The sequence below is a fragment of the Nasonia vitripennis genome, chromosome 1 (genome assembly GCF_009193385.2).
Source record: "Nasonia vitripennis strain AsymCx chromosome 1, Nvit_psr_1.1, whole genome shotgun sequence".
Classification (NCBI taxonomy): domain Eukaryota; kingdom Metazoa; phylum Arthropoda; class Insecta; order Hymenoptera; family Pteromalidae; genus Nasonia; species Nasonia vitripennis.
The window spans coordinates 20,614,131-21,181,439 of record NC_045757.1 but is presented as its reverse complement, the minus strand read 5'-3'; the positions used below and the strand labels follow the sequence as shown (position 1 = coordinate 21,181,439).

Below are 567,309 nucleotides of genomic sequence, written 5' to 3'. Positions count from 1 at the left end.
GTCTGAGAGTCTGTCATTTCAATGCGAATTCCCTTATGGGTCACATTGAGATGGTCAGGCTTTTCTTGTTCACTCGTTCCCCCTTTCACGTAATAGCTGTAACTGAGGCCTGATAGCATCCATCCCTTCACTGGATAATTACATTTTGTACAGACGGGACAGAAACAGAAACGGTGGAGGTGTGGCCCTCTACATTCATCATTCATTAACAGCCAGCGTTATCTCGTCATCTGACGGCGAACGGTTGGGCAAGCCGGGTAAGCTGGAGTATCTTTTCTGTGAGATCTCAGCTAAGGGAGTATCGCCCATCTTCGTGGGGGTTGTGTATCACCTTCCTTACTCACCCTTTATCCAAGGATCTAATTTCATTGAGCAACTAACAATGCATATGCACAACTACTCCATGAAGGTCGTCATGGATGACTTTAATTCCGATCAATTTTCCTCATCTGAAGTCGCCAACTTCATCAGGGCCTTCATCGATGAGAACTCTCTTACTTCTGTGCCATATGATGCAACCCATCACAGACAAGACTCTGACACCTGGCTTGACCTATGCTTGATTGATGAGCAGGATCGCCTGCTCTCACACTGGAAGATGGATACTCTTTTTATCAACGGACATGACCTTATCACGGCCATACTCGACGTACAGATTCCACGCCACGTACCTGCTACATACTCTTACAGAAACTACAAAGGAATCTGTGCTGAGAAGTTAAGGGACTTCCTTATCGCATGTGACTGGTCATCCCTCACCACATCATCACTTGACGAATGCATTACCATTCTTAACACTAACCTAACGAACACCATAAATCATCTCGCCCCATTAAAGACTGTAACACCAGGACGTAAACGTCACCCGTGGTTCACCGCGGCTCTTTGCGACCTTTTGACTGAAAGGAACAGACTCTACAGGCACTTTCGTAGAAGTCGATTACCTTGGGATCTATACTTCTATAGAATCGCAAGAAAAGATGCTCATAAACAGGTTGAGGAGGCTAGGCTGAATTACTATTATTGTCCACCTTGACCGACGTTACAGAGATCTGGAGAGAGCTTGAAAATCTTGGCATTGCTACCTCTAAACCTCCTTCACCTGCTCGGTTCTCTTCAGATGCTCTAATAACCCTCAAGTTCCATCTGTTGAGGAGTATGCGAACCCTGGAGAGTTTGGACCTCCCTGAACTTCAGGGCTATCACATAGTTAGATGTGTTAGCTGCTGTATCACACTGTTGAAAATACTAATCAAGCAGGGTATAGCTTCTCACGGTGAATATATTTATTAATACAAAAAAAGAACAAGAAATTAATACAAGTATGACAGCGTAGTCAGATGTCAGTAAAGCGTTCGACTGGACAACTGCTCGCTTGCTCGATTTGGTTAGAACTAACTGCTATCCTCCGCTGAGGGTATTACAATACCTCGGTGACGCGGTCCTACGGCTGATCGCAAGAGGGACGCTGCCGAAATCCAGATACGCGACGACGCGGTCGAAGCGTGAACAGACGGACCCTTCTTAATAGCCCCCGCCGCCAACCTGGGTATCATAAAAAGGACGCACTCAGCGAAGTGCGCGCTCCTTCTTAATCCCTAATTGCTGTGTTTGTCGCACGTATTTTTCGTAGGCAACAAACAAACCGCGTCTTCGAGAAGCTTATAATTATAAAACGAGCAGATGCGCTGCCGAGTTCGGCGATGGACTCGGCACGGCTCTGTTCTTGAGTTTTCCCAGCTACAATAAAAAAAAGAACTGAATAATATTTCAAAATACTAAAACTAAGTTTTAACAAAAACTCCAACACACACTTTAACACCCAGGCCAGGGGAAGCGATGGCAGCCCACAGGTTGTAATCTCCAAAATACTGCCAATACTCGCTCCTCTTCTATGTCAAATATTCGACCTGTCTTTGAGCGAGGCACGCTTTTCCTCCGTATGGAAGTTGTCGCCCGTAAGAGCACTAAACAAAGTGAACTCTCCAACAGCTTTGACTGACTACCGTCCGATCTCTCTACTCTGTTTCCTGTTCAAGTCGCTAGAGTGGCTGGTGCACAAGCAAATCTCTGAGTATCTTGAAACAAGACTTTACCTTGACAATTTTCAAACAGGCTTTCGACTAGCTACACCACGCAGTCTGGCTTAATTAAGCTAACTGATGATGTCAGGCTTGGGATAGACAGGAAGAAAGTCACTTTGGTACTTCTTTTTGATTTTAGCAAGGCGTTTGATACTGTGCGTCCCGTCAGACTACTCGGAAAGCTATCCTCTTTCGGCTTTTCCTGTTCTGTCAGGATAAGTGCTAACGCCGAGAGGATAATAGGCTGGGCTGCACTAAATAGACTTAAACTGAATGTCCTCAAGACTAAGGCGTTCCCCCTACTATATAAATGTACTACCTTCTACTGCTAACACCTTTATAAATATAGGGGGATCCCGGGTTGACTATAAATCATCTGTGCGCAATCTAGGGTTGGTGCTAGACCTCAAACTTACGTGAAAAGAGCATGTTACACAAATATGTAAACGTGCTCACTCTCTGATTTACCGGCTCTATTTCTTTCGGAAGAGCACTAACCTCAGATTGCGCCAACACCTAGTACAATCACTCCTATTTCCCATCATCGACTATTGTCCACTGGCTTACTGCGACCTGACGCAAGAACTGGACTTGAAACTACAGAGGCTTGTCAACACGGGTATCCGTTATATCTATGGTGTAAGGAGGGACGAGCACATCTCCCCTTACAGGCGTAAGTTGCAATGGCTTATTACCGCCGGGCGTAGGAAATACTCGATGGCCTGTTTTCTAAGAAAAATCTTCAACACTTCAGTGCTTACCTACATATTAGCCTATTTTGATTTCCACGTCGCGTTCAGGCCTGTGTCAGGCCATATATATATATATATATATATATATATATATATATATATATATATATATATATATATATATATATATATATATATATATATATATATATATATATATATATATATATATATATATATATAGTCAAAAATCGTGACAATCAATAACAATTTATATGATCAACCCTTATGCTTGAGGCAAAAATCTTCATGAACGCCGGAACGTTCAAGTCGACCGTGCTGCCAATGGAGTCGAAGGAGCAGGCCAGAAAGCTGGAAATGATGATCAGGGCAGAGAAATTCTGCCTTCGCCTGCGCCCTTTACGTGACAATATTTACAGGATGTGTAAGTTCTTTTACATTCTAATCCACCATTAAAAATAAGCTCGCGAAGCGCGCTTGAATTTTGCTATTATAACGTAAAACTTATTTAAATTAGAACTAAAACTTAAATTAAAAATTTATACGTTTCAGTTATCTGTATGATCAAACATACTACGATATGAAACATTTTTCTGGAGACAGCAGATGTCTTAAGGCTGTTAGCAGTATAGAAACTATTTAATATTTGATACAAATATAATAATTATTATATAAATTAAAAAAAATATATATTTTTTTTTAGGAATATGATACTGCCCGACAACAGGTGCTGGACGAAGAGGCTGCAAGAAAAGAAGAAAGCGAAAAGTACTTTGCAAAAATCGAGAGACAGAAGAAAGAAATAGATGGGCTGTACAGTGAACTTGATATAATGCAGAAAATACTTTGTTTAAAGAGACACAAGTCTCACTGATGTACTGATCAATAAATGTATACGCCTGTATCTCAGCTTTTACTAAGTGTATTTTAAGCCACCGAGTCTCATTTTGTTGTTACTGTAAAAAGTCTGTTTTTACCTTTATTTAACTCTTTTTTTTATAGCGAGTTCCACTTTTTTCGGATAAAGTTATCGAAAAAATTAATTTAAGTAAATTGCCTAATATACACCTTAACTAGAATAAAATTACTTACGTTTTACCGTTGAAAATTTATATTATCGTTCGTCATTCTATTATTATCCACCATAAAGCACAATTTATTAAAATCTTTTTCACTTAGGGGCAATGTACATAGGAGCTCTGCTATGCTATGCTCTACTATGCTCTGCTATGTTGCTACCATCCGCCTGTTCCAATTCCGTTCGTGTCTTAATAGCTTCAGATTATTGCACACGCAATCACTCACGAATATGATATAATCTGTGGAGGATAGGTTAGGTACACAGCTGGTGAACAGTTTTCGACTGACTTAATGTTTCTAAAAAAGTAGCGAAAATTTACATTAAAATAAATAAATAAATAATTCAGTTATGTCGAGTATTGAACAAAAAATTTGTGCATTAGAAAAATGTATCAATTTAATAGACATTTGCATAAAGTTGAAACTTATTAAAAAAAAAGAAAAAGAATTTAAGGAGAAGGTGGGTTCGACCACATTTGACTGTGCCTATAAGAAATAAATATGGAGCTTTCAGTACATTATTTGAATATTTTGCTTTGACGGACCATAATGAATTTCATAAATTTACAAAAATGACTATAGAGCAATTTATCAATTTGCACACTTTAGTAGAAGAGAGATTAAGAAAAATAAGTTTTAGACCTTCACTTCCACCCATGTTACGGTTAGCAATAATAAAGCAGATTATTCATTTTAATTGTTGAGGTTAGTAAATTAAAATCGTAGCTATGTATTAATTTATAACGTAATTATTTAATACAATCTCGAAATTATTTGATGTAATCTTTTAAAACAATTTTCATCTTGGCGCGCAAGATCATCCAGTAGTGTATGTCATGTATAGATACACAACATAGGGGGCTGTCGGAGGAGCAGCCGAAAAGTGTCACCGCAACGTCCAAGTGGCGCTGCGGTCTGGTGGCCAAATCCCAATTGAACGAAAAATACAAAAAAACCGTGTACTTAAAAAAAATCGCTCTTTACCACCCTTCCTTTTATCCTAAAGTAATAGTAACTCGTGCAAAACATGGTATTAAGTGCATATTTTCGACGCAGTATTAGAAACACGATACGACCTACCTAAGCACGGTGACTGTATATAAATTCAAGATGGCCGCTTGTTCGGCTGCTCTGTTGCTGTAACGTAATTCTAATACTACGTCAAAAATATGCACTTAATACCATGTATTGTACGAGTTACTATTACTATTACTTTAGGATAAAAAGAAGGGCGGTAAAGAGCGACCTTTTTTTCTTAAGTACGCGGTTCTTTTGTATTTGTTGTTCAATTGGGATTTTGCCACCTGACCGCAGCGCCACTTGGACGTTGCGGTGGCACCATTCGGCTGCTCCTCCGACCGCCCCTTAAAAACTGAATGTCAAACCTCTCCAAAAATTAACATAAATATTGAAGATTAGAACTATACACCGCTGTAATTTTGAGTGATTTCATCGGGAAGATACGTAGAAAAAGGCCAAAAACTGAAAAAGTCGTTTTTTTTATGAAATTTGATAACTGGAGTGAAAAGTTCTTAAGATTTACTTAGCATTAGTCAGTACAATGGGCCTTTTCTTTGATCTGTTTACAATACCAGTTAGTTTAGAAGATATTAAGGTTCAAAAATTTGGTTTTTCACCTTGTATACTCTGTTTAACTGTAAACTGCATCATTTCTATCTCAGCTTCTATAGAATAAATTTTAATGTACCTACGCTCGTTTTTTATGTTTCTCTTTTGATTAATTAATGAAAAACAATATTTTCAATCTTGCATGTAAATTTTTTATTGCGTTATTTCGTTTAACAACCATTAATTCATTATGGCTCGGCGAGCAAGAGAGAAAGAATAGAACAAATTTTAAGTAATTTTAAGTGATTTAGTACTTACTTTTAATACTTACATATCAAAAGAGGTTCAAAGTTGTCTTGTACTCGTGATATCCAAGTCAAAGGTTAAGTCGTAGGTGATCTAATCTTTTTTGCATTTTTAAAAGGTAAAAGACAAATAACTAAAAAAGAACGGCTTTCGTCAAAATGGCTTAACATTTTTACAGCAAGTAGATATTTTCTATTTTCTATCATTATAATTTTTTCAAAACTTTTGACTATTTACTTTAAAGAAAAAGCAAAAATATTTTTTCAAAAATCGAAAAATAGACATAAAATTACCATCAATGGTCATACAATAGTTAGAATCTTAAAATAAAACGTATCTACATTCAAAATCAGATATATGAATGTGAAATTGTATTACGATCACTACTGTGGTTCCAGAATCAGAACAGTATACGTACCTACACACACACAGCCATCCGCACTGACATTTTCTAAAAACGCATGATTTGAACTCTAAACACCTCCAAATCCATTTCTACGAACCCTGGTAGAGTGAACCTAAGAACTGGCTAGTAAATGGCCAGTTCTTAGGCTTCAATCTAGTTTCTGTCAAGTAACTGGCCAGTTCTTAGGTTCATTTCTACCAGGGTTGTTTCAGCGAAACTAAAAATTTTATTATTACAAAGCTTCCTCTCGGAGAAAGTAAAACGTGAAATGGCACGTGCAACTGACTCAATTCCGCCATTTTGAAAGCGTTCCGCACCTCGAATTTTAAGCAAATAATAGTTGTAAGTGTGTATTGCATATATAAACAATAATCTGCAGAGAAAAAGTTGTTAAATTAAAAATTACTGAGACGGGAGGGCATATAAGCTGAATTTTATGCGAGACGAACTTCATTCCGCCATTTTAAAAGCGTTGCGCACCCCCAAACTCAACGAAATGATTGGTGTGGATGAGTTTTGCATATCTTAACAATAGTCTGCGGAGAAAAAGCTGTTTAATTTAAAAGTGCCTTTGTGAGAAAGAATTGATGTGGAAATGACTGCGCAAAAGATATTCAAAATTCGCAACCCCTATGTAGGTTTAGGGGTTCTAAAATGGTTAATTTGAATTGCAAACATGTTTTCCTATTGATTACAGGTCTTAACAATTGAATTTGGAACGACTTATGAATTTACGAAATTCGGTGCGTTGCAGCGGTGCAAAATTCAACTTCATTAGGCAGTCCATATCTCGTGTAAATTCTTCGTGGCAAACATGAAATATGGGCTGTCTAATTTTCCTCCCTTGGTGCGTATACTATTTTTCTTCACACCAGTACTGAAAGTACAATTTTCGTCCTAGGCGCCTGGAGAGAAATTTGCATTTTCGGTGCTGGTGTTAAGAAAAATAGTATACGCACCAAGAGAGGAAAATCGGACAGCCAAGTTTTTTCTTCCCTAGGCCCGTAATCTACTAATTTATAGCGGGGAAACTTTGCCCTTTTTCCCCTTAGGGGAAAAATGACCTGTTTTTTCCCCGCTCAAGTTTGAACTTTTTCACACACGCTTGGAATGAACGATTTTCTACGCTACTTTCTAGCGTGAAAAGAGGTTCATTTTATGCCTGAGTTGTGAAATAGTATATTTTGCAACTACGGGGGAAATTTGGCTTTTTCTAACGAGGGCGCTGCAGGCGAAAAGCGCGTTTTCGATGCACGTGTTATGAAAATATTATATACCTTAGGGCGTATCGAATTTTTGTACGCAATTTGGCGGCTTGTAATAGTGCGGAAATTTGAGTACTTATATCAAATAGAACGTCCGTAAAATTTGGGCGCATAAGGTCAATTGCTTCTTGCTACTCTGCTAAGGTCTCCAAGAATGATGGATTTTTCAAAATTACTACATTTACGATTGAAAATTTTTTTTCGATTCTTCATACAAATTTAAGAGAAAAATGTTCTTATACATTTTTTTGTAAAATGCATTCCTTCTTGTTGAAAAATCATTGAAGTGTTGTATTCAATATTTTTAACTTAAATTTCCGAAACTTCAATAATTTATCAACAAGAAGGAATGCACTTTACAAAAAAAATGTATTAGATCATTTTTCTCTTAAATTTGTATGAAGAATCGAAAAAAAATTTTCAAACGTAAATGTAGTAATTTTGAAAAATCCATCATTCTTGGAGACCTTAGCAGAGTAGCAAGAAGCAATTGACGTTATGCTACCAAATTTTACAGACGTTCTAGTTGATATAACTACTCAAATTTCCGCACTATTACGAGTCGCCAAACTGCGTACAAAAATTTGATACACCCTAATATACTTATATTCACCATTACTCATCTCTACTAAATAATGGCTTGTAATGTAAATGATAAAAATACACGTAATTCATTACAGCTTGCTCATGATATTTTTCATACATCAAAATGTCGAAGTTTTCTAATACATTGAACTCAAAGGAACTAGCAGTCAAAGAATATGGAATAAATGGAAATAAAAAGGGAGGTAAATTCAAAATGGCATGTTTGGTTAGGGTACCAAAAGTCATCTCAAGGTTAAAACCCCACTTACGTGATTACTCTATTTCCTTTAAGGAAGCCTTGTAATAGTAATTTTTGGAGATTGTGTAAAAACACGTAGAAAGTGTGTTATGATGCATTTTTAGATGAAAAATAATATTTTTGGAACATGGCCATAAGCGTGTGCGGGTGTGCGTGTGTTCGTGTGTGTGTTCGTTCGTATACGTCTGTATCTCAGCTTCTACTTCGTGGATTTTAACCCACCAAGTCTTATTTTCTTTGTTTTTACTAGTACATAGTGGGAAAACAGTCTGTTTTCACATTTTTTGGATGCGTTTTTGTTTTATGGTGATTTTTTAGTTTTAAGATTTCAGTTTTTTCTAATAAACTTATTGGAAAAGTTAATGAAAATGTATTGCTCAATGTGTACCCAGAAGAGAATAAAATTACCTATCTTTTTACCGCCGAAAATTTATACTATCATTTGTCATTCTTTTGTTATACACCATAAAGCGCAATTTTTTTGAAATCGTGTTTTAACTCGAAAACTAAGTATTGAACCTTTCTACAAAAAAGCATGATTATTGAAGATTATTAGGACACACTGCTTAAATTTAAAGTAATTCCACAAACTGAAAAAAGTCGTTTTTCTATGTGACGCGACAACTGGAGTAAAAAGGCAATAATCAAGGGCTATTTATGAAACCAGTTGGCTTTAAAATTGTGTTTTTACTCTGTATACTCTATATAACTGAAAACTGCATCGTTTAGATCTCAGCTTTTATTTAATGGATTTTAATCTATACCTAGGCTTGCTTTTTCTGATTGTTTAACCAATTCGTGAAAAACAATATTTTCTGATACGCATGTGCATTTTTTTATGGCGATTTTTCGATTACTAGTGATTTTAGACGCGTTCCGCCAACTATCCTAACCATTATAACTCGGACACTAAATGTTTAACTTTTCTTAAAAAATCATGATTATTGAAGGTTATTATAACAATATAGACTGCTTTGATTCTAAGTCATTTTATGAAACAGATCCGGAGTCCTTCTGTTTGTTTCTCTTTGGCAAATGGCGCGCGTTATCGTGACGAATGTCAAAAAGTACAAAAACTTTAAAAAATTACAATGAAGTAACAACAATTCTGATATTAAAGCAATATATAATCTTGAAAGAAGCTACGTGCCATAGAATTGGCAGTGGTTTTTTTATAGCGAATTTTTAGTTTGAATTTCAGTATTTTCTAATAAAGTAATTGAAAAAGTTGATAAAAATAAATTGCTTGGTATGTATTTGAAAGAAAATAAAACTACTTATTTTTTTATCGCGGACAATTCATATTATCATTTGTCGTATTTTTATTGTTCTGAATGTCGAACCTTTCTGAAAAAGTCATTTTTCTACGTGAGGTGATAACTGGAGTAAAAAGACAATAATCAAGTTCAAATTTTAAATTCAGTTAGCATTATATGGCATCTCGATCTCTTCCTTTGGGCTGTTTATAAAACCAAATAGTATATTGTGTACCGAGGGCGTAAAGAGGGATTTTTTATACTGAATGTAGAGTTTGCAATACGAGTTGAGGCAAGCGCGTTTGCGAGCCGGAAACAAGAACTGTTACCACACGAGGTCAGGAGGCCCATACTTAGCCCTTGGTGCACGCCATATTTTTTGTAACATGCGGACGTTCGCCGTGACAAAGTAACCACGCTCTTGTCTGAATATTATAAAAAAGCAAAAATTTGTTTGTAAATAATAAATAAATAATGAAAATATATCATAATAAACGTTTTTATAAACAGCGGGCTCATATACTTGTTGCTGGTGAAAAAAAGTCACATGTGAAAGTATTGTATCGATGCATCTACATTTTATTATTCTTAAACGCATATATATCATATCTCACATATTCTTGAAATGCATTACATAAGGTTTTTTTAGCCTACTTAGTCGTGCACACCATATTTATCCCCTTTTTTCGTACGTGTAAATGCGATGCGTAACATCGAGAAACTATTATCGAGTTGTATTATAAATTCATAGCAATATTCCAAAAATCACGGAGCACGCACAATTGTAATTAGTTCTCTCTGCAGACTCAATATCTATTCACGTAATATCAATAGGACTTATACTCGTGAATATCTGAATGAAAAAAGTATCTATAGAGCCAGATAATGTGTGCACTTCCAAAAAAATGCTCTTAGTTGGTGATGGAGATGTAGCACATTATATCTGTATTACTAAAAGCAGCTTAGACTGCACCTTGTTTTTTTTTTTGGTAAGCTATCACGTGCTGCCGACCGATCGAATGTGGAGCGCGGTTGTGTCATCTAATTTATGAGGCGCGCTCTAGACCGTAACCTGCGCGAGTAAAGTTTTACGACTACTTTATAAGACTTCAGGGTGCTGGGCGCAGGCCTGTCTAAAGTCAACCACCTCATGAGCGAGCTATACGTCGCGCGCGCGGCCTTACGACTATTGCGTCCGCACGCCGGCTTGCGTCAAGCTTCTTGAGTGTCCATCCTCAGGATTTATATTGACAACGTACACCTAGCTTCGTTCTCATTCAGCGTCTTCTCTTTAATGGTCAACTGCGCGTATAGCTCCATAAAGTTGCGACTCTTTCTCTCGGGTATTTTGATATCCTGGCGAGTGTTACAATGAGATATCGCTAAATCACTCGCTGCCAGATACGTGGGCTACGCGCCAGTACCTTTTAAGTGCTCCACCTAAGTTGAAACTGCCCATATAAATTAGAGTCGGCATTTTTCAACGAATCCTTTCCGCGTATTTGAATAAATTTAGCGGGCTTTTCAAATATGCGTCGCTTCATTGCGTATGATAATTTGAACCTATTTGGTGCGACTGCGAGGCAAGTGAGAAGACTGTCCGTTTGAAATTAGACAATAATTTATCCGCGCCCAGATTAAAGGCTTAACTTTCTAATACTGCCTTCCCAACAACCAACTGATGCATCATATGTGTCTCGTGCCGAATAGATTCGCGAAAGGCCCCCTCAGCTGCAGAGGGTGAATAAATAGAGCTCGCACAGCGACGAGAGCGGTTTTCCATTGGAAAATCAACGAAAGCAAATGCTTCGCCTATCAACAAGGAACAAGCGCCAAGTGGAGCAAACTCGTAATTGTAGTGCAAAAACACGCAGGCACGTTGAAAGAATTCTCAACAGCGGCTGCGAGATAGGGGAAACAACAAAAACACAACAGACTGCACGTCACGTGTGAGCGTCAAGTGCGCTCGCGAAACCAATAAAAAAAGTCCCGAATTACAGGGGGTTCGGAGTGAGAGAGCGCAAGTAGTAACCCAATTACGATGCTGTTTGCGCAAGGCTTCTATTCGGCCCGTAATTACGAAGTCCGGGCGTCCTAAGTCAACCTCGGCCCCTTAGTCTGCAGCACACGAAAGAGCTGTACACAGTACGGCCACTATAACGCCGAATCGCTTCACTCTCTCTCTCTCTCTCTCTCTCTCTCTCTCTCTCTCTCTCTCTCTCTCTCTCTCTCTCTCTTGCGGTCTTCGCTCGGCCAGGAAGAAAAAATATTTTTCTAACCGCGCGCACTACAAGAGCGCGAACGTCTTGCTCGCAAGCCGTATAGAGAGCGAAGCAGCCCGCGTGATAAATTCGTTAGCAGCTGTTCGCGCTGTCGAGAGGGGAGCTTTTTCCATTTCTTCGAGGCGGCAGCGCGCGGCATATTTTCCTCTGATACGTAACGACGTTGTACGAGACGCCGGCGAGGTTTACGAGCGGCCGGCGATTTCTTTTTCGGTGGCAGCAGCGAGGGGGAGAGAGAATGTCGCACTGTCGGCTTCTCGCTGCTCTTCGAACTTCGGAAATTATAATCTCCTCTCGAGCAGAAACTTTTCGACGGAAAATATATCGGTGTAATAAATGTTGGGTATTTTATTCTTTTTTTCCTCTCACTCTCTTCTTCGTTCGGGGAGCAGAAGTTGTTAAATTCTTGATGTCCCGTAGCGGGAAAAGTTCACTGAAGTGCTATGTTCTTTAAATGGTTTTCGAGAAAGTCTCCGTGCATAAAGCTGCTCAGACAAATAGGTGTAATATACTTCGATTAAAAACGGAGCAAAGTCCGGCTCTCGGCCTTTTTTTCTCAATTGTCGGGCCTTAATAAAATACGAGCCATCGCAGACTAATGTTACGCGCAACTTGTCAACATTCGTTACAAGAAAGACGGAAGCTAAACTCCCCGATTGGAAGGCAAAGTGTACGGAGGTCGTAGGCTCTTCAAAGCGGATCCGGATTATCGTTGAGCGCGTCTGCGTAAAAGAAGAGATGCGACCTCATTGCGCGCTCGCTTGTATGTGCACAGTGGCTCATTTCGCTGGCGGACCATTTGAGGCGCCGATGTTTGCACAACGTCTATATAGCGGCGCCTTTCTCATTTCCCCATCGCGTACAAGAATAAAGAATGTTGACGGAGGATAATTCAGTTTTAGGTGACGGATATAAACCCCCTCCCCCCCCTGCTTGTGTCTTGATGAATTGTAATGCGAAATAAGTTTAGTGGCTGCCGGATACTGCGGGAAGTACGACAAGAAATGCTGTCAAATTAACAATATGAAACAAAAATCAGACAGAATGACAATCATCGATGCGGCATCGATCGAACACCGCCAAAAATCCATCTCCCGTTAAGGAGGTCGCAATCAGCAAAACACCGTGGTACACAGGCAAGCGAGTGTACGCGCGGACGAGCAGCCACGTTAATAAGCCATTATAAATCAAACCTGGACGGCTGGCTGCACACATCAGATGCATGCGCAGCGTTATACAGTCCCGACGTTCGCTTCCGCGCGGCTAGCAACATTCCAGCATCATGCGCGCCCTTTTCACCGCTTATCACGCCGAGAGATGCAGCGTATGAAGTGCACTGCTAGCGCGAAATAATATACGCGAGATCTGGCCGCGATGGATCCGCGGCCCCCGCGTCATTCGCGGCTGTTTCATTAGTGGCGCGGGCGCGTGCGCGCACACGCAGCTCGCTGCACGCCTGGGTCATGCCGCTGACCGATACGCTACTACTGCGATCGCGTGAGGAGATTCTATACCCGCTGGAACAGTCCGACATTTCCAGATGGAGACGTTTGTGCGTATGACGGTGGCTCGGACTGGAGAGAGCTTGCAGGAATTCGAGAAGGAAGTGCAAGGCGCGGTGTCTCCGATTTCAAAATCATTCGGAATTCGATTCGGATAATATTCGTAGAAATGAAATTTTGGAACAATGAGGGCGAAACTGTCACGAGCGGGCAGGTATCGTCATCCCGTTCGCATGCAGCCTTCCGCTCGACGAGTCAGACGCGAACCCGTCAAAACATTGCGTCGCGTCGCGTCCCCGCGTTCTCGAACAATAAGTCGGGCAAAAAGGGCCCGGGGCCGACTGATTTATGGCGTCGCTCACGGGCCAGGCTTTTTTGCGGACGATTAATTACGCTGAATGGCTTTCGGGAGAGATCAGCGAGGACCGATATAAGTGTATATGCATGCATAGGAGGGCGGTATGGATACGTTTTATATGCATGTGCGTGTGCATGTAAAGCCGCGCGCTTATACACATCGTGTCGCCTTGCCGTTCGCCATTAGTGACTGTCCGCTCGTGCGCGAAGGATGAATAACGACTCGCCGGTCAGCGGCGCATCGGATATCCTGCGTAAGAGGCTCGCGTTCTCTTTTCTCTAAATGCTCGTAAAACGAGACTGCGCGGGCGTTTATAAAACCACCACCGGGAGATATCGTGCTCATCGAAATATGCAACTTTTTAACAGGTGCTGCAATTTTTAACAAAAAAGATAAAGACGTTTCTACAAAATCGGATATTCCGCCCAGCACAGCTTGATTGGAGCATTTTAAAAAACGTTCCAAATGAATATGTCACCGTCGAGTGTACTATACGAAGAAAATCCAGCGATGCTTTCGCCGTTGAAAAATTTGCCCAGCAGCATCGATTCTCAGCCTGCTTTTGAATCTTCCCAATAGAGAGCCGTAGTCGTCAGCCGAGCCGAGTAAAGCCAGTCGAAAAAATACGTTTTATTTATCCCCGAAGCGACGCGGGCTCGCGGGCTGTTTGGACAGGATTAGCATTTTACAGAAAGAGACAGAGGGAGCGAGTGCGCTGGATTCCGCAGGCGAGGCATGCCAAGGATTGGCTCTCCGGAAAATTGCACGTCCGGCCGAGGTATATTTTGCATCCGAGTGCTTCTCTCGCTCTCGTGTCCCTCGTTCTCTCCTCGTGTATACACTACGATTCCTTGACTCGGGAGACGCGACGTCGAGCGCGGCGACGCCGGCATTCACAGGACGAGCTGAAGCCTCTCGTCAACAAAATGCGACGGATCCTCCGCACTACTCTCGTGCGGCTTGCTGCCTCGTCTCTTTTTTCGCTCCGTCTCGATATTGCTCACCATATATAGCCGCTCCTCGTTTCACATTGCCACGTGTTTTTCGACTGTTGTCTTCGCTACCCTCTTCCTCAGCGCCGCGCGCGGCCGTTTGCCTGCGTGTTTGCTGAGACAAACAGAGTAAATCCTACTTTCAGCGGATTCTGCATGAATATGTTTAACGGCCGTCATTTCTTGAGTATTCTCATTTGGCTAGTAAATATTTGGCGATGCCTAAGCATTATTAACGTGTTTTTTTCTCTTCCAAAATACTCGGACGTTTTGAAAAAGCCAAAACAAGAATTACCGCAAAAAGGTGAGGGGAATTCTCAGCTCATTTATTACCCAAGGCTTCCAATATTGAGACTGCCGTCTCGTTGATACCACGGAGTTTGTTGTGCTTATCTCTTTTCAAGAGGCGCGTGTGAGAGCCACGCGCGTTCCATAAATTTTCGAGCCTCGTCAGCTGTTTTCTACGCGTCAAATTCTCACTTTTGCCGGCAGAAGGAGCGGTTGGAAGTAGCAACATCCTACGAATTTCCGACCCTCTCGAGTCTTTTACGGCCAATAATAGACAGATGCCGGATTCTACTTGACGGACGGGGTCACTACTTGGCTAGATGCTGCGACACACACACGCGCGCGCGCAGTACACTTTCTTCCAGAGGACCAGCGACGTGCGTTAACTCGCCATAGACGCGAGGCTCTTCTGAGCCCCTTGTTTCACGGCCAGCTCGTTGAGTTTCCTGAAAATAACACCTCGTAAAATGCGTATACGGGGGAGCTTCTTTTATGCGCAGTTTTAATAACAATAAAGAACTGATGGCTCGGTTAAAAAAATGCTTGCTTGTCTGTAGAAATATTTTTTCTTTTACTTTTTAATGAAATGCAGCGCACTTGAAAACGCCATTTCGCAAAAAAGAGAGAAATTCCCCACGAGTTGGGCAAAAAGTGCGGAAACTCGATGCCACCGCACGCACCAAATCTTTCCTCATGTATATTGAAATTGGGCAAAACCGCGCGCTCCCGGTCGGCGAGCAGAGTGTACATACCTTTGCTCTGAAACGGTCAACCGTAGGTATATGGGGCGTTCACTTTGCGCGCGGCCGAAAACCGCAGAGTCGCTGGAGTACGTTCCCGAGAGATTTTTTACGTACTGCGCCGATCGAGCCCAACGCCGACTGCCACCTATACAATGTACAATAAATCGACGACCGCAGTAGCTTCGTTGCGCGCAGGCAGAACGTGTCGAGCAGTCGTCCTCGTGTGAAAATCCCTTATGCACAACCAAGCGGCTCCGTGTACGGCGCGATTTTTCACATTCTTCGAGGAACCGCGCCGTGTATAGTGCACAGAGCAGTAGCTACGGGTCCTCATCGACGCCGAGAGTAGAAAGTAAAGCGCACTCTCGCGTGCAGAGAAGAGCGCACAGACACTCCCTTATTCCGCCCCATTCACACGCGCGACAAACAAGAGAGAGGCGCGTCCAAACATTTTCGCCGAGCTAAATTATGATCCTCGTTGGAAAAATCTCTTTGTCGCGCAGCAGCAACAGCAGCGCGGTATAGTATCCCCGCGGCGCGAGCTTCCGTGCATGCAATAATGCCACCTGCCTTCGGCTGCTATACCTATACCTGCTATACCGGCCCGTTGTGTTGTCGGTTTGCCTGCCTACACGTGGGGCTACAGGCACACGTGAAAGAAGATTAGCCGTATCTTGCGAGTCTCAGTTTTCGTTACAGAGCGAAGATTATCTCTGCAGAGGACAGGGACTCGAGACAGAGAGTGCGAGTTTTACGCGCGCAAACGGGGGAGAATCGTCGCTTTGTTCGACTTTATTTTGAGAGGACGCGACAGAGCGCGCGGTATCGATCGAGTCGCTCTATTATGGGTTTCGGAGAAAAGTAGTTGGAAAATAGCGTCAAGTTGTTCTGAGGTTTCGGTTACTTTTTGTATTGGAAAGACGATCGCGGCTAATCCCCGATCTTTACAAAAATAACCTTGCAGTGATACTTTTCGATGAATTTATTTTCTCACTTTAGTACGGTGTATTTCATGTTTCATGAGCATTGTTTGAAAAAATTGTGGATTTATAGATTCACAAAATTGAACTTGGAATAACGGACTGTCATGATTAAACAAAAATATTATAATTGTTAAACAAGTATTTACATGTGCGCTATAAAAGAGCACAACTATTTACAAATCAGATGTAGGAGTGCCAAGCCAATAGCCGAAAAATAAATCAGTTTATGAGAAATTTGAGCCGTCAATCTAAATAGCGTAATAAATATCTGTACAATTATTCAGCTATGTAGCTTGGATTCAAGCGAGATGCCATAACAATATCATACTCGACGAATATCAATAAAATTACAACATTTCAACAATAATAAGTTGTTTAAATAATTTGATGTATTTATTGAAAACTATAAACAAAGACATTTTTACGGAAATCTTTTACTGCGCTCTCGTGTACAATCCGGGCTTTTCATATAGCAATCAAATTTTTTACCGAGAAGCGAGAAGAAATTTATTTTCTACCATTTGCATTCGGAGAAAGAACCATTAGCGAAATATTGCTTGATTGGCCTTTTGACCGATTTTCCTCCGCTATAGACGGAGTACAAGGGTGAAAATCATTGAATCGAGAGCGATTCGCGGCGTGCGCGCAAATCGCACATCTGTTTGATCGCAACCACCGATGTATATGCCATCACTGCGCACACGCACACGCGCGCATTATGTTCTATACGTATTGGTACATCCTTCCAGAAAGGACCTATCGTCTAATTCGCTCAAAGTGCAGAGGAGCCGCTCTGCGAGCGTGCTCGATTCGACGATAAGCATTTGGTTTTGGATTATCCACAATGCCACACTATGCCAGTCTGTATATATATTCTTTGATCGACGAGTACCGCGGCGGATCAAATTAATGCCATTGTGCTGGATGTAGAGGATTGCATTTTACTCTGAATAATCTTCCTTTCTCTGAATCAAATAAAAATTCAGAAATGTATGTATTGCAAATGGAAATTTATAATTTATGATAAAAGATAAATTAACGTTGAGCAAATCGTTTGTTGTACTGCGCATGTGATAAAGGCACATTCAGCATCGTGAAAAGCCGAGGATGTAACAATTAAAATTTCTTTTTCACAAAAAATCCTCATTTGCTGGGAAACCAGAGATAAACAATCGACCTATAATTGCTTCCCTGCGTTTCAATGGAACGTCACGCATACGTCGTTGTTTCACATTTCATTTATTGGTGTGTACTCGAAGACCAATGTATGCAATTTATAAAACAAGCATTTTTAATAAACGACTAGAATGACTGATTATAACTTTGTCGCACTCGCTCCGAAGGCTTTGATTAAGCTTTAACATTTTTTTTATCAGTTGACCAATTCTATATGCAGTATACATTTACCTTCGAAACGGGATCACTTTTGATGCTAGAAAAAGCTGGGTATCCATTCGGAAAAGTGCTGTCGTTTTTTACGGCGCGTAACTTGCGCGAATGCGAGGAAATTGAAAACGAGAAGAAAGAGAAATAATTACATCGATTAAGATGACCACCCACAAGAAGCGTCGCGACTCAAGTTCCCAGCTTGTATAAGACTTCCCTTGCTCAATCGCTGGCAAGAGTGATGCGACGACGACTGCGGACAAGATCATTTGTTTCCTTTCCCTGTTTTTCGACTCTTTCCGACTCCGACCTAGCCTCGCGTCAGCGATACGCGGTTTTACTTCTAATCTATACGAGACGCAATAACAGATTTTTTAGTTCATTGTTATAAATATTAGAGAGAGAGAGAGAGAGAGAGAGAGAGAGAGAGAGAGAGAGAGAGAGAGAGCATAGCCAGCTTCATAATCAAAACCGATTACTCTTCAAACACTGAGTGATAGAAGTTCAGATATGTTGAATGCAAATACAATGCAATTTATTTTGATCGGAATCAATTGGAGGACAGCCTTTGTACTATATAATAGATCGGAATCACGAGGGAAACAAATGAGAAAGATGAATGAAGAATTTACGTACATACTAGTTGCTCGTTACGATCGTGAAGGAGCTGATCAAATAACACATTACTCTTTGTCGATCGATAAGGTATTAAGAAACAAGGTTTTCGCTTACATTGTCGGCATCGTCAATTCATCAGTGATTTCAAAACAGGAAGTGTGAAGTCTCGGGTTACACGTTCACCTCTGAAACATTTTTCGGGCCGGCTATTGAACATTTTATATTATGCAAATCAATTTGACGAATCCGCTCTAAAATAAACTTTGGAATCCCATTCGAAAAGAAATAATATCCGAGGCTCCGCGTCAACTCGTCCCTAGAGTGCTGTACACCGTCGTAAACGTACGCACACTTTGAAGCTTAAGGAGCCTGCAGCGGTAGGGCTTTAATCTTAAAAAATTATTATTCACTCTGGTGAGTATACGGGAGCAGAGCCAGAAATAGAGCCCGAATCGTGTTTACTCAAGGACGCTCTGCGCGACACGAAACCCACGCTGTGTATACGGTATATAGGTATATAGGCAATGGCTGCATGTCGCTGTTCATGCGTGCTGCCGAACAAATCACTAAATAGGCTCGCCCGGTTGCACCCCTGGGACTTGCGCGTCTCTTTTTCCTGGGGGTGCATTGTGTTACGCGGAAATTGGCTTGCGGTCCCCGTGTATTTTCTGCGGCTCTCGCTTTCGAATTACAATGAGCCACTGCTTTAAAAGCGGCTGTAATGATGTGCCGCGTATACGAAATGCTCTCGACATACATAGTCTCCCGCTTGAAAAGATATGCTATGAATCTATGATTTGGGACAGCGTCGATCCATCCCTTATACAGCGGGCTTACGGTGTATTAGATTAATTTCAATAAATTTCGGTATGCGTGTATCGACATCGCGCGCTTTCAAACTCTGCATACGCAAACCGTTGAAAAGCTATTATATGTATACAACGAGAAAAAAAAATGCGCTAGCCCAGTTCAATCTGATGAATTTGTAATTAAAGTAAACGTTGAAATTAAAGAGCATTCGAAGCTGCAACAAAGCGCGAAAGGGAACAATAAACAATCCAAGCAAAACAAGGCTTCGGTTGCCAACAATCGACCAGCGCAGGCTGCGTTCGACCGCATAACTCGCAAGCTGAAAAGCATTGTCTCGCACGATCGCGTCTTTATAAAAGCCAATCCGCACTGCGCCGCAAAAGTACACGGGGCACGACTGAAGTACGCGCGTCGCGACGGAATCGGGCTACCCTTGGAAGGAACGCTCTCTCCCTCCGCGCCGATCCGAAAAAAGAAAAAAGGCATTTTTGCACGATAACAAGGAAATACGAGAATGGGAGGGAGAAGGATGCGGAGAGCCGCGCGGCGCACGAATTCGTACATGTATACACGCGCTCTCGGCTGCGCTGCGCTGTGTGCATTACGCTGAATTAATGGTCATTGAAGGCCAGTTAAAGAATCTGCTTCGATCCTCACGGCGATAGAGAAACGGCTGCGAGCGTGAGATGAGAAAAAATGAGAATCGTTTGCACTCGCTCGCGCGATAACGAGTGTGCGCTTTATGTATATTGTACTCGCGGTTGCGCGTATTGTTTCGCCTATCGCGCAATCGTGTGCTAACTAATTAACTTTTTCTCGTTCGCTATTCCCGCATGCGGATTTCGCGTCTCTAATTCTCCGCGGAATAGCGTAAGGCGCGACATTGTAAACCGAAATTTCGTATGAAAACAGCTTACGGAGCACAGTACAGAGAGCGAGATTATAGCGTCGAGTGGCTGCGCGCACGAAATTCGGAAACGTGATGAGCCGTCCCCGAGAGCTCCGATGTGGATTCAAGCTGATCGGCGCGCGCACGCAGCCCCCGTATTAGATATTTACATATACGAAAATTATGTATGAGGCAGTAGCAGCGAGTGGATCATTGCAAGATTTATGTTTGTACAAAAAATAATGTGTGCTCTCGGTTTTCGAACTCAATGCACACATAACAATAAAGCCGACGCTGTTATATTCTAACGCCTGGATTAACGTGTTTCATGCATTATTTCTAGCGCGGTTCGGCAAATCTAAAATTCTCGGCCCGATGAAGCTCTTATCAACTCGGGCTTTCCTCCCTTTTTTCCTTATTCCGCACACACCTAAAAAGCGCGCCGATAGGAGATTGTGTACACTCACGTATTACGTTTATGCATCCAATCCGCAGTCAAGTTCTACGTGACGGGACTTCATAATATCCGATATTCCGGCAATTTCCTCATCTATAAAACTCACTTCGTGGCGAATCATTTTTATTTTCGTTATTCGTTTTCAGGGAATATTACGCGCCAGGTTTTTCACTGCCTCGGCTCATCAATTATTCATTTTTTCTTCTTTTATTTTTCCAAACGTATAGCACGTGTTTCTATTAACCTGCCGCAAATTAATACATTTCGAGCAATCTGAACATGATCAAGAACTACCGCAAGAAGAGTACTCGATCAATTAGCGATTTAATCCAACAACTTATAGTAAAATTGTTTATTCTAAAAAGAAATGCTATTGCAAACAATGGACTAATTTTGCGGAAACCATACGTGCCCATACAAATTCGCGGCTGCTTTTTTGCACATACGAAAAATTTAACGCGCAACCAACGTACTGTGGAGCAGCAAAATAAAAAAAACACTGAAAGAGAGCATTGATTGGGATATTTTATCGTTCCCACAGTCGACTAACAAACTTTCCTCGCTGCGTTTCGAATTCGTAGAGAAAACAACACTGTATAACGTCGAGAAATTCTTCATAAGCTCCGAATGACTTATCGGGTTTCGCATATGTTGCAGGAAGGATCCTCATCGTCCCCTTGATTAGTATCTCACTTGTCGTTTTTTCGTCAGCGATCCTACTGTCAAGCTCACGAGAGCTCCGCCTCTCCCTCCGAAATTCAGAAGCCCTTCACGATCAGAGCGCGCTGCGCGTATACGCAGCGTACATATCTAGTAGCGCAGCCGCCGCGGCTCCGGATCCGTATGACGCTAATCCGGGCTATCCTGCCAATCAGGCTGAAAAGACCCTCGGAAAACAATGCACGCACCCCGGCATATAGAGCTCCTGCGGCGCGTTATAACTGACCCCTTTGCGCGCGTGTCTCTGCGTTTCCAGCCGCTACTGCTATATGCTGCGGGTCCGGGACGGCATTAGCTCTAATTAAATCTCGAATTGCAGGCGTATTCTCTCGCGAGCTGTACACCGCCTCGACAGTCACACGAGCTCCGCGCACTGCGGCTACTGTCTCTTGGATGCTCGGGATCCTCGGATATCAAAGAAGGCGAAAGGCCCCGGACCGTTTGACACACGAACTGCGTACAGTACGCCGCACGACCTGACCCGATTTAATTATCTTAATGCCTTGCGCATATTGGCCTGGCTGCTGGTTCAACCGGCTGCTGCTACTTATACTGCCGCGGCTGCTTGTGTATGTATACGTGTACGGGCACTGCATGTGCGACTTGCTTTCATTTGCTGTCGAGTTGGATATTAATAGGAAGCTTGAGAGAGAGAGAGAGAGAGAGAGAGAGAGAGAGAGAGAGAGAGAAAGAGAGAGAGAGAGAGAGAGGACGACCGACCCCGGGCGCGGATTGTGCGCGAATGCAGGGCTATTTTGGATTTCCCGCTCGAATTTTGATTATACAAATTAATTTGGCCGGGATACATGAGTGCAGAATGCATTTATTTTGCTGCTTTCCCAAATTAATTCTAGTATACTTAATTACTGTAATCCGATAGGTATCCAGTTCTTGGGATTACGATTAAATTAAAACCAGTGTAACAAAATAATTTCGGTCATGTCCGCTGATTATTCACGTGATTGAATGTACCGCTGAAATTGAATTCTTTTAACATCATCGTGCACAGTAACTGCGTGAAATGTCGTTTGGATAGTCGGGTTATATCTGCGCGACGTCCTGCATCGAACAAAGAAACAGACACAGCTTATGCGATTGTTCGCGCACGCATTAAAGGAGCCTTTTCCCCCCTGAAAGGGCGCAGCGATCCCTGGACTAATAATTTGACCAATTGATTTGTCGGCATCGGAGCGGATATACCGTCTAAACTAGACTCGCCGCATATAGGTATTTATACGGTAACTCGATACTCGCCCGCGCACAGGATACGCCGCGCATACAAATATACGCATTATAGGTATAGCGCGTGCATCATATGGATATGCATCGCCGTTACGCAAGCCGATGGCGGCCTTGTCCAAAAATGAAAGAAAGACACCGGCGCATGTACCTAAAGAAAACAAAGAGAGACACTATATAGCGCGCGTGTGTACACGCGGACGGGCGCAATGCACACGCACCGCCGCCGCGGAGAGACCGAGAAGAGAGAGAGGATAATGCGAGAGATGTACAAGGGAGAGATAGACAGTCTGCGTGCAGCTGCCGCTACAAAAACAGTTGACATCTGTAAATCCGAAGCTATGGGGATGCGCGTGTCTCTTTCTTTTTTCGTCTTTAGCCGGCTTACGCGGCACCGAAACAGAGAGCGAGAGAGAAAGAGCGAACAGAGAGCCGGCAAATCGAGTAAAACGCCGTAAAGAGAAAGAGAGACAGCGAACTCTGTATGCTGCGTCACATGCACACACTGGATGTGTATTTGCGGGATCCCTTACTCAGCATCAGCGAATATTTCGCTATTGCTTGTCCACCCTTGTTTTCTCTCTCTCTCTCTCTCTCTCTCTCTCTCTCTCTCTCTCTCTCTCTCTCTCTCTCCTAAAGGAGGAGTAAAACACACTCACCTTGTGTTGCCGCTACTATTTCTGCCGCTATACTGTTGCTGACGCAAAAACACTCGCTCGCGCGATAGGATGATACGCGCTGCCTCGGAAAAATATCGCTTTACTTTCATTTTATTCATCCACCCCCTGTCGGTCTCGGCGACATCGCATCGGTGTGAGTACCGTCCGATACCCATGCACGTGGTCTCGAGCATTTGCCAAGTGAATTTGACGATCGACGCATTTTTTCGTTCCCCCAGTTCTTTTTAGCATCGGAGGTTGCAGCGTTTCTCTCGGTTTCTCTGCCCTAAACTATGTGCAGGATAATGAGTGATGCATGCAGTATACAATAGCCGTAAAAAGACTGCACCCCAACCCCTGGTAGAATGTTTGAAAAACCATAGAAATAATCGAACAAAAATAACCAATATGTTTTTAGATCTTCAAAAGCCAATCGTGCATAGTTTTCGTTACTCTAACGCTTGAAGCATCTACAGATCGTACATCGTCCAAGCGAACAAAAATCTTCTCTGTCACAAGCACAAAGCAAAGGAGAAAACAAGAGAAAAAAGCAGCTCCAAGATGAATCGAGCACGACGTAACCCCGGAACCTGCTACCTATCATTGAAAGTCGTGCCCACACTGCGCTTGCACGCGGCGAGGAGGTCGTCCATCGCTCGCGTTACACCGCACTAATTCCCCGAATAGCAGCGCGCACATTCAAATTACGCATTATTCAAGCCGATCGTGAGCGAGCCACCGTATAGGTACATCGCATAATGAGATTTATGAAAATGGCTATAACGACTATGCGCATACAGACGCACAGCATAATTGGTACGAGGGTGATGATATCGCGTTAATCGGCACTTTCCAGGAGAAACCGGCTTAGATGGAGAAAATAACGCGCTCGGCACATAGGTAACCCAATACTACGTCGCGAAGGACCTCTGAACTTGCGAACAAAACCAGGAACACCGAGCCGAGCGAGCTGCGCGCGGAGCGCAAGTATAGAGATAGAGAGATAACTGCACAACGCACGGCGCGATTCCTCGAGACAGCGGCGGTCGCGCTCACACACATAGCACATACCCACCCACGAAGCTCGAGAGGGAGATTCGAGAGTAGAAATGAGAGAAGACTAGCCGCGTGTAGGTGTATGGTGCGTCGCGCGGTTAAAAAGCAGCCAAGGCCGTGCACGTTGGCCAGCCTGTTCCCCTCTTTGCGCACACGTCACCGGCAGAAGCTGCTGTGCGGTGTCCGGCAAAAAAGTGAAGAGCGACACTATATCATACATAGTACAGCAACGCATGCGTGCGAACCTCTGGAGGTCCTCCGCGTGTGTTGCGCGTGGCATCTGCGTGCAGCCCGTCGCCTACAGCCGCGCGCGGCTTTCTCTGGCCGCTTTCAAGAATTAAGTTACCTCTCCGCGAGAAAAAGTCGCTGCATCCCTGCGCGTTTTAATTAAACCGAGAGCCTGGCGTCGCGCAGAGCTGTCATTCGGCAGGTGTTGCCCAGAACTGCTTGTGTCGAGCTGAGCGTCGGAATCGCGCCATATGATTTAATTTCTACGTTATTTTTATTTCGTGTTTCTGCAAGCGTACGGCGTGCTTTTACGACTAAATTCAGACTGTAAGACGAATACGAGGAAGGCGAATGTAATTAAAATTTGCTCATTGTTTTTATGCGCATATTTTTGCAAATAACGGGACAAAATAAATGCTACTTGCTCGGCGTCGTCATGCAGAGCTATATTTATGAAATCGCGAGGGTAAAAATTTAATAAAGTGCAAATACTAGCTCTTTTGCGCTCATATTATAATGTTACAGGCGGGCTTGCGAAAAAAACAAATAGCGGGCGATTCTACGATAACTAAATTAAACCGGCTCTCGCAGGGCGGAGTTTTAATAAGCCAGCAATCAGCGAGCATTTTCCGCACAGAATGAAAATATCCCGTACTCGCAGAACAATTATGCGAGGGAATTTTTAATTTGTGAAAATATCATGGCTCTCTGGTTCGCGCGAATGTTAATGAAGTCATTTCAGGATTCTCGGCTGCGCGTCTGAAAATATATGAGATTCTCGATATCGAAATCATAGGACGAACGGATAATTATGTAGTTTCATAATAAGTTGGCCGCAAGATAAATCCAAAAGGACCGAGCGATCTCGTCTACGTATACGCGCCGCAATCATCGCAAGGGCGCAGCTTCCGCGCAAAGACAAATTACAGCGTCCCAAGGGACGCGTCGCACCTGATCATAGTCGGAATCGCTCGCGCGGATATGGAGGCAAATTGACCAAAGCACGAGAGCCACATACGTACAGTGAGCGAACGCGCGGCAATGGTCAAAGTTGAAGGAATAAGCCAGGAGAGGCTGGTCGTCACGGGCGAGCCATACATAGACGTGAACGGCGCGGCAGCGTCGAGCGGGGAAAAGGACATCGGCGCGACGGGCTGTGCAATCGGAATTCCAGCCGATTCGCCACTCGACTCACGTAGATCGTCGTGATTCTCAATTAACGGAGAGACCGGCGCCGGCCAGAGGACCCGAATTCGCCCCGACCGAGACACGTACCCGCTACCCTATAGGTATACAGAGATATGTGTATGAGGGGGAGCTCCGAAGAAGAGACGCGCATGGAGAGGGACGAGAGAAGGGTTTAAGTAAAAAATCAACAGAGCACTTTGCGCTCGCCGGCGCCGCACAGGAACTGTTCTCCTACTCGAACCCTCCTGGTTGCTCGCGCGGACTCTCCCGTGCGTACGTATACTATATATTGACCTTGGAAAATACGCCAAGAGGGATTTCCCCGAGAGGGAAAAAATTCGACCCAAACTTGAAGCTCTCGGCGTCTGACGTTCTGGTAATTTCGTTGTTAGAGCCATACACCGGAGCGTCGAGGACGCAAATTGACGAAAATTGCGTTAGGGCATCTCTCATTTTTCCGAAAAGCTAGAGTGTACTTTACGATCCGGGAAGAAATGCCTGAAATATGCAAGCGAATACAGGGCGGGTTATAGTAGCGGAATCGCGCGGGCGCGTATTATTTCTTCATCTCCATTATCATTTCCAGGCTGCAGCCCCGACATCTCTCGCGTAATAAAATTCGTTCCGAGAAATGTAATTTCAGCGAGGCAATATAAACCTAAGCCGCGCATCACATCCTGAAAAAAGTTATTCAAAGTATTCGCGCATTAAACGTAGCGGCAGTAACGGCTCGCCGAAGTTCCTCGCCAAACAATGGGAGAAAAGCGCGCACAGGTACACCTATTATATACATATAGCTGTAGCCGGCGAGCGCAACAAGCACCGCGAGCGAGAGAGAAAGAGCTCATCGAGTGCGGCGGCAAGCAAACCGTCAGTGTCTACACACTGCAGTGCCGAGAGTTGCAAGTTAATTCCGTATTCACATATTTACCATCGAATTAATCAAGCCGCACAAAAGCGCGAGAGCGCGCGCCGGCCGCCGCTGCCGCAATGCCCCGGTATTCCGGCTCTCTCTTTCTCTCTCTCTCTCTCTCTCTCTCTCTCTCTCTCTCTCTCTCTCTCTCTCTCTTTCTCTATTTCTGTTCGGGCTTCCGGTTATTTACGGAGGGAAGTTTGCAATTGTTTGGTCAGTCGGTCCATTTCCGGCTCGCGCTCGCTCGCTCGCGTCCACTCGATCACCCTACGGCGATGATACGCTCGCCCGCCCACGCCCGCCCTTTCTCGCGCCGCCGCTGTGGCCCTTGCTCTCTGCGTGCACTAAAAGTCTTCTCTTATTTCGCGCTCGCGGCTACCGCTATTTGATTGCCTTACCGCTGAAATGCACTACTCCGTTGCTTCCGTATACTGTAAACGAGGTCGCTTCGTTCGAACTTTGCCCCGAGAACTATAAGAGAAACGTATCGATTTATGCGCAACCTGAAATGTGTATGCTAGTTATGATTTCGTCACAATTGAACTACAACGTTCTCCCTTACGGTTTTATCGATACTCGTGGCACCTTGGCCCTGAAAAGTCATATTATAGCTTCCAATTTGTTCCAATGAATATACAGATATAACCTCGTGCGTGACCGTTCAATGATCCACTTCTGAGTTTTCCCCATTCATATCAAACGAAAATGTGGACTCTCGTGTTACTTATGTTACTTAATCATTCGCAGCAAAAAGTTTAAAGGGTACAGCTTCGAATTAAAAACTGCGATGGTATTTCAACGTGCGTTCCATAATATATTTTCTTAGAAACATAGCCCATCATCATACGGTTGCTATTTATTTTTTATAGAAATCCTCGAAAGCTCGTATTGAACCTATACTTCAAAATATTCAATATAGAATTTTGTTGAAAACTGGAAATTAAAAATTTTAATGTTCAAATATTTTGCTATGCAAAATATATATGTTTACGATAACATTCACTTTCTCGGGAATATTGAAAAAATAAGTTGCGGAAATTGAATGTTTCATGCGTTTTCCATGAATTTTACAATTATTCAATTGTTCATAATTAAGCTGACAAAATTAAATCAAAATATTGTTTCAATTATAATTTTTTTGTATTTTTTCGGGAGGATCTCAAGCACATTTTTTTATATACCCCTAGTGGAAATAATTTTTTACCATGAGAAGGATTTCTACCATAGACGTATACAGGATTGTAATCAAATATTAAGGAATTGAAATATTAATAATAAAAAATAAAATTGTAACAGAAAGAAGAACTTTTTTGAATTGTTTGTTATTTTTAATTTATAAAATTTTACTATATATTTTCATACATGAGCTATTACAGTGGATTAAAATAAGGTACTAAAATGCAGTTATAATAATGATTGAAGCATTTTATTTAGTCCTTTTTTTCGTTTACAAAAGAAACAGAAAATTGAAAAAAAAGTAATTTTTTCATTGCATTTTTTTTTGCTACATCAAATACAAAGTAAAATTGTGATAATTATTATATTTTTGGTCTTCTATATTTAACATTTTACATTGATCGTAAAAGATAAACAATCGTAAGAATTTTCTTCTCTATATACTTAAACGCGTACAAAAATAAAACTTGTACAAACAACTTATTAAACAAAATGCCAGCCTGCAGACTGTTTATTATACATAATCTCTAAAAAAAAAATTAACTCTTAAAAAAGTAAAAGGTTAGGCGAGTTTGATATATTCCGCAACAAAATTACAGATAGAAAAGAACTGAGATCAATCAAACAAAGTCAAGTTTATTATATTTAATCGTAATGAAGCAAAGAACAACTCTCAAGATAATTACTACGTAACTTGCCAAGCCCGTTTCATTGTACTTATAGTCTTTGTATGACGTTCTAATATATATATATAAAAAGAAAATTTAGTTGTTCACCAGTAAACAAAATGAAACGGGCATGGCAACTGACGTAGTAATTATCTTGAGAGTTGTTCTTTGCTTCATTACGATTAAATATAATGAACTTGACTTTGTTTGATTGATCTCAGTTCTTTTCTATCTGTAATTTTGTTGCGGAATATATCAAACTCGCCTAACCTTTTACTTTTTTAAGAGTTAATTTTTTTTAGAGGTTTCAATTCTGTTTTTTAAAATTGTTTAGAGTATTTCATGTTCAATGTCGTAAAAATAAAATATAAGCATCTTTAGCACCATTCGACCACAGCTTTTTTGTAACATTTTTATTACTAAGATGAAATCACTGATTGTTCTAATATACATCACCCTCGAATTATTTCTACACCTAGACACCAAAAACCACGGTGCAAACTACCCAGACCTCGTCATCGGCCACCCTGTACACTTAGACGCCGCGCTTAAATGATGTTTACACCTAGACATCAAAAACCACGGAGCGCACCACCTAGACCTCGCCATCAGCCACCCTGTACCTCTAGACACCTTCCTCGAATGATTTTTACACCTAGACACAAAAAGCCATGCAGCGCCCACCTACACCTTGTCATCGGCTACCCTGGCAAGCTAGTTATTGTTACAGCTCCGGAACGCAGAGTATGCACTGGCAACCTCTTAATCCAAAATATCGTAATATATTATTATATTTTCTTAAGAAAGCAATTCTCATCTGTATATAGCTTTGCGGCCAACTTCACGGTCCTAACACTTCTTGCGGCTAACTTAACGGTCCTTTCACATTTCGGGCTGAAGAAGAAAAACGTAATTTTAGCATTTGTGGATTAAACACTCACATATTATAAAAATAAGCAGCTTTTTCACTAATATTTTTGTTGGAAATCATAGTTTAGCTATGAAAACATACTAATAAGCCAAAAAATCTTACGAACAGTAACAATAAGCATTTTTTTCTGCATCATGAAAAATCCGAACACCAATATAGAAGTAAATAGTGTCACGGGCGCCGCGGCTTCGTCTGCTTCTCAAACTCGCCTTCGTGGCGCTACCGCGCCACTTGATAATACTTTTCTGAAATTATCAACAGTAATAATATAAAAAAAAGAAAGCTTTTTTCAATTACATAGTTAATCACTACTATAACCTAAATTATTTTCTTCATCTAAAAGAGTGTTATTTTAATTCTGCAGAGCTCTGAGAGCATCATCTACTTCTTTCTTTCTATTCGTTTTAATTCTTGCACAAGAAATTGCATTATGGTGATATGCTTTGCACTTCGACATTTCCTTCTGGATTAAATGTAGTGGGTATCTTCCTAATCTGAGATACTTACAAAACTCTCTGGTTATCGACTCTGTGTACTCAGGCACTAATTCTAATTGATGTTCCTTATTCTTTTACTTTCTAACGCATCTGGTAGCCAAATCTTCGTAACCGTATACACCAATATTCAACAGCTTCATAGCTTTAATAGGTTCGGTTGCCTTGAATGCATCTCTGTATGCCTTGGAATTACACAAAACTCCATTCGCAAGTTTTATTTGTCCATTGACAATTTCTTCATCAGCGGATAAACCACTATAAAAGTATATTTTGTCATAATGCTGTAGTAGTTTTTCATCAATAAAAAAAATATTTGTTTATGAATTACAAATATAAATAGTTGTCAACTTAAAGAAACCTCTTACAATTATTATCAATTTACATTTTATATTTAAAAAAATCTAGTGTGAAATGTATGGTATGAAAATTTTAGTTAAAAAATAACTATTTATTTTTACTTTCAAAATGAAAGCAATCATTTAAATTTCAAAAAATAAGTAGTCCGTAGCTAAAATGAGTAATTTCACTAATTATAACAAATTTCCTACTTAACATAAAACAAAATCTGTATGACATCGACAACTGTATCATACATTATAATTGCAGTATTCAAAATAAAAAACCGCTGCCAATTCTTTGGCACGTAGCTTCCTCCAACTGAATTTATAGTTCTAATACATAAAATGTTGTTCAAATATACAGTATTGTCTTGTCTTGAAACTGTGGGAAGATGTTCCCGACGTGTTCCAAGGATCTCATGAATTATTTCAGAATTTTTTCATAAATATTCTTTGAGTTACAGAGGGTCAAATCGTAGGTGATGCATTTTTCAAAGGTAAAAAGTAAATGTCAACTAAAACAGAACGCCTTTCGTCAAAATGGCTTAACACTTTTACAGAAAGTAGATATTATCTATTTTCTATTATAATAATTTTTTCAAAACTCTTGACTATTTAGTTTAAAAAAAAAGCAAAAACAGTTTTTCAAAAATCAAAAAATGGACATAACAATTTTATTATTACAAAGCTTCCTCTAGGAGGAAGCAATATTATTATAATACAGACTAAATTATTCTTTGACGTAAATGTTACCTTCTAGATTATCCTTATTAGATGAAACAACATTAGTATTAACACCATTGTTGGCTTGTAGTTCATCAAAGTTTTTTTCCAACGTTGCGCTGCTTGCTTTGCAATTTTGCATTTATCCTTAAAGTACTCACACTGATTTTTGTAAGCTTGGATTGCCTATAAGAATAAAAATGGTAAAATTTTAATCGATAGTAATTGCATAAGTTAATTTAAAAATATCTTCTTATAGCGTACCTTTTTAAAATGCATGTCTGCTATTGGTGAAGGTGGTGATGTTTGAACAGGAGTTATACTTTCTGGTTCTTGTTCTTCATCAGCAATATTGTTATCGGGATAGTCTTCATTATTATTTACGTATTGATTAAGAATCTGTTACAATGCCGCTACCCTAAGCGGGTCTTGGGCGTTGTCGTCCAGATCGGACGGGTGGGTGCCTATCACCACTACACAGCGCGTCCTTAGGTTGCAGATAGAGGAACAGCCCCTGAGAAAGAGGTTAGCTGCGAATAAATTGAATAAGCAGCCGCGGACAGCCGATAGGAACAGGCGTGGGTGTGATGAGCCCACACTGTCGAACGCATTCATCTAGAAACAATACGCAAGCACCACAACAACAAAAACACATCACATTATCTCTTATCTCTCAATCTATCTCTTTCATCACACATTACAAAAATGGGCCAAAATCCTGCTGCCGAGGAGGATGCGAGAGCGATGACAACTGCCCCGAAAGGGGATGTGTAGAATGATTCCTCACCTGGTCTTACGCGGTAACGATGCCAGCGAAGGCGCGCTGCCTTGTAGGGGGGCTTTAGGATGCGAGAATGAAACCGTAGTGTGTCTGACAACGAATTGACACTGTCCTCGTCAAAGTCGGAAAGCTCTCATACTTAGTTCTAGAGAGGTATGGGGGTTATCACCTCTAGAACGGTGGACTCACCTGCGATCGGAACAGGATCCGAAGCGCGCGGGTTTAACATAACATCATGGCTCAAAAAAATCAAATCCGAACCAAAAGCGACTTCAGGGTCGGAACTTGGAATGTTCGCAGTCTATACAGAGCAGGTGCGTTTAAAGAACTCGTAAAGGAAGCTGATAGGTACAATCTAGATTTGGTAGCAATACAGGAATCGCGGTGGCCAGATGGCGGAGTACTAGCATCGGGTAACTTCACGTACCTGTATGGGGCCGGGAGTGGGGGATCTCTAGGCACCGGATTTCTCGTAAGCAAAAGCATCATACATTCGGTTAAAAGTTTCAAATCCGTCAATGATAGGCTCTCGTACATCATTATCGAAGGTGAATGGTATAGATATGTATTTATTAATGTACACTGTCCTACGGAGGACAAAGAAGAAGAAGCTAAGGATCTCTATTACCAAACTTTAGAGCAGGTAATCGACCAGTTCGCGTCTTACGACACAAGAATAGTATTAGGCGATTTCAATGCTAAAATAGGTAGGGAGGAAATATTTAGGCCTACTATAGGTAAGGAAAGCCTGCACGAAGCCAGCAATGATAACGGTATTAGGGTCATAAATTTCACGGCGGCAAAAGATCATATAATCAAAACTACGTGTTTTAAGCACAAGAACATACACAAGGCAACGTGGACATCGCCGGACGGGGCCACACAGAACCAAACTGATCATTTCCTCATTGAAAAAGACGTCATACTAATATTCTTGACGTAAGGGCTTACAGAGGGGCAGATAGCGACTCGGATCACTTCCTAGTAGTAGCCAAATTAAGAGCTAGACTAGTAGCGAATCAAAATAGTAAGCGAGCAAACAAGGTAGAAAGCTTCGATATTGAGAAGCTACGAGATAGAACAGAGCGAATTAGGTACCAGATAGAAATTAATAACAGGTTTCAGGCACTTGAAGAAGCAAACACATCGCCGGAGGGGAATGACGAACCGAATAACTTATGGGGGGACATCGAAAAAACGGTAAAAGAGGCCGCGAACAAAGTACTGGGTAAAAAGAAAAAGACAAAGAGCAAACCATGGTTTGACGAAGAGTGCGAACTCTGTTTTGAAAGGCGCAAAAAGGCTAAATTAGATAGCTTACAAAATAGAAGCGATAGGACCGTAGAAGAGTATTCAAACGTAAGGAAACAGACGAGCGCGATCTACAGAAATAAGAAGCGGGAGTATCAAAAGAATCTTATTAGGAGAATAGAAATTAACAGTAAGGAAAATAACCCCCGCGAAATGCACAGAGGGATTAACGCCATCAGAAAGGGGTTTAGGAGTAGAGCGCAATTGATGAAGGACGAAAACGGGGACCTCGTAACAAGTGACAACAAAATACTGTCGCTGTGGAAAAATTATTTCGATAAATTATTAAACGTGCACGAAAATAGCGAAGAATTAGGGGACGAAATTCACACTGCTGAACCCCACGTGGAGGAACCGAGCTACCAAGAAGTAGAGGCCGCGATTAAAAAACTAAAAAACAACAAAGCCGCGGGAAATAACTCTATACCAGCTCAGTTACTTAAATATGGGGGCGTCGAGCTCACTTTCAAAATCTATAAACTAGTATATGCTATCTGGAAAAATGAAACAATACCCGAAAATTGGAAGAAGTCTATCATTATACCGATTTTTAAAAAGGGGGATAAGACAGACTGCAATAACTATAGGGGTATTTCACTTTTAGCCACGTACTACAAAGTTCTGTCAAACGTAATACAAGCTAGACTCACTCCATTCGCGGAAGATATAGTAGGAGATTATCAGTGCGGATTTCGGCGCAACAGATAGATGAGCGATCAAATGTTTACCATAAGACAGTTGTTAGAGAAAAAATGTGAATTTTGCGAAACCATACACCAACTATTTATAGATTTTAAAAAAGCGTACGACTCTGTTAAGCGAAGCGGAATGTATCAAATTCTAGTCTAGTACTTCTCGGTGTACCGAAAAAACTCGTGAGATTAATTCAAATATGTCTGAACGGAAGCACGGGAAAGGTCCGAGTAGGCGGTATTGTATCAGAACCCTTCATGATACGCGATGGTTTAAAACAAGGGGATGGACTCTCTATGGTGCTGTTCAACTTAACGTTAGAGTGTGCCGTTAGAAAAATGCAGGTTAGCCAGATGGGCGCAACGCTTAATGGAACAACGCAGATACTAGGCTACGCAGATGATTTGGATATACTGGGGGATTGTAGGGAAACGGTAGCAAGAAACGCGGAAATCCTCATAAAAGCGGTGGAGTATACAGGGTTAGAAGTGAGTGAATCAAAAACAAAGTACATGATTGTGGATAAGCTAGGGATCTGCAGAGGGGAGGAAGATCTCAGAGTTGGGAATTTTACTTTTGAAAAGGTTAGCGAATTCAGGTATCTGGGTACGACCATAAATGATAGAAACGAGATTAATGTCGAAATAAATAAGAGACTCCATTCGGGTAATGCTTGCTTCTACGCCGTGAGTAATTTACTTAAGTCGAGGCTGTTGTCTAAAAACGTTAAAATAAGAATATACAGGACAATAATACTGCCGGTGGTTCTGTACGGGTGCGAAACGTGGACTCTCACTAAGCAGGCGGACAACCGTTTTAGGGTATTTGAAAATAAAGTCTTGCGAAAAATATGCGGGCCGAAGAAAAAGATGAGGAAACCGGGGAATGGAGGAGACTACACAATGATGAGTTACACAATCTGTACGCGTCACCAAATATTAACAGAATAATAAAATCGCGCAGATTGGGATGGGCAGGGCACGTAGCGAGAATGGGAGACGACCGTACGGCAGCGCGTGTCATGAAGGGCAGACCGATGGTAGCGCGACCTCTAGGTAGACCTAGACGTAGATGGGAGGACAACGTAAAAGCGGATCTAGTAGAAATAGGACGGGTGGGTGTCGATCGGAGAGGTGCATCTTGGGTGGGGTTGACACAAGATAGGGCAGCGTGGAAGGCTTGCGTAGATGAGGCGATGAACTTTCGAGTTCCAAATGCCACGTAAAAAAAAAATATAAGTATACTGGGCTTGTTAGAAAATATAATATGAAAGAGCTGCGGAAGATTCTGAAAGTATTTGAGTTAAATATTATAAGTTATAATATAACATAATTATAATTACAAAATATTTTACAAGTGTATATATTTTGAAAATAACTTATAAACGTATAATATTCATACCTGCTGCTTGTAGAACAACACATTTATATTTTAATCCGTCTTCTTTCACATACGTGATTATTTTATCTCTGTATGTTCTCTCAAATAATAACGACTTTTTATCTGGATTTGATTTATTAAGTCAACTTTTACAACGGTTAGGTATAGGTCTGATCGCTTCGAAGTTTTTTTTTAAATCAATCCGCCGAAAAAAAACGAAAAACTAAACTTTGCCGTTATTGCCATAGTAACCAGACGATCAAATTTTGGAATGATTCTCTCGCATGGTCCTACGTCCACGTGAGTATTTTCTACTCAATTAGTAAAATCAAAATTCGTCCCCGATAAAACAAGATTCTCGTGCTCGCGACCATCAAAACACCGAGACCAAGACTAATTTTCTTTGCTCCATCTTTTTGGGAGAAAATCGTTCTTGAAATTATAAATTTGCAAGAAACGAGTAGATTCACAATTTTATTAACATATAACACGGAACACTGTAGTTTTCCTCATTTTTCAAAAAAGAATCATAACTGAACTTTTTTAAAGTTGTAGCAGGAACTTTTAAACGTTCAGATTTCTCTCCCGTTTTTTTCGGGTGTATGTGTATGTAAATATACCGGACATTGTTGTCATTACTTCTGCCTTCATCTTCTGACATTGTAAACAATTTTGTTAAGCATCTTTTTATTCAGAAATTTTTTTAAATAACGACGCGATAGTCTTTAACTAAGACCGCATATGACTATGCACTTCACATTACCTTGGTAGATACAAAGTCAAGTCACAGACACTGCAGTACTAATTGTAAGTTCTACGACCATGACTAAGATTATACACATATAGGTATAAAATTTGTCCAACTTTCCAATTTTTCCAGTGTCCACGGATAAGCGTGACCTAAGTGCGGGTTTAGGTCACACAGTACTATAATAGTACATTACGATACGTGTGACTTAAATGGTTCTTTTTTACACGGCGCAGTTAGCACCCCAGCGCAGCGAGGGCGCTAAGCGCCGTGTAAAACTGAACCATTTAAGTCAAGAGTATCGTATAAAATTTTATAGTACATACTGCTAAAATCCGCAAGTCTCGCCTATTCGTGACTTAACAGCGGATTTTAGCCACACTGTTCTATAAAAATAATTTTTACTTGCATATACACATGAGATTTTGCAGTAGCGTAATAAATAAAAGTCTAGTTATAATTCTTGACCACACCTCTTATCCTTTTGCTTGACTTCGACAAAGTCTAAGTTATTCGGCTCGTGCATCAACCGCGTAACTTAACATTAGCTTCGAGCTCATATAGATAATACCGATAAAAGAAATAGAACAGCATCTATGCTCCACCTATTTTCGCTGACTACAGACACAGACGGTTAAAGTGATGGGATAAAGACCAGCACAAAAGGACTCGTTTCGTTTATCGCGGATCACAAGATTCATAAGTATGCTGAAATCGAAACAAGCATGCAGTTGCTCGTAAAAATTATTATCATGAAAAAAAAAAAACCAACGTACCTGAACAACGACACAGGTCATACAAATGACGATTGGTTTCTCTCACAGGGTCGGAATTGTCCAGAGCGCCAACGGAACTGTTCAAACTCGCGCGTCGATCGAATGCAGCCGCGGTCACCAAAGTATCGCGACAACAGTTTCGCCGTAAATCAGTGAGCAAATTGACTCGATTCTATGGCCACTGCACTCGCGCATACTTTCATCCCGTATGCGAAAGTCCCATGCTTTTCAACTGTTGGAAAAATAGTCTCACGGCGGGAGAGGTCAGCGAATGAACGATTCCTCGTTCGCCTATCTGTTCACGGCTCGGGTATAGAAAGCCCTGTACGAGCGTATTTTACAGGTGCTAGCTCATAATGTATGTATACGAGATCGAGCTGGCGCCGAGACTGCGGCGGGACCCTCGACGCGACAAGCCAATTTGTCGCTGTCACTAGACGATCGTCAGTCGAGCAGTCTACGGCCGTTGCGTGCAGTCGAAGCAGCAACGCATAAATTTATAACCTTTTGTTCATTTTTCGTTTCACCTTGCGCAAGCGCATCGCTAATTCCTTTTTCGTTCAAATTTTTCTCGGTTTCTCGCCTCGAAATAACACGCCTAATGCTTCCCGATCGACCAAGTCCCATCATCGAGTTGCCGCGACAACACTAGCTCACCTCTAATCACTGACTGTCCCCGCGATGGAGCGCGTCCCGAGCGAGACTGCGATATAATGACGCCTATTACAGATTCCAGTCCCGCGTTACATGAGCCAGCAGTGCAGCCATCGCGGTCGCGAGTGCGAGAGTCCAGCACGCGCTACCGTAACGCCGTCTCCCTCAGTCAACATCCGCGTCAAATGGGCTCGTGTTCGCGGTCGGGCCGCTGCAGTCCACTCCGGTCCAAACCGATTGCGCGCGAAAAGCGTATAGGTATATAGAGAGCGATCGAGTCGGCTGCGCTGCGATAACTCGCGTTATTTCACGCGCGCGCGCGCGCGCGAGTTTCGAGAGGAGAGGACTTATCCGTCGAGTGCCTGTCGAGGCTCTCTCAGCTCGATCGGCCAGATTCCGATTCGTTGACAGTCCACTTATAGAGTCCGCTCGCGCGCACGCTCTGGAAGCGATGCTTCGCGAGTTGATATTTATCTTGACATTGTTTTCGCCTGTCCTGGTTTTCTCTCTCTCTCTCTCTCTCTCTCTCTCTCGAGAGAGAGAGAGAGAGAGAGAGAGAGAGAGAGCGTTTTAAACATTTCATTGTTTTTCGCCGAGCAGAAAAATCCGACGAAGTAATAAAGATCCGCAAACACGGGCACGACGAGTCGGCGGAACGTTTCAGCGGAGCGAAAGAAATCTCGGAAAATAGAAAGTCAGCAAAGCGGCGGGGATTTGGCAAACAGCTCGTAAAAGCAATCGGCTGTGCGGTCCAAACGCAAAGGTGCAGCTCGTCGCGCGCACGCGTCCTTTGCATAGGTAAAGACAGTGGAGGGTAAATACGGCTTGTTCGCGCAGTCTCTCGAACACACAGAGGGAATCTCGGCGACGGCGGCTGCACTTCGTCGAAACTGCGACCTCTCGGCGACGAGTTATTCCGCCTTGAAACAACAAGCGTACGTGACGCAAAGAAAATCGCGGACTTGTGCGTCTTCTTTCTCCTCTCCGCTTGGCTGCTGCAGCTACTCGTACCTACGCCGCGATGTCATCCCACGCACTCTTTAATATTTTTTCTCGGCGTCTGGTCTTGGATTTTCAAAGGATTCCACGCGCGCTTCCATTCTTTCGAAAAAGAAGTTTCGCGCTCGACTTTTTCCATCTTTTTTCAATCCGACAAACGCAGTATCAGCGTTCTCCTTTGTGTATGCGCAAGGAACACTCGAAGCGCAAAATGAATCGCGCGTAAATCCTCGGGAATCGCGCAGCCATTACGTGGAAAAGAAAAAGCTGCCGTATATTCTCGCGAAATAATTGAACTTCCCGAATAGAGCGAGGCGTTGGGATTTTTCAAGTGGGTCAGCTGCGCAACTCTTGTCGCGAGGGAATTTTTGCAGACCAGCTGGCTCCACGTCTCTCCGACGCGGCAGACTGGAGAATGGATGCCAGACGTTACGGAGAGCGTTTACGGGCGCTCGTCGTCGGAATCCGAGTAATGGAGAGGGTGACGCGTCGGCATGCACGGCGCCCTCCGTCAGCCGGTCGCACGTGTGCCGGCGCGCACACCCGCTCGGGGACGCCGAGACGACGTCCGCGCGGACTATGCCCGGGACTCGGAAAAGCGGAGAGAGCAGGCAGCAGAATCGCTCCCGTCTTGCGCCGGGTATATGAGAGGATTATAACGAGGACGAGCCCGCGTTTCTCCTATCCTACCCATATCTTTCTCTCTCTCCGGTATACTGCAGCGCAAGTGCACACTCGCGAGAGCCGAGTATGCAGCCAGCACAGTATGTAAGCGGCTGCTGCTGCAGCCCGTCCTCGTATACAGTACACCTTCGTTCCGCAGAGGCTCCCGTGCACCACGCGCGGAAGGGGGCATTCGTGATTTGCCGGTAACGGATTGCCATTGCGGGCCTCTGCGCGAGGAATTAACCGGCCTTTCCGCGGAGGGATTGCGCCGCTCGCGAACCTATTCCGCAGCGGCTGCTACCACCACCGTCTTCCTGCGTATACACACGTACGTCCTATACCTGTACATAGTATCCCCGTGTTTATGGCGAGCGCTCGTTCGACAGGAATTTCATACTCAATGCTCGCCGGGAGCGGAGCGGATTTTTGCATACCGGTATGCCGCGCCGCGATGGGAGAGACTCCCCCCGTACACGGGACCGGCGTGTTGCTCGCGAGAGAGTGTATTTAGTATATAGGTGGTGTACGTGTTCTCGACGTGTGCCGCCGAGGAAAACAAGCGCGTGCACGAGCGTATTGTTAATGAAGAGATTTTTTCGCCGGCCGTCGAGGAGACGAGAGGCCTGACGTGTTCGGCGCGAACCGCTCGTTTTATTGCCTCTCTATATACTGGAATCGGATCGCATTTTCGCTCTTCGTGACTCACACGGAAGTTCGGCCTATAAAAAGTGGCGAACGTCGATGAACCGCTCGAGCTGGCGATAAAAACGAATATCTCCGTTCGCTCTTCGAGAGAGAGAGAGAGAGAGAGAGAGAGAGAGAGAGAGAGAGAGAGACAGACAGACAGAGAGAGACAGAGATGGAAATCGTCGCGCGCGTGACTCCAAATTTAGAATTCCCGCGGCGAGCGCGACGTCTCATCCCGCGGTCGGAAGTTGCCTGACGGATGGGAGCAATTGAGAGACGTGCGAGTGCGGCCTTCCAGAGGCTTGTCCGCGTTTAAAAGCCTCCGACTTTGCGTTTTCCCTAAAGCCTCGAATTTGTCCGCGTCCCATTGAGTGCGTCACTCGCGTGTGTATAGGGGCGACGCCGGAGAAAGCGAGAAACTACGCGCGATGAATCCGGCTACTGCGCTTTTTGCTTTGTGTCGCGCGTATTCCAGCACGAAAAGCTTTTAGCGCCTCAAAGCCGGAGCTCGTTTCTTATATTTTCAATTCCTCGCTTTTCGGAACACAACGACGGAAATAAGGCTGATGCGCGCGCTCGTTTCAAGGACGACCTTCAATCCCCGGCTTCCGCCGCGTGAAAGCTTATTTCGTCTCGCGTTATTATACCGATAAAACTTAAACGCGGGCAATCGGCAAACGTCAGAACGGCGCGCCAAAACATCTGTCCTAGACCGAGCACGTGTACTCGCGGCCCGCGCCGCGCGCCATTTGTTAAGTTAAAAGGCAAAAATCAACGTACACAGCGCTCGCATACCTGCATCGCGTGTAAAAGTCGACTCCCACGCGCGGCGCGCACACAGCCGATACTGGCCGACGTTTGCGGGGAAAAATGAGCCGTTTGTATATCGCGCGCCGCGCGTCGTTATTTAGCGATTTCATCGGTGCCGATCGATCATCGGTCAATGAAACCCAAGCGCGAAACGCTCGTATTCATACGCGTTTATCACGTTCGACGCGCCGTGTGTACCTGTATTTTTGACAGATTTCTGCTTCGCAAGGTGAAAATAACCGTTACAATAATCGCCGGGAATAGACTAACATATTGCTTCTAATTAAATACTTTCTTATTAAATAAGCCACCCATAAATAACGCAGATATTTCCTGTTGTGACCAGCGAAGCATAAATATTTCAGAAATTATTAATTATCGGGAGAAAATCTCGTGCTCGCCGCTTATGAAAAAAAAGCAAACGTTAAAGTCAGAGTCCGGTAGACATATATACACGTATAATGAATAAGTGGAGGAGATGCATTATGGACGTCAAGCTGATAAAGGCGCGCGCGCAAGGCAAGAGGGAAAAGAAAAGATACGCCGGGAAAGTCAGAGCGAGCCGCTGCCGCAGCGCCGGGTGATCGATGAACTTCTAAATCCGTTTACACGGCCGCGAGATCGATCGCACTTTAGCGCAATCTACCAATTGGTTTGACGGAAATAATCAAACGAATCGCCGGGACGGGGAGCAAAAAGTGCCGCGCCAGAGTGAATTGATTAAATATGTTAAACGAGCGAAAACAAGTTTCCAGACATAATTGGGGACAGAGGAATGTCGCGGGAGAAAATTATGCGATCACTCGTCGAGGAAAACGTCCAATGACTTTTACGAAACCGTGAGTGCGCCGAGTTCTCTGAACATTTTTATGGTGAAAATTCTTTCTGTTGATTTTTCAGCGGATATAAAAATTGCGCTGAGCGAGTGGCGCCTGATGGAAACCGGATCGGCGCGATAATTGCGACCAGCCGATGCGTTCGAGAACTTCCAGCAGCGGATGGTAAACGCGGCACGGAGTACGTACAGGACAGTTTACTGTAGTAATCTGCGGACGATGAAAATTATCATCTAATTCGAAGCTTCTCTTATTCGCCTTTGACTCGATTGACACGCAGCAAGAGATTAACTTCTTATACAACGCATTAGCGCGTCGGCAAGTTTCGCACTCCGTACGAAAGAGAGAGCCTTGTCTCGCGAAATTGTCGGCGAGGTCAGGAATAATACGTATACAATCTAAACACGCGACGCATTTCAAGCTCATAAAAGCAAATACCCGAGAGCTGGCAGTATAGGTACAGCAGCATTGGCAGGGAGGGAACAATAGCGGCTAAACATGCGGTGGCGCATAGAACATTGGTCAGTAGTCGAAATTGCAAGCTTCTCGAGCTGCTGCTGCTCCGTGTAGTACCAGGAGCTGCAGCGGGCTGCACTGCTCGTCGCCGCATCGACTTGTGTCTGGGCGGTAGCTTTAGTTAACAACGAGCGCGACAGTGTATGCCGACGCGAGCGAGCGTGCAAGCGCAGCCCGCGTATACATCCTGGATGACTAGCTCCGCGCACGTGTGTTCGTGCAGTTGCAAGGCGACACATAGTACATGCCCGGCATTCTCCGAGCTGGCTTTACTCCGACTGGCCCGTGTGTTGCGCTCGTTCTCGGTGCGCGGAGCCGGGATCGTAAAGCGACGCGCCGTTACACTCGTCGCCCCGCGCGAGAAAGACCGCGACGAAAGACCGATGAACAGGCGAATAAAGACCGAACATGGAATGCTGCCTGCCGGCGGGTGACTGAGTGGATGGCCAGATGTACTCGATTCTTCAAACGCTATACTAAGGATTCGTTTATTTTCGCCGAATTTCGCATAGAGTTTTGCGCGAGCACCGAAGAGATTGTTTCCAGCCCTATTAAACGTGTGTCAGTCCAATTAAAGACAGAAGAATCAGAGTGCTGGTCGAAATGCTGGAAAATCCCTCCATTGTACGGAAGAATTTCGAACATCTTCGAAAAGCCAGCTCGGGACGTCCGGCAGGTATCTGCGCGGAACCGCAGCCGGATGCACATGTTTGGCAGTTGCAGTCGTCGCAGCATCCCCCGCGACGCGAGATTAGGTTTTACTGCCACGGGCGAAGAGAATAGGTGTGCTGCAAATCGCATCACACGTTGCGCGAGTCCTCCGGTGCTCATCGCCGCACTCCTACACGCCGGCAGTAACCGGCGGAGATCGTAACGGTTTCGACGTCGACGCCCCCGTTCATTCTGACCGACGACGATTTGCCGACTCGCGCGACGACGACGACGACGACGGCGACGTTATACGCGCGCTCGTCGCTTCGTTAAGGGCCGCGACTCCCATTTGCCGTAAAACCGCGACAAGCTCGAGGAGATAACGTTGATAGTCGCCGCGGCGCTTCGTGTGTGCGGGGGGGATTATATAGCGGGAGGAAATGAACGCCAGTCGTCGGGGGACACGGGATCAATTTCGTGAATTCCTACGGAAGCCCAGCGATGAGCTTGTTATACCTCTGGAGCTTCGCGGTGCTGGATGCTTAAGAATATGCTAATACGGCGTCTTTTCAACTCTTCCGGCGCAATGGACTCGGAAGCTGCGTTAAAGGCGCGACGAATTCGGGACAAGAGCCGAAGCCTCCTGGTTCGCCAGAAGTGTGATTCGGGCAGCTGCGCATCGATCAAAAAAGCTGTCAGCGCGGCGCACGGTATGATTAATCACCGGGAAGAGCAGTCGGCCGTCTAGAGAAACAAAGAAACGTCGCGTTGGCCCTACTAACCCAAAAGCGAATAGATTAAAAAGTTAGCGTGCAGTCTGATGCGTTCGAGGCAAGCAAGAGCAGGGAGTGACGGGATTTATTCAAAAGAGTTTATCAGATCCTCCTCGCGCCGTCAAGTTCGTTTGGTGGCGCGATTTCTCAGGCTTTTCCCTAAAGCAAATACACGGAAAGAGCCTCGTGCCAGCACGTCCGCGCGCGCGCGCGAGAGAGAGAGAGAGAGAGAGAGAGAGAGAGAGAGAGAGAGAGAGAGAGAGAGAAAGTGCGAACGTATATCCGCGCGCGCATATCTTTTACTCTCGACTCTTTCTTCCCGGAGCTCTCGCTCCATACGCTATGTGCTCCGTTGGTCGCGTACGCGCAGATCGGCCCCTGGGCTTCAGCCGACGTCGTAGCTGCTGCCGCTGCTGCACGTGCGCTCTATTAACATCGGGATGAGCGCAGGGGCGGGCGGCCGGCGTATGAAGCGAGAAATTGAGACTAGCTCTCTCTCTCTCTCTCTCTCTCTCTCTCTCTCTCTCTCTCTCTCTCTCTCCCTTTCCTTCTTCTACGTGTGAGAGATAGATTAGCAAAGAGAGATAGTCGATGATAAAGCGAGCCCGGAGGTGAAAATGTAGAAATGTATATGTATGGCCCGCCGTGAAAAAAGGTTCTATGAAAGGTCGAGCGGCCGGAGAGAAGAGCGAGTTATGTACTGCGAATTAAGGGTACTCAAAGTGCGATCTGGATCGTTAATTTTATTTAACGTTGTTTTTCTCTTCAATCGGATTCTCTTGAGTAGGGAGGAAAAATGCTCCGCTGGTACCAGGGCGTTATTCGCCAAGGGGCCCTTTTATTAAAGTTTTATATTAAAATGATTTGTAGCTCGCGCAGATTTATAGAGTGAGCGCCGAGTCTCGAAGCATTCGTTTCAGAAAAGCGCTGAGCACGGTGCTTTAAAACTGCAATTAAAATTTCACAATTTCCAGAAAAAATGCGCTGGAGTACTTTAATTTCCTGGCTAATTGCAAATTTGCATTGTTCCTCCTGGCCGTTGAAATATTAAAAACACGAAATAGCTGTTTGCCTTTCTCGGGTATACATGCATCTAAAATATCCCAGCGCAATATGAATGCGTGAAAGATCGGACTTCAAAGAGGAGCCTAAAAAAATAGTGTTAACCCCAGGGCGCTCAGACGCCTTCCGTTAATTAAAAACACAGACTCGCCTCTCTTGATCGAAAAATAGCCCGGGCGTTCGGGCGCGAACGGAATTCCGCCGAAAATCCCGCGAGCGCTCTAATGCGCGCGCGCGCGATGGAACGCGATAACAGTCAAAGCTCGCCTTGTTCTAGTCTAGCGCTTTTTTGCGCCTTGAGATCAGCCCTCCCCGGCGTTGCAGCGGAAATGATCCCTTTCTTCGCGCGCGTGTAGAGAATCTCTGTGTGCGCGCGTGCTCTTTGAAATCGGAAGCTCCGTGCGCGATGAGTATTTATTTGTGCGACGTACGACGCGTAACTTTCTCCAATGGAAATGTTTGTGGATATTGGGTTCTCGGCTTTGAAGCGATATGCGCTATTTGAATAGCGGAAGACGCGGCTCGTCGGGTTTACAAAAATAAAAGGTGACCGGAAATTTCATTTGAAGCTGATGATAAAGGTATAAAATAAAGTGAAAACTGCGCGTTCTCGTGGTTGTCCAGGAAACGTCTATTCGAGATGCTTATCAATATTTTCTAAAGCCGTGTCCGCTCGAGCTGGATAAATAAAAAGCTCGCGTAGCTAAAATAATTCCGGGAGATAATTAAATTCACTGTATTTCTAAAATTCGACGGTGAGAAAGCTCGGAAAGTCACGAAATGGGTGGCCCAGAGTGAGCGCTTCTCCGCGAGGGAAGTAACTTGTTGGTTTAGGCTCGCGATCGTTTGTAGAAAAATGCGTCCGTACAGCTTTTTTCTCCGCTCCCGTTTTTTCAAGACTGACGAGCGATTGTCAGGCGCCTCGCTTTATCTATATCCACCGTGGAAGAGCGTCGCCGGTGTTGACGTTGGAAACCGACACTTTCCTTGACTTCGGCGCAAGCCCGCGCGCGGCCTTTAATTAACTCTCTGTTTTTACTTGCGCACAAAAAACTCGGCTCTCGCTCGTGCTGCGCATAAAGAGCTAAAACGAAGGAGATGTACGCGAGAAACGGTTTTTTCGGTGCATGAATTGAGAGATGTAAGGTTAATTTGAGTTTCTCGTCCGACCGGTAGTTTTTCACTCCCTTATCCTCGAAATAATAAGGATTTAAAACTAGATACTAGAATGATTGATAATAACGATAACCTGCTTGATAACGATTGAATAATTCACCTCATTTGAGTATAGATTTTAAGAGTAAACCGACGACTCTCGATGCAAATGTAATCAGAAATTGCAACTGAAATTGCAACTACTCTGGAGGCACCACTCTCTCCCGCAATATCTATTCCGAAGCGTTTTCAAAATTCCCTCCGCGATCTCACGCTCCAGCTCTCTAAAAATACCGAGATCTCCCCGCTTCTCCCCGATGCAGTATAACATCCAGCCCCGAGTCGGAAGCGATCTCATTAGAATTTCCGGTCAGGTGCTTTACAAATCAATTCTCCTCATCGCACGTCGCTTTTCTAGCCGCGTTTTTTGCCGCGGCGCCGAGAAAACATTCTCCTGTCGTACAGTCACGGCTCCTGACTTGCCGTACATGCACTGTACCGCCTTGACTCGGATGATAACGCTGCGCGACAGGCCGGTTCCTTGCGCGACCGCAACGATACGTACACCTGCTCTCGCTCTCGGTAAGTCCGGGCTTCGGTTGATTAAACGCTGCCGGGGAACTGCTAAACTCTAATGAAAATATCGAGCAGAGTATTAAGACTGCGCTAGGGTAAACGCTGCGTGGAATTCTGCAGTGTGCATAGCCGAGCAAGCTTGCTTGATTAAAGCGCTCCGTAAATATATGCATACAGATGCTCCCATTCAAAATTGGTTATCCATAAATAGGCGCGTATTGGTATTCGATGTGTGCTTAGAGCGGATAATGTAAACTCATGCGTTCCGAATATGAGATATTCGATCTAATCAGAGTAGCTTTCTGCGGCAGTTGCGCGCGCATTATTCATTCAGTTATACCGCCGACGCTAATTGCGCGTCATAATTGATCGCTCGACGCAACTAATTGTCTTGTCATTAATAATCCGAAAGGTCGGTGCAGGCTAATCAATATAATACCACTCGCAGGAAAAGGTCCAATAAAAGCTAGCCGCTCGCAATATCGCCGCAAACAAATATCGTCATCGTTTTACGCGCGAGTTAACAGCTCGGATCCACACGAGCTGCCCTACGTGTCAACAAGAGAGAACTAAAAGGCCGCAGTCCTCGGGGCGCGCACACACACAGCTCGTTAAAGTGTTTATAACCTCGCGCGTGTATGATTGCGACACGTATACGGCTCGGACTCGCTTACACACGTCCCCGAGTTTCCGGCGTTACATCACGATCCGGAAAAGCGGGAGAGACGGGCGAATTGGAGGGCGGGGGATGCACTGCGGGGTCCGAAAAATTTCCTCGACCGACTGCGACCGAAAAGTCAAGCATTAGGCTCCAGAGCACGTCCGCGTTGCGGCGTCGCGCGCGGAATCAGCGGAGATTCGCCGAGCTTCTCCTCAAACAACTGAGTCACACCTTTTGCGCGACGACCCTAGCTTGACTTCTTTGCTTCGTCTTATTTTTCCTCTTTTTCTCTCCGGACTAGCTGCGGCTAACGTGCCTTGGGTAGAAATTATTCGCGAGTGAGGGATATCGCCGTAAACGAAGTGGTACACACGCAGAGCTGGTTTTGCCGCAAAATCGGCTCATCTCTTCGTAGTTTTACGCACACTCTGTGCGCGCGTGTGTACAGCCGTTAATCGCGCGCGTTAACTGCAAATTATACGCTCGTCCGAGTAGAAAGTGATCGGCTTTGGTCGGACGGGCAATGTTTCGCTAGTTATGCACACACCCGCTCGCACATCGGATCTGTAAACAATAAGGCCAAATCACCATAACCGTGACGGCTGAAGAGGTGCGCGGCTCTAAACAAGGTGTTAATTCGACGTCAAATGGGAACTAGAATAACCCAATCAATCAGAGCCTCGCATCGACGGGTTAATACCCGCCGGAAACTTCGTCGCGTCGCGCAGGCTAACTTTTTAATTAAATTCCCAATAAAATTAAATTTTATCGCGACCATGCGATCCTCTCTCTCTCTCTCTCTCTCTCTCTCTCTCTCTCTCTCTCTCTCTCTCTCCGCGTATAACGGCGGTGCCCTTGGGGAAAGAGCTAAAAATAGCGGAAAGCAATCTTGTCTTCAGATAAGTCTGGCAAACGAACTTTGTAAAGAGCGATAGCGGCGCATGCATGAAATATACCTATACGGGGAGAGAGAAACGGCCGCTTGAGAGAGAGAGAGAGAGAGAGAGAGAGAGAGAGAGAGAGCCAAAAGATAGAGAGGACAGTAGATAAAAGCCCGGCTCGCAAGCAGAGGAGCGGCTATATCAATTCGCTCGGACTTTTGGTAGCAGGTGCTCCGGACTCGTTGAAGCTCCAGCTCGCTCTCTCTCTCTCTCTCTCTCTCTCTCTCTCTCTCGCTCTCTCTCTCTCTCTCTCTCTCGCTCTCTCTCTCTCTCTCTCTCTCTCTCTCTCTCTCTCTCTCTCTCTCTCTCTCTCTCTCTCTCTCACTCTCGGTCTGCTGCAGCCGGCGACGTGCGCGCTCGCAGTGCGTATATTTCAAGTCCCGAGCAGCAGCACTTTGGCCTCGAGTTTGGACCGGAGCCCGCTCGCTTGGCCGTGCTCTCGGACGCACGTCGCCAGCGGCTACCCTGCCGCCCATCATTTTAATACGCGTCCAGCTTTTCGCACCGATCCTCTCCTTGGCTCGCGAATTAAAGTGCTGCGCCAGATTATCCTGCGCTCTCTTCTTTGTGCGCTTCTATTGCTCGCCGGATTTTATCCCGCTGACGTGGACCATGAGTAGGATATGGGAGCACGTTTCGTTGCGGTGATAAACTTCGTTGCTTTCGAATGTTTGGCATCCGGGCAGGAAATTTCGTTTTTTCTCGTGAAATTGATTAAAATTGAGAAGTAGAGGAAACAGCTTGACGTCAGGTCGTGACGAAATAACGCTCATTGACGTCGGATGAATTGTTATCTTCCTTTCCAGCATAGCTGCTGGAATTCGTCGAACTACATCAAGCTTATCTATAACGTCCATTCGTTGTATCTCTTTTTAACGAGGCAGTATACTTAGGAAATTCGTTTCGACGGCGAAGCGGGAAAAGTTCTCGCGCAGTGTAATGCGGCGTGCATAACGCGAGCGAGACGCAGTGCACACTTACGAACGGGCAATAAGTAGATTGGATTCGCATGGTCCAGTCGGCGAAAAGGAGAAGAGAGAGGACGCTTGCCAAATCTGTGTGTAAAGCTTAAAAAGAGCACGCGGATGCAGCATCAAGAGGCTGCCCTTCGCCGCGAGCGAATGTACACACGCAACTTCGAATGGAGGATACACGTCTGGTACGTCCGCACTTGCACATGTGCGCGAGATGAGTTCGAGGTTGGATCTAGTCCAAAAGCAAGCTCTGCCCCCGGAGAGAATCGTAGGAAAAATATTGCTACAGAGGTGCACCGACAAATAGTCACCTAGACGAAAAAAGTCGAGCGCGGTTTGCAGGGGCCGCTTGCTGACGTAATCGAAACATTTTAATCTCTTAATGAATTTTTTAATCGTGTCGAAAAGATTGATGCCATATTGCAATTACCGAAACCACGCGAAGAAAAATATCCAGCGTATCGAAAGCGAAAAAAGGGAGCGAAATAATTGCAGCAGATGCGCTACTTTTTCGACGCGTAAAGTGCAGTGGCCAAAGAAAGTCGCAGCGAAAAACTTTAATAATCCCGGCGGGGTAAAAAAGCAGCAGCCTAGCAAACCCCTTCACTCTCTGCATCCTTTTCCCTGTCGCAGAGGAGCTGGCAGAGCTGGCGAGCCGACGACGCATGCACATACAGGCAGATAAGCACGCTGAAAAGGGGCTTATCCCTCATGTGGAGAGTAGGTTTATGCGTGCGCGCCTCTCGGTGGTCGCGACGGTTCCTGCGCTGCTCTCTCTCTCTCTCTCTCTCTCTCTCTCTCTCTCTCTCTCTTCACTTCCACCCTCCAGCTCCACTCCATCCCTCTCGTCTGTGCGCCTCTTTCTGTCTTTCTCGCGGATGGCGCGGTGCGTGTGTACCTGGATCTGAAGTGGCAGTGCCGCTGCGTTCTAGCGCGTAGTATTAAGCTTTTACAGACAAAGGAGGAGGCAGCGCGAGCGAGTTACGAATTTATGTGCAATTTCGTGCGGAAGAAGAATAAGAGACTACGTTCGGCAACATTACAAGTGGATTTATGTCCCGATGATAAATCGTCTAATATGCGTGCGATGGCATTGGCAAGGAAGCAAACGAGGCAAAGTGAGTTCCGAGCGTATACGTCTCGAATTCTGAAAGGGCTGCTGCAGTGCTCGAGCCTAAAACGTGCGCACACACCAGCGAAAAAGCAAACGAATAAGAAAGCCGCTTTGCGTGCCAGTGCTCGCGCGCCCCTATCTGAAATCTCTACCCCTTTCTCTCGTGATTCGCCATTCCTCATAGTCCTGTTTATTCCGCGTTCTCCTCTCTGCAAATACACACTCCCCCCGAGCGCTCCTTTCTCGGTTCTTTTGTCTCTGCAGCCCCGACTGCTGCCGCTATATCGCCTCGCGCAATGCGACGCCCCCTCGTTTTCCTCTATCCGTCTTTCTTTATCGGCTATCAAAGCGCGGACGCTAAAAAAGCGATCTCTACTCTTAAATCTTGCTGACACCGGGATCGCAGCCTTGCCGCGCCCGCGCGCTGCAATCCCCGTCCACTCGTTTCGAGGGTCCTTTCCTCCTTCCCAGTCGCGATTACTTCGAGCAGTTCTCTTTCCTCTTCTTATCCTTTCCATTCTGTTTCCGTTATTTTGTTACTGGTATCAAGAGGCCGTATATTGCCGATGTTTAAGTTTTTGAAACATATGAATTGTTGGATCCCAAAATACAAAGGCCCCAGCGTAGAGAACTCATCAATTTGAATATTAGTCCGAGGTAAATCTTCTATATTATCAATAAATTCATGCTAAACATTAAAGTCATAATTTATTTTAAAAAATATATAACAATGCATTCAAAAATGAATGCACTAATGACCTAATTAAAATCTTTGATAATAATTTGGCTATCTGACCAGCTAATTAAATACGACACATACTTCAGCTCCTAGATAATGGCTATCGCTTTGAAAAAAAGAGCGAATGAATAATAGTATTCATTAGGTGCCGCAGTGTCGTGACGGTCAGAGGAATGGCAGCTTCCTTGGTATTGTGAGTATACTTTTTGTTCGTTTAGAAACCGTTGACATAACGATTGATGCATGACAAAATTTTACTTTTTACTTTCATTTCTCATTTATGCTAATTACTTAACTTAACTTAACTTATACAAATCTTCGCTCAATCTATGTTATTTACACAGAATCATTCGCTTTTTCATAGGTGTTTGCTTTTAGCAAATGCAGCTTCTTTGCTAGCTGTACCTATACAAAATGTCGACTATATTGATTTTGATGAATTGCTATTAAATTTTTTTAATGAAGACATGAATAAGTTTATTAAAGACAATAATGTTGATGCGTTGAAAAATGTACAAGAAAGTAGTTATGAATGCAAAAATTTGTATTCTCATACATGTGATAAGAAAACGAAGACGAGTATATTTAGCAACCATGAGTTCAAACAAAAAACATCAGAATTTTATTCAACATTTAAACAAAAAATTACAGGTTCGTGAATAGAAAAACAGTATGTTCAATTTAATTTCGATACATATATCTTATTTCATTATATTTTTCAGATTTATTAAGCAATAGAGACAGGAATTCGGGAGCGCCATCGGTGAACCTTGAACGTCAACTGTACCGAAGATGCATGAATCTTGGTACGTATAAGTACATTGTACAAAAAATATCATAACCATACCTATGTAATAAATATTTTCAAAGCATTTTATCACAAGTAAATGTAATAAATGTAGGATCTAATGATGAAGAAAGTACCATAAAATATCACGATGATGACAAGCTTAGTTATGTTACTGATACTGATGAAAATGTTCGGTCTAACGATATCGAAAACGAGCCAGTAAACCAAATATTTTCTAAAATTTTAAAAGCTTTTGGACACAAAAATATATTTACCAAAACCTGGCAACAATTGGATCAAAAGTTGGCTGCAATTGGTTTTGGACACGCTTTCTACGATATTAGTGTTATGGCCGATCCTTATATTCCAAATAAAAATATCATCCTTGTAAGTTGTCAAACTAGTTTTAAAAGAGATCAAATTAATTTAATCATATTTGAGATGCTTGACTAATTTCTTATTAAATAATTGATTAATTTTATTTTGCAGCTACAGCCACCTTCCATAAAAAAATGGAATTCTATTAAATTTATCGACACACTTTCCGATATATATGTTCACTTTCAAATTCAACTTTATGAGCAGTGTACAGAAAACTCTTCTAAAACTTCAGGTGCAGAGTCCAACGAATCAAATTTGAATGACTCAGATCATGAGTCTGAAGATGAGTCTGAAGAATCAAGTTCTGAAACAAAGGCAAATTTTAATTCCGATGAAGGACCGGCATTCTTAGAGTCGGATGAAACTAAAGACATGGCTTTAGCATCAAAATCTTATGAAGTAAATTCATTGTGTAAGCCTTATCAATCTTTGTCACGAAGAGATGTATTTGAAAAAATTATAAATATAGAGGACGAGATGATTTTAGTTTTTTTCAACAGATTACTAAAGGTACGCTTAGGTCTTATTATACTATTTCCGAACATTCATTGCGGGATTAACTCTAGTAAAATTAATTTATCCACTACTTTTAGGCTATGTTCGATTCTATTAGTGCTACAAACAAAGAAGATTTCTACGCCAAATTAACAATAAAAGAATGGAATAAAAAATATAATAGTATAAATCAACGAGCAACTTCAAAGGTATATTTTAATCATTAATTTATGACGTATAGCTCTTGCATTAATCTATGCTTGTTTTACTTAGATTGATTGGTTTGAAGTGATCAAAAGTGAATTTGAGCAAGTTGGCATTACAATTGATGATACTGAAAGTATATTTATTAAAAATGTGCCATACTTTTATAAACTTGCAAAATATTTAAAGTACCACAGCAATCAAATTTTTGGTAGTTATTCTAATACTTATAAGAAAGCTAATCATTGTTTCTAATGCCAGGTAACTATAATTAATTGTCTTTTATTTAGATAAAGGAGTCCGCTCCAAATTTATAGCAGAAAATGCACGGTACATTGACTGGGATTGGATGGAAAGTGTGAATCCAATTGATCAGTAAATATCTTTCATAAACTAATTAAATAATTGCTATATATTATTAATATTTAAATAGTATACGTGGCATTTTAAAAATTAATTAAATACATCCATTTGCAGATCAAACTTTTGCTTTGAGCAAACGCAACTTTACGGAGTTTCACAAGAAGCATTGAAATCTATGAAGAACGATTTTTCAGTAATTTATCATGCGCGTATACATAGATATTATAGAAATGCAGAAAATGTTAACAAGTTTTTTCCCTTACAGAATCCTCATGTTCAGATAGTGGCAACCATCATGAATAACATAGCACATATTTTGTATCGTAATATTTCTGAAAATGTAAATCTTAGTGACGTGCAAAAGACTTATATGAAAGCCCAGTTATCGGCTATGACTAACCACTTATTATCAAATAATTATGACACATCGGATGATCATGATTCAATTTTTGATGATTATTATGCTAACGTAAGTTACTTTTTAAAATATAAATATGTATAAAATAATGTTCATATGTGATATTTATAATTGATTTATTCATTTTATAGTTCAAAGCTACAAACGACTATTTTGTCGATATTAACATGTATCGCAGAACGATAAAGAATAGCATTTTAAAAAAATTACGAGACAACACGCCGTATGTACATGCACAATCTACTGCTTAACACAAATGAATAATCTAAATAACTATATACAACTAATTCAATTCATTCATTATTCTGTTTAGGTTATCTTATGAATATTTGCCTTTCGATATTAACGAAATCGAAAATCCACGCAATCGACTAGGTAAGTTTGACACATTTTGATGCTAAAAAATTAAATACAAAAGATATTGAAGCATATTATATATTACTCGCGATTTTTCATTTCAGTATTATATGCACTATCAAACGTATACATTGATAGTTCAAAATCTCCAGAGTTTTTCAACTCATCGTAAGTATTCAACACAGAATATATCCGTGTACGTGAGACTCCAATATTTGTATTAGGCATCATAAAATAACATTATTTGATTTTTATAACATAGAGAGAAGTATTATGGAACTTTTGGAGTAAAATTGGCAGGATTTTTGTATTCGTTAATCGTTGAGGACAAATTCCAAACTGGTAATAGCCCGATTATTTCAGCGTTATTATTTGCTATTCGTAAGTTAAAGAAAAAAATAATCTTGTAAAGCAATTTATTAATCCTAGATGTGCATGATCTTCATGGTAGTCAGTGGTTAAATGCACATATGACTTATTCGCCCAGAGTAGTGAAATGTTTCGTACCTGAAAACATCGTCGCGTATGGTGTAAGTATTTGACCATAGTTAACTTTATCAATTTCAAAACTGCATACTTTATCTTTGAAGTATTTACAGTTGTCTTCGGTGATTAAAATGTCGTTGTGATCAAATACTAACATTTCACAGTAATTAAGCACTTGATTTGTTTCAGTATCCGTTAGCCTATTCAACAATTACGGAAATATTCAGTGTGCGCATAGCCTTGGAAGCCATGTTGAATGATTCCAAGGTTGATTCAGTACATGACTTCTACAAGGCATACATAGAGGTGAGATTCTATTGATGCGATAAAAAAAGCAAAATTATGCTACGCACACGACCTATAATTGATTGAAATTTAAATTTTAGAGCCATTGTAGTGCAAAGGAGCAGAAAATGATGCACAAAGTTTTGTCGAATCTTGCGCATGTATCGACAGTTTTTGATTGCTCAGATAAAAGTGTCGAACCAAAATGTGATATGTCCATTTTTCAATCTTAGATAAGAAATAGTGAACTTTTAAATCTGTACCCATGTATGTATTATGTAAACACGTTTCTATGATGTACAATAAAATCTAAGTGAATGGAAAATAAAGAAATAAAACAAACTAAATTATGTCGAGACGCTTTACTATCATTAAATTTATTCAATCAACGTAAAGGACACGCAGAATTTTGTACAAAATAGAGTTTTGAGTTTTTAATACGATGTCAAATCACTAATATTACCAAGAACAGATCCAAGGCATTGTTTCCATTAATACATATACATGGAAATCTTGAAGTGATTATAAAATCGAAATAAATAAAAATCGATATTTATAGCAAATAAACGAAAGTCATTAGAACGAGACGGCTGACGCGATGAAGAGCAGAACCACTGAAGTGTTAAACTGTAGGCAACTCGCGAGGGAGAGAAGGCGAGAAAGAGCGAGAGGGAGCGAGAGAAAGATAGTTCGGAGCAGGCGTGCGCTCGACTTGCGCGGGAGTTTGAAGACTGCAGGACAAAGTTCACGTGTTGACTGATCTATGACGTTATTAGGCGTAACATGTGGCGACCCGTCGGGGGACCTGCTGCTGGCAACATATTGAAGTATCCCCCGTTCAAACTATATTGAATTGCCGAAGCTCGGCTGTGCGCGACGCGCGACCGGCAACCCAAGAAATAAAGGCAAAATCTTTGCGCTTGCTACACCGAACGACAACCGATTTTTCCCCTGACTTTTGAAGCGTATGACGAACGTCCCTTTCCTTTCCAATTTCAGCAAATTCACCCTACGATTTTTCTTTCTTTCAGCGAACATCTAATTTTAACGAGGGCGCGTTTGATTGAATAGCCAAGCAAGTTGATGAGATTATTGTTTTAATATAACCATCATCAGTTGAATTATTTACATCAACATACCAGCGAATCGCACATTCGCGTACAACTTTTGGCGAAAAACAATTTCGGCCCAGAGGCGCGTCAGTCAAGCTGGAAAAGAAAATAGAAAGTCGTGGCATAGAGTTAATCCGAAAAATAAGAAAGAAAACGATATATCCAAGTGACATGACCCATCGGCCCACTTTCTCGGCACAGCTCGGGTTCGAGGGTTCGGGTAACAGCCGGCACATCCATTTATCCTGGACGGAAGCCGTAAAATCCAGGGTAGTTACTTATACGTACGTGTATGTGTATGTACTGCGAGACTCGTGTCGAATTCAAAAGCTGCACGTCTCGTAGGCGCGCAATATCGCATGGAGCCGGCGGGAATATGCGCTCGCCTGCGCGGGATACTTAAAATTTTGCTTATATCGGCGACACGCTCGCGCGCGCGCGGCGGTGGAATCTCCATACTCCTCGGCTTGGAAAGCACGCGACGGGCGCATAACCAAACGCAAAGTTTCGATCGCATCCGAGGAGGCTCGCTCGGCTGACCCACATATCTGGCTGCTCCTGATCCGCGGGACTGCGTTGTAAAAAAGTGCAGAAGACGCTGTAAATCTTCCAGCTGCGCGACGACGCGGCGTTGGTGAAAAGTTTCGGCTGCTGCTCGGTATACTTCCCCAGCAAAATGAAATTTCGGAACGACGCGAGCTCGCGGGATATTAAATTTTAAACGGTGCGAAAATTCGGAGATTGTGGAAGCCTAAATTAAAAAAAGAACGGAGGAAATATGAGCGGAGGCTTTTCATTTCCTCGATGGAACAGCCTTGCATCATGAGCCGCTTGGAAAATACAGCACTGGATGAAATCGTTCGACTTTCTTCTGGACCTCTCGCGCACTGTTCAGTATACAATGCGTTCGCGGCGGAAGTGTTTCGCCTATTCCTGAGTAAAGTGCAATATAATTCGAGTTTGGGGTGTAGTAGACCATAACACTTATCAAAATGACTGGGACTCTACAGGGGAGAGACGGATTGTATCGAGGCGGAGTAGAAAGAAGAAAAGGAGAGCGAGGGAATAGCGGAGAGAGAAAAAACGAGCGAGCCGAATCAAAGAAGTTTAAAATGAAAAATAACGGAAACGAGAAGCCATTTGAGGATCTGGGTCAAGCGTCTACTCGATCCGAAGCGAAACGTACATAAGGGAGAGATATCCCGGATGGAATTGGAAGAGGAGTATTATTCGGCTTTACTCGTCGCAGCGCCGACGATAGATAAGTTCGATTTCTAGGTAAATGAAATCTGCCCCGGTGGAAGAAGGTAACGTTGCGCGGAGTCGCATAATGCAACGCGGAAATGGGAAATAAATGCGAGACTCAAAGGGATGCGGGGAATTAGGTCGAGCTGCAGCGACTCCGCTTATTCGCTAAAAGAAATTTGAGGAATCCGGCCTTTATCCACTTTTATCACTCCGCACGCGCGCGTCTGATAGAAATTTGACGACTGGAAGGAAGCCAAATCCGTGCAGGTGAACTCCGACGCTGCTCCGAGTCTGATCGGTTTTATAATTTCCACTTTTCCGACTTCAAACAGGCCAATCGAAGCAAATACCAAACTCAAGGTTGATTGGAGAACGGGATTTACCTTATACTCCTTCGGCTGCGATTCGCGCGATCGGATCGGTCAATTAATCGCATCCATACAGTCTGAAAGCTTTTTCGAAAAGGAGTGTGTATCGATGAGCAAGACTGACGCAACAGAGGGGAACATTTTTCCTAGTCCTGTTATAGCGGCGCCGGTCGCATTATTCTGATGGATCGTCGCAGCTCGTTCCATAACTCTAGCTCGGCGCGCGGACACATAAAGCACTCGAAGTTTATCAACGCATAACTCGGCAGCGCGCAGTGTGAGGACGAGGGAGCGAAGAATCGGCTGAAAATTCAAGCCCCATATAATCCGACAGGGGCAGCGCTATATAACGTCGTAATTTTTACCTAACGATATTCAGTGGCGCGTCGGGCGCGACAATGTAACGAAGTATTTCCATCTGAATTTAAAGGCCATCGTGTCGGCGGCGGCAGCGGCGAGTGAGTAGCTACCTGCTAGCTCGAGTGCGCTTCCGCGCGCGTTCATAATAATAAGCTTGTTATATTCGTGGGGGAATAATCCGCGGGCGCACGGGTAGGCTGCACTTTACTCTCCGGTCGAGTGGCATTGCATTTAAATATGAATGGCGGGCCACCTAGTCACCGCGCGCGAGGCTGCTGCTGTACTTGCTCTTTCTTGCGGCTGCGCTATAAGCGCGTCTATGGCTCATTTGAACGAACGCCATTACTCTAGATTATCTAGTAAATAGCTTCGAATTTATGCTCTCGTCGCGCATAAACTTAGCTGCGCGCTCTAGCTGCGCGGCTGCTGCTCTGCGGTGACACCCTCGCGAACTGACCTTAATTTTCTTTTATCGCCCTGTTAAATTTATTTATTTATGTAACGTCGCATGACTACTTACGAAAGCGATCAAATCAAGCGAGACGAGAGCTAAAGTCTTTATCTTCGTTAATTATATATTGTGCTGATGTAAACAACATTCCACAGATTACTCAAGATGAAGCAGCGGTGTACTGCACTAGTGGACTGAGCGTCGTATAAAAGTTTCGAGAAGAAATTGCCGCGACTCGGGGGAGGGACCGGAAAAGTATAGAAGGTCCAAACGGGGCAAACGGAAGGAGTAATAAAGAAAAGAGCAGGAGTGGGCAAACCCCCTTTCCGCACACGCAATTAAAGCAAGTACTTTTCGCGCCGGTGGAAAGGTTAAAAGGTTCTGGACGTAGGTGCTAAATCCTCGCCTAAAACGGTGGCCGTTTCGAAAACCGGAATAACGCGCCGCGGTGTCAAGAAGCGTAATTGAATAAATTTCCGCGAGCGTGTAATAACTGCCGCTGTTTCAAGCTACTCCTCCGCGTGATTTATCCGCGCATAATAGTACCTCCAGATCCAAGTCAGCATATAATGGATCGCCGCTGCCGAGAAATCTACCAGCCGAAAAATATTTTCGAAATAATTCAATTTCTCTCGGCCGACGTAAACAGTGAGAGAAGCTGGGAAGCGCATTTCTTAACGTGAGAGAGCGCGGGCTTTCTCCGCGGACTCCTCTCTCGCGGGCGAGAGGCACGTCCGCGCTCACGCGCGCTCGGTTTAATAATACGCGCCATAATTCACAATGCGTGACAGTGGGTGCTGCTCCGCTCAGCAGGCATTGTGTCCGATGCCGGTCGGCAGGAGCGGGACCAGGAACGCCGCCGTGGGCGTCTATCCGGGAGTTCACCTCCTCCACCTCCGCGCGCGCGAGGCTTGACTTACCTTTGTGCGCGTCGCAGGTGAGCCGCGGCCGGAAAATCGCTCGAGGAGTGAGAGAGAGAGAGAGAGAAAGAGAGAGAGAGAGAGAGTTTGTTCTTTTGCTCGCCGCCCTTTTTCTCCCCAGGTTTTCCAATTTTACGCGGCGCGCCGCTCGTAATTCTTCCTCGGCGTCTTTATGTACCGGTTTGCTCGACCCGGACTGCTGCGAGGAACTCGTTCGCGATGGCCGCGGCGCTCCGTGTGTGTCTACGTGTGCATGTGTGCGGACGGAGAGATCGAACGTACGGGGCAAGCGCGCGCGCCGGTAAATAATGACGTTTCTCGATGTCAAAAGAGATTATCCCCACAATTCATAACGGGAGGTGCCTGGGATTCCCTTTTTTCTCGAGAGGCAGAGCGCATCTCTCTGAATACTTACCATTCAGTCGTGAATGAAGTAGGATTTATGTTTTCGGAAAAAGAAGCTCGTATCGTGCTTCGACGAGAGCGAATCGATATATCAGGAGCGAAGTTCACCAAGCATCATAGTATTCGGGACGAAAAATCGGCAATTGAGTGTGCTCTCTTGCGAATAATTTCGTGCGCCTAATGGACGCGGTCACCTAGAGCAACTTGTGGGGATCTTAAAAGGCACTTTGAATTTTGAAATGCGAGCAAAAGAGCATCCGTTAAAGCTTGAACTTCCAAACCCATCTCGTCCAGTTTAAATTCTGTTGCACGGATTACAAAGGTCGTCCGACTTGAAGCAACAAGTTTGCGGACAATTCTGAGCGAGCCGAATGAATTATCGACGTCTTCGAAACTGCTCCTCATAAAACAGACTGCAGTACGTTTGTGTCATATACCGCGACGGAGATTGCAAAAAAAACGCGCCTGGAATTGTGCAGCCGGGAAGATAAGCATAATTGAAAAGCGACGATCTAATAAATTTCATTGTGCAATGAACGTGCATAATAACAGCGCTCGCTACGAAACAAAAGAGGCTTTCCGTGTTCCCGAGAGCGAGCGAGCGATTTGACGCGGTAAATCGAGGCTGCTATGCGCGCGACTCTTCAGGATCTAATCAGACATCGCTCAGGAGCAGAGAGACTCCTTTGTGTTTTCCTTGAGCCGCCGGAGGCAACTGCAGCGGTTCCATTTCTCGCTCGACTCTCTCTCTCTCTCTCTCTCTCTCTCTCTCTCTCTCTCTCTCTCTCTCTCTCTCCGCTATATACTCTGCAGCAGCAACAGCGCTCGGCTGCCGCGACCTCCTGATGCGGGAAAAACGAATATTTATCCCCGAGAGCGCGTGACATTGTTACGAGCTCGCGGATGCATAATGGGACGACGTCGCGTGGGATACGGATTATGTGCGGGGAGGGGGCAAAAAATACATCAGGGCGCCGCGCAGGGTAAAAAGTTTAATCGAAACCGGTTAGCTCTTTCTCCTACTTTAATTCGCTGTCTGCCACGCGCGCGAGCGCGAGCTTTTTCTCTCCGCTGCTGCGGAGCGTCGGAAAAGCGGCGGCGCTTATCGCGATTGCCACGGCTCCCGGAATTTAGAGCATAAAATTTCACGTGTAATATCCATTCTGCCTCTCTCCCTCTCGCTGTACTCGAAATCCGTATACCTACACGCTCTCTTAGGAAAAGGCCGCGAGGCAAGTATGTGTGCGCGTGCGAGCTCGGCGGGATAGCCGCGCCATAAATAATCCGAAGATAACATTACGGAGCGTGTGAATTATGCCCTATGTATATTACGCTAGAACACAGGAGGCGAGAGAGCGCGAGAGAGGGAGGACGGGAAGCTGCTTCTGCGGATGCTCAAAGTGCGCCGTACGACTTTCAGCGGCAGTTTGCACACGGCAACTTGCTCCGCGATTCCTGCAATATGTGGCGCAGACGCGACTGCCGGCGCGTAATTAAAAAAGCTGTGAATAAGGCTGTTTATATACAGCCCCGTCGAGCTCTCTATTTTTTTCCTCGATACGGGTACGCCTCGCGATGCGGGCTTTATTAAAAGATATTGCTAGAAAAATGTTTTGTGTACAAAATTAATTTAAACCTCTGTGCGCCGGCACAAAGCAAAAGCAAATAGAAACACGGATAGCGTGAAGCAAAAAGTTTCAGTCTAATTGCAGCAGCCGAATGATAAAACCCTGCATGCGTCTGTGCATACAAGGCGAAGTTTTACCTAGAGAGGGAGAGAAAGAGAGAGAGAGAGAGAGAGAGAGAGAGAGAGAGAGAGAGAGAGAGAGAGAGAGAACTAGACACGTAATGAAAGCTCGCGTTTTCCCGGTAAACAGTCAGCGGCCGCCGCTGCGGGCAGCATTGGTTCCAATCGCGCAAGGTGCGTGCATGGGGAGTACAGCAAGGGGCTTCGAGATAATTCGCGTGACCGGGGCGAACAAAGGTGGAAAATACCGCGGAACTTATCGGCGCGCTCGCTGCGCCTCAGAGTTGGGGCGGGAAGTTTGCAAATTGCCGGCTCCCCGCGCGCGGCAAAGCTCTGCTCCCACAGACGCACAGCGGAGGCTTATACCTGGCCAGCTTGTGTTATCAGGCCTACGTGTGGCACGCGATAATTGAAATAATACTAAATAACCCCTTAATTATAGCCCTCGAGAAGTCGCGCGCGCGCAAGCTGCTACTACGTGAGCAGCGTCGAGGGAGCGCGAGAGAACCCACGGCCAGACGTAGGACGCTGCGTGCGCGCTGACGTTTCGCTTTATCGAGGACCTTTTTCTTATTATCCTGCTACATTGTTATACGAGATTGTCGCGAGGAAAAGGCGTATTATGAGAGTGTTCGATCCGTGTATTTATCGCAGGTGGATTGCACTTTTGTCTAGAACGAGGTTTGGTTTACGTTTTCGTGTACGCGATTGTCATATCCTATAACAATGCTTTGATAATCCATTAGAATTTTTCGGTTCAAAATTCAGATAATGGGGAAAATTCAAGCTTCACTTCGTTTCGCACATTTTATTCGTCGTCTGATTGGCTGTACGTTTTTCCGCGCAATGTCTGCGTATGTTTGAATTTCTAACTTAAAAAATGGAAAATTAACAAAATATGATGATACGAGATGTATTTTATCATCATTTGTTCTAATCGAACTAATTCGAGTTTAACCAAGGGTACCAAGGGCTAAGCGGACTTTTTGGCCTCGTGTGGTTGCGGTTTCGGCTCGGGCCGAACTTCAAAATTAACAAAATATGATGATAAGAGATGTATTTTATCATCATTTCTTTTAATCGAAATAACCCAAAAACTCTTGGTCTAACCATATGTTCATACACAAATACGTACGTAATGTAACGTTTCTAAAACATTTCTAATACATTTCATCTAAAACTTTAAAACGTTTTTTTAAAGTTCCAAACGTTTCAAAAACATGAAAACGTTTGCTTTAATGTTTCTTAAGCAACGTGTTAAAAACGTTTCAGAATCTTTGCAGCCAGCACGTGTTCAAATACAAGGTTAAAACTCTTCTATAAGAATGGTTTGAACACTCAGGAACTAAAATAAGGTTCCCCAATAACATAGAAACTTTGTAGAAACGTTGCAAAACCAATAAACTAGTAGCTTTCATTTGCACGTATTCGCGTTGTTGAGGAATATCGAAATCGAAATTGAGCGCTACAAGCCAGCACCCAAAAATGAAATCCGCTTTTCGCTCAAAAAAGGCAGAATCCAATATGTTTATTTATTCTCAAATGACACTTAAAAAGCTTATTCAAATAATTTATCTCTGTAAACAAATAAATAATATGTTACAATGCCGCTACCCCAAGCGGGTCTTGGGCGTTGTCGTCCAGAGCGGACGGGTGGGTGCCTATCACCACTACACAGCGCGTCCTTAAGTTGCGGATAGAGGAATAGCTCCTGAGAAAGAGGTTAGCTGCGAATAAATTGAATAAGCAGCCGCGGACAGCCGATAGGAACAGGCGTGGGTGTGATGAGCCCACACTGTCGAACGCATTCATCTAGAAACGCTACGCAAGCACCACAAAAAAAACACTTCACATTATCTCTTATCTCTCAATCTATCTCTTTCATCACACATTACAAAAATGGGCAAAAATCCTGCTGCCGAGGAGGATGCGGGAGGGATGACAACTGCCCCGAAAGGGGATGTGTAGAATGATTCGTCACCTGGCCTTACGCGGTAACGATGCCAGCGAAGGCGCGCTACCTTGCAGGGGGGCGTTAGGATGCGAGAATGAAACCGTAGTGTGTCTGACGACGAGTTGACACGGTCCTCGTCAAAGTCAGAAAGCTCTCATTCTTAGTTTTAGAGAGGTATGGGGGTTATCACCTCTAGAACGGTGGACTCACCTGCGATCGGAACAGGATCCGAAGCGCGCGGGTTTAACATACTATCATGGCTCAAAAAAATCAAAACCAAACCAAAAGGGACTTAAGGGTTGGAACCTGGAATGTTCGCAGTCTATACAGAGCAGGCGCGTTTAAAGAACTCGTAAAGGAAGCTGATAGGTACAATCTAGATTTGGTAGCAATACAGGAATCGCGGTGGCCAGATGGCGGAGTACTAGCATCGGGTAACTTCACGTACCTGTATATGGGACCGGGATTGGGGGATCTCTAGGCACCGGATTTCTCGTAAGCAAAAGCATCATACATTCGGTTAAAAGTTTCAAATCCGTCAATGATAGGCTCTCGTACATCATCATCGAAGGTGAATGGTATAGATAAGTATTTATTAATGCACACTGTCCTAAAGAGGACAAAGAAGAAGAAGCTAAGGATCTCTATTACGAAACTTTAGAGCAGGTAATCGATCAGTTCGCCTCTTACGACACAAGAATAGTATTAGGCGATTTCAATCCTAAAATAGGTAGGGAGGAAATGTTTCGGCCTACTATAAGGAAGGAAAGCCTGCACGAAGCCAGCAATGATGACGGTATTAGGGTCATAAATTTCGCGGCAGCAAAAGATCTGATAATCAAAACCACGTGTTTTAAGCACAAGGACATACACAAAGCAACGTGGACATCGCCGGACGGGGCCACACAGAACCAAATTGATCATTTTCTCATTGAAAAAAGACGTCATACTAACGTTCTCGACGTAAGGGCTTATAGAGGGGCAGATAGCGACTCCGACCACTTCCTAGTAGTAGCCGAATTAAGAGCTAGATTAGTAGCGAATCAAAATAGTAAGCGAGCAAACAAGGTAGAAAGCTTCGATATTAAAAAGCTACGAGATAGAACAGAGTGAATTAGGTACCAGATAGAAATTAATAACTGGTTTCAGGCACTTGAAGAAGCAAACACATATCCGAAGGGGAATGACGAACCGAATATCTTATGGGGGGACATCGAAAAAACGGTAAAAGAGGCCGCGAACAAAGTACTGGGTAAAAAGAAAAAGCCAAAGAGCAAACCATGGTTTGACGAAGAGTGCGAACTCTGGTTTGAAAGGTGCAAAAAGGCTAAATTAGATAGCTTACAAAATAGAAGCGATAGGACCGTAGAAGAGTATTCTAACGTAAGGAAACAGACGAGCGCGATATACAGAAATAAGAAGAAATAAGAATCTTATTAGGACAATAGAAACTAACAGTAAGGAAAATAACCCCCGCGAAATGCACAGAGGGATTAACGCCATCAGAAAGGGGTTTAGGAGTAGAGCGCAATTGATGAAGGACGAAAACGGGGACCTCGTAACAAATGACAACAAAATACTGTCGCTGTGGAAAAATTATTTCGATAAATTATTAAACGTGCACGAAAATAGCGAAGAATTAGGGGACGAAATTCACACTGCTGAACCCCACGTGGAGGAACCGAGCTACCAAGAAGTAGAGGCCGCGATTAAAAAACTATAAAACAACAAAGCCGCGGGAAATGACTCTATACCAGCTGAGTTACTCAATATGGGGGCGTCGAGCTCACTTTCAAAATCTATAAACTAGTATATGCTATCTGGAAAAATGAAACAATACCCGAAAATTGGAAGAAGTCTATCATTATACAGATTTTTAAAAAGGGGGATAAGACAGACTGCAATAACTATAGGGGTATTTCACTTTTAGCAACGTGCTACAAAGTTCTGTCAAACGTAATACAAGCTAGACTCACTCCATTCGCGGAAGATATAGTAGGAGATTATCAGTGCGGATTTCGGTGCAACAGATAGATGAGCGATCAAATGTTTACCATAAGACATTTGTTAGAGAAAAAGTGTGAATTTTGCGAAACCATACACCAACTATTTATAGATTTTAAAAAAGCGTACGACTCTGTTAAGCGAAGCGGAATGTATCAAATTCTAGTACTTCTCGGTGTACCGAAAAAACTCGTGAGATTAATTCAAATATGTCTGAACGGAAGCACGGGAAAGGTCCGAGTAGGCGGTAATGTATCCCTTCATGATACGCGATGGTTTAAAACAAGGGGATGGGCTCTCTACGATGCTGTTCAACTTAACGTTAGAGTATGCCGTTAGAAAAATGCAGGTTAGCCAGATGGGCGCAACGCTTAATGGAACAACGCAGATACTAGGCTACGCAGATGATTTGGATATACTGGGGGATTGTAGGGAAACGGTAGCAAGAAACGCGGAAATCCTCATAAAAGCGGTGGAGTATACAGGGTTAGAAGTGAGTGAATCAAAAACAAAGTACATGATTGTGGATAAGCTAGGGATCTGCAGAGGGGAGGAAGATCTCAGAGTTGGGAATTTTACTTTTGAAAAGGTTAGCGAATTCAGGTATCTGGGTACGACCATAAATGATAGAAACGAGATTAATGTCGAAATAAATAAGAGACTCCATTCGGGTAATGCTTGCTTCTACGCCGTGAGTAATTTACTTAAGTCGAGGCTGTTGTCTAAAAACGTTAAAATAAGAATATACAGGACAATAATACTGCCGGTGGTTCTGTACGGGTGCGAAACGTGGGCTCTCACTAAGCAGGCGGACAACCGTTTTAGGGTATTTGAAAATAAAGTCTTGCGAAAAATATACGGGCCGAAGAAAGATGAGGAAACTGGGGAATGGAGGAGACTACACAATGATGAGTTACACAATCTGTACGCGTCACCAAATATTAACAGAATAATAAAATCGCGCAGATTGGGATGGGCAGGGCACGTAGCGAGAATGGGAGACGACCGTACGGCAGCGCGTGTCATGAAGGGCAGACCGATGGTAGCGCGACCTCTAGGTAGACCTAGACGTAGATAGGAGGACAACGTAAAAGCGGATCTAGTAGAAATCGGACGGGTGGGTGTCGATCGGAGAGGTGCATCTTGGGTAGGGTTGACACAAGATAGGGCAGCGTGGAAGGCTTGCGTAGATGAGGCGATGAACTTTCGAGTTCCAAATGCCACGTAAAAAAAAAACAAATAAATAATGTTTTTCTGTTTTAGTTTCCCGGGCGCTGAATGACGTTCAGATTCAACGTTTGGCCATTTCCCTAGAGTACGTTTGCGAAGAGTGTGCCTGAGTGGGTGATTGCTTTAGCACATCTAAGTGAAAAGATCGATATGCTAAAGCAGCAGTACACAGATTTACTCTTTGCAAAAGAACAGAAAATTACAAGTCACTGATTAATTGATTTTCTCAATGAACTTCAGGTAAATAATAATATTTAATCGTACACTTTCTAATTAACTTCACGTAAATAACATTCGTAATAATAGTATATTGTGTACCAAGGACGTAAAGTGGGCTTTTTTAGTCCGAGTGTGGAGTTTCAGTACGAGTCAAGGCGAGTTAGCCCGAGCCGAAGGCGAGGGCGTTTATGAGCCGCAAACGAGTACCGCAACCACACGAGGCCAAAAAGTCCGCTTAGCCCTTGGTACCCTTGGTTAAACTCGAATTAGTTCGATTAGAACAAATGATGATAAAATACATCTCGTATCATCATATTTTGTTAATTTTCCATATTTTAAGTTAGAAATTCAAAATTTTCCCCAAGTTCAAAAGAGTTGGTAAAAATTCATGAATCTCGCACCCATATGTGCAAATCCAGAAGAAAAACGGGCACTTCAGGGGTTCTGAGTGAACAAATTTGAAATTTGGGAGCACACCTACCCGACCACTTTTCTTTCGTTCCTTAGGTGATATAGAACCCGAAAAACCTTGGGTTCCCAAGATTAAAAATAACTATTTTTTTGCCGGGCAGTTTAAATTCTCTTATGGGAATTTAACACGGGGAAAATTATCGAAAACAAGCCACGATTCAACTTTACTCATTCAGTGTATGAAGGTGCAATCCAAAAATGTGTATTGCTAGGATCGAAGTATCAGAAGAGAGCTTCAATTTAAAGGCTGGTGAGTTAAAAATGGTTGCCTGGGCAAAAAGTTGTCTTGGCTTGAAAATAGTAAATAGTCACGAAGAGTAAGATGTTTTACGAAAATCAGCGATCTTTCTCTTATTCTTAAAACTCCTATAACTTTTTATCCAAACGGCCAATTTTAATCATCCAGGGCTCAAATTAAATCTCTTCTTTTATTTCCGTTTAAAAAAATTGGATCAACATTTTAATTTTACGATCAGCTATGTATATGCCTATCAATTATGGCCGTTTTTGGCCGTTTTTGGCCGTTTTCATCGATATATATATATATATATATATATATATATATATATAGCTGATCGTAAAATGAAAATGTTAATCTAAATTTTCAAACCGAAAACGGAAGACAAGAGCTACAATTTGAGCCCCTGATGGTCGGAATTGACCGCTCGGATCAAAAGTTATAAGGATTATAAAAATAAGAAAAATCGCTGATTTTCGTAAAAAATCGAAATATTGGTGATTTTTTGCCATTTTCAAGCCTAGACAACTTTTGACCTAAGCAGCCATTTTTAACCCACCAGCCCTCAAATTAATTCTTTTTTTTTTCAATACTTCGATTGTATTAAAACACATTTTTGGATTGCGCAAAAAGTGGCAATTTTCTGTTATTTTCCCGTGTTAAATTCCCATAAGAGAATTTAAACTGCCCGGCAAAAAAATAGGTATTTTTTAATGTTGGTAACCCAAGGTTTTTCGAGTTCTACATGACCTAAAGAACGAAAAAAAAGTGGTCGGGTAGGGGTGCTCCAAAATTTCAAATTTGTTCACTCAGACCCCCTGAAGTGTCCGGTTTTTTCTGGATTTGCACATATGTAGAAAAAGATTAGCTGATCAGAGCAAAACAGCGCGTACAAGCCCGAAAAATCAAGCGAGAGCCAACTGCCCTTATAACGAGGCGGTTGATGGAGCGCAAACAAACGGGTGTGCCACGCACTCATGCAAACGGCAGGCATAAACGCACGGTATAAGAGTATATAGCGTAGAGCCTAGCTTGGTCGCTCCGTCCCTCCCTCGCTGTTGCTGCAGCTACTACACCGCTACGAGAACGTCAGGTACGTGACGTATGACTAGTGACTTCGAAATGCCGACTGATGTGTGTAATTATTTACACAGGACCGACTCTCTCTTCTTCTCTCTTTCGCTCTCCCGCGGCAGCCGGGACGCGGCGGACACGTGGATTAGATAAACGACCACGCGCGCGAGCGAGCTGTATACGCAACTCCCGCCCCGCGCGTACAGCCTGCAGTCGTGAGGACAGGGAGGGAGGCTTGGGTCTAAGATAACTCGAGAGGGAGAGAGAAGGCAGGAGGAAGCCGGGCAACGGGGATATTGATATATATAGAAAGTTGCTTGGATCTAGATGAATCGCCGCTACGCTTGCTAGTCCTTTTAAGCACACCGAAACGTTTGTTTTCAAGTAAGGAGGAACAGCCAAAGCTGCTTGTCTTATATTCTAGAGAATATTTTTCTCCTATAAGTTTTACCGGATTCGAGAATAGCATTGAAGCTTAACCAAAGAGCTAAATAAAACTGTTGGCAAATATCAATCTTAATAATGGCTATGATCTAAATCAATCTGGAAAAAATAAAAGCAAATCAAATGTGGCAAAAGACGATCGAGTTTATCGCGAGAAAGGCGAGGACAAACAATTGCGTCAAAGCAAAAGGCGAAGAAATAAAGAGAGACTGCGTGGAGAGCAGACAATGATACATATATGAAAATAGAGCGAGAGAGAGAAAGTAAAAGGAGAATAATGGCGTAAGAGGGAGAGTGAGGAAGCGAGCAAGAGGGATTGAGTCCGTCATAAGCGCAGCTACCCGTAAAGCACCGCGTAATAATGAGATCACAAAACAAAGCGGCTGAACACCCGCTGCGCGCCCTGCATTTCATTATCCTCGCTTTAAGGCACGCGCCCACCTAGATGACTAAAAAAAGGATTAATTTTTTAATTAACTCCCACTCCCGCTCTCTATAGTTATCCGCTCTCGACAACAAGCAACAAGAGAGACGAGCGGCCCTCTCGCGTTTACGATGGCGCCGGGCAATTATCGTGGCTTTAGGTATTCGTTACCAGAGGATGCAGCTCATTTGATTTATTATTTCTAATTCGTTCTTCTTCGCATTAAACCGAATTAACCGCTCGCGTTCCCCCGCTTTTAAACGCGAAAATTCTCGAGCAAGTGTATTATACGCGCGAGGCTGAAAAAATGAAAAATTCATTTGATAAAATGTCCAGAATTTTAATTTACTTCCCGGGGCGGTCTGCTTCATTTTTATGAAAATTTACTTTACAAAAATTTTCTCTAAAATTGTTCATCAAATTTCATCTCCAGCATAATTTAACTTCACGTGCATGTCATGAATAAGTGAACTATCTAGTCTGTTATATGCAGGTAGCACCACGCACAATGCACTGTTCCTCGCTATTCCTCGCTGTTCCCATGCTTTTCTTCTAAGTATTTTTTTCTTACATGTGCAACAATTTTTATAATTACTTTAAATTATTATAATATTATAATATTAAAATATTACTTCAATTAAATGGTCTTAAGAAAATATTCCGCCTCATTAATTTTGCCATAACGGATCGCGCTATTAATTTTAATAGAAACAAACCACAAATCGACAGCTATAAAGTAAGTATTCCAAGCCGAAAAGGTCATTAATTTACAAGATGCAGTGTAAAAAAGCGCTGATGTTAACATACAGCTCGATCTCCAAAACAACGATTCGCGTTATTAATTAATTCATATACCCACGTATAGTTAATACGCCGTCGGGTATACAAAATGGTTGATAATCATCCATTATGAAACTAATTGTGCGAACAAGAGAAAGAGAGTGAGAGAGAGAAGAAATTGACATCAACCCGCGAATGACGTTTTAATATGAACTATGCAATAACCGCTATTTCAATTAATCCGCCTATAAAGCCGCGAGCTTAATTATTTGGGCAGACACCCGACACTTAATTATTAATTTCACTTTTTCCAAAAGTTTTACTTTGCATTAAATTCCAAAATTATCCATTATTGTGGTTGTTAATTATAGATGATGAACGAAGATTAATTGAAAATTCAATATTACCGTAATTACGCGAGCTTCGCGAATAAAGTGTCAAAATAATATTACGTCAGGAATTTCTTTTACAGGGCTGAGCCGTTCGAAAATAAATGTTAATAAGTCTCCACCAGAATCAAAGCCCGCATGATCATCATTAAATTCATGCGCTCAACTGTTCCAGCCCGGAGGATCGGCTAATATTTGCGATAGTCCAAAAATATACAAACCACCGGGTAAAACGCTTCCCTCGCATCCTCATCAAAAGGCAAAAATAACGGAGCTCGCACGGCGTGGCGCGCATTAAAAATAAACGGTGGAAAAATCGCGCGTGCAGGTGTAGCGGCGCGACACGGGCCTTGTTGCAGTGCATAGAGATTTCGCCGAATATACGCGCGTCTGGCATCAGCGCCGATCAATATTTGTGCTTCATCCTCTCCGATCGTAGCTGACTGTATGGACAGTCAAAACAATAACTTTGCACGAGCAGTCGAAGTAATAGCGCGAGCGAACTGTAATCATAGCGACCACCCCGAGTGATGGGAATCCGTTATCACCGGATATCACAATGCAGACAAAAATGCAAGAGCCGCGCCGCTGCTGCCGCCGCTATACTGCTGCACCCGAACCAAAACAATACGCGGATGCCGATGCTAATGCCTCCGTTATGCAAGTATGCGCATAGTAGCTCGCACCCTGGATAGCACTTGGCCGGCACAGGCGGTGGCTTTGTGTTTTCACGCGAATATGTGTCAAGTTGCACGCCACATCTCGGCTAGCATATTTTAATTAATTTGCATTTTTATGATTTATGCATGGACCTGATGCTACTGCTTCTGTCCTGCCAATGTATTATGCAATCGACACTTTTCATTCGATGCTGAGAGTTGGCATAGTCTTATCTAGGGGTAATAATTATATGCAGACGATGAAATTATTATTTTCATTACTGAAAAGTCCTCAAATTATAAGAGTCATCGAACAAAAAATTCATTTTCTACATTTTTATAGCCGTATTCGTAATTTATAAATATATACACAAAAAGTTTGTTCTCGTTAAATGCATATAGAACCCTAAAAAGGGCTGGTTTATGTGTAAAATATTTTATATGTATTATAATTTATTGATCAGCTCTCTCAGCTGCACTTCCAATCATCATCAGAGCTACAGCTCATATTTCTATTTGAACTGTGTTGATCCCGTAAGCCATTCTCTAAAAAATCTCTTAGGGATTGATCAAAAGAAGTTTAATTTAAAAAATTTGCTGCATCCAAAGTTTTCGCAAACTCTTCGACAAAGTGCTTTATAAAATTCGCTTGTAGCACCGATCGCCGCAAGTCATAGCCCATGTACACTTCACACATATCGACTTATGATCTTGACAATAGGAACTGTCTTCTGCGGCGTCCGCCAGGGGGCGTTGGGAACGAGTTTTCTATGTGAGCTACGTAAAGACAAGTATGCACGTGCGATTCAAATAAATTAATTTAGAACTAATATTAGTCAGCAATGATTGTTTTTTTTAGACGCAGACTGTATAAGCTTACGATCTCAATATCGGTCTAAAAAATCATGAGTGCATCTTCTAAATGAGTGTTAGCGCACCAGAAACTGCATATAATACGCTTATTTGAACTAGCGAATCGCGGACCTCTAAGAGAAACCTAATTCTACAGTAGTCAAGGCACAAAGGACCAGAAAGAGCGTATAAATTACAACATAAGTAAATGTATTATCCAGTTATCCCATATTCATTCATGTAGTTGATCACCTAGTCAACTCTTCAATATCTTTATTTCTACATATCAGTTTGTTTATATTTTGCACTGCTGCTTTATTCGGCAATATGTAAATAGTGTACATAATATTTAACGATTTATGATAATTAATGACGATGAAGTTCGCATCTCAAATCGTATGCGTCATATGCTATTAATCTACTTATATATACTTATATATATAACTCCAAAAAAATTTGTCACTTACAAAAAAAATTATATTAATATTGCCTATACACCTTTTGATCAACTAAGTAACATAAACTCATATTTAGATATATAGTAATACAGTACCGTCTCGGTAAAATTTTCACTATAACAAGATGTACAGGTATTCTGTACCGTATATTAATAGAAGACTGGAAAAAGAGAAAAGACGTCTTCAGCAGTTGGCAAATATGGATCCAGCTTTGGATCCAGCAAACAACCGTAGTTCCTCATCCAAGCAAAGTTCCGGGGAAACTGCACAAAACAGCGGCCAGGATCAGGATGGACCAAAAATAGTTCTGGGAGCTGCTACATAAATTTATTAAATATTTATACATAATATATTTCACACATTCGAACCAGTCCTTTTCAGGGCTACAAATTAATATAACGAGGACAAACGTTTTGTAAATACTTATAATTATTTAATCTTATTTTATAAAAGCGATTTTAATAAACTCCTACCTATTTCCTTCAAATAGTATATTACAACACAAGGCTAGAAAATTGGTTCGCCTAGCGTGCGTGAAATGACGCCTAGGCAAAGTCGAGGGCGTCATACCGCATGCCAGGGCATTCAACATTCTGTCTGCGTGTCGTATACTATTTGCCTTTATCTTCGCCTACAACTACGCTTAATAATTAAAATTAATTAATAGAGTAGCATTGTCGACTGCTAGCTCGCACAGGCTATGTTCTTTTTGTTAGTCTGCGTTACGCGCTTTCACGGTCACTCTAAACAACGTGGCATAAAAAGCCTGTCCGACTTTGGCAAAACCGAGGCGAAGCTGAGGATTTTGCTGGTCGGGGCTAGCGTGTAACCAAAAATATGCGAAAACTTATGCAATACTCAGGATTTGAACCATCAATATTCATAAAATTTTAATTAAAACTATGATGTACAGGTATACTGTACAGTATATTAATAAAAGTATATTCTAATCTGGAAAAACTAATCTTATTTATTAGCAAAAGCTCATAAATGTCAAGGATTTAATCCATTAATAGTGAAATCGCAATGATGTAAGACTATCTTGTGACGCGGTCGTGCCTAAAAACATGATATAACTTTTGATAACTCTACTTTTTAATATTACTTATTCTAGATATTGTGACGAAGAAAATCACTTGTTAAACAAGAAAAATAAAAGTAAATGTGTGTGTATGTGGGTCTTTTTATCAACTACTTATACACTCTTCTTTTTATTATCTTTTGCATGTAATGTGTTATTCATATAAACTTGAACTATTCAGTTTTAAGGTTAGGTTATAGAAATAGGTGCTGAAACGAGTGCCTCTATGCAGTGAGCTACGAAAATCTTGCAGCTAATCAGAGCACGCGGTTCGCTCAGCAAGCTACAAAAGTTGCTTTTTTCGAAGCGAAATCGATTAGGGATCTGCGTACTTTTGGTCGAGGGATGAAGAAAATAGTTTTGATTGCCATTTATTGAAAATAAAACCTATCTTACACGGCGTATATGTATCTCTAACGCTTTCTCTGATCCTCTTTGTCTCGACTACTGGTGTAATAGGTCCCTTTGATGGTAGGACTATAAAAGGAATTTTTACTAACAATTAATTTACTATACGTTTTTCGAACTTTATACTGAAGGGTTTTAGGTTAGCTATATAAGGTCTGGAAAAAATTTCAGAGCACAGAGTCGAATACAGGTAATTTAATAAGGACATCGTTAGCATCGAACAATCATGCACGCTATCAATAAATTGATATGCACTAAGTGAACCTCTTATTATTAACTACTGTCACATTTTGTTGTCTATTTTTTGTCTGATATTGAAAACAATTTTTTAATCCAATATATTACAATCTTTCCTATATTCTCAGCGTAGCAGTCAATCCGATGCAGCTAGATCAGTCAACGTTTTCTTTGACATTTCGATTTTGCCGTTTCTATTGTCTGGATAAATTTCGTACCCGCGGCCATGAAAATAACTCGTGAATTCGCCAAAATCGGCTTCTGACCGTCAAAACGTCACCCATGTTCAGAAGATATTTACGTTGGATGTACCTGTCTCGCATTTCTTGACCATCTATCTTCGGTTCGGCATAAATCGGCAGTTACTTTCTAAAAACAATTAAGAATAGTCGATCCAAGAACTACCAAAGAAATTGGATAAAAAGCGTTGCATCTTGTGGCAAAGAAAACTACTAAGTTTTAAGATTGAGAGCCCAAAAACTTGCCAGTCACTGGGGTTCCTTTTCTACCATGTTAGTGAATCATTTTTAACGGAAAAAATTTGTTCATACTTACGAAAATCTTTTTTATAATTGGGTATAATATATTTTTATATAAAATAAAGGCACATACTATACTTAGGTAGGTACACGAGAATACATGAATTTCGGACATGCGATCCCTTTTTATAATGAATAATAGTGGATATCCCGAGCTGCAATCATCATTAATGACAGTTAATTTCAGACTGGTACTTCCTCGAATTTCCGGCTGAATTCGCTATTGTTGGAGCGTACCGGTTGATATTTCATTTAATGACGTCGTTATATGTGAAATCAGCATATATCGACGAAATTATGCGGAAAATCTTGTATTCGTTCGACGAACATATGATCGATTAGATTCCATTAACAATCCATTAAAGGTTTGAAATTGCAATCTTTCAATTATACCGCGCTGTATAGGTGATAAAGGATTACATATTTTTATAAATAAACAAAAAATGTTACACTCAATCAAGGTTTACAAAATGACTGTGTCACGTAGTAATAGGTATATACATTAAGTGCAATAAATCAGCAACATTACCATGTTAATTTATTTAGTAATCTAAAAGAATACAGTCTAAATGTGCCCTGCATATCAAAGCATTTTAAAGCCATGTAAGTAATTAATGATATGGTTACTAATTGTTTTTATTTTATTGGTCTGCAAAAATACCTAAACACATCCTCTTTTTCGTCGCCACCACAATGCAACATTGCATAGATCAGCTTCTTTTTAACGGATGCATCCATATCGTCACTGCGAAATTCCTCTTCATAATGGTTGCAATTCAATACGTGTATAACCTCTGTTTGTTCCACGGTGCGCTTCTTATTTTTCTTCCTATTTCTATATCGAAATTCACGTTTAATTAGAAACTTTTTTCCGCGAAGCAAAATAGCAGTCGCAAGTTATGGAAGCTTGGCAGGAGCGAGCGAGAGAGACTGTGAGCGAAGATCCCCTTTAATTGGAAACATAATCTTTATCGCACAATAGAAGAGAAAACGGCCCAGTTTTAGTTTAAAAGCGCGCGCTCACGAAACTTTAATCCGATCCACGATACGAGTCGCTTTCGAAGGATAACGAAGGTCGTATTTTCATTATGCCCGCGCGCTCGCGTATTTTCCGTCTCGCTTCCCTGATCTACTCGGCTGGGCTATAGCGACTCTGCACAAACGCAAGGACGAAAATGTAATAGAGTGGTAATTGAAAATTCGCTCTTTGCTGCCGTAATTAGAGCGTTTTCTAGTCGAGATCCCCGTCCTTATTGTAGACTTTACGTTCTGTGTAATATTTTTTCGCCCCTCCATTTTTTGTATTTTCCGTGGATATATATCTATTCATACTAATCTGCATCTTGGTATTATGATTTCAATTATTTTTCTTAATAAAAATATGAAACAGTTCAAAAAAATTGTTTGAAGAATTTTGTATTTTAGGTGAACTTTAAGAGTATTTTTCTATACTACCAATTAAAACACATATGAATCGGTTTTTTTTCAATTTAAATTTAAAACAAGTTTAAATGATTTAAAAAACCGCTGCCAATTCTTAGGCACGTAGCTTCCTCCAACAAAATTTATAGTTTCAGTAGATTAAATATTGTTCAAATACACAGTATATTGATAATTCTCAAAATACTTTCAATTACCGAAGGAGCACCCGTCACAAATCAAATCATATAATTTTCATGGAAAACTTTAAACCTTAATATTTTAAATACCATAGGGTTCTCATAACCTCATAAAATCATGAATTTTCTCAAAACATTTTGAACTTTAGTTAGCGAGTTATAAGGTTTAACAAAAATAGTAATCTTCAGTTGTACAGTGTATACAGGGTGAGAGACAAAGAATTTGAATCCTAATATCTTTTAAACTAAACAGTTTTATAAGCTGCAAAAAGAACCTGTCCGAGGTAATGTACAGATCGATATTTTTCCAAAATTTCAACTTAAAGCCTTTTTACTCCCATAATCGTACGATATAAAAAAACCATTATTTTAGTTTTTGATTTTTAGCTCGAAAACTAGTCATCAAAATGGTTTAAAATTCTTACAGCAAATAGATATTATCGTTTTTATCGCCATACATTTTTAAAAACGTTTGACAATTTAGTTTTGAAAATATTATTTTTTTTTTAAATCACCTTTTTTTCATAAAAATTGAACGGAACGGTCAATCTAGAAAATCTTGCGAGAAAAAGTAGGCAATTCCATGCTCTTTTAGATGCACTGTTATTAAATATTTTTATATATTATTTCACCAAAAAAAAAACAAAAATATTTTTTTCAACAATCGAAAAATGGATATAATATGGTCATGAAATCGCCAGAATCGTAAAAAAAAATTTCCCCGAATTCAGAATTAGAATAGTACATTACACAACTAGGCGCGAAAGTTGACTTTTTCAAGCGAGGATGATGATCGAGCACGAGTGGGAGTCGAGGACGCCGCAGGCGCCCGAGACGGATACGAGTGCTCAATCATCATCCTCGCTTAAAAAAGCCAATTTGCCCCTTGTTGTGTACCGTGCTTGTTATAATCAGGGCATCAATAGCGCTCTTTCTAGCTTGCCTAAAAAAGCAGAATTTTGAAAACTTAAAAAATTTTTTAAATTCTTAAAATTTTCAAAATTTTGGAGGCGAAAGTGCTGTATACTTTCGCCCCTAGGGAAAAAACACTTTCGCCTCAAGATATCAAGGGGCGCCGTAGCGCCCCCGATGGCAAGTATAAGTATAGAGTACTATACGGGCCGTCGGGCGCACCGCAACCTTATATTCTTTGAAATGGAGTTTTCTAACCTCTACAAAATTCTTAAACATTTATATCTTATCTAAATACCTTGCTTTATCAGGCGAATCAATGTTACTTTCAAAGATATTTATTTAAAAAAAGTTTCGTAAAAAATGAACGATCTGTTATTATTCTAAAGCTGACCAAAATGTTGTGTTGTGTTTTTCTTTTAATTTTTTTTTCTCCCAACTTCTGATGTTCTTATCCTCAAAACTTCCGTGGCGCGAAAAATCAAATCGAATTAGAAAAAAAAGGTATATCCTACTCTAAAAAAGAGAGGAATCATCATTCTATTCGTTATCTGATTGGTCGCTGATTGGTCAATAAGATTACGAGATAGATAGCGGGACGCACGTGATAGTTTGTTTCTAAACTATAAAAATGTTTAATATAAAGCAGAGCGCGCGGAGCGCTTTGATCTTGCTAGTATAATAAGAAAACGCATTCGGTGCATAGTATTTATTAAAATGAGTCCAGCTTTGCTATTTGTGGATTTCGAGAGTCGATGAACACGAATATCATGACGGCAACCGCCTCCGAGGTATCTGGTGCCCGAGGTGGACAGGATCAACGTCGTCTTCAAGAGTTTCAGGGGAATTTGTAACATAATAAGTCGAAACTCGTTACTTGGGGGTTTTTGAGGTTGCTGAACACGAATATCGGGACGCCAACAGCCTCCGAGGTACCTAGTGCCCAGGGTGGACAGTACGAACGTTGTCTTTAAGAGTTTTATGGGAATTCGTAGCATAATTAGTCGAAACTCGTTACTCAAGGGTTTCGGGAGTCACTTATCACTCCGTAGTTTATGAGGTATGTGTGGATACTGGTTGTAGGTTGTAGGTATTGCTGTGGAGATTCTAGCGTGTATATCTATTAATTTTACAAATCTTATTTGGCGGTTGCTTTTAAACTAAAACTAATACTCACTATTTTAACAACGGTTTGATGATTCTCTTTCGTAATTTCATTGTTTTCCTAACGTCATTGTTAATTCACTGGCGGTATTCTACACTACTACCAACATACTTGATAAACCCGTCAATAGTTCCTAATGTTAAATGTTTGATTAGATAAAAATTAATAACATTGTCAAATAAACTTATAACAACTTTCAAATTTAGTGAAACAAAACATCATTAATAATAAAGCAGATATTGAAAAATGAAAAATTATTCGTTTTATACCACCGTAAAATTATTAAGCGACCGGTTTATCAAGTATGTTCATAGTAGTGTATAATACCGCCAATGAATTAACAATGACGTTAGGAAAACAATGAAATTATAAATCGTATTAAAGAATAATTTGATAAATTTATTCCATTGTAATTGCCATCCAAGTAATTGCCATTTAACTATTTGATTTCATCTATTTTTTTACCATAGATTGTCACTTATGTAAGTAATTATTTGAATAAATTATATCATCATCAAATAAAAATAATTAGTGAATAAAATCCAGTTTATACTTTTACCTTTTACCTACCTTTTACCTTTTGAGAATAAGGTTTTATTTTAATATTTATATTTGTGTGTTTGGGTGTGTTTATATGTACATATACACACAAAAACTCCTGCAATTTTGAGGGCACACTGACCAGACCAAGTTTTTTACATGCACTTGAACATACAATTGTAAAAAACACGGGCACCACCTCCAAACCCTATGCTAATAAAAAGGCCTATTACTAACTGCCAAAAAACTGTCTTTATTGCGCCTCGGGTAATTAATTACCTGACCGAGTAATCATTATTTTTTTTTATTTATAGTTATAGTTATTTTATTAATGAACAGAGGACGAAAAACCAGAATTTTCACTTTTTTTTCTTCAATTTCCGTATTTTCGACGATTTTTACCTATTTTTACCGATTTTTACCCTACTCACAATTGCTTGCAACTTTCGATATAGACGGTCGTTTTCAACGATTTTTTTTTAAATTCAACATCTCGGACCGTGCTGTCTATTAAGACCGGAAAAAATAATGATTGCTCGGCTGGATAATAAATTACCTGGGGCGCAATAAAGGCTATTTTTTGGCAATTAGTAATTGGCCCGTAACTTTTTGTTGGCATAGGGTTTGGAGGTGACACCCATGTTTTTTACATATTGTATGTTCAAACGCATTTAAAAAACTTGGTCTGGTTAGTGTGCCCTCAAAATTGCAAGAGCTCGATTTTTCGACCGCAAAGTATCCGACTTCTCGTAGAATGCCTCATAGGGATGTCAAATTTTATTACGATCGGTCGCGTGGTTCCAGAATCATAAAGGTATACGTACACACACACATACACACACATTCATCTCGCGATCTTCTTTTGCAAGGGTCCCTGTATTCTTCACCCTTACTCAGAGGTTGGTCATGACCGCTGTCGCATGATCTGATCTTCTGCAGGCTCAAGCACAACTGGCCCAGCGTTCTGTAGTATTCCTCGTCGCCCTTGTCATACATTTCATCCTCTTCAAACACCAGTTGAAGAAGATCGGTTGCTTACACTCGGTAGGTCAGTAGTTTTTAACGTTTTGAGAGTCATACTTCGAGGTCGTATTGGTGAGCAAAAAGAGAAAACGTTAAATTAAAATATTTGATTTTCACATTTTTCGTTGCCGTCGAAAGTTAATTCTTCCGATCTCCCCTATAATCCCTCTAAAGCGTCTACCCTATAATCCGATCTCTTCGATACATCCCATAATATAGACTATCGGCCGTAAGTCGTTTAATAGCTACAAAGTAATTCAAACAGTTATTAAATTAAATTTCTCGCACAATAACAAAGACCGCCGCTTCTGTCAAACGTTTTCTCTCGCTAATTCATGCGTGTGAGAATTTCCTGGTTGGATGACACACACACACACACACACACACACACACACACACACACACAAACCAGCTCGGCCCGAAAAAGCTGAACACATGGACGCACAATAAACTTAATAGCGCAGCAGCACGGTCGACTATAGAAGTGAAAAAAAGCAAAGAATGGCTCACTCGCTCGCATACGGTTCATATCCGCAATATTTGCCGAGGCACGTTTTTCACTCGCGCGAGCGTGTTTATAGATTTTTAATTCTAACAAACGCCGCTCGCACACCGGCCTTCTATCTCGCGGATTAAACAATGGACATCGGCACGCGATCCCGCTCCAGCAGTGCGAAATTTCTGCCTACCACCTACGCATATTCAACATGCCTGTACGCGGCGTATACGGTGTCATGTGCCGCCGCCGCCGCCGCGTATACCTTGACTGCGAATTTTCGATCCCCTGAAATGCCACGCTCTATTCAATTTCCCGCGAAAATCGTGAATAGAGTTTTCAAAAAACATTCTCGCGACCACTTTTATCGCTCGAAGCCAAGCCTCAATATGATTCATTTATTTTTCACGCTGTACAGCAGCGAGACGACTCCGAATCCAAAGCCGCGCTTATGCGCGATTTAGAATTATAGAATATACAGCACAAGCACGCAGGCGTGCGGTATTCCCAGGTATTTAGCCAAATTTAGCGTAAATCTTCGTGGAGCACAAGCGAGTGTAGTGCAATTCGGCTAGCAAAACTCTCTCCGCGCTCTCGCATCCATCCTATTAATTAGCGGATGATTTTATCGGCTGCGCGGGGAGAGCGTCGATGCGCGCCCATATGGACTAATAGCGAGTCCGGCATCGGTATTAATATACCTGCAGACCGCGTGGCTTTTCCCGCGCCTATTCATCCGGCTTTGGTCCCTTTATGCCTCGCTATAAAGCAAGAAAAAGCTCCGCGCCCGTTTTTTTTCACCGAGGCTTTCCTCCCTCCCTCGTTTTTTAATGCGCGTATACAAATGGCGCGCCGCGGCGCCCCCCAGTTCGGTTATTTCTCTTTCCATTTGCCCGATGCATTTTTGCGCGGCGGGAATTTCATCCGGGCCTTGCGCGATTGGAATTATGAAAAACGCGAGGCACCCACAAAGTGGCGACGGCGGCGGCCAGTAGCGCCGCGCAATGCGTTTGATAAGTTTTAATACGCGCGCTCGCAGAGGAGCGGATATGAGCCGGCATTGAAAAGTGAATGTTTATCGTGGGTGAGTTATTGCGTGTGTACATTTTTCATTCGGCAAAGCGGATCGGGAGAGTGCATTAAAAAATACGCCGAAATTATCGTTGATTAAATCGTATTATCTCTGCCTCGTGAACACATCAGAGAGATGATTCGGAGGCCGCGCATTTATCATCCGCCGCGCGAACGACACGCTCATCCCGCGATTTTATCGAAAAAAAAAATGACTGCCGATGATGATTTGGTTTGCATGTATTTTTAACGGCGCGATCCCGGAGGAATCCCGCGTCCATTCCGGGAGCTATGCAGAAAAGAGTCTAACCATATTAACCCAATTACGTAGTTGTTATATTCGCGGGGGGGGGGGGGGGGCGGAGGGATACGCAGTCTTGGTTCATCGGGCAAGGCGACTTGCCTCCGTCGGCCTCGTATGGTTTAGCGTTACGGTAATTCTCGCGGAAAGCCCTGAGGGGACAAGGTACTCGTAGCTAACTAACCTACGAGCTGGCGGGCAGGAGCAGCACGGAAGGGTCAAGCATTCTGGCTTCTAGCCAAGCCCATCGTCGTCGTTCGCCTGCTCACATCGGGTTATTCGAGCTCGATATCTTCTTCTCGTTCTTACGCCCACCCCCGGCATCTCCTCTTCTCGCCTTTCCACCTCCCTTTGTCTTCGCCCGGTGCCCTGCATGAGTGGTTTGTCTCATTCGTCGTCGGCTTTATCTCTCTGCATGGTCCTCTCTATGAAGCTTCTTACTGCTCGCCCTCCTCGGCGCAGCAAGTGTTAAATGAACCTCGTCTTCGAAACTCGACGTCCTGGAGTGTGTGTGTGTGTGTCTTCCCCCTTCGCAAACTATCCATTTCCGCTCGATTCCGAAAATTCGAACGTTAGTTCCCTCAAGCTCCCGGACAAGTTTAATGGATCGGCCTTATCGGTGCTCGATCTCGCAATATCGCGACGAATCATAAATACAGCAACAGTCTGTTCGGCCAAGGCGGAACATCTGTAGCCAGTATCCTGCGTACAGCTCGTACAGCGGCGAGAGGACGAGGTGGAACTATAGCCGCGCGGAAAAGCTGCCTCCACCCTCTTCCTGAACGGAGTAATTTTACAAGCGGCATAACCATGCGGTTTAGCCGGTATAGCCTGCAACTGGTCTCGCCCCGTGCCAGCCGGGTAAACCACTAACGAGTACCTATAAGTATAAGGTCAAAGGCGCAAGACACGAGTCAAGTTCGGCGCTTAGCTTAAACTCCGGCGTGTAGAGTCGGCTACGGCGGCCATCTGGACCGTCGTCGTCGTCGTCGTGGCGTCGAAGTCGTTGAGAGCTGCTGGCGTGTTGTGACCGCTTGTTCGATATTGACCATCGAAACTTGGACGCGAGGCGCGTCATCGTATACGCGACTGATAACGACACTTGGCTCGCCTCGTAATCGACGACGCGGACGCCGCAAGATTTTTCAACGATGCGCAGCTGATGCGCTTCCCATACGCTCCAGGGCTCGCAGGCGCAGGGGCGATCGAACAGCCGGAAAATTGCATCATTGAATACACCCGCCGAGTCTCGCTCGTCGGAAAGCTTTGTCGTATCGAGGATCTCGAACTGTTTTCAAATATTCCGCGAGGGACCATTGGAACGTGAAATTTCATCTGACAAGGCTTCCCACGGATAAAATTTGGAATGTCAAACTCGCTCGCTGTTCAATCCTTTCGTTACGGAACCGTGAATGATAGGTATGCGTTTTCTCGAGACGTGTCATGATTAAATTTCACTTCGCTAAAGAGTCATTAAATTGAAAACGCGAATGTACCGCTGTATCGCACTGTTGTATACGCGTACGCAAGTGCTTGATCATGACAATGACAGTTCCTCTATCCATAACTCATCGGTGCCTACGCCTACGGAGAGGCGCGTATCGCTCGCGTGTGGCTTAATGCTTACAACTGAAATTTGATCATTGGATATTTAATTACGAGGAGTAAAATGTTCGGTAAATATATATGAGCAATTCTATCTAAAAAAGTACGACAAGTCGTTTTTTGTTGTAATTTATTTTAATATAATACAAATTAAGCTTTTGCTCTGTCCTAAATTGGTTTTCATCAAATTATTTCTCAATTATAGTGGCCATGAAAACATATACTTATCACGGTTATCTTTTGCCCTTTACCAACAAACAATAATATGTTCACTATAATAAGATACAATCTGAAATGTCCTCTCTTAAAAAAATGATGGCCTTTGTTGTGAAGCATTTAATACGTGATTCTGATTGGTTGCTGGTTGGTTGCCTAGGCAACGTGATCAGAACCGCGCTTTAAATTCATAACCCTCAAAACAGTCATAACTCATAACCCTGGTAGAAATGTTTGAGGTGTTTAAAATGAAATGTGGAAACCTTGATAACAGATAAAATATATGTAATATAACTAGCAAGAAATTTTAGTAAAAATTAATCATTACCAAGAGTGTGTAGTATTACAACATGTGTATTGAAAAGTGGCACCCTAACCCTATTTGAAGTAGTAATAGTGTGTGAATATTATTTAGTTTTTTTTTAATGTCAGTGAGAAGTTCAATTAAAAGAATAAAGAGTTTGAAGATATACTGTGTCTCTGTGCCCAAAGTCGCCCTCGGTGAGGTTTGAGAGGTGAATTTAAAGAAAAGTTCAGTATCCGAGTCAGTAAGTTTAAGTCTATCATTATACAATGCTCTTTGAATTGTAAAAAGGCTACTAGACAACTAAAATATGACACTGCCACTTCCTATGTTACCTAGAAATATGTAACCTAGATGATTCTGATTTAACTGTTTTCGTTCATATTTTCACATCAAGGCTCATACGAATTTTTTAATTGAGTAGGTCGAATTTTACTTGTAGCCAGTTACGCAGAAACTACTATCTCTAGCACATTGTATTTCTGGTTTCTAGCATATTTTTTACATGGAGAAAGTGATAAATGTTTTGGCTTTTTTGTCAGGGTTTTAGGTAATTAGAATTTTGACTTTTAATAGTTGTGAGAGATTTTGAGACCGATACCTGTTTTTCCATTATTGCATTTATAAAAATTATCATGGGTATTGTAGTCGAACACAAAAGTATTTCAGTTGACGTTGATTCAACTTTAAATATTTTTTCACAATCACAAAAGAAATCTATATGCAAAATATGAGCACTCTAGACCTGTTAGTTTTTGAATGAAAAAAAAATGCAAAAATGGAGAAACAGGTATCGGTCTCAAAATCTCTCACAACTGTTAAAAGTCAAAATTCTAATTAATGCCTTGACAAAAAAGCTAAAATACTTATCACTTTCTTCATGTAAAAATACACTGGAAACCAGAAATACAATGTGCTAGAGATGGTAGTTTCTGTGTAACTGTCTACAAGCAAAATTTGATACGCTAAATTAAAAAATTCATATGGACCTCGATGTGAACATATGAATGAAAACAGTTAAATCATAATCTTGTAGGTTACACGTTTTCTAGGTAGCATAGTAAGTATCTGTGTAAAATTTCAGTTGTATAACTTTTTTATAATGCAAATAAATGGCATTTTAATGATAGACAAACCCACTGACTCTTATACTGAACTTTTCTTCAAATTCACTATTCAAACCAATGATGACGACATTGAATATTATTAATGTATTTATTAAAAAATAGTTTTGAGGGATTTAGTAACATGTTACATGCTTATAAAATATTAGCAGATTTTAGTGTGCCGCCCAGCACTTATGGTAGATTTTCTACCAGTGTTATTAGACAGAGATAGAATCAAGAGCGCGCGAAGCGCGCCTTTATTCCTAGTAGTCTAAATAGGCGGCAAGATATTGATTCTTTATCAAAAATCTGTGGTCAGTCACAGGGGATACATGGCACGCGCTCCGGCACATATAGACATTTGATTCAAGATATTAGTCGAGAGCTGGTATTTGCTATACGTAATTATAAAGTGAGCTTGAAGTGTGAATCATCAGTTCATTGTCAGCCATCATGTGTCGACGTACCGATTTTTACCGTGATTTCCTATTTTACACCCCTTTTGTTATTTGCCATTGTCGTTGTTGATGCTGTAGCCAGTAACGTACAAAACGACTTTAGCAATATTTCGAAGACTAGGAGTTTCGAAGATAAATTTAATTTTATAGCGATCTACAATTTTACGAAGAATTTCAGGCAAGATAGTGAAGAATTTAAGGAAAATGAGGTAAACAGCACGTGCCATCGGGATCTTGGGTTACTGCAAAAAGCACTGAACAATAAAGAAATATGGGCTTTACAAAGTAAGTACAATATTGAACACCGAATGAATTCTCTTATTGTCTTTGCGGCATATCGACACGTTCCAAAATGAGCAAGAGACAAGTGGGATTGAACCTTTGAAGATCGAAATTTTAATTTATGAAATACTTCAGGGTTCTATCTAAGCTTAAATTGAATTATTGTAAAATAGAGCAGTTTTGGACTAACTTTCCCTCCGCCACCGGAACTCTCCGGCTCTCCAGTTTCAGGCTGAAGAAGATAGGCGCAATTTGCTCGTAGAATGTAGATTTTAGATATAAAGGTGTGCCCCCTATGCCAACACTATCTTTTTGGGCCTGCTACTTAGACCACTTAAATATAACTTACTCTAACTTATTAATTTTGTAGTGTTCGATGCCTCATCAAAGATCCCATCCGGTTTACTGGCCGGTAATATGTTCGACTTGGGCATGTATGATGAGTGCCTCGCAGCTAAGGGCATCTCGGAAGGCGTCGAAATTCGCGGTCGTCATTGCAAGTGCGAAAGTCTTCCATTCAGCCCAAGCCTATCGATTTGCATGCCAGACAGTTGTAATGAAGATGACGTTACCAACCTCTTCGAAAGCTTTACTAGCACAAACAGCAACCAGTTACCGGGTTTTGGTCTTAAGGTTACCTCTGCCACTTGCTCATCCATTGATCAACAAGTCTGGGATCCAGAATTCATCGTTTGCTTGTTCGTTCACGTTTGCATAAACTATTTTTAAATATACATCATTAATTATTAAGCGATTTTTTCAAAATTTTCTAATGACATACTCGGAACATTGCAGCTCCATTCTCGTCACTTTTATATTATTCTTAATGATATGTACCCTGTGCGATGTAATTAATAGTAGATCACACTATGGTATGAGCCTTGTACACCTTATTCATGGACTTTTAAGTCAGTTCTCTTTAGTCAAGAGTGTCCGATCGATTTTGAGTACAAACGTGAAGGACGGAAATCTGCCTGCCATCCACGGCATTCGCTTTCTGGCCATAGCTGGCGTAGTACTGGGCCATGAGTATGGCATGCAGGTGATCGCGGCAAACGTTAATATTTTAGATGGGCATAAGGTAAGAATCGAGTTTGTAATTGTTATGCTTATTGTCACATTCTTCTTATAAACGCGTTATATCAATAAAATATCGTTGTTGATTGATTGGCAGTTTCGACTAAATTGATTTAAATTTAATTCTTATCTATCGCCTTTTAAGACTTGAAGAACACCACTCATGATTCACAGACACATTTACCATGTCATGATTAAAACTATCCTACTGCCATCATGTGCTTAACATTCATAAATATTTGTTACAGTGGTTTTCATCTTGGCGGTCTCTTTACGTCTATATGACTCCATTCGCTATGGACACATTTTTTACTCTGAGCGGCTTTTTAATGACGTACATATTCTTCAAGCAAATGCCAAAACAAAAAAACTTTAATGTTCCCATGTACTTATTACATAGGTATTTAAGGTAAATGACATAAGCAATATAATCTATAGCTAAATTTTTTAAATTTTACTAAATAAAATTAAAATTAAAATTCAAAAAATTGGTTATTTAGATTGACGCCATCAGTAATTGCAATCCTCGTTATTGCTATTGTGTTCCTGCCAAAAGTTGGCTCTGGAGATCATTGGGATATGGCGACAAGTTATTTTGTGAATAGTTGTCGAACAGAATGGTGGTATAATTTATTTTATGTTTAAAACTTCGTAGAAAATCACATGGTAAGTTGATCTTAATAACTAAATCTCGTGTTACAACTAAACGCAGAATGAAAATTACTTACTTTAATCAATATTTTGTCTTTTAGTGCTTAGAACACTTATGGTACTTGGCTGTTGATATGCAACTATTCTGAATATCTCCATTGGTTCTTTACCCTTTTTATAAAAATTCCAAAATAGGATTATTAATCGTTGCGTCACTACTTTTTATTTCAATGAGTTTACAAATAGCTTTTGTTTCAATTTATGAGTATCCAAGTATTACTGATATTAGAAATAAACACAGGTACGTATTCAGCAAAAGTTTTCTGCATTTGATTTATGTACAATACAATTTTTGTACAAACCTTATTTGTCAATTAATACGTAGCCGTAATTAAAAAATAAATTATTAGTCCGACGATAAATGCAAATGCATTTAACAGTATTGTGCAAACGCCGTATTGCCGAGCAACGCCCTGGCTTATTGGTATCTTATTTGGATTTGAAGTGGCTACTAAAAATAGAAACCTCAGCAGGGTAGGTATTTCTCTAATTTATTATCTGATAAATGTTGTCTAACAATCAACTTAGTAAAGCATTAATTAATTTTATTATAGTTAACTTTTTTTCTCGGCTGGTTAAAGACCATTTTGGGCATATTTAATTTGATGGATAATTTACGCCAGTATTCATGATCGTGCAGATAGTACATCATTTTAGGGATGAAATTTTTGTTGTTCACACGGAGAGAAATGTATCACTAAATATTCCTACAATTTTCATCAAAAATTACTATACTGTTTAGTAACGATGAGACAAACTCGACTTATATTAAATTTTAGTATACGGTATAGTAAAATTTACTAAATCTTTTTAAAAATATATTTTTGTCCCTTTCATTCTGTCGTCTGTTAATGTTCTTCTCTTATTTATGTTTGTAGCGTGTTGGAGGGGAGAACTTTCATTATTTATTTGTTACATTCAATCTCGAAGTTTAAGAACGAAAGTCGCATCGCATTAGAATTTCTTATATGATAAACTAATTTACATATATCGCAAGCTAATTATTACAAATTTCACATGTCGCAACCTAACAACGCATCGCTACACTGAGAGAAATGTAGAGTTAAAATAGCCGTACATTTTTCTGTGGTATTAGCCATGGACGACCACAGCTGGTTTAGCGGAAGACTCAGGCAGATTCTACCGGAGTTTGCCAAGCTTGGCTCCTCCCCGCGCTATATCAGCCGCGCCGAACACGTGAGGTTTTACTTATATGTTTATGTTTTTTAGCATATCATATCACAATGAGTGACAAATTCATATCGGACCTATTGGTTTCGTGGAATTTGTAAAAGTTTTGCGAAAGGTTTGAGAATAAGTATTGCAATATGTACAACCTAACCTCTTAACCTCCAAATTTGTATACTCATGTTGAAGCACAACATTTAAATAATTACAAAAGTTAACAAACCCTCAGAGTACAATGTGACATACCTGTAAAGTCTCTTGGCTTATCTCAAAGCCGTAGACCTGCATTGCCCTTAAAACCCGATGTTGCCGTAAGCTCATCAGAGTTAAGCAAACCTTCTGCTTTGGGATCATGAAAATTAACAAATACGATAAACTGTACTCTGAGGACTTGTAAACCAATTTTCATGCCAAAACAATGAATCACTTATTAAATATTCAATTTTTATACTTATGCTTACTGCCAGGTAAAAACAGCGGTAGTGCTAATGCAGATTCAACCTTAAACCATTTGCTTGAGCGCTCCGGTAAAAACTGCCTGAGTTTCCGGTTAATCCAACTCCACATTTTTCTCAGTGTAGACTAATCGCATTTATATTTATATATAATGTTCCGATCTGGAAGTTCCTTATATACTAATCGAACAGTTCTTCGTCACTTGCGAGTGGAGTTTCCGAGACACCTAGCGGCAGTAAGTGAATAGGCGAATTTCTGTCGTCGGGTTAAATTACGACGAATTTTTGAGCTCTGTCGATAACTTTTTACCGACGCAACACAGCGAGTCAGAGCGGAGTGCAATTTTCACTATATTAGTATAGCAATTTTTGATGAATGTATAGTAAAAAATATTCACACAAACATACTATATTTTCTGCATAGGTTGAGTTTGTCTCCCGATTAGGAGAAAATATAGTAATTTTTAGTGATACATTTCTCTCCGTGCACACATATATTTATTTCATCGGATATTTATACATGTTTCTTTTATTTATTAGGGCCAATATCAAGTTTTTTATCTTGCAAACTTTTCTTACCACTTAGCAGAATATCTTACTCTATTTACCTGGTACTCATAATTGTTCAATTGATACAAGTAGGAATACAGCGGACACCTTCGTTTTTTTTCGACTATTTTGTTGTAAGCATTTTACTCTGCGATTACTTATTTAAAATCGAATTCATCAAATATATTTTAAAATTTTACAGTTACACCATTATCTTGGCGATTTGATGATTTCTATCATTTTCGGATTCATAGTTAGTTTATTATTTGAATCACCCATGTTAACTTTGAAGAAAATGATTTTAAAGAGGAAAGGAAGCGAAAAATAAGAACCACCAAAAAAAGATGACTTAATAAATTCAAAAAGCACCACTAGATCTAACCAAAAAAAATTGTTGATTGATATGAGTTTAATTAATTAATTTATTATTATCACTTAAAGAATAATGCAGTTTCTAAAAATTTCTCATTCCATTGAAGCATTATTTAAAACAAAACGTGTACGCATTATGCTGTTGTTTAGATTTCTGCAATGATTCTCTAACAACATGCTGGTATTTCAAAAGACAGAAAGTAAGAACGTGACATGAACACGTGTGAAAGAATGCTCGAATTCAAACTTTTCTATTATAGTATACACATAATATACATCGGATTTCATGGAAAAAGCGCTTGATTTGACTGTTGTGTTACAGCTGTACAAAAAGAATGACGTTTGCCTGTGAATTAAAAATTTTAACCAGGACACTTCGTTTCAGTCATTTAGAAACCTACCAAAAATCGAGGATCTTAGGAAAAGCGAACGTTGATGAAAACTGACTAGTGGTACACAAACACGCGAAATAGATAACGTCAAGTTGTATTAAAATAGCTGCAAGGCAAAACCGTTTTGGACTAGCTCTAGTTTCCGGTTGGTAATGGTATAGGTGGCGCATAGATACTTTCTTGTTTCTTTCATCAAAAATTACGCGCGCACAGCTCGATATATCCAAGTATCGCCTATGCCAAAACTGCTTTCTTGGGCCTGCTGCTTGAGCAACTCTTGCTGTAACTGCCTAAAGTCTGGTTGTATGTCATTTGTCTGTTTAATGTTGAGGATCGGTTACACAGTTTTTCTAATTTGATAGCTACGCTTTACGCAGCAGAAAGGTAAATTATTCCGCAGATTTTTTGAATAAACGCCAGAATTAGGGGAATAGACGGGCTCATTTTTCATCGAGGATTTTTGGCACTCGCTCCTCTCTGACGTACGCTGGCGGCTCGTCGCGGCCATGTGCGCGGAGAAAGCTGCTCCGCCGCCCGCCGCAGAGGATAAGGACCAAAGGGCGCCAAGGCACTTAAGACATGTAGAAAGAATTCGCTCTGCACTTCCAATCCACATAGGCTTTTTACTTTGTTTTCTCTAGCTTCCCTTCTCGAAACCGCCGTCGTATTTTTCATCGAGGCCTCGGCCGCCGCAGCCGCCGCGTCTCCGATCTTCGCCGGCAATTTCTCCGCTCTCTCCGTAGTGTTCTCCTCCGGCGCCTTTTCATATTTTACACGTGTCCGTCGCTGCTCTTGTTTTCTCCTATTATTCTCCACAGCTGTATTTTCACGAGGCCTTTTTTCCTATCGGGCGCCCCCCCCCCCCCCCCGCCGCACATACCCGCGCCATATAGTGCGCGGTGCGCGCAAGCTCTCCTTTATTGATACTTGAATTGCGATTTCGTCACGGGCTCTTGACTTGGTCGAGTGCGCGTATTACATGTGTGCGCGCTCGCCGCGGATAAGAGTGTATAGTAATGGAAAAAAACTTTTGTGCGAGGGGGATTTGGCCTCGGACGAAAATTGAGGATTTCGAGTGTTTTCTCATCGCCGCTGTGTATCTCTCGCATCGTTTGACGCTGGGGATCCGCTCCGCTGACACGCAACGGGTATTGACGAAATCTTCATTGACATGTGAATACGATCATTAACTTTATTCGTGTAAATAAATTTTGAGGAACCCGGCGCACCCACGGGTCCCATCCGTCATGTCGCATACCTGCATACTCCGATTCAACTCGGTGTACGAAATCATAAAGAATCAACAGGCTCGGAAAAAGAGAAACGAAAATAAAGTACAACGCCGAATCCGGGCTTTTCTGGTCAGCGCGGAATCACATCCGTCACTCCGAGGGATCGACAAAGGCGCCCATACGGTCAGGCTTCTACTGCCTATAATACATATCTTCTGGGCAGCGCCCGCTGCTGTACACACCCACACAAAGTTTTCTTTTCGTCGAAAAAGAAGAAGAGAACGAGAGTGGGAGAAGCTTTTATTTTTCTGCGCAGCAGCAGCAGCAGCAGCGAAGAAGAGCTGAGAGAGGAAGAAAAGAGAAAAGAGAAGAAAAGAGAGGCAGAAAGTCCCTTTTCTCGGCAAGTGACGCCGGGGATTACTTGGAGAGGACAATGATGCGAAACCAATAGCCCGAGAGCGAGCGCGGCGCTCGATGTGGGCGGTCAGCAAACAAATTTATTCACCCCTTTAAAGCCAAACTATTAATAAAGGAGCCGCGCGCGTTAACGCGCTGCAAATGTATTGCTGCCGATGTTCTCTGCCGCTGATGCTGCTATACGGCCCCTTCTCTCGCGATGTATACCGGGATGCTGATGCGTATACCCGTATTATATGTACGTATGTAGCTACGTCGTCGCGCAGTTAAAGGCCCAATGTCGTCGATTAATTCGAGTCAATGGACGCTGACCTCGACTTTCCTCCGCCGAGGCGTGTTCCCCGGGCCAGATTATATATGATAGGGTATTAGAGGGATACGGAACCGGGAGATTGGATACACGCGGCAAGACACGCGCGCGGAAACAGAGGGAATGAATGACGCCGCAAGTGCGCCGAGAATAAACAAAGTCTGATCCTCGCACTCTTCAATCTGTTCGCGCATATTATTTCGGTTATCGCTTTCCGATGCATACCACGGACGATCAATTGTTAAATTAACGCGTCTCGCACAGCTCTGAGAGAAGCGAAAAGAATGAGCGGCTATAAAAACGGCTGCACCGAGTTATACGCACGAAGAATTCGGAGAGAACGAGAGACGAGGAAAAAGGAGGAATGGAGCGCGACGAGGCTGTTGATTCACGACGGTATATATATTTTTCCGATATCTATCAGTATCAGCTATTAGGCGAAGACGGGTCGGGATTTTTTTCTCCGGCCCGGTGGCTAAAATGATTAATGACCTGGTAATTGATTCCTTGATTAGCATAATTAAGGCTGTGAACAGACTTCCCAGGAAATAAGAATCGAAGATTATATACGGCAGTCCGCGCTGATTTCGGGGCTATAAATCGACGAGTTCATAGCTACAGGAGCTTCTATTTTCAAAACTACAAAAAGATGTCGTTAATTTTTGTTCCCAAAACGAACAGTTTTTCAGAAACAACTGCGCCCGCGTGCACAATAACGATTTCGTGTATACTTGTGTAATTTTATTAAAATGCAAATTGCACGTTATGAGGAGGTACTTTCCCCATTATCGGCGTAATAGTCCAGGCATAAAACTCTCTCTTTCATCAAAGCAATTTGTATAGAGATCGCGCAACGAAGCTCAATCTACCATGGATATACTATGGATCGAGAGGAGAGTGGATTAAAAAACGCAAGCTAAACGCCCGCGGGACGGGTTTCCGAGAAGCGAGTGGAAAAAGAACGTTAGAAAATTAGCGGTCGGCGTAACGTTTTGGGGTAAGAAGGGTCGAATTAAAAATAAGTGGACTATCGAGCCGTGTATAACAGCGAGTTCGGCAGTCGGTCGCGTACGCTATCATTTACGGAGGAATAACACGTTATTGATTTATCGATATTAATTGCGACGGTCGCGCGCGGCCTGTAGGTAGTCCAGCTCGTCTAGATGAGATCAGAGGCGCGGCGCGCGCACACTATGCGCACGCTCTCTCTCTCTCTCTCTCTCTCTCTCTCTCTCTCTCTCTCTCTCTCTCTCTCTCGGCGTCGTCGGCGCGCGAGATCGATGAAGCGTATAGGCTGACCCTTGGCGCTCGCGCGGCCAACGGGACGTCGCTTTTTGTTTTACTTTGTCAAAGGCCCTCGCTTACGCAGAGGCTCGCGCATTTGTCTCCTGAAATCGAGTGCATTTTCATACGCGAGCTCGTTTAGTAGCCTCTTACGCGGCGAGTAAACGTTTAATCATGCGCCGCGGAGAGACGCATAAAGTCGACGCGTGTATTTTCGTTATTAATGACTATATTTTTCCCGCTCGTCCGGAAGATTGGAATAAAAATAGACCATGGCAAAAGTCGAACGGGGGCGAAATATCGAAAAATTCAATTCTCAATCACAAGAGTAGCGGCGAATTCGAAAAGTTCTTTGCGCCGCGCATGAAAATACGTCGAAATGAACGCGCGTATCGAAATCGTTAGATTGGAGCTGGAAAAAATATATAGCCAAGGTATGCGCACAAAGCAAACATGCGTGTTTCTCTCTTTCTATATATCCATCACGTAATCCTGCCACTCTAAGCTCACGCGAGAATTGCAGCGGTCAGAGCCGTAAAAAACACATATCCGAAGAGAGCAAAAGGAAGCTCGGCTCAGCGGATAAATAGGGAAAAAATACAAACGACTGTAGATTAAAAGAGGAGGACGGAATACGCATGCGTTTGGGAACTAGCGTGAACTAAACAATTCTTTGACTGTAGACAGATTGTCTGGAATATAAAAATGGCAAATTAGCGTATTCAGCGCGATGCAGAAGTAAACAACAACTTGGACGATAGTAGACATTCGCCTACTATCAGTGTTATCGAAATCATATGCATAAGAGTTTCTTCTCTGAGTACGCTGTTATAGGCGTGTACTGCAAACAGACAAATGCATTTGATGCGCAAACTACTGATTTCGTTATCATTTTAGCGCAGTATTCGTGTTGCAGGAAAATCAGGTCTGCTCTTTCGACGAGCGCATCAGAAAATGTCCAAAGGCGTCGAGCGCTCGCACCAGCTTTGCACACCGAGCCAGCAAGTAGCGCTGCCTGTTGGCGGAGCTCGGCACTCGTACACAGCTCGCATAAAAAGAAATCCATGCGTTGTAAGTTCAAAGTTGTAACTTATGTTGTATACTCGGCATGAAAGTACAAATTGTAGCTTTAACAACATCCAACATGATATAATTTTGCCAAACCAAGTGTGCTTATTGCTTTCGTGTAAAACTATTGTGAGTGCACTCGAAACATTTAAATGGCTCCGCTTCGTTTGGAGGGTCGCCCAACAACAAAGAGTTGCAAAAACGCTCGTTGGCTGGCCGTTACAATACAACATCGAGATTCAGTGGTAGATAAACAAACCGAGTATAAAACTCCGGCTTCTTTGGGCTCTCTGCGAAACTGCGCATTTAACAAGGTCTCCGTGACGTCTGCAGCCGGATAAAAAGAAGACACGGGCGAGCAAACAATTTCATCGTCTGAAAAAAGAAAATTCGAAAAAATTAAGCAGCAAGCGCACCACTAGTGACTCAGAGTGCAGCGCGCCCGAGGAAAAAGAACCAACTGCTCTTCTCTCCCGAATAATACTCCCGCCGCTTATACGCGTATACATATAGCCTATATACCCGCACACGCATCCAGTCAGACTCGGCTGTGTGTAGTGCACGCATATAGGTATACACGAGCGCAAAGGTGTACAAAGGGGGATGGCGTGTGCGCTAGAGAGAGAGAGAGAGAGAGAGAGAGAGAGAGAGAGAGAGAAAGAGAGAGAGAGAGAGAGAGAGAGAGAGAGAGAGAGAGAGAGAAAGCGAGCAGGAGCTGCGCACGGGGGTGTCGGAGTGTAGCCGGCGAGCCGCGAGCGGCGGCGGCCGAGCTGCCACGGAAACGGCCGAGGCGGCGCGTGGCGCCGAGAGGGAATCTCTGCGCTCTGCTCCGGCAGTCGCGAGTCGGCCGCCGCGTTGTATGTTTGCCGGGACGTGCGTCGCTCCGGCCGGGTTTGTTTGTGTACCTCGGAAGAATCCACGAGTCGTCGATCCGACGCAACAGTGCTTACGCTCTGAAAGCTGTATCTTACTCGAAGAGATTCTCCGTGCGCATAGTGTCGGATTTTAGCGGAAAAAAAGAAACTAGTGCAACGCAGTGCTGGTGTGTGATGACTGAGCAGCGACTTTGCGTTGCCGGTTGAGTATTGAAAAAAAATATTGCAGTGATCGGATGCACAAAGTGATCGACGCGAGGATTGTCGATTGAGAAAAGAGTGGGTGTGTGTTTGTGCGCCGGCAAATCCGTCTCGCTGTCCCTAACTCCCTGCGCGAGCAGAACAGAGCAGGACTTTTGACTGTGGGGGCCGCGAGTTTGCTGTTATCGGCGTCGGTATGGCGACAGGGCCCCGCAGCGTGATATCGCGCGGCGCCGCTGGTCGACTGCAGCCCGCGATTATCTTTTAATCCGTTTTCGAGGATTATCGAAAAACTCGCTCCTGCATCTCTCCGCGCTACAATCAACGACACCGAGCAGCGAGTAATGTGTGTGTGTTGCAACTGAGTGTTATTATTGTTGCTTGCTGGTGATAAGCAAACGGTTCTACCCGCAAGTGTTCTCCCACTGCACAGCATCATGTCCGCAGCGAAGATGCAGCGCCGACTCGGCTTGGAGCTCCTGGTCCTGCTGGCCGTCTTCGCATCTGTCGCCAAAGGTAAGCCGCGCGTCTTGCCCTATTTCCCGTTTTATAGGTTACACGCAGTGTAGAAGTGCGCGTCGATCAGTGCGAAAGTGCGAAGGTCTCCTTGAATCGGCAAAATGTGCGAGCATAGTGAGGAATTCGAAAGAGGCAAAGTATGAGCGAGTCGGGCCTCGCGTGTATGTATAAGATTGTACACTATTCGTGTACACAGAGAGCCAGCGCGAGATTCCGCGAATTTTCATCGCGCGCGGCTGTAATACATCGAGATGGTCACGACGCCGAGGACGACTATGTCTCTCGAGGGCTCGCGCTCTATTATATGATCGAGGCTCGGCCCGTGAGAAATTTCCTGGAAGAGCCGCGCGCGTGAAAAGGACGAGGGGAGAAGGAGTGAAAATTGTTTTCCCGGGCTTTCTCGTAACACTTTGCACGAGCGACTGAAAGCAGCTCGGAAAATACTTAGCTGGTGCAGAAAGACTCGGAGATGTTAAAATTTTACAGCGCTCCGCGTGCAGTTTATTCGATTAGCCGAGCTCTTTCGGAGCGGAAGACTTTCTCTCTCCGGTGCTGCTGTGCGCGGGTTACAAGTGCATTTCGAGTTCATCTTCTTTCAGTCATAAGTAGTCGAGTGTATTTCTGTTCGCGCAGTTGTTGCTTGAAACTTTCGGCGCGAAAAATGAAGTGGGACGAAAGGTCGCTGGAAACTCGCGCGCCGGCGGACCGCGGTTAGCTCTCCCGTTTCTATTTTCGACGTCGATTTTCAGCTAGTGCAAATTGAACATTCCAACGAGCCGGTCACTCCGCGGCACTCTTTACGGGGGTCGGACATTTCAATGAATAATTTTCGGAATTAAAAGACTGATCAAAGCCGAGTGCAGCGCGGAAAGTGTCAATTAAAGAGCCGAAGGAATTTTTAATCCGGAAGAAGCGAATAAAGTACGAATCGGCAAAGTAAAGTCTCTCTCTCTCTCTCTCTCTCTCTCTCTCTCTCTCTCTCTCTCTCTCTCTCTCTCTCGCTTAATTAGTTAGAAAGCTTTTTTTAAAGTTTTCCTTGCCGCCGCTGTCGCTCTCCTCCCTCCCCCTCTCTCCAGCTCTCTATATCGAGTTAATTTCTTTCATTGTGGAAAAGTCTAGAGAGGAGTATAAAAAAAGGACGGGCCGCAAGAAGCAGAAGAAGAGAAGGAGCGCACAAAGAGATTAAGAGATTTCTTTCGGAGTTTCGAGATCCGCGGGCAATAGACGGGAGAGAACGAAAGAGAGGGAGAGACAGAGTGCAACGATCGAGACGTCGCGGTAGATTAGCGTCGTTCAGCTTTGAGTTCATCTAGAATTTATGCTCTCGCGAGAGGCTCGATCGAGCCGGGGCTGAACTTTGGCCGCTGCTGCACGTCGAACCTCTCGCTCGCCTTAACTCACTCTGATTTAAGACTGCTACTGCAGCGCTCTCCTCTCCCCGTGTTTACCAAACTTTCTTTCTCTCTCTCTCTCTCTCTCTCTCTCTCTCTCTCTCTCTCTCTCTCTCTCTCTCTCCTAAAATAGACGCGCTTGTCAATTTTAATCGATCCTCTTATTCTTCTAATTAATTGCCTACTGCAGCTCCGGCACAGCGGAGCAATTAATCCGACGCGCCACCGGTGAAATGTGAAATTCGCGAAAACTCGTGACGTTCATTGGTTTTACCCGTTCGGAAAACAGACCGCCTCCCGTCACTCAGTTTAATCGAATCTTTCAATCCCTTCGCTCGCCGCTCTCTTTATTTTGAGTAAATATCAATCCAAACGTTTTTTTAGACGCTCGACTTTCGTTTGGATGTACGTGGTTTATTTTTGATTCAATGAAGAATTACGAGATTTTTTCACTCGCGAGTTCAGCTAAACTTGAATAAAAAGTTCGAGCGGGCTAAATTTACGAACCAGCTCTTTTCTCGCGCACAACAGCGGCTAAAAATGTACATTTCAACCTGAATTCTCCATACGGGGCGGTTTAATTTTACACAAGTTGAGCTCGGGTTTAGCTTGTGAGCGCACCGAGAATGATAATAATAAAAGCGGAGCTCATTTCCGGGGCAGAAATAAAGCTGCAGTCTCGGTCGATCGATGCGCACTCGGTAAGGTCGATCATCGCCCGGCTTAGAGCGCGATTGTACGTGCATCCAGTCCAAAGTTTATTTTCTGCCGACTCCGCGTTTATAATAGACCGCAGACACGTACACGCGCTCGGTCTATAGGAGCTTAGTGCGTTAAAAATGTCCCGACGCGCTCTCTCGGTGTGCAGTGTATTATGGTGTTGGCGTATGAATAAACGCTTGCCGCCGCCGAAGAAAGGAAAAGAGAACTGTTGGCTCGCTCTCCTGCAGACTTGGTCGTACACTGCGGGAATTATTAATTGAAATCTATAGCGCGGGCGCGAGCAGTGTCGAGTGTCCACACACACATGTAGACCCGCTAAAGATAGACTCTTTCCCTCGATGCGCGCCGACGGGCGGACTGACGTGTATATTCTCGCTCGGCTCGCGAGCTCACGATCATTTGCGGAAAAAGAGAGACAACGCCCCATCCTGCATAATCGATTATTCCGCGGCTACATTACGCGTAATACGCGCGTCTCTCGTCTCTGTTTTTCTTCCTTTACGCGAGCGAGTGCGTCGTGGCCGCCGACGCGTACACCTCGTTTATTATTCCCTCTAGTACCTTTATCCGTATAATTTTGCTGCTGTGTTTTTTGCCGCTAATATGAAAATGTAATGTCGCGCAGGCACGACTGCCGCCGTGTATATACGCGGCCGATATTCGCTTTATTAAAAGAGAGCTCATATTTTGTGCAGCTCCGGTAATATTTCTCCGAGAACCATAATTTATCGCGAAAATAAATCTTTGATCGACGCGCGGAATTGTTTATTTCTATACGCGATACTCTCCTCTCTATTCTATATAATAAAGAAATGGCACTTGCCTATTATGCTAAGTATAGCCTGCTTCATGAATACGTATTGCGTATGAATACGCAAGACGTCAAAATGACAGATGAAATGCATGTGCACAGGACGCTATCTTATTTACGATTCTAAAATGCTTAGTAGAACATAAAAAGCGGCGATAACGCGCGAGTTTAACTCGATATTTCTCAAATTTCTCGGTATGAGCTGCGCTGTGCTGTGTGTCCCCCCTTATCGAAAAAAGCGCACGCGAGAAGGCTAATCGCGCGCAGCGGGCGTTCGCTGGGCCCGCTCTGAAATTATAACACATGCTCGTGCTGCGCGCGGCGCGATAACGCTGCATGCAATTTCGAAAAGTTTAGAGTTCAAGGCTCCGCGTATAAGGCATCATCGTGCGGATTCCGGGAAAAGCGTCGACCGCGCGGCGCGAATAATATCGAGTAAACAAGCCGAGCCGTGACGACGAGCGCTTCAAAAAGTGGGTCTGCCCGCGCACAGCACATCGTCTTTCTATTTCTCTTTATCTCGCAGCGATAACGGCATAATTGATTGGTGTTGAACACTCGCTCCTTACTACTTCTCATCTGCTTGTCAGACGCTTATCGCGCTGACTGATACCTCGCGCGCTGCGTTGCGAGCTTCCGTGAAAAAGCCGCTTTAATCGAATCGCGTTAATTATTATTGACCCTATTTTTGCGTCTTTGTTGTCGGGCCTATATTGCGACGGAGCAGAGCGAGGCACGCAAGTGCAGCGCTCGTTAAGGCAATCTTAATCGATGTATTTTCAAGCGCGAAACACGAAATTATTTTCCCTCTGATTGACGGCAATTGTTCATTGTTCGCTCTGCTGTGTGCGTGTCTTTATGCGCGTGCGAGGCGAGGAAAACAATAATATCGTCCCGTTGATGTATCAATCCGTGAGATTTTTCCATTCTCCCCCCGACTGGGATAAAAATAATTAAATTAGACGCTCGCGTTGCTATCGTTGATTCATGTCGTTGTTACGCCACAGCGATTCCATCGCCGAGAGAGAGGAAATTATACCGCGCGCACTGGCTACTCTGTTATTTAATTATAGTTTTCGCCCAGCGCGTGCGAACGAAAATCGAAATGCAGAAATTGTAATGTACCCCGCGACGTACGGTCATTAAACATTAGCCGTGAATTTATTAAAACCGAGGCCGGGAATCAATAGCACTCGTCTCCTCTTACATCCTGACCATTTGCGATTCCCAGAAAATTTTTTAAGAGCCCCGGCATATTTTTTGCCTCTGTCGCCACTCGTGTAAACAGTCTTGAAGCCCTGCGTACTTTCGTCTCCGCAGCTCTCGCTTCTAAAATTGTGCCTCCCAAGATGACTGCCTCCTTTTCATAGAGAGAGAGAGAGAGAGAGAGAGAGAGAGCACGACGACGTTTCATAAACACAGAAGCAGCGAGCGAACATACCGAGCCATATCCGCAAACTTTTTCAGAGGACACGAGACTCGCGCGCGCGATTTCACGGCGCGGCAGTAGCTGAATGTCGAGCAGTTGGAAAACTACTTTGGAAAGATTTCGTCTTTGGGAGAATAGTCGTCGTCGCGCGAGGCGCCGTCAAGCCGCGGAACGAGGGAATCGACACTTCCAATTTAAATATGTAAAATACACCCGTAACTCCCAACTGACGGCAGCACTTCTTTTTCTATCCGGCTCGGCGGGCTCGAATCTTTTTCTTTGCACAGTCTCTCTCACTCCCTATCTCGCTCTAGGCTCTATCAATTAGAGTATCACCGGTAGTAGCTCTCGCTCTCGACTTGACCCGTCGAACGGTCGATCGACTTTTTTTTTATTTATACCACATCATGCCACGTGCGTCTATGGTGTATTCTATATTTGACTCGCGGCTATTAATAACTGGGCCATATGCAACAGAAGTTGTACACGTTATACATCGTTATTCTTGTTCTGCGGCTGAATTATTTAAAAACCGCGCAATACCTCTGCATTTCCACTGTTCGTGTTCCGTATAACTTTCGAAAACGCCACTTCGCCTATCATTCAAAAATCGCGCACAATTTTTCAACCAATGCATAATAAATTAGTTCTCGTTTTCCTAGATACGCTATAGCTCGTGTATACCCGGAGTTGAAAAGTTTTTAAAGTATCACTCGACGTCAGACTCGGCTCGTCACTCAGTAGGTAAATAACAGAGAAAGCAAAGACGATACGTGTAATAATAGTCTTATTTTCCCAAAGTAAACCTCCCCCTGAGCAAACAACTTTCCACGCACAAATACGAGCGACGTATTTATCAAGGGATTCGCACGAGCGGAGGGAAACGCGCGCAGGAAAATTACACGCACACACGCTTATTATATTTACCCTGATTACCATATTACCCCAACTCGGCGCGCAGCAGCGCTAAGTCGCGGTTAACGAGATCGGCCTAAGAAACTTGCGCGGAATAATAAGGTGGAGCGGAAGAGAAAAAAGGGGTCGAGTGCAGTCGCACGTATATTGTACACAAACACACACATACAAGCCACGACGCGGTGTACTGTGCGCTAAACTCTATAGATCATCGGCCCTGTGCGGTGGTCTAGCCCTATCACTTTCTTCCTCGTGCCGGCGCGACCGCCTGCCTAAGAGAGCGAGAGAGACCACTGCGGGATGTATAGACACGGCTGTGTACGGCGAGAGAGCCTCGGGCTCCTCTATTACTATGGACAGCCATAAGCCGTCGATGTAGGTACATGTGTGCTCGCCGGCCGGGAAGAGGGCAGCCGATCGAGTCGCACGAATTGGCATTAATTAGCGAACAAACCAATTAAGTCTTCGGGCTCTAAGAGCTTCGGCGTCTTGCGCTACTCTTTTTCCCCCTCGACTTCCCTCTCCGAGTCTACCTGCAACGGGGGACTAGAGAGAGCCATCGGAAAACTTCGCGGATCGAGAGTGTGCATCGGTAGCAGCGGCGAGGATTCTCTTCCTCGGCCGCGAGCTTGATTAAGTGCATCATCGCGCGGCTTCATCTGCCGCCGCCGTCGTCGTCGTCTCGCGCATACAACGGCCCGACTTAACTAATGGTAATGGGCTGCTATTAAATAAGTCACTGCGAGTTGACAGTTTGGCTATATGTGTCGAGCGATTTCCATTCGACCGGCCGGAGACTCTATAGATAATGGCTTCTGGTCTGCTTCGTCGCTATGTGGAGCGAGCGTCGCTCGTTATAATGCGCTGGAGATTTTATCTTACCTCCACGATGGATTTGAATCGACTCGCCCACGCCGTTGCCCAGCTCTCATCAATAGATTCTCCAAGCTGCGCGCGGCGAATACTGCAGTATTGTGTAAACTCGGAAATTCGTCGAGCGGCAGCGCGACGACTGCAGCGAACGTCATAACAGACACTAGACACTCTCTGTCGAGTGTCTGCTCATGCTCGGGGCGAGAGCTGCACGGCGACGACGATCCGTTCATAATTTTTATCGGAATCGTCCTAGCTCCAACGGCTGCAGGCGACGAAAAACATTCGTCGTAAACGAGGTGTCGCTGCTGCGTCCTCCGCTCGCGATCCCCCCGCGTGTATGGAGCGTCTGGATATTGTCGTCCTCCATCGGCGCCTCGCGACAGCCGAGCCTTGTTACGAGATTCCGTGAATACTATCTTTCCTCTCTCGCTGCGCTCCTTTTCTCGCTCTCGATGGGCGCGCGCGATTCGCGACGGATTTTGATAACCAGCCGAGAAACGCTCGATGTTTTATAGATCGAGTCGTTGAAAAGCGCGGATTTACGAGAGGAAAAAGAGAATGATTTCCTGGTAATCATTTTCGTGTAGGTGCGCGCGCTGCGGTTATTCTAGCGAAGCGAGGTTTCGAAACAACGGCGGCCGATGTCTCCCGTCGATATATTAGCCGTCGCTTACATCACGTTTAGCGCATATTACAAACACAGTGCTACGTGCAGTGGCGTGTGAGTCAGGCATGGAGCTGGCGCGCGCCGATGGAAAACTGCTTTAAAAGACGTTCGATGGGATATTTCTCTCCGCGCTCTCGGCTCGATCGCGTAGGACGATTGGTTCTATTTTAAAGGACATTCCAGGCTCTCACCGCGCGTACCGACACGGCGTCGCTGAGATCTCTCTTTGATTCGCTCGGTTGGAAAAAATCGCCCTCACTCAAAGCGAGCCACATAAATTTCTGCCGCGGACAAGTCGGTGCACGGCGCATACAACAGATCTATCGGGCGCGTGCGCGGACGGAAAAGCGCCGGCCGGGAGAATAACAATAACATACGCGCGCGAGACGAGGGAAAAATGCATCATTAGCAGCCACGCGTACGAATTAATGAAGCTTCGCATTATTGAAATAATAACGCAGTGCCCCAGCGCGAGCCGCAGTAATCTCTTGCGAGCGGTGGCTTTACAACGTTATTTGCGTCAACACACGGACACATGCGAGAGAGAGAGAATAAAAGAGGCAGCTCGGAGTACGGGCCGGACTACGGGCCTCCTCCTCCCGGCGTGTAAAAGAGAGAGAGAGAGAGAGAGAGAGAGAGAGAGAACTTCGCAGAGAGCGGGCGCTCGTTCGCGTCCGGTCACGAGTCGCGGCGGACCCGCGGGATTTATCGTATCGATCGATCCATCGGGACCGTTTCGCTCGCCATTAACCCCGTAATCGTCGGCGCTGCAGTGCGCGAGAGAGCTCTCTTTCTCTCCCGAGAGTGTATGCAGTTCGAACGGACGCTGCCGGCCCCGGCGACTCTCTTTTATATGCATGTATATGCATATGTATATTTGCCACAACGAAATTGCCACAATCCTTTTGGGACTGCGGGGCGGCTCACCTCCCGAAAAGAGACCTCGTTACCGCGCGGCTATCCCTTTTTCGAGAATAAATTTATTAGCCGCCTTTTTTGCCGGGATTATTCAAGCGTCGCGTGCGGGACGCGCTAGAGTGTATTGATTCGGCCTATAGGCGCGACGGTTAAAAATGCAAGCGAATAATATCTGCGCTGTAAGCGAGTCTATTTCTCGAGGCGAAACAGTGCAAGCGATGAGTCGAGAGCTCAAAGCCTCGCGAGTAATTTCGGCCCGCGCGAAAACTCATCGCTCAGCCGCCGCGAGCACTCGAAAGCGCCAAAGTCGGAGAAAGAGCGAGATCAAGCGCGGCTGTTGCTGCAGGCGTCGCCGTCCATTAAACAAACATCATTAAGCGAGAAGCCTTGCCGCTTCCTTGTCGCCGCCAAGTTTCTTGCACCGTCTCGGACCTGTATACTCTTCTCGCCTCGCAACGGCGGCCGCACTTTCTTCCCGCGCGCGACGTGCGTTATCGTCCTTCTTTCGGGCCCCCTATATGCGATCCGTTTGGGCGCAGATGCCACCACTTGCCAAAACACATTCTGCGCCTCCGACGAGGCATTACTACTCTCGCTCACCCCCAGCGCCGCCGCACCGCCGCCGTCAGCGGCTCTTGAATTATCAAGTCGCGCGCGCGACGCCTTTAAGCCGTCCTTGCAGCGCCGCCGCTTGATAAGGAACTGTCTGCAGCCGCCGCCGAGTTTGGAAACTCCGGAGACGACCGCATAGTGCAGTGCGCGGGTCAAGCCCCGGCAAAGTTCCGTGAGAACGATCAATGCTCGCTGCGGCGATCGATGATCCAGGGATTTCACGGCCGGTGCTGCACACTGCTGGAAAGGCCTTGGACTGCGCTCTGTGTTTGGCTCGGCAATTCACACGTTTCCAGCGACAAATCGTTCTCTTTGTTCTGCAATAAACGCGACCGCTTGTGCATAAATTATCCAGTTTCAACTGCCGCGCTGGCGCACAGTCGAATTTTCGCTCGAAGAATTCGGAGGAACGCACAACACGCGCGCGACATTCGCGCTCAATTATCCCGGTTCATTAATTATTAAAGACACATGCAGCAGTCCTGACTGACGCAAGTCAAATTCCACTTTATCAATGCATCATCGGCGCGCGCTACCGTACAAGTCTCGCGCGGAAAACACGCTCGCTATTTCGTGCTCGCGCACACCTCGAACAATAAACCAGTGTGTCCGCGAGAGATAGCATCGATACGAATCGATTTCGATTTCGATTACGCGACCAACGGCATAGAGAAACTCGCCGCGACAAGTTGAATGAGCCGGGTAAATCCTTGCGAAAAGCTCGAACAAACATCGCGGACAAAGCCCTCGAGAAGCGTGTAAAATAACACGCGATGACAATCGCAAGCATTCAGCGGCCATTAGCACGTCGCGGATGGCTTTTCTCTCAAAAATGCGGCCGTTTTTTACACGTCGAGCGCGAGTCGAAAATTCAAATCTAAATACCGCCGCGCGCGCAAACAAACAGCGCCGGAGACTACTACTCGTCGGGAGAGAGGACGAGTGTAGATGGCACTGGTTTAACGGCAAATATTTACCGGAGACCACGGGACGATCCTCTCCTCGACGACGACGACGACCAGGCTCTCTCTCTCTCTCTCTCTCTCTCTCTCTCTCTCTCTCTCTCTCTCTCTCTTTAGCGGGCATACGCTTTTGGTTGCGCGCGTATACGTGCCGGCATGCGTGCGTCCGGCGACTCGAATCCTCTCCCTGGCTGTTTGCTTTGATAATACAAGATCCGCAGCGGCGGCAGCAGCTCCGGCTGGGATTATTAATGCGTCAGCGCGTATGGCCGCTCATGAGCCTCATCGAGACTCTCCTCCTTTTTTGCGCGACTCTGAACGCGGGGAGAGAGAGACGAGCTGGCTTTTAACGCCGACACCCTGTTTATCAACGCGTACACTCTCCGCCGCGCGCGCCGGAAATAGATTTCTGCTGAATCCCGCTAATGACTCTTTTTCAGCGCCGTTGCAGTGCAGACTGCAGAGCGAATTTTCGGCGGCTTCCGTATAAATAATCGCGAATATTATAGCGGCGAATATTATATGTTCCATTATAATAAATGAATATTCAGAGAGTGCCGTTGCGAACGAATTAGCATAAAGCTCGCGGCCGCGAATTATTAATAATCCGGGCGTAAAAGCCGCGAAATGAGGCCTCGTCCGAAATTTCATTGGAGCAAATGACGGGTAAAGCCGGCGTTCAAACAGCAGAGAGCAGGGAGCAAAGCAGCACCGGCCGTGACATTCTCAAAGTTCGCGGGGCAACAACTCGTCGCGAATCGCGGCGCACGACTCGCAAACTTTCTTTCCCCGGCTGGCGCTGCTGCTGCTACTGCACCTGTCGTGTCGTCTAGTCGCGGCGAAACTCCCCGGTGTGTTTGCGTTCTGGACGGCCAACTTTCGGCCGAACGTTGCGGCGCCGATTATTGCCCGGAGCTCCTCCGTTTGTGTTTGGCTTGCGCAAAAGTTTGCGACGCGCGTGTGCGTTTTTCGCCTGTTTGCTCCTCGCATCGACGACTCGCGCATTGTACCACATTTCGGGGCTGAAAATGGAGCGCGCCCAATTTTTCGTCAATGGCGAGAATCTTTTCCTCCCCGCGAACGAGTCCAAGTGTTCGCGCTCGCGCGAGCGAGGAGAGAATAAGAGAGGAACAAAAGTGGCCGTCGGGAGAGAAAATGGGCTCTCTCTCGCGTCGAGGCGAGAAAGAACGAGAGGTTTGGGGGGCGCGAGAGAAAAAGGCGTATATAGCGGCTGTTCGCGCGAGGCAAGATACTCTTGGCTGGCCTACTTTGGCCCCGGCGAGGGAAGCACAGCCCATTAAGGCACAGTAGTATAGAGAGAGAGAGAGAGAGAGAGGGAACGAGTTGAAGCTCGACTGCCGGGAAAGAGAGAAAAATCGCTGCTATGTACTTCGAATTTCTAATTTTCTTCCTCCGCTCTCTCGCTCTCTGCCGCGATACAGCAGCGCGGCTGCAGGGCCGCCGCATCCTCTGCGCCCCTTTCCAACTTATAAAGAGTATCAAGTTTTCTTGCCTCGCCCGCATGCAGCAGTCGGAAATTCATAGTGGCAAAGTTCAGTGTAATGCTATTGGCGAGCTTAAACTTACTTTGATATTGCGCTGCGCCCCCTTGTTTAAATGCGCATTTCGCCCCGCACCGCGCGAGTGTAGCGTGTAACGCTGATGTACGTCTCGCTCGAAGCGCTGCACACTCTCGTTTCCACGATAAATTATAGAGGCACTCGATGGTATGTCGAAACGCAGCCGCGTTCGGAAAAGGAGAAAAAGTCCGCCTCTCTCTCTCTCTCTCTCTCTTTCATCACGGCTGTATACAACAGCACGTCGAACGCGTTCGGCGTACAGAGCGGCATTAGAGAGAAACCGTCGGCGGCTGCTACCTCTCACCTGCGTGCGCGCGCGTCTGTAGGAATCTAAGAAAGAACGAGATGCATCAGCGCAGAGCCGGTCTGTGATTAGCCGACGCACCGCCGCGGGGGCAGTAATTGCGTTTTGCGCCTTGATAATGCAATAATTACACGGGGAAGGAGAGGACCGATGCCTCGGAGTTACATTTATTTATGATATCTAAAATGGAATCTCAGCGTCGACTGCGTGTGGCCCGCGTCGGTATAATCGGCTTGTCACGGATAAAAATGCGCCTCGTTACAGCATTGGCTATATTATACGCGCCTGCTCCTTCCGATGCATAATATTGTGGAAGGCTCGTTACACTTCGAAGAAGAAATATTATGATCCGCGCTCCAGAGCACTGTTGCTGCTGCTGCTGCTGCTGGAAGGCAACGAAACTCTTCGGCTGAATCAGCGGGAATGTTGTTCTACGCGATAGGCGCGCACCCGAGACGGGAGCAGTTCTTCACGTTCGTGCGCGTTCCCTCCGCCGGTCGTTCTCCACAATATTTAAATATATTTTTATTCATTCCCCCGTATCAGCGTATACGCAATACGTCTTTCACACAGATATCATATACAGCGACGGGTCCGGCGAATACTGCGCGCTCCCTGCGTACGCACATAGACGCACGGAGACAGAGAGCCTAGGGATATGGGCTCGCAGCTGCCGGACCCCGCGCTAAATTGTCTATTTACATAATGCCGGCGTAATTAAGACGTAAGCCGCGCAGTACAGTCCTGCACGGGCTACCGGCTCAACTTGCGCGTGGCCGCATACGTGTGTGTACCGTGATAGCACCGACTCTGCGTCTCTGTCTCCGTCTCTCCGCCCGTGTAGCATCTCCGCTGCAGTGGCTATAGGCGCATCAGCGTATAGCCACTGCTCTCGGGATGGGACTGCTGTTACTCCACTCGGCCGGGCACAGGAATCGAGTTGGCTATTTTGCAGCGAGAAATTACGCTAATTAGGATCGTATCTTCCTCTCGCTCGTCGCGGGGAAGTTTGCAAGCTTCTTCGAATGGACGAGCCCCCGCGGCTGGCTCGAGTGCGTCTGACCGAAATGGAAATGTTGATGATTAGACTTATGTAATTAAATGAAAGAGCTCTCTCTGCCGGTAATTTGGCTAATTGCACGAGCTTTCGATACTCCCACACGCTCTAGTGTGACGTATGATTGAATTTATCATCGAGAGCTGCAGACAATCATGAGTGCGCTGCGCAGCAGAAAAGGGAGCTCTCGCAAAGCCCAAACGAATCCCCTCGTAGAAAATTAAGCATATTATGGCAATAATTTTATCGTCAACGCATGTTAAAATGACGTATATCTAGAAATACTGGAAATACTTTGAAACAAACTTATAATATTACCTTATTTTGAAAAAATTTTATACAAATATCGCCATAATATGCTGAATTTTCTACCAGGGGATCATTGCGAGCAATAATATGAGGATAGAGAGCCTCGTTTGCGCGCGCATAATTTCAATTGGCCAAAGGTGCGCGCGCTCGCAGTCTCGGAGGAGTTGGACACGGAGAGAAAGAAGAAGAAGATTGACTCGTTAGGGCTTGGAAAAAGCCGGTGATTTACAGCTGCGGCTCGCTCACTTTTACGATCGCCCGCGATTTCGGGCCGAGATGGCCAGCGGCAGCGGCTGTTGTGCTGGTACAGACGCAGAAAAGGGGACGAGCTGCCGCCGCTCTCGTACTACTCGGAAGTATCCCACGCTGCTGCCGGCGCTGCTTCGACACGCAGCCGCCGTACGGTACACCGCACTGCGAGCTGGCGTAAGGACCGGAGCACAATCGCGAGCGTAACCGTAGACATCGACTGTAACCGTAGAGCTTTGAATTTTCGATTATGCACGGCTGCACTCGCAGCGTGTCCTTTCGGAAGCTCATTGTGCGCGCGTCGGTCGATGCGATTCAGCAGCGTTGGATTACGGGCGTTGCACAACTACGAGCAAAATAAGGTTACTGTAGACGCTGCCTTATAAACCGAGAGAACATCCAGCAGCGAGAAGGAGAGCTGATGTAGATAAAAGCTGGAAAGAGCTGCTGCAGCGGAGAGTCTCAGCATGCGCAGCGCGCGAATGAGGTATGCGATATTGGCGTGTGCGCCCTCGCGGCCGCGTTACAAAGCGCACTCGCGCGGCGGCATCTAAGGAAAGGGACGCGGATATTAATGGCGCGCTCACGCCGGACTGTTTGCACCGCGGGCATGACATTTTAATCTTTGTCAGCCGCGAAGCGTATCGCTACCGCCCGCTGGATTTATAAAACTGCGACGCACGCTTCGCCCCATATAGCGCAGCGCGTGCGAGTATACGTGGGAGAAAGGACCCGAGACCGATGGAGGGGGAAGAGAGAGCGCCGTTTGATTCTTCACTCCTCTTCTTTTATTCGCGCGTTTATTAATATGCATATTAGCGGCAGGAAATTAATTACGCCCCAGATTGCGCCCGTGGCTTATTATTATTTCTCCATAGCCGAGCGCGTGAATAGTCGTTTATGTATACACGGATAGCCGGCCGTGGAAAAACGTTATTTATATCGGCGCGCACCTCCGTCCCTATCGCGCGGAGGTAATTAAATAGCTCTCGCGGGTTTTCTCTTCGTCTTGCTCCGGCGTCTTGTTTGAACGCTTTATCTCTCGCGCAAGAGCTGAACTACTTGTTGACGTCTTGCCGAAAGCATCGGTATGTCCAATATTTAAATCGCTCTGTGTACACTGCAAACGAAGCGTCCGTGCCTTAATGAGTTTATTATCTCGCGGCTGCTTGCATCGGGTGGATTATTTTTGTTTACCTCGCAACTACGAGGCGGCGACAATTGCCTCTATCGGCCTCGTAAAGACGATCTCGGAAATATCAACTTCCGCAGAGCGGTAATATAACTCGAGAGAGTGCACTCGTCTCTCTCTCTATCTCTCTCTCTCTCTCTCTCTCTCTCTCTCTCTCTCTCTCTCTCTCTCTCTCTCTCTCTCTCTCCCGGCGCTGTTGCAGCGTGACAAAGACCCTGTCGCCATAGTTAATTACAACGGAGCTCAGTCCAAGGAGCGATAATTGGGTACATGCCGATGTCGTGCGAAAATAACACGATGCGCGAATAGCGCCGCTCAGTCTCTCTCTCTCTCTCTCTCTCTCTCTCTCTCTCTCTCTCTCTCTCATACACACACGCGCTCGTCCCTTTCTCTCTTTCTCCGTCTCCGAGCGCTATGCAACAGTATATTTGCGAGCCTGTGATGTGTCTTGCGCGCGTCTTCTTGCACGCTGAGAGCCGAGTGTGCTTGTGTACTGTGCGCGCTTTATTTGTAACGCGCAAATATTTATGTTAGCACTTACGGGTATTAATGCTCGCGAATTCGCATTCAAGAATATGGGCTTCGTGATTCGCAGCTGCCCCATTGTTGCGCAACCTGTACCTGTCAACGAAACAAACAAAACGCGTTCCTCGGAATCGACGATAACTTCATCGGAAGCCATCACGGCACCCCGAGTCGCGCAGGAAGCCGGCTGAATAATTGATGAAAAAAAGCGCTGCGGGGAAGGTCGTGCATCCTTTCCCAATCAGTCATAACCACGCGAGCAATGCACATACATATACGCACGTGCGTGCGTGCAGTACATTCTCTCTCTCGGCAAAAAAGCGTCATCCGCGCTCTGGGGGAGCGAGCATGGCATGTGCATTTATTCGCGCGCGTTTCTCTCTCCGCCAAGCGGACTAGGTACTGCTAGCGTACATGCGCATTGCCGACGCTATCTCGCTGCACGCACACGGACACGGCTCCTGAAGCGGAGATAGCTCATCGTCGTGCGAACCGCTCCGCCGCGTCGCGAGTTCGGTGGCGCTCCTTTTTTCCGCATTTTATCGGCGCGACCGCGCGGCGATCTCCTTCTCGTTAGAGACGCGGCTCTAATCGAGCGCCGCGGCTTGTAAGGAGTTACGCGCACGCGTCTAACGATATAGGAGTAGAAAGTTTTCCAGCGGGAAACGGTCGGGCGGTTTGCGCGACTTGAAAAGTGCTAACGATCGGCCGACAGCGGGATACATACGCGTTACGCGAGCGGAGAGTTTGTTTATTGATTGCTCAATAAATTCGCGAATTTGTTGTGTGTACACCCGATGATGCTTTCATTCCGCGGCTTCGTTGTAGTGCAGTGTTATACGGCTGGCATTCCAGAAGTACACCGCGCGAGGATTGTTGTTGTGAAAATAAACAAGTGCCCGGGCAATCCGTCGATATGCTGGAAACACCTTGTACAGGAAATTTACTCGCGTTTCTCGTGTCGATCGATAAGGTCTTCGTTACCGCCGTCACTGCTGCTGCTGAACAAACTCGTTTATCCGCGTATATAGCCCCGCGTTTCTTTTGTTTCGTAATCAGCGAGCGCGCCACCGTCGTCGTCTATATAGCTGCTCGAGATCGCGGCCTGATTATTGTTTGTCGACGCACGCAGCGAGCCAACGTTGATAATATCGATTATTTAATCGCATTTTGTGCAACGCTGTGGTGTAAGTATGCGCGGGATGAAAGGCAACGATATAATACCGGAGAGCTTAATAGAGACGCAGTTCAATACCCAACCGCCAAAATTAGTAACGCGTGCGGGCTGTGCAATCAAAATATATCCTCAAATCCGTTGGCAAATGCGATTTTTATTACGCGAGAATGATCCGGCGCTCGGGGACGCGTATTACTGCTGCGGTGTCGCCGACCCCGCACACACGCGTCTGCCTCGGTCTTATACACTTATATACTTTCGGAAATCGCTCGTACCCCTCGTGCATCGCGTACATTGCGTCTATCGCACCGGCTCTACTCCTCCGGCTTGCTTTGACGTCCGCAAATCCCCATGAATAACAACAACGGCTACGGGAGCATCGCCGCCGATTTACGGGAAAGCCGGCCGAGATTTTCCCCCTGCGCGAGCGCCCGTTCAAAGGGGCCCGCAGACAATGCGACGAGTTATTCTCTCACACTGTGTGCGTCGATGTACAGAGCGAGACGCGTCTTCGGCTGCAACGCCGATATAAATTAGCGGGGTCACACCCCCCTACGAGGCAGGAAGAATCTGCGGGGCCGCAAAGGACGCACGAGAGAGAGAGCACCCCCTAATTCAATCTTCACTCTTTCGCTGTGTACGGCCTATATGATATAAAGTATCACCCGCGCTCTAGCTGTGTGTGCCGATACTCGCTTTGCTTGACTCGACAATGATGAGTATACGAGCGCTCAGCGGCTTTCGGCGGTGTCGTCGACCCCTCCTGCGGCCTATCGATGGGTTTTATGGCTTTTTTTTAGATCGAGTATATATACGTTATTAGCGCGCTTTTTTGGACACAACAATGAAGCTTCCAGACAAATTGTGTTTGGGAAGCGGATAAAGGATACTCTTAGGCCAACAGCTCGAGATGAAAATTTCAATTTATACTTCTGAAAGTCGAGTTTAATCTCTCTCCGTGGGTTTTCGAAGGATTTTTCTATCGCGAGCGCGGGAAAAGCCCCTGATCCAATATAAATAAACCGACACTAATATACGTCAGTGAAAGTTCGAATTTTATCTATCCCGGCTTAATTAATCATCTCCTAATTATCACATGGAATCAATTAATCCGATTCGCGATGTGCCGCAGTTTCCGTTTAATTTGACAGGCGCGTTATAAATAATAACTGTTGATACGACACTCGATATTCCCAACGTTTATCACGCTCATCGCACCCGTGTGCGCAATATCGCGAACTGCGTCCGAGTCGGCATTCGAATACAGGCGAGAGCCTTTAAAATCCTAATAACCCACACGAGCGTGCGCGCGGCACAAAAGAACCTCATCAAACGAAAGCGTAATAATTCGATTAAAACCACATCCCGGTAACACGATACTCTTGGCTCATGCGTAAAATAGTTTGCTCACGACTTAACTACACGCGCGTCTATGAGAAAATCCAACGCGCGTTTAAAGCCCCAGCGCAGCGCAGCGTGTGCGCCAGCCGCACACAAGGCACCTATAGCCCCATCGAGAGCCGGACACAAGCAGCAGCGTCCATATGTCGGCGCGACGCCATATGCTGGTCGCACACGCAGAGCGCAGTGCTATATACGATTTCGAGTGTGTATAGCGTCGTTGGCCGCTGCACGAATTACATCGCGTTAATTGAATACGCCCGGCAAACTGCGATGTAAGAGACCGTAATCGACGCGCGAATGACATGTATGAGTCGTCGCGCTCGCGTTTGATGTGTTTTATTTTTTCGCCGGCGATGTATCTATTTCGTTTCCGATGGGATTTTTAATTGGGCTCGCTCTCTCTTCCTCTATAAGCGGCGTCTAATTTCGATGGGATTATTATTTCCAGTTTTAATGGCAGAACGAAAACTCATTTCCGCGCGGACTTCCATCGAGATCGTGTGTAGCGCATCAGTATCGATGTCTATTTTTATAACGCAGTCAGCTGATGATTGCTTTTTTAAAAGCTCTCCTCGGAAAAATCGGCCACTCGTAAATTTTTCCCCGCCGCGGATCATAGCCGCGCAGTCTTGGGGGTTAAATTTAGCAGCCGCGCCGAGTCGAGCAATCAATAACCATCAAACAAAGTGGGCATGACTTCATCGAAATACAAACATCGCCGGTGCGCACACACACGCGCGCGCGCACGACGACGACGACTGTGTACAGTTGCGCGCGTTCAACGGCGAGTTTTGGGTAAATCCGAGCAGCCGTACCAAAATAAATGCAGCCGGACGGAGTATCTCCGCGGGACGATAAGTGCGCACGACAGTTATAGAGGATCGCTTCATTCGATGTTGATACCGCGTGTAATGAGAGAAAGGAAGAGAGAGAGAGAGAGAGAGAGAGAGAGAGAGAGAGAGAGAGAGAGACGGACGGACGGACGGGCGGGCGGGCGCAGCTGCCCTCGAACGAAGAGAAACGAGCGACTACGCGCTGCACTGGCAGCGAAATCCGCGCACGCATGTCGAGCCGATACTCTAAATATAGCCTCGCTGCGTCGGTCTGTATACGCGCGAGTAAAAACGTTTTCCCGCGCGCCCAAAGATAGAAGAAGAGAGAGGAGATCAGAGCGCGCGACGACTTTTAGAAAAAAAGGCGGAGAGCCGGTGAATGAGATCGAGGGCTTGTAGAGCAGAAAAATCGACAAGATCCGGAATAAAGGAGAGGGAAGCGGAACACAGACCGAGAAAAGATCTTCTATGTATGCTGCGCGCAGCGGCTAGAAGGACATCGGAGCGGAGAGAGAGAGAGAGAGAGAGAGAGAGAGAGAGAGAGAGAGAGAGAGAGAGAGAGAGAGAGAGTGAGACATACAAAGGGGACGGTTTCTTCGATTCTGTGCTATGCGCGGAGTAGAGAGACGACGGGGGCCGAGCTCTCTCGTAGCAGTGTACGTAAAAAGAGGAAGCGAGGCGAGAAAAGAAGCACTTATTTATTGCTGGTTTTAGAGAACTGAGGGTGAGAGACTCCGGCCGCTTGCTGTGAGATATCGCTGACACGCGCTCGCGACAACTTCATTATGGACGCGTTCTCTCTCTCCGGGGATGTGCGCATATAGAAGCTTTTAGGCTTTTTACTCACCGAATCTCCATCGTGATTTTCCTCGGCGCGCGCGGAAAATATAAGGTCCCCTTTAATCCCCTCCGGGGCAGAAAAGAGACGAGAGCTGCGCAGTCTGTTGCGCGGTTTGCGTCCCATTAGTGCACGCAAATTGCCAGCTGCAGCGCGACAATGGGACGAGCTCTGCCGCCGCTTTTCGCATACGTCCTCCGCGCGGAAACAATCGTTTCCGAATTGAGCGAAGATGAGTATCGTTAGCCCCGTTTTTTCGCTGTCACGATTTTTCCTATCTTGATTGGACATTCGGCTCCGAGATTCGCCGTTGATTCTGTAAACTGCGCACGTTTCGCAAATCCATTTTCAGCATCGGAATCGAACGCAAAAAAATAACACGTGGCGCGCGCGCGCGACCCAGTTTGCAGCTCGTAGCTATTGCTTTTATTGATACTTTTTGCTTTCAGCGGCCGTCGCATGAAAACAACTCCCTGAATGCCCTGTACTCCCGCGGCAAGCATATATAGTTGAAGAACTGTGTCCGAAACTCGGCCGCATCAGAGTCTAAAAATCGCCGAGTCGAATAGGCCGTTAATTTACGAAATCACTCAATAATCCACTTAGAAGATTATTTCGGCAGAAGTAAAAATGATATAGCTCGACGCAAGGAAAAAACGAGAGAAAGAGAGAGAAGACGGGACGGAGTAATATAGCAGCGGCTGAGAAAGCCGCTTCTCCCGATAAGCGCCTTATCGAAGCCGGCATATTAAGGGAATTGCCTCGAAATTCAGCAAGGGGTCCATTACGCGCGAGCCGAGCGACGAGAAACGAGAACGTTTCTCTCGGAGAACCCGGGCCGCAGCGTCTTGTTTGTTCCTTTGCTCGGAGGCGCCGCCTGTTTGCGAATTTATTACCTCTAAAGATTATCCGAACGCGTAAATTCAATGAACATTCAATGAACGATTCGTTAATCCGAACGTAGTTTCTGCTCTTTGCTTTCTTACTCTCTCTTTCGTCGCTGCCTCCTCCTCGCTTTATCGCGCGACTTTTAAAAGCTATTGCGTGTTTCGCTTCTCCTCTCTTTGATACGCGTATGAAACGAACTTCACTCTTCCGAAAATTTTCTGAGTTTCGCGCGCTGCCTAATCGATTAATCACTCGTCCGCGCTTTTGTTTGCGTCTCTTTGGCCAACTCGTTAGAGCCGGTCGCGCTGCAGCAACTCTCCCTCCCCCCGGTGTTTTAATCATCTTGCACCGGCTACCGCGAACATCGGAAAAAGCAGCCCCCCTCGCGATAGCGAGTCGACATTATCGAAACCCCCGTGAGAAGCAGCCGCCGGTAGCGCCGCCGATCGATCACAATCAGCGACGTCGGCGCACAATTCTAATTGGACATAATTTTTCCCGTGCCACGCACCGCCTGCCGCGTTAAAGAGTACGCGCCGCGTTTGTTTTTTCGACATTCTGCGAGCAGCGGCAGGAGAATCTCGATTTACACGCTCCAGAATCCTGGTATTCCAGTGGCAAACTCGCAGCGGATGAGCCGCTCTTGTTATCGCGGCTACACTCCTTCGGACGATCGACGTGTCCCGATATACCGACTGGGCCGCTGCCGGCGCACGATTATTAATTGCTCGGACGAGCGTGCGACATCGCAGATACGCTCGCGCGCAGAGAGCGCGTATCGCATTTTTAACGATGATCGCGAGCCGCCTCCGCGTGCTCGGCTCTTCCCCGAAGCCATGCGAGACGGCCGCGTATCTCCTCGGATTCGAAAATAGATGCAGCGGGAAAGAATCGCGAATTCCTCTCGCGCGGCTTTTTTTATCTCTCGCTTTTCGGCCGCGATGCCGCTGCAGCGCGCCTGTCGATGCCTCGGGCTTGTTTAATGGCCGATTCCGAATGCGCTTGATTTATTGGGATGGATCTCACGTGCGGCTGGCTCGCTCGCTCGAACGTTGATCGGGTTGATAAGTTGAGCGCTTCGAATAAGCTCTGCGTACGCAGGATAACACGAGGTGGAACAAGTTTGCGCGCTGCGTTATATTTCGAATGCGCGTGTAAGTGTGTTCGCGGACTGACGACTGCTTTTTTTCTTCAGGCTATAATTAAAAGTGCTCACAGCGTCGGCGATAAGCTAAAGCGGCTCGCTCTCGATTATTTCGTGATGTATTTTAATCGAGCCGGAGCTTTGGCGTCTCTCCCGAATATTTTCCATTCATCCGAAGAATTACTGCGCGCATTAAACGATTTTACGAGTATCGAATCTACATTGTCGAGCCGTAAAAACGCGTTTAGAGCGGCGCATTTAATCTGAGTTTTCCGAAAAACGTGCATAATGAGGAAACCACGCTGACGTAATTGAATCATAAAACTCGGACTCAATTTTAATCATTCAAGATTCGAGGCATGCGCCTTCTAAAACAGCGTCGCTCACTAAAAATTTTCACGACATCCATCCCTCGACGTACGAGAGAGAGAGAGAGAGAGAGAGAGAGCGACTCGCGCTTATATGCATAGGCGCGCACTTTTTAATTAAAAGCGATAAATCGCGGTTTATAACGTTCGCGGGTATTTCGCGCGCGTTTTTTTCGGACTGCGATCCACCTTTAATGACTTCGATCAGTCGGACGAGCGCGGAGCCATGATATACGCGCGTACGCCGCGCAGATGTCTCCCGATAAATCAGGCACGCGTTTCTGGTATGCAAATATCCTTCGATCCCGGCAGATGACGTTGAGGCTTCCGCCTCGTCGCCGGCGCGTATCCTTTCTCTCTTCTCCTCTTCTTCTTTTTCACTTTCTTTGCGAATCTCGCTTGTTCTCGGCGTACATGCTTGATGCTTTCGTGAAAAGGTTTCGACGTGTATTTGCATAATAATTTTTACGTAAACCGCCAGCCAATACAGCGTTCCGTGCGTTCAAAAACTCGCGTATGTCGCGCGGGTAATAAAAATCCTGCGTTTGCTATAATTTTACTACTTAATCGCCCGCGTAAATTGCGTCCGAGTTTATGTAAACTATAAATTTGAAACGATAAACACAGTGCGCGGAGCGGAGCAACTTTCATTTCAGGAATTATGAGTTTCTAAACTCTGTCGCTTGGCGTATCCCGGAGGTGTCGTGTGTCCTTTTGCGCCACCGCCGGTGTTTTCACGAGCTTTGCTCTCATTGCGCCAATCGCGTCGCGGAGCCATCGGACAGCGTAATGCCTATTAACGACGCGTTTAGCGCGACTCTTTTAATCGGCCAGCGCCAGCGACGCCTTCTTTCGCGCGGAATCTCAATTTCCCGCCGAGAAACAAGACGGAGACACTGGTAGCTTTTTGTTCCTCGCAGCGTGCTCTTCTCCTGTAGGCATTAAACCTACTCGACTTCTGGCGTAGGCGACGGGGTATAGGGATCTGGCACGGTGGCGCAGCTGGAGACCGGGCGATATTGGGACGAGAAATCGTCGGCATTTTTCAACTCAAAGGCTGCGATTATTCCGACGCGTAAAGTCTCAATATTCCAAGGGCTGCGATCTTATCTAATTGTTTGGAGTTTTGTGATTCATCGCGCGTGCAGTGTTTATTTTTGGCGATGCATCGTCATTGCAAGTGTACCGGATGCTACTCGATCTTCCTCGGTTTTCAGCTCGTGCGATGAATCGCGAGAAAAGGAGCAGCGCAACTGAAAAAAGCCGCGCGACGAGTGAGTCGGTTATAGGCGGACGCAAACAACTCGCGACATAAACGGTTACCGCGTGCACGAGCACAGCGTCCGATAATTGGGACATAGGCGTCGTCCGGAACACTCGGACGCGTCGTTTGTCCACGAAACAATGTACCTGCGCTCGGATAATTTCCTCAGTCGCACGTGGGCCGAGACAGACGTGCTTCTAGTCGTTTTGTCCGAGCTGCCTTATCGCATCTGAAACTGGAAATCCGCGACTCTGCCGCAGCGGTGTACGGGTACATAATACGCGGCACACGAGAACTTGTTATAGCTCTCTCTCTCTCTCTCTCTCTCTCTCTCTCGCTCTCTCTTTCTCTCTCTCTCTCTCTCTCTCTCTCGCTCTCTCTTTCTCTCTCTCTCTCTCTCTCTCTCTCTCTCTCTCTCTCTCTCTCTCTCTCTCTCTTTGTGCCTACTGCACTTCTTTGTCTCGCCGTGCACGGCAGATCGTGTACGACGATAGCACGCGCTGGGGGACGCGATCGGTATTGTGCACGCAGCGTAATCGATCGCGCAAAACGCCCGCCGAATGTGAGAATAAGGCGATTTTCTCATTCGCGCATTCGGCGCACGCAGCCCCGTCTCTATGCCGCTTTTCCATCTTCATTTGTCTTGCTCGTCTGGCTGCTGCTGCCGCTGTCCGTCCATCGCTGCAGCGCGTGCGTTGTTGCTCGTTACAGCCTCCCATTCATTTTAATTACGTTACGCTCACGTAATACACCCGCCTCCTCCTCCTGGAGGCGCCTCCGCGCATTCCGGGCGCTCCTCCTTGCTGCAACTTGCCAAACTCGCGTATGACGGCTTGTTGTGTAGCAGCTCGCCTCCTCCTCCTCTCTGCATACCTCAAGCCTCCTCCGTCTTCGTTAGCCCCCATTAGGTGCAGGGCCACGCGCGCCTAAATATTTCAGGGCTCGGATGCTCACGAGTGTCGCGGGGCTACACTTGCTGCGTTTTCACGGTCGCCGATGACGAGGTCTCCGGAATTCAAGAGCGCTCGAGAAAATCGCCTCGAGAGTATTATCGCCTCGCCCGACGCTGGCAACTTTGCCATTTAATAACTCACGCGTTCCGCGCAAGATCCGCGGTAAGTTGGCCGACTGCGCATAGCCTGTATGCGCGCGCTCGCGGTGGTCTGGCCAATTAGGCGCGAGGCTTTAACGCGCGTATACTTTATCGAGCGCAGACGACGCTACATCTCTCCCGCGCGAAAGTGCGTGCACGCATTGTCTTACGGCGGGCAAGTTTCGCCGGGCGGTTTTCCTACTCTGCTGGCGCTACTCCCCCGCAGCCATGAATTTAATCAACGTAATTTTCCAGCCACGCCTCTGCGCGCGACTACCTGCGGAGCGAGTCTCTGCGAGCACATAAGAGAGTCTGGAGTGAGCAGCGATATCGCCGCTCTCTCTTTCTCTCTCCAGAGGAGCAGCATGCACGAGAGCTAATATACGCGCGGGGGATGAGTGCGGAACAGATCGAGGGCGGAGGACTCGCGTTCACGCGCGTGGCTGCGAGGGTGAGCCGCTCTCACTTCTCGTAGATTCAGCGGCGAGATTAGAAAAGGGAAAGTGAGAGAGCGAGAGATAAACTTGCGCGCCGGGGAACGAAGTTGTAAAAAAGTATTAGGAGTAATGGGAAAAGTTCCACGGAGAGAGCCCGATTGCCGAGCGCTGAAATTTTTCCGTTTGTTTATCCCGCTCTCTCCCGCTTGCGCGTCTGAATTATAAAATTGTAGCGCCTCGGCTCGCTCGCCGGGGAAAACCGTTGTTGGCCGTCTGCGTGCGTCTGCTGCGTATAGGAAGGAGCAGCGCTTGCATTTTAATCGAGATACTCGCGATGAAATCCTCTCTAGGTACTCCCGGGACGAATTAATTATCCTCATTTGCAAGCCTCGGTCGCTGCCGCTGCTGCATCTTCTCTTTGCGAAGCCTCCTTCTCCTCCGAATCTCTCCCAGCCTGCTCCTCTTTTTTCCGCTTCTAATCACGTTTTGTTCTGCGCGCTTCACTTAATTTGTTCCCCGGCCGGCTTCTTCGGCTCTAATTAATTGTGTACCCTTCTCTCTCTCTCTCTCTCTCTCTCTCTCTCTCTCTCTCTCTCTCTCTCTCTCTCCGGCTCGGCGAATTATTCTTGATTTCGATCTTCCCCCGCCGCCGCTGTATTATGGAAGAGAAAAATTGGTCGGCTGCACTCCTTCACGCGCTCTGGGCAAATACGACAAAGCGTTAATATGTTTTCACAATATCGGGCAGTTAATAGTCGGGGCAATTAACGTCGAGTGAAAAAGGGAATTTATTCAGCTGCCTTGTTTTTTTATACACACACGTACGCGAGTCACTCGACGTACACGTGCCCTCGATTCGAGCAGTCCCTCGGCGCATCCACATTGGAAAAAAGTAGGCCTCCAAAGTGCAGCCAGCACACGCGCATATATACACGCGCGGGGACAAGAGGAGGAAGAGGAGGCACGTCGCGTAGCTGCATCAGCCTAGTCGCACTCGGTCTGTCTGTCTACGTCTGCGTCGAGTCACTTCCGGCTTTTCGATCCTCTCCGCGCTTCTCTCCATCTTCTTTCCCGAGCCGAGTATACACAGTGGCACAGCCAGCGACACATTTCGCGAGTCGGAATCGATTTGCATAACGAAAGTCAGCGCGTTCTCGTCAAAAAGTCTCGGAGAGGCGACGGTGGCAGCGGCGCCGCGTTTATTTAGATATTCAGCCCGCGGTACGAAATTGCCCCCTCCCGCGCGAGCGTGCATCTTGACTATGCATTCGCTGCCGACTTTGTTTCCATTGTCTTCCATTTTAACGTCGGCAGAAATTCAGAACCGCTCCCCTCTCAAAAGCACGCCTTTCGTTCTTTAATTTTGTTGGCATCACGGGGCTAGGGAAACTCGATATTAAATAACAAAGTTTTTATTGCTTACATCTCTCGCGTTCTTCCTCGAAAGATGCGCTCTCGTACACGGCAGTATTCTCCTTTCTCCTTCAGCGACTGCGTAAAAAGAAAACGCGACGATTCGTGCCCTCGCGCATGGCTGGAGATATTTTTCATTGTTAACGGCGCGTAAAGCCCGTGAGAAATTCTTTAGCTCTCGGCGCTCGATATTAAAAGCGCTCTCCAATTGTAATGCAACTGCAGCTCAATTAATTTCTCAAGCATTGTGACCTCGAGTTTTAATATCGCAACTTTCTTTTTGTTACAGGTAAGGGACACGCTACCAGCTCTCCGCACAGCCGTATGAGTGAGTACAAACGATCTCGGTCGAATAAACGTCGTCAGTTTTCCTCTGGAGAAAATCCGGCCGCGGGCTAAGTAGTCTTAAGACGGGCGGCGGCGGGTAACGAGCCCGGGGCACTTTCGCGGCTGCGGATTTTGATGTAAACGCCCTGTCAACTAAGCGCCGCGGTTGCAGCCACGGGGCTTTGGCAGCGATAGCGGAGATTAGCGCAGTAGCCGAGATCTCGAGCCTTTATGCAGCGAGCTTAATGCCGCGGTTACCGAGCGCTGAACGAGCTTATACATTCGAATTCACTCGGTTCTTCCGAGCCGATAAATTGGCCGCTGCGCATTAATCCCGCCGGCGCGATTACGCGCTACTTTTTCCCGCGAGCGAGTCGCGCGCGGTAAATCTAATTCGAGGCGACGCTTGCGTAATTTGTAGCCATCCGGAGTAATCCCGGCGCGGTGCATGCGCAGGATGGATGTTTGGGCGCAGCGATAAATAAGCTCTGTCAAATCGCTTAAACGGCTAATTTATCCCCCAAAATAACACGGCCGAAAACAGGTGTGGATGCAGCAGACAAAAAAAGCCGTCTAAATTAGTTGGGATTTATAATTACGTCAACTCGGCGCAGCTGTCTATTTCAGAGTAAAGACTAACGACTCGTTTCCACGCGCGCGCTCTCGCGCGTATTTATAAACATCAGCTCCTCTCGCGAGAGGCTCTTCCTCCTTTTTCCTCGGGAGAGAGAATCCAGGATGTTTACCCTGCTCTCGCTAATCTGATCGCGTCCGAGCGGTCGTCGAGTGACCGTAACCTTCGCGCGAAAACGGCTAAAGCGGCTAATACGGAAACCCGTCGGAACAGCTGCGGAAGAGCAGGGCCGCGCGATCCGCGGGAGAATCCCTCGGCGATGTGCGCGCGTGCAGTTATATAAATACGAGCGGGAAACAGTGATCCTCTCAGTGCGACTCGTGCGCTTATCGTTCTCGCTCTTATTCTACGTGACTAATACGCGCGCCTCGGGATGTAGCCCGCTGCTGCACTGGCAGCGCGTTCGGAGCTCGCTTATACGAGAACCGGAAGCGCAGCGGCGGACCTTTTTTACCTACTTTCTCGTGCCGCCACCGCTATATACTATACGCTGATGCGCGCACGCGAGAGGGGCCGGCGACACTTCAAAGAGAGCGGCTCTCTCGGATCGACGCGCTTTTTGCGCGCGGTTTACTGTCTCGCTTTTCCCTGCTGTCTTCATCTCTGCTACGCTAATGCGTATTTATCTCTGCTTCGCCGTACCGCTGCTGTGCTATTTTTGCGTCTTATTGTCCGCGAGAGTTTCGCACGCGCGCGACTCGATACGTAATTATGTTGCATCTAGCACACGCCGCGGTGTCCGACTTGACGCGTTCACTTTCAGTTCGAAAACCAATAGTCACAGCCCAGATCTCGTTAACTTTGTTGTTTTGTTTAGCCTACTTGCGGCCTCGAGAGCGATACGTTAGCGGAGTCACTTCAATGCTAACTGCGCGTTTGCATCGAGTCGTCGTCTAATAACTTTCCTTCTCTAAATTGATTTTAAAATCCCAGCATGGCAATAACACTGCAAAAGCGCAATGAATACGAATGTCCCCCCGACCGGGGCTATCCGTTTCAAACTTTGCTCCCGCTATCTGTTTTCGCTCGGTTTTGCGGGCAAAAAGTCGAGAAGGAGCATTTTTGGCACGACTGCAGCTGCTGGAGAGGAGAAAAGAGATTAAATCGTCGGCTAGCTGCAGAGATAGCTGCCGCCGCGGCTATACGGGCTAAAGATGTACTGCGCGCCCGGCTTAAGTAAACACGCTTGTTTGCTCAATGGACGGCGTGCACGCGTACGCGCGCGCCAGTTTGCCTTTTGTTATCGGCTATTTTGATCTCCGACTAAAGGCTTTTCGGATATAAGAAGTCCATTTCGCAGGAGAGACCACCAGTGCGTGCAAACAAGTATTCTTGCGGCACAGTTCACGCATCTGGAGGCAATAATACGGACATTTGTACCGCATACAAATATCCGGGAAAAGCCGAGCTGGTAAAATATGTAGGCAGTTAGCGCTGAGGAATAGCCCGTAAAAATTCGTTCGCACCATAAATCCCGCGCTTTTTCTTGCCTATAATGGAATATTGACTGGCGGGCTTTGGCGCGACGGTGGTCCTTACAAATCGCCCGTCCCACCCGTGAAGTCAACGGGAGAGCGATCCTCCTCTCTTGCGTGCACAGTATACGCACAAAAAGAGGGCGAGCACAGTGTACGGTATAGAGGACACACTCGAAAAGGCATTTCGGAAAGTGCTCGGTTTTCGGCTTATACCGTGAAATATATGACGGCGGTCGCCTCCACATGCGCGCAGCGCACACTATATATACATGTACCACTACTAGGTATACACTACTAAGAAACCTCGAAACTCGATACTGCCGGTGCAGCTCGCTCTCGGCTACTCCTGTAAAAACACGTGGAAGAAGGCTCGACAGTTGTTCGGCCCTGTCCCTTCTCAAACTTTTTATCTATAGCTGCGCGCGTTTTTTTCTGTTTCATGCGGGGTGTTGCCCCTTTTTGTGCGCCCCTCGAATCCGAGCTTTTGCACGCTCCGTCATATTAATACGGAAATTCCTGCGTGGACTTTTTTTTTCCACCGGTTGCTGGAAATGGCGGGAAATCGCGGCCCACTCGATGTTTTTAGGCGCTTGTTTTTCCGAAAACGTACACACCACCAACCGACATAGCTGATATATTGCCTCCGATTTCCCGTGAATTGAGTATTCATGTTTGCCGATAATATTTGTCTTCTCTTTCGCCTTTTTTCGGTATCAGTATCTCGCGTGCGCGCGCATGTGCGACAGTAATTATCCGATAATTTCGGAGACTTTACGAGCTTATTCATTAGCGCACACTCTCGCGAGCATTATCGCGTCCCGCAATTAAGAAGCCGAGCCGGGCTGCAGCGGGTGTCTCTTGTACGCGTCGCGCGTCGTAAAGTGCAGCGCCGCAACAAACTTGCAAAAGTCGATCGCTCACAGCTGTTTTAGCCCCGTAATAAACCTCGTCGAAACAATCGCGCGAGTAGCAGTCGATACTCGCGGCAGCAAAGTCAATAACAAAGCGTAACTGTCGCAACTTATTATTCCTTATCAGCCGGGGCAATCTCGACGGCGCGAAGCTCGTATTTCACCGCGCTGCCATATTTCATCTCTCTCTCTCTCTCTCTCTCTCTCTCTCTCTCTCTCTCTCTCTCTCTCTCTCTCTCTCTCTCTCGCTCTCTCTCTCTCGCGCGCATTATACGCGTTTTCTTTGTTTCCAAACTTAACTTCCGAGGGCGCGGTGAGCAAAGGGCGCCCCTATAACACCTATATACGCACACATCCCTCTCTCTCTCTCTACGCGAGAGCGAGCCAACCCATGCTCTATCGCGTTACCCGGCGATATCGCAGCGGAGCACCGGTTGCGACTTTTTAGTCGTAGCTGCGCGCGTAATAAGCAATGTCCCAGTTCTTTCCGGATGGGCGCGTCCGCATCGGACCCTTTCGCCGCACGCGCCGCGGGGAATTATCAGCTTGTCTAACAAAGTCGAGTCGCCTCTGCGCAGACGCGCCGCCTTATGCGCACTCGAACGTTCATGAGGCGCGAATGAAATATCGCCTCTGCGAAACGTGCGCGGGGCCGATGATGCACCGATGACCGGTTGAGCGCCTCGTTTGTGTGCGTTACAAGAGAGAACACTGTACTTTTATGGCTGTTTGCTTAGGCCCTGTGTGTGCGTGTGCGTGTGCTCGCTTATAGCAAGGGTTTGACTCTTTTTGATGCGAGCATCGAGGAAAAAATACTCGATTACTCCTCGTTCGAAAACGTTGTAATACCGTATTATTTTGGCACTGCAGCCTTGCGCTGGAATTCGCTCTCGAAAAAATACATAATACGGCCACTAACCAGCGTCAGAGGAAGCTCGCTCTCTTTCAGCGCGCGCGCCGAAATTATCGGCTATCTCCGAACGTGCAATCATGGCCGAGGTCGAAAAAGGTGCACAAAGAATAAAGGGCCGCCTGAATATACCCAGGGGGGAGAAGAACGAGCGAAAATGATCGGCAAGCGGGCCCCTGCGCACAGCCCCGAGAGAGAGAGAGAGAGAGAGAGAGAGAGAGAGAGAGAGAGAGAGAGCGAGAGAGAGAGAGAGAGAGCATCACTTGGCACAATGCGCGCGCGCGAGCGAGTGAGTCCCCACGTACACACTATAAACTATAATGAACAGCAGTCGGGCGGGCGCGCGTTAGGTTCGGCTATTGATTTTTCGTGCGTCACGCGCTCGCTCTCGCTCTCCTCTCCTTTCATATGGAAAAAAGCGACAATGCCGGCGTAATTACGAGCGCACGCGGCCAAAGAAGCAGAGTGCACCGTACAAAGGCGCGGACAAACGCTTTAATTCCGCTTTAAGTGAGAAATTGCAGCCGTGAAAAATGACGGTACAGGCGATCGATAAATTAGGCGGCTTAATTAGGAAGTCTGCCGCGGCTGCAGCGCCGACTCGGCCTCCGCGAGCTCGAATGTATAATCGCATACGCGCGCAGCCGTTATTGTGTTATGACAGCTCAGCTGTTCGCCGCTGGTCAACGGGGGCGCGTTATGAATTTCAGATGAATGGCCTTTCGAGCCCGGGAGAGATTGACGCCTAGATTCATTGAATTAATTGGGATTTTTTACACGCGCAGCACGGGCGTATGCGTCGCGCCGATCCAACGCGGAAACAGAGAGAGAGAGAGACAGAGAGAGAGAGAGAGAGAGAGAGAGAGAGAGAGAGAGAGAGAGAGTATGTTAATGTCGCGTACGAGAGAGTTATATAGTACGGAGTACGCAATTTCGAACGTACCGTTGTTTTACATAGCCGCGCGCGCACAAAAACGCCTTGGCAATTTCAGCAGGAAAGAACGCAGCAGCAGCAGCAGCTCCCCGATAAAATGACTTAATAACGGCGATTAGGCGTATCGCTTTAAAAGGCAAATATAACAACGGCCGTTCGCTCGCTTGCGTAGAAAGCCGCATCTGCGCTAAGGATCTCTGTCGGTCGGCGGCGGCGACTACGACGACGACGTGTCGCGCAGGGATAATCCGTCGCGACGAGCACAAGCAGCAGCTCTCTCGAGCGCATTTGCATTTTATGCTAATCTCCGCCGCGTCTCTCCCGGCTTTTCTTTCGCCGCGTTTTCTCTCGCGGCCGCTCTCTGTTTCCATAACGCGGACGAGAAACAGAGAGGAAGAGGCGGCCAGATTAGCATAAGTTTCAATTGTTTACGCTGACGAGTTTTCCGGCGACTGATAGACAGCTCGCTGCGGTTAAAACAAGTGTACACAAATCGACGAGAATTCGATCGGTTCATTCGCAGCGGCAGTATACGTTCTAGGAAAAGTTAGCCGTTCAGCGGCACTAATTCATTTTCGCGTATACATTATAATGTATTCGCAGTCGTAAACGGGCCGATCCGTATCACAACTGCCCGCATAATTCACGCGAATTAAAACAGCGTCAAATTACCTCCGAGTCAACGAGTCGATTTCTAGCTCGAAAAATTCCATCTCCCGCGAGAGGAAAAGCAGCAGCAAGAGCAGTGCGCGCCCTTTATCGGCGCCGAGCTGTCCGCGGATCGTTAGCCAATTTCTTGCGCCAAGGAGATTGACGTTTTATTTCAGCGCTCGATCGGCTTCGCGCCGACTTGTTGCGGAACGTGCTGCCGCTGTGCCTAGGATAAAAACAGCATCAGCCGGCAGCTCGTTATGTGTATGTGTGTATAAGCGCGCGTTTACCGTCTCGCTTCCGCTCGCGCGCCGTATCGATGACTTCTGCATCGCTGCACGTGCGCGCGCGCCGATATTCGATTATTGCTCATAACTGGCTGATTATACCGCAATTTCACCCTCGCGTGAGCTCTCCTGCTTTATTTCGCCGCCCGTTCGAATCGATCTTTGCTTTGTGCATGCGCTATGTGCGCGTAGTCCTCGCAACGTCAGAATTTGTATCCATCAGTATACTGTCATCGCGAGAAATTTGATACAGCGGCGAATAACTTTGCGGGTCAAAGGCTGGACGAATTCGCGCGAAGCCACAACCGCTGTCTGCCATAATCAGCTATTTTTCCAGGAAACTTGCTGCGGTAGTGCAGCCCTCGAGCGAAGGCCAGTTTCGAATGACTATGCATCGAGGAACAGAGCTGTAGGGTTTGCCGGGCGATTCGAGTTTCGCCGAGGGTCGGGGAGGGGGGGGGGATATACCGCCACAGGTAAAGATCGGGATTCGGCAAGTTGGAAGGCTTCCGTCGAGGGGGGCTATAGATAACGCCGCCGGATAATGCGCAGCTCCGCTCGTTGTGCGTCACACACGCAGCGTTGATTTATAATGATTAGCGCGTGGTGTCGTTATCACCCTCTCTCTCTCTCTCTCTCTCTCTCTCTCTCTCCCCGTCGTGTCTTCCTCTTCTTCGCGGGACGAGAGTTTCTCCGAGTTCGATTGCGCGCTGGTGTATCTCTCCAGCAGCTGCACCCGGGGACGTATAGCGAAGGTTGCGAACTTGACAACTCGCGCGCGCGGTGGAGTTGGAGAAACTGCGCGCGAGTTTGAAGCGATTTGACGAATTGCCGAGAGGGAGTGCGGTGCGGCTGTCGCGGAACAAAGAGCGAGTTGCGGCAAGAAAAATTGGAGCAGCGCGTATAGCGCAAACTCGCTCTGCCACTGCCGCTGTATCTAAACGAGCAGAAACGGTAAATACACGTCGGCTGCGTCAACAGCGACAAACTTGATTGAATTTAGTATCTCGGCTGCGAGTATACAGTGTACGTACTGCGCGCTGCATCTCTTTCGCCCGCGTGTATCCGTGTGTATCGAGCCGCATATAATTATCCAGGATAGCTGCTGCCGCGCTACTGCTGCGTGTGCACTGCAGACACACGCTATCGCTGAGCCACGAAATTACTTGCTGATTAATTCCCGAAATCATGTGATTAATTACGCTCGGCTTTCCGTACCGCGCGCGCGCAAGCGCTGCACGCAATCCAACTCCTCGCGCGCGATTCCCACAACCCCCGTCGGGGTTTTTCCTACCCCGAAGCAGCGCAGTAACCCGCGCGATGGGATCGTTAGCTATTTCTCTCGCTCGCAGACTCGTTCCGTTACGTGTATCTTTGCCCGGAGAATGCGGGCCCGAGAGAGAGAGAGCATCTCTTTGCCGAGGCTGTCTTCATTTGGCTGCCGAAAAAAAGCAGCGGCAAGTGCGTGTATAGCCCCAGGAAAGCGCCGTTGTTATTTATGGCGGATGATTTTTAATTTCGCGCGCTCGGAGATGACTCCGGAGTGGAAATTAAGTGGCCGGCTTTGATTTACTCCGTGTGGGAGTTTGAGAAATAGCAGCCGTGCGAGCGATTAGGCACGATGCGTTTGTCATTGTTACTCGGGGCCCGCGCGATTGGCAAGCCGTGCACGAGGAACGGCTTTTTTTCAATTATAATCTAAGCTCCGCGCGCGACGCCGATTTATTAAGGGGCCCTCGAATGAGGCCGCGCGCCTTGTTATTTATGGCATTCTTGCAGGGCCGACGTCGCGGGATTCATCATCGATCGGTCATTTGAATAAAATTAAGCTCGCTGTTTCCTTTTTCTACAATGCGGTCGCCGCTCGAGAGCGGATAGAAAAAGCGGTGCACCATAACTCGTGTATACCACTCTCGCTTTCGTCGACCACCGCCGCCGTCGTCGTCGAGCTCAGTGGTCTGGAAGGAAGAGCGAAATCACGTTCGAGTCGGGAAGTGTGGTATATATAGCGACGACAGATTTTCCAAGTGTCAGGAAACACTTTAATGAAAACATCTCTCGAGAGAGATAGAGAGAAAGAGAGAGTCCATCGAGGAGAGTCGTCGTCGCACACATGCTGTAGCCATCACACACTACGCGGAGGAAGAGGAGACAGAGACGCTTCTCGGTATAGAATCTCTCGTGGAAGAAGAAGTTCGGGAGGCTGACTGTCTTATACGTGCGGAGGGAGGGGAAATATTTACGCAGGACGGGAAGAGAGAGAGAGAGAGAGAGAGAGAGCGAGCGAGAGAGAAAAAAGAAGGACGGCGTTAGGTCCCAGCAGAAAACTCGTTCGACTCTCGGCTGACTCCCCGATTCTTTTATCTCGCAAACCGCAACGCCGAAAGGCTTTTAGGGGACCGACGTCGTGGTATGTCATTGATATACAGCCTCCGCGCAGCGAGTGAGCGAGCGAGAGAGAGAGAGAGAGAGAGAGAGAGAGAGAGAGAGAGAGAGCGTCGCCCCATCGGGACCGAACGCTAAAAAGTACACTATGAACGCTAACGAATCCTCGGGGAATATGCGTCCAAGGTCCGGAGGATGCTGTTGCTGCAGCGCTGCAGAGAGAAGCGAGTGCGAGGCAACAGGCCGACGACGCTTTTCGGAAGGGGAGCCGCGCGTACGTACGCCGAAATTCTGTCCGTCTCGCTTTTACTTTTCCAACGCGCATACACACGCACACAGTGCGCTGCAGCAGAGTCACGGTAAAAGTCAGCAGCAGAGGAGGGGGAAGCATAGGCACACGCGGGAATCGCCCCCCATAGAAATGCTAATGATCCGACAGTTCGCGACGAGAGATCAGCAGCAGCCATCGGTTGGTGTTTCGGATTTGACCTCTATCGCTCTCTGTGTACATTTGTCGTCTTGCGCTGCGGCCCCCGTTCCTTTGTGCGCGGGTGAGCCGAAAATCGCGCGCGACTAATCCGCGCGACGAAAGCGATTAAGATTCTCACGCTTTGTCGAAGTTATGATTTATTCGTCGCGTGGTGTATGGGTACGCGCATGTATGCATGTGTGTGGGCACCGAAAGGGATCTCGTCGAGAGTGACTCGATGCAGCCTGTTGACGTTGCGGGTATTATGGCCGAGAGCATGCAGAAAGGATGAAGCGAGCGGAGCTACGGAACTAAACCGATTAGGCGCCGTCGCCGCGATTTTCAGGATGGAAAAAACGTGTAGAGCCGCGTGCGGACTTTCACACGGAGTTCAGCCGCTCGCCAGTTTGTTTTTTCGCGATTTTCGCCGTTTCAATTTTAATGAAGGGGCTCGAGAGAGAGAGTCAACATCGCCGCTCTCCTCTGCCTCTCTGATCTCCAAGTGCAGGGGTGAAATTTAAATTTCCTTTGATGCACGCACTCGCGCGCTGTTCGTTTTTCACCCCCCGGCTCGATCGGACTGTGTGTTTCCATTCTCTTTTTATTTTGCTGATTAGCCGTGTTTGCCTCTCGGTTATTGACGCAAACACTGCAGCACACGGTGAACTTCGGAGCAGACCATCGCGCGAAAATCTCGCGTTTATATAAAAGCGATAAATTAATAGTAAACGCGTTACACGTGAGTTAGCGGCGTTTCCTGTAGAGCTAATAATAGAAATCGCATGCGCAACCAGTGTAGCGCAAAAACTCGGCATTATTCAATCCGGCGTGTACGTACTCGCTTCGCTCGATCATTAAGCAACGCGACGCCGTTCTTTGCAGTTCGCCCCCGAGAGCTGTATCGTTTCACTTTCAGCGGCGATAAAACAAACAGCTAATTACAATATTTATCGCTCTCGTCGCGAGAGAAAGAGCACGCGCGGTGCAATCGCGTCTCCGCTTCATCGAGTGTGTGTTGCAGCGCTGCGGAGAGAGAAACGCACGCACGCGCGGGGACTTATCAAACGGTAATTAGCGCACGCGCGATAATCCGAAAAACGAAAGCCCGCAGCAGCGAGAGACAGAGACAGACATACGACGTCGCGCGTAAATTAAGACGATTACCGGCTGAATTCAATCGTCATTAGCTCTCTCTCTCTCTCTCTCTCTCTCTCTCTCTCTCTCTCTCTCTCTCTCTCTCCCTGTCTCTCTCTCTCTCTTTCTTTCTTTCTTTCGCGCGCCGCGCATAATACGGCGCCACCTCGAGATGCTATCAGCCGAGACAGCTTACGACATGCCCGACTCGCGGCTGCTCCACAGTCGATCTGCGATCTTGGAATTTCTCCTAAAGACCCTACGTGCGCGTGTGCTCCGATGATTTACGGAGCCGCTGCCAAAGCACCCGCGGGCCTAATTGCGCGAGCGAGCCGAGAAGTTTAACTTTTCGCTCGTTCCGCGGATATCGCGCGGCAGATCCGCTCCCGGCGTTGTTTTACGCAATATCCCCGCGCGCTCCGTTATCCGCCTTATTTGCGATCGTTCGCGGGCGCAGTTTCTTCCACTTCGAACTTTTCCGAGAACCGAAGGTCGCCGCCGCGGAAAAACAAGTCGCGTGCAGCCGCTCCTATATTAACCTGAAAAAGATTTGCGAAATCCTCGCACACGCGCTGCTACAGATCTCCGATTGCGATTCGACTGCGGCAGCAGCTCGTCCAAAGAAAATCTCTGGCGACAATGGATGCAGGACCGTCCGCGCGGCGTTTCCTATTGCGGCAGCCGAAGAACGGAGGAACTCCGCGCTCGCCTCGTCGCCGAAGAAATAAAGCTGGAAAGAGAATAGCGCTGTGCAAGCCCCAGAGAGACCGGGCAGGTCAGCTGCTGCCTATACACCAGAGTGAGATTCAAGGCGACTCACTGCGGCTTTCACGCCGGTGTAGGTGCGGGTGCGACGCTGATGGAATTTGGGAAGGCATTTCTTCGCCTCTCGCGACGATCCGCCGTGATGTATGGCCTTCTTTGAACGATCGTTCCGTGATGTTTTCCCTCGAAGCGATTTAATAACTCAATTATTCCCACCGACTCGGGGATCGGGAGAGATTCCGACGAGCCAGCGCCTGATCATTTTCAAACACTCGTCGCGAGTGACGAGATCGAGGGATCTCAGGGTGAATGCGTATCGGGCAGCGGGAGTGCGCGTTAATTAAAATAATGGAGCTCGTTGGCTCGATGAATGGACCGGGAGGACGAGGCTGCTACAAAGACGGACCGTGTGCGGGGCTCCTCGCAAGGCGGCTGCGCGCGCGAGTGCATCGATACTCTCGAGAGAGTCCGGAAACTGCCATTACACTATTTTAATGCCCCGTGCCCTGCGAGTATTTGAGCGCGTCAAGGGCCTGGCTCTAGGAAGTGGGCGTTCGGACGAGGGGGAGAGGTGGCATGCGAAAGGGCTGCATTGAATGAAGGACCTTAAACGGCTTTCTTTTTTTTTCTCGCTCTCTCCTTCCCCCTCGCGCTCGTGTATAGTATAGCAAACGCGCTCGACTGGCAGATGTGCGCGAGTTGCGCCGAGCAATTATGCACGAGGCTGGAGGATCGAGAAACAACGCGCACGAAATTGCCCTCTTGCGCGAATATCTCTCCTAGCTTCTTATACGTTATGCGACGCGAATCGACCTCTCGAGGGCATGTATACTACTCCTGTGCCCCGTATCATCGGCTTTGTTCCTCGAAATTTCTTCGAGGAAGATTCGTTTGATGCTTTCGAGAGACTGCGTCATGTGCCGGAGATCATCGGAGAATTCAGGCAATTTACTTTGCACATTATTCGCTTCCGCGAATCCGTTTGACGCTGCGGAAAAACACTGAAATAGCTCAGCTAAGACTGCGGAATGCGCTAGGTATTCCCCGAAGACGTGCCAAAAGCGTACTCCTAGTTTATCCCATCGTTTGGCTCGGGATTTCGAGGATAACTATCGAGAGGGCGCTAGATCGGAAGGCGGATGAACAATCTGATTAACGTCCATCTTCGATTGATGCGCCAGCTGCAGCCTCCCTGGCGCATTTCGGCCAAGTCATCTCGATGCTTATGATCTCAATGCCGAGGTCGCTGTTGCGGCGAAATGTGTCTATCTATACGTACGGGCGCAATCCCCGCGCTACATCAGCAAACTCGCTTTGTCGATATTGATACGGCGCAGCGTCGCCTCGACATATCCGCAAGATCAAAGCCGACTTTCGCCCTCGTCGGCGAGCTTGTTCCTCGATAGCTCGCGGATTTGTGTGCGCTCTATGCAAAATCTCGTTCCTATACCATATCTTCCGCGGCTCTGCGCACACACGAGCGCCGGCGCTATTTGTACGCTGTGTACTGTCTGCGGCACGCGGAGGATGTGTGCGGACGAGGCATTCATAGTCTAATGCGTTCTCCCCGTCGCCGCGTGACGCGTGTGTATAGTAGTGTGTATACACTGTACACTGTAGTCGGCTCGAGCTTGCGGAAAAATTTAATAATGCCGCGGCTTTGGCGTCGATCCGAATTTCATGGCGGGTTCATAATAATGCAGTGCCGCGTGCGTGCACTCGAAATCTCTCGCTCGTCGAAAACCAATAAATCGCACTTAAACTCGTCGCTGCGCGCGGAAAAGCTGCGCTACTGCACTTGCGTTCTCGTTTCCCCCCGCGTACGCGCCGGCCATAGATCTTCCGTACGGACAAGCGGACCGGCGGAGCAGCAGCAGCGGCATATTCTCGTAAATAGAGAATACTACAGCTCTGTGCGAGCGATGCAGCAGCCGACGGAGCGTCGTCCGCAGGACGGCCGGGATGCAGCTCGGGGTCACATCAAAGCCACGGCCAAATCGACGAGAGTGGGGGAGGAGCGCAGCCATAGACAAAGAGAAAGAAAGCCAGACAAGCGCCGTAATACGCCGATAAAGAGCGCGAGCGAGAAAGAGAGGCGGATGAAAAGTAACGAAAGGGGGGGCCGCCGCCGCAGGAATAGAAAAGCTCGTGTGTGTAGCCCGGCGTCCTGTCTCCACTTTCTTTTGACGTCGCGCGCACACACAGGCGCGGAGTCGGCGTAACGTAATATCCAATCGGCGGAGCCGCGAGACTTTATATATCAGCGCCGTCTGGCAATATCACCAAGTACCCGTCACCGTGTGTGTGCATGTGTGTGTGTGTGTGTGTGTGTGTGTTTGGCTTGATATTGATGAGGGCGTGCACGCGCGCGTGTACACTGCGCGCTGCAGGGCCTCAAAGCCTCGCGGCCCACTCGATTATGGATGCGACGACGAGACGGCGAAAGCCGAGGAGAGACAGAGATTACCCGGCCTTTGCCCAAAGCTCCTCTGTCTGCGCCAAAAAGAATTTCCGCGAGCTATGCCAACTTTGAGTCTGCGCGCTGTTTGCGGCTCTTTTTCCCTATTACACTCGATATAGTGACACTCGCGGCTTATTCTCTGTTTTGGTATTGCAGAGAGAGAGAGAGAGAGGAGAGAGAGAGAGAGAGAGAGAGAGAGAGAGAGAGAGAGAGTGAAAGAGAACCAGCGTCACTAGTTCTGAATGAAAGACGCCGCCGATCGAAGATGCTCCCGCTGCTCCTCGATATTCTTCCGACGATCAATCACTCGCGGGTCATTCGCCCAGCGAACGCCGAGAGTGTCCGAGTAATCGTCCAATTTGAACCTTGAATGCTCTTGATGTACGCCGGGGTAACGGATAGTGTGCTTAGTCTTCGCGGAAAAAATGATCTACCCCATTATACGCGTCATCGCGCTGCTTAGGCTCTCGTGCCGTTTCGTGCGACTTTGAAATAATAGCGTGATCGGCGCTGCGAAGCGCAGTTATATTCGAATTAAAAAAAAAGTATACTCCGGGCCGGTTCTCCGAATACACAGGCTAAATGTCCCGGGCGCGACGAGCCAAATGGAAATCAACAATAAAACTCGGAGGCTCGGAAAATTGTCCCGCGCGCGTAATTGCCGATACTCTGACAGAGCGGCAAAATGAGAATTTTAATTCAATTCGATACTTAGCCTGCTACATATACGCTCGGCGAGCGAGAGGGAATTAGCGCGAGATATGACGTCCATTAAATCTAACTCGCAGCTGCCGTGCAGCCAGGGCTGTCCCGAAACGAGCGCTGCATATCCGAGAGAGTATCTCTCTCTCTAGACTCGTCGATAATTTATTTCGCGCTGATTTATCGGTGCGCAGCGAGAAAACTCGATCCCTCTCTCGATTATTTATGCAACGCGCTAAGTGAGCGCTGTCGTATTTTCCAGCCTTTTTCCCGGAATTTTTCGCCGCGCGCGCTTTTTAATCTGCACTTTGGATCGCCATACGCAGCTCGTTCGTATCGCATTCGCAGCGGCGATTTTGAAATTTTAGCCGCGCGGCCTAGACCACTGAAAGCTGACAAATAACATCTCTCCGCGCGAGAGTGTAGGCTCGCCAATCGAGGCGATAATTCATTATTATTACGGCTGCCGGCGCGTCTCGGTGGCGCTCCGATCAAAACGACATAAATCTCTCGGCTGAACAACCGCGCGCACTCCGCTCGTTTGTTCTACTTTTCGCATTAATACACCCATCGATCCATGCATGTAATTTCAATAAATTAACGCTCCTGTCTCCCGTTTCTGTTTCAGGTAAGGCCAGTTCCGCCGCATCAGTCGCAACAAGGCCACGATGGAAACCGCGCTACTGGCACGTGCACACATCAAACGCGATCGCGAGGTGCAAAAAATCCATTCGTCTCTGATGCAGCGTCGTTTTCCCCGCTTTTGCCGGCATTATCAAGACGACGCGCCTTTTACGCGCGCGAGCTCGGCTTTTAAGAGCCGCGGGCTCGTCCAATTACGCGCGATTCCCTTTCCCGCGACTTCAGCCCTTACTTTTTCGTTTTTCCCCGACTTTCGCCTGCAGGACGCGCGCTCTCTCTCTCTCTCTCTCTCTCTCTCTCTCTCTCTCTCTCTCTTTCCCCGCTCTTCGTGTAAATTTTTTACGCGATTCGACTCCGCGGATGGCGATTAAATTTACTAACTTTGACGTCGCCCCGAGGAAGCTTCCCGACAGTTATTGCTTTTAATTATGCGGCGATTGTGACACGTGCAGTATTTTATTTTTGAAACGAATCGGTGGCTCCGAAGTCGGCGATATTTAATTTCCGCTCGTCATCGGCAACGTTACGCGCGCCAAAGTGCGCGCGACAGTGCATTCCAAGAACGTAAAGCGCGCAGTAACGAGCGCATCGCGTCACCCGGCTTCCGTATTTCTCGCAAAACGTTCAATTCCAACTGGAGAATTATTCAATTATCAGCTCGTAAGAGTCGCGCGATAGACGCCAATTACAGAGAACTCGCGAGAAAACACGGCTCACCGATACACACACAGGCGAGTCTCTCTTAACGGCGACTAGTCGGCCGTTCGCTTTCAGTGGCCAATAACTCTTCGAGTATAAATCCAAGAGCGAAGGCAATTGTACTGCTGCTGAATGTGTGTAATCGTTGTCCTCTCGGCGAGCTTGCGGAGCTTATCCGCGATCTTGCATTCGCAGTGACTGAAAAATCGCATCGCGGTCAATCCGAGTTCGCACACGCCGCATGAATGCTTGCCCCATCCCAATGGACTCTGCGCGCTCTGTTCATCGAATTAGCGAGGAATCACTCGAGAGTGCTCCCACTCGTTGAACTTGTTTGTATGGAAAGGCTCGGCGGGGACGCGAGAGAAACGGAAGAACGCGCGAGGGAGATGGTGTGAATAAGTGCGGCAGCCGGGGGTATAGCGGGCCGGGGAGTATGTTAGTCACACAGCCAAAGAGTCGAAGAACGCGTGCCAAATGCCCGGCCGTCTCGGGTAATTCGGGGTGGGAGAGGCTGTAGGCGAGAAGGAGAATAAGAGAGTGACACATAAATTTCTCGAGACTGTGCGTGCGCGAGAGCATGGACATGCCAGAATTAATGCGCGTGCGGGGGGAGAGATCTTTCTGCTAATGAACGTATTTATGAAGCTTTCCCGCAGATGACACCGAGAGCGCGCCTCGGCTAAGACCACTTAAGAGGGACAAAACTTGGCTGCACTCAATGTCGTTATATTGCGGGGAATGTATGTCATAGCGCTCTCCCGGGCACTTTAGATAAATCTCCGGCGCTTGGTTTTACTCGCTCGCGTTTGCTCAACTTTACAGATTTTCTCTTTGCTCATCCTGGATTTTGTTTGTCTTTCGAGCTTATACACACGCCTCTTGGGGAAGTCTCGACTGACAGCAAAAAATAACACGTTTTATAGCGCACGCGGTTTAACCGCGATCTTCGAGTGCTTTCCATTAATTTCCTCGCACTCGCGCGCGCGACGTTAAGCCGGAAGTTTCGGAGCGCGTGACGCATGCACTTTCAATTAATAGAACGCGAGAATCGTGTGCGCAAAAAGCACAAAGCCGCGGACGAGAGTCGAGTAATAAATAAAGCAAAACGAAGGCACGCATAAATCCTCCGGCGCGGCTTCATTTTTCTCCCCACGTATGAAAGCCGCGCGCGCAAATGCATCCCCGACAGTAGCAGCAGCAGCAGCAGCCGCACGTACATCCTCTAAATTCCGAAACGTGCAGTCTTCCGCGGAGATCACGCGGAAGAGCCAACTCGAGCGCGCGCGACGTTTATGTTTCTCTCGTCCCAGTCAGTCGCTGCGCTCGCAGTGTCTCTTGACGTAAAGACGCTGCTCGAGGCGGCTCGTTATAATTTTTTACCCGCGCCCTTATCGCGTGAGCGCAAGTAGTGGTACACCATGAGATCGTGATCGGCGTGAAAATCGCTCTGGGGCCCGAGGCGGCGGAAATCGCTCGAGCGCGCGCGCGCGACCCGACGTCGTTTTACGAGCGCGCGGATGCAACGACACGAGGACCAGGTGCGAATAATTGATGCACGCTGCGGGAGAGAGATCAGAAATATATTTGTATCGCTCGGTTATTGGCAGAGTGTTCTGCTCGATGTGGGACATTACATGCGGATGGACGGATGTTTTAAATGTTGCGAGTTATAACGAAAATACGTGTGACGTTAATCGAACATTTCATTGGCCTCGTCGAAATCGAAATCCCTGAATTGGCATTGTACTTTCAACGTCCGAGCCCGCTGCGATTGATCGAATTATATTAGCCTTCCATTATGGCAAGCGATCGATAAGCGAATATAAAAGAGCGTCAAAATGAATAACTCTCGAATGAAAAATTAATAACGCCCAAAAAGGACGGAAGCATCGGCGTCCGATGCATAACTCCCGTGATTCAATCGCTTCGTTAAACCGTGCTGCACTTCACCCGTTTTACGCTTGAGCTTTACAACAAAGCGAAAGTTAATTAATACATTCATTTTATTACTCGCCCAGTTAATCACATCAAAGATAAATCGCGCATATGCGGCGTGCAGAGTATATCGCTGCACAAAGTCGCCGCACGATGAGGAAATTAACCAATTACGCATACTATCAACGCCAGCTACTTAGCGCCGTTACGGGGCACATCCGTATAGTATAGTTCATAAATAGTTTGCCGCGCTCGATACTCGCCCTGCCGCGCGCCGCTATGCAGTATAGCTATAGTACATACAAAGCCCCGGCTGCAGCCCGCAATTATACATATTACTCCGCGCACCGGTGAGAATATACGTGACGTTTTTACGAGGCCGCAGAGAGTCTCGCGTGCGCGGCTTGCGCCGCGATGTTAATGTAATCCGGCCTAATTAATTACGGCTTTGCCCATGATTCATCGAGCTTTTTTCACGCTCAAGCTCGCGCACGCGTTCTTGCTCCGCGCAGCCGATCTTCCTCCGCCTCGTCGCTGTACACAGTGCAGTATGCGAGGCCTCGCAAGAGGCGGTAGGCTCGTAACTTCTACGGGGATTTCGTACAATTGGCTTTTAGAACAGCGTAAATCCAGCTGCACGCCGCGCTTCCCATCCCGGACGTTTATACGGATCCGATACACTCGAGCTTCGCTCTACCTTGACTCTTTGTATTATCTAGCGAAACTCTCACCATTGCTCATTTCACTTTGCAAGCTCGATTTCGAATCTGACCTTTTTTTCAAAAAGCTCTTCTACTCTCTGCAGTTTTAGGCTAGCTTTTTGAGCGGCAAAGAAAGAACCAAAAAGCGAGCTTTGCCAAAAGCTCCGCTAGTACAAAAAGCTCGAAACTAGAGCAAAGACCAGGATCCTGCGTGGATTTCTAGATTTTTCACCTATTATCCCCGGCCTTGTCGTCCGTTCCTCTTTGTGCGCTAATTCAAACGAGCCCCTCTCGTCGACTGCTTTTTTCCCAGCAGCTCACGCGAACGCTGCGAAAAAAGCCATCCGGGTGCGTGACGTTTTTCTTTTGTGCGCGACAGTGCAGCGTGGGCCTTTTTTCCGATCTACTGCAACGCGCCCAGAGCGGACTTCATTACAAGCTGGCGAATTAAAAGCTCTTTAAGCTCGGGCTTCGCGGAAGTTGTCAGCCCATGCGCCAAACTAAAAAGGAGCAGTCTCGTCAAACGCCAGCGGAAGTTCGCACTGATATGGCGCGCTTTTCGCAGGACGAGCGGAGTAGTTTACCGCGAACTCGCGACCGCCTTTCCCCACGCGAAGTACGCACTGCTCTTCACGCTCTGGCTCTGATTGATAGTCTGCGGATCCCTTTGGCAAAAAGGCGCAGCAGTGGGTTAAAAGAAACCCTTTGCGCTGCGTAAATGAAAAGAAATACCTGCGAGGGAGCTTCTCGGAAACGCGTTCAGTTGTGTTTCGCGTGAAAAACTCAAAGCTCGAGCTTGAATCGTATACAGTACGCCCGGTCGCTGGCGACTTTAATACACGCCGATCGCGGAGGGAGCGGTAGGAGGCAAGTTTGCGATATATACAGGCTATTACAAGGCGCGCGTCGCTGGCGAGCTGCTCCGTTGGCTGTTTGGCATCTATACACTATAGCGGCGTGGCGGCGGCGACGTCTGATCAAATTGCCGGTCATTCGTCGGATCGGAAAAGTTCGGTAATCAGGAAAGTTTCGAAGCCCGGCGCCAGCTATGGCGCTCTCTATCTCTATCTGTAAGTAATGGCCCGATACACCGCCGAGCGCGCGGTAATGGCGCGAATGCGAACCTCCTGCGCGCCCTTTATGCTCACGGCTCGCTGTGTATACGGTAAAGACCTCTTGGCGTAATGGTCGCTTTTGTTTTTTCCAGCGGGAACTAGACGCGAGGGAATAGTTGCGCAAGTTTCGCTTCTTACATGCATCAGCGAGTAAAAGTAGGCAATTTTTATCGTTCCTTTTGGTAAAAAGAGACCGATATCTCTGTCATAACACAGAGAAACTTTCCGCACGCACAAGCAGTCGAGTAAGAAATTGTGACTGGCGTGACGCAAGCAGGCTGCATTGCGAGCGATTACAGAACTGAATTTTCCGTTCCAGGATCAATGCGCACATGCGAGGAATACCGGCTTGCGGGACTTGGCGCGTGTTAAAAACGTCAAACATTCGCGAAATGATCGATCGCCTCGGCGCTTCGCGGGCTTACGTGTGCGCGCAATTCTTATCTTGCGCTCGTAATTTTTTTCAGCCGCTCGAGATATCGCGGCGTCTTAACTAGCGGAGCCCTTCGGCTCACTCTCTCTCTCTCTCTCTCTCTCTCTCTCTCTCTCTCTCTCTCTCTCTCTCTCTCTCTCTCTCTCTCTCTCGGGCATTTTTCTCCTCTCGGCGGGCCGGGATTTACGTTCGATAAGAGCGAGAGCTGGAGACTTTCCGCTCGATGTGACTAATTAACGAAGCGTAAAACGAATCTAAAGGAGCGCGCGTGCGGATTCGATAAAATTAATTTCAGATATAACTTATATTCGAACGAGTTATCATTGACGACGCTACGATTTTTTTTCTCCGCCCCCCGGCTATGCTCTTATACGGCGGGTGTAATAAAAGCAGCAGAAACAAGACGCGCAGAGGGGGAGGAGCGCACTCGCGAGGAATTCCTTATAAACCTAATCCTAGAAGCCAAGTTTTTTCCTCCTCCCGGCTTTCTTTTCACGCACGGTTAAACTCGACGGCGGCAGCAGCTAGCCCCGCAGGGCGTCTCCGCAGCGGCAACTTAACTTTAATCAAATATCAAACAGACGCGGAAGCTGGCTCTTCTTCGTCTGCGATTTCACACAGCAGACACGAGGATGACGGCTCGCGCACGCGAGAGCTAGCGGCAAGGCAACAGTTTAGTTTCGAGGGTCACTGCACTCGAGCAATTTTCCGGCTCCCCCGACTTTTCCTCTCCCTCTCTCTCTCTCTCTCTCTCTCTCTCTCTCTCTCTCTCTCTCTCTCTCTCTCTCTCGCCCGCTCTCGCTCTCACTTGCTCAGCTCCGGTACTCGAGGAGCCGCGGGCGATCGTCCCCCTCCTACTGCGACCCCCCGGTCTGGCCTACGCTGGAAAAGCTCCATCTTCCGCAGGGCTCCCCTGGGGAGGAGGACAGAAGCTGAGGCGGCGGACTTTTCCCCGATAATTTCGCCCTTTGCACTGGCGCAGGCAAGCTTGTCGCCCTTGATAAACTCGGGGGGGGGGGGCGAGCTTTTATTTTCCTCGCGAGCTTGATTTTTGCATAAAAAGCCACGCAGCTGATTTTCGACGCGGGTGAACTCTGTTATATATTTCCTCTCGACGACGCGTATTTTCCTGCATGCGCCCAGCAAGCCTCGAAGCCAGAGCATCGGCGCACAATCTCGGGATAATTCCATTAATCATTATAATTAGCAGCCGCAGTCGAAGGGACAAACAGCTCGGCGCGCGTATCTTGCGGGCGTATCGAGCTAACGGTATAATCCGCCTCGGGGCCGAAAACACACGGCTCGGCTATAGAAAAGCCTTGCGGAGAAAGAGACGGGAGTCCCCCTCATTATCATCTGCAACTCGATTCGGGCGGTCCCCCCGATGCGAAAGATTCAATTCGCCGGCATTTAGCCAAGTGACTTTCCGCCGATTTCTTCTCGTTTCGCGTACAGCGGCGGCGGCGGCGCAGCCAGATGAAAAGACCCAAATTCGATTAGGATCTCGCTTGCCGGCGGAGAGAAGAGAGAGGGTCCGCTCTCTCTCTCTCTCTCTCTCTCTCTCTCTCTCTCTCTCTCTCTCTCTCTCTCTCTCTCCTACGACGACGACGACGACGACGAGGACTCCTTCACGAGAGAGTCTCGCTTACGCTCGCGCGTCGCTCCCATAAGTGGATTAAAGCTCGATCTTCCCCCCTACGCCCATGCCTTCATCGGCTCCTCTCTTTCTCGAGTGTACACGCGCGTATGTGCGTGTTGTATACGGACGCGCGTTTGATCTGCAGGCAGCGCGAGGCGGAGTATGAGCCCGCTCGAGATCGCACCGCCGAGATTGTGCGCTGCGACGAGGCTCCCGAACTTTTCTTAGCTGCAGCGCTCCTTTTCCCTTCCCTGTGTTTGCGCGGCCGTTTGATCTCGCCTCGAGATATGGCCGCTCGCTCGTTTTGTCGCTTACGGCCTCTCCTGCAGCAGCTCGGATTGAGAGAGAGAGAGAGAGAGAAAAAAAAGAGGAGAATATAAGCAGCCGGCGGCTACCGTTGCCCGCGCTGTTGTCATGCACTCGAGAAAGGAAATAAGTTGATTCGGAGAAAGAGAGGAGGCGACAGATTTTGACGACGATACGGCGGACAATGGCAAATTAGGTAGTTTTCTTCGGGTAATTTAGCCCGACGGGATATGCAGCGCGTATTACGAGGATCGCTAGTCGAGGCAGATGCGATACGGATAAGCCATTGAGCGGACTACTCGCGAGTAGTGTGTAAATATATTCCATGCGATGCGCAGCGTCTTGTATACAGCTCTAACAACAAAAGCACACAAACAAGCGGCGCATAATTCTTATCTCGCGCCAAACACGGGGCTAATTATATTCCGAAAACTCCGGCAACAATTGGCTCTGAGGAGAGGAAAACCGAGGGCCATAAAGGCGGCTCCGCGAGAAAGAGAGAGCGTAAACAAAAAAGGGGTCTTGCTTACATAAACGAAACGAGCGGAGAGAAGAAGGAGGCAGCAGCGCTCCTAAAAAAATTCGGAATTACCCGATGCAAAGGATCAAAAGGAAGCGCGAGCGAGGAAAGTGGAGGAGAGAGAGATCGGTTCGGCCGATTCGCATTTGTATTTACAACGCATTAGGACTCGCGGCCGACTTCCCGGGCCGCGAGTCCTAATGCGTCCCCTGACCCAGAATAAGATGAAAGAGGCGCGAGAGTCTCCTACTCTGCAGTTAGTCTCCTCTCTATCTCGCGTTTTGGACTCGGGGAAGTGCAGCCCGCCTCGACAAAGCTGTTTGTTCGCCCGGCTTTTTCCGAATTCCGTCAAATTGTTTAGCTCCGCAGCATTGGGAATTTATTTAGCTTCCCGTCGACAAAACATCCTCGCCCCGGTAAAATAATTAAGCCTCTCCCGCTCGGCAAAGAGGACGTATTTGCTCAGCGATTTTTCAGCTCTTATCGCGCGCTTACGTGTCAAACGCTAACCGAAGAAAAACACAAGCGGCCCGGAAATTGAGAGCCACTAGCTGTGCGTTTCGCATACGGCCGGAAAAGGGAGAAAACGTCTGGCTGCTCTGTTCGTCGTCCCCGATGTTTTCCTTCGCCGTTCCTCCCTCGCTATACGGTGTACGAAGACGTTCTGTTTTTTCTCCCGTGCGGGCGCGCGCGCGAGCGAACCCTAAACCAACGAGACGAAGCCGCTCGGCTCCCGCCCGAGCCAACGAAATTATTCGCACCTTCGCTCTTTCTTGCCAACACAGCCTCGGGGCTATTGTCGCGCTCGCGATGTGCGTTTATTCGCGCTTCTCCTCGCGGAAACGGTGTGGATCTCAGTTAAACGAATCTCGAGCACTTGCTGTGGGAAGCGATCGGCACTATTGAATCGCATAAATACTGGCATCAGCCGAGACAGTGCCTCGGATAAGTCACTGCTTTGACACGCTGTAACAACAGTTTTTGCCGCCGACTCTTCCGCTCGTCTCGTAATGCATGCGGGCGGAGGAGGCACCGCGATATAGTTCTCTCCACGCTGCTGATGACGAGTATTAAGCCGTGGTGGGAGGCAGGATCGTATTACCGCGGCTTTCGCGCTTTGAATCCCCCCGTAGGGCCGTTGCAAACTTCGTGTGTACGTACGCTCGAGTACGACGCGGCGTATGACGGAATATGTATAGAGAGGCGAAACGAGATCGGCGAGTTCCCTTTTGAGCCACTTTCCGCCCCCCCCCCCCCCCGCACATCTCGTCCCAGTCAGCGAACTCCAATAATAACAAACATCTCTCTGCTTTGGGCTCTGTCCTGTATCGCCCGAGTTAATCAAGCTCCGGGCTCTCTCTCCGGCACTTATTGGAATTGCGCGCAGCCTCTTGACTTTGCCCGATCGATCCGTCGATTCGACAGGCAAGTGTATACCGTCCCGCAGTGCGTATGCGAGGATTATTGATCGCGTTCGGCTGCTTCACAAAAATCTGTTCCCATGAGCTCGAGAGAGGATCCTCGAGAAACGACTTATTTCCCCGATAGCTCGATCGTCATCAGCGTCGTACGGCGAATGAATAATTCAAACTCGCATCGAGGAATTTACGAGGCCGGGAAGGGCCCGCCGCGACGAGAACGGCGTAATTTTGAAAGTCTCGAGGCACGACGCACCCGTATAATCCTCCCCGCAGCGGTCCTAATATTTTCGAGCAGAGCAGCAGCCGAGCCGCATCGTCAAATATTCACTGTGTAGCCGAGAATGTCTCTCTGTCTATAAATAATGTAGCTCTTCTTCTTTTTCTTCTTCGGGGAGCCGCGAGAGGGGAGAGACGGAGACCGGCGACCGAGGAGGAGAATGAAAAAAGGGAAATCTCCCCTTTAGCTACCCCCTATTCAGCCTCGCCACCTCAATTCTACCTTGCGCAGCGTGAAAATGGCCTTACTTACGCGCGCGCGATCCGAGGATACTAATGCCTTCCCGCAGGTATAGCTATACACAGTATAGTGCTCGCTGAATGAGGCTCGAGTCGCGTCGGGGATTTTGGTCAGCGCGCGGCAGCTGGGGCTCCCTCCCGGAGATTTTCGAGCTCGTCTGTATAACAGTGTCGCGCGCTCGTCAGCTGAAAAGCGCCTATTCACGCAACACCTTGTAATCTCGGCCCCTCCTGTACTGCCTTACCACTGCTGCCCGTACAGGAAGAAACCGATACTGCGTACTTTTTCGGCGCGCCCTCTCGGGATGACACAAAGCCCCTGCGTCTGCGTCCGTCTCTTCCTTTCGCTCTCCCGCGGCTAAACGGATTCTTCCGGTCGACCTGTCTGCTGCAGCGAACGACGCATCGGGGAATTACGAATTTCCCTCTTCCTTCCTTATTCTCCATTTTTTTCTCTTCCCTTCTCTCTCGCGCGGCTGCAACGACGCCCCTCAATCTAGCTGCGAATCGGTGCGACGCGGGGCCCTTCTCGTTCTCTTTTTTCCCCGGATAATGCTGCGGTACATCCGACGCCACGCGAACAATGGCCCAGGTCGCGTGCGTTCGAGAAAAGTGTATCGCGCGCTCGTTAATAATATAAACGCCACCAGCGGCTCGGCTCGCTGGAATAAATTCATTAGCTGAGGCCGACGCCGCCTTATAAGCTATAGCTGCGATGGATACAGAGCTTCCTCCGCGCAGCCGCCAGACTGGATGATTGCTTCAATTTCTCTCGCATCGGCCCGTATAATGATTAAGATTTCCCGGGGCTGAACTCTTCATTAGCGTTCGCTCTCTCGCTGCACTCCCTGCTCCGTGTACAAAGCTCTCATCTCTGCATCTCTGCAGGCGCTTGTGTATACAAAGCCGTCGTGAGGCGGGATCATCTCTCGCGGCAATCGTTATCGAGCGGAAGTCGTGGACACGCTCCGGCGCTGCTACAATTACATTCGAAATATCGACGCCGCGGAACAATCAGCGCGCGCACGACTCTCTCGTCTCCGTACAGCCTGCAGCTCTCTCATCTTTCTCTGCTGCGTGTGTACAGAGAGAAAAAGGACGCGTTCGTATTTACGGCCTCTTAAAGCGAGCGTGATTATTCCCGCGCGCGGAAATCAATGCGCTGGCTGCGAGCGATTCTCGATACAGAGAGAGAGAGAGAGAGAGAGAGAGAGAGAGAGAGAGAGAGAGAAAGAGAGTGAGAAAGAGAGGGAGTCACCCACACGCAGCCGCACACCTTGCTGCGCATCCTCTCTCTTGACGGTCTAGCGTATTGTTGCCGCCCGCTCCTCTCAAGGCTGCCGGTGCGTGGCTCGAAATTTCGAAGTCGGAGCTCGCACAGCACGCGGCTTTTGAGCGGCCCGTCGTCCCGGCGTTATGTATGTACGGCTCATGCAAATTATTTCGAGAACTCTGAAAGGCATTCTTCGGCGTTTCCCGCTTCTTTGTACTCGGCGAGCGAGCGTGGATGCCGTATGCGGCTGCGCTGCCAAATTGATTATTTCTCGGAAATTAATCACTAGCTCGCATACTTGGCTTTCCATGCTGAAAAATATTCGTTCGCGTTTAACATTTAAATTGGTTCACTTTCTCGGCGGCCCATTATCGACAGTCGAAAATGTGCGCAGCGCTTCTAAGTCGCCGAATGCAAAGCAAGAAAAAGAACGCAGCCAGTAAACACATCGAAATTTAAATTATGCCCCGAAAATTAATAATTCTCCCTCTGTATCTCTCGGATCTTCTCTTTCATCTGTGCGGGCCTGGCAACGGCAGCACCTGGCCTGCTCTCCAATCTCTCTCTCTCTCTCTCTCTCTCTCTCTCTCTCTCTCTCTCTCTCTCTCTCTCTCTCTCTCTCTCTCTCTTGCTCTTGCTCCAGCGCAGCAGCTCCTTAACGTTTTACAATACGCGTCTAACTATATTATTCGCCGCGAAGTAAGAGCCCGGAGAATGCTCTTCATTACTTGGCAGAAAGGCTTGAAGCCTTCATTACGAGGATTAATAGTTCAAGAAGCTCCCGAGGCGCGCCTGGAACGCCGCCGCTGCAAGCTCCGAGCAACCTGGCCACGCCGCCGTCTCCTCTTTCCCTATAACGCACTCCGGGCTCCGGCACTCAATAGCGTTTATTGGGACTGCGTCACTCTCGGACTCTGGCTCGTTGAGAATCGCTACGAGAATAATCGTCTTGCGTGCGCAGCTATAACGTATTAGCTCTCTCGCACTCTAGTATAATTAACATATCCATATACCCTTCTGCCATTTTATCAGCTGCGATTTGTCAGCGGGCCTACGTTGCTCGCTCGCCTTATCCGGCCGCGGACGTCTTCATTACGCGCTGCGATCCGTCGATCGCGAATTAATACGCGGCCTTATCGCCCGCGCGCTTGAAACGGGCCGCCGCCGCGTATCGAGCAACAAAATTTCTCGGGATGGAAATTAAAAGGCGCGACAGGTAGTAGTCGCAAAGAGCGAAATTTATTTGGACGCTTCCGCGATAACGGCCGCGCGGGGGCCGAGGAACCGCCCGAGCCGCGCGCCTTAAGAATCGAAACGTCCAATTAGAGGATCCGCGACTTCGTTATATGTCGGAATAATGGGAGGCTGCTGCTGCTTTCCTTCTGCATCGCCGCCGCCGTGTATTTACATACATTTGTATTCATATCGAGGCCATTACCGCGGCAGAGAGACTTGCACTCTCGTTTTTCGAGATTAGGAGACAGAGGCGGATCTCGGGATCGGCGGAGCTTTTTTCAATGTTCGCCGCCGGCAAATATTGCGCTGTTATGCTGACACCTAATCTGCCACGCCGGAAAGCCAGCCCGAGGTGCATCACGCGCGGAAGTCTCTCGATTGGCTCAATCGTATCGGAAAAGCTGCTGCGGCTGCTGTTTTGTGGGAGAAAGTGTTTCGATGTTATCGCTCCTTATCGCTTATAGAGTGTCAAAACAAGTTGAATATATACGCGCGCGTAAAGCTGCGCTAATTAGGGAGCAGCGATGAAAATTTATCCGCTCGATCTCGAGTGCATGCAAATATTAAGCGTATACAGAAGCACTTTACGATATGAGAGAAAAATAACGAAATCGCGAGTTTGACGCTTGTCTCCGAGCTGCTTGGTAACTATATATCCTACTTTTACCGCACCGAGGGAGAACGAAATCAGAGGTAAAGGCTCGCGGAGAAACCTTGTTAGGGAATTATTTGCCGAAACGCCATCGGGCTGATCCGTTTGCGAGTTGGAACAGGATCCCTCCGTGTTGGCCCGGACCGCGCGCGAAAATTCGTCCATTAAAGCACAAAGCCGGGGGCCAGTTTTTCTCGGAGCTTTTCTTCCATCTCATTACTATTAGCCAGCGTCTCAATTATGCGCGCGCCCCTTTAAAACAGTGATTAGGACGCTTTACAAAGGCGCGGCGTTGCGTTGCGCGAGCTAATTATTCCAAAGTCGAGACGCCCGCGCGCTTTTTTATCAGCTCTCAATTAAAGCTCTCTTCAAAATACGGACAAATACGAAGAGAATTTTAAATACACACGGAGAGAGTGGTTCATTATTCACGTCCGTGTGTGCTCCGTGAAAATGTAGGAAAGTCCGCGGCGTGAAAAACGAGCGTTTCATAACAATGCATCCATATCCGCCGCGGGGGGATTTCGAGAAAGGCCGTCGTCGATCGAATCTAGGTCCCGCGAGCGATCGTCGATTCCCGGTACAACTATAGCGTAACAACTCTCGAGGAGAGTCACTTCTGCGGCGAGAGATGCTGCGCCGGACAAAGGGCCTTGTGTGCGCGCGCTGGCACACAGGCCTCCACTGTTAGTGTTTGGGTACATACGTCGGAGCGGAGAGCGATGAAGCCGCTGCTCTCATCGACTCCGCGGCCTTCGCGAGAGCGTGTATCGCGCGCTCGTTAGAGCGTTTTTGTTCGCGCGCGAGTTTTTCTCCGAGGATTTCGGCGCTCACGCAATCGCGAGATAAGAAAGCCGCGGCGGCGGGTGAAAAATGATCGCGAGCGCCGTTAATATCAGCGACAATGCGGCGGAGAAAGAGAACGCGCTGGGAGAAAAAGGAAAAAGCAGCGAGTCACGCGGAAAAGTTATAAATGTTATAAATGAATTCGGCCGCTGCGTCACAGGACATTAATACACGTGGCGGTCGCACCCGCGAGGGTAGTCGTCGTGTCCGGTAGGTGGCGTCATCGCCGGCAGCTGCTAGATAAAGCAATCCGATGCTCGTGGATCGACGATATCGCGGCCACGATCGCGTGTATCACTGTCAGCGATCGTGACTCGTTTTCCTCCTCGGTTAACGACCTGCGCGCCAGAGAGCGAGTGGCTTCCTCTCTGTGTGTGCATACTGTGTACATTGCATTAGCAGCAGCTGAGAGTCGCTCTGGTACGCTGTGGTCCGCGCGCGACACAATACTTACCGAATGTGGCTGACGCTCTCATATTTACGAGCCGATCGATCACCTATCGGAGCTAGTAGCCTCTTGACAGTCGCGGCTCATCGCCGCCTCTTGTAGCTACACGGTCCCGTTCTTTTCTCTCGAATTGTGTCCCTGGCTCTCACCCGCGCAACAATGCGGCCATATGAGCCGGAGTGTGTGTCGCGAACAATGAAAAGCGAGTTAGACGCGGCGCGACATGCATAATTCATCGGAGCAGCGGCTATGTAGCTACACACGACGAAGATTACAGATTCAAATAAACCGCGCCGGCGCGAACTAATCAAAACAACTCGAGAGCCGAGCGCGGAGTCCTATATAAGACATCGCGGCGGCTGTAATCGGGAAACTCGAAGTAGCTGCGGGAGCTCCATCATCGGCCTGAAAGATTCAGCGATCCCCGTTCGCGTCGCCGCGGCGGCTCATCGATCCTTCCTCTCTCATCTACCCCGCTATACACTGCGCGGACTTCAAAGTCGCGTCGCCTGTTGCAGGGCGCGCTTGCGGGGGCAAAGTGCGCGGCCTCGTAACTAATGCAGCTCATAATTACCGACTCCATTCAGCGCGACCAGCTCGGCCCTCTCGGCCCCTAATTCGGCGAGTTTCCCTTTCTTTTTTCGCCGCTACATGCGGGATAAGCGCCAGACGCTACTGAATAAAACAGTCGTGTGCATACGCTGCATCGGTCTACGCGCGAGAGAAAACGAAACGGGCTGCCGCTGATGTACGCGCGGTGAATTTAGATATTCCGTCCTCGGCTATTTATGGCCGGTGCACGATTGTTTGCGCTGCACGTCGCGCGAGAAAGCGTGTCGCTACGAACAAGACTCGCGGCTGTGTGTGACCCTTTTCATTAATGCCATTAGCGCCGATGATGGTGTGCTCGGCCCGCGAATACCGAACAGATGCTGCGATTCTGCTGCTTTATTTGCGCTCGCGGGAACGTGTTTCCACGATGTTTGCAGTCACTTATTCCCCGCTGAGTATTTTTCTTTTCCTGCGCTATTACAGGAGTCTGAGCTTCGAGAACATCGACGCCAGTCATACGCGCGTGACATGTCGGGTTAATTATTCGCGTACAGGTTCGTTTGCGCAACACCGCGAAATATCCCGGCGTTGCGGCAGAGCGTTCGATTGTACTGCTAATGGGAGCTTATTAATATCGCGGACTTTGATCGAAATTGCGGCACTAGTTGCAAATTGAAAGCGCAGCGGTAATGCGCGCCGCAGCTGATGAACGGGACTCGTACACACACACGCGCGTAGGCACTCGGGAGTGATTTATCCGCCGACAAACGTGCCGAAAGAGTTTAGCGGCGCAAAAGGAATTTCCACGAGTGCAGCTGTTGATTGCTCACTCGGCCGCGTGTCGCGATTTTTCCCGGAGAAATCTCATACGTCCGGTGATCCCTCAAACAACATCATAATAAATGCTATATTGCAAATTAGCGCAACAGCAAAAAAACCTCGGCTCGGAAATTGCACGCATCATTCACAGGCGAGAATTCCCGCTCGCGCTCACTCTCTCACACTCTCTCCCTCTCGGAATGTGTATACAGAGACCGGTGTGCAGCATCGCGTTGATATTCCATTTCTCAAGCGCGCGCGAGGATATTCATCGCTCTCGCGATCGCCGTTACTCGTTTAGCCGCTGCGAGTCGAGAGCAAGACGATTAAAGCGATGATTCCCGGCGGCGGCATGCAAATCGCTCGCGGTGCAAACTGGGCCGCTCTCGCGCGAATTCATGAAGCCGAAACTTCGACGTCGTCGCTCTGCAGCTCGTCGTGCCTTTTTCGGTGACGCTCGCGTTCGAGAGCGCGTCTTTAATTAGTTTCCGCGCTGACGAGGGAATTTCGCGGATTCCGGGCTAACGACATCAGTGTTATACCGACAGCGCGGATTACAGCTGTGGCGGAAAATAAAAGTAGAATAATCGAGGTGAGCTTTTAGCACCAGAAATGAGGCTTGAAATTCGTGCGCGAATTTTCGGCGAAACCGATCCGCAGCTGTGCGCGAGAGCGAAGGGGTAGCGCACAGCTCAGTTTAGCTCTCTCACGCAACCCCGCGCGCATAGGGTCGAGCGCGGCGTCCAGTCGTGTGCGAAAAAAGCGATAAATTATTCCCGTTCTATTAGGCGCGCCACGGCGGCATGTTGCACACCGTCTCAGCTGCGCCGTGCACGAGAGACAGAGAGCAAGAGAGAGAGAGAGAGAGAGAGAGAGAGAGAGAGAGAGAGAGAGAGAGAGAGATCGCTACCGTCGGCGAACGCCGACTCGACGATAAGCTGCGCAGCGGTAGCGCTGCTGCAGGTCGCCGGAACAGGTTTGATTATGGTTAAACAGCGCGATGATATTTCAGATCGCATCGCTGCGTCTTCTTCTTCTCGTTTTGTTTTCACCGTGCGAGAGAGGGAAGGACGCGAATCAATTATTCCGGCATAATTTTCATCTAATGCCGCCGATAAGGGCTCTAATTGAGAATGGGAGAACTAGTATTGGTATATAGCTGGGCTGCTTTATCTCGCGCCGATAATCGCTGAAACGTCATTACGCAAATATATCCACTGCGAGAGCCGCAAGCCAGTAGCTACACTTTTTTTATACCTCATTGTGCGCTCGCGCGCGTGTTTAATCGGCCGCCGACGTTACGCGCCGCGGCGGCTTATCTGATGATACCTTATTTCTGATCAGATATCCCGCCGAGTCATTCCAGACTCTGGTAATCCCCTCGATAATGACGATTATGCTACACAGCCGCGCAATTTAGCAAAACATGCGATCGCGCGAAATTTGTCGCTCTCGACAAAATTATATGCGCACACAAACAGGACGAAACGATGCGGTTGAAAAGAGCCGTTAATTTCGAAATACCGCGCGCACAGCGGGAGAGAAAGAGCCGGTGTATGGAGCTCGAGGACAGCGCCGCCGCGAGAGATAGAGAGAGAGAGAGAGAGAGATATAGATAGGTCTTTATTTGCTAAAAGCAAAAAATAATACAATATATATCACAAAGACTGTGTCGCATACAGTCTAACAAAAAGAGAAAATAAAATATATAAAAATACCGTCACATAAAATCACATGAAATCACATTTCGTCATATTTAATTATCACATAAAACTTTTCTAATATTACGCTGTACATTTAAGGTTTGGTCATAGACCTATCTGTATTGCACGTTTGAAATCTAAAAATACGTAAGTAATACTGGAAGAATTTTTACGGCCTAAGGGCCGATTTACGGCCTAAGGACCGAGAGAGAGAGAGAGAGAGAGAGAGAGAGAGAGAGAGAGAGGGGGGAAGCTCGTACGTAGGGCTTGCTCTGAAAAGACATCCTCTCCTCACCCCGTCGCGCTCGTTATCATTCAGCCGACCAGCGTGTATAGGCGCCCTTCCTTGGCTAAACGCGCCCGCGGCTCCGAACCTGGCGCGCATTAGCGAGTGTAAACAAAAGAGTCGTGCAGGTAATTAAGCGACGACGCTCTGTACAGCTCGTGTGTGACGAGCTCGCGGAAAGGGAGAGCCGCTGTATACGGGCCGACCTGCATCCATTTTATTAACTGCACGACGATCACGGCTTCGGAGTTAATCCCGACGCTGCCGTGTGAAAGAGTCGCGCGCTTGCGTAATAACGTCATTTCCGCGATCGGTCGACGCTCGCACACGGCTTTGTTTGCCATGCTAATCGGAGATTTATTCGAGCCGGGTCGGAAGAATGTTCAAAGACCCGCGCGCTCGGACGCTGTCTTATCTTAATTGGCTTTAGGCCCCGCGCGAGCGCGTAGGAGCAGAAATTAAAGCTCACGCGCGGCCATCAAATTGTCCGCACCAACAGAATTGATTTACAGCCGGCCGGCTCTGTGACGCGCGCGAGCGATCGTTAACAACCGTCGGATTCGAATTAAAAACATGCGTCGGCCGTAAATAACGCGGGTTCCCTTTATTGTTTCAGAATCGACGTTAAAACGCGTTAAAAATTTTACAACGCCCCCGCTCGCGCACTCCAAAGAATCCTAAAATTTCGAAACGACTCGGCGACCGCGACGATTCGCCCTCGAATCGTATTCCCGGAATCGAGTTTTATCATCCAGCGCGGCTGGAAAAGCAGCCCGGCAGTCGGAAAAAGGAGGGCCCGACACAAAAATCGTGGATGCGGGTGCGGTGGGGAAATGGCTCCGAATGTATAAAGGCGGCGAACGATCTATCCTCCGCGCGCTACTCTTATCGCGCCTTAACCGGCGACTGCGCACCGCCTCGTAAAAGTCTCGGCGGCGTTATGATATTTACGAGGAGCAAAGTGCGTCGACGCGACGAAATTAAACGACTTTCTCGCGCGCCCGCTCTCCGCTTTTACAGTAGCGCCACGCACGTCTCGTGACTCCTTGTTCGCGAAACTCGCCATATTTTCCCGGCTTTTGAAGGGCAGACTGCATTATTAAAGGCCGCGCGGAAATTCTTGGCTGCGTTTTTCGAGCCCGGTCCGGCGACGAGCTTGCGTGAGCCATTTAATTAAAAGAGCGGGAGCGTAAGTGGCCCCGCGCCGAGAGAGCTTTTATTGACCCCCGTCCGCAGTGCGCGGACAAAATAGTCTGGATTTTTCGAGGCGAGAGGACAGCGCACGCATCGTGGAATACTTAAGCGCGCGCGAGCTTTGTGTGGAGCGTTGTAACAGTGAATTAGAGGAGTAGTCTTTTTCCCAGCCGCTCGTCCCCAGCTCGCTGCTTTTTCAAGCCGATAAAGTTAACGAGGAACACGGCCTGGATAAATATTTTATCGCGAGATGAAAAATGCCCCGACCTTCGTCGTTCCGATAGCTTTGCCATGTTGATGCTCATTACAGCGGGGGATTAATTTTTCACCCTGTTATCGCTGCTCCGACGTCGTACGCTCGCGGGGAAAATATTTTCTGAATAATATTAAGCGCTCGACGCATCGAACCGACTAGAAAGCGAGCAAGTCGATTAAAATTAAATCTAGATCTGCGGTGGCGTGGGCAGCCCACACACTCCGCGAGGGAAATCACGAAACCGTCACGCTCGAACAACGAGTCTTAAAAAACAGTCTCAGCGCGCGCACCCTTCCCCCTGTGGCGAGGTCGTGTCTAAGGGCGGGCCTCGGGCAGCGCGATCGCACGCAGGAGATACGGGCTTCACGCGAACCTTAAATAAGAAGATACTCGGCTGCGATATAGACCGACGTGTATAGCCTCCGCAGCTACGCGCACATAAACTGTGTCATGTGTACGGAAAGCCGTATAACATTTCGGCTGTGGACGAGAGGGAAAGAGCCGGCAATAAAAATGCAAAATATACGACGACACGGCCGCCGCTCTCTCTTGCTCTTACATTCTAACGACGCTGCACGCACGTGAGAAAGCGGCCGAGGTTGGGCGGGACACCGCGCTCACGCACACCCTCGGTTTTGGGGGGGTGCAGGCCGTGCGTGAGACTGATACCGCAGAGCGGCGCGTGCGCTGCACCGATTGATCCAAGACGCGTCTCGCATTATAGCCCCGGTTCATTGTGCCGCCGCTGATTTGTCTCCCGTACGGGGGCGTATTTTGACTTTGACTCTAATTCTCGACGAGCCTCTGCTGCACTGTTTGTGTATCGAGCGGCCATTCATTCCCCGGGATTTATGCGCGACGGGCTGCTGAGCCTTGTGGGCAAATATTTTTCGAAAGCGGCCGGGGGGATAAACGTATTGCTTTCTACTACGCGCTAATTGCCTCCGCCGCGCACACGTTTCCATGAGGCACAATGCCTGTGTGTAATCTAGTTTTTCCTCGGGATAATGGGGGACGGTTGGCGGTGGCGGCAGCGAGAGGGAGAGAGAGCAGTGTTTTGCCGTAATGACTGGTAATTGCGCCGCATGATAAGTAATATCGAGGGTAGGCATTAGCTCGGTGAACTTTCGCGTAGTCGCGCGGCGTATAATACGGTTACTCTCGTGCACGCCGCGCACGCTGTATCAATATTCAATTTCGCGAGCTCTGCAAGTATCATATCGCAATTCCGAGCCGCGGACTTTCTATATACACACGTATACCGCGAAAAAGTAATTCATGACTGAAAGTTCTCCGCGGTGTGTTTGCCCTCTCGCTTCGTCGTCGAAACATTCGAGAAACAATACCGCGTTATACGTATATATTTGTTTTCCGTCATTTGTTCGGTGTACGATAATATCAATAGCACATACACGCGCGGGCGCAAGGCTCGCTTTTATTAGCAAATACATCTCGTGCAAGAGGGAGGCGACACGATCATCGCGGAGCTTAGCCAAATACAAAGCACTTAGGCACATCGCCTGCAAGCGATACGGCCTATCGCCTTTTTCTCCTCCGCCTTTGCCCGCAGCATACGGGAGCGATCCTCGTCCATCTCCGCGTTTATCCGTATCTACTTCTCGCTCTGTATCAATATTTCTCGCTCTCGCCTTGGTCCTCCCGCCGGCCGACAAAGGAAGCCGCACGCACGTGTACCGCGAGGGGGTGCACGCGTGATATCGCCGCACACGGCCTCGTGTACGGGGGGCGAGCGCCTGCGATCGATGCGCGGCATAGCCGCTGAGAGGGAGAGAGACAGGGCAGCGCGTATCGAACCAACAGTCGCGAATTTCGCCTGCGAGACAGCGGCCGACAGGTACGCGAATTGCGGACTGCGGAGCCGCCACAGCTGATTGGTCGATGACCTCGGCCGCGAGCGCTACGCACCGCGCGTTCCTCGTCTACCTCATTATAATATGCCTCACAGTTTCGACTCAAATTTCACGTTAACCTCGTATCCATACCGCTATCGCTGCTGATGCTCTCTGAATAAACAGCAACTCTGCGTGCTTTTTTTCGAAGGACGCTTTTTAATTGCCCGATAGAGGGAGGCGGAATTCGGGAGCGTGTTTGTCTTTGCGCGTGCGACTGATGGGGCATGAAAAACGATTCCTCTTTGCTCTGTTGACTCTCGAATTAATATCGAAACGCGCGCCCGGACGATGAGAGAGGATTTTTCAATTCGGAAGGGTTCATTATTATTGCCGTTATTTCTCATTCATTTTATTGTTTTCTCTTCATTAATGAACTTTGCTTTTTTGTTCCAGGTAAGCTTGCACATCCACCTTTGAGTTTTAAGGGCACGATCCTCTCGGTACGTACCATATTTTGCGATCCATGAACATTTGAAATCCAAACGTCAAACTAACGATCAGAAAATGCTGCATCAATTTTATCATACACTTTGCTGTGCATGTTTGATCAGAATGTGCGTGTGTGTATCAAAGCTCGTGAAAATTAATTAACTGCGAGCGGGAGTTTTACCATCAACACGTACGCGAACGCGTAATCCCTCATAAAAGCGGGGGCGCATACATACGCGAACAAACAATTTACAATAAACGGAATGCGGAAAATCAACAATGAAATCAATGCAGCGACGGCAGGCACGGCAAGAGAGACCGCACGGGAGAGGCTAAAATGGCCGAGGGTACACATCAAAGAACGCGTTGTCTCTCTCTCTCTCTCTCTCTCTCTCTCTCTCTCTCTCTCTCTCTCTCACGATCGGTGAATTTAACAATTACACACATGCCGGCGCGACGTCAAAACTCGCAGTGAGAGAGAATGGATTGCATCGATCGAGCTATAAATATATAAAACGCCGTGCGGCGGGGTTCTTGTGACACTCTCGCCGCTACGTAGCAGTCGTGCCACATAGTCGAGGCGCCTTATGGTCACAGACACGCGAAAGCGGCTCGGGGAGATGGAAAAAGTGGATTCGCCGTAGATGGAGATTATCGTGACCCGACGCGAAAATCCTCTAGATCAGCGCTCTATTATCTGCGAGACCCGCTTTCGATTTCTATGCGCACCGCGATGCCTTTACGGGAAACTGTAACGATTTCTGCATTTCGCGAGGATCTCGGAAAAGCGCGACGACCGGTTTCCGTCGGGAATTATCGATGATTCTACGTTCGGCGAGCGACGCGACGATTCAAGGATGGAATCACGTTTTTAATAGCGGTTAAATGAGCAACGCCTCTTGCATTTCAATCCCCGGTGGCGTGTAGCTCTCAGATTTATCGACATCTGGAAAGTGCATTAATTCGAGGTAATTGGTCCAAAGAGATTATTATTTTTAGCGACGCGATGAGGTGTCGCGAAATTTGCTGCTAATATTTGATTATTTTATATTGAAAGCTATCTCGTAAGAGAGAGAGAGAGAGAGAGAGAGAGAGAGAGAGAGAGAGAGAGAGGCGGTGCAGAGAGCCTCTGTATTTTTGTACCTCGCGCGTTTCCGAAACGGAGAGATGGAGGCACGCAGCATAACCCACACTTTGAGAATAATTGCTCACTCCCATGGAGTTTACGATACGAGAAAATTATTGGGCATAGGCGAGTTTCATTAGACTGTCACGGCGAGGCTGTGTGTCGTAATTAATGAGCATTATGTCATCATTAGGCGGGATTATTTTCCAGCGACTCTGTCTCCCTCTCCCTACGTATACGTATATTCCTAGGCGTACTTCGAAAATAGCAAAGGAATAAAACTGTGTAATTTTCCGAATCGCTCAATTTGGATTTATAACTCGGCCCCATTAATATGCAAGCCCTCCCCCGCTTCAGCACACATGATCAAAGCGAACGCTGCATTCTCCGGATTTTTGAGCACTCGGGCAGCAAACGGACGGTGACATTCCACGGCGACTCAAAAATCTAGATCAACGCGCGCGGGGCAAAAAGCTGCATAGCATAGAGAGCTAGCGTACATTATTCCAGCGGCTCATCCGTGAAATGGCTCGCTGCAACGACGACGCCGCGGCGAGATTTCGGGGCTAAATGAGCCGTGCGTTCGCGGCCGCCTTTGTAATTGCCGCGCGCGCGGCGTAATGACAGGTTGCATCATCGAGGCCGCTGCAGCTGCACGCGGCCTTTCTCGCGTCTATGCCACACACACACACACACACACACACACGCGCGAACACTGGCGTGGAGAGTTGCGAGGATGGCTACAGGATCCGATCTGCGGTGCGGCGGCCAAGCCGATTATCGGCTTTGCTTTTCAATCCTCTTTAAGTCAAAGTTCGAGCGCCGGCTGCATTGTTTCAGCGCGAGCGAGTTGCTGATAGGGTTCCGGCCTGGTGCTGTCGCTCTGATCTCCTCGACGACCCACTAACTGGAAAAAAGAGAGAGAGCCCTGTCTAATTGCCTACTCCGGCGGGGCGGGCTGTTATTTTTCCAAATTTTCCGCGAAAACATTTCGTTATTCGCCTGCTTCTTTGACAGGACGAGCGGGCTAATTCCGAAAAACAATTTTCATTTCCGCGAGCGGAACAATTTTCGCCGCTAATAAACACACGCGCGTACGCAGCGAGAGTCTGCCCTCGCACAATCGTCTAATTTGCGCTCCCTTTGATCGCGCGGCCTCCTGCCCCGCGGAGCTCGCCGACTCTCGGGTCATATAATTAAGTCCAAATTAGCAAATATTAAATTTGTTTAAAAAGCAGCCCCTCGCACGCGCTCCGTAGGGGCTGCCGCCGCCGACGCTGCAGCGGAGCCGAGATTGAATCCCGGCTTTGCCGAATGAGTCAACCTGTGTAAACGTTGCTCTTTGGCTTTGAAGTTCTCTCTCTCTCTCTCTCTCTCTCTCTCTCTCTCTCTCTCTCTCTCTCTCTCTCCGCTCTCTCCGCTGTATCGAGGGATTCCTTGATCCGACACTCTTGCGCGCGGGGGACGCAACGCGCAAATTGAAGGGACACGTGTCGGTTATGCGCTCGCGCGCGCGCACATGCAGATCGCGCTTTATAGTTCGCCGCGTGCCGCGCACGTCGGACAATGGCTCGCCTTAGCCTACACTCTTCCACACTCTCTTTCTCTCTCCGTGTGACCGCTCGAGCGTTAAATGCCGCCCAAGGATATTGGTTTCCTGCTTCCTCGTTAACGGCTGCATCGCGAGAAACTATAACGCCGCCGAGGGGCTTCCTCAGCCCCTTCTTTTTGCGCCGCGACGAAGCATAGTTGGCATTTTTTTCCTGCACGCGTACGAGGGGGCGCAGCCCGCGATGATTAAAAGATGCGCGTGCGGGCAGCGGGGCCTTTATTAAAAGGGCTGGAAAAGATTGGCTTTCTTCCCGCAGTGTCTTGCATCAGAGAAGAGCCGAGTGTATCGCTCTCGGCTGAACATTTTTCAAATCGCCGCGAGCGCGCGCGCTCGACTTTTCCAGCCTCATAACGACTTGCTTCCGCGCATGCGGCAAAGTTTGTCGGCGCTGCTCAGCTCTCTTCCTGCTCTTTTTCCCGCACGTCTGCAATTTTTTCCAATCTGCAAGTTCAATTAAAGGCAAAACGCACAGGCGAAACTCCCTGCGCCGCGCGATAGCATCTAAAAATTAGCGGCGCGAGGCTCGTAAAACTCGCCCCCGGAGAAGCACCGCTACTACGCTTTTCTCTCTCGCGGGGAAAATCGCGGCAGGCGCAACTTTTGCACGCCGCTGCTGCGGCTGCTGGAAGAAAGAAAGAGCGCGCGCCGCGTTGAATAAGCACTTCAATCTCTTCTGGACGCTTGAGCCCGGGGAACGGGCCGCGAGGGAACGCACGCGCAGGAATTAGCATTTTCGTGTTCGCGTCTTGTTTCCGACGGCGCGCGTGAAACCATAAAGCAGCGGAGTGCCGCCGCTTCGCCTTTTTTCCCAACCGGCCGTGGACGTCTCGAGAGCCGCGCTCGGTTTTGGTAACAGCCGAAAGAAACAATCAAGCTCGGTTAATTTTTTGGTAATTTTCGATTTGCATATATTTACGCGAATCGCCGCGACGAGACACAGCGGAGATTGCGCGTTTGCTATTCTCGGCTCGGCTGGGATTATCTCGACTGTTGGGAATGTCTTGAAATCCGTCAAGCGAGCACAAAAGCCGTTACTCCGTTAGTTTAGTTTATCGACTTCGCGAAATATATACTATTTCGGGCAAATCAGGAATATCCAATAGATTTGATCAATGCTGAATGAGCCGATATCTGCGCAGTGCGTCATAATTAAATCGGGACAGTGACGCTCCGTTTGTCCAGATTCAATCAATATTGATATAATGTCGAGCAGCAGCCTGCGCAAGACGCGCATCTCGGAGAGCATCAATCCATACGAATCGACTGATAAATTGGTAAGCAGACGGTTCCCGATTGTCCAGGGCTCGTCTCTCTCTCTCTCTCTCTCTCTCTCTCTCTCTCTCTCTCTCTCTCTCTCTCTCTCTCACTCTCTCTCTCTCTTTTGCGCCTTCCCTCTCGCCTCGAAGAAGCTGGCTTTCCCATCGCCTCGAGACGCACCGCAGAAGCTCCTTCAATTTACACAGCAGAGTTTTCTTCGTCCGTCTCGTTCATTATTTGTCTAATGAATACTAAGAGCGTTTCTCCGTTTTAATTTGCGAGAGCATTGTAATCTTCTCTTCTCCTTTTCTTTTTTCCACTTATACCTAGCTGCTTATATATTTTCGTATAGTTTCTCTTTTTTCCCGCTCGGCGCTCTTAACATCTTGTTCGGAGAGCCATATATGTCATACGTAGACCAACTCAATCCGCGCTTATCCCTCGCCGGTGTTCTGGCGTGTTTCTCGTGTGGACACATCCGCGCGTAGGTGTCGAGGCGGCCGCGAGACTGGAATAACTCGGCGCCGCACTTCGGAACAAGGACAGTATGTAAATAGGCGACTTAACCCGCTGCAGCATGCGATGGATATAAGGACCGGGAGAGGAGGGGGGGGGGGGGATGAACGAGCGCAGTGAATTAACGCCTGGAATTCGCGCAGCGAGAGAGGGAGAGCTGACTTCGATTCTACTTGAGGAATCTGCTCGGTAATCTCTTTCTCGCTCGCTCGCGAGGAAAGTTGATTATAGAGCCCATGAATACCGCATCGGGCCACGAGAGGCCGCGCGTTGAGACTTTCCGTTCTCACGGCTGGCGCTAGACGTACTCTCCGTGTATACAGCCGTAGCCAGCGCGATCGGCATTTTCGATTTTCACCTTTTTCACTGCGCACGGCAGCAGCTCTCTTTTCGAATTCCACCGGCGCCTCGTCCATGCCGCTCGTTGTTTCGTCGATACTCGCTGCTGCCGACGCGCGCGCAGCGTATATCGCTGGTACACAGCGGCCCTCGCGCCGGGCTGATAAGTAAAATTAGGACAATGCGTGCTCGCAATGCGGTATTCGCAGCGGCGGACTGTCGCCACGCACACGTGAAACGAAAATGCGTCTCGGCACGATAGCGTCGGGTGTAAATGTTTCCTCGCGCGGTGCTCGCTCACATTCGAATGCGCTCGCAATCGTGGGAACTCTTTTATTTCGCACCGGCGCTTGAATTATTGATAATGGCTTGCCGCCGCGCACGGCATCGTTCGCCCGCTTATTTACGCTCATTGCCATTTCGACCGGTTCACTTTGCGCGATTCCGAACTGATCGAATTATATCAGGATCGTCTCCGATGAATAACGTAGCTGGCGCGCCGGAGGAGATCCCAACACTGACGCGCACGAGGGGACGCGGAGGGCGAGGCGCGCAGAAAAAAAGAAAGTGATTATTTCGCCGAATCGGAAGTTGGCTGATCGCGCGCGCTCGCGAGGGAGGGACTCTCCGCAAGGCCATTCCCTTCTGGAGCACGTACGATACGGCCGTAAATTTACGATTTACGGCTATCCGGGCATCTAACGCGGAATACGAAATGATGCAGCCCGCGCGCCAGCGTCAAACTTCCATTTAACTTTAGCCAAAGCTCTCGCGCGCCCGATCGTTTGCGGTTCAGCTCGCCTCGACTTGCGGCGATGTGCGTGCAGTGCGCGCGAGTCTGTTTCTCTCGTGCCCTCGCCGCGCGCTCGCGCAATACGGAATTACTACCACGTGTCGGCCCCGCCGAGAGAAACAAAGCGAATACACAAGACGTCGGGGAGCGAAAGAAGAAGAAGAAGAAGAAGAAGAAGAAGAAGTAGGAGAAGAAGGAGGCCGCGAGAGATTAGGCGCGCTGAGAAAGTTGGAACGAAAAAGAAAGCGGAGGAAGGAATTCTACCTCGCGCTGACGAAAAAAGCGAGATGAGCGCGAGACCTGAAGTTATAATGAAGTTTCTTCGGCTGGGCTTTGTAACGGCATCGATCCCCGTTCTCGTTTATCTACCATTCAAATTTCTATTTCCGCGCGCTCGTCGCGCGATGATCCCTCCCGCGTGAGCCGTTTTTCTCCGCCAAGAATTTCAGGACTTTTAGCTCCCGTCTATTGACGAAAGGCGATAACTCACACACACACACACACGCGCGCGGAGATCAAGGAACGAGAGGAGGGAAAAAACTTTCCGACTATAACAGACCGCGGCTTTCATTACTTAATACAGATATACGTGTCCCTCCGCATGAAACTCGAAGCCCTGAGAGAGAAGAGCGATAATCCCGCACGTCTTCCATGCCGCTCCGAATTAATCGACTTACACAGCCAGTGTGCGAGGGACATGATACGAGAGGGTCGTCATCGCCGCTGGAAAAGCGTTTCGCAAGAGGCGAAAAAAGAGCAGTCGCGTTGCGCAAAGCGACTGCGCAAACAGTGTGTCCCATTATAATATCCGCTGGCAATGCTGGCCGAGCACTTAAGAGCGTATCTCTTACCTCGAGAAAGACGTCCTCGTCGTCCGACATCTCTTGCTCCTCCGCCTAGTATCGTTTTCACCCGCTGAAACCCAAGAAGACAGTGCGCGCTGTCGAGGAAACACTACGCGCGCGGGGCTACCCTCGCCGAGAGAGAGAGAGAGAGAGAGAGAGAGAAATAGAGAGAGAGAGAGAGAGAGAGAGAGAGAGAGAGAGAACGAGTAGATGAGAGTAGATGGAGCCGTCGCCGACTGTCGAGGCCCGGGAGCGATTATTAGCGGAGCACGGGGTCACTCGTTACATTTCAGCGTGGTCCAATCGTGTCCAGAAAAATTGGAGCTACTTTCCATTACTTACCCACCCGCGAGGGTTTAATCAACTCTTTTTTCTGCGTCCGCGGCCGGAAGATCGGCTCTCGGAAAAAATTAATCAAGCTTACATAAAATCTTACAAAAAAAGCTTACAAAAAGTTCGCCCCGCGTATAATACGGCTGCATCATCCGACTTAATTTTCGGAAACGCACCTCCTGCCTCTCTCGGAATGATTGGACGATGGGGATCGGAAAATTTAATCTCCTTAGACAATTTGGGTCTTTTCAATCTCGAGCGAGCGTCCTATCCGCTCTTAAGTCAAAAGTTGATAACCCCTCGCGCTCCGGAGAGGAGATAGCGAAGAAGGGCACAACTATCGTTATCCCCATTTCATTAAGACACTCGGAGCATTTCCAATCGGGGATATATTCAGCTTCTTCCGTGCGACTTATAGAGAGGGGGAAGAGAGCTGGGGTAGGGGGCGCATAAAGCCGGGGCTTTCGCTCTCGCAGCCGGAAATTCGACGACGGCGAAAATGTAGGGGACCGATTAATCATAAAATGAAGTGCGCTTTTGCTCGCATTGTGTCTTCTGCTTGTTCGGTTTAATTTTCTCGAAACGTCGTTTTCAAATTGCTCGCTGCATCGGTGTATGCTGCGCTCTCGGGTGCAGAAGCTACTATATACTAGGAGTCTTCCGAGTGTAACGAGGAAAACACATAACTCGGTTCGAGCGCGACGCGACGTCGATTTACATTATCTAATCACGGTACTCCCCCGTCGAACTTTTTCATTCGGTCTCTCATTTTTCCCGGCTCACTGGCGCGTGCAGTCCTTATTCGATCTGCGCCCCGCATCTTCAGCTCTCATTTCTCCCTCGCCCGCCTTCGATAAGGCGCTGTGGCGCGTGCGTACGCGATGATTAAATTTTCTTCTTCCGCTCGACCGCAACTTTATTCCTTGACGAAAGCAACGCAGTAAGCGTTTGATCGAACTGGCATACAGAGAATTCGACGTGCGCGATGGGGAATCAATCAAAATTGTATACGATCTAAATTTTCCGCGAAACGAGCCAAAAGGAGTAGCGGCTCGTCCTTTGATGATCAACAGCAGCGCGCAAAGCGTAGTTTAACTATTGATTAATGAATAACCCGGTTGATTTACCTCCGAGACCGGATACTTTAATAGTCACATCGTAAACGATAAGAACAAACTGTGAAAGCATAAGCTGCAACGTACTCACGTTGAGAAAGTTAACGACGCAAATTTTTGCATCAGCGTACCCAGCAGATAAGAAGTCTCCCATAAATCAGAGAAGCAACGGGTGCATTTTTATGAAAACGTCGCGCGCTGCAACGGTAGACACGCTTCGGGAACGTATGAATACTGAACTTCAATCGCACACAGCCCTCTTTGTCGGAGCCGAATGATCGAACGCGGAGAGCAGCGCGCAAAAAAGCTGTCGCACATTGTATATAAGGGAGCGACGACGACGATTCCACGAGCGAGGAGTATAGGTGCGATATCCCCCCGACGCGTCGCGGAATAACTTTTCGCTTTGAATTTTTTTTGCGCCTATGACTTTAGAGCCGCCGGTGAGAAAGAATAAGAACGGAGGAGCGCGCGGGAGGATAGTTTAGCATAAACGAGGCAACTTTTCTGCCGGAGACGTCGAGAGCCCCGCCGGGATTCGAAAGCCATCCCGCGTGCGCCCCGCTACTTATTTCAGCTTCCGCGGCACATAATGCCTCCTATCTCTCCCTTCGTGATTCCGCGCTCCTATTATTTCCTTTTGTGCTTTTGACGCGGCCCGCGCCCTCTTCACTGTCTCTTCGTTTTTCGAGTAATTATTTTTCGGAACTAGACGCTGCTGCTGTAGTCGTCGCCATTTTTAATAATTCGAGAAAGAGAGATTTGGAGATAAGAAGCCTTCGCGAAAGTACCTCGTTAAAACGTCGAACGCGCGGGAAGCAAGAGATTCGCGCAATGCCGAGCACGCGACGCGTATAATGAATGCACTCGTATGCTTGGGCTTGTAAAACGCCTGTGCTCTCGCGAATTCGACGTCGGAAAATACGGCAAAGCTTTCGTGCTGCAGACATTGAGGTCAAGAGTGATGGGGAGTAGTGCATGCCTTCAGACACAGTGTGTACCTTCTTACACGCGCGCATCCTAGAATCCAGGGTTGCTGCCACACGCATGTACCTGCGCTCACTGTGTGCGTTACACACTCCGTAGTCCATTTCATGGAGCGACGCGCTCGAGTGTCTCGCGGAATTATTTCAGCCCTCCGCGCGCGAGTGTGCTACCCTTTCTATACATACATCTAGTTTCCCTACTCCGCCGTATGAAGATGCTCAGAGAGAGAGAGAGAGAGAGAGAGAGAGAGAGAGAGAGAGAGGAGAGAGAGAGAGCTTTCGCAGAGAGGCGGCAAACTTTCTGAATGAATCGAATACGGCGGTGGCGGCGCTCACTTGCGAGTATTTCGAGAATTACTTCCTCCTCAATTACTCCACTGCGGCCTAAATAGCTTTCCTTTCCAATTATTTTACCTAATTGTTTACCCGTGCGCTCATTGAAAGTAACGCGCGCTGGCTCTTGAGATATTGTTGTTAACTAAGTCTGCTTTCTATGAATTATACGCGCGTTTCCGTGCGCGGGAGAATTTGTTCAATTACCGACTGCTTCAGAGAGCCTGGAACGAACGGACTCGCCTGGACGTAAATTTCTGCATACGACTGCTCGAAACCGACTCTCTCGGCGTTTTATTAAGACATAATTTGTCGGAATCGTATATCTACATATGGCTCGGGAAAAATTTGGCGCAATAAACAAAGTTTAATATACAGCAGTGAAACGAGATAAACACGCGTGCATACATCGACGTCTCGTTTCCCTGCCTCTCGTCAGACTTTCTCGCGCGAGCTGCAAGAAGGAGAAAAGCAGGCACGCGAAAAAGTCGGCGAAAAAGGCGATTAGCAGACCACTTTAGCAAATAACAGGCCGCTGCAGTCGCGGAAACGGCAGTGTCGTCGGGTGGTCGCGTATATAATACAGGTAGGGCGCCTTTAATTTGCGGCGGCAGCGGCTCGTTAAATGGACTGGAAAATCAGCATCAGCGCGCGGCGCGCAATAATGGCTTATTAATATCCGAGAGAGTGTGTGTGCCGCCTATGCATACCGGCGTGACGAAAGCCCGAGCTCGGAGAGATGATGAGATTCGCCTTATCCGCGGCGCATGCAAGAGCCGTGCACGACTCGCTCGCTTGATATCTGGGTTACCGAGATAATAGTATGTCATTTCGTCGCCTACGGCTTTTCTTTCTCTCTCTCTCTCTCTCTCTCTCTCTCTCTCTCTCTCTCTCTCTCTCTCTCACACTCTCGCCGTCCTCGTCTTCCGTTTAGCGGTAACACGAGCCGCCTTGGGCTGAAAGCGCCGAGCGCTCCGCCGCGGAGAGCACGAAGACACTTTTCCGGCTTCCCGCGAGAGAGCCGGCTGTCTGACAATCGATCAATTAAGCACTTTCTTCTCGGGGGCCGCCGATCGATGCGCCCTGCCGCCCGTAGCACGCCGCTCCCCCGGCTCCTATCCGCTAGGTATAATAATGCGGATGGAAAACTTCCACGTCAGACGCACGCTCTCCTCGTCGCTGTCGCTTCAATAGAGGACCGCTGTAATTTCAAATGAGTCTCATTTTCGTCCGTTTTATCCGCGCTCAATTTTACCCGTCTCGTCTGCCGCATCGCGTTATTATGCAACGGGCCGGATTATGGCGTGTCCTTCGGCCTCAGTTTCCGAGAGGCGAAACAAAAACGCAAAGCGTATAACGCGTATAAAAGGAGCGCCGCGCAGCCGGGGAAACAATTTCGCCTCGCATTCGTCGCGCAATAAAGGGCTAAATGCCATCCACGCGAGCGGTTTCCCTGTCTCGCGTATAGCCTTATGGGGCTGGAGTGCGTGTGCGTGCCTGAGTCGCGGAAAATTAAAGTTTCGGCGAGTCTTTAAGAAGGCCAAAGTGACAGTCCAATTTTCTCCAACGAGCGTCTGGAGGCTCGTGCCTCTTGCTCGCTCCTCTCCATCCCGATCTTATTAGAAGCGCCGAGGGACTGCCATCGCGGCGTCTCGCTCCGATCCTCGACCCCTCGCGTGTGCCCTTCAACCTCTCCGCCGCTCACTCCGCTTTGTTTTATTTTTTCCTCCCCCTCCTCCTGCTTAATTCGCCCGGCGACCAACCCCTCTGACCGAATAAATGCAAATCTCGGCTGATCAGATCTCCAGCTCTCTCTCGCTCTGCGGGGATAATGAAACCATCTCGGCTAATTGTTTCTACATCCTCTGCCACGTCGCATCGGCTCGGAAAACATGCGCGGCCGATCCGAGCATTTCCAGAGAGCGAGGGCAAACACGGCAAAAAGGGGCCGAAATTAAGATAATAATTGCGCGAGAGGCTCCGGGCCACTTGACAGTCACGTTCGAGCTCTCCCCGTCGTAGTGTGTGCGCGTGTTTCGCGTCGGGGTCTTAGCGCTACACACCGCACCGACAAGGCGGAGGCTCCCCTGCAACAACGGCCGGCCGGCACAAGACGACTAAGCTTTATTGCTGGCAAACATTTCTCCTCTCGATTGTCAGACTCATAACTCTCGGGCGCGAGCGCGCGCGCGGGGCTTTATCCGATGAGTTAACGCGCTAAGGAGTTCAGTGCACCCCCTGCACCCCCGGCATGTCCGCCCGATGTGTCAATTAGGCTCCGCTGATTAATCTTGATGACGCGCGCAAGCGAGGCTCGATTGATTTTCCTGTACAGCGCAGCGGCCGCTTCTCGCTGAATAGTAAAAAGCGAGCTCGGAGCCAGTGACAAAGGCGTCGGGGCGAATTTCCATAGTCAATTTTTCATCATCACGCTCGCCGGGCTGCACAATTTTCCGGAGAACGCCCGCAAACGAAAGCAATCTAGCCGTGGCGCGACAAAGCATCGCCCCGCCGAAAATATCTTGATTTTGAAAAATCACGTAGAGGTCTCCCCGGGGTAGCGCGCACTCGATAAAGTCGGCCGTCCCCCAGGAGGTTGCCAGCCTCGGGTCCTCCTCCTCTGCCACACACACGTACACGGCGTCATCCCTCTTCCAAGTCGATTGCCTTCGGTGCAGCCCACTGCTGCTATGCTATAGCGTACATAACACTCGATAACCCCCGCACACACCAGCAGCGTAATGATTTTCGAGATTCTAATCTCGACGGCCCGCTTCGTTTGGCCTTAGCAGCTACTTCACCTTAACCCTCGGGAGAGAGAGAGAGGCTCGAGTGCGCAAGGCGCTTGTCTCCTCTCGCCGAAATATCTCTCCCGCGGCGGCGGCGGCGGCGGCGATGGCACGGGGGAAGGGCCGAGAGCGACGCTTTCATTAGGGCACTAATGATGTCGGGAGGAGGCGCCTGACCTGGAATCGTCGCGCGCGGCCCTGATAAGGAACGAAGAGGGATTTATCCGCCGCCACTCACACTCCTTTTTCGCTCCCCTCGCACTGCTGCGCTGGCCGAGATTACGACTGTATCGGGCTTTGATTAAGGGGATGAAAAGATTCCGCACGCTTGTCTCCTCGTTTTTCAACTCCCTTTTATACGCTTCCTCGCTGCGTTTTATTAAAGTAATTAAAAGCCGGCATACACGGCGAGGGTGGGGGGCCGCTCCGATCATCGTCGGTCGACGCACTTGTTTAACGATGCCCTTTCTCTCTTTTTTCAGGTGAGTGGCGAATCCGAGGGGGTTGCGGTTCGACTTGCCATCCGTTACGCGTTTCGTAAGTACCAAAACACTCACCTACTCGCAGTCAAAGTCTACACGACGAATCGCGTCGCGCATTGTGAACGATCTGAAAGGCAGAGCCGCTATACAGGCGCAGGAGCGAAGCCGGGAGATCGATTGGCGGCTGTCGTCAAAATCGCGGAAAGTTTGCTCGTAAAGCAGCCTCCGCCAACGTGTCTGAGCGCGAAAGGGACCGACGAGAGCCGATAATTCATTCCCCAGCTCTCTCTCTCTCTCTCTCTCTCTCTCTCTCTCTCTCTCTCTCGCTCTCTCTCTCTCAGCTAGTTCGACACTTTGGCGCTTAATTAGTCGTCGTGCGCGCGCGAGCGGTAGCAGCTTGCCGGCGCTACACCCTATACTACCCACGAAGAAGATAATTTCCTGGCCACGTGGCGCCTAATGAGAGAGACAGAGCGTGGCTCCTTCGAACGAACCGCAGCTCGCTTGGCTTTTTTCTCTCCGCGTTCTTGGCTTTTTCTCTCTGCGCTCTCGCTCGGCCGGCGGCGGCTCTACGCATCGTTTGATTTTGACAAATTGCGCGAGGCGTCGACCATTTGTCATTCGCCGTTTTCGGCGTCGCACGCCTGCCCCGCCGGGATTAAAAGAACAGTGGTAGTTCGATGCTCGTGCTTACACCCGTTACTTTCCCTTTTCTTCACGGATCGTCGAGCGAGTTTTGACTTATGATGCCTCAGAGCGGCCGGAACGAAATTAATTCCGACGGCGACGCTCGCGCGTAAAGCGTTTTACAATGGAGAACGAGCTGGAGCGATGTCGGGGCTGCTGCTTCTTGTCCTCGGCCGAATATTACCGTGTTCTAGTTTCGCTCGCTATCCCCGCGTTTTTTCACACTCCGGTTATAAATAATGATCCGCCGTCGTCGCAGCGATTCATCACGTCTTCGACTGCATGGAGCAATTTAACTTTCGCGCTTTACAATATTTGCCCCCGTAAATTGGCTTTTCGTTTGACTTGAATAGACGGTAAAATTGCAGCGCGAGTGCGAGATATCCAGACCATCGTTCATTTCTATACACTTAGATAAACAATCCGGAGTAACTGCACAGGCAGCTCCGGATGTGACCGGCGAGTGGATAACTCGCTCGTGGGATATTACGTAATGAGCCTGCACCCGGAAATCGGACAGATGTTACGGCGCCGGCTATTCAAACATCTCGATCGCGTTAACGAAAAACAAACGATTTATTTCGACGCGCGATCTCAGTAAAGCGAATCCCACCGCTGGCCGATATTGCGCAAGAAGTCGGCGGCGGCGGAAAGAATCGAGAGGATATAGCTCCGAGTGACTGGGCAAGAATCCTCGAGGTTTCACACCTCTGGAAAGGTCCGCGTCGGACTCGCTTCGCTATTTCGCTGCTGATGCCGGGAGAGAGGCGTCGATCGGAGTTTAGCCGACTCGGCATCGTCGATTCGTCACGTTCTTGGTCTTGGAAAACAAAGAAAGAGAGCGGCCAATCATAATTGCCAAAGTTTTGGATTGCTTTTTTCTGCCCCCGTGTGAGTCACGGGAAGCTGGGCTTCCTAAGAAATGCACGGAAAACATTAATCGCGCTCGCGCGAATCCCACTCGGGCTATTCATTCGACTCGGCCCCCTACTGGCTCGCTTTTATTACGCGCTTCATTTAACTCGGATTGTCGGAGCCAATCACTCGATGGCTATTTTATTAACCCATTCGCCGGGATTGTGGAAATTGGGAAAAGGCATCGTTGAAACCGAAGCCGATCGTAGTCGTAGATTAGCCTCTCTCTCTCTCTCTCTCTCTCTCTCTCTCTCTCTCTCTCTCTCTCTCTCTCTCTCTCTCTCTCTCTGTTTGAATATTTCGCGAATTTTGTACGGGACGCATCGGCGCGGCTGAATTAAGACCTGGGAGTCGCGACGCAGAAAAATCCGAGGCATTCGACCGATGGCTATCGACAACGATAAAACAGCCGCTGGGTCTCACCTCCTCTCGAATCCAAGAATCGCCGCGCGGCGATTAGTTTATCGCGTGACGCGCGGCGAAGAAGAAGGAACAGACGCGCAGAGAAAGGAGCAGAACACGTGTAGCTTCGAAAAGCCTCCGAAATCTCGAGGCATCTCTCCAGCCGCAACGGAAAACCAAGTGCCGTGCGATGAAGATTAATTAGCCTTCCGTCCGCGCGGACGAGCCGTATCTCCTCCCCCGCGCGCGCCGATGTTTGTTTTGTGGCCGAAAAAAGGATTGCAAATATCTCGCGCGCGCGTAAAAAAAGGAACGGCGACGAGACGCCTAGTATACTGCCAGCCAACTAGCCGGCGTGGCTTCTGGGAAACCGACAAGAATGGAATATTCATTATGAGCTTAAAGAATTGGCCTCTGCTGTGGGAGAGAGCGCCGTCGCGTCGCGCGTGCGATGCAGGACGTCTTCCTATACTCTCCTCTAAACCCCTTGATAAATTATGCTAGGAACATTCCGGTGGCTCTCTCTGACGTTTCCCTCGCCCCCGCCTCTTATGCTTCTTCTCTCGAGAGTGAAACCACTCCGTGTTGTTTGTTTGTCTGTTTTTTCTCTCTCTTTGCCTATACGCTTCTTTTTTCGGCCTTCGCTCTTTCCTGTCTCTCTTCCCTGGCTTTGTCTCTTCTCTTTTTGCGCGTGCGTTCTTCTCTTTTTCTCCGTCTCCTCGCGATACACGCCGAGGCTCTGCCTACACTCCCCCGAACTTTGCTTTCGCTCAAAAGTTAGCAGCGCGGGCCCCAAGGTGATGCAAGCCACTCCTCTTTTCAAAGCCCTAAGTGCCTTTTTCACCCACGATGAATTTTTAACCCCGCTTCCGCGACGTTCTCCCAACATTCAATTAAATTCAATATGATCGAACTCGACTTTGGTTCGGAATAAAACCGATGGCTCGAGCTACCCGCTTTTTCTCCGCACACATCTCCCTTGGCAGCCAAAAAAGCTAATGGCTTCGGGAATTCGCGCGCTGCAGCGGCGGTAGCTCTCGCGCGCGGCGCGAAAAAGGTGCGCGCTCGTAAAAAGCGAATTGAACCGCTCTCGGCCGGCGAATTCGACAGTAGTATACGGCGGCGGCGGCGTCGAACCATTAAAAACGCAATTACGGCTAAACGCGATTCGCGCGCGCTCGAGCAAAGGAGAGAGAGAGAGAGAGAGAGAGAGAGAGAGAGAGAGAGAGAGAGAGAGAGAGAAAAAGTAACAGCCTCGTCTCGGCGGCTTTACGATGATTCGTATGAGCTCGTATATCTGCGGCCACGTGAGCAGGAATCGGTGGCGGCGATCGCCCAGGCAAAATTACGGAGCAGCGGCAGGCGAGCCGTTTTCTGCGTCTGCGGAGCCCGGCGTAATTCGCGAAAATTAAAGGCCCTACTAACTTTAACGCCCGCGAGAGAGCCGGAGCAGCTAGGTATATCCCCTCGGAGTCGCGGCACCCGCGAGACTAAGTCGTTGTAATTCAGGCTGCTGCTGAGTCGGCTTCGCGCGCGAAGCTCCCGGGACGCTTGCGGTCCCGCTCAAATAGCTCCAAATGAGAAACTCCGGCACGAGTTATTGCCCGCCGATAATCTGCCGTGTCGCGCTTATTAATCCGAGCGCGCTGACACTCGCGCTCGGAAAAATAGACTCTTTGCGCATAGTGCAGTACCGCGCACGGCTTGATTAAAATTTCAGCGGGAAATGAGCGCCCGGAAAAATGGGGGGAAAAACTTTACGGCGCGGCGTGTGCGCGCCTGAATTTTTGAAATAACAAAGCCATCGGCGCCCGCGTGTGCTTTTACGAGCGACGGGAGGTAAATTTTGTAGCTAGCATAAACATGCGCGCAACGACAACAATTAATTTTTAGCGGGCACGAAAATGCTGCTCATATTTCCGCGCGTGCGAGCGCGAAAATTCGGAATTCCAGTCAGGTGCAGAAAGAGAGAGAGCTCTCGCTGGCGCCTCAGAGGGCCGATCCTTCAAAGTATCAAACCATAAAGTCGTTATACAGCGCGCGCGAGAGAGCTCCCCGGCATTAATCCCGTTAAACGAGCGGCCGCCTGCGCATTTTGTCTCTCGCGCGGGAAGATCGGGACGGCGCGGCTGATAGGAGGAGGCGACACCTCTCCGCAGCTTCAGCGCGCGATATTAGCGAAATTTTGTGAATTCCACGTAGTAGACGCCGCCGACGACGAGGGGAGGCAGCTACGGGGCGCTCGGCCCGCGAGAGGGTTGCGCGACGTCGACGAGAGGGTTGCGAAAATAGCGATGGATACACAGAGCTGACACGCGTGAATTTGCGAGCGCCTGCAAATTCCTCTACGGTCTTATGCGCGAACGGCTCGTAAATACGTCGCCGCTCTGATGAATGGCGCGCGGGAGCTTTCGGAAGCATTTTTCATTACACCGCCCAATAACGCCGCCGGATTAATTGGAGAGCGCCTCCAGTCGCGTTTCACTCGTGCACCTCATCAAAAATGCACATCGGTCGTCGGGATCGAGTTTATTTTCACTTATTCGATCGGAGAAGCCGCCGAGGAATACAATAAGTATATAACCAACGTTGCGCCGGAGACGGGAAAAAGAAGCGGGAAATCCACGAGGTGTCCAAAAGCGCCTCTCTGAGATGCAGAGAGCTATACAGCGAGAAAACAAGCGAGAGTGCGGCGCTGCGGGGCGAAGTTTTATCGCCCAATAAACGCGTCGTCTACAGACTGCCGCTGGCACACGCGCTGCAGCTCCCGGCTGCGCGGTAGGCGACGCGAATTAAAATGCACAAGCCCGATGTAAATCTAGTAGCTACTCCTCTCTCTCTCTCTCTCTCTCTCTCTCTCTCTCTCTCTCTCTCTCTCTCTCTCTCTCGCCGTAGTCCGGGACGCGACGCGAGCCCGAATTTCACGCATCGACGCGGTGGAAAATTAAAACTTTCGATCTTTCCCTCGTAACTCCGACGTATTTACGAGTTGTAAGGACTTTGCCCGGCTTCTTTCTATCAAAAATTTCCCTCACTTTCGCCGCGGCGGCCGGGGCGCGCACTTCATAAATCCCGCGCTCCCGACGGCGAATGAAAAAATATTTCCGCCGGGAGCTTTTCCTACAGCAGCAGCAGCCTTGCGCTTATAGTTGCGTTATTTAGAGCTGTCGCCCGGATTATTTACCGCGTCTACGAAAAATAAATAGCGACCGCGGCGACTCCTCTTAAAAGCCATTGTTTTATGGATGGCCGCTCCGAATTATTTACTCTTCGAGAGCGACGTACTTTGGCGCAATCTCGAGGAGAGTGGCTCCTCTAAATGGGAATGAACACGTCGTCGCGAATACTTTGGAAGGTGCAATGATCTATCGAAAATTCAAATTCGAAAAACGAGCCGAATGACGGCCGCAGCGCCGCGGAAGTAGCGTCGCGCCCACGAGACGCCCCGCGGACGCCCGTCGCCCACTCGCCCATGTTTGCGTGCGGCGCGCAGGCCGTTATTAGTGCGCCTGCAGCGTGTCTTTTCGGCCCGGGCAATAACATGTAAATTAAAATTAAAGGGCTCCGTCGGTACGCTGCAGTCAGCTCTCTCTCTCTCTCTCTCTCTCTCTCTCTCTCTCTCTCTCTCTCTCTCTCTCTCTCTCTCTCTCTCTCTCTCTCTCTCTCTCTCTCTCTCTCGAGGACGCTCCGCTGCATTAACGAGGGGGGCGACTCGGCTCACGTGACTCTTCTTACCATACAAAGTGCTGCGGCGACTCTCGACGGCGTCGGGCGCGCGCGCGCCTTCATGCCCTCCTTTGTCTGTTGCTCTGGCGTGGAATCGGGCAGCGCTTTCTCGAGGAGCGCGACGTCGGAGTGCTCCAGCCACTACCTCATTATCTTCGTTATATTGCGCGTACTTTGCTATGCATTCGCGCGAGCGCGCGAGCGCGCGAGCGTGGAGACACACTGCACTGCTGTTTTGCATTTTCCTATTCGTCTGCCTCCGAGAGTCGAAATCTGGCTATTCCGAATATCGAACGTTCGCGCGCGGAGAGCAGTGGTTAACAAGCCGAGCGGAAAAGGAGCCGCTGGCACGGGGAAGAATCGGGCGTGCAAAAATCCTTCTCGACGATTGAATCTCCCGGCAGTGCGCTCCCCCGCTCGCGCGAGACTAGTTGGTTTTACGGGCAACTTAGCCGGCAGTCAACATCGCGAGTCTCTCGTGTTCCCGCTCGGCTCGCTCCGCGCGCGCATCAGAATCTGATTTACATCCTAATTACGCTCTCGCGCACTCGCTTGCGCTTTAAGCGCTGCGGCGGCTGGCGGCGCGAGATGGGCCGAAACCGCAGCGCCTTTCCGCAAAGCTAATCTGCATTTGAAGCACGCGCTCTCGAGAGCAAGCGCGAGCCAGAGAGAGAGAGAGAGAGAGAGAGAGGGAGAGAGAGAGATCGCTCCGCGGCAGCCCAAGTGCGAGACACGCGCGCTCTCCTCTCACTCGGACTTGAACTTTTTCTCCGCCTAGCAGCAGCAGCCAAGGCCTACTCCCCCGCGCGGCACACGTACGCACTCGCCTCCGGAGAGAGAGCGAGAGAGAGAGAGAGAGAGAGAGATCCCCCCGCGCGCACGAGGGATAGGAGGAAGAATCGCCCCCGACGCGAGGGGCCAAGGCAGCCGGCAGCCCCGAGGATCAATACGTGCCCCGACAGGCAAATAATTTTGGGATTACTCCCGAGATCTTGCAGCGCGATGGGTAATCCTTTCCCCCTTCTTCTCCTCCTCGCGCGCACGTATACACCTTCGCGGAGAGAAAGGGACGGGTTATTGCATGCGCGAGCGTAGCCGCAAAAATCCGCAAGAGGAGTCGGCCGCTCGTTTCGACGGTCCAGTTTCTTCCAGCTTTTATTAAGAGCTCAATTTTTCTCCGCGACGGAGTTCGTTATTACGAGCCGAATCTCGTTGCGGCGAACTTGTTTACGCTTCAAAGTGCGATAAATCAGGACAGCTTTTTGCGCGAGGGCTCTTAGTGCGGAGCGCGCCGACTCTCAGAGGCAGAAACTGCTGTAATCTCCGAAGATTGCGCCGATACGCGCACATCAGACTCGTACATTCGTTTATGAGCGGATGACATAAGCGCGATCGTAATCCGCCGCGTTTATTTCTATTTCGGAGCTGGTTTGCCGTGTGCGTGCGGCTGTTTGTACTGCGCGCTGTTTCATCGGTGAAATACGGCCGATATTTTTTGCCGAGTATGTTTAACTTTTTAATCCGCCTTCACCGGCACGGCGAGTACAGGGGGGGGGGGGCGACCAAAAAGCGAGGATTGTTTCGATTAAAGGAAGCGACAACTTTTATTTTCTCCGCTGTCTTGCTTGATCAATACTCGAGAGCCGACTACAATCTACAATCATCGTCGACTAATGGGCCAACGACGCGATACTTTTAGCGCAGCCGAGTGCGAAATTGCTTTCTTAAAGCGTGCGGAGTGAAAATGCGCACGAGTGCAAAAGAGCTGCATCCACAACGCTGAGAGAAGGATGAATTTTGAAAGGAAGTAAATATTTCCGTTGCTCAGCGCCCACTCTCGAGTTGTCCTTTAATTATTCTCGACTTAGAGACGCAGCTCTCGTCTCCTTCCCCGCCGCCGCCGTCGCCGAGAACAGATTCTCTCTCGGAGGGTCGTGCTTTCTCAAGGTCTGTCTTATTTATTTGGTTGCCTCCTCCGGCCTTTTCTATTCATCCTCCGACTCACGATTCGCGCCTACATCTCGAGCGTCTTCCCATTCCCTCTCCCTCACTGGCTTTTGCGCTTCTCGGCTCATCGGACTGTAGCTACGCTGCGAGAGCCAAGTCACCCGAGATAATGAGAAAATTCAGGAAACTCCGAAAGGCTCTTCGATAGCGACGCGGGTATGATTCGCCCGCGAGACCAGAAGCCGCGTGTATCCGAAAAATTCGAGTCGCGTCGCCGTGCATAAATAATGCTGCTCCGTCGCGCAGTTCGAGGTGCGTCGAGATTTACAGCATCCGGCATAATTAAGCAAGCTCGGCTCCCGAGAAATTGTGTGCCCGCGTACGCACGCACAAAGGCGGGGGACGACGGCCGCCGCCGTAATGAATTCCGTAAATTATTGAAATCTTGAGAGAGATTCGCGGGCTGATCTATTGGGAGAGACTCGGCGCTGAATAATTGATACGTCGACTTTATCATTCTAAGCGACAGCGATTTTTCGTCCGCCTCCGTGTTACTCTTATTATACGAGAAACAGTCGTCGGTGGCGCAACGAGATTTCAAAACGAAGGCGTGGAGCGCGCCCCGGCACGTGAAAAATCGCCCCACGGTCCAATATCCTCGCAAGTGGGACACGTTCAATGGACCGTATCATATTCATTTTTTCTCTCTCTCTCTCTCTCTCTCACACACACCCTTATCCCACACTCTCCGCTACTGGCGGAGGAAGCGGCGGCGGTGGCGGCAGCAGTCGTCGAGAGTTTCCCCAATTTCTTCCCGGGCGCTCGCGCGAGATTTCGTCCCCGAGGAGGAAAAAGACTCTCGACACTCATGAAAGATGTAGAGACCAAAAAACGACCTCGAGACCATCCACTGCTCTCTGCTCGGGATTCGATCGGCCAAGCTGCTGCCGCTGCAGCCGGCGACTCTTTCTCTGCCCCCCGTCCCTGTACCTTGTACTCCCCCTTATCTGCTCGCTGCCGCCGCCGCCGAGATGAAGAAGAAGAAGAAGACTCCCGCTGCACGAGTGGGGCGTGTGCAGAAATCGCGGGCAAAGAGAGGAAAAAGCCGATCGATAAGCTTTCTTTCGCCTCGTAGGACAATTTCTTTTTTCTCCCAGCTCTTGTTCCCCTCTCCTATACGGAACTAACCCAGAAGCGTCGTTTTCTTCTTGTCCTCGTTAAATCGAGAGCCGTTGTACAGCGGACAACAATTTCTTGTCTAGCCGCTCTGTTAACCTGCCCGAAACGCTTTGTTACCGCTGCTGCTCCATTTTTCCTCCTCTCGATTGGCCGTTTACCCGGGGACACAGCGGGACGCTTTAACGAATTTAGATTCGGGGAGAACAAACTCATTCCGACGCGCGATAAATCTCGGCATGTAGGGGACTCACTACTCGCGCGCAAGAGCCATATAAGAAAAGTGCTTTAAAGCCTCGGAAACGCCGCGAAACTTTGTTTGGGGAATTCGAAGACGCGGCAGAGGGAGGAATGATGAAAATCCGTACGTACACGGGGCAAGATGCAGCGCGCAGAGGGGTGAATATTTAGATTCGGAAAATTCCCGGGCATCTGCTGGAAATTTTCTCCTCCAGCCCGGCTGCTCCACAATGAATTTACCACCTTACGTTCGCGCAGGCTCTAGGGCTTTCCCATTTTCTTTCTTCCCTCTCTCCCGCAGCTTGGACAGCTGCCCTCGCGCGTTAAGGGCTCGGGGGGAGGCGGCAGGAGGGTGCAAAGACGTCGAGGAGCCCCCTTGGGGAAGCGAACCTTCGCTCCCTGCCTTCGCTCCGCCGCCAGTTTCTCTTGTCTTACGTCTCAGGAATCCCGAGACCAGGGCCTCGACACTTTCGCTCCTTCTTCCCCCGCGCTTGTACGTGTGTAATGCGCGCGCGTACGTGTGTATACATACATATTCGTGCGCGCGCGAGCCTAGTCGCGCAGTCCGAGTCCGGGGGATCGAAAGTAATGAAACTGTTTCTTAGGATGAGAGGAAGAGAGAGAGAGAGAGAGAGAGAGAGAGCTGACCCTCTGTTAGCCTGCGCGCCCCTATATTGCCTACGAGATCGGAATTCCTGAGCTGCCGCATCTTTTCTTCCTCCCTCTCCGTCTTTGTCCCTTTGCGCGCACGCATCAAGCAGCGGGCGAATTTTATCAAAACCTCCCGGCGCGCGCGGGAGATCTCTCGGCTTAGTCTTGTAAATCGCGCGCTGGATCTCGCGATTAGGATTCTTCCAGCGAAATCCCGGGGATCCGCCATGATCGTCTTCGACGGCGGCGAGCTTTGAGGCAGTCCCCCGGCCCGCAAGCTCGATCAAATTTTCGCGGGGTATTGGATTGACGTTTGCCCTCGAAATCTGTTTGAACCGCAAACTTCAAATCCGCCGCGACTACACTTTTTAATAGACCCGGCGTCGTCGTCGTCGCCGCAAGTTTTATACTCACTGCACGGCACACGGAAGCTCGAGGTAGAGGATTTCGGAACAACTTTCGGATCCCGGGAGTTCGTTTCCGCGTTCCGAGTGTCTATATTGAATATGCATAGCCGGCGCGTCGTGTGTATTTTATATAACGGACCTGCTGCCGCTATTAGGAAGTAATTTACTCCTCGCTTTACCGATCTCGCAAAGTTTCGCAGTGTAAGTTTAAGCGGCCAAGTTTCCGCGCCCGGCAGTAGTCTGCTCTCAGCTCGCCTTAATTCTTGATACACCGCCCGCCGCCATGCTAAAAACGATTTCGTTTTATTAAGCAGCGCCGGCACACTAAATATCTCCTCTATCGCGGCGACGGCGGTGTCAGCGGAATTCATATACGGGAGCGACCCGCCAATCGGTATGGGAGACGCACGAGTGACTCGGCCTTTTTCTGAATCGGAGCGAGAAGCGGCCGCTTACGGCCCGGTAATAAAATGAAATATGTAACGCGATTTTCCCACATCGGCTGCAGTTTCGTCACGTATACAGCCGACACTGGGGGGTGAGCCGAAGATGCTGCTGGCACAGCGGCGGGATACTTGAAAAGTTCGCCTTGTTATGGGAAGGCGGAGAGAGGGAGTACGTAAACATTCGCCTACCTGGCCACGTAGCCTCGTAATGCCCGTTTATGCGCCATTCAATCCGAAAGAAAATTTTGACGATACTGCCGGCGGCGGCCTTTTACGAGCGACTTATACCGCCCGCGTCCCGGGAATTAGAGCTTATGGCGCTAAAGTACACTATACACGCCCAGTCTTACACCGACTTTTCTTATCTCTCTCCCGGCTTTTTTTGTTCCTGCGCGATGCTGCCGGTCTTTTATAATGTCTCTCTCTCTCTCTCTCTCTCTCTCTCTCTCTCTCTCTCTCTCTCTCTCTCTCTCTCTCTCTCTCTCTCTCTCTCTCTCTCTCTCTCTCTCTCTCTCTCTCTCTCTCTCTTTCTCGCTAAGATCTGAATAAGTCAGCACATATTTTTATGTACAGCCTGTATTAACGTTTTACTGTTATTTCTGTTGCAGGTTGGTATCCCAGACTCGATTTCCCGGTCGCAAGACATTTAAGCTGATTCGACGTCTAGGAAGAAGCAGCGGAGCAGGCTTAAGAGCAGTCCGATGACAAAGTTCCCTCCTTATTCGCCGAAATTAAAAGGGCTCTCGCCGTCGTCCCGGTTGCTCGTCGCGAAAAGCCAACGCGAAAAATAGAGGCGCGATAATAGTCGCGAGAGGGTCCTTCCTTCCGTCGCCGCTTCGCTGCCGCTGCTGCTGGGATTTAAGTAATTTTCACGAAGGAAGACTGCTCTCCTCTTTCAAACGTTTTAATTAGCACAAAGGCCCTGCCGGCAGAGAGGATGATTAAGCCGACGTCTCGGCCGTGTATATAGGAGGAAAGAGGGGGGGGGGGTTTCGCTCTCTCTCTCTCTCTCTCTTTCTCTCTCTCTCTCTCTCTCTCTCTCGGCGTCGTCTTCGTCTGGCTGCTCGGATCGACCAGCGGACGGATTGCGCAACTCGACGAAATTAGGCAGCTGCGTACTCCTGACCGCTCATTATGCGAACTGTCTTGCGATATTTGAGTGCGCCGCTCGTCTCACTCTCCCGACCGAGGCGTGTGTGCCTTGCACTCGAGAAGTCTCTCGGTGTCGGAGGAGTTGAAGGGAAGTCGCGTCGTCTCGCGAAGGCGTTTCTCCTTCGGGACGAATAAATTATCCAAATGCCGGCGCGCCGCATAACGAAAAAACAACAGAGCCCGCTGCACGAGCGACGGCAACAAGGACGAGTCGTCGTGTATACGCAAACACGCAATTAAGGCTGCGCGCTACTCCTCCGCATCGAAGAATCCTCGCAGCGGCGCGTAACAAGGTTTTTGCCTTTCTTGCTGGCTCTTATCGTACTCGCGTACGCGCCGGGGGCGAAAGCACGTGCGTTTGCTCGAGCCGGCGATGAGTCACCGCGACTTTGAATCGCACGCGAGATCGAGACGTTCTTGCTTTATTTCTTCGGGTCAAAGCTGCGTCGGGGATTCCACCGTTTTGGGTAATTGAGAAATCCGCGAGCTTGCCGATCGTTATCTCCTCGATGCGAATGCGAGAGAAAGTTCGCGGCGGCGGTGTCGTAATGAGCCTTTCGAGAGGTTCTCGCACGTTCGATTAATCGAACATTTTCCCTCCGATTCATCCGGCTTTCCAGTCTGATTACAGTTCCACCGAGCGTTCAACGTAATCCTCCTCTATCTCTCGAATATCTCGCTCTCTTTCTCTCTCTCTCTCTCTCTCTCTCTCTCTCTCTCTCTCTCTCTCTCTCTCTCTCTCTCGGTTCAAAAAAGAGATCGCGCACCTGTGGTCGACCCTTTCTTGCTCTTGCTCCGCTCGTGGCAGCGCAGAGTCGTAAAAAGTTCGCCCAGGTCTCGGGTAGTCCTTTTCATTTTGCCCAGATTAAAACGGGATTTAATAAAGCGACGTACGAGCGTTTAATCGGCCGCTTGTCGCTATGCAATGCCGACTTCATTTTCTTAATTGAGAGATATGCGCGCGGGGAGAGCGAGAGTCGAAAGAAGAGGCGCGACGCGTTCGCGAATGAAACGACGCGAACAATTTCGTACACGCTCTCCCTACTGCGCCGGTATTATGTGTCCGCCTCACGGCTCGGCGGGGATCGGATTGCTGTTCCCTTTTGCAGCTCTCTCTCTCGCGCGAGTTTTTTGTTTTCGTAATCCTCCTAACTCGCGTCTGAACGTTTATTTGGCAAATGTCCGCCGGTTGATGAATTTATTTTACGCGGGCAGAACGGAATTGCCGGTACAAAATAAAGCCCAAGCCGGTAATTCGAAGCATCCATCGGCACTCGCAGGGATTAACGACGTGAAACATCTCGCGAGGGCGCACTGCGGGCGGCTCGTTCAATCGCGCATAATTGTTTCGTAAAGTTTAAAAGAACGAGGTCGGCAGTACGGAGAGATCTCTCTTCCTCTCTCGCTCTCTGCAGCTCGACGAGTCCGTGTAATGTCGATGTAATCCCCGATAAAAGATCGGCCAATAAACGTTCCGCGCCGGCGGGGTAATCTGGCCATTGTCTATGCTTTCAGCTCCGCGCTCGGCTACTGCGATTTCTATGGGGCAATGACAATAAAACGAGGATTTCGGAGAGAGCGGAATCGCTTCTCGCGCGCGGACGGAGTAAAAATCGCCGCGCGAGAGTGGTAGGAGAGCTGGCCAATCTACGCACAGTGCGAGCGGCGAATGAAAGCAAAACACACAATACTTGGGCGGGAAATCAGCGCGAGCTTTTTTCATTTGCCTAGTCGCGGAAAAGCGACGAAATTAAAAAAGCGGAAAACTTTGGAAGCGGCGGAATAATCACACGGGTACGCAGCTCCGAAAAAATATTGGTCACGCGCGCAATATCTCTCCCGGCGCAAAAACACACAGCGCAGTGGGCCGGCAGAGTAGCAGTGTACACGCGGCCGAACGAAAGAAAACGGGAGCCCTTGCGCCAGTAGAGGGTGTACTGTGGGCGGGCAACCACGCATTTCCGGCTATCTACACCGCGGATTAAACCGTGCTCCATACACCGCCGGGCCGCGGGGAATAAAACACTAAATGAATCGTGAAAACCTCGCTGTGAGAGCCGCGCAAAAAAGCTCGGATAAATCGCGGGAAAATTGAGCGAACTCGCGGAAGGACGCACCGCCGGGACTCGCTTAATGAAAAGTCTACAATCGAGAGAGCTCGGGAATTCCCTCTCTCTCTCTCTCTCTCTCTCTCTCTCTCTCTCTCTCTCTCTCTTTCTCTCTCTCTCTGCGCTTTAATTAACGGTTTCGAGGGTTATCTTCATTTCGACGCGCGCCGGTAGCAGCGCCAGCTTTGGAAATCGATATATTCCAGCTCGCTCGCTCGTCGTCGTTTTTTTCGCCCCCCCCTTGCGCAGCCCCCGAGTTTTCTTCTCTTTCTCCGGTGCGCGATCTCGCTCCGACGCGCGGCTTGCCCGCGGCAACGCCGACTGATGTTTAATTCCCGTCGTTTGTTGTTGTTTCCAGCCCCCTCCCCCTCTCTCTGCTTTTATTGTTTCTATTCGTATAGCTCGGAGCGCGCGCCGACGCTGCAGTTTTCCGCGCGACGAATTACTGTGCCGCTCGCGGTTTTTTCTCGCGCATCAGCTGTCGTATTTTACTTCACCCCGCGCGCGCTCTTAAAGTCAATCAATTACGCTTTTCCTGATCCGGAGCTGCAACTTTTAATAGAATATTCTCCTCCCTTCCTTTCCCCTCTGTTCCTCATTGAGCTCGCGGCACACGGTTTCCACTATTTGTACGGCGATTTTTACCAGATTCCCCGAGTGATTAAGTCTTCTCGAAGAGCGCGGCAGATAGTCTTCGGCAAACGAGAGAGCCGGCACGGAGGATTCCCGGAAAAACACTTGTCGAAAATCCGCGTTGTTTGGCCGCTTGGTTGGAGCGTAAAATCCCGCACGCAAAAAATCCCGAGTGCTCCTCCAGAGAGATCCGCGTAAATATGACGTTACCCGCGAGCAAGGAAAAAAGTCGCGACGCGTATATGAAATTATCTGGCACTTGGCTCGGACGAGAAAACAGCGCCGGGGAAAAAGTCGATGGACTCGCGCGCGTATCTCCGTGCGTGTCCCTCCGCTAGCGGAGCCGGAAATCAGCTGCTTGGATGTCGTCCATGTTACGCCACCGCGTGCCAAAGCTCCTTCCAAATCGTCGGTCCGTCTCCCCCGAGGTCCTGCTTCGCGTGTGTTTCTCTATACCGTTATCAGAGAGATGCCCGAGGATTTACCGCCCCCGCGGCGACTATGCCAAATTCTTACGCGCTCCGTTGACTTCTGCCGCCGCACCGCATTTGCGCGACTAAGGAAGATTCACTGCAGACTGCGTCGGCAGCTCGTCAAACTTTCCCTCCGCCGTCAACTCTTTTCCAATTTCAATTCAGCCCTCTATTTTCCACGTCGCGCGAGGCTCTCGGAGCAATTATCGTAACGAATTCAGAAGAAAACACTCGCCGTCGCCGCGTATCGTTAGCCGTATCAGTGGACAGGGTAAACCGACGCGTGACGATTCGATCGCCCTCTGCTCAAACATTTTTAATACTTGATTAATCGTCGCGCTGCGTCGCTGTCCAGCGCAGAGTGGGTACATCGCGTGACTTCGGCGGAGCGCTCGCCGTCCAAAACAAACGGCGCGACCAATCCTTCATCTCCACTCGAGCAGCGCTTATGTCCGCGGCGGGCAGAAACTCCCGGGACATTAGCCGGCGCGCTTAGCGCGTTAATAGGGTAATCGATACGGACGTTACGAGCAGCCGGTGGCAGCGGTGCCCCCACTCCGCTCGATACACCGCACTGTGCAGAGCTCGCAGCGCCGGCAGAAACGGAACGGAGTCATTTGCATTCGCGGACGAAATCCCTCGTTTTTCCCTTCTCCGGCTTCTATTAGCCGGCTAACGAACTTAATCGGTCGTTTGTCGAAGGGCGCAATCGGCCCTGTTATTTCGCCCCCGACGCAATTTCCATACGCCGCGCGACTACGAGCGTTTTTCCAATTGCGCGAAAAGGCCGTTTCGATTATGTAACGAGCGCGCGATCCCCAGCTTAGAGGCCTTAACTTCCTCCTTGAGCCTTTGTTATTGCCGGCAGCGGCGCAGGTCCGTTCTTTTTCTCGCCAATGAATTTGTTGCCTCCGAGCGGGGGCAATAAGCCGATATTGGGAGCGAAGTTTAGCAGTGTGCGAGTGCAAGTTAATTCTCCGGAGCGGCTCTCTCGAAAAAGTTATCGGGAAAGCTCGTTCGACGAGAGCCAATTTCACGGCCGATAAACACACACTAGAATCTAATAATCGCCATAGAGCGGCAGCTCATTCACACGGCGGCGGCGACGGCGGCGGCAAAAGTCGCTCGCGAATCTTCGCTTTCAATCTTCCGGGCTCGTAAAATTTCGCACTGTCAAACGGAGAGAATTTATGAAACACTAGCGAGTCATCGTTCATTATACGAGGCGGCGAGAGCAAAAAGCGGCCCTAGGAAATCGAAAAACGCCTGACGAACGGAACCTGCACAGCTGTGCGCGCGCGAGTGGGTGTGTGCGCGTATACACGTGATCAATTCCGGCGGCGGCGGCGACGGCGGCGAAATAAAAACCAGCCGATCGATAAGGCAGCTCCTCTGTGCGCGAGGTCTACGCGCTCTGCGGTGCGGGGCTGGGGCGGAGAGCGGGAGGGAAAAAAGCTCGGGGGAGCCGAGTAGAAGATGCATACGCGAGCAGCAGCGGCAATAATCTCAGTCGAGTGGGCCTCGCGCGCCGTTAAAAAAGTGCTAAGTTATGGAGTTTGACGTTTTTACGATTCGGTTTTCATGGTCAGGAAGGCTCTCTCGCTTTCTTCCGGCGGCGGCTAGCTGGTTTTTTTGCTCCTCGCCGCGAACGCTTCCGACTTATTACTCCTGCTATTACGGTTTTACCGCGAACCGGGCGTCAGTTTGGCAGGGGCCGTGTTTTTCTTCGAACTTATGTCGGCCGCGCGCGCGCGCGCGCGACTCTTGGCGTTCACTGTGATCTTCTCGTCAGCGCGACCGCGTAGGAAAATAAATTGGCTCCGAGCGATTTTATTTGTGGATCGAGCGTTTAAACCTCGGCTCGCGCTGTTTGCTTTCTTTGGATTTTATGATGAGGGTCCGAGTGACCTGCGGACTAATATAAATTTTTAACGCGCGCGCCTCGCGCGGCTGCCTACTGCCTGCACTACATTTGTGTAACTGAAAACTGCTGGCGCTGGATTTTAACGGGGCCGCCATTATTTACCTTTGCAAGAATTTTTTCTCGCTATCGTTCGATAATCCGATAATATAATGACGAATGAAAAAGCGCCGCGAGAGGGTAATCAAAATCGCAGAGACCTCATCGTGGTTGCGGGGATAATTGCGAGCGTAATTACAAACAATAAAGTGACATTATCATTTAATTGAAGCGCCGGGCGCGCGAAACTCGCGGCGGCAGTAAACAAAATTCGGCATGACTCGGCGAGCGGTGTAGTCGTAAAAAACAATGGACAGTGCAGAGCGCGGGCGCGAGAGGATAATTTGGTCTGTCCGTAAATCCCCGAAGTTGGCCGAAAGGGTGCGCGCGTCGCATAATGGTTTCCGAAGGGCATTTCTCGCGACAATTAGCCTCGTCGTGCGCTGGCAGCTCGCCAGAGCCGCTGAGAGTTTCCACCAGCTCGCACCCACTCGGGGGCGGCCTGCGCGATCTGACATAATAGTTCCCGAAATGTCCATTAAATAACTCCCCGATCTCGCGCCGGGAGCTCTTTTAAACACTCGTTACGCGCGTTGCGGCCGATGGTACCCGCGATGAAAAAAGCATTTATTGCCTCAACTATTTCGAATTCGGTCTCTGTGCCGCGCACGATAACGGCAGGCGATGAAACGCAAGAGTGAAACAAATCGAGATGAAAATCGGCGGCAAGTTTATGCGGCGAGCGCGCTGTTACAGCGCAACGAGCGTTATTACAACGTAATGTCGGGGGTGGCGCAGAGAGCGACATGCGCCTGTCTGCGACGCGTTTTATGGGACCAATCGCAAACAATATTTTATTCCAGTGGCGCGTCAATTTTCGTGCGAACACACGGACAAAGACAGGCAGACGGACAGCCAGACAGTGGAGAGAGAGAGAGAGAGAGAGAGAGAGAGAGATAGCATCCATGTACACGGGGCCTCGCGCGCGTCGGATATCGGCGATGCGTCGATTTCGACGAATAAGTCATTTCCGCCACAAGCCGTGACTGTCATAAAAAGCGAGCCACTGCTGGCGCTTCGCATGCGTTTTGTCTCTCTCTCTCTCTCGATTCGATTCGATATGACTCTCGAGCGCCAACGTATAGATGTTTTCGCTACATTACACCCGGCGCATGCAAACACGCTCGACGAATTTTCGTGCGGCCCGCTCGCATAGAAAGCCGAATAAACATGTCCCTTCTGCGCGATTAAACGATGTCACCGCTAGCCAGGGAAATTAGGTGACCATCGCGTCGCGATCTTTTATCCCGCTCTCCCCCTCTGGATATCCGTTCATCGCCCGTTTTCTCGCTCTCTCCATTCGGATTCCTATCGGATGCGCTACTCGCAGCTGTCCCCGAGCTCGTTACTTCTGCTCGGCCGATCGCGAACATTATTAGCATATCCTGCACACTCGACAAAGCTGATTGATTTTTTTCAACTGTATAGGTACACACTACGACGTGCGTTGCGGGCGCACACTGCGTCATCTGTTGCGCCGCGCGCGGATCAGCCGATTTAATCTCCGATAATTGAAGTCTGACGATTTCACGCGTGAAATAGCCCGGAGAGAGAGGGAATATTCAAAGTGTGAGCGATCGGCTACGGCAGCTCGCATCGACAAAGACACAAAAGAAGGCCATACGTTAATTTCCAAAAGCAGGAGCCAGAGGAGAGCCGAGCGTACATTCAATTATCCGCATTCTAACTAAACGGAGCAGAGCGAGAGCCAGTGCTCTGCTGGCGGAAAACTTATGGTGGCCGCCGCGATTACAAGCTACTCCTGCCGCTGCCGGCGATCCGCGCGTGCGCGCTCTCTGGCTTTTCTCAAAGCGTTCGTTTCTCGCTCGCTTGCACTGCACTTCCTTTGGGGTGGAAAAAAGCAATTCCTGGGCAGAGAGAGAGAGAGAGGGAGAGAGAGGGAGAGAGAGAGAGAGAGAGAGAGAGAGAGAATGTGATTAAAGGCGCCGCTCGCGAGCGCGGCTATAGCCAGCTCCAATGGTCGAGAGGGGAGAAGCCAAAAGCCAGAAGCCCGCAAGCTTTCGGGTAATTTCTCCTGCCCCCCCCCCCCCCCCGCCTCCCTCGCTCGTACAATTATACTTTTATCGTTTATCATTTATTTCAGGCCTCCGCGCAGCGCATTCCCAAAGTTTTTCGACGCCGATAATAAAGTTCGCTTATTACGTAACAGGCCACGTGGGTGTATATTTCTTAGTTCCTCCCCACGCGCGAATACCAATAAAGAGGCCCTCGATATCGATTCGTCGAAACTTTGTCGATGTGCCGAAATGTCTCACGTTTTCGTACAGCCTTGTATACCGATAGAGCAGACGTCAGAAGCGCGCGGCGTCTGGCCGAGAGCGACTTTTTCCACTGCGCCGAGCTGCATCTCCTGCAGCGGTAATAGAGTTTTGGTTTTACGAGTCTCTTACTCCCGGCGAGTGATTAAAATTCTCCAAACTGCAGGACCGCCCCCTCTTTCGCTGCAGGTTCATCGCCATCGCGCACTTTAGCCTTAATGAATGGAGTCTCTCAAGAGAGATCGAGTTCGAACTTTGCGTTTCGCGGTTTCGATGCAGCCTCTTTACGAGCTGCTGCTGCTGCACTCGAATGTAATTAAAGATTCACCATTGGCTTTTAAACGCAGTCGGCCCTCTTCCGGAGATCAGAGTCATTTATAATAAATGGGCGAAAAATTATATCGACGGAATGAAAATCGAAACATCTGGCGTCGACGGATCCCGAGCCGCGTCCGAACTTCTCCGTATAGCTGGAGGGCTCATTATGGAGCTTCCGAACCCTTTTTCACCGACACGGAGTCAGGCTCTCCCGTTTATACGAGCGAATCCGAATTACCGCCAGCAAAGGACAGCGCTCTCTCTCTCTCTCTCTCTCTCTCTCTCTCTCTCTCTCTCTCTCTCTCGTCTCCTCGCTGCAATAACCGCGAGCTACGAGCTTCTTCGCTGCAAATAGCTAATAAAGCCGAGGGACTTAAGCCCGACGGGCGCCACCCTCTGATCCTCCCTTAAACGTCACTCATCCTTCATCTTGATTTTGCCCTGCCCGCGCGCCGACCTCGTTATGTATATACAGTCGGTGTTTCGCACGCCCTCTTGGCCGAGCAGGTAATAAAAGGCGTCGAGGAGAGAGCGAGGCCCGCCGAAATTCCCATTCAAGATTCAACGGCAAAATTTCAAGTTTCATGCGCTGTCGTTTCGCCCCGGCGCTCCTCGAACTTTACTCGGAGACATCTCTCGCTGTAAACCGCCTCTGCATACACTCGTCTGCGCTCTTTTCGTCAAAAACAATAGACCGGCGAGAGAGTCGTGAATGTTTGACGCGTGTAATACGCGATTATAATCTGCAGCGGGGCGATAATTGTAAATTTCGAAAAACCTCCAGGCTGACGGACAGCAGGCAGCTGTAATAATTCATCCGTGCTGAAAAGAGGAAAAATAGATTTTCGCGCGCTGCGTTTTCCCACGGGGCGCGACGCGGAAAGCTCTCTCGCGTGCGCGGCGACAAACACAGCGCGCCGGATAAGAATCACCTGTGTCAACGCTCTCATTAGCGGCTCGTCGTTAAATAGGCCTCTTTTGTGTACACGAGAGGTCGTTCCTCGGCGGCGGTCATCTCTCGCGCGACGTATACGCAGGCTTGCGAACTGCACTGACAGCCCTGAGGTATTTACGAGCGAAACGCTTGACGAGGTAATTCGAGGCTCGCGCGAGAGATCGTCTCTCGGCTCGCTATGTTCTCTGTGTACGTGTAATGTGCGCGTCGCAACACACGCAGCCCGGGCAAACTGCGGCCTATTCCTTATGCTACCTACCTCGAAGTTAGTTTCCTACTTAAGTCCCGGATGCGCACTCTATCACGCACTTGACATAAGTTAATTTCCTCGCGGCCGTACGTCTACGTCTAATCCACTTGTTGTTGGGTTTGTCTCCTACGTGTAACCCTCGCCCGCAATGCCGCCGCCGCCGCTGCTGCTCATCCGACGACACGTTTCTTGGACTCGCGAACACATGCCGCAACCTCGTCGCTTAATCTCTGCTCGGCTGCTGATGATATACGCGGGGGAGGATTTTTACTTTGCACTTCCGACCTAGCTGCTCCCAGCGAGTTATCGTCTTCGTCTCTCTCCCGCGAGATTCCCAATGTAGCAAGAGTACAGCGTGGCCCTCCCTCGCACTACTCATTCCGGGAATAAATTAAGAGTTAACTGTCTTTCTGGCGAACGGGTAAAAGTCCCTCAAGTTTTTCCTCCCGGAGTACATGAATAGCCGGCTGATGAGCCAACAACTTTGGCGCGAGAGTAAAAGCCGTCCGCGTCTTCATTTTTGCATGCCCTGTACAACCGGGGAGGTCTTTATTTAATCTGCACTTTGATTGAAATAAGGAGAATTATGCGGCAAGTTCCGCCGATGAAAAACTGAGGATACTTCTTTGGAATTTTCGCGCCGGCCGGTGCTCGTAACGAGGTTACTCCTCAACGGTCAATTTGTCAGGGCTTCCGCGGCGTTGTATGTCCCCTCGGAGAGGGTGAGGGGGGAGGAAGAGGCAGCGGAGCGTGTGTTTTGCTCGCAACTTCTGTGATGATTTAATTTACTCGAGCGGCCGCGGCAATTTTAAAGCTTGGCCTACAGGGACGGATATATCAGAGTTTAGAAAGGCGGGGGAGGGCGCGAAAACGCGGGCGGAATATTCGATTTATGTTGAAGAGCTAACCAACTCTAAACGCGATTAATTACCGGCGTTAAATTAAAGAAACTTTCCGTTAACTGCTGGCAGTTTCCGCGCGAGAGAGAGAGAGAGAGAGAGAGAGAGAGAGAGAGAGAGAGAGAGAGAGCGGGGGCCACTTGGAAAACTGATAAGACGCTCGCGCGCCGTTTACTTTTATACCGCGGGCGTGAACCGAGCAGCGCCGGCGCCTTTTATTGTGGAAAATAAGCCGCGCGGGCGAACTTCGGCGAGAGACAGAGAGAAAGAGCGATTGCGCGGGTTGTAAAGATTTTCAATTAAACTTATAAACTGGCCGGCGTAATGAATTCGGAGAAACAGCGAGGACGACAATGCGGTCCGAGAGAGTCGTAAACAAATTTATTGCAGTAGCCCGGCTCGATACCGCGCCCGCGGGGGCTGATTGTTTATGCGGTGGCGCGGCGATTATTCATCGTCGGAGCACCCGCGATGATAAAATCCGCCGCGATTGTGTATAGTACACGTGTAAAAGCTGCGCGCATTCCATTATATTTCACGGTCAAGCAACAAAAGCCTCGATTATTTATTAGGCCGTGCGTGTTCGGCGGACACTAAATCACGCATCCCGCGCGCGGTTAATGGCATGCACGAGCGAGCACATTGTTGGCCGGAAAAAGAGAGCGTCGAGCACAGGGGAAAGAAAGAAAGACAGCGGGAGATGTGCGACGACTCAATTACGTGAATTGCTCTCGCCGCGCATATTCCTGATTACGTAATTCGCGTCGATTCCGGTCTCGTGATTCCGTATACACACATCCAGGCTCTCGATCGCAGTTGCGCGGGGAGCGTCGGGAGTCGGGAAAATATGTCCCCCGTCCCCGCACACAGCGCACGGCATCGCGTATCCGCGCGTCGAGAGGGTGTCGCGAGCTTCTTCCTCCGATCCGTGCGGCAATTCCGCGCACTTTCACCCCTTCGACGCCTCTCCGCATATTCTTGTCTTCTCTGCTTTCTTACACCCTCGTAGTGTATTTTTAGTGATTTCGACCCTCCGCGAGGACTCCTCTCTCTATTTATGGCGAGGCCTGTTTACATTTTCATGTAATATCTTTTTCGTCTTCGCCCCCGAGCGACAGCCGCTCCCGTCATAAACTCGGCGACGTCTCTATCGTGCCCGCTATCACGTGCAAAAGTTTGCCTCCGACAACTTTCGCCACGGGAGGCGAGTCAATGCAATCAATTAAGGCCGATATAAACGCCTCTCCGATGACTTATACGGATTACGCAATCGCGCGGTCGATTGAAAGAGCCATTTATTAGCGGGCCGCCGGACTAATTCTTCCCAGCTTCCGCACACGTAACGCACGGGCGTTTTCTCTATCCTCGACAAGGCAAGATGAATGGAGGAAATGGTGAATTAGAGCGAACGCGCGACTGATAGGCTGCAGGAGAGATGTCCAGGGCAGTTTATCCGGCGAACCGCGCACGGCCGCTTGAATTGCGCTGACAAATCAATACTCGCGGTATCTGCCTCCTTCGTTTCGCTCCCGCGGCTTTCGAGACAATGGAGAGTCAAAAGCAGATTTTGGCCGACGTTTCCTGCCCGGCTCCGCACGCGCCGGCGACGAAAAACTTTGCAGAGAATTAAGCCGTCGCCCACAGCGATGGTTTGTTGAAAAATTTAGCTGGAAAGAAATATTTGGCCGGATATCGTGCACTCGTTACGGGCCGACTCGCGCAGCGAAAACACAGCTCTCATCCAAATATTATGCCGCAACAAACAAGCGTCCACGCAGCCACGGCGTGCTGTTTTATTGCGCCGGTGTGTAGCCAAATATTTGCGAGCAAGCCCGAAAAAAAGAAGCTCTCGGCGCCCCGAGAGAAAGTCAGCATTTTCCTGCGCACACGCGCGCGCACCGGTGATGAAGAGGGTCAGGGAGCTGCGCTGCTGGAAATCAGTTCGGAAGCCCATCGAGATAGGAGAGGGTCGCGGGGGCTCTGGGTGAAAGGCCGAAATTCGTGAGCTCGAACGACCGAGCGCGCGGAATGACTCTCGACTTTGCCGAACTTTCGATCCTTTTTCGACACTTCGAAAAAGACTTTATCTTGGCGCGCGCGTGGATAAGCGAAGATTTATCACGCGTAATCTCCCCGGTTCCGACGTGTCGAGTGAACGCAAGAGCAGAGCAAAGCCGCCGGGGGCTTTCAAAAGAGTTGGCCCGAAATCTCGGCTCGCTTTGCCTTCGGCTTAACTTCTTTTCCTCTTCCTGCTGTGCTTCGGAAAAACTGAACTCATTGTTCCGGCCATTGTACTTTCGGAGCGTGCGATAATTCATAAATTCATCGGGCGTAGGTACATCCAAAATCTCGAGCACGAGTGCCACGCGGTAATCGAATCGACTCGCATCAATGATGCAGTCAAACTCGGGGAATTGGAAAGTAAAGTTGGGCCAGCACAGAAGGCGCTGTAAGCTAATGAAAGCGCGTATTCCTCTCGCGCGTCGCCCGCAGCGGTGACTCGAGAATCTCTCTCTTATCTATCTCCCTCTCTCCTGCCGCAGAGAGCAGCGACGACTTTGAGCTGCAGCGCCAGCAGCAGCCGTTTTCCGCTCCTCCTCCTTTTCTTCCCTTTGCCGTTGTCGAGGCAAATGAGGTCGTTAAAGGAGGATTTGCTGGATGCGCCGTCGCATTATAACGCGCTCAGTCAGTCGTCCGCGAGTTGGCTGCTGATGCTGCATAGCAAGCTTGTACTCTCGTCTTGGCTGCCTCTGCACATTTTCCCCGGAGGAGAAGGAAAACAACATCGTGTCCCGCCTCTGACGAAATCCCAATTTGTAAATGAGACGCTGTTTGCATTACGAGCTAGTTGCGGCCTGCAGCGGCAGCTTGTGTGCGCGTAATTACCTGGCAGGAGCTCTCCGCAAGTGAATTACGCCATCGGCTTTGTTTTACATTTCGCGCCATTAAGCCGCGCGTGTGTCATTACGCCGACTCCGATTGATAAAAAGGAGAGCGTACCGCCGAGTCGTCACACCGGCTCCCACGGCCGCGCTCTAGTCGCGCCGGAAAATCATAATGGCTCTCGGTAATATTGCATAAATTATGCACGCCGGGAGCCCCAGCGTGAGTGCACGAGCCAGACGCCGAAAAAAAAGAGCTGGAAAGCTACGGCCGCGGGGGTAAAAAACTAAAGATGATGAAGACGCCGCTAATGGAGCCGGATATTTGAGCTTCCGCAAATTCAAGCGGCGGCAGCTGTTTAACTTTCATGAATTTTAGCGCTAATGTTACATGTCATTTATCGCCGCATAAATATTCGCGCAACGTCCGCGGCCGGCGCCAATAGTTAGAAGCGCGGGGATGGCTATAATGCGTATTATCGCGTAAAACACTGCTACTCCGCGAAAAATTGGCTACTCGCGCGCCGTCGAAAATAGACATTCGAAACCTGTTAGCGGCGGCGGACCGTTATCCCATCGAGCGATAAAAAGTGTGCGCCGACCGCCACAAATCAGCGGGAGCGTGAATTTTTCAATGTCGTTTTATTAGGGCCATTTTCGCGCTACATCGTGAACGCTCGCAGCCGACAGCAGTATCGGCGTGCGTCGACAGAGCACGAATTGTTTAAATAAACCGATCGCCGGCTCGGGAAAAACGCGCGTATGCTGTCTGTCAGTGGCGTTCGGACGTCTAGCGAGTGATTGATGTTCGGCTCGCCGCGCGCGCGCACACACACACACACACACACACACAGACCGAGAGACGGCTTTCGATTCTCTGGTCGAATTCGCGCAGGATTTCACGGCTAGCACGCGCGCGGATTAACGGCAGTAGCAGCGGCAGCAGCAGAGAGCGCTTTCATCGGGCTGTCCTCTCGATGACGGAGATTTCGGACGGGGCGGCCTGCAATTGAAGATGATGGACGTCGAGTGACGGAAAGGAACGCGCTTCGTTACACTCGAGTTCGACTGGGCTATACGAACTGTGCGCCAGTAGCCCCGCGGATGAAGGGTTGCCTATACTGCCGCTTTTTTCTTTCTCTTTCTCTCTCATCGCACTCGACGATCCCTCGCCGCCACGGCCGTGAACGCCGGGGCTATTAGTCCGCGAGCTTTTATCGACATCTTTGCCTCCGCGAGCGCACGACTATACTCGCGCGGCTATTTTTTATAAACAATCGCGCAGAGTCCTAATGCGAAAGCCGTGTCGAAAGTTTCGGAACATTATTCATTCGAATCAATAGCCCCAGCTCCCGCCGCGTACTCGCAAGCTCGAAATCCCCGGGACTTATAGTTCCATTTTGATATTCCGGAGAGGCGCGAGCACTCAGCGGCAAATCCTTATAAATAGCCAAAACACGCATTGAAATTCGGAATTTTGAGCAGGAGCGGATCCCCATTAAGAGCCGCTCCCCTCCCCGGAGCTTTATAAACCTGCTCTCGGCTCCTCGCCCTGACGCTTATCTCGACGGAAAATTAGACGGGAGGGTGGAAGCGGTGGCCGGGGGGGGGGGGGGGGGGCTGACCCAAATGCGAAGGTGAAACCAGCCATTGTGCCTCTCTCGCACGTCGTAAAAGGAGAGGACGATAAAAGGGAAAGGGCGACGGCCGCCGTACAGTATAGGCGAGAGAAGCCCATGGAGAAAGTGTAGGGGCCGAGATGAGCCTGCCTCGTCGTCGTAGTCATCGCGGTGGCGAAAAGGATTTTTCGAAAGAAAGGAGATAAAAATAAGAAATATGAAGATGAAGGGGTAGAAGGGAAGAATATGCCGCGCGCCGGGGCACAATAAAGCCGCGGGAGAGAGGGAACGATTAGAAAAAGAAGGAAGTGGGAATTTATAAAGAAAGGGGCGTGCCGGAAAAAGAAGCGCTCGGGGGTGACAACGAGGAGCGCCGCTGGTTTCGCTTGGCAGAGATATGCAGAGACCGAAATGAAACGAAATGCCGCAGGGCGGCGCTGCCGCGCGGCGAATACACGCCCGCAAGAGAGAAACGGAGCTCGCGAAATATGAAAAGTCCGCGGGCGGTTTTAATTTAGCCACAATGTCTATTGTTTCCCGCGCTCGAGCCTAGGAGAGACAAAAGGGAATCGCGGCCACTCGCCCGAGATAGACCGCTATGCCTTTCCCGCGGCTGGCTGCGGCTTCTCGACGACGCGCGGTGAAAGCTCACGGGGAAAACGCTCGTTGCGCGACAAAAGAAGCGCTCGGCTGGCACCGAAAGACGGATTACGTCCATAGAGAAGGGGGGAGTAGGGAGCGAGCTTTTCCAACGGGATTAATAGAGATCGATCCCGATCCGCGTTATTCAAATAAACGCGCTCAACCAGGGCTGAAATAACTCTTTCGGCCCGCGGCGCGAGTGGCTTTTTCTAATAAAAATAATACTCGCGGCGCGAGAGCCGAGAGGGTATTAAATGTTTGCGCGCGACTCTGTGTGCTCTCGACACCGGGGCTTGATTATTTTTGATCGTATTATTTTTCGCGTTTTATCTTCGCAGCCGCCGGCTGCCGCCACCGAAAAATGCCGGGGAAATTTTAATTAAAAAATTTCCACCAAAATAACATATCCACCGACCGCGGCGTGCCGGACAGCATTTTATCGGCGTCGAGTCTCGGGCTTTCCTTTGACGTTCGAAACAGCCATACTAGGCTTCCCAAACTTCTTCGTCTTCGCTGCGAAATATTTCAGGGCGCAGATGTAATAAAAGCCGTCGTCGACACGTACGCGCAGCAGCTCTCTCGCGAGCGCGCACGACGTCGACGACGACGAAAGAATCACTGCGCGAGGGAGAAAAATTATGAGTGGAAATATGCCTCGGCGCCTGGATTTCATATATAATATTGGCTGCGCCCAGACAGCGCAAGCTCTCGGGGCCGCAACTATCTGCATTTAAATCGACGTGATGTATGCCGATGAAGCTTTTAATATCAGCGGAGGCGCACATTCGCGTGGCGGCGTCGGCGGCGGCCCAAAGCCCTTACAGCCCTCGCCGGGATAATATCGTTCGGGAGAGCACGTTCGCGCTCGTTTCTGCTCTCGTTTATTTTTTTTTTCGCTCCCCGCACTCCTTCCCTTCGCTCTGCGCGTCGATATACGCTCTCACTCTCGCGAATAGCCAATCGCGCGCTCACTCGCGAGTGTGTAACGGCGAGTCGAAACTGCCGACGAGTGGAGCTAGAGAGAAAGAGGCAAATGAAGTATAAATTAAAAAAGTTTATACAGCCCGGCGGAAAAGCAGAGAGAGAGAGAGAGAGAGAGAGAGAGAGAGAGAGAGAGAGAGAGAGAGAGAGAGAGAGAGAGAGAGAGAGAGAGAGAGAGAGAGAGATAGAGCGAGCGAGCTGCATTATATGCAAACGAAATGCGTGCTCTCGCGCGGAGAAACCGGCGAAAATGAAGAGGAAAGTTATAAAGAGAGTCTATCGGCGCGTCGATACGCCTGCAGCAACGTAGTGTAAAAAAACAGCATTATTTTCATTGAAAGGAGTCGACGCGTGCGCGCGCGAACGCAGTCGAGCTTGAGGGAAGAGGAAGGGACATCAGCTGCGTATAAGTGTGAAAAGACGCCGGGCCAAGAAAGGGGCGTTTCTCCGCGCTTATCATTTGCGCGCTTTAATGAGCATCGACTCTCGCGGGAAGAAAGCCATAGTATATCTCGTTATAGCGAACTCCATTGTTCGCTGCGGCGACGAAAATAACCGCCAAGCTTTCGAGAGAAGCTCTTTCGCTCGCGCGCCGCAGGAAACTATTTTTCGAGATCGAAGCTCCGGGCTACGGCTCGGATTTGTTTTGGAGCTCGGCTAAGCCGTGTTTTGGTTATGCGAACAAGAAGCGAGCGTTCGATCTTTTCTGTGGTTTTGTATTCACGGCAAACTGCCGAATCGACGTGCCGAAATCTGATTACGAGGCGAAATCGTATCTGTGTTTGGCCAAAGTTTACCGTTCGCAACGCCGATGTTTATAACTAAAATACACCGCGATGAATCCATCGGGCAGGATCCCGTCAAATGTAAATAAGCCGGGCGCATAGGTTACTCTCTCGCATGAATTATCGACGAAAATAGCCGGCCAACCGCGCGAGCTCACCTGCGGCTGCGTTTCAATAAAAGCTCACCGCCGCCGCTACATAATTAAAGAGAGCCGGTACTTCTCTTTACAGGGCTGGGAGAGAGAGAGTTTCGCGACTGCGGCGAATCGTTAAATCCGCGGAATCCGAGCGGCCGCCGGGAAATTCAAATGAAGGGATTTATCGGGCGCGCGATATAAAATAGACGCCATTCGAAAGCGATATCTCGGCGGCGAGCTTGCCCTCGCACGAGCTTAAGCTCGCCGGCGTTAATGCGAGCCCCACGCGCCGAGCTTTCGCTCCCTTTGCCGCTAGGCCAGAGATAGGAGCGAGAGAGTGGAACAATATCCCCATTGTCTTCCGGGCCTACTGCCCCCCCCCCCCACCGCGAGTCGAGCACGGCCGTAGCCGCGGAATAAGCCTTCCTCCTCTAGCTGCGACTCCCGCCATCCGGCTGCAGCTCTTCGATTGTAAATTACCGAGCGCCTGGAAATTATTTCGGCGATTCGCCGGGACGCCCCTTTGTCGCCGAAAGAGGCGCGCGAGAGGGCCGCCGAGGGATCAATAGCAAGCAAATTCGCACGATCTGCGTCACAATGCGACAGCTTGATATTCTCTAATTGTCGGGGACGGCATTGCCGAATCATTTTTACACGCGCTCAAACAAAACCCTGGTGTTTTTACAATTCTGCGCAAGGTAGTTAAGACCCGCGAGTATTCCAGCCGCGCCTTTTTGCATTTATCTCCCCCGTGTGCGGGTTGTTTATTTTCTATCGGATTACGATACACCGGGCAGCGCTGCGTCCTGCAATTAGTCTCCATTTTTTGCCCGGCTCGCGGCGTTGCGCGCGTCGGGCCGAAAAAAGACTTACGCGCTCGGACGCTTAAATAGAATTTAACGGCTACTATTATATATCTTTAACATAAAGATCTGCGTGGCTCGACCATAAATATTCATTATCCCTCGACAAAAGAAATCGCGCGCGGAAAAACGGAAGGAGAGGAGAGAGAGAGAGAGAGAGAGAGAGAGAGAGAGAGAGAGAGAGACGGCGGCGGGTATAATTCCGCGCAAATGATAAAGGGTATTAGACGCGCGGGGCTGAAAAAGTCGAAACACGCGGCGCAGGGCAGGGAGAAAAGTGGCAGTAGAACGCGCGTAGATTAAATGAAGAGAGAAAGAGAGTGGCAGGGGATGATCCGCGGAAGCCTGCTTTTAATCCGGCGAGCTCACGCGTAGTGCGCACTGCAGGCGAACGGTAGGAAGGAGGGAAGGGGGGGGCAAGAAAGGACGGCGTGTGGCTTAGCGGCGTGTCTGCGTGCGGCTTAGTTCCGCGGCGAGAGGAGAAAAGCTCCGATACTCGCAAAATAAAATACGGAAAGTGAAAATAAAATGGCCCGGACACACGCGCGGCGGCGGAGGATTTGCGTGCGCTGTGAGTAAAAAGCCGCCGCGAGCAGCTGCGACAGTCGTTCCTCCGAGCGGTTTTTCCATTTTTTAAGTGCACTTACGTGCCCGTGGAAACACAGGCGAGACGCGGCGTCGTGTCTGCCGCGACGCTGAAAAAATGCCCGTGACGAGTCTCGCCGTCGTGCTTTTTAGGTATGTGTTTCGCCGGCTGGGTTATGCGCGGCTTCTTCTTCCCCAAAGAAAAGTTCGCCTCAGCAATGTAACAGGATCATGATGGACGAGCGGAATAGCTGCGTTATAAAAAATACGATGGAGTTTGATTTCGCTGCTGCTGCTGCTGCCAGTGTTTTTGCGGGCCGCAACGGTTATTTTGATCTTCCTTGCTCGCTCTGTGTTTTATCACAGTTTCCGGCGCTTTTTCTGCATTTCGCCGCCGGTACATAGCGTTTGCTTTATTCGCTTTCGATGCGGTTTTATTTTTTATTCCAGTAATCGAAGGCCAGCTGAAAGCCTGATGGCTCAGAAAACGGAAAAAACAATGGACGATACGTTCGACTGATAGAGTAAAAAGAGGGAATTTTCGTTCCATAAAAAAGCGTTTTATATTTCCGCTCTCTCTCTCTCTCTCTCTCTCTCTCTCTCTCTCTCTCTCTCTCTCTCTCTCTCTCTCTCTCTCTCTCTCTCCCGCGTGGCAGGTCAGCGCGTTACAGCCCGTGTTTTCCTTTTGCCTCGGAGTGATGAGAATCGGAGCTTTTTTCGTTTGTTTTCCATCGCAGCCGCCCGCATGCGGCCAATGAAAACTGACCGAAATAGCGCGGGGAAAGGGGAGGCCGCGCACGCAAAAAACGGAAGCGCGATCGAAATGTCAAATTCGTTATCGGCATCCGGATCGCAATTATGCTCATTAAAGAGGTACAAAAATGAGGCAGAGAAATCAAAGCGAGTAATTGGGTCATGAACCTTGCATTCGAATCCACTGGGAGTCGAAATTGCTCCGAGCACTTATGACTGCAGCAAAGCCGCCGGGTCCACTTTGCTCAATCTGCGGGCCGCGAGCGCGCAACTATTATTCGAGCTTCCGCGGTCTCGACGCGGAAAAATTGATCGGCCGTTTTCATTTGTGCTGCTGATACACGCTGAGCGCGGCGGAAAGAGCTCAAAAAGACTTTTCTCTCTCGCTCGCGCGCGGTAAAGTGCAATTCGGCGTTTTTCACGAACGACTGAGCGACAAAACGTGTAAATAGCGCGACTAACGCGAGGATTCTCTATTTCCTTCCCGGCGCCAGCCGGGTCGATAGCTTTTAGCGGAGTTTCTGATTGCAGTGGCTTCGATTCGACGACCCTCGTCAATGAAGAGGAGAGAACGACGACGACTGCGAAAAAAAAGAGCCGAGCGCGCGTGCATAGCCCGGAAAAATGCTTCGCGCCGGGTTTTCAGCCGGCGATCCCCCAATTAATTGTTGCGCAGCACGCACGCGCTATGTATAAATTTTTGACAACAGCCAGACTTTTCCCGGATTTTCGGATTTCCCCCGCTACGGTGTCGCGCCGCGGGGCTTGCTTTTTTTCGCTCGATGGCATTTTTCTGTTATTCGAAGGCGCGTACTTTATGTTACGGCGCTGCAGTTGTGATCCGCTCGTGATTCCTTTGCGCTTTATTGAGCAAATCTCGCGTCGTACTTCCCGTTTATCTATTGGCTGCACAATGAACGATGAATCCTAAAACGTCCTCGCTCAAAACACACATTAATCTCATTTTTTCGAAGGAAGACGTAAAGTTGCCTAACGGCTTCTTTTCAGCGGGGAAAAAGCCCGCTTTCCCCGCAGCGTGTCCAACGATGCGCAACACAGTACAGGAGCTGCACAATGACGAGAAACTCATTAATAATCGTAAATATCGATTTGTTTGACGCGCGGCCGCTGCCAGTCATTGCGGTGTACGCTGGTGTACACTGATGCGCCCTATATACACACGCCCGTCTCTCTTTTTCTCTCCCGTTCGCAGGCATCTCCCGGGACTTTTGAAATAACGCTCTATTGACGGCGCGGGAATATCTCGTAATGGTAGTAAATTGATTTTTTTCGGGGCGGCGACGCACCGCGTCGACGAGCCGGCTCGACATCTGCACCTATCTCTGCACGTCCATTCAGGATTTTTGCGTTTCGGTTCGGCCTTTCTCTCGCTAATGCATAACGTTTTCCCCCCCGAATTTCGAGACATCTTCGAGTGAATCAACGACCATTGCCGCATAGAAGCGTAAAACTACCGTCGAACTCGCTGGACATTTCAATATCTCCGCAGCGGCCCGATGAAAATACGCGTCCTTGTACCGATAGCGGCGCAGCGGCAGCTTTCTATCGGGCGAATGAATAAAAGGCCTTACGTGCCGCGCAAGAAAAACTGGCGCAAATCCCCCGGCCCCCGTGCACGGTTCTTTTATGGCCATTGGCGCGACACGAGGGCGAGGAGCGAGCGCAGTAGCGCTTTCAAAAGTATAAAAGTCACGGGCCAAACGCCGCACGTAGCGCCGTAGACGACGAGGCTGGCGTGTCGCTGCATACACGGAGCGCTCGTCGCCCGATTTTCGTCTCCCTCGCTCTTTCTCCCTTATTTCTCCGGGCGGAGCTAGCTATAACCTACTCGTACACCGCGCGCGCTGACTCGGCGCCTCGAGTTCATTAGTTCACGCAAATGAAGCGAAACCGTCGCGCACTCGGAGAAACGAGACTTTTATCTCGTAATTTTCCTACCAGTTCGCGACGGTGGGGCGGCAGTGTATAGCGAGAGCCCGGCGACACTCAACTTTATACCTCGCCAGAATTTTCTATTACGCCGGGAATATTAAAATGTGGACTTCGGCCGCGCGTGAATCTACCTCCTACTTTATTTTTGCGCGAGCGGTCTTTGCGAATTCTGGAACTTTCAATTCCCTCCCGCTCGTGATTACGACTCCTTTTTTTTTCGAAAGTCCTATCCCTGCGCAAATTGGATTTCTTCTCCGCGAGCGACTCGAAATCGTGAATGAAACACGCTTGACTCGCGAGCCTGCTCTGACCATCCATCCATTACATCGACCCCGCCGACGATTCGCAGCCGGCGGCACACGTCATCGGAATATTAAGGGAGGGAAATATCTGAAAACGTCGGGCGCACACGCATGGCGCGACACGTTCGGCTTTGCAATAGCTACGCGTCGGCGGCTCTCATTTTCTTACCTCGCGCTCTAGAGAGAGAGAGAGAGAGAGAGAGAGAGAGAGAGAGAGAGAGAGAGAGAGAGAGAGAGAGAGAAATTTTCCTTTCGCGGAATTTGAATAAATTTATCGTTCGCGGGGCGCGACGGCTGCGAGCTACTCTCGCGTGGATTTCCCAGCCGTGCGATTCTGCAGTCCCGCTGCAGGAGCAAAGACGCATGGCCGGCACGCCGGAATTGTTCTTCTTCTAGCTAGATTCCGTTTTGTAAAGTACGAGCTGCCGCGCCCTGGAGGATTATTACTGCCGCGATGTGCCTTGAAACTACTCGTGCTCGGTTTTTAAAAGCGGATGTGTCCGTTGCTCTGCGCCTCGACTACTTCCCCGCGCGAGAAAGAGAGAGAGAGAGAGAGAGAGAGAGAGAGAGAGAGAGAGAGAGAAAGAGAGAGAGAGAGAGCACGAGCCAGGGTCAGGCGCGTCAAGTGCTCGCATGCACCTCACGACCGGCCGTAGCGAATATGCGAACTGCGCAGACAGCATACGCGCAGGCAAATTGCAGAGGCCGTAACGACTGTTTCATCATTGTCATATCTCTAACCACGGTAATTATCTTTTTTGTTGCAGGTAAGCCACGACGACGCGAGTCTAGAGAGAGCCTCGCCCGAGGTCGCTGCACATCAGCGGGCACGCGTGTGCAGCCGACGACGAGAGGAGTACACATGCTCCGCTCTTATGATGGTTTACGCATGATGATACACGTGCGCGTGTGTGTACGTAGGAGTAGCTGGCAAACCGCCGAGCGAGGTATTTTCAATCCGGGCCCCGCACGGCAGCTTGGAGAGCGCGCGCGAAGATTACGGTCATTACGAAATTCCTAATTCCTCTATGCGCGCCATTGTTTCAGCGTTTGAACCGCCGCCGCCGCCGCCGAGGGAAACTCGCGCGCGATTTACGCGGCCTGTAGGCTAATCAACGCGCGAGCTCCGCTCCAGAGAGATACTTTCGAGGAGAGAGTAGCTGCTGCAGCGGCTACGGTTTAGCCAGACTCTGAATAGCTGTAGTCTTGGATTAACTTTGAATTAGAGTCTGCGTAATGAAAGTTTTACGTGCGCGCATTGTTCCATACATCCCGTGGAAATCCCGTGCGGATGTGAGCCTCCGAATTAATGAAAAATTCGCGCGTGTAATCCGGCAATCGAGTTTCCCGGCTAACGAGGGTCCATTATTTAACGGCCGCTCGTCGTCGTCGTCGCTGTTATGAAGTTTCATTTGACTGGCAAATCGACAGCCGGGTCCCTCGCGTGCGCAGTGATAACAGTGCCTTTCCGTTCGTTTATCCGTCCGTCCGAGAGAAGCCGCCTCGAGGCTTCTCCCGCCCTCTCTCACCCTCGTCCGCAGTCACCCCCTTTTCGCGCGTCACGTCCTCGCGGGAGCTACTCTGTCGCGTGAGGGCGGCGAGGTTACGGCTCCCTGCCTCCTGCCCGCGCAATCCTCGGCTATGACACGCGCACGCACCGGCCCGATCGAAACTAGCTATGTAGGATTCGAGACGTACAAGCTCGTATTAGTCTGTGTGACGTGCATGTCCACACCTCTCTCCGAGCGGCAGTCGCCGAGGGAGCGACTCTCTGCGCTATGTGTCAGATATGTACGGGAGGGAGACACAACACTTCAGCTCTCGCGCGAGCGCGCGAATTAACGCGTGCGTGCGCATTTGCAATTAATGCTCTATAAATAAAGATGGCCTGCTATAATCGTCACGGCGGAGACGCGAGACGAGCACGTCACGTCCGCACGTAGTGTACAGGCCGCACGAGTTCGGGTTCGGAGACGAGAAGTCAGCTCGTGCGCCGAGTGTTGGGGCTGACGCGACGGCGGCGGCGCCGCAGCTGTAGCGTGTTGTTTAATTTCCTATTCCATTTCCGATGGGGGCATTTAAATCGCAGTTACCCCGAGAGAACAAACTGGAAATGGAAGTCGGCCCGCAGCGGTATTCCATCTTGGAAATTGCGTCGGAGAGCTGAGTTCGTGCGCTGCTCGCTGCACGGAGAGGCGCCGAGTCACGGAGATAAAGAACGGCGAGGTGGTCTGGTATCGAACGCCTATTCTCGTTATGCGAAGCGCCGTCAATGAGATCGCAAATAAGGCAGTCATGACGGTGTGAGCGACAATGTGGCAGCGGATTTACGCCCCTTAATATCGCGCGCGACGCCGAGGACGAAAAAATTGCTAAATTCCCAAAATAGCCGACGGCGGCCCACGCGTAGGTCGTTATTTCTCCTCTCGGCGAGCCCGCGACGACTTGTATATTTCCAGGCTGCGCGATCTCCTGGGGCCGGGAGGCGGCCGAAAGCAATCTAGCGCTCTCTTATTCTCGGCTGACCATTATTATACGCGTGTCCGGAATCCTCGCGCGGGGAAAGCAGTCGACGCCGCGTATAAGCTGTTTTTCGTCGCGCGGCCGTACGAGAAAACATGCGATAGTCCAATATTGTCGTCGTCGCGACGATGGCCCCGAGAGTGCGAGAGAGAAAAAGAGAGGTGTCGAGGAGATTCGAGCGGCCGGGCGGAGTAGCTCGATTCAAGGAGCCTTAACGACTTTAAGAGCAAACTTAAGAGAGGCTGAGCGGCTCGGCGACGAGAGAAAAAACTAGTCGTCCATACCGCACTTCGCAGTGGAGCTTTCTCTCTCTTCTTGTTCGTGCCGCGGCCCGCTTCTTCGCGTCGAAATGTCTCCCTCCATACGCGCACCCGTCCGCGAACGGGTTTCTAGCCGGATACGACAGCTTTTCTCCGCCTTTTTATTCCGACCAAGTTCCGCGATTGTCTCTCGCGTATCCACGCTCAAGCGCATAAAATGCACAAAGGAAGAGGTATATATCCGGCGAGCGGTGCAAGAGCGTATCATAAAGGCTAACAGGTGGCGGCGGCTCATAACCTAGATTACGGACAATGCACGGGACACCTGACAATGATGTGTATTCCGCGCAAACAATTCCGCGCGCTCCAACTCGCTCAAATACGCGCAATCACTCGCCCCGTCCCCCCGCTGCCGCGCACTTCCGTCGCTCTCTGCTAAATTAGTCGCACTCGCGACTGGCTTAATTTAGCGCGCCCTTTTGCAATTTACTTTATATCCGCGAGACTCGCTGCAGCGGTTGTTCATTTGCACACGCGCGTCGCGGTCCCAATTGTGTCACACCGAATAATTCGCAAGCAAAAGCTGCAACTCGAGACCGACTTCCCAGACGCGGCCCGACCAACTGCCCGAAACAGAACAACTACCTCGTCGGCCCCGCGTTATCGGTAATTAGGGCGGCTAATTAGACCAATAAACAACAAACGCAATTCAATATCTTGGAGCCGCGCGCGCTTATCCGGGGTAAATATCTTTATCGGCGGCCGAGAGCCAGACACACCGCTTCGGAGTCGACGAGACAAACGATATGGTCGAGGAGACACGCTGAGGGCGCAGGCATGGGACGGAGCTCCGGGGGGCTCGGCTTGATTTGTTGATCGCGGCCGGGAGAGGTGTGATGTTTCCCAAAGCGAGGAGAAGACACACAGAGAGAAAGAGCCGAACGCGCATGAATGCAAGGCTCTACTTTGAAAAATGACTGCGACGGGCCCGCTTTCGAGGGAGATAAGGGACTGAAAGGGAGAGATAAACGACAGGTTCTATCTGGTGGGAATTTGTTTGTTTTGCCTATTGACCGGCGCGGGTGTAATTCTTTCTCCCTCTGCTTCGAATCGATCTTGCGCGGCTTCGATAAGGCGCGTGTTTGCTCGGGGTTATTTAATTTTACAGTGTTCCGCGAAGATTGGCCCAGCTAATGACGGGAAACGGAGGAGACGAAACGTTTGTCACTTTCGACGAACAGCCGTCCCGTGTTTCCTTATCCCCGCGTTATTTATGCCACGCCTATCTCGGCTTTTCACTCCTCCGGCCGTAATTATAGGCCGCGATAAGAGGAGCCGGAGAAGGAGTACTTTGTTTTCACACGGCCAAGTCGAGTTCCTCCGCCGCCGTCATAACAGAGCGATCCCTCCTCCGGATTTTATCAATCGATTTTCTCGCGAGCACGTATCCCTCCTCGACTGGATAAAGACTCGAGAGCTTATTGACTCGCGACTGTGCAGCTTCCCGAGCTCCCTTTGTATTGCCGGCAATTCCGATTTAACCGAGCTGCGCTTCTCCGGCCGCGGAGTAGGGGATGGAGAGCAGCAGCAGTGCGCGCGATAGCTCGAAATCAGGAAAAAGACGGAGAGGAGGAGCGCGCACTGCAGCGGGACCAAGTCGAGGAAGTTTACAGTGCAGGAGAGATAGAGTGAGAAGGAGAAAGAGACAGTGTCCTGATAGGAAGCACGGAGGGGGGGGGGAGTTAGGGTTGCCACGAATCACCGTGGAATCGGCGGAGGCAGCGACCGGCTCTTGCTTATCTCGATCGTAAAACTCCTGACTTATCTCGCGCCTTTGCCGTACTTCGCCTCGAAATCCCTTAACGTTTGATAAATACGGACTCGTTGCCTCAGCTAGAGCACCGATGGCAGTTTAAGAAGGAATAAAAATAATCGTAAAGTCCTATGGCTGTCTCTCTTTCTCTCTCTCTCTCTCTCTCTCTCTCTCTCTCTCTCTCTCTCTCTCTCTCTCTCTCTCTCTCCGGCGTATAACTGCGAGCGCGCGACGATCATTCGAAGCCGAGGCTTCGGCAGCCCCCGAGATCCCTTTTCTTCTGCTCCTCTCCTTCGCCTTGGCTGTGCTCCACCTTTTTTCATCCCAGCCTTTCCTCCCTTCGCCCGCTATCGTCTTTTCATCGGCGAAAACGAGAAAAACTCGGGAATAAAGTCCGAGATGGTCTCTCCTGCGGGATGCGATGCGGAAAATTTCGGAGGACGGTCGTTCAGGAAACCTTTAGATTGGAAACTCCCTCTCTCCGCCTGGCTTTCCTTTCTCTCCGGCCGTCTCCTCCTCTCTATATTTCGGCCCCTTTCTCCCGGCGATCTGCAAACTCTGCCGTGCTCGCGTGTACTTTCTGCTAAATTGAATCGAACTAATATTTTTCCAATCGTTCGAGCTTGCGAGCGGAGTATCGTTTAGATCGCGAGAAATTTTCTTTGAAAGGTGCAGTGGAAAAATGACGCCCTTTACGAGGGCAATAAAGCGAGGCAAACCGCGCGCAAGAAGGTCCGTCACATGCCCTCTCGTCGAGTAAACCGCTTATACGCTTGTGTGTCATATACGCTCGCGGAAAAGGGAGAGAAAGCCTCGGAGCATAGCGGCCGGCTTATCTCTGCAGCTCCGTGTGCCAGCTAGGCTCTCGTCTCGAAATCGGTAGAGCTCTCGCATGCGCTCGCGCGCGTGAGGGATTGAAACGTCTCTCCCTTTTTACGCCTTCCTAATTTGACATAATGGCTGCTTCGAATTTCGATCCTCTTTATCCCGCTGCCGCGGCTGTCCGGACGGGATAAAGGTCGCGAGCGTGCGCGTGTAGTCTCGGAATTCCAAAGAAGGCTCGCTTTCCTCCGTCCTCCGCTTTTCTTCCTCTTCTCGGCCGAGATGGCGCGTTGCAGACGACTTCTCGTATACGCGGTGTCTATAGCTGTTCCAAACGGCCTCGTCGAATGAAAAGAGAGCGCGCGCGTAAGCTCGTCGATAGAATCTTACGAGTGTTTCGACAGAGCGCGTGAATGCTTTTTTCGACGTCGATTCGTGAGAGAGAGAGAGAGAGAGAGAGAGAGAGAGAGAGAGAGAGAGAGCGAGAAAGAGAGAAAGAGAGAGAGAGATAGAGAGAGCTGAGGCACCTTATGACTCTCTTTAAGACGCCCTCGTGCGAGTTTACGGCGGCTGTTGAGAGAAACGTTTGTTTTGAGATTTGAATTTCACCGCTCTCGTTAAATCGGCGGATCACCCAGTGGATTCTGACGCACTGCTGCGTGGATGCAATAGGCCCCGCTCTCAATAGACCGCAGTTACTTAACCCCGATTCTTATTTACAACGGCCTCGCCGTAAAGCTCCGACGGGGCATTATCTTTATTAATAAGCTCTCGCGCTCCACTTCTTCATTTCCCCGCGGAGATGCGCGGCTGCGGCGCCAAAGAAGAAGACGAAAGCCTCTCGCTGCAAAGAAGAAGGAGGAGCTGATGGCGATCCCCAAAGCCCCCGCGGTGTGTGCGGGATCACGCAGCCAAAAATCGAAGGAGGTGCAGGGCCGTGTCTTTCAATTAATTTTTTTGCACGCCGAATTTCGCTGTTTTGTTTATAGCTTCAAAGGCGCGATTAACCAGCCAATTAGCGACTCTTTCGAGAGCTTCCCGGACTCGGAATTACTCGCGAGTGCGATAGCGCCTTTGAAAAGACTTTTCGGCCACTGACTACCTGCGTATTCGCTCTCTTTTTTCTCCGACTTTTCGGCTCTCGGGCGATGGCCCGCGCCGCGCGGGGAAAAGGGGGCGCTGTTTGCTTAGGACCTACGGCTTTTACGCTCTTTGAGCCTTTCATTATGTCCGCGAGGGCGAATGGGAAAAATACTCCTCCGCCGAATTACTTACACACACCAAGAATAACAGCTTTACAGGCACTCTCACGCGACTTTATCGCGCTTTCGCTCCGTGATTACCCGCAAGCGATTCGCTATTGTTTGTACTCAATCAGTGATGAACGCGCGATGAGAATTGTCATAGGGAGGCAGCTCGTCGCAATTACGCGTCCGCGTGCGCGAAGAGCGAAAGGAGAAAAGTTCAAAGACCCGTTGTAAAAATCTTAACGTTTACCTTGGCTTCGCCGGCAAATCCTATAACGCGGCGCTGCGGCGTTACCGTTTCCTCCTATATCTGCGCAGCTTCTCTCCGGAAAGCCTCGGCAAAAATGCACCGACGAAAATGGAAAAGGGAGAGCTGGGCGATAAAAGTAAAAAAGAGCGTAAGAGTACCTACATCCCGCATACGCATACGCGGCTGCATCGCAAGATGGCAGGCGCGCATCAGAATCCTATCATAGATAATAAATAATTCATGCGCGTGTCTCGGCAACGCACTATACACGCCGGTGCTGCCGCTTCCTCTCCCCCTCGCACCCACTCGCGCGTTTATCTCGTTCTGTACGCATGCCTATATCCCAGCTCCCTCCCTCTCCCTCCCTTTCCTCGCGCGACACTGCGGACCGGGGATTCGGGCTGTACTGTAATACGCAGCGTCGAATAGCTCCACACGCGAGCGGCACACTCTCCCGGGGCGCGGGCGCGTAACACATCGGCTATCGAGCTTCTCGTAAATGGAGTTTATACATGCGCGCGCGCTCGCGTTTACTGCGCCGACGAACAAGTGTTGAACTCTCGCTCTGATTTCCACTATATAAGCTATAAATAAATGCGCCGCTCAAAGTGCGCGAGCCCGATCGTACGCGCTCGTTTCGAAATGATAAATTATCGATGGCTGTGCTGCAGCGCTGCGCTATAGGTACTCGCGCCTGGACGCGCGTATTATGCCTGCGCGTTAATATACATGCTCGCTCGCGAAAATCAACGTTCTACATTATACACGCTTGTACACGCTTGTGTATAAACGATTGAGATGTGTGCGGTAAACAAGATGATTGCGAGCTCGGCGAATAAATCACCCGCGATATTTATTGTTGAGGGCGAATTTTAATCGCGCCCCGGCTATATTCGCTGGGAGGGACTGCGAAGATTGTGAAATTTTTATTGCCGAGTATAAAAAAAGCGTAAAGCGGTGGATACGATGATAAAGCCGCGGGTCTTTCTTAAAACGCCAGAAAGGCCAAAGGCTGCAGAGCTTTCAACGAGGAAAACTGCGGCTTGATGAACCTAAACGTCTCGTTATTTACCCGCGCCCAGTTCTCGCTTTCCGTATTATACGAGAATGATGCCTTCTCGAATACGGTAATACGGTCTTCCCCCCGCCGGCGCAGCGGCTTTAGAACCGTCTTAAAATGTTTTACGGTAGAAGGTTATTCATCTCCATTCGTTGCCAGAATCGATACGCACGCCTCCGAAACAAAGACGGGAGGCTCTGATTTCCAGAAAAATATTGAGAAATAGTGGGCTGCGCACCGTATTAGAATAAAGGAAGCATCAATTACGCGGGGCTCCTCTGGGTGGGCTATTAATTACGCCTCTCCCTCGCGGTAATCACCGTCGATTACCAAAATGAGAGAAATCCCTCGTAACTCATCTCCATCCCAGCCGCGCGAGTGTACACGTAAAAAAAGGCCTGATGATGATGCCGAAAGGGCGAAAGAAATATATACACACGCACAAACCACACGGGTTAGATAAGCCGGCGGTTCCGCATTCCCTGCCGCTCTCAGCTTGACCGGGCCCGAAATTTCTGCCGCTAATCGTCGCATTAATTTCTCCAGCTGCTCGGTTATTTACCCCCCTCAGTGAGAACTGCTTATCAGTCGTCCAAGGAGAGTCAGGCCCGCATGTATATACACAGGCTGCAGGCTCGCTCTCGACGCCACTACAGAAATTCATTCCGCGCGCGCGCGGACGAGATAAGCCTTGCCGACTTTTTGTCGAGGCGCAAAGACGCGCTTCTCTCTCTTTCTCGCTTGATTTATGAACGGCGTAACAGAGTTCGGACGCGCGCGAAGCTCTATGCCGCTGCCAGGAGGAAACAATAATTAATTTAAACGGCGATTATACGCTCACACACAAAAGAGCGGAGTTTTTTCACTTATCGCCCGCTCGAGTCGCGCTAAAAGCAAACGCCGAGTTGACTGATGGCCGGCTGGGGAAAAATGTACGAGGGGCCCTCTAGCTCCTTCTCCCCGCTTCTCGGACTGGGAAATTTCAGGAAATATGCGTTTGATAGCCGTTATCTTGCCTCGGATTTTTCAGCTGCCGCCACCGTTGAACGGTGCTTCCGCGCGCTTGATAATGCACCGGGGCGCCGACTCGCTTATTGAATTAGTTATTGAGTACTATCTCGGTTGTGTATGGCTTTCGAAATCACCGGAGGAAGAGCTGGACGCGATAGGGTAACGGCTTTCGCTAATTCGCATCGGTCTCGTCTCTCTACATGGAACGACCGATGATTGATCGGCGCTGGAGCCGAGTAAACACGCGGCGTTTTAAAATTCCTCTCGTAATAAGAAGCTTCTCTTACCCAACGCGCAGAGCAAAGTGCCACTTCGGACTCCCAATCTCCGTTCTAACAGTAAACCTATTCGGGGACAGGCATGTTTAATGAACCTATTTCACAAATTTCGTAACACTTGCCGAGTGCTCTTTTGTTAAAAGAAGCGTGAAAGTTTCCCAGCAGCGACGAGTGAGACGCGATTTTCCCGCGCGGATTTCAAATACAGATTGCCCTTTCAATGATCGCGTCGCTTCCGGCCCCTGATGAATCGTTATCGCCTCCGCGCGCGAACTTGCTCCTTTTCTAATTCCCGATCAATTTATCACCGAGGCGTTCTTGCGCGCGCGCCATACGTCTTTCTTAATTTACGTCATTACGCCACTAAAAGGCCTCGGCTCTTCCCGGCTCCCTTGTGAAAAATGAATGGCGCCGCGACCGCGCGGAAATATATACGTCGAGCTCGCTTCTCAAAAGAAAGTCGCTGCCGCGGAGAGTAGAAAAGAGCAGCTCGGCTTCGATCCTAAACGCACAGAGACACGTACATTCGGTGCGCCGCGCAGGCTGCGTTTAATTAATCAGAGCTCGGCCCTCTCCCGTATTTTTGCATCGGGAGAAGCTGGTTTGCGCAGGTGGGCTCGTCATATCTTGACTAATTAAAACGGCATTGTCCGCAAGCCCGAGCGCGAGGTGCACCCGAGGGGACGACGGCCGCCGAGTCATGAATTAATCATCCTCTAAACCGTCGCTGCAGCGCCGCGTCCAGTCCGCGTCTTCTTCTTCTTGCTGCTGCCTGGGCTTTCTTTCCCCGTCAACTTTTGTCACACGGCGAGCGCTTTTGTTTCGGATTTTTTTCGCAACGTAAGCGGGACGCTTCTGCCTGCAGTCAGGCTTTTTCGTTCTCTTAATTGCGCGGGAGCGCACCTCTCAGAGAGGACGCGGCGTTTTTAAATGCGACGCTGTTAGTTAAAAGCAAGCTTTCAACGTTTTTATACGCGGACTTTGCTAAAATGCGCGCACGCGGCTACTGAGAGTTTTCCGCTTTCAGCAGCTTTCGGAAGAGCCGCGGAATAACGTGATGTGCGACATTTTCTTCCTGCATTAAAACGCGCTCGTAAATAAAGTGTGATTTATCGGCGTTCGATGAAAAGTCCGTGTAGCGGGGATGTAGGTCTAAATGGAAGTATTATGTATATCTTAAAGAGCTGCGCGCCAGAGAAAATTTGCATATTATCAATCATCCTCTCGCGCGAAGCCAAAGCGAACACGGATGTTGAACGGCGCGCAACTACCGTGAAAAAGGAGCGACAAAGAGCGCGCGCAGTGTGCACCGCGTGTTCTTAAAGTTTTACTGCTCTCTCTCTCTCTCTCTCTCTCTCTCTCTCTCTCTCTCTCTCTCTCTCTCTCTCTCTCTCTCTCTCTCTCTCTCTCTCTCCGTCGAGTCGCACGTCGAAAAGTTCGATTATTTCGCTCTCGTCTCTTTTTCCCTGTTATTCTCCGCGGCGGAGGTCATTAATATGTATAAAAAAAGGAGTCGAGAAAGAGAGCTGCGATCGGCCGAATGAAATTTCGATGGCGCGCGCGTGACGCGAGATTGAGCGCATACAGACTCGATACAAGAGTCGATGGAGTGTATCGAGCTCGAGCGGTCCATAAATCGAAGCGAATAAAACGGCCACTACAATGCACACTGCTGCGTGGGCCTCCCGGAGGGGAAAGGGAGAGAGAGAGAGAGAGAGAGAGAGAGAGAGAGAGAGAGAGAGAGAGAGAGAAAAAGAGAAACGCTCCGCTAAGTTTCTGGAATTAATTCAAGAGTCGACAAACTTGTACGCACTCGAGTTCCTCCGCACGCCGCGTTCGCTTCGACGTGCATTCAGAGGGGCGTGTACAGTGCACAGCGTTTTTCGGATTTTTCATCAAAAATCGATATTAAATTATTTTCACAAAAGCCCCGATGTATGAGCAACTGCGCGAAATCTCGGCGGCGAGCGAGTGTGCGAAAATTCCGTTAAAAATTTACATATTTGATTCGAGCCAAATGGACCGGAGCCTTTAAAGTGTCGATCGAACATTCCGAGTGTCGCGCTCGTGAGTAGATATATCGCCTCGAGAGCGCGTGTGAGCGCTACGTTTTGCTCGACGGTTATCAGCCCCCGACTGCTGCAGTCTCAGGACACACACACACACACACTCTCGGCTCTCTCCCTCCGCACTTTGAGCGTCGCCCGTTCGTCAATCAGCCGAGTTACGGGCCTGCTCTCTAGCCCGGCGTTTCCTTTTTTACACCGCGGCTGCTTGCCTCTCTTTTATTTGCTCTCGCTTTCTCCCGACGTACGCATAGATCTGGCTGCGCCGCCGTATCTCACCGCGTACCTAAGCACACATCCCGCCGGCAACATGCAGCCGATCGATCGGCCGCCGCCGCCACGAGGGAAAGCCGCTACTCACGGTAATTAGCGAGACCGGCGTTATATTAATTAGCGGCGGCGGCGCTGCAGGGAAAAGCATTGACAGCCGCGCTGCTGCAGCGAAGGAAACTTTGGGCGCGTGCAGTGTATCTCGCTTCGCTGTCAAACAGAGCGGAAGCGACTCTATGCGCGCAGTTGCCTCGAACTTGGACGCGGAAGGCGACTCTCGGAAGTCTTATTGTTGCTGCAGCGCCGGGACTCTTATCTGCCGGAGACACGGCGCGCGCCGAGCTTCGACTGCGAATTTATGTTATATCCTCCGAATTGTTAAACTTACTTTCTTCGGAGCCGCGCGCTCCCGAGTCTGCTCACTGTTTGTCTTCATTAAATCCTCGTCCTTGCAAACTTGGAGATGCGAGTCGCTTTTAGTTTACACGCGCATAAACATCGACTGCACTGCTCGCGTCGCTAGTTCGCCAACTACGTTCAGCAGGAATTCAAAAGGATCAGGAAAAAGACGAGACTCGTCACAATTGAATCGGGTTTATTAATACCGAGCGCGGAGAGGGATATGCGTACTCGCGGGGAAGAAAGTATAATCAGTCGCGCATAGGCCGCGTGCCGAAAGTGCAGGCTCGGCCCATTATGCTCCGCTCGCCTTTCGACCATTTTCCCCGCTCTAACGAGTGTCCACGTATGCCGTGCAGTAGCAGGCAGTATGGGTAGCTCTCTAGCAGTTGTACATCTATTTCCGGCGGAGCTTCTCTCGTTCTCTCGTCTCGTCTGCAGCTCGCGGGGCCGAAAAAAGCGAGCAAAAAGCGGCCCCCCGAGGAACGACTGCTGCGACGACGACGACGACGACGACGACGACGACGACGACTACGACTACGACGACGACAAAAGCGAAGGTAGACAGGCTGCCGTAGGAGCGAGGAGGAAAAAGGGACAGGAAAATCAGCGACAGACCGCACAGGAGTGGCAGCAGCAGTTTGGCTGCGACGATGACAAACGTCGCCGATGGCACTCGAGAGTCTAGTCCTCGGTTTTTTACAATTCATAAAATGCTTTGTCGCCGAAAATCCTGTAAAGCCCCTGGTGCGCTGCCAGTTCGCGGGAATAATTACGCGCGCGCGGCCTCGCGACGACTGACGGCCCGCCGGATTGCGCTTCTTTCAAGCGCTGACTCTCTGATTTTCCGCTGATCGCCTTTGTTTGCGAACTCCACCGCTCGGTGCTACACGGCCGATAGTGATATTACTCGCTCCGCAGCCGATGATTGTCTGGAGAGCTCCGAAGGCTGTCTCGCGGTTCCTCGCTATCTCCCTGTGCTGATGTTTCCACATTCATCAGCGACGGTTTTTTTCAGCCGCAGCTCTCTCGTGACTAATTCGGCAGATAAAAATTGTCGCTCTCCCATTCGCGGTAAATAAAGCTGACCGAAACTTCTGAGAAATCGTCGTGCGCATCAGCCGTCTCGTCGGCTATTAACGCGAGATTTTTTCAGCGCATAACGCTATTACGTCTCAAGAATTGACAAATGAATTGCGTTCAGCGCGCTCGCGCATAAGACGAGCGAACAAGACGCTCGGCTCACAAACAGCCTCTTTAGCGAAATCTAAAAAGCATCCCGTCGCTTTAAGGTCGACTGACTCCGCTCCTCCACCAGTTATGCCCTTATACGTACGTATCGTCGTCGCGGCTTGTCTCTCGGCAGCTTTCACGCACACTGCTCTAATAAGAATTCAAGGCTTTTTTGTCGCGGCTGAAAAAGGAAGAAACAAAGCCGCCGCGCGGGTTTACGTACCGCGAGCGAGCGCATATTCACTTTCAAAATAATGCCATCAATTACGCGCGCCACCGCCACCACCGCGCGGTCGACAATTATAATTTCATGCTTTTCTCTCTCTTTCTCTCTTTTTTTCCGGCTGACGCGCGTGCTTTTTTTCGACGCCACTGCGCGGTAATGATGCCATCTTGCGCGTATGAAAGCTCACGCGTCACACTTTGCCGGCGGCGCTCGTTTTAAAACGTGGCGCCTCTTTTGTCTCGTTTATTTATCCTTTTTTCGTTCGCTCGACGTGTTTTCGCCGGAATATCATGTTATGTTCGCGCTTTTTTCCGCGGAACATTGAATCAGAGCGCGAAATTAAACAAATGGCCAATCCCGAAAAAAGCTTCGCTGAAGAAAAAATAAAAGTCTCTTGCTCCTTTCGCGAAGGCTGTGCAGCTTTTAAAAATCTTCGTCCAACAAAGGATCTCCGAGAGCTTAGATCCTTTGAGCATCGAGCCATACGGCTCGTCTTCGAGTTCACTCACGCTCGGCGCGGCGAATCCCCGGACTTTGTTTGTTGTCCTTTTGCTTTACTTCCCCCCCCCCTCTCTCTCTCTCTCTCTCTCTCTCTCTCTCTTGCTCAGTCTGCTGCAGTTCTCGGTCGCCGTCTCTACACTCGCGGAGATTGCCAAGTTTCGACTGGAAAGTTTGTCGCTGTGCGGAATTTTTCCCGCCGATAATTTTTCACCGTTTGCAGGTGCGCAACAACCAAGTCACGCGAGACTTTTCCACAAGACTTTATGTCCCGCGGTACATCGCGCGCGCGTACTCTTTTTCAACTTCTCTCATTATTCCTGCGCCGCGGTGCATCGATCTTATGAAATATTCATTCGCTTTTTGACCGCAGCTCGACGTACGCGTCCACAATACGTCGGATATTTGATATGCAATAAGAGAGCTCGCTTGACATCTCTACTCGCGTCCGTGGATGAGTGGACACAAAGGGATCGACGTGTTATTGAGCGAGCTCTTTTCGCAATATTAAGTCTCTCACTCGCGTCTTTCCGAGAAGAACAATCGTAAAATTTGACTCTCCGCGGCGAATAATGATCCACAAAGCGCGCGTTGTTGAATCCAGCAACGCCACCGGCTACTTTGTACCGTATGAATGATTTATGACGCGCTCGCGATGCACAATAGAGCTATCAATTGGAGTGTGCGCGGCGTGTGTGCAGTCATGAACTAGGTCAGGCGAAGTGTGTGACTAATGCGCTCGACATTTGCCAATTGAATTTGAAATATGCTCTCGATGAGCGACGATTTGTAAGTTCCCACTTTCTCTACACACCAAATCTCTAAGCTCGGCTATAAACTGACGCGAGGATGATCCAGAGTTTTTCGCGAGAGCAGTATACGAGCGCAGAAAGTCGCGCGTCTCGGCGGGCGATTTATCGCCGCGCAATGCGGCCAAATGACGCGAGTCGAGTCATGAATCAAAATTAGGCCGGCGCGAATAATGAAAAGAGCTCGAGCCCTAGGACAGCACGTAGAGAAAATTGTCCGCGCCGGGGGGTATGCGCGTGCTACTGCCGCTGCTATACGTTGTTATTATTACGACGAGAGCCGGAAGCAACTGCGTTATTATTTCATCCTGCAGCGCCGCTTCTGCTTAGACCGGTAGTTATTCTGTATTATTTGTACAAGATGATCCGAAAATTGTCCAATTTTTCTCGATTCGTCTTGGAGCTGTAATTTGTATTTTCCTCATTGCAGGCCTTGTATGAATATTTTAATTTTCTAACCAAGTTCGCACGATCGGGACGCTTTTTGTTACTTTAATTCGGGCGATTTAATTGCCGCTCGTAAATCAGCTTGATTCGAATGATGTACTGCCGCGGCGCTGAGAGGCATCTCCTCGAGTGATGGGAGGGGGAAAAATTGAATTGTGCGCAGCCATAAAAAGGCGCGATCAAAGCGAGGGCGAGGCGGTTTTCAAAAATATTCTCTGAATATTTCAACGTTTTATTCAAAAGATTAATCCGCCTCTTTGTATCGACGCCATGCGCAGTAGCGAAATTATTATCCCCACGCAGCCGGGCGATTACGATCCCGCATACAGCGGCGGCAAAAGCGCAAAAAGTGTCCTCTCTCCCGCTGGAACTGCAGCGGCTGTAGCTCATACGGCTATAGTGTCATCGAATAATCGTGCTCCCATCCGTGGAGGGCGAAAGAGAGCCAGACAGAGCGCGAGTGAGAGACAACTCCATGCGCGTACGCTCTCATGACGAGGCAGTTGCAGAGCAGCGCCTGCCGCGGCAGACAGAGTGTCGGGGGTAGTCGCCTAATGATACGCGTAACCACACGTAATGCGACTCCCCGCGTTCTCTCTCGCTCTCGCTCGCTATAGCAATATAAATCCAGCCCGCTCGCGAGCGCAGCCACGGCCTATAATGGGCACTTGCGAGCGCGCGCACAAAATTCGCGCGTACGTATGTGCAATATTGGCCCTCAAGCCCCTGCGCCGCGCGCGATGTTTATCAAATTATATGTACGCATCGAGCGATGCTACTACTCTGCATTGCCTCCTCCCCACGTGCTCGCAGCGATTCGCGCGCACGGCGTAATAGCGAGAGCGCCGACCAATAATTCATCCGTAATTCAGTTATCTAAATAGGACACACACGCAGCATACGCTACACACTCCCCCCCTGCGGCATATGCAACTGCGTGGCGATGATAAATAATTCCGCGCCGCGGATTTTCTTTTTCGCGACGATCGCTACGTGCAAACGTGTAATCCCTCGCGAGTTCGCACGCCGAAAGAAGCGCTGGCTCGCTCTCTTTTGTCATGCTAATCGAGCGGCATTCGGATTATAAATCGAACGGTTCGACGGGGGCGAGAGAGCGAGAGCGTCGCGGAATGCCGATCGCGCGGAGATTGTTGACCGGGCCGGCCGAGTGGACTGTCCGGGTAACGACTCTCCGGCTCTCGATCGGCTTCGAAAATACTCGATACTTTTGCATTCTCTCCGCGCGCGAGCACTGTGTCGTGTCATCCTCTCCAAGCGTACGTTGAATTTACGGGCAGTCGCATAACTCGTCTCAATATGACAACTGAATTAGGCTCTGTATACGCACGCCGTAATGCCTATAACAATAATAATAACAGTAAAGATAAATTTCGAGCGCTGTAACGAGGAAGTCCTAAACAACCCACGCCGCACAGCGCCTACATCGACGCGCGGCGGCGGCAATGGAGAAGAATAAGGAAATAAAGCAGCGGCGTATTTTTGTTCAACACGCAATCGCGTCTATTTCGGACCACATCAGTGAGTCAGTCATTAACGAGAATACGGCTCGCACGTACACAGCGAAGGGCAACCGCAGCAGAGCCAAACGCGGACGTACACACGCACACGCAGCCGGGCTCGATTGATTAGTCCATCACAGACGGCGCTACACTGGCCGGTGGGCAAGGTTCGACGAACTCCCCCCGGTGCCTGCGGAATAAGTGCATTTTCCGAGCTGTGGGAGCGTGACGGCCCGGCCAGTCCTCATAAATATAGTCATAGCTCCGAAAAGAGCGCGCACAGCTCACTTGCGAGAGAGCGTTAATTGATTTATCATTTATCGCGTTTACGCGTGTTGTCTCTCCCCAACACGCGCACGTGCGCAGCTCGCTTCCACAGATATGTAGCACGCATCTGACCGGCGAGATCGAAATAATCCTCTTTTCGGTGAAAACACCGAGGCGCGAGCGCTTATCGATTCTGCGCGCGGCGAGACTCGTACACGAAAATTGGAAAAGGAGATAAGAAATTTTTTGTCGCGGCCGATCGCTGCGCGATTTGCATTATTCAGACTAACGCTCGCTCGCGCGATGAAAATAAAAAGCCGAAAGGTGCGCGGAATCGAGGAGGAGGCGATATTCCCCGGTGCGCGCGCGAGTGTGCGAGGGAGAGAGAAAGAGAGAGAGATAGAGAGAGAGAGAGAGAGAGAGAGAGAGAGAGCCTCTGAATCATATATATCCGCGGCGGGCTGAATTCAAGAGAGAGAGAGAGAGAGAGAGAGAGAGCGCTCGAGTCTGCAGTGTGATGAGTCACGTAGCGGCTAGTCGCCGGCTCCGGATTGTGTATGGTTATATGGCGCCCGGGCTAATTTTCATCAGCCTCTGGATCTACAGAGGGGCGCAGCGCGCAGGTGACTTATTATAGGGGATTAGAGCCGAACACGTCGGCGCGGAAGTCGCCGCTTTTTTCACATCATTAATGCGGAACGGACAGCTTTCAGAGAGAGTGAACAAAACAGCCGTCGGAAGTTGTCGGCTGCGTGCGTTATGATACGCGCGCAGAATGCAGATGTGTCGCTGATGCGTTTTTTGCGCTCATTAGCATACGCGATATACCCACTGTATGCTTTGGCCAACGCGACGCTTTATAACGCGAATCGCGCCGTCCTTTGTTATCGTCGCCGCGAGAGCGAGGAACGTTCGTCATTCGCGTACACGCGTATCGTGGCAAATCGCGCGGCTGAATTATGACGGAGTAATAATTCTAAAGCGCGCCGCTGCTGTGCGAGCGAGTATGTTAATGGCCACCGCTGGTTTATATTGTGCAACGCTGTGGTCGCTCCTAGATCCGCTTCGGATCGTCTCGCTGTTGTCGAGCGACGTACGGAGTGTATACACATGCGCCGCAGTCATCCGAGTCACGGGAGCAACTTTATCACTCTTATTTCCTCATAGCCGGGGTTATTTGTCTCGGCCACTTGCGCGGGCTCGTGCTCGCCGTATTTATTATATCGGCTCTCGTCGTCTTCACTATCCGAGATAAGCACTGCAGCTGCGCGCATAATTAGCGCGCTTATACACGCAATAAAGCCGCCTGCAGCTTTTGCAAAATCGGACGGGCGCGTTAATGCGCGAGTAATTAGAGCGCGAGCCGGTCGTTATAGTCCGGCGTAATGTCCTTCTCTGTCGTTTTTCATCTCTCTCTCTCTCTCTCTCTCTCTCTCTCTCTCTCTCTCTCTCTCTCTCTCTCTCTCTCTCTCTCTCTCGCCTCGCGCCGGAGGAGTTAATGGCCGCGACGTCGATTGTCGCCCGTAGCAGCAGCTTATGTATAGCTCTTTTTCCGAGTAATTGCGCACAAGCCGGAGGACAATTGAGTCGCCTATACTCGCGATGAAAGTGCGAACGCTGACCCAATGCGCGAGCGCGCTGAATTTATCGCTGTTTATTGTACGCGCGAGCGCGATATAAAGCGTACTTTTTTCTCTCTCTCGATGTCTCGTGGGAAAGAAAATTCTTTTATCGTCGCATCGTACTCTCAAGAGTCGCAATTAAGCGCTTTCTCGGTTTCCAATTCGCGCAGCTATCTCCTTCCCCGTATCTCCGCAGCCCCTTGTTTTCCCGTCTGCAGTCTTTGTTTGCGAGAGCGGATCCCGACGTCGACGCAAAAATGAGCAAATATGTCCTGTCTACGCGACGACCCGCTCTTCCTTTCTCTCTCCGCCCCGCGTCTGTCTGCCGTGTGTACGTGTCGCGTATACGCGCGTGTGTGCGCCCCGACGAGGATCCGGAATTCCTCGGCTGCTGCTACAGAGACAGAGAGATAGATAGATAGATAGAGAGAGAGAGAGCGAGAGAGAGAGAGAGAGAGAGAGAGAGAGAGAGAGAGTGAGGCTGGAGCGAACAATCGCATTAGGCTAATTAACGCCTCCGTGAGAATCAATGCCGCGCACGAGCGCGTGAACACAGGCGTACACGCGCTCGCCTGTGTATGTAGCCTATAGGTGCAAAGAGGCCCCAGCTTCGGCGGGAATCTCGAAGGAGCTCGCGCCACGAGTGGCGACGCGATAATTCAACGTCCGGTGCGAGCTGCTCGGGGGAGGAGTTGCGAGACTCGCTGCTTGTGCAGCGCACATCGATCGATTCATCGACGCTGCTCGACTTGATTGATATCGGTTCCTTGTAAATAGCGGCCGATCAATTGTAATGGCTTACGCCAGCCGTTTGTTTGTGTTTTCCCGAGATATGCCGAAAATTAATGATTCAACTCTCCGCGTTACGTAGCGAGCGTAATTTGTTCGTTCTTAATGACACCTCCGGCTAAACTTTGTGTTTATTATTAAGCGCCACTATATTATCCGCGGCTTAGCCTTTTTTAACGACGGCTGTTCTGTCACGCGACGCAGAGAGGGAATCAACGCGATAATAAAGTCCGGTATAGATGGAGCCGATGATAATAATGAGTCGGGGCCCCGCGAGAGCGCAACTGTTGCTTGTATTCATACAAATTTAGATTTCTGGCCATTCCAAAGCTCGTTAAATACCTAATTTATTGATATTACCTCCGGCCGCGGCGCCGAATTAATTTTCGGCGTATTTTTATACACCGAGAGTGGCCCCGGCTGGAAATTGAAATTTTGATAAAAAATACGCGCAGCTGTATACTGTAGGGGGGAATAATAATAATAATGACGCGCGAAATCACGCGGAATTTAAAAGCGCTATTGACAAACATCGTTGAAACAACTTGTGCGACGCTGTTTGTCCTGCGGCCGCCGATAATGAAAAAACGCGAGCGCCCGCGCGTTTTGCGTTAAATTATTATTTTCGCGAGAGAGCCGAGAGAGCGCGCGGCGAAGGATATCAAAGCGAGGCGGCATCATTATATCAAAAAGCAGCACACATCCGGGGACGCTTTTGATCACGGCTTATACGCCGATGAGCGCGCGCGTTGCAGACAACGACGAAAAAAAACGAGCGCGCGCTGATCCGCAAGTTTCAAAAGCAAACTCCGCCTCGTATTTTTGCGCGCCGCCGATTATCAGCTCGTATGCGACTGTGTATTCCGTGTATTGAAAAGTGCGCAATCTGTCATCCCCGAGATTAGATGTTTTGCTGCCACCGCTCGCGTTTGACGTTCCGGCCGATGTAGCCTGCACACAAGCCGGCTCGGGGCTGACGGACGCGTTCTGCGGGCTTTTATTAAGTCCGGGGGATATGGGCAGCAAGCAGCGCGCAGTACACGCCGTACACGAAACTGCATACTGCGTCCGAGGGCGAGAGCGAGAGGGAGATAGCCGATACGCCGGAGATAGACTTAATTAAGCCATCCCGCCCGAGCGAGTAAGCGAGCCCCCGGAGGATCCTCGCGCGGATACACGGGGCTTTCTTGCCAAGCTCGTCCTCGTCCGCTACAGATATGTCGTCCCTGCGGCTTGTATAGTTCGACCTAAGATCGGACCTATGCGCTGGATGAATGGGGGCACGAGCGGCAAGAAGCGCGCCGCTGCCGGGACGGAAAAAGTTATTGTCGTGTACTAATAACGAAGCGTGACTCGGATTTTTATTTTTACGCGCGACACCTCCTTCGATTCGCAAATATTGTTAATTCCGGCACGAAATCGCGCAGAGCTGCGAGAGAGCTAGTCGTACCCCTCGAGTCAGATTCGCTCTCGCGACACCCACGAATCGCTGCGGCGTGTCACGTCGTAAACAGCTCAGTCTCCCACGCGCCAGCTAAATGTATACAATATACAGCTGGGTCTCCGTACTCCGAGTGATTATTTCCGCCGTCGCCGAGTATGATGTCTTGATGCTATCCGCGCGCGATTACTTCTTTCATTACGTGCGCAGCCACTTTTCAGGAGTGAAAAACAAACGTGTGCGACAGTCGTTTATGCGCCGCTCGCCCCGAGATTTATTGGCTTAAGTGCTCTCGTTTCGATTATAGAAAACACGCGCGCGAGCTATAAATAAAGAAATTACCGGGTAATTAAAGCAAAACGATGAAGAGGCCGATAATTGCGCTGCAGCGCGCGGGTAAATTTTCGGTATAAATCAAGACGGCTTAGCGCGCCGTTTTGCACTCTCATTGCTCGCCAAATTGCTTTGTCAAACACATATGCATTTTGCATTATTCATGGTCGATTAATTTAATTAACGAAAAAATCCCAGCCGATCATGAATCTCGCGAAATCGCCTCTCTTATCCAAACAAGCTCTGATTCGAGCACGGCGGTTCTGTCCGAAAATTCGCCCGGCCCGCGTCCATTATCCTCTCCTCCTTCGGCGCTGCACACGCGATCGTTTCTACTCAAATTCGAAAAGCGCAGGCATGTATACGAGCCGCGACCGGTCTTTGATAATTACCGTGCGCGCCTCTTTACGCAACGCCGATCTCCTCTCATGGCTATGGATGCGCAGCGCGCCGGGTTTCTCGTTTTTTCGAGAGAAAACGCGCGCATCTTCCCGCATCGATTTTTTTACCTGGAATTTCGAGCGAAAATAGCCTCCCGCGTTACTCCGCTGCCCCGAGGCTGCGCAGAGTTGCATCGAAATTTTTCGCTATACCGTGAATTTATTTCTTCCAATAATTTCGCCGTAAATCACGCGGCCGGATTAATTGCCCCGGGTACTGCTAATGCGTTATTTAGTCATAAAGTATACACGCCGTGCACATCACGGCTCCTTATCATGTATAACTATCAATATTGATTTAATTACGCTTTCCCTATAATTCCCGTTAAAACGCTCGGCCGTGAAGTCCGGATTTGCATTTACAAGCCGCGATTCGTCGTTGTCTTCGATCTGCGGACCGTCTCGGAGCGCTATTTTTTCTATTCCGAAAGAGCCCATTCTACGCGGTCCCGGGGGTAAAAAAAGAGCCCGCTCGCGCAGATTCAGCGAATGCAAAATACGCCGTCGCGTGTCGGGCGTGTGCGAGCGCTCGGCCGAGAGATCGCTAAAGATCGGGGCCCTCGTAAATCCTCGCTCGCGTCCGGCGGCTCCTCTTCGCGGATATAAAATCGTGGGCTGCTCCGCGGTAAAACGATATTGTCTTCCGGACGCAGCAGAGAGAGAGAGAGAGAGAGAGAGAGAGAGAGAGAGAGAGTCGCTTTATGCGCGGCGACGATTCCAAGCTCGACCCCTTGGCTTCACTCTCCGCTGATTTTTATGCTCGTTTCGCATTTCTCGATATCTTTATACGACGGTAAACCAACCCGTCGCGCGCTCGGTCGGGCAACTTTTTATTTTTTCTCCTACGCGGAGCTTTGAATGACTGGACCCGCACGTGCGGAAAAGGTTCCTCCGATTATTTATCGACTCTCCGTAGACGATAATCGATGACACGGTGGTTCGGTGCCTTGACCAAAACTGCCTTTCGTTGTGTCTGTTCGAGCCGTTCATGTTTTAACGCTTAGTATGCAAACAATCTTCCGCAGCTGATTCGTGCGATGAATCGCTGGCAGACTCCGCGGAGTTATTACATTCGTATTTGGAATAATTCCGAACATTTATTAATTGCCCAGCGTTACTTTGTTAGCCATCAGTGACGTGTGACTTTTATCGGCAAACATTACTTATGCAAATGCACATGCGTAATTATTGGCTTATAAAATCCATGCGTACACCTGCTCGATCATTCGCGCGAAATAAATCTGGCCCGATTAGCGATACAGTCGGCGCGATTTTTCCCCCTACTCGTGCACGCATACGCCGCAGCCGTCGGCAGCTCATTATAATTAATAAAACGCAAAATTCGCGCCGAGAAAAATAAGACCTACATACGATCGGACAAACGCGCTCGCATATATATAACGAGGCGCATTTCTCTCGCATTAATCTGGCTTTCTCGTTTCCGCGAGAGAGTCCGCAGCAGAGGCACTCCCCTCACGGCGGCGGCGGCAGAGTCAGTGATACGCTCGTTCGGTAATCGAACTAATTTAACGGCGAAATTTATCGCCGGCCATTTTTCGCAGCCCTCGTGCCGCCGCGACATTTGTCATTCGGACCTCTCGGCTCTCGCGTCGGCCGTGCCGAACGGGGAGCAGAGCAGCGAGAAGTGAGACTTTTTGCGTGCGAGGAACTGGTTCCTCCGGCGGCGCGTCAAACTCGCGCGCCCAAACGCCTCCGTCTCTCTCGCTCGCTCGATATAAACGACTGTCGCCGGCAATTTCGACGCTCCGGTCGCGCGGATGTATCTGCAGGCTTTGGAGAGAGAAAAAGGAGTGAAAGCGGTCGAGATTCACGAGGGCGGATAGCGCTGCGAAGTTTTCGGCTGCACGCGAATCGCCCTGCGCTGCACGACTTGGCAAATATTCTATTGCTCTATTATGCAAGGAGAGAGAGAGAGAGAGAGAGAGAGAGAGAGAGAGAGAGAGAGAGAGAGAGAGAGAGAGAGCAGTTGTTACCGTGCAGTTGGCCCCCGCGCGCGATTGAGACGTTTCACCGCGGTGTCTGCTGCTCTATGAACTTGTTATCCTCCACACTGCAGTGAGACTTAGTGTTCCGAGACACGATACGCTCTTCCCGAGAGCTGCCGCTGGCTCTTTACTTCTTTTTCTCCGCGCTCGGCTTCGCGCTCGCCTTGTTTTTAGCTTTATCAGCCGCTCTCAGAACCCGACTGGCGTGATCGCGGCTACACTCGATGTATCGACTCCTCGTGTGTGCAGACGAGGAGAGAACTCTCTCAACAGTCTTATTCCCGAACGTAAGGCTCGCCTCTTTTGTCGCTGAAATATTTTTCCGAGGAAATTGCCGCGGGAGAAAGGAAACTTCCTTTTTTCGAACTCGCTAAATTCATTTGCGCCGAGTCAAAGGAGAGGATCCGCAGCCCGCAAAGAAAAGCCCGCGAAGCCGCGCCGGCAAACTGTATGTGTATGTATAGTTATAGGGGCGCGCGAGAGGACGAGCGAAGGAAAGAAAGTAAGAAAGTCGGAGAGGAAAAGAAAGAGCGCAGAATGGAGAGGAAAAGTATAGGTTCGCGGAGCTCCTCGCCGTTGTCGTTATCGCGGGGCAGAGCGCGCGAGCGGGAACAACGGGTATCGCTTTTGAAGTTGCTAGCTAGTTCCTTAAACCCACAATCTTCCGTGGATTTTGTTTCTCGATCGGAACGGCCGCAGCTCGAGCTCGCTCCCTTTCTCTCTTCTGCCGGAGCAGGGCCTCGCGGGCGAGTTAATTGTCGGAAAACTCGATGGAAAGCAAAGTCCTCTGCACGCGCCGGCTCCGTCTCTCTTCCTCTCACTCTCGCCCTCTCGAAGCCCGGAGACGATCCTTTGCTGGCAGAAACAGCGACGAGCGACGACTCACTCTCCCTCCAAACTTATCTCATTGAAAACCGGCAGCCGCTTTTCTTCTCCTCGGCCAGCGGCTCTATACAGTCCTCTTCTTCTTTTATATCCCGCCGCCGCCGCCGCGATCGCTGGCTGCAGCTGCAATGTTCCTCTCGCTCTCTCTCCCTCTATATACAGCTATCCCCCGCGCGTTTTCATTGCCCGGAAATTGGCTCTACAATGAAAGTCGCGCTCGCTCGCTCGCGAGAGCCAACTTCGATTGCGTCGTCAAATTTTATGAGGTATTACTTGTTTTAGGCTAAGCGCCATTAAAGCCGGCGACTCGTTGATTTTGTCGCGCGGCGTCGAGATATTTTCGACGACGCGTCGGTTAGCGTAAAAAAGCGAAATTAGCCATGGCCGGTTCTAATTTAATTAAACTCCCTTTAATTCACCGCGTACACACCAAGCTGAAGAAGTAAACGAAAAAGGCTCTCCCTCTCCGAGAGCCGCAAGCCTTTTTGCGAGGCTCAACGATTTCCGGTAAAAAAACAGGAGGACCGCAAGCCCCTAGAAGGTGGGCGAGGGCCACGAGGTGAAAAAAAAAATTAACTCGGCTCCCCGGACTAGAGCGTCGCCAGGGGAGGAATGAAAGTTTCTCGCTTCTGCTGCTGCTGCTGCGGCACATCCATCGAGAGCGAGAGATAGAGAGCGAGCCGGCTTGATTTATTCGAGGCGGTTAACGAGTTCAATTATCTCGGACCCCGAGAGATGTAACCCGTAAAGCATCAAGTGCGACGGCGAAACCTCCCGTGGCATTAATATTCCCGTACGCTCGGCGTGCGTGTGCGAGAGCGTATACTCGCGCGGCTCTTTTTTCGCGCTCGAGGCTTAATTGATATAAAATTGCGCGCTCGATTATGACGATTCGATAAGGGGCGCCGAGCGTGCAATATAAATCGCGCGGGAGTTTCACGATGTGGAGCGACGGAATTATTGTGACTGACAAATATATGATTACCGCGAGCGCCACGACAAGGATTAATATGTTTATTTACCGCGGATTTATTCGACGATTTATCATTGTTCAGCGCGGCTAGAGAGAGAGAGAGAGAGGGAGAGAGAGAGAGAGAGAGAGAGAGAGCGCCGCGGTTATCCGCGTGTAATATACTGCCGATGAAAAGTCCGCGACGCATATTTACCGAGAGTTATCCTTATCGATTCCCGGTGCGCTGCGGAAAAAAGCCTCGGCGCGACTAGTCGGAGCTAATTGAGTCATGAATGACTTTCTCAATAAGCCTCATAAATGTTGCTTTCTACAAATTATTGGTATCGCATCGTTAATCAATTTTTAATGCTCATAATCACGCCAAAAGTCACACTTGCAGGCGCTCGTGTGCAACGCGCGACAAGTCGAATACGGAGATAGCCGGGTTGCGTAAAAAGCCAGAGTCCGTCGACGAAAAGCAGAACCTACCTCTCGCTCCCACTCTCGAGTTCGCGCAGAAAGCGGCTGCTACCTCCTGCGTCCAGTCCGCAGCCTTTCCAGCCCATTGGCCGTAAGTTATACCAGAAAGCGAGAGACAGCATGTGTACGGCTTTTGCAAATAAATCGTCGGTAACGATAATTGGTTGGCCCATAAGTTACGCATAGACGCGTGAGCCGCTGCCGGTCGCGCGAGAAACTTTGCGCCCCGGTTTGATTTAAACCTGTCGCGCAGCCGCCGCGTCGCCTGATTTACGCCCGATCAGTCTGGCGCCGCGCTCGCGCGAATTCGATTCCTTTATTTTTCTCTCCTTTTTTCAGAAACGTCGCTCTTTTTGGCCTCGGCGACTGGATTTATGCTAATCCCGCGTTGGGAAACCGTTGCCGCCGGGATAAAAGTTTCGCGCGCCTCGAGATCGCCGCCGAGAGAGACGTATAATTACGCGCTCGTTATATTTTTTGGGGCATATTTTTCTCGCATCGCGGGGCCGTCCGTAAAGTTTCGCGGATATAAGCGACGTAATAAACGAAGAGAACCACTTCATTAAGTGGGATGAAACACGCGCGTGGAAACGTGAAAAACTACTTCATTAATGGAAACGACGCTCATACTGTATTACGGAAATGACGTACGTTTCCCTATCCCGCGTCTGCAGCCGAGTAGATAATCGTATTTTATCCTTCTTATCGCGCGCGATAGATTCCGCGGGTCTACGAGAGGGAAAACAATTTGTACAGGGCGTTATTTACAAAGACCAAAGCAGGCTGTAAAATCGTTTATTCACGCCGGAATAACCGGTCTCCGATGTGCATATAACAGTTATACGAGGAGCCTGCTGGAAAGTTTAACAAATTGGAAAACACGGTATCATGTCGCTTTAAACTCATTGCTAAAAACTTTACGAGCCGCTCGTAAAAGTCGCGAGAGGGCCCAGGCGCGCATTAACGTCCTAAAAGTGCGCAAGAATGCGAGTAGCATTCGACGTCAGGACTTCTGACTTTTTATGCTTTTCAGCAATTATTACCGCGCAGCGGCTCTAGCTTCTCCGGGGCGTTAAATTATTACAAGCCGTAAAACAAAATTTGCAGCGTTAAAGTGCGTAATTTAGCGAGGTCCGCGAGCTCCTCGTATCTCGAGAGATTCGCAGCAATGGCAAAACATACGAGTTGTGTTCTCCAGTAATTCCGCCGCGCGCGAAAAGTAGTCTGCCGCCTGTATTTTACGATTAGCCGAGTTTCATTGTCGCAGCCGTTTGCACCTGACGAGCTTCGCCGTCATAGTGGGGGAAGGTCATATTCTATGGGCATATTTCCCTTGAAAATAAAGTGCACTTTAAATGCGCCGAGACGTCTCGCCGGACGGATGTGCCGCGAGATGGCTGAAAATAAAACTGCCGCGCAGCGTCCCCGTCGTTTTCACTGTCCATCTTATTCGCCTCGTAACGCCGCGAGAAAGGATGAGCTAGAGCCGAGGGAAAAAAGCGGGCTTTCGACAACTGTCGCGGCAATACGATGCGAATTTTCGAGCTCGCAAATTTTTCCAAAGTGCCCTCGTAAAAACTTGATTATTCCGGCGGAGGAGCGGGCCGTTATGTGTCTCTACGCAGCGCGGAGAGCAGATAAAAATCTGCGACGATCGCACCCCCTCGACGTCGGGAGGGTTGCGAATTTCGCCGCGATTTCTTAAGTATTTTCGCCGGTACACGAACCGACAGGAAGGCGAAAATCTTACTCGTATCAAGCTGGCTTTTTTGCCCATCAGTGAGCAGCCTCTCCATGGGGTTGCAAAGCCATAGCAGTGCTGTATGCAGGGGAGAGATATGGAGCGCGTCGACATTCAGGATGGCTGGAACGCCGCCGGCCGCCGCGGTATCGGAACAACTATACCTACGGATTCCGCAAATATTTCAATAATCCCAGCAGCGATGGCAAGATAGTTGGCATAGCTTCGCCGCTACTCCGCTGCAACTCCCTATGGCTCTCGACTAAGAGAGAGAGAGAGAGAGAGAGAGAGAGAGAGAGAGAGAGAGAGAGAGAGAGAGCGCCGCTGCTACACCTTCCTCCCTCCGCTCGAGAACTAGTTGCGGCCCGCGGGGATCGAATATCGACGCCGCTGCAGACAGACCGCGAGGCTAAACTCGAGCACAAGAATAGCCGAGCGCTCGCACTTTGCGCTCGCGCGCGTGACTGCAACTTTGGGGGACGATTTCCTTAAAGTAAACTGCGGGCAAACCCGCTGCGGCGCGCCGTATTCGAATTTGATCGGCGCGATGCAGTCTCGCTGGCACATAAGAGGCCGGATTCACTTATACGACTTTATGTATCCGATGTCCAAAGTTTCGCGCTGCTATATCGAGTTTCTCGAATTCGCGCACACGCGCTCGTCGTAATTCCTCGCCCGCACCCATACTGTATACAGCGTAGCCGAGGCTGCTGCTGCTGCTGACACGTCTGCCTCGTTGTATTTTTCAATCAGTCGTGAATGGCAAGCAGCTCTTTCCTCCGCTTCTTATTCTTCTTTTCCCGCAGCTGCCGCGAGCTTCTCTCGTGCTGGATGAAAGAGCTCCGGTGCGTAAAATTCCGTTCGATCGGTGCAGCGCGCCTTTCCTCGCTTCAAAGTTTAAACAAAATCCCTCTACTTTACTCGCTCCACGATTCGACGGATTTTACAATCCAATTCCTTGCCGCGTGAGATGATCGAAAAATTGGAGCGCGGCATCGTAATAACAAGAGGAGGCAATAACTTTCAAGGCCCCCTGCTCACGTCGTCGTCGGCTCCCCTAATCAAGCGGAAAATCGCCCGTAATAGGACTGCAGTCGCGGAGAATCCCGAAAAGTATTTTTGATTGATCCGACCGGCACGTGACGTCGGCTCTCTCGGCCGAAATTAAATATCCGCCGATCACGCATCGGCCCCACGAAATTAATACAAATAGCGGAAGTCTCGACGAATCGAACGCGCGCCCGGCCCGAAAATAAAGAGTAACGAGCCGGGCATCAGCGGCTCGCCTTAATTATTTTCTCATCAACGCCCCTCGTACTCATCTCGCGCTTCACACGCACCGGGGCGGAGCTCGTGATCCTGCTCCTGTTCCGTCATATATACACGATGCTGCGCCTAATGTCTCTATATCGACGCTCTCCTCTGCGGCTTAACGATGCGCCTCGATTCTTCGCTTTCGTGCGTACCGATCGTTAAACGCTCTCTGCTGTTCTCCCTCTTGATGCAGTGGAAAACTGCGTGAATGGAGGCGTCTTATCTCGGCGGTCTAGTTGAGAGGGCATCTCATCGAAGGAATTGCCGCCATCGCTCGAGAGATGAATATTCATGCGGGCGCCTTCATTCCGCTTCTCACGTCAGTCGACGATTCGAATCAAGCGAAAGCAGCTTGTAACACCCTCGCCTCCTTTGGCCGCGCAGACGCTCCAAAAAGCTTGAGTAAAAGCCGGCTTCCAGTCGGTTTTTAGAGCGGATCGAAGCGAGACGCGCGTCACAATTAAAAATAAAGCACAGTGGGTGCATGTACACCCACACACGCGTGTGCGGGATCGACGTACTTTTCAGTGCCGCGCTACGTCAGAGAGAGAGAGAGAGTTCATTCAACGCCCGCGACGCGTCGCAGTTGCAGCTTCGTTTTTCGTCTCTGCCTCTCACTTTTTCCCTCTCTCTCTCTCTCTCTCTCTCTCTCTCTCTCTCTCTCTCTCTTGCGTCGCGGAAAAAAATATACATTAACGCCCCGCGCAGACTACCGCGTCTCTCTCCGCTCGCGCATTGAAAGGTTTAGAATCCCCCGGTATATCGCGATAACGTTTGCTCTGCAGCGCGCGCAGCAGAAGAGCAAGTGCCGGGGCATAAGCGTTATCTCGCGCTTCTTTTTCTCCGTCTCTCATATCGCGTTTAAAAGCCCGCGTTAGACGCGTCGAATCAAAGGGACTCTGTAATCATATTTTATTCAGCGTTATGCATAAAACATGGCCTGCGAGCCTGCGCTCGCTAGAGTCCGTTTTTATTTAAAAAGGGCGGCGGCATATTTTAGCCGAGCTGGAGCTGGAGCCGAGAGGGGGCCGACTGCTACTGCAACTTTCGCGACGTTCGTCTTCGATCTTTCCTTTCCTTTTTCGGCGGGCCTCACGGCTCTGTAGCCTTTTTTTCGGAATTAGCATTCATAAAAATTTAATTCGTACCCTCGTGCGCGCGCGCGCGCGCCTGCGAGATGAGTTATGCTCGAGAAAAATTTCGCCCGAAAAGACAACTGCGTCTAGTCGGTCAATCGGGCCAGCGCGATCGTCGAAAAGTGGCTATCGTGCGCTCTTCCATTTGCGCGACGGCGGCGAGAGAGAAAAATAGGGAGGAAACGCAACTTTATTAGCGGCTTTATCGGCGCGGCGTCGATGCAAATTGCCCGTGCGGCAGCGAGCGCGGCGGTCTATGAAAAATACATTCCCTGACCAGCTGCAAATACCACAGACAGCAGCAGCACACGCGCTTCGATCGCCTAGACAGTTACATACGCCGCGTGCCTTCGCATCATAGTCGCTCACTCCATCAGCAGCTCTCTGTGCGGCTGGCTGCGTATGGATATCTTATCACGCGAATCGATCATGATTAACCCCACGATTTATTCCCGCTGGCCAGGCCTGATTAATGTCTATATTAGAGCTGCAGCTGCGACGCTCCTGATTTTTTCCGAGCGATTGGAAAAGTCAATACGCGCAGCAGCTCCGACGTGGATTGATGTCGCATTTGAAGGAATCAGAAGGAAGGCGACGAATAATCGCGGCGTCGGCGAGCGGTCATTAAGGAATCTTGTTACAAGCCCCGCGGCCGCGCGAAAGACACGTGAACTTCCAATCGCAGATCTCGTGACGTGCATCAAGCCCCGAGTTTCGTGCGCCGTTCGGACGAGGGGGAGGGCAATAAATGTTTCGTAATTGGCCGCGTGCGCGAGTGTGCGTTTGCGCGCGCGCGTTCCGTGTCTGCCAAGTTTTGATTGGGACGCCCGGCCGGCGGCGGCGGAGAGAGAAAGAAGCTCCGTATGCCCGCGCGGCCGATTGCATGAACCGCGAGCATTAGCGCTGCGCGTTCGCACGGAATTCCCGCATGCGAAATTCATCGACTGGCGACGCTCGATTGACGTGCGCGGAATGCCGCCGCTGCTAAAAACAGCCTGTCACGGCGGATTATATTATATACCAGACCTCGTCCGGCATTTTTGCACATAAGGACGTTGCATATACTAAGAGAGATCCTTTCCGCGTGTTCCAGGACAATACAGATCGCCGCGGATCACGGAGCACCCCTCGGACATCACGGTGGCGAAGCACGAGCCGGTCACGCTGAACTGCAAGGCCGAGGGCAAGCCCAAGCCGGAGATCGAGTGGTACAAGGACGGCGAGCTTGTGCAGACCTCGCCCTCGGACTCGCACCGAGTCCTCCTGCCCACGGGCTCGCTCTTCTTCCTCAGAGTCATCCACGGCAAGAAGGAGCAGGACGGAGGCGTCTACTGGTGCGTCGCCAAGAACCAGGCCGGCAGCGCGACGAGCCGCAACGCCACACTCACCGTAGCAGGTAATCATCTCTCTCTATTACTTCGCTCTCCCCCCGTCTTATGTGTATCCTCGATTGCGCAACAATAACCGTCTTAAATGGGCCGATGCGCAGCCGAGATTGAATCGGCTCGGGGAAAATACTAGCGAAGGTGCCAACTAGTTACGACCGAGCGATCTCATTTGCCGATTGCGATCGCATGACTCTGTATACGCGCGGTCCTAACGAGGTCGGCGATCGAGAGCGGCTGGCGTCCCTCCGCAGCAGTCCAATCGAGAATAACTACATGTGCCTATTGTGTATACTGCGCCTCGTTCGCCTCTCTTTCGCGTATCTTTGTTTTAGAGATTATCCATCGATTTCTTTTCTACTGCTACACACGGCTATACGTCGATGCTATCGGTGCTGTTTTGATGCTGGGTACAGCGTATCCTGCACAACCGTCAGATAAATCAAATCGGCCGATCGAGCAGCTTCCGAGTAGTGGAATAATCGCGAGTCGCGGAAAACCAACATCATCGCGCCTATGGACAATAACACAGGATTGCAAAACAATGCGCGCAATTTGCTAGTCAAAGGAGACAGCCGAGACTTGCCGAGAGATTACTATATTTCCCCATACAAATTCAAGGCTCGCGCGCTTTAAGCCGAGTCTAAAGCTGTCGGACGCGTCCGAGGATCGCGAGTATGGACGACGACTGTGAAAAAAGTCAAAAGAAGCTGCACGAGAGGCATGTGGTGATGCGCGCGTCAGGGATCGGCTTTCGACGCGCGCGAGAGGGAGCGAGGGGAAGAGAGAAAGAGATATTGCCGACGGCTCGCGAGACGCGCGCGCGCGCGGTTAACGACTTGACGCCTAATTAAATGTAATCTCCGCGCTGACGTTTCAATCATTGTTTCGACCCCGGCTGCGCGCGAGAGAGGATGTTTCGGCTCTGCTGCGTCTGCGTGTGCATGTAGATGAACGTACCGAGAAGCGAGAGAGCCGCATTCAGACCGCGAACATCAGATATATTTTTATGTCTCGCGCGAGAGAGGCTCGTCCCTTTATTTTATGCGCCTCTCCGCCCTATCTCCGCGGCATTGTGCGCGCGCGCTTATATGGCTTCCTTTCAGCCGGCGCGTTTCAGAGCTCCGCTGGCTGATTAAACGATTCAACTGCGATTCACCTTGTTTAGCCATCATTCAAGTGTCAATTTGCCGGTAGTAAACTTCGAATGCAGTCTTTTTTCGCGCCGGGTGCCGGGTCCTTTCATATGAACTGCACACACGCAAGTGGCGGCTCACTTTGCGCGTTTGTTTACGAGAGCTGATACGCGTAAATTATCGGGCCGTCGTTTATTTTCCAGTGTACCGACTTGGCAAATAGCCAGACATCTATATTAACTAGTTCTGGAAAAAGAGCTCGCATGCGCATATTGAAAAACCGCGACGCGTTTTTGCGCCATTAAGGATCGTTAAGCTTACTTTACGACGTCATTGCGCAGCTCAGCTGGTGAAATTAATTCCAGTACTGCGTGTAACGATAACGCCCGACTCGGAACTGCAGAGGCATAAACCGTATCGAGAGAGCAATTATAAAAACAGATACGCCTCGGCTGATCGATGCGGCCAAAAAATTGGCCATCAAAAGACTGCGCGAGCGTGCACTAAAAAAGCCTAGTCGTACAAATTGGCCGAAATCATTTCGGAATTTAGCCCCAGCAGCGGATACATAAATCGCGGTGGTGCGGAAATGAAGCCTGTGTTCTGCACCGAGATCTTGTTTGCAATCGTTTCTACATAAACGCTTCGGTACTCCGAATTTTGAAAAATTTCTTCGGATGTTAGCCTGGGAAGCATCAGCTGTCGTGCAATGCGCGTCTTAACCTTGAGCGACTAATGCAATCCCCGAGCTTTTAGTTTGCTGCTGAACTACTTTTTCGAGAAGAGAGAGCCAAGTTCGTCGGCCGAAAGCTCTCGCGGCCGCGATTTTAGGCGAAACGCGATTATATCCACAAATGACTTTCTCCGGGCGCCCGTTAGCCGAGAGATAGTGCTGCCCGCGAAGTAGTGTACGTTGACACACTTTGGATTATTAAATTCGGAGCTTGCGAACATTTTCCAGAGACGCGGGGCGGCAGCGGCGGCGGAAGAGCTAAGTGGGCAGAATGTCTCTGCAGCTCTCGCTCTGGAAGAAAAACGAGAACAAAGCTGCTCAGCGTGCGGCAGAGTAACTCGTAGTACAAGAACCGACAAACTCAAATATAAAGCCAAACTCGCGGCAGCAGTAGTAGTGCTAGTAGTAGTAGACTCTCTCATACGCGCGAGCTGCAGCTCTACTCCGGCATAGGTTAAAGTGTTTGCCGTGCTCTTTAATGCTTCTTTGATGGCCCATTCAAAGCGTACACGCGCGGAACCGAGCTAGACTGTAAATCAGCGGCATTTGCATTGCAAAGATTTGTTCCTCTGCGATTTACGCTTTAATAAATGTATGGAGAGTTGCTCATAGTTCGGCGATCGCGCGTATAAATTATACACTCGTTTCGCGAGCTCAGCTATACCGAATATACGGCCAAAGCTACCGGCGAAACAGCATTTTCAATCGTCGTCTTGCGCGTCCCACGCGCGGTTGATACTCGAAACACGCTCGGCGAGACGACTCGTCGCGCGCAGGCCGAGGTCCGTCAAATAATTCTGATTTACGCAAACGGGATGGAGAGAAACTCGCCGATGTATGCAGCCTCGCGGCTCTCGAGTCGAGCTTCCGTTTGTTTAGGAGCCGCGATCGATGCTGCGCTGCAGCGACGCACATATAGCAGACCGCCGTGCACTCACCGAATCGAGCGATTCCTGCACCTCTGCGGGACGACACACCTGTGTTTGTCTTGCGCGAACGCCGATGATGGTAGTGGCTTCAAAAAGCGAATTCGAATATTTTTCGACGAGTTTTGTTGGAAAACGCCGCGCGCGGTTGGATTCATCCTCCGCCCCGAAGGAAATTCCGTGACGAGACGAGACGGGGGTCATTTTGGAAAATTGCGAGTCCTAAAGCCAGGAGGAGCGCCCAAAACACCTAAATTCGCGCAGACACTGCAGGACTTCTCGATGTGTTCTCTCCATCGACGGCTGCGGGGTTTTACGGCCACCGGCGCTGTGGCGGCTTATGACGAAGCCTGATTAGTCGAATGATCATTAAACGCGACTTATTCGGGAATCGTATTACGGCCGGGCATTATCAAAGTTGGCGCGCACTCTCTCCCGGCGTCGAGCGTCGCGAATTTACTGATCCACTCGGCGGCCGCCGACGGGAGATCCTCTTAACTTTAGATTGGAATGTTTTCCGAACTTTGTTATCGATCGCCGGAGCCGTTATTTTTTACCACCGCACGGGACGACGACTCTCGAAAAACGAAGTGTCATAGGTTCGAGACTTTTCGCGATTTACTGTTGTTTGCCGCAGCACGCACACCCGGAGTGGAAAGCTCCGGAACGGATAGAAAATTAGTTAACGGTTAATTTTTATTTTTGTAAATCGCGGCAGCCTTGGGCACGAGGCGAAGTAATTACTTTTGAGTTCAAGCGGGCGCACGCGAAATATCTAATTTTCGAAGCTGATTTTTCAATTAAACCGCGCAATTGCATGTTTCCATCAACGGCCGCGGTATCCAATTTTCACAGCGTGTGCCGGTGCTACACATATACACACACACAATAGTCTCGGCGATAAGTCAAAAGCGTGCGAATCCGCAGCGGGCCGCGGTAAACAGAGAATAAACCCCATAGGCAAACATCCTGAAAGGTGCACTGCAGCGTGCACGTACACAGCGGCGCGGCGAGAGTCAAGGCCGCGCTTGCATACCCATGTACACAAGTTTGCTCGCCGAGCGCACGCTTGCACACAATGCAAAAGTCCGTATACACACGCAGCGCGAAAGAAAAGCGTCGTCGTCGGCGGTTGCGGCAGCCCATGGGTATTGCCTACCCGCGCCCAGGCGCAGCGAACAAAAGCTCTCGCTGCAGCCGTTGTTGCTGCGCCGCCGCGCTTATGTCATTGGCGCGCGTTCGTTACCGCTCGCGGATTCCTCGCGCGCGGCGCGTAATTTATCGCCCCTCTGTCCGGCAGCGCACGCGCGTGTGTGTATAAAGTCCGGGCTATTATTCCGAGTAGCGGAACTCGCTCCGAAGAAGAAGAAGCAGCAGCAGCAGCCGCGGCGGAGAGAAGGTGGCGCATTATGTAGCGCGTGCGTACGTATGCGCATTTTTCGTACGGGCTGATTTTTCCCGCGCGCGAGCGTTTGTGTACGTGTTCATATAAATTAGGTAAATATGGGCTTAGCTTCGTCGGCGCATACATGTATTATGTATAAGAGCGCGCTGCACAGAGTCGTTGCTGCGCAGCGTGTATAGACGTGGGCACGCAAAAAAAATCGCTCGGCTCTATGGGTATACTTAGGCCGAATTTGCATGTATTGGCACATTCCTCTAATGGCTGCTGCAGCTCTCCCCCTTCCGACGCTGAGTTCACGCGCGCAATCTTTTTACAAAGACGTCCTTTACAACGAGCCAAATTGCGCGCGAGTAATTTGTATAATACTGCGCGTACTCTTTTTTATGCTTCAAATTATTTTTCAACCTCCACTTACGTCCCGTTACATTATTGATCTCGCAACACGCGGTTTAGCAATGGTAATTGTTTTGGACTCGCGACTCGCGCATTGTTCCAGTAAACATTCGTAATTTCAACTCATACGCGGAAACAGAATAACAGCGCAGCGAGTTCCGCGCTGGGATCGCGCTCTTTCGAAAATGGCACATGTGGTCGTGCACAGGAACTCGGCTCGTGGACTCCCACGAAAATTTTACTCGGCTAATTAACTTTGCCCGCGGTCGAGAAGCAGCGGAAAAAAGCCAGGGGCACGAGTGCAGCAACAAACGATTATAAATAAGCCGCGAAGGCAGATTCACGCTCGCACTCGTGACCGCGCGTTTAACGAAACTTCAGCCGAGAGAGCGAGGCCTAAAAATCGAAGAAAAAGCCTCCCGCAGTCCCGCAGTCCCGCAGCAAAGCAGCGGCAGCAGCAGCGAGTCCTGTATCAATTACACGCGTGTAAACATAAACATACACGAGGAAGCGGCGGCGTCGCGCATTCAGCAGGGGGGAGTCCGCGCGCTATCGTATATTCACTATCTCCGGGTGTGCGCGGCAGCCTGACACGTATACGTAGACGCGCGCGGCGGCACATACCTGGCCTTATTCAGCCCCGCGATATTGTGTTTTTGTGTTTACGCGCGACTTACAGCGCTGCACCACGTGCTGGACTTCAGGAAGCTTGCCTCGCGAGGGGCCCGCGATGCGACGAATTATAATGCGTGTAGCTTACTGCTTTAATGGGGACGTATGTAGAGTAGCAGCCCCAGCGGCCTTTCCCGGCCCATTGTCTCGCGCGCAAGCGCATAAAAGTCGCATCGGCTTCACCTGAACGCCTGCGCTCGCCACCGGACCCCATTGTTTCCGAGCTTTTTCTCCTCCGCGCGGCCTTTTATTTCCCCGCTCTCCTCTCTTTTTCACGATGCGAGCGGCTACGCTATAACGAGCTCAATTTTCTCGTGGACCTTTTTGCGCCTGATCTGCGCCGCTCTATCTCTCTTGTCTTAGGCTCATTTCACACTGTGGGCTATATCCGCGCGGATAGCGTGCGTTGGAGCGGGATCGGTGCAGTAATCGCGCTAACGAAGCTGCGCCTAGCACTCGACGCGTCCAACAAGTGCCGAATTTCGTCCCCGTGCTCGACTCATTGTCACCCGAGTTTTTCACGGCCGTGTCACCGATGGCGACGAGTAGTCTTCGAAAGTATCCCAGCACGCGAGTGTGAAAGTGCCCTGTTACATGCGCTCGCAGTGGGCACAGCAGAAAGGTGCGGTATTTATTCAAATAAATTTTCAGCGAGAACCGCCACAGTCGCATCCCCCGAGGAGAGAGCGCGATACTGTATACGCGCTCTAAGTGGATCTGCATCGAACGCGCGCGCATTCGAATTTGCGATTGCGGAGCTTACGCGCGTCTCGCGGCGACGGTTAATGAACATGAATCTGCATTTGGTAAACCGGATTACGCGCGATTACGCAGAGTAAACGATGAAGCGCATTAAGCGGTAAGTAAGGGCAGATTTCCGAGCGGGCGCTCGAACTTCCAAATATTGGCCGCGCGCAATGGATATCGCGTGTCGCGCCCGCGTCTCTTACTCGAGACGAGAGTTGCTACTAGCCCGGCAAGTGCGTAATGCTCTCTCCCGCGCCACGGGTAATCCAAGAGCGCGTAATGCAGCAGGGGGTCAGGTGACTCGCTCTCTCGCTCCTCGTCGTCTCGGGAGCGAACGCCAGTCGGCAGAATCCGAGTCGACGATTGCAGGCTTGCGTTACTCTCTCTCTCTTGCTCCAGCTACGAGCTCCAGCTAGGCGAAAACTACAGCCAGCGCAAGACGTCGGCGGTTTCGTGATTCAATTTCGAGGCAGCCTAATTCATGCAAAGCGTTTTGGAATCCCACGTGTGTGTGTACCGCCTACGTCGACTCTGTGGTATCGTTAATGCCTGTATCCTTCGCCCCGCACACGCATACGTGTTTATTCGACTAATAGTCGATCAGAAAAAAACGCTCGCCCGACTCTCCCGGCACAATAGAGCTGACTCGGCGTTTACGCCCGGGGTGTATATTCTATAAAGTAAACGGAAGGATGATGACGATATTTCCAATAAAAGCCATTCGGCCGAGTGACGCGGCAGTTTTGGCCGCGGCGCGGGGGCTTCACGCTTTAAACACCGTAGTGTATATGACTCAATAAATAAATACATCCCCGCGCTGCTCATATACCTTATATATCTTGGAGTTTATTTAACGAAATCTACGCGTGAGAATCGTGGAACCGCAGACTAGTATTCATCCGTCCGACGAACACGGCGAAATATTCCGCGCGAGGTCGATCGAGCTTTCGTCTTGGGGCAGGTGAGCTGCCGCCGGGGGAGAAAGAGAGAGACTTATAATACCGCGATACCCGCTGAAACTCGGCTGGCTTTGCGCTCCGCGACTGGATTTTGCTTCCATTAGCTAATAACCGAGCCGCCGCTTCCGGCCTGGCTCTCTCGATGGGGTGCAGCTCTCGGCAAAGGTGAGATAACACCCGAGGATGGCCAACGCCATCAGCCTAATGAGTTCTGAAGGATGACGAGGGGAAAAGTTGCCGGGGTATATAGGGTAAGGGGGCCTTTGACGCGGCACTGGTCAAGAATGGCTAATCGCCGATGATCTTTTTTCCATGGGCGTAGAAATTTTTACTTTTCCGCGCGTGACCGTGAATTAAACGCTCGCGCCGAAAGAATATATAACAAACTGCGCGGCGAGAACGGCAAGTGCGGAAGTAAAGGGAGAAGGAGGTCGCGAAAAAAATTATTGAAGATTCCGGGGAAGAAAGAGGAGACGCGCAGAAATAATGTGTCGGGCGGAGGGAGACGATTTGTCGTTTTCTATGGCGAGCAATTGTTCCTCGCCTGCTCCTTGCAAGTTTTCGGCTGGGGAGCGAGCGAGAGAGTGAGAGAGAGAGAGAGAGAGAGAGAGAGAGAGAGAGAGAGAGAGAGAGAAGGACTAACTGTGTGCAGCCGAAAGCTCTCTACGTGCCCGCGTTATTAAACGCGCGCGCAAGCTCTCGGATATATATACGCGCGGGCGTGACTGGGAGACGCGCGGACTAGCGTAGGGGCCGCAGGCAGTTTATTAGACGCCGTACGAAGCTTGAATTAATGTCAAATGCTCGGACCGCCGCGCGCACGTGTAACGCTACTTGTTCTACACACCCCCGCGCGTCCGAAAAAGAAACGATAACAAGCCGCGCCGTCCTCCGAAAACTCGTTAAGCCGCTATTAACGAGTTTCATTACGATCTTCTTATCGCGACCCACTTTTAACATTCGATAAAACCATTTCGAATTCAATTAATGGAAAAGTTCCCGCACGTCCGATTGCTCGCGCACGAGCGAAGCTTGTTAGCATTAAATTACAAAGTTTCGTTGAAATTGCGACGCTGTGCCTCCCAACACAGGTGCGCAACACCTAGAGCCTCGCATGCACTAGGATTTTTCTAAACGTAGGATTTGACCGCGATCATCACGTTTGGGAGAACGCTAGGGAGAGGGGAAAATGATCACACACAATGGTTAAGTTTTATTGCACATGTATTTCGCCCAGCCCTTCCCTACAATACGGTGGCTGTAGTGCCTCCCGCGCACAGTTTAGCCACGCAGGGCTTACACTGGGACGCTTAAACACGAGCCACGCTCGTGCAGCAGACGGCTGGCCACAGGCCCAGGTCCAGTCCGCTGACGGCTGACTCTCTCTCTCTCTCTCGCGCGCGCGCGGGCTATGCCTCCCGCTTGTGGCAAGCCCGACCTGCTGCAGCCGCGCAGCTATAGGGTCTTGCGCTGTCTCTATCTCACGCACACGCGTCTCCTCGCACTGTTCTCTCTCTCTCTCTCTCTCTCTCTCTCTCTCTCTCTCTCTCTCTCTCTCTCTCTCGCGTGCGCTGGCCAGACGCCTCGCGCAGAAGACGTCTTGGTGTGCGCCCGCACTGTACACCAACACCCTGGTCTCTCGAGTTCTCTCTCTCTCTCTAGTGTGCCCGCACCACACTCGTCTCACTCTCGGATCTCTCTCTCTCTCTCTCTCTCTCTCTATCTCTTTCTCTCTCTCTCTCTCTAATACTTTCTTGCTCGCCCTCTCCCTGGTGGACGTCCGTCGGTGCTCCCGCCGGCGCCTCCCTGACTCTCGTGGACCTGGTGACGGCTAGCTTCCTCGGCTCTCCCACGCCAAGGCTGCTGGTTGCTCTGGTCCTCCGGACAATGATGGCGGACTGGCTAGCTTCCTTCCTCTCGTGCGGATGGTTGCTGGCTCGTCCGGGTGTCGGCACTTGCTCGTGCCAACGCGCTGCACCTATGACTCTCTCACACTCTCGCACACTCGCACAACCTCGGGAGACTCTCCCGATTCTCCTCGCAACAGAGGAGGCCACGTATCTCTCTCGCACGTCGACGTACTCCGTCGACAGTCGTGAGAGAACTCTCCGATTTCCCGCTCGTTCTCGCGCTCACTCTCCACTCGCGCTCGTCGGGCCCGCGCATCTTCCTCGCGCCTGATTGGCTGGCAGTCCGCGCGGATAGCGAGTCGCACATCGGCGCCCACTGATTGGCTCGCGACATGCGGAGGACCAATCAGCGCGCGCGCCGTCGAGGCTCACTCTCGCGCCAACGATGCTCACTCTCGCGCTAACGTGGACGGTTAGCCGGCCCGTTCCTCGAACTCGAGGTCAGGCTGGCACTGACAACAACAATCCAACTCGCTTGTTTCTTCCGCGCACTCAGAGCTTGGCCGCATCGAACGAGATTCCTCGTATCGACGCGGCTGCGACGTTTGCAACGTCGCAATCCCCTCCCCTTAACAATGCTTCCTCTCTCGGAGAAGTTGGCCTTAAACTTTTTACTGGGTCCTGGGTCCAAACTTTCCTCTTTTCGCAGCATCTCTCCAGCTCCACTCTCTCACTTCCTCTCTTCTCTATTCTCGCTGACTCCTCTCTCGAAGAAGTTGGCCTTAACCCTTTCACTAGGTCCCAGGCCAACACTCTTCTCTCCCCTGCACATCTCTCTAGCACTACTCTCTCACATCCTTTTCTCTCCACCTCCGCTGACTTCTCTCTCTTCTCATTTCCTTCCTCAGCTCTCCGTCTTTCTAGCATTGCCATTTTTCTCCGGCAATCTAGACACAGACCTGAGTGGCTCACTCGTCTGCAAAGTTGTCATGATGTCTGTGGCAATTGCCTACGCGCAGGACATTCCCTTCGTGAATGTCCTTTTTGTTGGCATGCCCAGCAGATCATCTCCGGGCAATTCAATGCCCGGTGCCCCACTTTACAGCAGGTGAAGCACGTACCATCTCCTCGCCTCTCCCCTCGAGCCACGGCATTAGCGGTCGGACGCACCAGGCCGCGCCATACGGTAGCTCTCTTTCTCCTCATTGAAGCTCTCTTTCTCTCACTCGTCCTCTCCTCAACCTCGATAGAAGGCAACTCGTCACCAGGGCCTGCATGCTCTGTCCTCTCGACTGCAGCGGCTCTCTGGGTCTCTCCTTCCTCCTTGTACGCCGCACCGGGAACGCGCATCTTCTCCGCTGGCAGCGGAGGTGCGTAATGGCTATCTAACTCTTTTAGCCGCTCCCAGCGTCGGCCGTACCTCTCCAACTCTTCCCAGCTGTTGACGCATTTTTCGCCAATAGCTCTCCGGTATTCCGGAAGGAGGTTCTGATATGCGATACGAAGCAAATCACGTTCGGATGGAGGTCGGCGAAAGCGCGAAGCCAGATACTGAAGACTCGCGATATACGCCGCGATCTTCTCTTCTCTGTGCTGCGTTCGCTTGCGCAGATCTTCCTCCAAATCCTCCCGACAATACGGAACCATGTATCGGCGACGAAAGGCCCGGCAGAACATCTCCCATGTTCGCAGGCTCTTTCTCTTCGCCCGATACCAGCGGCTTGCCTGCAACTTGAAAATGCACGGCAACACCGCTAGCAGCTCGCGGTCTGGCACCGCTAACGCTACTCTGCACTCACACAGTCGATCAAAGAACTCCTCCGCCTCCTCGTGATCACTCTCGCCCGAGAACTGGAGCTCCCAATGCTTCAGGAACTCCAAAGCCCTGAGCGAGTCGGCTGATCTTTTCCGGCGTTCGGATGACGTCAGGTTCGCTGAGTTAAACTCGCAGCTCGAGTTAACTTCGAGCTCGCTGTCACTGCTCAGCAAACCTCTCTGTCTCCGTCTCTTTCTCGACGCACTTTTCTCTCTCCTCTCCCTCTCCTCCTCCGACTCCTCTTCCGCACTCTTCTCTCCTTGTCCACTCTCCTCCTCCGACTCCTCACCCGAGCTCACACAGCTCCGTTGCATACTCGGCCGACCTCCAGAGTTGCCCCAAGAGACGCGGCGTCGCACCGTTTCGCGCTCTGGCTCTAGCAACTCTTTGTCCGCGTCACCAATATCACTCGTGAACACAGACGGTCTGCCTCTCAGCTGGTCTAGAGTAGCTGGGCGAACTGAATCAGTCGTTTTGACTGGGGCTCGCAAACATGGCTTTCGCCCTATTCGCTCTTCCTCCATTTTACGCGTCTGTTCTATCGCCTCGACCCGTACCTGCTCTCGCGCCGCCTCCCTCGCCTCCTCACGGACTCGTTGCAGCCGCCGCTCATGCTCTAGCGTGGCTAACTCGTCCCGCAGCTTCGCTCGAGCTTCCAGGAGGGCTTCCTCGTAAGCTTCTCGCCAAGCTACAGAAAGCTCCTCCTCAAAGACTCGAGCTCTCGCATCCTCAAGAGTGAGTCCGCATTCTTCCAACTCTCTCACACGAGCGTCTCTCTCGCTGCGATCGACACTCACTCGGCTCGCATAGCCGCTGTCTACGCTGACGTCTATGCTTGAGCCCGAGCCTCCTCGCAACACATCTCCCTCGGCCACGTCACTGACTGTGCTGGAGGTTGCGCAGGCCGCGGTTCTTGCTATCGTCCTTTCGGACAACCGCAAGTAACCTGGCCGTTCGCACCTCGGGATCACAGTATACACACTGTCTCTCTCACTCGAGCACAAACTCGAAGATCTCTCTTGGCTCTCATTGTCACTCGACAACGAGATCGAGGAGTCTTCTCGCTTCCGACTTCCGTCGAAAAGCTTTACTCGCGAGCCCCGCCGACGACGCTTATGACTAACTGTGTGCCAGTCGTCGCCGTTGGCTGACTCGCTGTCGCTAGAGCGCATGCGTCGCAGCACATCTCGTGGGGACACGGTAGAGCCTCCCACGCTATCACGTTTAGCGTTGGGCTCTACTCCGAGTCCCACTACGAACGGCCGTTTCGTCAGCTGATTCATCGCACAATATGGTGCGACTTCAACAGCTGACGACTGATCGCTGAGCTCTCTTCGCCGTCTCTCTCCACACGAAAAGACGTCAGCAGCTTGCCTCGTGGCCCGCTGCGCATCTTTCCGTCGCTCACACTCCGCGCACTTTACACTAACACTCGCGAAAACACTTTACCTCTCCCTTTCGATGATCGCGAATCCCCACAAGGGATGCCAATTGCGACGCTGTGCCTCCCAACACAGGTGCGCAACACCTAGAGCCTCGCATGCACTAGGATTTTTCTAAACGTAGGATTTGACCGCGATCATCACGTTTGGGAGAACGCTAGGGAGAGGGGAAAATGATCACACACAATGGTTAAGTTTTATTGCACATGTATTTCGCCCAGCCCTTCCCTACAATACGGTGGCTGTAGTGCCTCCCGCGCACAGTTTAGCCACGCAGGGCTTACACTGGGACGCTTAAACACGAGCCACGCTCGTGCAGCAGACGGCTGGCCACAGGCCCAGGTCCAGTCCGCTGACGGCTGACTCTCTCTCTCTCTCTCGCGCGCGCGCGGGCTATGCCTCCCGCTTGTGGCAAGCCCGACCTGCTGCAGCCGCGCAGCTATAGGGTCTTGCGCTGTCTCTATCTCACGCACACGCGTCTCCTCGCACTGTTCTCTCTCTCTCTCTCTCTCTCTCTCTCTCTCTCTCTCTCTCTCTCTCTCTCTCTCTCTCTCTCTCGCGTGCGCTGGCCAGACGCCTCGCGCAGAAGACGTCTTGGTGTGCGCCCGCACTGTACACCAACACCCTGGTCTCTCGAGTTCTCTCTCTCTCTCTAGTGTGCCCGCACCACACTCGTCTCACTCTCGGATCTCTCTCTCTCTCTCTCTAATACTTTCTTACTCGCCCTCTCCCTGGTGGACGTCCGTCGGTGCTCCCGCCGGCGCCTCCCTGACTCTCGTGGACCTGGTGACGGCTAGCTTCCTCGGCTCTCCCACGCCAAGGCTGCTGGTTGCTCTGGTCCTCCGGACAATGATGGCGGACTGGCTAGCTTCCTTCCTCTCGTGCGGATGGTTGCTGGCTCGTCCGGGTGTCGGCACTTGCTCGTGCCAACGCGCTGCACCTATGACTCTCTCACACTCTCGCACACTCGCACAACCTCGGGAGACTCTCCCGATTCTCCTCGCAACAGAGGAGGCCACGTATCTCTCTCGCACGTCGACGTACTCCGTCGACAGTCGTGAGAGAACTCTCCGATTTCCCGCTCGTTCTCGCGCTCACTCTCCACTCGCGCTCGTCGGGCCCGCGCATCTTCCTCGCGCCTGATTGGCTGGCAGTCCGCGCGGATAGCGAGTCGCACATCGGCGCCCACTGATTGGCTCGCGACATGCGGAGGACCAATCAGCGCGCGCGCCGTCGAGGCTCACTCTCGCGCCAACGATGCTCACTCTCGCGCTAACGTGGACGGTTAGCCGGCCCGTTCCTCGAACTCGAGGTCAGGCTGGCACTGACAACAACAATCCAACTCGCTTGTTTCTTCCGCGCACTCAGAGCTTGGCCGCATCGAACGAGATTCCTCGTATCGACGCGGCTGCGACGTTTGCAACGTCGCAAAATTCATTTCCGCGCAGCAGCATCGATCAAGAAGCAGCCGCCGAGGATCGGAGATTTACGCGAGATTAGGGGAGGAATTTATGTTTCAATATTTCAATCTGGGATTTGCGCGAAAGTAGATGCGCCAGACGCGGAAAAACGCGCCGGGAGAGAGAAAGGAGCTGCGGAGTTTGACGGCCGGCGGCTGCCGAGAGCAAAAACGAGAGGAGATTACCGGGAGAGCAGTAGTAGCATGGCGAACGAATTCGCGAGCGCTCGAAAGAAATACGCCCGCGCGGAAATTTATGGTCTCGATAGTTTTCATTGAACGGGAATATTTCACCGCGGAATAACACCTTGGAAATTGTAGTAGCGGCTCTTCTTTCTCGCGTATAGGTATGCAAGTTTCGAGTTTCGCCTCTACTCCCCAAAATGTTCACCGCGCATGGCCGTAAAAGTGCGCAAGGCCACGCGAGCGCTCAATAACATTCCCGGGCGTCTTATTCGCGCGCGCGCGCGTGCTCGAAAAATTCAAGCCCCGTGGAATCTCTTCACAAGCTCGTCGGGCGCGCACAGGTCGTTTGCGAATTTCCTCGGGCTTCCTCTCCCGAGTAGCGCACACACACACACAGAGAGCAGCGTCGAAAAAAGGGCGACGACACGAAGAAAGCCGGCGCAGGCAAACTACTGGGGAAGAACGGCAAACGTCGAGCGGGTCAATCTGTGCGAGACGACTCGCAGGGGATAAGCCAACGTCGTTGCTCTCTCTCTCTCTCTCTCTCTCTCTCTCTCTCTCTCTCTCTCTCTCTCTCTCTCTCTCTCTCTCTCTCTCTCTCTCTTTCCACTTATCCCGCGCTGGCGCGTCGCGCACAACAATGCGTGGCTTTCGTGCATAACCGCCGGCGGCTCAAGCTCCGCAAGAAGAAAGGAGCCGGGAATGCGGGGCTCAATTTGCGTGATACAGCTTGGGAGTAAGACGCTGAGCTGCTTGAGCGCGCGCGTTGTGTCGGCGAAAAAGAGACAGGCTTTCTCCGCTGATACGAGTGCAATTTCTGCCGCTTCTCTCCGTGCGTCTGGAGCAATGGAAAAAAATAAGAGACGAGAGAATACGCGGAGTAGAGTTGCGCGCGTTTTAATACGCGATCGTCTGGCGTAATTTACTAAATTGAATACCGCTGCGGGCTCCTGCTCCCCTCGTCGGCTCCCGCGCAGGGGAAATTGCCAATTGACAAATTCAGAGCCTGCTCCTCCCCCGCCCGTGTCAATCGAGAAGACACGCGAAAGTGGAAATTGGGTGTTTGTCGCTCGGGAGGATCTCCTTTGTCACTCCGCCGAGATTATCTCTCTCGGCTCGCTCCGTTTTTCTTTATATTCTCTTTATTGTTTTCTCGCATTTGAATTTGTACTCCGTTTCCGCTTGTTGTTCTCTACATGCGCGAAACATCGAGCGAGATCGAGCGGTATTTTGAATATTTAAATCAAGCGCGCGCGACTGTTTGTTTCGAATAAATTAGAGAAGAAAAAACAGCAATTTTAAAACACTCGCGTCGTGAGCGAGCGACGAAATTGATGGCGATCTAACGTCCAAATATTTAAATACAGCGCTCTCCCGGCAAGCGAGCGCGCGCGCTCGAAAATAAAACTCGGAGCGAGGATTAATAGCTCACCATTCGTCATCGCAAGAAAGAATAGTATTTAGAGGCACGCATGTTCTCCCGGAGCTGGTGTGCGCAGCCCATATGCTCGCCCGGCCGCCGATGGTAAAACCGAAGCGATTATAACGCGCGCAGGAATAAAGATTTCAGTGCGCCGCGTTCAGCAGGCCCTATAGCTTTCGGGGGCAGGGCCAATAAATCCGACGGGCTCATTGTATAGAGACACAACCGAAATTCCCTTATCCGAGCATCTTACCTATACGATGCAGCAGCTTAATAGAGATGCCGCGATAATTGCGGCTCCTCCTCGCGTATACACGTGTTCGAGCCTAGGCTCGAGCCGTCCTTTTACGGCCCTTCTTGCGCCGCGCGATTATCGCGGGCCCGCGGTCATAAACTCGGCACATGTCCGCGCGCCGCTGTTGTGTACTATCCCTCGTTTTATTATTCCGAAACGCCGCATACGCCCGCTGGAAGCTAGATTGCGTTATGAAAATTACGGGCTCCGCGTCCGAGGGAGTGTCGCCGCGCGTTTGTTTGAACAAGCGGAATTCGCAGTTCTGCAACAATCAATATAACAGGTCTGCTTTGCATTTCTTGCAGTATCGTTGGCCAAAAAATAAAAGAGCCGTAACTCAAAAGAGACACGCGCCGCAGCAGCTGCGCGGAAGGGTTAGGCCGCCGCTGCCGGTGTATATAGGTGTACTTTGCAACTCGCTCGCGATGCATCGCCGAGCGTGACGACTCGCCGCAGCAGACGACTGCTGAGAGAGTGCCGGCGCGCGCGGATATCATCAGAGAGAGAGAGAGAGAGAGAGAGAGAGAGAGAGAGAGAGTAGGGTCAGCGGGGGGTCGGCCCCTCAATCAAACGCGAAATTACATCGTTTAAAAACGGATGCGCCCGGCAGAAAGTGTTCTGCGGAAACGACTCTGTATTTCCGTGAAAAGCGAAGCGCTCCGCCCAGTCCGCAGGAGAATAATTTCCTGAAGCGAAAATTTTAATTCAGTCGTAAAGGTATATACACACGTTTTTGACCGGTGTACACACGCGCGCGTACTGCACTGTTATGCAAATGGGGACGTGGGGAGGAATTAAAAATTAATTGTATTTACGAATGCAGCGTTTGCTTTCGTTCGAGCCCGCTGATTACGTTTGCCGAGTATTATCGTGCGCGCTTTTTTCCCTCAATTAATCTTATTTGTGCGGGTTTAATCGGGGCTGCTTCTCTCTCGCTCTCGTCGCGCATAATGCAGGAACAACGCTCGAAAAAAACACACCAGCGCGTTACCGAAATTTACGCAGATGCGGAATTTCATTGCGACATTTAGCCCGAGGGAGGCCTACACGCGCCGAGCTAGATTATCCGTTCCGCATCGACAGTATTGACACGCGGGCGATAAAGAGCGAAACGTACGCCCGCGCGTAAGCAATATCCATCGAGCGCAGCAAGGCGAGGATTTCCACTTTCGCGAAAGCCGGGCCAATTATTATGCGACACGGCTGCGTTTTATCGAAAGGGTGAGCGTGGCGATCTCTGACCCTCGGGGCTGTCGAATCGAAAGGGATAAACTCGCCTGTTTAATAGCTTCGCTTTTGTAAACTCGCGGATGTAAGAAGCTGCAGCTCGCTCGTCGCGTTCTAAAAATACACCCAAATTGGACGGGATATATTGCTGCTGCGATTTCTTGCGCCCGTCCCTTACTCCTATAGATATCGCTTCTCGCTCCTCTTCTTCGGTTCGTCTCTTTTTTATCTCGCCCTGGTATTCGCGTTTATGCCCGGGAGATCGCGTGTAATGCGAACGCCGGGAAAAAAAGGACGAGCGGGCGATGATGAATGGAACGGAGAGAGATGTATACGTTCCGTGGATTAATAATTTCGGGAGATGTAGTCGCATTACTCTAGACGCCAAGAAATTCGGTGCAGCGCGAGGTCGAGCAAAAAGCCAGTTTAGTCTGTGCGGAGCAGCTGCGGCATCGGAGATCTCGAGAATCTTCGAAAGATAACCTTTCGCGCTCGAAGCGATGCCCGGCCATTTGTTTGCTCGGCATTTTTTCGCGTTCCGACACTTTTGAAGCCTATTCGCTCTGGCTCTTCTCCCTCTCTCTCTCTCTCTCTCTCTCTCTCTCTCTCTCTCTCTCTCTCTCTCTCTCTCTCTCTCTCTCTCTCTCTCTCTTCCGCAACTTCATCCGTCAACGGCCGGCGAGTGGATCTCCGATGATTCATCGCGTACGCGCCGGGCTCCGAGAGTGAGGAGCAGATCGGGATAAAGCGCTGCCAAGGTTGCATTTTTTCCCGCGAGATATCCTCGCGGATATCGCTGCTGCTGTTGCTGGCTGGCTCGCGTTCGCATATAGATGCGCTGGCCGATTCGCTCCCAGCCCTCGTACATGCACAGATCGAGAGCAGCCGCTGCTGGTGGCTCTTTTCCAATGAGCTCGGCTGTGCAGCGTATAATGTGCCCGATGCGCCGCCGCGTTACTGCTGCTGCTGTCCGCCTGGGAATTTATGGCGCATCCTCCTACTCTGTAAAATAATATTCTTTAATTTGTTACTGTTAGCCGTATGTGTAATTAATCTGGCCCTCTAGCGCTGCATGTACTATATGGCGGTGGTGTGCATTCGACCGTTGTGTACTAAAGCACGTCTGTTCTTTTTGTTCCAGGTAAGCAAAGTCAGAGTTAGAGATTTATTTGCGATTCAGATTATCCCCGGATGCTGCAGCGCACACTCGACTAAGGTATTTCCAAATATCGAATTTATCGCCGCGAAATCTTGTAAATACAATAAATATCGACGCCGATATCGCCCGGAGTAAATATATTTCGAGAATCCAAAGGGAGCAAATAGTGCGCGTAAAAGCGAGCGATAAACCGTGGAATATTGTGTGCGAGAATGGGCGCAAACAAGGGCAAAAGGAAAAGCGCATTAAACCGCTGCACAAGGTCGCGTACGCCAATCGGCTCCAGATCGAGTGCAGTTGGCTCGCGGAGAGAAGCCGTTGTTTGACTTGAGACTTGGTCGGAAAACTCGAGGGGTCCCGAGAGCAAATACGTTTTTATAATGTTTTGGTAGGCCGCGCAGATAGTTATAGGTGGATACCTGCGACCGGGCACACATGCAGCGACGATCGCCCGCAGCTGCTGACGAAGGAGGAGGTGCGCGCGTTCCTCTTCTCTTCCTCCTCCTCCTCATCCTCCAGGGCCGCGTATAGGCGTAGTCGAGTGTGTAGATAGGACGTGAAATATGGCGCAAAGATGAGCGATACCGGTAGCCGCGAGGCCAAAGAAAAGAGAGGCGAGTATAGCTGAAAAAGGCTGCGCGCTGCGCGACTCTCTCCCCGCGGTACACTGTAAAATGACGCGAGCACGGCCGTATAACCTCGATATATACCGCGGAGAGATGCGCGCAAAGCCGCTTACTGTCGAATGAAAATTTACGGTGCCGAGATTAATGCCCCCAGATAGCGAGTAATTTCGTTACTTTTCTCGGACTGCGCGGGCGAGCGCCTATTACCGCGGCTTTTTTCTGAGTCGGATGCACGCGCGTTCGAGAGACGTCCGAGGCTGATCTTTTATTCAGGGCTCGAGGAATTTGAAAAATTCATGAATTGCCCCGACCGCGATTAATGCCGGGACAATCGCGCGCTCTTTTTTCGGACGATGTAACCGACTGCTGCTGCTGATTCCATCTAGCGGGTATATCAATTATTTCGAGGCTATAGGCTATAAATAGCAAAATCAATCTGTCCATGCTTCTCTCCCCTCCCCCCACCCCCCTCCGTTGTGCGGCTTATAAAATCGGGAATTTCCCCGGGTACAGCAGCGGCGATCGCAAAAAAAGTGCCGTATAGCCGCCCGATGCGTGAGTTACGAGGGTCGAGCGATTTTCTCGCGCCGGCCACGGCGGCGGCGGTCAGAGGTGCTTTTCTCGCGGCGTATTAGAAATTTATCGCGTCGCTCCCGCTGCGGAGGAAAAAGAGACGAGAGCGCGCCGCACTCTGGACTCTCTCTCTCTCTCTCTCTCTCTCTCTCTCTCTCTCTCTCTCTCTCTCTCTCTCTCTCCGGAGCTGTATCGCGATGGAGCATCTCGCACGAATCGATTATCGCGCGCGCGCGCGCTTCGAATTCGCGTGTAAACTTACCCCCGAGCACCTACAGCCATAACTAACATTGTTTCTTCTTTTTCGTATTCCCGCGCTCTGCCGTCAGGACGATTGCGAGCGAGAGAGAGGTTTACAGTTGTAAATTCATTGAAGGACAGTGTCCGGAGGGTCACTCGGATGGAATCGTCTGATTCGATGACTCTGTCTCCTTTGCCTTCGATGCGCTCGGTGCGTCTCTCCCTTTTTTTCTCACGTGTCCGCCGCTACCGGCGACGACGACGACGCGCGCTAAGCGGCTTATGTCATTGCTCGTTGGCTTCGATTCACGCGGGCTGTCCCAGCGAGCGTCGCTGAAAAATGATTCATGTACGGTGCTTCGCTCGATTTAGCCTCTCAATGCGGAATCGGGAATTTTTACCGTTGCTGAACCGCACTCCTCCTTTCAGGGTCTTCTCGTTGTCTCTTTGTGTTTTAAACGGCCCCGAGCACCTGCAGCGGCCCCGGAGAATTTCGTAAAAGCTCTCGTAAAGCAGATCGTGCGCCGTGGCGCCGTTGTATTAGAGCCGAGAAACCTTAGCAGTTAGGAGGTTACTCCGTGAATAATGCTCTTTTTTACTCCGATCAAACGCTAGCTCTCGAGTGACTTTACGAGCGCCGGGGGTCGTAGATACAGCTTCCCTCGCGCGAGCGTCGTGACACCGCGAGGATTCCCATTCACGACGTTATTAATTAGCCGTAAATTCATAATACCGTAGGCTGATGCGGATTGAGTCGAAAAAATCTCAGGACTTCCCAGCCGCCGGAGATTCAAACGTCGCGTACGCAGCGAATCAATACTCGTCGGGCTAATTCTCCGGAATTATTCAAGGGCAAGATAGACGCGCGACCTTTCTTTTCTCGATCGCGCGGAGTGGATAGTCCTCGTCGGCGCAGAGTAGGAACGAAAGAAAACGAGAGCCGCGAACGTGCAAGAGAAGAGATAGGATACTTCCTCGATAATTTATTGACCGAAGTAGCGACTTGCCGGCGCAGCGCCGGGCAAGAACTCGATTAGACTGTGTCAGTTCGACGAGAAAACGGAAATTCAGTCGACCAAGCGGATTTCCCGGAGATGGCTCGTCGCCTTTTCCATCCCGCGTCCGCTTATTCTCTTCCCCATCGGCTTTTTGCTCGCTCTCGCCCCCGACGCCGAGAAAACTGCGCGTATCTGGATATTCGAATCAAAACTTTGCGGCGCGAGCTGCAGTCTCGATCGGATAATTTCGTTATTGCCGGCGCACAATTCGGATGCTTTATCGAGAGTGCGCGGGAATAGGAGCGAGTTTGGACGACTAGCTTCGCTCGTTTTACTGCGGCGCTGATTGATCGTAACCGATATTCTTTCGATCGCTGCTCGCGGAAATTAATTTTGCCGTCGAAAAAACTCTATCTGCAAAGTTTTGGATTTCACGTGCCGATTGCTTTCTATTTCGTTACCCGATATCGCGGAGTTGATTGTTTGCTCCTTTATTTTTTAAATATAGTGTTACAGGCCGCGGAACGGCGATATATCGAAAAAACGGCTATCGCGCTCAAAAAACCATTAGAGCCCGGGCATAAATTGATCTCTAGCGCAAGCTCGCGAGTCAATCGACGCGTAATTGTCAATTCACGCGGTGAAGCTCGCTACTCAAGGCGGGCGCGATCAATCATACTCGGACAGCTGTGTACACGCGCGCTGCGTATAATTCGATGAAAATCCCGAGGCTCACAATTTTAATATCGCATCAAGAGTGCGCGCGGGCCGCGGAGACCACCGCCGGAGCGGAAAATCAAAAGCTTGGCTCTCCGAGAATAATTCGATTCGTGGAGTGTGCAGCGCAAGGAGGAAGATCGCGAACGGAACGCCGGCAAATGGGCTTTTAATAACACGTCTCGGAAAAATCAATAGCGCTCTCGCTCGCTCCGCGCGGCGTAAGGCGGCGTTAGCATCACGCGCGCATCGTATCGTTTCCTCGTTAGAGCCGACTTGCGCGCGACTACATGTACGCGGCGGCAAGCGGTTGCCCAGTAATTCAAGAGAGAGAGAGAGAGAGAGAGAGAGAGAGTGTACGGGCCCGTCGCGTCATTAATCAAACGTCGATTTTTTTTTGCGCTACTCGTCCCGCCGCCGTGGGTTTTGTTGCCGCGATAAGAACTACACCGGTTAAGAGTCGCTCTGCTCCTTTTTTCGCTGTCTCTCTCTCTCTCTCTCTCTCTCTCTCTCTCTCTCTCTCTCTCTCTCTCAGCCTAGTTCGTCATACACCTATAAGCTCACTGTGTGTTATACGTGTGCCTTTCGCCCGTCGCGTGAGGTTTTGTCTGTTTTACCCACCGCCGGAGGCTCGACGTGCCTCGAGAAAAATCCATTTACCTCGCGGACGTGTTCTGAGCTTTGATTTGATTTCGCTTTGTGTGTGTGTGTGTGCGTGTGTGTGTGTATAGTCCGCTGCTATGCTGCGCGGCGAGGAATTCAGTTATAAAATAACGATGTTTGGAGGGCCGCCTACTCGAGCCCGCGAAGTTTTTTCCTTTCTTCTTCAAGAGCAATCGATAGACCAGCGATTTCGGGGGGATTGCCGCGTAATTCAGCGAGGAAACACGGAAAAAATCCAGCCTCCGCCTAATCAGTCTTGCCCGATCGTCGCGACGAAATAATTGGCGTTGAAAGCGGGCGTAGTGTGGGAGGGATACAAATCAGCTCGAGGGTCCGAAAGAAGCGGCGACCAAGTGAGCCGAAGAGAGACAATATAATTAGCCGAGCGCACGACGTTGTTGTGATTTCGCCCCGAAGAATATGGACGCAATATGCAATACCGCGAGTCCTGCAACGAACGGATAGGAGGCTTGTATACGAAGAGGAAGGAACTGGGCCGCGCTGCCGGGAGATTATAATATGTGCCGTGGCGTGACACGCTCGCAGCGTTGCTGATTATAGATTGGGATCTCGAGAGCGCGGAGAATAATGCCAGTCACCTAGCTAGCTCACCGCGCGCCGGCTCTTACCTGACCACTACTCTCTTTCGGCGAGCTTTTTAATAAAGCGCTCCCGATCAATATTATTTCGTCGCTCGTCACAGGGAGAACTCCCTCTTAGACCATAGTCGGGCGTGAAATTTTTCGTGATCTGCACGCGCCGATTCTCTCTTTGCCTCGGAGTAACGGGAGCCCGCGGGCGATCCCGATCGAACCCGCACGAGGCCTGCATTACGTTTCAGAAACTTAATTACCTCGCCGGCGATCGTCCCGTTGTAGTTTTATTCTGTAGTTGTGAACGACGCGCTTGTTGTGAATTTTTGCCGTACGTAACCGTAACGCGAAGGAAAAACTGAAACGACGGGAGACAATGACCGATTCCCATCAGCGGTATGAATAGTTAAGGAGCAGAAGACCTTCAACTCCGCTCGGCTGCATTATCATGTAGAGTGGACTTTTCTAATGCGGAAAGTGGACAGGCGGCGTCGTTAAGAAACAATTAGCAGCGTAATTGGATACAGTCAATGGTTGAGCTCTCGTTGGCGGCGTCGCGCGCGTCGAAGTTTGACCACATCAGACGACGACCGCTAATTATACGACCTCGTGAAAAAGCGCACTTTCACCCGCGCTCAGCTGACACACCGGCGAGCGTCGTTAATTCATCTGCCACTTCCTTATTGTCGCTTACTATTTCCTTCTTTACAGATCCTATATACACGTTGGCTCGATTTCCGCCGTAATTTAGACTTATATCAGTGAGTAACGAGCCGCGATTAATCCGTAATTTATAGCGGCACTTTGTTGCCTATCCTAATTATGAATTCCTCGCGCCAACTTGGGATACTCTCGCGGAACCCGATCCCGCGAGTATACTACTGTCCCCTCGCGCAGTTCTTTCGCTGCGCAGCTCGAAAGGACTGGTACCACGCGGTCAGGTATCGCTCTTGCGCCCGCAAAATAAATGATTGGCCCGGTCCTAAAGAGTCGCTTGCGGTTAGACCGCGCTGGCCCTCGCGCGACGTGTGAAATTTTTCACGCCGCTTCGACCGCAAGTCCTCGCGGGCGAGTGTTTCGCAACTGAGAGTCGTTAAATTTTTATTTTTTTTCCGCCTCGTTATTATTACATCAAATGAAGCGCGAGCGAAACTCGTTATCCATTGTATAAGAATCAAAGCCACTCGGAAAGCGCTTACGCTCGCGGAATCTTTCTTCCTCCTGCTCCTGTACCAGCGAGTTTCAGCATCCCTTTGTTGCGGACTAATTACGATGCAATTCTTCTTTGTGCGAGCCAGGTCGAAGCTCGGGCTGATATCGTTTAGTATTTTGCAGCTATCTCGCTCCTTGACGATGCGAAATCCGCCCTTCGAGCAGGGGCGGCGCAGCCCCCGCGAGTCATTAGAATAATTTGGAGACGGGTTTGAAAAAGGGGCCGGGAAGGATCACAGCTGGAGCCTCAGACTGCGTGGCAAACAATTCGAAAGACCCTCGAGAGAGAGAGAGAGAGAGAGAGAGAGAGAGAGAGAGAGAGAGAGAGAGCTGGGGAGAGCCTGGCTACGATGCGCTCGCGCGTTTATTTCAAGTGCGATATTTGAATTTGGGATTTTGATTTCGACAATCGCATTCGCGCAACTTCTGCCTCCCCCGCGCGTAAGATGCTCATCCGATTACCGGAGATTGATTCCGACCTCGTTCCGCGAGCCCCTCCAAAGTTTTTCTCCGACGGACTTATACTTACGCGCTAATGCTCGTATTAGTCATTCAAAAAGTTTCCCATCGGCTGTACAAACGCGCGCCCTGCAGATGCGAACCTCGGCGAATTAATTGGAATCGAGAGAAAAGAAGAAAAAAAAACTCCGAGAAACGACGAAGCGTAAAAAATGTAATAAGCGAAAGATCAAGACGGCAAAGTAAAAGTCCCCGCCGGCGGCGACAACGGCATAACCCTCGAGCGAACCGATGATGGATAAATCCTCGAGCGTCGACAATACAGCGCGCGTCGAAGTACATAAAATAATAAGCGATCGCGCAGGCAAGGGAGCGCGGCCGGCGCAATATATATATATATATATATATATATATATATATATATATATATATATATATATATATATATATATATATATATATATATATATATATATATACACACACAAGCGCATCTGGGACAAACGAGCCCGGGCTATCGCAATTTAATAATCCCTCGATTTTCTGATCGATTAGTCGCGTCGTTCGCGCAAAGGGGTGCGAAACGCCGCTTTAATATAGAGCGCCATATTTTAGGCCGCATGGGGAGCGACTCGACGACGACGATAATAATTTCGGCCCGGCGAGATTGCTATACGCCGCGAAAGTCCGACGACGCTTATGCAATCTTCCGCCAGCGGCTTTGTCTCTTGCTGCCTATACATACTGTGCGTGAGCGGCAGCTACGTACAAAGAAGAAAAGTCGGGAGAGTTTCGGAAACGCGCCGTAAATTCCACAGCCGCGGCCGCCGTCATCATAAGTCATCCGAGCTTGTGTTTTCTCCTCGGGGAATATCGCGTGTTGCCTTATCGACGCGTATCACACCCGCGCGGCTCTCTAGTGGCCGTATATTTTTCGAAGGAAGCGCCGGCACTCGGGGGAGGGCCCGCACGCTGGAGCAGCCGCTTTTTATGAGTATTCTTGGGATGACAGTTCGATTTCACGGCTTCCGAGAAATGGACTTTTCTCTCTCTCTCTCTCTCTCTCTCTCTCTCTCTCTCTCTCTCGTCTGCTATTATTAATGGGGCCTACGTGTGGCTACTGTAGCCTCTGCTTTTTTTTATTTTTCTTTTTTAGCGCATGCACATAATGCCGCCGCGCGCGCGTTCAAGATTTATTAGCCGACTTCTAATAGAATCGTAGGTGCGAACCATCAATTACACGCTCGGTTCGCTGCGTTCCGTCTAAATAGCAACGAGTTCGGGTACCGCTCGCCCCATCAGCATCTCTCTCGTCGTCGTTTGCAGCGTAATCAATAAAGCCGAGAACGCTACACAGGGTCGCGTGTCAATTAGGCCGTGTGCGCTATCCGTGAAAAGCCCACTCGACTGTCCGCAATTCGTCGGAGCACGTGTCGAAGTCATCGGGCAAATAAGAATCCAACGCGACTGGGCCGCGTATTCATCTCTTCTCCGAAATCCGTGCCGGCGAGACCCTTTTCTGCGTACGTAGAATGTGGCACATGTGCGCGCACACAAAAAAAAGGAACGGGAGCCGACGAGTCGGTGTTCCGTATAATGGAGTGCCGCGCGCGCCGGCGACAATGGACGCGGGTGAGAGAGCCTGCTGCCCCCGTTTTTTTCCTTCGACATCGGGCTTTCTTCTTTGACTGCGGGGGGTCGGCTCTCGCGAGCACAAGTGAACGCACTCGTAGGTGCAGGGGGGCCTTCTCGCGCGTTTTTCGCCCGATGCGCACTCGAGAGCATCTGAGCCGCGAGAAAGGCGCGCGCTGGCGATAATTATCGATAAAGGATTTCGCGATAATGAACGCGGCACGTGTGAATTATCGCCGCACCCGCGCAGTCGATAAAGGAAATTAATTGCGCGCGAGAGCCAGCCAGTCGGGAAAAAAGAAGAGCGTCGCACTTTTTAAAAGCAAGTGTCAGAGAAGAATGGCATCCGAGGCAAAAAACAGACAACAAGCCGGCGAGATGACAATTAAATGGCAACGTCGAAAATATTATCGCTCCAGGAAGTAGGGGTGCGAACAAAACGCTGTAACCAGCAGCCTATATCTCGCGACAGATGTAAGCACCACGTGCTACGCCGCGTACAATGTGCGGCAAAGAGCGCGTGGAAAATGCGAAATGGTCTAATTGAGTAGTCGCCGGCTACATACACTGGGCGGGTTGAAGGTAGAGCGAATATTTCATCGGCTCTCTCGCACTGCATACACACACGCGGGGGGCGTACGCGCGCGAATTTAAATGGCTTATCGTGAAAGGCAGCATTGTGCGCTCGCGCCTCGATGACTCGCTGCTGCGAATGCACTTTGTCGCGCGCCCGCGCACTTTAACGATTCTAATACACCGTAGCCGTCGCTTCTGTCTTTTATCGCTGTTTTATAACGCGCTCGTCGTCGTTTTTTCTCCTCCGAAAGCGAGGCAAATGCAAATGCCGCGCGGGCGGAGACGACTGCTTCCTGCGAGTTTTAATAGCAGCACGTCTGCACGTGAGCCGCTTTCTTAAGGAGCGAGATAATCCCGATTGTCATTCACGCGGGAGATCGACGCCCCGGCGGCCGCTGCGCCGCGCTCAACGAGTCCAAGTGATTTCTCGAAAAGCCACAAGGCCATCCTACGTCAGGCCGCACAATTGACAATGACACGCGCCGCGGCGTCAGTCATCCGTCTCATTTTAACGAAGATTAAACAGCGCGCCGCGGCATTACGGCCATTAACACTCGTTCGCTCTAATTTATCTTCGTTCGCGCGCGGCGCGCTTGTATTACATTCGGGGACGTGAAATAACCTGCGCGCATAAGCGAGCCATTACGCACTCCGGCGCATCGATACTTTAGTGCGGCGCGCGCGGGCCAATTTGCACGCTCTAGTCTGCAGTCGATCGCGAGCGAGCTTTTAAGCGCAGCTCGCCTTTTATCTCGCTCTCGCGTGCTCTTGGTCTCTTTGCCACTCGCAAATGGCCCGGTTAACGGCGTTTACCTCGCGAGAGCCGTGTATTTGGTCTACGATAACACTCGTCCGGTGACTCTTCTCTCGTTTAACGAGCCGTCGCAGGTGAAAAACCATCGACGCGCCGCGCGCGCGCGCTTAGCCTTCGATTTTCGGCGCTGAAAAAATAAGGGAAGCGGAGAGAGGAGCCTTCCTAAAATGCAGAGCTTATCTGTGCAGAAGGAGCGCAGGCTGAGCCTTAAGGGCCGCGTATATCTGCTGCCGGGTCCATTAGCGAGTGCCGGCGAGGATCTCGGGAGCCGCTAAATCGTCGCGGCAAATTGCCTCGTAAAAATGCGTGTGCTTCTTTCTCACGACTCTGCAACGGCATATCGCAAAGATTGGCCGCGCCGTTTGAATTAAATTAAAGCCATCAAATCGAGAGCTGATGCGTACGTAGTCTCTCGGCTCGCGGAAGTCAACAGCGTTTTACGCCTAGAGTCGCGCGTGTTGCAGCCGCTACTCTTCACACACGTACGTGTACGCCTCGTCGGCGTTTATTTTAGAGTCGAGGGCGCTGGAATTTAGATTTTTCTTCTCTCTCGCGCCGGCACTGCACTACACGAGAGGATGGAATTAGATCGAGGATTTTAGCACGCATAGCCGCACTCGTCTCTCGAGAGCGCGAAAATGACTGGAGGAAAAATTTAGGGCAAGTGTCCTCGTGATTTACGGCGAGCACTTGAACGCTCGAGACTCGTATTAATTTCGACTGCGCTTTTCGCTGGCTCGGGCGATTATTCGTCGGAGTGCTATAACGCTACTTTTAATAACGCCAGCTAGCTATCATCCTCAATTGGGCTAATCGAGTTAGCGCCATTATAACGTATCAATAATGACCGACGCGCCATATAAATACCGCTGATTCGCCTGCCAGACCCAATAAAATCCGAGTTAAAACGCAATAACGTGATCGCGGCATGCGATAGCTATGTGTTTTCACTCGCGCTCGTCGAACGTCGAGCGGGCGATGATACGGTCCATCGAGGATCCAGCGTTGCAGCAGAGAGAAAAAAAGCAGGGGCCGTCGCGAGAGGCGCTATTTTCGAGGCGCTCGCCTCTTTTTTACGCCCCGATCATTCTCTCTCTCTCTCTCTCTCTCTCTCTCTCTCTCTCTCTCTCTCTCTCTCTCTCTCTCTCTCTCTCTGCCTCTCTTCTACGGGCGAGCCACGAGCTCGATCATTTGACGGCTGAGTGACAAACTCCGCCGCGCGTCTGACTGTCTCTCTCACTCGCGTCTGTCCTCACGCCCCTGACGTCGCTGCGGCTGCTGCTGCCTCATCTTCTCCTCTCCTTGCTCTTTCTTCGCCGCCGCTGCTTGAGATGGCTCGGGAAGAATGCGAAGAAGGGGAGCAGCGGAGGGAGAAAAGTTTGGAGAATAAACAGCGTTGAAAGGGGTTATAACCGCGCTCTCGGGCTGCGGCGACTTTTTTCTCGCCGCGCGCGGAGAGAAATTTTCCGAGCGATGCGCCGAAAATCGCTAAAAATAACACAATGATAAGGGCGAACGCTGCGCGTATTCCGCTCGTCGCCTTTCACGCTCGTGTTCCTCCTTTCGCCGCCGGGGGATCCAAGAGCGCGCGCAGGTTTGTCGCGCGCGAGTAAGCCGCGGGTATGAATGGAGCTTTGTACAAAACTCCGCGGAGCGATGAGCGTCGTCGTCTCGACGGGCACAGAAATAAACCGGAGGGGGGCATTAGAATAACAAGAAGATAAAGTTTCGGATGGAGACGGGCGAAAAGCCCCCGTCGCGCGGCTGAACTGCACAGAGAGAGTCTGAGAGAAAACGAGGAGGAGCGACGCGCGTAAAAAGACACGGCGCTGTTCTCCGTGTCCGGAATCTCATTTGCTCCTATTTATATTGCCCGCTCCCTCTTGATTAAGGACGTTTCTCGAGTGCGCGCGGGCTGATGAACTTTTTCGCGGTGTATGTGTGTATCCAGACCGGTCGTGCTCGGCTGCGATAAATACCGTTAACAAGTCATTGCCACCTTCTCGGCCGCCAATCCCTCCCCCTACTCCGAATTCATACGAGTGAATCTATACCCGATTCAAAGGAATCCTCCGTGAAAAATGGACTTTCATACGGTTGTCCCGGAGATGATGGATATGCTCGCCCGAGCACAGGCCGTCGGGCCGAAATTGACTTTCATTGGCTACTCGGCTGCTGGCACACACACACACTCCCGGAATTTTTATGCAGAGAGACCTGTGGATGTTTCTCGCGCATCTGCCGGTGGGGCGCGCCGGAGCGTGAAAGGGAAGATCTCTAATACTGTCTAATGCTACCGATGGCTTGTGTACACGCATACGTATACAGGGGGATCGCCGCCGCGTCGTGGACCGCCGATTGTTTTGACAGGATTTCGTCAGCTGTGTACATACACGGCCTGGAAAAGCAGCAGCCGGCGAAAGGGTGGCAGTCGGTGTGCTGCAGGTAGGATATTTTTGGCCAGAAGTCAATTTTCGAGTGCAGCACAAATAGAGCGAGGGGTTATGGCTGCGCAACGAGCCGACTTTTTTCCACCGGCGATCGGACGAGCGCGGGCTTGTTATCTCTCGTCGGATTTTTTACATTTGCAGCGGCGATATGTTGACTCTTCTTGAGACTCGATTTTTTTCTGTACTCGTATGAGAAATATTGAAACTGCAGTATTAAATTTGCTCTCGTTTTTTTCTGTTCCAGGTAAGACTATAATTCCAAAGCTCTGCGCCGGTATATTAGCAGTCCGTTGCTCAAAGAGTGAGTACTGCGATCATTTTCCGAAACAGTAGCAGTGCACATAAATTCGAGCGCGTCGGAAATTGACAAAAAGACACCTCCGCGCTTTTCCCGACGCGAAAAATGAAAAAAGCAGCAGCAGCGTCCAGCGAGAGAGTAGAGACTACGCGGGTGGATCCTCAATTGAAATCGTTAGCGCATTCCATGAGTCAGCTCGATCCCTCGCGCAAAAGTGTCGCCGGCTCTCGCGCATAAAGAGCGGACCTAGGCAGCGGCTGCTACGTGATTTTTCCCAAAAGCCGCTCGGCGCGCGTTATAAAAGCGCAGTCGTGCGTAATAACGCGAAGACAACGCGAGCGCCGTTCAATCCCGCGCGCTAGCTCGCGCAGCCGGCCGAGGAAATACGAATGAGGACGAGGGAAAAAGGTGCCGTAAAAAAAGAGCGGCACGACGCAACTGTAAAGGCCAATGATAAAAGGAAGGGACGCTGCCGCTCTCTCGGATGGACGCGATAAAATCGGCCGAGCCGGGGAAGATACTGCTGAAAGAGATAAGAAAGTGCAAGCCAAGCTCGCTGTACAACAAGGCTCCGAGGGGGGAGGGGGAGAAAACGATTAGCAGCGACTACGAGAGGATTAGTACCGGCTCGCTGAGTCGGAAATATTTGTCAACCGAGAGTAACAATTTTCGCCCCGGGCGTAGTTCCGAAGAACGATCGTAAAAATGCTCGAACTGCCGCTCTTTGAAAAAGCAATCTACATGTATCGATCGCGTTAAGCTCCGATGCCGTGCGCATCGCGATGAAACGGGATTTTCATTTCGTAAAAAACACTGCAGTGAAAAAATTCGAAGAAAAAACGCAATTCTTTTCGAGACGTTCGCAAAGGTGACGGCAGCGTGTGGAGGCAAGGAAAATCGGACGGAAGAAGGAGGACTAGCTCGGGATCGCAGAGGAGCCGAGAGGAGATTGAAATCGAGCGCGCAAAGAAGCTTCGGCGAAGAATAAAAGACAGGACGGATGGGGAAAAACGCGCGAGACAAAGACGCGGGGAGTCGTATATTACGATGTTGTCGCGTCGAATGGACATGACACCGCAGGATATTAAAATATTAGCGCGCGAGAACGGCCTCATTTCCCTTCTCTGCGCGATATTGTATACCTGCCAGAAAAACGTGACTCGCTTTTCGGGAGGAAGAGCAGTCTCGCGGCGGGGGATGAAAAATGGGCCGAATAGCGCTTATAGGATCCTCGATTACGGGCCGCGCAACGTATTAATGGCCTGTCAACCGATGTATTATCGCCGCAAACGGAGCGTTTACCCTCGAAAATGTGCGTGTTATGTGCGCCGTCGAGCTACTCGAACGAGCTTGATATGACAAAAAGGACGTCTCTCTCTCTCTCTCTCTCTCTCTCTCTCTCTCTCTCTCTCTCTCTCTCTCTCTCTCGATATGCAAGACGAGCTACTACCGCTATACTAGCTAGCACACTCCTACATTTCGAGGGGCTGCGTCGTTTGAATTTCAATTTCGGTCCGCACTCGAGGAGGAGTCAGGCACGCGCGGCTATTTTACAGTCGGGGGCTCTCATTGTCGCGGGCGAATCTGCCTTCGATTTCCCCGTTTACTTGCACATTTTTGGGGGCGGAGATTTCTCTCGGCTGGCTTGTCTGTCTGTGAAGAGTCATCGCTGTGAAAATTGATCAATACAAACTTTAACGCATCTTGAGCCCGCCAAGGCGCTCAGACGAGTTTCATCCGCACGAGTATAGCAATAGCTGGAAAGATAAGAGAAAACGGAGCGGCTCATTGCTCTCACCGGGAGCAAGGCTTTACGAGACACAGAGGAAATCTCAGCCGTCGCGGAAGGACAATAATTTCGTGCGTCTCTGGCTGTAAAAAAGGCTCTCTCGTGCGTTTACGGCCAATACACCGCGATAAACAATGCGAGCGCGTTTATTGTCCTCGCGAGTTTGAGCTTTTTTTAACTGACGCCGTATACACACGACGATCTTCGCCGTCCGTCTCGCGCAGCTCTCGATCGACCCCGAACCGCAGAGCGGAGTGTAATATCGAGCCGCGCGCTATTAATAACCCGAAATTGGAAAAGTTCCGAGGCAAAAAAATATGCCCCACGGATCCGTTTAATGAGCATGCATAGGCGTTCACAAAGATGGAGGTAGAGTGGAGGAGGGCGAAGAGAAAAGCGCAAATTTCTCATTCTAATCCTGGCGAAGAAAAATCGAGCTCAGCAGCTGGCTGAGAGGAATGAATGATATCCGATGAAACCGAAGTGTAGCGGCATCCGCTTGAGAGCAGCAGCAGATACTATAATACTCGCGCATACACCGCGAGGAGAAGAAAAAGCCGAAGGAAAAAGATAAATGTCGCGCGCGCATCGCCCCCCCCCCCTCCCCCGCTCCCCACGTGCTAAAGCAGCCCGGAATGCGACTACTCGGCTCTCCTTGATTGCGAGGGAGAGGAGAGGGCGCCCGCTGAAAAATGAGCCTCCGGCTTCGTCGACTCGGGGGAGGGACGATTTATCATCGGCGTGTGCGGCGCTCGAGAAACTTGCGGCGAGCGAATTCGCCGCGAGATGTGCGCCAGGCGCCGCTACTTCTTCGAGACTTCTCCCCGTGACACCTGCAACTCTCTTCCCGTCCGTCTCTGCCTTGCTTTCTCGGACTCGCAGCCGCGCGGCGGTCTTGTTTATTGCTCGGAAGCGCAGCCTTGAATCGCAAACAAGTGCGATGCAAAGAACGGAAATAAAAGCCTGATAAACCCTTTGACAGCAGCTGGCAACATTGGAAGGGTGTGATCCCTTTGCGAGGCTCCATTCACACTTTTTAATTAATCGAACGCAGGGCTCGCCGGCAGGCAGTCGCCGAAAATTGAAGCCCGCGAAGCGCGACGCATCGCGGCGGCCCAGACGGCCGCAATAAAAGAATCGCGCGAGCGCGCGGCAGCCGATAGCAAAGAGAGCGAGCGAGTCTGGCGCTGCTGATTGACAAAGCCGCGCTCTGTGCAGCCCCCGTGCGCGCGCGTGCGATGAAAAGTCGCCGAGATATAGCGTGTGCAGCGTGTATAGGGCGGCGGCGAAGTGTCCGAGGAGAGTCTAGTGGCAAACGCGAGACACATGGCGTAGTGCTACTTGATTTTCCTTTGAAAATCGAGCGCACGGGCGAGAGAGACGCCGTCGAGTGAGCCGCGCCGCTGTGTGATCTTGTTTAGAAACCTATAAAGAGATGCAGACGCGCGCCAGCTTAGGTGTGTCACTCCGAGACTTGAAGTTTCGCACGCGGCAATGACCGATGGATTCGCTTGCCCCGAAATTCATACATAACGCGTTTTGCCGGATGCAAAACCGTGTTTGCTCAGGACGCGCACTTGTTTGAAAATAAAATGCACGCGACGGCAGCTGTGTGGCCGAACAAAGTCGCGCGATTAACCCGAACTCCAAATCAAATACGCGACAGACGAGGAGGCAATATCTCCATCACAATGGCGCAAGAGGCCAGCGGGGCCATTACTCGTTTAGTATTTCAATGGCAAACAAAAACTCGGCAGCGGCGCGAGAAAAGGGACGCGAGAGGGAGTACAACCGGACGGATCGGCGCGATAACGACGCCAGACTCGTAGCTGCGCAGTCGAGGTCGCGGATTAAAAGCTCCGCTTTCCCCCCTTTGCAAGCCCCAGACGCGGACGACTTCCAGGGGGCTAATCAATACCGGCACACGCGTCGGGGCTGAAAGTGTTATCTTACGACTCGACGCCTGCAGTGTGGCGGCGGGCGAGATGGCCCCGAAAATCCCGGCGCACGGCCGGCGCGTGCGCAGCTAATTGAGGAATTTTCTCCATCTGATTATCTCGGCCGGCAATTAAGGGATTTGCGAACGGCGTTGTTGCTTGTAAGCAAGGCCAAGCCGGGCTGCGCTTGCGGGTACATGCTGCTGATCTTGAAATATTTATTCTTCTGCCGCGGGGGATAAAAGCTTTCCTGCTTTTAAGCTGCCTCGTTAATATTTACACTCGGGAGGAGCGGGATTTCGCATCGGGTAAAAACGTTGATCACTCTCGTGCGCGTCTATATTTGATATCGTTGGAGTAACTTCAATAACACGTGCGTAAGTACCGCAGTGCAGTCCTTTGTCTCCCTGCGATTCGCTTGAAACACCGAGTTAAAACAGCAAAGCCCGTCATCGAAGCAAAGGGTACAGAGCCAGAGTTACCGAGCTCGCCGGAATAACACTGTTCAAACAGTGCTTCGTGTCCTGCACGGAAAAATAAAGCCTCTGTTCGCTCGAGCCCTTAGTCTCCCCATAACTCAGTCAAACCGCTCGCGTCAAAGTCATCCGAATCTTATCTCTTTCTCTCGGCAAACAGTATCTCGCGGCGCGCAGTAGCTCTCCCGGGCGCGGCTGTCGAATCCGTCGCATTAATAGTTCGAGAGAGCTTGCAGCAGCCCCCGAGCGCGCGAGATCTCTCCGATAAATTAGGCTAACAAACTTCAACTACTATTACGCGGCTCGTCATAATCCCCGGGCTTTCTCCCAAGGTCGCCGCCTCCGCTATCTTCCCCGAGCACTAACCCTAAACTCCGGCAGCCTCGCTTTTTCCACAGCCAGCCGCGCGATAAGTCATGTAAAGGTTCGCGAAGGGCTTCGTGAACGATGATACTCCTGGGGATGCGCCGGCGGAGAGAGCTTTCCCGCCGAGAATTTTCCGGCCTCCGCCACCGGTGCAGCAGCGAACGAGAAGTAATACGGAAGTTCGACAGCGACGCGCCGGGCTATTTACGCGCGCGCGCGAGAAACTTGCTCCGCGAGCGCGAATGGGATTTTCTTCTCCGGAGATGGAGCGATAAATAATGCCTTATGATTTCAGGCGAGCATCTCTTGCTGAAAGTTCGCCGAAGCCGATGCTTCGGCTGATCTTCAATTGTTAATTAACGGCGGGAGCTGCGCGAAATTTTATACCGGGTTACCCGAGATACCGCGCATCAAAATGGGATTACAAGCTCGACGAGAGTAACACCGAGTAACAAGAAGCTCTCGGCTTGTGCAGCGGCTGGGAAAATAATAACGCAATAAAAACGGCGTATTTACGAGCGCTCGCGAGAACATTTTTTGGCGTTTACTCAAAGTCAGAAAAGCATAAAGGCGTAGTGGAAGATAAACGCCAGGCTATCGTTTTTATCGGCTTATTGGAGAGTCTGTCTCGAGGGAAGAGATGTAACCGGGGCACAGTATTCCTCTCGAGATTTTACGAGCGCTTCCGCAAGTCGGCCAGCGCGCGACATTTCGCATTTATAAAAACAGCGGCCGTAAAGGAGCGAGATGAGCGGGGAAAACAGCTGCGCGCAGTCTTTTTTCCTCGGCGACGAATAAGGGATAAAAGGCTTTTTTAGAGGCGGACGCACTCCTTTTACGAGCGCTGCACTACAGCAGCGGCAGCGGGATAACTCGCTCGTAATACACGGAGATTACACTCTCGGGGGTCCGCGAGTTAAGAAAGTAAAAATCGGGTCACACGCACGCGCACGCCCGCGATCTTCGGAGCCTTAACGTCTTTGACTTACTTCGCTAGACGTTTTACGCGGCGCTTCGGCCTCCGTCTCAGCCGCGGCGTGTCGCCTTGTGTTTTACAGTTTACGCACGGCTCGGCTCACTCTCCTCTGCTGCAAGCCTTCTTTTCCAGCCAGCCCCCGCGCGGAAAACAATTTTACCGTCTACTCGAGCATTAAAAAGAAATAGAGGAGCCGCCGCCGGGTTTTTCTTTCGGATTTTTAAAACGATAAAGTTTTATGGAGCGAATAATGAAATTGAAAAGTCGAGGAGAGAGCAAATGCGCAAGAATTTCAAATGAGCGCGCGCCTCGAACTCTCCGCAGCGCGCATTTCCGACTTTTAATTGCAGCGCGCCCGTGCGCGCTTTTTGCGAAATTATCAATTTTTCACGATAACGGGGAGAACTGATGCGAGCGCGAGCGAGCGAAACTCCCCTGATTACATTAATTCAGCAAGTTATCCCCCCGCTGCTCGACGAACTTGCCGCAAGTTTCTCGCATACGGCGAAACTCGGCTGACGCCGCGAAGCCGTATGTATAGCACGTCTCGCGTCTAAATAGCGATTTTTCTCCGCAACTAGCTCCGAAGATCCGAACCCGCAACTAACAATTAGCCGCCGACAAAGTCAGCGGCGACGGCATCTCCATAGCAGCGAGCGCGGCTCGAAGCACCGAGCGTGACATATCCGATTAGGAAACGATAATAACGTCGGCCAGCGAAAGGCGGCCGATACGACTTCGCGCGCGAACAATCGTCCGAGATTTTGCCGTAATTAAGCCCTCCTGCGGCAGATCGCGCGCAGCTAGCCCGAACAATGCCGGATTTCGCGCATTGTTATGTACGCGACAGCTGAGCTGAGGCCGAGGGAGGGGAGTAAGCAGAAGCGTTATCGTCGCTCAGGCAGCAGCCTATACACTTCGCGGCTCGACTCTCCTCGTATACGGCTAAATGCCGCTAAATGCCGCTTTGTTGCCTGTCGCGGTTAATCACTGTCTAAATAGCCCAAAGCGCGCCGACGCCGCCGGCTCCCTTATAATATAGTTCGCCCCGCCGTTTCTCCAATACACGCCCGCGCGGCTGATAAAGCCGCTATTTTTTCGCGGCGTCAATTAGCGGCCCGAATTGTTATTCCGAGAGAAAAGCTCCCGCAAATATAAATTTCTTTGGGCTATTTGCATTGTGAGGATCTTTACGTCGCTCCATTCACACGCGTGGCCTAATTAATACCGGCTATTGTTTCGAAAAAAGCCTTTGAATTCCCATTCGATTACGACTCTGCATAAGTCGTAAATAACTCATTGACGAGGCGTCGAGCTAATTTTTCTCCCCTCCTTCTTTGTTCCAGGTAAGCCGATCATTCCGCCAGACTTGCGCTAAATTCCTGCAGTGCACACACACACGTACGTGAGTCCTGGATTTCTCCCTCGCGGAGACGCGGAAAAGCAGTTTCCATAAGTTCGCCCGAATAAACTACACAGGGCAGCGGCAATCGAGTTGCGAGCGAGTGCATGGATAGCGCGCAGCTACATCTATCAACTGCTTGCGTTTTATCGGCGCGCCCCAGACACTCAGACACACGCGCGCTCGCGATCCTGAAATATTTACAAGCTGCGCATCGCGCGCCCGTAAAACTCGCCGGAGAATTATCGAGTGGATATCCGGGAGAAGGCTCAGTAGGTACGCGCGCGCTTGCAGCGACAAGAGCGGAATTGTAAAGGGATCGGGAGAGAGAGAGAGAGAGAGAGAGAGAGAGAGAGAGAGGTAGCGGCGTAAACGCAATTTCCCATTCGACCGCAATCGCCATAAGCGAGGAGGCGATTTCGATTTTCCGGCAAGCGGGGCTTGGCTTCCGCCGAAGATTCCGAAGATGAACGGCACCGAATCCGTCGCCCCGCGAGTCCTTTCAGGAATGCAATTTCGGCCCCGACGATATATCAGCCCGGCCGTTATCGCAAGCTCAACTTGCGGCCGTCACTGCTTTATTAATCCTCGGCGCGACTAGACTGCCCCTGTTTCTCTACTCGACGAGCGCGAACGTTCAGAGAGAAGATTCGAAAATTCTTCCGTCCTGTTTTTAGCTAGTGCACACTCTCTTCTATACCGACGAGTAAGTAACAGACGGATGTTATTGGCCCTCGAGCGCAATATCACCATAAACTTTTCGTAATAACGACACGTGCTTCGCGCATCGAGGCGAGTTTCCCAAGTGCTTTATTGATAAAGCGCCGCCGCCTCGCCGATATCAGCCAACTTTTCTAAGCGATTGTCTGCGCTTATCTCGTCCTCTGTCTCCTCGGAGATACATCGTTTATTGTCTTATTTCATCTTTCCTCCTTACTCACGGTACACGTGGAGAGAATCCGCGCCCGATATCTCGGACCGCTTCGTGCTGTATACGGGAGAAGTTCAGCTAGTATCTATTTATCGACCACTTCACCAATTATCCTGCTGCCTGGTTATAGCCGCGGGGCCTCGGCTAACGCGTTCATTACGCCCCTTTTTCTCCGCGGCGCTTTACGTGCCATTGTCCTCGCGCGTTTTGAAGAAATTTATAGTCCGCACTTATCTCCGGATATAGAAGTCTCTCCTAATTTACGTTGTTATATCGTCACGCGCACGAGGAAACAAGCAAACAACGCAGTCGACTCGTCGTCCCCTTTCTCGTGTTTCTCTTGGCACCGAGTCGACTTCCGGTGTCTCCCACTCGCTGCATCAGGCTTCCTCCGGCCGATCGTGCTTGCGAAGCTCTCGGACTGGTACTTCCGCACTTGTCTCGAGAGCTCGCAATTACGAGCAATCTGACAATTATCGCCGAAGCGATGACGTCGCTGCCGGGGGCTGGCTTACTCCCACGCCTCGGCTACCGTTGCAGCTATTTTGTCGACTCCGCGCAAAGTTGCAGCCCGTGATTGTCCGCTCATTTGCGGGATAACCCGCGTGTGTGCTTATCCATAACTCTTCGGCGATTTTCTTTTTGCGCACCCAGCGGCTGCGCGATTGTTTCGCTTTCCGCTGCAAAAACCTTACCAGCGAATCTGGGCCACCGAACTCGCTATACCGCAATTAAATTTAGCTCGAGTTCGCTGATTAAATCAACGTCTACAGAGGCTACTGGGCATGAAACGAGCCGTCTGAGTAATTAAATATTTATTTTAAATGTATTCCCGTTCGCTATGACGAGGCATTACGGATAATCAATCGAATTATGAATCAGTGCCCACTTGATGATTATTCGAATGGATGTATTTATTATTCAAAACTTGAATTTCCAATCTGGTACGTGGAACGCATGCATAATTCAATTATCTATCCAGCTATATTTACTCGCTCGTAACGTGTAATTCGGATCTATGTCAGCTGATTGACGTCGTCCCGTACAACGGATTAGCGACATAAAATTGAGCGGCTTTTTAATCAGCGAAATTTTCCAAAAGCTCTAATCTGCCGCAGCCCGAATGAGCTTTGAGCGATGCTCAGTGTCCACTCGAAAGCTCGCTGGAGTCGGCCGATTCAGATTCCTCCGAGTCGAAATCCGATTAGACGTGCCGGTCGACGGCAATGAAATCATCGAGTTGAACTGCGCTCTGCGTCCGGGGCAGTTCATTGTCTCATGCCCGCTCGCTTTTGCGCGCAGTTTTAACTCCGTCCCTCTTTTGAAACGCGTCTCCCGCCGCTGTTATAACCGGGCGACGACGAGCGGTTTAAAAGCCTTTCGCGAATGAAGCGGTCGAAGGGTTGCCCCGCGCTGCACGGCTGACTTATCCACAATCTGGGAGGATTAGGTTTATACAATATTCATAAGCCGCAGGCGACGGCGGCGGGCCTCCGCTTTTCCCTATACTCCTTTCTCCGCGCGTCCGAGCACTTCCTAACTGCTCTCTTCCCTTCCTTTCACCCTCCGCATCAACCGAGTCCGCCCCATGCAAATCTGCACTTACTTTCCCGCGTTAAATTCAAAATGTACCGCGTGCTGCTCGTAATTCATTTTTTGAGGCTTGATTGTCCAGATTATCGCGCGGCCGGGCCTACGCCACGCTAATGAACTTGCATATTCATCGAGTTCTTTTCCGAGGCTCTTCGGCTTCCGCGCAGTTCGCGGGGGAAACGCTTCGGAATTTTATTCCAGTGCCGAACGGAGGGCCGAGCAAACATAAAATGCGCGTGCACTCTCTCTCTCTCTCTCTCTCTCTCTCTCTCTCTCTGTCTCTCTCTCTCTCTCTCTCTCTCTCGTATCTCACCGGGGCACGTCTGGAGATGCCGAGGCGAGAGCCGAGCGAGCGCGCAAAAATAAGAGCGAAAAATGCAGAAAGAACGGGCCGCGCATGAATTTTGGGCGGACCGTCGATACTTTATTGCGATCTCCGAAGCTGCGGCGGCGGTCCGTTAGATCTACGGCCGAGCTATACGCAGAAAGTTATCTGAGAACCGAGAGGCCGCTTTCCACTTATCCCCGGGCGAAGCGGTGCACCCATAGCCGGGTAATCGGTAACCCGATGCCGGAGCGAGATCTCTGCCCCTCTCGTTGCTGAGCCCAGCTAGCCTTTCGCGCCAATTAAGCTCGATTTACGCGACTTTATCGCGGACTTTTTCACTCGCCGCCGTCGTCTTCTCTTCCCCTGTCTTTCGTCCGCTCTTTCGGCTGCGTATCAAAAATTCATGCGCCCGGGAGAGAGGACCCTCGTCGTTCCCGAACTTCAATTAAATTTTAATCGATCTTCAATTAAACTCGACTGCGCGTACGCACTCGAGAGATCCCGCTCGCATTTGTTTTCGCTAATTGCGACGCCTACAAAGCAGTCTGATGCTTTAGCACTATCTCAACGCGTCGTGTCGGCGAGACGCGCAGCGGATAACGAGACAGCCGCGTAGTACACTCCGGAGGAATAAAAGAGGGCGCATTCTCGACCAGACTCCTGGTCCCTCTCCCGCCGCGGGGATTCCATTAGGGCTGAAAAAAATTCGTCCGACAGCGACATTAGCTCGAATCCGCTCTCGAGAACCTGCGCGCGTGTCTCCCCCCGCCGAGAGAGAAGGCGCGTCGCGTAGACAAACGCGGAAAAGCCGGTGGCGCTTCAGTGGAGCAGCTCGAGCTGCAGTCGGCCGCTGCGCTAGCGCTCGCGCAATATAGCCGCTCGACTTAATTACACGCGCGGCGCGCGCCGATGGCTGCACGCATCAGCAGATTTTTTGGCTGAGGCGCGTACGCGCGCGAGGGTGTCCTTGGGCTCTCGACGAGCCTTTTCAAAGTGCCTCTCTTTTTCCTCGCTCTCGCCGGCTCGACCCGCGAGAGAAAGTGAAAAAGAGGAGCCGCGAGGACGCCGGCCCGTGAATGAGCGCGCGGATGAAAATGGAAGGGCGAGAACGAGAGTCGATGAAAGGGCATCAATGATGGCGCGAGTGCGCTCCGCGTTTATATGCGCGCTCGACTCGCCATGGTAACGCTGTAAGCTCGCGCCGCCGGTGTTCGTGTATGAAAGTGCGAGCGGAGCGAATTCCGAGTGTAATTTTTAGCTTTTTTTTTGGCGCGCGCGGCGAGGGATAAAAAATTCGGCGTATCGCGCGTGAAACCCAGTACCGATATTTATTTGCTCGGTAAAAGTTGACACCGCGCCGCTCCGAATCGAATATACAGACGCACGTGCGTTAAACGTGTTTTGCGTGTATGGAAATAAAAAAAATACCGTCGGCGGACGGAAAGTCGATATTCGGTTGCATCGATCGACATCGTTCGCTTGTTCTCGAGAGTTGCGCTCGGCCAGTTCGTAAAAATTCGACGATTCCCGCGACCCGCCCAATTAGGCCGTAAAAACGTAATATAAAACCGGATAGCGCGCAGCGAGCCTGGCTGCTCGTCGAATGATAACAAAGAGAGATGAAAGATGGAGCGAGAGAGAAAGGCGTAAAGCCCGAGAGTAGCGCACGAACGAGCCATTGTGCCTCGATTATGCTCGAGAGCGAAATGCGCCGAAGGGTCGCCTCTCTCTCTCTCTCTCTCTCTCTCTCTCTCTCTCTCTCTCTCTCTCTCTCTCTCTCCGTCAGTCTTCTGTGTATTCTCAATGTATGGTGGAGTCACGACGCGCGAGCGGTGCGGGGGACACGAGCAGACACTCTCGGAGAGTTTCATACTCGCACGCGGCGGATTGTTCGGGCACACTGTACGTTTTTCTCCTTCGCGGGCTTTTGTCCGGCTCTCTCTCTCTCTCTCTCTTTCTCTCTCTCTCTCTCTCTCTCTCGTCCGTCCAGGAAATCGATGATAAAGTCCGAGGTAAAAGGCTAAATCCGATAATTATCGCTTGCAAGGACGCGGTGTGTAATCATCGCGTCAGTAGCTTTTTTATTCTGTCCGAATGTTGCGTCCCTCGCGCGTACAAAGTATCGATCTCCTTTTGTCGCAGCTGGTTTCGAGCTGAATGCCGGTAAAACATTTGTAATTCATCATTGTTCCGCTGAAATGTAGGAAGGCGCTTTATCGCGCCCCGCACGAGTTCGTGTGTATACGCCGCTGATTATCATCTGGCGCAGCGTGTTTTTTACAACTTTATATTTCATTCTTTGTTGGAGATTATCTCGGGGTCATGAGCCCTAATATGAATCACATTCTTTCGGGGCCGTATTTCTCTTTTATTTTGATGTATATACAGGGGCGAAAAAAAAGTCTCCCGGTGCCAAAAGAGCATAAGACGCGCGGGCGTAAAAAGGTGATATACGGGATATACGTATACGCGCGCAGAGAGAAGAAGCCAGTGGCATCGCTACAAATGGATGAGGTACACACAGCGCGACTCCCCCGCTCTTATATCAGTGCTTTCAGCGTGCAGCGCCTGCCAAATCGCCGAGTCACAATGGACCATTTGTACGTTCCGCGAAATGACGATTGAATAGCAGCCGTAAAGACGAACAACTGCGCGCTGCGGCCGCGCGCGATGAAGAAGCAGAAGCAGCAGCGGCGGGAGAAGAAGAAGAAGTCACTGCGCGGCCTTTCAAATGTTAATTTCGCGCGAGGGCAACAAACCAACCTGCTTCGATCAAAATTCTGCTTTCCTCCTTTTTGCGCCGATGCCAGCGATTTTTTCGCGAGTGTATCTCTGGCGTGTATCTCGCCCGCGGCGTAATTTATAACTTCCACGTGTGTGCTTATGTGCGTGCGGGGGAAGAAAAATACTGACGATTAAAGCGAGTGGCGCGGCCTTGTTGACTCGATAAACGTTTGCTACACGCCCCAAATGTGAAATTAGATTGCTGCTGCCGATTTTGTTGGCCTGTGATTAATTTGTAGCTACATCGATCGCCACGTCGTGACCGTTGGAAATTCGATTTTGATATGCAATCGAGCTCAGAGCTCACCGCGCGAGCCGAACTAATCGCCCGACACGGCGGCGGCGGCGGCTTCAAAATACGCGCATTCCGGCTCTCTCGCATAATAGTTGACGCGCCAAAGTAAACGTCTCGCGCGCGTGCTTCTCGGAAGAAAGGCGTCCGGCCGTACACGGGATCGTTCGCACTCCCTCTACATGTATACCATGTGAGTTGGCTGTATCTTTTACGCTCCGGCATAGCGGTTGGATTCGTGACGCGCGAAATTCGACACCGGCCCGGCACATAATGCGGACCTTGTCTGATGTCCGCCGCGCGCGAGAGATGAGCAGACACCCTGTTTTATGCGGCGCAAAAAGTCGAGCGTTTTCGAGAGACTATACTCTGTGTGTCGCTGTCTCGCCGAGGAGTCCCGCTCTGGGACGATGCGTATCGGATTTTAAGGCGATATAGTCCACGCTATCAGCCGAGATAAATTGATCGCGATGAAAAATTTTATTAGCTTTATAACGTCGAAAATTTATGGCGCTGCTGCTGCTGCTTTGAAGTTGACTAAAATCTGCACTTCTTGTACGTCTCTCATCCGGCGAATGGCAACGAGGGCGTAATGCGATCCCGCGTAAAGGTTATGACGTATTTCTCAAAGTTTCCTCGCGATGTGCAATTCAAATGGCCGCGTATCGGAATTTCAAATGAAGACCGGCCAGATTTCACTTTGAATTAAAAGCTGCGAGCTCCGGTACATTTTCATCCAGCTCGTCGCAGCGGCTAATATACGCTCCGACCTTGGATGGCAGAAAAGTGTGTCGCCCGATCGTCTTCATTAGCGTGAATCTCGCTTCACTCAAACGTCATGAAAGAAGACGTACCTACTCGAAGACTTTACAGCGAACGTAAAATCGCCGTTCCATCCGCAAATAAGCATCGCAGAAACAACAACGGCGAGAAGCATTAAAAAGCAAAGCAATCAGCGGCGGCAGGCAATCTAGAAAACCGCCCCCGCAGCCACTTGAGAGGCGCTCGATGCGTGCATCTCTCTCGCGCTCACGAGGAATTCCCATTAAGATTTATATAGCCGGCGCTGTCCCGTGCGTGGCAGCCGCTTGTCATTGGCGGCTCTGCAACAATAAACTTTCCGCGGCCACGTGTGCCGGCGGCGCGCTACGCAGAAGAGGAGAGACGTCTTCTTTGTAGTCGCGCGGATGAAAGCGATGCCAACTATTTCCGAACGGGAGTTTTCGGTAGAGCCGCGGGAATTTCTCTCTCGCTCTCTAATATATGCGGTAAAATTTATCCCTCGCCTACTCTTTCGAGCAGCTTCTCCGGACGGAAGCGATGCGTTTCGCAGTCGCCGACGCGCTTCCGCGAAATTTCGCACGCGCGCGATCATCCGCGCCGGCTGATAAATTTACGATTATTACTCAGGCTTTATTAATCGAGAGCGTCGACCAAAGTCCAGCGCGTCCAAACGCTCACTCGTCGCACATGCGAGCGGGAACGGGACGCGAATAGGAGTCCACGCTCGGCTCGAAAAATCGAAAACAATCGCAGCTGCCGGAGCGGGGCCGCCATACATCAAGCGGAGACACAGTGCCTCGCGAAAAGTTTAAGTGGACCACCCCGGAGCTGGAAAACAATGTTCTTTTGAACGAGCCGAGCGCGCCGACGGAATTATGCCCCCAACGAGAGCAAAGGCCGTATACGAGCACGCGACTCCGGCGGAAAGATGTAATAGGCGGATAGAACTGTATTACTCTCTCGCGACCTCGGAGGCTTCCATACGCTCGCTTTCTGCTCTGCGGAATCGTCTATTTTCGTATCGAGTGACACAATTGTCGAGTCGGCGGCAGACAGCATAAACAGCGCTGCGCGAATATAGATCCGCAGTTTTTTTTTTGCCACCAGGTTGCGCTTCTTTCACGGCGACCCTCGTGCAGCGCTCATGTGTTTGTCCCTCCCGACGACGACACACTTTTTGTCCGCCGCGTCCAAATCGACGTTAACACCTTTGTACGATCTACGAGCGAGATGTGCTTGCGCATGTCGCCGTCGCTTTTTTCTCTCAAATAGTGTCCTCAACGGCAGTAGCTCTCGTTCATGCGCTCTCTCTCTCTCTCTCTCCCTCTCTCTCTCCCTCTCTCTCTCTCTCTCTCTCTCTCTCTCTCTCTCTCTCTCTCTCTCTCTCCGGGACTATTCTCGTCGCGGCTGCCGCGTTCATTGGCGTCACTCTCGCCGAGGGATCCTTTTATTATTTTTAGTCGCGTGCTTCGTATACCTACTCGTCCTATTAGCGTTTTGGACGAAAAAAAGCGAGCGCACGAATTTCAGTTTCGATATTCAGCGAATTCGTCGGAATTATTCTCGATTTCCGATATCGCAAGAGTTATTTATACGGGTCGCTGCAGCGCGAGGCAGAAAATAGACTCAATCAAACTAAAAGCCCGTGTCTTCTTATACCGTCGTCGCGCGAGCCATACATATGCAACGAATATTTCGAACTTTATGCAGCGTGTTATCTGCCCGCGAGATATTCAGCGCGGAATCATTATCGAAAATGCATTTATCCCGGCCGCGCGCGACTGTTATGATCGACGCGTGTACAGGCGCACAAGCGATCCGCGGAAATTTGCATATTCATGCGGAGCTACTCAATCAGCGAGTCGGGGGAATCTTAATTCGAAATCGCACTTTGCGTCTCTCGGCCTCGCGACGCAAAGAGAGAAGAGCGAGATAAAGCTCGCCGAGCGATGGCGATTTATACAGGCGAGTCTGTCTCTCGATAAGCCCACGAGGAAAAAATGTCGCGGCGCCTATGCAGCTGCGGAGAGAAGGGCCGAATTGAGATAAGCCGAAACCCGTTGTCGGAATGCGAATCAGGAGATAATGAGGGCCAACGAACGCGACGACGATTCAGAGAGTCTTATTGTGTGTGTCTCTCTCTCTCTCTCTCTCTCTCTCTCTCTCTCTCTCTCTCTCTCTCTTCTGGTTCGCCTCTCGCGCTCTCTTTGCGCCACGGCTCGGCGGTTCCCATCATGCGGGTCACGACTGAATTCGCTTAAGTACCCGTGTTTTTTTATCTTCAATCGAGCCGAACGCCTCCGACTCCCTGTTTGTGTGTGTGTACGTACGTACTTACATGTACGCCGGCGATGCCGATACGGCCCTTAATTAATCAAAACGGTAATCCCGGGCTCGTTTGTTCTTCTTAAAGCGATGAAGTCGTCACGCGCGGAAGCTCTCTAATGAGTTTGCATAAATAATTTAAACGACCAATTCGTACATCCGCCTCCCGTTTAGGAATAGAGGAAAGTGAGAGCTTCATCGAAAAAGCAGAGCGACGTAATAAGGGACGCGCGACGACGCGTACAACAAGTAGCAAATAAGAAAATCCGCCGAGCCGCGAGCGCGCGCACGAGTGTACAAGTGTCATTGTCGCGTGAAATCAGCGACAGCGGCAGAGGTGAAGCGTCTCGTTGTTGTCTCGCAGGCTTGCTCGTTAGCGTTCGCCAATTTACCTCGCTGATCATTACTCTCTCGCTCTCTGTTCCTCTCAGTCGGCTGCAGCTCCATGGCAAAAAGCAGCGAGACAGAGAGAGAGAGAGAGAGAGAGAGAGAGAGAGAGAGAGAGAGAGAGAGAGAGAAAGCGACACCTAGGCGCGCCCTGCAATCGCACGCGCAGCGGCGCCCGCCGCCGCCTCCTACGGGGCCAATTTATCTTCGCGTCGTACGTATACGTACGAGAGAAAGAGAGGGGGACTCCTGGGGATTTTGCACGGAAAACGACGAAAAAATACCTCCTTAAAGTCGTCCCTCTCTCTCTCTCTCTCCGTTTTCCCGACTATTTTTATATCCGCGAGAGCTCTCGTAAATCGTCCGTGCGCGCATTTTTCGGATTTATGCGTCTTTGCGGTTGCACGTACTCTTCGAATTTCCGCTCGCTTGCGCGACGCTAATGTCCCATTTACACTGGGATTACTGGATCACCCTGTCAGCGCGCCCGCCGGCAAATCGCTTGATTAATTCGCCGAAATGAAATCAAGCCTCCGCGCGTGCATACGTAGTGCAAGCGGTGTAACAGTCGGGCGTGAGGCATGGAGACTTCTCAGAAATCCCTTTTTCGCCGTAGCTGCGCATACACGGCATTTTCTCGAGTCTTCCGGTGGTGCATCCTTTTTGATACGCCGTTTCCCGTCTGATCTTTGTGCAGCCTGCAGCAGCAGCGGCAGTTGCCTTCCTCGAAAAGGGCTGTTCGGATGGAAATCCGTGTGTATCGAGGAGCCCTGAATGCAGAGCGCGCTTGCATTCACTCGGCAGCTGCGCCGCAGTGAAATCCGCGCGCTTCTTTTCGCCGCCAGCGGAGGAAGCTACTTTACTTTGCGGGTCATCGTTTGCGCGCGACGGCTTCTTCTTTTCTCACTTGCATCACACAGAGCGAATAGCGTGTATACACGAGGCTCTTTTTTTCTGGCTTTTAGTAAATTACAGCGCACGTTCGATATAGGTCGACCGACCGGATGAAACTCTCATCTGGAAACGCCAGCGCGCATATTTTTCAGAAACTTTCCGGGCCGAACAGAGGGTATAGGAGCCGCCGCGGTCGGCTTTTATTTCACTCCCGGGGCATTTCCCGAAGACAGAGGCTGAGCGAAAGGGTCTGGCGCGTCTTGCTACGGCGAGTCCGCGTCGGTGCAGATGAAAGCGAAGGAAGAAGAAGGCGACGACTCTGCGCGCGAGAAAGAGCTTTCGCCCCGCAAAGAAGAGGAGCTGCGCGTCACTCGGCTGACGTTTTGAAAGTCGCGCGCTCGTTTTATAGATGCACTGCCGCTGCTCCTCCCTTCGATCGCGTTAAAAATACCTCCGGCGCCCTTTGTGCCCTTCTTCGCGCAGAGCTCTCTTGTGCTCCCGCTTTTATTCGGCTGACTTTGATTCCGCGAAGAACCGGAGAGGAATTTGGCTGATGAAACTGTGCCCTCTGTCTCGAGAGTCCTCTCGCCGAAAAAATGACGGATCGAGTCGAGCTCGCGATTTTCCGCGAACGACTATAATCGGCTCAGCAGAGTGCAGCGGCGCAATTGCAGATAGGCTTGCATCAGCGACGTGCGGAGGGAATAAGTGGCAGACGAGATGTCTATAAAGGCGCGCGGAGAGAGAGAGAACGCGAAAGCAGCGTAATTGTGCTGCGACTGCATGTGCTGGAGCTGCAGGCTATCTAATGCGCGAGAATAAAACGAGCGCCGCGCGCGGAATGCAGCCGGAGAGAGACTTAACGTCTGTTTTATAGTCGGTATTTCAGTTGCGAGTACAAGACTGGGGGGACAAATTATGAGCCACTGCCGCTGCTTTCGGGGAAAAATGCGCGTCGCGCTGCAAAATTGAATTTCGAAGCTTTGTTGGCTCCTCAGCGCGCGGTTATTAGTCCGAAGATCGCGCGCGCGGTCGTAAACTCTTCGAGTTCAGCGTGGAATAAAACTAGTTATTCCAGGCCGGGCGTTTATTGCGCTTGTAATTCCGAACTCCAACACGGCTTCGACAAACTGATTCTTTGATGTCGCAATAAATACGCGGCGGGAAAATAAAGTACAAGCGCCTCGTTAGCTCTGATAGCTTCCGAATAGCAACAGCGCGTTGTTCTCGACGAGAGTGCGCAGTCATCGCGATGAGGTAGAAGTAGCTGGAGCTTTAATTGGTCGGAGCTACTTTTTTCGAAAAGCGGTTATTATCGCGCGCTCGCCTGCGCGATGGCATGCAGAAAAACGTCCAGCGCGAAGAGAGAAAAAAGCCAACACAATGCACTCGAAGAGAGAGAGAGAGGAGGAGGAGGAGAGGAGCAAGCTCTCGATCTAAAAATACAAACGACCGCAGACTTAAGAGTAACGGCAACAAAAGCCCGCCCGAGGAAGGAGGGAATAAAAGACGCAAAGTGAGAAAGGAGAAGAATATAAGGAGTAGCGGACGCGCGAGCAAAAGGGGCAAAAGGCAGCAGCGGCAGCACAAGAGGGTAAAGTGAGAAGAGGCGCGATGGTTCACGTCCTCCTTATTCCCGCTCATTCCGCGATTCTCTCTCTCTCTCTCTCTCTCTCTCTCTCTCTCTCTCTCTCTCTCTCTCTCTCTCTCTCTCTTCGCATGAAGCGCGCGGCCAAGGAAGATGAGATAGAGGTGCAGCAGCTCCTGGTCCTCGTGCGCGCGCGGCGGTGAAATAACGACACGAGAGAGAAAGATATACTCCGCAGAGTGCCTTCTTCCTCCTCCTCTTCTTCTTCTGAGGAAACGAAAATCTTGACGCCACTCGGGGAATCTCGTGAATGTACACTTTTCCTCGCCCGCCTGCTCCCTCTCACATGCTTGCTCCTTTTCACGCGGATTGTCGCCGACTCCTTCTTTATTTTTACTCCCGGTGCTTCCGCCTCGCTGGCGGAGTTTCTTCGAAAATTGAAAATTCTAATGTAGGTCAAGAATTCGCACGCGTTCCGCGCTTCATCGAGTGAAAAGCTCCTCCTTCAAGCGCCGCGCGCGATACGGCGGGCCATTTGAATACCCGCCGCTTTAGAGCCAAATGAATCCTCGCTCTCGCTACAGAAGAGCAAGGATAATTCTGAATGTCGTTAAGGAAACGAGTCGGAGCTTCTTTCCATTCGCTCTGCACTTGCCAGGCGTCATTCGAAAATCGTGAAACGGCTCTCTTCCGCCTCTCCCGATTCGAGTGAGACGAATCTCCTGCTCTTCGTGTGGTTCTTAAAAAAGCACTCGCGCCCGCGTTCGATTTAACGCTCGCGCAAAAGAACAGCGGACGTGAATTAGGAGCGACACACTTTCCACATTATCATGCACGCGACTCACGTCATTTTCCAGCCCCTGCGCGCGGCATTCCTCCGAGCTGCTTTGGGTATATATAACCACGCTGGGCGCAGACCTCCCCTCGGGCTAAAAAAGAATCAATCCCCGAAGATTTTAAGACGCCGAAGCCATTAGCGGGGCGCGTGTCGCTGACGTTTTCATGGACGTGTGTGTAGCGGGCGCGCAGGAAGGCGATCGTCGAGCCGGAAGTCGTTCCCCGATTGACGGAGTCCGACAGTCGCACGCTCCCTTCGGGCCGCGCCGACAATGGCCGCGCGCAGCTCCTGCTGCCGAGAACACAATAGATGGGAAAAGAGAAAGAGAGCACGGGATATGCCACACACCGCGAATCTCGCTCGTAATTGAGTTTCCCGCCGCGCGCAACCGGCCGAGCCCTCTGACTTATCATCCGTGACGCGGCTGCCGCCACCACCGCCGGCGTTGCGACCCCCTCGGACCGCGTACTGCGTGCGCTTTTTTATCTGCCGCCGCCGATCTCTGCTCTTTTTGCCGCCGAAGCTGCTACCGCTATGCCACCCTCCGGCCCCTTCGGGGTAGTCCTCGTAATTAATTCGTTACGATTGCGGAACTTCCCGGACGGATTGTCGAGCACTTGGAATCCAATCGTGTTTTCCGACGGTTTAAACTCTATTTTCCGCGGGATAATAATTTCATCGTATTCACAGTTAGGCATTCGCGCGCGATAAATCAAAAGCGTCCGACGGCCGGGAATGCAAAGTTCGCTGCAACTTCGAGGAGAACTTCAGGGAACGCGCAGCCTGCATCGGGACCACACTCGATGCGGATTCACCTCCACACGCGCGCACGCGGATATCTCTCTTCGCGCTCGCGCGGAAAGCCGTTATAAATCGAGTCGGCGGCAAGTTTTTATTTTCCGCGAGAGAGAGAGAGAGAGAGAGAGAGAGAGAGAGAGAGAGAGAGAGGGGGAGTTTATAAGCGAGCAGCTAACCGACAACTGCGCGCCGAATATTTTTCTCCTGCCTCTCGTGTCTCGTGAGCGCGGAATCACTATATTTAGCTAGAATGAGGGCATTAAATCGAGCCGGGAGAAAACATAATCTCTCCATCCCGGTGCCGCGCGGCCCAGTGACTAATGTCCGACAAGTCCCGCGCCGCCGCAAAGTCGTGTGTAACGTAGATGTACGTGTGCCTTATGGGAATGGGGAAAAGAGTCATTCCGCGAGAGAGACTCCTTTCTCCTTCGCGTGTGTGTACCTGCGAGCCTGCGCCCTGAGAACCACCGAGAGGACCTGCCTGTCCGCTGCCTGCGATCGATTCGCACGAGAGAGCTGGACACCGATCGCTGTCTCGAGCGAGAGAGATCTCTCGGCTTACACCTCCCGTTCGCTTGCTCGATTTGCCTTCTGTGCTATTTCTTTTTGGGCTATGGCTTTATTGTGCGCTGCACCTGATGTAAATCACGGCGACTTGCCCGCTGCATGGTAGTCGTGCAGGGGATTACGATTTTTATGCGGATCACAATGGTGGCTGCGGGCTGCATTTTTAACGGTGTCGACAAACTGTTCGAGGATTTTATTACTGCGTCTGATCAATGTGGGGCTTGTTTTCGATGAGAGGCTCGAGTTACAAAACCACATTTTTCTGCTAGTCGGTTTATTCGTTTTATTCAAACTTTTGATAGCTCGATTACATAATTTCGAAGGTGCACGGAGACATTTTCACTTGTCTTGGGCAGTTGAAGAATGCGCTGCGGTATGGCTCCCAATTGCTCAGCACATCCACAGTCATTTTTTCTGAGAAGTAACAGTGGTGCTGAAAGGGAAAATTATACAGAGTGTCTTGCGTTTTCCTGGTATAGTTACGATTAAAGGCGACGCTGCACAGAGTGTACCTACCTTTAAATACGATAAAATAAATATCGTATCTCCTGAATAACCGAATCCGAGGGGTTCCTTTCTGCTTTCGTTATTATGAAAATAATGTTGGATCATGGCTTGGTAGGCTATACGCAGGCCTAGTATCTCAGACACATATGCATCAGCTTCTTCGGCCTGTAGAATAAATCATTACACGTAGCATGAATACTTGTTGAATATACGCACGGCGATTCCTTCTTACCTTTAATGAAACGCCTGGGAAGCATTGCGTCGTATTTTTTGGAAATCGAGCATGTGTAAACAGCCAGTCATAATCGTCAGCATAACTTTCCTGAACTCCGTACTTTTTATTCTTGATCAGATCGAAAAGGAAACGAGAGATCATGGCTCCAAAACCACCATAGTGGAATTCTCTAGAATCATATTACAATCAATGAATAACGTCATGGTCATCTCTCAATGTTGCAAATTAAAATATGTTTGTTGTTATTTTACTTGTGCAAAGTTGGTCGCACCAAATCTCTGCTGCTTAAAAATGCTCTAAGAACTTGATAGAAAGAAAATCAGGTATCATTAGCTTATCTGAATGCCGATAACTTCTTAAAATGAGATGCTAGAAACAAGACAAACCTATTCGGTTTTCTGGTTTTCCTAAATCCGTGATGCTGAATGGTAACCTCGTTCTCGGTCTGAAAAGCGAAAACGCATCTCATGCAGTGTTATAAAATTAATTATTGTAGGTATCACAATGATATAACCTTACCTATCTTCGAACTTGATGTCACTGAGTGCTTTAGTAATTTTTTTGTAATAATTTACAATATCTTGATGGTAATTATGTGTTAAATGTAACTACAATACAGACAGGAAATTCAGAATGTTTAGGCCAAACAGATCATTTCTTTTTCAACAATATACTTACATCACCATAAAATGAATTTATTAATGATATGTTAAGATGTTCATCGATTAAGGGTGTAGCGATATCTTTTACATATTGTACAAGGTGTTCATTTTCCTTATTTAAATCAGCTACAATAATCTCGGCTTGAATAGCTCTAACTATACGTATTACCATAGCTTTCACTGTTTCAATCAATAAATCCTGCAATTGGTGAAAACGGCTTTATGAGAGATGAAGTACTTATTTTCATGGACTAATTATATATCAATAAAAATAAAACATCTACTACCAAACTATTGCGATTTTTGTAAGCATGCAGCGCTTCATAAGACGTTGCATAAAGTTTAGTTTGATGCATGCAGTACGATGATCTGAAACGCAAAAATATGCGATTACTCAATTTGCAAGCCAGATTTAAGTAACGTATCTTTTATTGGTGCAACTATACTTGTCCTGATTGTGCATGCTGGTCCACGCATCGTAGCTGATGTATTTGAGATTATCAATAATCCATTTCACAGCAAGAATATTAACTGCAACACACGATGTGTGTATTTATTTTATGATATAGCTTTTGAAAACCAATATTATCACATTACCTATACGATTCTGCTTATTCGAAAACAGACGCAAATGCTTTTCTAAAAGTTTGAAGTACTGTTTGTTTTTCACCAGAATATGCGATTTATTGATTTCAGCCATTTTATACTTGTTAAACGTCAATTGAAACATTTCGAACCAGAAAACCTGGAAAAATAAATGCAGTTTTTAATTTTTCATAAATGGTCGAAAAAAAGTTGTCTTACCTCAGACGATTGGGATCCACGACCATTGGTTTCTCCAAAGTAAAATTCATACCATTTGGGTATGGTTATTTTTACAACGTCATGTTTATCCAGTGCCACCTGAAATTTTAGAGAACAGCATTGCGCTGTTGTATTGAAATGAGAAGATAACTTATTCATACCCTTTTCAAAGCTGTGAAAAAATGCATGGCCAATTCGAAATTCTCCCTCTGTTCTGGATTTGCATTTAATGAGTTCATTACTTTTTCCAGTGACTCATATGAATCAAACGCAGCAACGGCAGATTTGGGGGGTTCTAACTGTGCATGAAAAAGTAATTAAAACAGTTCGTAAACTTCAAATTATCATAGCCATGATTTTTCCTAAATCTAAGTTACGTACTAGAATGATTTTTTGACTTGGCTCATCAGGATTGGCGGTGGCGCTGACATCAAAAAAGGCATAACCAAATCCCATCTCGGCTAATTCCTTATCTATTATTTGCCATGACTTTAACGATGCGTTATGAATAAAATGCTTGAATGCCAATTCTACTATGCTTTGATTTTCCAGAGTCACTGAATGAGCCTCTGCAAATGAAATAAAATCGGCTTTGGTCACGTTGTACCTTTATTCACTTAGAGTACATTGATTCGAACACATTCTTTACCAGTTGCCATGCAATCTTGGTACAGCCGTTGCTCTACGGATAGAGCTTTAGAGCCGTAATTGGCTATTGGATTACTCAATAAATCTGAAAAACATATCGCTCTCTAAATGCTAGAATCTAAATTATGCTTGTATATAAGTCATACGATTAGCTTTACTTTCCACATCTTGAAAAATGTCCAGAAATCGCACCTTCAACGGATTCCGAATCAAATTTTCTTCTTTCGGCTTCGTCCATTCGAACCAATACGAATCGCATATATACGCTCTTGGATTTTCACAACGGCCATGTAATGGATTCAAATTCTTGACAATATTACGATCTGCAAATAACTATTAAAGTAAAACCATGTGTGAGATTTTTTAATGTTACTATTAATAGTGATTCTCACGCAAGTATCGTAACGATTCCTGTTCCGCTTCAAGCTCGGCGTCTGTCTTGGAATGATTCGAAGCCGTCGACGAATACCAAATACCGAAAAGTTTCAGTTTTTCCACAATTTTATCTCCTAAACTTTCACCCGAAGCATCGATGTGCGCGCAGAAGGCACACGCGACTATCAGCGACCTAAAATCAAACAAAATTGATCAAATCACTATGTTTTACTTAACAATATTTGCCGTATTGTAATGCTACTCACAGAAATAGATGGCGCTTCATTCTTCAGTATTGTTTGCTGCACGAGCACAAACTGAATGAAGCTGTTGTCGCTGACTTTACGTAACGTACGTGAATCGACCGGAAAATGATAAATACAATTTTTAGCACTCGGTTATCTTCTCGCTACAAATTAATGAGACACGACGCGCAGGAAACTCTTGATTTCCGAAGCGGCGATTACTGCGTCAGTATTTTTTTCAAAAACATATTAAATTCATCATTATAATTCCCTATATTTTTATGAAAATTTAATCGTTCGTCATGAAGACCAGATCGCAGTCCTGATAGCTCTGCAGGCACACATACGATGTATTACCTCGTCGTCCATCTTCGCGATGGTCGAGGAAAATATCGGCCGAGGGCGATTTGTGTCCAGTAGTAGGATGAGTCGTGCGACTCGACACTCTGGCTCGATGAAGACGAGCTATCGCAGCTAGCTGCAATGATGATGATGATGGCGATGCTGGTAATGATGATGATCGCGATTACGAGTGGACGCACTGCGTGTGCGGCGATTCCTTCTTGACCCGCGCCGCGGCTGCTCTCGCATGCACACGCGCGCGCTCGGATGCGCTTTATCATTGTCGCGGGAAGTAGCGAAGTCTGTTTACTCTCGGCGAGGGTTTGTCTTCCCGCAAAGCGAATTCCGCGCTCAAATGAGACGAGATTTATCTAGCAAATAATTATCTCGCGCAGAGTTGGCTCGAGAATCGACGCTTTCTTGCGACGCGACGACTTTCACGAGAATCCTCCAATGACCCACATAGCTTGGAAATCAAGCTCGAACAGCGCGGGAGAGCGATTATTCAGTATCGCAAACAGTTATCTTAATTATGATTAATTCCGCCTGCGGTCTCGCATATTAATTTCGCGCGCTGCGCGCCAAGTGCACACGCGAATCGCAGACGCGCATAACTCACGCCTCGCTCGAAACTCGGCGTCTCTGCTCGCACAGTATACAGTGAAACTCAAATCCAAAGCGGCGAAATAATAATAATACAGAAAAAAATGAAGCGAGTCTGATTCATTCCAGACGTCGCAGGGAGAGAGTAGGGAAATTACAAGCGTCGTTATATCCCGATAAGTACGAGTGCGATTGAGGAGGAAGGAACTGCAGAACTCACTCTCGAGTCGCGATCGTTGCGCACTTTTACAGCTGTAAAAACGACTGTCGAAGCGAGCTCGAGATTGTAATGGCCATCGCGCGCGCGGCAGTCTGTGTGCGTACGCGCGTGCTCGCGTGCATACGTACGCATGAAGCGATGAGGAAGACTCGTGCGTGCGACGTGCGCGACGATGGAAATAGCGAGGAGGACGTATTCATATGCAGTGCTGTGTGGAGTAAAGACGAGAAACTCTTCGTCGAGTTATAACTGCGGAGCGTCCTTTTTTCCGCGCGAGAGTTTACTCGTAAATCTACGGCCGTATATTGACGAGTAATGAGACGACGCTGCGGCCTATTAGAGCCCGCACATAGTATACCTTGAAGAGGCAGTAAAGCCGGAAATTAGTTTTGATTGGTGGTTATTGGCGCGCGTTTTAGTTTCCTCCTATACTTCGGAGATGCGAATTCGACCACATCAATTCGAGCTCTCGCAGCGGCTTTTTCATCAACGTCAGCCTGAATTTCTCTCGCGAGTCGCCCACGATAATACACGGGCAGCCTCTTTCGTTTTCGCCTCTCATTATGCGGCTCGACGTCGCAAAGCGCGAGAGAGAAAGAGATAAAGAAAGAGGGCTGACGGGCCGCCCTTTGTCCGCTCCTTTCAATCGCTCGGGCGCGACAATTTCCATCCCTCACGGCGGGGCGCTAAAAAGGGTGAAAATCGCGCGAGCTGTCCCAAAAAGCTAACGAACGAGCTCTCGTCTCTCTAGTCTCTCTCTCTCTCTCTCTCTCTCTCTCTCTCTCTCTCTCTCTCTCTCTCTCTCTCAGCGGAGCTCAGCGTGCCAATAATCCACCTTAACAAGCTCATTAGTCTATTTGCATGACAGCGCGCGTCCTGGCGCACGTAATAACGCGCTAAGTTCGCTGCTCCGCTGCAGCGACTTCGACGTCGCTCGAGGCGTGAGACCGAGCGAGTATATATAAACCTTAAGTGTCAATCGTAAAATCTAATCGCGACGAGAGCGCCGCCGCCGCGGGCCTCGTCGTCGCCCCCGTCGTCCTTTTTCGCTTGTAATATGCCTCCTCTTATTCCTCCGCGATTATTACCTTTTTTTTGCAGCGCTGTTGCTTTTCTCGAAATTTTATTAGGTGAGGAGGGCACTAAAAGAGCCTTTACTCAATTCGAGTTTATGCCCACTCCGACTCTCTTTCTCTCTCGCGCGCGATTAGCGGCTAATTCGACGCTGACTTACGGCGCCGCAATCAGGCGCACTTGGTTTCAAGGCGCATAAGCTTGGAAAAAAAGAAACGGAAGTAACTGAGCGAAAGCCGCATCAAAGACTGATCCGGAATTCGGTAGGCGAGTTACGCAAGTCGCGCGTGCACGCGTTGCCGGAACAAGGTTAGCCGGCGTCGGCGGGTGGCCGCAGACTGTTAAATATTCAGAGCGCAAGTCGCGACGCCGAGTCCCCCCCCCCCCCCTGGCCCCATATAAATTACGAAAGACAGACGCGCCTTCGACATGCGTACATACATCCGCGATGCCAGGGATTAGGAGATGCTTAGCGAGAGTACAAGAGCAGCTTGCGTGTAACTCACCCGCGAACCGGCTCTAAAGTGATTTTCCCGAGTTCCCTCTCTCGCGGTGCGAGCTGCAGATGCACAGGCAGACGGGAGAAGAGTCGTCGGAATCCCGCGATAATCCGCGAGCGACGAGTTGCACGCCCTCTTGTTTCGACTTAAGCTCGGAAAGAAGTCGATTTGTGTAGCGCCCGAAGTGTTGCGGCGGCGCTTTCGCTCGTTGTCACTTGTTGTCGCGATTAGCCGAGCTTTCACTTTCGAGTAAGCTCCCTCTCGACTTTCATCATCGATTCCGCGCTCACTCGCCGGGTACGTCGTTGCGTCATTATCGCAGCCGCACGTACTTATAATGCGGAAACACAAACGCTTTGTCTCTTGCCGACTGAGGCCAAAACCACGGCGCGGAGAAGAGAAACTGCGGCACGATGTACGCGGCCGAGGCGGTTCACAGTTTTCGCGGCGAGCCTTTGAAGTGCAGCAGCCGAGTCGTTCAATCGGAGAAAAGGCTGGAAAAGGAACGAGGACGGGAGATACAACCCGCTACATTCGGCTTGGTTTCTGGAAAAAAAAATTACAAAAAAACCACGGATCGCGAACAATGGCTCTGCGCGAGTCCAGGAAATTGGCCGACAAAGGGACGCACATCCCCGCGAAAGAGAGAGGAAAAAGCGAAAGTCCATAATATTCGAGGGGGGCATCCCGCAAAATACTTTAGGACTCGAGAGACCCGCGCCGCGGACTTTCCATATAAGCTGTAATATCTATGTTCGGACGCGAGCTCGACGGCGGCGAAGTGCTTTCGAGCAGCGAGGCTAAGCCAAATAGTAAAGCACTCGATAAACAGGGACGGCGAGGAGAAGGAGAGAGAGAGAGAGAGAGAGAGAGAGAGAGAGAGAGAGAGAGAGAGAGAGAGAGAGAGAGAGAGAGAGAGAGAGAGAGAGAGAGGAAAGCAGACACCGCAGCCCGGGATGTGTGCGCGTGTGTATACGAGCATGTGGGGAATACCAGAAACTCGCCCTTCCTTCCTTCCGTCCGTCCTCTTTCTCCCGCAACGCCGCACAATACACGGAGGGAATATCTCATGCGGCTCGAGAGGGAGGCTCGAAAGAAATTGAGGGAGAAATTATTAGTGCGCAGCTAGAGAGAGAGAAAGAGAGAGGAATTATTTTGTTGCAGCGCGCGGAAATTGCTTCTCCTTGTCTCGATTCAATCGCGTGATTTTCGTTTGCAAGCTCGGTCAGCTGAATCCTCTGGCAGCGGCAAAAAATTTTATTAAAACACGGAGCGATGTATAATCGTTGTATGTACGGAACGTGGGTGCCTGTCGCGAGTACAGCTCAACCTACGAATTACTTATGCAGCTTCGAAAAGTTAATTTTAAAATTTAAATCAGTTTCCCCGGATACGTTTCAAGCGCGCGCGCTCGCGAATCCGCCGCTGCTAAAAGCGTTACAAGAAACAACCGGGCAGGTCGTATACATGCATAAGCTGCTGAGAGAGTCGGAGGGAGGGAGGCAGTCAGTCAAAAGAGCGCGAACGAAAAAAGGGGGAAAAGCGTGTATATCCAAGGGAAAGAGAGGCTCGAAATAGAGAAAGAAACCGAGTGCAGGTTAAGTAGATACACGAGGGAAAAGTAAATCAAGTAAAACAGAACGTTGAGAGAGTAACGGCGCGGGGGAGTATAGAGGGACGAGTCGGGAGACAATGAGGGTCGAGGCTACGAAGCAGTAGATAAAAGCAAAATAGAATGATAAGAGAACATAAATAAGCCCGAGGTGGAATAGCGAAAGGAAGAAACATTTAAGCACCGAGAGAGCGAGAGAGATAAACTGCGCGCCAAATAGTACTCGCGATAAGGGAATACGGTTTAGGCAAGGAAATTCGAACTAGCGCGCGCGCGTAAATGGAAGCTGCAGGCTTAATTAATAAAAATCAAGCGAGCCAGACTCCACTCCTCTTCTCCTCGGGCTCGGCGGAGGTTCGCGAGTAAATTGATAAAATGTAGAAGAGATGTTAAACTACCGCGCGCGTGCAGACGCGAGGGGAGAAGAAGTTGCGAGAAGCGAGAGCCAGCAGCAGCAGCGGTCCCCCGTAAATAGTTGCTAATTAAGATCAAGAGATGATTACTCGGCTCTTCTCGGCAACTTTTTACCCGCGCAAAATCGACTTTTCAATCGAATGTGCATAAAGATTACGCGAAACGCAGCGCTGATTAATCCGCCGGAAAATAATCCATTCGACTGATAATTCTCGCCCGCTCTATTTGTTCGTATGAAAACGACGTTTTTAATGCGCGGAAAGAGAGAGAGAGAGAGAGAGAGAGAGAGAGAGAGAGAGAGAGAGAGAGAGAGAGAGAGAGAGAGAGAGAGTAGAGAAGGAGATGACCCGGACGGCTCTATTTCAATTTCACACTCGTTTCGCAAATCCGAGACGAGAGCACACAGACGCGCTACTAGAGCGGACAAAATGCGGGCGCTTCCTTTTTTCCGCACACTGTGTTTAGCCAGTCCGGCCGTCCTTGTTTGGCCAGCGCTTCACTCCGCCGGCTGCAAGGCAGCGTGTTTGCTCTGCGAAAAAAATTTAAAGCGATACAGGCCCACAGGCAGACTGAAAGAGAGCCCGATCTCGGCAAGCAGATAGGGAATCGATAATTCCCGCGCTCGCGCGCGTGTTCATAACTCATTTTTTCCTCCTCCCTATACGCGCGCGAATTGGATCACGACGAGTGGTCGCGACGCGCCTGCCGCATAATTACATTCTTACGTTCAACAAGTAGCGAGTTTCAATTTTCCCGATAGCGGAGGAGCAGGGATGAGAGAGAGAGAGAGAGAGAAAAAGAGAGGGAGCAGCTCGCTGGAAGGCTTCCAGGGATGCTGCCGCGGTTGCCGAGGTCGTTATGTGTCGCGGTCGGCCGCGTCAATCTGCTCTCGCTGCGCGGCGAACTTTTCGGAATCATTAAAATTACAAATAAGACATTAATATTTTATGTGTGTTACTCGCGAGCGAAAGGAATATAATAACACCGACGAGCTGCAGTGGCAGTCGCGCGGATTTATTGTAGTCGCGCGAAAGTTCACCGCCAGTGTCCGCCGAGGAGCACAGCGCTGCCTCCTGATCCGCTTAAGCCGATAACCTCCGCCGCGGGCTACTTTTAATTATCAAATTTTCAATGACGCTCAGCCCCGTATTTTAATCTCCGAGAAGCTACGCACGGACTGTATCGGATTAGAATTAATTATGCCATTCCCGACTCTCTCTCTTTCTCTCTCTCTCTCTCTCTCTCTCTCTCACTCACTTTCGGAGCTGCTAATTAAAAAGTATACACGCACTTGTCGTCGCCTGCAGTGATGAAATGGCGATTCGGAATAAGTGAAATATTAAAGCCCGCTCTGCCCGCGCGAAAATCCAGTGCTGCCGGCGAAATGCATACAAATTTCGTACCCTGCAAACTTCCACACTCACTGTAAAGGCAGCTTACACTCTAGTCCATTAGCGTCGTACATCGGGGGGAAAAATTGGCAGCCCGTATACAAGTATATCCTAGCTCATATCCGAAACTGCATCCGTGAATCCAGGCAGTGTATAGCAAGGTAGCAGCTAGCGGGGGCATTTATAAATTTGAAAATTTAATCCACTAATAGCGAGTGGGCGCACTCGGCTTAGCCGTGCTGCAGACCTACTCAAACATCGAGAGCGGCACCGTAGCATTAGTCTCTCTCTCTCTCTATGTGTACGCGCGTGTACAGATCCTCTGTGTAGCGCGCTGTACTGCACCGCTGCTGCGGGGGTCGAAAGCCATATTATTCCGCGGGCTCCATTCTAATGTTTCGCCGCGGGGCTGTATGAATTTTGGAGCTGCGCTGTACGGCTCTCGTTTCCCCGCCTTATTTCAATTGCAACTATTTCCGTCCGCGCTCCCCAGAAGCCGCTCGCTGAACGCACGGGCAAAAACGTGGACGCGCCTCGTGGCTAAGAGATAAAGGATCTTTATTTCCGCCGCCCTAAGACCAAGCAAGAGCGTACTCACGCGGCTCCTTCTTTTTGCGCTGCACTGGCGTTTATTTGCTCTCCTTGCGCTGGCTCGAGCCAGAGATAGAGACGAGTAGAGGATTCGCTCTCTTCCCGAAGAGTGGATAAAGCTGCTCTTTGATACGCCAGGGAACATAAAGCGCGAGCGAGCGAGCTTTCTTTTCGCTTTTAATTGCCAGTATCAGTCGCACCTTGCCAGCTCCTTCCTCTCTCTCGCTTCCTTTATCTTGCTCTCTCTCTCTCGCTCTCTCTCTCTCTCTCTCTCTCTCTCTCTCTCTCTCTCTCTCTCTCTCTCTATACTTCCACTTTCCTCCGCTCTCTCGCCTCCTCCTTATCTGGCCACTCGCTGCTTTTCTTTTATGCACTTAGGACTTGTTTTTCGCCCTCCTCCTTTTGCGGGCTTATTTATGCCCGACGCCGCTGAACGATATTTTGAATGCTCCTATCAACCCCCACTCAAAGTGGGACAATGCATTTCTTTTCCGCGAGCTAATGTAAAAGTCACCTGGCGCGAGTTTCTTCTTCACGCGGCGATATATAGAAGAAGTGAAAACGCGCGTGAAGCTGCAGTCGCGGGAATTGAAACCCGAGTGTGTTATCTGAATTTGTATATGCTCCCGACCTCGCGCCGTCGAAATAAATTACCTGAAATTAAGCGAAATTAAAAGCAAATTCGAGCTGGAGAACAAACCGGCTGATAAACATTTAAGGCTGCCGCGAGCTCCGGCCGCTTGAAATTCCGGCTTAATTAGAAGGAAAATAATATATGAACGCACATCGTAAAATTTCTACGCCGCGCTGCGCGGTGGTTCGAGTTACCTGCACGGAGAAAAGGACACGCGGAATCAAGCGTGTAGAAGCACCAGGCCATAAGTATAGTATATAGCTAGTATATAATCGTAAAAGAAAACAGTTTTGGATTGGCCTTCCCCCACCGATTGAACTTGGCTGGGCTCTAGACTTTGGCTAGTGACGATAGGTGGCGCATACGCGCTTTCCTATTTCCCTCATTATAATCTCCTCCTCGATAGATACAGCGCTGTGTCACCTATGCCAATTGTGCCTTGATCGGCCTGCTGCTTGGGTCGCTATAATGCTATAACTGCTGCGACAACACTAATTCGCCATTGTAACGTTGCACTTTTTAATAGCGAAAATCGTTACTCAACAACTGTTTTATGCTGTACAATAATACGGTTCTATTTCTTTTTTAAACACTCCGTGAGCAAAACGCGGTTTTCAAGGGGCTCGTTTTTCGTGTAGCGTTTGCGAAACTACGTTTCCATAGCAACGGCATGTTCCGCGCTATATTATTTGTTGCACGCACTATAGTTAAAAAACCTGGTGTTCATGTGCACGGAGTAAACGAGAATCGCTTACTACGCGCACTTGCATCAAAATATACTATAATATTCCCAAAACTAAATTGTCAGACGTATTTTAAAAAAATTTATGTTGTTTCAATTTTTCAAGGAAAATTCGTTTATAAAAACCGACGTCTGGCCACACTGATAACCGCGTTTCCTATCGTACATGCGTCGGCATTAGATAGCGCATCTTGGAAATCCACCCGACTAATTAACGATTTCACACGTCTTTGCTCGCGCGCAGGGCGCGTTCGAGTTTTTGTTATTGTTCAATCCAGCGCGATCGCGGAGCCGAGCAGGCTATATCGTAATTGAATGCGATCCCCCGGCGTACGTGCTAGTTACGCCATATCCAATCTCTTATTGAGCGATGATTTATTTTGTTATCCTTACGTGCTCATCCCGATGTATAATCCCCGATCGGATATCGATAACAATAATTTGCGGTGTGGGCAATCTCTCCGGCTGCTGCGTAATACCGTACGCCGCGAGAGCAAACACACTTATAACATGCATATTCCCCCGCTTAATTATTTCCATACCTTATGTTCGTATAACGACCGATCGACTAAGCTTCGGAATTTATTTCTGTTCCAGGTACGTACACGGCGCAATCTTACATCCGAAAAGGGCAATTGGTTTTACGTGCGATATTACGAAGGTAATTCAGGAATAACTCGTCCGCGGCGCATGCATAAATACGCTCGCCTCGATAGCCGCGAAGTGTATTTAGCGTACACAAGCCCGGATTTAAAGAGGCGCATAAACATGCACGCGTGCGCAAAAAGCTGATGAATTTCGCGCGCTCGGCTCTCGACCTCGCGTGAACCGCTCGTATCTCGTCGGCCGCGGGCTGCTTTGCCACGCGAAGCGAAGTCGAGGAAGAAAAAAGCTGCGGCGTCGAGGAGGCTGCAATATATAAGCCCGATAAATAATGACGTACGATTTTAATTGGCAGCCGCGACGGCAGCGCTCTGTCAGTCGTCGTCCGATGAGGCGGCCCCGATACACACTTGACGAACGGCATTAGTTGGATCAGATACCGATTCAAATGAGCTCATTATATTTCGGCTAAGAGTATACTATGTGCAGGCTGGGAGCGAGTGAGAAGCATGTGTGCATAGGAATCGCGCCCTATCTAATGATTAATGAAGTCGCGCGAATCTCTCTCGGCGTGTCTCTTTCGCACGCACACACACTCGTCGGCATAATTACCCAGCCTGCCGGAATAAAAATGAAACGCGCGCGCGTCGCACGATTGTATTTATTATATGAGATATTCGCTCGATGATTTTATTTAAATTTCGCGTTAGCAGGCATTAATAGACGAGGAAATCCGATAGAATCTTCCGCGGAGCTGTGTATTTATTGTACGAGTTTTTAATTAAAAAACCTACATAATACCTGTAAATTCGACGATGCAAGTAATCGCGACTGTTCTGCATCCGCGGATTTCGCCCTAATAAATACATCGCGATTGATCTCTGCGTGTGAATCGTTAATTGAATAAAATTCAGTTGCTCATTAATTAATTCACGATAGTACACGGCGTTTGTACTTCTGCTTCGGACGCAAAGTAAAAATAGAGCTGGAATCGATGTACGCGCGTATCCCGTAAAAATCCGTAGCGAAGGTAGGAAGCGATCGGAGCCACACAACCGCTGCGGCGTAACTCGCGAGAGCAGAGACAGCGACGGCGCGAAATAAAAATACCGCTTCGGACTAAACGGTGCGCAGCAGCAGCAGCAGCACATGTAGCGCTCGACGCGGCGGTAATTAAATGCGGCCGTATAGCGTCAATATTTAGCGGCCGAGTCGGACAGTAAACTCTCGACTTCATTAGGGCTACGCGCAGATTCCCGATCTTAAAAACGCGCCTCTCCGGGGCTTTATCGCGCTCATGCCGAACGACGCTCGCTCGCTCGCATAATAAACGTCGCGCAGCGCTGTAATAGCGAAGGGAAAATTCTCTCGTGGGTGAACGCGCGCGTGTGTGCCTTGGCCTACTGCTATTCTTTTTTTCATTTCCTCCCTTTTGTGTCCCCGGCCATTACGATTTTCAATTAAACTTTTCTCGCCGGCCTGCGCGTAACCAACTGGTTTTATGAATGCGGGAGAACGAGGTCGACGACGCTTATATATTCTAGGTTGCTCTAATGAACAGTATCGCAGCGGGTTCGTTTTCTCAAAGCACGCACGGTTAGAGTCACAGGTCCGAAATATCGGCCGGAAGACAAAGCGCGAGCTTGCGATTCCCGCGGCGGCCACTTATCGTCCTGCCTACTTATCCACGCTCGGCTTAGTTCTTCGCTTTTTCTCCTCCGGCTCGGGCGCGCGCTCATCTCGTTCGCTTCCTTTATTACCGGAAAGAGTTATAAATCCCGTCGGGTTTGCGGCCGCGTGGCTGCGTACGTACATAGCGGCGCGAAACTAATGGACCATCTCGATTTTCACGGAGCGCCGCGGCTCCTCTCCGTCTTTCTCTATTTCTCTTACGCAGCTCGGCAGAGCCGCGGGCGAAAATAGCACGTGAGAGATTGGTTCCGCGGGTCCTGCACTCTGCGCTGCCTCCGCGGAACGCTGCCGCTGCAGCAGCCCTCTGCTCGGCTCGTTTTCTCATCGTTAAGCGATTAGGCGGCTCGCAGCGCTATATATACGCACTAACTTGCGGGGAGTTTGCCCTCGCATCCAGCTTTCTTTCCTCGGCGCGATATTCGCCGACTTTTTCTCCCTCACTCGTAGTGCTCGCGCGAAAGTTACCCCCCCCCCCTCGCTCGCGCGCGAGAAGAAGAAACGAAAGTACAAAGTGTACACGCGAGGATCCATTAACCGCTGATGTTTTCATGTTCCTTGTTAAGGTAAGCAAAGTCTGCGCGGGCTTAAAAGTAAAAGTATAAGAACGCTCGAGGAGTGGTATACGCGCTCGCGTCACGAGTGCAACGTTCCTGCGCGCGCGCGCACTTAAATAGACCTCGAAAAAACACTCGGGGCGCGCGCGCAGCAGTAAGCGCTTTGAGAGCCGTGAGTAGCTGCTTTCATTTTATAAGAATTCCGTGCCTAATCCACAAAAGCGCGGAGAGAGAGAGAGAGAGAGAGAGAGAGAGAGACTGCGTACTGCGCGCAGCCACTTACTCAGCGCGTACCTGAAATAGGTCTTCCACGAATAAACGCGCGCGGCCGCGGATAAAAAGAGGCTTTTTTCCTCGACTACTCTGAGGATTTAATTGGCGCATCGAAAGGTGCGTGCGCCAGTCAATTGATTTCCCTTTTAATTCCGCGAGTTTGTCGATAAATTATGCATGCGACAAATTTGTATAGCAAAATTGAACACTCTCGAATTATATTTATGCTCGTAATTACAATTGCTAATTGAGAATCCAACTTTACAGCAATAGGCGAAATGATTTGCCGTGCGCATACAGCGGATGGTTTGAATTTCCAAAAATCAGCCAAAATTCACCAGAGGCAGCGGCGCAGCTAGCGTCCGGGAGCATAAAAAAACTACCTCTCCACATCGAGTGTACGCACGCATGGTGCGGCGGCGATGCATAAACGAGAACACACTCTTGCGCAGCGCGGCGGCGGATCAATTACGCACGCTTTGCCGTGGAATAAATTTGAAGCGGCAGCGGCGCCGCGATTGACTGAAATAACGCGCGGTTGTAATTGACCGAAACGAAGTTAACCGTGTGCCTCTGCTCGCGCGCTGATTTTAACTAATTTGCCAATTTCGTGCTTCATTAAATATAGCCGTTGCGTTGCCTTGCCGCCCTTTCTCCTCTCTCTCCGCCGCGCCGTGTACATACGTTCGCCGACCGCGCCGGCGATCCGCTTTAAATTTAAATAATAAAGAGGATCTCGCGCCCGGAAACGCCAGCATTTATGCGCCTGAACGAAGGCTTGCTCGATTGTTTTTGCAAACGCCGACGCGTCGAATTTTCCGCATTTTTCCCGTTCAGCCAATGTCGACCTTCCATCAAGAACTTTTTTGTAGGTAACAAAATACTGTTCGCGCTGTTGATTTTCGCCCTCGTGAGCACGAGGTAATCTCCTTTTTATCAATCGCGGTTCACGCGCGCGAGCGATGTTTAATTATTTATCCTGCGGATTGCTCGCGCGCATACCGATCGAAAGTATTCCAGCGCTGTTTGCAGCCGTAATTTGAATAAACGAGAGCGACCCGCCCGATTATACAAGTAATCCGCGGAATGTTTACATATTCGCAGCGCATACGTAACGGGAGAATCCAGCGCACCCGAATGAAAAGCCCGGACTCACAGCAACGAATTAATTTTATCGGAACGTCCACGCACGCGGAGTAGTATTCCCATTTACGCATGTATGATATAAAAGCTCGGCGGCTCTCGAGAAAGCCGGCTCTTGATAAACAGTTTCAACTCCAACGATCCATGGACGACAGTGCGCACAATGCTGCAGCCCTGAACAACGGAGCTTTTCGGCCCCGGACGTGCTCGAAAATCGCCGATCGTCAGCAGCAGCAGCAGCGAACAAGCTTGCGCAACACGCGTGTGACAAACGGCGATACGCAGGTGCATCGCACGCGTACGGATACACACACACGTAGCCTTCTCCCTCCGCCCGTGGGAGCGATGAGTAAATGCCGCGTGTCTGGTCCTGCAATTGCGCCGTCGCTCTGTCTCTGTCTCGCGATCGCGTTTCTTTCTTTTCTCCGCTTCCTGTTTTTATTTATCCCCTTTCCCGCTGGCCTTTTGTCACTGCTTTATTGCACAGCGATAAACAATCCGGCTCGGATTCGCTGCAAAGATAGTCGGTGACGAGGAATCGCGCATAACCGAATCGCTCTCAGCTCGAAATTCGCAGTCGGCGCATATTCCATCAGAGAAGATACGACGCGAAGATAAAAAGCGCCGTACATCAGCGTCCAGCTAATTTCGGCGAGAGTAGATGCAGCGGCAGCAGGATTCGCGCTGCATCGCCTGCGCGGGGTGGGCGTAAATAGCCGGCAAACAGCGGGGCAGCGGACCGTTCAGCCGGAAACGCGACATGGACCGCGCGGAGTTCCGGCTCGCGCTCTGCCATTCGGCGATTCTCTGTTCGAGGGACTGCTCTCTGGAAATGCGCGCTCGCTTCGAACAATCTTCGTTTTGATCCGACAAGCGCAGTGTGTATGTGTGTGTGTGTATCATGTGCAAGGCTGTGTCGTCGAATTAGCGCGAGTCGGGGCTATTATTAACGGTGTATGGAGAGTGAAAAAGCGACGCGCGCGAGACTCAAGGTCAGCGGCGCGTAAAGAGCGTGGCTAACGCGGACTTCCTCGGGCGCTTGTATTCCGACCATAATAGCCGGCGGAGAGCATCTCGGCCGCGCGAGGAATGTCTCTCTCTTCTGCGAGTCTCCGTTCTTGCTGCTGCCGACAATAATCAGAGAGTCGCTCCATTATCGTGCGCCTTCGCGGAATTAGCGCCGGCGGGCCGGATCCTCGCAAAAAGGGATAGCTGAGAAGGCAGCCGCGACAAAAAGCCGAGGTGTCGACGCGTCCGATGGTGCGAACAAGATCGTCAAAGCACAGTGGCTGCTGCTGCTGTCCCCTCAAGACTCGTTCGCCGGCGGTTTACGGCCCTGCGCTCGCGCGCGATCTTCTCTTATTGCGGCCTCGGGAACTATATTTGCGGTCGGACGGTGTGTATACTGCTCCTGCATCACGCGCGAGCTTTCGACGCGCGTGAGCCGGGCTTTAATTGGACAAGCCTCGTGATTATTCGCTCTTTCGTCCGTTGTTTTATCGCTATCAGGGAAGAACGAGTCGGCATCCCGTTTCCGCGCTTATTAAATTCGCATTGACATTCTCCCGACTGGCTCAAAGCGATGCGCGCTGCACTAATACCAGTCGATAAGTTCAAAGTCTAACGGAGAGCCGCTTTCATTTGCGAAGCTCCTTTATACTCCGCCACCGCGGCGCATCAGCGGCTGAAAGAAGCTCTCTAAGTCTTTCTCTTTCTCTCCCGCGCAATTGAAAAACTTCACGGACACGGCCGAAAGTTCGCGAGCGACGGCGTTCAATTCGCCGGCTGCAGGTTCGTCCAAAAAAAGCTCGCACTAGCTGCAAAGGAAGTCTATAGAAAAAGCGAGTTTATACACAGCGAGAGAGGAGCGAGGCCAGAGGGAGGATTTGCCTGGACGCGGAGGGAGAAAAAGGAGTAAATAATTTCGCGACGATCTCCCCGGAGAACCACTTAGCGTTCGCTCCTTACTTACGAGCCCCCCGACGTTTCACCGCTGGTGCAATCTTCCCGTTTTTCTCTCGCCTGCCTTTCTTTGCTCCGATGCTGCGGGACCTCTCGCTCATGGCTTTCGCCCGAGAGCCGGGGAGATATACGGTAATACGAGCAGCTGCAGCCGGAAACTTCGCCGCGCTGCAGCAGCTCGAACTTGCTTAACGCAAGCTCTTACCTGATGCCGCTCGCCGCCGAGAGAGTTCGCGAAAATTGGCTAGGGCTTGCCCGAGACGAGGTAGCACTTTACCTGCTGGCGATCCGCCTTAGTCCGCGCTCTATTCTCGCGCGAATTTACGCGAGGATCCGCATGCCGCTTTTCGGAATTTAATACTCGCTTTACCGCCTCTCGGTGTTTTATTGCGTGGCATGAAAAGTGCGATTACGCCCTTTTTCGATATTCCATCGAAATCGGGCTCATTAAAGCCCTGAAAAACCGGGCGTCGAGGCGCACGCAATCGTGAATACCGATGACGGCGGTCTCGCCGGCATGGAAATCCGTCTCGCAGCGGCGGCGGCGGCAGTATAGCGGAGCAATTGGCTTAAGCCGATAAATGCTGCAGCGGGGGTGGCCGGCGATAATTGCCTTAATGCGCGTAGGCCGCCGCTAAACTAGCGACATCCGCGCGCGTTGTAGCCATCGCCGCACTTCGTTATTCCCTGCAGTGCGGTGGGTCTCGCGCGGCCCATAATTGATTGGCCCGCCTCGTTATGACAGGCCGCGTCTCATCAAGATGCGAGCTGCGCACACGCCGCACACGCGCCCCGTTCATTTGTTTCACGCGCGGCCGCTAATAGCCTCGAACGTGCGCGCCGTCCGCGTGCGAATTTGCGCGGAAAAAGGGCCGATCGAGCGTCTGCTTGATTGTCTCCTGGCTCGTTATAAGACGGTATTAGAGTAGCGAGAATCCGGATGCATTTTTCCGCAGTATAACGGTTTGCGCATTACGCGCAGCTCGCAAATAGAACGGAACGAAGGAGACAAGAAAGAAAGAAGGAGCCGCGCCAGCTTCCGCGTATAAAGTACACGGGTTTAGAACGTATTTTCACAATGTTAAGAATAATATCCTGCTGAAATTAAGCCGAGCCTGGGTTCCCGCGACATATTTCACATCGCTTAAACGCATAATTTCGTGCTCGAGAAACGCATCTCCGGCTCTTTTTTCGGCTCTCAGCATTGTCCTATTCTTTTTCCGTCTTTTCGCTGTGCGAGAACGAGGGAACACAAGCGTAATTTATCGGTCGCACATGTGCGCGCGCGCACGCGGAGTAGCGCCAAAGCGACGATAAGCGCGACTGCGAGAATTATTAGCGGATTCCGCGAGGATCGCGCGTCGAAAGAAGCAGCCGAAATAGAGCAAACGCGGAGAAAGTATTCGTCCCCTCCGTTGTTGACGAGCTCTCGAGTTACGCGCGCGTGTGTGTGTGTGTGCAGTTGGAAAACACGAGTGAATCGGCAGAGCAAACGTGCTGATTTTCGGAGCGAATTCCCGCAGCCGCAAAAACGCGAACTATTCTTTCTCGCTCGCTGATTCGACCCAAGTTTCCGAGCAGCAGCCCGTCTTGAATTTCATTACAGCTACTCCTCCGCTCTCGGTTTTCGGTTCACCGGCGACGCGCTATTTATCTTCCCCGCACTTTTCGATCACGCTTTATGGAGTTGATATGGAAGTCCGCGTGAAAGGGCTGGCGTCGAAAGCCCCGTCGCGAACCGAAAAATCCTGCACTCGGTTATTTTCACGCCCGACGGCGGCGGCGGCGGCGGCCGCTCCTTTGGCACGCGGTGCGTACAGCGGCCAGTGTCGCGCCGCGCGCAATTGGATTTAAGCCGCGGGCAAATCGACGGAAGCCCGCCCGACGCCCGTGGAACGCAAAAAAGCTTTTAACGTCGATGAAGCCTCTCGCGTGGAGTCTCTGTCGTCGCGTGTACCGGCGGGCTTTTTTCGAGCCGACAAAAGCGAGCGCGATTTGTCTAAATTTATCCTCCTCGGCTCTCGCTCCCTCTCCGAGTCATCCGCTTTAATCTCGGAAACGACGAGCATGAGAGCTCGCGAATTCAATGAGACTCGACTCCCACATTATGAGCGTGTAAACGCTCGCGCGATAAGGATCACCGATCCTCCCGAGACGTCAATAGCTACGCGGCAGCCCCTCCATATTTGGCTAATGATCCTTCAATCGCAGCGATCGCCTTGGGCGATTGAAAATTATTTTTCCGCGCGGCTGTCGGGTCAGGGCCGGCGGCGGCTCGCAATCGTATACAAATCGTATGTGTGGCTATGCGGTTGTGGCATAGCGCGGAAAGAGAGAGATAGCGCCGCCGCTGCATTAATGACGATGCATATCGCTGCGCAGCCGGCGTGGGCGGCTCGCGTGACCGCGCGCGTGTGTGCACACGCAGACGGCCGTCTCCTCCTCCTCCTCCTGGGACTTATCTGCATTTGTTTTCCCTTGATTTCCTGGCGAGTACTCTCGAGGATCGGCTTATCGGTAATAAGCGATTTTCGCGAGTACCAAACGCTGTACATCGATTTACGCGCCGGATTTATCGGCGGATAAGGGAGCCGCTTTATCGCCGATACAGACACTCGTGGATTTTCATAATTTCCTCGGCGTCGCAGTCTTCCTTTTATTATTGTCTCCTGTATACTTACACTCTCCTGGCTGGTGCTGCAGAGGTCGCTCGAGAAAATGATTGCGAGCACGTCAGCGCCATTAAAAGCGGGCGGCTGCGATAAAAAAAGGTAAAATATCCTCGAGTCCCGGAGAGTTGACGCGCTCAGCTCTCGCGGAGATAAAGTTCGAGAGCGCCTCGTAAAAATCTAAAGCCCCCCGCGCAACTAAGAAAGCTCGCGCTGCGTCAGCGCCCTCTCGGCCCCGCGCACTCTTCGACACATGTCCAGAATAAATCGCGCCGTGGAATTAATCGCGCGTACATTATTCTTGCTCTTTATTCCGGGAACCGCTGACTAAAGGGCCGAGTTTACGGCCGATGATAAAGACGCGCGACGGTACAGATGAGAAATAATAAAAGGCGCGATAATTCGCGCGACGTGGTCGTTTTTTTTCGCTCGTCGCCGCCTGCAGCACACCGTGCAGTATGGACTGAAGAGAAATATGATTGCGCGGCGGCGCTGCGGTGGGGAGCAATGAAAGCCGCGAGACGGGAAAAAATGAAAACCTGACAAGAAACACGCGGAAAAGGGGATTCGCAAAGACAGAGAGAAAAAGGGTCGTCGCGCGGGACAGACAGCAGCAGCAGCAGCAACGGTGGTGGCAGTAGCGCGCGCTCATCGATCATCGAGAAACTGCTGCCTCTGTGACAGCGCTGCACGTCGAGCCATAAGCGATCCTCGCTCTGCCTTTCCCAACAACAACGACGACGGCTGCGGCGATGGCGATGCACACCGCGGACGAAACCCGAGGCGAGCGTACGGTGACGCACCGCTGCAGTAGGCGTATCGAAAGTGGAAACCGAGTAGAGGAAGGCGGATAGTCTCTCTGAAAATCCGGCGGGGAAAACGACTGCGCTTCCGTGTCGCTTTACCGATAATAATTCATAAGAGGCGCGCGTATTCTGCGTACGGGGAACGCGCCGGCGGGGAGTCATTTACGCCTTTGCGAATGGCTTTTAAGCAGCTCCGCTCATATTTCAGCCTGACAATTCCGCGCTGCGCTTATAGGCCGCCGTGTTTGCCGGGACCTTGATTTATCGGATTCGATGTTTGTCTTGCGCGAGAGCGTTCGAGCTCTTCTCGCCTGCGCGGCTGATGAATTCAATGCGCTTCCTTTAATCAGAGAGCGAGTAAACGGAGATTAAAAATCCAACCGGGCTATTCGGAGGCGACGGGCCGAGCCTGACGAGTGCAGCCCTCACTCGCGCGAACAGTCCACTTTTCGCGCCGCGAGTCTGGAGTAGCTCTCTCGTCTCACCTATACTAGTCGGCGTGCAAGCTCTGGCTCCCGAGTAAGTATCCTCTCGTGCAAGAATTTACCGGAACAATAACTGGCCGGGCCGTTACTTACCCGCTCGCCGGCCGTAATTTACATTCAAATGAGAGGGGGGTGCGCGAGCTATAGCACAGCTAGCGAGCCGCCAAGTCGTATCCGGAGACAGAGGGTCGAGGGGGTAAGAAAGCTCGCGTGTCCCGGAGGAGAAAACGAGCGCTTGGCGAAGAAACAAGCCGGTGGATCGTCGTCGCCACCGCCGCTTGTTATATCGGCGCTATGTACTCGCCGACTTTAAATGTTCGCTCTCGGGATATGCGCTGAGGGAGAAATCTTTATTAAGCCGAGTATATCTCTCGTGCATCCTGAAATTCCAGACTGACGTATGTAGAGGTGGCCGTGCACGCCGTGCCTTCTGCATTCGATTATTACGCTATTCATAGCTAGCAGCCCTGTTTTAGAAAACACATTTTGCGCGGCGAAGACTAGCTTCGTTCCGCATACGGTTGGACTCCTGATATACGAGCCGCCGGCTGCAAACCAGCCAATGACAGTGGAACAAATTGAACGTATGAATAGATATTACGGAGCGCTGGTAATAAGCATAAATAATTCAGCGCATAATGAAATTATTTCCCCGAGGTGGACTAGTCGTCTACGCAGCGCACTGCAAACACGGCAGCGATCGCGATATTTGTGCGAGCGTATTACACATCACCGAGGGGCCAAAATTATTACTCCTGCACCTGCAGACGCTACTGAAATTGATTAAACAAGGAAAACAAGGCCTGCGCGTATACTTGAAAAATCCCGCGGGGCGCGCGTCGATTTTCGCTGCGGCAGCGTCGCCCTTTTACGGCGAATGAAAAGCAGCGGCGGCAGTAAAAGAAGCCTACTCGACGTCGCGCCGCGGCTTTGGCGGAGGGAAAATTACTCAACTCGCAGGAGAGTACAGTCATCGTAACCGCACGCGTCGACGAATACGCGCGAGAGTCGCGATGCGCAACCCGCCCCCGAGCTTTTTCTCCTATACCTATTTCCGCGCTGATTTATATTCCTCGCGCGAAATGCATCGGGTCGTTTTTCCTCATGTTTTTTTACAATTAAATGTAATCGAGACTTTATTTGCTTGTTTCAGGTACGTTGTTTACGCAAACACATTATGTGTATTGACGATGCGGCGGGTGAGTTTTGGTGAACAATTTCACATGTATTCTCCGGAGCGAGATAGCGCCGGCACTCAAGTAACGACCGTCTGCCGAATTTCGAAAGACGGGAATAGCGCGCATCATAGCTCGGCTATTATTGCGACGTTTATTGGCCGAACCGAAATACGAGTTCAGCGCGTCTGCGCGCAAGAGCAAAACGAGATCGTCGCATTGATATTTTCAGTGCGCTGCAGCGCCAGCGTCGAGATTAATCTCTCGTCCTTGAATCCTCGATGCAATATTTATTCGCAGCAGCAGCAGCAGGCTGCAACAAAGAGCTTGCGAGGACAAGCAAAAATCAGCAATAATAATAGAGTGCGCGCGAGGAAGCAGCGAGAGAGCTGCGAGAGAGAAAAAAGGCCAAGAGAGTAGCCGCAACGGCGAAGGGCAGAGGAGCAAATGAGAGCGAGAGAGAGGCCAGGCTGAAAAATCGCGAGAGACCGACCAAGACAGCTCTGAATAACTCGGGAGAGCGCCTCGGGAGACAAGCGTGCGCGAATGCGCCGAGCGCGCAGAGATGCTACCAGGCGCGAGGTATACATCGCGCTCCCGCTCGAAATAGACGGCCATTGTCCGAGGAAGCGTACGGAGAGCGAGCGCGAGAGGGAAAAGACGTCGAAGAGCCGCGCGGCGCGGAGACGTTCGAGTGTAAGTGGCTCGACCGACCGGAACGACAGATAACTCGGCGATACTGCCTCCGAGTGCAGAGAGAGAGAGAGAGAGAGAGAGAGAGAGAGAGAGAGAGAGAGAGAGAGAGAGAGAGAGAGAGTCCAAGAGCCGTCCGTCCGTCCGGCTTCGAGATTCGCCGAGCTGCCTTCGGCCTATAGATTACAGATAAACTTTGCAATTTGTACCACTCCCGTCGCGCGAGCATACCGATCGCGCGCCGGCTCGAAAAAATGCCTCGTTTTATGATTGTTGCCCTTTTTTCTCCTCCTGCTCTCTTTCGCATGCGTGCGTCCAGCTACTTCTTTTGCTCCACGCGCTCCCGGCGTCGATCATCCTGCCTTCGATCTCCCGGCCATTGTGTCGAGGCAAAAAAAGGCCCCCTTACTTTCGCCGATCGCTTATCGGCTTCGCTTGTAATAGCGCCTCCGTGGACGCGTCGTAAAGCGCGTTGAAGACGTCGTTGCTGGATATTCAATAACGTGTCCTCGAAATACCGACGCAGTCCTAATTACTCCCGCTACTCGACCAGCCGCGTATTTATTATCACTCGGCCGGTTCGCAGCGCATAAACATAAGAACATAACCGTAGCGAATCTTGCGATCGCCCGCTCGCTCTATCTAACGGGCGATCGGTAAAAAGGGAGAATCCCGAGCGGCCATCCTGGCTAAAAAATCGCGGAGAGTAGACTTGGCCGGGGGCGGCAATTGCGGCTAAGTTGGTTAATGCCCGCGTGAATTATTATTGTTGTTCTAATTATAATGGCGCACTGCGCGCCCATACCGGCCCCGGGGGAGTCGATCCTTATTGCTCGGCTCTTGCTACGCGCTCTAGCTCCTGCGGCGCTTTTTCGTATACGCCGCTCTTGTTCTTCCTCTTCGGGTCGAGCCGAGCGAGAAAAGCGCGCAGATGTTCAAAACCTGTTCTTATTTCGCCTCCCTCTCGGCTCTGCCGCGTTTATTTTTGCCTTTTCGGACGCATCGCACTTCCTCGCGATGTTTATCTGTTTACCCGGCCCCAAGAGCTTTCCCGGTTTCTTCTAACTTTTTCTTCGCGCCCGCGTCTCGACGATTGCACAAAAACCCGCGTAAATTAGATCTAACGCCGCGCGCGTAATAAGCATGCGCGCGCATAAGTGAGTTTTTCCCGCTTCGACAGCTGTCTCGAGAGCCGGGCCCTCTTGTCTCGGCCGACGTATCTCAGTCCTGCTCCCGAGGCGCTCCCCGGCTGCATTACATACGCGATATCTCTCCGTGAGCCCGGGTAATAATCGCGTGCTCGCAGCGGCGGCAGCCGGAGAAATTCCTGCGCGCGATTCGTCTCGTACGTGACGAGCGGAGAGCTGGGCTTTTTTATCGCTGAATAATCGCAGCAGCGGCAGCCGCCCCGATTGCCTGCGGTATTCGCGATTCGTACTCGCGATGCTGGGCACACGTTGCATGTGTATAAGCACGAGCGAGCGAGAGGCTACTCGAAATTATGATATTGGATTGTGGATTATGTTTCCTGCAGCCTCTTTTCCTTCCTTTTTCTCGAGCTGTTTGCCTTCGCCCATTACGGAGACGGATTGTTATGGCCGAGCTTCTTAAACGGGTAATAAGCTCCGAGGCTTTTTTAGACGCGCAGCCCGCGCGACGTTGATGGAGGCGCGAGTGCGTCGTCTATTTTCACGCGGGGATTTATCGGCCCGATTACGCCTCGCTAATAATCAGATGAGGGCGTTGTTTATGCGGACAAGCGACAGCGCGCGAGGCTTCTTCAATCCGAGCAAACTTCATAACTCGCACGTGCACGAGTGCAAGAAAGTTCAGCAGCAGCGGGCGAGTACAGGATTTATTAACCGCGCGCGAGGGCCGCGATCTCCAAGTGGCGCAAGATTCATCGCGCGCGGCCCAGAACTAATGTGTTTGCAGTGCAGCTCTACTTACTTGCCGCCGCCGCCGCCGCCCGGGCCGGATATCCGCGCGCGAGTCGTCGTGGTTTTTCTCTCCACTCCCGCGGGCTGCAGCGCCGAATGAAAAATGCAGCCGGCGCTCGCGGCGGCGGAAAAAGAATTCTCGCCGAAAGAAAGTTGGCGGTGGCGGCGGCGGACGTTAGCGGCGAAACGTTTCCTTCCGTCACTGTCAAACTTTCAAGCCGGCGCGCAAAAATTCCGACGTGCAAGAGAGGCGGAAGAAAAGCCGAGGAGCCGCAGTCGAGTTCGATGCTATCTCGCAACTTCTCCCCGACGAGACGCGCGTCATGGACCGACAAATAGATCCGAGTTTTCGTATCTTTCGGCGAATACTTTTGCGCGAGCGTCGTTTCCCGCGATGATTCTGAATCGACGAGTGTATGTTACGAGTGCATACTGTTGGGCGGGGGATATTTTAAAGGCCCTTTATTACCTTCGATCACGGCGGGATTATCGACGAGCTATCCGCTGCAACAATCTATTAAACGCTGCGGCGCATCGAGTTTACGAGTAAAACAGCGTATTGACACGCGCATGAAACATTAACGCCCGCGCATGCACTTTGTAACGCGAGGCGGGACAAATATTTTGAGCATTCGTCGCGCGATCCCCTCTCGTATATTTATTTACGAGCCATCAATCCTAATAGTCTGCGTATGACGATATAACGCATTGATTTTCCGATCGCACACATCACCGAAACTCATCATGAAAAATGTAGGCGCGAGTCGATCGCGCGCTGTACACACACCGACACACAAAGCGACGCCTCGTCATCGCAGTACGTCCCGAAGACGCGGCGCGTCAAATCAATTTTCATTCTCGTCGATCGTCGCTGACGGCCTCTACACCTCGAGGTGGAGTATTGACCGAGACTAGTATCTCCCGAATCTACCCCCGGCCCCGGCTCCGCGTGACTCACTCGCGGAAAGGGAGTCACGCCCTACATTTTCCAGATACGCATTAGACTTATCGAGTGTAAGGGCGCGTAACCTTGTTGTCGCCGAGTGTGCGACCGCACGCCCTTTCCTCCTTTGATCCGAGTCACGTCGCGGAAAGATAAAGGAGTACAGTGCGGCCAAAAGTGCTTGCCGCATGTTTTATGCACGCGGAAGAGGCGAAAAAGCCGTTCTCCCGACATTGAGGATATTCTCGGCGGAGAGTTATTAAAAGTCACGTCGGCGCTGTAGCCGTCGCGCTCTCGGCTTGGAAAAATGAGCGCAACGAAGATCGATTTATTATACGAGAGGATGGCGTTATAAAGCTGCACTTGTCCCTCGGATGACTTTCCCAGCTCACTCCCCTCTACTCCGCGACAAGGGACGCGTGAAATTTGTCGCAAAGGCCCGCCGGAACTTCCAGCCCTATCGCAAAAATTAATCGCGTCCACGGGGAAAGTAGGCACGGCCGCGACGAGGAACTGAAATCGTGTGGAAAATTCTTTATAAGGAAAACAGCGCCGGCCGCCGTAGATCGATCTCCGCCTCTTCTTCTTTATGCTGCGGGAAGAAACTTTGCCCCCTCGACGACGACGTACAGACGACGCAGACGAGTTTCGTTCACCTTGAAAGCTCTCGCCGGCGCGAGCTTGCTCCCTTCGAAAATCCTGAAAATATTTTCTCAAGCTCTCCCCCGCACCCTTCGATGCCACCGGCGCCATTATTGAAATCTCCGCGGGAGTCTGTTTTTATTCAGTGTTTTACTCGATTTCGGCCTGTGTATTAATATTGGCACGTACGCGGATAGCGGGGAAGTGACTGTTCATTTCTCATTTAAAAACCGGAAACGCGGTGGATGTGGGTCATGCATATTTGCCTTCCATAACCTCGCGCCGCGAAAAAAATCGGAATTTAATTTCAAATGCGATATCAACGTCCGTCAACGCTGGCGCAAGGCGTCGGCGGCGAGTTCGAAACGAAAAAACAAGACAAACATACGGCCGCGAAAATTAAGCCGTCGGCCAATAAAAATGAAAAAGCCTGCGAGGTTTTCCTCTCCACTTAAGCGGCCGCTCTCTCGCGCGCTAAAGCAGCCGGAAAACCCATAAAAAGCGCCACGGCAGAGGCTCATCCCCCCACGCGGAAGAAAGCGCCCCGGCGCGTGTGAGCTTTGCGCACGCGAAAAAGAAATACACGGACGAAATGACGAGAAGTCCGGCGTGCGAGCGGGGGTTAAGGAGTCGTGAAAAACGCTCGGCAGCGCGCCGAATAAGAGGAAGCTAACCGAAAAAGCTCCGGCACGGAAGAAGCGCGGAGAGCTCGCCCGGCATTTTTTCGCGCAACTTTTCTGCGCTGCTCCTGCTTTGTTCTCCTCGCCCGAGCGCGCGGCACCTCGCTCGCGAAACAGAAAGGAGCCGGAATTACTCCGCGTTTCCAGTACTTAGCTAATGGCGAGGCTCTTTCCTGCGCGAGAGCCGGCTCGAGTAGCCGACCTTGAGTGCATAGAAGCTCCGCGACTTTAAACGTCTTCGCAGTTCGGTCTTTTTTGCGAGCTCCGCTGTGTGCCTGTAAAAATTAATTAGCCAAGCGCGGCGCAAACAGCTTCGTCTAGCAAACTCATATGGGTACCTCGCGGTTCTCACGCGCGCGGCCTCTTCCTCCTTCGATAAATCCCCGGCTGATGCAGCCAGACGGGATTAATTTAGCGAGTGCGAGACCACCCGCACGATAAGCGTGTAACGAGACCTCGCGGTCCGCGCACCTTGCGGATGTCTCGGAAGATTCGTTAATGCGATAAGGCTCGCGGATCCTCGTTTTTCGATCGCGCAAATTAAACGCTAATGTGCCCGGGGCGACGCGAGACTTTATGCTTCGCTTGATTAGCGGCGAATAAATTGTTTTCGGAGATGCGCGCGCCTGCGCGAGTCTCGTATTACTCTCGAAACGCGCACGTTGCGTGCGAGGCGTGCGATTATATTTGGCCTGAATATTTATCATCGGGCGGCCGCGATGAATATTCAGAAACGGTGGTCTCGCAAAAAAGTGTGTTATATACTCGCCGGAAACTTCCTTCGCGATGAGGCAAAGTTACGGGCTTCGTAACTTTGAAAATTCGAAATAAGAAACGGGGCTGCGGGGAATGAAATAATAACGCAGCGCTGGCTCAACATTTTTCGACGTGCGCTAATTAAGCAGTAAAAATACCGTGAGGCGCCTCATTTATTTTCATCGCCGCGCTTCTCAATTTTTTTTAACGCACTGTCGCGCATAATAGCCAGGATGAGCGTCTTCGAAGATAAAAAAAACTCGTTGGCTCTTATACTGAAAGTATCTAAAAAGTTATTTCTCTCATTTATATCTCTCTTTCTCGCGCGTATAAGAGCGGACGTATAAAAAAGAAGCTGCGCGCGCGCAGAAGGCTGCCGCGGGAATAAAAGGGCCCTTACACGGCAGAGCGGACGAAAACGCGAGCTCGAAAGAGTCCTTCATCGTTATATGGCCTTAACTAAACGGCCCCCGGTCGTTATGGATATCTGTAATGCGTTATACGCCGTCGGGAGCGAAGGAGGTCGCATAGAAAAAGGAGAGGCCGAGGGCCAACAATAGAAAAAATTATAAACTGATAAATCACCTCGAGGGCGTGGTCCCGACGAAGAAGGACGGACCTTCTCGTCGCTAATGAAAATATACTGAAGGAGTAAAAAATTTTCGGCGAAAAAGCTTCGATAGAGTGCAAGAGTCAGAGAGAGGCAGGCGTGTCACCTGTGACGTCGAAAGCAGCGAGGACCAACTCTCTCGGCTAATAACGCGCAATTACGTCAATTTGGCAGTCGGCGGAGGGAGCAGGGCTGCGGTGGCGCACTCCGCCAGCAGAACGAGAGAGCCGCTAATCCGAATTACGAGCTTCGACATTACGCCTCCTCCTCCTGCTCCTCCTGCTGCGATTCCTCCTTTTTTCGCGCAGGTGCAGCAGCGACGGGTCTCTCACTCTCGAAACTCGTTTGACCGCGTGCGGCTGATTGCTGGGAACGGGAGCCGCGGTGAGAAAAAATCGAGTCGCCATAGTGATGGGCTCGCTTATTTCTGTTAAAGGAGAAGATTGCGTAGTTGGTAACTCTCCGCGAGCGTAATGATATGAAATTAAGCAGCGAAGCGCAACGCGTAATTTTTCAATTGTCGAGCCGTTGCCGGGGCGATTAGCGCGTCGGCGAGCAAACCGACGCTTTAGAAATCCGAGTTTATTATTTTTTTCATATTTGTTATACGCGGTGCGCAGTTCATTATCTTTGATAATTTTCACAAAATGGTATCGCATATATTCTGCAGCAGCGGCGGCGGCGGCGAGAATCGATAGTCGATTTGTGCCAATTAGCCCTCGCATAAAGGGGAGACTTCCGCATAAATCAGTATCAAGTGTGACTCGGCCGGCGGAGGGTGGCTACTGGTTCGCTAACTGAGGGTGTGTGCACGTGCGGTTAATGGTCAGGAGAGACGGAAAAGCTGCTGCTGCGTCGAGATAAAAAGTAACTGTGAAACACTGTACGGCCCGCCGGTGCACACGTCGAGGCTGAAAAAAAGCGCAAAGTTATTGTACGTCACCTACTCCCGTGTAATAAATTATTTAATTAATCCAACTTTTTTCCTTCGATTTATCACACGCACAGGAATTAGCTCGCGCGCGTGATGCGTCGAATTTCACTGCGCTCGCACTTTTCCGTCAAACAGTAAATTCATCCCGCACATCACTGAATAAGGGCATTCCGGCGGCGCGGGCAAAGCCATGCAGCGGCGGCAGTGCTTTCAGCCTGCAATATCCTTAATTCTGCTAAAAGCCATTCCGACGGCGGCGCATCCGAATCCATAAGCCGCGGCGGTGTGCGCGGACCTGAAAACGTAAATAAGGATAATGGAAGGAGCGCTGAAAAAAGCATAACAATAGCGGGCCGTCCCTTTCTCGTGCAGCCGCGCGAAATGAAAATGAAGCGCTGCATCCGTGGCAACAGCGCATAGAGAGAGAGAGAGAGAGAGAGAGAGAGAGAGAGAGAGAGAGGGAGGGAGAGAGAGAGAAAGAGCGAGAGAGAAATGATGATAGGGGTGCAGAGCGAGAGTAGAGTAGCTGGCCGGGAATACGGAAGAGAGGGATTTACACGCGGGGACTCTCGGCGGCGTATTTTGTGGGAATTATTGGCCAGAGTTATAAGGCCCGCGAGGCGCAGAGAGCGGCGGGGGCGTGTCGCGCGCTGCGTACACTGTATACAGCACACGCGCGTACACACACATACCGCGACCCCCCAGTCCCCTGGGACTGCAGAAATGCACTACTAATGGCCGAACCGTGTTGCATTAGAGGGATTAATGCAGGCAGGCTTGCCTACTGCTTCCTGCTATCCGCGGAGCTCGTCACTCCGTATATCGGTCGCACGACGATCGACTCCGCGTCGCCCCCCTCCGCTTCTTGCTGATCGTAAAAACTTCATGCTGCTACACTGCTGTTGTCGCGCGTGGCAATCATATTTCGATACGCTTCAAGTACACTGTGCTGTGTATATTACGGCCCCCGATTCATTCGACGACTCTATTTTATGCGTCCTCTGTGGTTTCTCCCGGAGCTTTGCGCGCGGAAAAAAAATCTAATTCGGCCGAGCGTACACAATGAAATCCGCTCTCTTCGATCGCGTGTACGATTTAAAAAAAATCATGGTAATCGCGCTTTAATCCCCGAGAGCGTGTCGCCACGCTCGTGGGCAGAAAATTGCTGAAAAGGATTTGCAGCGCGGAGCCGGCTGCGGATTAATGAATTGCTATACTTATATACGTTCAGCGAAAAAGAGCTCGATAATGCGCTTATTACGTGTACTGTGCCGAATAAAGCGGGACAAGAGAGAGCGGAGGAGAAAAAAATGCCGCGTGTGTACACTTTAATGTCGTGCACGGCTATTCGCCTCACGCGTATGCGATTATGAAATTTCATGCACGAATTATTACGTAATAGCATCGAACCTGCGATCCGACGAGCGCTGCACCGGGGGCCCGGCTGCGTTACGTAAATACAGCGCGTCTAGTATAGTAAAAACGCTCGAAAAAATCGGGGGAGAATAAAATCCCAATACGAAGTGTGTCCCCGAAACGATTGCAGCCTACGCGATGTATAACGCCGAGAGACCGCTCGGAATATAAAAGCATCAGAAGCGGTCGGCGGCCGTATCCACGGGTGTCACAGCAGCGCGTAAAATAATTACGACTGAGGGCGATTTTACGGTCCTTAAAGAACATCGCGCGCGGCCGCGCTTTATTGCTCCTCTCGCGCGTTACGTAACGACGCGAGTCCGGCGCTCCACTCGTAAATCGAATCGTTTTTTCCCCGCGCGCGCGGCACGCGAGAACGAAAAAAAGGCGCTGCGCGGTACTTACACGGGAGTCGCGGGCATCAAACGTACAGTAGCGCGTCAGTCGGTTAAGGAGCACTCGAAATCGGGCTACATTTGAATCCTTCCCTTTTACGAGTGCGCGCAGCCGGCTAATAAACCCGCCGAATGCACGTCGGAGCGGAAAAAAGTTGCGAGACGTTCGTGCGCGCGGCGGCTCAAAGGGCGCGCAGTTTCGAAATTTTTTTCCCGCCATACTAATTACCGATTGTTCCGCGCGCGCAACGAAAGTAGACGATAAAAAGCAGCCGAACTTTGTTCCGAAACTCCCGCTTTATAGCTCGGCGCTACTTTGGAATAAATGTTATTTCGCGCGCGAAAGCTACCGGCGGTCTTTTTTCAAACGGAACGCACCACGAGCATAGCCATAGGGCTGTAGGTGCAGCTTGAGGGCGAACGAAGCAAGTTTAAAGTCTCGGAGATTTCACTTTAATGGAGATCCCCGAAGCTTCGCGTCCTTAACGAACTGGCCGCAGTTTGTATAGTTGAAGGGAGAGTCTGCAGGCGCCGCTCGCGAGTAGTAGTAGGCGGAGCCGTTAATTAAGATGCCTGTTTTACCGATGGAACGGAAAGCTCCGGCCGTGAGCTTTGCCGCGGCTGGATATAGGGGGGAGCTTTTATGTTTCAGCTTGATCTCACTGCTCTCTCTCTCCCGTAGCCGGCCCCTCCGCTCGCTCGCTTTCCCTCCGACAGCCGAAGGGTCGGCTGAATTGTCCCGCGCGGTGTTTACCTTCTGATTTATGGGATTGACCGACTATTGATCGCTGCCTGACTCTCGGCCTTTCTCGACGCTCTCCCGCTCATTGCAGCCTTTTGAATGAACTCTCGCCGGCGAAACGCGTTGTAATTACAGTTTACGGCTTGCTTTGTCGGGCCTCGATTAAAGCGCTCGCGTAAAATTTTGATAGCGCCCGCCGACTCGCTGTAATTCGATGCGATCCGAAATTCGCGTGTCCGAGAAAACTTGATTATCCGCTGCTGCAGCGCGTCGCGAAAAAGGGGCTAAAAAAATAGAGGAAAAAAGAGTACTCGGCCTGAATTGCGATTGATCCGGCGCAAACAAAACGTCGATAGGACGAGAGACAGCTCTCGGCTCGCTGTGCAGTGCGTGTGTAAGGGCGAGGAACAAAAAGAGCGAAAGGAGGGAGACAAACCTATTCCGATATGGCGAGCCGATCGGTCTGCTCGGATTGACCGGTATAAAGGTGGTACAGAGAGAGGGAGACACGCGCGGCGAGCGAAAGGAAGGGCACTCTCCGGCGCGATTTTTACGCGCGATTCAATTTCACGGGCTGCTTCATCCGAAACGAGTTCGGATCTGCAGCAACCTCGGGAGTACCGCCGAGAGAGCGCGGGCGCGCGCGAGGCCGTGTCCCCGGAGGCAGATCAGCGCTGGATTTCCGATTCCGCGCGACTCTCCTCTTTTTTCCGCGCTGTACTAGCTCCTATTTGCATTCTTCGACATCGCTGACCGAATAAAAATCGCCGTAATGAACGTACCATCGCGATTAAATTCCACAGCGCCAGTACAGACGTCTCAACTCGCTGCGCATGCATCACATCCTGTCCGCTTGAACTTAGCATCCGTGCGGCAGTCGCGATGACGGCAAGCCCCCCTAGGCGGCGACAACGACGACGAATTAGTCTGCATACATGGCTCACTCGCCGACTGATGCAGACAAGCCGCGTAACGATCATCGCGCTCGAGATCATCGATTTGTCGGCCGTCAGCTCGGGCGCACAAGCCAGCTCGTAATTGCGATCACGAATTCATACGCGTATGTGCGCGCGCGCGCGGATCGCTGAATAATTCAAGCTTCCTCGCGATCTCTCCCCCGCCGATACGGCGTCTTGGAAATTCGAGCGGCTCGTCGATCTTGCATCGGCAGAACCGCAAGAGAGTACGTGCCAAATTTCCCATGATGATTCCCGCGGCCCCCCGAGGGCTGCGCCGAATTCGAGCTGCGCTGGATTTTTCTCGGCGCTGTATGGAGTCGCAGCGCGTGTTTATTGCGAGCCGGGAGGCTCGATCAAATATTTTGAAGTATCACTCTCGCCACGCGCGTATACATTCATGTTTGATCGTTATAACGCCGCCGCGTGACGCATAGGAATTTCGTGGCCGATAATCTCGTGTCAACATCCCCTAAAGCGCAGCCCACTTTCCCCGATGATAATTCATCGCGGCGAAGACACTCCCACAGGCGTCGAATCGATCAGCAGCCCATGTGGCGCAGCGTGTGTCCTACATCTCGGGAATAACGAAGCACACCCTAATACCCCCGCGCGGTGCGTTACAATGTGTATAAGAAAGCGATCATCGAGCCTGGCTCGACGCGTCAATCAAATGCACTGTGTAGTAGCGAATGACTATGCGGCGCGATGACGACTCGCTCGGGTATAGCGTATAAGCGCGGAGCTTATCGCGTGCTCGAGGCCCATCAGCCGTGCAGGATCGATACTGCACTGGAGAGAGAGAAAGAGAGGAGAGGAAATGAGGAAAAAACCGCCTGCGTATTACCGGGTCCTCGTCGTCCGCTGGAGCTTCTACGCATTTTTCTCGGCTTTATATCTTCGTTTTTCATTCCGGCGCTGCCTCTCTCTCTCTCTCTCTCTCTCTCTCTCTCTCTCTCTCTCTCTCTCTCTCTCTCTCTCTCTCTCTCTCTCTCTCTCTCTCTCTCTCTCTCTCTCTCTCTCCATTTTCTGCGGCGCCGCGCCGGAGTTTCTATTATATTTCCGGGGAAAAGCTTGGGCATGTGTATGTGTGTGTGAGTAGCTACATCGCGTGACCGGGCGATTGCCTCCGGCCAGCGGCGGCTCCTTGGACAGGCTTTCGCTCGCTGATGGAAACAGAGGCGCCCCGCGCCCTTATCCAAATGTATGTACTTTTCAGGTGAAACTCTCCCGTATCCTTGATCCGAATGTGCACGCCTCTCCCTTTAACACGCGGCTCGCTCCGCTGAAATATTTAGGAAGCAATCAAAATTAATGGGGTTATTTTCGTATTTTTTTTTCCTCTCCTTTTTCGCCGCGTGGCGAGTTCTCGTAATCACGCAATACCGGGATTACTCTGTTCGCCGGGGATTAAAATATCAATCCCCGTGTATGCAGTGTATCTTATTTCAAGCGGCGCATACAAGTACGCGCGTCGGGAAGATGAAGGACGCGAGGCCGCGCGGCGCAGTCGTGCGCAAAACTCGCATGTCAATTGTCCGTACGTATCGCGAGGACTGTCCGTTTATCGCGAATTCCCCCGCGAGCACGGCCGGTCTCCTCCCGCGCCGACACACACACACACACACACACACACACGTGCATGTGGCTGCACTCTTCTTATGCGACGCGCGGTGTCTTTTGCCGAGGGCAGCGCGATTGACGTGCTCGCCGTGCGCATGTTCTTCCTTTTATTCCTGCATCGCTGCAGCCGAGAATTAAGATCGCTGCGCTTTGGCGGTTTCTCGTCTCCCGCGCCAGATCCATCTCGTGTCAACTGTCCGAAAAATTTGAATAACGCGAGCGGTTTTCGTCGGTTGGGTGGGGACGAAATTTCAATCGACAAGCTGCCACATCCGGCCTATCGAGAATTTTGGCGAGTTCGGGTGTCGGACTTTGATTTGACGCTTTGCACCGTGAGGGCGCGACCGAACGTAATAAACAAACTTTGCAGCTTGACGCTATTCCGTAATTGATACATCAAAGGGCGCAGCTCGCTCCGCTGTACACGTACTGTATCCGCGTCTGCGGGACACTCTGTACAAATGAACCGGCAGGATAGAGAGAGAGAGAGAGAGAGAGAGAGAGAGAGAGAGAGAGAGAGAGCGAGAGAGACACTCCGCAGCGGCAATAATTTTCGTCGCGACAGGTAGAGTGCGCGCCTGGCCGCGCGGGACGAGATCCAATTGCCCAATCACGCCTCGCTGAACTACAGCTGCGCGCACAAGGGAGATTGCACGCTCCACCGTTTTGATTTCCCTTTTTTTTTTATTTTCAGCTCTTTATTTATTCCGAGGTTTCCGTAGACACGCGCGCTCGCGCGACTATGATTCACAGCCAGCGCACGCGATGTGGGCGCGTCTCCGGGGTTTCGCCGATGGCCGAATAAATGAGCGGCCTGCAGCCGTTCCGTGAAGCGCAATCAGCGTTACGACTTGGAATGTTCGTGCGAGTGTGTGGGCAGAAACGCCAGCGGTACTTCAGTAGAGTGAGTCAGGCTCGGCGAGACCGCCGTAAATCCAGACACCTTAGGGCTTTTTTGCACGCTCTCCGTGGTAACACGGCGTAATTTTGCTCGATAAATTACGCATAAACACATCACACCGCGCAACTGGGCGAAGGACAAAAACACTCGAGCGAGAGGCGAAGACGTGTGCGCTCGAAGGCCGCTATCTCGGAGGGTCCCTCTCCGCGTGTCGCGGCTCGTGCGTCGCAGTCGTATATTACGCTGAAAGAGGCAAAAAGAGGAGCACGCACTGTGTATATTATGCGGTGCATAAAAGACGAAACTCCGGCCACCTCAGTCGTCGACGCGGAGGTTAGCGAATTATAGACTCGGGAGTTCGCGAGAGGCGAAAAAAGAAACAGGAAGACAGAAGGTCGCGCGCGATAAGGCGCGGGCAATAAAGATAGCCTAATGCACCCCTCCGCCGAGCGCGTGCCCGCTTAATCTCGGGAATTCACGAGCCGCGCGAGAGGTAATTGATTTTTCACTGCCACGCGCGCAAATTTTCCCTACTCGCTGCCACCTTTTTCTCGGCCTTCTCTCGCTTAATCGAATTAGTTTTATCTCTCGTTATGCCGGGTTTCCGGGCTCCGCCGAGCGATACGTCGTTGTAATAAGCGGAGGACTGCTTCGAGATAACGGATTATGGGACGGGTTGCGCGCGGGCTCAATTTAAATTCGCGAAAAATCATTTTACTGCCGGAGCCGCTAATTCACTTAATGTGTCGAGGGCCGGAGATAAGAGTTTTATTCTCCGAACACGCCTGCACAAGGCGCGAGTGCGTAAAAAAATTCGAGCCCGAGAACAAACCGAGAGAGAGCCTTGTAAAAATAACAAGCGCGCCGTTTCGCGAGAGCGCCGTTGAGTGGCCGTATTTCCGATGTAAAGAGAATCAAAAGGCCTCGCGTCGGGTATAAGCCATCGGGCGATCACGGTTATTACAAGGATTTGCCATTCACTGGTCCTCACAGACGATTATACGCTGCGACGGGCAGGTAGAGAGAGCCCGGCGAGTAATATATAAGCATCGCTCTCGCGAGCGATAACCGCGAGAGATTGAGAGAGAGAGAGAGAGAGAGAGAGAGAGAGAGAGCCAGTCTCCTCGCCGTCGCCGTCGTCGTCGTAGTAGCAGACTAATCCTCGGCGTATTACGTGACGGCGCGGGGCGAAGGAAGGATAGTCGTTCCCGCTCGCGCAACGATAATCCTCCCTTAACGGATCGTTAGCAGCCGATAATCGAGCCTTATCGACGGCCATTGCAATCCGTTTAACGAACCGCGCCGCCGAGTCCTCAGGAAGAGCTGAGGCTGTGCTCGGGATTTGCATCGCCGCGAGAGAAAGATCTCTTCAACGACACCGCGGGTCTCCAAGCGCGATTTAAACCTGATTCCGCTGATTTTTCGCGCGCTCTGCGTCAAACCCGACGGGAATGTAAATTCCAGTAAGCTGCATCCTCGTCATCGGGGGTAATCACTTATTCATGTAGAGCCTGATTTTTCAGAAGCGGCGGGCGTGATTACCGCGTGCATTAACACGTTAGGACGCGAGGACGTTAATTCTGATACTTGTGCGACTTTTTAATGGGGAAATTTTAATTCCAGCCAGCCGCTCGCACGGGTAAATCATAAATCCAGGCGCGCTCGAGAGAATTGTTTAACAGTACGGCCGGCTGGCTAAATGGGTTCTTAAAACGTGACAAAAGTAATAATTGCCTACATTACGAGGAGGCGCGGGACGCGCGTGCTTATCTCTCCTCTCTCTCTCTGTCTCTCTCTCTCTCTCTCCCTCGACATTTTATTACTCGCTGTGCCGGGAATTGGGGATCGAGCGAAAGAATACGCCGGGCAATTTCCAATATCCACTTCGTTCCGCGCGGTAGCATTCTCGCCTATCGTAATTACCCTTCCTCCTTCATCGGGCGAATACAGAGCGCTACACGAGTTCCTCTCTCTGTATCTCTCTCTCTGCGCTCGCGCCGCGCACTTAACTTCTATCCGATCGGATCATCTTCCTGATTCTCTCGATTCCCTGTCTTCCTGTATTCTCCGCCCATTCGCTCTCGCTTAACTAATTTTCGACCAATCTCAGCGAGTTTCCCTTTTTCCTCCTTCGCTAATTTTAGCGGGTCCCCGTTTGCATAGCTCGTGCCCGCGCGGCCTTCGATTAACTTTGCAATTATGCAGGAGAGCGTTTCCGATCGAATTGATTCTGAATATTTCACCGGCGCTATCGGAGCGCCGCCGTATTTATGGCGGCTCGTCGTCGGTAAATGCTATTCGTAAAACACACACACACACACACACACACACACACTGATATAAATTTTAAAAGCACGTACTTTTCCAGCGCGCGCAAAGATAAAACCCGTGGCAATACAAGTTTCCATCCGCGCCTTCCTCTCTCGCTCGCGCTCTGGCTTTATCTCTTCCTCGCGCTCCGCGCGAAGCAGCTTACACAGGGCTATACGGGAGAGAGCAGACCGAAAGTACACTCGATGCTTTTTCTCCTGCAGCCGATCATTTTCCCAATCCGAGTTGGAAACTTTTCGAATCCGGAGAGTCGGTGTCCGTAGCAGCTATGTACGTCGCGCGTTACGCGAAACAGGGGAAGGGAAAAAGAGATAAAGGGCGAAAGTCGAGAGGAGGATGAATCCCGACTGCCGCGAGTGGGAGAGCTGCGAGACGACTTCCCATCCGAGAGGGCTTGTTCGACTACACCTGCGATCGGCCGGTGTGTCGCTGCGAAATTAGATTTTGCGATCCGGCGGAAATTCCCGCCGCTGAAATCATTGCAGCTCTCGCGCGAAACTTTCGAACTCGACCAGCTCCCTTTTCGAGATCCGGATGGATGGCTTTTTATAAACAAGCGAAGCAATTCGCAGAGCTCTCGCGGGCGCAAAAAGCGAAGCTACAATAAAGCCCGGCTGGTCGCGCAGAATAGAGAGTCGGCGTCGTTTAATCCAAGGCAGCAGCAGGGAATCGGCGGTGCCGGTGGCAGGACAGGTCTCCTCGCCGTTCCTATTGTATCTTAGAGCTGCAGCAGCGGCAAAGGATCCTTTGCGGCGCGCCGAGGTTTTGCTGCTGCTCGCGCGCGTATATGTAAATGCGGGAGGACGAGAGAGAAATCTCGAGGGCGGGGGCGAAATCTCGAGACAGTGAATGTTGTAAAGGAGCAAATTAGCATATTTTAGAATTGCATTAATTACCCATCCCCGCTATACATGCTCTTCTTCTTGCGGCTCGGCTTTCCCCGCCAGCAGCTCCTCTTTCACTATACGCGCGCGCAGCCCTGTCTCTAGTCTTAATGTCTCTTCCTGCGCGCCAAGTCTCTTTGTATTTTAATTCCCGTTTCTTACGGAGCGAGCGCGTGAGCGGAGGGCTTTAGCCCATTTCGAGCGCGCGGAGCCCCCTTTTTGTTGCATTTCAAGTAGTTAAGTTTCACTTGCGCGCGCTGTGACTTTTTCGACCCGCCTGCTCTTTCAATTCCCCGCTTGCTCGAAACGCGGCATTGGGATCCGGAGTAAAGTGTAGAGCTCGTTTGCCGGAGTAATGAAAAGACAACAGTGTGTACGAAATTTACTCGATGGGATCGATTAGCCGATTTATCATATTTATGCGCAGCGGGCTCGAAGAGATCGACGGAGCGAGTCCCGGACCCTACTATACGGCTCTTCCGTACACTTGATAATGAAACGCGGCATTGTCGAGTCGAGCGACGACAGCGGGAAGATGCCTCGGATGATTGATGATCCGGCTCTTAAAAGATTTCGCCCCGACTCGGGCTGTCGTAATTAGCCGCGATTAATCTGCAAGCGCGAGTCGCCCGCCAAGACTTGCTCGCTCTCGGGAATTTATGTACGCGAGCGTAAGAATCGCCGGAAGAGAGCGAGCGTGATGAAGGTGCATTATGCGCAGCGAGCATTCTGCGGCCACGGCTTTTCGGCAGCTTTATGCCTTGTACATCGCAGGCCGCGGCGCGCGCTCGACGGCTTAATCGCTTTAATCACTTGTCTTCGCGATCGAGCTGTCGCCCGGCCGGATTGATAGCCGAGGAAGGCCGATTATTGCCGTTATTTGTATCGGAAACAGGCTCTGCAAAAAGCGAGGGAAAAAAGTGCGGCGATCCCGACCGACCAGAGAGCAGACGCGTCTGCAGTGGTAACGGCGGCCTCGGCCAGACGGACAAGCGTAGCAGCCGTGTGTGCGGGGGTGAGAGATCCGGGCGAGCATCAGTGACGCAGTAGTCCAGCATCGACGTTATACGCTCCGACACCGGTATACACAGCGGCAGCGAGCGTATGTACAAGCGCGGATATGGAACGAGGGGCATCCCTCCGCGAGCGGCCGGATGGTGTGCATGGGCAGGGGTGCCAACAACGCCGGCTACTCGATCACTCAATTAGGCGGCGCTGTTGGTAGGCGTGGCGGCGCCCTACCCCTAAGCAGCCCCGTCAAGCTCTCTCTCTCTCTCTCTCTCTCTCTCTCTCTCTCTCTCTCTCTCTCTCTCTCTCTCTCTCTCCTGTACACACATATATCATGAGCCAACACACCGCGGATCTAACCGACGTACTCGCGCGAGCTCCCGCTTGATGCGCCATTCTCCGAATGGCCAGCAGATGTGCTGCTGCGCCGTGAATTTACTTCGACGGCACGGTCACTTAATTAAATGGAAGCCGGCATCGGGATCGATCAGCCGGACTTCGAAGGGGCGGACGCGCTCTCTCGCGTCTCTATTTCCCTCTTATACGACTGTCGAAAAGCGAGATGCTCGATTTATGCACTTTGCCGCGCGTGGACAATGCGAGAGCGATATTTACGCATGTTTGTGTACGCGGCGCGGGGGCTAATCAGTGCAGCGCAGGAGGAATGATGACCCGATAGTGCGCGCCGACAACGCAGGACGTGGCGCATTCGTATTCCGGTTTGTCTCTCCCGTCGCATATTTTTACAGCCTGCAACGCGGCATAAATCCTCGTAATCAAAACGATTAATTATTCCGCCGAGCTTAATGCACGACCGATGCGAGCGATTTATACTTAATGCCCGCGCCAGCGCGCATCTTATTATGATAGTAATACGAGTGTGCAATATACATAATCAATTAACCGAATGCCTTTTATTTCTGTTCCAGGTATGTACACACATAAATCCCACTGCTGACGCTCATATCCGAGAGCCGCTCCGCATACGTAAGTGAGTCACACACTTGTCGTTACGAAATGATCGTTGTTATATCGCGAACAATGATATGCCCGCATGAATCAATCGTCGCGCTCGTAGAGACGGCGTTGTCACAACAATAATAATTAGTCGCTATTGAACACGTGTATAGCGCCCCAGCTGCCCTCAATAATTAACATGAAAATACGAGCTTATAGCCTATCGCGGCTCCGCGCGTAAACTCAGGCGATTCAATCGTACGTAAAGTCGCACAAAGTACATAAAGTATCGCGCTCGACTCGCTCGCGACGCTAAAAATACAATAGCCATTCCCGCGTCTATAATAACACAGGCAACATTCTCTCAGCTCGAGGAGCAGCGGCGCGCGAAAAGCCGCAGACAGCGCCGGCCGGCTTTGCACGTAGGCGCCATGCGCGCCGGGCGCTCTCGTCGAAATATAAACATTGCGCGCTGCTGCAGCCGCGCCGAGGCGAATAAAAATACAGGCACATAAATAAGTATATGGAAAAGGCGCGGGCTGCTCTGCAGGCGCGGTGTGAGCGTGATATATTCGCCTGTCGGCGACACGCGTGTGTGCAGTACGCGCGACTCGCTACATTATATTACGGGGACATTGCCAGGTTTACGAGGCCGTATGTTACCCCGATGCAGGACCCGCCGACCAAGTTTCGCCCGCAATACCCTCGCCGCCGGGTCCTCTGTTAGTCGGCAGCTTTCTATACTGTCATATTACCTGCGCGAACACCCATGATAATTATTTAGTCGTATAGCATGCGTTTGCATTCACATCAGTGTTGGAGTCGAAATCAGAAATTTTTCAGTTAAGGTCGATTCAACTTTAAATATCTTTCCACAATCGCAAAAGAAATCTATATGCAAAATATGAGCTTTCTAGACCTGTTAGCGAATGAGAAAAAATGCAAAAATGGAGAAACAGATATCGGTCTCAAAATCTCTCACAACTATTAAAAGTCAAAATTCTAATTACCTAAAACCTTGACAAAAAACATATTTCTAGGTAACATGTCTAGTAGCCTTTTTACAATTCAAAGAGCATTGTATGATAGACTTAAACTTACTGACTCGGATACTGAACTTTTCTTTAAATTAACCTCTCAAACCTCACCGAGGACGACTTTGGACACAGAGACACAGTATATCTTCAAACTCTTTATTCTTTTAATTGAACTTCTCACTGACATTTAAAAAAAACTAAATAATATTCATACACTTTATTACTACTTCAAATAGGGTTAGGGTGCCACTTTTCAATATACATGTTGTAATAATACACACTCTTGGTAATGATTAATTTTTACTAACATTTCTTGCTAGTTATATTAGGTACATATATTTTATCTGTTAAACATTTCTACCAGGGTTATGAGTTATGACTGTTTTGAGGGTTATGAATTTAAAGCGCGGTTCTGATCTCTTTGCCTAGGCAACCAACCAGCAACCAATCAGAATCACGTATTAAATGCTTCACAACAAAGGCCATCATTGTTTTAAGAGAGGAGGATAGCTTTATTTCAAAATTCACAAGCTTTGTATTCGTTAGACGATACACATGATTCACATTTTACATTAAAAAAATATACGACACGCTCTCTACTGACTAGAAGTTAACCGTGGCGATTGCTACGCTCTGCTCAGAAGATTGTTCTCTTGAATCTCGAAACCTTTGAGATGGCACTTCGGGAGGTCGTTGGCGGTTTTCTCGTAGCAGTTGTTCGCGAAACTGAAGGCGTCCACGTTTGACAAAATCGTGTTCATCACCCTTTTACCGTAGTAGCAGTGGTACTGAAAATCACGAGTAATTTAATTTTTAGTCGCTGGAGTCTTGTGACAAAAGGTGGCGACTGGTAATCGAATGTGTTGTACTCACTCTCGCGTAAGATACGAAGAACATCTTATCAGCCGTTACGCCTTCGCGTGCCAGTTCGGGTACGAAGTATTTTCGGGAGCCTTCGTTCAGATAATCATTCAGCATCGCCTTGTACGCAATACGTAGGCCAAATAATTCCGTGAGAGTTTCTTTGGGCAGTTCCTTCTGCAATTACAATAAACGTGTGCGTCGAATATAGTGATAGTTTATCGTACAGCTTTGAATTAGATTTGGCAATATTTAACTTACATCGTACGGCTCCAAGCTTGACGTGAAACAATCGATCGCTGCCTTCGAGTACGTGGGATGAGCGCTCCAATCGTCACGGTGGCGTGCTTGGAGAGCTAGAATGTTACATATTTTAGTAAATACAGGTAGAATATTGTTTTGGTACAAAAAAGAGTAGTATTAAAAGTACCATCTACTCGCTTTTGCTCATTGAACAGACCAAACAGAAATGAGGCGATCTTAACACCGTACACAGAGTAATGGATCTCCCTAGAAGAAAGCGTTATTATTGTATAAGTTATACGAATGTGTGAACAGCAGCATATAGATAATTCGTGTGTACTTTGGCAACTCGGGCGAAAGAGGAGAATAGTGACTGTTGACAAAAAGGCTAAAAACTAAGGAAACAATGTATAATTAATGCTGTAATAGATGCATAATTGTTAGGAAATGAATTACTTCAAGCAAAAGTCCAACGTACCAAACCGATTGCTAGGTCTGTCCAAGTCAGTAATACTGTAGGGCTCTGGCCTTGGGTTCCTATAGAGTAAACAAAGCTCGTTACCACAAACACAAAATAAAAAATATTGAATCCTCTAAAAATGTTATACATTACTGTTACTCACTTGGAAGTATCCTTCAATTTACTCATTTCGATTCTTTGGAGCAGCTTCCTGTACCTTATTATATTACTGAAGTAACTACTGCCAAATTCAAAATCTTGTCCATTCTGTAACAAACATCAATGTGAAACCATTCTTGTATTATTTGATCGTTGTACAAAGGCTTACTTACATATCTATAGTACTCCGAAACGTATTCTCTGTTTTGATGCAAGGCATTAGCAGTAATTAGTTTCATTTCTGACACAAAATACGCTTTTTCTGCTGAAGATATAATTTTAGAATTGCTGATTTCAGTATTGATGACATCGACTATTTCGTGAAGCATATCTTGAACCAGTTCGTAGTATTGACCCTACAATTTGCAATTATGCCAATTTGAATTATTTATATAATTATTATTGAACATCTTTAATTTAGTATCAATGCAACGCTCATTACCTCCTTATGCGTATCCTTTCTTAAATCTCGATTCAATTTGAATGAAGCTCCATAGAGTTTCGTATCGCCGAAGCAAAATATGGATCTTCACATGCAATCAAAATGTTGTAAATTTTGAACGATTGTACTTATTTTTTCAAAATGTATTTATTTTTCATCTTATAATTTACCGTTTAATGTGTTCCAGAGAGTTTGCGCTTTTCCATTCGATGTACCTCAAATTTTCAATAAGAACCTTGAACTTTATTACCTCAGCTGAAAATCAATCATCATTCTTATAAGTTTTTTTTTAAATTAGTACACATCGTTTTTATTAGTTCTTTATGATAATTGAACGCTCACCGATCGCATGATTCGAAAATGCATTCAGAAGTTTATTTAAAAGCACAAAATATGACGTATGCTTTACAAGAATAACTTCGTTATCATTAATGTTTGTGATTTCAGCAAAATGTTGTTTTACCGTGCCTATCAGATCCACCTAAATAAGACGACAGTTGAGTTAATATAAATATGTATCTATTTTTTATGTACCAGCTACTTCGGACGCGCTGAGCGCCCTCTATATTATTTTCTAAATTTTCACTTTCTGCTATTAAATATTTAAATATAAGCACAGAATGGTACGCAAAGACCAACAACCAATCAAAGAGCGAATAGTGAATATTACTTACACTGTTATTGCTTTCGTCATTGCTTTCTTGACTTTTTAAGAAATCCTTGAATTCAGGAAAATGGTCTGACACAGGGTCTGATTCGATTTTTTGACGTAAATTAATCTGTGAAAAAAAAGAAAAATGAATTAAAATTAGTTTGATCGCAATCAAAAATTATAATTGCTTTATTCGTTTTATGTAACTTACAGCAAATTCGTCATAGCTTCCAATGGAATTAAGATTATTGAGTTTGATTTTTTCAGCATCTCCAGTTTGCGTGGTTGTAAAGAATACCAACTGCAAACATATTTTTTATCATAATTATATGTCACAATATTCTTCCAGTCAAATTTAGTAATTCCTTACCGGGTGCAATATGCTCAAAAAGTTAAGAATCGTATTTTTACTTTCAGTAGATATGCTATCAACAATGTTAGTAATTAAGTTACTCTGCTCGCTTGTTTCAAATGCCTTATTGGTCAAGTGTTTGATGTGTTTGATCTGAGCATGTGATGGAGGTCTCAGCTAGTATAAAAATAGTCCGTTAATTATATTCAAAACACTTACGACTAAATTGCATTCATAATTTGCTATTTGCACGAAAATTCTTACTGAAACAATATTATGAGATGGATTTTCTGGATCTCGTTCTACGTTAATATCAAAGAAAGGATGTCCAAAACCTATTATATTCAATGCTTCATCAATGTTTTTCCAATTTGCATTTGGACGAAATACATGTTGGAAAAGTCTTGCTATCAAAACTTCCTTTTCGTCCTTGGCTTCGGAAGTTTCGTTAGCACCTATTCAAATAATTATAATACGTTTAAATACAATACTTTATAATTTAGATGCAAGAAAGTATAATAAACAATAAATATTTACCCAAATTCATACACTGTTGGAATAATTGTTTTTCTATAGATAACGAATGTACTTCTTTTTTAGTTGGCTTCTGACTTAATATTTCTGCAGTGATAATAGTTGCATACAATTATTAGGATGAATATTTCAAAAAATAAATGATATCAATGAATGTCGGTATTACTTATCAAGGAATTGCGAACTTCTGGATAAATTTTTTGCACGTATTCTTGTGTCCAAAATTTTCCCCCATTTTTACAAGCGTAAGAATAAGCATCTTCACAGGGATCAACAGCCTGGTCCAATCCACTCAGAACACTAAGGACTTAAGTTTAAAGTTTCGTTTAATATATAAGTTTAAAATATTCGTAATAGCAATACACATCTATAAATTATACATACGATCATTATTTTGTTTATTTTGTGTATGTATCCCATTACTTATCCATACTGCATCAATATTGTTTAAACTGTCTTCAATTGGCACGGCAAATCCACTTACTACGTATATAACTATAAAGACCCTGAAAATTAATGTTTACTAAAATTATAGTTCTAAAAAAGTCCAATAATACGAATCATACTTTTTTCAGATTATTAGTACAATTTTAGTATAAATTAGTAATACTCACGCGAATAAACCGTTGATCGACATGGTTGTATTTCCATCAAATCTCCAGCAGACACTAAATTTGTATGTCGTTGCTCTGCTCTTATATAATATTTCTTCCTTCACTATATTAATTTTAATTAGTAGTGATATGCTAGTTTTTTAAAGGAAATGAGACCGGAAATTACGCCCCAAATATGTTGACCTTTCTGACTACACCAAATTTTCAAATATCAAGATGCATATCTAAAGATAGAGTTGTGACGAAAAAATAAATGTTTGTAAGTTCTTACTATATTGTTATTATAATAAAACAAAACTTATATAAACTAGCATCTACAGTGTGATGTTTTAAAGCATTTTCAATTTTTCTCTGAAATATATATTTCCGATCCGCGTACCAAAAGCTTGCAATGGACATTTTTTCAAACTTTTGTAGTTGTAACAATTAAATACATTAGAAAAATATCCAGAATTCAAAAGAATTTTGTTAACCATCCTACTATTTGCATAACAATGATCCTGAAAAAATTAAGTTTAACTTTAGATGTATGCAATTATCACGTTGACATGCTGCAGATAAAAATATTTCACAACATATACTTTAACGTATGCGGAGAAAAAAAGCTGATCCATCGTTATTTTATTGTTCGAAAGCAGATTTATCGAAAATGGGTTATGCGATTTGATATAATTGTCTTTTAACATGGCTTGATATGCAATTTGCAATCCAAGTATCTCCGTAATCATATACATGACTTGATGTCGCTGAAAAAAAACAAAATAATATGTCTATAAATATACAATTAGGCATTAGCTTATTATTCCCTACTCACTTACTTACATTGAAGTCTATAATTCCAATGGATTCATAGCATGATATCGTATCTTCAGAATATTCGGGATACGCAAACCAATCCGGGATGTCATAGTGATATATACCTAGACGAATATATTTATTTAGAAAGACTAGAACCAAAAATGAGTAATTATCTATAGTTTATAAAGTTAATCTAATGTTACCATCTATAAAAATATTTTCGTTCATCAACGCGTACAAAAAGGCAGAAACTTTGACGCCATAATTACCATAAAGAACTCCTCTATAAAATCACACATATAAAACTACAAGAAACACAATAGAAAATATTGTAAATAAAAACAGTGTTTTGCATACTTTGGTAATGTAGGTGACAATAATACATCACTATTGGTCAAGGTATATAAAACTGCAACGAAATACAATATACTTTCATTATAAAATTACTTGTAAGATTTATTTTGTTGCCAAAATTTTAATTATCTTACTAAATCGGTTCCGAGCTTTTTCCACTTCCCTAATACTAAAAGGCAATGGGAAACTGAAAAAATGTCATTAAAATATAGATATCATAATTATTGGAAGATAATTTTTTTTTTATTCAATTATAACAAAATTTTCAATGCTTACTGAGACGGATTTCGTAACGTTTTTAGTCTGTGGTGTTTCAATAATTCCCTGTACTTGATAATATTAAAAAAATAGCTAGGCGTCATTTCAAGCTATGTTAAAAGACAAATGTTTAAAAAAAAGTAGAATAACATTTTAAGATAAAGAAATAATATTGAGTAAATGGAGACATACATCAGCGTGCGGGTTGAATGGGGAATAAAATACATGCTCTAATAGATCATCTGTAATTGATTTGAGTTTGCGCTCAAGATAAATCCGTTCTCTGCTGAATAAGGTATAGGTTGTGAGAATTTCATCAACAAATGCCTCTGCAATGTTTGCTACAATATCTTCTACTCTCCTAAGAAGCAATATCTGCAACATATATTATATAAAAAATGTTTATACAACATCAAAGAGATTCATAAAATTATTCTCATACATCACTTGTATCAGCTATATATTTGTATAAAATTTTATGAGAAACTCCATACAATTTAGTTTCTTTCAAACAAAATGACTGTCTGCAGTAATAAGAAATTTAAGTACAACACACTAATTTATGGATAGAATTGACTTTTTACTCATGCTCTACTTGTTAACAGTTTCCAAAGTCTGCGATAAATTCCAATCGATGTATACCAAGTTCTCGGTTATTAATTTTGCTAATACTGCAGAAACTGAAAACAAACTTTTTATTTAAAATTCAAACATTGGAATCCATTATCATGGATTGTATAATCATACAAATACCTATTACGTTGTTCGGTGTTTTATTCAACAGTTTGGAGAGTTCTATGAAAAACGGTTTATTTTTTATAATTATACTTTCTTTATCTGTAACTTGAATATCGACTTTTTGAAAAGTACGTCTGATTATCGTTGCCCAATCGATCTAAAAAGAGTTTGAAATGATATACATAATCGAACCTTTTAGATTGTTGGATGGGTTTACCTTAGCAAATTCATTGATTTCACTCAATTGTTCAAAAAAATTATCAAAATCTCCAATAGTTGTTTTTATGTTTAACAACCTTTTCTCCCTATACTTTTGTAAAACGGTGGTTTCAATTCGACATAGAGAATCTAGGAATACCTGTACTGGCTCTTTTAGATATCCCTTGATAAAATCAAATAAATCATCAAAGGCGCTAAATTCTCCAAAATATTTCACCTTTTCATAGTAATACTTGCGTTTCATAATAGGTATCATTTTATTTGTTATAGTTTGCATGTGCTTGAGCGATGGGGGTTGTAACTGTAACGTTGTTAAAACCCTTTAATCATAAATAATTAAAAATGGATTGTGAAGATTTCAATTGTCATACAATAATTATCCTACGAGATGGCTCTTCAGGATCGTCAATTACATTAATATCAAAAAAAGTATAATCAAAACCTAGCGAGTCTATTTTCATCTCTAAATCTTGCCATTTCTTATTTTCCTTGACATACTTTACAAGCTGACGACGTAAATTTTCAAACGCCAGATACTCTTCGTTTTGCCAATCACTGCCTGCTCGTATTTAACAGTTACATTAGAAAAATAATTAAATATATTAACCATAAGTCAACGTACATACCAAGTTTTATGCATTGTTGATACAATTCTTTGTCTACGTTAAAAAACTTTGGTTCGCTTGACTCGACTGGGCTGCTCAAGATATCTGAAATTAATTAATGTTCACACATTCATCTAAATTTCTTTGTCATGTATTGCGTGCGGGTTTAACAGCATTTAAGAAACAACCGCTTACTCATTGCATGAGTTTGAATTTTCAGAAGTACGTTATTCGGATATCCTGTCTGTTGGTAATTTTCCTCGCCATTGCACATGTATGAATACATGCTTTCACAGGGTTTCGCCGTTTTATTAATTTTGCTGACGATCGTATCATCTAAATATAATAATAGCATGGTCACACTTAACAAACTCGATGATCTATTAGCGAATTAAATTGTACGTACACAAAAGGAGACAGTCACCGGTGCACTTAGTTCTGCGGATATCGCCAATGTCATCGATGGACTCGACGAATCTTCTATTGATTTTTGCTGATGTGCAGTATAAACTGCACGTTAATGCAACCCTAAAATTTGAATGAGAAATCAAGTTTCCGTAGATTACTATCGTAAATTGCTGCTGGAATTCTTACAAAAGCAGCATTATCGACATTGTTGTATTCTTTAAGAGACCGTGACACCGACTGACTGCGATCTCCACGTTTCATCTCCTGTGCGTACGTCACAGCATTAATTGTGCGAAATTGCGTCGTTAATATACGCCCAGTCTTCCTCATTTTTCCATCTTTCATGTTGATGTGCAAGGTTAAAAATGTTTTGCTAATAAATATCAAAGAATTCTGTGAAAAATTGCAAGCTCCAAAAGTCATTTGTATCTATTCTTATTTCCGTAAATCGAATTGTTTTTCATAAAGCACAAGAGTCGAAAGGAAGGAAGCGAGGTTACACAAATCGCAGTAGTAGCCTTGGGGCGAGTTATCGTCGCCAAGCGAGACGAGGTGAGGTCCAAAATGCTTTGAATAAAATGCAAGTGTCTGAAACGCATAAGCTGGGTGATGCATTGCTCGTCTGGGCGGAAAGAGTAGGCTGCATCGAGTTCGAGTAGGAAGAAAAGGAGGAGAGAAGGAGACGCGCGCGTTATAAAGTATCCGATTCCCGGTTGTGTTATACGGACGTTAGGGCATTACCCGGGCTCTGCAGAGATGCGCGCCCGAGAGAGAGAGAGAGAGAGAGAGAGAGAGAGAGAGAGAGAGAGAGAGAGAGAGTGTACACGCGCGCGCGCAGTTCGACGTCTCTCCTCGTTTCTCATTCAGCGGCTGTCGACCGATGTCGGGAGGAGCTCTCGCAACTATCCGCGAGAGCCTCGAATCGACGTTGCTCCGGCGTTTCTCGCTTTTTCTCGCGTGCGCGCAAAGATGAGAAAGGGCGAACGAAGAAGAGAGAGAGAGAGAGAGAGAGAGAGAGAGAGAGAGAGAGAGAGAGCGAAACTCGTTGCTTTTCGGCTCGTCTGCCTCGCCGCGTATAGTCGAGAGGAAGTCGATACGCAAATAAATGGAGTTAAGGTGCTCGAGACGCGAGCTCGGCGCAACAACAAGACCGGATCGACCTTATCAAAGAAACGAATCAGCGCGCGGCATATGCCATTTTTACGCGAATCCCCGCCGTGTCTTCGGGATCGTATTTTTCCCTCAGCGATTTTCCATTTCGGATTCGCGCAACCTCGTTTTGGAATACACGCGCGCGCGTAACCTTTTCCTTTTCATGCAAAATTGCAAAATCCAGCATATTATACCTGAAATTCTTCCGGGAGAATTTAATTTCGAGCTTATAAGCTTATAAGAATTCCGCCAAGGTCCGTCGATATTGCGAAGCATGAGCGAGCGAGAAGAGTGATCGATGCGGGAAAAAAGCGGGACGCGCGTAGTTATTCATGAAATTGATAATTCAGCAGTCGAGTGCGTCATTAATATCGCAGATGTGAGGCCGTGTCGAAGGTAAATATCCTATTTAATCTAGAGAACCAGGCTGGAACACGCGTCCAATCGAATTCGTCTCGGCCATTATTTTAAGCTCGGCTCTCGCTCCTCGACGCCGCACAAAGCCTTGCCTGCACCCCCGCTTGCGAACGTCAAACTCGCGCGTATGTGAAGTGGAGGGACGCAGTGGTGAAAAGTGGGCGGAAACAAATGACTTGGCCGCTCTCCGGACAAATGCGCGCGTGGTATCGAGAGCGCGCGCGGATAAAAACACCGGTTGTCAGCCGGGGAAAACATGTGCCCTCAAAAACTCATCGGGCTTCGCGGACACGATGTTTCATTGCGCCCCGCCGCCTTTCCTTCTCCCGCTCCCTCGCATTTTTTCCTCGTCACGAGAGCTGGTGAAAGATGACTATAGTGCGCTTGCACTCGAGAGTGGGAAATTCTCTAAGCTCTTGCCGGGGCGGTTAAAAAGTGCCGCGTCGTCGATGAGATTTCCCGCCGACTTTATTAGCCGCGCACGCTGACTCCGCGCGACGGCGACGAATCCCGAGACTTCTCTCGCGCTTTATATATATATACGTACGTTACACCCGAGATGCTGATTTATGTAAGCCGCGAGTCGAATTTCCCCGGTCTGGCGGAATTTTTCTCTGATAATATAATACTCGCGGCGCGCTAGTGCGAGAATCTGATCTTTCGGTTAGTTTGGCGGAAGATTCTCCTCCGGAGCGAGCCTGATTAAAAAGTCAATTATGGCGGAGATAAAGTACACAGACTCCGCCGGCATTGATTAGAAAATCCGCGAGCGAGACGAGCGCAGAGAGAAAGAGAAACGTTATGCACGTAAAATCCGGCGCGGGCATTATGAATTTCGAGCGTGCTCTTGAATGCGCGACGAGAGGGAGCGACGGACTACACACGTATACACCTATACACCTACATCTCTCGCTCTTCCCCCCAATTAGCGCGAACAATTTGTCGAGCAAAGCAGAAAACGCCAGCGCGCAGCCGGGGAGACAATTAATCCTACGATTGGTTTAATTCGCTCGACATTATCCAATCGAGGCGGCAAAGCGAATCCGCGAACATTCTGTACAGTCTGCGAGCTGCGCGTGTGTGCGAGCTCGGCAGTCGCTGAATTAAACAGCCGGATGTCGTCCGCGTGTAGGTGCAAGGGTGGCGCGCGCGCGCGCGATTATTCGCGTTTAAAAACGCCTTTCCACGCAGTTTCACACAGGGCCGATGCTGTTGCGGTCGGGCTGACTTTATTGGCCGTCGCGCGTGTGTACATATATCTGTTATGCCGCGCATTGACTGTCCGAATTCCCCGGGTAATTATTTTTGTTTTGGCCTAGGACACGCGCGCTGCTAATTATCCGCCGGCGCGGGAGGATAATAATTTCGCTCGCTCGGACAATTCGGAGCGTTATACGCGCGATCCGTATCGCGAAAACATCGGGACGGGCTCGCTGATAAACGATTGCGCTGCAAAATCGAGAAACTCGCAATCGGCTTACAAGCGTCGCCTTATATACTCGCGGCGCCGATGGCGTGTTTTACACGCGCGTATTTTTCCGCTCTCTCGCGGCAATCGATACGTCTCGACATAATCCGGAATAATGTCACGTTTGTTAACACCTGTAGCGGCTGCAGCGCAGAGCTTTTGCGGAATAAAACGAGTAGAAGTGCGATAATTTATTGGCCGAACAACGGCCGGCTGCTTATCGCTCGCGTTATTTATCGCAGCTGTATGGCCGGGATTTCCTCGAGTCTGCTCTCGCTCGCTCGGCACTACCCCTCGCGCGTAATCGTCGTTTAAATTGAAAAATTGACGAGCCGCGCGCGCAAGAGAAATCTGACTTTAATGTCGCCTCTTATCCCCGGCCTCCTCGTTCATCTCGGCGAATGCAGTTATCTGCCCGCAGCGTCGTCCCCGTCATCGTCGCGCGTCGATATCGATACGGAGCCGATGGAAGAAGAGACTGCAGAGATAGAGAGTAATAAGTTCGATGGTGTGCAATAGCAGTTGGTACACGATCGTATAACTTTCGTGCGGCGCAGGACCCTCGAGACGGAAAGCCCAACTTATAACTGCATCTTCTTTCCGCTCTCTCTCCCCCTCGCTGAAATTGTAGACGAGTGTGTCTCGTGCCGCGCGCTCCATCTGCATGTTTTATTGTTTCAATTTTCCCTTCGTCGTGATAGCGCATCCCATACTCGCCTCGGCTTTTTTCATTCCTCCGATCCTCTGTTTCTCAATTTCCAACCGTCAAATTGCCCTCTCGCGGAAATCGATGTCGTTCCGCGCAGCGATTTTCTCTCTGCGCTGCCCACGACCGATCATCCCCATCGTCGGCTGCATAAAAATCCGCGGCTAATGGCGCGTACCGTTTTATACATGAGTGGAATAATACACGGCTTGCTTTACACGAGCTAGCTCCGAATCGGAACTCCCTTTCCAGCTGTGCGATTTTTCGACAGATTGCTAACCGTGTGTGTCTTTTTCTCTGTTCCAGGTAAGCGTCTCCGACGATCGTCGTCTTCCACCGAGTCAGTCGTGAGTAAAATATTGTACATAATGCTAATTCTCAATTCAGCTCGCGACGCGCTTTAAAAACAGATGATATTCAATTGACGCTAGCTGGACCGCTGCCATCTCTCGGCGCGCGCGAGTCGGCCGGAATTTTCATGCTGCGGCGATGACGCTTTCTTAATGCGATCGTGCAGATCTCGCCAAGAGACAAGCTCCAATTTAGTCCGGTTGATTTCAATTAATGCAGCTCCGCTTCCTCGGCATTAGTCAGCTCTGAGCTCAATCAAAAAAGCATTGAAGATGCGCGAAAAGAGCGGTGCCTGCATAACGAAAAAGCTCGGCCGGGAGAGGCGAGAGCAGGGCGTTTGCGAAATAACAGGCAATTATCGAAAATTAGCGCGGCTTGATCCCTAAATTACCGCGCTTATCTTTCATTTTGCACTCGCGCGCGCGGCGGGCCGAGCAGATCATCTCGGGGCGTTTCTCTATACACGCAGCGAGAAAGAGCAAGTGGAGAGAGGCCGAGCGAGATAAAGTCGAGAGATGCGAGTCCGCGAGGATATAAGAGCCGCCTTAAATTAGATGCTGAGAATACCCGCGCGCACAGCAGCAGCAGGCGGCCTTTGTTCTCGCTGACGCACGCGCCGCTCGGTCGTATGTGTTTACTGCGGTGCGCGCGCGCGCGCGATGGAGCTACCATTTTCCACTCCTCCTCCTCCTCCCTTCACTCCGCGTTCACCCCCTTTTGCCGAAAGGCTGATCCCTCTCTCCTGATTTTATCGCACGCCTCCCTTGAGTCGGATTCACGCAGGAAAATTCATCTCCGCGGGCGCTTCGCTTGGATTTTGACTATTTGACGCGTCTCGCGAAAAAGGGAGAGGCTCGTGGTGCGCTATGGATGCGTATCTCTCGGACGGCTCGAGGCCGCTGCAGCGAGAAGTGGCATCGAATCGGCGTTGCATCGCGGCGGCATCAGCGCGCCCGGTCCCTCGGGCGAAATTCCCTGCTCCGCCTCGCTTTCGATGCAGCAGTCGCGCAGGGAGGATCTCGCCCCCTTTGCCGGGCGCGACCGCAAACCTGTTTAGCGAGTGCGCCGCGGCATGCGGGAGTGTAGCTCGCGTAAATCAGGCTGATGGGAATTTCGCTGGAAAGGACTACCATCCTGATGCTACCGCTGCCTCGGTGCTCAAGATTTTTCCCGGCGATCGCGCGCAGCTCGACGTATACGCCTAATCGAGTTGACGGTCTCTTTGATTTAGTGGAATCCCGACCATCCCGCGCGAGCGATGAGCGACCGGATCTCGTTGTATCGGAAAGTAACCCACATGACTGTGCGACAATGTCTGCCGAGCTAATTAAATTCAGCGGCGCGTCTTTTTCCGACCGCCCGTATATTTGTCAAGAGGAAGCGCGGCGCAACGTGTTATTAGATCGAAGCGACCCACGCCGCTCACTCGTTCTCTATCGCTTTGCGGTCCTGCAACATCTCGACGCGACGGCGGCGGCGACTTCTTCGCCTCCCTTAAACGCTCGTAATTATCGTCCGTATCTCCGCGCTATCTGCATATATTATATTCCGTCGTCGACGCGTTTTTTTTCTGCGGTTACGGGGACGTGTCTGCATGTGTGTGTGTGTGCGGAGCCTCTCCTCTCCACTGCAGCGTGAGATATTCGCCTCCTCTCGGCGCAGTGCGCTGCAGCGATGCCTCGCAGGGCTTTCCCGAGCTCCTCTCTTTATCTTCCTCGCTCTTTCGCGCTTGTCTACTAAATAAGTAGGAACTGCTCGTCTGGCAAAACGACGTGTGAAATCGCTGCTTATAAAGTGCTGAATTTACGTAAATTGCCTCGGCATTTTTCACCTTCGAGCCGAGCATTTTTCCTCGATCCCCCCGACTTTCAGTTATTTATGCTCCATTCGCGGGGCTACTGCTGCTGCAGCGCTCTCTAAGTCGAATTCGATCGGCGAGGATTCTCACGGCCCTCCCTGCTCCCGCGCCTGATATGATTTCTATCTCGTGCGACACACGCAGATCCTACAAAGAGTTGAACTCCTTTCGCGATGTTTCGCACGAGCAATTTCGCGAAATGCGCAATTGAGTATTAAAATATGCGGGATTAATTTCAGCCGCGACCCTCGTCAGACGAGGGACGAGGTCTTAACGGCAGCGCAGGTAATACCGCGGAATATCATAACTTATTCACGCGCCGCGCATTGACAGTCTGCATTTTTCGGCCGAAAAAGGAGCGAGGCTAAATAATGATTCAATTTATCAGGCGGCCGCGCCGAGGTTAATATCTTTATTTTCGAGGCTCCTTTTCCCCTGCTATATTCTTTGCGCTCGCGCGAGGAGATACGTCTACCTCCGAGCGCGAGATACGAGCGGCTTTTAACCGAATTGGCTAACATCGATTTATCGATCGGTTATACGAACAAATACACGGAGGAGAAAAGTTTCGCGTGTGCCTTTGACCCCGCTGTCTTCTTTTCCTCGAGGCGGTACACCGCAGCGGCAGCGTCGCAACGAAAATACATAAGTAAATATGTGCAGCAGAGCGGCGCTCGGAGACTGACACAAGGAATAAACAAGGGCGGAAGCAAACACGCGCTAAACTTCGCTTCTGCGCGATTCCCGAGCCAAATGGATGAGTTGGCACATGTGCAGCAGCGCGAGCTCGCGGAAAAAGATTTTCGCGAAGATGCAATCATAAAGCACAAGGAGAAATCGCCAAATACGGCTCGAGCGATAAATCCCTCGACGCGTCGGGGAAAACAAGCCTCCCTAATTAGATCGAAAAAAGCCTAGCGGCGCACGGCGAAAACTCTCGCCGCGACCACAGCCTGAAAGTGCAGCAGGAGGCTAAAAGGATATCCGTGTACGGTGAGCTGCGGGTCCGACAAACGCGCGCGCGGCCAAGACAGAAGAGCCGGAATAGAAAACGCGGAAAATTCCGGGATTCCCGGCGGACCGTATAAGGTGGCTCAAAGTGTGTTATCCCCGCCGCGCGAAAATGGAAACGCGAGATCAGCTGCTCTCTGGTGGTATACTTGAATAACAATACCCGCCGAGCTTGGTTTAAATTAAATCCGAAACTACGGATTCTAATTCTGGAGGTCCTTAATTTCATTCGAACCGCAGCGGAGAAACAAACAGCCAGGAAATTCTCGGTATAATAAACAGCTTTGGGAGAGAGAGGGAGAGAGCAAAGGCATACGCAGATACTGCAGCAATGCATTATTTCCGGAAAATTCAAAGAACGCTTACAGCTGTGAAACAACGGGGCGCTTTTCTCTCGCGTGCCTCCCTCTGCCCCTCACTCGACGCGCGCGCGCGATAAAGTATGAAGAACCGTTATGTTTGCTAAAGCGTCGCGGTGCATATACGCGCGGCCCCATAAAAAAGCGCAGGATCGCCCGAGTGCTCGCGCGAAAGCAAGAAGGATAGAAAGAAAGAAAGACTGGGAGTACACGTATAGGAACACGCACACGGTAGCGGCACATACTGCGAGAAATAAAAGGATTCAGAGTAGCGGGCTGCATTCCTGGATTATTTAACATTTTCCCCCCGTCGAGCATTATCCCCCTGCACGTGTGCGTGTACGTGCACATACACACGAGCCGCTCTGATGCATATCCTCGGGAAAAGGCAGCCGTTGAAGTTATGCCCGGCGAATGTCATGTTTTCTTTATCGCGACGATTGGCACCTATGTGTATACTCGGAATTATTGTTCGCGCGACGTCGACGACGAGCCAATTATAAATTAGCGCCGCGTCCGAGAGAAGATACGCCGGCACGTACATATCGGTCCCTTTTTTCCGCAGTCGCGACACGAGTCGAGCCGAGTTTTTTTATCGCGTACACACGCGCGGACCTTGGACACGGAATGAAGTTATTGCGCGGGCCCTTCTCAGCTATCGCCGCGCAACGTGTCGTGATACGGGGCGACATCAGTCGCTGGCTATTCGAGAGGGAGAGCGAGAGAGAGAGAGAGAGAGAGAGGTGCGCGCGCGCGATATCGTGGATATTGCGTTTGACGTTATATTTTATGAATATTTCGGAGGCCTTGATTAACGATCTCGCATCGCATTTCGACACCGTACACTTTATCGGAGTTTATTTTTCAGCGCCTCGAATAATCTTTGTTTGCTCGAAAATTTATATCGTGAGAGGGCGAGAAATTGAAATAAAGACGTAGCGAAAATCGATGGGAGTGCGCGAGAGTCGATAAATTCATAACACGCAGCTCGCTCGCTCCGTATAATCTCGTGCCATTGGTGTGTACACATAGGCAGGTTTACGATTTCTCTTTTTCTCCAAAGTACGCCCCTCGCGCCGGGCCCTTTTCCCCGGCGGGAACCGCCCAAAAACGCGTGGTAAAAAATCCAGCTTCGATTTCAAAGTTTCCGTCGAACCCTTTCATCAGGCGCTCGCGCGAGACCTCTCTCGTCCCTCCCGACGTCTTATTTCCGACTTTTTTAGCCCGAGACTCGTTTTCTCCCCCATAGCTCTGTAGCACCGGCTCCATCTCGAGCCTTTCGCTATTGCTTCCCTCCGTTACCTCGTCGCGCGTACTGCTGAAATTTACTTTTTTTCATGAATCGCATTACGTCCTTTCAACGCCCGGGAGAAATTTTCCGTAGCTACTTTGCGTTTCCTGAGTCAGCGCTTTTTTGCAAGTATAAATAATATAAAGGAAGGTAAACTCGGAGAGGAGGACGATTAGATACACACGCGATACTAGAGGAGGGAGAGGAAAACAACGAGCGTAAGGCGAGATGTAGCGACAAACGATGCTTGGATTACGAATGCGCGCGGCAGCCGATAGCCGATAAGCCGGCAATTGGAAATGCTTGTACGCCGCGCGGAAGGCGAGATTATCCGCAGGATCGCGCGACGAAAAGAAAGGAAATTATTGCAGCGCGCTGAAATATTCGTTGCAATCGTTATCGGGCCCGATTTTATCGCTTTCCTCCTCTCTCCACGCCGCGTTGTTCGATATTAAATAGATTGGAATTTATCGGCTGATGCTGGCGCGTTCCTTGGCGAACGAAACCTCGAGATAGATAGAAAGAGCATTGTTCGAGTTTCGGCGTCAGAGAGAACGAGAGCGCGAATACAACGTAATAATAAAAAGGGAAGCGTAAAAGCGCGAGAACAAAGGGATAAAAAAGGATCAAGCGCCGGGGCATAATACGGAGGAGGAGAGTAAAAAAGTAAGTCAGTCTCGAAAGAGAAACAGAGACGCGCAGCGCAGTGCCACAAAGGATTACTCTCCGCGAGCGGGCGAGTGTATAGCTGCGCAGAGAGGAAGGAAAAAAGAGAATCAGTCGTATAAGAGAGCAGCTTGCGGCCGTTGCCAAAAATGAAAAGGAATAAAAACCTTAAACTAAACTCGTAAAACGGATACGAGCGCCGCGAGCTGTCAAAGTTTTACGAGTCGATCGTCCTCCAAATACGTAAAGGTCTGTAAAAGCTCGGCTCTCTCCCGCTGCACGCAGTTTCCCCGTCCCTCCGCGTTCGTGTGCAGTCTATGCAGTCCCGCTTGTCACCCCTCTCTCTCTCTCTCTCTCTCTCTCTCTCTCTCTCTCTCTCTCTCTCTCTCTCTCTCTCTCTCTCTCTCGCGTGTGTGTTCCTTCTCTATACGGAGATGTAGGCATATTTCTCTCTTTTGGACCTCGCGCCGATTCTCCGGCTCCGAAAAAATAAGAAGCTGCAGTGTGTCGATCGTGTAAAGAGAGGGCCGGGGATAAAGGATTCGAGGAAATAAAAGTTCGGTGGAGGCGGTAAAAAAATCAATTTCGCCCGGCCGAAAACAGAGAGGATATCCCCGGGTTTATAAGAACGTCGGAGGTCGAAAGCGAGAGGTATTCCTCTCGTGCGCGCAGGTCTGCGTGTGTGGCTTTAATTAGTCTCGTTATTTTTTTTTTCATCGAGAGAAGCTGCTATAGAGGGAGAAAGGGAATCTATTCGTGTTTATTTAAATGGAATGCGTGTTCGCCTGCAGAGCTATCCTTAGTGCTATTTTATTTCTTCTTCTCTCTCGCTCGCCCCAACGGCAAACAACATAATTATCAAATCGAAGCTCTTCTTTTGCTCTCCTCTCGCTTCGCTGCTTTCCACCCGCGTTTTAATCTACACTTCCGCAGGCCTCGTACATATTTCGTTGCTTCTCGCTGCGCGAAATTTTTAATCAAACCGCTGGTGATTAATTTCGAGGAGCATAAATCCGTAGAAAGAGATAATAATTCCGTGCGCAGCTCCGATCGACGGCCCCGATCTCTCAATCCGAATCTCCGCGTGCATACACCAACGCGACCAATGCCCCTCCCGATAGAGTCTTCTCGTTGCCAGCATCGCGGCTGCGGCGATGAAGAGCTCTGTGGAAAAAAGGCCGGCTCGAATTTATCGAGTGTTGCGCTGCAGTTCTGTCTCTACTAGCTCTCTCCTCAGCAGCGCAGATAACGAAGCCGAGTCGCTCCTTTCGGGATCGAGGGAAATAAAGAAGGAGGCGAGCTGGCCGCCGTGGGCTCGCGTGCTGCACTGTCCAGCCGGCCGCAGACCGATAAATCAAGAACCTGCGGCGCCGCTGCCTTTTTTCGAACTGCGCGCTTAGAGAGAGAGCCGCTCTTTTCTTCTTGCGTTATGTATAGCTGACGCGGACACGGCGGAGCGAGAGCCTCGCCCGCCATTATACGCCGGGCAACGTCAAATTACAGCCAATAATTTTTGATAATCAATAGCGCGAAGCCCCGTGCGAGCGCAGGGCATGAAAGGGTCTTGACTTTCTTCGAGGGGAAGAATTCGAGATGAACGCGCGGCTCGTGAGAGAGAGGTTTTTCGGCGCAGGGCCACGAAGAAAAGAAGCATCTTAGTCTCGGGGTTTCTCCCTATCTCTGCTTACGCTACCGAGGCAGTCGAGGAGAAAAGGAGCAAGTAAGACGCTCTCTGCGGGAATAGGGCGGTCTACTCCGATTGTTTGCGTCTTGTGCGGAGCTGCGCATCGGGGAAAAACGGAGGGGGCATATTAATTTGCTAATTTTTCGAGAGCACTGCCGCTGCCGCCTCATTAAGCCCGGGTATCAAAAGGAGAACGAGATCCTTGCGCAGCTCCTTTTCGTGATTTTTTTATTCTCTCAGCTCTTGCCCTCTCCGAAAGCGTGTAGGCGAGCAGCTACAGCCGGCCGGCTACTCTTTAAAATTGAATATTATACAGAAGGGCGGCACGGATCTTATCTTTTTCGGAATATAGAGCAACGATGGAGAGCTGAAATATGGCTCTCATTAGTTCCCCGTTCGGCTTGTGCGTGTAGGTCGGAAGAATTTTCATCGAGAACTATTCGTAAACGCCATAAATCCAGATTGAAGCCTCGGGCCATCGATACATTGTAAAAATACCGAGAAAGCCATTATTTTCCCCGCTTCCCGTATACTTGACATAGAGAGAGTAGAATCGATTACTCGATACTTTTTGGTCTTCGAACGGGTTTTCACATCTACAGCACCGCGAGCGCTACAATCTCGAAAAGAATACCACCGACATACCGATAAGCAGAAACAATAATTCGCCCGACTATACAGCAGAACATCGCGGATTTATCACGTTCATTTCGCTCGTTAAATCTGCTCCGATCGCGCGAGCGCCGCGACGTACGCAAGAATCGCTCCCGTCCGTCGAACAATTATTTTCTCTTTTCGCTACAGCGCGGCGTCATATTTTTCGATCAGCCCGTAAACTCATGCTCGTGGGTATACCAGCTGCTCTCTCGCTCGCGCGCATATGTAATATCGCGACAGCGTTTATTGTCGACAGATCGATGAAATATGACGATTTTATGCTTTGTAATAGGCGCGCGCGTGGCCGGCTTTTTCGTGCCGTAGTCGCGCGCTCGCGTGGGTTTTCGCATATTATAGTCGTTGCGGCCTGTGCGTGTGTGTGCGCAGCCCGGAATATAAACGATGCAAGCTCGACCGAGCGTGATTCGCTGGCGACGATTCATTTTTTCTCGAATCCATCTCCAAAAACACACACCTCTCGTGTGCGAGAAAAAAGTATGAACGGTAGCCGCGACAGCATCGTATATTATCCGGCGACACGCGAGCAGCGAAAGCGCTCCATAAGCGCGAGCAGGATCCTCGCTGCATTGTTTGTTAAATGAGCGCGCCTAATCGCTCCGGGAGGATAAACGGCCGCCGGATTTGCATGTAGTCCGCAGCGCGGTAGCAGATGCTCGCCGATTTCGCCTGCGCGCGGGAAAAGCGGCGATTATTGCCCGCCGCAGCGAGGTAATTAGAGGTCGTTAAACCCGCGTTGAACTGTTGCGCACCCTCTTTCGCTCTCTCGCTCGAGTCCGTTTTTGCGCGCGCCTACTCCTTTTTCAACGCTTTTTCTCCTCGTGCGCACAGGGCCGGCTCAAAGGGGATGTGCGGTATTGTACTCGTTTCCCGGTAAAAATCACTCGGTTAGCCGCGAGAGTTCAGCTATTCTCATTGTGTGCTAATATTTTCTCCGAATGCGCCGCTCGGTATTACATACACGGAGAGAGAAGCTGCAGCGGCGGCCTCGCCGTTGTTACACGTGCGCGACCTCTACTCGGCCGCTGCGCTTGCCGATATTTTGCGAATTCATAGATTTTTCCCCGAAGCCGCTGCGTTAGTGCGTCTGCCGATTGATTATTCGATAAACGCGCGACTCGATCGCAGACGTCGAGGACGCGACAGAAATTGGTTTTTCGCGAAAATCGAAGCTCCGCAAAAACGAGGAACGGATATCCAGGCCGCGATAAGTTGCCCGGAGAAGGAGAGACGAGCTTGCGCATTGACTTGCAAATCCGACAAGCGCGCGAGACAATTGCGCGCGCTATAGAAAAGCGGAGGAAAAGAAGTGCGTCGAACTCGAGGAGAGAAATGATCCGCGCGCGCGTGCAGTCTCTCGTCCCTCTCTCTCTCTCTCTCTCTCTCTCTCTCTCTCTCGAGGAATATCCGTGTTTCGAATAATCGGATGCCGCGCGTGCAACATATCCGATATATGGAAAAATCAATCGAGGGCCTCCCTCCCCCCATTATACTCGATAAATAATGGGCAATGCGATGAAGTTTCAGCGGTGGTCGTCGTAAAATTTCGCATTCCGCGGTCACGATTTCGCTTTTAATCAACGGAATTCCCGATGCGTGCCTTTGTATCGGGAACATTTTTGCTTCGTTTGTAATGTTAATGCGCGCATTTTATATTTTTACTCTGGTCGTGTTGATGCAGGCCGTATGTACACAAAACGCGAATCGACGGGGGAATCGGATTTCGCTCTGCACCTTTCATCATTTCGTATGACAGTTATTTTTGCAAATGAAACAAAGCCTCAAAGGCGGATTTACATCGCTTTAAGTTTTTGATTGCCTTATTTATTCCCGCGGGAATAATTTTGCGAAAATCGAAAACGCGAAATTGAGCGAAAAAAATCATAATCCAATGTGACGATTCATCCTCCTCTGAGATCGCTCGCACCTTTGTATCGGCGATAAATCGTCGCACCCACGCGACCGACAAAGAGCCGCATCTGCTACCCTCACCATCTCCGTTCATTATTGTCGTACACCGTAAAACAAACGAAAGGACGACGATCTCGGCGCTCGCGCGCGAATCAGTTCTCGCCTCCCGCATTTGCATCGCGGCGGCGAATTCGCGCGCGTGCCGCTCACAATCAAATATGCAAATAGAGCTTTTCTCTCCCACGCGCGTATACCGATAGTCGCCGTGACGGATGGACGCGTGTCAGCGTGCGCATACCTATGCAGCCGAGGGCAAATAAACCGGCCAATTTATAACACTCGGCGCCGTGAAAACTATACCTATACACACCGGCCTGCTGTAACGTCTCTTTTTTGTAGCCCGACGAGCTCTCTGCGTACAGCATAGATATACTATATAGTCTAATGACGGTTTGCCGTGCAGCTGTTTCGGCCGCGGGTTTATTGATACGTTTGTCGCGCTCGGGGACGGGTGTAAGTTTCAGCGCGGCCGTAGGACAATTTATTCGACTCGTCTGGCCCGATGGTGCCCGTGTTACCGGTGCGCTGCCTCGCTTTTTCCAATCGGAGATTTTTCCGCGAGTTGTGCCAAGCAGAGATAGCATCTCTGTTAATCGTCACGGTGCGCGCCGTTCGATCGATGTGGACCGCGCACGTATCGGGAACGAGTTTGCAGCAATAATGTTTTTGCATTACGTTTGTGTTTTATGCAAACGACAGAGTGTATCGTAAATACGAGGAATTATTATCCTGTAATGAACTGCGCGGAACGTCTGGCTTGCAAATTGTTATCGTTGATACTTTCTTTTTATTCTCGGGGATCAAAATATGTATACACCCACTACTGCTCACTTTCTACGTTTCAATTAATTTTGATTTATACCAGAGAGAAAATGGGTGCACGATCACGAGCACGTTTGCATATTGAGAAAAAATTGAATGGTCGTGTATAAAGTTGTAAGCTCGTGCAGTGTAGGTTACGTAAAGCCCGAAGAAAGCCATTTGATTGAGCCATTATTGCTTCTGTAATAAGATTTAAATCTCAAAGTCGGCGGCGATTTTCCAGTCAATACCTTCGGAGCCCGGTATAACCATAACAAGCCGATGACAAATGAAACTCTATTAAGCTCGAGCAGGAGCGTTTGATTTGAAATGTCCGATAAGCGATTCAGCACTTCAATAAGCGCGCGGCATATTCGCTCGGAAGAGAAAGCAGAGCCTTATAACCAGGCCACGTATAACGTGGATATCAAAGCAGACTCGCGCGAGATGACTGCCAATTGTCGTAGTCTTATTTCCGGATATTTTCGCACACACAGCCTGTATTTCATCGGAGCTTCGCTTTATCTGAAAGTCAAGGAGACTTGCGGTAAATAATGCGATCCGGACGCGCGGTATGTAGAGTACGCGTAGGTATTATCATGGCGACATTGAAGCGTCATTTGAATTTTCTGTATCCGCCGCGAGCCAGCTTCTTTTTTCTACAGAGACGTGAGCGCAACGTACAATGTATGTCGAATGCGAATGCAAAATTATTAATAAACCGAAGATAATGTCGGTCGCGCGCGTCATGAATTCGCGCACGATAAATGCCCATAAATAATTAGAGCATGATTTATCGTATCGGCAGCGCGAGCGCGTTATAAAATAATACGAAAAGCCGATAACGTCCGAAACAACGCGATAGCGTCACGTCCGCGTAAAACCCCCGAATTCGCGAAGATATGAGCCGGATTGTCGTCATGCTTCGCATCAGAATAAAAAAGTCGCCGCGCGTACGTCCGCAAGAAAGCGTCAAACATATCGTATCCAGATTCAAAGCGACGAAAATCGACGGGTTAAACGCGATTCCCAGCGCAGTCGTGCGAATGCACTTTTATCGTCAGTTCCGGCGCGCATTATAAGCAATTTATATTCGAATCGACGCCGCGCGGCGTGTCGGGCGGGAAATTAAACGAATTTCGGCTTACGACTATCGTGACAGATTTATGTGGCCCGCCGCGAGCGCTCTCGGCGATCGGCCCCGATAATAATGCGCCGATAGAGATTTTATTGTCGTCGATTTTATTTTAAGTCGTCGTGGCTTGAAAAATGAGCTGATCGCGAGAATTTATAGAGACCTCCAATGACGAATTGAAACAGTGCATTATGCGGAAGCTGAAAGGTTGCACTCGCGGCAGACGGAAAAATGAAGAGCTAGAATCGCATAGCTCGGAAGGAGTTAAGGAGTTGCCGCGGCATCGGAAGCACTTTATCCGCCGCGGAAGCCGCGAGATTAATGTGCTCCCCGAATGCAGCGGCGGCGCGCGGCAACAGCAGCCAAGTCTCGAGTATAGAAGAGAATATCCGAGCGAGGGAGAGAGAGAGAGAGTATGCAGTACATATATAACTGTTGGGCTTCGGAGCTATAATAGCCCCGGCGGCATTCTACACAGTGTATACACACTCACTCAAAAAGTTCGAAAATCGCCTGGGAGGAGCGCGCTACTCTCTCTCTCTCTCTCTCTCTCTCTCTCTCTCTCTCTCTCTCTCTCTCTCTCTCTCTCTCTCTCGGCTATATTTTTTAGCCACCGCCTATTCCATTTTCCGCCGCGCACATTGTTGTCTTTATGGCCTCGGCGCGTGTAAAATATATGAATAAGCAACGTTTATTGATTTATGCAAAAATACGCAGATTCGGACCCCGCTGAATTATTAATGTTTTTCGCTGTCGCGGTGTAACGTGCATAAATGAAAGGCTTTATCATATTCTCGAGCGGCGAAATTGTATTCGCGGCTCTTGCGAGATTTTCATCGGAGTGAATCAATGAAACTCGAATCCGTCCGAGTTGAAAACTGGGTTTGTTTATACCGTGCGGATGTCGTCGGAATGATAAATACTCAGCTCCGATCGAACTTTCGAAAAAGCTTCTCGCAGTCGCAGTTCATTTATAGCGAGCTGATGCAGCCAGACTCGTCGCTCCATTTATCGGCGAGTCAGGGAAGGAACGTGCCGATCGCAAAAAGGACAATTATAAGTGAAAGACGGAGCGCCGCTCCGAATCGCAGTAGCCTCCTCCGGTCTCCGGTTTTGTATGCTAGTCGAGGGGATTGAAAAATAACGGCGGGGCTGTCCGAGCGATGCATCAGTCGGCCGCGAAATCCGATTCGATAGAGCTCTTCCTCTTCCTCGGGGCTCTCTTCCGTAAATCACGGCTCTCTCTCTCTCTCTCGTGCTCTCTCCGCCGGCTGCTCTCGGAGAGATAAATATGCGCGTTAAGTGTCCGCGAGCGCCGGCCCGGTAATAAAGTCGAGCATCTTTGACGTTTCTCATTGCTGCCGCCGCGCCGAGCCATATTTTCCTTCTTCCCCGCGGATCGATCGCGGAACAGTCCTTCCTCCCGGGGCGGCTCTCCTCGCCATTGTCTTTTGATCGATGCGCACTATCGGACGATGGCGCGCGCGGTTTGCATGCGCTGCTGCCTCGCGGGGGATTAAGTGATATTATTATACGAATCTTTCGCTCGGCTCTGCCCGTCGCGGGCCATTAGGCTTCGGCGAACGAGCGTGAAAACGTATTTTGACGCGGGCGACGCCTGCGAAATGAGCGCGAGTGCGATCGGGCGAAACTCGCGCTGCTGTAAATTAATATTTCAGACGAAGATACAGCGAATATTTAATAAGTCGATGGCTTGTACAGGCCGTTATCAGATCTTTCACGCCTCGCGCGGCATAGCCGTTCGTGTTAACATCGGCGGCGCAGGCATGCGGGCGTGAAATGAGAAGGCGCATACAAGACGCGTACACGCGGCAGCCCACGGAGGATTTTCGCCGACAAATTAAGTCTCGCGCCGCTGCTACCTACGGCGGCACCTCGCAAAGGCGATGCAGCGGGCTATCTCCTTTTCGAGACGACTCGCATATCTGCCCACTCGCGCGTCTCTCTCTCTCTCTCTCTCTCTCTCTCTCTCTCTCTCTCTCTCTCTCTCTCTCTCTCTCTCTCAATCTTCTCCTCCTCGCGTACTCTTATTCGGACGCGGCTGTAAAAGACTCGTCAAGCGTCGTGAGCGATAAATTTCCGGCGTACTTTGCGAACAATCTCTCTCGGGAGAGGATGAACAACTGCCGGATGAAGCTTTACGTCATGCGCGAGCCTGATGGCTCGTTATGCGCTATTCTTTCCCGCGCGCGCGGAGAGCAGAGGTTATCGTCGAGAAGTGATGTATAAATGACTTTCCGAGAGACGTCTCCATTCCGCGCATAATCGTTCCGACGGGTTTATTCATCGGGGCGAGCGCACTTTGCGAATTACTTTTGGAAACTACGGCTAAGCTCGGATGAATTCGCGTACACAGAGACGCAGAGCCGCAATTACGGATTCGAAATTCCCGCGGGTGGGCCGCAACCGCGCGGAAGGAACACGAGACACTCGGGCGCTCAATGTAGCGGAATAAAGGCCGCTTCGCTCTTCTCCGCAGTAGTCTACCGTGTATAGTGTATACAGAGGAAACAACGTTTCCTCCCGTCGCGACTCCCCGGAGGGATTTCGCAAAGAAAATTCCACCGCGGACTGACGTTTCCAATCGAGAGCTGATGCAGGGCGCTCGGCGTTATCGCGCAAACGAGCCGTGCGCGCAGAAATTGCGGGAAGAGAATACATCTTTCATTCACCGAAAGCGACGCCAGTGTCGCTCGGACGCGTTGATCGGCGGTAATGCGACTGCGTCGCTCTTCTTCAACGTCTGCTCGATGACTTTCGCGGATTTGAGCTCGACGTCGAGAGCGCACCACTTTGAATGTGAATTTTTCTTTCATATCCATCCAGTCGGCTGTGTAATTACAGCGTGTTCGATTTAGCATTGAATGGAGATAGGCCTCGGCTCGCGGGCGTCAGGTGAAGAGAAAAATCGACGCGACAAAAGAAGGCATTCAGCCAGCCCACCCAACGAAACAATAACTCGGCGAGCGCGCGATCGGCGCATTAATAAAGACCTCATACAGCCACTCGCGAGCGTAAGCGAGAGAGATCGAGCTCCTCATTATTTACGGCGCGATGACCGGCGGGCGATGGTTCATCAATCGGGCGGCGTCGACACTCGACGTCGTTTTTCGGCGCGCGCGAGAGAAGTAATTACGAGAGATCGCCAACCCCGATCGAGCGACGAAGGGGGGCACCTTCGCGTTCTTCATTATCGGGACAACACTGGCCGCATTGTCTCGCCCCTGCGTTGATGGATCATTTTTTGGCACTTGTTTTCTCGAGGATATCCTCCATATTTCAAGAGGCGTATTGCGAATCCGTTTTCGTGCATATATTTATAATAGCCTCGGATCGGATCGAGCGCGTGAACCGAATGAATCGCAACGAAGAGTGCCGAGTAAAATACTCACCGGCGGAGAGCTGGAAAAAGTTGGAGCGTCCATTTTCATACTCTCCCAAGTGGATACGCCTGCGCACCGCACATCCATTTGCATTTTCAATCGCAAATGCAGCACGCGCCGGCTGAATAAAATATGTCGCCGGAGTAGTTCGTTACGCGCCGCGAAAGTGCAACAAAGCCGCCGCTGCGCATAAAATCCAAAAAGAGGAGAGGAAGATCTCGAGAGCGGCACATAAAAAAAGCCAGAGCCGAGCGCGGCATAAGTCTGCTCTCGAAAATCGCGGCCGCGAGTGTACTCTCCGCGCGAGAGCTAGCGGCGTTATCAAGTCCCACGAGTGCAAGTATATATCCGCTCCAGAAGTAGAGAGAGAGAAAGAGAGAAAATAGGGGAATATTTTCCGCTGCAATATCCCGGAAATTTCGCGACGTGACGCGACTATTCGCCGGGCGCAATAAATTCCTGCTCGTCCGCGACCTTCGCGTGCCGCCGCGCAGCAGCAGCTAAACCTAAGCCGGCTTAACAAACCTCGCCTGGATTTGGCTGGATTCCAGGCCCTCCTGCTGCTGCTGCTGCTGGCGATTCGCTCGTTATTGTCCGGAAAATGGGTCGGCTATAATTGCGCCCCGCTGGATAGACTCCTCTCCTCGCTACATGCGGATTCCAATCTCGCGCGCGAGATATGCACCGAGCGCTTCATATACGTGTATATACAAGTTCGGGATACGGAGCCGAGTGATTTCGCCGCCGGTGCTGAGAGGAGTGAAAAGGCCCTTTTAGACAATCCTCCGCCAGCGCGAGATGTCGGCTGAAGTGTCCGAGGAATACTCTTGCGCCAGTTTCTCGCGGCGCAAATTCGAGTGCCGCGAAAGTCTCGAGCCGCGCGTATAAGAAGAGCGACATTGTTAGTCGCGGGGAAATAAATAATCCAAAGTCGCGTCGAGATCGCGCAAGAGGGATGAGGCGCGCGAAACTCGAAGCGCCGCGGCGGCATCGGCTTGCGATGCCTCGGCTGCAGCGGAATTCGATTAGAAAGTAATTGCCTCTCTCGCGCGCCCCCAAAGCCGCTGCTCCTCTCTGCAGCGGCTCTTGACACCATCTCGAAGCCATAGCGCGCGTATAATGAAATAAGGGCTTATGCTCGATTTTCCGCGCGCCTGACTGCCGTATCTCCATGGAGACAGGTCGCGGCTTCGGAGCAGGCTTTTTCGACCGTCCTCGATCTAACCCGTCTGTTTTCTTTTTCTGTTGCAGGTACGTCAAAAGCCAGCGATACAGTCCATGCGCGTTCGTACGCCGGTAAGTCAAAGGCCAGAACCGTACAACAATCAAAACGCTGGGAAGGCTGTACTGCGCAGAAAAGCCGAGTATAGAAGGGGCCTCAAGTATTGTATTATACGCCATCCGAAAAGTCCCCTATTCCGGTCACAGGGAGAGAGAGAGAGAGAATCGATGCTCGCGGCACACGCCTCGATTGGCTTCGGCTTGACTTTCCGATAAGCAAGCAGTCTGTTGGCAACCGGCCTAATACAGGCCCTGCGGCTCTATCTAAACGCCCGTGAAAACGCCGAGCATCTCGATGCTAAAGGGCTCACGAGAAAAATATGAACTGGAATAGTATACGGGGGGGCTCTCTCGTCAAGAATAATGGCCGAACGTATGAAAGAAAATCATTAGATCTCCGAGAGGAGATAGGGCCACCACCTTGAGGTCGCAGTAGGATGTGCCGCTTATCGGGGAGCGAGCATGTAGGGTGTGCGCCGATTTGTACTCGCGCGGAGAAAACTGATCTGCAAATAACGAGCAGCAACGTCACCCCAGAGTATTGTTTCACGCTGGCTCGGGATTAAAAGATAGCGGATATCTGTGTGTACTCGCTTTGTTCCGTGCGTTGAGGCACGCTTCTCTTCAATCCAACGGGCCGCCGATCGGATGGCGAAAAATCGGCGGGAAATCCAAAAGCGAGCCGCGAACGCGTACAAAGGCAAACTGCATCGGAGCCAGCAGATGAGAGAGACGAGCCGAAAGAAAGAAGCGCAACAGTAGCTCGTTCTCGCGCGCTGCAGCGGAGATAAAATCCCCGGCAGCGTCAGAGGGTCGGGTCGAGATATCCGCGGCGAGGCGTCGGGCAATTACGTCAGGCGCGGTCACGTGCGCGGCGTATTAGAGGGCGAGAGATCGCCTCATAGTTAACGCGCTCAGCAGCAGCGCTTCTTTCTCTTTTCGCATCTCCCTCGCAGTCGCAGACAGGCGTCAATTCGCGCGCCCCCGCGGATTTTCCTTTCGACATCTGCGCGCGCGGAGAGAGATCGGATAAGACGTCTGCCAATTACCGCGAGATTTGCTGCGGGGGCTTCTACTGCCGCCGGCTGCTGGAGATGCGTCCGTCGAGATAGAGAGATAAAATTGCATTTCGAATTCGGGGGGTTATCTCTCGGGGCTGTCGCGTGTTTTGCGGGATTTGCTCGGCGGCGAATGAATTATATGTATCCGCAAGAATTAGACAGCCAGCACCGAGGAGATGTTCCATGCAAAATGCAGGCGCCGATTGCCATCTGTATAGGGCCTACTTACCCGAGAGGAATTCCCCTTTTTGTTGCTTCCGTTTATACTGCAGCGTGTCGACACAACTTCTATTTCTCCGCATAACCTTTCTATAGCTCCCCGTTTATATAGAGATGTTCTGAGAAACGAAACTAGATTTGAAGAACTAGGATTTGACCGCGATCGGTTACTCGGAAAAGCCATGGAAAATGTTGTTTAATTGAAATGATCTCCGCGAATAAAAAGTACGAAAACTAAAACGCGCGCGAGGGAAAATGCACATAATAGACGTAATCCATCTTCTCGTTCATTCAAATTTTTCAATTCCAGAGAAAAGCCCGTCCACATTATTGTTGCCGTTAATTAAAGAGCCGCGAGCGTATACTTGCCAGCATTGCTCTTTGTTCGTCGTCCTAGTTTTCCGAAATTTTTTCTCCGACTGACACCACGATGAATGGCCTTATCATTCGGCCATCGCGGGGTTACTTTTTTCACGTATTCACCAAGAATTTCTGAAAAATTGCAGACGCTCCGCGATGCACTGGCGAGATAGCTCACAATGAAATCTGGAATCATAAGGTCTCGATAAGCGATTGGCTCGAAGCGGATGAGCTGCTCCGTGTCCGAGTTAAATCAGCATCGGCGATAACGTCAACAGCAGATAAACCGACGTCCGCCTGGAGCTTTTTCGCGGCGGTCGAAGGATAATTTTATGGGTTCACGGTACGTGTGTGTGTGTGTGTGCGAGAGACATAAAGCAGCAGCGGCGGCGGGCTCCCTAATGACTTACGGTCATCTCTTGCAGCGCAGGCCGAGCGAGCGAGGGTGCGCGCAACTGAGGAAGAGAACACGAGTATAGGTATACAAGCTCGATCGTCGGGGCGCACAAAAGGGTCATTAGGCCCCTTTCAGGAGCCGTTTTGGAAATTCGCCTTTATGGGCAGCTCGTTCTCCGCGCCTTTTCGCTACATACTACTCGCCATCAGCGAACGTGGGCTGCTGCTGCTGTGAGGTGTAGGCCGAGCGCGTCTCTCGTCGTGCGCACGAGCGAAAACATTCTTCTTCTCTTGTTTCTTAATGATCCAACTCGCTGCTGCTCTGTGCCACCAATTAGTTCTGACTTTGTTCGCGTTTCGAATGCGAATTTCTAATAATCGTCCTCCGCGTATCGCCCACGCGCGTCTCCAATAAAAATATTCATTTAGGCGCGCGTACACAACGATAAATCAATAGAGCCAGTTCGCGCCGCCGCTGCAATTTCCCTGCGTGCCAGTCGTTTTTCAACGCGCGCGCCCACTATTTTACAATAGAATATATCCGTAATCCCGCGGCGCTAGCTGATAAAAACCTTTACGGGAGATTTATAGAGTCATTACATAAAAGCGCGTGGCGCGAAATACGAAGTGCGGAAAGCCAGCGAGCAAATAATCCGGGATTGCGGCGGCCGCTCTGCTGCTGTAAAGAAGCGCGTATAAATATCGGCGAAACAAGCGCTGGACGCGCGATATTTATATAAATATTTGTCCGATTCGCCGGGGATTAGCGGCTGCGGCTGCAGCGGTTCTCTCGCGCTCTCTCTTTTTCGGCCGATAAATAAGGATCAGAATTTAAGGAATAACCTACCGCCGGTCTTATGCCTCGTTCTTCGCGGACTGATTTCGGCTTCGATTTACGCACTCGATCCGTTATTTCTCAATCCTCAGTCGACCATCAGCGCAAAGCTCGAACGCGGTATAAAGGAAAACTTTCGGTAAAGGCCGTAAAAATAATTTTCATTAAAACTTTAAACACGCCGCGATTAGCGTTGCTCGCGCAAACAGCCACTATCTATTTTCGCCGAGCACAGTTCGCAAGCTTGTTCGAGAGGACTCCGAGGGAAAGCTCGATAAACGATGGAAAATTCATGAATCCGCCGCGACGAGCGGCGCTTGCGAGAGAGAGAGAGAGAGAGAGAGAGAGAGAGAGAGAGAGAGAGAGAGAGAACCAACCTGTGAATATGGATAACCCCAGCTATATGGCCGCGCCGTGTGTCCGGAAGGGACGAACTTTTATGTCCGTCCGCGGCGGCGAAGTCAGCTCCGATTGTTTTTGGCCCTCTTCGCTGCAACTTTCGCGTAAATTGCCGCCTCTGCAGAGCGGAATCGTTGAATATAGGGACTCGCGACGGCTTGGCGCCCTTGAAATGCCCAAGAGACCGATTTTATACTCAGAGAGAAAGAGATAGCGGGAGAAACAAAACAAAATTTTCGTTAGATTCGTTCGTACCTGCGGTTTAGCCACACGCAAAAGCCAAATAAGAAAGTTTTGATGTACGAGTATCAGCGCTGGATTTCGGTGGCTGTTCAGCGGGGGACGACGAGAAATCGAGGAAAAAAAACAACGATGCGCGCTTTCTTTCTGGTGGTCTCTGCAAGACTGGATTAGATCCCCGTATAGCCGCTCGGGCGCAGGAGGAATAGTCAAACAAATGATGAGCGCGTGCTGCCGTGAATCATACGTTCCGAATCCCCTCTGTCCAATCCTTTCTTTATACCTCTCAATTCTTCTTCCACTTCTGCGCGCAATCTGTTCGCCGCTCTCTTTCCCATCCTCTCTTTATTTCTCCGTTCGCGAGCCGTCTTTTTCGTCGATCGCAAAAATAAATAACCGAATTCGCAAATTGACGCGCGGTTTACTCGAAAAATGATCGAGGAATAACGTAACGACGTAAAAATGTCACGCACGTTTCCGCGCGATCTCATCGACGAGCGGTAATTAAGCTCGAAAGCGGAGCCGGTATAGAGTGAGTGCAAAAAATGCAGATTGAATTAAATCCAGGCTCGCGCGCGTAACTCGAGTCCATACACACAGCATCGCCCACGCATCCGCGACGTACGCGATGAATATGCAAATTTTTATTATTTTTGTTAGATTAATGAAAGCGTAATGGAAAGCCGGCGTAATTGAAACTGATGCCAATAACCGAGTCTTTTGTTTCATTAAAAGTAGAGCGCAAATGAGCTCGCGGCTGATGCATTTCGTTAATTACGCGCTGCGTTTTGTTGTTCCCGCTCGCACAGCGCGTATTTTTGCTTATTGTAATTCAGCTGAAATATCGAGCGCAAAGCAGAAAATAATTATCTGCGAAGCCGCGCTTCTGCGCTCTGCTGGAGTATCTGACAATTAGGGCAGCAATACGCGGAGAAGAAGAAGCAGCCGCTCGAGAGTCTCGCGGAAATGATACACCCCCTCGCAGAGCTCGCGCTAACTAACCCGAGTGAAATATGGCGGGAAAAGTTGAAAAAGCAAAAAACCGCTACTCGCTTTAATAGCCAAAGTAACCGAAGTCGCGTAGCACCTCGAAGACTAAAGAGCAGAAGACAGCGCCGGGAAAAGGAGGAAGAGGAAGAAAGCCGAGACGCTGCACTGGTCTCCGGACTTTTAATTAAAGGCGCGCCGATGCATCGCCCCCTAACGACTCTCCGGTGACGCAGCTCGTTGGCGCGCAAACTTTTTAAGTAGCTTACGTACAGGCCCGCGGCGTACACGGAGTAGGTGTTTAAAGTGCACGGGGAGGAGAAAAATGACGAAATGCGGATCGCCGATGAGAAAAAGTTCACTTTAATTTTATACATTCCCGCTCGGGCGCCGAAGGTGATAAAACGAAGGCCGGGCAATTATGAAGACAATAAAAACGTTTGCGCGAGCGGAGAAATAAGAAAGTTCTCGCGGGAAAAGCACGGGAGAGGGATGAGTGGGGGCGGCCTCTCGAGGCTGTAAAAAGAAATAAGGGAAGATTCGAAAAGCCGCGTGTGTACGTCCGAGCGCGAGAAGACAGAGAAATGAGAGGCAGCCGCCGCGGAACTTCGTTACTGCAGGCGCTAATAAACGTTCCTCGTCGCGTACACACAGAGCTGAGCTAAACACTGACGATGCCACCGACCGCAGTAAACTTTGCGCTAGGCGCGCGTGACATTGTTCAAGTTTTCTTGTTTCCCTCTTCGACCCCCTTTTTAAGCGCGCGGCCGCCGCGAATTTTACGTTTTCTCGTTTCCTCTTGCTCTCTCAGCGCGCGTACGGCCTCTATTATTCGTTACTGCACTGCGCTACTCTCTCTCTCTCTCTCTCTCTCTCTCTCTCTCTCTCTCTCTCTCTCTCTCTCTCTCTACGACGAAAGTGGCTCTCGCGCTGAATTTTATTGTCTCTGCGCGTGTGCTCGTATACACTCGTATACGCGGCTTTTGTTATTATCGCCGTTGTGCTATTCCGCAATCCGCTTTTTTCAGAGGAATTAAATTAAAGCGCGTTTTCGCTGGACGAAGCATTCGGTGCACCGGTAGCCTCCCCTCGAGCGCTCCTTGTATAGCTTCTCCCGCACGCGCAATCCTATCTGTATGCATTATCCGCGCGTGCAGTGCCGCCGCCGCCGTCGATGCTGCCTTATTCACGAGAGAGAGAGAGAGAGAGAGAGAGAGAGAGAGAAAGAGAGAGAGAGAGAGAGGGACAAAGAAAACAGCCGAGGCGCACTCTCCGCGGCACACGCATCTCAGCGGCAAAGTGTAAAATCCCCGGCGTCACTTGCGCCCCGGTGCTTAATGCCCCTTTTAAGCAAATGCGTCGTCGGTCTCTCTATATGCGCTCGCACCGCCTCGGCGCCGCGCGCCAAACAGCCTGTGTTGGCTGTTTCTTTTCCCCTGAAATGGATCGCTCTCTCTCTCCCCCTGCTCCGCGTGTTTCTGAAATTGTTTCTGGACCGACTCGAGACTGCGTTGTAACTGTTCGCGCATTAATTGCACTCGATAATGCAGGGGACCCTGCAAACAAACGTATCGCTGCCTAATCTGGAAGCAAAGTAACGGTGCGCTCGCATTTCTCGAAACGCGAAACAATTATCCTCCGGATTAATCTCTGCGTCTGGAGATGAAATATACTCTAAAGTGCTCCGGCGACGATCTCGCGGCGCTCGGTGCAGTGAAGCGAATAAAATACAAACGCATTTGCTACACTAGCTCGCTCTCGATAAAGCGCCGCTCTGCGCGGCCCATCGTCGCCTTATTTTCCGCGTGTAAAATGCGCTCCACAAAAGAGTTCCTATACGGTCTATATCCCGCATTTCCTCCGCTGTGAGCCGGGAGAGGGAGAGCGGCCGGCAATTTCGCCGCCGATAATATATAATGGATTGCGAGAGGGGGAGAGAGGAGCCCCCGTGAGGCACGACAACAGCTGCGCGCGGCCGAAGAGAATGTGATAGATCGCGAGCGAGCGCGCTTGTTACATACGTTTCCACGCTCGGCTTTTTATCCCGCGGGGCCATTTTTCTGCGCCGCGGCCGAGAGGGCAGAAATGATTATGCATTTTATGTCTCTTATTACGGGCGTTTATAAAATTATTATGCGGCCTCTTATCCGCGACCGCCTACGCCGCGCGCCGAGATTTATATCGATTAGGAGAGAGAGAGAGGGGGGACAATCGGTGAAGACTGGCCGCTTAGTCCGTGCCGCACAATAGTTATATCGTCCCGCCGGTCTACTTTTCGCCGCTCATGTTTGACTCTATACACTCGCGGCCGTTATGGCGGGTCTCGTTAAAAATTACCGCTTGTTTGCGGCGGCTAATGTTTGCACTGCATTTTAAAGGCTGCATTCAAAATCGATATCGCGCGCGTGGCGAGCGAGAGAGTGTCTTCGATAGCCATTACCGGCTGCGGCAGTGGTACAAAAGCCAATAACGAAACTGGAGTTTAAACGGAATATCATAACATGTAATGATGGAGATACGATTGTTAAACGCTCCTCGACTCGGTCGCGCGGTATGACATCCCGCGTCAATTACATGTATAATATGTTAATTGGGAAGATAATGGGAGCCGGAGCACGAGTGAGTTGCCGCGCTGCGAATGTGACTCTCTCGGTTAATTAATTACGAAACTTTTGTGAAAACGCGCGCGCGTACAACTTTATTCAAAAATAAAGCGAGCGCGAATTAAAGTCGACGCGCCGCAGCCGAAAATAACATGCGGCCTTTAATGCTCGGCGCGCATTAAAGTAGAAAAGTCGTCCTAAGGCGCTCTCGCTCCAGTTCTCAAGTACTTCGCGAAAAAGTCTCCGTAATTCGTGCACAGTCTCATTATACTCGACGAATAAATACAGTGTAATTTCGTGCTCGAGGCGCACAAAAAGACAATGAATCGTCGTAGGCTGATGCTCCGCTGCTGCTGCTGCTGCGGGGGATCGAAAATAAAGCACCCAAGTACACCGGGAAAGGGCTACACGGAGAAGCCGAGCAAAGCGTGAACCTCTAGTGCAGAAAGTCCACGGCCGTTGCTGCCGCCGCTGCTGCTGCAACAACAACAAAAGCTGCAGCGTTTTACGTGTCTCTTACAGAGAGAGAGAGAGAGAGAGAGAGAGAGAGAGAGAGAGAGAGAGAGAGAGAGAGAGAGAGAGAAGAGAAGAGAATACACGAGGTCCCATTATACGCGGGCGCGCATCGCCGGCGGCGCACACCATATTTGATATAATTAAAGTGCATAAATAAACACAATGGTACAAGCGGTAGCAGTACAACCCCGGAACGCGCGCCGCCCCGGCCAAGGGCATTCAATGCAAATTCGCTCTCTCTATTTTGCTCCGGCCAGACCGCACTCGCCGGAGAAGCTCGCGGTGCACTGCCGCGGCTGCTTTTCGGCTGTGTACGCAAGTTTCAGTGTTTACTCGCTTTTCCTTTTGGGGATCAAGGTCGAGGCTCCTTTTGCAACGTCGGGGACAACAAAATTAGTTTCTTCATGTTCCGTAGTCAGCTCGGAAGACAATATTATTTCATGTCACGATAAAAGCTCCGATTGCTCGCGTTTTTTCATCGCAGCCGAGGGAGCGAGGGACATTCTTCTTTTACGCACAAAGAGAGAATAACTCGCCTCTCCCGAACGTCTTGCTTCCCTCCGCGCCTGCTTGAATCTACGATATGCAAGCGCGGACCAGACTCGAGCAGAATAAAAAAGGAAGCACGCGCGTGTCGGAATCTATTTCGCGCGCCGCCATCGAAAGCCATTTCCCGCGTGCTGGAATTTGCTCGAGAGACCTAGAAAGGACGAGAACGAGAGAGAAATATGGACCAGCTGCTGCAGCGGGCGCGTACGTGAAGGAAATACGTCCTCGCTTCATTAATTTTAATTGTTTTTTCGTATCGGCTCTTCGAGAAATCGTATACGGCAGAGGAGATCGATTTTCACAGAGAGGGATTGTGTCTCCTAACGAGTCCGACGCTACCACGCACCTTGAATTGAAGAGAACGACATTCGAGACAATCAAAAGGGCTGCAGCCCCCCAATCGAGACGGAGACGCGACCCTCGCGCTGCAGTTGTCGAAAACAAAAAGCGGGCGAGTGTGTGCGGGAGGAAAGCAAAGAAAACCGAGAGAGTAGCGAGCGATAAAAAATGCGTCAGATAAGAGCATCCTAACGAGGCAACGAAAGGATCCAGTCACGCTCACCCTCGCGTCCTGAGGAAATATTAAAACCGCCCCCACGGGCGAGTTTGGCTCGGGCAAATAAAGCCGCGCGCGAGTAGATCCTTTGGCCTAACTCTCTCTCTCTCTGTCTCTCTCTCTCTCTCTCTCTCTCTCTCTCTCTCTCTCTCTCTCTCTCTCTCTCGTCGTTCATTTGCAAATACGCGCCTTCAAGGAGTTTTCCGGGCAGACGCGTCCTGCACGAACAAAGCCCTGGCGTTTTGAATAATCCAAAGCGTGCGCGCGCGCTTATATGGAGCCATTGAAAATGGACGCCTCTTGCGTGCGATGTGTGTGTTTGTGTGCGCGCACTCCCTTTCCCTTTTACGCCTCTGACCCGTTCCGCGTTTTATCTCCCTCTCCGCGTGTGTATCCGCACATGTACGAATTATACTGCGCGCGCAAACTTTTTCGCTCGTTTTCTTATTTCCCTTGTGCGTTCCTCTTTTTTACGGTCTCTCGCTCGCTTTCCTTTGTCCTTCGAAGAAAGATCGCTTTAAATTTCTCGCTCTCGCCTTTACGAGGGCTGTGCGCATACTATTTTTTCGAAGCAGCAGTCTGACTGAAACGATGATTTAATCGGAAAAAGCCGATTGCCTTGATGAGAGCTTTGGATATGATATTGCTTAGCGACAAGACCCCGCCTCTTTCGTCTCAGTCGACTGGGCGTAGAGAATCTCTCAGCGAATGTTCTATTCCTTCGGAGCCGGTCGAATCCGACCATACGCGCGCACTGTACGCTACCCTTCGCTCATTCTTCGATTCCCCGAAGCCGCGCGTCTTCGATCCCCGGTAGATGCAGATTTCATTGTCTCCTCGACGAGAGAGGAGAGAGACGCACGTTGATTATGTGCCTATAGAGCGCGAAAATGAGAATCGAGAGGGGCCAGCTAACCGGAGGATGGGAAGTAGTCCGTTGAATGAGAGACAGACGTACGAGCGCGATTGTTTCGGGATGTATACTCGCTGCCGCTGCTGCCTCAAGATGACGGGACGCGTGCGACGAGGAGGTCTGCCGTCGTCATTCTGTCTGGTTGTCTATTTGCGCGCGGAACGAGAGATGCCTTTATCGTAATTGAGACGGAGATTGCTGAGAAAAATCCGATCGGATACTGGAATTCTCATTGTGCGCTACTGCAAGGTTATCTTTAAAACGCGTGCGGAATCATCGTCGACCGTGTGAAGCTGGTCGATTATTTATCATCGGTTCTCTAGTAAAATGCCATGAGCGATTGTGTTTCTTAAGCGGAATTAATATCCAATTTATCGAAATAAAGTGCGATCGACTGGCTTTGCAGAGTTACGAGCATCGATAAGCAATGCCATCGGCTAATATCGTTTTCTAATCGCGTCCAATACTCCGAGCCCTTGAACTTCGTCGGCATGCGGGAGAAACTCGAGCGCGTACGATAAAATATTCAGAGCCTCCCTCAAGCCCACTCGTGAATTATTTTTTTTCCCCAACACAGTACCCTGCAGTCCTCTCGACGCACGCAGATGCGTGCATACTTACACGGCTAGTTCGCGCCGAGGCTTCGCACCACTACATAACGCATGCGCGCCCCCGCGAACAAAGCCGCGCACACGCACATGAAAAAAGCAGCGAAACCCGGGGGGAGAGAGAGAGAGAGAGTCGCGTGTCACTCGCGCGTCTCATTAGTCTGTGGGGGACGCGGCGGTGTATACATATACATGCTCGGCGCAGGCTGATCCTCGTCGCGAGGGACACACGCGTGCTCGCTATGCTCCTTCGTCTCCTTTTTCTGCGCCGCCGCTCGAGTGTAGTAGGCCCTTCAATTCTCTCGCTCCAGATCTCGGAGCCGCTGCCGCTGTTGCTGCCCCGACGCGCGCGCGCGTTTGTTAATTGGAGCTCGGCTCGGCCGCCGTCGCCGCCGCCGACGTCGTCGTGGTGGCACCGGCTATGCAGTCGCGAGAACAAAGGGAAGGCGCAACTTTGTGCGACTACACGCGCTCTCGCGCCCAGACAGATGTACGCATCGATATGATTTTTTAATATTCGCCCGAGAGCACAATGTCCGGTTGTTTGGCTTCCCATTGTTTTTTTGCCCGCAGCAGTGTATGCGAGATTTTTTGTCGAGCTAATATATACACATATATAAATAAATATATATAGAACGAATTTCCGAGAAAAAATAGCGACGAGTCTCGGGCAAAAAGCATATCGAGAAAAAAAGAATGAAGAAGAAGAGCCGTCGGAGTGGTCTCGGCGCCGTTTGTTCCGTCGTCGCATATCCAGCGCCGCCGCACTATTCCTCTTCTCCTCCTCCACCTCATCTTCTTGCCACACAGCTCTCGAGGCGGAATTTGAATTTTACACCGAGTCGCTCGGGGGTAGCAGACGCCGCCGCGACGCAGTAGTCCTGCAGCGACGACAGTCTTGAACTTGACGGATTGCATTGTGTCGTCGCGCGCACACACGCCGCGGCGTTTCCTCTTTCCGTACACGCCCTGTATACTCCCCTGCGCGCATTGCTTTTTCGCGGATTGTTTGCTTTTTCCTTCCCGCTCGGCAGCAGCGCCTGCACTCTCTGATCTTGCTTACGCCATTGTTTTTCGCATCGTCGTCGTCGCGATGTTTGCGCTACACTCTCCGGTGTAGGGTTAAATTGGGGTGCATTCTTAATTCGCCGGAGTGCGCGGGGGCGGAATTAATTTATTTTAAACCATTCCAGAGAATTAACTCGGCAGCTCTCGATAATTCGATGTATACCGCGCTCCGGCGCGCTGAGCAAACAGACAATAATAAGGGGCTGCGCGAGGGTTTGCGCCCAAGGAGCAGCTATACACAGAGGCTCGCTCGCGAATTCCGAAGAAAAATCCTTTGTCCGTGCGCGAGGGAATAAAGAAAGTAGCTCCCTTACATACACCCAGCCATATAGGTATAATAGCGGCGGCGAATCAGAAGTTTGCGTGGCCGCGCGCGCATCGACCGCAAGATCGCATTACATTTCTACTGGAAAAATAATAAGGGCCGCGCAGCTTGACCGAACCCTACTCGACTACGCTAATTGGCTGCGGAAGCTTATGCTGCGGCTGCGAGCCATTGATGTATAAGACGCTAGAACAACAAATTAAAAGGGAAAAGTATAAGAAGCTGCGCGCGCGAGCGCGCTCGTATTCGCTCTCGGGAATCGGAGGGGCTGCGTCGGCTTCTCGATTGCGAGCGGAACTTTTCGATTCGGGTGCAGTATCCAAGATATCAGCCCCTGCTGCTCTCGTATTACATTCGATGAAGCCGAAAAATTCTCGCGTAATTCACTCGGCGCGGCCGGGACGATAAATAAATATCCGGAGCTCTGGCGAGGAAAATTATGACGACTCGGCGCGCGGCTAATTAAACTCCCGCCGGCTCTAACTCTTCCGCGCGTTCTTGATAATATTGTAAGGGGCCGAGAATTGCTACGGGTTTTCAAGCTGAATTTTCCCGGGCGGTGATTAAAAACGGAGCATTAGTCGGAAGCGAGAGAGAGAGAGAAAGAGAGAGAGAGAGAGAGAGAGAGAGAGAGAGAGAGAGAGAGAGAGAGACAGACAGAGAGAGAGAGAGAGAGAAAAAGAAAGGCGCGCGGAGATGTGTACACGCAGATCTGCGAACAGAGCGACGGGCTGCATGAAAGAACCGAGCTGCTGCTTTTGTTTCTCACTCGCTTCGCGCGCAGGACGTAGCAGGGGCGCTTTCTTCTTTTTGTCGGCTGGAGACGTTATCAAGCGCGGCACGAGTGCGAGATTTAATCGCCGCACATCTGTGCACTGTACAACGTAACGAGGATACACGCCTCGTCGTCGTCGGGCTGCGGTGAAATATTTTTTAAACAAATACAGAATCAAACTATTCTTTGCACAGTGTACAACGTTTCCGCGCCGCGGAGAGCTCAAGAAAACTGCGCGAACGCCGCGATTCTCATGCAAATTACCCGGCATAACGTCCAAAGTCCGTGACTAAATAGCGCTAAACTCTCGGCGCGCGTAGAAAAGAAAACGCGCTCGCTAACACCGACTGCGCACAAAACAGCAGGCCGAATAAATATTCAGCCGCGGGAAAAGCAATTGAAGAACTTGCCGGCGCGCTTTCTATATTCTCCTCGTTTCAAACTAAGGCCATTAAGCGCCACTCGCGGCATCGCGGGATCGCGCCGCGTGTGTACGCGCGAGCAAAAAGGCCAGCTGGTAAAAAGCCGCCGGGTGCCCATATCGGCGGGACGAGTTCTCGAAAGGTAAAAAACTTCTTAAAAGCCAAGTTTTTCTCCCGGGCCTTTTGTTTTTCCCCGGCGCGCATAGTCTCGAGCTCCACCTGATTCGCGAGCCACCTTTTGTTCGCGGCGGAACACGCGACGAGACGCGCGCATAATGCTCGCTCCTTCTTCTGTTTCGGCTATTTTATTATCCTTGATTTTTGTTTACGACGCCGGAGAGGAGGCGCGATTTGTTGGGCCCTCCTCGTCGTCGAAGGACCGCGTGTAATGAGTCGCCTGAATAACGGCACTATTAAGCGAACAATGAAAAATCTCCCATTGTTCTCCAGCCGCTCGCGCGCGGTGTACACGTTTATAGTGCTTCTTTCGCCGCGATGTCCGTGACTGGGTATACTGTGTAACGCAACGGTGACTCATGTACTGATTTATGCGGGATATTAGAAAAGCGTCGTTTTGAAACTTTGTCGCTGAAAAAACGGAAACGGCTTATTAAATACCAAGTTTGCAAACGAGCCTATCAAGATTCTATGAATATGCTAATTCTTATTCGGTCGAGAGTGCAGCGCTCGCGTGCATCAATAAATCAAATCGATGCACGTGTGTAATTAAATAAGACGAACACAGAGACTGCACTTCTGAAATGTCAAATGGTAGGCATAACGAGACCGCATATAGAAACCAACGAACGCAGCCGGAGCCATAAATTCGGATCCGCCGAAAGTTTCAGCCCATAAGAGCCCTGATTCGGCCGGCGCGCAGCAATCATCCGGCCCTCGTTACACGCGTGCTCCGCACAGCCTACACTGCTCTCGTATTCAAATCAGCAGCCCCGAAATCCTTGCGAGCTAGACCTCGAGCTAAGTGTCTGAGGAGCTGCGCGGGCCGGGTAATAAAGGGCAGTCTTGCAGGCGGTCGCCGCTGATTTACGCTGTGCCGACCGGCCGTTACTCATAAGTCTCGCGGCGAGTACACACAGTTGCGCGCGGAGGGAATCGCGAGGGACAGCCGGCTATTGGCGCTCGTTTCTTCTGCGGGAAAAAGGAGACAAAAGTGAAATCCCTCGTAGGAAGTGCTGGGCGCATGCATTGAGCGCGCCTACTGCACTCAGCGGTATTAGAATATTAAGCGCGGGAACCGTCGCGGAAGCGTTTCATCATCCAAATTGCTTGATTTATAAGCGCCCGCGCCCGTTCTAATTTAACCGAGTGTCGACCTTGCGCGGGAGGAAATATTGCCCGGCTACAGTGTGTGTAGCGATCCGCAGCTGATAGTGCGCGCGAGCCCCGTATGGAGCCTATTAAAGAACGCAGCAGCAGCACGGCTGCCGTTAATTAAAAATGGCCTTAAATCAAATTAAATTAATATTAGTTGCCCGCGGCCGATTTTTCTCTCTTGATAGCCGTCGCGAGATATTTATGCGCGCGGCTCCCATTGCGACGTGGCGCGATTTTTTTCTCACGACGCGATGGTGATCTACGCGCGCTCGGATCCTGAATTTCGCGACGCGAGTTTGTATATAAATAAGTATCAGTCAGCGCGAAAAGGTATGGGCGACGATGCCGCCGGCTTCCTCGGCTCTCCGGAATTATACTTTATTTAATCCCTCGATAATTCCCTAATTAAACGACAGTTGTCTACGGTTCGCTCGTTACCGCGTGCGCGGGGGCTTTTAATCTCCGGATCAGCGCCTCTCACTCCCTCGCTTGCTCTTTAATTTTCCAGTACCTCCGCAGCTTCGTATTTTTCCCGCCTAGTTTTCGCCCCTCTCTCTCTCTCTCTCTCTCTCTCTCTCTCTCTCGCGGCGTTTCCTCGCGCTCTATTTACCTCTCGCGAGCCGCCTCGGCTCCCTGCGGATGACATACACATTTAATTAGCACATCAGCCGCTGCGTATACGCGAAATTTCGCGCGTACACTGCTGGGGGTAAATGAGGAGGCGGCGGCGGCAGCGGCTCTCGCTCGTGCGTCGACGGAATTATTCATAGTCGAGAGTAGCGAAACTCGCGAATTTTTCCCCCCTTGTGCGCGCGCGAGTAAACGAAAAAACGAGCGAAACATTCGAAACTCCCGACGAGAGGGCTGCGCCGTATGGAAGCCGATCGATTCGCATCTGCTCGGCCATGCAGATCCCCGAAGTGCAGTCACGCGCGCTCCTTAACGTCAAAAACAATCAAAACTCCGAAACTGCGTCCAGCAGCTTTCCCGGCAGCCTGGCTCTACTCCGCAGGGCAGGCCTAATCGGCTAATGCCCCCCTCGATAAAGTCTGCTGTCCGTCCGTCCGGTTCGCTTTGGCCTCCCGCTCCTGCTCTCCATCAGGATCTGAGTCTGGTGAAACGGCTTTCGATGCGTATTGGATGCCGAGATCGACGGAGTTTTTACAAAAGCCAGTGCGCGCGTTCGGGGAAAAGGCAATACAACTAATTAGAAAGTCCCTTGGCAACCGCGGAATAATTCCGTTTCTCCTTTCCGTATTGATTCCCCACACTGCACCCTTTCCTCGTTTCCTCCCATCCCATCGGTACGTACACAAACACGCGGGGGCTGAGCTCCTTAAGTACCAATAGCCCTGACACATCGGCGCGTCTTTAGCTCCCCGTCGATTTCCAAACTTGGACGACGACGACGCGGCAGCAGCAGCAGTGTGTGTGCTCGCAAATAGTGCAGCGGAGCCGTAAATGAATTACGGCTCTCTGATGGCGTGTGCGTGGAGGGATGTGTCATCTTTGCGTGCCTGAAATCAGCAAACGGAAACTTAACCAGCCGTGGGCTCTCTCTCTCTCTCTCTCTCTCTCTCTCTCCTCTCTCTCTCTCTCTCTCTCTCTCTCTCTCTCTCTCTCTCTCTCTCGCTCTCTCTGGATCCGCGGCGTTTAATGCCGCCGTCGATCAGGAGGGTCCTATACAGCTGTGTTTTGCCGGGCACGTCACTGTCAATATAGGCACTGATGGCTTTTGCAGCGGCGTAGTCGTGCGGGGGGATGAAGGACAAGACTTTGCATCAGCGTTAATTCGGCCCGCCGCTACTGCGGTGGCTGTTATTCGCTGTTTGTATACCGAAGAGGCTGGATGGAAAAACTTTTTACGCCCGGGCTCGCCTTTAATCTTCTTAGAGAGCTCTATAGGGAACCGAATTAATTCGGAAAATAATTCGGCCGGATTAGCCGGGCGAGCGAGCCGAGTTCGGGGGAAAAAATTGAGACGCGTCGTGGAAAAGCGAGTCCGACCACACTCTGCTTTGACAACTTGCGCGCTGTACGTACACCGAGAGCAAAGCCGGTAATCTAGGATGCGCCAGGCTCGCGAAGGCGGCCGCGTGTATGGGAGCGCGCGCGACACGCGTCGTAAATCATCGCGCGAGAGCCCGTAAACGCACCGATGACCCAGTGTAGGTGTCGGCCGTAATCGGATTCCCTTTCAAAAGCGGCAGCGGCCGACGGCGATGACGAGCCCGACGACAGCCATAAACGGCTCTCACGGCTGCGCCGCGATGCAGCTCCGGCCGTTATCGTGCCCGGTCAAGTGCCGTGCTTTGCATCGCTGATACCGCCTATACACACCAGAGACATGATCGCCGGCGACGGTACGTGCTTTGTTGCGTTCGCCTGGAACTGGATCAAGTGTGTACTGCGGCGATCTCTCTATACGAGCTCGGGAGAGAGGGACTTGTTGCTCTCGCGACGTTTTTCTCCCACCGACCAAGTGCACTCGCTTATCGAGCTGGTTCGCAGCGGCGATCATGATGTCGCGGCAGGTGACGCGCCGTGCAAATGCGAAAGCGATCGGGCTAATTTACGCGGTAGTTTAGCACGTGCATCTACCGAGCCGTGCTGGCGTCAGGTGCGCAGCGGATAAATCATCCGGCTCGCTCCTCCCAGACAATTCCGCGCAGTGCAGTGTCTCGCGCACACGCAGCAATGACGGACGGCGATTAGCTCGATTTACGACTAACAATGAGACGCGGTACACTGCAGGCGCCCTCGTTTTCTTTCCTCGCGTTCGAGGCGCCGAGACAGACGCACAATGCCAGCTGTGCAATCTGGCCGCTGCATTGTGTGTCGCGGACGTACGGCGAGTTGTGCAACGCGTTTTTCGATTGCTTCGTCGTGCCGCGAGCGATTACTCAATAACCGCCGTGTAATGCGCGGCGATCAACCGGCCGAATGAAATGAATGAAATGAGCGAATTCGTATAATTGCAGGGCGATTCGTCGGAGCCAGAGAAACGAAATTATACGAGCGATTTTGCATTATTAAACCGAAAGTATTCGCGGCGCTGTGCGACTGCCCTTTTCGCGCTGTACTAATTAGCGCATGCGACCGTTTTTGACAAAGTGCACTCGGGCGTAAATTTTGAATCATACCTCGAGCGCAGCTTTTATAAATTAAGCGTTTCGCGCGCAGCGAGCGAAATACACACTGTAAATGGGATATTAATGCGCGCACGCGCGGCTTTTGTAACCGATTCCCCCATTTCGACTACATTGTGCGTTCTAAATTATCCCTCGCTGCGTGAACTTTTGTTCGCCTTATTAACTGAAACACAATGAAATTTCGCACTCGAGCTTAACTTTGCTGTCGAGAGACGAGCCGCTTAAAGCTAAGCGAGTCTACTGCATTTTTAAGTTCGCTATTTAGAGAAAAGTTTTAATTGAATTTTTCAGAGCAGCACTTAAGTCCTCTCGTAAGCCACTTTGCCTCTCGACAGGCGGTGACGTCCGTCGATCGTATAGAAGAGAGCAGTGCGCGCGCGCAAAAAAGTATCCGTCCAACTATACTGCACATACATATATACTCTGGCATTCGCAAATGAGCGAGTGTTCCGCGGAGGGCTTTTACGGTCCCATAAAGCCTCATTAATCACACGTCCTGCCGCGAAAAAAAGCACTCGCGCGCGGCTCTCATAAATAGAAAATCTATTAAAGCGCCGCGACCGGCGGCAGCGTCTATAACGCGCTCGTGGACTGCAGGCACGCTCTCCTCTACTCGCGCAAAGGGGGCAATTTTCCTTATTTGCCTTTACGACAACGGCGGCCGCTAAAAAGACGGCTACGGCTCCGAGCGACGAATTGCGCGCGGGAGAGCTGAGGACGAGAGAGAGAGAGAGAGAGAGAGAGAGAGAGAGAGAGAGAGAGAGAGAGAAGGAGAGGAGAAAAAAGAAAAGGAGCGGCCGGCTCGCCTTATCGGCGTTTAATAGGATCAAGGGTGTATCAAACCCTGCGGAATAGCCGCTGCGGCGGCGGCGCGATTACGCCGCGGAAAAGCCGAGCGTGTATGGGATCGCGTGCCGAGCGTTACAAGGCATAAATAAGCGCTACTTACACCGCCATTCCTATGTAAATCCGCGGCGAGCTCGTACGAGCCTGCAGATAAATTCAACCCTTATATTCGCTCCCGTATACCAATGCAAGCTCGGTGTGCACGTGTGCGCCGCACACCCCCATCGTTTTTCGTAATTTTTGCTTCGCGATCCGTTCGGAGAACCTGCCAATTTGTGCGCGTCGTCGGGTTAGGCGAAGAGTATGGAAAACCCGACACCGTTTCCGCGTATAATTTCAGGCTTTTTCAACGTAGCGCCGGCGAGACAGCCTGTGTGCTCGGAGAGTTAGCCGAGATTTATTTTGTTGAAAGCGTGTGTTTTTAGAGCTGCGAAATGAGATATAACCCCCTTCGCCGAGCTGGGAATTTATTTGCATACTTATAACGCGCGCACAGTAGCGTGCGCGCGCTCGCGTTATTATACACACTGTGTATACATATAAAATACTGATAAATTGTGATAGCTGAATTTATTTTGCCCTCGGAGAATAAAACAAAATACGTATAGACCTATAAGAGTATATGAATAAGATTATAGGATCTGGGAGAAAGAAGTTTCTCTAACGTTCGTTTTCACTTTTTCTGTTGCAGGTACGAACGATATCCACGTGACTCCCCTCTTTATGAGATCTCTCGGAGGAGCTTTTGGTGAGATTGTTCCAAAAAGTACAAACAAAAAAAGCGCAGAAAGCCAAAACAGAACAAACATTCATCAGCGTAAAAATAGCCGCCGTCCGCTGTGCATTCGTCATACGATTACACGGCCGAAAAATTGCGCGCCGCGCGCGCGCGCGAGCGCGAATTGAAAGCACGTGTGCACCGCAACAATCGCGAATTTCACCGTCGTCCGCGTGAAAGAAAAAAGTCAGCCATACACAAAAAAATAAAAGCCCGCGCCATGTAACTATCCGCTCGCGCATAAATGGGCTTAATTTAGTGGCTTTGAATTATGATTAAACAGTTTGCGCGGGAGTAGCGGCTGCTGCGCGCGACCCTCGGCAGCTCGTTTAAATTAAATGGATTGCATTCCGGCATCGCAAATACCGAGCCTATGCACGCCCCCACACCCCCGCATTACCAGCCTGTGTATGTACACGTACGCGCCCAGGCCGTGTAGCGCCGATGCCTCCCGAATTCTGCGCGTACGCACATTCGTCCCTTTTTCCGAGCCACCTTGTTCCCTTTGTTATGGGCGTTGTTTACCCGTATACTACCGCTGCTGCTGCCCTAGCGGACAGAGAACAGGCTCTTTTTTACCTCATTTTTTAGCCGGGGTTATCAAGCGCGTGTTTGAAATTGGAGGGGTTTGGAGCGCGTTGTCTCGTGCTTTTTGCCGGAATGTTTTAAGCCGCGCACTTTCGGAAAACTATCTTTACCCCTTGAAACAGCTCGACTTCGACGCTTGACGAGATTATTCCGAAACGTCGAAACGTCGAAATTCATAGACAGCTTTTAGACCGATTGATTTAAAATTCCGCGCGTTTGATCTCGTCAAATCTCGAACACGCGGAGATAAAGTCAATTTCCGAAAAAAAATTATGCTCGAATTCGGTCGCCGTTTATTCTCCTATGCGGAATAAAAATAGTCGTCAGAGATTCGCGATGCGCATAATTGTCGTTCGCGCCAAAAGCGCCTATTTTATTTCCGTACCTACGCGTCCCAGGTGAACCCCCGGATGGATGGCAGAATCAATATTTCTATACGCGGTTCCGTCGCCAGCGGCGCGATAAAACGGGAACCGCGATTTTTTCTCTGAGACTCTATATAACGTCGGGCCGCGACCTACTGCCGACGAAATTGACTATTCCGAGATACTCGGCCCGCTTTTTCGCTGTCGTTTTTTACGAGCATTGCGCGCGGGTATGTTTCTTTTTTCCTCGCTCGGCGAAGAACCAATTTTCAGAGGATTTCGCCGGCCAACCGATTGGCAGGCACAACTCTGGCCGGCGGCCGTAAAAACGCGCTCGTAAGGTTGAATCATCGCGAGGGATGGCTGCGTTTAATAAACACCTCTTGTAATCGCCAAAATCAAGCCTCGTTAAAATTCTCGCGCGCGTCTACACTCGGCCGGGTCGTCGGTAATTCGCGGCCTCTTGCGCGCAATAACGATCGCTGAAAAACGGCGAGAGGAATGTTCGCGAAAAAATTCCCGGTAGCCGGTTCGCGAAATAAATCGCGAGCGCGTCGCTCTTATCTCGGCGCGCGGATCCGCGGGATTAAAGGCCCGCTCACTCGCTCACGGGTTCCTGATTTAATATCGGCCCTCCATCACACACGTACAGCGCTGTATAACGCCGGTATTAATCCGTTTTCGCGAAATAATCTCGATACAGGTCGTCTCCGAGCGAAGCGCGCCGCCGCGTGTCTCGTAAATCAGCTGTGAGCAAGTGGCGCGCTCGAGAGGAGCGAGGTTGCAAGATCTCATTATCGATTGTTCCGTCGCTCCTTCGCGGCTACCGCGCAGCCGGTAATTGAGTTAAAGCTCTTGTCGCTGTATGTACACGCGGCGGCGGCGAAAAAGGAGGAGCCAACCGGACAATTTATTGACGATGGATGGCTTTTAAATAATTATCTCGTGTTTTCTTCTCCGCCCGCAGCTGGCTGTACAGGCCGATGCAACTAAATGAGTGTTTCAGTTCGCTCGTTAATGAGTTTAACCATACACTCGCGCTTGTTTGTTTTCCGGGATTATGCGCCCGCGGTACGCTCGATCGACGTGCGTATCAACCTCGGCCGGGCAAATATTCGCTTTTAATTTTCTAAAAAATCTAGGAAAACCCTTTCGAGTTTGTTTTAAATTCCGACAGTGCGCGGGCCGCTATTTTCGCTGTACTCGCCAGTTTCCAAAAAAAAAACCCTGCACCAGCGTCGAGCGAGTCCGGCCGAAATAAAATGAAAAAGGATACGGGGCAAGGAAAACAATCAATCGGATGTATAACGCTCTAAAAGCAATCGGACGAGCCGAATCGAAATCCGTCATCGGGGCGGGACGAGTGCGAGAGAGAGAGAGAGAGAGAGAGAGAGAGAGATGCATTAGCCATTAAACTGCAGAGTCGAGAGACGAACGAAATCAATGAGCGCGTGGCGCAGCAAACATGTAACAATAAACGGACCGGTATCCTCCCCTTCCGAGTCAGCGGGGATTAGTCGGCTCGTCGTCGAGTCGTAGCCGTTGTAGTCTGGAAATCTAATTTAACGTCGCGCGTGTTTACTCCGCGTACACGGGATTGCGCAGTCGCGTCCGGCGTATGCCGCGAATTACGAATTCCCCGGGACGCGCGGGGCAAACGGCGGAGTGCGTGGGACTCTCGCCGATATTTTCTCGCGCGCCGGGCTTTTAGCTCTCGCGAGAGATCGCTTTCTTTGTCTCGCAGCGGGTTTATTATACACCTCGCTCGGCGCCGCTTCGCGCTGTTTCTCTCCGCGTGTCTTTATTACCCGAGCGCACTTTTTCACCCGCCCGAGTATGAGTTTTATATTATTTCGGTGTGGGCGGGACACGCGCGCGCTTTTACAATGGCGTTTTTTCCCACCTCTCTCTTCTCGCTCTCGCTCTGACTGATAAAACCTTTCAGGAAATTTAATTCGCTCGTCCGGCGCGAAAATAAAACTTCCCGATTAATTCTTCTTAGTTAGTCTTCATATCTACGGTATGGTATTACAAATGTAGGTGTGCACGCGAATCGCGCTATAAATAAAAGCGAGCGTAACGATCGCAAGTTTAATAACGTCGTCATCGCGGCGCTTGATCTCCTCTGTCTCTGGCCGCGCGACTAATCCAACTTACGTATATTTACGTCGTACCTCGCATTTACGGTGCGTCCCTTTTCTTATTCCCTCGGCGTTCGCTCGCCGCTATTATTTATCTTTGATTCTTTATTTATGCCTCGATCCTTGCGAGCCGCATACGGCTTCTTCTGCGCACATAATAGCTGGACTTTGCAACAACGACCCTCGAGCAGCCGAGCCGGACGTGTATACGTCTCCATCGAGCCACCCTCGCGCGGCATTAATATAAACATTGGAGTCGTCGTCGAGCACACACGGCAGTCCCCATATTATAGCTCTCTCTCTCTCTCTCTCTCTCTCTCTCTCTCTCTCTCACTCTCTCTCTCTCTCCCTCTCTTTCTTCGTGCGTACATAGGAGCGAGGGGAACAAGACAGAGCGCGCATTAACTGGCTGGTGCGTTGCGGGGGTGAACGACATCCGGCGCCGCCACCCCTGCAGTTCGCTCTCTCTCTCTTTTCCCTGCGTGCGTGATATAGCGGCGGCAGCATCCCGTGCTCGGACCGACCGCGATAACTTCCGTACACGTGCGCGGCGTTTCGCTCGGTTTCTCGCCCGAGCTCTAATGATTTCTCATCCCGACACGACCCCCGAGGATGAGCCGCTGCAAAGTCCGTTGTTCTCTCTAATCGTCCGGAACGATTAAAAGCGCCGGTCAGTTTTATACTCTCGAGGAGAAACTTGCCGACGACGGAGCAAGTTTGTTATTGCTGCACGCTGCGTATATAGCCTACCCCTCGCGAAGCACCGCTCACTTTTTCACGGGCAAGAACACGCGCGCTTTAATGCGCCGCCATTAAAAGCGCAAATATTTGATGAGAAGAAAGTTTTTTCCGCGAGGGTGTGCCCTCCTCCTGTTCACACGCACGCACACACACACACACATAATAATCATAGTAACGATGCGCGACGGCTATATTTTGTAAATTGCAAGCTGCGCGCGCGCCTCGTGAAAGATTAATGCGGCTTTCTTTTTTTTTCATCCCCGGCGCTCGCCGAACAAAATTTCACGCAAAGTTTCGCCGAGACAAGAAACAAAGAGCAGCAGTCGCGCCGTGTAATTGTCGAAAGTTCCCGGCCAGAATCGCCACAAATCCAGCCGCGCCAAACATCGGAAGCGCAAAAGTGCCGCAGCTGCGCCCGCGCGCAAGAGACATCTCACCTGCGTCCGCGGGGAGCAAGTTTCGAGTGCGACAAAGTAGCAGCAGCGCCGGCAGAATTATTAGCGTCTCGACTGCGCAGCTCGCGCGCGTGACTGACGTGCATTAGCGTACTGCTCCGTAATTTCAGGCTTTTCCAGTTGGTAATGTTGAAAAACAAGTGTTTACAGTGGAAAATTAAATTTAGCCGTCGGGCGAACATAGTCTTTGAATAAATCGTTGTTGGCCGCGCTCAGAATCATCGCTACGCCGGATATATCCTAATTTCATTAGAACTAATCAGATGGCTCAATAACGAATTCGTGTACATTCGCCGGCCCAACTAGCTCGAGCGCATAAAATTCGCATCCGTCAGCGTCGCCTATTTACGGCTAGGGAAAAGCTCGCGCGCGCAGTGATAACGTTCATCTATAACGTTCGTCTATCCGCGCGCCATCAATAACTCTCGGCAGAGGAGACTCGAATAGCGCTCGCGTGTATCTATAGAATCGCGACGCAACAGTCGATAAGCGCCGCTCGCCTCGTAACTCATCGATTCCTTACATTCGTGTTCGCTCGTCATTATCGGCTGGCGCTCGGACGCATCTCGAAAGTATAGTAGCCGAAAATCATCGCGGCTTTCCGCTCCATAAAGCCCTAGCTGCTCTCTCGAGCGCCCAGCCGGCCGTGACAAAGAGCCCGGCTCGCGAGCAGCTCGAGGAACGGAGGAAGCCACGCCGCGCCGTATAATATACGCGCTTCGGGGGGAGCGACACGGCCGATTGACGACGCGTGCGTGCGCCGCCGAAATAATTAAAAGCGCGCGCGGAGAGCTTGCGGAGGGTCGTATCCGTTTTGGAATTGGAAGAAGCGGAGGAAGAAAATATGCGCGAGCGCATTATTACCGTCGTTACACCTTCGCTATTGGAGGCATTAGTTCCGGCGTTAATGACCTTCATCTCTCCTCCCGCGTTATCATTGTCATCGCCATCAGGACTATCATCGCTCTGCGCGGCACTCGTATTGCGTCGTAATCGGCGTCCTTTCGCTCATTGCGACGTTACTGCCGGCGTATTGTTTTCGTCCGCGGATGGAACGCTCTAGCGATTACTTTTTAACAGCCACTCGAAACCCAGCGAACGCGGATCACGCAGCTCGGCTCTCTGACCCAGTATGCAGCAGCCTCTCCGTCGGGTCGCGGCATTGTACGTGTCGGGCTCTTCGGAACAGGCCGCGATATTGCTCGCGACGCATCTCAGATATATATCCAGCGGCGGCGGGTAGATATATCGGAGTCGTACTCCCTCGAAGGTACACACACACACACACACACACACACGCATACATAGACACACAGAGGCCGGTGGAAAACGGTCACGCGCCGGTCGTACGTCACGCGGCGGAGTGCGCGTGTCGCGAATGCGAATCCCGTCTGGTTCCTCTGACTTATGGGGGCGAACTCTCTCTCTCTCTCTCTCTCTCTCTCTCTCTCTCTCTCTCTCTATGTTCGCCTTTTTTCCCTCGCCCCGCCGCCGCACGGCGTTATCTATTGCGCGCGACTTATAGCTGCCCTTTTATACGCCTTTATGTGCGTCACACCGCCGCCGCCGCAGCCCCTCGCGACTTTTCATTTCCTGGCTCGTGCGTATGCGCCGAGTATATAGTATACGGTCGAGCTCCGCCGATGCTCTGATGGGCTTGAATTTTTTATGCGCGCCGTATGGCTATATTTAGCCGACGTTCCGCGAGCGAGTTTTTTATTCCATAAATCGCACAAAAGAAGGAATGTCGCCGCGCTACTGTTCTCGGCCCTCCCGGGAGAAGCTTCTCACGTTACCCAGCGCTGATCTCTAATCGGCGTCGCCTTACCCGCGCATAGCGGTAAAAAATTAATAAGCCCGCAAAGAATGTCCTAGTTGGCGAATCGCCGCAGTTTCGCGAAAAAAACTCCGGGAGCAAAGTTCAGTGTTCCCCGAAATCTCGATCTGGCCAGCCGGAAATAACAATGATCAAGCGTGCACATTCCCACAGCGCTTATTTGGCAAAGAACAAGGCAGCCGCTCGCGTGAAATTAGACAGCAACAACCAACGGTCGCGCGCGGCGTTTACAGGCACATTATTGCGAAAGGAGAGCAGAACAGTGTCACCGCGGCGAATCGAAGCAGCGTTTGTTATCCGCGGGAATTTATTGCAGCGGAGCCGGGGATTAATGCGATTCTCGATTCGCTCGCGCACAAGAGAAAGAGAGAGAGAGAGAGAGAGACACTGCGCGACGACGAGATCGCTCTAAGATCCAATTTCGAAATGAAAGGCGCGGACTATTGTGCCCCCGTGGAAGAGCTTCGATGTACTTTGTTCCTCCTTCCTTATGCGACTGCCGCCGCTGCGCTGGTTATACTCGCTCTATCTGCCGCTTTCAATTCACGCGCGCGCGGATCCTTTGTACATTCCTTTCTCGCTCTCCGTGTTATACGGCACAGGCTTTATTATTCTCCTGGTAATTTTTGATTTATGAACAAATTGATGCGCGCGGCCGGCATTATTGCAGGCATTAAAATTTACAATTCGAGTTTCGCGTAAACTCGGCCCGACGGCATTGTGCTGTTGCGATTTTCGATGCTGTTTTGTTCGGCGCTGATAATGGAAACGGGAAAACATCCTCATGAATATTGACGCCCCGCGAATTCGCGACTTTTAAATAGTGGCCAGCCACAAGGAATATACATCGCGGGAAAAGAATAAAGAGTCCCGCCTTCTATCTCCGTTAAAGAATCTCGTGATTCTCACCTATATTTCTCTCTCGTCCCCCGTTCTCGATCTTCGCTCCGCACGCATGCTCACACACACGCGCGCGAGCCGCAAGATTTACAACCGCTGTTCCTAGAGCGACTCGAGCGAAATCCCATTTCCCGGCAACCCTTCGAGCACGCAGTGGAAATTAAAAGGATCTCTCCCTCGCCTTCCTGCGCCGCTAATGCACTGTAGCTAGACACGCTCTCTTGGAGGCTGAAAAGCACAAAGCGCGCCTATACTCTCTCTCTCTCTCTCTCTCTCTCTCTCTCTCTCTCTCTCTCTCTCTCTCTCTCTCTCTCTCTCTCTCTCTCTCTCTCTCGGCGACGACTCGACGAAGCACTAGCTGCGCAGACATACACTGCGGGGAGAAGCAGAAAAAATCGCGCGGGTCTCGAAGGAGGGAACGGCTTATATGGGCTCTGCTTCCTAAAAGCGGGCTCCGCTATGTATATATACGACGACTCACGTGATAAATGGTAATAGTGCGCGGCGCGCGCCGCCCCGATAAACGCACCCTCTCCCGCGCGACCGCAAAAAAATGCCCATGAGCATCGAAAAGTCGCACCTATACACTCGTACACACAGCTGACTACGGAGAGGCGGCTCGACGCATTTGCATGCATTCCGTGTTAAATCTCGTGTGCCCCGATTCGCGCACGTTCGCTCGCGGCAGATTTTTGTATAGAAATTCTTTCGCGCGCCAGTTTACAGCGTTTGCGCGACAAAGTGAATATTTATGCTCGTGCGGCCTGGCGTTGCATGATGGCAAAATTCATCTTTCGACCTGCCTAGAGAGAGAGGAAGGACGTAACAAACGTCGTCGCCGAGGAAAATATCCGCGCGCAAATGAACGGGAAAATTCAGCGGCTCTGGTTGGAATTTCCCGCGAAATTTCCCGTGCACGCAGAAGAAAATCGGAAAAATTGAGAAGAAAGGAAGCGCCAAAGGCTACGTATAGCCTTCTGAATTGAATCGCTCTGAGAAATGTTACGCCGTGGAATCGCTCGTGTTTGTCGAGATAGCGTCGCGCGAATTTCGCCGATAGAGAGAGAGAGAGAGAGAGAGAGAGAGAGAGAGAGAGAGAGAGAGAGAGAGAGAGAGAGAGAGAGATTATATCGCCACGGAGAAAAATATCGCGATCGCGACGAGTGCATTGCCGAGGAGGCGCACATTTTTCTCCTCGCGAGAACCGCGCTCTCGTTCGGAGAAACACAGGCGGGTGTCGCGGTATGGGAATCCGGGCGCGCAAAGTTTGTAATGAGTCAAGTTTGAACCAGGCGTGTATACGAAGAGCGAGTATTGCTCACAGGGGAGCAGTATACGGGGGAACAATGCCGGCAAGTATGCGGAGCCGCGCGTTCTTTCTCACGAAAAGCCGTCGCAGAGAGGACCGCTTATACATGCATACGCACGCGTCCCCTCACATAAGCCAAACTCCGAGCTGGAGTTTTGCAGCGATGATAAACGCCGTTATCAAAACATTTTTTAATCTTTTGAATACTCAAACGCTGATCTCGACGTTCGATGACTGTTTCAGTACTGCGAGATGAGTTCCGAGCGGAGCCGCAGAACACGAGGGTGGCCGCCGGAGAGACTGCGCTGCTGGAGTGCGGCCCGCCGCGGGGCCACCCCGAGCCCGTTCTCCAGTGGAAGAAGAACGGACACACCATAGACCTCGAGAGCAATAAACGGTAAGTTCACTCACCATTCTATTGCTCCCAAAGTTTAGAGTTACAATAACGCGCAATTTGTTTCCCTGGATAAAGCGCACAAATGCTTGATTTGTTTACTCGCGAAAACCGTCATAATTATTAATCACGAATAAGCGCGTACGGTATATGCACAAGCGCGGAATTTAAAACGCGGCGTGCGCATCAGCATGCGAAAGGGCGTCCCCCGAAATTTGCAAATTCATCCCAATAAAAAACGAGCGCGGCTGTGTGAAAAAGAAGCAATTTATCTTATCAGAGCCGCGAAATTTCGAGTATATAAAAAGAGGACGAGTCCTCCGGGAAATTTGTTGTAATTGTTATTCCAAGCGTCGCCGGGGAGGGGAGCGAACGAGCGTGTCAGGTAAAAGAGTACACGGCGACCAGAGAGAGACAGAGAGAGAAATCGGGAGCAATGAAAGAATAATCCGCACAAGCGGCCGTAATCTGACCCGTCGCATTTGCATGAGAACGGCCGCTAAAGGATGTCCCCCCATTATTCTTGTCTCGCTCGACGCTTCGGTCGCGCTATCTCGAGCTGCCCCCTTCTCAGCGAGCAGCCCGGCAGTGAGATATACGCGCGGGAAATACGTCTTCGTTCCGCGCACCCTCGCGGCTGAAGAGCCGGATTTGGCGGAAAAAACATATACGTATCCGTTCGAAACAAAGCCGATATAAACGCAGTCGAATACTTCTGAATCGAGAACAGGTTGCTGGCGATGCGCCTCCGTCTCCGCGGGGAAAAAATCTGTAACCCGAGGCGAAAGCGCAAATGGATTTCGCGTTTGTTATCCTTTCTCGTTCTCGGAATGTATTGAAATTCGAATATGTCAAATAATTCCCTGGTAAAGCTTGTAAAGCTCTCCGCCGTCGCTTTTTCGTGTATAGGTATTTCGGAAAATTTCAACGAGCGTAAAAGACACCGTTTTTCGGTACTGACCCAGATGCGAGCAACTCGATTCGAAAATTCGAAGCGAGCTCTTTCGAGGCAGACAAAAAATAAATGCACTTTGACGGTATTATACGCTTTATCGAGCTCTCGCGGTCGCTGTGTGCAAAGCCAAGGAAGTGAGGAGGAGCGGAGGGCTTCAAAGTTTCCCCTTTGTGTCGTCGCCGCTTGCGCGCAAAAGCCTGCCCGTTTAATTTGCTAATAGCTTTCTTCCGCGGCGAGGAAAGTCAAGCCTTCGGCGCTCGTTCACTCCTTTGGTCCCCGCAGTAAATCAAATCCCAGGCGAGTGAAAACACTTCATCGACTGTCGGGCAGCTGCGCAGCGTGCAATCGGAAATCCATAAATAATATTGTCCCGGCGCGCGCATTAACGATTCTTAATCTAATCGCCGGCGCGGAATTCTCAAACGCCGGCAGAGTTACGGCGCTCTTTTACGACGCTGCTCCCACGCGCGACGCTGAGTCCCTTTCAGCTCACGCTCTTTTCACCTTCGCGCTTTAATTCGGCGCAATTAAAATCGCTGCTACTGCTGCTGGCGAGTGCGCAGGTTATGCGCCTTTTGTTCCTCTCGTTCGCTCTCACTCTGGAATCGATCGCGGTCGGCGGCCAAAGGGCCGATAAATTAGATCCACTAATAGAAATGAAATCCGCGCGCCCATACGCACACACCTGCGTATAGCTATACCTGTCTCTCCCTGGCTATATCCGCGGCCATACGCGCCGCTCAAATTAATTGATACTATAAATTAGAGGAGACAATCGCCGCCGCGGCTATCGATCCAAACCGACTGCGAGTCTGCATGTTCCCGAGTAGGCCCGAGAGTTTCGTCTAGAGGGAGATTATTGGTTTCGAGTATATATACAATTATACAATTTTGTTACTGGTATGCACTCGCGCAATACAATAACGCTCGCCTGACTGTTGCAGGATGTCGTTGGTCGACGGAGGCAACCTCATGATCACCGACGTCAAGCAGTCGGACCAAGGAAAGTACCAGTGCATCGCCTCAAACATCGTCGGCGTCCGGGAGTCCGACGTGGCCGCGCTCACCGTCAACGGTAAGGCACCTGTCTCCGTACAATCAAAGCACCGAAGCAAACAGAGGGACCGAACGAATAACGCGAAATCGCGCGATTTGTCCGCAGTGAAACCCTACTTCCTGAAGACCCCGTCCAACCAGACGATCCTGCTGGACCAGACGGCCGAGTTCGCGTGCCGCGTGGGCGGCGACCCTCCGCCCGAGATCCTCTGGCGCAGACACGACGGCAAGATGCCGATCGGCCGCGGCCACATCCTCGACGACAAGAGCCTGCGGATCGAGCGCGTCATGCAGACTGACCAGGGCACCTACATCTGCGAGGCCGAGAACGGCGTCGGGGCCATCTCCGCCAGCGCCACGCTCACCGTGCACTGTGAGTTTCTTGCTTATGATTACTTATGTACGATGGCGAATCGCTGAACTCACAGGTCCTTTGTCTCCGCGCAGCCCGGCCGGTGTTCACGAACTTCCCGAAGGACGAGTCGGTCAGCCCGGGCTCGGACGTGACGTTCGCCTGCTCGGCCCGGGGCGTGCCCTCGCCCTCGATCTTCTGGACGCGCGAGGGCTCGCAGGAGCTCATGTTCCCCGGGCACTCGTACCAGGAGCGCTACACCGTCGGCGAGGACGGCAGCCTGCACATCAAGCAGGTCGTGCGCAAGGACGAGGGCCACTACGTCTGCAGCGCCATCAGCCAGGTCGGCGCGACCACCGCCACCGTCTTCCTCGCGGTGAGTACCGATCCGAACTGCTATGCCAACCGTAACTACGATCCGATTTTGACGAGGGCGAATCATCCCGTTGCAGGTGACGTCGACCGAGGAGGTGCCGCCGCCGATAATCGAGCTGGGCCCGGCGAACCAGACGCTGCCGCAGAAGAGCGCGGCCTCGCTGCCGTGCCGCGCGGTCGGCAGCCCGACGCCCAAGATCAACTGGCACAAGGACGGCCAGCTGGTGCAACTGGGCAAGCGCATCACCATGGCGAGCAACGGCACGCTCTTCATCGAGGAGCTGCAGAAGGCCGACGCGGGCATGTACACCTGCATCGCCTCCTCGGAGTCGGGCAACACCTCCTGGTCGGCCGCGCTGAGCGTGAGCGCGAGCACGACGCTGCACCGCACGCCCGACGTGTCGGAGCTGCCGCAGAACCCGAGCAAGCCGCGCATCGTCAACACGACCAGCAGCTCGGTCACCATCACCTGGAGCCCCGGCCAGGAGGGCGCGAGCAAGATCCTCGGCTACCACGTCGAGTACTTCAGCAGCAACCTCAACACCGGCTGGGTCCTCGCGGCGAGCGGTGTCGCCGAGGACACCTACACCGTGACCGAGCTCAAACCCGACACGAACTACGTGTTCCTCGTGCGCGCGGAGAACAGCCACGGGCTCTCGCTGCCGGGCCCCCTCTCGGACGTCGCGCACACGATGAGCGTCGACCAGCAGCACGCGGTGCCCCAGACCGAGCTGATCCGCGCGCGCGACCGCCTCAACAGCGAAATCCTCCAGCTGAGCGAGGTGAACCCGCTGAGCAGCAGCAGCGTCAAGATCATCTGGGACATCCTCGGCGCGCCCGACCTCGTCGACGGGCTCTACATCCGCTACCGCGAGATGTCGGACCAGCCGCCCGAGTACCAGATGGTCACCGTCATGAACGCCGGCGCCACCAGTTACGTCCTCTCCGGCCTGAAGAAGTACACGCGCTACGAGTTCTTCCTCGTGCCCTTCTACAAGACCATCGAGGGCCGGCCGAGCAACGTCAAGCTCGCCATGACCCTCGAGGACGTGCCCTCCGCGCCCCCGGAGAACGTCCACGTCGGCATGATCAACTCGACCTCGGCCTTCGTGCGCTGGGCCCCGCCGCCCAGGGCCCACCACAACGGCCAGCTCGTCGGCTACAAGATCCAGATCAAGAGCAACAGCAGCAACAAGATCCTCGGCCAGATGTCGCTCAACGCCTCGACCACCTCGGTCATCATCAACAGCCTGTCGACCGGCGGCCTCTACACGGCCCGCGTGGCCGGGCTCACGCACGCCGGGCCCGGGCCCTTCTCCAGCCCGACCCTGCTCAACATGGACCCGGGCCAGCTGAGCCAGCACCCGCCGCGCACCGACCCCAACCACGCCGGCAACTCCGTCGTCAAGGAGACCTGGTTCCTCGTGCTCATGGTCATGATGGTCATCAGCGTGATAGCCGCCCTCCTCGGGGCCCTCTACGTCAAGCGCCGCCAGGCGATGAGCAAGCAGCTGGGCCACCTGAACGTCCCCGTCGGCACGGCCAACGACATCTGCCAGCTGAACAAGGACACGCTCTGGCTCGAGCGCGGCTGGCGGCCCACCAACAGCCTGCAGAGCGCCGCCGACAAGGACTGCGAGACCAAGCTGCTCAACAACCACATGCTCGCCCCGGGCATCGTCAGCATGGCCGGCTCCGAGTACGCGGAGGTCAACCTCACGACCTTCTACAACACGCGCAAGCCCTCGGCGCCGCCCGAGCCCTACGCCACGACGACGCTCTGCGTGGCCAACCGCAGCCCGGACTCCATGGAGACGAGCGGCCAGAAGTCCAACTCGAGCGACTCCTGCGTCAAGCCCGACTACTCGAGCCTCGAGTCCGCCCAGGAGCACAACAAGTCGACCATGTCGCCCAGCAGCGACAACGCCAGCAGCGTCTACACCGACGAGAACGTGGAGCACCAGCAGCGCGCGCGGCCGGCCTACCGCCAGAACCAGCAGCAGCAGCAGCAGTCCGAGAGCCAGTCGCAGCAGCAGCTGCAGAGCCTGCCCAACTGGTGCGACATGCTGCCGCCTCCGCCGGAGCACCCGCCACCCTCGGGCAACTCGCTCTCGAGCCGCATGGCTGGCCAACAGAGCGCCGCGTTCAGCCCGCACCTCGGCAAGCGCAGCGCCACCCAGAACGGCCTCGACTGCAACTCCCAGACGAGCAAGTCCCAGAGCCCGCCCACGCCGCCGGTGCGCGTCGGCCAGAACAGCTTCTCCGGCTCGCCGACCCCGTGGAACGGCCACGAGGGCTCCAGCAACGGCCTCCAGGGCCGCTACACGACGCTGCCGCCCCAGACGAACCCGCCGCCCGTGCCCTCCTTCCCCCAGGGCTTCAACCACTACGACGTCTACAAGGCCCAGGAGAACGAGTATGAGAGCGGCTCGCTCATCTACGGCCACCATCAGAACGGCCTGCTCGGCTGCGGCGGCGGCGACGACTTCCGCGCGCAGGACCCTTTCGGCAACGCGGCCCGCATCCCCAGCAGCCACGCGGCCAGCGTCAACGGCGAGGAGGCCTTCCGACTGAACGGCGGCGCCGCCGACATGTTCAGCGGGCGCAACGACAACCTCTACCAGCCGGACAACGACGAGTGGGACCGCAAGTCCTGCGACTCCAACACCCACTCGGACATGTGCTGCTCCTGCTCCGAGTCGAGCTGCCTCTACGCCGACACGATCGAGTACAACAACCAGTTCGCCCCCTCGGCGATCCAGCTGAACCCGGCCTCCTGCGGCAACAGGGGCACCACCGGCTCCCACAGGTCACGCAACAACAGGAGCCCCAGGCGGCGAAACAGGTCCTCCTCGCCCACCTACAGCACCGACAGCAACTACTCCTGCATTCCCCAGAGACCCTGTCCGTCCGTCAACTCGCAGGACAGGCTCAGGCACAACCGCAGCAAAGGTAAGTGAATGAACGACCTCGATCTATCGGCCCTCGTGTGCCTAACGAGTGACTCTGCGATGTTTCAGACAAAGTGCCCAGCTTCTCGAGGACCGATCTCTACCAGCAGCACAACTCGGCGTCGAACTCGATAGGCAGCTCCGGCAGTCAGCGCTACAACAAGCTCAACAGCCTCTTCATGACCGGCACCAACGGCAGCAATCCTTCCGAAGCGGGTCGTCTCAGCGATCACCGCGACAGTTAAATCTCTTGCCGCTACACTTGCTACCACCGCGTAAACTTGCAACATCAACCAGAGCATCAGCAACGACGAGGGACGCGCGGCGATCACGAGAAAGTATAATACTCATCGCGCTGTAAATAGATGGCTCGCGAGCTCTCTTGTGACGAACCGGCGAGACGCGGAGAAATCATAAAGATTGAATCTTACAATTTTTCCGGTGATCAACGAAGATCCATTTTTCTACGACGAGGATCTTCTAGCCGAGCATTAGCGGGCTGCCCGCGGGCTCGTTTGCAAATCTCGAAAGCGTTGTTATATCGATGAAGGAAAGAGAGAAAAATGTAAAAAAAGAAACGTGAAGCTTTTTGTTTTTCTCGGTATCCGAGGCTCGATTCCGGATTCGACTCTGCGCGAACCCCCGGCTGAATCGACGATCGATGTAGCGTCGCCAAAAAGGATGCATATTATTTTCGATATAAACGTTCCTAAATCTTTTTACACGGCGACACGTGGTATAATCGCACAGACACTTGCGCGAGTTTCTTCCAGAGCGAATTAACTACTGAACACTTACTTACACGCATTGCGACGATAATTAATGAAAAGTAAGCGACTAAAGCGTTTAATGTGCATAATCATATCAGATGATTTTTTGTAAACATTGTACAGTGACGAAAAAAATGAATATAGTCATTAGTTATTAATTTACACATCTACAGGATATATAAATATAGATCTATATATATGAAGCGTAGATAGTAAGGGAAGCTAGGGATCTTAAGTAAACGACTATTCGAGTGCTAATAAGATATATATATATATATATATATATATATATATATATATATATATATAATTCGCCCGCGACAGCCAAGTGAGAATGTGAATATTTGATTACGTTAACGAAGCGCTTATCTTATATTACGGCGAATCGAGTTTTATGCTTTAGGACATATACATAATTAATTAAAAACTTAGCCATTCGAAATTATGTTTAAAAAGAAAAGGCTATAACGATTGCGCTCGTTCGCGGCCATGCGTTTATACAAGTTATGATTTTTACTTTTATTTCGATTCGATGTACAGTATAAATATAGAATATAGGTAACTGCATCCTTCCATCGTAATTATAATTCATAGAACACTTATTTCTCTCATTTTGCAGTTCTGCAGTTGATTATCCTCGTGATTGTTACTATATACGCCGGATGATATATTAACGAGGATTATTATTGCATCGCTTTTTACGAAGTGGAATGTTGTAACACTCAGCTGCCGATTATACATTTATAATATATACTCGACATGCCAATCAATGTTTAATTGATCTGTACTGGTTAACTGTTGTTGATTTCAAAAATATATGAAACGGATGTAAATAAAGTTTTTAAACGTATAAAGCGCCGACGTTCACTCAAACACTTTTAGCACAAATGATTTCTACAACTGTACAATAAAAACGATACTGTTATAAAAATAATCGGATCCAGGCTGTTACGGATCCATCACTAGCCACTCTTGAGATGTCTGATGTAAAAGGAGTATAGCCGAACATACTTGGATTCAATATGAGTGAAAATAATTATATAGGCACTAGACAAATAACTTGGAAGCTATATGTAACCGCTCAAATTCAATGTAATTAATACGTGTATATTAGATGAAAAGGTGATTTCTCAATGGACACAGGTATAAAATGTCTCACTTGAAGCATTTAGAAGAACAGTAATAACTTCAAAACAACAGCGCAATATCTATATATTCACAAAATAAGACTACTTTCGAAACACGCATGCTGCAGCCGTGACAAGCACACACTGCCAATTCGAAGTATCTAAATTTTGTATGAAACACAATAAACAGCCTGCGCTCGCATACAATGTGTTTCTGAAAAAGAAAATAATCTTATTTTATATACCATAGAAGATGACGATAAAGTCCATAAATTTGATTTATTTTACTACCCCGTAAACGTAATATTGAAAAATTACGTTTGAACACTTTTGATAACAAACAATGTCAACTAAATGTATACACGAAAAATATAACTGTAATCTAAAGTAAATTTTGCATGATTCTGCCTATAAGCAAGACCTTTCTGTCGAAATTGCATCGAGTACTGGCCGGCATCTATGTAAAAGCAAAAAGTCTATTATGTCGAAGCACAGTTAGAATTATTGTCAATAGGCGTCATTCGCCGAATAAAACAACGCGTGGAAATTCAGTTAAAAATTAGATTGCAAAAATTAAATAAATTGTAATAGATTAAATTGCTACAATTATAGGCTAAACTGCGAGTACTCTAGAAAAGAATGGTCTACAATTAAATGACTGATATATACCCAAATAGAAAAACAAACAATCTATGACTGCCAGAGTATCGTTGGTAAATGAACCTTTTCGACTTTTTGTCTATCAAGTTCTAGAGCAAAGAAAAATTTGGTCTATGGAATCCAAACTACCAGGAATCATGCTAAGTGCGTCTGATTTTATTTGAAAAACCAGCCAAGTTTAACGAGCCATCGCATCGACTTGCGACAGATAAATCATAACGTATTATTTTTATAATTTTTCATCCTAAAACACTCGAAGTGATGACTCGCATTAACAAAGCTGTTTCATTTTTTGTTGTTTTTTTTTTTTACTTTTTCTTGCGAAGGAAGCTTTGCACAAATGGGTGCACAGTAAAAAAAAGAATTCGCGCGTTCGTCTAAATAAACGTACATACACACAAGTCATGTCGCTCAATCTATGTATACATTGTAAACGGAAACCCACGCATACACTCGCAACTACAGCATTGACACAAAATATAAATAAATACAACTAATTAGAGTGCATGTATGAACAAAAAAAATGTTATTGCAAACGACCGTACGAACATGACTGATCCTATAAAACTGTTAGAAAATATCAAATATCAATTGTTTAAATGTAAACTTGTTTTTGTAGTGTGTTCAGTCTAAAATTTGTGCGACTGACCGTGAAAAAAAGTAACTCTTATTGCGCCGAGAATAAAATTGTAATTCTCATAAGGACAGAATGATTTTTAAAGAATGTCAAGGTTCGAGATGTGATCAAAGAAAAGCGATAACTCATAACTGCCATGAGTTTTTGTAAAAGTTTAAGACTTTCAGTGCTTTTTTAGAAGATTGAGGAATACGATGTGTGATTTCCCTAATGTTTATTGTAGTTAATACTTACTTCTTTAGTATTTTTATACGCTTTTTTTATCTGCTGTTAAATCAAGATGATTTATTACTATCAAAAACTTTTTGTTGCAACCTTTAAGTTTCTTATGCATGTGGGTAAAGGGTCTTAGACCACGAAAAGCCTTGCTTCTCGAAACTAAAGACCATAAAATATCGAACAACATTAGAAAAAAAGTCATATCAATTATTAGAAAATAATATGAATGGATATGAAGCGGTGCCGAAAATGAATCCCTGTCTACAAGGCAAAATCCTCAGAGTAGTATTTCGAGATGCAAAATTTTCGCAAAACGTATTCAAATAAATATCATATAAGGCTGACGAATGTTTTATTTCAAGCGATACTATTCTCTTTTTACACTTTGTAAATACAAACGCGAAGCGAACGATAAGTCAAAAAGGGAATCTGGGAGCTGTATGTTTTATATAGAATATTAATTTATTTATTATTGAATCAGGGGGTGATCGACAATGGTGAAAAGAGAAAAGCGCGTTAAGTGCGATGTAGCTCGATTCGAGTTATTAACCTTTATTATGATAGTTTAAGAAACACAAAACACGACTGTAGATAATCCATAACAATCACTATTGTGGAGTACTACGTACGTATATTAGTGCATATTATATACCGATAATGATTAATAAAAGTAATGTTAAACAAATTCAGTCTTTTTTACACTGCTTATCACATACTTATATCCTATCCCAATTCATTAGGTACTTAGACTATAAGGAACAATTCTTATTATGAAAAAAATATTATATACAACATTTGAAAAATAATTGCATTTATAGTTATAATTTAACATACCATTTTAAATTTATAAAAACTTAATCTAAAGTAAGCATGATTAATTTCTAGTCTTCGTAGGAATGAGTTTCATTGAATATGGTATTAACCGCATCCACCACCTTTTTTACAGCAAGATCGTTTTGGAGGAACATATCTTCCACTACCTCCACCCATCAAAGGATTGTATTCTGAAATATGATACAAATAATTAATTGCAATCCAATTGTATGACTTATAAAGTTTTTTTTTCTATACCTCCTCTTAGTTTTGTTCTTGATGATTTTGAAGAAGATGAAGATGGTCCAACATTTTCTGAAGAATCTTCATTCAAGCGACGACCAGAAGACTGATTTTGTAGCCTTAATAATTCTTGTCTTTTCTTTTCTTTTCTCTTAAAAAAAAAATCAATCAATAAAGTAAATTTTATTCATTATAGGTGAAAATCTATAATGTAAAGTCACTATACAAACCTCTTCCTCTTTTTGAAGCGCAATTTCACGATCTCTTAAATATTTTTCTTGCATTCGTTCTCTAGCCAATTGAGTAGCTACAAGTAGTTCGATACTTAAATCTACATCTACAAAATTTAATATACATTAGATTACCGTGTTCTAAATATTTCTTAAAGTTTGAGCTATACTTACTTTTATGATATTTTGCATCGTATTTTTTTTCATCTTTTTTCTTTTTCCAACTATTCCATTTTTTACTGATATGTGGCCATATATAAACCAAAACTACGGAAATTCCAACCAGGTACCATCCTGCAGATCTTATTACTGCCCAAACTATTAAACATAATTTATATTGAATCCAAATTAATGTATTTATTAGCACGTAAGGAAATAATGATAAAGGTTAATAAATGCAACATATTTAATTTTTTATGCAACATTTTATATCTATACTACTTAGTCACTTTTTTATTTTTTTAAAATAATTTCAAATAAAACTGTTAACCTCAAACATCGCATTTGGAAAAATAAACAGTTTTTGGTAGAATTGTAAATAAAAGCAAAGCTATAGGATATATCTTTTTTCTGATATATTTCAAATAAAAAGTTAATAAACCAGAATAGCCAAACATTTACAATATTATGATTTTACAAAACGTAGAACACATACCAAATTTATGATACGGAGGCTTTACTTCCCAATTAAACTCTTCAAATTCGTCAATTTCTTCTTCGTTCATTTTTACAGCGTAAAATTCTTAATTATTGTGCCTACACAGATACTGAACATGGAAGCAACTAGAAGTCGCGTTGACGTTTTCACTTCCGTAAAATTCCACCTACTCGTTGAATATTCACCTTGTTATGAAACGTCTGGTTTCCTCCCGCATTCCGCGTCCGGGAATATAAGGTCGGTTCGTTTCGTCTTTAGAACTTATAGTTCGATTTCAAGCGCGCGATTATGATTTGTTAAATGAGGACGATTTACAATTATTAACAACATTTTCTCTCTGCGTTTTCTTCGGGCTTGAGACCGACAATAGGCCGCATTAAAAGTGTGTACGGGAAATAGTACGGGACAAGGTAGATCATTCCGGGTGGAAGCTTAGATGTAGACTGAGATCCAAGCAGCTTCATCCTCGGCTGCACACCAAGTAGTTTTTGGGAGGGAGAGGGAAAGAGAGAGAGAGAGAGAGAGAGAGAGAGAGAATGAGAAAAAGCGGGGGGGGGGGAAGGAGCCAGATGTGCTGCAGGCAGAGGACTCGGGTTCGGGTGCTGAGGTAAGCTCCGCGATTGATTTGCATATATTGCATAAAAAAAATTCTATTAATTGCGGAATCGTTAACAATGTTAACAATCTCACTCCAAAAAATTGTGGGTGTTTTTGATTATTAACGAAAAATCAAAAACTTTTTGCACTGTGAGAGACGCATATATATATATACAGTTTTCTCAGCAGATAATTACATTTGAGGAATGAAATTGATGCGAATCGTTTTCAATTTAATTGCGGATTATAAATATCAAGGTCTAAGTTCATGATTCGCGATAATTATTTAATAATAAATTAATTTAATATTCTGGGTAATCGACAAGCCAGTTCGCTGATCTGCGTCCCATTTTAGAGCATCTGCGCACGTCCAGTGCGCGGGCTAACGCGCGAATTTCAAATTTTGCGTTCTGCTGCAGCGGTGCGTGAATATTTATGAATAACAAACATAACCTGAAAAGCTGCAGAGCAGACAAGAATGAAAATAAGAAGAACGAGTGCTGCCCGAGAGAGAATCCGTCGGCGCGAGCACCGAAGAGACAAATAAAATAGAATAGATGCCACATAGAAGACTGATCAAGAATTTGGTTAAAATCAGAGCTCAGCAATCTTGCAAAATTTTAACATGTCCGTTGAAGCACTCAGCGATTCCGAGCTTCGGACTAAACTTTGTGATGGGTATGAAAATTCTTGTCAAAAGGCTGAAGTCACTCTTGGAATCTCAGGTGGATCAGCAGGATCTCGGACCTCGATGGCTGCAAGGTAGAGCTATCACTATGATATGATACAGATGACGATATCTCTGCAAGTGCAAACAATAAAAAGAAGAAAGCTCCTCTTAATACCGTAGACAAACTTTAGCTAATCCTATATGATATGCCACCGCCTGCAACAGTGCCAATCCCATCTACGCTTGCAGCTCAAAACACAGCAAAGAAGCGAATGTCTAGAAATTTACAGGCTGCAGACTCAGAAGATTTGGATGTAAATAATGTTGTACCCATAATTCATACATCTCCACCTTTAAATAAATGTCAAAGCAAGACCTGACGTTAAACCTTGTTGGCTTGTCACCAGGAGAATATATATAATTAGAATATTTATAGTATTAGTTGTAAGTATTATTAAACTTATCGTGTGTTTTAATTTTTGTGCTATTAAAAATAATGTGAATAGTCCGTAATTTTTTAATTTATAGGGTACATGGCTGGGCGTGAAACCTCTGATGCTGTTGCCATTGTGTAAGGAATAAAAAGGTTTAGAAAAATTCTTGGGAAATATAGATGCAAGTAAGGTTCCAGTAAGTTTCCAAATAGGCTACAATGCACATTAAGTCAAAAAATTGTATTGTTATCTAGAGTTAACTTTTATTTTGATGCTTACCTCTTTTATAATAAAAATTGGAATAAAAAAATATTTTAATTACAGGAATACTTAAGGAAGGATTTGAAGGAATTCGCAGAAATGTTATATATAATTGAAAAAGGTCTATCGCAGTATACAAAAGTAAGAATCAAAAAAGCTTGCATACAGTAAAGGAAAAGAAGCTGAAAAGGGTATTGAAAAGATTTTCAAATAAGTATCTGTGTTCAATGGAAAATGATGTTGTGAGAGACCGAATACTTAATATAAAAGGTCGAAATGTCATTTTTAACAAAACTTGTGGCCAAGTTATGGATTCATCATTTACAGAATTATGCAATTGGCCACAACAAAGTGCATCACGCTTAATTTGCATGATGTATGACCTGTTGCAATGAAAACTCAGTATCTAGGAGTAGCAGCTGGAATTCAAAGTGATATTGAAAACTTGGTTGAAGTAATGGAAGTGAATGATATTTTTCCTTTTTTTATTAGTCTTTTTTGACCATGTAACTGAATATGATTCTAATGCAGGTGTGGAATGTTTCCTGAAGGAATGTTGATTGACAATGTTGTTGAAGGTGCTTAACGAGAATTGTCTTGGGAAGCTGATCATGACAAGGAAGCTGAGTGCACTAGGTTATATAGAAAATATGCGTAACCCTATTCAGAGTATTATGTACAAGAAATCATTGGTAAGAATACTAAGCAAAATCTTAACCATTAACTAAACAAGAAAGTAAGTAACATATTTGCAGACTTCGAATGCAATTGTGTTTGAAAGAATTATTTGTATTTTGAAATATCCATGGGTGAGTGGCAGAACCATCCAGTTCAGCGGAGGTTCTGGAAAGCAGCTATATCAAAAGTTTTCTCCACTACCCAGCTATTCCAAAATCTTGATTCGAAAACAAGCTTAATGGATTGAAAAACCAACTCTCTGGGTTATAACTATCCTGAGATAGTTGGTTTTTCAATCAAATCTCCAAAGTGGCTTGTTTTCGAACCAAGATTTTAAAATAACTAGTTTCCGAATTAATTTTTTTAAATATTTGCTTTTCGGAGCCCACACTGGACTGGTTGGTTCTGCTTCTCAACCATCGATATGCAAACTGATCCTAATTGGTAACTTTTTTTATAATCCCAGAGCAAAGCAGATATGTAATATAGTATAAACATTACGTTTTACGAAGCTATTGTTCTTATGTTTTTAACAAAAATATTTGTAGTTTTAGATAACACTGTTAGATTTTGGAGCAAGTCAAAGTTACACTAAAGATTTTATGGATAAATATATTGAAATAATCAATGGAGCTAGGAGATAGACGTAAAGTATTAACTATATCAAAAGAAATGGGATTTCTAACTAGATATGAATCAAAGGTAAATATTTTTTATCTTTTTACTATTTTTATACATACAAAAATTATTAAATTTTATATATTTATAAATAGATCATGGAAGAAGCACATGTAGGTGGTTTTGCCAAGTATTTCAAAAAGATCATGAATATTTCAATTTTGAAGATGTTACAAAGTGGTAATATACTGGTTTGGAATAGATTTTAAGAATCATGATAGCTTATTAACTTTCAGTATTGAATTTCCATATTATTGATTTAGGACACAGGCATTAGTTTCAACTATTATTCATCATCGTCTCTGCCCTCCGCCATAAGAGATTTACAGTTTACACAGAAAATTCAGGTGTATTTTTACTGTATGCAATACTAAATGTCAAAATCAATTGTCGCTGTGTGTTCCATGAAGTTTACAAAAATTATCAGTTTGGATAAATAATTGACATTTTATAAAATTGTAATATACGAAAAATAGCTTTAATAAATTACTTTTTATCATTTTCATACAACTTGTGATTCATCAATGTGCATTTTATCGAATTGTTTATCATTACATTTTATTGATTTACTTATAACTATATTAAATGCTTTGAAAGTCAGTAGATATTTATTAATTACTATTTTTTAAATTTCGTACTCAGCATATATTACCAGGGCTACTTTAGTATTTAATTAATTTTTCTGTAATCGGGATATTCTTTTTGAAATTTGAATACTATCATACTTTAGCCATGACCCATTGAAATTTCTTGTATAAGCAATGTAGTGTCGTAAATTCTCTGTACTCAGTGTTTCTTCGAAACCAATTACACCAATAAGTATTAATGTTTGTTCTCCAAATGATAGACTTGTGTTGATATCGCCCAAGTTAAATGGATTGTGTACGCTACCCTCTACATCCAGACAAAGCAGATAATTAATCTGTATATTTATTGAATTTGCATTTTTTCCACAGTTTCCACATATAATGCTGGATTCGGATATTATGCTAGATAAATCAGGTGACAATAAATTTTCATAAGAGATCTTAACGATATTGCTATGCAATAAACATCCTCATTACACATGGTACAAAAGAATTTTGTTAAAACGTTAGGAAACATGATTTTCTCATAAAATTCACCAACCGATTTTGTCCAAGTGAATTTGACATCATCTGAATTGCATAATTTTGCAGTAGAGACAAGAATTCTGTTTTTGTTTCTTTTATTGAAACCTCGGGGTCATTAACGAAATCTTGAAATTTTTTGATTAAAGAGTATGCTGTAATAAGTACTTCCATAATACTATCAAAATAGCTTGAGGTTATCAAGATTACTGGTTTCTTGTTAACTTTTCTTGGAGAATACATATTTGCATTCTGTATGATTTTTCGATCCTTTATTTGTCTTTTTGATTGGCTCTTTTGTTTTTTTTTTGTATCTTTCACGGATTTCTGATGAATCAAATCTATTTCTGGACATGGCTGAAGAAATTTTCCCCTTTGTTTTGGTATTGAAGTAGTTGTTTTTAAAACAGTTTCAGCATTAGATCGAAAATCTTCATTCTCATTTTTCATAGAAAATGTATCTTCAATTTCGATACTTATCAGCAGTTTCATAAAAAGTTTCACCCTTAACTTTTTCGCACAAAGACTCAACGATTTCACTGATTGTTGAATCATTATGTGGAATTTCCACAAATAAATCAATATTGTCACTAAACGTATCTTTTTCAAAATTATCTGAAACATCCGAATCACTACTTTCTTCGAAAGACGATTCATCTGGATTTAGGCCCATCCAATTTTCCTCATGGTACAGGTAGGTATTTTCAAGATTATTCTTTGTATCTTTTATAGCATTTTCTTTTACAGAATTTCTGGCAAATTGTACTTTTTCATTATCATATTCAATGCTCCATAATAAGAAAATGTCTAATGTAGGCCGAGAGTCATTACATGAATTTGAAAGATGCTGCTCAAACGTCTGTCTATGACTTTTTAAAATATTAATAGACTCTGTTTTTTGCCCTTCGATCATGACTTTTGTCCACAATGGAAACTGAATACATAATTCTATCAGATTTTTGCAGAATTCGTTATTATAATACGCATTTAGTTCGTGTCCCATATCTCGAGTTACGTAACTTTTCGCTTCCACAAAAATATTTGTTATAAAATTTATAATCTTTTGACAAGAATTATAATCGACGTTTCTATTAACTTCAAGACTGACAAATTCTTTACAATCATTTTCACTTCCAAGTTCTTCAATATATTCAATGATGTAATTTAATAATATTTCGTTATATTTCATTTCACTTGGAATATAATTAATAGCATCATCTGTATTTTCATTTTGATATGTACTGTACACAATTATAAAAATCTTCTTTAGAATATCTCGAAAATCAGCTAAGGTTTGTTGAACGCTTAATAATACTTTGCAACAGAGATAAAATTATTTGACTAAATGTAAGCGAATACTGCATACACAATCCCAATTTTTTACTTTTAACATGAGCATTCTAACGTCTCCTGTAATAATACATCTCGGAAGTTCTTGATTTTCGTGAATTAAATAATTATAACATTTTAGTAAATAATGTTCTAAGGTCATGTTCGTGTTAAAAACGAAATTGATACTCATAATGTGATTCCAATAATAGTTGATATTGATATTCCTTGGTATTTTTAAATTGCTTTGTACGCATTCATGTAAAAATCTTGTAAGCAGAGAAATAGAGTTTTCTTCAGATAAAAATTCACATATTGGAATATACTCATTTAATACATCTATACCAAGAGTGAATTGAAATATCACCTTACTGCATGATTTATCAGGCGCAGTAAAGGATTGAGATAATGATCCAATAAATCCAAAAACAAACATTTTATCATTGAAAAGTGATGCCAAATTAAGTGCTTCGAAGCTCCAGTAAAAAAGAACAAATGGATAAGTACAAAATTCTCTAACAGTAGATTTGTACAATGCATCATTCTTGATTCTTAATAATTGTTCCTCCACATCAAACTTTAAATTATCTTCTTGGTCTTGAGGTTTTTGATGAACTATCTGTTAAAGTAGCTTTTATGTCGAGTATCACATTGTTACGATTCTGAGCTACATATGTTTGTATATTGCGCACAGTTAGTGATCTTAGCGGATCATTTTGGTTTAAATTATTGCATATAATGATCCATACTGGATCGCTTTCTTTTTTCACTTTCCCATTGTCATCAAAAATATTATGGTTCTTTAGTTCTGCTACTCTCATTTCATGAGTAATCTTTGTTTTTGGACCACGCTTGCTCATTGTCTTACAATTATTTATTTTCTAATTAAATGAAATGAATATACGTCATTCACATATTGTTCTTAAAGTTGTGGCATGACGTATTCTTCGCGTATACATTCTGTTTGATCTGCATTACACTGAAATATAATAATAGTAAGTGTATAGAAATAAAGTATTAAGTAATCATAAGTAAAAAACAGAAGTATCATATTATTTCTAAATATACATACTTTCATTTAATATTATCGTAGACCAAGGTTTCAGTAGCCGAATTGCATTATAACACCATATATTAAACCAATTAGCACAATTAGCACCTGCACGTATTTACTAAATCCATAAAAATCCATCCATATCTCCAAAGTTGTCAAAATAGATAACTACTTTTAAGGTTATGAAAGAAGTTACTGTATAAATAATAGAATTTTACAAAAATTACAATTATTTTCTACAACAAGTAATATTACTTAACATATTTGTGGACAAAATAAAAAATAAAACCAAACAAAACCGATAACGCACTTTCCCAGAATTAATGTTGGCCACCTATGGCCATCTGTCACAAGATACTGTCGTTTCTCGATTGCTTTTTCTCGAAGCGTATTCCGCGAATGTGAAGTGAAGCACGTTGGCAATTATGAAAACTGTTCGAACCTGATTACAAAGCTGCATTGCCCACGATCTCAACTTTATTACATACTCATATATATTATATATTATTCGAAATCATAAAGAAACAGACAATATTTTGAAAAGATTTCAAACAATACAATTATATCAATCTTTGCCTAGTAAAATGCCGCGTGATTCTGAAGTGCCTCCTGAATATCTGATAAATCGATTAAAAGAATGGCAAATATTTGACAAAAAGGGAAAATTAAAAAAAAAAGAGTGATCTTGTTTGGGAAGAAATTTGAAAAGAATTAAAACTAAAAATGTCTTCAGCTTCACTATATTTATATGTATATAAAAATGAACATGGATCACGAGAAAAATTGCAAAAGCTCTTAAAAATCAAAACAAAAGAAACGATTAAATTAAAAAAACAAGATGATGATCAGGATTATCTACCAAATCCACAAATTTACACAACCACTGATTGTACAGAACTATCATTTGATATCACAATTCCTATTAATCAAGTTGTTGATAGTTGGGATGGAAAACAAAAAAGCAAAAACTGGATATCCTTTGTACGACAAGCTATATGGAACAGTCAACAATTACCTTGTATATATACTTTTAAAAATAATTATATTACAAAAGAGCATTTTAAGATTAGTGGATGGTGTAACGAATGCAGGTCTCAAATATCTGGAGAAGGAGTTCCAGTCGATGAGGACAAAATAACTTTTAAAATTAATTGTTTTGCTACGCATAATATACAACATAGAAAGAAATACAAGTGTACAGGGGCTAGAAGAATAGCAGTAAAAACAGCTTTATCAACAATGACAACTTCTCAGTACAGAGAAAAGCAACTTGCTACCTCGACCACAGATTATGAGCCACCCCATTTAAATACTTCTGGCAGCTGTCGCAAAATGCGTCAAGAAGCAGTAGATGAAAAAATAGGCTATACTGAATTCAAAAAGCAATCTATTACAAATCAGCCACTTCTTAATTTGTGTTATGTGAAAAAGTTGTCATTAGATCCTTTAAACATATATTATTGGAGCGAAAAGCAAATAAAACTATGGAATTTATTGCAAAAGAAAAGATTGCCTTTGTCATTCGACTCAACAGGAAGTTTGGTCAAAAGATATTCGTTTTATAAGGATGTTGACAAAAGCAGGCCAATATTTTACTATGTTCTAGTAATTGGCTTCGAAGGAAAAGTTGTTCCATTACTTCAAGCACTATTATCAAAACATCATGTGCCAATTATTCTTGAAATTTTTCAAAAATGGATTGAGAGCGGTGCCAAAATTCCAAAAGAAATTAGCACAGATGGTTCCCTAACACTTCAAAATGTAATTTCTATAGCTTTCAACAATATGACATATAAAGATTATAATTTATATTGTTACAAATTATTAATAAATGAAGTAAGTGAAGTACCAAAATGTTTTTACCGATCAGATGTAGCACATTTGATACGTATCATGAAAAAATGGACTTGCTTTGTAAAAGTTGACCCAAAACTCCTAAACTTCTATACACGCAGTATTGGATACTTGACTCAAATTGAATCATTAAACCAGTTTAAAGATTTTGTTATGTCAGTTGTAATAGTATCAAGTAGCACATCTATGCAGAAAAATTCTATTTGTTACCAAAAATACGTATCTTTACTGTAAATATTTAAAACTTTTAAACAAAATCTAAATGATTTTTCTATGAATAACAACGAAATAGAAAATGAAACAGAACCAGTAGCAACTATTTCCAAAGAAAATAAATTAATTGTATTTATTGATAGGCTATTTGAAAAATCTGCAAATGCATGCCGACAAGATGAAGAACTAGTCGCGTATCTCAACTTTTATTATTGTCCAGACTTTGTGTAGCCTTTTAAAGACTTGTGCTATACATTTCCATCGTGGACTAATATAATGAAAAATATTTTTACATCTCCTAACGATGTAGGAAATTCAGCAAGGTCTGAAACATTTTTTATGCACAGAAAAATTGAAGTTCCCAATCCAATAATCGTTCCAAAATTTTTGCTACAAGAGAAAACTAAAGTGGATGGAGCAACAAATTTGGCATTTACCAAGATTTCAAATGACGAAATTAATGAAAAAAGCGCCATGCAGCTGAATGTTTTGAATTTAGACTTGGAGAAATTAACAATTTTCACTGAATGTAGCATACAGAAACATGTGGAGCCTTTGGATATTTTAGAAGACTCTATGAATATGAGTAAACTTGATCCTCGCAACATTATTTCTTATGTGTCACAAGATAAAAATGATACAGAGTATTCAGAAGTACCTCAAGACTGCACTTATAATGTGTCACCAGAGAAAAATTATGTAGAGTATTCGGAAGTACCACAAGGCTGCATGAACATCAGCGGTCTGGATTTAGCTTACATTAATTGCAATATAATACCAAATTTGAAGAAATTAACAGTTCCGACTGAAGTCACAGTAAAAAAAGATATAGAGCAAATGAAAGCTGCAAAACTCTACAGATACCAGTGCATCAAGTCTTGAATCTTCATCAATAAGTTTTAAAGAAATGTCGTAGTTTAATAAAGAATGGTGGTTGTTTATCACAGAGGCAATATTTTATAGACTGCTCTACTAGATCATTGTTTTCGCAATACATGTCCATTTGACAGCATTTTTGAAATCATCACCAGTATGTACATAGAAAATAAATGTTTTCGTCAAGATGTGAATAATCAGCTTAGAAATGAACCGGTAACTGGATTATTCCATGCAATAATCGAATATTGTGTAGAATCCTTTGATTTGGATCTTCATTATAGTTCTAGGGCAAGTATTTTATACAGAAGATATAGAAATCCACAGAATAATTGTACTATCGATTGCCAGGACAACGTTACAAGTCTGTTTTTGGATTTGATGAAGCTAATACCAAGCATCGTTCAAATTTCACAATGTTCATGTGGAGTTCAAGAACAGCGCTCTGTTATCACATCTAACATAACTGCTACAGATTTTTATGTAACTAGCCTAAACAACTTAGAATCGATCATTAAGCAACGATTAATTAACAAATTAGTTTACTGTAGTTCGTGTAGAAATAAAACTGCTGTATTAACCAGTAAATTACAAAATTACCTGGCAATTGATGTCGAATTTTTACGTGAAAGAAAAAATATCACTTTAGTACAACGCACTGTAACTAATGCGATTATTAAAAAAACAAATTTGAATGAGTTGCCAAAAAAAAATGACTTTTGAAAAGAAAGCATTTGAATTAAAAGGTGTAGTGTGTTTTGAAGGCGATTACGTTAAGAACAAAAGCATTGTGCATCACAAGTCATTCATCTTACAAACTTGTATGACTGAAGAACGCAAAGGCCAGACTAAAACAAAGTGGAAACTATATGATAGCTTAGGAAGAACAATTTAAGAAATTGAGTCACCAGAAGAGGCTCTAATACTCTATTCAGCAATGATGGGATATGAATGTCGATTACTTATTTTTTGTATATCCTAAATCCCCTTTGTAAAATATATGTAATTATATGAGTCTACAGCAGTGTGAGTAGCAGATGCAGCTGTCGCATGAACAATTTGAGTTGGCTGAGAGGTACCAATTCTTGATTTTTTTGGAATAACATCCTAGACTGACTGTTACAATGCCGCTACCCTAAGCGGGTCTTGGGCGTTGTCGTCCAGATCGGACGGGTGGGTGCCTATCACCACTACACAGCGCGTCCTTAGGTTGCGGATAGAGGAACAGCCCCTGAGAAAGAGGTCAGCTGCGAATAAATTGAATAAGCAGCCGCGGACAGCCGATAGGAACAGGCGTGGATGTGATGAGCCCACACTGTCGAACGCATTCATCTAGAAACACTACGCAAGCACCACAACAACAAAAACACTTGACATTAACTCTTATCTCTCAATCTATCTCTTTCATCACACATTACAAAAATGGGCAAAAATCCTGCTGCCGAGGAGGATGCGGGAGCGATGACAACTGCCCTGAAAGGGGATGTGTAGAATGATTTGTCACCTGATCTTACGCGGTAACGATGCCAGCGAAGGCGCGCTGCCTTGCAGGGGGGCGTTAGGATGCGAGAATGAAACCGTAGTGTGTCTGACGACGAATTGACACTGTCCTCGTCAAAGTCGGAAAGCTCTCATACTTAGTTCTAGAGAGGTATGGGGGTTGCGCGCGGGTTTAACATAACATCATGGCTCAAAAAAATCAAATCCGAACCAAAAGGGACTTAAGGGTCGGAACTTGGAATGTTCGCAGTCTATACAGAGCAGGTGCGTTTAAAGAACTCGTAAAGGAAGTTGATAGGTACAATCTAGATTTGGTAGCAATACAGGAATCGCGGTGGCCAGATGGCGGAGTACTAGCATCGGGTAACTTCACGTACCTGTATGGGGCCGGGAGTGGGGGATCTCTAGGCACCGGATTTCTCGTAAGCAAAAGCATCATACATTTGGTTAAAAGTTTCAAATCCGTCAATGATAGGCTCTCGTACATCATTATCGAAGGAGAATGGTATAGATATGTATTTATTAATATACACTGTCCTACGGAGGACAAAGAAGAAGAAGCTAAGGATCTCTATTACGAAACTTTAGAGCAGGTAATCGACCAGTTCGCGTCTTACGACACAAGAATAGTATTAGGCGATTTCAATGCTAAAATAGGTAGGGAGGAAATGTTTAGGCCTACTATAGGTAAGGAAAGCCTGCACGAAGCCAGCAATGATAACGGTATTAGGGTCATAAATTTCGCGGCGGCAAAAGATCTTATAATCAAAACTACGTGTTTTAAGCACAAGAACATACACAAGGCAACGTGGACATCGCCGGACGGGGCCACACAGAACCAAATTGATCATTTCCTCATTGAAAAAAGACGTCATACTAATGTTCTTGACGTAAGGGCTTACAGAGGGGCAGATAGCGACTCGGATCACTTCCTAGTAGTAGCCAAATTAAGAGCTAGACTAGTAGCGAATCAAAATAGTAAGCGAGCAAACAAGGTGGAAAGCTTCGATATTGAGAAACTACGAGATAGAACAGAGCGAATTAGGTACCAGATAGAAATTAATAACAGGTTTCAGGCACTTGAAGAAGCAAACACATCGCCGGAGGGGAATGACGAACCGAATAGCTTATGGGGGGACATCGAAAAAACGGTAAAAGAGGCCGCGAACAAAGTACTGGGTAAAAAGAAAAAGCCAAAGAGCAAACCATGGTTTGACGAAGAGTGCGAACTCTGGTTTGAAAGGCGCAAAAAGGCTAAATTAGATAGCTTACAAAATAGAAGCGATAGGACCGTAAAAGAGTATTCTAACGCAAGGAAACAGACGAGCGCGATCTACAGAAATAAGAAGCGGGAGTATCAAAAGAATCTTATTAGGAGAATAGAAACTAACAGTAAGAAAAATAACCCCCGCGAAATGTACAGAGGGATTAACGCCATCAGAAAGGGTTTTAGGAGTAGAGCGCAATTGATGAAGGACGAAAACGGGGACCTCGTAACAAATGACAACGAATTACTGTCGCTGTGGAAAAATTATTTCGATAAATTATTAAACGTGCACGAAAATAGCGAAGAATTAGGGGACGAAATTGACACTGCTGAACCCCACGTGGAGGAACCGAGCTACCAAGAAGTAGAGGCCGCGATTAAAAAACTAAAAAACAATAAAGCCGAAGGAAATGACTCTATACCAGCTGAGTTACTCAAATATGGGGGCGTCGAGCTCACTTTCAAAATCTATAAACTAGTATGTGCCATCTGGAAAAATGAAACAATACCCGAAAATTGGAAGGAATCTATCATTATACCGATTTTTAAAAAGGGGGATAAGACAGACTGCAATAACTATAGGGGTATTTCACTTTTAGCAACGTGCTACAAAATTCTATCAAACGTAATACAAGCTAGACTCACTCCATTCGCGGAAGATATAGTAGGAGATTATCAGTGCGGATTTCGGCGCAACAGATCGACGAGCGATCAAATGTTTACCATAAGACAGTTGTTAGAGAAAAAGTGGGAATTTTGCGAAACCATACACCAACTATTTATAGATTTTAAAAAAGCGTACGATTCTATTAAGCGAAGCAAAATGTATCAAATTCTAGTACTTCTCGGTGTACCGAAAAAACTCGTGAGATTAATTCAAATATGTCTGAACGGAAGCACGGGAAAGGTCCGAGTAGGCGGTAATGTATCAGAACCCTTCATGATACGCGATGGTTTAAAACAACGGGATGGGCTCTCTACGGTGCTGTTCAACTTAACGTTAGAGTATGCCGTTAAAAAAATGCAGGTTAGCCAGCTGGGCGTAACGCTTAATGGAACAACGCAGATACTAGGCTACGCAGATGATTTGGATATACTGGGGGATTGTAGGGAAACGGTAGCAAGAAACGCGGAAATCCTCATAAAAGCGGTGGAGTATACAGGGTTAGAAGTGAGTGAATCAAAAACAAAGTACATGATTGTGGATAAGCTAGGCATCTGCAGAGGGGAGGAAGATCTCAGAGTTGGGAATTTTACTTTTGAAAAGGTTAGCGAATTCAGGTACCTGGGTACGACCATAAATGATAGAAACGAGATTAATGTCGAAATAAATAAGAGACTCCATTCGGGTAATGCTTGCTTCTACGCCGTGAGTAATTTACTTAAGTCGAGGCTGTTGTCTAAAAACGTTAAAATAAGAATATACAGGATAATAATACTGCCGGTGGTTCTGTACGGGTGCGAAACGTGGGCTCTCACTAAGCAGGCGGACAACCGTTTTAGGCTATTTGAAAATAAAGTCTTGCGAAAAATATACGGGCCGCAGAAAGATGAGAAAACCGGGAAATGGAGGAGACTACACAATGATGAGTTACACAATCTGTACGCGTCACCAAATATTAACAGAATAATAAAATCGCGCAGATTGGGATGGGCAGGGCACGTAGCGAGAATGGGAGACGACCGTACGGCAGCGCGTGTCATGAAGGGCAGGCCGATGGTAACGCGACCTCTAGGTAGACCTAGACGTAGATGGGAGAACAACGTAAAAGCGGATCTAGTAGAAATAGGACGGATGGGTGTCGATCGGAGAGGTACATCTTGGGTGGGGTTGACACAAGATAGGGCAGCGTGGAAGGCTTGCGTAGATGAGGCGATGAACTGTCGAGTTCCAAATGCCATGTAAAAAAAAAAAACATCCTAGACTGATTCACCAATTGTCCTGGCATAGGCTAAATCAGCAACAATTGGAGTTGAAACTGGCAGTACTCGGGATGGTAATGCTTTATGTGCATCTGTAATAGATTTTCTTTCCTAAAATTTTTATTGCATCCAGTTTTGGGGCACTTGTATGTACTGTCTTCGATCTTTACTCGTAAATTGCCTATGTACGTGGCGTAATCCTCTCCTAAGGCACCTGCAAAAAACAAGAGTAGATTTTTATATTTTCAGTATTTGTGGAAAAAAAATAGGAAATCTCTACTTTACTTGTGCACTCGACGTTGGATTGCATATCAAGCCTGCTTAATGCTTCAGGTTTTATCAAGACAGTTGCAGGCTCCACTTTGAAGAAAAAATTTGACGGTACGAATATCAGCCAAGTCATGTTTTTGTATCCTTTGTCAAGGTCGTTATTCACCTTCTTTTTAGAATGGTAATGGAAGAGTTCGGTTATAGTGTACTTTCGTTTCTTATCCCTCCTCTCTTGCTTGCTACCCACGTAGTTGCTGTCCTCTGAAAACTTGCCGACAGATGAAATATCTATGAGCTTGGTTATTTTGGAAGCCTTCAATATCTTGGAGTAGCTGCCATCGAAGAGCACGTTGTACTTGTCGTTGTCCAATGCAGTGTTGACTTTAGCTGGATACTTCTTGCCGTCTCCCCAGGTTGCCAGTATTCTCTCGCCCACAGCAAATTCTTTGGATTTGGGCTCCTTGTAAGATTGCAGGGCATGCAATCTGGAGCTATCCATGGGTATCCACTCGTTGAATCTGGAGCTCCACTTGTCAAAGTTAATGAGCACTTCCCTTTCAAACCAATCGATTTCTATCACTCTGGCAGAGTACCACTTTTCGTTGAAATCCATGGCCTCAAGCTTGTCTCCCATGGCAAAGTTTAGGTCTTAAATAATTGTATAGTAGTCTCTAAAATAATTGTATATAAAATATATATATATATATATATATATATATATATATATATATATATATATGAAATACTATTTGAAATCAGGATTATTTAAAAATATGTAACAAATATTCTAATTGTTTATATTCGCATGGTGGCACGCCAACAAGGTAATTATAACACCAGGTCTTGCTTTGAAATTTATTTGAAGGTCAAGGTGTATGAATTATGGGTACAGCATTATTTACATCCAAATCTTCTGAGTCTGCAGCATGTAAATTTCTAGACATTCGCTTCTTTGCTGTGTTTTGAGCTGCAAGCGTAGATGGGATTGGCACTGTTGCAGGCGATGGCATATCATATAGGATTAGCTAAAGTTTGTCTACGGTATTAAGAGGAGCTTTCTTCTTTTTATTGTTTGTACTTGCAGAGATATCGTCATCTGTATCGTATCATAGTGATAGCTCTACCTTGCAGCCATCGAGGTCCGAGATCCTGCTGATCCACGAGATTCCAAGAGTGTCTTCAGCCTTTTGACAAGAATTTTCATACCCATCACAAAGTTTAGTCCGAAGCTCGGAATCGCTTAGTGCTTCAACGGCCATGTTAAAGTTTTGCAAGATTGCTGAGCTCTGATCTTAACCAAATTCTTGATCAGTCTTCTATGTGGCTTCTATTCTATTTTATTTGTCTCTTCGGTGCTCGCGCCGACGGATTCTCTCTCAGGCAGCACTCGTTCTTCTTATTTTCCTTCTTGTTGATTCCGCAATTAATAGAATTTTTTTTATGCAATATATGCAAATCAATCGCGGAGTTCGCGGAGCTGCTGAGGTCCTAAGGATTAGTGCGCTTGGGAAAATCCCTGCGCACGTTTTATGACGGGTGGCAAAAAGGATCTTAAAGGGAGTAAAAGTGCGTCTCTCGGATTCGTGCGGAAAAACATCGAGGAAAGATTGTCAGTTATATTAGAAACTAGATTTTATTCTTTTATTTTGAATATTCGCGCTTCTAGTATGGCGGACGGTATATTTACGTAACAGTTAACGCACCATCAGCCCTAACAATGTGGCCAAAAATGGAAATCTAGGTACTTACTTACTTACTATTTAAATGACCGTGGGTTTGTACTAAACTCCGATATGCCACAATTCAGGCTTAGAGAATGGGTGCGTTCCAATAGGCAAATACAAAAATAGGAAAACTGAGAGTTGGAATTGTAGGTTATGAGGTTTATGGCGGGGCAATTTAAAAAGGTTATGGTCTAAATTTTCATGTTGCATTTTTTGATTAAAAATTCTGTTAGAAAATTTGCTGTTTTTTCTTGAGGATTTTTGAGAATCTCTTCAATCGAGTGGGTAGGAATTGTCTTTTTATATTTTTTGCAATATCTAGCTATTTTCTTGATTAGAGAGGGTCTACTGTCGTTATATAGGGGACAGTGCTAAGTGATATGATTGATGTCTTGATATGGATCACCACATTGTGGGCATTCTGGAGATTCACACATATTTTTCCTCAATAGACTGGCAGCTGAGCTGTTGAGCAGTGGTTGGAACGAATCCTGTTGACAGTGTAATGTATTCCCTTGGAGCATTAATCTTAGCGAACCAGGGCTTGTTTTGGTCTTCTTTGAAAAAATGAGTGAAGTAATAGTTGCCTTTGTAGGATCTTTGGTTCTTCAGTAAATTGGAGTGGTTGAGAGTAATTTTTTTTTATAGGTTCCAAAAAGTCTGTGTAATGTAAAAATAAGTGTAGATTAATGCCTGTATCAGAGGTTTCTTTAGCGTAATTGTCAACGGTTTCATTTTGTTCGATGTCCATGTGTGCAGGGATACAAGAGAGAGAGAGAGAGAGAGAGAGAGAGAGAGAGAGAGAGAGAGAGAGTGATGTTTATGTTTTTTGAACGACTTTGATAGAGTACAGTTTTAATATCAAGTATTATGTGAGATGTTTACTTAGATTTTATAGGTGAGTATTTTTCTATAGCTGTCAGAGTGCTGAGAGAGTCAGTGAATATAGTGGCTTCAGGTACATTTAAGGCAATTATGTATTTGATAGCTAGCAGAATGGCTGTGGCTTTTGCAGTGTAAATAGAAGCGAGTGAGAAAACTTTGTATTGTTGATACTCTTCTTTAGATGGAGTGAATAAGGACAGACCCGCATATTCTTTGTTCTCCATTTTTGAAGCACCAGTAAAAATTGTGAGTTGGTTGTTGAGGATATTATGAAAAATGTTGTTGAATACTTCAGGAGAATTGTCAGATGTTTTGATTATTCTTCCTGATTCTAAATCTATGTTGTGTCTTGATATAATAGATTGATAATCATATTCGTAGGGTAGAGGGACATCATGGGTTTCCAATTTGTTGAGTGTTAATTCAGATAGCTCCCGGTATGACTTAATTAATCTGAACTTAGTAAACGTTCTGTAGGGATCCCTGATTTTAATTAGAGAGTCAAGGTGTTGTAGCTTATCAAGTATGAGTGAGTTTTTGCAAGTGAGTAATCTAAGGGTAAAATTATCTGATAGGTGTTGGAGTCTTGAGTCGACACTTGGGATTTTTGCTTCTGAATGAAGGACGTTGATTGGAGTTGAGATTCTATAGCCTAGTGCGAGTCTTATGGCTTGATTCTGGATTTTATTTACTTTGTCTCTTAGAGACTGTCTGGAAATAAAGCCCAGAAAGAGTCCGTATTCGAAAGATCTTCTGACAAGTGCTTTATATACGTTCAGTAGTACTTGGGGGTGTCCACCCCACCAGGTGCCTCTTAGGTATTTGATGATATTTAGGAGTTTAGTTGCTTTGCCTATGGTGGATATTGCGTGATCATTCCATGTTAGTTGATAATCTAGTATCAAGCCTAGATATTTGACTGTTTCTGATGGTGCTATAATGGTTTCATTAAAAGAGAGCTTATAGTGAGCGAGTGAATTATAGTGAGATTTGGAAAAGATTATAAAGTTTTCTAATTTCTTGAGAATTGATAGAACTACTGTTTAGGGGTGAATTCTGTTTAGATTTAGAGAGAATCTCGTTAGATTTGTTTAGCATTTTCTGGGTGAGTTCTTTAACATTCTCAGCTATGCGTCTATTTTTGGGGAGTTAAGTGATTTTTTTCTTTGTATTTTGTGTTGGAGGTTTACGTTCTCACTCTCGCTATCACTAGTTTCCATTCTATCCTGACTCGTCTCGTTATTAAAACGGGGGTAGATGTTTGAATTTAAATTCTGTCCGTTGAGATTCGACATGGCTGTGAGGCTTTGGAGCCCCGACGGGCCCACCTCGTTTGGATTCTACTTTTTTAGGTTAGATAACTTTAAATAACTGTTCTTGAGCATCTATAGTCTTAATTTGGGAAATTAATATCTAAAAGGGTAACTTGGGTGGGTTCAATGAATTCTCGATATTGATTACCTATTGGAACTTATAATTAATTGAGTAAAGAAGAAATCTACAGGAGGAGTGAAAAACAGCGTGTGTCTCAGGCATCCCCTCGGCCATTTTTTTCGGAAACCTAGGTAGGTTGTAATTTTAGATTTTCGCGGCGAAATTAAATCAAAATTTATAACCTACCTAGGTTTCCATTTTTGGCCACTAGTTGACACTAATGGTGCGTTAACAAGGCGAATATGCATTTACAACATTTTTCGTCATCACTTGTATACTCTGAAGTGAGTAAAGTCTAAAGAGCAGTCTGATATTCCAATAGCAATCCCCAAATTCCCTAGATTATGGCGGAATTGAATTTGGATACTATTATTCTCGAATAAAATTTAAATTTGAACAATAAGCTAAAGTAATTTTAGCGTTTTTGCATACATAGCATAAATAAAAGAAAATGAATTATTTCAGATTGTTGAATGTGTACATTTTTATTGTATTAATACACTTTGATTATTTTTAAAATTAATAATAGTTTTATATTATAATCAATGATTATAAAATATTAAAGTTACTTCTAATGTAATTTTACAATGCTCAGCAGATGGAATTGTAACTTTTCAAGTCTGTGATTTATGTTATAAGAGTCTTATGAAATAAAATTCATTCAATGATTTCAGTCACTTAAATTACAAAAACTGTCATCTCAAATATTTTCGTCATATTTACAAAAACTAATTTTTCAAAATTTTGATATTACATTATTTATATCTTAAAAATATCTCCATATGAGTTTTTTTTAATCAAAAATATGTCTATTTTACAATATTAAACTTGACCAATGTAAATATACAAAAATGTAAATTACACTTTATACAACTTTAATAGCCAAACTTTTCATTAAGACTAGTCTTTCCATCGCCACTTTGATTCTCTGGAGGAACCCATGTACTATAATCTTCTCTAAATTCATCTTCATCATAACCTTTTTGTAATTTCTTTGTAGCTTTTTCCATTCTTTGCTGATTTCGTTTCTGGTTTCTCTTTTTTCTTTTTAAATTATCTTTTTCCACTTCTTCTTCTGCTTCGCTGTCAGATTTTGAAATATGTTCTGTTATTGTTGTTTTTGATTTTAAACTCTCATTTTCCTCAATATTTTTTGCATCAGTTTTGGTTTCATCATTTTCTTTTATGTCCTGTAACCTGTCGTTGACTTCATCATTTTCACTTTGTTCTATATTTTCATCTTCTTCTGCTGATTTTGATAATGCTTCACACTTCTAGAACAGTATTTTTAGTTTAATAAAAAGTAAGATATATTTTTGTTATTGCTATAATAGTAATAAAAATTTAACTAACCTTTTTGGAGATTTTTATACTCTTTTTACATCCAATAACTGATTTTAAATCCTTATAATCTTGTTTTGACTTCTTTGCAATAGTCGGAACATGAGGTTTTAGAGGTGGCAGATTAGCTGGTTTAGCTATATTTATTAGCTTTAATAGCTGCATTTCTTCCTTCCGTAAATTAAGAAGTTCTATTTTCATTTTCCTAATTTCAGTTTTGTCAAGAGCTGCTGAATCTAGTGTTGACATAAATGCATCTAAAGCATCTTCATTAGAATCATTTAATTCATCTTGCTTTGATTTATGTAAAGCGATTGTATGTTCTATGGTTGTAATTTTTTCAGCCACCTTTGAATGTTTCTCTAGCTAAGAATAAATATAAAATTGTAATATATCAAAAAAATTATTTTCAAAGTAAATAATTTCTTATGCATACAAACCAATGAATCATATGTTTCAGCTTTGGTATCCAGCTTTCCTGCCATTCTCATTCTCTGTTCACGTTTCTTCTCTACTGTTCCAGTTCTATCCAAGAAATTATCTTCATCCGAATCATAATAATCCTCTTCTTCCCAATTTCTAGTCTTTCTTTTTCTAGCTTCTGCAAACACAGAGAAAAAAAATGTATCATGGCATTCTGTGATAAGTAAAAATACTCTTAACAAAAGATTAAATTTCATTATTTTGTGCCTTACCATGGTTTGCCTGTCTTAAAAGTCCATAACGATCCAAAACTCTACACGCCTCTAAAGCACATTGAATGACAGCTTCCTTTTTCTTGCCAGCTACAAGTGCTTCAGCTCGAACTGTTCTCCCTGCTGTATTATCTATGGGTAAGCTAAAAAAATGAACAATTCATCAATATTTTAATCCTAAATATATTTCAAATATGTATATTTTTGTTGTGAATTAAAAAATGCATTGTATAAATAAAACAGAAGTGCTCAAAATAACAGCCAAATTTGAAATTATGGACTACTTACTCCACCCAACACAAAAATTTTCCGATGCCTTTATCTTCTGTCTGATATTGCAAATCATATCCTTCTCTTTCAAACCACCCACGTAAGGTTTTCTTAGGATCATCTAAAAATAGCTCTTCATTGTTAGTTTGGGCATATGGATTTTCTGTCAAATCAGTCTCTTCATCAGCATCCTCTCCCATTCCCCAATCAATGCCTTCATTCTCTTCTTTCTCTTTTCTTAATCTTTCTTCTTCTTCCTCTTGCAGTAATCTTAATTTTTCTGCTTCCTCTCGTTCATTTAATTCACGTTTTCTCATTTCCTTCAACTCAGTTACAGAAAGGTCAGATTCTTCTTCTTGATCACATGGTGGGGCCTTAACAATAAATTTTCGTTGACTGCAACCAAATCTGATCATATGACCACCTTGAACACGTACATAGACCTTAGGTCTTATACGATTTCCATTCCAAAATGTTCCATGTGTACTTCCCAAATCGTAAACATACATGCCTTTTCCATTTTTTTCATCCCCATTGGCTCTGTATTGAAAAACAGCATGGTATCGAGATATTGTCGGATGAGCCATAGACATATCACAATTGGGTAAACGTCCAACAACATGATAATTTTTATCTGTTAAATCGATTACTTCTAAAATAAGACCTGATTTTAAGACCTCTAGTTCGTAACCATTTTCTGGTGGGCCACTCCATGTTGGCTCAACATAAGGTACGGTTGTCTTCTCTTTTGGAGATTCTACTATTATATCAGGCTTATTTGGTTTATGTATCACAGGCAAAACTTCACTTTTTATGTTAACTGATTGTTCTTCAGGATGTTTGTCTTTATCAGTCACAGCATCTTCTTGTGTAAGTGTTCTCACTTTTGTAGGATGACCTTTACGTGGCCCAATAAGTAATACAGGTTTCTTAAATGTGTCTTTCGATGAATTATTTAAACTAGCATTACTAGTCACAGTAGCTTTGTCGTCTGGAACTTGATATTTACAATCATCAGAGTTTTCATTTAATTTTTCATATTTCATTTAAATTTGCAATTATTCGAAGTAGAGTAATAATTAAATATTTTAATATTAGTACAAGCACTTATAACTTAAACTGCTATTCTTACCATTGTTAGTTCGATCAAGTTCCATTTTCTCCATTGGTAGACAGACTCTTTCCGAGTTTTCCTGCATCTTACTTTGTTTGGATAAATTAATTTATCCTTACTGAATCCTCACGCTAATACCACGCACATTAAAGAACATAAACAAGATAACCTTAAAAAACGGTTCGCGGTATAGCACTATAACAAGCGGCGGTTCTATATATACTTATAGAAGTGTGTTCGGTACGTGACAGAGCAATAGCACAGTCAGCTGATTGGTTCAATTGTTGTGACCACGTGACCAAAGACGAATAAGCCGGCAACCTCGGCACACAGACACGCTATATAGATATATAGCAGATACACTATTGCTCAAATCAACATTCATATCGTATTATTCAAAAATATTAGTGATTTTGAAGGAAAATACGAATTAAAATTTCATAAATATATGAAACATAAGACTGATTGATATTGTGATCATGATATTGAAAATTCACCAATGTTTGCAGCAACGTAAGTTTATAAAACACAACAATATTTACGAAAAATTAACCTTTAAATGTATTTTTTAGAGCTTCTAGCTTGTTCAAAAAAGATGTTAGTATGTAAGTCTACAAAAGGACAAATTTCAACATCAAGTTCAGTATTAGCATTACCCCCTAACAGCGTAATGTATGTTTTTGATCGTAATGCCAAACTTCTGCAAAGAGAACGTGCTGCTAAAGCAGAGGATGTAAATGTTTATGACTATCTTAAAGATGAGATTGGATATAGACTCTCAGATAGAGTATTTGATATCAAAAGGAAATTTAATAAAGCTCTAGATCTAGGATGTGGTCGAGGTCATATTTCAAAGTATATTTTAAATGACTCTGTTGACGAGCTTATTTTGGCTGATTTGAGTCCAAGTTGGTTAGAGCAAGCACAAACTACTGAAGGTATCAAAGTTGTAAAAAAAGTTCTCGATGAAGAAGAGTTTTCAATGGAACCAAATAGTTTAGACTTTGTTATCAGTTGTTTAAGTTTGCATTGGGTGAATGATTTACCTGGATGTTTTCAACGTATAATGAATAGTCTGAAAAAAGATGGTGTATTTATGGCTGCAGTATTTGGTGGTGATACCCTCTATGAATTACGGTCAGTAAAAGTGCAAAAATAATATACTTTGATCTGACAAAATTTAAAAATTTTCTCGACTGATATTTTTTAGTGGTTCATTACAATTGGCAGAATTAGAAAGGGATGGAGGAATCTCACCACATATTTCACCATTTACAGAAATAAGAGATATTGGAAGTTTATTGACAAGAGCAGGATTTGCTATGCAAACAATAGACACAGATGAAATTGTTATCGGATACCCATCAATGTTTGAACTTATGTGGGATTTGAAAGGTATATTGCTTTGTTTATACTTACATGTACACTATTTAATGTTTACCCAAACAAATACGGAAATCAATTATTCATATTTTCTTGAAATAAAATAAGGAATGGGAGAAAGTAATGCAGCGAGAAATCGAAGTTTACATTTAAAGAGAGATACTTTATTAGCTGCTTCAGCTATTTATGATCAACTCTATGGTAAAATCAAAGAGGAAGATGGTAGTAGGTACATCCCAGCTACTTTTCAGATTATTTATATGGTTGGCTGGAAGCCTGATGCATCTCAACCAAAACCTATTGAGCGAGGAAGTGGGGAAATTTCATTAAAAGACATTTACAGGATTGATGAAATTGTTAAGCAGAAAACAAAAGTAAAACTTACTGATGAAGATAAGTAATTTTCTTATAATATACAGATCTAAAAACCAAGTGTAAATAATGTACAAAATATTGAATATAATTTATTTCATTGTTACAAATAAAGTCTCTTCTTTTTTTATAATTAACACAAATATCTGTATAATTTTGTTGACATTGAAAAAAAAAACTTATTTACAATAGTATTTAATAGCGAAATTTACCATTACAATCATTCAGATTTAACATTATCTTTGTGCTTTACAACTCCCCTTTCAATAAGTTCTGGAATTTCCACTGCAAGCCATGGTCCCAGCTAAAAAGTAAAATACTTCAAATTAGATATCATGTAAAATATCAAAAGTCATTGGGTAATTTGATGATTGTTTATAGAACATTTTCGTTGTTTGACTTATCATTGATTTATTGTAATTGTCTACTATAAATTATTAATATAGAGATATACTCACACCAAGTGCCATTGCATGACCAATACCAAATTTGGGGACATTTCTTGCCCACAAAGGTTTAAAGTGATCTGTTAAACAAATTTTTCCTCCTCTGTACATTTTAGCAGTTTTTCCATCAAGTTCAGGCAGCGCTATTTCAGGTGCTGTTGTTGGATAAGTTACTGGAATCTATGAGATTTTCATAAACATCAATCTTTTGTATGTAAAAAATTAAAACTCTATAGTCCTGTACTGTTACTTACGTCAAATTCAATATCAAACTCGTACTTTAGTAGATTGTGAATGTACCAACATTTACCAAACCACTTGGTACCCTGCTCATTAGATTGTAAACGAAACCAGTCATTGTCAGCTTTTTTGTTGTTTTCTACATACTAAAAAAATTTGTATCAATCCTCACTAATTTGATTATTAATGATTAAAGTTAACAATAACACTTTCCCACATTTATTTGCAAATTTCAGCAAATTGTTGAATAAAGCATAGGGTTAGTCATAAGAAAGAGACACCATATGGTAGAAGCTCCGTTTTACAAACATAATTGTTACTCACTTTTATCAATGAAAGGTACTCCTCCTTTAACCTTTGGCTCCAGGCCTCGCTGTCGCGTGGTCCGGCTTTTGTTTTCAGCAGTGGAATGCTGCTGAGCGTTTTTCTCGTCGACTCGTCTACCATTTTCGCACGTTTCGTTGACGTCTCATGCGGAACTCCTGTATCAAATCTCGCTGGCCAGCGTTTTCGAATTAAACGCACACTTGTACTCCGAAAAACATCTATGGAACACGACAGCTGTGCTGGTACTATAATTACAAACACAGTGTGGCACAGGTCAGTGTCAGTGTACCTATATGCGTGTCACCGCGTATAAGAACCGAATGACGATCAAAACAGTGGGAACTGTGGGAAGTGTACTCCAAAATACATTTTGGAGCAATGATTTTTATCAGCAATTCGGTAACCTACAGTAAAATTAAGTTACGAACATTTAGAAATCTCTTGTATCAGTACAAAAATCATAAGTACAGAAACATTTCTAGATCAATATCTGAAGCGTTACAAAGTTTTTATTAAATATATTTTTACAATCGTGACCGTCAACCTCTGATGGCTGTGAATTTGTGTGACTGACCAGAAAATTGACACCGAACAGACTGAAACAGCCACTGGTGAATTTGCGATCATACCTCAATCTCAAACCTCATCAGGTCAAACTGGACATCAACGATGTAATCCATATCACATGTATATACCTATATGTATAGACCAGTTCGCGACGGATTATATGCGGTACATATATACACGGTACAGCACATACAGCACATACGGCACACTGCTGACTGCACAGTAGGTAGTAATGGTGATCAGCCGTTACATTCTTCCTCCAATAGAAACTCACAGTAGGGTTATTATCTTTTTCTTCCGCTCATTTCTCCGCCAACTGTAATACTTGATGAAAACTTCAGTGTCTCGAATCGACCCCAACTAAGGTCACAACACGTGAATCACCTTGTTTGCCTGGTCTAGAGCTCGTGTGCTTGCCGGCACGCAATTACGCCCTGATATTTGTCAACTTTTTATACATGAACTAGCGCGGAAATTATCGAAGATGGGGCAGCACGTTTCCAGGACGGATTTCGAATGGAGCTGTACCGAGGAGCCGCATGCGAGCCGGCGAAAAATTATTTTGGGTAAGTGTACTTTCTCCTTTACTGCCTATATTTTATTCTGCAATGTTCGTTCGGCACCTATTTGGTTAAGTGACGTCATTTACAGTTAGAAATCGTGACTACTCTATATTTTACCGTTTTTCCAGAAAAATATCCACAGATCAAGAAGCTATTTGGCTATGATCCTAACTTTAAATGGGTGGTAACTGGCATGGTGCTAGTACAATTTGCATCTATGTTCATCGTGAAGGACTTGAGTTATCCAATGCTTTTCCTAATGGCTTATTGCTTTGGTGGGGTGATTAATCATTCCCTCATGCTTGGTATGTTTATTGATTATTCATTTCTTGCCATTTCCAACATGCAATGTTATTTGATAGGGTTATCATAGAAGTTGTACAAGTCTTCTGATTTTGTATGCTTTCATGTTTGATATAAAGATCTGATTAATAATGCATATTGTTATTCTTATAAAGGAAAAATTTTAATCTTAAAAAAATAAACACCTCTCAAGTATTTCATTATCACTCCAATTCCAAAGAACTCAATCTAACAATCTAATGTTATAAAATAAAATTTATACACATTTTATAAAAAATTTACTTTTTTCACAGCTGTTCATGAAATTGCACACAATCTTGCATTTGGTCACTCTAGACCAATGGCTAATAAACTTTTTGGATTTTTTGCAAATCTTCCCATAGGCATTCCAATTTCAATTAGTTTTAAAAAGTATCATTTAGAACATCACAGAGTATGTACATCTATACAAAAAATCAAACTATATCAAACTATACTCAAAATCTATACTAACATGACATTTGCTTTTTAGTATCAAGGAGATGAAAAATTGGATACTGATTTGCCCACTTTGCTGGAAGCAAAACTATTTTGCACAACACTAGGAAAGTTTTGCTGGGTATTACTGCAACCATTTTTTTATTCGTTTCGGCCACTGGTTGTCTATCCCAAACCTCCAACCTTTCTAGAATATGTTAATTTAGTTATACAACTTGCCTTTGATGCGTTTGTGTGGTACTTCTTTGGTAAGTTGTTTATGTTTTTCTTTTATATCTTACGAATACACCCATGGCAAAAAAATGTACTACTAGTAATTTATTTCCAGGTGGTAAAGTTTTGCTGTATTTCATTTGCGGAGGTGTAATGGCAATGGGACTACACCCTGTTGCAGGTCATTTTATATCTGAACATTATATGTACAAAAAGGGATATGAAACATACAGTTATTATGGTCCTCTCAATTTTATCACATTCAATGTTGGATATCATAATGAACATCACGATTTCCCAGCAGTACCTGGCTCAAGACTTCCCGAAGTATGTTTAATTTATGCATAGTATTCTTTTGATCATTTTAGAATCCATAATGTTGTTATCCTTTCTAGGTAAGGAAAATTGCTGCAGAATTTTATGACACATTGCCACACCATGATTCTTGGGTATCAGTTTTGTATGACTTTGTGATGGATCCGGATATAGGTCCTTATGCCCGCATGAAGCGAAAACATAGAGGACTGACTTCCTGAATGTCGCTGCGTTAACCGTGAAATTGTTTCGGACGATTATACCATAAGCAATTTTCTAAAGAAAAAAATGTATCTTTGCAAGCATTTACAAAATTTACAGGATTATTAGACGATCAAATATTAACGTTTAAATAAGTTAATCAAAAATATAAATAATGTCAATATGAACTTTGCGATGCATCAAATCTGACTATGCCTTCAACTTGAAGGATACCTTAACTTGCTGTTTATACGGACAAGAAATATGTAAAAACTACAGAAATAACTTGTCTGTATTATGTGAAAGTATTATAGCGCTATTTTTACGGGTTTTTTTCTGGTAATGATACTGGAATATTCCTGGTGGAAATATTGTTTGTCCCGATAGACAATTTAATCTTTCATCGTCATTTACATAAAGCTAAATAACTCAACATTTATACATGAATTAAGATAAATTCAGTTTCCATCAAGGAGTTAAATAAATAAATATATATATAACTTTTGCCTTTTATACATAGATTCTAGTCACACATGTCAGGCAATATATTTTTTTGAATATTTTTTATAAAAAGCCATGTTTGTTGCTAAAGAAATAGTACTAAACCATCTCAATGTTCTCTGTTTGCCAAACTTTATTTACATTAAAGGTTTAAACAAGTATTCAAATGTTCAATTTCATCTCAAGGCAGATCTGTCAGAAATAGCGTTTTTTCCGTATATAAAGAAATGCTACGTATGTATACTTATAATGGTAAATGTTTTATTTTTATACAAAATGCCCAAACTGTTCGGAATGAATGTTCAATTATTGGACTAAACTAATCTGTGATTAATGATGAAATGGATTTAAATATATTTTGAGCATGAAAGTTGTACAAAGCCATTTACAAATAAAAATTTTGTTACAAAAATTAATTGCTTTACTGTTACTAATGTTAGTTACAAATTTATCTAATAGATATATCTATCAAAATGTATGTAAATACTAAAGTATTTTAAAACGTTGTATTTGGATAAATAATATATGGTCAGCAATATTAAATTTCTCAATTTCTTTACAGCTCTATTTATTGCGTTACATAAAATAAACGAGAAATTTTGATATACAATATGTTACATACAGATGTGTAACAATAATAAGTAATGAATTATCGCTGATCATTTTTTAATACGGTCTTTTTTATTTGTTTGTAAAAAGGTAATACCTAAAATGAGAACATTTAGCTGAAGTATAAACATTAAATATTTCAAAGTCGTACAATTTCTATAACTTTGTATACAAAAAGTCTTACATTGATCGGTATTAATATTTTGGACAAAATTAAGCTGCCTGATGATGAAAGACGATTGCTTTCACGTCACAAATAATATATTGTTACAATAAAGTAAAAATTTATTGCAACTATGCTATTATATACATTACTACTGAAAAAATCATGCGAATGTTTTATAAACCCATGAGCTATAACTCAAATAATTTTTTAATTAGCTAGTTATAGCATCACTCTTTGTACGCAACAATAATTGTGTGTATGTACGACTCCTATTTTGATGGGTGTTTAAATGAGTTGAGGTTTATCCCTATATAAAAAAGTTATGACCGGATGAAGTGAAGCCAAGAATGGGTCAATATGATTGGCTCATGTAGTGCGCATGCGTCAAAAGTATCGTTAGAATTTTTTGATTTGTTTTTGATTTCTAAAATTGATTCTAATATTAAAAATTCCCTATATAAAAAAAGTCATGACCGGATGAAGTGAAACCAAGAATGGGTCAATATGATTGGCTCATGTAGTGCGCATGCGTCAAAAGTATCGTTAGAATTTTTTGATTTGTTTTTGATTTCTAAAATTGATTCTAATATTAAAAATGTAATATAATACTATAATACATATCAAATTATAATTTGTGTATTTATAATATTCTAGAGGCATTCTACTCTCGAGACTATTCTATTCTCGAGGCATAACCTTAACATTTTAAAAGGAAGTTGGCGACGAAACCGCGGCAATTTTGAAATTTATATGAGCGCGAAATGAATCATATATTGTAAAGTTTGATATATTTCCGTAATAGAAAACAAATATTAAAAATATCAATCAAGTATTTATATTCCATTTAATAAGTTAATGAAATTATAGTCTACTACAGTGCGCGCAGCGCACTGCGCCAAGTCTAGTTATTTTTAAAAAACACACAAGTAAATCATCATTCAAATTGGAGTCTCTGCCACCTACAACAGCTGCAGCTGCGCAACACGCTTTCCGCGTTTATTTCCAGTTGCAACTGTGGCAGGGAAATCATTCTTTGAATGCATGTGATTGGGAGTGAATTTCTTCGGCGTCTGGTGTAAAACCAATATACACCGAGAATAACCTGCTAATACCAGAGACGCTTTTAAAAATTGTTTCCTGCAGCTGCAAAAGCAATTGCGTAAAACAAAATTGTGGCTGCAGAAAACACGGTTTAAAATGTACTGAAATCTGCAAAAATTGTCACGGCCAGTGTGACAATACAGAAAAACAAATAGTTGACAAACTGTTGGAGGATACAGAAGATTATTCAGAAAATATATTTGAACAACCAGATATCTTACAATACGTAGAAGATGATGATGAAGTAATACCTGCGAAAAAAAGTCGAATAGAATAATAAAAAAAAATATCATTTTATAAGAATAAAATTTTGTATTTTTATAAATATAATTAATTTTTGCGTTCAATTTTTTTACTGTCCTTATACCTACGAAAAAACAAACGAAAATAAAATACTTTCTCTAAAATTATTATCAATATTCACAATTTAAAAAATTTAATGTTGAGTTTGCGAAGAAATTTTGTTATAAAAGTATAATTTCATTACAGCATCGCATTCATCTCGAGAAGATACCCAAATCAAAAAATAATCATTAAAATCCACCGAGCGGTTCATTCACGTCAACATTAACTCTTGCTAGCGCGTTTATTAACTAGAATATCAATGTGAAACTGTTTGAAAATTGAAGTTGAACTCTTTCTTTAATTATTCCCAAAATTTCATTTCGATACGTCGAAAAGTTTATTAATAATTGACAAATGTAATTAGCAACAATTTGACGGTCAATCAAATCAGCTTTTGGCACACATATTGACAGTTGTATTGACCATCTTTTCCATAAGTTTCATCAACATCCATCGATTTTTGCAATAATAGTGCCTAATTTTCGAAAACGCATTTTTTTCGCGTTCGGTATTGATTTTACACTTAACTAATTAATGAAAAAATAATTCAGGTGTATTTATGTGTAGGTAATTTAAGTACCTTCAACATAGTATGAGTTATTTTTCGATCGATCGTCTACATTTTGATCGGCACTGATAAACTAAAAAAACACGTAATTTTGCCACTTATATGCAAATTTGACAACTTTCCTCTACTCCTTTTTAGTTAGTTTTTGGAAATTATCATTCTACATACCGTTTTACGCTATAAAGTGCAGAAACATTGCTGTATTTAATTTTGTTACCTTCAAAATCTAATTCGACTGGACTAAAAGTGAGTTGAATAGGATTGGGCACCACTTCTACAGAGAAATTGTGAAAAACCTTCTAAGCGGTAAAAAGATAAGAACGCGAACACCTAAAAAAATAATGAAACGCGGCAAAACGTGATTTCACGTGGAGGAAATAGATAGAGCAAATTTTCCATCTGCGATTTTGCAAACTGTTCAGTTATGTGTATATCTTGTTGAAATTAAATTGTTATTATAATCGTATATTACAATATTAGCTGAAGAAAAGTATGCTTCTCTATTCATCATTTCTGGTATATTATAAAACATTGTTATCGCACGAAGACAATGTAAATGACGTCGATTGCGTAAGGTAGAATGAGCAATAAAAGAGATTATCTTTTTCTATAAATTGACCGTTCGCGTAATTTCGGAGTAGTGTCTCCAATTTAGCGATCATACGAACATCAGAATGCGTTTAAACATTTTTTTGTGCCTGATGCTGCAGCTGTGCGTCACTGCAGTATTAAGCGAAGTAAAACAAGTCAGCATCGTAAGTGTAACTAAATTTCTTTATTTTATTAATTTTTTTTATCTCAATTGATTAGTAACTCTAACGCTTCGAATTTTTACATATTAACATATAACATCAATTGATTCAATTCTCTTATTACGAACGCGCTAAATTTATTATTCTTATTTATAATTACTTGTATATAAACATTAATATAAATCATCGCTACTCATCTTTCTATTTTGTTTAAAATTTGTCTTATTATTAAAAAAATTATTTTGATTGTGAAATATGTAGGCCTCTAGCTTTGATAAGATAATAAGTATGTAAACATTCTTGTAAGCATATTTTATCAATTTATATATAGATTATCAATCAATCAAATAATAATGAATTGAAAAAATGTGAGTAGTTATATTAGCAATGCAACAACTTTGTTCAGTATTAAGTTTTTTTAAGGCATATTGATACTTAGCTCTAGTTTTAATTTTATTAATTTTTATATAAACAATGTCGTTGGTAAGCTTAAATCGTAAGCTTACGTAAGCTTATTTTAAGCTGAAAATCAGCTGGAATTTTTAGCAGGGTATATAGGAGCATGAAAAACATTATCATGCAGTCAAAATTATAAGCATCCAATTTATATATAAAAGTTTGAATTCGTTACATCTATATATTTAGGTATTTAGACATGGGGATCGAGCACCTGGTAATTTTATTAAAAGCATTCCCAATGATCTACACCGTAACAAGACTTTCTACCCAATGGGCCTTGGCGGGTTGACAAACGTAAGTAATATATATATATATATATATATATATATATATATATATATATATATATATATATATATATATATATATATATATATATATATATATATATATATATATATATATATATTATATATATATATATATATATATAATATATATATATATATATATATATATATATATATATATATATATATATATATATAATATATATATATATATATATATATATATATATATATATATATATATATATATATATATATATATATTCAATTTTGTAGTTTAAAAAAATAATCGTTCTTAGATTCCGAACTAATTATATATGAATGTTCAATTACGGTCTACTCGTAGAAAATCTTATTCAAATAATTTTTTATTTCTAAAGCCAACATAGTATAATATTTGTATTGTGCAACATATCGGGCATCGATTTTAACACCTGTACTTATTTAATTTGGCCTGTATACATGTGCACACATTGAGTAAATCATTAAAGATGCGAACCTCCTGCTAAGACATACGTTCAAATTTTTATTTGCTTATCACATCGATCAATATTTGCTTAAAACATAATAAGATTTTCTTTCCACACTTGCTTAAATTTACGATGATTATATTTATAGTACTTGTGCGAGATTTTACTATAAACACTTAATCAAACATCGTTCAATCCATCAAACAATAAATTTGAATGATCGAAAATTCTTAAAAACGCTTGAAGAATAATAACGCTACATATTGAAAAAAAAAACGTAATTTTTTTATCAACATAATTAACAGTTAATAATATCGTATTCAATAGATCCAGTAGATATAATAATTGATGAGCTTTTAAAAAAATACGTACGCATTTGCTAAAATCTATTATTAAAAGTTTAAAACTGGAATTGTCGTGCTTCGTATTATAACCAATAATAATCCGACGCTTGTAAAATATAATCATCTTTATAATATGTTAAGTTAATATAAAATTGACAAGTGCTCGTGGATATCGCGTTGTTTTATTACATCAAACCATTATGCATACAGAATGGAAAATCGCGAGTTTACAATTTGGGAAAGTTCCTTCGATCAAGCTACGATGACCTTTTGGGGCCCGTATACCTCATCAACGACGTAGAAGCTATGAGCACCGATTCACCTAGAGCGCGAATGTCCCTGCAAATGGCCCTTGCCGGATTGTATCCACCTAGTCCGATTCAGCATTGGGATACCAACACGAACTGGCAACCTGTTTTGGTATCTTTCAAATCAAAATATGAAGACAAGCTTTTAGTTCCGCAATTTTGCGAAGAGTAAGTTTTAATGATAGCAGTACAATAATTGTACCAAAAAGATATGGTGCATCAACTAAAATAATGTTTGTAATTGTTATACAATCATCATTAATTCGGCAACTTTAATATCCAGGTATCAGGAGGAGTACGAAAGCGTTAGAAACTCCCTTGATTATCAAAGTAAGGCACAAGCTCTAGAACCCTTCATGAAGGAGCTGGCAAAAAACATGGAAAGGGCCACCCCGATTAGCGTGATGGACATGAATCATCTCTACCACACTTTGGCTGCAGAACAATCGATGAATTTGTCGTTGCCTCACTGGGCCGACAGCATCTATCCTGATGGCAAACTTCGAGATGGTGCACTCCTACAATACCTACACTACGGATATAACGACAAGTTGAAAAGACTCTCTGGCGGTAAGCGTAAATGCTGATATGCTGTACACACACACGCACACACACACAGACACATATATATATATATATATATATATATATATATATATATATATATATATATATATATGTATATATATATATATATATATATATATATATATATATATATATATATATATATATATATATATATATATATATATATATATATATATATATATATATATATATATATATATATATATATATATATATATATATATATATATATGTTTGGAATATAATTGCTGCAAGAATTATATATAAACGAAAAATCATAATTATAATTCGGTGTAAAAATTTGCAGGCGTTATATTGCAAAAAATTATAAGAGACATGAAGACGGCTCAATTAAACAAAGATAAGCCTGGCTTTAAAATTCACGTGTATAGCGGACATGAGTTGAACGTCGTAATGCTGCTGCACACGCTTGGACTGTACAACGAACATATACCTGAATATTCAAGTGGCGTTTTTATCGAGCTACACGAAACAAATGGAGAATATTATGTTAAGGTACTGTATAAATCCTACTATTACTACAGAAGTCAATTTATAAGCAATATTTTTCCATAGAAAGCATTAAATCTTTGCATTTGTTTGTATATAGGTATTATATTATAAAGGTATTCCTGTAGAAGCAGAAGTACAACGAATTCCTGGCTGTGATGAATTATGTCCTTTCAACAAGTTCGTGAAATTATTAGAAAATGTTACAGCTACAGAAACTGATTTGCAATGTAATAGACTTACTAAGCTTCCGAAATAATTTAAATTAATTGTAACTTTTAGATGTATAATAAATAATTTATTTTATCCCATATATGATATTATATTTATTCGTTATATTTATATTTATATAGATATATAAAGTACGGATAAGAGTTGGAAGGAGGAACGTGATATATTTGCAATAATAGTTAAATGCATGGGTCATAGTAAACAAGAGATGACATTTTTTAAAAAAACTGTAATTATTATTAATCGTAATAATATGATTATTGACAATGACGCGGCTATGTGCACATTAAAACACCTTATCTTTTATCTTACAAGACCAGCTTCTCTTTTACACTATTTACAATAACTAAATATCATATTACTCATCTTGTGTTTATAATAAAACTATGTATATATTTATACGTATAATATTAAATTCATATTATTATCATTATTATTTTTTCTGTAATAGTCGTTATTAGCGATATCCTCTCGCCTATAATTCAGTAAGAAAAAACAATATTTAAAACTAACTAAACGTGTGTTTATTCGAATCTGTACAATATATAGGCTCTTAAACAATCTCTTATCACCGACAATGTACAATACGCAATAATAATATAATATAATAATATATATAATATATAATAGTAATCGATGCAAGGTATGAAGCTGCATGAATCAGGAAAGTAAATATCAAATCAAATTGCATAGTATAGGACTTTTTAACGAATAAAAGTTTTTTTACGGTGAATATAATATTATGCGTAAAAAAACTATGAGCCTGACAAAAAAGTGCGCAATAAACTTCAAGAGACATATCCATTCATGCTAGATACTTTTTCAACAACAAGTTGTTTGGTTACAGAGATTCCTGTCAGTTACAAAGTAAAAAAGTTCCTCGATTGAACTATTTATATGTATAGTCTTTTACGCATTTCGCGAAATTATTGCATCGCTCAAAAGTCTCGTCGTCGTGAGCAGAATATTTTGATGGAATTATTCAAAAAAAAAATTTCTGAGAATATAAAAATCAGAATTATTATCCTAGTAAAGATTTTTTTAAAACAAAAAAATTACTTTGCAAATGAAAAACTGTTTTGAAAAGATAAGATCTATACAATAATATTCCGTTATTATACTTTCTTTACTATTCTAAAAATTTCTGTTCATTACGCAGACTTTTCGATTAATCCCGAATTCATTGCGTGCATATATGCGTATATATAAAAGAAAATACGATTATACGGAATTACGTTTTTCTTTTTCGCAAATTCGGTTGCCTTTTTCACGACGGATTTTACATAAAATCGGCATCAAAATAAAAAATGAACTTATTGTTATGTTAGTTCAGTGGAAGAAGATGCACTTTCACGAAGATCTCACGAGCTCTCGTACACATTTTGATCTTTAACGCCATATACAACCATTTATAGAAAAATTTTGCAAAGCTGGAAGATGATGACCGCGCACTCTTATCAGATCTGCGTACATGCACTTGCTAATAAAACGCACAGACATATCCGCACAAGACGCTGCGCACATCGCTGCGTGTTTATATATTATATAATTCCAAATTCTGGATTGCTCTTCATTATTATTACGAACTTGCTAAAGGTGAGAATTTAACAAAAAACATTCTACAGTCTATGTACAATTGTTCAACTTGGCGTTTTCTTTTTTTCACAATTTTCGCGCCCTCACAAGCCTTCATCAGCCCAGTAATAAGAGAAACGCAAAGTCCGACGTTGACGGCTTATGGTAGTTATCATATCCCCAACAGCAAACATACTATTAAGTTACGCGTTAACTCAACATCACGTTAATATTATGCATTTCGTTTACAAAAGAATGGAAAATATTCTTATAATTTTGCGTACAAATCTAGAGACATTCCAAATGCAATGGAGTATATAACAGACAGTTTTTAACTGCTTTCCAAACATGACTAAGTAACTTGTATTACGAGAAATTGTGATTTATAACGCTTGAAACTTGACAGTCAAAAACAACTTGATTATCAAGGAAGCCATCGGTATATATGATTAAGTAATTGTAATCACTCTGCGTATCTTCATAGTACTGGGCTGATTCCAGCAAGATAAACCGAGGCATACAGGCACCACAAATCAATTACAATATTTAAAGGACGAACATAATATTACAACGCCTTTTGAACAAAAAATATATATATAAGTCATGGACCTTTCGCCCACCTATCTTTTTCTTCTTTCTTGTCACACACGCACACACACATACACACACACTCATATATATATATATATATATATATATATATATATATGCGTGTGTGTGTGTGTGTGTATTTATATCTCACAAATCACACCGGTAAAAAAATGGCACGAAAGTTCCATGATTACGACGATTTACTAACAACATTACCGATTTTTCGTACGACTTTTTTTTAATAAATATATGATAAAGTATCAGCGTTCAATGCTAAAGAACATACATATCTCTCCGAAAGTTGTTACGCCGCAATAATTGTCTTTTATTTTGCTTTGCTCCGTCAAATATATATGTAATATTTTTGCTTTTTTGCGTGGTGAATGACCTAATTAAATAAATATTCTACATGCAACGGCTGAATTCGCGAAGATTCACGAAGGAAGTTACTTTTATTTTTTATTACCACTATATATTTTCTTCTTAATTCTTCTTTATTTACCTTACAAACGAAAGGATGATATTTAACAACTTGTTTAACTATTATAAAATCTATATATATATATATATATATATATATATATATATACGCATCTTCCGAAGCGGCGAATTACATCATTTAGCTGCTCATCTATACATAAAAAAGTGATAAAAATTGATCGGCTCTTATTTAGTGCATCTTTACAAAATACGTGTCCGGTGATCAGTTTGTTTGTATGTGTGTACGTTAATTGCAACCAGAAAAGGCTTCTCGCGTACAAAATATTTATTTGTATCCTTTAATAAACCAGATACATTATTGATCGTATCTTTATTGATTATCTCTCAAATTTTTCTTAGTTGTATGATTCCCTCGCTTTCATTATTGTAAATTCAAGAGCCGTTCGTGGTACAACGAATGCGATAAAAGAGTGAACGAAAAATGAGTGTGGTAAAAAAGGTAAAACCGATTTGTATTATTCTTCTTTTTTTTGTATATAAATACGACGTTGCGTTTCTTTTCTTTCGTACAACTATTATTATTTTACCGTTACTTGGTTTTGGAAATGTACTTGTATAATGTTTTTTTTTTTTTTAATAAAAGTCATTACTCTAGAGTGTTTAAAAATCACATTTTAAACTGTGATTTATGAAGTGTAATGTTTTGTTGTATTTTGTACAGGGTCATATTTATATGTTCTTAATTAAAGTCTCGGCGCTCGTCAAGGTGTCGATCGTTCACTGAAAATAATTTCTTTAATTGTATTTGAAACGTTTTTATCGTTTCACTGCAAGTAAAACAATTATTTTATGCCTTTTGGTTTTAGAAATCGCAATTTAAAAAAAAAATCTCTTAGCCAGTTTTTAAATCAAAATAAAATTGAATTCGCATAATTATTTGAAACATTAACATAATTTTTCCAACTACACACATAATTTACTGTTAATGCAACATATTTTGATCTAGCAATAATTCACTTAAATTATACACATTTATAAAAATAATAAATCAATTTGTAATTAAAGCGTTTTAATATCAACAAAGTTTTTTATCTAATATTGATCGATAAACATCTATTTCTCATCGTGATTGTCAATAACTAAAAAATTATACTAAACAAAGTAAAAATTATTTGTTAAGAAACTGTACTTTAATATGCTCAAACAACCGTTTATTTGTATAAAATATTTATTGAAAAAAATTAGGTTCTCTTGTTGACGTATATTAACAAATATCTCTTATAATAAAATTAATGGATACTAAATTTATATATCCACGTCAAAACTAATAGATACTATTCTGATTAAAAGCAATGTTGGCTGGACACCGTGCATAATTCTTTTGAAGTTATTGACAAGTAGTTTAATAGATATGTAATATTTATTATAAATATTGCAGTAAAAATATATACACATTATAATAAAAGTAATGTAAATTATAGCCAAGTTTAAAATATTTGTAATCAATATAAACATAAACTACATCCTTAATAAACGTTTGGCGTTATTATATTTATAATTATTTACTGCATTACTATATAATAAATATCTATAAAAAAATCTCAACTTTTATATCACAGAAATAGGTTCTTGTTTGCTTCATTTCTTAAGAAAGATATTTTATAATAAAATTAAAGAAAAGTAACTACTTATAAACTGGCTCAAAGTGAATTTTTTTACTTTAATTAAGAAGTCAATTTTGCTGACAAAATAAGATTTTAAAAATGTGCATTTTTTCTCTTGCTACAAAGAAAACAGCATATACATGTAACAAGTAATTAAATAAAGAATGTTATGCTTTTTCAAAAAAAGGTACCTAGGATTACGTAGTTATCCTTCATTTATATGAGTAGCCATTAAAGATTTGCAAATAACATTTAATTATTTAATGATATTTAATTGTATCACTTCCAACAATCTTTACAACTTTTTTTAAGGGTTACGTTCAGTAAAATAAAGAATAAAAATGAAGTATTTACCGTAGTGAAACGTGCGATTTCTAAAAGAAAGAAGACTTTTCCTCAACATGGACAAGGATCAGGCTGGAATACGACTTTATCACCAAAAACAAGCGACACCTTCAACGATGAGCAGCGTACGCCATTGAGACCACATATTACTTTATTTCTCTCACTCTCTCTCTCACTCTCTCTCTCTCTCTCTCTCTCTCTCTCTCTCTCTCTCTCTCTTCCTTACTCTCATTTCGCTCGATTTCTCGCGCATTCTTCTATTTTGAAATGCACATGCTATATAATAATTATGGTGAATTTGGGCACTTTGTGACATTTCACTTCACCCTCAGATCATTTACACTTACAATTATCGAATAATTTATTATACACACTTACAACGCGTTTTATTCTTCATTTATCATTTAACTAGTGAGTCTCTCCGTCCCAACATTGGATATCGTACATATATGAATATTATATATATACATATACGCGCGAAACATGTATATATACTATATACATATATATATATATATATATATATATATATATATAACATATAATATAATAATAACATAATCATTGTCTATGTGAGAACCAGATTATTTAGTGTTGGTTTCCCTGTCTTTATTATACAGTTATCATTAATTATCACCTAACTTGGCATCCTTGTGGGAGCGGCGCCGGCGGACAGCCAGGCGAGCTATGCTGTGCCGTCGCGGACTGGCCCAGTAAAGGGAGCTTCTCGTCTCCCATGGAAGACGACGCCTCCTCCTTTACTTCCTCCTTGTCGTTTTTGCTTTCAGTAGACTGCTGCTCCTGCTGCTGACCTTTAGCCAAGTCGTCAGACTGCCCTGTCGCCTGTTGCTGCTGCTCTCCAGCTGCGACAGTTGCTCCCGGCGACTTGAGCTCGTAGCCCTCTTGGCATCGCGTCAATTTTAACCTGATGGGTGACACTTTGGTGCAGCGCACCTTCCTCAAGGTACTCGCGGACGAGTTCTCCTGCTGCGCGGGTGGCTGCCTACCCTCCAGTGGCGCTTCTTCCGACTTGTTCCCGGTGGTATTGTTCTCCTCCTCGGCCGTCGACGGAGGCGGGCCTAGCCTCGCCTGCTCGCAACTCTCCTGGCTCGTGCCTGTACCAGTCGTTGCGCTACTCGTCGAGGTCTCTGTTGTCGTGCTCGTCGTGGTTCCCGTCGCCGGCATCGTTGTCATCGCGGAGCCAGCGGCCGCACTCGAACCCTCGTCGCTGCATGCTGCACTATCCGGATTGCTTTTGCCCAGTCTTATGATAAGCTTGCAGGGCGCCTTGTCGCCGCTCTCAAGCAACTGTACTCGGCCCTCCTTATCTCCCTTTTCTTTGCTTGCCTTCTTTTTTCTTTTGCCGTTTTTGTCTTTCTTGTCACGCTTGATCTTGCCAGTCTTTTCAGAGCTACCCTCGAATTCCTTTTCGATCTTCTTTCGGTACTTCATACTATCACGCCTAAGCTCCTCCATGCTCGGCATATTAGGTATACTGCTCAATCGTTTCTTCGGCGGCCTAATGCTACTGCGATCGTCTTGCTGCAAGCTCGCCGTCGTCTCTTGGGTACCACTGCCAATTTTGATCTTGAGTTTAGGAGGACCAGCGGTCGCTTGTGTACTAGAACCAGAAGCGGATGGTTGCGTTGACGGCCTGGGCTGTCTGCCGCGTCGTCGTTCAGTACTAGCCGGCGCTCCACTGGACGAGCGCCGCCTTTCCGTGCCGATGATCTGCTGCTGTTGTTGTTGCTGCTGTTGCTGCTGCTGTTCGTCCTCGTTACCCGAAATGGGCGCGTCGAGAAAGCTGCCGAGACTGCCGATGCTCGCGCGTTCTTTGCGACGTTTCTTTTCGATGTTGACGACAACAGCCTTATAATCTTCCCGAGTAGGTATGCTCGTCATCGAGTCCACAGCCTTCGGTATGGCGATAAAGGAGCGACTAATGGGTGGAATGACAGGTGTTACCATAGGTACAGTCCCGCTTGCTGGATCGTCCATGTTCATGTCTTGAGAACAGTACTGGCGCAACAACTCCTTTTTACGCATACGACGAAGATTGGAGGTTCCCGAGCCGACGACGGAGACGCTGTTCGTTGGTGGTATGATTGGACTGACCTGCTGTGCAAGAGGCATAGCCGCTGCCGAGGCCGCCATGTAGTTAGCGTCCAAAAACGGGCCTTTAATTTTTACCTTCAGCTGATTGCGCGAATCCATGAGTGACACTTTGCTGGGGTCACCCGCGAGACCGGCAGCTGCTGGATCTAATGTAGGTATACCCTTCGACGCAAGATCAGGTTGTTGTTTTGCTACGAGAGTAGAGTGCAGCTCCTTGTCCAAGTCCTCTTCCATGTCGGGGATGGAGTGCTCGGTGGAGACACCAGCGAACGAACCGAGTAGATGGTTGGTGTAGGACTGTCCGTGTAACGAGGAGCCCTGAGCATCAACGCTTGAGTTGTAGGTGCGCATGTCTACGGGCCCTGGTAGTAATGGCATTACCGGATCGTTGAAACCGTGACAAGCACCAGATTCAGATTCTGCGCCCATTGTTGAGTCGTCACCTGGCATGGACGGCGAGCTTATCGCTAACCTCTTGCTTTCCGTATAGCTCTTGTGCAGCATCTGCTGATCTGCGAGACTGCCTAATTGAGAGACAAGCGAGTCGTTAGCCATGGCCAGGCTATCACGCCTCTCACTGCTAACGGTTGACGAGAGCTCGATCGACTTTTTACGCTCGCGCATCGTTCGCAGGTCGGCGATGTTCGTCTCGCCTGGAGAATCCTCGTCCGAATCGAAGTCGTATACGCTGCCGACAAGTTTGTTGTGGATAGAGTCATCACTGTGTATCGAACTATTATGATGTGAACTTTTGCCTCGCCCCCTTCCTCGACCTCTACCTCTTCCTCTGTAACTGGACTGTTGACTAGACTTTCCTCCTCTGCCACGAGCTCGACTGCTCGGACCAGGTTTCGTAGCCTCCTGTTGTCGCGGTGACTTGCCAGGCGACTTTCCTTGTTGCGACGTCACTCGGGCCGATGTTCTGGTGGGTTTGGACGGCGACTTCTTACCCGCTGAAGCGGTTGCACTCTTAGCCTGTTCGCTCGGCGGTGTCTCGTGCACGTGCTCTATAGGCCGTTCCGGAATACTAGCCTCTGGGAGGCTGTTAAGGAAGGCCGTCGCCACAGCAGCCGCCGGGCTTTCTTCGATAGGCGGATGGTGTTCGAGCTGCTGCTGCTGTTGTTGTTGTTGTTCATAAAGATCCTGAGAGTGATCGCGCTCGTCGAGAGCCGAATGTCCAGGTGGTGGCGAAGGCATCTTGCTTGGAGAGACCATGGCCGCAGTGAAGGCCATATTATGCGAGGACGAGGTGAAGGCGGCTGTGCAAGGTGAAGCCTGCATCACCTGCTGTTCATCTAGTGGCTTTGATACATGAGGTAGTAAGGATTGCGGCGTGGGGAAAGGTGCGCCAAACGGTGGCGGAAACATAGCTGCGCCAGGAGATGGATATGGTAGCTGGGCGCTACTCGGTTGTGGCGGAAACAAAGACACTGGACCCGTAAAGCTACTGTTGGATGACGGCTCGTACGTGTGGTAAGAACCCTCCAATGGGAAATTCATCGACGGCATGCCAGAACTCGCACCAACAGAGCTTGTAGCCCCAGTGTTATTGCCCTTGTATGGTGGAATGCCAGAGTGATCGTCAACCGAGGAAGCCGACGTAATGGATGAAGAGGTCGAACGACGCGATGGCAGCACTTGACTCTCGGCCCATCTCGTATCCTGGCCGCGAACGGTGGCAAGATCATTGTAAGGCGAGCCTCCGACAGTATAGTCTTGGCGCGCCAGTTCCGAGCCGATTTCGTCCTTGTCGAGAGTTCGATCCATTTCGCTGTTTTGTTCGTCATCAGCACCCGGTAGACCCATTAGATGTCGATTCACCATCTCATCGACCATGTGAGTTGGAATCGCTCCAACTTGCTGCTCGACGAGAGAGGCCAGGCCCTGAACCGTTCGAGCCTGCTGTTCGCTATGGGGATCCATAATAGCGCGCATCATGTACTGTTGATCTTGCATGTCCATGTGTAGTTGCGAATGAACAAGGGCGTTTGCCGCATTCGCATTTTCTGCGGCTAGAACTGCTGCGGTGAGATCGTTCGAGAACTGCTGGCCTGCAACACCGTAGCGCTGAGCCTGACTGTCGATAAGGGCGCTTAGTTGTTCGGCAGCGCTAAAGGTATCGGCACTCGGTGGAACCCACCGCTCGTCGGCTTCGGCTCTGTCCAACTTCGCACGCTCGGCCATAGCTACTTTGCTACTTTCGTGATCCTCGCTAATGAAGGAAGGCATAAACATGGGCGCACTATTGTTTGGATAACAAGGTTTCGGCTTATCTTCAACTCGTTGAGCTTCTGCCTGTACAATGTTTTCAACTAGTTGTGAGTTGCTAGAGCTCTTAAGTTCAGCTGCCGCCAACTCAGCTGGTGGTGTTTCTTTTGCCATGTCTTGTTGTTCATCCAGCGGATGCTGATTTTGTTGTTCCTGTTCTTCCTGTTGCTGCTGCTGCTGCAACTGACTTTTGAGTTTCAGATCAGCAGCACGCAATCCCTTAACTTCTGCATCATCAGTGACGACAGCAGCCGCGGCTGCGATAGTAGGTTCCAGGTCAAACTGACTAGAATTCGACTTCTTTGATAACTCCATGCGGAGTTTTTCAACGAGATGTAGAGTCTCCCTCGCACTATCCTCCTTCGTATCTTCCTTGAACCAAAGCTCGTTGTTGAAAGAAAAAGATAGCGGTGCCGCACGTTCCTCAGCATCTCGCGGTATGCTGAAGCCATCGTCGTTGATGTCGTCATTGAGGATATCCTGATCAAAGTCAAACAGTTCAGGTACTCCAGCATCCTTGCTACCGTGCTGAGGTGAGAATATGGATCGATTCGTAGATCGTCTTCGCTTGTTGCTATTTTCCTTTTCACTGATTTCGTTTATTGCAGCAAGTTTGTCGGCGGGCGGTTTAGCAAGCAAGTGCTCACCACCTACCTTGCTCAGCACATCATCTTTGTGTTGTGGCTTTAAGTGTTCCATGTGCTCAGCGTTGCTTACAGACATTTCTGTTTTTTCTTCGGATATTTTTCTGTTGTCATCGGTTAGTCGTTCAGCGAGTGGGGCGTCACTTAAATCTTTCCTATAGGCCGTTTCGATACCGAGCCTACTTTCTTTAGACTCCCTTGTTGGCACGGACTTTTTGGTTTCGACTGCGCAACTCTTATTATCCTCGCTCTTTGAACGATCGCTAACTTTGTGCATTTCTGGGGTCTCAGACCTATCAGATCTTGCAGGCTTTTCGGTAGTAGGTTGGCTCTTTTCTGGCTTGATAGTTTCTGCGTTCTTTGATCTCGATAACTTGTCTAGATGTTCACGCTTCTCCAACAGTTTATCAAAACCTCTCCACGTCTTCTTTGGACTATCTCTTTCGGCTTTACGCTGCTTTAACTCTTCTTCTAATGTCACAGACACGTTCTTATTATTGCCCTTCTTTGATTTCTTACCACTATCACTCTTCGTTGACGGACTTTCAGAGGCTGATGGAACACTCTTCTGTATGGGCTCTACTGTGGCGACCCTCGAGGTGCTCGAGTCCCGCTCAACATTGTCTTTAGAGGTCGACCTGTCGTTAGATCTCTCACTCAGTCTTTTCTCCACCTTTTTGACCGGAGACGCATCTTTGCTACTATTCTTTTCTTCTTTTTGCGGGCTTTCGCCAGATTTTCGTTTACGAGCCTCCGTGGCCTTTCCTTTCGGAGTCGTAGAGACATCTTCCTTGCTTTTAGCGGGTGATGCTTCTTGACGTTGCTGCTGCTGTTGCTGCTGCTGCTGTTGTTGTTGCTGGGACTGCTTGGCGGCTTGGCCGGATTTTTTAGCAGATTTGAGCCCAGATAAATTTCGTGACCCATCATTATTTCGAGACCCACTGAGCAGACTTTCATCAGCTTCAGCTTGTGACTGGTGCTGCTGCTGATGGCGATGTTGCTGGGGCTGAACGGCAGCTGATTTCTTAGTGGCACTGTCCTTTGGTTCGGCAGGCTTAAGCTTACTGGTAAGCTGCTGTTGGTCTTTAAGTTGTTTGCTGTCTTTGTGCTCGTCCTTGTGACTGGCGGAGGAGGATCGACTCGGTTCATCTCTTTCAGTAGACGGCGGCTGAAACTCGTGTCCATGCCGCCCGTCGGAAGTTTTAAGCTTCTTGTCGGGCAGCTTTTTAAGCTTCCGCCCCGTCCCTGAAGAAGATGAAATAGAGCTTGATTTTTTGTCCTCCTCCTCAACCACTTTGCTTTCTGTCTTGAGATCGGCTTTGCTTTCTGCTTTACTATCAGATTTATTCAGATTGGCACGACCTCTTGGGATACTAGTCTTACCGCGACTACTGGAATGATGTCCCGAATCACTTTCGGATGAGGTCGAAGATGACAAAGCCGTTTCTTTATTAATACTTGCGCGTCGCGACGATTGTTCCGGACTCTTGGTATCATCGGAATCGCTACTGCTATCACTTGAGCTACTGCAGCTGCTGCTACTGCTGCTAGAACTTGACGAATCGGAAGGCAGCTTCGATGGACTTTTCTTCATCGGTTTCTTTGGTGTCGCAGGTGGTTCCTCCGTCACAGGCGACTCCTCCTTTTTCATTTCTGGTTTCTTCTTGGGGCCGGCTGTGGTAACGTCGGAAGTTTCCTTCTTTACTTTACTATCAGATGATTCAGGATCGACTGGAGCCCCTGCAGATTTAGCACTGATATTGCCCTTGATATGCTCAGCCGCTTTCTTTGCCGCTTGCCGTTGCGGTACGTAGGCCAAAATTTCGGAGCCATCGGTAAACTCCTTCTCAAAATCGTAAATATCGTTACCAGACCTCGACCAGGACTTACCATCTGGCTTTTGTTTTCTGGAGGACGTGGTCGACGAAGACAGTGACTTAGAGTCCTTAGACTCCTTCGGTGGCTTAACAACTGTTTTCACGTCTTCTATCGTCGGAGGTTTAACATCTGTCGCTGGTTCGCTTGCGGCCATCGATGTCGTCGTTTCCTTTTTGTTCTGTGAGCGCTGCATAATCTCGGAGGCTTTCTTTGCAGCTTGCCGCTGCGGAACTATCAGTGCTGACGCTATGCATTCTCTCTTTTTACTAGCCGCCTTCTGATTCTCTTTGTTCTTTGTGCCTGTGTCTTTCTTGGTATCGTCAAGCACCGATTCCTTCGAATCCTTGATATCCTTGATATCCTTGGTATCCTTGTCTTTATCTTTGTGTTTATCCTTCTCCTTCTTCTTAGAAGATTCACTTGTTGTGGATTTGGCAGCAACGCTTTTGGTGATAACGTGCGTTGACTTAGAAGAGGTACGATCAAGAGACGAGTCATCCGTGTCCGAGTATATCTGATCGACGGTGGCAGGACCCAACCGAGTAGCTGCACTTTTGTTGCTAATTGGTATGAGCTCGTCAGAATCGCTGCCTGTTGCACTGTCAAGTTCACGCTCCATGTGCTGCAACGTGCGCGACCTTGTCGCTGCCGTCTCGGGCTTCGTGTCGCTCTCACTGCTTTCATCGTGTACCTTCCGAGTCGAGTTACGAGGTGGCCGGTCTGGTGCGCTCGTCTTCTTCGATTTACGCCGGGGACTAGCCTTACTGCCACTTGCCTTACTCGCTAATACAGATGGCTTATCTTCTTCTTCAGTACTCGAGTCAGTCTCGATCTTGGGCGTGATTTTCGTCTTGCTAAGCTGCTGCTGCTGTTGGAAAAAAGGCGATTTATTTATTAAAATAAATAATATTAAGTTTCAAGGACTATACATAACTAAAGTTTGAATTAATTTGTTCAATAAGCCAGTTCTTGGTTTTAAATAATTTTTCAAAATAAAATTTCACTGAAATTTGTAAATAATAAATGTAAACTAACCAATTTCTTTTCAGTGATCGTCTTGTTCGTGCTGGAACTTTTACTGGGCTTTGGTTGATCTGTCTCGCTACTGCTCATAGACGAGAGATCGCTGCCATAGAGCTTCTTACGCGTCACTGTGCCGTTGAAATGCAGCCGCTTGTTCAAAGCGCCATTAAAATCTGGCTGATGCTTCTTTTCATCTCCTGAAAGTGGCGTCCCAGGAGATTCTTGACCTTTGATACGCGCCAGTAGCGAATCAAGATCGTGCGAGTGCGTCTCAGCGTCGGGATGCGAGTAAAGGTGATCATAGATGCTAGGCCCATGGTTGGCTTCGAGGATGGACGATACGGCTGTCGCAGGCAGAGTTGGACCCGACATCAGAAGCACCTGCTTGTGGAAGGTTTGCTCACGCAGTCGAAGAAACGTGCGACCAAGTTTCTCTCGCCTGTTAACCATGTAACAGAGATTACGCACGCGCTCAAGATCCTGGCGGAGTTGCACGAATTTGCGCATCTTCTCGTTGTCGGCAGCCTGGCCTTGCGCTCGGACGCCCGAGCCTGAAAGCTCGCCACAACGAGGCGGAAGCAGCGGCTTGTTGTGTCCCGACTGACAAACAAATTTTCACGTTATTTTATGCTTTTCATTAATTGCTAATACTTTTTGTACTGTCAATTATTGAATAGTTAAGAATAGTAACAAGTACGTTTGATTAATATTGAGTATTAAATTATACAATAAAAATGAAATGTAACTCACCCTTCTTTTTAATTTCCAATAATTATAAATGTATACTATAGCGTCAGAATCCACATCTAACTGCTGATTCGTGATGTCTTTTAAGCTTACATGTTTGTCGAATTCAGCTTCGATTTCCTGGAGTCTAATTTTAAAAATTTTTTTTCTAAATGCAAGCGTTTGATTATCAATATTCACATAAACAAATAAGGGCCTATAACTACTATTTAAATGTCTTGATTTTTGAATTAAATGTTAAGCTAATAAATAGAAAACGTATTGCACAAACGATTCATGCTTATCATCTTTGCAATACTGAACATTTTTCAATTTCAAGTTAACTTTATTGCATTAAAATAAATCAAACAACAAAAACATTTAAAAAAGTAATTAGATTTCAAATAACATAAATTTGTACGAATTCTACTTACTTGGCCGCGCGTGCCTGATTTTTCTCCTCGGAACTCATATCTTTGCGTTTTCTTCGACGAACTTCGCCTTCATCAGAATCAGAGCCTCCTTTACCGCTCCCGCTTCCTGCGCCTCCTCCACTGTTTTTATCTTTTGTATTTATTTTTCCGTGTTTTTGACAGTATGACTGCAAAGAAAACAAGTTTGTCAATTTTAAAAATTAATATAAATCATAGACTTAAAGCTTGATGGTGCTATATCAAAATTTATTATTTTTTAAAATGAAAAAGTTTGCACAGCAATGAATTAAAAACTTACCCTTAATTTGACACCATCCTCTGCTTGTTCATCCTCGATTATGGCTTTCATTTCTAATCCATGTTTGAAAGCACATGTAACGTGGTACGCTGTTTTGCATGTTTTTATACTGCATTGAATGCAAGCACCGACGCGTTCGCGACATAACACACATATAAGCGCCCATCGACTTGGCTGTAATATAGTATAATAATTCAAGAACAATCAATTCGCTGCACATTTTATTATAAAAGATAATATTACTTACCGGAATACTGGATATCTTTGTAATAGGTTCCATCTTTTCTACACAACCAATGCTAACTTCAGGAATCCAAAGAGCACAGGACACATGGGCCCATTTCTGTCCACTCCGTGTGGACTTCATAGCGCCGCCCGGATTGGGACACAATACGCATTCTGGTCTCTGACCCAATGAACAAGTTCTACACAGCCAGGAACCATCTGGTATTGATGTGATCCCATAACATGCTTGATGCACGCAAATATTGCAAAAGTCACAAAACACCATTTCGTTACCCTCCTCAGAATCAGGCTGCGTTAAAGAGAAATCAAATTGAAAGCAACAGTTATTATGATTGCTTAACAATAAAAAACCAACATATTACTTTGATGAAAACATTGATTTCAAAATACAAATTTACTAAATGATACTTGCGGTACTTACAGATCTACAAACGTCACATATAACGTTTTCATCATACTCAATTCCAAGACCTTCTTCATTTTTAACTATAGTTTGTATTTTATCCCAACAGCGATGCTCTAATTCCTCTATTACTCGCTCAAGTTGAGACTCAGTAACTGAAGGTTGGCCACACTATAATTTAATGAGATATTATTAGCATATTGAAAAGAATGTAACATATTAGTAACACAAAAATCAAATATTGTCAAATTATTACCAATGCTCTTTCACCATTCAGCACTTCTAGCCAAGCGATATCAGTGTCATCCAAGTCATAGCCACAGGCCTTTTCAGCTCGAGCTGGAGTATTGCTTAAATAATGCTCTTCAGTATTAAAACTATCATCTCGTGATATTCTCAAAAACTTTTTTGGTCTGAAATGAAAATTGTATGCGAGTTATTTTAACCATGTTTTACATCTACTTGTAGTTAACATTTATTTTAGTAACTAATAAGATATATAATTATTTCACAGGTATAAACATGTATGACTATCGGTTACTTTTTTTGTCACTTAAGGCGTTTGCTTTTGATGAATAATCTTTACTATATGATAATTCTTTCACAAAATATAGTAAAATGTTGCAATAAGACATAAATTACTCTTAAGAGATGCATAAACAGTACAAATAAAGAGAGCTACTTACAACTTAAACTCGCCATAAAGTTTACTCATAGGCGGAGTCTGGATAAGAGTGACCGTAGGCTCAGGAAGTGAATCAGGATTAACAGGAACCTGCACTCCCTTTTCCCATTCCTGTTTCCATTGGTCAGAGATAAGCCAATATTCACTAGGACTGAGCGGTTCGCTGTCGGGCAATTTCATTGCGCTAATCAGGTCTTTACGGTAGAGTTCAGCCGGCGGTTCTGCCGCCGACCTGTTGTAGATGCTGGATATTTTTATATCACTGAGAGGTCTGGGGGTCCAGGATGACCCTCCTTGACTGGACGACGCCATCGTTTCTTCCTCCTCGGAGGGGCCCAGCGCTGCCACTGGTACTGCAGTATCCGTAGCAGCTGGTCCCACTCTGCATTTGCGCCTTTTAATCGCGCCCGGGCAAGACGCAGAGTCATTGTCGTTTCTGTTGATTCTCTTGCCTCGTTGTGCCATTCTACTACACCAAGCAATCTAGTGGTTTGCGGCACATGCGGACAAGCCGTGTGCATCCTGCAACAAAACAGATTAACTTTAGAATGCAGTCAACTTAACATTGAACTTGGAGGATCATGGACATGGTACCAAAGTAACTAAGTGCCAAAAATACAGCTATACTGACAATGACAGTAGAAACATTGACATGTAGAGTTTGTATGTTCATATTACTAGGTAACAGTTGAACTGACACATCCAGAGATAGGATAAAGTATTTTGGTAGTAAACAAAGAAGCCTGACGCATATCTGTCACTCATATCATCAAGAAGTAAAAAGCCTCACTCAACGATACTGAATCAATGCCTTCATCATTTCTGGCACTTACCCTCTTTGAAACATAACATAACAACCGGTCAATCCATCCAATAAATCCGTATGTGATAGCAGATACTCACTACATAGCTATCCATATAGTTATTATCTGGAAAAGGAGTATCCACTGAATCTGCAAAACAAAAATGCACATTATTGTGGCAGAAAGACAGAGGTGTAGGCTTAAGACTAGGGATCGGGCCAAGCAGCGAGCAGAGGTAAACAAGCATTTCTGGAGCAAGCGTACAGAGATACACGGAGTCAAGTCTGGCACAAACACTGTGACTGGTCAGAGCGAGCGCCAGCAGTTAGGTATTAAATAACATAACGCACCAGGTACACAGTCCACGACACTGAGAACCCATACGAGCGGGTAGAAACACCACGGCACTGTCCACTCGAATTGGCCATCAGCCTGGGGGCACCACCCGCGGCACGGAGGTTATGCACTGATCTCAAGCTTGCGTTCGCGGCGTTGTCTCCTCGGCTCACTCGGGCACCGAACGCACGTAAACACGTTCGGCAGGTCAAGCGCGCGCTTCCTCCCACGGCAGAGAGCCAACGAGCTGCGACCGCGAGTGGCTTCGGCTGCGGTGACGGTGGCGGCGGGCCGGGTAAGACGCGAGGGCCAGCGCTGGGCCCGACTCGGCGGCGTTGACGGCGATGCGGGATTCGCAATCCTGAGCGCAGCGGGACTTGGTCCGAGACTCACGGGAATGCCGTTGCAGCGAGCGCGCGCGCTGGCTGGGTTGCTCGTCCCCGTGGTTGTGGTGGCGGTGGTGGTGGTGGTGGTGGTGCTGCTGCTGCTGCTGCTACTGCTACTGCTGGTGGTCGCTCGCTGCTGCTCGTCGGAACTCGGCTATGCTGCCGGGGAGGCTGTCCGTCCTGGGTGCAGTTCGAGCGGCGGGCCTCGCTCTCGGTTCTCGGCGGGCACACGGTGGGCCAGGAAAACGCGCTTACGGCTCCATTACAGCACCACTGCTGCTGCTGCTGCTGCTCCTGCTGCTGCCCAACAACATTGACAATGCAGATGGCGCCAGCGTCTGGCCGAGAGGCGCATTTCAGACACTACACTGCGCGAACCGAACACACTATGGAATACACACAGCACAGGTCTCTCTTTCTCTCTCGCACTACTCGGGGGGGGGTGGGGGGGCGTAATCGGCGCACACCGAGCGGCGCAATGATTGCGCGCGCGCTCTATTTCTCTCTTTCTCTCTCGATCTCGCGTCGCGCGCGCGGACGTCGCTCCACTCCACACACACGCTCTCTCGCTCTATACTCTATAGCTCCGTTTCGGAGCAGCAGCAGAGTTCGCGGCGGCGCGAGTCTCTCTCTCTCTCTCTCTCTCTCTCTCGCTCCATATATACTATATATGTAGCTTATAGTTCCCGCAACACACACGTAGGCGCGCACGCTTGAAAACACCATGAAATGCCTTATTATTGATCTATTATAGCATAGCCGAGCCGAGTGCGATTTTGGCGCGCGGTACACGTGAATGGGAGCCGTGACGCGGACAGGGCCGCCCTCGCGGCGATTATGAAGCGCGATGCAACTTACGCTGCATTTCTCTCGGTCTGTCGTCGTCTGGGATGTATCTTCGTCTCGCTCGTACTTTCCATTCTCCGGCGATGATCTAATATATGTATAGGGTACTGCGAGCGCGGTCCCGGTCCAGGGGCGCAAATTCGGCTGCAGGGACACGGGCTGGTGGTCGCTGCACTCTTTTCTGCGACCCACTTGCTCCGAAACCGACGGGCGGACCGCGGCGGTGGATCCGGGGACTACACGTGCGACGCACGTACATTTATTTTCTCTCCCTCTCTGTCTATTGCGGTGGCGGCGGCGGCGGGTGGCGAGCGCGCGTACCTCTCCGCGCTCTATATAATACCTACATGTATACACGCACTTGTACGCGTATACATATAGCTATAGGAATAGATTAGGCGAGCGCGAGCGACTCGCGCAGCGCAGCAGAGCAGACAAGACGAGAGCGAGAGAGAGAGAGAGAGAGAGAGAGAGAGAGAGAGAGAGAGAGAGAGAGAGAGAGAGAGAGCGAGAGACAGAGGCGGAGAGGAGCAGAGGACGCTCATCAATTTTCGAGAGCATTGTCTCGCGATGATTTTTCGAGTCTCCTTCTCTGACGCGCGTTCTGCTTCCGAATCATTATATGCCCGCACAGGTGGAGAATGGAGCCTGCGCGCGATCTCGCGATGCGAGAGCCTGCGAATCGAACGAGAGAGAGAGAGAGAGAGAGAGAGAGAGAGAGAGCGAGAGAGAGAGAGACGGAGAGCGGCAGCGGGCAGCGGGTGATTCTCATGTGCAGTGTGCAGGTACTTACTTTTGCATGCTAGCCCAGGTGGGTATAATGGGCGCGCGAGCGGCCGCCGGCAGAGCGAGCACATCACGCGCTCGCCGATTCGGCCTGCAGCAGCTCGTGGTCAGCACCGCGCGAAAACCTGCTCGTATTTACATGGGAGTCCGGAGTAGTGGCATTTGGCGCCATCATGCCTGAAAAAATAACTGTGTGCGCGAGTACGCGCGACTGCGAGGGGCGGGTCACGTGATCCGTGCGCGCTCGCATTCTCTCTCTCTCTCTCTCTCTCTCTCTCTCTCTCTGCATGTCTCTTTCTGTCTTTACTTCGGCTCTCGCCACTCGCGCGCCTACCCCCCTCGCCCCACCAGACAGTGGTACGCCACCCCCATACAATAACGGGTCGCTCGCTCGTCTATACCGTCTCGCTCTCACTCGAGCAATCGATCAAGCGTGCGTCTTCGTCAGACTCCTTCTCCGCGCGTTCTCTCCGCGCTCGCTGGATACTTACTCTTTTTCTCCGGTCAGCTACTAGTAGCTATTGGCCTTGTCGTGTCGAAGGTTGCGTGTGACATCTGGTGGCAGAAAAAAGAAAACCACTAAATAGGTAAACAAACCGAACAAGCGTTGCTGATAAGTGATATAGGTGATTTCTAGAAAAATGGAGATAAAAAGGTCTTTTATTCGATGACAAATTTGGCAAAGTGTACCCCTTTGTGTAAATGAAAAATGCGCTTCTGTTGAAACATTTTTCGCATACTAGAAATAATCCAAACACCGAATTATAGCTACTAAAATCTGCAATCATAACCTTAAAAGGGCCATTCGGCACTGTCGGTAACACTGGATTCCGTAAATAACACGCCATTTCAATTACCGACCGGTTCATTTGAGATTATAATTATGGATTATAATTGGCGCTAAAATCGTTTACACAATGTAGTGAGCTTTACAGCATACCTATTTGTCCATCTGCAAAAATTTTCTTTTCTTCATTTTTCTGGCATTCACCCACATTCCACATCCGCAGACCGTTATAACGTTTGCGGTTTGAGTTTGTAAGTTTATGTTTACCTATTTCGGGGTCTTCTTATTTTCATCACCAGATGTCCCCACGTAACCTTCCACCCGGCCAATTCACTTTCGGCTCTCTCTGAGTCTGCGATGTGAGTGCATAAGTAATTAAGTAGGTATGCACTTATCAGATTATCAGAATCGCTTTCGTCGAGTATTTCGCTCGGCAAATTAATGTTTCCTATAAAAGTTCAGTTTATATTTTACCATAAGAGGGCGTATACTTGACGAGCGGGAAATTTAAACATTTTGGTTTTGATATTTCATGTAAATTGCGCATATTTGCATATCAATTACTATAAACCAAACGGTCTTTTCATTTTTATTTCATACTCACTATTATTGTATGTTTTTAAAGCTCACAATCATAGCGAATGCGGGGAATGTAAGTACAATATTGCAGCCGCCCCGGTAGAAATGAAAAACAACTAAAACTGTTCCAAAAGTATGCCAAACTGTGCCGAAACTGTGCCAAACCATATACATTTCGGACATTTGGTACATTTGTGGCATAGTTTTGACTCACAATCAGACTGGCATTGAATATATATGTTGATATTGTGCCATTCTGTGCCAATATTGTGCCAAACTGAGGAAAAAACTGTGCTGTGATATATGAAAAATAAGCAAATGTCCGAAATTTATATGGTTTGGCACAGTATAGCACGGTTTTGGCACAATTGGCACAACATTTATTTCCACTGGGGTGGTAAGGGACTGTCAAAAGTTGACAGAACAATTGCGTTCAAGAAGTGCGCGCACGATCATCCAGGCGCGTCCACAATGACTGTGACACTGCGTGTTGTTTTCCAACTTCCGCCCAAGTTTGCGATACCTGTAATATTACGCGAGAGCAAAAGTGGGGGAAGGTACCACCTTCTTGGTGCCGTCTCTTATTGCATGTATTCGCAAACTTTCAAAACCACACAGTGTCACAGCCATTGGCATTGTAGACGCGCCCTATATTCATATACCTATATGTATACTTCAGCCAGTGCAGTACCAATTCTTGCGTGCACATGGCAATATACCTCTCGGTCGTGACGTCATCAACATGGACGCCTAGGCCATGAAAAATACATTAGTAGTATACAAAGCAAAGTAGTTTTTACTAATTTTTGACAGAAAAATAACGTGACAGCTCTTAAATTTTATATATGTGATAACGCATATAATTTACTATAAGATGATGGTACTTTTCCCTCCCTGACATTGTTAATATGTTTTATTTAGGATGATCAAAGCATTGTATAGGTTATAGAGGTAAGTCCACAATCAAGTATTTGTAGCTAGAAATAGTAAATTGATAAATATTAATAAAAAATCATTGTATATTCAAGCAACATGGAATGTAATAACCAAAAAGAGGCAGGCATGCAATTTTCACCAAAAAAAATCAGTAGTAGAACATATTGTTGTGTCTCTGTTTGCACTAGTAATGCTATAAAAAATCCTGTGTTATGTTTTCATCGTTTTCCAAAGGCTGGCCAGTACTGTAAAATTTATTACTAAATTCAACACGGAGGAATCAGTAGATAGAAGATGGGCATGGAAAAAAGTTCTAAAACTAAAGGAAATCGGTTCCAGAAGTCAAGTCTGTTCAATGCATTTCACAAAAAATGATTATGCAATGCCAGGTTCGTATGCCAACACAAATATTACCTTACATTTATATAATATTATATTGAAATTTAAATTGTTTGTTATTAGATTATCCATCAGAGTATAGAAAATTGAAAAAATCTACAGTACCGTCACTTAACTTACCAATAAGTGAATCAGTTACTGAGTCAACACTCAGAAAAACCATTAATGACCAAGAAAGAAGTGTTCGTTTAATTAATAGATGTAATAAGAAAAAAATTGATCAAGAAAAGTTTGTTAATAATACTGTACCTGTTAAGAATTCATCAATTGAAGTGCCAAATGGTGTACCAGGAGATGTGCCTGCAGAAAACGTACCTGTAGAAGCACCTGCTGAAGATGTGCCAGTCGTAGATATACCTGTAGAAAACGTCGCTGTAAAAGCAACTGTTGAAGCTGTACCTACAAAAGAGCCTGAAAGTAATTCAAGACAAGACAGTGAAATTGAAGTGCAATGTGATGTTTATAAAAAATTTGTTAATACCGAAAAAGACTTAAATATTTTAACTGGGCTACCAAGTTTCGATCTTTTAAATTTGTTCGAAGATGTTGTCCAAATTGTGAGTCCAAAAGCCGCAAAGTGCTATTTTAAGTCAAAGTTATCTATAAAAGATAGAATTGTATTGACTTTAACAAAATTAAAGCAAAATATTAGTTATAGCAGGTTATGTGTAATGTTCCGTATAAGTAGTGAAGAAAACTGCAGAAAAATTTTTCTTAGGATGATCAGTATTTTAAGTGTAGGTTTGAAATATGCTATTCATTAGCTGAGCAAAGAAGTTTTAAAAAATATTCCTACATGTTTTAATAATTTTGTAAATGTTAGAGCTGTGATAGATGTAATTGAAATGAAGATACAAAGGCCAAAAAATTTGTGCTGTCAACGTATTCTTCATACAAAAGTGATAATACTGTTAGATTTATGACAGCAGTATCACCAGGAGGTCTGATCACATTTATTAGCAAGGCATTCTCAGGAAGAAGTTCCGATAAGGCGATTTTTTATAAGAGTAATTTTATTAAATTATTCGAACCTGGAGATGGTTTAATGACAGATAAAGGTTTTTTGATTGATGATGCTTGTCGAGAACACAATGTGCAGTTAATAAGACCACCTTTTTTAACAAATAAAATTCAATTTTCAAAAGAAGAAGCTCTATTGAACGCGAAGATTGCTAAAGCTCGAGTACACATAGAGAGATCTAATCAAAGATTAAAAATTTTTCCTATATTGTCTAATATTCCTATATTGTCCTATATTGAAAGATGACAAATTTAATAAATAATTATATTCATAAGTTTTATATTTAATAATAAAATGTTTTATTGTTTCAAACTATATTGTTTTCATTTTGTACATTTTCTATTTCTTCTGAACAGATATAGTGGAGCATCTTATCACAATAAGATCTTTTAACGTTGGCTAAAACATTGAATATATAATTTTCATTATATGGTACATCAAAAATAATAAAACTGGAGTCTGATGATGCATAGATCATAAAAGCTGTTGATGATACATTCAAAATGGCCATTCCCATTTGTATTTGAGCATAGTATTCATGTCTTTCTGTAAATACAACACTTTCTCCAGTTATTTTAATATATTTCAAGCTTGATAGTACTTCAGTTATACCTTTGAATTTACCAGCGTAAGGACATTTCACTTCTAATAACAAAGAAGGTTTACCATTTGTTACAATTACACCATCTGGAGTGTACGACATCCAAGCATTCGATCTTGAAATAACAGCTCCACATCTTGTAACCGTTGTTCCTGTGTACTTTTCATATTCTGTTATTGCTTCTTGCTCATATTTAATCCCATGGTTTGTATATTTGCTTTTAAAAGATTTTGGATTAAAGTACGATAAAGACTTGTTTTTCCAATCAGGCTTCTTATTTGGACTGTACGTATATAATTTATATACTCTTGATCTTGTCACACGGTGTTGTCGAATTTTCCTCCATTCTGCATTATTACTTTCCGATTCAATACAAGAAACAAGAATATCTTCTTTGTAAAAACTGATCAACTTTTCATAACAACAATCTTTCAGTGTTGAAACTGAAACTAAAGCTACTCTTTTCATAACGTCTGATTCCTCATTATAGACTATTGCTTTTATTAGTTCTAAAGTTTTATCATCATGATTGTTATTACTGTTAACATCTAAAACTTCGTGTCTTCCAGTACTAGTAAACAATAGTTAAAATTGCTTACGTATACATACATTTATAAATAGAAATTGTATATTGTAGAAATCAGCATATGTATAATAATTGATTATCATGTGTATAAATCAGTGTATAAATCATGTGTATAAATCAGTGTAAATAAACAAAAATTACTGCTTACATGTGCTTTGTAAGTGCATTTTTAGAAGAGTTTAACAATCTTTCTTGCAATTGAGATATCTGATGAGCAGACAGATTGTATCACAGCCTTTATATAATTTATTGTAGCACTCATGTTGTTCAACGGTAGTTGCTTGATATTGCTCTAAAGCCTTTTTTTGTGGTGTTTTCCATGTACACTTGACATCTGTACTCAATAATAATTCCAATTCACTACAATCGTTACATCTGCAATTCAAAGGAAACAAAGTTTATGTATTGAGTTGAACGATTAATAATTTCACAAATGATTTATAATATTACCTGTAGCAATAAACTAGCACAGCAACAACATGTTTACATCTTTCACTTTGCCCTGCTTTACATGAGCAATTAAAACTAATAATTGAGCCATTTATTCCAATAACTCCACTAATTTCATGAGGTGGTCCTCTCAAATTGGATGTTTGTAAACAGTATGCGCGTATATTTAAATTCTCTGCAGATTCTAATTTACCACATTTCAATATGTGCTTAGAATTAAGCACTCTTTCTCCTTCAATAAAATTTCTACTTGAGCTTGTACACTCAACAAATTTAAAAATTTCTTGAAGTGTTTTACTATCATTGTTTATCGTGAGAGGTTATGCTCCAAAACGAGTTTTTCTATTATTAAAGAAAATACAATACTGTCACGCAAAAAAAAATTAATCTACGTATTTTCTGATGTTATATTAACCCTGGTAAAAATAACTTATTAAATCAGATTCAAAAGGTAATAGGTTGTAATTGGATTTCTTAATCGGAAATTATTCAATTAAAACCAATTTAATCGATTAAAATCTATTTAATCTGATTATAACTTTTAGTCGGTTTTAATCGGATTCAATCAGTTGTATTTTTCAACAAATATAAGATTTTATTTAAAAACACAACTGTTTAAATCCGATTAAGACCGACTAAAACTTATAATTAAATAGGCAGATTAAATAGGTTTTAATTCGATAATTTCCGATTAAGAAATCCAATTAAACCCTATTATCTTTCGAATCGGATTTAATAAGTTATTTTTACCAGGGAATGCACCAAAAAAACTATTACTCTATAGTTCACTTTTTTACGTAAAAAATTAGAAAATACTGCTCTACTCCGTATACTGACAATGTATTCTGCATGGCCTGGGTGTCCATGTTGATGACGTCACGACCGAGAGTTATATTGCCAACGACCATCCATCGTACTTATTGTATATATATATATATATATATATATATACACACACACACACACAAAATAAGTACGATGCAATCCTATAACGGTCATGGGGCAATATTATACAGATTGAATTTAACTACAGAATGGGGTGAAAAAATTAATCAGAAAATTGTACTCATAGTGTTTCAAACTTAATTTTTTGATTTTTTATAAGTTCTGTATGACGTAGGTGAAGCTTTTACGCACTGAAAAAAAACTCAGCCATTTTAACTGAAATCGCACCAGTAATCCGTCATTGTACGAAGACTCGCCAAAATTACCGTAGAGTTCAATAGTTTCAAAGAATCAGTTCGCTCGTTTTTGCTGGCGCGTAAGCGACCCATTTTACGGGTCGCAACTCGCCAAAACTACCAGTGGCACACCGTTGTTCTTACTGAACAGTCGTCACGGTGGCAGAACGGTTAAAACTACCGGACTTTACAGCAGAAACGACTGTGTTTTTTTTCAGTGCAGTCATCCCTTATGACAGCTTATGCGGCCTTTGGCAGTTTTTTTCATCATACCGCATTTTTACTGATCTCCGAACCATTTTAAGCTACAATTAAAGTACTAAAGGCATGTGTATAAAAATGGATTTCAAGTCCATATTTACCTACCCTACCCCAGCCTACGAATTTGGAATATCGGTATAAAAAAAAATATAGAGGCACGTATTTTTAATAGCACCTTCCAAAAATAACAATTATTTTAATTGCACCCCCGTAATTAACGAATAAAAAATAGGTCAAGATCGCGCAACTTATAAGGTTAAACTCAGATTATATACTTGGAAATTCGCATTTTTTAAAACATAAATAAACTGCACGCTACTCGAATCTAATTGCACCATCGTTAAAAATTGATAAAATGCGATAGATATTGTAAAAAACCAATAAAATGCAATTCTTCCGTTGTCGAGCGCACGTGGCGCGTGAGCGCATGCGCGGCGCGGGTATATGATATCAACGAATATAGACTTCCTATAGAAGAACGGTTCTGGGTTAAAATGGGGGGACGAAAGCTTGGGTAACAGGCCGTTAGTTCTGTTACCCAACCGCTCGGCGGCGCCACCTATGAGTTTCCTACAGCTTGGCGCGCATATGAGCACGCACAAGCAGACGATTCATCATTCATGCAGTATATTATGTAAAATATACTTTTTAACAATAATGAAAGTAAATAAATGACAAGAAAATGAATAATGAGTGTGTAAGGAGGTTTTACAAAAGTATTGGTTGCGACAACCATATTTTTCTGACTAGGAAAAAACCGCGAAAACGCAGCTCCTGTCAGTTTCCCATTTTATGTCTCGAAGATAATCAAAGTGCTTATTTGCTTATTGTGTCGTCTCAGCCAATTATTACTTCATACTTTATATTTTATTTTGTTCACAGAGGAATTCTTATAAATTGTCGATAAACGGTATTAATTTTTTTAAATAGAATAAGCACTGCTTTTTATTTAAAATTATTTTTGTTTACAACTTTTAATCACTCATCAATATAAAATCATTTGTATTTAATTGCATGCGCATAATAAATATTTTAACTCATTAATTAAATCATAGTTTGTTTTGATTTTTCATATTCTTTTCTTTTCTTTAATTAATTAAATATTTGTAAATACCTTCATTAACAGCAGTTGCATGAGTGTTGATCGATAGTTGCATGAAATGTAAATAATTTATGTGTATCATCATCGCCATTCCTACACCTATGCTTTCCTTTTATCCTATCCTTTTCCTGATGGAAGAAAACTTAGCCACCTTCCCGATTGGTTTCCATCGAATAATATTAGTTTGATTGTTTTTATTTTGATGGCTGTTTTTAATTATAAACAAACTAATATTAACTAAGAGCAAGTATCCCGATTTATTGTTTTTACGCACACTGTAGCGAAAATTAAATTTTAAGTATCACGTAATAATTAAACTATTATACACTATTACAATTTTCATAGTGCGTCACATATAATATTTATTTATTATTTACATCTACGCTGCTATTATTTAATTTTATAACATTCATGTAGCAAGGAGATTGACATTCGGCTGACTTGACGACTGCAAGCTTAAAATTTGAATGGCGCCGTGAGAGTGAGAGAGACAGCACGATAGAAATTGATGGCTGCCGCCATCTCGCGGAGCGTACCGAACTATCGCTTTCCGTCCCCTCGCCGCTATACGAACCGTTCTTCTATATGAAGTCTATATTCGTTGATGATATGGAGATTCTGATTTGTATTTGACACTATTAGATGTAGGTATAAGAAGATGATTGCTTTAGTCATGTATTTAAGACTGTTCTTTTCTTTTATAAGTACCTTTCTAAAGCAATCAAGATCCTAGATTACAGAAGATACAATATGCCAAATAGAAATTTCCCAAACACATACGCCGCGCATGCGCTCACGCGCCACGTGCGCTCGACAATAGATAAATTGCATTTTATTGGTTTTTTACAATATCTATCGCATTTTATCAATTTTTAACGATGGTGCAATTAGATTTGAGTAGGGTGCAGTTTATTTATGTTTTAAAAAATGCAAATTTCCAAGTATATAATCTGAGTTTAACCTTATAAGTTGCGCGATCTTGACCTATTTTTTACTCGTTAATTACGGGGGTGCAGTTAAAATAATTGTTATTTTTGGAAGGTGCTATTAAAAATACGTGCCTCTATATTTTTTTTAATACCGATATTCCAAATTCGTAGGCTGGGGTAGGGTAGGTTCCATATTTCTCTATGTTAATCCTATGTATACAGTATTGCCCCGTACCTGATGTACATACAAACTAGCCCCAAGGGTATTGAAAAATTCAATTGTCAATCCCGGGTAGAAATGACCCTAAGAACTGGCAAATTATTAGGTAGTAACTAGTTAAATCCTAAGAACTGGCCGGTTACTAGCCTGTTCTTAGACTCATTTCTACCAGGGATATCTAGCCTTAAAACTTACGTATACACAAGCGACCCGGCGTCAAAATCACCCTTTTAACGCGGTGTACTTTTTCATCTCACAGGCCCGCAATATTAATTTTCAGACACACTGGCGCGGTCACACTTTTCCTGACATCTATAATAATAATAATAATAATAATAATAATAATAATAATAATAATAATAATAATAATAATAATTTAAAAGTTTCAGAAAGTGTTCGAGAATTTTTCATTCACTGGCCGTGCACGCATAACCGCTGCTTATAGAAAAGTCCGACGGTCTAAATGTTGGTTTTGGTGAGATATGACATACTTATATTTTATCGGCGGAATGTAGGTGCGCTTTACTCGAAAGTTATATAGAAAAGTTATAACATTGTCCCGTGCTCAAGTTCGCCCCTTTCTCCCCTACATGACGTTTTGAAAACGGTTAGATAACGTTTTTAAATCTTTTTGTAAAACGTTTGTATGACGTTTATATGACGTTTTATAATTATTTTAAAAACGTGCATCTATATAAAATGTTTAAATAGCATCCAAATGAGAATTGGCTGCCAGAATTGGAAGTACTTACCATCCATAATCAGAGATAAGGCATTGTTGAAATCGTGTAAATTACTTAAAAACTAAAAGGACGGCGAGGGAAATCAAAATTTTTATAGTCTGATTCTTTCGCACGCGCAAAGTAAGTATGAGGGGTGCAGCGAAAGAAGAGCTATGTCCAAGACATTTGTTTCTGAATATAAGTAAAAAATTTGCAGAATGTTATGTGCACGTGAACTTTGCAGATCGTTGTATAATTGTTAATATTTTGTTCTTCATCATACGGATATCCATTTCTATTCGATAGTCCTTTTCTTCAAACATTTCCCTCTTTTGCCCCCACCATTTGCGTGCACGAGAGAGAGAGAGAGAGAGAGAGGGGGGGAGAGCATAATTGCTGGCCTGCCGTACCTATATATACTGGCCGGCGGCTGCAAAGTATAAACAGCAAAGCTTGTGTCGGAGTGTCGCTGGTGTAGTTGCGTGTAAGTAGTGTATACAATCAACTCATCAGTATCACACGCGTGCGTTACGTAGTATTTTTATACTTATACTTACCGGTTTCAGTTATTTCTGTGTTGATTTAAATAATTTCTAAAGATGGAAGAGGTAAATACACAAGTCTCTATAATAATTCGTTCATATACTTCTATTCTGACATTCGTTTTATTTTGTATACACCGTCAAACGAATATAGCCTATAAATTGAGCATTCAAGGAAAATGCCAAGTACTTTTTTCTATTAAAAATAACTGACAGTACAAAATCAATGTATTTTACAGGAATTAAGAACTAAGATAGATCAAGCATGTAGAACTGCTGAAGAGTTCACAAAACTGTATTACGAAAGCTTAGATAAACGGAGATATGTAAGTAGTACTAATGTATCAATTCATTTTCCAGCACTTTCAGCATATTAATTCATGTTTCTTTTATGCAACAGCTCATGTCGAGATTATACATGGACACTGCCATTTTGATATGGAATGGTAATGGTATTGAAGGAAAAGATCAAATACAGAACTTCTGGACGGAACTACCATCTTCAGATCATTCTGTTATTACTTTGGATGCACAACCTATTACTGGTAAGTGCTTACATTTTTTTGCTTGCTATCACCTTGATTTTGTCTTATTTTTACTACTTATATTCTGTACTTTTGCAGGACCTGCTGTAGCTAGTCAATTAACATTTCTAGTGAAAGTTAGCGGCCAAGTAAGATATCAAGACAAGGCATCAAAGACGTTTAACCAGAATTTTTTAATAACAGCACTGGGTGACAAATGGAAAATAGTAAGCGACTGCTTTAGGACACAAGAAGCTTTGGAAAGTTAATACTTCATTTCCTGTACAACAAATGTAACTTATGGATAAACCTTTTTGGAATTCTTATCAAGGTTCCACAAAAGAAATATTTAATAAGAGATTCATTTTTATAGACACCTACATATTTTGTACGATTTCAAGACAAATATATTTAATAAATAAGATGTAAGATATATATAATTTGATCAGTATTTTTATTTTCAATTTGATATCAATGTATAAAGCAATATTAAAATTTTGTATTAGCGAGTCCATACGTTGTTGATCGATCAGCGCCGAAACTTTACACTAAGAGAAGATTAAAAATAAATACATGACATAAATAATTCATAAAATTACTATAATACACATTACATAAATCGTCATTTCGTATCCACCTTCGCGGATATATTCGGTATTCATCGAAGAAAAGGATGTAAATTTATTACTTTTTCTTACATGATTCATTTTGTTTAAAATGCACTCACTGTTGAGTAACAATTGTTTTGAAGACAAAAGAGGTCGAAATAGCATTGGTGTCGCTCTATCACAGATACTAAAAAAGAAAAATATAATAAAATAAAGACCGGTCAACCCAAGGTCGCAAGATAAAATGCGCTAGTACAGTAGTTTAATAACAGGCAGTGCAATAGGGATTAAAAATTTTCTTTTTATATTTTATTCGTAACCGTGAGTATTCGTCCGGCTCTAGTCGATCTCGCAAGCATATCGAGCGCGAAATCTTGCGACAAATACGATTTTTGATAACTCTCATGCTGCTTCTCTCTCTCACTCCCCCCCCCCTCTCTCTCTCTCTCTCTCTCTCCCTCTCACTCTATTATTTTATTTTGTAAGTAAAAAACAAATGCTTGTGAGACATCAAACACCGTATCCTATTCAAGACTATTTTTTGATTGTGGAAGAACATATATATACCGTCTATTACACGGAGGTGAACGCCTTTTTCAATATTTTCATACTTTGCGTTTTCATCTCTTTTTTAAAGTTGGAATAATTATACACATTACCGATCTTATGGGGGAAAAGGGAGAGAATAATTTATGCAAGCGTACAATTACGGTAGTCGTCGTCCGACTCGATCTATACAAATACAAAATCGTTATATTGTCTCATAGTACACATAAAATGACTTAAACATACTTTGTCTTTATAATCTAAATCCAAGACTTGGCGCATAGTATACTAAGCGGTATTTACGTTTCATGTATAAAACTCGATGAAAGAATGAAGACGACGTACGATACTTTTAAGCAACTTGGGAGAATAAATAGTTCTTACACTTCTTGCATTTTATTTTGTTTGTTCTTTCAGCTTATTTGCGGCTTCGCCATAGTATTTCGACAATCATTCCCCATAAAAGCCATTCTTACGCAATACATAAAGTTAGAGCTTAATTTTTTAATTTGCGTTTTTTAGATTTTTCTCACAATGGATGAAAGGTTTAGATTTGAGCCCTTTACATACTCAGGCTTGAGCATTGATATACAATAAGGAAGAGCAAAAGGTAGGTAGGGGGCTATAGAGACAAGGATGATGGCAAGCTTCATTTTTTTTCGTCAAAAAGTCTAAACAACCTTTTTTCACACATTTGTTCTCGTACACTCGTGCACTCATTTCATGATATCCAAATATACCGAGTTTTTCTCGCATTTATATTTTTTTAATTAAAAAATACCGTTGAAGCAGTCTCTACGGCGTAGTCTGAAGTCGCAAGCTAAAAAACACGTTTTGCTTCTTCATCATTCTTCTCCTCTCTTTCTCCGGACATCGTTACTAATGACTTAGATCGATGGTTTTTTTTTTAATTATTTTCTTACTTAAAAAATAACGTCTTTGAGTCGAGTGATATAGTATTACAAGTTCTAACCCTCTCTCGCTAAAGAGCTACGACGAAACGAAAAAGAAAGTGAAACTCCCGAGCATCTGCTTCTTCAGCCCGGTCCTATCTAATTCTCTCTGTCCATCTAGCTTTTGATTCTCGTCGACGAATGCGCGTGAGAGTCACAATTATAGTAATAATGATCATAAGAATAATAATATCCTGTGAGCAAGTGTTTGCAGCCACGAGCCTCGACGCGCCTTTATCTCTGCACCATGTTGCTCACGTCTTTTATCGTGTTCTGTAAGTCCGTCAGCAGCCTCGTGTTTTCGGAGATATTTCGCGTGCCCGCTGCTCTTAACTGACGCGCTTGCAACTCTAGTCGCGAGAGTACGTCCCGAAATTGAAATTTTGCGTGGGGCGGTATTGTCGCCTCTTGGGCGTGGTTCGTGCACATTCCGTGTAACAGACCCACCTTGTCAGACAGCTGAAGCCAGCTAGCCATGACTATACTGGGATTACCCTTTAGATTGACTATACTGTTCTCAATGACGTTCGCAATCTCGAGGATATTTTGCTTGCTGTTGGCAGTATTACTGCCGTTATTGCCCTTTGTCCCGGACTCGGGGCTACTCTGTTTCAACGTTATCTGCTGTTCCTCGTCAGAACCACCCTTCTGATGGCAATTGGGCGTCGCGTAAATCGACGAGCCAAAGTGTTTACCAGTTCCAACAAGCGGCTTGTTTGGTTTAGCCGGGACGACCGGTTTTTCCACATCCGTGCACGTAGAAGACGGCGGTGGCCACTGTAATCTAGCGTCGCTCTTGCCACTTGTAGCCGAGCTGCGCGTCGATGCGGCGCTGACGTCCTCTGGCGAGTCTTCACCCGCGTCTTCTGATTTTCCAGTCGGAGCTCTAACAGGTCCACCGAGTTTGGGACTGGTAGGTGCCGCCTGGTTACTATTCGTTTCCGTACCACCACTGGCATTTACTTCCTTGTTCTCCCAGAGCTTTTTGAGACTACTAATGCTGCCTGTGCTCCGCCTTTTGTCATCTGACTGCTCGTCCGATGGGCAGTCCAGCGAGTCTGCAACACTCGTTCTCTCGTCGTCCGACTTCTTGCCACCTCCGCCAGCTTTTTCGTCGATGCTTGTCGTCGACTTTTCCATAGCGTTGTCGACTTTTCGCAACCGCGCTTTGAAGTCTATGATCTGATTGTCAGTGTGTTCCTCTTTGGGCGGTGGCGGATTCGTTCTTCTCTCGACTTTCTTTAGTTTGAAACCAAGACCAGCTGCATCAGTGAGCGGTGAAACTGCGGGCGGGTGTTGATCTTTCGCCTCGACGTTATTGGCTCCACCAGCCAAGACGTTAGCAATCGCGTACTCATTTTGCCTACTCGTGTCTACGCTGAAGCTCGCGCAAAGCTCGGACAGCAGTTGCGAAGCCGGATCCAGCGGCGCGCTAGTGCTTGGCGGGTGAGTTCTCCGAAGCGTGCCGCCTGGCTTCATTTCGCAACTCTGCTTGATTTCATTGATAAGCTTGAGCTCGAGCATCTCCTTCATGCCGGGCTTAGAGGAGAAGGTGCCGAGACTATTGCTATTTGCCTCCTGAGTCTCAGCTTCGGTCTCTTCGACGGGCGGAGGAGGTGGCGGTGGCGGCGGCGGCGGGGGTGCCATAAGTGGCGAAGTTGTCGCTTCGTCCTGAGGTGAAGTCTGGCCACACGCATCGGCAACCTTGGGCTCATTAGATTTCTGCTGTTGCTGTTCCCGTCTTCTGAGATTGACACCAAATCTAGAGCTGGCTTCCTTAACCGATGGCTCGGCGGACTTAAGGTCGTTGTGTTCGTCGCTGGTCGGTTCATCTCTGGATCGGCGCTCGGGCTTCGCAACCGGCTTTCTGAGAGCGCATGGCGACAGCGACCCCGTGGTATTACGCGACTGACTTCCCGGCGAGACGGATAGCGGCGGTAGCAAATCGCACTGGTCACCTGAGTTGAGCAGTTCAGTTGGTGGCGGTGGCAGGTCGAGCGGTGGCGGAGGAAACTCGAGGTCAGCGAGGCTGCAGGGCTGAGTCGGTCTGGGTGGACTGGCTGTACGGAATGTCGAGGTGTTGGGTGGCACTCGGAAAGTCCTAAGACTACTAGTTTCGACGGTATTGGCGACGCTGCTGGTGTTGTTTTTGCGAACCGAGCCGATGGCGTTACGGCTGCGCGGCGAATTAGGCGGATGGTAGGTATTAACAACGCCGCTCGAAGAATTGCTACGAGTCATTTGCGGCTGGTTGCGCAGGTTATTCTGTCGGGGCGAAAGTGAGCGGTGCTGGTGCACGTCGGCGATGCCGATGCTTGCCGGTGCCTCGGACGATTGTTGCTGCTGCTGCTCGATAGTAGAGGTGCACATCGATGGGGATACGGTTGAACCGCTGTTTTCCTGATTGGAAGGTATACCACTCTGGCGCAGAGACTCGAGGTAGGCCCCTATTCTTGCGTTTTTCGGCAAGGTGCCATACCGGTGAATTGCTCGCTTAACATTTTGCACCTCTAAGGCTCCCACGTGGACCAGCTGGAAGAAAGATGGAATTTTCTAAAGTTACTCACTACTTTATATAGCCAACATTTTTATCAAAATAGTACTTCAAATTTTAGTGCCAAATTTATTTTTTCACTTTTTGTTTAAAATTTTAATTTAATATGAGTTTTTGAAGCTTTAGAGATTCAGCATATGAACTTTAACTAAAAATGTACTGTGTTTTTACTATTTTTTAGAAATCATTCAAATAATAAATATCATTTCGTTCAAAAATGGTACCTTGTTTAGAACATGTCATAATGTAAGCATGATTGAAAACGAAAAAAAAATTGAATGAAAAAATTGACGAAAAGGAAAAAACACGGCATCCAAGCAGTGTTAAACGATTTTACCACGTATATGCAATAGGCACATAAATAATGTAATGTTTATAATGTTTCAAGCAGAGAAAGAAGCGTAAAAGAAAGTCCTGAAGAGCTCAGTGTGACGTTCAGATGACGGACTTTTATGCCCAATGGTTAGGTGGGAATACCTTCTGTGGCAGCGCATCCTTAGACGTGTGGGTGCGTGTTTTTAATTGTTTATGGTTGGATAGCGGTTCCGGCGAAGTCGACGGCTGGGGAAGGAAATTCGGTTCCGCTGTGCCCTGCGAGCCGTCGCCGTCGTGCTCCATGTCCCAGCCTCCCCCAGTACTCGACTGGGTGGCCATTGTCACGAGGTCACGTGTCATCCCTAGATTTTTTGTCAATTTCATGAGGAATGGACATGCCACTCTTTACATTGCCAATTTAATGAATTATGTTGCCACACGTATGAGTGTTTTAGTATTTTTTGCATCAAACCAATCAATATTAGGCGTTCGAAACGTTTATATCTTTATTAGAAGTAGTATATTATTCATATATAAAAGTTAATTTGTTTTGCGCTAACGTTTTAATTTATTATTACTCCACTGCGTGTAAAAATGTTAAATATCATTATTTTTTAACTATTTATTAAGCTTCACAAAGCTCAATGTGAAATTTTTTAAGAAAAAAAGAGCTTGAAGGATATGATAAGATACTAATCAGGTGAGTCATCTATACCATGAACTTTGTAAGTGCAAATTTAAGTATATTTTACCAAAAGGAGTACAAACAGTTGTGATAAACACGGTGCAAAAAAGGACTACTTTAGTCACAGATAGGCGTGACTAAAGTAGTCCTTACTCGCTACGCTCGTGTGCTAACCTCACGGTGCAAATAAGGACTACTTTAGTCACGAATAAGCGAGACTTGAGGACTTTAGCAGTCTGCGCTATAAAATTTTATACAATACTCTTGACTTAAATGGTTCAGTTTTACACGGCGCTTAGCGCCCTCGCTACGCTCGTGTAAAAAAGAACCATTTAAGTCACACGTATTGTAATGTACTATTTATAAATCACAAAAATTTAAACGTTTCAATAAAATTAATTCTCCAAAACGACTCAATTTTTCCTTCTACTGATATTGTCTTATAACAACTACAAAATTAGCCAATCCTGTGTTAATTTATCTGTTAATCATCGAATACTCGTGTTTGAAAGGGGTCATTCTCGGAGTGTGAATTGTGACGCGAATGATGTTTAATAATGATGTTTGCGTGATGAATACCTTAAAAGCATGAAAGGGGAATCTTGAATGTGAACGGGACAATGAGATGAAATATGATGCAATTAACTTAGTAAAATCATGTAACACTGCCTGAATATTATAAAAGCAGGGATTATAAGCATGAAAATGATGGTGATGATGATTATGATGATAAATTTTAAAACGTAAACGATCCAGACATAAAACAATAAATAATTCATGTTTTACACAACAAAATATTCTTTTGTAAAATTATTTAATTCTTATAACAACTTTACCGTAATCTATGCTTTGATCTATTTTAGTATTCTATATACAGGGTCAAGCATCGTCTAAGTCTACAGGAATTTTATTCAGTGTTACTTTATCGACTTCATAATTGAATATATTTAAAAATGTGTACAAATACCTTTTCAAACGTTACTTTATCAGTAATATCTGCCATGCAGAGATATAAAAAATAAATTTACATTTACTACTCGTCGACCTGAGTCCTAAACGGTCGAGTGAAAATGTCTGGATCGAGTTTACAATGTAGATAGAAATACATTACATCAGGAATAAAATCTACAAATGAAAGACTTAAAGGATGCACGGAATGAATATTCTGCGTGATCGCAATCGCACATGCAATGACCGAACATTCGATAAAAAACTTTTAATCAGAGGGGGAGAGAATGACCCACAGACAATGGAAGCATGGGTGTCACACGAGTATTACGATGCAAAATGCAAAATCATGAGTCTACAAATTGACTCAAGAAAGGGGCAAAAGGGAAGGCTCAAAACTGGACGTGCAAGAAATACCGTTAGGTTTGACTGATTCGTGTGACGGAATACCTTGAAAAATCTTGTCAATACCATTTAGATCAGTGCCATCGTGCAATGCGACATTAGGCATTTCCGCGTTTTGATGATCCTGATCCTGATATGCAGAATCTCGAAAAGAACTACACGACGATAGAAGGCTGCAAATAAAAATGGAAGAGGCCATTCAATTTTACAGATTTTTAGATTAAAATAACGGTTGAGGTTAAATGAAAAGAAAAAAAAAACAATAATAGTAATAAATGGAATAATCAAAGAGGGATCTATTTTATCTTGCACATTACTAAACAAGTTGTTTTCACAAAATATCAAACTATTGATTAACGTTAAGCAAAGTTTGTACAACAAAAAATAAAATAAATACTTGCCTTGTACGCTTTGGTGGAGCAGGAGCTTGTTTGCCCTTTTTATTTGTTGATCGTCTCATTTGTACCATACTGCTGTTTCCTTTGTTTGAAAGACCACCCATAAAAGTACTTAACTTGGTAACTGAACTTGTTGATTCTAAAATGTTTTTCTTTTTAAAAAACTGACCAATTTAAAAGCCACATTTGTCTGTATCGCTGTTTTACCTGGAGTACCTGCAGAAGTATGCTGTTCAGCTGCAAGCACAAGTCCATGAATATTTCCTGAGCTACCAGTTTGCGATTTATTGCAGGATAACAATTGAACTTGGCTACCACTGCCTTGCAATTGTTTTTCTACTTCTGCAAAATTAAAAGAGTAGCATTTTAGAAATGAAATTTTATATAAAAAGTTATATTTCATTACCTTCTGTGATACTTGATTCTTGAAACATATTTTCTAAGGAATGATGGATTTCTTTGAATGTCGGTCTATCTGAAGCTGACCATTGCCAGCATTGTCGCATGAGTTCATAAACTTTGGGTGGGCAACCAGGTGGACATTCCATTCGATAACCTTTCTCAAGCATGTGGTATACATCAGTCAAATCAACCCCCGGATATGGAGACATCCCGTAAGTTGCTATTTCCCATAGTAGAATACCAAACGCCCATACATCAGACTAGACAAATAAAAAGTTATTTAAAATGTAAAAAAATGTTTAAAATAAAAAAAATTATGTACCTTAGTAGAAAATTTATTGTAAGCCAGTCCCTCGGGAGCTGTCCATTTGATTGGGAATTTTGCACCAGCATGAGCTGTATATGTATCATCTCTCATGAGTCTTGCCAAACCAAAATCAGCAACCTTAACTAAATGACTTTCTCCCACTAAACAATTTCTTGCAGCTAAATCCCTGTTAAAATATACATTTTGCATTAGTTATGACTTGTACTGAACAAGCACACATTAATACAATATTTCGAGAGAAAACGAAACAAGATATATACCGATGAATAAAATTTCGACTTTCTAGATAGCTCATACCACTTGCAATTTGCGTTGCCATATGCATTAAAACTACAGCATTAATTTGGTGTTTGCTTTCATTACGTAAATAATCTAATAGATTCCCTTTGCTCATAAATTCCGTTATAATATAAAAAGGCGGTTCCCTCGTACATACGCCTATTAATTGTACTAAATTCCTATGTTTCATCTCCTTCATAATTGCTGCTTCTTCCAAAAAGTCTTTTAATGCCATAGTATCCTCCTAAAATTTTTGAAAAAAAATTTTTTGTAAGTCTTTTAAAATATTTAACTGTGACGAAAATTCTAAAATTTTAAATACTTTAAGAGTTTTCACTGCAACCGTCATATTATATCGCTTCCATACTGCTTCATAAACATCACCATACTGTCCACCTCCTAACTTGTGTCTCATAACAATATCAGTCCTGTTAATTTCCCATTCGTCAGGTTCTAAAATCAATCATTTAAAATTAATATATTGTATTAAAATACAAAAATGATATAAATGTCCAATGTAATTACCAGGACTAAGAGGAAAAACTGTTGGCTTGTTACGCTTTGGTGCTGGATATAAAAGCTGTGTAATAAGACCGTCTGCTAGCATGGAATGATGATGTACCAATTCCGCCAGCGTATTAAAAATGCTTTCCGTCGTCACGTACATCTAAGATAAAAGTTGTTATTGTTGATTTGTTGGCCTAAGAAATACTACAAAAATATAATTTTTATATTTTTTTACCTTTCCATCACTATCTTCGTTAATTCTATAGTGATACACTCGTCCTTCATATCGTAACGAAATACTACGCTGACCGGGACTACTTTCCGACTCACGAACAAGAAAACTTCCATTTATACCGGAACTTAAGAGATATTCAGCAGCATTTCTCGATATCCTGCCATGATACCAGGAATGTTTTTCCAAAGAGTTAACTGGAGTTACATAGTTTGATGGCACCCAGCCAACTTGACCACTGCTTGAGTGAGCCTCACACCATTCTCCACTCTTGTTGTAACTTAATATGCGAACTTGCTCACCTATCCAAAAATATTACCAGGTTAGTCTTTAGATAACTAAATATAAAATTTGTTAAGGTGATCTTAATCAATACGTTTTGCTTTACCTTTCTTTAAACCTAGTTGATTTTCACCACCAGCTTGAAAGTCATATAACGCAACAAAAAGTTGCGGATCATCTTCTTCTTGAGCTAGAAGATTTTCTTTGCTGGTCCATCTAAAACAGTATTAAAAAACATTAAATAAATTTAAAAAAAAATAATTTAAATAAACCATTTTAACATGGATAAATGGCATACCTGTTTGCAGCTTCAAGAAGGCCACTACTTGACACAGAGACATGTTGATCTAAATTAGATTGCTGTGAGATTGACTGTACACTGGAACCACTTGGTGGATCACCTTCCGGTAGGGCAGGTATATGTGGAAGTGGTCTGCTTTGAAGTAATGCTTCTATGTGAAAAGCAATACATTAAAAGTTGTGCAAAAACAAATTTATACAATTTTTTGTATTTTATACATTTTTTATATGAATGGATGTTTAAGGAATTTGTTATTATCAATTAAAACATATATTTGCATTTGCTGCTTATCTGCTGCAATTAAATTTTACAAAAGCAATTTATTTTAAGCTTATATTAGTATTGTTATCTAATCTTTGAGGATTAAGTCATTCATCATTTGTTTATGCGTAATGTTAAGATAAAAACCATTAAATTTCAAATCACTATCATTATTATTATTATTTTTATTTATTATTATATTATTTTAAATAATTATAATTAATAATCAGTAATTTGATGTTAAAATTTTACTGTTGTGGAAAGTTAGTTTTATATGAATATAAAGTTAATTTTCCTCAAGTAAGCTGTTTATTTATTTTTTTAGACAAAAGTAAAAATTGCTTAATTTTGTAAAGTATTGTAGTTTTACTATTGTAGCATAATGTAGTCATAAAGAATACATTATTTTTAGGATTCATCTGTCCTGTAATTTAAGCATCTAACCAGCAATTACACTAACCTGTCATCATGACTTACCTATGACTCATTTAAAAAAAAAGTAAGAGAATCAAACGTGAAACGTTCGTGTTTTGAATACATCTGACTCCATAATTATATATGCAGGAACGGAAGAAGAAATTGAAACGGAAAAAGATATGACCAACATGTACAGAAGAAGTCATGTGCATAACTAATTTTCTCAGTTGTATAGTTTACTGCACTATCAATATGTACAATTAGAATCTCATCAATAACAACTCCCTTATACCAATAAAAAGTGAGCAATGAGAAGTTTAAAGTTAATAACATGTTTAAAAATGCTTTCTAGTTTCAAATATAATGGCTTCAAATATCATTATGATAAAAAAGAAGTCTTAGCTTTATTGATAATGACTTGGATTTGCACACAATCAATATTTAAATTAAAAAGCAGGTGCTAAAAAAAAGAAGCTAACTGCATTCTTTGTATTATACAATTACAAACAGTTGCTATAGTGACTAACATAATTTACAGAATCAATAATTGATAATGCTGTTCCCTAAAACAAAAACTTGACCAGTAGAACTGCTAAGTGAATGATTCAAGGTTAACATGATGCACAGCACACAAAAAGGGGATTTGAACTTTTTCCAACAGGTTTTTCATTTTAATATTTACAGAGTAACATTCTGTTTATACAAAGAAAAATTTTTAAATGCTGGAGAATACTGTATGCATGAAAATAAATAGACATAGAAAAAGAAGAAATATTAAGTATATATGCGTTACTGTCATGCATAATCTGATCAGCTTGCAATCAATAACCAGTAGTGAAACCTGAGCACAATCCACACATATAGACACGTGTACACACAGCTAAGCATGTAAGAGGTGGATAAGTGTGTAATTTTAATTACAAAAGCAAGCTGTAAACAATCAATAATTCATGGGATAGGTGGCCTCGATTGATGCTCGTTGACTTGACAAATCACAACAAAACTAAAGAGATATCATCTAATCTTCGTGTGATAAGAACTTACAAGGAAGTAGCACAGAAAGAGAAAGATCACGAGCAACAGAAAAAGGTAAGCAGGAGCACTGCAAAGACATTAGAGAGCAGAGGACCTATGTATTTGCTGCATAAATCTGGATAAATAAAAGTTGATTCGTAGAGGCAGTCAGCAGACAGTTGAACGAGCACTGATGGTCAGGAACAAAAAAATAGAGAGGGGGGAGAGGAGGGGAGGAAGACACATAGAGACAGACAAAAAGAGAGAGATAGCATACCACTGTGCTCAGTGAAGATGTTGGAGCCCATGGCCCGGGAGTCCTTAGGATTCCTGGGCTGTTTCCGCGCCTGCCTGACGACTGTGCCGGGCGGAATGACTCCTCTGTCCTTGGTCTGTTGAGCACCCATAGTTCATCCCCGATTACCATTACCGTTGGCGCATCACTATTCCACCCCCATAATCAGTTGGGCAGCCGTGTCTCACAGCCCGTCTACCGGTGGGCGCACTGTACTTATCACTGCGGCTTCGGGCACTCGTGTCACATATTGCGGCTGCGACCCCGGGCGGGACTGCACTCGAGCGACGTCGTCGTCGCGCACTTTCTCTCTCGCTGCAGCTGCGGCCGTGCGCGCGACTCGGCAGGGCAGGCAGGAAGATGTTGACACCGCAGGCAGACAGGCAGACGGAGAGAGAGAGACACACACGCACAGAGACACACACACACACACACACTGTGCGACGTTTCAGCGATCTTCGCTTCTCGTCGATCGTCACTGCGGGAGGAGCAGCGGCAGCAGGGCGCCGGACCTCGCGGACAACGATGAGGACAAGGACGGCGGCAGTGGCTGCAGAGCTCGGAGCCACATATTCCGGTCCAGACTCCGCACTAGACGTCGCGTTTCTGCTGCACTCGCTTCCTCTCTCTCTCTCTCTCTCTCTCTCTCTCTCGCTCCGCACTGTGCGTCAGTGTGTACACTGTACCTATCCACGTGTATGTGTGTGTGTGTGTTTCTGCAGCCGTTTCGTTTCTCCCCTCGTCGTCGGACGACTCAATAGGAGTAGCAGCAGCGGCAGCGGTGCGGCTGCGGAGCAGCGCTGTACCAACTGCTGGCGCTCGCCATATTTGACAGCAGTAGCACTGGGGGCTTTCTTTCTCCGTCGCTCCGCTAGCTCCTAAGTATCTCTCGCTCGCTCGCGCTCCTTCGCGGCTCTGTACTCTGACGTCGATTATTTAGTTGCCGAGGGAATTGTGGAGCGGCAGCACACGATATTGGCTTCCCCCGCCGCCCACCGCGATTCCGATACGCTGCCTAAGCCTAGCTGCTGTATATGCACTTTTCTATACTTGTGCAGTGTATGAACACAGCGCGCAGGAAGGAAGCATATCGTGTGCTCTGCTCTCAGATGCTGCTGTCTCCCTCGCAGCTCGCCGCAGTCGCCGAAGACGACGTCGCGCACGCACCCCACCTATTGTGTGCGTATACCTATGTGTATAATAGGTATACTTACACGCAGTAGTGCAAAGTCAACGCGGTGGAGAGGCCTTCTCTCTCTCTCTCTCTCCTGCGATGGCACATGCGTACACGCGGCTTTCTTCCTTATATATACTTATTTGTGCGCGCAAAGCAGTCGCGGCTGTATCAGCCAAGGGGAGAAAGGAAAGAGAGAGAGAGAGAGAGAGAGAGAGAGAGAGAGAGAGAGAGAGAGAGAGAGAGAGAGAGAGAGAGAGAGTCGTCAGCATAGCAGGCGTCTGCTTCCCGGTCGTTTCCGTTTTGAAAACATCCCCTGCGTCCTATACATTGAACTTGTATGTTTTCTCGCGATCAAGCCACCGATGCGCTACATTTGGTTAACACCTCTCCGATACATTGATTGTGACTCGCTTTTTTCGATATCCTATATGTGCAAATCCACAGAAAACCGGATACTTCAAGGGGTCTGAGTGAACAAAATTGAAATTTGAGGGCACACTTATCAGACCAACTTTTTTGGGTTCTTTAGGTCACCCAGAACTCGAAAAACCTTGGGTTCCTGCAATTTCGAAATTATATTTTTGCCGGGCATTTTAACGAAAACTAGCCACGATTCAACTTTACCCACTCAGTGTATGAAGCTGCAATCCATAAATGTGTATTGCTAGGATCGAAGTATCAGAAGAGAGCTTTAATTCGAGGGCTGGTAAGTTAAAAATGGTTGCCTAGGTCAAAAGTGGTCTAGGTATTTGAAAATAGCGAAATTATAGCAAGAAAGACTCAAATTTAAGCTCTTTTCTTTTACTTATGCTTTCAAAATTTAGATCAACGTTTTAATTGTTCGATCAGCTATTATATGCCCATCAATTATATCGCTGTTTTTTTATCGTTTTCATTGCCATATATATAGCTGATGAAACCAGTAAAAAATTTATCCAAATTTTGAAAGTAAAAGTAGAAGAAAAAAGCTTTAATTTGAGGGCTGGGTGGTTAAAATTGACGGCTCGGATCAAAAGTTATGAAAATTTTAAAAATGGAAAAAACGCTGATTTTTCCAAAAAATTGAAATTTTCACGATTTTTTGCTATTTTTAAGCCTAGATCAGCCCTCAAATCAATTCTTTTTTTAATAGCGTCGATTCTATTAAAACGCATTTTTAAATTGCGCCTCCAGGCAAAAAGTGGCATTTTCCTGGTTTTCGTTAATTTTCCCCATGTTAAATTCCCATAAGAGAATTTAAACTGCCCGGCAAAAACTAGGTATTTCGAAATCGCGGGAACCCAAGGTTTTTCATGTTCTGGGTGGCCTAAGGAACACAAAAAGTTGGTCTGGTAGGTGTGCCCTCAAATTCCAATTTTCTTTACTCAGATACCCTGAAGTGTCCGGTTTTCTGTGGATTTGCATATATACGTATGAGAAATAATGTGTCAACGATGACCGATAGTGCAATTATTATATTCAAAATAAGTGATGAGCCGTATAATTTTTCTTCGAACAATAAAGTTCTACACTCCGTGCATTCGTATAAAAATTTTACACGCACATGTCGTTTGCAACAGTGAATCGCGGAGTCTGTGCGAATTTTATTCAACAAAATCCCATGCAGGATACAATTATTGTTCATATATTGTCACACACGCATGTTCTCGCGTATGGTAGACATCGATATGAGTAATTTGAGAAAACGTTGCGTTGTCAGTACCGACTATATTGCAATTTCTATATAGACTAGGTTATATTTAGACGAGCTAATCAACTTGCGAGTGCAAAACAAAAATTGTATTCTTTTATATACTTAATGTTCCAACGATTTTATTCATATAAAATATAAACACATTGGCGGAAATACGGTTCATTATTGGAAAATGTTATTTTTTTAATTTATCAAAAAATTATTTGAAAGGTACAAAATACTCTCTCAACAGATTACGTTATACTACTTAATTATAGCTATTGTAGAATAAAAATAAGGAATAAAGTTAGTGCTCGATCGAGTTCTAAATAAATGCAAGTCGACTTTTAAAAATCCTCGGGACGATACAAAGTTAGAGAGCAGTCGAAACGTTTCTTTTCATTCAACAAATATCGCGAAAAACTTGCCCCAGATATGAAAATATTATCCGTATTGTTGTTTTTTTCACACAAATAAGATGGTACCTATAAAAATTGTTGATATATATTGAGTTAATTTATACGTATAAGTACGTTATATGATATAGCATAGTAAATTTAACTTACAACTCCTTTGAACACTTCTGACAGTAAACCGTTTTGAGAGTTTGTAATCATCAAGAGGTAATAAAGCTGCTGTTCGTTAATACCATAGTACTTAACGACTTCGATATTCCCAAATAAGTTGCCTTCGGGATCAATGGAAACGTTGAAAAAAATCAAACCTATATCAAGGATGTCTATCGCATAATCAAATGACGTGCCCTTTCCGTACAATATATTCCATTCAGTGCGATATAACCCGTCGTTCTTTGGCAAATTTACCTATAATTATAAAATTATTCAATGACGATTACTTATAATTATGTATGTTTATGATTGTTATAAGAAGCGCTGTATATTTCTCGTAGACTCGAAGGGTATTATCTTAATTCCATTGTTCATTACATTAGGACTTCATAAAACTATACATTGAAAACTTACAGATGAAACTATATTGATAGGGTTTCGAGACATTGAGCCTACTGATTTCAATTGCAATTGTTTGTATAGAGTTTTATCGATCTTGTCGCATTTTATCAAGTTCTATATATAATATCGAAAATAATGGAACGAAGATTCACCATTAGAATCAATCGGAAATCTTATCGACTTGAACTTTTGTCATCGCATGCAGGGAATTTTACCTTCATTAGATGCTCTTTGTGATTCAGCTCTATATGGCGAACGATATTATCGTACGAACACTTATCTTCGCAGGATTCGAGTAAACAAGAAATTGTATAGTTATTGTCTTTAGTGGATGTGCTATCTTCTTTAATCGCACCAACGGTAACATTATGGTTCTCTTTTACCATAAATGACGCTCGTGTATTAGGTTGTAATTGTTCATCCATTTGTGTTCCAACATCGATAACATTTAACTCGGTTTGAGTTTCAATGGAGCATTCACTGAAATTCGTTTGCGTGGATACCGAATTGTTATCTACTTCGGTTTGGGTATTTACAGAAATAGTTTCAGTCGAAGCAGTTTGAGTTTCAATGTGTTTTTTTACGATTTTTCTATTGATACGATGTGCTGGATCTAAAATTGAATTCTGCGCACACCGAAGAAACATTAATATTTTCATTTGTAAAAGTGATAAAACACTGCATATTTTATTGCAAATTACCTTAATATCGTCAAATTTGGACGATAAGCTCTCAGCTAAGTAATTACGCGAGCCATTAAAATTACTTTCGCACGATGGGCATACATTGAGTCCATCTTTTGTTTGACAATGTTCACAAATGTGATGACCCTTCATACAAGTGAATATTAATCCAGATGGTAATTCCCAACATACCGGGCATTGCAAAATATCCTCTAGGTCTTCAACGTACTGTAAACAATGATTGTGGATTATAACGCGACAAACAGAATTCTGAATTAGCAATTCGTCCAAAGTATCGTTGTGTTTTGAGATTTCAAGCGAGAAGCTACAGTTAATTGGTTTTGTAATTTTACATACACCATTTAAATTTTGTATTAAACATAATGTCGCAGCAAACGTAATGGGGTAAATTTATTTTAATACAGTTTAAATAAAAAAGAATGTTCCTTTTGATTTGTTTATTATTGGCTTCTAATATACTTATACGTCCGTTAATTCGTAAAGGTATGCGGTAAATGTCAAACAAAAATCTGTCTGGTGTAATACATATTTAACTCTCGCTCTCTCTCTCTCTCTCTCTCTCTCTCTCTCTCACACACACACACACACACACAAACATTCATAAAATGTAGGTACAGGTACTACTTTTAAATGAACGTAAACTAATATACATCGCGGCATTATTACGTAATTTTCTTTAAAATTGTTTAAACGGAAATTACAACGCTAATTTTGATTCAGACACTTGGCCAAATTCTCGGCAGTGTTTGTAAACAGAACTTTATATCACACAGGGGTTTATCATATATGGAATTATGAATCACTATTTTTGGAATGATAGGTTGGAGGAATGTATTATAAATAATCGTGCGGCTTTATCTATAAGTGTGCTATATATTAATTACCTGCATGCGAATAGTAACTAGCGGGTCGTCCATGTCCATGATGTTTTGTATATAATTGATCAACTTTATGTATGAATACGGAGTCTACTCATCTACTTAACGTTGTCGGCAAAAATCATGCAAATTTTTCTTATCCTCTTGACAAAATTCATTACATCTCCGTAACTGCTTATATTGTCACCTCGTCATATCAACCTTTTGCACAGTAGTAATTCGCAATAACGATTTATGAACCTAAAAATTTAACGCAAGAATCAAATATCTTCGGATGTATAATTATGAAGTGTTGTTCAAGTCACACCAGGCACTAACTATATCTATTACTTCGAAAATGCGATATGTTATTTCAAAATCGTAATCTACGCCTATACAGTATATAACGATAAGAAACGCGCTTAGGACATCAAGCGTCATTTCTACAGAGCGAATGAGATATCATGGAATCAAGTCGAAGTTTTTGGACAATAAAGAAAGACTTGTCGCAACTTTTGAATTTAGAATTATTATTACCAAGCATTTAAGCTAAAAAAGACATCGTGGTTTACCTTTCTATTTGTTCTCATTTAAATTCAAATTTATAATTATTTTCAAAACAAATATATGTTTAGTTTACCCAAGGCGAAAACTAAGCATACCGGGCTAATTAAATCATATTATTTTTGTAAAAATCATAAAAATAGGTACTAATTACTTGACTTCGAAAAATCCTGAAATGTTCATGATTTTTCGATATTTTCAATCGTAGACAACTTTTTACCAAATCAAGCTTTTTAAATTGAAACTGTTTTCGAGTGCTTCTTATCCTACTATAATATACATTTTTTGTTTGCTCGCTAAAGAAATTTAATATTGTTTCGTAGAATTCCTCGTGTACATTTTTAATCCTTAATTTTGAGGCAATTCTCCCCATTTTAATTTTATTGAATTTCATTCGATTTGACCGTGTAGTTCAAAATAATGGTGTATTTCAAAATAATTGATATATATGTCTGTGTGTGTGCGCGCGCGCGTGCGTGTGTGTGTGTGTGTGTGTGTATATATATATACACGCACATATACACACACAGACATATATATCAACGTATTTTGCTATAACGATATTCTTTGATTCACGGAGTGATAATTGCAACTCTAAATATCTGTAACGTGCAACTTTACAAATATTCAACCCGATAATAACTATAATACATTATAATCGATCGAGCAAATACGTAATTAGGGAGCTTTCGCTTACAGCCGGCATCTGGCTCCGGCATTATAAAATGATCAGGTGGATACCTAAAATCTATAATTACGAATTTCTAACCTCAATATGAATAATCTTGTTTTCATATTTATTTATTTATTTTCTGTACCGTTTATTTTAATATGAAAACTGAATTACTTTAAAAAAATCATCTCAGTGCACAATATATATTTTATTTCTAAAATAATGGAGGTTAAGTTCACAATAATTTGCGGATTACCTTAATTTTGAATGTGAGCAGGTGTCTTTAAAGTTTGAATCTTCAGGATTATTGCTTTCTTCAATAAATATAATGTTCATACAATACTTATAGGTATACTTATACAGTATATATATATATATATTTATTTATGTTGACATTATGTCATCCAATATATACACATCACATACTAGTGGATGCGAGCATCCAAGACGACCGGTAAAAACCTGAAATCCCTTTGTCCGAGTGTTATCTCCAACGAAAGTCGAAAACGTTTTATAACTAAAAAAAGATATGGCAACGTTGCTCCGATCACTTCGATATACACGCAGCGAATCATGCAACGAACCATCAGTCAGAGTGATTTGGGATTGGCTGGTGGAGTTGCTAGAAAACGATCGAGTAGAAAAGCCTCATGTTCGAAGATCGCAAATCGCATAATATGAATCTGCTCTGTCTATGTTTTGATGCATTTGAAAGGTACGTTAGCACCGCTACCTTCTGCATTATCTTCTGTTTGACCGTTTAATTTCTTTCTTTGAACTTGAAGAGTTTCTTAAATGTTATTTTTTTTCAAAAGATTTTAGTGCTTTCATTGTTGATTTCCAAGTCAGAATTACGCTCCTTATTACAGCTTGTATAATGGATAACGATGACGATATTCTTCAAGAAATTCGTATGAAGCTATCTATTCATTGTTACAGAAGATTTAAACAAATATTCATTCAAAAGCCATAATGATGTTTTTCTCCTACTAGTATGCAGAAGTTTTGAAGGAAATTCTAGAATGCCCAGTCTGTTATGAATTGCCAAAAGGAATAATAGCTATGTGCAATGAAGGGCATCACATATGTTCAAATTGTATGTCTTTGCTCAAAGAAAAATGTCCTACATGTCAAAGGAGCTATGGTAGTTGTAGAAATTATGTGGCTGAATGCTTTGCAGTAAATTTGAAGATATCAAAGTAAGTTTGTGTAATATGTACATATGTACATTGTACACTACGTACAATATGATTTTAAATCTGCTATACCTCCTTAATTACTTAGCATGAATTTTTAACGTTATATATATATATATATATGTGTGTGTGTGTGTGTGTGTGTGTGTGTGTATATATAATTTATCAACTTTGTAATTTTTGCAGAGCTCTATACTAAATCCTCATCATGCTTCAAATAGGCAAGTTCTAAAAAATAAAGTTTCCGTTGAAGTGCAAACAGAGCTTACGTATTCAAACTGTTCATTAGAGAAGCAAAGTAGTAACTTTTTAATTAATATGAAAGTTGATGGTTCACAAGAGGATTGTTCTCTTCCAAATTCTCAAACAATTAATTCGAACAAATCTACAAATATGAATAAATCACTCACATTTCAAGTTCCAAAAAGATCACGTATTAAAATGAAAAAAAAGTAGAAAAGGATCAAATTCACCAAACTCTTGAAGTCCAGATAATACGTCTTTATTCGTGTAAACAAAATATCTATATTCATAAAATAATATATAGCAGTCAAAAGTTAATTCACATCAGATGAATATGTAGGATACAAGTTAACACACAAATTTAAAATTGTAACGCTCAGAAGATCACGAGTTTTTGATTAAAAATGCATTAGTTTAACTTTGTTATGATTTTATCAATACATGAAAAAAGACAGTAAAAGTTAAGTTAAACGTGAATTATGCACAATTATTAGTGTAACAGTGTTGTAATTTTTACATTCTTGGTAAGTAGTAAAAAAGGAAACCCCTGATGATTTTGAGAGTTTATCAAGTATGAATGTATGTATATATTTACATACGTATGTATATATGAGACATACAATGTCTTGCGATTCCCATGCTTAACTACTGCGACATCAATATTAGTAGTAAAAGTACGTGGATCTCAAGAGGTGATTTAGAATCGATCCTTATACTACTGATACCTGTAAGGAGATTGCGTCTAAAAATGTAGTCGAAGCGCGCGCCAAAATGATTTCTTGCATAAGTAGTACCTACAAATCACGTGATACGGAGGAAGCAGGGAGGATCGAAACGCATGCACCAAGTCAAATTCTCTAGCAGCGGTATTTGCAGCAGCTTCTCTATACCTATATAAGTATTATGTATACTCGCATTGCTCGCTCGCTAATCGCTTCTACAGTTCTACTGTCTACATTCTCTACATTCGCTTCGCGCGCAAGCGCTCCGCGCCGCGAGAGAGAGGGAGGGAGCGAGTCGAGCTCAGCTCAGCTCAGCTCCACCAAGACGAGGATAGCGCGAGTCCTTTCGCGGCGCGCGTTCGTCGCGGACTGTCTGTCTGTGTGCAAGCTATGTCTACTGGTTCTGGTTGCAGTGGTCGCTCTCCCGTGTACCGTGTGCCCGCCGTGTGCCTTTGAAGAGCGCAGAGCAGAGCTATACCTATATACACACACACACACACACACACACACACACACATATATATATATATATATATATATATATATATATATATATATATAAGTTGATATAAGTAGCAGCGAGCAGCGGATCGGATCGACCTGCAGCGGAGACGCGCGCGCTCTCTCTCCTCTTCTCTCTACTTCTCTCGAGCAGCCAGAGGCCCCAGCAGCAGCTGTAGATCGCGAGCACACCATGGACCCGCGGAAGCTGACGGAGCTGCTCCGGGCCACCATAGACCCGGGTCAGCAGAAGCAGGCAGAGGAGCAGCTCAACCAGGTAAGAGAGCCCGAGGCGCCTTGCCGAGAACCGCCGCCCGCGAACCTAACCCGCTTTCGCGCTGCGGCTCCGGAAAAACGTGTTCGCTCGTTTGCCGTATAAGAGCGAGCGGTACGGAGCCCTGCAGTGGATTGATGACCGAGTCCTTGCCCTCGCAGCTTCGCGTTCTTGACCTTTTCCCCTTGGTTGTTGCTGCAATAGCTCGCGCGCAGCTCTGTTTCTCTCTCCCTCGCGCTATACTCGCGCGAGTATACTTGTGCCGTTCGCTCCGCATGTCGTCCACGTTTTTCCAACTCGTGGCCCCCCTTGCGGCAGTCTGTTGGCTGCCTGGCGGCGCGGTGAAAACCGCTATGGCTTACCTTGTTGCTTGTACCTACTCGCGGCTGGGCGAGAAGATGGTCCTGCCGTTATATGCTATATTAGCAAGGGGATTGCAAGATGAGTTTTTCCTTACAGATGTACAAAATTATTGGCTTTGCTCCTGGCCTGCTGCAAGTGATCATGTCTAACGATGTGGATATGCCTGTGAGACAAGCTGGTGAGTCTGGTTGCTAATCATCAATTGAGGAGACTGGGCCCTAGCTTTATCAGCAATTCTGTTTCAGGTGTCATTTACTTGAAAAATTTCATCGTTACCAATTGGGCTGACAAGGAGGCTGAGAATGGAGTTGTGCCATTTAGTATTCATGAGCAGGACAGAGCCATGATTCGGGATGCCATTGTCGATGCCACTGTGCATGCCCCGGAACTCATTAGGTACGACTGAAGAAACAAAGCAAATAGTTACAAACAGTTTGCAGGTATAATTCTGTTTTTGTATCCTCAGGTTACAATTAGGTGTGTGCATTACCAATATTGTTAGACATGACTTTCCTGGAAGGTGGACACAGATTGTTGACAAAATTACAATATACCTTCAAAATCCTGATGCTTCCTGTTGGCCTGGTGTTCTTCTAGCTTTGTACCAGTTTGTAAAAAATTTCGAGTTAGTTTCAATTTTCTCTAATTTTTTTTTGTCCTCTACGATTTTACAATTTAAATATAATTACAATTTTTTATATAGATATAAAAAAGCAGAAGACAGAGGACCACTTCACGAGGCAATGAATCTTTTGTTACCTATGATTTACCAACTGATATTGAGACTACTACCTGATGCATCTGAGCAGTCTGTCCTTCTTCAAAAGCAAATACTCAAAATATTCTTTGCCCTGACTCAATACACACTTCCCCTAGATCTTATTTCGAAACAAGTTTTCTCTCAGTGGATGGATGTTATTCGTCAAGTAGCAGATAGACCTGTACCACCGGAAACCAACAATCCTGATTTAGATGAGGATGAGCGAGCTGAACTGCCATGGTGGAAGTGTAAAAAATGGGCACTTCATATTCTTCAGAGAATGTTTGAGAGGTATTTATAATAATTCACTCTTAATAATTTTAGATTAAAGTTTGCGTTGACTGCACAACTGAATCTGCTATAGGTATGGAAGTCCGGGGTCAGTCACCAAAGACTACAAAGAATTTTCAGAATGGTACTTGCAAACATTTAGTGGAGGAATACTTGAAGTGTTACTCAAAATTTTGGATCAGTACAGAAGAAAAATTTATGTCTCACCACGTGTCTTACAACAATCTCTTAACTATATAGACCAAGGGTAATTCGACCTTTTTTTAGATTTTGCTCATGTTAATTTGCTTGTAAAAATAACATTTTTCTTTTTATAGAGTGAGTCATGCATTCTCATGGAAATTTTTAAAGCCCCATATGTTTGAAATCGTTTGCGATGTTTTATTCCCTATCATGTCGTATACAGCAGAAGATGAAGAATTATACCTCACAGATCCTTATGAATACATCAGAGTGAAATTTGGTAAACTATCTATTTTCGAGATGATTTAACAACACTTTAAAATTATTATTCAACAAGCATTTCGTTTCTGTCTTGACAGATATTTTTGAAGATTTTGTATCTCCTGTAACAGCAGCTCAAACTTTATTGCACTCAGCGTGTAAAAAGCGAAAGGATATGTTGCCAAAAACCATGCAGTTTTGTGTTGAAGTGTTGACAAGTGCGAACACTACTCCAAGACAAAAAGATGGAGCCTTGCACATGGTAAAATTGATATTATATTTTTAAACTTATTTATGAGAAGCTAATGTATCGTTTTTCTGCAGGTTGGAACATTAGCGGATATTTTATTAAAGAAAAAAATTTTCAAAGATCAAATGGATAAAATGCTGATGCAGTATGTATTCCCTGAATTCAACAGTCCACAAGGATTCATGAGGACTAGGGTATCTTAATTTTTAATTATTTGGAACATTATCAATTGCCAATTTTAGTAAACATATAAAAATTATATTTGATGTATGATATTTGTAGGCTTGTTGGGTATTGCATTACTTTGCTGAAATCAAATTCAAGCAGGAAAATATTTTAGTTGAAGCTGTCAGGTTAACTACTAATGCTCTTTTGAATGATCAAGATCTTCCTGTCAGAGTTGAAGCAGCTATCGCATTACAAAGTTTACTTCAGGCTCAAGATAAATCACAGAAATACGTTGAACCTTGGATAAAACAAATTACGTTAGAACTTTTGAATATCATTAGGTTAACAGAAAATGACGATTTGACGAATGTGATGCAGAAAATTGTTTGCACGTATCCTGAACAACTAATGCCGATTGCGGTCGAAATGTGTGAACACTTGGCAACGACGTTCAGCCAGGTACTCGAAACTGATGAAGGTAGCGACGAAAAAGCTATTACAGCAATGGGATTATTGAATACTATTGAAACTTTATTGTCTGTAATGGAGAACCAGCCACTCATAATAGCTCAAGTTCAACCAATAGTTTTACAAGTTATTGCTCACATTTTCAATCATGGTGTTATGGGTAAATTACTCAATACTCAAAATATGATAGAGAAATTACATAAGTTTTAATTTCATACCAAAAAATCTAATTAATTTTATTCCCATTTTCAGAGTTCTACGAAGAAGCTTTGTCGCTTGTATATGATTTGACAGGAAAATCAATTTCCGAAGATATGTGGAAAGTGTTGGAATTGATGTATGAGCTTTTCCAAAAAGATGGTTTCGATTACTTTACAGACATGATGCCTGCTCTTCATAATTATATCACTGTAGATACCCCGGCATTTTTATCAAACGAAAATCATATTTTGGCAATGTTTAACATGTGCAAGGCTGTGCTGGTCGGAGATGCAGGGGAAGATCCCGAATGCCATGCAGCAAAACTTCTTGAAGTAATAATTTTGCAGTGCAAGGGTCATATTGACAACTGTATACCACCGCTCATACAACTCGTGTTAGAACGATTGACGCGAGAGGTCAAAACTTCGGAATTGAGGACAATGTGTCTTCAAGTTGTTATCGCTGCATTGTATTACAACCCGACTTTGTGCCTCGAAACCATGGATAGACTGCAAGGTACTTTAGGACAGTCAGCAGAGCCGATCGCATCACATTTTATTAAACAATGGATTCATGACACAGATTGCTTCCTAGGGTAATTGTTCTTTTCTGATAAAAATGTTTGTTGAATCTAAGCATTTGATTAATTTATATATATATATATATATATATATATATATATATATATATATATATATATATATATATATATATATATATATATATATATATATATATATATATATATATATATATATATATATATATATATATATATATATATATATATATATATATATATATATATATATATATATATATATATATATATATATATATATATATATATATATATATATATATCTTTTAGACTTCACGACAGAAAACTTTGTGTTCTCGGATTATGTACGATCATAAGTATGGGTCCAAACAGACCAACCGCCGTTAACGAGTGCGCGCAACAAATCATTCCATCTTTGATACTTTTGTTTGATGGACTGAAAAGAGCATATGCTGCTAAAGTAGCAGAAAGCGAAGACGAAGATAACGGCGACGACGAAAGCGATCTTGAAGAAGGCAATTTGAAAGTTCTTACTGTTTCGTAATACGACGTACTTATAAGTAACTGTAAACATTAATTTTTATTTGCAGTATTATCTTCAGATGAAGATGAAATTGATGATGCGGGTCAAGATTACTTAGAAGAGCTCGAAGAAAAAGTAATGAAAAATCAAAATCAACACATGTTTGGAATTAAAAGCGCCATAACGACCGATCACAAATCAAGCGACGATGACGATTCGGAATTCGATGCTAACGAAGAAACTGCTCTCGAAAGTTATATCACTCCACTCGACTCCGACGATACAAATCAAGATGAATATATCGTTTTTAAGGAAGTTATGCAAAGTGAGTAATTTTCATCTTATTCTATATCTTATTTTCTTGCTTGAGGCTTGGTTATTAATATTAAATATTTTTAACAGACATTGAGAGGACTGATACAACATGGTATACTGCATTAACTAATCATCTGACACCAGGGCAAAAGACGTCATTAACCGAAATTATAGTGTTGGCTGATCAACGCAAAGCAGCTTTAGAGAGCAAACGAATTGAGCAAAGTGGAGGTTAATTTTTTAAAATTATTTTCAAGCCTGTTACTGCAGAGTATATCATATAAGGTTTAATTTAATTTCTTAATATTCATTAATCTAATTTTTTTCCGCAGGTTATGCTTTTACTTCACAGACTGTCCCCACTTCGTTTAATTTTGGTGGCACGCCTTTAGGCCGATAAAAATATAAACGTTTTTATTCTAATGTAAGTAAAGAAATTGTATGGTAAGCGAATCGAACACTCGTAGCACGCGAATGCAATATGACCACCTCCAAGACAATTATGTATTTCCTACTTACTATTTTTGTGTAAATTAAATGTACATTAGTAAGGCAATTGGAGGGACTTGTATACATACTAGAAAATCGTGTCCACGTTTTAATCTAAATACGAGGCTCTTGCACTGTCGATCGGTTATGTCGACCCGTACCAAATAAAATTCGCTGTCGCTCAGTGATGCTATGTAACCGGTTACATAAAGTATAATAGCAAGTATTTGGACTTTTAAGCCATAATAATATATCTAAAATAGTCAAATGCAATGTGCGACGATTTTTGGTCAAGCTAAATTTCTTATACTTATAAATTGCGCCCCTGCACATGATCAATTGGAATTACGAAAACAGACAACGAAGATCATCTTCGGTATATAATCGGGGCTTTTACTATGCGAAAGTGTTCTAGTGACGTTTCTACTGCAACTCTGAAGGAGAAAGTATAAAACTCTTTCAATTTTCTCTATATTTGTTAAAAGAGAAGAAAATAAGGAATATGTTAAATTGTTGATGTAAAATATATTCAAACGTAATTTTTAATAAGAAACCAAAAATATTTTTTTCATAAATACAAAGCCTGCTCCATGAACATGTGTGATTTGCGTGAAATATTTCCCGTCTGCGATAGTCATAATAAACAGTCAGAACACGTGTCCTTGATATAACTGCTACCTATTTTATGCATCGCAGATAATCAATATAGCTTTTGCAGAGAGCCGGCATGATAAACTGTCCTCCTGTCATTACCGGTCAATTTTATAATTTTCAAAGGATTGCTTTACATTACTTATGAATCTTCCAAAGAGAGAAGGAGCTCATGCCGCTAAAGTAGATTTATTTTTATGAAAGCGTTTGTATGGCAGAATAAATTGCGCTGCTCCTTCTCTCGGTGGTTAAAGGACAAAATTGCAAATGAAGAGTAGGAGAACTAAAGCGGATGATAAAGTAAAAATAATTATGCATGTATCAGAGCCCGAAATGATAACGGCGTACAAAGCAGAGGTGTTCTGTGCTGTGATTAACTTAAAAATGGACAACTCTTTCGTACTACTGAATTTCTTTATAAAAAATAGTAATAAATGTTGGAGAATCTTAAGTAGTTATTGATTTAATATCCAGATCGCCATATAAGTATCAAACTTTTATTTTTTTTTTATGAAAAATAGTAGAGAAAGCAAAATCGAGCACTGGTAGAACTGAGCTTTAGTCGTCGATGGATCTTTTTACAGTGAAAAAAATAATAAAGACGTTAAAAAGTGCCTTGAAGTGATGTTGAATTTGGGACCTAAGGTGGACAGAACTGTTTATCACAGTAGGTCGGTCTGAGGCCAGGACACTTCTCTAGTTTATAAGTTCAATAAAAATAAACACAGTATACTGTATCGTGTCGAAAACAAAAAAAAATCAGCGAGGATAAAGCGAACTGTTCTTTTGCTCTTTCTACATAAAATATAAGTTGGCGTAAAGGCCAGCCCTTGTTTGTAATAAAGAGCGTCGTTTTTGTAACGATATTTAAATTATGTGAAGTCGTATGCTTGAGTTTCTCGACGTTGTGTGAGATGTGAGTTGGGGGTAAAGACACACGGCCATACTGGTGCTTTAATATCTAGACGGAAGTTCGTGAAAAAACTTCATGATTATTATTATTATTATTATTATTATTAAACTGGAAATGCAGTCTACTATGCAGCGTTTGTTATTTATTATCTTACCAAACCAAACGCCAATACGTTCATTCTCGTGTAAGACTAACACGAGTGATCAAGTAAAGCAACAATTGCTTGTAAACAGACTTCTTTATTATCATTAGAGTAGATAATTATACATTACCAATGGTTACGATTGATTTTAATTAATTATTCAAATCTTTTGCGCCAAGGCAAGTAAAATGATGTAATAAATATTAAAAAATGATAGATATTAAAATAAGTGTAAAAGTGATGAACAAGGATTACACTTTATAGTTATAGGTACTTTCTTCTTAATAATAATAATAAACAAGCATCTTGAACACCTTTCCTGTAACTTGAATGATCATCGAAGTCTGACTGCCTTGGTGCAAGATTTATTTTGTCTAACTCTTTGTAGCTGTTTGGAAATAAATGCTCGTGCCAAGTTTTACTTAGTAGTGTTTTAATTTGTACTTTTTTCAGTGAAGGATTCGCATATATTGATGATTATCAGTGATGGTATTAATTTGAGATTATCATGCGAATCCTTCAGTGATTCATTGCAGTTATAATAAAAAAAGAGCTTGAAGTCCACGCTATCTAAGGAACAATCATTGACGGTCTGAGTAATATAAAATGAAATTTTTATTTTTATTTATTTGCATGTGTGTCGCGAACGATTGAAACGACTTAAAGCTATGCAAGCGAGCGATCATACACGCTGTTCCCACGCCTGTCAATCCTTCTTTTCAGCTGTTATGATAAATCTACATATGGGCTCGGCCCTTTATTTGTATTTAAATTATAGAACTATGTATACTTCAAAGATTCAGTAGATTTATTATTAGCCGAAAGCATAAAATACTTGATGAATTAAGTGTTTGGAGGCTTGGCAAGACGTGAAGAACGTAAGTATATATAAAGTGGACACACAGGCGACGGCGAATACACTGCGCCGCCCTGCACTCTTCCAATATTTTAGTATCCTCCCTCTGATTGTAAGTCTTTGAGGAGGCGCGCATAGTGTTGGCGTTGGCAAAGAGGAAACAGTGTATCACTTGAGACACCGCTGGAAATAATATTGTCCAACGTAACCTCCTCGCATTGCTTTAGCTACATTTTGCTCAAACACCCTTCTATTATTTTGTAGCACTTCTGCTGCATCTTTATTCAGAGGGTCCTCTGGATTTGGTTCCTAAAAAGAAAATTGTAGTATTAATTTCCACATAGAAAAATTCACTAACTTTTTACTAATTGAAAACTCAATTTATCTTTCAAGTGGTTTACATTGTGAAGCAACAGAAGATTTATCTCAAATGTCTAATTGCTAGGTATAGTAAATGCTGATTGATAAAGTGAAAAAAAGTTAATTTTGTATAGATAATAGTTATGAATAAGTAACTTTTATACCAATTTGTTCAAACAATCAAGTTTAAATCAATGCTATTATAAGTAGTCAATATGGATTTAAGATATTTTCTTTACATGCAGTACTGCCATAAACACATTCCTATATTATAAAAATATTTTAAAAAATTAGCACTTTAAAGATAATAAATGTGTAATGCAAGCTTACCAAGAAAAGATACTGTAACCCATAAACAATTGAATTTATAGTAAGGACAGGCTTCCAGTCTTCTCTCAGTATATTTAAACAAACGTTTCCTTCCAAATCAATGTTGGGATGGTACACTTGTGTTTCGCACTTGACCTTGGGAGGTTCATGGGGATAGTTGGGTCCAACTTTGAAGCTGAAGATAAATCTTCCACCTTTGTAAAATCCCTAAAATGCATAACATGATGATAGAAAATTTTTCTTTGAAACAGAAGGTAAAAAAAGAATTATGCTTGATCAAAGCTAACCTCATCAGGGCAGATAATGAGCTTGAATGTGAGCAGATCATCGGGGTCTGGAAACTCTGTATTACAGGTTTTTGGCAGATTTAGCTCAGTTATGTCTAGAAAAGATATACGATTTGCAAGTTAAATTTTTGGCGGAAAAGGAAGCAGCAGGGAAAAAGGCAATATTTGCAATATTGATGCAACAAAGAGATTGTGGAGTTTAAAGTGCAGTAGGAATATACTGCTCTCTATATCTACCTTTCTGAATCCTCAGCTGTGCTGCGGATGCTTTTTTCCCAGAGCCCGTTTTTGGACTTTCTCCATCCTTCTTGGCGTTTTTCAAGGAGAATAACTTGATCATGTTCAACTGGGGTTCGTCGAGTCTACGAAGGCATATAAGTACTTAATTGGCGCGAATAACGGCAAATTAACGCGCGCACAGTCGACTAGAAGCAACACTACTGTTTTCGGAGTCTTTTAGGATGTGTGCTTCAATATCGCGTTGCACTCTCCCCCGAGGATGCGCTATATAGGACGATAGCGGATAGCCTTGCACTTTTTTGACACACGCCAACCAAGCCGAGGGACACGACACGCACACGACAAGACGGAGACGGAGGGACTGCTCTTGAGAGTTGAGACTTGAAAGTGTTGAGAGTGTTGAGACTATAACGTGCGCAGGGGACTATAGGGAGGGAGCAAGGGGAAGAGAGAGAGAGAGAGAGAGAGAGCAAACGAGTATAGGTAACGAGGGAGAAAGAGAGAGAGAGAAGAGTATCGTAAGATCAGCAGTCTGCAGTCGACGTCGTTGGCGTCGTTGCTCTCGCGCGATTGTGAATTTCGATGAGTAAGTGGGCACAATCGTGTGTTAGTCTTTCCGTTGCCCCCGCAGCAGTCTGCAAGACAACCGCCGACGCGACGATTTTTCGCTTGTGCTTCGATGGGTATTGGCTCGTCCGTATAGCGCCCTCTCACTCTATCGCATTCTCTGTCTGTCTCTCTCTCTCTCTCTCTCTCTCTCTCTCTATTATTTGCGAATATCACAGCCCCACTCTTACTATAGCCATATATAGCTATATATAGTCTTACACTCATCCGCAAAAGTCGCTATAGGTTGGGATAGGTCTGTTTCATATATATAATGCAGTATCGAGTCACGTGTGCGCCTATCTATAGCAAAGGGTCGCGCGTAGTGTTGGGTTATGACGGTAGCAAGACCGCCATAGACCGTATGACAAAATTAAGACAGACGTCAAAATAAAACAGGGGGGTTATTCTGAAGTGATAAATACAGTGATACAGGATAAGCAAAGAGCGATACATATTGTTTTCAGCTCTGTAGCAGTAGATGTTTTTGGGATGAATAGTATTTTCCTAGTTATTTCCGCGATACGCAATGAAAATGCGCGAACCGATTTTGAAAATCAACGTGATACACTTTTAAAACTCTGTGATAAAGCTTATCGCTATTGAATATTTTTAAAATGTAAATAAAGATATAATGGAAACATTATTATATCGTATTTATTGATATGAAAGCGTGGCAACTATAATAACGCGGCTCATAAAAAATGTTCATAAAAAGTTGGAAAAAGTTTAAATATTTGGTAGAACCCCACTTTAACGTACAAAGTCTGTTTTTTGTTCGAATAACAAATGTACATTTATAGAAAAAATTTAAACCATTATATGATTAATGTTGCAAAAGATAAGCTATTAAAACTGATAATATACAGTGAAGCCCTTGCTAAAAAAAAATACATTACAAAGTAAAAAATTATAACATCATAACCCTCCATGAAAAACTTTGAAACTAGCATTGTTTTTTTTAACTTTGAAAATAGTAACACGTGTAATTTTAGAATATTTTTTCAGTATACTGGACTTGATTCCAGAAGTTATAGAAGATGATGATGATGAGCAAGAAATCAATCCACATCGTGGCGAAGATTATTTACAAAGGATTCAAGAGAGACACAGACTCGTCCACCTATATTTTAATTATTCAAAAATTGAATTTTGTATTCATGCATTTATGCATGCACATGCATGCACTACCTATAAAAGAAACGCTACTCGCTTCATTTTGAAGGACCTTTATTCGTTGTCAGATTGACAGTGTTTCTTGATCGATGATGATAATGTTAATAATTAATGATAATAATTAAATGTATTATTAGATATACCTAATTATATTTAAATAAATAAAGTCGCTAGAATTCTATAGAGTGAGATCATTTTTAAATAAAAAATTTGTAAATAAGTATATAATGTGAAATGGATTAAGGAAGGGCAGGGTATAATAAATTATGCTACTAAGCAAGTGAAAGCTGTACAATTAATTTTAAATGAATTTTTTGTATTTTTCTTATGTTGTTTACATTTTCAGGTTATTATACTATCATTCTCAAAAACATCTACCATTCTAGAGATTTTGAATAATTTCTTATTCACGGTGATATATAAAATCCCTAGTGATAAATCATTAGTGATAAAACCTATATCCTCAAGTATTTCACTTCAGATTTCAGAATAACCCCCCAGGTGTTGGATTTACGACTATCATAATTTAAGACCGTCACAACCCAACTATATTGATGCACCCGCATGTCATAATTTTTGAAACTATATGAAAATATTTGTTTATCCAAAAGTTAGATTGTTTTCTTCTTATAATTTTTATTGACTGTGAGTAGTATCCGTTTGAGCTAAGACACCATCGATGCGCCACATCACATGTTTAGTCTTTTTTTTTTGTTTTTGTAGTTTATTATTGGTGGAAACCTATACAGATATTCGGAGGACGCCATTACCCTAACTAAATTGACCTACAGCTTTAAGAGGAATCCGCGAATTGCTATAGGGTGCAGAAGGTGGTTACTTATCTCATGTGACGTTTTTCGCACGAGCAAAGCGAGTGAGAAAAGTCACAGGTGGTAAAAATCACCTTACACACCAGTATCGAACTGAATTTTATACTACGAAAGCCGAAAAATCATATTAAAGTTATGATTTTGTGGTTAGATTGGTATAAAATCATTTAATTTTCAGTAGTGCCGTCTTTTTCATGGGAGGTGGGCACGAACCCCAGACCTTCGATGGATATGGATCATTTTCAAACCGCGTGCCAATTGCGAGACGTCACGTCACAATTTTATGACGTCCTGTCATAATTTTACGACCGTCATGATGTTAACTTTTTGACGGGTCACTGTCACGTTTCCAACACTAGTCGCGCGCATCTTCCCCGGGAAATTAGAAATCCCAATTGTGCTTGCCACTCGGAAAATATTTTTCCACGAATACTAATAAGCGCATTTGTTTCTATCAAAATTGGCTTAACGAACGGCGTCTTGTCTTTTTCTTTTTACAATTATTCAGACTCTTTAAACAATTATTATATCTGTACATGGCAATAAAAAAAGGATATTTAAAAAATGTACCTAGTTTATTGAACATTTTGTTTTCAAAGTTTATTGTATAGAATAGAAAAGATATGAAAGCTTGAAAAAATCGTGAGATTAGAATGAAGAACAGCAACACAACTCTGTATAATTTTCGCTTATAAGATAAAATTCCTATAACAGTAGTAGTATTGCGATAATATAGCTATTATAGAATTATGTAAACTATGAAATATATAATTATACTCTGTACAAATAAATATAACGGGTTTTAAACTTTCATGTTTTGATTTAAGCTTCGATTAATTCTTAAAAAGCGCTATTTACAATTCTGCACCACTCCATACAGTATTTACATTTTATCAGCTTCGCGGGTTCACGAGCAGTTCTTATGATGATATATGAAACCAATACGTGTTCGAAGCAGAGCTTGGGATTATGACGCACAGCGTACGAAATGCGTGCACGAAAAAATTATGAACCATTGGAATTTTCACGAGATTTAGTAGTAAACGGCTCAATACCCATAGACCAAATGATATCTTCGTTAGTCGTGACTGTCACTTCTGAATTGTCGCTGTACGTGTTGGAGGTGCTCACCATGCCACCGAATTCCATGCGAGTGTCGTCTGTAAAATAAATTATATTATTGAGCAAACACAGTTACATAAGCGCGAAAAAAGACAAATATATATACATATACATACATATTTCCATCACCATAGTACACATCAAGCTTTTTTTTTATAGAAATGCTATTGTTTTCGTAAATAGTGTGACTCGCTGGTATCACGTATAGAAAAGGAAGAATAAACTTTTTCTTACTCAAATTCCATCGTAGTCCTGTGGTCGATACTCGACTGCTGGAATTGCCGAATGGCACAAGAGCACACCAGCATTTTTGCACTACCAGTTTATCAGGTATAAGTATTTTGTGTCTGCCTGCTTTCAGCAACCATGTCAGCGAGTTTGATGCAAGCTGTATTATCTATATTCGTGAAATCGCACATTTTAATTACAGCCTCTATGTTCGGACATTGTTAAAGAAAAAATAATTTGCCGGCAAAATTGGAAATAGTACATTATGCAACAAGGGTCGAAAGTAGCAGATTTTCCCGCTGGTAGGTTTACTGGCAGTAATTACCAGCGGAAAAAATCTACTTTCGTCCCGTGTTACATATAGTACTTTATTTCACTCTCGACTGAAATGGCTACTATTTGTTTCTTAAAGTCGACGTGTTTTTTTATATTTTTGTTTCATTCATTAAAAAATAAAAATATTACTTTTGCCCCGCAAACAGGTTTACGGGAAAAATATGCTACTTTTGCCCCGATTTCCAGGCGCAAAAAGTGGCCATTTCAGTCGGGTGTGGAAAAAAATACCTCCGTTTGAGGATCGACGATATTTTTAGTTTTGTAGAGGGTGTTGATATTGGCGACTATGTGATCAAACCTGCCGGACGTTTCGGCGAGAACGATGATTCCGTCCAACTGTAACGAGTGGTCATGTAGTTTTTAAAAAATTTAAATTTCTACACTATACCTTGTAGCACAAAATATTAATTAAAAAAGGATTACGTGTATATCATTTGCCGACGCGTAAAGCTGCAATTGCGTCAGCGCTTTCGTGTAGTCCGTTTGGTTTTGATCGGGCGTACGTATCACCTTGGTGCCTTCGATTTTCTCCATTTTCTGCAAAAGCTCCGGCTCGATGCTGTCCATGTCCCCTAAATTAGTAGCTCAATAAGAAACGGCTTTCAAATTGAAATATTAAATTCTCAACTAGTCAAGCTACCTTTGAATTGCTACAGTTGTATAAGAATTAAAATTTATTTTTACATTGTCAAAGTAGTACAACAACAGTACGTATTGGATAATGCAGATACCTGTTACAAGTGTTGGCAGATAGTCTTTGCATTTTCCTTGCAAGAGATTTTCGGTCTGTTCTTCGCCAAGGTAGTTCATCCATCGATTTGTACCGCCATCCACCGTTACTGTCACTTTCGCTGTAATGTGCCGTTTTGTATAAACATTATGAAATACAGAAAATTCGAATTCTATAATACATTGTCTTTATAAGAAACGACAAATTTATGCCAATGCATACGAAAATGTAAGAATGATATAAGTATTTTGTTAAAAATAATATGTATTAAATTTATTTTGACATAATAGCAGCAAGATCACTAAAATGTGCATTTTAATTCATTACGTTTTATGATATAAAGACGGTATAACTATTGGATATAATCGTTACTTTAAAGGTATTTATAACAGCCTTATGAAAATGTATTACGCCACAATCTTATCATTTAAAATGATTATTTTGATGCATTACATACTGTGACAATGTAATAGCGAATTAATCAAGAACATGAATTATTGAATGACAATATTTTTTCAATCATAAATTCGATATATTGATACCTTTATTCCAAAGACGAAAAACCATATCGTAACCTAATCGAATAGGCCTGTTTAAAACAACGACTGCGTGGTTGTAATCCGCTGGACATCGGAAAACGTTCAGTGGATCCCATATTTTAACTTTCTGAGCATTATCGTTTTGCATCACAAAAATATGACCTCTTAGTCAGTTATAAAGGAATATTGCGGCAAATAGCTTCAAGTTGTTCTAGGTTATACATGCGCGAAATATACGTTCTCGGTTAAATTATCCGCATAGCTTCGACAACTTTTATTTTGTGTACTCAAATTTTACGTTAAGACCACTGGTTTAACAGAAAATCGTAAAAATTCAACTTGACAATAAATTTAAAGGCACAAAATGGAAAAACTATTAGACGTGAACCTTGTTCAAAATAACGTAATGTGTTTCTGCACAGAGACCACTACACGCATTACCTATTCGCGCAGTCGCTCTTCGCCGAACGATACACGCCAACCAGTTTATGTACATATATGTGCAAGCTAAAGGTGCCTGTATTTGAAGCCTTGACAATGATGCGAAACTTAATTGTATTCTTGCGCAGGCGTTTCCTTTTTTCATTTCAATTTTAACATATTTAACTTTATTTAGAAATAAATACATGATGAAAAAATCTCCCGAGATTGTTTTAACTTATTAAGAATTATGCCAATATTCAAGAAAGCTTTTACTGCTTTTTAAAAAATTCCTGTAACATAATACTTAAACGTAAGGTAATTGGTTGCAGTATAGCCTTGCTATTTTTTGCCATGACTTTAGTAACACGTTTTTCCTGAATATTAACCTTGTACTTTTCAGCCTTTAAGATTAAGTATACAAAAAATATAATTTAGTTTGCAATATTTGGAAGTTTTCACATTATTTTAAAAATTATGAAATTTGAGTTAATACAATACAACTAATAAGATCTAATATTAGAAGTGAAAATAAACAGATTAAACATTTTCTGTTTATAAAAATAAATATTTAACATCACAATGGCAAAATATGAGAAAATCAATTTAATTTGTAATTTGAATTCTTCGTACAAAATTTTTAGATAAAAACACTCACTTTCATGCAAAATAATAAGAAAGAAATGTCTTATTTTGATTTGAAAGATGCTTATCATTTATCGAAATGCTACGTGATTGCGGTGCGATTCATTTTATCAAGTATAATAACAATCGACATACGAAGCTCTATAAATCATCTTTAATAAATTATTTGTTCTAAACTCTTGAAAAATGAGTAAAAAGCTAAAAATTATTTTATTGATGAACCCAAATTATTTGCTTCTCTGAAGATTCAAGTTAAAATGAATATTGAATTTTCTTAAATGTTTTCAAGTTGTGAAAAAATAAAATTTGTAGCCAAGTACTTATTACTGAACCTTTTTTATATTATAAAATGGATTAATTAACATTTGTATAAAAAATTAGTTGCTTTCGTTAACATATTCAACAGGAATGCAAAAAGATATTAAATTAATCATTACCTTTTAGTATCGTGCATAAATTAGTGCTTATAATTCGAATATAGTATTTAATCATTTCAGTTATAGCAATAAATTAAGTAAATAACCATTAGAGATATTTTTTAATATTTAGTTATTGTGCAATTTTTCTTGGCATTCTCCATACTTCTAAATTCCCCCTAGTATCTCCAATTGCCACCATTTCACTAAAATTATAGAATATTTTTATTCATACAAAACATTTTCGTTACTACAATATAGAAATTAACAATTTCTGTAATTACCGTTTTGGATTAAAGCTGAGACAGCTAGCATTTTCTCTATTTTCTGAATACAGCATTATTTTTGACAAAGGTCTGCCAGTTTTAACATTGAAAAATTTTATCTCAGCTCCTGCACCATAAGCTAAGAAGATATCTGGATTTCCAAAACACCAAGTTAATTGTACTAGAGTACTTTCAGTTGTAATGGCTTTCAAACTAGCAGGCTGAAATTATTTTTTCATTTAAATCAATAAAGATCACAAAATGATTAAAAATAAATTTGTTACTAATAATGTATGTACCTGATCAAAATCATAAATACGTATTTCCTTATCAGATGCACACGAAACAAAGATGTTTTGTGTAGGAGCACTTTTAATGCATGTTACAGTGCCCTTATGTCTGTCATATTCGTTTACAACTGGATCAAAAATATTTTCATCACCTATAAAAAAAAAAAATTTTAAAATCACAGAACAAGAGATTTATTCTCTTAGAATATTCGTAAATGTTTTTTTATTACCTTCAACAGAGACTGCCTGATCAAGTTTACACTTATAAAGTCCACCACACAAAGTACCAACAACAAATAGGTTTGCCTCTTTTGATGAAAAATCAAAGCATGTGATAGACAATCCAGCTTCTGCAGCTCTATCTTTACTACCACTAGCACTATGAGGTCTAGCTTTTTCAGCAGGATTTTTTTCTTTGGCAATTTTATAGCTAAAATAAAAATTATTTTATTTGTTGCAAATTTTACAAGAATCATATAGTTTGTATAAAGAAAATTACCGCTTGACCAATGTAGCTTGTGTAAACTGTACTGAAAGTTTATGAATAAAAATGTAACCTTCTGCACTGGAAGTTACAAGAGCTGATACATCATTAAAAATTCTCAAATTCCACTGAACTTGTGAAACCAAATCACCATGTGTACAAACTTGCAAAGGTGTTATCGATGACTCATCCCTGAGATTCCATACCAATACATCACCTAAGGTATTTGAAAAATACAATCAATATGATTTTGAAAAGCCATAAGATAGTTAAAAAGTTTAAACCATTAAATAATCCAGCTGCAATTATTGAAGGCTCTTCCGGATGATAAAACAAAGAAGTAACGCAAGAAGAAGCTTCCAATGTTTTGCTTGGTGTAGACATTAGTAAATTGTCTTTTGAAAGATTATAAAACTCTATTTTTGTGAGATCATTGCACCAAGTATCATGATGGGTTGCACTATGTGCTACTGCTAAAGTTCCACCTCCAGTACTCCATGTTACACTACTGATTTTTCCCTAAAAATATATTTCATAACTATCAAAGTAAATATGTAATATAATAAAGTAATTAAAACATTGATTTAAATAATAACCTTAAAGTCTGACATTTCTAAACTGTTTAACCTATTGATGAGTTGTATATTGACTGTAGATTCTCCATTGCTACCTACATCATAATCATCAAAAGCATTAGATCCATGTTGTTCATCTAGAAACTGGAGTACACCAGGTGTAATACGCTGGAGAAATTCAACTAGACTATCATGATTATACTGTGGTGGTTTTATTGGTTCATTAACAGTTTGTGTCTGTAATAAATTCCGTTTTTATAATGAGTATCAACCACTGTTATTTTTATTCAGCAAGAATTAAATTTTTTAATCACCTCAATACTTTTAGTCTCCACCACTTGAACTTCATCGGACTCGTAAACTACATGCTCAGTTTGGATGTTTGCAGCTTTTGGAGATCTAAATAAATATCAATGAATTAACAATTTTCAAGGATATTTATAACTTAAAATTAAGTTAATGTTTTTGGCTAGAAAATACTAACTTTTCATTGTTTGTTTGTGGCTCAAAGCCAACAGACTCAGAAGAATTATCGTCAAACATATTTACAAAACTTGTTTTTAAAAACACAATAAAAAGACATAAAAAATATTGATTCACGCGTATTAATTTATAACCTCTTGCAGGTTAGAATATTGAAATACGGTGTAGTGAAATAAATAAACTACTTATCATAAGAAATTACTGAAGACAATCACTACGAAGTTTATAAAAATATAATACATAATGTCATTTGATTATTTTAACGTTTATGATTGTTAAACAGTTGACTGTTGAACGAATGTGTCACATTATATACGCGCCGGCTGTTTTGCAGGCATTGTTCGCTATATATTATACGTATATGTATATAGATATACATACGGATTGGTTCTCTTGGGCTGCGTTCACAATTGAGCGTATACGTTAGGGTTTACAAGGGGTTTACGTAGAAAATAACGTTTTGGGCAGTACTGCCAATCCACTGTAGCAGACTGCAGTTGAAATGAAGGAACACACCTGCTCAAAATATAACCTATAAAAATGTTTAAATTTGAATTGTATGGCAATAAATTGTAAAATTCTTTTTTCAAATAAAATTATAAAATTTTGTAAGAGAATGTATTATATAATAAATTAGTTTCTGATTAAAAAAAAAGGTCTACCACTGTCTCAAAAAAGGAAAGGAGAATAAAAAATAACGCACATTTCCAAATGAAAATTTTATTATTATAATTCGTTAAATAGCATAGGCAATGATTGTATGATTATGTTTAGATTAGAGCATGTTTTATATAACTTAGCCCAACGTTTTTATCATCAAGAATATCGAATAGTAAAGAGTCATAGAGAACAATTAAACAAAACTACCCATGCATCGATACTTATTTGCAAGACATCAATTCAAAATGGCTTTTCTGAAGATTGAAGCAATATATTGTAAACCAAATTTAATGTCAAACAATGAAGAACATAATCATACAATCATTGCCTATGCTATTTAACTAATTAAAATAATAAAATTTTCATTTGGAAATGTGCGTTATTTTTTATTCTCCTTTCCTTTTTTGAGACAGTGGTAGACCTTTTTTTTTAATCCGAAACTAATTTATAATACATTCTCTTACAAAATTTTATAATTTTATTTGAAAAAAGAATTTTACAATTTATTACCATACAATTCAAATTTAAACATTTTTATAGGTTAAATTTTGAGCAGGTGTGTTCCTTCGTTTCAACTGCAGTCTGCTACAGTGGATTGGCAGTACTGCCCAAAACGTTATGTTCTACGTAAATCCCTTGTAAACCTAACGTATACGCTCAATTGTGGACGCACCCTAAAGCTGCGATACACCATACCTATATATAAGAATTTTAAACGCAAGTAAATTAGTATCAGATATTTTAATATTTATAGAATTATTTATTATTATATCGTCGCTCCCCAAGAAGAGTAGCATATATATTTCGTTATTCGCACCGAAGACATGGAGATACGTATGTACATTTCAATTTCACGCGGCTCAAACTATAACATATATTGATTGTATAAAATGAGAAAAACTTATATGATAATTATTGATGATTTTTTTGTAACACACGAACGATTATCGCGTTTTTTGTACGTATTAATCGGGATTAAAGTGACTCTTTCTTGACCGTCGAATAGAAAGCGGTCAGCATTGGGCTAGCTGTTGGGCGCTTCAGCAACATCATCGCAATCTTATTTTCTCGCTGTTTTTGCTAGGAAATTTGGTTGTAATTAATTAATTACCAGTTCTCGATTGTCGCTAACATAACTTATAAAATATTTGAGCACGCGAGGCACATCGCTTATTATATATTAGTAGGAATGAAGGCGCGCTTCGCGCGCTCTTGATTGCGTATCTCTGTCTAATAACATTGGTAGAAAATCTACCATAAGTGTTGGGCGGCACACACTAATGTCTGCTAATATTCTATAAGCATATAACATGTTACTAAATCCCTCAAAACTATTTTTTAATAAATATTATTAATAATGCTCAATGTCGTCATCATTGGTTTGAATAGTGAATTTGAAGAAAAGTTCAGTATAAGAGTCAGTGGGTTTGTTTATCATTACAATGCCATTTATTTGCATTATAAAAAAGCTATACAACTGAAATTTTACACAGATACTTACTATGCTACCTAGAAAACATGTAACCTACATGATTATGATTTAACTGTTTTCATTCATATTTTCACATCGACGCCCATATGAATTTTTTAATTTAGCGCATCAAATTTTGCTTGTAAACAGTTACACAGAAACTACCATTTCTAGCACATTGTATTTCTGGTTTCCAGTGTATTTTTACGTGAAGAAAGTGATAAGTATTTTAGCTTTTTTGTCAAGGCATTAATTAGAATTTTTATTTTTAACAGTTGTGAGAGATTTTGAGACCGATACCTGTTTCTCCATTTTTGCATTTTTTCTCATTCGAAAACTAACAGTTTCTTTTGTGATTGTGGAAAGATATTTAAAGTTGAATTAACGTTAACTGAAATACTTTTGTGTTCGACTACAACACCCATGATAATTATTTAGTCGTATAGCATGAGTTTGCATTCACATCAGTGTCGGAGTCGAAATCAGAAATTTTTCAGTTAAGGTCGATTCAACTTTAAATATCTTTTCACAATCACAAAAGAAATCTATATGCAAAATATGAGCTCTCTAGACCTGTTAGTTTTTGAATGACAATAAATGCAAAAATGGAAAAACAGGTATCGGTCTCAAAATCTCTCACAACTATTAAAAGTCAAAATTCTAATTACCTAAAACCTAGACAAAAAAGCCAAAACATTTATCACTTTCTCCATGGAAAAATATGCTAGAAACCAGAAATACAATGTGCTAGAGATATAGTAGTTTCTGCGTAACTGGCTATAAGTAAAATTTGACCTGCTCAATTAAAAAATTCGCATGAGCCTGGATATGAAAATATGAACGATAACAGTTAAATCAGAATCATCTAGGTAACATAGGAAGTGGCAGTGTCATATTTTAGTTGTCTAGTAGCCTTTTTACAATTCAAAGATCATTGTATAATGATAGACTTAAACTTACTGACTCGGATACTGAACTTTTCTTTAAATTCATCTCTCAAACCTCACCGAGGGCGACTTTGGGCACAGAGACACAGTATATCTTCAAACTCTTTATTCTTTTAATTGAACTTCTCACTGACATTTAAAAAAAAAACTAAATAATATTCACACACTTTATTACTACTTCAAATAGGGTTAGGGTGCCACTTTTCAATACACATGTTGTAATACTACACACTCTTGGTAATGATTAATTTTTACTAAAATTTCTTGCTAGTTATATATTACATATATTTTATCTGTTATGAAGGTTTTCACATTTCATTTTAAACACCTCAAACATTTCTACCAGGGTTATGAGTTATGACTGTTTTGAGGGTTATGAATTTAAAGCGCGGTTCTTATCTCGTTGCCTAGGCAACCAACCAGCAACCAATCAGAATCACGTATTAAATGCTTCACAACAAAGGCCATCATTTTTTAAGAGAGGAGGAGGATATTGCTTGCTTGGTTTCTTCAAGGAGGAGGGGGGGGGGGGGCTGCGGGGTTCGCCATCTTGCATGCGTTTCCTTGGTGATCCATGAGGGGTGCGTGTCAAAACAAACTTTTGATTGTCGTACAAGTTGTCTGGCAGTTTGGCACGCTCTTATACTTTTTAGCAGTGCATCTTGGTCTTGATGTTTATTCAACATGAGAACACAAGTAACTTGGGTTGATAAAGTTCAAGGCAAATCTGAACAATGGTAAACTGCAATTGAAATTATATTTATTTTTGCGATAATATTCAATAAGTATGTTTTAACAATAGATTCAAGCATCCGCACTTCAGTGTATTTTGTCGAGTGTGTCTTCGGGGCGGATATAAGTAACAGCATACGCGGAATAAAATCTAGCGTGCGCGAGAAAATTTTAATGTGTAGGCGAAAACCAGAAACGATTTTCCGGGAAATTTCTCGCGTACGCTATTAAATTTTCGCGTACGCTATAGAGCTTTTCACGTGCTACAAAACTGACTTTTAAACAAATATGTAAATATGATAAAAGCGTGAGAGGTTATGTTTACTGTTTTTGATTTTCGAATTCGCAAAGAAATGTTCATGTATGATATATAAAAATAACCCAATTGACCTAATTATCCGACCCAAGGATGGGCGAGTCAGTTTTGGGTTTGCTAAATTCCGACGTTCTATAATATATAGGACTGTGATGTTGCTTTAGCAGAATAGTATTTTAAACTACTAATAACATTATTATTAGTAATAATAGCAATCACACTCGGATCTTAGAGTAAGGCAGTACTTGGACAAAAGTGAAATTTCGACCTATACCTGGACAGTTAAAAATGCGTTATAATAATAAATTGTGACATGTAATATGGAAAAAAAAGATTAGTATTGCTACCGTTATTATTAAAAACATGCTCGTGATAATACCGGGTACACTTAGGTATATAGTTTGTATAGCGTATACGCAATAAGTTATTACGCGCGCGCGCGAAAAATTTTCCCGGGAAATTGTCTGTTTTTCGCATACGCTATATCGGCCACGGAGACACACTCTATTTTGTTATTATTTCACAAATATTGACAATAGTCTAGATTCTACTAAAATATTTTATTTTACAGTATATATGATTTATGCTATAATCCAAGTGGAACACAATTAATAGTAGCTGCAGGACAGCATGTATTAGTTTATGAATCTAATGACGGTGCTTTAATTCAGTTATTAAAAGGTAACTAACATTTAATACATTTTACAACTAAAATCTGGACTATAATTATTAATGTTTGTTTGCTTTATTTTAAAGGACATAAGGATGTTGTTTATTGTGTCTGTTATGCAAAAGATGGTAAAAAATTTGCCTCTGGGAGTGCAGATAAGACCGTTATTATATGGACATCTAAGTTAGAAGGAATTTTAAAATACTCGTTAGTATTTTTATTTTAATTGCACGCAAATTAGTTCCTATTAACTATTTAATTATTAAGGCAAAAATAAATAAAATATTTACACAGGCATAATGAAGCAGTGCAGTCAATGCAATTCAATCCAGTGTCACATCAATTGCTAAGTTGCTCTCTATCTGACATTGCACTATGGTCAGCAGAGCAAAAAGCTGTTCAAAAGCACAAATCTGGAGGAAGAGTTAATTGCTGTTCATGGACTAAAGATGGCCAATATATGGCTTTAGGCTTGGCAGCAGGTTTTGTTTCTATAAGAAACAAGGTGAGCTTTGTATTTTTCATTTAAATTTTTATATTTATAATTATAGTTTCAAATTAAACTAAGTATTTTTTAAGGCTGGAGAAGAGCGATTGCGGATTGATCGTTCAGGAGATTCACCTATTTGGAGTTTAGCTTGGAGTCCTGCAAGGTACCTACTTTTTATTGTGATGACATCAAAAATATTTATTTGAAACGCAAATTAAACGTTAATATCTCCGGCTGATACCCAAAATGACACAAGTCCACTTTTCCCGAAAATCGAGAAACTGCGGATTTCATATCAAGATAGTTGTCATCAGAGAAATAATTGTCCTGCTTTCCGATTTTCAGATTTCAGATCTATTTAAAAAAAAATTTTTTACGTGTCGGTAGGACTTGGTTTTGTTGATTTACTTATTTCGGAAAAAATAAACTCTGAATAAAACGTTAATGGACTTATGTCGTGTAGTCGTTTTGCAGTTATAGCTATGAGAACTGTTTTGGAATCGTTTTAAAAACTCATTTGAGTAACGTTGTATGGACGGCGTGCCGATTGCCGATTGTCGTTTCCCTTGCTACTTTTTAGTCTTGCAATGCGCGTTTTGCAGGCGAGAACTACAGCATAGATAGTTTAATAATTTCCGACATAACGACATAACTCGATACTTTTGCGACATTGCGCAAAGAAACAAATGTATGATCCGGTCGAATCGGCCTGCACCTTATCGCGTCCCAATTCGTTTGCTCTGATCTTACATGCTTGTAACCGTTTTTTAGAATACGCGAAAAGTGGACTTATATCATTTTAGGTATCAGTCAGAGATACTTATATACTTACAAAACACATTTTCAATATTCAGAGAGGATCCAACAGATATTATTTGTATCGGCGAATGGAGTGGAGTTTTGTCATTTTACACTATAAGTGGGAAATTGATTGGACGAGAAAGAAATTTAAACTTTGTGCCCTTAAAAATGATATATTTTCCCAGTGGCCAGTACATTATTATTTCTGGTAGTAATAAACAATGTATTCTATTATCTCATGATGGAATTCAGTTGGCTACAATTGGAAATACTTTCACTTCATGGACCTGGAGTTATGCAGTACATCCTGAATCATCACATGTTGTGAGTTTGATGAATAAAAGTTAATTAATTTTTCGGTTTAATTGAAATATTCAAAAAGGTAAATTATATTTAGGCAATAGGATGTCAGGATGGAACAATATCTAATTTAGATTTATCATGGAATGTTGTTCATGGATTGTATAAAGACAGATATGCATACAGAGAAAATATGACTGATGTGATTATTCAACATTTGATTACTAATCAGAAAGTTCGAATTAAATGCAAAGACCTGGTTAGTATTTTATACACAAAAATATCATGAAAATAGAGTTGGTGTAAAGTTCGAAAAAAAAATTTAACATACAAATTTCAGATTCAGAAAATTGCCGTGTACAGAGACAGATTAGCTGTACAATTGTCAGAAAGAGTTATAATTTATGAACCCTCAGGAAATACCGAGGACATGCACTATCGAATCCGAGACAAATTGGCCCAATCATTAGAATGTAGTCTGTTGGTCGTCACCACAAATAATTTAATGCTCTATCTGGATAAACGACTTCAAAGTCTATCATTCACTGGTATTATTGAAAGAGAGTGGATTCTTGATGGTCCCGTTTGCTACATTAAAGTCGTTGGCGGTCCGCCTGGCCAAGAACGTCTATTAGCTGGTTTGAAAAATGGACAAGTAATGGAAATTTATTTAGACAATCCATTCCCTGCTCTATTGGCCAAAGTTGATGGAGCAGTGAGGTGTGTTGATATTAGTTTGATGAAAGACAAATTAGCAGTTGTAAGTGATCAGGGAGTTCTTTCAGTGTTTGACATTTATAACGATAAAAAGTTACAAGAGTTCCACGATGTAACAAGTGTTGCCTTTAACAGCGCCTTTGAAGAAATGATGTGCTTTTCTGGGCAAGATTACCTAGCCATCAAAGTCGCTAATTTCAATGAATACAAACAAAAATTTTCAGGTATTGTCGTGGGTCTCAATGGTTCAAAGATGTATTGCTTACATGGTGCATCAATTTTGACAATGGAGGTAAACACAAAAAATTGACCCTGATGGTTATACGTTAATAAATATAATTATCGTGAATGCACAATTGAAAACAATTCTCACTTTCAGATGCCATTATCGTCATCCATGTATCAGTGTTTGGAAGCCGAAATGTTTGACAAAGCTTATGCCATTGCTTGTCTCGGAGTAGCAGATTCAGACTGGTTCGCTTTAGGCGTTGCAGCTCTAGATCATCTGGAATTCGGCATAGCTTACGAAGCGTTCGCTAGAACTAAAAAATTGCGCTATGTCGAAATCGTTTCCGAAATCGAGGAGAAGCTCAAATCTGGCGAGTGGGGAAGAGAAGCTTGCATGGCTACAGCTGCTGCGGCGATGGGCAGGTTGCGGGAAGCGGCGAAACTCTATCAAAAAGCTGGACTACAACAGCAAGCTTTGGATATGTATTCCGATTTGAGGATGTTCGATATTGCTCAAGAGTTTATTGCCACTGGTAACAGTCAAGATAGGACTACACTGCTCAGAAGAAGAGCAGAATGGGCCAAGAGCTTGGGCGAACCGCGAGCTGCAGCGGAGATGTTCTTGTCTGCCGGAGATGTGCAAAGAGCTATTAAAATAATATCAGAGTATGGCTGGATCGATATGCTGATAAAAGTAGGTAGACAACTCGACAAAGCCGAGCGGGATAGCCTGTCCACGATTGCTAAAAAACTCCGGCAATTGGGAGCAACACATGGAGCGGCAGAAATATTTAGCCGCTTGGGAGATGATCCAGATGTGGCCGATGTACTCGTAGATGCTCAAGCGTGGCACGAAGCATTCGAACTTGCCGAGAGAAACCCAAAACTCAAAGCGAGAGTATACGGACCATACGCAAGATGGCTAGCGGAAACTGGACGTTTTTCGGAGGCGCAAAAAGGTAAAATATATTTTACAATTCCGCGAATCAAAGAGGCGTGAAAAAGCTTGTTGAAAATGATGAATGATTGATATTCCAAAATTGATTCAGCTTTTCAAATGGCTGGACAGCCGGAAGAATCGATTATGGTTTTAACGACACTAGCAAAAAATGCAGTATGTGAAAAAAGATTCCGAGATGCGTCATACTTTTATTGGCTTTTGTCCCAAATAACGCTTGATCTACAAAGAAGTGCAGAAGAAATAAAAGCTCAGTTTATGGCGTATTACGATAAAGCTGACATCTATTATGCTTATCACGAAGTATATAAATACTTGGTATGTCGCCCTCATTCTTTATTTAAACTCGTAAATTGTGAAATATGTTTATTTACTCAGCAATGCGTGTGCTCTTTTAAATTGTGACATTTACCCTGATTAATAATTTTGCAGGAAGAACCCTTCACGGCCTTGATGCCCGAAGCTTTATTTAATATTTCAAAATTTTTGTTAACCAAAATTCAAAACACCAAGTTAGAGGGTGTTTCAAAGTTGACCATCATGTATGCGCTCGTGAAGCAAGCGCGATTGTTGGGAGCAAATAAGTTGGCTATGCAATTACTCGATCGTTTACGAAGTATGAAAATACCGAAGCATTTGCTGACACAAATCGAAACCTGGATGATAGCTATCAAAGCATATCCGTACAGGGACCCCGAAGAATTGTTGCCGCTTTGTAACAGGTGTTCAACATACAACGCGCTGTTGCCCACCAACAATGCATCCGGTAGCAGTTGCGCTCAATGTGGTCTTAAATTTCAGTATTCATTTGTTATGTTCGGTGCGTTGATTATTTTGGCAATTGAAATCATAGCACAGCTCGAGTTGTTCCTAAAAAATAATATACATTTTTGTTTGCGTCTTAGAAATTTTACCTTTAGTAGAGTTCGAATTGGAACCTGGCATCACGGATGAAGAGGCAGATAAACTAATTGAAGAACCTGTTCAGTCTACTGATAATTCGATCGATACCGAAAATCAATTCACCGTTTCTACAAATCAAACTGATTTATTCATGGCTCGATTAGTGCAATACGAGGTACATATCAATATTCTATTTTAGATCTACAAATTGAAGGAATTTGCATATAAATATTAACGATTTTTATGTTGTAGGACAAAATTGGTGGTTCCACAGTAACCGTTGGTCGGAGTGTTTTAAAAAGTATGGATTCATCTTCAGTATTAATTGTGAAATGGCCAAAACCATTCACTACTAGATATTACAGGAATCTGCTGCCTGATCTACAAGTTACATGTTGCAAATCTTGCCTAAAAGTCAGTACTCGCATTTATCAGTATTATATAAAGACCTATTCTTATTTAAATCGTATTTACAAAACTCACTCGAGATAATGTTTCAGTTATTCCACACAGACGACTACGAATTGGCGTTACTTCGTTACAATCACTGTCCGTTTTGTCGAACCCCTAGTAATACGGTTAATCAGAATTCTTGAAATTGAAAAAAGTGATTTTTATGAGAAATATAAATAGTTGTTAAGTTTTAATCATATCATGAGAAAATTTTTACAAAAATTATTGATGATTGTTAACAAAATATATATTTTATAAAAAATAATTCAAAAATCATCAAAAATTAATAGATGCTACTTATTTATTGCAAAAGCAACTCTTTCCTTACATAATCTGCAAGATATGAACTTTTTGCAAAGCATATATTTTGTCACTTCCTTTGGCAAACAGTCTACTTTTTGTTCTTTCCAGTACATATCCACCATTTTACGTTTATCAGAACTTTCGTGTTAATAAAGGATAATGTCAATCCTTGACTGTTTGAAATATTACCATAAAGGCGGTGCGCTTGAACGTGTTATCATGATCGTAATGTTCCATGAGTATAAAGCTGCATATTTACGATTCTTGGACTTGGTGTCAAAGTTTACAATCCAATAAAGTATAACGAAGATCCAAAGCTATTTGCGATTTTGCTATGAAGACGGTATTTGAAAGTGCTTTAATCGAAATGTTCCACATAAAGCTCTTTTTCAAAATTTACAATAATACGTTGCATTTCGAATGAATAAAATTTTTCTCATCGTCACCTGCGCGCTTAAAACCACCGACAGATAACAACGACGCGCCAAGCGTATATAACAGTTACGTCAACAGGTGAGTTCCATGAATTTTCTTTAAAGAGCGCTAATTGCCCTGATTGTAAGAGCACATGTTTCCCGTTATCTCTGGACCGGGGCGCGAGTGATCGAGGAATCTGCTGCGGTTCATTTGAGTCCGTAGACATGTTCGGGCCGCTGCTTGTTGTCGCTCTCATCGCACTCACCGTCACCTCGGGTCAGCATGGGCCAACTTTGGATTACAGCACAGACGAGCCGAGGGATGTCGGAGTTTTGCAACGACAAAAGCGCTGTAAGTCTTAAAAGAGTAGTCGAGATATTTTTCATTCATCCCTAGCGCATCGCATCCCTCGAGCTAGTTTCGTGCGTAGTTTATACGTTGCTTATTATATAATATTTTCTAGTTCACGCGGGATAGGAGACATTTTTATAAAATATTGAGATAGTGTTACAATTATAAAGTCGAGACTTAAATAGCTAGAACAATATACATACTTTGCAAAATTACCTATTGTCTTTTTCAAATGTTATTTTCCCACAGTTTTTCCGCTATTCAGCGTAGTGCGATTTCCTAATTCTCCGTGCACTGCAAGTAATAGTTTCAATGGGACATGTTTTACGAAAAGAGAATGTGCACATCAAGGAGGAACTGCCTTTGGCACCTGCGCGAATGGCTTTGGCGTTTGCTGTTTATGTAAATATACATACACAATTGTTTCCTCACATCTAAAATTTGTGACTAAGAAAATTTAATATTTGCGCCAATTTTATTTTTTTTGTTCTTGATATACAATGGCGCAGTTCAAAAATCATGCGGCACCACCACAAACGTGAATAACACGTACTTTACTAATCCGTCCTACCCAACGACCTACGATGGTGGGGATCGATGCGTGATAACAGTTAAAAGATGTAACAGCAATATTTGTCAGGTAATTTTATAAATGAATAAATTAATTAAATTTTCGCTGGTACTCCAAATACTGCAAATAAAAAAATACACGATACCGTCGCGATCTTAACGAAGGCAAATAAATTAAATAAATCCATCAAGGCCCTTAGAAACTTATGGTATATCACAGCCTCGATGAATTTATTTTATCTACCAGCTTTTAAAATGCAGGTTGAAAATATTAGGCGCTTTTAAGTAATACCTTAATCATCTTTTTTCCATCTTATATTAAGTATCGCAAATACTGTAAATTATACATGTTGCAGTTACGCCTGGATTTCTTAGACTTCACCCTTGCACAACCAACAGCTGATGGTGTGTGTGATTTTGATTTGCTGTCTGTTTCTGGCGGCGCATCCCGAGTACCACGAATTTGCGGTGAAAATACCGATCAACATGGTTGGCATTATAATCCATATGACTGGATATTCATTTTTCAGTAAATTGTACGATTTTTTCATACATTTATTAATAAATACGAATTTCTAGTTTACGTGGATTTTGAAGGATCGAATCCCATAACAATATCGATTGACTCTAGTACAGAATATACTTTTAAACGGCGATGGAACATACGAATACAACAGATTGCTTGCGATTCTGCGATGCGAGGTAGATTTCTTTTTTATATACATTTTTCGAGTGGACTATATAAGCGTCAAACAGAATAACTTGAGCTTACGATTGAACGGTTTTAGCACCGAGTGGTTGCCTTCAGTATCACACTGCATTATCGGGCAATGTTGATAGTTTCAATTATGGATCGTCAACTAATCCTCGAACTGTCACGAGTACGTTCTAATTTTTTGTGAGAAATATTTTCAACGCATTTTATCCCATACAATAATGAATTTTGAACCTACAGCAACAGATCCAACTGGAGCGGTGACGACGACGAGAATAGGTACGAGGGAAATGGCAAACCTTAACTACGGTGTTTGCGTAAAAATGGCATCAGGCTACTGTAGCCTTAGGTGGTCGGCGACAGATTTTTCGGTAACTGGCGATTTGACAACAACTTGTACGTATTTAAATATTTCTCTATAATGGTTGGCTTTGGCGTACATTTTTATTAAATATGTATTGTGTAGCTACACCAACACCTGCGTCTGGTACTGCCTGTACGACAGACTTTATTATTATTCCGAATCCGTTCGAAAGCGGTATGGCTACTGGTGTCGATAGATATTGTGGATCTAGCCTTACCGAAAAAACGAGTAAGTATTCGAAATCATTTTGTTTGAATTAAGTTAAAAATACATTTTTAATGTGAAAATATTTTTTTTTAGCTTTTTTAAAACCTTTTGTTTTATACGTTGTCACTGATGACACTGAAGAAGGTACTACTACAACTGATACAGAGAACAAAGGTTTCTCTCTTATGTACAAGCAAATGATATGTTCTATTTAAAATAAACAGCTTTTTTATACTGAAAATTATATATTTTTTTAACAATAGGTTATTTTTTAATAAGATGAATAAATAAAAGAAAATGTACAAAGTGCTGCATGTGGTAATTCCTTATTAATTGCTTAAGTAAACACTACCTGCATGAGAATCAACTTTCTCTTTTACAGCATTGTACCATGTACCTAGCTGTGTATATTTTAATGCATCTTGAAATGCCTCACAGCCTTCAATTGACTTTAATACTCCGTATACAGCAAGATCTGATAAATCAGGATTAGCACCACCCATGAAAGTTCCACCTCTAGCTTTGATGGCATTCAACCAAATATTGATCTCATCATAGAAAGATTCTCGTACATCCTCTTTCAGATGATGCCTTTTCTTTAGTTTTTTTGAAATCAACCACATTGCTAAAGCTCCTACGTTGACCATTATTGCTCTTTCCCATGATGGAAAGTATTCTTCCCAACGACCAACCTGGATAAATGTTTTTTTTTATAAATGTTAAATTTATCACTTTAATTTTCTATCTGTAAAATAATAAAAGCTTACATCAGAAAACCAATTAAATGTTTGATACGCTTCTCCCAAAGTTCTATACACATTTGGACAAAGGGTGTGTACAAAAACATCATCTGCCCATTTTCGCCATTTTCGTTCCTCACTACACAAACAATTAATAGTTTTTTCTTGAATCATTTCATAAAACGAATTATTTTAAAGAGCAAATGAATTTGTACTTACACAATATCATTTAAGCTTCTATCTTTTGGCGTAGAATTTTGATACATAAGGAAATATTTATTTACAATCTCATGTTTAAATACTCCCTTTTCATCATGCATCGCAATAACTGGGTAACACTTTGAAAGTTCATCTATTTTTTGTGATTTATCATGCAGAAAAGATGCTAAAACTGATACTATCAAAGAGCTATCATTCAGTGGCTGGTATCCTTTATTAACCTTTGCCAGAAGTATAGGCACCTTTCTGTAGTCAGACCAGCTGACTTCACGCCGAAGCACAGGGTCAACTTCCACAACATCATAGGACAATCCATAGTAGTCTAATAAAACTCTTACCTAAATAACGTAAAAAGTTGGCATTTTATTGAAAATACAACTTAAGAAATCTAAAGCTATAATAAATTTCATTACCTTGCAGCAGAATGGACAAGTTTGATACTGGAATAATGTTAATTTTAATCCTGTTGTATCAACAGGTGAAACTATCTGTAAGATTTAAGAATGTTTTGTAAATATTTTTATATTATAGATTATGTAATTAAACTAATAATTTTTAATTATTGCACATTTTAATGCAATACTTTTTCATATAACGTGACAACCATAATTCAAATACTGTTGTACACTGTAAAAAATGATTTATTAAATTAACTGAAATGTAGTAAATTTACATGAGGTTCCAACCCTTCGTATAGCAATTTTACTATGATCAGCTACGTAAAATTACAAAAATCTAGCAATTTTACTATCCTTGTAGTGAAATTGCTTCACCCAGCGTAGGTCGGATTAGTTTACTACTCTTAGCGTAGTAATTTTACAGGGGTCAGAGTCTCGCGTTCAGTGTGAAAATACTACCACCGTTGTAAAATTACAGCTCGCAAAATAGTAAAAGTACTATGTACTGTTGTGAATTTACTTATGCCATTGTAAATTTACTGTGCTGGGCGTGGGACTGTTTGGTTTACTACTGGGTTGGTAATATTACGAAAAAATTTTTTACAGTGTATGATGTAAAACAATCTTTATCAAATGATGAGCAGTGCAGAAGAAAATAAGAATCTTCAAAATTCTTCCATTTTTTGCCTTATAAATCCATAGTTAAATGGAGCAAATAAGTGTTATTTTAAGATCATATAAAAGTTTAATTTTGTGTACTTTAAAAAAAGATCATTCATCAGAAGATATGTTTGTTGATACAATAAATGAAATTAGTCCAGTTGGCTCATGGGCTTCACAAAATTGCAAACATTATAATGAAATGGAAAAAATATATTTAATATGAAAAATGTGTGCATCAAGCAAATATAAAACCTCATATACCTAGAACCTTTCTGAAAACAAAATCAACTTACCTTACGGGAGGGCTTGACATCAGGTTTGTATTTTAGGACCTTTACTTCGACTTCGGTGCCTTCTAAGGCCAATTTTTTCCTCGCATCGTTTATCTTGGAGATAGCATAACCTGCTCCCGCGACAACACCGACACCGGCTCCGATTAAACTAAACTTCAGGATACTTCTTGACTTGGGCTGCTGCACATATGTGCAAAGACTCCGGGAAGCTGATGAACTAGAGGTGACATCGTTTAGAAACAGGGTTTCCTGAAGATATTTAGTTTTTCTCGCGAAACCACGAAACCTGCACAGCACCGCCATTTTTAAAAGCCCGACGACCCCAACCGCAACTCGCAAGTAACGTGCGACGAGAGTTTCGATCGTACTGACGGTTTGGATACGGTTTTGAAGTGCGGTAACGGTAACTGTCTTCTGTTACATATATATATATATATATATATATATATATATATATATATATATATATATATATATATATATATATATATATATATATATATATATATAGGTGTATCGACATACCAACATCCATGCTGTCCGCCCGCACTCCGACTCGACTCGACAATCGACATAATCAAAGAGCTCTGTTAAGAGTTTAGAGTGCCTCTATATTCAAGATTAAAATTTCAGAAAATGTAATTATTTTTCGTAGATTAGTATCCTAAATAAGTACTAACAAATATTAGCATAGATAATAAAATAGATGATAAAATGTGATAAAATGAAAGTTAGTGCAGTTGTAAAGAGCGCAGTTATGTCTGGGTTTAAAGAAATAAAATTTAATGAAATTACAAATGAAGGTGATTTTTAAGTAAAACAATATGAATTCCATATTTTTGAAAACAAAATTTTTATATTCAATGTTCTTTTCCTTTCAGAAAAAGATTCGAAAGATTCGCTAAAAAAGCCTACATTTGCTTTTAAATTGCAAAAGAGTAATTCTAAGTTAAAAACGTTACAAGGTTCAGTAACAAGGGCATTTCCTGCAGATATAGATCAACAGGTTTCTGAAACAAAAATGAAATTATTCAAGTCTTCTCTGCTGGAAGTAAGTGATGAAAGCGATGAAATGAAAGACTCAATACTCTCCTACATAGAACCACCGTGGAGTGGTATGCCAGAAGATGTGTTTAAAATGGAAATATTAAAAGCTGGTGTGATTTTGAAAACATTGGATCTTTCATCTAAAAGTTATCATGTTATTGGAAAATCTCTATCCTGTGATTTTAGTGTGACGCATGAAACCATTTCCCTGTTTCATGCTGTATTACAATATAGAAAAACACGTGATTTTGAAAACGAAAAAGGAATGTATATTTATGATCTTAATAGCATGAACGGAACTTTTTTAAATGGGAATCGTATAATTTCTAACACATATGTTCGTCTTCATGGTGGATATATAATTAGCTTTGGGGACAGTCCACGGAAATATATTTTACAAACACCTAAAGATAATGAAGAAAAAGAAGCTGAACTTTCAGTCACAGAGCTGATTGAATTAAGAAAACTTGAAGCAAAAGAAGAAGAGAGATTAGAAAATGAACGTTTGATAAAAGAAAATGAAGAAACGTTAAGAAAAGAAAGTGAATTTAAAGGAATCAATTGGGGTATAGCAGATGATGTTAACGAAAACTCAACTTCTACAGAAGCAACTGAAAATTCTGAAAGTGACAATGAAGAATTATTTTTGGAGAATCCTAAAAAAGCCTTGAAGGATTGGTTTAAATGGGAAGGACATGATTTAGAATATCAAACAGAAGACAGAGGTTTTGGGCAATATTCTTGTTGGATTGTGTACGTATTGTTATTTTATTTTATAATTGTACCCAAGAAAATGTTGAAGCACATAGAAGATTGATAATCTTTGTTTTTTGTAGTTTGACATTAGATGCTGTAGGAAACACAGAGACAGTTGAAGCACACGTTGTTGGAGATAAAACAAGGGCTATAAATGAATGTGCGGTAAAAGCATGTCGAGTTTTGAATAGATATGGACTTTTACGTCAAGCTCATGGTAATTAATGCAAAATTAAATATTTTCTTTATCTCCCACTTAAAGATACTTTAAAACTTCATCTATTTATTACATAATTTTACAGAAGAAAAAAAGAGCATTTCGAAGAATTGGGAAGAAGTAGACTACTATGAATCTGACGAAGATAATTTTTTTGATAGAACTGGAGTTGTGGAAAAAAAACGTCAGAAAAGACTGAAAACTGCTGGAAAGATAGCTTCCCAACACGAAACATACAATTCATTGGTATATTTTCTCTTTAAATTTTGTATTGGTTGTTTTTTCATATTTTATCATTGTATAATTTTATACTTTTAGCAAGAAAAACATTCTAAAATTTTAGAAAGAATAATAAATTTGGAGAATTTGGTAGCTTTCCGAGATAACGAAAAAATTGAAGAAGAAAATCCTGAAGAAGATGCTGTAGATGCTTTTATGTCAAAACTGGAAACAACAACTATGAGCAGAACTGAAGTCCGGGACATGAAAATAGAACTGCATAACTTACATCAAGAAGAAATGCTATTATCAGAATCAATAAACAGGATGAAATCAGCTCAGCAACCATTTTCAAGCTCTTCAACTTAACACATTACAGAAAAAATAAATCAATTTTAAGCTTAAGACAGTAATGGCTGAAGTAATATGACTGAACTGAACAAAAACTGTACATACAATTTAAGTGTAAATAGAAGTAAACTGTAATTAGTTTTTTAAAATTGTTGCATCAATAATTAAATTTATCTAAAAAAGCCATTTTGCCTGATTAATGTAAAAGCTCATTAGTACACATAATTTTAATGTTATATCATAATCCAGAATCACATTGTCTTTATCAATTGAGTTATTCGTCTGTTCATATCTATTTTAAAGTAGAAATATATAAAAACAAAAATAAATGCGAGTTTCTCTAGTGAGCAAATGTTGCAAAATTATAAAACTATGTAAATGATTCTTCACATTTTACTTGGATGGTAAGTATACAATCTTTTTTATATAGCATATAACATTTTCTTCATTTGTTATTGTTATTTGAAATGCAGGCATAAATTTACAATTTTTCACATTTTTGTTGTTTTCACATTATCTTATATTTTTTCTATTACTTTCATATTTCTAAAAAATATAGTCTCAGAGATTATGAAAATATGATGCAATCTTAATTCACTACAAATTGTATCAAATGATGTAAGACCTAAAGTAGGTCCGATAATTAACGACAAACATTTGGCTAAATTGAAAAAAAGTCTAAAAATTAATAAGTAGAAATAGTCGAATCCAAAAGCCGTCATATTTCGTATTTCTTAGCTGCAAAAAATAATAAAAAATATGTTTTAAGTCTGCGCCCGTATACTGGCGCGCGCATTAGCATTCGTAAATGATTATATATAGATATATAAAAGAGTATTGCGAGTGAAGTGCGAGCTAGTAGACCAGACACCAGAAGCTGCACGACGAGTAAGTACACGCGGATTTCGGAGTTGTGACTTGTGAGCAATGCAGTAAGGGAGCACACACACACACACACATATATATATATATATATATATATATATATATATATATAGCACAGTAATAAGCAGAACATAGAGCGCTGTAGATACAGAAAAATGGTTAGCGGCCGGTAATGTGTATATGTTAAATGCATTGTCGTCGAGGGGCCAGCGGATTATCAGCATTTAAATTAACACCCATTTTATGAGTGAAACATGGCTCACCAGTTGCTTTCTTCGGCGAGCAAGTTAGAGAAGTTCTTACTTAGCCGATTGGATCATCTCCAGGTGTGTTCTTTACTCTTACTTATCGACATAACCTGTTTCATCATGTTGTGAGACTGCTATTTGGTGATATAATCGGACGTCATCCGTTTGAACGATTGTTTTATACCTAAATCGCGACTTTCCCAGGCAAATTTTAATTGTTCTTAAAAACTCCGTGAATTTCCAAGTGCTCTTACCCATTTTCTCGGATTCATTTAGTATAAAATTGGCCTATTTTTACAGACCTGGAGGAAGCTTTCGTTACTTAGAAATGGACCTAGGATATCTGCCATCGAACAAGTTCAGCAACAGTGGAGATTGCTCTGCAACAAGCCACCAAAAGGTTTTGAAAAGTATTTCAAGCAAGGTCAGAAAACAAAGGAGGCCCCTAAAGAAGCTGAAGGTCCAGCAAAAGACAGTAAAAGTTCACAAAGCGCAGAAGCTCCAAGCTCCAAGTCTCCAGGCTCTTCCAGCTCAGGACGGAAGAAAGACTTCACTTATGGCTTTTACCCTGGCAAAAACATGGGTGGTGAAGGAGGTGGACCTTTTCAGGGTAATGACAAATGGTTGACTCTTGGAGCTGTTGGAACTCTTGGTATAATTGGAGTCTTGATGTTTTCGGAAGGGGGGAAAGAAATTACGTGGAGAGAATTTGTTTACGGGTAATTAAATGGGATTTTTGTAAAAAATATTACAATCCTAATATTATAACAATAACTTTTCATAGAAATAATAATATTTGCATATTTTTAGATACTTAAATAAAGGAACAGTGGAAAAGTTAGAAGTAATAAATAAGAAATGGGTGCGAGTGCGATTATTACCTGGCACCAGTACAGATGTTAGTAGAGATAATATTTTTTTTTATTTATCATTGCCCTGTATTTTATTTAATGAACGCTGTTTTTTATGTTCAGGGAACATTATGGTTTAATATTGGCAGTTCTGATACTTTTGAAAGGAATTTGGAGAATGCTCAACTTGAGTTAAACATTGAGCCACAAAATCATATACCAGTTGTGTACAAAAATGAAATGGAATCAGGACATCTAGTATCTTATCTTCCTACTATTATTACAATAGGTAAACCAATTGTGATTGCTGCTTATTTTCCAAATGTCTACTTACATGTTAACTAAAGGTGCTATTAATTACAGGATTGTTATTATACTTCACCAGATCAACTGCCAGTATGTTTAGTAAGGGAGGACGTGGTAAAGGATTGTTTGGAAATGTTACTTCATCAACAGCTAAATTAATCAATCCAAATGAGATTGGTGTTCGTTTCAAGTTAGTTTACAGATGAATTTTTCCTATTTGTAAATATTTTTCAAGGGTACTTTAATATGTTGCTTACTGTTGCAGAGATGTGGCTGGATGTGAAGAAGCTAAAATTGAGATTATGGAGTTTGTAAATTTTCTTAAGAATCCACAGCAGTATATTAATCTTGGAGCAAAGATTCCCAAGGGTGCAATCTTAACAGGTATTGCAGTCTATTTTGTAAATAATTATCTAAATGTAAACATTCCATTTGTAACTCTATTATACATTTTGTAACAGGACCTCCTGGTACGGGTAAAACTTTATTGGCAAAAGCCACTGCAGGAGAAGCCGATGTACCTTTCCTGACGGTATCTGGTTCAGAATTTTTGGAAATGTTTGTTGGAGTTGGGCCATCGCGCGTACGAGATATGTTTGCACAGGCCCGCAAACATGCACCTTGCATTTTGTTTATCGATGAAATCGATGCTGTAGGCAGAAAGAGAGGCGGTAAAAGTTTCGGTTCTCATTCTGAACAAGAAAATACATTAAATCAACTTCTTGTGGAGATGGATGGTAAATCAAGAAACGTTTAACTTGTAATTGATTTTCTAATGAGGCATTAAAATATGATTTTTTTTTTTAAAAGGTTTTAATACGACAACAAATGTGGTTGTTTTGGCCGCAACGAATAGGATCGACATTCTCGATAAAGCACTTTTACGACCAGGTAGGTTTGATAGGCAAATCTATGTACCCGCACCGGATATTAAGGGAAGAGCCTCTATTTTCAAAGTGCATCTTCAGAATTTGAAAACTAATTTAGATAAGATCGAGTTGTCGAGAAAAATGGCTGCGTTGACGCCAGGTTTTACAGGTAACAATCGTAATATTATTTGACTTTACGTGTCCATTGGCAGATTAATTTTGAAAATGTTTCATATATTAGGAGCTGATATTGCAAATGTCTGCAATGAAGCAGCTTTAATAGCTGCACGTGATAAAAGGGAGAGCATAATAATGAAAAATTTCGAACAAGCTATCGAGAGGGTAGTGGCAGGTATGGAAAAGAAAACAAATGTGTTGCAACCAGAGGAAAAGAAAACGGTAGCGTACCATGAAGCAGGACATGCGGTAGCAGGCTGGTTCCTACAACATGCAGATCCTCTTCTGAAGGTATCATCGCGGATTTCAATATATTTCACGAAAAATTAGTTTAAATTATAATTATAACAAATGAGTCGATTCCATCTTATTCAGGTCTCCATCATTCCCCGTGGAAAAGGGTTAGGATATGCCCAGTATTTGCCACGTGAACAGTACCTGTATACAAAAGAGCAACTGTTTGACAGGATGTGCATGACCTTGGGTGGTCGAGTTTCCGAAGAAATTTTCTTTCACCGTATAACGACTGGCGCACAGGATGATTTACAAAAAGTAATCCAATAATTGTAATACAATTTTTAAAGACAAGATTTCTAATTTTTAATACTATTTTTTATCAGGTAACACAGAGCGCTTACGCACAAGTTGTTCATTACGGCATGAACGAAAAAGTCGGCACAGTTAGTTTTGAAATGCCGCAACCTGGAGACATGGTTCTCGACAAACCTTATTCTGAAAGCACTGCTCAGCTTATCGACCAAGAAGTCAGAATTATGATCGATACCGCACATAAACACACAACCGCTTTGTTAACAAAACATAAAGCTGATGTAAATAAGGTGCGCGTTGAAAAATAATAATATTTCATGCCTTTGAATGTAATCTGGTCAACAAAAGCACTAATTTATAATTTAACTTTCTTTGAATACAGGTAGCTGAAAGACTTTTAAAACAGGAAATTTTAAGCCGAGATGACATGATTGAGCTACTTGGAAAAAGGCCGTTCCCCGAAAAGTCTACGTATGAAGAGTTTGTTGAAGGTACAGGATCCTTTGAGGAAGATACGACTTTACCAGAAGGTCTCAAGGAGTGGAACAAGGCGAGGGATTCTAGTGATACAAAACCGGATGGTAGTTCGACAGAACCGCCGATTTCGCCATCAGATCCGCCAAAGAATCAGCCTGAGCAGCGAGTGTAATTATATTTATTCCTTTACATTTGATAGAACGTGCCGACACACTCTAATGTAATAATCGATAATTTGTATGATAGTTTTCAAAATATACTTTTTAAATAGTGATAATTTGCATCGACGATTTCATGTGAATCGCGAACACAATGAGCACCGTTGTTTTTCTTACGCTTGAGATTTCCTGAATGTATAATAATAGTAATAATAATTTGTTTTTGAAAAAAAATTCACGAGGAGTTCACTTCTGATACTGTTTGCTACATCAATGCGTTCACGGAGTCTGTAATAAAGTACTTTTATAACATCGGACTGACTTGTGTGCTTCTCTTCGAACCTCGTTAATTCAGTGTTGCTGTAGTGTCAGAAAAGGAAAATAACAAGTGGGCACGATTAAAACTAACATCAGACAGAAATGCTTCAGAACATTCGTTTATTTCGCGTTACTGTCACGTACAGAGATATTCGTAATAAAATTGAAAAAACACGGTTTATATCTACGTGGTCGGGGTTATATTTGATACAAAGTTCGATTCTATTTTACTTAGCTTTTTTATCATTCTTTCTCCGTAATCCAAGTCTATCGTGCAATGACGCTGTGATACAATGTTTTTTATACGAAATTTTGTATTCTTATTGCGCAGTGGTATGCAACGAGTCAAGGACGAGAGTAATTGCTTTTATGGAAAGCCAAGATTTTTGTTGTTGTCGTGGAGTTAATATTTAAAACGCAAGTGCATATGTTATAAGGTCAATGTTTAGGATTAGTGAAGAAAATAGCCAAGTTACACATTTGCATTGACCTTTTGATGGATTGGTTTCTTGACTCGTTAAGCAATTTTCTGCAATAGCATTCGACGTACAAATTTTTGGCACTTGAAAGTGTGTCTAAGTACGCGACATCTCTCTTGCGCCTTATGCCGTGATTCAATCGTCAAACGTTCTGATGAAATTACGAAAAACTAATTAATGCTTATTGTGTGCTAAACTAAATCGATACAATCAACTAAACTTTAAAGCATTATTTGAGGTGGAGTATTTCTAATAACAAAGCTTTATTTGCACGAAATGCATATATCGTCTACTTCTTTGATCCCATGACAGTCTCCTCGAGATTTTCTTTGATCTGATTTGTTTTCTTTCTTTTCGCTCTGTTCTTTTTGCACGGTGCTTTCACTTTCGCCGAATTTTTGAGTACATTCTTCGCAGCTTCTACAAAACTATATGTTGATTTTATCGAGTAAATATCTATAGATTCCGAAAGTATTACCATACAACTTAGTGCTAATCACTAATCAAATATCGTACAATCACTAAATTATTGCTTTGTCGTACCTTGTATCACACTAATCTAAACCCTATGCTCCCATTCCAGGTTACAAGTTTATCGTCTTTTTTAATCTTTTTTTTCGTTTTTCTTTTGCTCTTATCCGAAAACTCAATAAGCTTGTCAAAGATTGCTCAGTTAGCTGATTTCTTGAGTCTCTCTAGAAATACCAATTATACAGCAAATCAATCGACATATATAAATTTGGAAAATTTCTCTATAAAATGTCTCCCATACGAAAACGAAGAGGCAAGTGTAAAGGTTTCTCTATCACCTGGTCATTTAAAAATTTTGAATTCTATCCAAAGCTTTGTAAAAAATTCTAAAAACATGCGCTGTATAAATTTTAAACTTTATATAACTGAATGCAATCTTTCACAAATAGCGCCATCGCTTCTTCACGCAAACGCACTTCCAGATACTGAAATAAAGCTATTTAGGTGGATTACATAAAGACTAGATCAGTTTTCTCCAAATTTTCGTACCATAAGTGTAATATAAATACAGTCGTAAGTGTACATGGGTACAGGTACCGAAAGAACGTACCTTTATGTTTCTATCAGCTGTGTACATGAAATCGTATTGAGAACAAGATTTATAATACGAAGCACGCAAACTATACTATAAAAATCTACTTGCTGTTATTTATATGAGCTAGCAATAAATTTTCACCAATACTTACAGAAATCTATGTAATTTCAAACAGTTAACGGTTGTTGGCGATCGATAATAAGTTGCTTGAAAATTCAGAGCAAACGCATTTGCTAGCTAGCGCGATTTGGTATTATGCGAGTCGTCCGTAAATTATGAAATAACTGTCAGGCATATGTAATTAAAGGATGCTAGCTTTTTTTATTGAAATATCAAACTTTGGCTTGAAAAAATGTAATGCGGTTATCACTCGCTATAATTAATTATTAATTAAAATACACGCTGAGTTTTGGTGTTTGGTCGTACAAGTATATCTGTTATACTGCGCTTTACTTCAGAATCAGGAAAAACGCCGTGTTATATAATAATATATACTAGTTAATTATTGACTACCGTTACGACATCTTCTTACAGGTAATATGCATTATAATCGATTGACTGTTCGAGTATTATTGGTATAATAATATTATAGAAGGTGAGATTAATTCATTACTCTAATGTGGCCAGACGCGAATATGATTTACAATGTATTAAGTGTCAAGTTTGTGTTTTATTTTTTCATGCTATGTGTCCGTGTAATGCCTATCTTTGTCTATAACATACTTTGCGCGTTAACGTTCTTCCTAACTTTTTTTTATATTATTATTATTATGTATTATTTATGTACGTGTCGACCCTCAATTAACGAGTTTATCCTCATGTCTCGACTTTCAATGGAAATGTAAAAAAGTTCTTTCTTTTCATTGTTCCTTTTTACTCGACGCGTAAAACAAACTCTTCATTTAAGCAGACTCAACTGTCCTACGATTTACTTAAAAAAAATTTAGAGTGCATTTTCATTACACTTATAAAAATATTCGTCGTGGTGTCTATACGTTACATCTCATGAGGAGAATAAAACAAAAATAATCATATCGTATCGCTGGCGAATTTGCAAATTGAATCGCTTCTTTAATTCGTATAACCCAATTGACCTCTCATATAAATCTATGTCGAAGTACAAAAATAGTCTTTCTAATACAATGTATTTATTTTTTTTTCTTTTTGACGTTCTTTACGAAAACTCGAGATTCAAAGGTCGATACTTGTATATATAATCGATCGTATAATCTCTTATTATAAATAATTTTTGCCTATAATAAGTTTGTTCTTAAAAATTAGTACGCGTCTGTGTAAATGCAAAAATGTTAATGTACATAGTGGACTACTGGCCTTCTTGTACAAGATTGCTCATTATCATGTTTATATAATATATCATATATCACATATATATATATATATATATATATATATATATATATATATGTGTGTGTGTGTGTGTGTGTATGTGTGTGTGTGTGTTAAATCGACGGCTCACCGATGACAGTCAATGCAGACGCTCAATCGTCGGATTATCCTTTTCAAGTAAAAAATTTAGGTTTGTACGTACACGTCTATGTACGTAACTGCGTACAAGAACATATATATCTAAAGAATCATTGTTGGCTTTGAAACAATGGTGTTGACGACAAAAATGACATAGGACCCTGCTTTGACTTTTATCACTATAATGAGTTTTTTCTTGGTTCTTTCATTCATTCGCTCGTGTATGCTTAATTATCTTTCATTCGTTTATATTTATCACTACGACTGGAAAGTGACTAGATTTTTTTTACATGTGGATTATAAAGGATCTCGTATTTGATCTGACTAGATAACTGTTTGTTAGTTTTAACTTTTTAAAAAGCGTCTACTATTATTGCACTGTCATTTTTAGATGGGTAAAATTACGGGCTTTATTATAGATATTCTTATGAGCAGTTTTACCACTTCTTTCATTTTCTTAAAAGTACTGACAAGTAAATTCTACCTATCTCGTGGTCGGGATATCATTTCTTCGAAATGCAAACCTACATGTTCCCAAAGCACGAATTTCGTGACAAAATAAACTCAATTTATAGCTCTAAAAAAAAAAAAAAAAAAATTAGAACGAGGAAAAACTTATATTTCAAAGTTTTTTGATTCAAAACTTTGAAAATTGATGTCCCAAAAAGTAATCAATCTTCCCTTTGAAAAGTTTCGAGAGCGCGATAAACGCGTACCTATAAGAGTCCCTTTCGTCACGAATCGCGAGCTTGACAAAAAGCCCTTTCTTCTTCCGCCCTTCGTACACACTCTCTTTCTGTATCAGCCCCGGTTTTTTTTGCGCGAGCCACGGCATCGCGAATCTGCCGCCATTAAGCCCCGACAGCGCGCTACACACAACACGTTCCATAATTCAAAAGCGCGCAACTTGTCGACTCCGCTCTCGCTAGCGCGAATCACTTCTGGTCAGTGTGCGGCACACAGTAGCCAAACCGCAACAGGTGGCTTCTCTTCCTCTCTGTCTAGCCCGTCGTCCTGCGTTAGCTACAGGAGTCGCGTATAGGTGTATACATACGGTGGTCGAAAAATTTCTTCTTCCGAAAAGAAATTCTGCACCGTAATAGTATAGCGCGGACACTTGGCGCGGTGAGTCCGCCTAAGACTTCGAGATATTATGAGGATTTGCGGGGATCACCGAGTTTGCTGCGAGCTCTTTGTTTGCGGGAATTTTGTCACGGTCGCCGAGGGCTAGATAAGGTTTTTTGCTTTTTCTTTTCGCAACTGACTTCATTACTTTTTTAGCGGGAAACGGCGTGCTTATTCGGAAACTGGAGATATTGTGGATGTATCACGCCTTCGAGCCGCCTGTGACAATCAATATGGTTTTTGTTAGTTACTTCCCGCGATATTATCTCGGCGTTTGATCGAGTGGAAAAAAACTTGTTTTGCCCGGCTACGAAATAGTTTCACGCTCTCGGAACTTTTGCCAAGTGAACATTACAAAACTTTAAGAGAAAGTTTTGCACTGTATCGGAAGGCATCGAAGGAAAAAGTTGCCTTTGGTAAACTAGCGTTTGTCCGGCTGAAGTAGAATCATTAGTTAATCTACCGGCCAAGAGTAGTTGCTTTTGATTATGCAAATTGATGAGGAAAAAAATTACTTGGCTGTCTATGCGCTTTCCTCGTTCTCAAAAAACAAGCAGCCTAAATATCACAGAAATTAACAACTTATACAGAAGATAGAGATGACACGTTTTTCGCGTTTCTTCTTCTAAACAAAATTGCACAACCTAAATCACTATAAGAATTCATAACGCAGCGAAAGCGACCAAGCGTACCTTATTCTTCGTTACAACTCTAATTGCGTTTTATATTATCAAGTATACGCCACGTTAGACGCTTGCAACCATTTGTCTCTTTATGCAAGACAAGTAATCATTAGTGTCTATCATATAATACGTGAAAGATAGAGAGACGCAGCTAAACTTTGCGGTTAATTAGAGATTCGATGTTTTCGGCGTTTTACAATGTCTCGAGTAGCTGCGCGTATATATGTATATAATAAACCGCGTATCGTACGCGACATTCGGCGTCTTTTTCAGCCGTTGGGAGCCAGCCTCGTGCAGCGAGGCTGCGCTATACCCCGAAAGAAATTATCCTCGCGAATATTATATGTATTTATATGGGTATGTGAATGCGTTGACCCTAGCACAATCGTCAACGCGATTTTCTTGATGCTTTCGCGAAAAACAGGTATCGAAACGAACCAACATTCTGTAACCATGATATTTCTGCAGAGCATTAAAGTATACCGTATGTCGAAATTCAGCAAAGTATTATTTGAGGAGCTTCAAAATAGTGATATCGTTTTTGAAAAACTCATGGTAAAAATCTCGTATAGACTATAGTTGACTCCGACAATGATACTCTATAACTGGTATTGCTTGATTATATTTTTATAAAAGGAGGAAGAGAAAATGGTTGTTTCGATACAGGTTTTTCCTTCAAATTCGCTTGACCGAGCACCTTTGGTGTTAAATCTGCAGTAGATTGATTATATAGCAAGGCATCGCAGTAAAGAGACTCTCGTGCGAGTTTGACAGAATTACGCAATTATTATACAATACACACATATATAATGTATAATTCGTTATTCGTTGTCGGAGATAATTGGTACAGTTCGAACGAGACGTCCTTTTCTTTCCTGGTCCTCTGTTATGGTCTGCGCTTCGCATGATAATACTTGCCATTGACTCGTTTGCAGCTTCAGCTCGCATTTCCTCTTGCAACAAGACTGTATAGCAATAATTTCCTATAGACGTACAAAGAGCTCCATTGATCAAGCGCCGCATTGGAGTGAGATTGATATATAGAGAAGAGAATACAGAAAGTATAATAGCCGTTACCTCTCGCGCAATCTCGGTCTCGGTCCTTCGAAATACGAGGCTGCTGGAGAGCTCGAGGTGTGGTTGCGAGGGGTGGGCTTAGGTGGGCGCGTCGAGGTCGTTGCCGGAGTCGTCGGCGCTCTCGCGTTGGCAGGCCGACTCGAGGTGCTTGTTCAGGTAGGACTTGAGGGCGAAAGACTTGTGGCACTTGGGGCACTCGTAGTTCTTGTCGGCCGAGTGGGTCTGCATGTGGGCGCGGAGATTCGAGCGGTCGGCAAAGGCCTTGCCGCAGTGGGCGCAGCCGTAGGGCTTCTCGCCGGTGTGGCTGCGCAGGTGGCCCTGCAGCAGCCAGGGCCGCGAGAACATCTTGCCGCAGACGCCGCAGCTGTGGGTCAGCTTGTGGGTGAGGACGTGCATCGCCAGGGCGGGCATGCTGACGTAGGCCTTGCCGCAGTGGATGCACTTCTTGGCCGACTGCGAGTCGATGCTCCGGTGGGTCTGCTTGTGCCGCGACAGGTTCGACGAGGTCGCGTACTGCTTACCTGTTGAGGCACGGACGAGTTATTATTTTCTCGGATTGCGCAAGAGGCTTTACCGCGAGAATCTTTCGCGACCACCTGCATGTGTGAAAAAGATACGAAAATCAATAATTGCTGCACGGACTCGTATATATTTTCGTGCTGCTGCCTCGGGGCGCTCTCTTTACGTAATTTCGAACAGCCGCTCGCGCGCGTAACCCGTTTTTTCATTTAAACGACTACTTATACTTTTCACGCGCAGCGAGCGAATTATTCGCAATACCCGGGCTACGCGTCAAAATTCGAGGAAAACGAATGAACTGCGTTAACCCCTGACCTGGCAAACGCTATGACGTCACGTGCAGAGCACGTTGTTCTAAAAACACAATTTCCGTCGAACGTGAGCGCTCGAATGTACTCGCACGTCGTCTCGTCGCTATACATGATTCGCGGCGAAGGGCCGAGATGTACGATCGATTCATAAATCACGCGCGAGTGTTTTCTCGCGGCAAGAGAAACGGCGCCACCCTTAAATTGCCTAATCTCCCCTCTCGATCTTTGGCAAATCAGCGCTGAGAGTAGCACGTCGAGCGAGTGGTAAAAAAGGCCGCGGCATCGCTGCACGGCGGAAGAGAGAGAGAGAGAGAGAGAGAGAGAGAGACCGAAAAGTTTATAATCGATCGTTTCATCGAGAAGAAGTACGACTTGTATACGTCGAGAGAGATCGCTGCTGCTTCCTTTCGCCTGCAGTAGTGTGCAGTCGTATATAGTCAGCTGTTGTTGACTTTGTTGCCAGGCGCGGCGCCGCCGTACTGCATGCGCGGGTCTCAACTTTGGATGATACTGATGTATAAGCTACCTAAAGCTGTCCTTCATTGCTTCGAGAACTTGACTATACAATCGCATGAATCTCGAATGCGCAAACTGCATAGGTACAAGAATCTAATGCCACTGCAGCTCAAGTAGATAAGAACGAGAATGGTCAGACGTTATCGAGAGGTCGAACATTATCCGAGTTTTCGTGAAACGCGCTCTCCGCAGTAGAAAATAACAATTCTATCTTACACAGGCCAGTTATTGTTATATGATAGGAAAACAAGGCCATTCATCAAAACGTGCGAGGTCTAACTATCCAGAGTCACGCATCGAAGAGCGAACAACTGTTTCAGCCCCCATCTTCTACTTACCACACTCGCAGCAGACGTATCTGCCGGTCCTCGAGGTCTCGGGCTGTTCGGTGCTCTCGGCCTCCCTCGCCTTGTTCTGCTGCTGCTGCTGCTGCTGCTGCTGTTGCTGCTGTTGTTGCTGTTGCTGCGCCTGCTGTTGACCGGGTGGCGGGACCTTGCGGTTCTTCGACCTGCCGTCAGCAACGAGTAGCGTGTCGTAGGTATAGCTCGCCGCCTTGACCTCGGTCTGGTCCTGCACGACCGTCTGCACCTCCTTGTCGCGTAGACTAGGAGGCTGCGAGTTCGGGTTGCTGTTCTCCACGTCGCTGCTGCACTCGGACGTCGGTGGCGTGAGAGGCGGTGCCGACTCGACGATCGCCATCGGCTGCGCTTGAGTCTGAGCCTGTTGGATTATTTGCGGCTGAGGTTGAGCCTGCGGTTGAGCTGGCTGCTGCGGTTGCTGCTGCTGTTGAATCAGAGGCGGATGGTGCAGCTGTGGCTGCAGCGACTGGGCGATCATCGCCGCAGGGATCGTCGGGGCACTGTAGAAGAGGATCTCCTGAACTGGCGACAGCGGGATGAAGACGCCCCCGTGGCTCTGCTATTGGGCGGATAGAGAGAGAGAGAGAGAGAGAGAGAGAGAGATAGAGAAGCACTCGTTAGTCGTGCGCGCACACAAGTTGTGAGAGCGAGGCGGTGATTAAACTTAATGGCTATACGGCTTCTGGCTGTGTAATTTCGAAAGCGAAGGTATACTTCAAAGTTGGTTGATAACTCGATTTAAGAGCGTCTAGCACTGCGCTGTTATTCTTTACAGGTGGTTTCCACCTGTTACGTGCATGTCAGGTTTCTCTGCTGTACAGGACCGGAGCAAGCAGCAGAGATAAATGTCTTTTGCAACTACAGCTAACAATCTACTATAGCTAGGGGCCGGGAAAAGTCTGAGGATATCTAATAGATAGTAAAAAGTCGGCTGACCGCGTGCAGCAGAGTGGCCGGCTCGTAGATGATCCCAGTGGGCGGTCCGGTCGTCTGATGGATGTGGGGGTGTTGCGGCTGCGGATGATAGAGCGCGGTGGCCCCCGTAAGGTCGATGGTGTTGACCTGATAGATCGGCTGCTCGCTCGGCTGGTAGACGGTCATCTCCTGGACGTCGCTCGCCGGATGCTCGATCACGTTCTGCGGACCGATCGCGACGCTCGGCGGAGGCAGGGGCGGGAGCGAGCGCGACAGCTCCAGCAGATCGTGGGCCGCCTCCGTTTCCGCTGCCGATCTGTTAACAGCGTCATCGCCGGTCATTAGCGATAGAGTCGTACGACGAGTTCCCCCCCCCCTCTCTCTCTCTCGCTCGTAATACCCACCTGTCCCTGAAAAGCGGCAGCTCATTGCTGGGAGGTACGCAAGGCCTGGGTATGAGCACTCCCGCGTGGTCCGTCGGCGTCTCGTTCTCGTAGCAGTGGAGGGATCGCTTCGACTGCTTCGGCCGGGAGAACGCGGACTTGGCGAGCGGCTGCTCGATCGACCTGGGCGGTCTCTCGGGCGACACGCTGATGATCTTGGCGTCGCCGGTCTTGTCGTCCCTCGACGTGTTGTTGGTCGTCGTCTTGGCGGTTTCGACGCTGCTGCCGCTGCTGCTCAGCGGCGACGACGTGGCCACGATCACCGGTAGCCTCTGGTCCTTCGACAGCGAGTGGGCCGGCGTGGTCTGGTCATCCTTCTTCGACGAGAAGTGGTGACCTGAAAGGCGAGTTCGTTGGTGGAATAGGTGTATTGGGTATATAGTATAAGTATAGCAGGGAAAACAAGCAGTGCGTCGCACCTGAGGTAACGGGCGAGGCGTAGCGCGGCTTGGGGGCCGGCAGCTTGTTTTGCGTCTCGGCGAGCTTCGGCGGCGGCGGCGGCGTCGGGCTGCGACACCTCGTGCTCCAGCCGTCGAAGCCTCTGGCGACGCTGTTGATGTACTTGTTGCACAGCGCCTTCTTCACCATGTAGCAGCGCGGCATCTTGCCCTCGACTCGAGCCACCGTGCTGCGGGCTTGTGTCTCTCGCTTCGGGGGAAAACAAATAGTCGACTAGCGCTTCCGTGCGCGCGAGCGGCCAATATCCGCGCAGCAGCTCGCCGGCGCCGGCGCGCTTTTGTTTTCCTCACGACACTCCTTTCGCTCTCTCTCTCTCTCTCTCTCTCTCTCCTTTGATTCTCCGCGAGTGTAAATAAGCTCTCGCTCCTTCTCTCTAGTATTCTAATAGTCTTCTGCTACGAGCATTCTCCTCGGATACTCGTAATGTCCGAAGTATATGTATACCTTGTCGCAGTATTGCTTTCGTTGTATTCACGTGGCTGGAAGTGTCCGGGGGAGCGAGTCGTGATATCCTAACCTATTAGTGGAGCAGTGGTCGGGGGTAAAAGCGTCTAACGAGCTGATGGCGCCTATCGATCCTCGCGCGCATCCTCATCAGCGGCGTGTGGTTGCAGTCCTCGGCTCCTGCCTCGTCGTCGCGAGCAGCAGGTAGCATGGCGGCGACGGAGTAGCTGCAGTCGCGTCTCCTCGACGGACTGTCTACTGTCTAGGAGCAACAAGTTGGACAACAGGTCCGCGCGCGCGCAGCCTGGCCTCTGACGGCTTCTCCTACGCTCGTCGCTCTCGCGCGAAGCCGCAGGTAGGTACACTATACGCCGTGTATACGCCGCACGCGCGTTTGCGGTCGATAATAAAATGTATGCAGCGACAGCCAAGAGCGAGCGAGCGAGCGAGCGAGCGAGAGAGAGAGAGAGAGAGAGAGAGAGAGAGTAGGGGTGGACGCCGCGCGGCGCGCGTCCCTTATTCGCTTTTTACACGGGCCGTCGTCGCTGCCGCCGCTGCAGCTTTATCGAGCGCGCCCTCCTCTGCACACTGCTCTCCGGCTCTCACTCCGCTGCTTCCGGCGCCTCGCACTGTCTCTTCTGCTGCACTGCCTAAGTAAGTAGTCGCACTGCGGCAGCTTGTCTTGTCTAGACTCTAGAGTCGTCTCACACTCGCGCTCGCTCGCGGCGGGAGGGAGGCCAGGACGGACGGATGGAGGAAGGAAGCCTGAGTGTGTGTCCGCGTGGGTGTACAGGTCGCCGCTGCTCCCGACAACACTGCAGAGTTGGACAGAACAGCAGGAGCTGCAGACGAAGAAAAGAAGAAGAGGAAGAGTGGGACAGACAGGAGGAGAGAGAGAGAGAGAGAGAGAGAGAGAGAGAGAGAGAGAAGAGAGGAAAGAAAGAGGAAGAGGAAGAGAAGAGAAGAGAAGAGAAGAAGCGAGTACCACCTGTGGGCGCGCAGAAGCAACAATTGTCCGCCGTATGCGGGAGGGTAGAGAGCGCGACTACATGGCTCGTGATACCGGGTGTGGCTGGGGTGCGACTGTCGGCCCCGTGCAAGGTGCAGCCGCCGCCGCCGCCGCCGCAGCCGCCGGTCGAGGGGCGCTCCGCCGGCGGTGGCGCAAGCGCAGACGAGCCCGCGGATCTCCGCAGCCCCTATATAGCTGCGCGCATCGATTTTCAGCCGCGCGCAGACCAACACCTGTTACCGCATACACAGCGGCTATACGTGCTCGGCTCTGCTGCTCGTGGGAGGCGAGGCCACAATCGATAGCCAGACCAGCTCCTCTCGGCACGCGCTACAGATATACGCCTGCAGGGTACGTATATACGTTTACACGCGGGAAAGAGAGAGAGAGAGAGAGAGAGATAAAGACTGAGCGACCCATACTCAGCTCGCTCTCTCTCTCTCTCTCTCTCTCTCCCTCTCTATATGTATATCGCTGCTGCTTCACTTTGTCGCGCTTCTCTTTCGCTCCTCATCCACTGTTATTGCTGTGCTGTACGTCTTGTATACCTATATAGGAGATCAAGCTCTGGGGGGGGGGGGGGGGGGTCGCAGCCGCTGCCGCCGCCGCCGCCGTCGACGGACGCCAGAGAGAAGGGAGGGACTAGTTGCGGCTAATGTACGCGTTGCTGATGCTGCTGCCGCCGCTGCTTTAATTGTGACGGATTTTCCGCCATCGTAATTGGGCCCCTGAAAAAGTCCAAAGAGATATTCCAACGATGATGATGATGATGGTAATGGAATGATTATCATCTGCAAGGTAAAATTAAACTTGGCTCCGTAATATCCGATACCGGGCTTTGAAAGCCTGATGATTGAGCTGTCAGCCGCACTCGGTTAGGTTTAGCAACTATGCTGATTATAATTTTTCGACGAAGCCAGTTTTATCATCGCGCTTAGCTATATATCTACAGCGAGCTTGATGGCTATAAATACACACTGCACTCGCGGCTATGACATCTTTAACGACGGTTCAGGCTCGAGGGAAATTAAGGTCGGATGAATCATCCAGTTGTATATTTTAAACATCGCTGCCTCTGCTTTTTCTCGGGGATCGATAGTTTTGCAACGTTTTTCGCATCAACGAGTGCCCTTGCTCTCAAAAACGAGTACATCAATTTTCAATCCATTTGCAGGGCTGCGTGATAGAATGCGCATAAAAAATCGGTTTCTCGTCTAGTAAATCGTCTAGTAAATCATAATGCAGGCAGCTCTATATTCACGATGACAAAAATAAATAGCGGCGTGTTTATATCTTGCCCTGATTTCCTTGCTTTTGTATAGCAAGTTCGCGAAGGAACACCGGGCACGGGTTGTCTTCAGACGCTGAATTGGCCAATTCGTTAACGAAATCCGATTGGTCCTCGATATATATGCGAGAAAGAAAAACTGGCTCGAGTGGCTGCTTTCGTCCCCCCGAACGACCTAATCTACGCGTTGAAAAAACACGTCCAATGTTTATTCGCTTACTATACGCGACATATTACAGAAGCAGGAAAATCAGCGAAGCATGCTTTTCTCGTTGGGCCCCTGTGCGCGCGAGCGTCCGGTGTATCTAACGAACTTTCAAGTAGTACAAGTCCGGTTTCGGTTGGACGCTTCATTTCGGCCGATGCGTGCGTAAAAACTTCATAAACAGAGGCCTGCAAAGCCGGCGGAAATGTGATTTCCAGTGCAGCTATACGTATAAGTACAGCGAGAGCAGAAAAGTCAATTCGCGGAAAATTATTCACTCCATATATTTATTCTCTAGATTTCGCACTCTCGGCTTCCCTCTCGACAATGCCCCCGCCTTTCAATCTCGTATATAACATATATAAGTACATACAGTGGAGCTACGGTCGGCTTTTTTCGCAAAATTCCGTGTAAAAAGCGTAATTGCTCGTGGCACGACGATTCGTGCCTACAAAAGCCCTCGCGTCGGCGGCGGCGGCGGAGAGATAGCGAGAGATAGAGCAACAATGAGCGCGGCGGGGGTGCTGGGACGAAGTAGGATGAGTAGCAGCGGCGGCGGCGGCGGCGAGAGAGGGCCCTGGAAAAAAGGGGTGAAATTCCGCATTCTAGTGGCCGGCGCGCGGAGGAAGTGCGCGCGCGAGTCGGTTGCTCGGCAACGCGCGAGGCTCTCTCTCTCTCTCTCTCTCTCTCTCTCTCTCTCTCTCTCTTCCTCACGTGCAGCTGCACGCGCGCGCGGAAAACAATCGCGCGGCGTGTTATGTCGTCGCCGTGACAGCGCGCGCGGAGCCCGGGCGGGCCACTCCGATGCTGACGCCGTTACTTTTATCTCTTGGAAATCGAAGTAGCCCCCGACGAGAGCGAGTGGGGAGACAATAGATCCGCTAAAGATCCGAGCCCCACCGCAGACACGTGCGCGCCGCGCTGTCCCCTTCCGTATATACTCTCTGCCTCTCTCTCTCTCTCTCTCTCTCTCTCTCTCTCTCTCTCTCTCTTCCGTATTTACGGCGCCGTGACGTTTTTACAAAAATCAGCGTCCCTAGGATAACGTTTGCCCTGTAGAAATGCTGTAGGTAAACAGCGAGAGCCTTGCCGGGCCGTATGATAGATGAAAACGCTCTGCCTTTTTCCAACGAGATTTGTTTGGATTCGGAGGGGGAGAGGAAGAGTTTTTACGGCGCATAGTGCGACGGTCGCGCCGAGACGAGGGGCCGCGGCAAACGTGTCTGGGTATTTTTGTTGTTACAGAAGGCACTTTGACTGCATAAGCTTCGAGTATTGATTTCCTCGTGTCAATCTCGCTGGATATTTGCGCATTTTAACAGCTCTCCCCAGTAGCATAGACCTGTTGTTTCGTTTCTTCTTGCGTAAAGCTGGCGCAACTCTGAAAATTCACTTTAGCTTGTCGTTATAATATTATTATCACGACCTGGATAAATGTATTTATTCGGGTGATTTAAAAATTAAAAATAGAATAGCAGACACTTTCCGAGTTGTGCTAATTTAATGGCAATTCGAGGTTGCCAGCTCTACCGGCGTGAGACTGCTGCATTTTCGTGGTAATAAAACACGCATTTTTCTTCTCATTACAAATCCTTCCCTGCTGCAAAAAGTTTAAACTTGCTCTTTACGTTGTTACATTCGAACACGATGATCTTGTTAAAAAATACAATCTTCTTTACGTCCATTGGCAATAAGGATAACAAGAACTCGTCAAAAGAGGATACGAGAAAGATAAATAAAAGCACTAGTAGAGCCTATATTGGCTACTAAACTGCAGAATTAAGTATCTAGCGCTGGTAAGGAAGAAAGCGTTGCTGGGATACGTATAATAGGTCTCATCGGAACGCGGCACTGATTATAATAAATTGTACTATCGCTTTATAACACAAAACAAGGGTGGAAGTGAAAAATCAAAGCGCTCTATTCGAATGTACATCATATATTTTATGTGAGATTTATACTGCGCGAAATCGTATGCAAATACGAAAAAGTATGGTAATCCATTTGGTTTATTACAGCTGCTTTTTTATCAACCAACTGGCTTATAGCTGTAGACCCGTTTGTCGAAAATGTAATAATAATTATATCAAGAAAGACGAATGAAAATTTCGTAGAAATATAAAGAATCACCCACTATTGAAATACATCGCGGACAAGATATCGTTTGAAAAGCGAGTATCAGCATGTAAATTGAAACGCGACTGAAGCACGTATGCATAGCTGAATTAAAAGAACGAGCGGACCGAGTTCAGAATGGAATTACGTACACATCCGCAAGCCCACGAGGGAAAACTATATAACTATTCCTTGAAATGCAGCTAGGGCATTCCCAGCAGAGCAATCAATGATTTTTCCTCCCGGCAAGCCCGTAAGCGTCGCATCGCCGCGCAGCCCGAGTAGCCCGTTGGTGTACCCCCGAATGATTTTTCTCTCCCCCCGCTGTCCAAATGGCCCCGCGCGCACCCCTCCTCGAAATTTCCCAATCCGTCCGAGTTTTCAGCCGACTCACGAGACTGCAACGCGCTTACATGTACGCACACATATAGCTCCTCTTCTCAATCATAACATTGAGGGGGTGGGAGAGAGAGAGAGAGAGAGAGAGAGAGAAGGCGCGCACTGCACATAGTGCAGTTGGCTCGGGTCTGCAGGCCGAAAGAAATCAATAAAAAGGATTCGTATGTAAGAAGAAGGACACACGGGCCGAGTGTGTGTGCGCGTGTGTGTGTATGGCTCGGGTTATGCAACTATCGCGCGCTCGCTGCTGAAAAGGAGAGCGCTATATACCGCTCCGCGCTATATACCTGCGGCGCGAGCGAAAGGGGGCCGAGAAGGAGAGAGAGAAGCCCGGGGGGTGCACGCGAGGATGTTGTAGAGGGCGAAGGCCTGCTCGCGAGCTGCGCGCGAAGGGTGTTACCCTTGAGCTAGCTGCACGCTTCCCTCTTTTCCTGGCATTCGACTCGCTGTACTTTTTCTCTCTCACTCTCCGCTTCTCCCACCGCTCCGGGTAATACTACGCCGTAATACTACGTATACACACATACTACACACACGCAGAGACTGTTAGTCAGTGGAAATTGCCCGGCTCGAGGAAACGGATCACCCTCCTACAGCGCATTTCCTCTCTGTTTATGCGCCGCTGCTCTCTTAACTGCTTTCGCTGCTGCTGCATAATAAGTCGCCCCTATACGCGTCTACGTGTGCCTCTGCAGCCGGTGTATTAATATATTAATGCGCTCCGCGCATACGATCCGTTTTCAGCACTATACACTCCTGCAAGGGCGAGATCAGCGTCGTACAGCCGCGAATACATATACATATATGCGCGCCGGATTGTATTTGCGCGCGGCGCGCGTGATTCATCGATCGATATAACACGCCCGGCGAATTCACGAGCTTTGCGGCGCCAGAGGGAGAGAGGCTTTTTTTGGCAGCGTCAGTCTCTCGTTCTCCCTATACGCGTGTGTATGTGTGTGTAGGGGCTGGATAAAGTTCACTCGATCGCCAGAAAGAGAGGGAGAGAGGCCGGCTTTGGCGCTGCGCGCGTGTGTTTAGAATATTGTGAGCTTGGGATTACAGAGAGAGAGAGAGAGAGAGAGAGAAACTCCCTCCGCGCGGAGGCCAACGTCATTGTTTTGCGGCTTGAAAAGAATGATTTTCCGTTTTTCCGCATTGAATGGATAAACCCTGCGCATGTTCCCATTCGATTCTCGCTCCTTGAATTCACGCTTTCGAATTAATCAAGGGGAGATTTTTAAAAGCCTTACACAATTTTCGATAGGACGTTGCAGACATCTCGGCAAGGAGGAAGGCTTTTAGAAAATGGACTTCCTCAAGTCGGGATATCGAAACTTTCGCTTTCCAACTTTTCAACTTTATTTCCTAAAGCTAGATAAATCCTCTTTACACAGCGAGTCTCTAAAGTTGAAATTTATATTTAAATCTACGGGCCATATGATTCGGGACGATAAAATCATCAGCGTTTATAGTTGAAGCAAGGTCAACAGTCTCTCCGAGTGCTGGCAATTTAAATCTAGAACGGATAGCCAACTACGAAACGAGGTTTTTATAAGTAAAGCAGAAGAACATTATTTTGAGGTTGGAAATCGAGGTAGTAATGACACTAATATAACCGTTCACGTTCACGGTTAGAACTGATGTGTAGCCACGCGTGTTTGCTAATTGATAACAACGCGCTTATCGCGATATAATCTTCCACTCGTCAACAACTACAGACGCGCGCTCGAAGCGATAACGCGCGCGAGTCAAGCGGACGATCAAGCGTGACACAACGAACGATAAAAACATTCGGACAGAGAGAGAGAGAGAGAGAGAGAGAGAGAGAGAGAGAGAGAGAGAGAGCTTTCGACCGAGTCGACACCCGACAGCAACAGCACCTGCGGCTCGCTCGGTACACCCAACGAACAGCGCGATTAATTCCTGCCGCATAAATAAAAACCTTCTCTACTCGCCGCGCGCGCTTTAATATTCATTAGCCCAGATAAGATCCCGTCGCGTTATACAGCTACAGAAAACAGCCAGCGGGACAATACTTTCGCTGTATAAACACATCCGCCGAGCTTTTCCTCGAGCTCGTCGAGCAGCGCTGCGCCTAACGAACGCGCGCATGTATACACACAGTGGCGCGCGTTTGACAATCGGCGCGCTTTCGTGCTTGCGCGAGCGGGCATTAGTTCCGTCGGTGCGGAATAATTTATGGCGTTTTGGTGCGCGTCTGATGTAGGTCTCGATTCGGCCGCCCCTGGGGGCATCGCTGCGTGCCTACAGCCTTACCCACACACACAGTGTACAGAGAGAGAGAGAGAGAGAGAGGGATGAAATTAGCCCGGCGCGATGTATAGACGCGACTATCGGCCCGGCCTATAACCAGACGCGGTGGATTCAACGTATCCTCATCAGCTGGCGTCTAATTTCTTCGCGCTCAGCGATTTTGATTGCATAATTGATACGCGCGCAAGCTCCCGAATAATGAGCGCATCGCAAGATCTGCGGGACAACCACCAGTAGGATAGCTCGTTCTCTCCGCTGGAGAGCCAGATAAACGCATACGCACACAAGCTCTCCTCGTCGTCGTCCATTCCCCGATCGCGCGAGTGTGTACACTGCTTCGCTGTATAAGGGCGACTTCCCTCCCTTTCTCTCTATGACCGAAAAGCAGCCCGCGATGCGAATCTCCAGAGACACGCCATACGCTATTCTCGAGTCGCTACAAAGCCGTAATCGCACGCGAGCCTTCTCTCTATCTATCGCCACTGCTGTGCTCCCGCTGTACTGCCACCGTATCCTTCTCCAACGACCGCGACCATTGCTCCCGCGACGCGCTTCTATTATTTCTCTCCGGACTTTTAACGCCAGCGCATACTCTCCTCATACATTCAGTAGATCGTTCAATAGTCCGCACGACGATAAAATAAGCGTCGCAGGCAAACTGCCGAGGCTCGCGCAATAATAGCGCCAAACGATGCCCGGCCATAGGGCGCACGTTTCTCGCTCGCCGTTCCTTATCTCTCGGCAACGCGACTCGCGGAACTTACAGACGGCGAGATTCGCGCGCGCGTTTAAAGTTAGATTTACATCCGCGCGGCGTAAGGGCTATTCTTAGCATCAGCTGCTCAAATTGTGAATTGCTCGAAAGCGGCTGTGTATCGCGCTCATCGCGATTCGGTTGATTATTTTTATGCGCGCTGATAAAAGCGAGCGTTCTGCACACAATTTTTATCTGTTGATTTAACGAACGTGAATTCCCCGCTGACCTATTGTCCCAGCTCGCAACCGGCATCTTTTGCTCGACAAGGAGGCTAACTTTATCTTGAAAAAATGACACGATGAGAGAAGGGAGACGCCGGATTTTCGTATTTTCGCTTCCCTTATCGGGGCTTTTCGCCCGCACCCTCCATTCGCTTTTTTTCCCGCGTCTGTTTTGTTCTTCGCCGGGAAAATTTCTTGTATTTTTTTTATCGCAGTTTTTTCCTCCCCCCCCCCTCTCTCTCTCTCTCTCTCTCGCTCTCCACCTTTCTTTGTCTTATTTGCCGGACGCTCGCGCTGCTCTCCTTCTTTTTTCGGCCTTTGTGATTCGACCGTTTTTCCTCTCGGTTGGAGCCATTTTTCGGAGCTCTCGCGGCCAGTCGCGCTCGTCGTGCTTCTGTATAACGCTTCCATATAGTCATCGCACGGCCAATTTATCTCTTATGAACGCTTCCCCGATGCAGGGTAATTTTCATTTCGGGTATAACGTCGTTGTCACGATAGTACTCGAGATGAATCATGTAACTCTAAATCCTGAAGTATATAATACCGCATGAACAAGAGTGAGATCTTTTACTTCTTGTGTTGAATATTTCAACTCATTTTATGTATGAGCATGGATTTTAATCGAACTTAGCGGATCCACATCAAGCGTGGATAAAATTGCCGATAAGAATGTGAATACGCACCAGTAATATTCATATTATAGACTTGGCACGTCAGATTATATAACGCGGAAAATGGAAGAGTTCCTATTCGACACCTATCTTCCTTATAGACTGAGACAACACGTTCATAAGCGGTGTGAGAAAGGCCAGTTCAGACTATATAACTTGGCAATACTGATATAACTAGCTCTATGCGTATGTAGAGAATCTTAGAAGATTGCTTGATTCAATGGTTATTTTATTTTTATTTTACTTCTATATTTGCAAATGTATTCAATGCTTAAACCAATATGCTTTTCAAGACTAGTCTAGAATACATATCTGACATATCTAAAAAATCGAAACAACTACGCAAATGCAACTGAAACCAGCAGTTATAGCATGAGTGGTCGAAGCAGTAGGCCAAACAAGGCCGTTTTAGCATTGATGTAACACTACTACATATCTATAGACTCGACGTGCATATTGTTACGAGGAAAATGGAAAAGTGCTTATTTGCCACCTATTTTCACTTATTACAGACACAGAGAGTTAAGTTTATGGTGACAAAAGAGATCGCAAAGGGTCAAGTCTAGAACTGCTTTATTTTGGTAATTGATATTGTTCATGCATAGCGGTTCACACTCACGTACAGTTAAAATCAGGTAAGGTATCAGGGCTCACAAAATTGTTTTTAAATAAAAATGTTTGTGGTGCATAAGTAAGCTTCAAATTTTGATTTAAAAAGCTCAAGATATTCCTTCGGCAATATAAAAGAATACACCCCTTAATGATATTTTTTCAATTTTCAATTTTCACTCCTGGAAGTTCGGAATTCAAGCATACACAGACGTTGCGCGGTTAAACAAGCAGTCAATCAGAGGCTGGATAGAATAATTAGCTTGTCTTTTTTAGAATTAAGGATATATTTCAACCGTGAATCCATGGATTCGTGAATCAACGACTCGTTTCAGAGACGAAAATTTGCATTTCAAAGCTTTCATTGGGATCAATTGTTTTTCAAAAAGGACAGTAGAAAGACTTGGTTTAAGAAGTGTAATGTTTTCACTCTAAAAATCTACCGTTGTTTTCAAAAGGTCGAATCATTCACAGAAACCGACCAACAATAAGGTATCCTCCAGAGCGTCCTTCTCGCACGCGCGCGCAAACAAATATACAAACTAATACCATTATTTTTTGTAATCGGAAAATTTCTCCCCCTTGGTGGATGATCCGCTTCGCTCTATGCGCAGCTCTCCCACCGCAATTCTGCGGAAACTTTTAATAATGGTCCTCGACACAGAAGCTCCGCTCTCGGTTCGATCATCAAATGCAGCTGTGTGCGCATTTTCGCCCCGGCTTCGGAGCGAAGCATCGACGAAGATCGTCTCGGAAAGGAGCGAGAGAGAGAGAGAGAGAGAGAGAGAGAGAGAGAGAGAGAGAGAGAGAGAGTGAGAGAGAGAGAGAGGCATAAGCTTCGATCGAGTGCATCTGTCGCTTTCTCACATTTTCCTATGGCTTTTTTTCGCCTGGGCTCATTTCAGCGGGGAGGAGAAAAATGGGATTTTCGCGCTGGGAGAAGAGAGCCTTCCCGAGTTTTCCCTTGCGCTCGGGGGGTAGCTCGATATGCATTTGAATGTACATTGCCATGCGATGATGGTCCTGCGATTGCCGCGCCCCGCGTAACAAGCATTTTCACCCTCAGCTCGGAATTTTTCGAGAAAAACCTGTGGACGCTATAGTTTATGGATGCCCTCGTGTAGTATTGCCATCAGTGTACAATGGAAACGAGAACAAGAAATTATACTCCGTGTTGTATGCACTAGCAGCAAAATAGAAAACAATAGGTTATTCTCATGCAAATTTTCGCCGTGGAAAAAGCCCTCACGGCGCTGTTATTGTGTGTATTACACACCTATAAACAGGAAACTTTTTTCGAACTTTTTGCGCACCAGCGAAATGGCTTCATCTACAACGACAAGATACAGTCCTAGCTTTCATTTTTCGAATCAGCTTTCGAGCATACCCTCGATCGATCTATAACAATTTTGTTTGCAAAAACGACGGCGAGGAAGGATGAAATACGTTCTACACGTACGAACGCGAAAGTTTTACTTGTTGAGTCGCAGCGGAGAAAAATTGTTGAATTCAAAGCTATAGGCATACGACACGATACGCATGTATAAGCAAAGGAAAAAGCAACGACAGCTGGTATGGGAAAGGAACTCGCGTTAAATATTCCGCTCATGACTCCCTCTCGAGAAATGCTCGCGTACGTATACGCGCCCCAAGTATATGTCTATGCGCATTCGGGGATGGAGTAACGCGATTGGCCCGTGTGTGTTGTCAGCGATGCTCGTGCATTCGTATCGGGGAATTTGAAAAAGGTTTCGGCTACTGTAGCGCAGAGAGCGCTATCGATTTTGTAGTTTCTTGGGTAATGTTGCTTTCGTGAATCAGCCGCATCCGGCCCTGTAATGGCGTATACTTATGCGACTGCGTGCGGTAAATTCGGAAAAGGGGCGCTATATATGACTCGACGTTCTTCTGCTTGTATTTTGTTATTCTCTATGCACGACTGCGTGCAAATAATATAAGAAAGTCAAAATAAAAGGACGCCAACCTTGGGTCTCTGCAATAAAAACCGAGTGCACGTTTTACGTCCAAGTTACGTTATAATGCCGAAATCACGAGAGCTCGTGTATCGTTGGAAAAACAAGAACGCCGAGCATTTCACTTCCCGATCGTGTGCATACACTCGATCCCGAATTCTCCAGAGTGCATTCACCTCTACAGCCCTCTCTCTCTCTCTGTGCCGCGTCACGTATCCCCATAGTCACCCCAGCTCCGTATACGGTTTCGAACCTTCTCCTCTCTCTCTCTCTCTCTCTCTCTCTCTCTCTCTCTCTTCCTCTACACGCTTACACACATAAGTTCATTTTCTTTTCCTATATCCCCGTACACACATCAGCGCGCGCGCGTGTGCCCTTTTAATCCTCTCCGATATTTACAGCCGGCACACACAGGCGCATCCCTTTAAATCATTCCGATATTTCACGTGCAGGCATAAGTACAGGGAATGCGGCGCACGCGCCGTTTTGTCACGCGTGTATAATTCCGAGCCGCCCCAAAATCCGCTGCAGCATCGCCAGCCCGGCGAATTTAAAAAGCCCGAGATGCGTGCAAAGTATATATATAGCTGCCCCCCTGCGCGCGCGTCGAAGGCAACAAATGTTCGGCGCTAGATTCAGGCGTGAAAAGTCTGCCCGATTCCCTCTCTCTCTCTCTCTCTCTCTCGCTCATTCCTCAATTTCATTCGGGGGCCCCTTGCGCGCGAGCGATAAGCATCGGCCCCCCTGCATATAACGCGCGTGCGGACAGATGCAACGCGCGCGCGGAAAAGACGCGGCGACGGTGCAGAGCGCGGGGTCTTTCGGGAAAGGAAGGCTGTCGTACTCGCGCCGCAGTGCACGTCGGGGAGATATTCGAGCTCCGGCGGGCACGTGGGGAGAAATGGTCGCTCGCGCCGCTCCGCCAGGTGTTGCCGCCAGTAGCTGTGCCTTGCGAGCGGCGGTCGATCGACGGCACGCGCGCATGTGCGATCCCCCACCTCGCGTGCACCCTCTCGAGCTCTCCTCTGCGCAACAGGGATGACGCGTGCGGGGCTCCCTCTCTCTCGCTCTCTCGCCTGTGTCTGTGTGCGCTCTCGATATTTCTCCCCCGACCCGACGCGACGCGACGCGACGATCTTATACACAGCGTTTTTCTCGACGCGATGTATAGCGCTGTGCGGCGCTATGTGCAGGGGGCCTGCGCAGTCGCGCGCCCGCGCGCTGCGGTTTGAATCCACACAGCTCGCGAGACTCTGTTGCGGAGGCTCAACACGTATGCGACGGAGGGAGAGAGAATCGCGAGGGCATTTGCTGCCGATAGCATCCCCCGTCGTTGCAGGGTAATTTCCGATACGGACGAAATGCGTACCGAGCGCTGGAAAGATTTTGCACGCTCGAGCCGAGATCAATTGATGCTCTCGTCGGACCGGAGAAAAAAGCCAACGCTCCTTTAATTCCGAAGGTGCATCATACGCTCTCTCGGCTGCAGCACACCCCCTCCCCCTCCCGCGCGCACATACACACTCACAGGCGGCGGAGTATATAGAGCTCGCGTGACGGGCACTGCGAAATGCACTGGCGGGCGCAAGGCCGCGGGGAGCAACAGAGCGAGCGCCGATGCACGTGTGCGAGCGCGTACGTGAGCCACCCCCGTGCATCGCGCGCGCACACACACAGGCAGAGCGCCGCAGAGCCGGGACGAGGGGGGCGACCACTCGCTAGTTTCCGTGTACGAGTACGTGTGTATGCGAGCCAAAGGGGAGAGCGCGCGCGCGCGCGGAGAAGGAGAGGGAGGCCGAGGGTACGAGGGGGTAGCAGCGAGCGAGCGACGGTCGAGGGTGTGCGTGCGCCAACCGACGAGCAGCCGAGCCAGACAGACTCTGAGCGAGCGTCGCGACAGACGTTGAAGCGCTCTCCCTCGACCCGCGAGAGAGAGAGAGAGAGAGCGAGAGAGAGAGAGAGAGAGAGAGAGAGAGAGAGAGAGAGAGAGAGAGAGAGAGAGAGAGACGAGCGCCGAGTGCAGCGAGTAGGCCGCTGGCTGCAGCAAGCAGAATCGGAGCGTGCGCGCGTGAGAGGAGCGGCGGCGACGGCGACGACGGCGACGGCGACGGCGACGGGACGAGTGTGCCAGTGCGTGGATATCCGTATCGAGGCAGTGGGATGAGGGGCGCCGCAGTGGAATCGGGCCGATGACACGGCTCCGCCGCCGCATCGCCGGCGCCGAGTAGACGCCTCGCTCGCTCGCGCACACACTGCATCCGTAATCGCAGCCGCAGCAGCAGCAGCCCCGAGCCAGAGCAGCGGACCAGTCCAGCCAGCGTCGCCGTCGTCAGGATGCCGCGCTGTCTCATGGCCAAGAAGTGGAAGGCCTACCCCTGGCCCGACCGGGCCGAGGAGCAGCACCAGATGGAAGTGGAGCAGCAGCCGCAGCCGCAGGTACTCGACGTCTTCCCCGAGGCGAAGCGCGCGCGCCAGCAGCAGCAGCAGCAGCAGCAGCAGCAGCAGCACGAGCAGCAACTGGCCGCCGCGCTGCAGACCGACGACGAGGAGATCGATGTCGTGGGCGACGTCGACAGCGGCAACAGCAGCGGCAGCGAGAAGAGCGAGGCCGCGCAGCAGACCTGCTGGGGCCCGCACAGTCCCACGGCCGGGGCCACGGCGCCCAGCCCTCCGCCCCTCAACGCCTCCGGAGCGCTCTACTACCACGGTGAGTCAGGCGCGAGCCGATACCACTTTCCTCTCTCTCCCTTTCCCTCGGAAAATCGCGACGTCGCATCGCGCGGGAGTGGCTGGCCGGTGCAGCCGGACGTGCACGCAGAGGAATGCCACACCCTTGCCCCTGTGTGTCTGCGCGCTCCGCACACTTGTGGCTCGCCGAGGCCCGCTGCATCTTCAGGTGTCACCTCTCTCGGCCTCTGCCTGCACGTCGAGGCCGTCTTCCCTTTCGGCGGCGCGGCGCCGGACTCGTGCTCGCCCTCGCAGGGGTGAATGCCTCCTCCCCACGCACACGCGCGTGACGTGCGTGCGCGAGCACTTAGGCCGACATGTGACGGCTGTGCGAGCGCGCCGCGTCCATTAGTTGCCCGGAACGACGATGACAGTCAAATCCTCAGATTGATTATGCTCATGAACCGCTCCTCGCGTACGCACAGGCCGCCCAGCCACTCTCGCCTGATCGAAGCCCTCTCCCTCCCTCTCTCTCTCTCTCTCTGCGGTCGATCGGCTGTGCAGGCAGATGACACCTAGCTCTCTCTCGCTCTCTCTACTCGCACCCCTCGAGCTGCGGCTAATAGTCGTACGTTGGCTCCGCTCCCGAGAGCCGAAGCCTCACGCGTATTATCGACCAGACTGGATTGTTTCGTCCGTCTTGCGTTGCCATTATAATATTGTGTAGTTCGTAATTGCCAGTCGCCCGCGCGCACGGCGGCCTCGATTCGGCGGTCTCCGCGATCCGCTGCAGCAGCAGCATCTGGGTCATCGGCTGATTTTTCATCAGATGCATTAAGGCCGTCGAGTGTGCTCGTATACGCGAAAGTTTAAACAATCTGGTCGCGCGCGCGTTGAGCCTATACGAGAGAAAAGTTGGCGGAAAGAGCCATTACTCGGAGCTGGCTTATTGATTATTGATACTCGAGAGGGAGAGAGGAGCGGCCGATTTCCCGAATAAATTTCGTCCGTCCCCACACGCTGTATATCGTGTATCAGCAAAGCGGGGGTTGTTTGCGCGAACGCGATCCGACGCTGGCAAAAGTGTCGTGTCGGAGTCCCCCCTCCCCCTCTCTGCGCGTGATTGGCTGTCAGGCTCCGGAGCTTTTTATCGCCTATATACGCCGGAGATAAGCGACGAAAGCACGCACACGCACGCACACACACACACACACACACACACACACACACAGAGGCCTACGTCCTTGAGACCACTCGCCGAGCGAAACAGATACGTTTCTCGCCCTCGCCTTCTCGTACTGTATATAGGAGAGCCGGCGCTAATCGAACTTTTTCTTCTCGCGACGCGCTTAATTAACGAGGCCGGGGCGAGAAAGAGCGGCTAAAAATACACTTGTTGCTATAGTGCAACATTGCCGCCGGACCACATAATTATGGCCTCGTTTTCAGAAAAAGCCCGCGGACTTTATTTCCTGCATCGCTCTTAATTTCGCCGACAACTCGTCTTTATTTCTGCCGCGCGCGGGGCTAACCAGGATCTAACGTCCTCTCCTCTATATGCTCTCTCCGCGGCAACGAGCTATCGATTCGTAAAAATTTCACGAGTGATATAGCGGATACGCGCGGGGCACGAAATTTCAGCGATGGAACGATAATTCCGCCCGGATTGAATAATGCATCAGGCGGCATCAGGCGGCGATTTGTGCGATGCATATCTGAGCGTACGCAATTAAACAAAGGGATACGCAGTTCTATACTAATTCGAGGATCGCCCCTCGTTCGAGCAGCCGCAGAAGGACGTAACACATATACTTAATTCGCTTATCTTTATTACGGGCGACAGGTGGCTTCTTTAATAATGTCCGCGTGAACGGCGTGTCGGATCGCGCGCGAGCTGTCTTTTCTTATTCGCGCTTGTATGCACTCGCTCTCTGGCACGCGGCGCCGCACGTAATGCATCCTTCTAAGGGTTCATCCGCGCGGCTGCGATCCACTTTTCATAATGTGATATTCATTTTCATAATGGCACGAGCGCGCGCCGATGCAGACTCGCGGGGCCGTGTGTATAAGGCGCGACCAAACTGTTGATTGCAGCGCGAGGGCTGTACAGCGGCCGCTAACGAATCGGAGGAAAAAAGTAAAGGCAAACGAAGCGGCGACTGTTGCATAAAAGATGGCCCGTAATTTCGGCGGCGCGGATTGCATAATCGCGGCTATTGGAAATTTTAACGATGCATTTTCTAGATGCTGAAAGATTCATTGTCTGCCCGCCGCCTCGGGCTCTTTGAGCGCTGCTCTCATTTTCCTCGCAGCGGCGTCGTATAATCCGCCGACGCTGAGGCTCACCTTTACGTCTCCCTCTCGTAAAAGTGACCGAAAATCAATGAGCGCGAGTATATAGCGACCAACAAGTGGTTAAGCTACTGCCGCGGCTGCATAACGGCGAAATTGCTGCGCGTCTCGATTGCAGTCGTCGCTCGCTTTCTCTCGCTTTTTGTCTCGGCCCCCGCGCGCGTTTCTAATTGCGAGAGAGATGCGTCCCTTTTTGCGCGGACTATTCAGAGACGCGGCTTGATTGAAGCGCCGGCTGTGTGTATGTGTGGCTCCTTATTTTCCTCGCTGCGCTGCGGCGCGACGGGGGACGATGATTACGCGCGGTGTTCTCTTTTTCCTCTCTGCTCTGCGGCTTTGTCACCCGATGGCGTCTCCTACTTTTTTTTTAATTCCTCATCGTCTCCGCTATAACACACCGAAAAAATCACCGATCGCCGCGTATCGGCGCTTCGTTACAGTTTGTTCCCCGACGCGAGAGCGCAGATGAGGATCGCGCATTATGCAAAGTGCACAAAAAGCTGAGGCGCACAATGGCCAGTGTGTCCGAGAGCGGGCGATTGTTACGCAGGCTCTATCTTTTATTAGGCGGCCATTGTTTGCCGCGCAATAGCCGCGCACGGCCCATTTCACGCGAACACATACGTCGCTGCCGTTTTCTAAAACGGCAGAGAGTAAATTTTTTTTCCAAACGAACGCTCACGATTGATCGTCAGCGATTTTTCGAGGTCGAACCCTTTGTGCACGGCGCGCGCTCTCTCTCTCTCTCTCTCTCTCTCTCTCTCTCTCACGCTCGTCGCGTGAACAGTATAGCATCAGCATCAACAGGGCGCGAGAGAGCCGTGCGAGGAGAAAGAGAGGGTGAGAAAGAACGACGCTCGTTCATTCGACGTTATCGATCCCCGCCCCTCTCCACTCCCGCCGTTCGCCAAATGCACTTCTCCGCCTCGTTCACTGTACACTCTCTCTCTCTCTCTCTCTCTCTCTCTTTCTCGCACACACACGTACCCACGTCGGCCCCCGCCGTTTTTCGCTGACTTCCTTTTATTTTAGCCAATAATGCACGCCAGCAGCAGCAGCGAGAGCTGATCGATCCCGCCACGCGGAATCCTCGAGCTTTCGCAGGGATTCACGCTTCTCTCTCTTGAGCTAGTGTACATAGCGCCGATTCGGATATACGTAAATTGCTTTTGGGGTGCTGGCTTTCCCCCCCCCTCTCTCTCTCTCTCTCTCTCTCTCGGCGAGTGACGAAGGACATGAGCCGTGGCACACTTGGCGTAATTCGGATTGTTTTTTGCGCGCCCCTTTTCTCTCTCCTCGTCGCTGCGCGACTGACGAACGACAATTATACTTTGGGGAATCAATCCAATTTGTACGCGCACTAGTCGAGGGGTGATCGCTCCTGCAAGTGTGCACGCCGGGAGCCTCTCCCGCATGTATATGGCTGGCCGGAATTTTCGAAAGTTCGAGCGACTTTTCGGGTATAGCGCCAATCGGCAATCGCGATAACCTTCCTCTCCCAACGACTCCGGAACACATCCGCACCGACGGAATATTCCGAAAAAAGGTAGTACACGTAGGTGTATCCGAACCGGCTCCGATGAAATATTCATACACACGCGCGCACGCGACGAGCTTGCAGGAAGCCAGCGCGTCGACGTGATTAAGAATAAGGTAGGGAAAAAGGAAGACGAATATACACAAGCGGCTCTCTCGTCATCGTCTTTTTCGAGAAACGCGATCGCGCGCTCGCGCGCACCGTTAGGCACGACATGCAACAGATATAAAGCCAAACGGGCGAGAGGGTATAGGGGGTGGGGGTGGGGTGGGGGGTCTATATAGTGATTATGCCGTTATTCCGTGTCCGACGCTTGCGAGGCGCGCACATGGCGCGCAAGCAGCTGCTGTCCGTTACAGGAAATGAAATACTGCGGCTACCGGGTGATTCATGAACGTCGATATCTCGCGACTCGCCCTCCCGCGCGTATCGCTCTCTACTCCTTCAACGCGTACACACACACACACACACGCGCGCGCGCGCGCGCGCAGGGACGCAGCTGCATCTACCTGCGTTTGTTACGAATAGGCGCCCTTAATTCTATTAATGTCGCGAAATTGATAGTGATGAAGGTCCCGGATCTGACCGATTATAGCGATTGCTCTCTGTTTGACGAAAAATACCGTTATCTGATACCAATCGCGATTCTGATGTAAGACACAAAGTTAACAATAACAAAGCTCTTGCTCAACAGCGCAGCTGAGCGCTTCCGATAGCACTCTGCAACGTTGCTGAAACTTCTCACATTAGACATCGCGAGGCTTTAGTTCGAATCGCCCCAAGAGTGTACAGCGTCACGGAGGGTGTGCTTAATCCCCCGCTGCAACAGCGCTACGCTCTCGTATCAACGATTCTGCGCGCCGATAAGAAAACCTATTTCCTTTCGATTCGATCAACATCCTTCTGTGCGCTGTTTAACCGGGCTGTTTGTCTGAATAATTGCAGATAGAGGAAGAGAGGGAGAAACTATATCGAATATTCCGACTGCGCGTAAAGTTCCATCCCGGCGGACCTTGGGCGCACGTGATTCTATAAAAATACCAAAAACAGAAGCGCAGCCGTTCCGGATTTCATTTCCTCGAATGATTCGCAGTCGAATTTTCGAGTTGATTAAATTTCCTCGAGAGTGAGAGAGGTCGCGTCATATCCCCTGATTACTTTTCCTTGCTACAGTGTCGCCGCGCTGCAGCTTTTGAAATAGCCGCGCCTTATCGCGTAGGTATGGATCCGAAAAATTTTAATCACTCCGGGGGATGGCGCAGCTACTTTGCCGGTGATTACCGTGATTTATTACCGCGAGCCCAGAGCGATGGAACTGACGCGCGCCTTGAGCCTCCCAAATTAAGATTCTACGTGGCCTTTAATTGCAACGGACGCGGCGGAAGACGGCCGAGGGGGAGCGATACGGCCGCAGACTGGCCGAGGGAAAGAGATAAATGATCTGCGGCTTACGCCGCGCTTAGCTCCGAAATGAAAGGATAAGTTGGTCGCGCGCGCGGAAAGGAAATCAGAGAGATTGCGCCTGATCAGACTCTCATCGGCTTCTCCCCGATCGACCCTCTCCGACCATAATAGGTATATAACATATGCTCACGGCCCGTTCTTGCTTGCAGGCTACACGCACGAGGCCTGGATAAACCATGAGGAGCCGCCGAAGTACGCCACCCTGCGCTCGGCCGCCGAGCTCGCCCGGCCGATGGTCCCGTCGCCGACGCCCTCGCACCACCACCAGCACCAGATCCACGAGCACCAGCAGGAGCCGCACCCCGAGAGCTCCGAGCACTCGCTGCCCCAGCAGCAGCAGCATCAGGGGGCCGCCCTGCCGCCCCGCAAGAGCATGGCCATGTGCTTCACCAGCACGGGCACCGCCCTCTCGCTGCCCCCGAAGAAGAAGGACATCTACCGGCCGTACAGCCTGCAGCCCTGCGAGATCCGCACCTCGGCCGAGGAAGACCTCTCGGCCGCGCAAGCCATCCTCGACCTGAGCGCCTCGCCGGCGGCGCCCACGCACTCCATCTTTATCCACACGCTCTCGCCGCCGCCGCCGCCCCAGCCACAGCCGCAGCCCATCCCGGTCTCCGTTCTCGTGCCGGTGCCGCAGCAGCAGCAGCAGCAGCAGCAGCAGCAGCAGCAGCAGCAGCAGCAGCAGCAACAGCAGCAGCCCGTCGCCGTGAGCACGAGCCAGCCCGAGCCGCAGACGGCCCAGCCCCAGTCGCCGGCCACCGCCGAGGTCCCCGGTGGCCAGCAGTCCAACAAGACCGTGGCCTACACGTACGAGGCCTTCTTCGTGTCGGACGGCCGCTCCAAGCGGCGCTCGAGCAACGCCGCGGTCCCTGAGAAGGAGGCCGCCGGGCAGCCCGACCGGCCCAAGTTCACCTGCACCGAGTGCGGCAAGCAGTACGCGACCTCGTCGAACCTGTCGCGGCACAAGCAGACCCACCGGAGCCTCGACTCGCAGTCGGCCAAGAAGTGCATCCACTGCGGCAAGGCCTACGTCAGCATGCCCGCCCTGGCGATGCACGTCCTCACCCACAAGCTGGCCCACAGCTGCGGCGTCTGCGGCAAGATGTTCTCGCGGCCCTGGCTGCTGCAGGGCCACCTGCGCAGCCACACCGGCGAGAAGCCCTACGGCTGCGCCCACTGCGGCAAGGCCTTCGCCGACCGCTCGAACCTCCGCGCCCACATGCAGACCCACTCGGCCGACAAGAACTACGAGTGCTCGCGCTGCCACAAGACCTTCGCCCTCAAGTCCTACCTGAACAAGCACCTCGAGTCGGCCTGCCTGCGCGACGACGAGCAGGGCTCGACGGGCGCGCCCGCGGTCGGTCAGCCGCCCCCGCACCAGCTGCCCAGCGCCAACAACAACCGGGGATTGTAGCAGTCCCAAGCCGCGGAGGCGCCGGGGGACGACGCGCCCACCTGCGAGAGCCTCAGCTAGCGTAGTTTATTGTAAGACCTGACCGGCTAACTCGTCGATCTGAGAGGTATTTATGCGACCTCACTCACGCGGCCGAACGCCTGATACATGCCCGCGGCTCAGCCGGCTACACCCACACCCACACACCGCACACCGCGCACCACACCTCACACACAGACATACCCACGCGCGAGGCGCGCGCGAGGAGGTTCCGCTGCAGTAGGTTATAAGTAGAAAAGTGCCAGTACCATGTAGATGAGATGATTATCTTTAACATTGACTAAAGAAACGTCCAGTAAGTTTAAGTGTATAATGAAAAAGAAAGGGAAAATAAAAACGTCGCGGGAGGAATAAGAGAGCGAGAAGAAACGAGTCCACGCGGACGACGATGCAGTCTAGTCACTCTAGTCGAGATTACTAAAACGTACGTTATTACATAGTATATATTTCCTAGGATACGTAAATGAAACGTCTCGCTCTCTCTTTCTCGAGACCTCGAGTCGAGAGCCAGGTCGTATACACAAGCACACACAATCACACACGACAGATCGATTCGTTTATTTGTTCGATTTCGTTATCCACAATATGTACCGCACAGCGAATCCGTATTATACTTGCAAGCTGACGATTTGGGGAAATACGCGGCGAAGACACGCCGGGAAATCCCCGGAAAAAAGCGGGGCTGGACGAGCGCGGGGTACAAGCGGGTCGTTGATCACATAATATTATCGACGCCGTCGCGATTAGCGGTCCGTCGCGTCGATAAGGCTCTGGCGCTAAGCACGACCGCGTCGATCGTCGTGTAATCATCGTACGGGATTTGTGGATGAAGTGCCTTGAAATTGTCTTGAGGCTTTTTTTTTACGTTAATTAAAATGTCGAGCGGTCGCGGCGAAGTACTGCGGCTGCGCGCACCTTTATCAGCGAAAATTCTTGGCTGCTCTGCTGAGAAATCCCGCCGCCCTCGGCGCCGTTTTAATCAAAGCAGCCGAGATTCGCCTCTAGCCTACTTTCCGGCGCACCATATTTGATTCTAAAGATTTTTCGGGGCTCTAGCCCTCGCGCGCTTCGTGGGATTCCCCGGTGTCCGTCGGCGCGCGTCGGCTTATTATGAAAATTATAAATACAGCGGATAAAGCAAGAGAGAGCGGAGACGTTGGTTTAAAAGGACATGCATTCACACTTACTTACGTATGCACGTACATTCATAAACACTAACGCAATATGTAAGACTTAACCAAGTAAAAGCCCTAAACGCGTATGCAATAACGACTTAAGGTTTAAAACAAATAAACAAAAAAAAAAATTAGTGCAACACCAAGTAACTAAGCGCGCGGAGGACGAGGAAGAAGATATGCGACTATTATATTATTCTTCGGCTCTACGTACAGGGCACACGGTTGAATATGCCAAGCATTGTAAATCGTCGATATAAACCACTAATACACCACGTATTATGGTATAAACTTCTTTTGTTAAACTTTACTAGCGAGCAATATTAACTCGAGGCGCGACATAAGCACGTACGGTCAAAGCAATGTTTCGACACAACGAATTAAACTTTAATCTAGAGAAAAGCGAACATCGAAAAGATATAACGACGACGCCCTTTCGAAGGAGATTCAAAGATATTTCCCCTATCATACATAGATACGCATATACGATTCCGCAATAACCGATATTTCGACCGAGCGATACAAATCCGCGTGCGAGAGTTGACGATTCCCGCGTATACTTGAAACTTGCGAGCATGCCGCCGTGTTAGAATGTTAGTATATATAAGTATGTGGCGCTTCATGCAGTGATTAGGCTTATCAAAAGAGTCGAGCGTTTGTTATCGAAGAAAAAACTAGTCAAAACTTGGCTCTGAGCCGCTTCGGAGCCGTTATGCCCGCGTACTTGCCGACTCCGAGGATATGATTGAGAATAAATTGCGTTCGATTTTTCGGAGAAGAAAATAGGTGCTTTCAAGTCAATAAAATTATCTTTTTTTTTTAGATGATAGTATTATACGGTCGCGAGCTGGGTCAATTACGAGAGGACATTTTAAAACACAATTATGTACCAAGTCAACGCGGAGCTAACGAATCTAGTCAATATTGTAAACGGGAAATTCGGAACAGCGGCGCCGAAGCGACTCGAGTCTCGAAAGAACGTCCGCGAATTATACAGAGAATTATGTAAAGTATAGTGAGTCCCAGGCGCCGTGCAATTAGTTGACTTACATGCGCGAGCTCGGCGGAAGCGAGCGAGCAGCCATCACACATACCGATCCTCTAGAGATTTTTCGATTGACGTTAACGTAGAAATTTACTTACACGCTTATATTATACATTCGCGTGTATGGGAGTGTCACTGCGCAACGAGAGAGCAATCTTTTTTTATATGAATAAACGATAATTTTACTACATTACACACACACACACGTATATATATATATATATATATATAATATATGAAAGGATTATCGCGAGGCGTCATTAGCAAAAAAATGCGCGAGATAAGACATATTAAGGCTGTAGAAAGAAATAAGCATGATGTGTATAGTAGGCGATTTGACGCAATATATTTTTGTTCTCGAGCGTTTAGAGTCTGCGTGTGTATAAGTGATTGAGCATGATGTGTAATATATAGGTATTTAGAAGCAAGATCTGTAGGAGATTTAAAAGATATACAAAAGAGAAAAAAAAACTAGTCGAAAAGTATCCCAAAGATCGAACAAACATTATGAAACAAAAAAAAACATGCGAAAAGGGGCGAAACGTGCCGAGCGATATTAGATTACTATTACGCATCTACTGTAGAGCAATACATTAAGCAATGATCTGTATTGTGTCATTGTGTTATCTTTAGTTCATATAAGTATATAAGAATCAGAGACTATAAGACACGTTTCTACATCATGAAAGAAAAATTTAAAAAAGCAAGACATCTTCATCCAGACGTCCGTATTTTAGCAAGCACTATTATTATACACCAATTTATTCGAAAGTGCGGTAACGTATGATTATTACAAGCAACGAAAAGCAAATGCAGAATTTTGATATTTAAGCAATTTTAGAACATAAAGCCTTTATTTGAAGTCACGTTGTGCCAGCTTACTTGTAAATAGTGTAACGTGACAGCTCCGTACTTAACATTCCGTTAATCAATTTATTTGAGTCTTGGTGTGATTGATTAGTTGGTTTGCTTATTATACGTGTTTTTTGCGATGCACACTGTTGGATCATTGATCAGCAGCAAAATGATCGATGATCCCACGACTATGCAACATATACATTATAATTATCGAGCAACCCCGTTCTGATTTATTCTATTTATTATTATGATATACAGCATTCATTATTGCTATACCATTATTTATATACAAGTATTATTTAATTATTTACGTCGAAAACACTCATTATTATTATTTATATTATGATTAATTAATTATTATTGATGTTTTATGTGAAACAATGTTTTTTTGCATTACAAACCATTGCAGTCATTTTATTATTTCCACACTCTTACGTCACCACCACCATCCTTGATTTGCATCTCATTTCAACATGTTCAACTCATATATTATACATTCGTGCGCAGTGTTATACACCTATATTTAATTATGAACATTATTTTTGTGATTTAATATTGATATTTATGCTAGTACAACGATTTTATACAACGACCGAGATGATAGCGTACTTTTTTTTATAAAATAATGTCGATTGCCACATTCTTTTCGAGAGCAGCATGTTTTAATATCATGCGCGAGTCCCTCTTTTTTACATGTAGATTATATAGCTTGTGTAATGCTAGTCAGAGGGGAATATGTGGAGCGCAAAAAAGCGGAAAAAAGCCCGGGGATAAGCGTGCGCATAATTTTCGTGCTTCGAACGTGCGATATTATTTTTCTAGTAGCCAATTAATATTCGCGAATCCACGTGCGGGCGGGGGGGGGGGGGTGAAGGTCAAGAGTATTGAAAGCGAATATCTTATACAGGACTCGTTCCGAGATCCTCCAAGTGTGAAAACACAAAGTGCAATGACGCGGAAGTGGCATAGTCGTGATCGTTATATCTATGGTTCCTCTCTGCAGTGTTTTTAAAATGTAAATGCAGCCGAAACGGCAGAGAACGAAGAGAATGGTCAAAATCGTTGTTTTGGGTTTTTCAAATTTCGATTGGATTTTTTACAAAATTTCGGAATAAGGTATAATGAACGTGGATTCGCGATTTTATAAAAGAGATTTGAAAATTCATGGGTACAAAAGCGACTTAAGAAAACGATTAGTATAGTGATAAACAAATCCTGCGATATGACATATGCGACGCTGATTGAGGTATCTATACATATTTACGAGAAGTTTTAATTAGATACGCAAAAAAGAGTTTACACATAGCCTTGGCCTTAAATTTTTCGTGGCTGTGTAAGTGTAAGTAATTCTAACGAGGTCGTAACGTTTATACGTTCGGCGACTTTTCGGCTTCCACTCTTTCGTCTAATGAATCTTGTATTACTCTGTAACCGACTTTGTATCGCGCAAGGCAATTTCGTTGTCGAGACCAAATAGTTATATACATTGCTGCTAAAAGTTACACGAAACTCTCTGAAAATTTCTCTTTCGATGTTCTTCATTTTTCATAGATGTGTACCTACCACTTTCTCGTTTCTCATAATGAGCTTCCTTTATCTGCTTTCAAAAGCTTTCGCAGCTCTCTTTACTGATTCTATACTTTTGAAAAACTCTATAAGAGATCCGCACCGTTCGCTGCAGATCTCCGCTTCTCCTCTGCTAACGACATAATCTGTCAATCGCTCGAAACCTCAATTAGAACACTCGGACGAGAAGGAGTCCCGCTCAAGCTCAAGCGAGTTATGACGCTGAAACTAACTTTGCATTGCTCTCTCTCCCGCGGAGAAATCAAGCCAGCCAAGTTCGATTCGGCGAAACTTTTCGAGCGCGACTACTGCGGGAACTAAAGGGATATCGAATGTATAAATAATGCAAACAGAGGCAGAAGGCAAAGTTTCTTTTTTCGAGCGAGTTGATGAGCGCCGCATCGAATAGGATTTGCGTCCAATAGGGGATTCCCCGGACTGTATTATACTCTCGCGGCTCCTTTCGGCAACAGCAGGGGGGCGCCAAGTTTCGCCCCTTTCCTTCTATCGCGCTAATTAATCTGAGCTCGAACTTCACGGCACGCTATATACGACTTTATCTCGATCTCCTATGCGCGCGTGTGACTTCGCGGATGTGCTTGTGTGATGCGCCTGTGTGCAGTACTTCTAAGACTGCGCGCGTGTGTGTTTTTCCCGGCTATCTCGATAAGTCCCAGTCTCCTAGACGTCCCTTCCAAAAGCTATAGCGCTATTCTGTACATACACTATACTTCTAAGAGTTTTTTAGGATACGTGAACATACGCGTGCTATGTATTTTCTCCTATTATTATTATATAAGCGGATCGGGATGCTCGTCGTCAACCTGCCATCTGGTGGTCAGATCGATTACCATTGATACATTATTAAAGCTGCAGTTTGTATAAACGACGCTGTGTAACATAATTATACCTATAGAGTACTGTATATTATGCATGCTTATAATGGAATTCGCAAGTAATCTCACGATGAACAACTTAGTTGGACGGGAGGTCTTCAGTTTACTAGGCGAATCATCGGTCGTTTCCAAGTCAATAGCAATTACACTATATAGCCTAGGAGAAAAAAGAAGCTTATATTTTCAGCGATCAATGAGATGAAAAAAAAAGAATCGTGCGATTTCGCTGCTTCGACGGTATATGACCATCGAGGGCCGTAGGCCAGTTATTTATACTGGGGAGCATCGCGATTTTTCTTCTCACTCTCTATACTTCTCTCTATCGCCGCGCGTTCCATGCGAACGTCTCATTCTCGTGTCTGTATCGTCTGTGTATATAGCTATATATCTATAATACTACGTAGTCCGTCGTTCTCGTAGCTCGATATTATCCAAAAGCTTTTGGCTTGCCACTCGTTTCTTCCGCTATTTTATCGGCTTGTCTCTGCTCTGAAACGATCCCTCTCTGTACTATATACCTATACATAGCACCCAACCTGCGCTTTCTATGCACATGCAGCGTATGCAATATTCTCTTTCTCTCTATATCTTCCATCTGTGTGTCTGTCGACTTTCTCTCTTTCTCTCGGTATATGCGTCGATCCTCTCCTTCCATTTGGGACCTAAAGGGGCGATAATATGCTGCAACACAATATAAAAGCCGATTATATACTCGAAGGACGATCTCTCGGACTCGAGTCTACTAATACTTATCGAAGCCGTGTTCGACGAGGAGGCGTTGTTAACGTTCTGGAACACGCACAGATCGCTGCAGTACTGCAGCTATGCGTACGGAGGGAAAATCTTCGGCATCGCGCACTCCTTGCGCTGTGCTCAATATAGCCGCGGGTGTGTAATGCACGTAAACGAGCCAGTTCCGCGCGATATATATCGCCTCCTCGTTTAATGGCTCTCGAAGTCCGGAGCACACGATAGAAACAAAGAGATTATCGTCAGACTGATTTAACAAAGCGCATCTTGCACGCGAGGGAACAGTTCGATTAAGTACGTTATAGTTATATATTTATAAACGAGAAACAACAACAACAAACAAAACATATATTATATATAATATATATATATATATATATATATATATATATATATATATATTATATACGTCGCCTGCTTATGTAACGACCCAACGGAAGAGTCTGCATTAATAGTGATATAAACATAAATATAAATATAAATATAAATATATATATATATATATATATATATATATATATATATATATATATATATATATATATATTATTCTTAATATACAATTAGAGTTGAAATTATATATATTATATAAAAAATATTATATTATTATATGCGCGCGCGACAAGGTCTAAAAGCGTATACATGGACTTTAATCGGAAAAAATTATGTAACACATGCAACTGTAAAGTTTAGCCGCGAGGTTGCCAACTCGTACCAAGTGTACTCAGATATACATAGATAAAAACTGTACACACAGCGCATCGCGTTCTCGACTACTTTTATTTCAAAATGAAATCGACGAGTTCGACAGTCCCCGCACACAGGACTGAAATAATAATGTCACACAATACCTTCTTCACTGAAGTGCATTTCGATGTCTCCTAATACATACATTATATAATATTGTCTGTCATGTACGAAATTCACGAGTACGAGTCGATCGATTGACACGATGCGCTAATTAGCAAACGTATATATAACATTACACGTAGTGTAGAGAAAAAATTAGAAGTGGGCATGTGAGAGATGGACAAATGGAAAGATGAGTGAAACCTTTGATGGACTCCGTCGATAAATAATTAAATGACTATATAATATAACTTAGACGAAATGCGCTTATTGAGAAACAAGTACGATTGAGCTGTAGAGAATATAATATTATACGATGTGTTCAAAGATGTTTAGTCCACGAAGAAGTAGTATCAAAGACGTGCACAAAACGACGATGCTATGATGTTAAGGATGATGAATGTTTCGTTACTTTGTAGTGTCCCATATAGGTCTGAAAATTCAACATTCACCGTCAAGTCAATAATCACTGCAGAAGATCAATAAGCGGTACACGCATTGAATTCGAAATTACTTGAATTCCGACAACGACACATTCATGATACACAATGTAGAATTTAATTCCCCCCTATATAGCGAGAGAGAAAAAATACGACGTTCAGCTGACGCAGCGCTAATAGCTTTACACGAGTAAAAGTAAAGCAATAAATTATTCCGATTAAATTTATTTCACCAGTCGAATAAATGCTAATTACGTTTATTCAGCCTTTTTGGGATTTAAGGTTAGTTTGCAATTGCCGATTGCGCCTTGCTAACATTTGCATTATTATTCGCCGCGGGTATAATATATAATTTATTCAGTTACGGTTTATCACGCCCGCATGTTTTTGAAATGCTTTATGCTACTATATGTTTCGCGTATAATTTGAAATTCGATTAGAATAATTACATACAATATGCAATATATACCTGTAATCAAATAGAGTTACATTTACTGCTATAGAGTTTCTGATACATTTAGAAGACGTTAGTGAAAACTTATTTAAATGCTCCATTACGTTTTTATAGTGTTGAAAGATAGTGTATTTTTTACCGAGGTTTGCAAAGTAATAAATTGAGGAAGCAATATATAAAAGTAATATTAAAAAATAAACAGATATTTTGTGAATTAAAAAATAATGTATTTACAGCTATTGTAATAAAGAGTATTAGATTTAAATATATAGTCTTGTTTTTATTTATTTCATGATTTATATATACGGTTGATGATTCTTAATTTCAATGTTATGCGGGATTCTGTTGGTTTTTTCCTTTCGTTAATTGTGTTGTGAAACATTTCAAAGGCAATCGTGAAGTAAGTTTTAATGAATAAATTGCCAGGTTACAATTGTGATCGCACATGCAAAAGAATAAAATGAGTTAGTGTTGCAATCAACATGCTTTCGCGTCCTCTGTATAATATGCAAACGCCGTAAATAAAGGTGCATAAATATTTTGATCCATTTCAAGGGGATTTTCCTGCTGTTTAGCAAAGTCTATTTTAGATAACAAATACAAGTTGATTTATAGCTTTGAGAGAATGTTTTAGATGTAAATATCGTCGCATACAGCATAAAGCGCCTTTCAATGACAGATATTTCAATGTTTGAGTGATTAAACTTCTTACCGTGCAATCAATAACTCATGAGTTTTTGAAACAGTGAGGACCAACATTGTAAAAAAGATCAAATTGCCGAAAAACGATCCAAGATTATTATTAGTCACAGAAAGCGACGTAAAATATTATAATAAACATGGAAACATTTGTTATTGAAATGCTATTATATCTCGCGCGAAAAATAAGTTCATCGTAGATGGACTTGTTGATGGCTGCACCTCAGACAGCAGAGAACCACCTGTAACTGCGAGTTAAGATTAGAAATGATTACGCTTTTCCGCATTCATTGAGCAAACTCTCCACCAAAGTCGTCTAAAGTTTCGTCTCACTCTCGTAGGAAAAATGAACCGAAAACGGAAGCATTCTTTTTTCTCTCGGTGCGATCTCGAAGTACGAGCGCGATAGAGAGAATAATCAACAGGTGAAAAAAATTGCAACAGATGTAAGTAGTATGTAGGAACGATTGGTCGCGCGTTATTTCGCCACTTTGCAAGTGTGAGGAAACCTTGGAAGCTTGATTAGTGCGTATAAAGCAAAGAGAGGTATATATTAATGATTCTAATTCTAACGATAAACGAGTATGCATATAAATGTGCGAAAATATGAAAGGCACGGCGTCTATATTTAGCGTACGATAAAAATAGAGCGATTTACCAAGTAAAAAATAGATTTATATTATATAACTTTAAAGATAATTACTGGCAAGTGCTGGGCTACCGGCGGGCCAATATTCAATAAATATCGGTGTGCGAAGCTAATTTCCGTTCGGAAGGCGTACCAATCGTTTTATTGTGTATTGTATACTGTATACGGCGATTGTAATTTTCCGGAAGCGACGTATATTTATAACAAACGAGACTACACCGGCAGCGAGCTGACAGGCGCACGAGCGATGCAGCGCAGAATAATCGTAATAACTTCATTATTCGTTTCTCCGCGACCATCAGTAATTTTCGGCAATTAGAGCTGAGCGGCGACGAAACGGAAAAAAATTCGAAGCCGCACTGGATAATTGCCTCGGCTCGATTAATGAAATTTTTCGCGCGCGCATCGAAAATAAAAAAAAATCGATCGACCCCCACAGCTGCATCAGCCAGCTCCGCGGCGCACACGCGATCTCAGTGAGTGTGTGTGTGTGTGTGTGTGTGTGTGTGTGTAGCAGAGCTGGTGCTGGCCCAGGCGCAGTGCCGGAGCACACGCTTGCATACGAAATATGTCGTGCTGCATCGTTATAGGCGTGCCTGGCACGTGACTGCCATTATTGATCGGACGAAAGTGCGACGAGAGCAGGCGACGAGAGAGGGTAGGGATCTCGAGCCGCCGCGAGGGGGTGTGTGGGTGTTGTACGCTACTGTGCAGGAAGAGCGATTCTCCCTCTCGTCGGGAGCGCGAGCGCCGATCATTCGGTCGTAACTCGCGTACGCGCGTTAGAAGAAAAATCGAGGCCCGCTCGATCGCGGCCCGCAGTCAGCGAACGATGTGTACACGGTGTATATTATCCTGATGTGCTGTCTGTGTGTCGAGGGCGACGTAAAGAGGAGTCGTGCGTTATTCTCTCCGGTACCGTTTTTGGAAATTGTTTTGGCTAATGGGCCGTGTGATGCCGCCGAGCTATTCAACTTGAATTCGAATGATTTTAGGCTTCCAATGCGTCAGCCGCCCACAAGTTTACTTCTACCGGGATCGAAAAATTTGCACATCGTTGGCTGAGGCGCTGCTCGAGTTGCGCGTTCGACCGAGCATCATCGAATATAAGGAAAGAGATGGACGAAGCAGTAATTCGAAAAACGACCTATTCTTACGACTTATTCTTTGTGCATAATGTTTTGTCGCGATACTTATCTTTCTTGTAAAAATGTCTGTGCGAAAAGGCTGTTGATCGTTCGGAGCGGCCGTCGCAATTTCTCGGAGACGCAATTTATAAGCAATTGTTGGATAGCGAAGTGATGAAAACAAAGCAATGTATATTATGCACGCGAAAAAAGCACGCAAAATATTAATACTACACTTTAAGATCTGTCAATTTCGGAGAGAAGTTCATTTTACTTTGATGTTCTATATTATGATGTACGATTCAAGATTTTTCGCCAAATTAGAGTCAATGAATATTCGTCAATGATCCTACTCGCAGTCAGGACCGAAGAGAAAAAACAATAGTCAATGAACACCAACGTGTAATAATGAAAATTCTGATGTAACCAAAAGCAATTTTCTACAAGCGTGCTGAAGTGCCTAAAACATTACATGTTATTATTTTTAATCGATTCAACGTCGATACTCGAATGAGGCCTGTAAACATTATTCCTTGGAAACGTCAACGTGAAATCGTTAAGGAAACATCGCGTCGTTATATTATTATTATTTTACACTAACGCAACGTTCATATTTTTCGATGAAACTAAATTGAACAATAAACGTCACAAGCAATATATGTTAAATATATACATTACTGTATAAAGACGTGCAATATCTTGAAGGATTAAGCAATCGAGGACAAAAAATCCAGGCTATATAGAAAAGAAATATTGATATTCGTTATTATAATAAATTATCACGTGGGAGCGCAGAAAAATGTATCGATACGTAGCAACGAAAAAAAATGTCAGCGAAGCAACGAAAAACAAGTCCGCCAAGTAACTTACAACGAGATCGATAGAAGGAAATAAAAATAAAAAGTGCGAAGTCACGATGAGCCGGACGTTTCGCACAAAGCGGACGTACACGTAATATACAGCAAAAACTCATCGATCATACAAAAAGGGGGCAAGAGGTTCGCGGTCTAAGAAGTTAAAGAGCACCTACATACATCTCTGTAAAAAAAAAACCGGCTCAATAGTATGCGAATACAGAAAACTCGAGCGCATGCCTATCTCGTGGGGATCCTTCCGAAGAAGAATTAGATGAAGAAGAAAATCAGAGCAAACGTTACCGCGGATCAAACGGATCGAAAATTACCGAGTTATAATATATAATAAAACACAAGAGTATAATATAAAGAACATCGCGGAGAAGATCATTATACAGGGCGGGAGAAAAAAGCCTCGACTGATATTTCAAGGATATTGTTCCGACTGGATGTCCCAAGGAAGCCGGGGTATTCAAAAGCAATAAATGACGTAGGGCGGGGGATCGTCGGCTCGCACAAGAGTAGCGCACGATCCCGAAGCATAAGTATAATATTAAACGTAGGGCAAAATAATAGTACGTAAGAACGAGGAGCGACTTTTTAAAAATAAATGCTTCTTTGTAGTAAAACGGAGTGAAACGAGGTGAGAGAATGCGGCGTAGAGGACCTTTGTAAAATTGTATGGGATGCATGTAAATTGAGCAAATAATATATTTGAACAAACGAACCGGTGTTGTCACTTTTATGGGACATACTTATAGTTTGGGTTTCTTTCCCTTTGAACCGTCGAAGCCGAGTCGATTATCACTCGCGAGTGAAAATTACTCTTGCGAGACACGTCTTCGAGTGCATTCCACAGAAGTAGTAGACAATAGTTGATAAATATTGTAATCGAAATTGCAGGATAGGAAGAATTATACGCTACTTATTATCGGCTGGCGGAAATTGATCGAGTAGCCTCCCGTTCCATCGAAAAAAACTTTTGTATGAATAAAACCTTGTAGTATTCAAATTAAAGTAGCACTTCTCTCGTTACTAGGGCGTAAAGTTGAACTTTATGCACGGGTAACGATCATAATTTTTTGCCGCGAGTACGTGTGCGAAGCGATTTTACGCATCGTTGAAAACAATGCGTAAGGAAGTACTTTACGACGGATGCGTAATCACATGCACTCGTTAGCGCACAGCTCACGGTGAAAAATAGTTTTGTACCGACATTATTCAAAACGTAACAATAGTTCGTTGAAACTATAACTATACACACAGCTCATAATTTATTCGCGACCGCGAGCATAAACTTTTCAATATTTTTAAAAGCGTGCGACAAAACGATCGTTTTGTCATTGTGTAAACTGGGGTGTCGAATGAATAATACATGAACGATTATTGCACATCTGGGTGAAGAACAAAATGATATATATATATATATATATATATATATATATATATATTATATAAATAACTAATACGTATGAATAACGAACTAAAAAGCAATTCAAATGAGTAAATAAAGCAATGATACTATAATAATCCTTCTCATTATAGGGATGTCGAGTTTTTTCTAGTAGCATTAACTTAATAAGGGACGTATCCATATTTTGTAGCGTTTACTTAAACGACATGATATTCACATAAATATATATTCTATTATATGATATATATTATAAAATAAACATTAAAACAACATAGCGAGCGTAAAAAAACGAATAAAAAGCAATATAGCAAAAGTACGTGTGTTAGAACGAAGGGGGTTGAATTTTTTGAGAAAAACGACGGAAGTCATGGCAGATAAAGGGATGCGATGATGAGAGCAGTGCAGATGCCGACGAAAACAAGAAAACGCACGATAATACTGAGTTAACTATATATATTTATTCTATATATAAAAGATACGTTGAGTTATACAGAATTATAATATGAAAAAATAAAAAAATTCGCGACGAAAATAAGTAATTGATAATATTATATATATATATATATATATATATATATATATATATAATATTATATATCAATTACTTATTTTCTTATATAATGATAATATATGCATTAAAAATTAAACGCATGTATATTGAATACACCAAGAAAAATAATCACGTAGAAGCAATGTTATTTATAATACTTATGTATTAGACAACACGTTGATACAAATGCATGCGAGTATGAGCGATACGCTATGCTGGAATTTGTAGTTTTGCAGGGCCAGAACTGTTATACCATACGTTGCTGTGGAATAACGAAATCTATATGTATATTTGAAAAAGAAAGTTGCGAGAAGAATTATGACGGCTTGAAATAGTGTTTTCCTTTCCTCTTGTTATTGAGACAAATTCTGTTGAGTTCATCGCTTGTTACCGAAAAAGAGACTTGTTTACGATTAGTTTTGCAGAAGAGCGATTTTGAACTGACGAATATATAACTTTTAGACTGGTTTTTTCGTGTTACATTTAGCAAAATATCATTCGAACTTCATTCAGAATATATCTATATAAAACTATTTTAAAAAACGAAGCAAATGCAGTAAAATTAAAAAAAATGAATAATGATATACTTACATAAATCTTTCTCTTCTTCATCAATAACGACTAAATCGTTTAAAGTTTCCCGTTATATTGCAGAATGATAAACACGATAAAATTATCCTAAAACATTGACGAATCGTCACTGAAAGCAGTGATTTGGACGGCTTGCATAGTTTATAGTCTGCGTTTCTGTATATATTAGTCTCGAAAGTAAGTCGAGTCTAACGATAACATTTGGAACCATAATAATAACTGCATGCGACTTAACTTAACTTAGGGCTATACTGCCGCTAAAGCAATACAAAGAGCAATATAGATTATATAGCGAGTTTACATCTTAAAAGGAAATTGATGGTTATAACCAAGCAGCTGTTGCATTAAACACGCGTAAAACGAAAGAATTCAATGCTGGTACACTATTCGATGATCTATAAATTGAAGTATTAAAAACTACTTATTCCTTGTGAGTGGAAAATTTGAGTGACAAAAGGCATATATTGTAGAGCAACGATGTAATAAGGGGCATGAAACGCATAAAATGAGGATCGAGAACTCTACAAAAGCTGAACAAGGCTAGGACGTAAAAAACGTGCGCTTATAAAACAATTATAATATAGATTTACGCGCACTTATATTCTGATGAGCCACTCAATATTATACAACTTATGGTCATAGCTAATAACGAAAAAAAAAACAACTTATTCTAACCGTATAGTGCTAATTGTACGTAGCAATTGCGTAGATGAAAAAAAGCACTGTAATGCCTAAGTACGCTGCTCCAGGCTGGAAACTCGGACTTTTTTCGCATTACCCGCGCGAACAAGGCTGAAATACGTAGGGAAAGCTTTTTCCGTCGTGTCGAGAAACTCTTTACCTCGCCCTGAAACAAAATTCATTATGATGAAGTGAAAGAAAGGCAGGAGTTTACCAGAGGTCGTTGAAACGATTTTTTTTTGTTTTGTTATCATGTTCGAATGTTGTTCTGTGTTCCATTCAATTGCATTGAAAAACTTTTTGCATTATGATGAGTGGGTTATTACTATTCCGTACTAAAAGAAAAAAGTTCGAGTAGAGGAGTTTGGCCTACAAGGTAGTGATATGTAGACTAATTTTAAAAAGTAGAAAGCTAAACAGATATATTGTAGATAAGTATCACTTATAGTGGTTGCGATACTCTCGATTTGTCAAAACTTATTTTCTCGCTGTATTTTCGTAAAAGATCCCAGAGCCTCTATACTTAATAGTACATTGTACAACAAGGGGCGAAAATGGGCTTTTCCAAGCGAGGATGATGTTTGAGCACGAGTGGTAGTCGAGGGTGCCGTAGGCGCCCGAGACGGACACGAGTGTTCAAACATCATCCGAGTCTGGAAAAGCACATTCGCCCTCGTTGTTCACCGTGCTTTTTATAACAAGTGTATAAGGAAGACCATTTGGATCGCTGATGAAGTGGATCGAGAATGGAGTTTTTCGAGTCGTTCACTACGGTGGGCGTGTATAGATTCATATATATGCGTGTATATATATATTTTATTTTATTATTTTATTTATTTAAATATATTTTTAGTAAAGCTTTTAAAATTTAGTAAATCAAAATTTTAATAAACTGCAAATTTTGAAGATGAACAAAAAAAAAATGAATCGAGCGGACCGTTTCGGCCCAGTTTATAGGCGCCGAAAATGGTTTTTTTTATGCACGTGTTATGAAAACATAGTTGTTTCTTCTTAATGTCATTTAAATGGAAAGTTGTAAGTGACGAGAATACGCATATAGATATACTTTTGGAGTTTTCCGTCCATTTTCAATGAAAAAAAACGTGCATATGGATACGCTATCGTTTTTATTTCGTGTTATTAATATATATTGTAGATCGAAACGAAAAATGAACACCTTTTACCGAACTGAGAACAGATTATGTGGCTGACGAATCGAGAGACAATGTTGCGTGCCACCTGATTAATGAACAAAAAAAGTGTAGAAAAGTATTGTAGACCGGTGTGTGACATAAAGCAGAAAATAAAGAATCAATAGTGACGCTAGATGATTAAACTTAAGCTTCGATTTCTCATTAAGAGGAATTCATTTATATTACTAATGAATATTTACATACGTTTGTATTATTTGTAACTAGCTCTAATACAAAACTCCATTGTGCATCGACGCTGTTACATGCAAACTAAAACGAAACAAAAAGTAAAATAATAATGAAAAAAATAGACCGCAAGACGAAACGGTGAAAGAAACGAAAACGAGAAAAGTGCGAGACACGGATAATGAAATCTGAAATTGAAAGTTGCGCGGAATACCGCGACTTTCGAAATGTAACCCAACGGACCGTCATTTTTATTTATTTTTCATTCTATGGATTTTGGAGGCCTCGTCTCCTCTCTGGTTACAAATCTTCTCTCTACTTGTATCTGTCGCTCTTTATCAGGTCTATCTTCTGAAAAAGAAATTAAAGTATATAATGGTACGATATATTTAGCAAAAAGCGAAAATATGACTACCAATGTCGAAATGGTTCCGACGGTGTTGGATGGTAATGTTACGCGACAAAAATGGAAAAAAACGTTGATTGAGCATTGTTATCTATGTAATATGACATAGGATGTTTTGTATTATATTTTCATAATAAATAGAAACGTAGAAAAAATGTATCAATAGTATTAATTCTTTTTATTTCTATACCATGCGCATTCCAAGATTCCTAATTTAAATGTCTTTTTATTAGGTTTCTTTTATAATTTATGTCAAATGAATCGACCATTCAAA

General features: G+C 46.1%; 30 protein-coding genes, 5 long non-coding RNA genes and 1 pseudogene across 89 annotated transcripts; 17 read left to right on the top strand and 19 right to left on the bottom strand.

Moving 5' to 3' along the window:
* The first annotated feature begins 50,757 nt into the window (after nt 1-50,757).
* On the top strand, nt 50,758-54,805 carry LOC100116438. The gene is made up of 17 exons (XM_016988972.2): nt 50,758-50,863; nt 51,035-51,321; nt 51,393-51,476; nt 51,573-51,847; nt 51,950-52,351; nt 52,435-52,545; nt 52,610-52,751; nt 52,831-52,915; nt 53,018-53,096; nt 53,169-53,372; nt 53,453-53,544; nt 53,635-53,696; nt 53,783-53,846; nt 53,941-54,020; nt 54,108-54,208; nt 54,354-54,470; nt 54,551-54,805. Exons 1-17 carry the CDS (start codon nt 50,844-50,846, stop codon nt 54,680-54,682), a joined length of 2,337 nt encoding a protein of 778 aa, XP_016844461.1. The 5' UTR covers nt 50,758-50,843; the 3' UTR covers nt 54,683-54,805.
* A 23,017-nt stretch (nt 54,806-77,822) lies between these two features.
* On the top strand, nt 77,823-89,927 carry LOC103317331 (annotated as a pseudogene).
* Nucleotides 89,928-95,497: 5,570 nt separating this feature from the next.
* Nucleotides 95,498-392,997, top strand: LOC100116545 (roundabout homolog 2). The gene is made up of 8 exons (XM_003427805.5): nt 95,498-96,266; nt 234,177-234,479; nt 383,060-383,213; nt 385,110-385,240; nt 385,328-385,594; nt 385,669-385,949; nt 386,026-388,900; nt 388,969-392,997. The coding sequence occupies exons 1-8, from the start codon at nt 96,188-96,190 to the stop codon at nt 389,142-389,144; spliced, it is 4,266 nt and encodes a 1,421-aa protein (XP_003427853.1). The 5' UTR covers nt 95,498-96,187; the 3' UTR covers nt 389,145-392,997.
* Nucleotides 285,459-288,824, bottom strand: LOC100678096. Its single transcript, XM_016988964.2, has 17 exons — nt 288,699-288,824; nt 288,450-288,625; nt 288,216-288,380; nt 288,059-288,142; nt 287,791-287,978; nt 287,571-287,708; nt 287,410-287,508; nt 287,203-287,350; nt 287,052-287,136; nt 286,893-286,974; nt 286,622-286,804; nt 286,463-286,551; nt 286,330-286,388; nt 286,195-286,246; nt 285,941-286,112; nt 285,718-285,873; nt 285,459-285,634 (listed from the first exon to the last, which is right to left on the bottom strand). Exons 1-17 carry the CDS (start codon nt 288,716-288,718, stop codon nt 285,509-285,511), a joined length of 2,022 nt encoding a protein of 673 aa, XP_016844453.1. The 5' UTR covers nt 288,719-288,824; the 3' UTR covers nt 285,459-285,508.
* LOC116738481 lies at nt 295,023-296,708 on the bottom strand. Its single transcript, XR_004344498.1, has 3 exons — nt 296,253-296,708; nt 295,432-296,078; nt 295,023-295,373 (listed from the first exon to the last, which is right to left on the bottom strand). It is a non-coding gene; the product is annotated as an uncharacterized LOC116738481 (long non-coding RNA).
* Nucleotides 328,099-332,035, bottom strand: LOC103317326 (neprilysin-1-like). Its single transcript, XM_008214905.3, has 19 exons — nt 331,928-332,035; nt 331,698-331,819; nt 331,480-331,620; nt 331,317-331,400; nt 331,044-331,234; nt 330,798-330,956; nt 330,639-330,728; nt 330,450-330,554; nt 330,118-330,256; nt 329,946-330,030; nt 329,776-329,860; nt 329,507-329,689; nt 329,338-329,441; nt 329,193-329,251; nt 329,055-329,109; nt 328,902-328,981; nt 328,733-328,827; nt 328,484-328,648; nt 328,099-328,398 (listed from the first exon to the last, which is right to left on the bottom strand). Exons 1-19 carry the CDS (start codon nt 331,948-331,950, stop codon nt 328,237-328,239), a joined length of 2,127 nt encoding a protein of 708 aa, XP_008213127.1. The 5' UTR covers nt 331,951-332,035; the 3' UTR covers nt 328,099-328,236.
* LOC103317327 (endothelin-converting enzyme 1-like) lies at nt 332,182-335,590 on the bottom strand. 2 transcript variants are annotated; one of them, XM_016988960.3, is made up of 17 exons: nt 335,494-335,590; nt 335,306-335,427; nt 335,095-335,235; nt 334,921-335,004; nt 334,666-334,853; nt 334,293-334,595; nt 334,091-334,232; nt 333,933-334,017; nt 333,780-333,861; nt 333,530-333,712; nt 333,356-333,447; nt 333,214-333,266; nt 333,083-333,134; nt 332,929-333,008; nt 332,750-332,847; nt 332,509-332,673; nt 332,182-332,427 (listed from the first exon to the last, which is right to left on the bottom strand). In XM_016988960.3, exons 1-17 carry the CDS (start codon nt 335,511-335,513, stop codon nt 332,257-332,259), a joined length of 2,061 nt encoding a protein of 686 aa, XP_016844449.1. In that variant the 5' UTR covers nt 335,514-335,590; the 3' UTR covers nt 332,182-332,256. The 2 variants fall into 2 exon arrangements, 1 of the variants encoding a protein (XP_016844449.1); XR_004226595.2 differs by having other exon boundaries at nt 332,253-332,427; nt 332,746-332,847; nt 335,494-335,589.
* On the bottom strand, nt 356,997-359,266 carry LOC116416095. Its single transcript, XR_004226607.2, has 3 exons — nt 359,063-359,266; nt 358,786-358,973; nt 356,997-357,363 (listed from the first exon to the last, which is right to left on the bottom strand). It is a non-coding gene; the product is annotated as an uncharacterized LOC116416095 (long non-coding RNA).
* Nucleotides 392,834-394,696, bottom strand: LOC100115557 (selenoprotein S B). Its single transcript, XM_001599677.6, has 5 exons — nt 394,254-394,696; nt 393,773-393,916; nt 393,599-393,705; nt 393,384-393,519; nt 392,834-393,316 (listed from the first exon to the last, which is right to left on the bottom strand). Exons 1-5 carry the CDS (start codon nt 394,321-394,323, stop codon nt 393,231-393,233), a joined length of 543 nt encoding a protein of 180 aa, XP_001599727.1. The 5' UTR covers nt 394,324-394,696; the 3' UTR covers nt 392,834-393,230.
* Nucleotides 394,697-394,767: 71 nt separating this feature from the next.
* On the top strand, nt 394,768-398,082 carry LOC103316685. 10 transcript variants are annotated; one of them, XR_004226601.2, is made up of 7 exons: nt 394,768-394,863; nt 395,273-395,967; nt 396,052-396,153; nt 396,282-396,910; nt 397,445-397,598; nt 397,670-397,754; nt 397,838-398,082. It is a non-coding gene; the product is annotated as an uncharacterized LOC103316685 (long non-coding RNA). The 10 variants fall into 10 exon arrangements; XR_004226599.2 differs by having other exon boundaries at nt 394,800-394,863; nt 395,184-395,967; XR_004226597.1 differs by having other exon boundaries at nt 394,817-394,863; nt 395,180-395,967.
* A 10,616-nt stretch (nt 398,083-408,698) lies between these two features.
* LOC107981974 (PHD finger protein 20) lies at nt 408,699-409,637 on the bottom strand. Its single transcript, XM_016988966.2, has 2 exons — nt 408,985-409,637; nt 408,699-408,913 (listed from the first exon to the last, which is right to left on the bottom strand). Exons 1-2 carry the CDS (start codon nt 409,601-409,603, stop codon nt 408,729-408,731), a joined length of 804 nt encoding a protein of 267 aa, XP_016844455.2. The 5' UTR covers nt 409,604-409,637; the 3' UTR covers nt 408,699-408,728.
* A 3,834-nt stretch (nt 409,638-413,471) lies between these two features.
* LOC100116827 (kanadaptin) lies at nt 413,472-416,654 on the bottom strand. Of its 2 annotated transcripts, none has more exons than XM_001601175.6 (6): nt 416,451-416,654; nt 415,337-416,315; nt 415,049-415,191; nt 414,794-414,954; nt 414,366-414,719; nt 413,472-414,286 (listed from the first exon to the last, which is right to left on the bottom strand). In XM_001601175.6, exons 1-6 carry the CDS (start codon nt 416,515-416,517, stop codon nt 413,888-413,890), a joined length of 2,103 nt encoding a protein of 700 aa, XP_001601225.2. In that variant the 5' UTR covers nt 416,518-416,654; the 3' UTR covers nt 413,472-413,887. The 2 variants fall into 2 exon arrangements, with proteins under 2 accessions (XP_001601225.2, XP_016844446.1); XM_016988957.3 differs by having other exon boundaries at nt 415,337-416,309.
* Nucleotides 416,655-416,764: 110 nt separating this feature from the next.
* Nucleotides 416,765-418,330, top strand: LOC100116856 (arginine-hydroxylase NDUFAF5, mitochondrial). The gene is made up of 4 exons (XM_001601194.6): nt 416,765-416,945; nt 417,005-417,569; nt 417,643-417,827; nt 417,924-418,330. The coding sequence occupies exons 1-4, from the start codon at nt 416,912-416,914 to the stop codon at nt 418,214-418,216; spliced, it is 1,077 nt and encodes a 358-aa protein (XP_001601244.1). The 5' UTR covers nt 416,765-416,911; the 3' UTR covers nt 418,217-418,330.
* On the bottom strand, nt 417,958-420,232 carry Ufc1 (ubiquitin-fold modifier conjugating enzyme 1). 2 transcript variants are annotated; one of them, XM_032598036.1, is made up of 5 exons: nt 419,198-420,232; nt 418,888-419,019; nt 418,646-418,813; nt 418,201-418,491; nt 417,958-418,112 (listed from the first exon to the last, which is right to left on the bottom strand). In XM_032598036.1, the coding sequence occupies exons 1-4, from the start codon at nt 419,318-419,320 to the stop codon at nt 418,408-418,410; spliced, it is 507 nt and encodes a 168-aa protein (XP_032453927.1). In that variant the 5' UTR covers nt 419,321-420,232; the 3' UTR covers nt 417,958-418,112; nt 418,201-418,407. The 2 variants fall into 2 exon arrangements, with proteins under 2 accessions (XP_032453927.1, NP_001153342.1); NM_001159870.1 differs by lacking the exon at nt 417,958-418,112 and having other exon boundaries at nt 418,198-418,491; nt 419,198-419,445.
* On the top strand, nt 419,926-422,756 carry LOC100116927 (sphingolipid delta(4)-desaturase DES1). Its single transcript, XM_032596087.1, has 7 exons — nt 419,926-420,042; nt 420,109-420,333; nt 420,459-420,635; nt 420,927-421,066; nt 421,145-421,358; nt 421,439-421,650; nt 421,719-422,756. The coding sequence occupies exons 2-7, from the start codon at nt 420,252-420,254 to the stop codon at nt 421,857-421,859; spliced, it is 966 nt and encodes a 321-aa protein (XP_032451978.1). The 5' UTR covers nt 419,926-420,042; nt 420,109-420,251; the 3' UTR covers nt 421,860-422,756.
* Nucleotides 422,757-425,669: 2,913 nt separating this feature from the next.
* LOC116417651 (venom acid phosphatase Acph-1) lies at nt 425,670-429,166 on the top strand. The gene is made up of 6 exons (XM_031931863.2): nt 425,670-425,884; nt 426,527-426,634; nt 427,655-427,920; nt 428,036-428,322; nt 428,651-428,859; nt 428,954-429,166. Exons 1-6 carry the CDS (start codon nt 425,804-425,806, stop codon nt 429,110-429,112), a joined length of 1,110 nt encoding a protein of 369 aa, XP_031787723.1. The 5' UTR covers nt 425,670-425,803; the 3' UTR covers nt 429,113-429,166.
* Nucleotides 429,167-431,725: 2,559 nt separating this feature from the next.
* On the bottom strand, nt 431,726-447,797 carry LOC100118826 (PHD finger protein rhinoceros). Of its 10 annotated transcripts, none has more exons than XM_031931832.2 (11): nt 447,585-447,797; nt 445,324-445,373; nt 444,422-444,942; nt 443,992-444,148; nt 443,754-443,906; nt 443,334-443,621; nt 443,087-443,260; nt 442,789-442,955; nt 442,379-442,523; nt 441,641-442,228; nt 431,726-441,473 (listed from the first exon to the last, which is right to left on the bottom strand). In XM_031931832.2, the coding sequence occupies exons 3-11, from the start codon at nt 444,883-444,885 to the stop codon at nt 434,334-434,336; spliced, it is 9,276 nt and encodes a 3,091-aa protein (XP_031787692.1). In that variant the 5' UTR covers nt 444,886-444,942; nt 445,324-445,373; nt 447,585-447,797; the 3' UTR covers nt 431,726-434,333. The 10 variants fall into 10 exon arrangements, with proteins under 10 accessions (XP_031787692.1, XP_032451969.1, XP_016844414.1 ...); XM_032596078.1 differs by having other exon boundaries at nt 442,379-442,502; XM_016988925.3 differs by lacking the exon at nt 447,585-447,797 and adding an exon at nt 446,804-447,131.
* Nucleotides 447,798-449,361: 1,564 nt separating this feature from the next.
* Nucleotides 449,362-451,611, top strand: LOC100678209. Its single transcript, XM_008214733.4, has 3 exons — nt 449,362-449,894; nt 449,972-450,268; nt 450,342-451,611. The coding sequence occupies exons 2-3, from the start codon at nt 450,235-450,237 to the stop codon at nt 451,040-451,042; spliced, it is 735 nt and encodes a 244-aa protein (XP_008212955.1). The 5' UTR covers nt 449,362-449,894; nt 449,972-450,234; the 3' UTR covers nt 451,043-451,611.
* Nucleotides 451,170-456,097, bottom strand: LOC100679213. 22 transcript variants are annotated; one of them, XR_004344496.1, is made up of 5 exons: nt 454,148-454,401; nt 453,774-454,072; nt 452,937-453,168; nt 452,635-452,861; nt 451,170-452,471 (listed from the first exon to the last, which is right to left on the bottom strand). XR_004344496.1 is itself a non-coding variant. In XM_032596082.1 (3 exons), exon 3 carries the CDS (start codon nt 452,366-452,368, stop codon nt 451,607-451,609), a length of 762 nt encoding a protein of 253 aa, XP_032451973.1. In that variant the 5' UTR covers nt 452,369-452,861; nt 452,937-453,278; nt 454,110-454,521; the 3' UTR covers nt 451,170-451,606. The 22 variants fall into 22 exon arrangements, 3 of the variants coding, with proteins under 3 accessions (XP_032451973.1, XP_032451974.1, XP_032451975.1); XR_004227905.2 differs by having other exon boundaries at nt 452,937-453,352; nt 453,687-456,094; XR_004344489.1 differs by having other exon boundaries at nt 452,937-453,301; nt 453,687-456,093.
* Nucleotides 456,098-457,795: 1,698 nt separating this feature from the next.
* Nucleotides 457,796-458,857, top strand: LOC100116332 (NTF2-related export protein). The gene is made up of 5 exons (XM_032596085.1): nt 457,796-457,835; nt 457,918-457,959; nt 458,133-458,219; nt 458,294-458,438; nt 458,517-458,857. The coding sequence occupies exons 2-5, from the start codon at nt 457,951-457,953 to the stop codon at nt 458,684-458,686; spliced, it is 411 nt and encodes a 136-aa protein (XP_032451976.1). The 5' UTR covers nt 457,796-457,835; nt 457,918-457,950; the 3' UTR covers nt 458,687-458,857.
* LOC100118711 (tyrosine-protein kinase Abl) lies at nt 458,853-471,151 on the bottom strand. 4 transcript variants are annotated; one of them, XM_008214731.4, is made up of 14 exons: nt 470,130-471,151; nt 468,158-468,308; nt 467,966-468,075; nt 467,581-467,879; nt 467,364-467,505; nt 467,161-467,291; nt 466,820-467,082; nt 466,554-466,725; nt 466,236-466,491; nt 466,037-466,171; nt 465,833-465,968; nt 465,477-465,604; nt 463,556-463,755; nt 458,853-463,056 (listed from the first exon to the last, which is right to left on the bottom strand). In XM_008214731.4, the coding sequence occupies exons 1-14, from the start codon at nt 470,257-470,259 to the stop codon at nt 460,759-460,761; spliced, it is 4,551 nt and encodes a 1,516-aa protein (XP_008212953.1). In that variant the 5' UTR covers nt 470,260-471,151; the 3' UTR covers nt 458,853-460,758. The 4 variants fall into 4 exon arrangements, with proteins under 4 accessions (XP_008212953.1, XP_008212952.1, XP_008212954.1 ...); XM_008214730.4 differs by having other exon boundaries at nt 468,158-468,311; nt 470,130-471,150; XM_008214732.4 differs by having other exon boundaries at nt 465,498-465,604; nt 468,158-468,311; nt 470,130-470,915.
* Nucleotides 471,152-472,870: 1,719 nt separating this feature from the next.
* On the bottom strand, nt 472,871-477,281 carry LOC100679077. Of its 2 annotated transcripts, none has more exons than XM_031928269.2 (6): nt 477,022-477,281; nt 475,556-475,789; nt 474,669-474,878; nt 474,183-474,593; nt 473,563-473,820; nt 472,871-473,481 (listed from the first exon to the last, which is right to left on the bottom strand). In XM_031928269.2, the coding sequence occupies exons 2-6, from the start codon at nt 475,592-475,594 to the stop codon at nt 473,344-473,346; spliced, it is 1,056 nt and encodes a 351-aa protein (XP_031784129.1). In that variant the 5' UTR covers nt 475,595-475,789; nt 477,022-477,281; the 3' UTR covers nt 472,871-473,343. The 2 variants fall into 2 exon arrangements, with proteins under 2 accessions (XP_031784129.1, XP_031784140.1); XM_031928280.1 differs by lacking the exon at nt 477,022-477,281 and adding an exon at nt 475,868-475,964.
* LOC107981962 (E3 ubiquitin-protein ligase DIS1) lies at nt 476,539-478,681 on the top strand. 4 transcript variants are annotated; one of them, XR_004227374.1, is made up of 4 exons: nt 476,539-476,825; nt 477,195-477,480; nt 477,581-477,964; nt 478,148-478,681. XR_004227374.1 is itself a non-coding variant. In XM_032596086.1 (4 exons), the coding sequence occupies exons 2-4, from the start codon at nt 477,653-477,655 to the stop codon at nt 478,158-478,160; spliced, it is 243 nt and encodes an 80-aa protein (XP_032451977.1). In that variant the 5' UTR covers nt 477,142-477,480; nt 477,581-477,652; the 3' UTR covers nt 478,161-478,681. The 4 variants fall into 4 exon arrangements, 2 of the variants coding, with proteins under 2 accessions (XP_032451977.1, XP_031784176.1); XR_004227373.1 differs by lacking the exon at nt 476,539-476,825 and adding an exon at nt 477,031-477,114; XM_032596086.1 differs by lacking the exon at nt 476,539-476,825 and having other exon boundaries at nt 477,142-477,480; nt 477,581-477,676; nt 477,759-477,964.
* Nucleotides 478,682-479,207: 526 nt separating this feature from the next.
* Nucleotides 479,208-486,224, top strand: LOC100118635 (importin-7). Of its 4 annotated transcripts, none has more exons than XM_031928245.2 (16): nt 479,208-479,354; nt 479,503-479,704; nt 480,161-480,242; nt 480,310-480,460; nt 480,531-480,689; nt 480,768-481,115; nt 481,189-481,362; nt 481,433-481,578; nt 481,658-481,821; nt 481,884-482,003; nt 482,092-482,605; nt 482,698-483,241; nt 483,518-483,723; nt 483,799-484,056; nt 484,134-484,277; nt 484,379-486,224. In XM_031928245.2, the coding sequence occupies exons 1-16, from the start codon at nt 479,317-479,319 to the stop codon at nt 484,444-484,446; spliced, it is 3,318 nt and encodes a 1,105-aa protein (XP_031784105.1). In that variant the 5' UTR covers nt 479,208-479,316; the 3' UTR covers nt 484,447-486,224. The 4 variants fall into 4 exon arrangements, with proteins under 4 accessions (XP_031784105.1, XP_032451972.1, XP_032451971.1 ...); XM_032596081.1 differs by having other exon boundaries at nt 479,243-479,341; XM_032596080.1 differs by having other exon boundaries at nt 479,259-479,354; nt 479,506-479,704.
* Nucleotides 486,225-486,832: 608 nt separating this feature from the next.
* LOC100116293 (NEDD8-conjugating enzyme Ubc12) lies at nt 486,833-489,074 on the bottom strand. The gene is made up of 4 exons (XM_031928308.2): nt 488,312-489,074; nt 488,075-488,169; nt 487,788-487,994; nt 486,833-487,406 (listed from the first exon to the last, which is right to left on the bottom strand). Exons 1-4 carry the CDS (start codon nt 488,412-488,414, stop codon nt 487,266-487,268), a joined length of 546 nt encoding a protein of 181 aa, XP_031784168.1. The 5' UTR covers nt 488,415-489,074; the 3' UTR covers nt 486,833-487,265.
* On the top strand, nt 488,826-490,285 carry LOC116417106. Its single transcript, XR_004227377.2, has 2 exons — nt 488,826-488,997; nt 489,929-490,285. It is a non-coding gene; the product is annotated as an uncharacterized LOC116417106 (long non-coding RNA).
* Nucleotides 490,286-490,799: 514 nt separating this feature from the next.
* LOC100118597 (thiamin pyrophosphokinase 1) lies at nt 490,800-494,465 on the bottom strand. Of its 2 annotated transcripts, none has more exons than XM_003427753.5 (6): nt 493,885-494,465; nt 493,344-493,463; nt 493,036-493,184; nt 492,841-492,948; nt 492,165-492,445; nt 490,800-492,086 (listed from the first exon to the last, which is right to left on the bottom strand). In XM_003427753.5, exons 1-6 carry the CDS (start codon nt 494,027-494,029, stop codon nt 492,005-492,007), a joined length of 885 nt encoding a protein of 294 aa, XP_003427801.1. In that variant the 5' UTR covers nt 494,030-494,465; the 3' UTR covers nt 490,800-492,004. The 2 variants fall into 2 exon arrangements, with proteins under 2 accessions (XP_003427801.1, XP_001602529.2); XM_001602479.6 differs by having other exon boundaries at nt 492,283-492,445.
* Nucleotides 494,466-495,266: 801 nt separating this feature from the next.
* LOC100678898 (WD repeat-containing protein 34-like) lies at nt 495,267-497,842 on the bottom strand. The gene is made up of 9 exons (XM_031928255.1): nt 497,462-497,842; nt 497,292-497,376; nt 496,999-497,214; nt 496,687-496,921; nt 496,418-496,619; nt 496,149-496,348; nt 495,928-496,070; nt 495,647-495,849; nt 495,267-495,568 (listed from the first exon to the last, which is right to left on the bottom strand). Exons 1-9 carry the CDS (start codon nt 497,518-497,520, stop codon nt 495,496-495,498), a joined length of 1,416 nt encoding a protein of 471 aa, XP_031784115.1. The 5' UTR covers nt 497,521-497,842; the 3' UTR covers nt 495,267-495,495.
* Nucleotides 497,843-498,575: 733 nt separating this feature from the next.
* On the bottom strand, nt 498,576-500,901 carry LOC116416162. Its single transcript, XR_004226694.2, has 2 exons — nt 500,599-500,901; nt 498,576-499,415 (listed from the first exon to the last, which is right to left on the bottom strand). It is a non-coding gene; the product is annotated as an uncharacterized LOC116416162 (long non-coding RNA).
* A 181-nt stretch (nt 500,902-501,082) lies between these two features.
* Nucleotides 501,083-507,725, top strand: LOC100118527 (intraflagellar transport protein 122 homolog). Its single transcript, XM_001602422.5, has 14 exons — nt 501,083-501,275; nt 502,158-502,267; nt 502,343-502,463; nt 502,551-502,761; nt 502,836-502,909; nt 503,601-503,871; nt 503,945-504,106; nt 504,188-504,856; nt 504,944-505,751; nt 505,842-506,068; nt 506,183-506,570; nt 506,656-506,828; nt 506,906-507,067; nt 507,154-507,725. Exons 1-14 carry the CDS (start codon nt 501,223-501,225, stop codon nt 507,247-507,249), a joined length of 3,525 nt encoding a protein of 1,174 aa, XP_001602472.1. The 5' UTR covers nt 501,083-501,222; the 3' UTR covers nt 507,250-507,725.
* Nucleotides 507,726-508,040: 315 nt separating this feature from the next.
* LOC100118488 lies at nt 508,041-510,274 on the top strand. The gene is made up of 9 exons (XM_001602395.6): nt 508,041-508,177; nt 508,427-508,579; nt 508,687-508,817; nt 509,104-509,236; nt 509,327-509,449; nt 509,536-509,628; nt 509,703-509,858; nt 509,929-510,054; nt 510,127-510,274. The coding sequence occupies exons 1-9, from the start codon at nt 508,051-508,053 to the stop codon at nt 510,246-510,248; spliced, it is 1,164 nt and encodes a 387-aa protein (XP_001602445.1). The 5' UTR covers nt 508,041-508,050; the 3' UTR covers nt 510,249-510,274.
* On the bottom strand, nt 510,099-512,949 carry LOC100118449 (prostaglandin E synthase 2). Its single transcript, XM_001602364.6, has 6 exons — nt 512,872-512,949; nt 512,347-512,760; nt 511,406-511,480; nt 510,993-511,330; nt 510,801-510,912; nt 510,099-510,725 (listed from the first exon to the last, which is right to left on the bottom strand). Exons 1-6 carry the CDS (start codon nt 512,875-512,877, stop codon nt 510,363-510,365), a joined length of 1,308 nt encoding a protein of 435 aa, XP_001602414.3. The 5' UTR covers nt 512,878-512,949; the 3' UTR covers nt 510,099-510,362.
* On the top strand, nt 512,863-515,122 carry LOC100678799 (kanadaptin). Its single transcript, XM_003427751.5, has 5 exons — nt 512,863-513,149; nt 513,228-514,146; nt 514,230-514,366; nt 514,452-514,612; nt 514,685-515,122. The coding sequence occupies exons 1-5, from the start codon at nt 513,053-513,055 to the stop codon at nt 514,952-514,954; spliced, it is 1,584 nt and encodes a 527-aa protein (XP_003427799.1). The 5' UTR covers nt 512,863-513,052; the 3' UTR covers nt 514,955-515,122.
* Nucleotides 515,123-515,933: 811 nt separating this feature from the next.
* LOC100118411 (AFG3-like protein 2) lies at nt 515,934-519,773 on the top strand. The gene is made up of 12 exons (XM_001602332.6): nt 515,934-516,147; nt 516,370-516,788; nt 516,880-516,967; nt 517,044-517,209; nt 517,284-517,416; nt 517,492-517,610; nt 517,688-517,963; nt 518,037-518,264; nt 518,337-518,563; nt 518,648-518,824; nt 518,893-519,111; nt 519,204-519,773. Exons 1-12 carry the CDS (start codon nt 516,076-516,078, stop codon nt 519,468-519,470), a joined length of 2,391 nt encoding a protein of 796 aa, XP_001602382.2. The 5' UTR covers nt 515,934-516,075; the 3' UTR covers nt 519,471-519,773.
* Nucleotides 519,774-519,877: 104 nt separating this feature from the next.
* Nucleotides 519,878-530,740, bottom strand: LOC100678727 (bromodomain-containing protein 4). Of its 2 annotated transcripts, none has more exons than XM_031930864.2 (6): nt 529,172-530,740; nt 528,714-529,089; nt 528,331-528,625; nt 527,374-527,950; nt 525,690-526,210; nt 519,878-525,595 (listed from the first exon to the last, which is right to left on the bottom strand). In XM_031930864.2, exons 1-5 carry the CDS (start codon nt 529,353-529,355, stop codon nt 525,768-525,770), a joined length of 1,875 nt encoding a protein of 624 aa, XP_031786724.1. In that variant the 5' UTR covers nt 529,356-530,740; the 3' UTR covers nt 519,878-525,595; nt 525,690-525,767. The 2 variants fall into 2 exon arrangements, with proteins under 2 accessions (XP_031786724.1, XP_031786723.1); XM_031930863.2 differs by having other exon boundaries at nt 527,374-527,953; nt 529,172-530,734.
* Nucleotides 530,741-542,442: 11,702 nt separating this feature from the next.
* On the top strand, nt 542,443-553,740 carry LOC100118340 (protein escargot). The gene is made up of 2 exons (XM_016988932.3): nt 542,443-543,886; nt 549,349-553,740. The coding sequence occupies exons 1-2, from the start codon at nt 543,514-543,516 to the stop codon at nt 550,611-550,613; spliced, it is 1,638 nt and encodes a 545-aa protein (XP_016844421.1). The 5' UTR covers nt 542,443-543,513; the 3' UTR covers nt 550,614-553,740.
* The last annotated feature ends 13,569 nt before the right edge of the window (nt 553,741-567,309 follow it).

Excerpts from the sequence above, each read along its gene's own strand:
- LOC100118527 (XM_001602422.5), top strand. The coding sequence starts at position 501,223 with ATGAGAACACAAGTAACTTGGGTTGATAAAGTTCAAGGCAAATCTGAA. Across the intron at positions 501,276-502,157 it reads CAAGGCAAATCTGAACAATG|TATATATGATTTATGCTATA; the intron begins GTAAACTGCAAT and ends TTTATTTTACAG. Across the intron at positions 502,910-503,600 it reads TTAGCTTGGAGTCCTGCAAG|AGAGGATCCAACAGATATTA; the intron begins GTACCTACTTTT and ends TTCAATATTCAG.
- LOC100116856 (XM_001601194.6), top strand. The coding sequence starts at position 416,912 with ATGATATTGAAAATTCACCAATGTTTGCAGCAAC. Across the intron at positions 416,946-417,004 it reads TCACCAATGTTTGCAGCAAC|AGCTTCTAGCTTGTTCAAAA; the intron begins GTAAGTTTATAA and ends TGTATTTTTTAG. Across the intron at positions 417,828-417,923 it reads ACTTATGTGGGATTTGAAAG|GAATGGGAGAAAGTAATGCA; the intron begins GTATATTGCTTT and ends AAATAAAATAAG.
- LOC100115557 (XM_001599677.6), bottom strand. The coding sequence starts at position 394,323 with ATGAACGAAGAAGAAATTGACGAATTTGAAGAGTTTAATTGGGAAGTA. Across the intron at positions 393,706-393,772 it reads CGATGCAAAATATCATAAAA|ATGTAGATTTAAGTATCGAA; the intron begins GTAAGTATAGCT and ends TAAATTTTGTAG. Across the intron at positions 393,317-393,383 it reads AAGAACAAAACTAAGAGGAG|AATACAATCCTTTGATGGGT; the intron begins GTATAGAAAAAA and ends ATCATATTTCAG.
- LOC116417651 (XM_031931863.2), top strand. The coding sequence starts at position 425,804 with ATGCGTTTAAACATTTTTTTGTGCCTGATGCTGCAGCTGTGCGTCACT. Across the intron at positions 426,635-427,654 it reads GCCTTGGCGGGTTGACAAAC|AATGGAAAATCGCGAGTTTA; the intron begins GTAAGTAATATA and ends TTATGCATACAG. Across the intron at positions 427,921-428,035 it reads GTTCCGCAATTTTGCGAAGA|GTATCAGGAGGAGTACGAAA; the intron begins GTAAGTTTTAAT and ends TTTAATATCCAG.
- LOC100116545 (XM_003427805.5), top strand. The coding sequence starts at position 96,188 with ATGTCCGCAGCGAAGATGCAGCGCCGACTCGGCTTGGAGCTCCTGGTC. Across the intron at positions 385,950-386,025 it reads CCGCCACCGTCTTCCTCGCG|GTGACGTCGACCGAGGAGGT; the intron begins GTGAGTACCGAT and ends ATCCCGTTGCAG. Across the intron at positions 388,901-388,968 it reads CAGGCACAACCGCAGCAAAG|ACAAAGTGCCCAGCTTCTCG; the intron begins GTAAGTGAATGA and ends GCGATGTTTCAG.
- LOC100116332 (XM_032596085.1), top strand. Across the intron at positions 458,220-458,293 it reads GCTTAGATAAACGGAGATAT|CTCATGTCGAGATTATACAT; the intron begins GTAAGTAGTACT and ends TTTATGCAACAG. Across the intron at positions 458,439-458,516 it reads GGATGCACAACCTATTACTG|GACCTGCTGTAGCTAGTCAA; the intron begins GTAAGTGCTTAC and ends GTACTTTTGCAG.
- LOC100679077 (XM_031928269.2), bottom strand. The coding sequence starts at position 475,594 with ATGGACATGGACGACCCGCTAGTTACTATTCGCATGCAG. Across the intron at positions 473,821-474,182 it reads ACAAAGAGCATCTAATGAAG|GTAAATTTGCCAAAGAACGA; the intron begins GTAAAATTCCCT and ends TTATAATTATAG. Across the intron at positions 473,482-473,562 it reads CAGAAGTGTTCAAAGGAGTT|GTACCATCTTATTTGTGTGA; the intron begins GTAAGTTAAATT and ends CAATTTTTATAG.
- LOC107981962 (XM_032596086.1), top strand. The coding sequence starts at position 477,653 with ATGACGATATTCTTCAAGAAATTC. Across the intron at positions 477,677-477,758 it reads CGATATTCTTCAAGAAATTC|TATGCAGAAGTTTTGAAGGA; the intron begins GTATGAAGCTAT and ends TTCTCCTACTAG.
- LOC100118635 (XM_031928245.2), top strand. The coding sequence starts at position 479,317 with ATGTCTACTGGTTCTGGTTGCAGTGGTCGCTCTCCCGT. Across the intron at positions 480,461-480,530 it reads CATGCCCCGGAACTCATTAG|GTTACAATTAGGTGTGTGCA; the intron begins GTACGACTGAAG and ends TTGTATCCTCAG. Across the intron at positions 481,822-481,883 it reads AAGATGGAGCCTTGCACATG|GTTGGAACATTAGCGGATAT; the intron begins GTAAAATTGATA and ends GTTTTTCTGCAG.
- LOC100116927 (XM_032596087.1), top strand. The coding sequence starts at position 420,252 with ATGGGGCAGCACGTTTCCAGGACGGATTTCGAATGGAGCTGTACCGAG. Across the intron at positions 421,359-421,438 it reads GTTTGTGTGGTACTTCTTTG|GTGGTAAAGTTTTGCTGTAT; the intron begins GTAAGTTGTTTA and ends ATTTATTTCCAG. Across the intron at positions 421,651-421,718 it reads CTGGCTCAAGACTTCCCGAA|GTAAGGAAAATTGCTGCAGA; the intron begins GTATGTTTAATT and ends TATCCTTTCTAG.
- LOC100118597 (XM_003427753.5), bottom strand. The coding sequence starts at position 494,029 with ATGCAAAACGATAATGCTCAGAAAGTTAAAATATGGGATCCACTGAAC. Across the intron at positions 492,949-493,035 it reads CGTCGGCAAATGATATACAC|TTGGACGGAATCATCGTTCT; the intron begins GTAATCCTTTTT and ends CACTCGTTACAG. Across the intron at positions 492,446-492,840 it reads TCGTCGATCCTCAAACGGAG|ATAATACAGCTTGCATCAAA; the intron begins GTATTTTTTTCC and ends TCACGAATATAG.
- Ufc1 (XM_032598036.1), bottom strand. The coding sequence starts at position 419,320 with ATGGTAGACGAGTCGACGAGAAAAACGCTCAGCAGCATTCCACTGCTG. Across the intron at positions 419,020-419,197 it reads AGTACCTTTCATTGATAAAA|TATGTAGAAAACAACAAAAA; the intron begins GTGAGTAACAAT and ends AAATTTTTTTAG. Across the intron at positions 418,814-418,887 it reads AGTTTGATATTGAATTTGAC|ATTCCAGTAACTTATCCAAC; the intron begins GTAAGTAACAGT and ends AAAATCTCATAG.
- LOC100678209 (XM_008214733.4), top strand. The coding sequence starts at position 450,235 with ATGCATTTCACAAAAAATGATTATGCAATGCCAG. Across the intron at positions 450,269-450,341 it reads AAATGATTATGCAATGCCAG|ATTATCCATCAGAGTATAGA; the intron begins GTTCGTATGCCA and ends GTTTGTTATTAG.
- LOC100118449 (XM_001602364.6), bottom strand. Across the intron at positions 511,481-512,346 it reads ATGTCAAGCCCTCCCGTAAG|ATAGTTTCACCTGTTGATAC; the intron begins GTAAGTTGATTT and ends TAAATCTTACAG. Across the intron at positions 510,726-510,800 it reads CATTTAATTGGTTTTCTGAT|GTTGGTCGTTGGGAAGAATA; the intron begins GTAAGCTTTTAT and ends ACATTTATCCAG.
- LOC100116293 (XM_031928308.2), bottom strand. The coding sequence starts at position 488,414 with ATGATCAAGTTATTCTCCTTGAAAAACGCCAAGAAGGATGGAGAAAGT. Across the intron at positions 487,995-488,074 it reads TCATTATCTGCCCTGATGAG|GGATTTTACAAAGGTGGAAG; the intron begins GTTAGCTTTGAT and ends TATGCATTTTAG. Across the intron at positions 487,407-487,787 it reads GGTTACAGTATCTTTTCTTG|GAACCAAATCCAGAGGACCC; the intron begins GTAAGCTTGCAT and ends TTTTCTTTTTAG.
- LOC103317326 (XM_008214905.3), bottom strand. The coding sequence starts at position 331,950 with ATGTCGATCAACGGTTTATTCGC. Across the intron at positions 329,110-329,192 it reads CAGACCTAGCAATCGGTTTG|TTTTTAGCCTTTTTGTCAAC; the intron begins GTACGTTGGACT and ends TTGTTTCCTTAG. Across the intron at positions 328,649-328,732 it reads CAAGCTTGGAGCCGTACGAT|AAGGAACTGCCCAAAGAAAC; the intron begins GTAAGTTAAATA and ends TTGTAATTGCAG.
- LOC100679213 (XM_032596082.1), bottom strand. The coding sequence starts at position 452,368 with ATGAAAAGAGTAGCTTTAGTTTCAGTTTCAACACTGAAAGATTGTTGT.
- LOC100118826 (XM_031931832.2), bottom strand. The coding sequence starts at position 444,885 with ATGGCACAACGAGGCAAGAGAATCAACAGAAACGACAATGACTCTGCG. Across the intron at positions 444,149-444,421 it reads CTTTATGGCGAGTTTAAGTT|ACCAAAAAAGTTTTTGAGAA; the intron begins GTAAGTAGCTCT and ends TTTTCATTTCAG. Across the intron at positions 442,956-443,086 it reads AGGATGGTGTCAAATTAAGG|TCATACTGTCAAAAACACGG; the intron begins GTAAGTTTTTAA and ends TTTTCTTTGCAG.
- LOC100678898 (XM_031928255.1), bottom strand. The coding sequence starts at position 497,520 with ATGTTTGACGATAATTCTTCTGAGTCTGTTGGCTTTGAGCCACAAACA. Across the intron at positions 496,620-496,686 it reads TGCAGCTGGATTATTTAATG|GTGATGTATTGGTATGGAAT; the intron begins GTTTAAACTTTT and ends CAAATACCTTAG. Across the intron at positions 495,850-495,927 it reads GTATTTATGATTTTGATCAG|CCTGCTAGTTTGAAAGCCAT; the intron begins GTACATACATTA and ends AAATAATTTCAG.
- LOC100118340 (XM_016988932.3), top strand. The coding sequence starts at position 543,514 with ATGCCGCGCTGTCTCATGGCCAAGAAGTGGAAGGCCTACCCCTGGCCC. Across the intron at positions 543,887-549,348 it reads CGGAGCGCTCTACTACCACG|GCTACACGCACGAGGCCTGG; the intron begins GTGAGTCAGGCG and ends TCTTGCTTGCAG.
- LOC100118488 (XM_001602395.6), top strand. The coding sequence starts at position 508,051 with ATGTTCGGGCCGCTGCTTGTTGTCGCTCTCATCGCACTCACCGTCACC. Across the intron at positions 508,580-508,686 it reads CTTTGGCGTTTGCTGTTTAT|TTCAAAAATCATGCGGCACC; the intron begins GTAAATATACAT and ends ACAATGGCGCAG. Across the intron at positions 510,055-510,126 it reads TAGCCTTACCGAAAAAACGA|CTTTTTTAAAACCTTTTGTT; the intron begins GTAAGTATTCGA and ends ATTTTTTTTTAG.
- LOC107981974 (XM_016988966.2), bottom strand. The coding sequence starts at position 409,603 with ATGGGAGACAAGCTTGAGGCCATGGATTTCAACGAAAAGTGGTACTCT. Across the intron at positions 408,914-408,984 it reads ATCCAACGTCGAGTGCACAA|GTGCCTTAGGAGAGGATTAC; the intron begins GTAAAGTAGAGA and ends TGTTTTTTGCAG.
- LOC103317327 (XM_016988960.3), bottom strand. The coding sequence starts at position 335,513 with ATGTCGATAATGCTGCTTTT. Across the intron at positions 334,596-334,665 it reads CATCTCGTAGGATAATTATT|TTACAACCCCCATCGCTCAA; the intron begins GTATGACAATTG and ends ACAACGTTACAG. Across the intron at positions 332,428-332,508 it reads TTTTCTCCGCATACGTTAAA|GATCATTGTTATGCAAATAG; the intron begins GTATATGTTGTG and ends TAATTTTTTCAG.
- LOC100678727 (XM_031930863.2), bottom strand. The coding sequence starts at position 529,355 with ATGCCGCGCTGCTACATGGTGAAGAAGGCGCTGTGCAACAAGTACATC. Across the intron at positions 529,090-529,171 it reads CGCCTCGCCCGTTACCTCAG|GTCACCACTTCTCGTCGAAG; the intron begins GTGCGACGCACT and ends CTCGCCTTTCAG. Across the intron at positions 528,626-528,713 it reads CTGCCGCTTTTCAGGGACAG|ATCGGCAGCGGAAACGGAGG; the intron begins GTGGGTATTACG and ends CGCTGTTAACAG.
- LOC100118711 (XM_008214730.4), bottom strand. The coding sequence starts at position 470,259 with ATGGGTGCTCAACAGACCAAGGACAGAGGAGTCATTCCGCCCGGCACA. Across the intron at positions 466,172-466,235 it reads AGAATCAAGTATCACAGAAG|AAGTAGAAAAACAATTGCAA; the intron begins GTAATGAAATAT and ends TTAATTTTGCAG. Across the intron at positions 465,969-466,036 it reads TACTTCTGCAGGTACTCCAG|AATCAACAAGTTCAGTTACC; the intron begins GTAAAACAGCGA and ends AAAACATTTTAG.
- LOC100116827 (XM_001601175.6), bottom strand. The coding sequence starts at position 416,517 with ATGCAGGAAAACTCGGAAAGAGTCTGTCTACCAATGGAGAAAATGGAA. Across the intron at positions 416,316-416,450 it reads ACTTGATCGAACTAACAATG|TTCCAGACGACAAAGCTACT; the intron begins GTAAGAATAGCA and ends GTAAATATCAAG. Across the intron at positions 414,955-415,048 it reads TTTAAGACAGGCAAACCATG|AAGCTAGAAAAAGAAAGACT; the intron begins GTAAGGCACAAA and ends CTGTGTTTGCAG.
- LOC100118411 (XM_001602332.6), top strand. The coding sequence starts at position 516,076 with ATGGCTCACCAGTTGCTTTCTTCGGCGAGCAAGTTAGAGAAGTTCTTA. Across the intron at positions 518,825-518,892 it reads CACAGGATGATTTACAAAAA|GTAACACAGAGCGCTTACGC; the intron begins GTAATCCAATAA and ends ATTTTTTATCAG. Across the intron at positions 519,112-519,203 it reads ATAAAGCTGATGTAAATAAG|GTAGCTGAAAGACTTTTAAA; the intron begins GTGCGCGTTGAA and ends CTTTGAATACAG.
- LOC100678096 (XM_016988964.2), bottom strand. The coding sequence starts at position 288,718 with ATGAAGCGCCATCTATTTCT. Across the intron at positions 286,113-286,194 it reads GTGCGACCAACTTTGCACAA|AGAATTCCACTATGGTGGTT; the intron begins GTAAAATAACAA and ends ATATGATTCTAG. Across the intron at positions 285,635-285,717 it reads TTATTTTATCGTATTTAAAG|CACCACTGTTACTTCTCAGA; the intron begins GTAGGTACACTC and ends TTTCCCTTTCAG.
- LOC100678799 (XM_003427751.5), top strand. The coding sequence starts at position 513,053 with ATGATAAAATGTGATAAAATGAAAGTTAGTGCAGTTGTAAAGAGCGCA. Across the intron at positions 514,147-514,229 it reads CAATATTCTTGTTGGATTGT|TTTGACATTAGATGCTGTAG; the intron begins GTACGTATTGTT and ends TGTTTTTTGTAG. Across the intron at positions 514,613-514,684 it reads ACGAAACATACAATTCATTG|CAAGAAAAACATTCTAAAAT; the intron begins GTATATTTTCTC and ends TTATACTTTTAG.
- LOC100116438 (XM_016988972.2), top strand. The coding sequence starts at position 50,844 with ATGGCAGCTTCCTTGGTATT. Across the intron at positions 52,916-53,017 it reads AGTGTGAATCCAATTGATCA|ATCAAACTTTTGCTTTGAGC; the intron begins GTAAATATCTTT and ends ATCCATTTGCAG. Across the intron at positions 54,209-54,353 it reads AAAACATCGTCGCGTATGGT|TATCCGTTAGCCTATTCAAC; the intron begins GTAAGTATTTGA and ends GATTTGTTTCAG.